The sequence below is a fragment of the Trichosurus vulpecula genome, chromosome 5, assembly GCF_011100635.1.
Source record: "Trichosurus vulpecula isolate mTriVul1 chromosome 5, mTriVul1.pri, whole genome shotgun sequence".
Lineage (NCBI taxonomy): Eukaryota > Metazoa > Chordata > Mammalia > Diprotodontia > Phalangeridae > Trichosurus > Trichosurus vulpecula.
The window spans coordinates 14551604-15128319 of record NC_050577.1 but is presented as its reverse complement, the minus strand read 5'-3'; the positions used below and the strand labels follow the sequence as shown (position 1 = coordinate 15128319).

The window sequence follows — 576716 nt, the reverse complement described above, 5'->3', positions numbered from 1 at the left end:
TACAAAAACTGCAAAGCTATCAGGTGTCATTCGCCTCAGGGAAAGTTCCTTTCTAGGGTTTGCCCTAAATTTTTTACTTATTAGTTATTCAGATAGCAAAAACAATAAACATACAAAAACATTTCTATGGTTCTTTACAGTCACCATGGTCTGTTCATATATTCTCATTTAATTCTTTAATTTTTGTAAAATTTAATTTGTCAATGAACAAGAATCTTTTTTTTTCTTCTTCCTTCGCCTTCCTGCAATTGGAAAGCAAAAACAAAATCCTTATAACAAATATGTGTAGTTAGGAAAAACATTGGCCATATTCAGAAATCTCTCCGTCTTATTCTGTGCCCTGAGTCCATCCCTCTCTGTCAGGAGGTGGGTGGCGTGGGGCCTGTGGAGTTGAGCTCATTCATTGCATTGATCAAAGTTCTTAAGTCTTTCACATTTGTTTGTCTTCACCAAATGTTGTGCAAATTGTTCTCCTGGTTCCACTCCCTTTTCTCTGCATCAGTTCAGACATGGTTCTTCCCAGGTTTCTCTGAAACCATGCCTTTCCTCATTCCTTATGACACAATAGTATTCCATTACCTTCAACACACTCATTTGCTCAGCCATTCCCCAATTACTGAAGACCTGCCTCACTGTGTCCTGTAATTTCCAAACTAACTTACAGATAAGAAATGGCTTCTGCACCATTTCCAGGGTCCTGCTGTAGTGAGTGGTGGAGATAGAAGTCAGACTCTTGTTTTCTATCTTTTTCTCCTACTACCCTGTGCTAACTCTGCAGCTGGCCCTACACAGACACCAGTCTTCCTAAAAGAAGTGAGTCGTTAGCGACCTAACTGCCCCTCGGCTGCCTGTGCATCCCTGCCTCAGTGTAACATTGCACCCCTTAAACAACCAACTCATTTATGGAACAGAGAGGCCTCCTGGGCACCTGCTTCTCAGCCCTTCATGAGGGCCCCTCATTCCCATGCCAGTTTCAGGATGACATCTTCAGTCACCCGGTACCGAAGCCAGGACTAGCTTCAAGGTCTCCTGACGACTGTTCTGAGCTCCTTCCACAGTCTCTCTGTTCTATTTCAGTACTAGACTTCAGCAACATTATGGGTTAAGCAGGCTCTTGTGGGTTGGCCCAAGAAACTAACCACCATGTATAACATTATTTCTGTGGGAAAATGCCTTCCGAGTTCCAAACGAACTTCTGGAATACAAACTATTTGGAACTTTCTATTTTCCAAATTAGAGATTGTTGGCAGACTGTTTGTTAGTCTATATAGCATGGCTACGAGGTGAATAGTTGATGCCTTGATTCATTCCAGCTGTTTACTGGGGCACCCCTGAGGGGGGATAGCCTGAAGCCAGGACATAGTACTGGTTGATATTTGGGACAATGTGCTTTGGTTGATGAAGAATTCCCAAGAACGTGGGGCAGGCCTTCTCTGAGACTTCACTGATCCCCTCCCTTGAGGGGGACAGTGCCCTACCTAAATCATTACAGCCCCGAAAGCTAAAACCCCTTGATATATCAGAAAGCACAAAAAATGTAGGGGAGTGGAGGCTTGTCCCTTTTAACCTTCTAGAGAGGGGCTGCCTGGAAAACAACGAAGGGATAGCAATAGAAGGACAATAAAAATATAGTGGTGGAAATAATCGGAACAAACCATGCCCTTCTTCTTCTGGTCTTCTCTCTTCAAGAAGGGAGATTGAGAAACATGAAAAAACCCACAACGAATAGGGGAGGGGGAGGTAATTATCTTCTATGACAATCTATAAAATTAATGTCATCTACCCAGTGTCAGAGAGAGGGAGGGGTCATCTCTATTCTCCATTAAATGACCCATCTCTGGCTATGTACCCCCTCCCTGGGGTGGCCATCATTCTAACTCTGGCTTTAGAAAGCCTATAAACCTCTGGGCTTCCCCCACCCTCCACTTTGGCTCTCTTTCTGTGTCCTTTTGGGGTTTTTCCTTTCTGCCTCTCCTATTTTTCTTGACCAGATCAACTCTAGGTTCTTAAGAAAAGTCTAAACTCTCACCATCTCTGTTCTTAGAGTCCCAAGAATGTCCTGATTGCTGAATAAGAATGAGTGAGCACAAAGTCACCTAACCCACTATATGTGGTGGTGTTGTTGAGTCTTATTCAGTAGTGCCTGACTCTTTGTGACCCCATTTTGGGGTTTTCTTGGCAGAGATACTGGAGTGGTTTGCCATTTCCTTCTCCAGCTCATTTTACAGTTGAGGAAACTGAGGCAAACAGCGTTAAGTGACTTGTCAGGGTCATATAGCTAGTGTCTGAGGCTGGATTTGAACTCATGGAGATTTTTTCCTGATTCCAAGCCCAGTGCTCTGTATACTATGGTGCCACCTAGGTGCCCTAACTCACTATGTGTTGCTGGCCCCATGTAGGCATCTACCAACCAGCTCTTTAATGATCTATTCTAGAATTTTCCCAGGGAACAAAGTCAACCTCACCATTGCCTACTTTGTAGACTTTGTTTTCTTCCCTTATTGTCCTTCCCTGGTTCTGTGATACCTCTCCCATCTGCAGTGCCTTCCTCCTTGCACTCATAAGAGCTCAGCATTCACACCTGACAGTTCTTGGGTCCGAGGATGTAGCTCATCTGAGCCGATTGACTGGCACTCATCTAGGGCAACAAAGTTCTTTTTTGCTCTCCTTCCTGATACTAGGGAGCAGTGCCCCATTAGCCCTTTCAGTTTGGTTATTTCCATTGTGAAAGTCATTGTCCTTGGCAGAGGAAACAGAAGAAGAAGAAGTATGCGTAGCTCTTTGTTCTGTAAAACTTGGACTCAGTCAAAAGGGTGCACCCAAGGACCTAGAAGGCCACATGTGCCCCACCCCTGGTCTAGTTCAATTTGTGGTGGTGGCATCTGTGGTGTTTGGTGGATACTAGATTATGGGTTGAAAGAGACAAATGATCCATCAATGAACAACACAGGAATTTGTTTTGTGTGATTATGCATATTTGTTACAAGGAGTTTCTTTTTCTTTTTTTATTCAATGGAGGGGGGTGAGAGAGAATCAATCAATTAATATACATTTACAAAGTCCTGCTATGTGCCAGACACTGTGCTAAACTGAGGATACAAAAAGAGGTGAAAGATAAATATGTAAATGTATGTATATATACCTGTATGTATAACATACGTAAATAAAAATTCCTGTTTATTTATTATTACTGTATATTATATAAAAAATCTCCTATTTATATATTATTACTATATATTATGTAAAATCTCCTGTTTATATATTATTACTGTACATATGATAAACAACTATATCTATATCTATATATATCTCCTGTGCTACATACGGGACAAAGAGGACTTAATTAACAGAAGGAAGGGTTGGAAGGGGCTTGCTTTAGAAGGTGGATTTTAGTTGAGCCTTAAAGGGAGTGTATTGTTAATGAGATAATAAGATCTTCCCCATCCATTAATAGGCCTATGTGACCACATGTGTTCTATCAAGGCTGTCTTACTGCTTCGAGCTCTGGTTAGGATGTGATACATCTTGAATCACATAGAGCCCATTGCGGGAGGAACTTACCTAAGGAGGAGCTTGCTTAGGGGAGGCTTGCTTGTAGGAAGGCTTTCACCCCTTTTGGTACTAAGTTAATTAGGCCCTGAGTGGAGGATTGTGATGTCTTCTAGCTTTGAGCCTATTAGCCAAAAGGATATATATTCTGAGAGGTGAGCTTTTGCTTCGGGGGTTCACTTATGAGAAAGACCTTTTGATTCCCTGCTTGAGACTGAGTAGCTGTATGTTCAGGACCACCCCCACCCCCCGCGCGCTCCCCCCCCCCCCACCCTGCCGAATGCTCAGATGGAAAGGCTCTCTCTATCTAGTGATATATGTAAAGTGGATAGCAATATTGCTTTGGTTCAGGCAGTTAAGAGCCCTGTCTGTTGGTCTTTGTGCTAATTTCTCTGCTTGTGTTTTCTCTGACTGAATGTAGTTAAAGAAGATTGTTGGCCCGTTTAAAGGTGCTTCCCTTTAAAAGCAGATCTAAGAACCTGTGCTACCAGGCCATCCTGAGTATGTCAGGGTGCTTGCTGCTACAGGGAGCTGGGGAGGTCTTTAGTCCGAGTGGGGGTGGGAAAGCATTCCAAGTGTGGCGATCTGCCAGAGAGAATGGCCAAAGCCAGGAGATGGAGGGTCGCTTGTGGGACAGCCAGAGGGCCAGGGTCACTGGATGAGGGGAAGAAGCCTGGAAAGGTAGGAGGGGGCCGAACAGGGAGCATTTTGTATTTGATCCTGGAGACAATCGGGAGCCATTGGAGTTTAATGAATAGTGGGGTGACATAGTTGGACCTGCAGTTTAGAAAGATCACTTTGGTGGCTGAATGGAGGATGGATTGGAATGGGGAGAGACTTGAGGCAGGAAGACCCTTCCCCCACCCCCAAGCAGGCTGTTGCAAATAAGCAAATACATACAAAACAAGCTGTATGCAAGACAAAAAGGAAATCATTTACCGAGAAAAGCCACTAGAAGTAAGAGGTATTGGGGAAGGCTACTGGCAAATAAATACTTGTTAACTGAAAAAAAATTATTAAGAAAAACGTATTAGAGAGATGATGTCTCTAGCTCCTTCCTGCCTCCCATGCTACAGAATGACTTGTAGACCCATGTGTTGGCCCTGCTCGTTCCCAGAGCAGCAGATGGTGCTTTGTGAGAGTGTATACGGGTCCGCCATTGGCCGAAGGAGTTTCTCCAGTGAACAAATCCTTCTACTTCTGTCTCCCAAGGTCGGGTTGTCAAGTCCAGAGACCATGAGAGTCAGCCTGGGAGATTTGGCCGTGTCATTGAAGGAGCCGTGCATTCTTCATTTCAGTGAGCAGAGCTCTGTTGTGCAGCTGACTTCAGTTTCCCCCAAGAGAAATGAGTTCACGATAACGTCGGCGAGGATGTCATGGAGATTCCAGGAATCACAAGTGTTTCACGTAGAAGATTTATTAGAAACTAACATGACATAATTGATAAATGTGGAAAAATTCTACCCAGGAGCCAGGCTTTTGTTTTCCAGAGGCTTAATATTTAGCATTGCTTCTTTTCTCTCCCACCTCTGTTGTTTTTTTCCCAAATGTAATTTGCTTGGCAAACTAAAGATTTCCATTATTGACTTCAATCGTGCCCATCAGGAGAAGATAATTTTGTAATTCTGTGAGATTCTACCCTCCCCTCCCAAGGCCCCTTCTTGTTCTTGCATGCAGCTTACTGAACAATGGCCTTGGTGGAAGTGGAATTCACATTTAGCTGGAAATTCAAGATTTGAGAAGCTTGCAGTTGGAGGTGAGCCAGTGTTTATAAATCCTGGGGAAAGTGAGGTAAGGAGGGTGTGGTGGAGCTTGGAGCAAACAGATGGGCATTGGTGGTGTCTGGGAATGGGGGAATTCTGAGGGGTGGCTGGAGGGTTTGGTGGTCTAGCCTTCAGAGCTGCTTGGATGGCTCTCTGGACTTCATTGCTGCTAAGAAGATCGAAGGAGAGGGGTAGTCTCCCCAATGGCAAGGTCTAGCCCATCAGACCTTTTCTAAATGTCATGGAATTTCCCTGCAGTTCAATTGATAATGACCCTATATCTGCTTGCGTCAAAAACGCTGGGAATCTCTGATTTGCAGTTGTTCCGAAGGAGAATCCCGGAGCCTCTCCAACCCTCAGTTTCTTCATTTGGAAAGTGGAGATATCAGCCACACCATCTCTTAGTAATTGCTCAAACTCAGTGAGTATACACCTTTCGTACCTAAAGATGCTTTAATACAAAGCACTTTACCCGAATTGGTCTCAGAGTCAGGAATACTTGGGTTCAAATCCCACCTTTGAGTATGTTGCCTGTGTGACTGAATAATTCATTTGTCTCAGCACCTTCCCTACTCTCTAAGGCTATAATTGCAGATCTGTATTGTAGATGGAATTTCCTCCTCAAGGACTGCCCTAAGCTGATAAAAACACAGGTGCCCACGTGCATGCATACACACACACACACACACACACACACACACACAGCAAAAAACAACCCTGTGAGGTAGGATCAACCCCCATTTTATAGAATGAGGAAGCAAAGAAGTGAAGTGTCTTAACTCAAAGTCCCAAAGTCTGAGGTGGGATTCCAACCCACATCTTCCTGACTTCCAGTCTCCCATACTGTCCTTACCATCTCTTCCCTTAAAGAGCTGTTGTGAGGATTAAATGAGAGCCAGTAAAAGCATTGGGTAACTGCTCTAGAAATGATCCCTTTTGAGCTTATAAACAAACGTTCCCTTGCCCTCAAACAAAAAGTCTTGTTTGAGGTCTTTTGTTTTAAATCACAATCATGTCTTGTTACATATCCCCAACCAACTAGCATTGAGTTCTCCTTTGTAGAGAAGTAAAAAGGGATAAACAAAAACTGGCTGATAGTGTATGCAATATTCTGCCCTCCCAGCTCCCCATTTCTCTGATGAAAGGAGGGAGTTACATTTTGATCTCTTCTCCGGGACCATCTATTGGCTTCTCGAAGACTTGTTGCTCTTTGTAATTTGAGGTTGGCTTTCTCTTTTTGTGAACCTCTCTCTTCTAGTCTCTTTACTCTCAAATCACGTTTTCCTTTCCCTTCTACTTCAGAGGGAGACGCTGAAGCCAGAAGCCCGGCTGTCATTGTCTCCATAAAGCGCCATTTGATGGTTTTCCAGTCTTCAATAGATCGTGGCTTGACAGTTTTGCTCCATTATGCCCCTAGAAAAAACCTCAGAGTTTAGCTAAAAGTTTGGGATGTCCTAAATAAGAATGGAATTTCTCATTCTCCCTGACAGTTACCTCTGCTATCTTTTTATCTGAAGAGTCCTCCCTACACAGAAGCTTTCTGAGTCTGTCTTCCTATTCATCAAGATGAATGCGTGCAGAGAGATGATTTCTTCTGCTGAGAGCTTCCTCGGGCGCAATAGCTCCAGCCAGGGCAGTTACCCTTCTGCAGGGATGGCTTTGAGGTTATTGTTCCCTTTCTCCTTTGCATTAACTTCTGAATTGCTTTTCATGACAAATTCAAAGTTCTGTCGGCTGGATGAATTGAAGTTAGTAACTTAGGATGTGAGGAGATGCTCTTGCTAGATGACTCAAGTCCCTGGATGGCTGTCTGGGTTATCTCTGAGTCATCCTGGGCTGTTCGTCCTTACTTTAAAGATAGGTTCTGGTTAGAAGCATGTGCTTTGTGTGTGTGAGGGAGAGTATGAGTATGAGTGTGTGTGTGAGTATGTGTGAGTATTGTCTAAAGACAGGTTCTGGTTAGAGGCATATGCTTTGTGTGTATGAGGGAGAATATGAGTATGAGTGTGTGTGCAAGGGTATATGAATATTGTGAGTGTGTGTGAGTGTTGTCTAAAGACAGGTTCTGGTTAGAGGCATATGCTTTGTGTGTGTGAGGGAGAGTATGAGTATGAGTGTGTGTGAGTCTGTGTGAGTATGTGTGTGAATCAGTGTGGGTTTAAGTGAGTGTACAGGAATGCGTCTGTGAGTATGAGCTGAGCATGGGGCTGGGGTCTCTCAAATTTCTTAACATAAAAAAGAAAATGGTTATGAGATCAGCAAACTGGCCTGCTCACACTTCCCTGTATAAAAGCATCCCTCTTCTGTCTCCATGTCTTTTCACAAGTAATCTCCCATGCCTGGAATATACTTCTTCCTCACCTTCGCCCCCTGGTATCCTTGGTTTTCTTCAAAGTCTGGGTGCTGCCTTTGCCCCGAGCTCCATGTTCTTCCCCAGCTCTTAGTCCTTGCTTACTCTTAAAATCCCTTTGTGAGTACTTCGCACTTATTTGTGTAAATGAATAAATGTGCAAACATTTCTTACACACTTGCTATGGGTGAGGTACTCTGCTAACTCTGGGATACAGAGGAAGTTAAAAACACCATCCCTGCCCTCAAGGAGCCCATGGTCTAATGAGAGAGAGCACATAGTAATCCCATAACTAGGCACCTCGGAGATAAGGATGGTGGAAGCTCTTTGGAGGCAGGGGCTGCTTTGCTTTTAAACTTTGTGGCTCCGGTGCCTGGTACATAGTAAGTATTTAATGATTGTTTGTTAAATCAAATTGAACATGGTAAATATTCCTTAATACTCCAACAAGGACAGTTCAAGAAATGATTAGTCTTCTTTAGAACTGGGAACAGAAGATGAAATCATTGATTGAGAGCTAAAAAAGTTTATTGATGCCTTTTGTTTTTACATCATAATTAATTTCTGGATGTTATAGTCCCCCTCTGACTCCTCCCAAATTGAGCCCCTCCCTTGTAACAAAGAAAAAATGGAGCAAATGACTGAGTACGACAGTGTCTGCAGCATAAAATGTACAGATTGTCTTTAGTTACATGAGGAAGGTGTGTTTTGTTGTCTGTTCCCCAGGAATCTGGCTTACCTAATAGCTCTTAACTTATATGCTTAGGATTAAAAAAAAAGAGCATGTAGGTAGACATAGAATGTTATAGACAAGATGTATTTCCTTGTACATACATAACTTGTGCTCTGAGAGAATGACCATTTCTAAAATTATATATGTGTGTATATGCATGTATATGTATGTACCTCCCATATTTTGTGTGTGTGTGTGTGTGTGTGTGTGTGTGTGTGTGTGTGTGTGATGTTTTGAGTATTGTTAATATTTTATAGGGAACTTTTCTTTCCAAATATATTATTTTTAGAGTTACTATTTTGTCAAGTATGATTTTTATTCTTGGGAACCCATCTATATTTTTATCATGGAAGTAAATGGAAAAAATTCAATTTTTAGAAGTTTGCTTTAGAGCCAACTTTTTAGAAAGAATACATTTATTCTTGAAGAAATGAAACCAATATCATTTCCCTCACTAGCCAGTGATACTTAACCCCAGATAATTATCATGTGATATCATTGAGAAAGGACTCTGTGCTTCCCGTCCACGTCGTATGGGCTGTTATTTTGGATGGGCAGTTCTATAATTTTGATTTATTTCTTTAATCATTTGCTGAAATTCCTTTTAAATAATGAGTGCATCTTAAATGGCCTACAAAGATATGCTTACCTGGAGGCTTGCCAATCTTATCAAGTGAGGTCTAAAAGAAAAATGACAAGGTAGGAGAAAGATGCTTGGAGGAAATGGTAACATGGTGCAGAGGATTGGAGGGAGAATCCAAGAAGAAAGAGAAAGAAAGAGTTTACATGTAGGAGTAGACAGGGGACTACTTGGGCTGCGTGAAGAAAATTGCTGCTGAACAGCCCAGATGGGCAACTGGCATCCTCATGCTACTGAAGGGAGAAGGGAAGGTTTGTAGTGAGTTGGGTTGATCCTCAATGAAGATTGCTCTGGAAGATGTGAAGAAGTGCTCAGGATGAGAAGGTATGGAGGGGCTATAGTTGGGACCAGTGGGAGGAAGTCCAGAGTATTGGAGTGAGAAGGTATTGCAGATACCGGCATGTCTTCCAACATGCCTGATAAGGGGCCACCCAGCCCCTGAGTAAAGACCTCTAGGGAGGGGGAGCCCACCACCTCCCCAGGCACTCCCTTCCATGGTAGGGAAGCTCTCATCATTACTGGCTTCTTTGGAAACCTCTTGTGTTGAGGTCTGCCCTCTGGGGCCAAAGAGAATAAATCCCATCTGTCTTCTGCATGACAACCCTCCAAGTACATAAATACAGCTGGGAGTTCTCACCCTCCAGTCTTCTCTTTATAATAAATATCCCCAGATCTTGCTACTGATACCTCCATTGCACAATCTCTGGAACACTTTCCATCCTGGTCACATTCTCTCTAAACCCTCTGTAGTTTATCAATGCCCTTCCTAAAAAATAGCACTCAGGATTGAACATGATACTTCAGATGGGATATGATCAAAGTAAAGGAAGAACAATTGATGGGCAGCATGGTGTAGAGTAAGGATCAGGCTGGATTTAAATTCTGGCTCTGTTCCTTAGAACTCTAGATTTAGAGCTGGGAGAGACCTAACAGGCCACCTACACACTGAAGAATCAGGCATCCACCAAAGAACCACTCTGATCTTTATATTTTTCATCCTGTCTCACTGGCTTAACTCATCTTTTTTTTTTTGTGGTGGTGGTGGTATTGATTGGGATTGGAATTATGAGTTGGTCTGCACAGGGAATTCCCAGTTTTAGAAACTCCCTCCGCCTTGTGGAGGGAGATAGCAACTTGTCTGTCACTTGTGGTTTTAAATATGGCTGTTCTTGGAGGGCTTGGAATATGATATTCCATATGGCAAAGGAGCTTGGATTACAACCAAGGATCAACTACTTAGTGAAATTGAGCATAATCTTTCAGGGAAAGAGATGGACATTCAATGAAATAGGGGACTTCCAAACTTTCCTGATGAAAAGACCAGAGCTCAACAGAAAATTTGATCCTCAAATAGAGACTCAAGGGAGGCATAAAAAGGCAAACAGGAAAGAATTCCTTCCCCCACCCCCAACATGTTATTCAGTAAGGGCTAACTGTTTACATACCTATAAGGGAAAATGATACTTGTAACTCTTAAGAACTGTGTCTTTATTATGGGATTTAGAAGGGGTATACGTAGATGGAGGGTGTGGGTATAAGTTGACTTTGATGTGGTGATAAAAAATCTAATTAAGTGGTGAAAAGGCATTGTATTGGGAGAAGAGGAAAGGGAAAGGCAGAAAAGGGTAAATTACATCACATAAAGAGGCACAAAGACTTATTATAGTAGAGGGAAAAAAGGGAGGTAGATGAGGATTGTTTGAACCTTACTCTCATCAGATTTTGCTCAAAGAAGGGAATAACATATTCAGTTAGGTATAGAAATCTTACTTACCCTATAGGAAGTAGGGGAAAGAAGAGGAAGGGGGCTGATAGAAGGGAGGGCATATTGATGGAGGTGGCTGTCAAAAGCAAAACTCTAGCAAGGAAGGAAAGGAGAAAGGAAAGAGAAAAGCATAAACAAGGGAGAGAGGGGATAGGATTGAGAGAAAGACACAGATAGTAATCATAACTGTGAATGTGAATGGGATGAACTCTCCCATAAAATGGAAGTGGATAGCAGAGTGGATTAAAAACCATAATCCTACAATATGTTCCTTATAAGAAACATATTTGAAGCAGAGGGATACACACAGAGTAAAGGTAAAAGACTAGAGTAGAATATATTATGCTTCAGCCCAATTAAAAAAAAGAAAGCAGGGGTAGCAATCCTGATCTCAGACAAAGCAAAAGCAAAAATAGATCTAATTAAAAGAGATAAGGAAGGAAATTACATCCTACTAAAAGGTACCATAGACAATGAAGTAATATCATTACTAAACATATGTGCACCAAGTGGTATACTAAACATATAGCACCAAATTCTTAGAGAAGAAGTTAAGGGAGTTATAGGAAGAAACAGACAACAAAACTATACCAGTGGGGGATTTCAACCTCCCCCTCTCAGAACTAGATAAATCTAACCATAAAATAAACAAGAAAGAAGTTAAGGAGGTGAATAGAATTTTAGCAAAGTTAGATATGGTAGACCTCTGGAGAAAATTGAATGGAGATAGGAAGGAATATACCTTTTTCTCAGTAGTACATGGCACCTACACTAAAATTGACCATGTTTTAGGGCAAGAACATGGCTCTTCTCACTCTAGGATTGTTCTGGAGTGCTGTCGCTTTAACCTTTTTTCAGAATCTGGCAAAGGATGGCCAAAGGTTTTGTTGTGCAAGAAAGCTGCTCAAACTAATCATCCCAAACAATGTATTTTTACAAAAGATAGTTTTATTTAAAATAACTACAATTACATAAAGTTTCTTTTAAAATTATGAAAACTCCATAAATACAACATAAATAGTTATTTTTTTAGGGATGGGGAAAGAGACTAGACTTGTGATTTCACCGGTTCAAGACAGTCTTGGATAAGGAAACTCCGTTTACCAATGTTGGCTGGCACTTTCTCTACACTTTGTCTTAAAGAGTTTTGTGGACCACTGAGAATTTAGTGACTTGCCCAGGGTCACCCAGTCAGTATGTGTCAGAAGAGAGACTTGAGGCCAGGCTTTCTAGTTCTGAAGCCAGCCCTCTGCTTAGCAGATTACTGGAAGGAAACCTACTCCTCTGTTTCATCAGATCTGGGTCTGAGTTCAGGTAACAAGGATGGCAGCTCCCCTCTTAATTAGGATAGCATATTCAAAATAGAAAATATTTTAAATGTTTTAAAATATATAAATTAATATTACTTTATGGGGAATAAATATTACTTAAATACAAATAAATTAATTTAAAATAATAAAAAGCAGTGTCTCACTGATCATACTTTGTTGGTTCTTCATAAAGAACAACATGGCCATCTGCCCACTGGACAGATTTTTCAATGAAGGAAGGAACGGGCATGAACTAAAACGTTCAGGCAACAGGACTCCTAGTCTGCAGATACCGAACAACCCGGATGGTCCCCTCCATGAAGCGGGTGTAATGCCACAGGATGAGACGGAGACCCACATTCTTGGACCAGGCTTTCAGGGATAGCAGTTCAGAAAGCAGGTTCTTGGAGGCGGTTGGGTTGGGGGTGGGTACTGCATCTGCCTCTTTTATCTGGAGGGAGGAGAAAAGGAAAAAAAAGGTTACTTTTAGTCTTCTTCTGATATACTCTTGCGGAGAAGGCCTCCATTGTTTCTGGGAGACATGATTACGGTTGGGAAATCCTGTTAACATGGACCAAATCTAATGATGGGAAGGCAGTTTGGCCTCTCCCTCCATGGAGTCGGATGTAATCCCTGTTTCTGATACTTCTTGGCAAGGAGCCTGTCTGGGCCCTACATTGTGCAATAAGCAGGTTTTCCTCCATTTGTTATCTCTTGTTCCAGTGATGGAAGAAAAGCTATCCTTTTCACCTTCTTTTGATTGTATGACCAGGGATAGTTTCATGGTTAATTCCCCATAATTCAGAATCTCATTCTGGGGGATTTCACGGATTTTAGCTCTCTTCAGGGTTTGGTAAGTTATTGTTACTGTAGCATCTTTAGCATGGGTTTAAAAAAATGATTTGCAAAATTTCATTTTCTTTGTTACCACAGTGCCTTGCTCACAGTAGGTGCTATCATAATAAGTGCTTGATGCATTGAATTGCTATATGCTCTTTTTAGGCCCCTGAAATCTGTTTGTCTCTTAAGGTGCTAAAAATCTAGGGTCAATTCTAGCTCTTACTTTGGGGGATCAGCAGTGGTTTGAGAAAAGGTCGGAAGGACTTTGGGATGGTTAGCCTTGGCCCTTCTTCCTGTCACCAGGAGGCTGATGTCTATGTAGAGAAGTATTTGATCAGTGGCTTGAATATTCTGGGTCCAAATTCAGGCAGCAAACCCAACTTAACTGAGAAGCCAACCAAGCACATTTCAAGAAGACAACAAGGAAGTAAAGCTTAGACACGGCTCGATGCCTCCACCTGCTCAGCCTTGGTCAGTCCCCTTATTTTTGGCCCTACATGGTTCAGTTACTTTCCCACTTTTCCTAATACAGCTTCTCTGAATTTACCAAATTCAAAGACTATACTGAAGACCCAAGCGGGCCTCCTTGCAAATATCTGTAAGCATCCCAGCCAAAACTAGCTGGTTCTTCCATGGTAGAGACTAAGCTTGTGTTCAGTATGTAGAGAGAGATTGCAGCACTTCAATTCAACAAATTCATCTCAGTAAACACTTTTTGGGCACCTAATATGTGCAAAGCGCTCTTGGAAACTGTTGAAAATTGATCATGTGGAGCCAACATAAACACTGCCAGCTAGAGAGAGAATGTCCTCCATCCATGTCTGTTGGTATACAAAACCCATCCTCCACTTCATTTTGTCACGTGACTACACCATGAACATCGTTCTCTGTGAGGTATGGCAAAATTTCCAGAGGGTCCATTTTCTGGTGTCTTCGTGAGACTTTTCTGCCTTTGTAAACTTCAGGGGATATATCCTTTATCAAATTAGGAGGTTATTGGCCATATTTTTATACTGTTAGGAAATCTCCTATCCTTCCTTAAATTGCTATCTTAGGGCTACACAGACCTCAACAAGATAATATAGATAATATACTTTGCAAACTCTTAAGCACTATACGAATGTCTATTATAATTATTGCTATTATTTTCAGTGATAAAGAAAGTGCCAGAAAAAATAAAGTATGGGAAGAAAAAGAAAATGCCAGAGTTCTAAGAATCTCTAGTCATCATTCTTTTGCAGACATATTCTCCTGGTCCATTCCAATCTCCCTCTACTGTAGTCTTGGACCCGGAGGAACTGAAGTGAGTCAGAAGGCTAAAGCAATCAGTGGCTACAAGTGGAATTTCCCATTATCGGTATTATGTCATCTTTGGAATCTGGCTATAGTGACCATTCCTTTGGGTGATGCTACTAACCCTAAATGTGCTACTTGTACCTTTTGCATACAGTCTCCTTGATATCTGCCATGCCTAGCCCTCTGCTATCCCCTAAGACTTTTTAGTCAGAAAGTTCTCAAGAATTCTCTTAAAAGCCTGTCCTGAAAGTGAAAAGTGACTGCCCAGTTTTATCTGTGGCTGTGGCTGTGATTTTTTTCTTGAAGTTTTCTTGACAGCTGGCACGTGTTTCAGACAGGCGTACGAAGAGCTATTTCCCACTTCCTGGCTCTCAAGGACATCCACAGTTCATACTGAACACTTATCTGTTTCAGCTCTCTACAACTGGCACAGAAATGTTATGTCCCAATAGCTTCCACAGAAAGAGGAGAGAAGTGGTTTAATTGTCAGGAAGACTGTGATGGGGCTTTTGGTTGGCTTTTCGCTGACTTGTTTTGGATAAGTATTACATTTTAAAGGACTTTCCAGTTTTCTTTGGGAGGTCTGTTCCTTGGGTCTGTCTGTGTCCATTTCTAACTCGTGGTCATTGCTTCTTGGAATGCACAAAGGGAAACTCACCGAGAGCTTCAGATTGTGGGCTAGCTGAGCTGTACCCAGTTGTAGGAATTGAAACTTGTTATCCTTCATCTCTTTTTCCATGTACTGAAGATATGTGTCAAACTCCTGAAGACCACCGACGATCCTTATCAAGCATGTCTCCTTATGTGAAAAATTGAAAAATTATGGTTACCGATAGGAAAAAAATATTATGTAAAAAAAGTTAAAATTGGTCTTTTACAGCAGAGCTTGTATTGCTCCTTTTGCCTTACTCCTCTAGCAAAATTAAAGTGCTTCTCCTACAACATCATCTCATTTTTCCTCCCAATGGCCTTATGGAGTTGGAAGAGTCCAGCTGCCTTATTTTCCATCTGGACAGAGACACCACTTCAGTGATTTTGCTTAAAGCCAAACAGGTGTTGAGATCTGGGAACAGCCTTAATTCCCCAGATTTTCCCTTTCCTCTGCTCTGTCTTAAATTATAGATCTTCCCTAGGCCAGTGTGTCTTTGACTTGGAATCTTTTCATGGCATAATCAAGATTCAGGACAGATTATCTCACTATTTGGATGTGAGAGGGGCAGATCAGAATTATTTTATGAGGAAGCATGTCAATAGCCAGCTAGGGAGGTCACTGGACCATGTAATGGAAGATAATCTGATATTTCTTAGAGGCTTCCATTCTTTGAGATTCAGAGGTATAAAAATACATCAACACCAACAAAAATACCTAGGTTTGTTTAAAGATGTGAAATTGGGACCATCATTGAGACCTCTTTTAAATCAACTGCCTTATGAAATGCATATTAGATAGATAGACAGACAGACAGACAGACAGATGGATGGATATAGAGATAGAGATAGAAAGAAAAGAGGGTGCACGTGCACACACACGCACACACACACACACACACACACACACACACACACACACCCCTATCATCCATCTACCTATCTATACCTTCTCTTCTCTTGTATGGCATATCTTCCTCATTTAGGTATGGGTGGACCTCAAGATGGAAGTCTCTGTCTCTCCCTAACTCACAGTTCTGTGTATTTCACAGCCACTCATTTTTTGCTTATAGCTACAGCACAGGCACTTCCTGAGAAGAAGGGCAGTTACATACTTAGCTAGGAGCTAAGAAACAAGGAGCCAAGATGTCCTTGGATTTCTTCATAGTATGGGGCTGTGGGGAGCCCACTAACTTGGGAGTCAGGAGAGCCAAATCTTGAGCCCAGTCCTGCCCCTCATCGGCTTTGTGCTCTTGGCTGAGTTGTCTCCCTACTCCCTGCTACAGTCTCCTCATTGGTGAAATGAGGGTTTTGTTCTGGAGGAGCTCCATGTTCCTTCCAGTTCAGCTCTTCTCTGGCCCCAGGGCTCAGTACCTCATTGAATCCAGCAGTCAAACATCCATCTCTCTCTGTGATGTTGGGAAGGTTCAGGTTGTTTTCAGCTAGTGCCTCATTGCTATTGTCACACATGTTCTGGGTCTGACACATCTGGGAAGAGAGGCAAGCAGTCATGATCATACAGATATTTCTAAAACAAGAGACAAATAGGCCATCCAATCTCAGAATTCCAGAACCTCAGAGTTGGCAGGGAGCCTGAGTAGGCATTGGGTGCAACCCACACCCCAAATGGAAACCACACTCTGATCTTCCCAGCAAGTAAGAATCAGCCTTTGCTCAAGAACTCCCAAAGATGGAGGGGACTCACAACCTGCACAGCTGGTATCATTCATTTTTGGATAGAAGTGTGAGCAATTTCTTCCCAATATCAAGCCAATATATGCATCTTTGCATCTTCCACTATTGCTGCCCCATGGTGCCAAACAGAACAAGCCTAACCCTTTGCCACATTACATCCTTTAAGATCCTCAAAGACAACTCTCATGCCCTCCCTTAATTCTTCTTTTCTCCAGGCTAAAGATCCCCACTTTGTATTTGACACCAGGAGGGTCAAGCTTTCCTTTAAAAATGAATTAATGGCTCCTTATGGTCTAGGCATAACTGGGAAGAACAGTGTCAAACACGTGACATTACAATTTTGATATTCTTTCAACCTTTCTTGATCTTCCATCAAAAGCAGCTTATGCCAACATGAGGAAGGGGTTATATGTCTTAGCATTTTAAATACATTTTTCTTCCTTTGGGGAAAATTTCACTGTTGAGAGTTCACAATCAAAGAATCTTACACTGTGGCCACCAGCTGCCAAGAAACCCAGCGTTCTTTGGAGTTGATAATTTTCTAATCCTTCCAGACAGTGTTAACAAGGTAGAGAGTCCTTATTTTCAAACACAGAAAAAGGAGGCCCAGATGGAGCTTATCCCAGATCAGGGATGGAGCTAAGGATGGAAACCAAGTCCCCTGAATTCCATCTAATCTACAAGACCTGGTCCTCTCCAGAAAGAAAACTAACCTAGCAGACCCAGCTAGCAGAGGAGAAAGTACAGAAGAGGGGATTCTGTCTCTGACTGCCTGAGTCCAAAGTTAGAGGCAAATGCTTCAAGGTAAATGGGAGCCAGTGTCCCATTCCGACTCAGGGGCCAGAAGGAGGAATCTTGAAAGTCCAGGCACCACCCTCCTCCATCCAGCCAACCTCCTACCCACCTGCTTTTTTAGGTCATAAGCCATCGTATGGAGTCGCTTTGCAAGTTCAAGATCAGGATTGCTGGATGATTTCCTTGGGACATCATCCCCTGGAGATCTGTCCCCCAAGGAATCTGGGATGGGAAGAGCAGCTGTGGCCATGAGGAATGTCAGGGTGAGGGCAAGTGGCCTAAGAGATCCTGTGACTGGGGAAAGGGAAGAGAGGGGAGTGAGATCACCATGCAGCTGCTCAGGCTGAACTTCCTCCTGCTGGCTAGCTTCCACTAGGGCTAGAGCCAGCAACACACACACACACACACACACACACACACACACACACAGCTGCTGGGACAAGGCCAGAGATAAGCATTCCCCTTACTTACTTTGGAGCAAAGGGTTCATGTCTCAGGGTGTTGAAGGCAGGTTAGGTTTCTGGTGGTCTGGAGGGCAGAATGAGCCATCCGACATCCCTGATCTGTATTTATTAGGGTTGAGAGTCAACTATGGATTCTGGTGGGAAAACCCGAGTTTTGATAACTCTTTGGTGGGGGTAGGGGTGGAGCTGGGGCTGGGTGTGAGTTTAGAGGAAACCTTATTAAGGTTGTGCAAGACTCGTACTATTACGTCGGTTAGCATCATCAGAGTTAGACTGTACAGAAAACCTCTTGGGTCATCGACTTAGCCCCAAGAGGCCCCTGTGGGATCTTTCTTACTAGACTTTCTTTTTTTCAGTGACTCAGCAGTGAGGCCTCTCTTGGGAAAGAGGAGCTAAAGGAAGTCGGAGAGCTCGGAGATCGAGTTTCAGTGCCAAGGTTGAAGACTGAAATTCCGGAAGTTTGCCCACCCTGATTCAAAGGAAACCCGATAGACCAAAACTCATATTTTGGTTGTTGTTCAGTCACATCCATCTCTTTTGTGACCCCATATAGGGTTTTCTTGGCAAAGATACTGGAGTGGTTTTCCATTTCCTTCTCTAGCTCATTTGACAGATGAAGAACTGAGGCAAACGGGTAAAGTCACTTACCCAGGGTCACCCTGCTAGTAAGTGTCTGAGACCAGATTTGAACTCGGGAAGATGAGTCTTCCTGATCCCAGGCCCAGAGCTTTGTGCACTATGGCGCCCCCTAGCTGCCCTACCCCCAAAACTCATACTTTCAAAGCATAAAATGGCAGTAGGAGGGAGGGGAGGAATTTCCTTGATCAAAGGATTTGTTATTTTTAAAAACTGCACTAAAGGACACATCTAAATACTGAGTTCTGTCAGGTCCTTTAAGAAAATATTTGATTCACCAAAATTTTCTTTGCTCAAAAGTTAGAAAATTTTAAACATTTTTTGATTTGATTCGGCACAACAGATCCTTTCCAACAAATATTCAAACCAGCTCCTGCATGAAGGATGTTTCCCCTGAAAGTTAGGTCCAATTGCCCAATAGAATCAGCACTTGTGGTTGGGAACTCTTTAAGGACAGAGACTGTTTTTTGCTTCTTTTTGTATCCTTAGTGCTCGGCACAATGCCTGGTGCTTAATAGATGTTTGTGGACTATTGGCATGTCTCTTGTCATTTCATAGTTCATACCTCGTTAAGAGATAGAAAGGCCATATGCTTTAACCTTAACCATCTGGTACCAACATTGACCTGAATCCTGTTCCCCTGTTTGTATCATCATTATTTAATTTAGAGGAGTCGCTATTATGTCCACGGGCCTTTGGGTGCTGCTTTCTTCAGTCTGTATCATTCTAAGGCTCCCCATATGTATAATTTTTTAGGAACACCTCTGCTCCTTAGTTAGGCCCCCCCACATTTCCAGTGGCAGATCAAACAAATCAGAAATATTCCTGTTAGAGTAATTAAATTTTTAAGTTCTGTCTGAAAATGGATGACAAGTTCAGGAATGTTTTCTTACTTTCATCCTTTCCTTTGTCATAAGGCCAATTAGTACTTAAGTTAGTAAAGAATTTAACACTTAATTATTCAATTACCTAGAAATCTCCCTACCTCACAGGTACTTAACCCAGGTTCCAAGAACTTTTTTTTTTGAGAACTATATTTCCATAGAATTGGTTTCTTTTGTGGTTTTCTGTATTTTGTTTGATACATTGAAACACAGGATTCTGAGGAGGGGTCCCTGAGGAGGCTTCATGATTGTGCCAGAGGGTTCCTGACCCCCAAAGGATTAACGACCCCTTCCCTACCTGCTTCTTCTTTCCGGTCAATCTTCTCTGTCCTTGGCTGTGAGGAATTCTGCAAGGTGAGGATAGTTAAGTCACTTTGTGCCATGCCAGGTCTCCTCACCATGGGGCACAGAGGAAAGTCTCTGCTGTCAGAGGTCACTGGGTATATTGCCAAGGCAATATTTGCAATGGTTCTATTACTATGAATATGCTGGCATGGTTCTGAATTGTAAAATATAACAGACTCCACACAGAAGACAGAAACAAAATGTGTATTCAGACACCAGAAAGTCCCATCTATCACAGCAACAAAGAAGTTCCTACATATTGTCACTGCAGAGAGAAGCTCCATCCCAAAGCCTTCCCCACCCTGTTGGGGCCACCCCACAAATGAATATTCACAGCACAGCTAGCTCACCTGCCTCTTTCACCTGCCTCTTCTGTCTACCTCAGCTCTAACTGCTCTGACCTCACTTCCTCTCCCTTCTACTCTATCCCTTCCTTCTCTACCTATTCAGCATGCTCCTCCCACCACATGTGGCTTAGGCTTCCATGCCACTTAAGCAGGTCACATGGGCCTATTAATGGATGGGAAGATCTTCAAATTAAACAAAAATGCATTATCAATACACTGGGCTGGGGGTGGCAGTTGGATGGTATGGACACAGTGGTATTGGAGGAATATAGTCCCAGTGGAGATAACTGGGTGTGCTGAAGCCTCAAGAGTGGGCAGGGCAGGGGGAACCCCAAGACCCAAGCCTCCTCTCATTTCACTTGAGATAGGGGGACAATGTCAGCCAAAGCTTCATGTAGCAGCAACAGAACCACCAGGATGGCAGGTCAGCAGTCAGAAGCCTGAAGCAGTTATGAGGAAAATGAGGAAGAAGATATGTTGTACTCCCTCCTCCTTGCCCCCCAACAGTGCCCACCTCTGCTGGTAGCCATGGGCTGCAGCTGGCTGGGCCCTCGACCATTATGTCCCCTTCCTTTTTTTGACCGGGCTTCAGATGCTGAGGGTCTCTAGCCTGCCAAAGAAATGAAAGAGTTCAGGTTTTGCAGAAAATATCTTTTTAGCCACAGTGGCAGGTCTCAAAGTGAGAATAAACCGAAATGTAGAAGATGTTTTTGTCCTCATGGGTTGGCAGCAGCAGGAACTACAGAACACGTCTTTCATTTCTAAAGTGTGTCTAGAGAGACACTTGGCTTGTTCATAGTCTGGGTCAGGCCAGTGCTGACCATGCTGCTCTGAGCGTGCTGCCTCCCATCTCCTCTTGCCCATGTGCCACAGACTCCTGACCCCTGGTTTACATGCTATGGTTGATGCATAGAATCAAATGGTGGCTTTTGGTCAGCACCTTCAGCTCTGAAGAGGAATGACATTGAAATGTCTTACAAGTCAAGCCAATGTAACTCTCTCCCTGCTTGGTGCCGTATTCTGCCACGTGAAGCAAAAGGGTAAGTAGGTATGACTTGCAGCCCACCTCAGGATGTCTGTTTCAGCTGTCCCTGCAATGAGAGTGTTTCTTTTCTTTCTTTTTTTCTTCCTGGCTCAACCAACTTTAATAATTGCCATTGATCAGAGGGTTACCTAAGACATAATGAAAACCTACTATGGATTAAAATGGTATATCATTAAGGCAAAGTTCATGACCTTGAAGAGGACCATGAGCATGCCTGAATTGTTTGGAATCCCAGGATATAAGGAATTCTCTAAGTAGAAGGCAGAGGAATTAAAGCATTTATTCAAACTCCAAAGGACCAATGCCCCCAATTCAATATTGTGGCAAGAACCTTCCAAAACCAATATGCCCATCTCACAATAGTGACCAGGAGGTTACAGAAAGATATTATGGCAGCAAACCAAGCCATACTGGTGCTCCCTCCAATGCTAGGGTCCTCCTGTAAGAAGATTACTCACGAGTTCCAAGCCCCTGCTTAGCACCCTCCGATCTGTACACTCTGGAAGCCAGTTCTTGTCTCTCTGCCTGGCTCTCAGTCCTCAGTCCTCAGTTTCTGCTCCTTCTCGTCCTCAGTTTCTCCAGCCTGTGCTACTCCTCCAGCTTCTCGACTTCTTCGGCATTGGCTGCTTCAGCTTCTCCTGCTCCTCAACTTCTGCTGCTCCTCCTTCTCTTGCTTCCGCCACATCTGCCTCTCCAAGCTCTGTTCTCTTTTTATACAGTCCTTAGCCTATTCACTAGGATGTCTTCTGATTGACCAGAACTTAGGCACATACCGTTCTCTGATCTTAGCAACACCCCTTAGGGCCCTGAGGGCTTCACACCCACATTGGCCTTGCACCTAGTAAGTAGGGGTTTGGGGCCTACTTAGGAGCAAAGATCTAATCAGACCTCCCTTTTTTTTGGCCCCTCCAGGAGCCCCACCAGAAGCCTATTCGATGGGCAGGAAAGATCTTTTCACTTATTGATTGGCTTTACAAATGGGTACAGTTTCCAATTAGACTGACCATGTTTTGACCATAGAGCACAGAAGAATGATAGAACCCAGTGAAACTTCTGGGTTTATCAGCATTCACCACTTGCACTAGAGAGCTAGCCCTTGTTGGTTGGGGGTAGAGATTAGCTATCAACAAAGCCACCATCTTTGAAATGTCTGTCCCTTGGGCCTCAGGCTGAGTAGTCATGGCCATCTCTTCCTCTGGCTTCTGCTAATGCAGTAGGGTGCCATGGGAAGCGAGTCAGCAGACATGGATGCAAATTCTGGGTCTGTGTCACTTTCAGCAAGTCTCTTTATTTCTCTGGGCTTCAATATCTCCTGTAAAAATGAAGGTGATCTCTCATGCCCTGTCTAGCTCTAGGTCCTGTGATGCCCAATCCCTCCTCCTCCTCTTTATTGACCCCATCTAGGGCATCCTAGTTAAATGACTTTTGTCCCAAATCACATTGCAGGTCAGTGGAAGGCTTCCTGACTCCCAGGTGGTCCATTGTCATATCCACCAGGCTACACTGTTTCCTCTTCTCAGAGGTGCCTGGGAAATGTACTAAGGGAAGGAAGGAGAGGGGAATCCTCCAATTCAAGGCTTTTCAGGAGGCTCTCAACTACTCTGGAGTTGTTGTATGCCCAGAGAGCCCATTCTGTTGCACTCCTGGCTACCTCCTTCCTCCCAGATTCGAAAATCCCAGTTAGCTCAGCTGGGAGCGAAGTAGATTCCTTTGGGGGCAGTAGAAAAGATTCTTTCCAGGGTGACTATATGGACTTCTGGGCCTGCGCAGCTGAAACCTCAGGTTGGGGCTACCCCCAGGGCCATGGCCCTCTTCTTCCGTGTCTACACAGAGTGGAAGTGGTGGACTCTGGAGGACTTCATTGACTAAGAAGCCCTCTTGTCTGCATCCCCCCTGTCTAGGGAGGTGAGTCTGTCTGGGTTTCCTCCTCTTTTGTTTTTGCTTTATAATGAGAAGCTTCAGAAGCAAGACGTTCCCTTATTCTTAAAATATATTCACTTGAACCACTTTTAGGTTCTGAAGTTGTCTTCCTCTGAAGATCAGCAGCATGAAACAGAAACTCAAAATGCAAAATGTTGGTCGGTTCTCTTCATTTCCTTCCTCTGTCCCTTCCTCTTTCCCCTCATCCTCTATTCAAGAGCTAAGAAAACCACTGGAAAGTGTCATCTGCCATGGAAAGCTGAGCTGAAGATCTCGTTTTTATATTTCCCTCAGGGTAGTCAAAGGTGAGAAGGGTGGTCTGAAACTCCATCATTTGGAGCAATCTTCCCTGAAACCCTTCTGCTTTTCCTTCAGTTTCCCTCATATTATACTTATCTACGTACAGAAGAATGGAAGCTCCATGAGGGCAGAGCATGCCTAGCACAGTGCCTTGCAAACAGTGGGCAGTTAATAAATGTTTACTGCTAAACCAACCTTGATTTGGAGTTTTCCTTTTGTGTGTATGGTGTGGGCACTTTTTCGCATATTTTCCTTGGGGATGTGGATTTTCCATTTCCATATCTCAGGAAGAGGAGCCTAGCTGTTCCATGTCCACTATCAAAGAAGCCTTCCTATGGGGCCATTGATAACAATTTAAAAAAACCAACAACCTGCTGAGACCTTCTATTATGCATATAGTGCTATGCTAGGGGAAGGAAGTGGAAAAAGAGTCAGAAGTAGGATTTGAACTCAGGTCTTTTAATTCCACAGCTAGTATCCTGGTGCATAATTTCATGAAAAAAAAAGTATTCAGCTTGACTTATTTTACTCAGTTCATTTAGAAAGAAATGAAGCAATCACACATTATCATGTAGACAAAATTTGAATTTTTCCTTTTCATTTGGTCATGGCAGTGGAGAGGGCGCCATGAAAGCCCATTTCCCTTTTCCTCAGCTTCAGTCCTTATATATAAACTGAGGGGTTTGGGCTTTGTCTCTGAGGTCCTGTCCAGCACTAAGTCTTTGACCTTGTACCTTGATTTAAGGAAGAAGGTGGACCAGTGATGAGAGATTTTGAAGAAGACTCAACCTATGGTACATGGGGACAAGGGTGCTCAGAATTCAGCCCTTGTCCAGCCAGGCAGCATTTCCTAGAGGTAGGAGACCCAGAAGGGAAAGTCTCCAGATGATGACCCTTCATTTCCCCTGCCCATGGGGGTTGCTCCTGTGGTAACAGAGTCCTTTCTCCCTTTCGTAAGGCTGAAAGTGTAAGAGATGAGATCACTCCCTTGCAACATCATCACCAAACTCTGTTTTGGTCATTCCTTTCCTTTCCTACTGATAGTGACTTGGTTTCTTATGCAATCAATATTTGCCCTCTCAGTAATGGCTGAAACTAAATTTTGTGAGCTCTGTGTGTGTGTGAGCTCCATCTTGTAGTTTACTTTCCTTCAATGGTGGTTCAGAATGAAAAACAAACAAACAAACATCCCTTTGCAAGAATAAGAGAGGGGTTTTAGGTGGAAGTTAAGATAGGGTGACTTACCTCCCTGCAAGGGCTCTGAGATATCGGAAGGGCTGGGGAATAGAATCTTCTTCCCTAGAGGTCTTAGAGGAGAAGGTGACCTCCTTCTGGTGGTGCTCTTATGAATGTACTAAATGGCATCCCCAGTGGCCTTTCTCCCTCCAACTCTTGTAAGCTCCTTGGGGGTAGGGTCTTGTGTTGATTGACATAATAAATACTTGTTGCAATTAAGAGCTAGGAAGCTCTTGGAGAACATCTAGTTTAACTTCCCCATTTTATAGATGATAGGGCAGCTAGGTGGTGTGGTGGATAGACTGCCAGGTCTGGACTCAGGAAGACCTGAGTTCAAATCCAGCCTCAGACATTTACTAGCCGTGTGTTTCAACAATCTGGCTAGCAGCTGTTGTGGGGGTGAAAGACCAACAACAAGCACGCTACCAGCATGCTGCAAAAGCCCAGGTTCTTTTGATCTGCTTTACTAAGGAAAGCAACAGTTAAGGGGTTAACAAGCTTACTTTAATTCAGCAAACAAATATCATTCACTTAGCTCAGGGGAAAAAGCCAGCACCCTGAACTTCAGAGCAAATACAAACAAATTACAAACATCAATAGACAGACCCAATACAATTCATAGTTACCAACATCTAGGTTCAGCCTGGGAGCTCATAACAAGGGCTGGCCTAGAGTCACTCGCGCCACCAAGGCTGTGGGTAAGAGCTCCGAAGAAGAGAAAGCCAAACCCTGGTTTTATATCTTTTTCAGGGTCAAGGGTGAGTCACACATGCGACTCACCCACGTGACCTAAAATCGTCACAAAGAGGCGATTTAAACCCACGTGGTCTAAAAGCCTCTGATGTCCCAAACGTGTCACTCAAACTCATGTGTAAACTAGGCCCTCCCCTGAGGCAAGGAGGTCACCAAGGACACCCAAATCTAATCATGGAAACAAAGGCCAAACTCTTCAAGGACACTTGGTTGAACTGAGTGCTAAGAGCCCATTTTGTTTGCCAACAAACTGTGTGACCCAGGGCAAGTCACTTAACCTTGTTTGCCTCAGTTTCCTCATCTGTAAAATGAGCTGGAGAAGGAAATGGCAAATCACTCCAGTATCTGCCAAGAAAACCCTGAATGGGGTCATGAAGAGTCAGACACGACTGAAAAATGACTCAACAACAATTTCTAGATGATGCAATGGAATTCTAGCCAGCTTAAAATGATTTGCCTGATGTCATGTGGACAGCAAATAACAGAAACTGTGATTTGAGGCCAGGTCCTCTTACCAGGGCCTTTTCCATGGTGCCATGGATGCTTGTTGTGCTAATGGAGTCCCTCCTTGGTCACAAGTATGTACTGAATGCCACTTGTTGTGAGGTACAGCATGGCTCTGACAGTCATGGGCTAGTCAGAAGAACAAAATGAACACACAAGAAGCAATAGTGAGTACTAGCAGGCAGTGAGCGATAAAGCCACATGGCATATACTGTAAGTGTGATAGGAATTTAGAGGAAAGGAAAGAGGAATGAGAGCTGGCATAGGTAGAGTGGGGATTGAAGAGAAAGCAGGACCTCAGATGAGCCTGGAGAGATGGGTAGGATTGGAGAGGTGGAAGAGGGAGGGAAGAGAATTGTGAGTAAGGGGGCAAATACTAGTGAGGTCCCAGATGCCTGGCATATTAATGGGATGAGAAGAAGACTCATCTAACTAGAATGGACAGAGTCCATCTGGGAGTTCTAAAAGTTGAGGTTGACCAGAGGCAGGCAGTGGGACCAGTTATAAAAGGCTCAGGATTTAGCCCAGGGTTCAGAATGATAGGGATGGCTATCTGGAAGAGATGCATAGGATCCAAGAGACTGATGCTACTTTTACCATATTGCCAATAGATAAGATCACAAGCTGTGGTGGAAAGAGCTCTAGATTGAGAGACAGATTTAGAGCACCTAACTCCAAATCTTGCCCTGCTGTGATCCTCCACCTTAGGCAATGGGCTTTTCTGAGCCTTCATTTCCTCATTTGTAAACTGGCACCAGATGATCTCTGGGAGGCCTCTTTCAGCCCTGGACCCTATTACTTGGTGCTGAAACTGGCAGTAGTTGGAATCAGAAGGGTCAGATATCGGAAATACTTTGAAGGAAAAGGCTACCGGACCGGTCACCAGTTAGATGAGGGGGGTGCAGGAGAAGAGGTAGATATAAACCTTTATCCCCCTGGGCCCAAGCTGGGCATAAGTCTTAACTAGGCTGGTCCTTAGGGCCTGGACACAGCTCATCCAGTTCTGGGGGGCTCTTTAGAGCTTGTGCTGTGAGTTCGTAGACCTCCAGAGCCCAGGCTCACCTCCGTGACACCAGAGGAAGACGTTAGGGAAGGATTTGGAAATAGAAGGACAAAAATGGACACTGGCAAGTCAGGGAGAACAAGGTTAGAATCAGGACAAAAGTTTTCCCAGAGACCTTGTCGGCAGCTAAGTGACTTCTAAGTGACATTAAGGAGATGATTTCCTACAATGGCAGGAGTACTTGCATCAAGCCTGGGGGAGGTACCTTTTTGATCCTTCCTGAGCTTTGTCTGGACTCATTTCCCAAATCTGAGCTCCAGTGGGTATAGCGCTAGGAATCAAACAACATTTATTAAGCACTTACTATGTGCCGGGCACTGGGCGAAGTGATGGGGATTAAAGAGACAAAAGATAACCCCTGCCCCCAAGAAGCTTGCAATCTAATAGCGGAGACAGCATGCAAACAAATATATACAAAACAAGCTATCTACAGGACAAATAGGACATAATTCAAAGAGGGAAAGCACTGAGTTGGGAAGGGTTTCTAGCCTGGGGCTCTAAGGTCTGAGTGAACAGGGTGAGAAACTACCCCCCCCCCCCCAGGCTTCGGCAAGTTTGCCTGCGGGCAGTAATTTACCACTCGGGACGTGTTGGATCTTGTTTCCGCTATTAGACTGCATTAGTATCCTAGGGAGATTCTTGTCCAGATTTCTCAACTCACTGGTCTTATTATCCTTGGCACAGCAGCCAAGCCAATTTGTGTGCTCATCCTGATTCATCTTGGTGTATGAGTGGCTAGGTGATGCAGCAGGAATCCAGTGCTGCTCTGAACACTAAAAGAACCAAGGCAGCTAATGAGATTCTCATCTGCCCCATGCACTGATGGTGGGGTCTTTGCTATTGCAACGTGCAATCGATGATTACAGGAGATTGAGCAAAAGTAAAAGTCCCCTGCGCTGATATTCGAATTCTTTTGCACTGAAACGGTCTGGGGAAGTCAGAGGAAACTCTAAGGGTCAAGCTTGTTTTTAAATTCTGCTTATCTGAGCTGACTTTGTACAGTGCAAGGTGAGAGGGCTTGGTGCTGGCAGCAACTGGCCAGGATACTGGAGTCATTTGCAGATTGGGGTATGTTCTGTTCTTGGTCAGGGACCAACTCCGTGCCAAACAAAGCATCCAAGAAGTCTACAAAAGCTGAACTGGCTAGTTTCTAAAGCTAAAGACTGAACCTGTGAGTTAATTGGTATTGGAAATATCCTCTACCAATGCAGGGTGGTGCCTTCTCTAGTCTTAGAGAAAGGTCCTATAGCCAGTATGTCTCAGGGAAGGGACTCGAATCGAATCCAGGTCTTCTAGCTTGACCCTCTATGCAGTCTCTCTGATTTTAAGGAGTAAGGTATTAAAGATTCAACTGCGCCAATTTTACAGTTGAGTATAAGGAGCATAGAATTATGGATTTTAGAGCTGGAAGGAGCTTTAGAGAGCATTGAGTCGAACCTTTTCATTTCACAGGTGAGGAAAGGGGGGCACAGGGAAGTAAATGATTTACTCAGGGTCACATAGGCAGTGTTTGAGCTGAGATTTGAATCTAGGGCTTCCCACCTCCAAGTCCTTTTGACCTCAACGTAAGCATAGACAAATATTATGGGGTGAAAGTTAGGAAAGGCAGAGAAAGAAAGAGAATTAAGTATAGAAGAGGAAAAGGGGGACAGAGAAAGGAAGAATTATAGACAACAAGGCAGAAGGGGGAGGGAGATGGACATTAAAATAGAGAAATAGAGAGGCAGAGGTAGAGAGGAGGACAGAGAGGGAGTGAGAGAGAAACTCAGTAGGTTCTGGAACATCATTATCTTGTCTGCTCTGTCATTTGCCTGGATAGGAGCTTCAGAGAGGTTCAGTGCCCTTTAACTGGATCTTTCCCAAACTCAGTGTTTTCTTTCATTTCCAGTGGTCAGGGAACACTGCCTGGCTTCTGGAGGTGGGTGTGCAGAGCTCTCACAGGAAAGGGATGGTAATTATCTGTCAGGAAATGATTCACCATCACCTGTACCATGCCACTCCATCTTATTAATTATTTTTCCGAGTAATTCAAGCAGTAGTGATAAGGGCTCATCAGCATCTGCTGATGGCAAGAACCGGTCAGAGGAAACAGAGTTGCATCCAATTAGGAGATCTAAGCTCTTGTCATTCCCTAATTATCCGATACTGGGCAAATTACGTAGCCTTTCTGGGTCTCAGTTTCTTTATCTGTAAAAGGGGGAGAAAGAGTATGGTGTAATGGGTAGAAGGCTGGTCTTGGAGTCAGGAATACCTGCTGCTGGCTTACTAATTGTGCGATGGTAGGCAAGCTACAACCTCCCTGTGCCCTTGGCAACTCTTCAGGACAGTAAGTTACAGATGAGGATCTGCATTGGTGGGGGATGTTTTCACACTAGGGATTCCCTACACTGATGAAATTGTAGTTCTGGACCAAAAAGGAGGATTCTTGCTCTATCCCATAGGGCCACAGGTGAAGATGAAACGAGGCCGTATATGTTGTAGCTTTGGAAAGGTGAAGGACCAGTTCGAGTGATCATCTTTCTCTTCTTCCTCTTCACCTTCTTCCTCCTTTCTAATTCTCTGATGAGTATCCTTTAGACTGTAAGCTCCTTGAGGGCAAGGACTGTCTTTCTTTTTTTATTAATTGTATCCCCAGTGCTTAGCGTAGTGCCCAGCACATAGTAGACACTTAGTAAATGTTTATTGGATTGGATCCTTTCTCTTCTTTCTGCTCCCCTTCCCCCCTTCTCCTTCTGCTTCATTGATTTAAGAGCATAGCTTTAGGGGTCATCTAACCCAAATTTTGTATTTTACGGGTAAGCAAACAGAGGGCTATGTAGTATAAGTGATCAAGTGTCAGAACCAGGGTTTGAGCCAGTTCCTTTGACTCTTTATGTAGTGCTCTTTCTTGGATGCCTTTTTGTCTTCAGAAGCCATCCTGTTCTGATTGGATACAGAGTGCTAGTCTGGGGCTGCACTAGTTAGGCATCTTCTTCCTTCCTTTTCCAGGATTGGTTTCCTTCACTTATGCCCTCATCGTCTTAGCACCTCTGGGCGGGGGAGGGGGAGGTGCACAGAGACACTGTGGAAGGTGCTTTTGAAATAGAGATGATCTCGGGTCTTTAGATGGATAGTCAGCCTTTAATTCATTTTCAGAAATGCTCCTTTGCAATGTGTTAGATTGCATCACTCTCTCCCTCCCTCTCTTGTCCTGTGCCTCAGTTTCTTTATCTGTAAAAAAGCTTTATATAGTATTTTATTTATGTTTATACAGTGCTTTATTATCTCTTTTGATCCTTACACCAAATTCGTGAGCTAAGAACTTTGAGTATTTTACAGGTGAGGAAAATAGAGCTCAGATTGGTTAAACAGCTTGTCCGTGGTCACAATTTGAGTAAGCAAGGGCAGCTGGCTTTGAACTCAGATACTTCCTGGCTCTAATCTAGCGATCTTCCAGCTCTGCATGGTCCAGTGGAAAGCGTGTTGGATTTGGTGGTAGAGGAGCTGGATTCAAAGCCAGCTCTGCTACTAGAGTTTCTATTTGCACGGACATTCCTAGAGTAGTACCTGGCCTGTTGTAGGCACTTGATAAATGCTTGTTGACTGATTGTTCTTGTACATTTCTCTGGGGCTCAGTTTTCTTCTCTGTATAACATAGGACCTGGATTGGATTAGCCCCAAACCGTTCTCATCTCAAACTCTCTTCCAACATTCCCTCCATCTCAACACTCGGCTTTCCTTGGGCTACGCAGACACAGTCATTTTAATGTCATTAGTTCTTAGCTCTTTTTAGTCCCTGGATTGATTCTTGTTTCTCTCTGAAGTCCCATAAAACCTTGTATGGTACCTGATACTCTTAACGTCCTGGAACCCAGGGTTGGCTAAATGTGGTCTGGAAAGCCTGCTCATTTTCCTGAGGCTGATGAGTTTTTCCTCTCTGGGAATGTTTTACTCACTGAAGAATTAGACTTGTAGCCTTGTAGGGGGTATCCAGTCTCAAGGAACTAGTAATCTGATAGAAGACAAAGATGGGGACTTGGATTAGAAGACTTCTGATGGGGAGATGGGAAGTGGAGTGGAAGTTTTAATGAAGTGCTGCCTGTGGGCTTAGAGGATTGTTATTCCTCGGGGAGTCTTTTAAGCCTGGATGAGGGAAAAGAGTGACTAATGCTACATTTGTACATGTGACAGGAAAGTGACTAAAAGCAATGCATCCTGACTTAAGAGGATCTGTGCAGAATAAGCTGTTCATTTATTTTCTGGGGAAAAACCTGTCCTATTGATTTTTTTTATATTGCCATCACTTTCCAACGATGCTAAGAGCCCTCCCTTGCAACAAAGTAAAGCAAAGCATACAAAACGTTGGTCATAGTTGCAAATGTCTGCCTCATTCTGCCCCATGTCTCTGTTTCAGAATCAGTACCCTGGAGTCCAGACTGGTGATGCCATTGACCTGAGTTGTGATTTCTTTCAGCTTCCTCTCCATTTTCAGGTTGCTTTCCTTTCCATTATTGTGGCTCTTCTGTGTATCTTTCTCTTTATTCTGTTGACTTTTCTCTACATCAGTTCACACCAATCTCCCCATGTTTCTCTGAATTCCTCCTACTTAGCTTATAACTCAAGGGAATCTCATTATGTGTAAACATCACCATTTGTTGACTAGCTGTTCACTCACATAGAATGACTTAAGCCATTGGGTCTACAAGGAGACTACAGGGTGTCAACATCCTTTGTCCATCAATCCCAGGGTTCTCAGGTTGGATTTGCCTGGAGAACAGATCAAAGCTAGATTTTCCAAAGCCCTTCTCTGAACAGGGACGTTTCTGGGAACTCCTTCTGGGGAATTATCAGCAACATTATGACTGGGTTTCTGGCAAGGCCTCTTGAAGTACCGGACAATAGAAACAACCATCCCCGGGTCCAGACGTGACAATCAGAGCCTACTACACCCTTTCCTCCCTACTATCCTAGTCTAACATTAAATCAAAGAAACTTAATTTTTAATTTTAATAACATCGAAGGAAGTTAAACGAATTGAAAGAAAAATCTAACATTCCTGAAACTAATTTTCCATCGACAGAACTCAAAGTCCCAACAGAACCTCTATGCTAAGCAAAGTGGAAAGAGCTCAGGACTTAGAAACAAGGGATCTGGGTTTGAATCTTGGCTCTAACAGTTACTAGCTATATAGTTCTCTGTATGTCTCTTAACTTCTGTTCATCTCAGTTTCTTCATCTGTGAAGTGGGGGCAATAAGAGCTAGCCCACCTACTTTCCAGGCTTATTGTAGAGGAAGTACTTCGTAAACCTTAGGGCCCTGTAGAAATGCAAATTAAAAATTAATAATACTCAATATTTTCTTTTGTGTACTGGTGGATCTCCAAATTACATCATCTGGCTCCAGCGTGGCTCCTTTTTACTTACAGGAATATCGTTTAATCAATTGAAAAGGCATTCTGAAGGGTCCAGCACTTGGTGAGAGGAGATTCCAGGAAGAATCCAAATTATTTCAACCAGGATTCAGTCCAGTAAGTAGAAGACCCTCATTGACAGTTGTTTACAATGCATCATCTTGGAGTTGCACAGATTGCCAATGGCCAATTCATCGGATTCCTTTGGATGGAATCTCACAGGAGCCTCAGGCCTTCTGCTCAAGAGAGAGATATTGGAAGACGGGTGGAGGGGTGCTGATGATTTGCTGTTTAAAGACTGCCTCCTTGCAGAAGAAAGCACTGGATTAAGGCCAACTCTCAATTCAGTTCTTAATAGAGAGGAAATAAATGCGAAGGGAGGACACTTTGTTTCTCTCTTTTCATCATGATGCTGAGGGGTGTTGCAATGTGTCTGCACAAAGCTGTCAACAAGAACCATAGAAGAATAATCTAGGGAAATAAATGGGCCCAGTTCTGAGGACTACCCAAAGAGGGTGTGGGAGGGGAGGAGACTTATATTAAATAAATAAGATTTAAACCAAGGATTCTCAACCTGGGATCTGTGAACTTGGCTTAAAATTGTTTTTGATAACTATATTGTAATATATTTGGTTTTCTTCATAATCTTATATATTTTGTGCAATTGAAAACATGAATCTGAGAAGGGGTACATAAGCTTCACCAGATATGGCTCCCCAAAGGAAGAAAATGACAATTGTCAGAGGGAGTATGGGAAGGCAAGTACTGTTAGAGGAATTGGTCCAACATTTCTGGAAAGCCATTTGGAGTTAGAGTGCACACCCCTTGACCCAGAGATCCCACTACTAGGTCTAAATCAAAGACAGAGGGAAAGGACCCATAGCTACAAAAATATGCCTGGGAGCACCTTTTATTGAAACAAAATCAAAACTAAGAAAATGTCCATCCATTGGAGAATGGCTGAATGCAGGGATTGTACATGAATGGAATGCTCCAAGAAATGATGAAAGAGATGGATTCAGAGAAACTTGGGAAATTTTGTATGAACTAATGCAACTGATTGAATAGCTATGGCACTGTTTAGAAAATCTTTGAAAGATTTAACTCTGATAAATTCAATGATCAAACATGATTCCAGAGGATGAGTGATGAAGCAAGCTACCCCACTCCTGACAGATTGGGAATAGATTCAAGTTGCATGATGGGACACATTTTTAGACCTCAGAAAATATCTGATTTGCTTTGCTTGACTATACTTATCTGTCATGAGGGAGAGTTAATTTTTTTTGAGAGGGAAACTAGGGAAGAAAGAAACATGAGAATAATGATGACCGCCCCCCAAATAAATAAAAGAAAAGAGCATCAATGAATCATTTCAAAATGCATAGAAAAGAACATAAGCATGCTCAGAGAGAGACACATAGGTAGGAGAGCTTTGGAACTAATCGTTGAATTTATAATATACTTTTAAAACAAGATGTACACAATAGATATTCATGGTTTCATAGCCAATCTTTTTCAGTTCTTTGTATATGGACATATTGATATTTTTGTGTATTTGTCAAGTTCAGAATAACAAAAAAGAAGACTTTAAGAAAAAAAATGGCTTAAAGGGAAGACAAGAGGCAGAAGACAGTCACTGAAAAGCAGATGGAAGAGATGGGGTTCTTCAGCTCGTAGATAGATGGAGCAATATTTATCAATTAAACTCAACAAGGATTGACTAAACACCTATTATGTACCAGACACTCTGTCAGCTGTTGGAGATACAAAGATAAAAATGAAATAGGCCCTGCCCTCAAGGGACCCACAGTCTACTGGTCACAAAGTAATAGGTCAAGAAGAGTGAAGGGGATAATTGGCCATTATTGACAGGCCAGACAGTGATGTTCAGTGACACAGATATATTGGAGTGGATCTTCCCCACCTTCCTTCTTTCTTCCCTTTCATCTCTTATCCTTCACCCTCAGATGTGGCACCAAGAATTGGACACGGTACTTTAGATGTGGTCTGACAAAGGCCAAGTCTCTCAAGGTAGCCTAACATTACATTCGACTCTGGCTGCCACATCAGACTGTTGACTTATGTTGAGCTTGGGGTCTACTAAAACTTGTGGATCTTTTTCAGGCAGCCTGTTGTCTATTCTTGCTTACCTCATCTTATATGATTTACTTTTTGAACCTAAGTAAAATACTTCACATTTGTTCCAATTAAATTTCATCTTATTCAGTTTGACCTAATGCCCTTTGTACTTTTTTTGAATCCTGATTTTGTTATCCATTTTGTTAGCTATTTCTCCAAGTTTTGTGTCATCTACAAATCCATACCTTTATCCAAGTCATCAATAAGGTATTAAATCCCACAGGGCTGAGCCTAGCTTTCTGAGACATTCCATTAGAGAGTGAGCTCCTCCCAGGTTGACACTGGGTCATTAAAGACCATTCTTTAGGTTTGACTATACACCCACCATTTAGCACATGTCATTCTATCTCATCCACAGGGGCAGCATCAAAGACTCCTCTCATTGTCTTGTTTTGCTGAATTCTTGGTAAAATATAACTGTAGAATTTTTCAAAAACTTAGATAAGGTTAATCTATTATGATCTGTCATTTTAAAAATTATTTTTATTTTTCAGTTAACAAGCATTTAAAATTAATCTTTCCCTCTCATTGTCCTTCCTTCCTGCCACGAGCAAAAAAAAATTCTCAATTCTTAGCTGCATAGTTCAGCAAAACAAATTCCCATGTTAACCATGTCTGAAACTGTGTGTCTTGCTCTGTCAGGAGGTGAATGAGGTATTTTGGGGCATTCTTTTGGACTTGGTGTTGATTATAATCTGTTCTTGATAAAGGTTTGCTGACCATATGTGAATCCCACTGCCTTTCCTAGGTGTTCATCAATCGCCCCTCAAAGAGGGGGCACGCTCTAGAGCATGATCTTAAATTTGCTAAGAATGGAAGGCAAGGTCACTGGCCTCTTGTTTACAGGCTCCATTCTCTTTCCTCCTATCCTCCCTTTAAAAAAATGGGGGCAACATTTGCTTTTTCTTAGTCTTGGGTACTTTTTTCTTTCTCCATGATCTTTTAGAGATCAAAAACAATGACTTAGAAGGAATGTTTCCCTATTCTCTGAGTGTCCTACTTCATCTGGGTATAGTGACCTGAAGTCAATCAATCAATTTATTAAATGCCTACTATAGGTTAAGTGTCGTGCCAAGCATGGGGGACACAAAGATAAAAGCAAGACAACCCTGCCTTCAAGGGATTTACAGTCTCATGGGGGAGACAATATAGGCACACATATGTACATAGAGATACAAATATATTTTATGTATAAATAGTACTAGTATATGTGAATAGGTATACATATCAATATTTAATATGTATGCATTGAATAGCATATACAATACGTGCATATGTATTCATATGTATGTATGTATGTATGTATGTACGTGTTAGTGTAGAGTATACTCTGGAGTTCCTCCTCCAACTCCCACTCATTTTAATGAGTTGGTCTCCAAAGAGTGGCTACTATGTTTTTCCTTCTCATTTGGGGTGGGGGGGGGCCTTCAAAGATTACAGCACTAGGAATGATACCCCTTAATCTAATGTTCAGCTTGCACCTACCTGTGTGCTTTCTGCCATGATTATGGGTTGATAATCATTTCGTCAGCCAGACTCAAATAACTTTTAGAAAAGTCTCTGTATTAAGGTACGCACAGTAAAACTAGTTGGTGCAAAGCACCTCCCCCGATAAAGGTTGGAGATAGCCTTTTGCAAAGGTACATCCAGAGTCCAGGGCCAAGTGGGCTCACGCTTAAAGGACACATGTGGCAAAGGGGTGACTCCCAATCCTTGGTTGCTAGAAATCCTTTTCTCCCTTTTGTGGAAACTCAGGAAGTTTTGCTTAGGTATGATGTAGCTTCTTTGCTGGGCTTAGCAAAGCTGTGAATATGTGTTCAGTCTGTCCTTGTGTAGACAATGTTGGGGAGTAGAGAAGTCCCAAATCCTCCAGTATCTTTGAAGCTTGCAAGGTCCTCTTTTAGCCAAGGGGTCAAGGAAGGAGGCAAAGACCAAGGCTCAAGTGTTCTCCTTCCATCCCAAGAGACTCCTTCTCAGGGGCTTCACCTAGAATATTCTCTCCTCACCCTCTGCTCTCTGGAATCTCCGTCTTGCAAACAGTTCTCTCTCTCAATTGGCTCGACATTTTTTAGATTACCTGTAAGATGACCAATTTTTTTTTTCAGCCAATCCAAGCACAGTTCCTGTTGGATGTCACTTCCGCACATCCAATGACTTCATATGTAGCCCAAAGCCTATGCTTGATTGGCTGAGACTAAAGTCTATTATTGGGCTCAATTTCACCTGGTTAAGGCGCTAGGGCAGAACATTTTATCATTTCCTTTAAATGGGACAAGGTGAATTGATTGATATTTTCAGTTATCTGGATCCTCACACAGGCATAGAAGGATCAAATAAAAGGTAGCCTTGGAGGGCTTGCATTGAGATTCCTAACCATTTGAGTTGTGTTTCTCTCTGTAAATTGATCAATTTTAAGTACTTAGATAATCTGTCATTCAATGCACATGTGAAGTATTGGTGTTATTTCATTATCTATGGTGCCCTTGGGCGTAATGTAATTTCCCTTTATATCTTTTTTAACCATGTCTGTTTTCGCTGGTGCAGTGCCACCCTCATTTTTTAAAGTGCAATGGAAACATAATAGTATTTTCTCCAGCCCTTCATTTTAATTCTGTGCAAATTATTGTGTTGAAGTGTTTCTTGTAAACATCGTATTTTTGGATTCTGTTTTCCAATCCATTCAGTGGCTGTTATCTGAATGAATTCATCCCGATTGCATTCACAGTTATGATTGTTAATGGAGTATTTCCCTCCACTGTATCCTATTAACACTTTCCCCTTTCTTTGTCCCCTGCTCCGGTCTTTGCCAAGAAGAGGAGGATAGGGAAAGAAAGGGAATGTCATCAGCACCAGTGGTTTGTAATTGAAGCAAATTGCCACCACGCTCTTCTCCTCTCCTAGACCCAAACCACTTCGTGACTTTTGTTTTCATCTTCCCTTTATGATCCATCTTCCAAAGTGGAAATTTCTTTTTCTTGGTTCTGTTGCCTCCCTGATGTGACCCTCTATCTTAAACCTTCCTCTCCCCTTGTCCTATCTTGCCTGTTTCCCTGTTGTGTTTAATGTATCCCTACAGTTAACTTCTTGTAAGGGTGTGTGTGTGTGTGTGTGTGTGTGCGTGTGTGTTTCTGTGTGAGTATGTGTTTAGCTCACCTTTGATTCAGATGAGAATAAGGGTCATGTGATGCCCACTCCTCTGTCCTTTCTCTCCATGTTTGTATTGTCTTCCTCTCCAATTATGAGACATAGTAAGTTCTATCTCCTTCTTCCTCATTTTGTTTCAATTGCATTCTTTTCTCCAATCATATTAGTAGATCCCCACTCACGGGAAGTCTTAGCACAAAGAGTGGCTGGTCACTTGTTGGGGATTCCTGTTCAGGTTTTATTTGGACTAGGTGGGCTCCAAGGTCTATTCCAATCCTGCAGCTCTGTGATTCCAAGTATTCCCTATTGCTATGATGGAAAGAGAAAAATTAAGTACTCTCCTTTCCCCATTATTCCCTCCGATTGGGCTAGAAAGTCTGTGTTTTGCCTTGATGCAGTGATTTCCTTTGCTTCAATGGTCTCTAAAAGGGGGTATGTAAAAGAGAGCTCTCTCCAATGGTTTGATGATTTAATGACTAAGGAAGGTATGATAATGCTGGGCCTCTTTTGGTACATTCTCTCTTTTTTAAAAAATCACTTCCACTGACAGCATTGCTTTTTGAGAATTCAGTGTCCTCAAGAGGTTTCTTTTTTAAGTTCTTCATGTTTACCTGTTGTAAGATCACCCATTAAATCACAAGACTGATTTCCATGGAAGCTGGACTTGACGAGAGTTCACTTATATCAAGCGAGTTTGCCCTCGTTTCTATATGACCAGAGATAGTTTTCATTAGTGTCATAATTAAAAATAACCTCAGATCATACTGTTGTTTTCTTTTAAATGGGTTTCCAAGGGAAATTTTATCTCATTTCTTGGATTACATCATAAAACATTCAAGTTGTGCACCTTTCTGGTTAAGGGTGTAGTTGATGAAGGCCACTAGGTCAGTGAAGGAAATGATGAAATCTTGAAACTGATCAGAAGTGGTGGTGAAGTTGGGGAAGAGAGAGACACTGCTTTGTCTTCTTCCCAATAAGACTTTTTTATTTTTTGCTGCATCTTGGAGACTGACTTCCAAGAGTCATTGTGTGAATGTGGAAGCCCCAGAGATGGTGGCTGTGTCCAATCATGTTTTTGCTGGTAGATGTTAATTCTGGAGTCTCTCCATTTCTTCCTGTCTTTGCGCCCCTGTCCCATCCCTTGGCCGTGCTGCTGGTTGGATGCTCATCTCCCTTCTGGCTTTCCTGCTGCACCCCTTTTGTGCATCACTCTGAAAAATGAAGGTGAATAAGATCATTGATATCCAAAAGAAGGGAAATGTTTGGGAGAAATGATGGGTCTCCAGTCAAGGGAGGGCCATGACTTAGTACCCCACCCCATGCCTACTATGCCCCTTTCCACCCTAGCTTCCCCTTACGTGCTGTCTCACCTTGATCATTTGATGAGGTTCTACCTGTGTCCTTAATTTTGGCACAGTGCCTGTCATACAACATGCACTTAATAAATGCTTATTCATGGCAATTAGGTTCAGAAGGCTTGTACCACTCATCCAAGGTCACAGAGTATATAAATGGTAGACCCTCTTTCATTATACAAATGACTGAGGCTCAGAGTAGAAGTGATTTCCCCAGAATCACATAAGTAAGGAGTAGCAGAATCAGGATTCAAACCCAGATCCTCTGACTCAAAATCTAATGCTTCTTCTTCTATATAATGAATTTCTATCATAAGACAAAATAAAACTGTGAACAGTAAAAAGCCAACACAGAGTGAGAAAACTTTCAGGGTTCCAAATTTCAAATCAAATAAATTATATGCTTTACCAGTGCTTCCTTTGTACCCATCTTGCTCCCCAAAGCATCATGTGGAGCACCACAGGCTAGGACTGTTCTTTTTGACCCCAGAGGGCAGAACTAGAAACAATGGGTGGAAGTGGCAGAGAGTCAAACTGAGGCTGGATATCAGGAAAAACCACTTAACCATGAAAGCTGCCCCAAAGTGTGGACTCTGTAGCAGGTGGTGGATTCCCCCTCCTTTGGGGTCTTCATGCAGAGCTTGCACAGCTACTGGTTGGGTATTTTATAGCAGGGATTCCTCTTGTGAATTGATTAGACTAGTTGGCCTTTGAGGTCCCTTTCACCTCTAAGATTCTTTGTGATTCTGTAAATCCCAGAACCTCAGAACACCCAGGACCCCTGTGATACAGTCCAAATGTGCCTGAAAGAGCTGCCTCTCAACGGCATCCCTGATATGTGTCCTGGGTTGGAAGATGGCTAGGGAGATGGAAGATGGAAGTTGGCCAACGTGCCACCACCAGAGACAGCTCATCCCACTTTTGGATGGCTCCAATGCTTGGGAAGTCTTCCCACCTATCCACTCTCAATTAGCCTCTTTTTTAGCTTTCACCCATTGTTCCTGCTCCTCTTAGGGATGAAGAAGAGCCAGCCTCGTCCCTCTCCCGACGTCCCCTCTTCGAATATTGGATAACTGGCACATTGCCTCTGAAATGTCTCTTCTCTAGGTCAACCACTTTCAACCACTTCTTGCATGATTTTCACCAATCTTCCCCCAAATGTACTTTCAGTTTCTTCTTTAATCCTCTGTGCTTTAACATTCTTCCCCCTCTCTCCAACGAATTCTTATCTTAAATTTCTGTATTATAAGATAACCAATCCTGACCACAGATGATACTTTTTAGCCTGAGTTTCTGAGCAGGGAACTAAATTGGGACCTTATGATGAAAAAGGAGGGACGTATTTGTGTAATGAATTACCCTTCCTTTCTCTCTACATCACTGGGGGAAATCCCTCTCTGCGAGCGTGTGGCTGGGCAGAATCCTGCCATGGAAGATGTGGCTCCTCCGTTCTGTGTTATGGACTCCGGCTTGAAATGGCTCAAGAAGGACAGCAAGAAATCCATCAAGATTTCAAAGCATACTTAACTCCCTATGCTATATAAGAACTACACTTTGGAGGCTAGAGGACATACAGGTTAGCCATCTCATCAATGTAGTAACAGCTGGACAAATGGTTTTCCCTCTAATTAGATGTATGACTTGGAGGTCAATTATTTCACCAATCTGGGCTTTAGGTGGCTACACTGGTAAAATGAACAGGTTGGACAGACACAATAATCTCTGGGGTCCCTTCTAGCTCTAGAACCATGGCTCCATCATTTTTAAGATGGAAAGGTTATATGAGATGATGCCTATGATCTCCTCCTGTGCCCAGATGGTAGGATTGTAACTTTTATGGTTTCCTAGCATTAAGGGTTTGATTGTGAATAAGTTTAAATTTTGGTAATCATTAAAGTATCTGGGTGTTTCTCCTGATTAGCAGTAGGATTTAGGGCCTCATTTCCTCTCTTTGGGTTTTGTTTATCCAATGAGAAGGTTGTATTCAGTGATCTCTGAGGTTCTTTCCACATTTGACATTCTAAGATCTAAGAGCCAACATTGTTCATGAATGCAGACATAGCATCCTAGACAGCCTTTAATGAGGTGCACATTGCATAGTCCAATCAAACTATTTTGTTGGAGTAGTGAAGGTTGAGGGATATGCCACTTCTCTTTATATGTTGCCTCTGCAGCTCTGAAACTAGAGTTTAGGGTATTGGTCTTGCCAATAAGCTGACATGAGAGGGAGGCAATATGGTACCATGACAACAGTGTTGGACCAGATGGACCTGGATTCCAGTTCTGATCCTCCCATTTGCTATGTGGGATTTTCCAAGGTTGAATTGAGGAAATCACTTTGATTTTCTGTGTCTAAGTTTCCTTGTCTCTGAGAATGATCCCTAAGGTTCTTTCCAGAGCAGGATCTGGCATCATGTAGCCACTCAGTCGACTGACGAGGAGAAATCATCTGGTCTAGATTTACCTGAACTCATAAGGACCAGTTTCTAGTGGATCCTAGAGCTGCCACTAGCCAAAGGAAAGGGAGCCACCAAGGGCAGCAAAGGCACTTTTTTACCCAGTAATTATAAAATTTAAGATCTCCAACAAGAAGAAGTGCAAGAACCTCTGGATTTTGTGACTGGCTAAAGTAGATGCTTAATTAAATGGAAATCATTTTAACCCAGAAGTTCTCCTGAGCCTTGTGCAGTTTTTGATTTCCTGCTGGAAAATGTTTATTCGATTTGAGTCTCCTAAATGAGGTTGGCCAACTTTTTTCTTATTAAATTTTTTTTATTGTTCTCTTCTTTTTCCATCAGTAATCACTTGTCAGTGTAGTGGATGAAAGGAAGTACATTTCAGGGCACAAGTTTGTCCTCCCAAACCTTTTGGTGCGGTTTCCATTCTTGGATGCCATATTTTGTCCCCAGGTCGAAGTATGTGAAGTTATCACAGTCTTGTCCCATCTAGCATAGTTATTTACATGTAACCACAACAATAATCATAGAGTTTTAAGGTTTGTAAAACACTTTACACTAATTATATGACGTAGCAACCCTGGGAAGTAGATGCTGTAGCTATTGTCATATTTTTATTACCTAGGTTTTACAGAATCATAAACTGAGGCAATCTTGTCCAGTCACACAGCTAGGAAGTGTTAGAGGTGGGGTGGGGGTGGTGGTGGAGACTAAACCCAGCTCTTCCCCATCCCAAGCTGACCATATTTTGTCTTTTGCATAAACCCCCATTTTTGAGAAGGAAATACACCAAGTTTTCCCCTTTTGCTGTTATTTCCTCTCTGGCAGATGACAACAGGTGCTGCTCTGAAGATTTGATGAGAGCATTCACAGAGGTGTGACCATAACCTGTTTGCTGAAAGTCAGAGAAAGAATGCCAGTGTTCAGTGACTTTTGCCCTGTACAGGTTTCTATGGGAAATTCTGCTTTAGTAAGAAGTAACTTTCCTTGGATAGTCTCCCTCTCCCCAGTTTTAGCAGAACGAAATTGGCTTTAAAGAGTGTACAACATGTGCACAAATAGAGAGGGAGACATTAGAGCTGGCGCTAGAAGTCAACGATGGAACTCAATGTGCCCATTTACTGGGATATTGTTGAAGGGTCAAGAATGGATTGGATAAGACAGAGCCTGAGACACTGTGGATCTGCAAACATTTCTCTCTTAATCCCAGCAAGAAGAGACAATATGGTGGAGAGGAGAGAAGACCAGCCTTGGACTCAGGAACAATGGGATTCCAATACTGCCGCTGCTACCTATTGACTGTGTGACCCTAGGGAAGGATTTCATCTCACAGAACTCCTGGGCAAATCCCTAAAATTCTAAATTCTAGAGCAAATTGCTGATCTGCATGAATTATGGTTCTGGCGCAAAGGAAAATACAGAACCAGAGAATGGAAAAGCTGGCTCCTGCTTCCTTAATGGATGGGGCATGTTCTGGTTTACAAAGCAATTTATGTCTGTCCTCTAATTTGACACTTTTCAAAGAAAATGATGTCATAAAAAATCTGCAGGAAGGGATTTCATAACTTCCACCAGGAACTCATTCTTGTGCTGGGTCTTCATGGTCAGGAAGTCCTTCCTTGTGTCTTAACTAAATCTCTGCTTCTTGGGACTTCTGTCAAAAAGGAAAAAGCAAACAAACCTGGTCAGCATTTTTCATCAAGCAGCTGGTTCCTCTTACATCACTGCCTCCACTCTCTCTTCCTTAGGCTAGGTCATCCTTGTTCTGCTGGGTCACTTTTTCAATCCTTCTGTAATCTCCTGGTGTCTCCTCTGACTTAATTTCCAGAGACATCATTCAAAATTGTTTAACTCTTCCCCCGAGAGTTGCAACATTAGACAAGTTTAGGCTTAATGTCAGGAAAGCCTTCCTAATAAATGTAACCATCAAGGGGTAGATTGAGTTATCTTGGGAGGTAGTGGGTTCTCCCTTGATGGAGGCCTTCAAGCAAAGGCTGGATGGCCACTTGTCTAATATAGAGAGGACTCTTTTCCAGGTGTGGCTTGACCTCAGGTGGTCACTGATCCCCTCTCAAGTTCTCCAGTTCTATGCTTTATGGGAATTCCCTACAATGGTGTAGCTCACAACTGTCCACTTCTCATTTTGAGTGACTTTTGTCAATGGCCTCCTGTTATCTTCCATTCCCCATGTAGAGGATCTGCCCACGATGGAGGCCCGCCACTGGGTCTTTTACCATTTAGTGGTTAACAGGTTAGTACTTGGTCTGTCTATTGGTTAGCCTTGGTCCTCTACCTCCTTGTTCTCATATCCATCTTTTGAATGATAGTCAATGTTCTCTGCATCATTTACTTTAAGAAATAGACAATAGACATTGACCAAGTTCTCTGTGAAAATGAAATACAGGGTATCCCAAAAGACTTAGTGAAGTTCAAAGCTCTAAGAATGTTTCGTGGAGCTCCAGAAATGGTCATGGGATATACAAAAATGAAAATACCTGGTGAGGAAGGGAGAGGAGAGAACAGAAGGGACTTCTCCTTTGGCCAGCTTCTAACCTATTCACATGGAGTCCCCTCCTTTCCCGTGGTGTTTCGTTATTGACTAAAAGCCCATGTGTTTTGGGAGATAGCTGTGTAAGGTTTCTGGAAAACACCGTCCAGGGAGATTGAGAACTGAGATCCCCAACCCTGTGACCTGACCACACCACAGAGTGTCTTCATTTACCCCATGGGGTGTCTCAAACATTCCACAAACCAGATGAACCTGAATTGCCAAGTAACAATGAATTAGAATTGTCTTGTCACACTTTTAATGGTAGAAAGTATGAAACAAACAGGGATAGTTGTGGACACTATGGCTGTAGCAGCGATGAATGTCCCACCAGTACAGGGAGGATCTAACTCTCTGTGGAGCGTGATTTTAAGTGCCTTCTACTCTGAGATCCCTGAAGAATGAACTCAGAAGCCCAGGGGCCTAATATCAGTGAGGCAATGTGGGGGTAGCAACAAGGACATAGGACTCAGTCTGGCTTGAATTCCAGCTGTGACCATGGACAAATAACTTACCCTTTCTGAGCCTCCTCATTGGTAAGGTAAAGAAAATAAAGCCCACTTCACAAGGCTGCAGTGAACACTTTGTGAGTCCCAAACTTGGATGTGCCTGGGAGCCCATTGATGGGGGCAGGGGCACTCTGTCTGGCAATGCAGGCTTCAACCCAACCTTACCCACCATTCTGGGCAACTCTTGTCCACATGCCGTCCAGTAAATCCTCCATGGAGGCCCACCCAACATGCAGGAAGTCTCTCTAGTTCTTTTGATGTTTGTGGATACCAATGAATCGTGATACTGGTGATTTTTCAGGTGTATAGAGTTCGTAACATGTTACCTCCCTAATTAGACTCTGAGCTCCTTGAGGGCAGAGACTGTTTTTGCCTCTCTTTGTGTCCTCAGCACTTGGTGCAGTGCCTGGCACACCGTAGGTACTTAATGAATGCTTCTTGACTTCACTTGTCTTTTGCTCTTGCTATATGATGGATCCTTCCATTTTTTTTCAGTCACCTAGTCTTCTGATGGTACCTTTTACATTCTCAGGGCAATTCTTCATTTGTAATATGTCACAGCTGCCATGAAAACCTCCTTTATTGTTGTCATCACCACTATTACACCAACAACTGAGACTTCCTCCATCGCTACGTCTTCCACCACCAAAACCACCTGAAACTGAAGTGCTCTGAGATTTGCTTGTCCCTCTAGGTCTTCTCTGAACAGGTTTCCTTGAGAAGGGAACCAAACTCACCAACACTGACTGATCAGAACCATTCTCCTTCTATCTAGAGGAGCAGCATGAACTGTGGGGCACTTGGGGTAAGGGCAAGGGACCTGAAATGCAGAAAACAAACAAAAAAGGGTAGTGGGGACAGTGTACACTGGTGGTTCTTAATCTTTTGTGTGTGCTGTGGTTGCCTTTGGCAGCCTGGTGAAGCCTATGGAGCCTTCTTAGAATAATGTTCTTAAATGCATAAAATAAAATGCATAGGATTACAAAGGAAAACAGTGATGTTTAAATACAACCATTAAAATATATATATTTTTAACAAACAAACTCATGGAACCCTGGTTAAGAACCCAGGCCATAGACAGACCACATTTGGCTACAGGTGAGGTACCTGGCTGGGTCCTTTCGCCCCTAAGTGTGACACTGGACTGTCCCATTGTTGCTGTCTTTTTTGTCTTCAAGACTATAATTTTTGCAGTGACACCTGTGACCATGGGAGAGATTCCCAGGGGCTCCTTCAACTTCTGGTTTTTGTCTGGGTGTATTCTGATTTCACTCTTACTCCCTGGGGACCCTTGATAAATATGAAGTGATAAAGATGCTTGGGATTGCTTGAGTCTATTAAGTTTTTTTGGAGGGGGGACCAATATAATTCACAGTTTAGAAAGAGATGGGTAGAAATTCAATAAGATAACTGGGGGAGCATATTCCAGGCATAGGGTGCAACATGGCAAAGTCCCAGAGGTGGGAATGTACAGGGCATGTTTTGGGGACAGAGAAAAGTTTAATTTAATTGGAGTGCAGAGATTGAAGGGCAGCTAGGTGGCCTAGTGGATAGATTGTTGGGCCTGTAGTTAGGAAGGCTCATTTTCCTGAGTTCAAATCTGGCCTCAGATACTTACTAGCTATGTGACCCTGGGCAAGTCACTTAACCCTGTTTGCCTCAGTTTCCTCGTCTGTAAAATAAGCTGGAGAAGGAAACACTGTAGTATCTTAGCCAAGAAGGGGTCACGAAGAATCTGACACAACTGAAAAATGACTGAACAATAGATTGTGGAGAGCTGTAATATAGAACTTAACCTAGCAATTCGCATTGTGATCAAGTAGCATCACTCAATTACAAGTCAACTTTTGAAGACAAGTTAAATTTGGGAAGAGATGTGAGACACCACGATGCTGGTGCTGTGGGGGTTGCAGCTGGGGCATAGGGGATCATGATGGGCTGGGCTGTTCAGGAACTCATCTAGCAGGTGTTGACCAATGGGAGGAAACCTAGGATCCTGAAATCTGCTGGTCTTCACGTCGTACCAAGCTCTCTTCTATCTACCAAAGGACTTTAGGTGCTGCCACTGCCTTTTCAATGATGGTGCCTGTGGTGAGGCTCTAGTCGCCTTATCTTAGTTATGAAGCTGGTAACATGAGATGAGACTAGAAACGTCAGGTGGTGCCAGGCTGTGGAGAGAGCTGATTATTAGCCTGAGAAATTTACACTTTTACCTGGTAGGTGGTAGGGAGTCACTGAGAATGTTTGAGTAGAAGATATGGTTGGATTAATACCTGAGGAAGTTTAGGCATCTGTGTGAATGATGGACCGGAGAGATGGGACGAAGAGAGTGCGGAAGACCTCTCTGGAGGCTCTTGGAAGATATCAGGCAGGTGATAGCAGGGGCTTGTCCTGGGGGGATGGCTGTTGGGATGTAGAGGAGAAAATACCACAGAGGCAAAATCAGGAGGATTTAATCCTGGATTGAATGTGGGAGGGAAGACAAGCTACAAGAGACCAAGGATGACACCAGTGAGCAGTGACACATGAGTGCGTGTTCTTGGCACCAAAGTGAAGTCAGAAGATGAGAGAAGAAAAAGCTTGGAAGGATGGACTAGTCTTGAGTGGTTTCAGTTTTGGGCACTGGTGGTGGACTCTGGAGGAGGAGTGCCCTTTAGGGAACTGGAGATGTGGCTTAGTTCTGGAGACAGAGGTTGCAGTATAGGACTTAGATCAAGAAATAGTTATTTTTAAAAAAAGATTCTCTCTCACACATTAGCCAGAAATGAGATGTTTCAGGAAGACTTTTGCATAAAAGACCCAGGACGAATGTCACAAGTTTCTCTTTGCTGTCATCTCTTTGCCTGAGCAAGTGGATCTTGTGATGTCGGTGGGAACAGCTGGGAGCTGATAGACTCATTTCTCACCTGCTACAGTCTTGAGCTGTAATTTGGCAAGTGATGACCCAGGTGTGTTGTGCTGCTTGGTATAAGGGGTGGTGGGGGTGGGGCTGGAGAGTGTCATAAAGCAGAAAATCCATCACTTTCCGTGTTTGGCAAATTGTCTGATGTTTTGATTCCTGTTGATATTACAAAACATTCATCATCCCTCTGTTATCCAGTCTCCCAGCTTCCTAGGTTAGCGAGTTGGAAGGGTCCTTAGAGACCATCTGGCCCAACACAGGTGAGGAAGCTGAGGCCCAGAAAGGTTACCTAGTTTGCCGAAAGTCACACTGGCAGTAAGGATAAGTGCTAGGATTTGAACTCAGGCTTTCCAAATTCCATGACACATTTGTTGCCCCCTCATTTAACCTTTGAAGTTTCTTCTAGCTCTGACTTTATGATCGAATTGTGGCATTTCCTCTGAGGCTGTCTCTTCACTCCCACTATTGATGTTTGGGTCCCCAGAAGGTGGCTAGCTACTTTTCTCCTCAGGATGCTAGAGGTAACCCTGATGGGCTGGGGTAAGGAGGGGATAATTAGCTAGTATTATTACACACAAGCCCCCCCATCTGATGTGCTTCTCAGTATCAATTAGTGAGTCAGACCTAAGTTTTCCAAGAGGGTTTTTACTCAAGTGGAAGAACAATTGGTCCAAAAATATCCTTCCAGAAGTCTGGCTCCTGCCCTCCCACAAGTATACATAAAGTTCAGGAAGGAAGGAAACAAGCATTTATTTAGAGGCCACCCTGTGCCAGGCACTGTGCTAAGCACTTTACAAATAGCACCTCATCTGATCCTCACAACAACTCTGGGATGTAGATGTTAATACTATCTCCATTTCACAGTTGGGGAAACTGAGGCAAGCAAGTTAACTAGATGAAAGCAGGCTTAGGTTTAGTGATCCTTTTTTCTCCCAGGAAACTGAGGCAAATAGGGAGAAGGGCATTCAAGTTTGTCATACAAAGAGCAGACAGAGGGGCAAAACAGGTCCTGTGTGGAAGGTCCTTTTTCTCCTTCCTGGAGTACTCCTGCAGTTCTCCTGAGGTGTTCTTCGCAGGGTCCCGAAGCTATGCTTCTTTCTAACCTGAATAGGTTACACTCCCTAAAGCTGCCTTTCTTCAACACATCGAGCTTGTCCTTTCTCAGTTCCTGCTGGATACATTCTTTGTCACTGGGCCAATCTTCCTGATGGCGTGATCAACGGGGCCAGGGGGAGTGTGACATTCCTTCTGGTTACTGGCTCAAGGGCCTGACTCTTCAGATCACTCCCAAAGTTTAATTGCTTTACTGCCTCAATCCTTTTTCTGATATTCTCAGGCCCAGTAGGTATGTCCGATTCTCTCAAGCAATCCCAATATATTTCATTATCGGATCTCATCCAATGGCTGGAAGTACTTTAAGCCTCATATTTAGTTTACGCCTTTGATTGACTGATTTGATTCAAGAGAAGTGCTTTGGACTTGTTTAGGCTTAGTTTATACATTTGGGTGATTGAGTCTATAATTTAGTCAAAGAGATGTTTTTATTTTATAAAGGTTCAGGGCTTAGAGCATTTTATGAGTTACCTTATTGGGGCTGGTTGTGTGAGGCACCCCACTTACACCATGATCTTATAAAAGAAGTAAATACAAGATACCTTGAGGAAGGACTGGGGGGATTGGGCAGCTTCTTCTTGTAGTTCCTAGACTACCTTGAGAGAAGTAAAGAAATCTAAGAGGAATACCATGAAGGGGATACATTCCAGCCATGCTCAACAGCCTTAGCATGGAAATGGAAGCAACATCTTCATATGTCCGGGATCAAGCACAATTCGGCCTATCGAGTCTTTCGTAACCTGACCTTTCCTACCTTCCTAGTCACATTTTAAGGCCTTCAAGGTTCTCTGTGATGTAGCTACCCTGGTTTACTGGCTGAATCTTGAATGTGACACTTTGTTTTTGGAACAGCAGATTCCCCCAATCCCCCAATGCTCTGCTTCCTCATCTTCACCTTTTGGCTTCTCTGGCTTCCTTCAAGACTCAGCTCCAATGACACCTTCTGCAGGAGGCCTTTCCTGGTCCTTTCCCATCCCCCCAGGGGTGACTGCCTCCCCTCATTGAGATTGTCTTCCATTTACTCTCTGATTATGTTATATACATCCACTTATTTACATTAGAATGGAAGTTCCTTGCGGGCTGGAACTGTTTTCTCATTGTAAAGGCTTCATAAATGCTTCTTCCTAGACCCAATGTAGAGAATATTGAGTTTGGCCAGAATAGAGAGTGCATGAAGGGAAGTCATGTGAAATGAGTCTGGAAAGGCAGGTTAACCTGGAGCTTAGAAGAATTAGCTGAAAGCCTTCCAGGCATGCTGCGCAGAAGTTTCATAAAGGTACTTTTAACGACTGCATCTGAATTGCTCTTCTGTCTCCCCTGGAAAATAAATACCCTTGCTTAAAACCCTGTTAGGGAGGAGTGGGTGCTAGGATAGGGTGTGCCATTAATGAAAGGCAACAAATGGGGAGCTGATTGGGGATTAGGTGAGCCCAAAGAGTTGAGGAGGACCAGGTTTAGAGGAGGTGCCTTCTGGAAGGTTGGAAACCAGTGGACTTTAGAAATTGACAAAGGATGCTTGGCCCAAGAGCATCCTCCTGGGCACCAATTCCCAAAAGGCTTTGAGGCTATTCCTGTGGACATATGTCAGTAAGGCCCAAGGCCCTGGGATGGATCCCATACTGTCACATTTAGCAGAAAAAAGTGAGGAGAGTGCTTCTCAAATTTTCCCATGTACTGGGGATAGGGAAGGACCAGAGGACTAATTTTACTGAAATAGGGAATTCCCAGTTTGAGGCAGACCTTCTCCTTAGGTCCCTGGATCATCGAGAAGTTATACGAGTTGTCCACGGTCGCACAGTCAGCCTGTGTCCGAGGTGGGGACCCAGGGCTTCCCAGCTTGAAGCCACCCCTTTCTCCACTTCACCACACTAGAGGTATACCTTATTATCCCCTTGGGGTGTAGGTAGAGGAGGCCAGGCACAGAAGATGCACAAGATGGGCAGGCCTGGAAGGGTCACAGTCTGCTGCATGGGAGGGAGTAGCCACACACATAAGGAGATTACGGAAATACCAAGGGATGATTATTCCAGTAATGACATTATGGCCCACATTAATTTTATTTTTCACCTGAATCAATTTAATCCAACAGCCTGGGATAGGGAACTTTGGCTCTTAATCTCAGGTGGCTGACTTTTTTTTTTGGATGGATTTGTAAGACTGTTTAATTTTTGGTCTTTGTGTAGGTTAAAAAAAATCAATCCATCCTTTCAAAACTGAAGGTAAGCATCTGCTCCTGAGCTTGAGACTCCATGTGCAGCTGAAATGGACACTTTAAACCTAAAATCCAAAGAATAACATTCATGACTAGGCAAAGAAATGTCTTTATCTCCCATATTGGCCAAGTTGTGAGAGGCAAATTTAAAACTACAAAACACTTGGAAAGTTCCTGTGTGTGTGTGTGTGTGTGTGTGTGTGTGTGCCTGGAGGGGAAAGGCCTTTCGTTTTCTTCTTCAGTGGTCCTGCTATGCTGCTAAATTTGCTGTACAAGCATACCTGGAGATATTGTGAGTTTGGTTCCAGGCAATAAAGAGTCACATGAATTTTTTGGCTTCCCAGTACATGTAAAAGTTATGTTTACACTATCCTGTAGTCTATTAAGTATATAATTAAAAAATGTGCGTACTTGAAGTTAAAGTATTTTATTGCTAACTAACCATTATCTGAGCCTTCAGTGAGTTGTAATCTTTTTGCTGGTGGACGGTCTTGCCTCGATGTTGATGGCTGCTGACTGGTCAGGGTGGTGGGTGATAAAGTTTGGGTTGGCCACGGCAATTTCTTAAAATAAGACAACAATGAAGTTTGCTACGTGGATCGACTCTTCCTTTCATGAAAAATGTCTCTGTAGCATATGATGCTGTTGGATAACATTTTACCCACAGCAGAATTTGTTTCAAAATTGGAATCAATCCTCTCAAACCCTGCTGCTGCTTTATCAAGTAAGTTTATGGAATAGTCTTCAATATTGTGTCTTCAATATTGTGTCTTGGAATAGGGAGGCCCAAGGAAAGGAGGAAGGATGGGGAACAGCAGGTCAGTGGAGCAGTCAGAACATGCCACATTTATCGATTAAATTCACCGTTATATATGGACGCAGTTCATGGTGCTCCAAATAATTTACAATAGTAACTTCAAAGATCTCTGGTCCCAGATCCCCACAACAGATCTAATAATAACGAGAAAGTCTGAGATATTGTGAGATTGACCAAAATGGGACACAGAGACATGATGCGAGCACACGCTGTTGGAAAAATAGAGCCAACAGATATGCTCAAGGCAGGGTTGCCACAAAGCTTCAGTTTTTCTTAAAAAAGTAATACCTGCAAATTGCAATAAAGTAAGGCACAGTAAAATATCCTAGGAAGCCCACTGTACTTCTGAACCCCACTGACTGTTTTCAAGGTGTGCTTTTCTTGTTTGATTTGGTTAGTATTATGCCATGGTTAGGGATATGATTATATTTCAGGGTGACAGTCGCTGTGTGTTTTATGCTTAATAAAAACCAACCTAGACGGATGAATAGGTAGATGTATGGGAGAGAGAGAGATGGATGGAGAGAAAAAGCATTTCATAAGCATTTGTTACATGCTAGACACATTGGGGATACAAAGATGAAAGAAAGAAGATAATTGGTATCTACACAAAGTAACAATAAATATCTTATGAACACCTACTATGTGCTAGACACTGTGGGAGGCTCTCAGAACAATAAAAAAAAAAGAACCCCTGCCCTTGAGGAGTTTGCCATCTCCTGGGGTCGGAGTGAAGTATATACAATTGATGAATAATGCAAAGCGATAGTCCAGGGCATCCACTGTGTATCAGAGACACCATGTGTTTATCTCATTTGGGGTAAGTTGAAATATTTCTTTGGAGCTATTTGATTTATCTCCTCTGGTCCTAACAAGAATCCTTTGGAGAGGCAGCTTAGCATCATGACTCAAAAGCAGAGAGCCAGCCTTGGAGTCTGGCCCTGCCTCTGATACATACTGGCTTTGAGATCTTGGGCAAGGAACTTAACCTCTCAGGGCTCTAGAGAACCCTCTAAGACTCCGAGTTGTTGACCAAATGCTGCCCTGCCTTGGTGAAGGGAATCTCCTCATCTAGGAGTTTTCTATCGCAAAGAAGTCCCTGTTCTAGTCCCTATCCCCAACTGATGTTGACACGGTGCTTTAAGAGCACAATGGATGGTGATCTCATGGGTATGGACATTGGCGCATGCATTGGCTCAGGCCCTAATTGTGGTCCTGAGGAAAAGAGTGGAGCGAATGGATCTGGATGCAAATCTTGACTATGCTACTTAGTTCCTATGTGACTTTGGGCTCCTTTAGTCCTTCTGGCCTCAGTTTCCTCATCTATAAATTGAAAGGCTTGGATCCGATGTTCTTTAAAGTTCCTTGCAATTCTAGTCTGGGGTCTTGTGATTTCATCCTATGACTTCTCATCCTGTGCAACACTTGTCCACATCTTTCTCTTGATTCTCCATGCCCAGCACACTGAAGGCCTTCTTCTGTTCCTTTACCTCTTGCTAGGGTATCATAGGTCTTGGACTCTCCATCTATTGTTTAGGTTGTTATTCAGCAAAATCTGGGATACCTGTTGTTGGGTATGTAATAATGAGGAGGGGGTTTCTTTTCAGGTATTGGTTGGATTTTATGGGTACTGAGTGAGCTCCTTTCTAGCTCCAAAATTCTGTATTTCTTGTTTTTACCACGTGACTGTCCCACCATCTTTGACAGTCACACATGTCCTTTTTCTGTCCCCATTGGCAATGTGCCTTAGTTTATTTACAACAATTCAATTAACCAAAATTATGTCTTCACTTTGCCATTTGGGTCATCTTCAGAGATCAGGATTCTTCAGCTAGAGTGTACATTACTTGATGACAGAGAACAAAGAGTACATATGCTCATTTCTCCCAACTCTAATCTGTTTTTCATACTGTCACACTTTTTCTCCTGATAAAACAGATATGATCACATCTTTCTTCTGCTCAATAATTGTTAGTGGCTTCCATTTGCATCCAAAGTAAGGTTCAGACTCATTTCGCAAGCCTCCCACAATCTGGTACTATCTTATCTTTACAACCTTTCTTAAATAAGAACTGGAATGAGCTGAGAGAACATCTAACTTTTCAGGAATGTCAGTTTTTCATTAATCAGCTGTTCTAGTGGAAACAGGGTGGGATTTGGAGTCAGGAGCTGCGGAAGTTTGAACTTTGCCTCAGACATTCACAAGCTCATGACCCTGAGGGGGTCACTTAATCTCACCTTCCTTGGTAAAATGAGGATAATCATAGAACTTTCTCCCCGGGGTTGTTGTGAGACTCAGATAAGATAATGTTTGTAAAGTGCTATCTAAGTGTTAGTTATTGGAGGGAGAATTGTAAATTTGCTCTCCCAGACTATGACCTCAACTTCTCTGATACTGAGTTAAATATGGCATTCGTGGCATTCGTGTGGGCAGAGAGGAGACCACGTACGGAAAGTGATCAGCAAAGCATAAAGTGTTGCAGAAATGTCCGTGATTCATTCATTCATAGTTCTCCATTTCTTTATTTATTTATTGGTCTAGTATGTGATTTCATCAGTATAGGGGACTCCTGGGAGAAGAAAGTCCCTCTGCCAATGTGGGTTGGCACCTTCCTTGCAGCATTTTTAGTCTTCCAGAGTTGTCTGGGGCACCGAAAAGTTTGGTGATTTGCCCGGGGTCACACGGCCAGCGCTGAGACCTAGTTTCTCCCGGCTCTGAATTCGGCCGTCTCCTCACGGCTCTCCACTGCTTCTGATGAACTGAAACAAAGCCAGCTGCCTGCTAGTTCTCTTTCTTTGGGGTCCCACAGTTTCAATGCCCTCCGTGCTTTCTGTTTCATTCTGTACATTGTCTCAGAGCTGGGCAGCTGCTTCCTCCTTGGGCAATGGGGCTTCTTGAGAAAGCCAAGGGTGTTGTACCTTTTCATTTTCTCAAGTGTTTATGCAAACGATGCTCTCAAATGGGGCTGTGACTGGACAAAAGAATAATTACAGCTGCAAGTCTGAAAATTAAAAAGCAGCTGACAAGAGCACGGCCAGACATGGGGTGAATGTTGAATTAGAAATGGAATTCATTCAGCCATTCATTCATTTCTTCATTCACCAAAGGGTTCCTGAACCCTGTGGATGCACACAGACTAGCGTGTGGTGAAGCTAAGGGCCAGGCTGTTTCTTCTGTGCCTAACACCTTTCTGGTTGAATTCCAACCAAGGCAGACCCTGGAGATCTGTTGCCAGGCCAGTGGCTAGCTCAATGTTTTGCCCAGAAAGTGCCTAATGAATGTGTGTCAAATCTGGTCAAGGTGGACAGTGAAACCCTTACCTGCATGCTAGATGTCCACTAGGCAGTGGAAAGAATATAGGATTGGGAGATAAGGACGTAGACTGGCATGCCAATTCTACCACTGGCTGCTGATGGGACTGTGGGAATTCTCTCCATCTTTTTGGGCCTTGACTTATAAAAATTAAAGGATCAGACTAGATGGTCTCTGCGGTCCCTTCCTGTTCTAAATTTATGAGCAGGATTAATCTATCATCTTGAGAAATCTATCTAATAATCGACCTAATAATCCGTCATCTTGAGGAATCAGATGGCTTTATTATAGGCAGACGGAAGGGGAGTCTTTGTCTGGTTTGAGATCCTTTGAGGTTTCCCAAATTTGTGGACAGTATAATAAAATGAATTAATTCAACATATATTTGTTGTCAGTCTATTTACCTAGATGAAACTGGACAAAAGGAAAAACTTTGTGCTGTTAAGAGCTATCCCAAAGTAGAATGGGCCACTTTGGGAGGTTGTAGCTTTAAAAAAAAATCAATTAGTTTAACTAAAAATAAATATGCATTTATTTTCTCTCCATACCCCACCCCCATTGGGAAAAGAAGGTAAAACAAAAACTGTTTAACCGAAATGTAGTCAGGCAAAATAAATTCCCACCTTGGCTAAGCACAAAAATGTATGTCTTGCTTTGCATCTGGAGTCCATCCCTCTTTGTCAGGAGATGAGCAACATGCTTTGTTAGTGTTCCTCTGGAATTGTAGTTGGTCATTGCATTGATTAGAATTCTGAAGTCTTTCAAAGTTGTTTGACTTGACAATACTGTTGTTAGGATAAAAAATGTTCTCCTGGCTCTGTTTATTTCACTTGGCATCAGTTCATATAAATCTTCCCAGGTTTCTCTAAAACCATCCCTTTCATCATTTTTATGGCACAATAGTTTTCCATAAGGGCAGCCAGGTGATGCTGTGGATAGAGCATTTGGTCCTGTAGTCTAGAGGACTTGAGTTCAGACACTTACTAGTTGTGTGACCCTGGGCAAATCATTTAACTCTGTTTGCCTCAGTTTCCTCATCTGTGAAATGAGCTGGAGAAGGAAATGGCAAACTACTCCAGTATCTCTGCCAAGAAAACCCCAAATGGGGTCATGAAGAGTCAGACATGACTAAAACAACTCTACCAGAGCAACAAAAGTAATCCATAACATTCATAGACATAATTTGTTTAGCCATTTTACCCCCACTCCCACTTAGTTTCCAGTTCTTTGTTGTGGCTTTTTCTTCACTTGAGGTTTTGAAGGGATTGCTCGATAACCATTTATTGGGGACATTATTGTTGGGATCCCTATGCCAGGGAAGGTTGGCTAGGAACACTTGGGAGGGGTTAGCTTACACATAGGGGAACAGTTGCTTTAAATTGCAGATGATAGCCAGTGGGCAAGAAAGCTATGCTGTTAGGCTGTAGTGACTCTGGTTATGCCAGAAGGTTTGGACCTGGATAGCTTGGGAATTCCTATCTCCCCTTCTGATCTCTTTTTCATGATTATTTCTGAGAAATGATCATCTTTCCCAACCTGGGTCAGGTAAGCCACTGTAGGTGTATAACCATCTCCATGGCTCTAATTTTGTGCCATTAATGTCCTCTTCCCGTAGGACTATCTAAATCCAGAATAGAAAGCCCAAAAGTCCAGGGACCTTCCAAAGAAGGCAGTTATTAGTCAGCTAGGGACATTTGCAGGGTTTTTTCCCTCGTTCTTATGAATAGCCCAATCACCTTCTTCTTTCTACTACATAAACCTAACTTTGCAGGATTGTCAAAATGTTAAAAAAAATGCGGCATGTAAGTTAGGGGAACCAAAGAAAAATTCCACGATATATCTGGCATTATAATTTCTGAATCTTAAGGCAGATGATGTTTTTTTTAAAGAGTCAATAACAAAAGCTGTTTTAGGGGGGTGTTTATCAAAGTGATAACAAAGTAGAAACTGTAATTTATTGCAATTCTTTTTTTTTAAAGTAAATGAATGATTGAGTAGAGGCCTGAAAGCAGCAACTTCCCTGACTTCTATAGCCATGAACACCCAATGGTTCTTGGGACATTAATCGTCTAATGACTGCCTGGTATGGAGTGGAAGCATAATAATTCTATGTCATTCCCAACAACTTGATTGTGAGTCAACTTTCTTGACTCACAAATTCAGCTGGAGAGGGTCAGAGGATGGCAACCAGGAAAGGGAAGGGTCTTGAGTCTATGTCACATGAGGATGGGTTGAAGGAACTGGCAATGTTTTTAGTCTTGAGGGGGACATGGCAGCTACCACATGGAAAAGAGACTGGATTTGTTCTGATTGTGCCCAAGGAGTAGAACTAGGGGCAGTGGATAAAAGTGGATAAAAATTTCAGAGAGGCTAATTCTAGCTTGATGTTAGGAAAGGTTTTCTAACAATAAGTGCTGTTCTCCAGTGGAACAGGCTACTCACTGAGCTGTTGGGTGCCTCCTTCAGCAAAGGCTGGACGACGGTTTGGGGTATGTCATAGAGACATTCATGTTCACATACGGCTTGGACTTAATGATCCCCGAGGTTCTGGCCAGGGCTGAGATCTATGATCAACATTTGTTTATAGCTTAGCTGTGGGTTCTGGTGCTTTTATGTAACTTAAGTGACATCCACATGGCGCTTTGAAGTTTGTAAAGCATTTTACAAGCATTATCTCCTTTTCACCGTCCAGTAACCCTCTGGAGGAGCTTCTGAAGTTCTCATTGTGCCCAATTTATAGCTGAGGAGACTCAGGAAGGGTAAGCCTCTTGACTGGGGTGTGTGTCATCACTAGAAGTTGTCAGTGGTGCACCCAACCTAGGTTTTCCTGACCCTATAGCTAACAGGACAGTCAGTCAGTGAACACTGATTAAATGTCTATTGTGGGCACAAAGAAAGATAAGAGACATTCCCTTCCCTCGAAGAGCGCACAATCTATGAATGACTGTGCACAGACGACTGATAGACAGGATAAATAGGAAATAATCCACAGAGAGATGATGCTACAATTGAGAGGAATTGGAAGAAGCTTCCTGAAGAAGGTAGGATCTTAGCTGGGATTTGAAGGAAGCCTGTTACCCACAAAACTGCAATTGGACCAGTTAAATGACGAGGAGTCAGTTTCCTGTGGGGCTCAGTGATAAAGGTTTCGTGCAGACTCTGCTCTGTCGTAGTACCAAAGTGAATCATGGGGCAGCCCTATGGGAGCAGGGAGATGTGGAAGGGAGCAGTTATTATTATTGAGAGACTGTGTGGCATAATGGATACAGAGCTGGCTTCAGAATGAGGAAGACCTGAGTTCAAGTCCTGTCTTGGACAGATACTGGCTGGTCGACCTCTTATCACCCTTAGATAATTCTCAGAGATTATGAGTTACAGAGAAGTTTGCTAACCTTTGTTGCTAGAGGGAACTTTTTCCCTGAGAGTTGCTTATAACAAGAAATCACAGGTCTAGTAAAAAACAGTAATTATTATTAATAACAGTTCAGAGAAAGTGAGCGACTGAGTCTGGAACCAAGTGGGCACTTGGCCAAGTTGGCATTTCTGGTGGCTATTCACAAGATCTGTTTGGAGTAGAGGCTGCATGTATTGGACCCTGCCTAGGTCCAGAAAGGAAGGATCCAACTTCTCCAGAGAGCTAGAGAGCTGGGTTCAAAGTAGGGTGAAATAGCAAGAAAGCATGATGAAAATAGGAAACACCCCAAAGAGACTGGTAGATGCTTTCAATATGTGCCAAGCTGATTGAGTAGTATGCATTTATCCTCAAAATTTCCCTTGACTCTGTGTGTGTGTGTGTGTGTGCATGAGCACATGTGCGTGTGTGTGTGATGCGTACCATCAGCTTCCTTCATGCTGCTGCAGAAGTCATTGTGTGTAAAGTTGAGCGATTGTAATGTACAGAGTGGAAGGAACTAGACAGATTTCCAGAGGTGGAGTGTCTAAAAGGGGAATCCATCTCCACCTTTTTTTTTTTCCATGCCAGAATAGTAGCCGTAGAAAGTTACTGAAGAGAAGTAGGTGGTGGGAACCAGGAGAGGGGAACCTTCCATTGGGGAACTGCCTTTTTGGGTCTATAACTATTCTTTTTGTCACTAATAAGTAAAGGTTCTTTAAAGAGTGTACTGTTCCTCCTTACACTCGATTTAACTTCAGTAATTGAGTACATCAGTGGCTTTCTCCTCTCACTGATGTAGGTTATCCTTGGTGGTGTGGGTTATGACCCAGCCACGCTTTCTTATCCTGTCCTATTTTGGCAGGAGGATCCAGAATTATGAAATTAGAGATTGTCGAATAATTATTATCATTGTCACAAGACAAACAAATAAAATAATCAGAATATTTAACCTGGAAAATTGAAGATAAATACTGTCTTCAAATATGGCAGAATGGAAGGGGGATTCCATTTATTTTCTTTTGCTCCCGAGGACAACCAGTACCACTGAGCAGAAAGAAAAGGGAGGCAGATTTTGGCCCAGGGTAAAACATTCTTCAATAGATCTGTCTATAAAGGGAATGGGCCACCTTATTAACGACTGAGTTAGCCTTCCCTGGAATCATTGAAGAGGAACCCTATGATAAGGCATTTTATTTTAGACAGATCTGTGATTTCTTTGGGATAAGGAACTCTCAGTGAGGAAGCTTTCTCTACCAATGTAGATTTTCAACTTCTCTGCAATTTCTGGTCTTAGTTGTGGAAGGGGTGGGGTGAGGGATGGGGATGGAGGGAGGAGACAAGAGGTTAAAGGATAATGCAGCTTGTGTAGGATAATGCAGCTGATTGTGTCAGAGGTAGGTGTTGAAATCATTTCTCCTGGACCCTGAGGACAGCCTTCCAGATCCACCATTACACTACAGTGCTTGCCAGAGGCCAGAGAGAAAGCCAACTCTCTCTGAAATCCAAGTAGAAAATTCTCACCTTTTTCTTTTTATCAATTTTCAGTGGAAAATCTGCCTAACCCCTGGAGGCCCTCCTCTAGGCCTTTTAACCTTTGGTGATGACCAGCATAGGTGCTCCAACAGGAGCTTAGCAGGCACCAAAGCAAGCAAGCAAGCCCTGTGTCTTGCCAGGGCAACTTGGAAGCTTTCCTTACTAATTAATTACTCTATCTATCTATGCATGCATTCATTCATTCATTTGTCATTTGTTAATTTGATTATTTACTCATTTGCTTGCCTGCTTATTACTTATTTATCTATCTGTCTATTCCCCCATTTATTTATTTATTTATTTATTTATTCATCTATCTGTCTGCTTCATCTTGTCCTGGATGGTCTTTACAAAGGTATCATCAAACCTGTACAAGGAAAGGTGTGAGCTCTCTGTGCTGGAGGGAAAGGTCAATGCTGGGTAGGGATCTAGAAACCTGTCCTTGAAACTCTGACCAATGGTTTTATTCCTCCATAAGGTATGCTTATCTCCCTGAACTTCTTCCTCTTTTCTCATGATGTGGCAAAGTGAGAAACTGCAGAGTCTTGCCTTGGGTTGTTTCAGAGTCTTCATGACCCCAAGCAGGGTTTTCTTGGCAAAGATCCTCAAGTGGTTTGCCATTTCCTTCTCCAGCTTGTTTTACAGATAAGGAAACTGAGGCAACCAAGGTTAAATAACTTGCCCAGGGTCACACAGCTAGGAAGTGTCTGAGGCCAGATTTGAACTCAGGGAGATGAATCTTCTTGACTCCAGGCCCAGCGCTCTGTGCACCATGGTGCCGCCTAGTTGCCTTAGAAAGCAGCTTATCCATCATGCCATCCAAAACAGAAACCTCTTCTCCACCATCCCCCATAGGGACATCAAGGGACATCAGGAAGAGGAATCTTCTTGAAAACTCAGAGATGGAGACATCACTTCTTTACTGGGCAGCATATTGTCTTTTTGACCAACTCCATTAGAAGGTTCATTGGGTGGAGTCAAAATCTGCCTCCCTTTAAGTTGTGCCTAATTACCTTTAGTTTGTCTGGAGTTGCCAAGAATAAGCCTATTTTCTCTCCCTTTCTTTGGTATCTAAAGACTGTCACCATGTGAATCTTTTGTTTTCCAGGTTAAATATCCATGGTCCTTTCAGCTGTTCATCACATGACTAATTTAACACTAATAATCACGCATTTCAATGAACTGTGACTTCATCTTCTCTCATGAGAGATTGCAACCTATGACTCAGTCTACAACTTTTGTGAAACGCTATGGCTGAAAAAATTATCACCTTGCAGCCAGTCTGGTGCTGAAGGGCCCCAGACATAGCTAAGCTGGTCCTGATGTGGCAGGCAGAGAGATTGCCCACTACTTTGCCTTTCCACCTTGGGAGGACAGTGGGTGGGCAGACAGAAAAACAGACATAGACAGCATTGTGTGTGCGGTAAGCAAGCCAATCCCTGCCCTCAAGGAGTTTATATTTTAGTAGGGAAGATAATGAAACATGAAAGGAACCTGAAAAGGTGTGGGTGAGGGTGCCTAGTTTGTAGCTGGTGGTCAGAAAATGAGGAGGAGATTCGGTGACAGCTTACGCATCCGTTAGTGATTACATTGCAGACCTCCTGACTTCCCCCTAGCAAGTTCCTCCCTACTTCTCCCACTTCCTTTCTTCTATGTTTTGCTCTTCCTATCACTGCTTCAGTCTCTGGCCCCACCCCCTTCACTTCCCTAGTACTACTTAATCAGACAATTACCAAATATTAATTAAATACCTACTGCCTGCTAGGCACTGTGTCAGGTGCTGGCAATATGCAGAATGTGGTTTGTGAGCTCCCCATGCCTGGAGGGAGAAGAGGGCCACTGAATAAACCATCTCTAGCATAGAGAAGGGCCTCTCCCAAACATATTTTTCCTTGTCTTTGAAAAGTTTTGTTATTGGTTGTTGATGAGTATTTAAAATATTTTTTAGTGAAGGAGGACATATCAAACTAATTTGAGTCACTGGTTCCATGTATACCTAATCTAAGAATTCGGAGGACATAAGTTCATAAAAATATTGGAATGAATGAATGGATGGAAAGCGTTCATTAGTCACCTACTGTGTCCCAAGTAGGATGAGGCACGCTTGGGGGTCCAGAGCCAATTGGGTCTAGGTTTTTCAGGCGACTCTAAAAAGATTCCCTCACGGCAGTCACTTGAATGCCCAACAAATCAAGGGAGAAGAGAATTTTGTTGGGATCATCTGCAGTAGCTCACAGCTATGGTATATTCATAGAATCATAGATTTGGTGCTAGAAGGGACTGTAGACGTCATCAAATCTAACTCCTCATGTTCCAGAGGAGAGATGGAGACCCAGGAGGTTAAGTGAACTGCCTGGAGTCACACAAAGACTGTATTGCAGAAGCTATTTCAGGGACAATCTATGCCTTCCTAATGATCCGCCCTTCACCACGTTGGTAGAAGATTTAGTGACAACAAGCCTCGAAATGGACAGAATTAAACTTCTGCCTTTTGGTTGAATGAGGCCATATGGAAACTTTCAAGCATCATGACTAATGGTCCCGTGCTAAAGCTCGGGATGTGGCTGAGGTACATGCCTGGGGATAGAGGCAATTTTGATTTAGAAATACAGAAAATCTTTCCAGATATTGATTGCATGTATCTACACCAAAATATACTTGAATCGGTCCCTTAATTTACCTTTCACTGGTTAGTTACAGTAGCCATTGAATGAAGAAAAGAGTGATGCAATATCTGGTTGTGTTACTCAGTGTGGGTTTGATTTGATTCAATTCAACAGATATTTATTACATGCTTGCTATGATAGCTATCATTTGCATGGTGCTTTAAGGTTCATAAAACACTATAAATATCATGTCATTTTATCCTCACAATAACCCTACATGGTGATTTATTATTATCCCTATTTTACAGATGAGAAAACAGAGTTGAAGTGACTTTCCCAGGGTCACACAATTAGTAAGTGTCTGAGGCTGGATTCAGATCTTCCTGACCCTCAGATCTTCCTGACTCTCTATTCACTGTACCACCGACTGCCTCAGCTGCCCGTACCCTGTGCATAGCAGGAGAGGCAGACCCAAATCATGTGACTCCAGGCTCTTAAGGCTGAAAGGATTGTAATCTGATTGACCTCTGAGATTTCCTGAGGGAAGACTTCTTCTTTCTCCTCCTCCTTCTACTAATTTTCTTCTTCTTTGACCTATTATTTCATTCAGAACCTAGTGCTGTGAAATTAGTTTCGTTTGAAAGTATATTTGAGAAATGGAAGAAAACCCTGCATGGAAGGGCCAAGGAACTAAGCATTTGGGGTCTGCTTCCTGGGCAGCAGTGAAACAGGTGAGAGCTATTGACATGCCATCCCCCTTCTGCCTTGGAGAAGAGTACTGGGCAGCATAGCATAGGGGGCACAGTGCTGGGCTTTGGGATTGAAATCTGACAGCCCCTCTGATCTTCTGTAAATCAGCTTAATGGCCAGTTAGGGTTGTTATGAGGAAAGCACTTTGCCAACATCAAGGCACCTAAGAGGTGATTTATTTATTTTTCCTGTTGCCGTTGTTAGGGAGAGTAGGAAGGCATCTTCGTGGCTCCTCCAAAAAAGAGGGGTTTGGGACTGAATGAAATGAGCTCCGTGTGTAGACAAGGAGAGCTGAGTCAGGCTATTACAAAATAGATGTGGCTCCTGTGTCTTCATGATATCAAAAAAGGGCTAATTCTCCCCTTTGAGGGTGATGCTAGTGGTGGCACTGATGGCAGGGAGGGGCAAGGAGGTTTGGCGCTTGTCAGATTGGGATCTCAAGGGCAGGAGTCTTAATCATCACTTTCATTTCTGTCTTCCAGGGAAATCTTACACAGCTAGAAAGCAATGGAGATGTCAGAGCTTGCATCGGATGGGGAGAGGAACTGAAATGACACCATGGGCAGAAAAAGCAACTCTCTAAGGAAAGGAGGAAAAAAAACCCCAACAACCACTGATTGCTTAAAGATGAAACTCTTTTTTTAAAGTGAAGTGATAATGAGGATAACCCTCCCATTTCCTAGGGCTTGCCTCACATTCTACCTCAGCATCTGACAGGGACGGGGAGGGTGGGCATTTCACAAACGAGGGGGCTGAGGCTCACCAAGGGGATGTACTGGGCCCAGCTCAGAGCTGGGCAAAGCTCACCTGCATTAAGCCGGGGGCCCAGGGTACTTCGGCTGCTTGCTGCTATTAGCAATGTTGGCGAGCCCTTAGAAAGCAACCTTAGGATGCAGTGTGCACTTCATGGATCTTATGACTCTTCTTTCTTATGGAATCTTAGAGTTGGAAGGATCTGGTCCAACATCTTTGTTTCACAGGGAGGAAACTAGTGGGAAGTTACCACCAGAACCAAGACTAGATGCTGGGTCTTTTGAAACACTGTCCTTCTGTCCTTTTTACTAAGCCACACAGTATGTCCTAGGGAAAAGGATGGATTGCCAAGGGTTATTCGTAGAGATTTTCTTTCCATGTTATGTCATGGGAATGTGTTCTCTACAGGAGCAGGATGGCTTTAGGGTCCAGGGTACAAGACTTGGCAACAATATGGCTTAAATCTGAATCAAGTCCTAAGCCCTGACTAGCCACATGACTGGGAAAACCACTTCGTCTCTCCGACCCTCACTTTCCTGGAGATAATAATACTGTCTCTGTCCCAGCATTGTTTTGAGACTCAAATGGCATGCTGTGGGTATTTTGCCAACTTTAAAGTGCTCTCTCAGTAGGAGCTCTGGATTGGGAAAACATTAAAGTTCTGCCCTGGTCTTCAGAATCTCCAAGCTAAAAGGGCCAGTCTTTGGTCAAACTTTTTAAAAAAATATCTTTGTTCTTTGGACACCATTTAAGGCATTTGTGTGTTAACAGCATCCTCCTGTCCTAGAGACCCCAGCAGATTCATAGGGAAGCTGGTACAGAGGAGAAGAGAGAGACAAACAACAACTGAGGATGTGCCATCTACCCTTTGGGAGACATAACGGACTGCAAATGTTAACATCTGAATGGCCCAACAAGGTAATTCCACTGTGATGGGCACCAGGGGAAAATGAAAAGCAGTTCCTGCCCTTGAGGAGGCTGTATTTCAACTGGAGTTGCTTTTGTTCCATTAAGTAAAAGATCAATCAATGTTTATTAAGCACCTACTATGTACCATGTGCTAGGTGACCATCTTGTCTTCATTCTCCATTGATGAATGGAAATGGAGCCCAGGAGTGATGAGAGTAGGATGGAGGTAATCAGCAAAGGCATCCAGGAGGAGGTAAGGCCCTGGCTGCATCTTGAGAGATGTCATTCATTGATTTAGGGACCACTTAGTAAGTATCTACTATGTGGAGAATGTTGTGATAGACATAAACTAGGGATGAGAAGGGCTTCCAGACAGAAACAGGGAATTCTGTGTCTCCAAACTGAACTCATTACATTCTCCCCCAAACCTTCCTTTCCTCTTAGCTTCCTCTTTTCTCTCTCTGGGCTCCCTTAGTCAGCCAGACTCAATATCCCATGTCGTCTTTGACTCCTCTCTCATATTCCATGTTCCAGTGCAACTAGCTGCAGTTTCTGGATGTTGTCCCGCCCTATCTGCCCACTGTGCATTTGTTTGGAGCATGCCCAAGGCCTATCCAAGCACTTCCACATCTCTGTTCACTGAGTCCTCTTCTTTCAAAGGCTCATCTCTGGTACCACTTCTTCCATGAAGCCTGATGTCCACTACCCTGATGAAAATGATCTCCTTCAAATGTTCTTAAAGCATTTTCTCCAGGTCTCTCTTTTAGCTTTAGCAAATTCTAGTTAACCACATATTACCTTGAGTTACAACTTTCACAGGTGTGGGTTTTTTTTTGTTTTTTTGACATTCTAGCTGAATCCTGGAAGAGGTATGAGCTATTGTTTCACACTTTTTTTCTCTTTTAACCATACCCATCACCAGATCCAGCCCTGGGGATGCCCAGAGTCATTTCGTGTTTCACTATCTCAGCAATCTGTGATTCCATCTGTGGATGGGAATTCCCTCCACCCCAAGGCAAATCACACCCTGTTCATGCCTTTAATGAGTGGCTTCTGACCAAAAAATCCATCACCTCGTGGCCAGCCCTCTGGGGATGAGTGTTGCGGAAGTTAGCTCATCTGGTACCCACAAGCCAAGCACATAGTCCACTGGCAGGCCAGTCCTCAGAGTCATTATGGAACTGACCAGAGCCTGGGCTTTTACAATACAGCCTTCCAGAGCCAGGGCTACCTCCATGCTCTAAGGAGACACCAGAGCAGGACTTAGTGGAATGTCATAGGAGGGCTTTCAGTAAATACTGATCATCTTGATGAACTTGTGCTAATGCATCCTCCTATGGAAGTGTATGGTTTGGCTGAAGAGATGGCATCATGGCATACAGTCAGAGGACCTGAGTTCAAATTCTGGCTTTGGCATGCTATTTAGGATGTCTATGTGACCTTGGGCAAGTCACTTAGCCTCAGCTTTCTCATCTGTAAAATGAAGGGCTCAGGCTTGATGACTTGTAAGGTCCTTTTCAGTTCTTCCTGAGAGTGAATGACTGAGTTTCATCCATTGGGGGTGAAGTGGCCATTTTAGGTCAAGGTTTCTTAACCTAGGGTCCAGAGATGCTCAAGGGATCCATGAGAAGCTTCAAGTTAGGTGGAAAAATCATATCTTATTTTTATTAACTTCCAACTGAAATAAATTTAGCATTTACTTCAGTTAGGAATTTTTAAAAAGGCATCATTCTGAGAAGCGATTCCTAGGGCTTGCCAGACTGCCAAAGGTATCCATGACCCAAAAAAGGTTAAGAACTCTGGTTTAGATGATTATATGTAAAAAGCCACTCTTTGTGCTAAGCCTATAAAAGGGAGTCTTCATCAAATATTTGGACCTATTTGCCTCCCCTCCTCTTTTGAGTATAGGTCAGAGAGCAGAGAGTGGACATTGGCCCATAAGGCACACCTCTGCAGTACCATAGACCCCTGAGGACTGCATCCTCCATTCTTCTGCCCTTCTCTAGTCCCAGTGCCAGGACCGTGAAGGAGAAGTGATGACTCCATGTCCCCATCCTGAGAAGATAGTAGAAAATGCTCTTAATTGTGTGGCCCTAGGAAAGGGGAACCACATATTCCAGTTGTGGGAGTTCCTGAACGCCAGACCACTAGAGAGAATGGGGAAATTCTAGGGTGCCTGTGTCAGGATTACTTCTCTGGTAACCTCATGTTTGAGCTGTAGGACCCATCCTTTAGAGAGGCAAGGGGAGACCCTGTTCAATGCCAACATCTTGAGGGTAAGAAGATCATACTAATTATCCTTCAGAGCTGGAGGAGTATCTAGTAAGGGAAAAACCATAACTTGGGGAGAAGCCCCCCACTTTGCCCTGTGCTGTGACCACGAGTTCTTCAGGATGTGCTGATCCAGTGGGAAGGGAGTTGCCTCTAAAGCAATCTCAAAGAGAGATTTCCTGGGAAGTGCCAGCCTTGGGCTTGCCTGGTCAGTAGCCCCAAGTTTGTTTTTCTTTCAGCGAGTATCCAGACCTTCAGTGTAATGCCATAAACCTGGATGACCATATGCGTCTCTAGGATGAAAGTGAGACTCACCACAATGTTCAAAAAATGGCCTCTCCAGCCATCCCAAATTCATTTCCGTACTCAGGGGAGTCTAAACTACAGTGTGGTATTATGAGTCTGGGGGATTACATAGGGACCTGAGTGAAGGTCACTGGAAAGTGAAGAAAATTGTTTTGATTGTTTATGGCTTCCTGTGGGTCCTTAATATGTTTTCTGCATTTTCTGAGGGAGCGAAACAAAGGCCGTCCAATATCTAATGTGCACTGTTACCTTAGATGTTTGCGTGGGGTCTAGGGGCATTCCCCGTGCAGCTATTGTGCCCTGCAAATAGGAGTTATATTACAGTATTTCTCTGAGGTAACTATATGTACGGATAAAATAAAACAAAAAATAATGATGCCCTCGCCCCCCGTCCCCCCCAGGAGACTCCCAAGTTTGGATCCTATACGTGTAAACCCAAAGCATGGGGTCCTGGGCTACTGTCTAATTTACATTAATGAATGAATAAATGAATAACTAATTATCTGAAAGCCTTTCAAAAGAATGTGCTACATAATAACCTTGCTATTTAGGATGTCCCTTTATGTCAAAAATAGATTGTTACTTTTGTCAATTGTAAAATGGTTACTTTTGTATCTAGTCAATGCAACAGGCGTTTATTATGCATGAGGCACAGAGCTTGGAGTGGGGATCTGCTTGGGACTTGACTGATGGATGGAGCACGATTAGTCCTTCAATCCATTTGGGATGAAAACCTTCAGGATAACTGAAGAAGACAGTGGAGCTGCTGCTCGGGCCCTCCACAGAAGGGTCACTGGGAGACAGACACCGAACGTGAGTAGCTTAGACAAGGACGGCCACAAAGTCCATCCCATGCGGCTGCTTCGGCTCATCCATTCTTCTGCCTGCTCTTTGACTCAGAGCAGGGCTCATCATTGAAATTCATCCAGCTGCCTTCTGTCCCAAGTCAAGTGGTCCATAGAGTTCTTCCCCCACCCGTATTCTTCAAAAGCAGAAGTGGGCATTGTGCAGATGGGAGAGAACGGGACCATCATTTGCATGTTTTCTTGAGACTGTTAGCTGTCACAAAGGATTGAGGTTTCATTTTCCAACAAATGAACATTCGACACCGCGCTGGAGGGAGTGTGAACTTTGGGCTAGTGTTGTTTTTCCTCTGTCAGGATGCTTAATGCATGCCTTGTCATGAAGGACTCTGAAAATTAATTCCAGATCCAACTCCCACCAGCAAGCAAGGCAATCAGGATGTTTTAAATGGAATACTCCAAATTGTTCTTTATTGGGCACTCAGAATATTTCACATGTATGTGTTAGTGTGTTCTCTCAGCATTTCTGGGATGTAGGTGGGTGGCAGGTACTGCTGAATAAGTGAGTCACTGTAACTTTCCTGATAAAGGCTACCCAGAAGTCAGTTGGGCTGCCTAGGGATATAGCCTTTTCTCTTGAGGTCTTCATGGAACATCTGAATAACCAGTTGTTTGGGGGGGGGGGTGGTTATGGAAGGGATTCCTGTTCAGGTATGGATTGAACTAGAGGATCTCTAAAGGCCCTTCTGCCTCCAGGATTCTGTGAGCTGGGCCTCAGTCCAGGCTGTCCCACATCCCTGAAATGCACTCTTTCCTCACCCCTGCTTTACAGGGTGCCCAGTGATATCTTCAGGAGGGGTGTATGATTGGTCTTACTTGGAGAGACGGTCTTTTTTTTTCTTGAGATCACTTACAGGTGTCCAGCATGATCCTGACAAGTTCAATACAGAAGAGGAAGGTACACCATACATCATGTCACTGGAGGAAGATCAGGCTTATTAGCATGTGACCTTATTTGGCCTCTTGTGGCCTCAGTTTCCTTGTTGTGCAATAAGGAGGTTGGATGTGATGCCTCCAAGCTCTCTTCCACCACTAAGTCTCATGACCCCTTGTCAATAGGCAAAGGTCAACTCAAAGCATGCTCTGGCTTGAATGCTCTGAGAATGGTAAGACATCCTAGAATCTGAAGACTTTTCCACTCAGGAAGGAAAGACTCTCACCTGAAGGAAACCTTGCTGCACCCTCCTAATTGCCAGTGTCTTCTGCCTCTTTAAATTGTCTTGTATGCACTTATGTAGACATAAGCTCCTTGAAGCCAAGGCTTATTGCATTTTAATCTCAGCATTCCGGTACCTGCACGGTGCCTTGCTCTCAGGAAATGCTTGCTGGTTTGAATGGAGGAAATGTTTTATTACCCAATAGAATATAAGTTCTTCGAGGGAAGCAGCTGCTTCATTTCTTCCATTACTATGTAGCCAAGGAATTGAATTAGCTGATTCCTAAGGTTCTCTCCAACTCCTGTTCTATGATCTCCTGATTTCCAGTGCCTAGCACCTTGTCCTGTATTTGGTGGGTCACCCAGGCAGTCAATAAAAATATGAGCACCTACTACGTGTCAGGCACTGTGCTAAGCAGTGGAAATGTAAAGAAATGTCAAAGAGAGTCCCTGCTCTCAAGGAAATCACCATCTAATGAGGGAGAGAACATGAAAATAACTATACGCAAACAAGCTTTGTACAGGAGAAATTGGAAACAACAGGAGCAGGGAAAGTCTTCCTGCCACTAAAGGAAGCCAGGAGGTAGAGATGAGGAGGGAGAGCATTCCAGGCATGGGGGACAGCCACTTAAAACACCTGGAGTCAGGAGATCTAGTGCTTTGTTCATGGAATAGCCAGGATGTCAGTGTCACTGGATTGAAGAGTACATAGGGGAGATATGAAATGTAAGAAGGCTGGGAAAGTGGGGGGGAGAAGCATGCAGATTCTAAAGGGTCTTGAACTATAGAGGAGTTTATATTTGACCCTGGAGGTGACAGGAAGCCACTGGAGCTTGGGTAAGGGAGTGACATGGGCTGAATTGTGCCTTGCCAACCGAATGGAGGTAGGCAGACTCACCAGCAGCTGTTGCAATAGTCCAAGCAGGAAGTGGCAAGGCTCAGAACCAGGATGTTGGCAGTGGCAGGGGAGAGAAGGGGGCATATCTGAGTGATGCTGCACAGGAAAACTCAACAGGCCTTGGCAACAGATTGAATATCGGGGTGACAGAGTAAGGCATTGAGGATGACACCTACATTGCCAGCCAGGATGCTGGGAGGAAGTTTGGAAGTGGGAAGATTTCTGGGGAGAAAATGAGTTCAGTTTTAAACATGATGAGTTTAAGGTGTGAACAGGACATCCAGCTTGAGATGTTAGGAATTAAGATGGAGATGTGAGACTGGAGGTGAGGCCTAGAGAAGGAGATTTAAGAATCATCAGCATGGAGATGGTAACTAAATCCATGGGAAGTGATGAGGTCATCGGGTGAAACAGTGTTGAGGGAGAAAAGAATAGGGTCCAGGAGAGAGCCCTGGGGAACACCCAAGGTTAGTGGATGAAGGTCCAGCAAGGGAGACTAAGAAAGAGCAGCTAGGTAGGTTGGAGGAGAACCAGGAGAAAACCTAGAGAACAAAGGAAGAGAGCATGAGCAACAGCATCAGAGGCTACAGAGAGCTCAAGAAGGAGGAGGACTGAGGAAAGGTCACCAGATTGGACAATCTGGAGATGGTTAGTAACTTTAGAAAGAGCACATTCAGTTGATGATGAAGTTGGAAGCTAGACTAGAGAGTTAAGAAAAGAGCAGGAGGAAGGGAAGTGGAGATGTTGGTTGTAGATGGTCTTCTCAAGGAGTTTAGCCACAAAGATGGGTGCGCTATGGGATGACAATTGGTGGGAATGGAGGGATGGTGGCTGAGGCTAGGGAAAACATGGGCATGTCTGTAGACAGTTGGGAAGGAGCCCCGAGATGGGGAGAGATAGAAGATAAGTGAGGAGTGAAGATGATGGAGAGGGCAGATCTGCTAGAGAAGACAGGATGGAACGGCTGTTTCGCAAATGCTCATTGACTTGGTGAATTGAAATTATGAGGTGGCCCCATGGCCCAGATCTTCAAACCACCACTTCCAAAAGAGAGGCCTCAGTGTGGGTGCTGACAAAGTGCTTTGTAATGGATTAGGATGGTCTATTTTTAACCACCATGTTAAAAAAGAGTGGGGTATTGCCTGCGAATCCTCACTTCCCAAGCTGCCGGCGGCCCTTTCATTTCCCACTCCCAGCCAAGCTATGCTCAGTCCATTGACGCTCATTTGCTTTGCTTGTTTTTATTGAGCCATGCAAAAGATGAAATGCTCTGTGATTTACTCGCCCTGTTGCTGGTCCGCATTTTGGGAAGGAAAAAAACAAGCGTGGCCAGAAGCATTCAATGTGCTAAACAGAACAGGCCCTGCAGGAAATGGAGTGTTCATTCTTGCGCCTGAGAGCAGCTTTCTAAAACAAATGAAGAACAGCTGGGACATAAATGTGTTTCCTCGGGATCATGCTGTTTACATTTGTACAAGGCCAACTGACTGATTGTGGAATTTAAATTAAATTAATGTGACATGGGATGGCCAGAGGGGCCAGGCAGCCGCCTCCTCTTCTTCCTCTCTCCCTGGCCTCCCAAGTCACCAAAGGAACCTGTTGAGCAGTGAAAGGGGCAGTGCCATCTGGCCATTATTCAGGTATGAGCAGGCCCCGTCCAAGCGCAACGAGACCTTTCCAGGGATTAGGGATCTGCTCTAAGAAGAAGGCAATGGGAAAGATCTTTCCAGGGCTTTGGGTTGGATAAGATGCCTGAGTCTATCCCAGCTGGGCTTTGAAGGACCTTCATGACCTGGGAACACCCCACATTTCTAAACCTATTCCCCACTATTTCTCTGACTGTTTCCACCAGGCAGGGCTCCTTATCATTCCCTAAACATGCCACGTTTATTCTTTCCTTTGTATCTCAGTTGGAAGAGTGTTCGATTTGGAGTCAAGAGACCAGGGTTCACATTCCAGTTGGGTGACCTCGACAAATCCTCCACCCCTTTGGACCTTAGTCCCTCACCAGTAAAAGGAAAGGGTTGGGTTAGTGACCTCCAAGGGCCCTTCCGGCTCTCACTCTAATCCCATGATCCTTCTACTCAATACTAGGTACCTGGCAGTAAACACTAGTAGTAAACACTTAATAAATGTTTGTGGACTGACTGAGTGACTGTCTTACAGTTGCCACCTCTTGCCTCTAAGATACAATATCAAGGCCATTCTTTGGCTCATGAGACCTTCACAACCTGAATATTTCCAGCTTTGTCACATCTTACTCCCCCTCTGACACCTGGCAATTGAACCCAACAGCTCTTTTCTTTTTTTCTTACATAGAAGGATCCATCTCCCCCCTCCATGTCTTTGCATTGGGCATCTCCCATTCCTAGAAAATAGTCCCTCCCCACCTCTATATCTCAGAATCCCTTTCTTTCTTCAGGGTGAAATCCAAGCACTCCGTTCTTCATGAAGATTGCCCCTGCTCACTCCAAGTTGCTAGTGCCTTCTCCTCTAAGCTACCTTGTGTTTAATTGCTTTGAATTTATTTATATTGGTACTTATTCTTTCTATGTATTATAATAATAATAATAGCTAGCATTTCTATAGTGTGTTAAGTTTGCAAAGCACTTAACAAATATTCTCATTTGCTTTTTACAACAACTGTGGGAGGCGAGTGCTATCCCTATTTTACAGGTGAAGAAACTGAGGCAGACTTACTCAGAGTCACATAGCTAGCAAGTATCTGAGGCCGGATTTGAATTCAGGTCTTCTTGGCTCCAGGCTCAGCACTTTCTACTGGGTCACCAAGAAGCCTCTCCACATGGACTTGTCTCTCCCATTAGAATGTAGGCTCTTTGAGTTTAGGGATGCATCCAGTCTTTGTATTTGTATCCCAGCACCTGTCACTTGACTGGTGCTTAATAAATGCTTGTGGATTGTTTGATAAAATGCTATCCCTTCGCCCCATCTGTCCAAGTCCCACGGGCTCTTCAAGGTCCTACTCAAGCTTACGTCCTTTACTAGTGGCTTTGTGTAACTACTCCATTGGGTCTATGACATCATTGAGGACTTAACGCCACTCCTGTTCATTTTTTTCTTTAATTGTTTAAGCCTTCTCCCCAATAAGGGGGTATGCTTCTGGAGGGCAGGAGGCCCTTCTGTCTTCTTATCCTCCTCTGTTCCCCCCAGCCACGCTGCACCAGGGATAGACAGGGAAAACATATTGGACTTGACTGATTGCTTCCATTTTGGTAACAGTGAGGAAGAATTGGAAACTGGTGAAAATATGCTGTTATCCTAGAAGGAGGGAAAAGCCCCTTGAACTTGTGTGCTACTTGAAGGCAGAAGTCAAAGAAGGGAATTGCGTTTACCTTTGGTGTCAAGCTGTGATGGAGGGAGCCATCAGGAAAAGAGAAATAGGATGTTTGACAGTTGAGAGCTGGGGGATTCTAGATTGCATCGGAGGTGTTGATTTATCCAGATGAGCTCTGGGACTTCTAGAAAACTCTGGGGGACAGCTTGTGATTGTGAAAACTGGAACAACAATAACATAGAAATTCATGAAAGAGGGCTCCTGGAAGCTTTATTGAAGTTCTCAGGAAGATTTATATTTACAGGGGCCTGTGCACTATCTTCTTTGGAAATAAAGTCAGAGGGATTTAGCAGGCTTCACCTTGGGGTATGAAGAAGATGGAAGGTGTGATCTAGGAACTGGGACTTCTACACAAGAAGAGTATGTGGCAGGGCTGGGGTGTCCCAAATCCTTCCTCCAGGCTGACTGATTGCAGTGATCATGGAAGGACCTTTACAAGTTTCTCCCAGCCTGCCCCTTGAACGGGTTCCTGTCCTTGTCATTGTCCTGGCCGCTGGCCTCTCCTTCAGCTTTTATCAGGAAGGACCTCTTGCATAGGTCCATTCCACTAACATCTTTTAAGCATTGACTAGGGGCAGAGCACTATATGACCCAATGAGCTATTTTTTTCTTCTTCTTCAGGGAGTGCAAAAAGAACCATCCTTTTTGGAAGAAGTGTTTGACAATTGAAAGGAGACCCAAATGAGAGAGCCCTACTGAAGGTGGAGGTTCAGGAGACCCTTAAAGGATCCTCATGTGGTGTTTCCATAATAAGAGCTCAGAAGGCTTTTATGGACACCCGTGGTATGGATCCTCACATCCATGAGAAGCATTTGGTCACATTTCTATTTAGCTCTACTTAGATGAAGAAAAGCTTAAATTAGGCATCAAAGTTCACCAGAATATTCTAGTTCCTGTTGGTTGTGTTAATGACAATTAGAAGCTAATTAAGCACAAGTCTTCTCCCTTCGCTAAGGAATAATGGGAGGTGGGGTGAGGGGGTGTGTTGAAGGGGGAACTTTCCATTTGTTCATTTCAGGAAATCCCTGAATCTGTGGCCCAAATGCATCCCATCATTGTCAGTGCCAGAAATATGTTCTAGCCACAACAAAAAGTGGAGGATTTGTCCTTTCTTCTCCTCCATGTTGCACATATGATTATGAATTCCATCCTCAGAGAAATAAATGCCCCTTCCCCAGTGCTGGGACCAGGGGTGGACGAGGGAAGAGACGGCTTGGGGCCCAGGGCATGGTGGGGAGCCATGGGAAGCTTTCATGAATTGCTTTTTATAAATGGAAGCTTTGAAAATTGGCAGCTTGGAAGTTTACCCCATTACATTATTGTTTATTATCATTGTGTTTCATCATCATGAGAGGTCTTTTCAAAGGGTTGAGGTTTTCTGGTCATCCATGGTTTGATGTGGAATCTCAAATTCACTGCTGGATGGGGGCCCAATTTTCAACCTTTGTCAAGGGTCCCTGGTCATGCAGATTAGTCTGTATCCAAGGGAAAAAAATAAAATAAGGCACAAACTTTGGATACACTTTGCCTTTCCCCTGACATTTCTGTAAGTTTCTACCCAACCTAAAACAATGAGTAGGAGGTAGAGAGAGACATGGTTAGACTTGATGTTAGGACAAACAACTAGAACTCCTCCAAAGTGGCCCGGGATGGGGATGTCTTGGGAGGTCATAAGCAAAGGCTGCAAACATCTTTTTTTTTTTCATTTGGGGATTGGACCACATGCCCATGGCTCCTGACATGTCTTCCAATTGTGAAGTTTTGTGATTCAGAGAAAAGATTTGAGGAGAACACGAAAGTCATCTTTGAGTATACTATGAAGGGGGTTGGTGTGGACTATAAACTTGTTTTGCTCAGCCCCATGTGAGGGAAAGATGCAAAGAGGTCTTTATGCCAGGAGAAACAATTAGAGGTATCTTCCAAATGCAAAGAGCTGCTACAAGGAGAGTGGTTTTCTTGGGGAAATATAGGGCGGGGTGGTGAAGTCAGGGGACCATGGGGTATCAGTCGTGGCCCCAATATAATCCCCTGCACCGAGCATAGCCTCAAGGCATTTTTTGGGCAGTGGTGCCTTTGTGGTAGGTTAATGCTTGTCTTGTCTTAGGCAAGTGATCTGGGGAAGGCATGAGATAGGATCCTTGTTGCTAAGAAAAAGAAAAGCAGGTGATGTGATCAGGGTATCCAGAGCAAAGTGATGCTTTATTTCAGTCTAGAGAGATCTTAGAATGTCTCTAGAAGGCTGCCTTCACCTCTCCCACTCATATGTCCTCTCCCCATCTGAAGGAAGAATCCCTGGCTCTCATTGAGCCTCTGTGGTTAGAGAGGCGCCTGAGGAAATGAATGTACACTATTGGAACTTTTGATCATTTGAAAAGAAAAAGAGATCTGCATCCCAAGCAAGCCTCCTAGAGATGGGTTGGGTGGGATGGTCCCCAAGGTCCTTTCTAAGCCCTCAGTTCTATGAATCTCAGAATCGATGTATGCAACACATTTCTTTGGCCTGGTTTGGATTTTTCCTTCTTCTCCTTTGTGACTACTTCAAAGTATAGGGTTGCATTCATGGAAAATCCATATGCAACATTTGGAAAGAGAAGAAGACAGATGTGATTTCCTCACTCTGTTCTCATTCTCTGCTTTTCCTTTCATCCAGTCCCTTATGCTTTCTTGGCTGCAGTGGAGGCCAATTGGACATAAAGTGGCAAACAAGGTAATAACAGCTAAAAGATGAGTAAACGCTTGTTTGTTTGGAGTGGGGAGTGGGTGGGGTGGGAAGGAACTGAGGGAGAAGAGAGGTCATCTCCAGGCCGTCTGAAAACGGCTCTTTGGAGGTTTGCTTATTCTATGTCTAGAAAAATGGCTCCGTTGATGAGATGATCAAGAGACTCTTCATAGGCTCACTGGAGGCAGAGCTGGACAGGACTTCAGAGGACATCTAGCCTAACTCATCCTTGTACAGAGGAGGGGACAGCTAGGGAAGCTAATAAGCAGCAGAGCTAGGCTTCAAATATAAGTTTTCTCTATCATACCCTCTTCTCTTCAGGACCCTACTTGGGGCTTTTAAAAAAGTTTAAAGATTTTGATGAACAAAAATTCACCTTCTCTTCCTGCCACCCCCCATCCCCCACCATTGAAAAAGAAAGAAAATAAAGACATAAAGCAAATGTACAGTCATGTCAAACAAATTCTGGCATTGGCCATGTCCCCCAAAAGTCTGTCTCACCGTGCAACTTGATTCCCTCTCCTCCCGAGTTATCCCCAGGCTGAGAGCATCCTTCTCCCCACTCCCTTCAGTCACCTCAAACTCAACACGTACTCAAATTGTATTCATCTTCTCCTCTTAATCCAGCCTTCTCGTTAATCAATTGTGCCAAGTCTGTCAATGATACAAGTCTTCTCTTTGTCATTTAAGCTGACTTCCCTTACCTATTTTCCTACCATCAGATAGTTCAACATCAGAAGCCAATATGGTTTTAGGAGTGGAAATGTTATCAGAGAAGAGGCATTGCCATCTACTTTGCTGTGGTGCCCTGAGGACTGCAGAAGCTTGCCGGGTGATTGCATCTGAAACCTAAAGATGTCATTTCTGCTCTTAGTGAGCTCCTTGAGGGCAAGAACTCTTCCTTTTCTTGGTTGTGTTCGCAGCCCTTAGCAAAGTGCTTGGCAGAGAATGTGCTTTTAATAGAGTCATCCATCCTTTCAGCTTGCTTGTCACTGGGTCCAGTGACTTCTGCCTTCTTAGAAGTGCTCTGGTGGATTTCTTCCTTTTTCTTCCTCATGCTGCCACCCTGGTTCAGACCCTCTTCTTCTCTGGTCCGCCCTGCTTTGGGAGCTTGCCAGCTGGGCTCCTTGCTTCTAGTCTTTCTCCCTTGCAATCTAGATGGCAAAATACTGTCACCCCAGGCTTCCTAAAATGCTGCTTTTGCTGTGTTACTTCCCTCTTTGAGGATACTTGAATTGCAGGTTCTAATCCCAGTTCCTCCATGTGGCGTCCGTGGACCTCCCCATCTGTCCCTGCCTCACATCTCCAAACATAGCCTTCTTCGGCCATATGTTTCTCATCTCCCTGTGTCATCATGGGCTGACTGACTGATGTCCAGACCCAGTGCTAGGTGAGAATGCAGGGTATATTCTCAGCTTTCAAATGGAGCTTTGTAACCCTGGACCACAGATGCTTTAAAGGATGATGGGAGGGCCCCAAGAGGAAAAACGTAGTTAAACACAACACATCAGTGGCTATATCCAGGACACTGCACTGGAAAAGTCCTGAGAAAGTCCAGGAAAAGTAACATTGCAACTCGAAAGGAATATTTCAGGGGAGAGCTGGGAGCAAAAGGCAAAGGAGAGAGCTCTCTACAAAGGTACACGATGAAAAGAGGCAGCAACTTTTATATAGCGCTTAGCACAGCATGTAGATTATAGTGAGCACTCTTCAAATGCTTGTTGATTGACTGACAGACATTACTACCCATCACACCCACCACAGTCCAGCCAAATGGTTCTTCTTGCTGTTCCTCATAAAACACTGTATCTCCCATCTCTCTGTCTTTGTCCAGGCTGTGCCCCCTGCCGGGAATGCCCTCCTTGCTCATCTCTGCCTCTTAAAGTCTCTAGCTTTCTTTGGAGCTCAGCTTGAGCATCGCCTTAGCCTAGAGTTCAGGAACTTACTTTTTAAAAAAGTATTTTGATACTGTTTGATTTTCATTTTGATACTTCATATCAATATAATGTTGTCATCCCATGTACATTATTTTATTCATTTAAAAATATAATTTAGAGGCTCAAGGGCTTCACCAGATTCACTGACAAAGGGACCCATGGCGCCAGAAAGGTTAAGAGCCCTTGTATCTGTAGAAAACTTTCTTTATCCCCACCCACCTCCAAACTTCTAGTGCCCTCCTCCCTTCTCCATATTTTGATATAAGTATTGATTTTGGTATATGTATTTATTTTGAGTATTTAAGTACTTAAGTATTTTGGGTTTATTTTGTATATATTCATATATGTCATACATGTTGTCTCCCCTAATGGAATGTAAGCTACTTGAAGGAAAGGACTGATTCATTTTTATGTCCTTCTATCTCCAGCACCTAGCATTGTGTCTGGGCATCAGTCAGTCAACAAGCATTTAAAAACACCTACTATGTGCCAGGTCCTGTGCCAAGTGCTGGGGATACAAAAAGAGGCAAAAATCAGTACCTGCTCTCAAGTAGCTTACAGTCTAATGGAGGGAGCCATACAGTAGTTCCTCATTAAATGTCTATTGCTTGATTTTTCTGAGCCTGTTTCCTTGTCTTTAAATGGGCTAATGAGAGAACCCCTTATCTCCCAGGGATATGGAGAAGCACCAGTAAGATGCTCCAGGCAAATCACTTTGCAAACCTCACAACACTAGACACTGGCAGTGATGCCATCTGCCTCCCTTTAAGGTCTCTGTGGAGAGAAAATGAGGAGATGTGTATGCTGTCGGTGACTGGATGGATATTCATGGGTGGGGGGCAGCTCTGGGATCCTCCTGGCTTCCATGGGGTCAGTCTCTGAGAGTTAGAGCCACAGGGAGCCATGTGGAAACACCTGGGTGTTCGTGAAGGCTCTCTCTTAGAGTAACTTGGGATTACTAGTATGTTACTGAGGTTGAAGAATGTGCTGTGTCCTGGTGGACAGAGAGATGGCCTCAGAGCCAGGAAGACCCGGGTTTAAGTCCTGCTTCTGACTCCTCCTGCTGTGGGACCCTGGGAAGATCCTTCACCTCTCAGTAGCCCAGGCAATTTCCAAAGGTTATCAGTTTCAGAGCAGGTGCTGATATACATTGGAACAGGGAGTTTCCTCACTGGATATTCCCAATACTAATGAAATCATAGGTTGGGTAAAAAACAAATACCCTGTCCCCAAACCAAACTTCAGCTTTATGGGGACTTACTTGTCTGTGAATATGTTGTGTGCCCCACCCCCCCCAGTAGAAACTCCATGAGGGCAGGGCCTGCCTATTTTGTTTGTTATGGATGCCTTTTGTTTTTATTTTCCCTTTACTTCCAAATGTAACCCTCCACCTTCCCTTTCCAGTGAGCCAGTTCTTGTAACAAAAATTTTAAAAGAGAAAAACAAAAAGACACAGTTTCACAACAGCAACTGCCATTTGTGTCTGCCAGTGTATGGGATACTCCACACCCGTAGTCTCCCACTTCTGCGACAAAGGGAGATGCACTTTTTCAACTTTTCTCTGCTGGGGTCCTGATTATGGTGAATCGACTCCTTTCTATTCCTTTTGCCTGCCCTGAACCTTGGGAGGATGAGTGATCAGGGAGAGTCTATTCACTTACGGGTTTCTCTGGGACTTCCTTCAAGACTCAGCTAAAGTCCCACCTTCTTGCAGGAAGCCTTTCTGCTCCCCCTTAATCTTAGGGCCTTTCCTCTGAGGCTCTGTCCAGTGACTCCTGTCCATAGCTTGTTTGCTTGCTTGGTTGTGTGTCTGTTGTCTTCCCCATTTGACTGGGAGCTCCTGAGGGTAGGGGCTGGCTTTTGCCTTTCTTTGGATCCTGAGGACTTAGCACAGTGCTTGACACCTAGTAGGTGATAGTTGATTGAAAGACAGGTATTGGTGGAAAGAGAAAGGGGGAGCTCTGTTTCCATTGCACTGATCATGCAGTACAAACTGGGGTGGTGGGGTGGTAGGGGCAAGTCTTTTGGAATATATAGGTCTGGTAGAACAGGATTGGACAGCTAGGTGGCACAGTGGATAGAAAACAGGGCATGGAGTCAGGAAGATTCATCTTATTAAGTTCAAATCTGACCTCAGACACTTACTAGCTGTGTGACCCTGTCCCCATTTGCCTCAGTTTCCTCCTCTGGAGAAGGAAATGGCAAACCACTTCAGTATCTCTACCAAGGAAATCCCAAATGGGGTTGTGAAGAATCAGACACAATCGAAAACAATGGAGCAACAAAAGAACAGGGTTCATGTTACCACTGAACTAGGACCATTTCACCCAGGTCAGGGTTATCCGTCCTGCCTCCTCAACAATAGAGGAGTCTGAGTGAAGTGAGCTAGTTGGGGTAGAAGAAGGTTTGACAAGTGTCCACGCTATCCACGCTGGTTCAGATAAAGGGCCAGCCTTTGAGCCAGGAAGTCTTGGCTTCAAGTCTATCCTCTGACATAGGCTGGCTGTGTGACTCTGGGCAAGTCATTTGCCTTCTTAATTGCTCTAGGTTACTAAGACTATACGTTGTAGAACAGGTGTCAGCTTGCATTGGTAGATGGAATTCCCTGTGTCAAAGGACTCATAGCTTCAGACCCTTCCCCTATCCCTATGGAACTCCAACTGGGGACAAGACCAAGTTCTGGCTCTCCTGGGGGTTTCCTAGCCTTTTTATGTGTTGTGGACCAAAGCTTATGGACCCCTTCTCAGAATCAGATTTTTAAATGCATAAAATAAAACACATATGATGACAAGGGGAATATAGTTACCAGAATATGGAAACAAAACCAGGTTGTGGACTTTTGGTTGAGAACTGCTGTTAATGGATGGCCCTTCAGCCCAGCCTTCTGTTACCTAGGTACCCATGGAGGCCAGAGGGCGTGGTAGCAGTGGCCACTTGATTCCTACAATGGGGCCTGTCTGATCACTTCTGTGACAATCCACATTGCTCCGAGGGTCAAGGCTGCCTAGAGAGCCACCTTAACTAAGATGGAGGCAGAAACACGCAGGCCTGTAGGGACATCTGTGTGTCCTGTCCGAGGGCCAATCTAATTCTAACGTTGGCCGGCACACATTAAATACAGCTGAAGGTAATATTGTGATCCTCTTCCAGTCTCTCTCACTTGGATGCTCAATGTTACATCTCATTACATCCCAGTGGAAAAAGTGTGAGGAAGATGAATTGTATATTTCTTCTCCACTGAAGCCACGCTGGGCAGATTTTGCAATCATTCACTGTATATTTATTTCCACAGAAGTTGGTATGGGGGGCAAATCAGTTTGGAAGTCTTGACCTCTGGTTGGGGGAATAGGAGAATGAGAGCTGCTTTCCTCCCAGCTCCAGCCGCAGTTCTTGGCCATGGGTCCCCTCCACCCACTCTCCGGTCTGCTTGCCTTCATCCCAGTAGCCCCTTGTCCTCCCACGGCCACCTTGGGATTCTGATGATTACAACTGCTGCTCCTCATTATCTTCACGATCTCCAGCAAGGATACTGTTTTTCCTCTCTCCTTAGCCCAGACAGTCTGTTAGTCTTTGCGTGGGAGGAGGCCTTATTGGGTTCATGCCGTATGGAGCCACAACAGCTTTGCTTAGAGATAGAGAGAGATGCTGTGTATGTCCTATAGACAATAAGGGGAGCTTTTCTCACACCCTTCATACCTATAGGGAACCAAAGATTGATACTTACAACATTTGATCTGGGCTGGAGTGATTTTCAGGCACTGCCATGTCCCCTTCTGAGCTCTCTTGTCCAGTGGTGACCATCCTAGCTAGTGTCCCAAGCCCTGTTTGCTACTCCCCCACCTTTGGGGTAAAGGTGACACCTTTACCTTTTGTTTACAACCAGAGAGTATTTTTCCCTATTTCTGAACTTTTTCTTGGCTCTGAATGTAATTATTTCCATTTCTGTCTGCATTTTTCTTCTTACAAAATTTGCTGACTGTTGGTGCCTTACAGTCAGGAAGCCATCTTGGTTTTAGAATACCTTGATTGAGAACCACTAGTTAAGATGTTTACATAGAAGAGGCAGTGTGCCTTAATCCCCGAGGCAGGGAAAGGTCAGTTTAACTGCTGTTTCTGATGTATCCTGTCTGTGTGCCCCTAAGCAAGTCTCTTGACCTCTGATGACCCCAAGAAATTCTTTAAGACTAAAAGCTGCAGAACAGGTGTCCATCTGCATTGGTAGAGGAAGATTCCTTACCAGGAATTCTCTACATTAATGAAATCCAGGTAGGATAAAAACAAAACAGAAAAAATAACTGTTTACATAGAATAAAAAGCAAGCCCCTAGCTGAAAGTCTCTGTTCCAATACCATCTTCATGCCTACTGTAGTGCCTTGGATAAAGTAAAGGTCTAATAAATATTTATTGAGTTGATTTAATGTTATCCCTCAAGTTTCTCAGGCTTTCTCCCTGGATTTGAGGTCAACCATTATGGGCCGCTAGGAGTTTGATTGCTCATTCCTACTCCCACAAGAATTTATTAGGTGCCCACTACATACCCCACAGAGGGCTAGGCTTGAGGAGTACTAAGATAAAATCTCGATGGTTCTTCTCTTCAAGGAGTTTGTGTTCTTCCTGTGAGGTGCCCCCTGGGGAGGCAGTATCGGGGAGGAGAAAGAAATCTGGGTTTGGAGTTCAAATCCCTCCTACTGCCTGTATGGCTTTGGGTAAGTCACTTAATCTCTTGGTGTCTCTGTTTGCACAGCTGTAACATGGAAGTGAAATGGAAACATGTAAATTTTCGGTAGAAATTTAAATTTTGATAATTTAAGCAACATTGAGTAGCTCTTATGTACTTAAAAAAGCTCCAGAAGATTATGTTTGACAAAATGAATACTTAGTTGTTTTAATAAGTTAAGGAGATACAGTGGTTATGTGTAAGAACTATTTTCCTTTGTGGGCCCATCTTAATTTTTAAAAATCCCATTTGTTAGTTAGGTAAAGTCATTTGTAGAAGTGACACATCACCTATTCCATTTACCATAAAAGGGAACTGCCTTTGCCCAGAGGATACTATTTGTATCCGGGAGAGAGAAGGGAAATTCCTATCAGCATTTCTTTCTCTACATCTGACTATTGGTAGAGAATCATTCTCTGGTCTATATATTACTATGAAGACTGTTTCTGAAGAAAACTCATGATGAATAATATCCTAAAGTGTTAATGAATCTATGTGATTTAAACCAGGAAACCTGACATGTTTTCTTTGCACCTAGAAATGTCCTGTGCTAGAGTTTGTGCCTTCTAATCTAGTGTACTTGCAGGGGGAATTTTGTTGACTTTCTGGAAATCATTTTTGAAGGATCTGGGATGGGTAAATCCAGATGCTAATAAGTAAGTTGGGGAATTCATGGCATGGAGAAAGAACAAAGCTGTGACTGCTCACATCTTAAAATATTACCTGTAATCCACAGCAGGATTTATGCGAATTATATTGTAATGGATACGTATTCCCCTTGCATGCAGGGAGAGACATCAGCCACTGGGCTTCCTGTTCACTCCTTCTTGCTAGTCCATTGTCAGTTTTCTTGACTGGGATACAGAATTAACCCAGGAGCATCTGAAGAAATAACTGGAGAGTACTTTTGTTAGCAGATATGCATACCTGTGGAGATGCCACTTTTCAGGGCGCATGATTCTGCTAATAGTACTCTAGACTGGGTGAAGTGAAACACAAAGTTGATGCCAGTTCCAAGAGAATGGGAATTTTATCCCATCTCTTTGACAGGATCCACTATTGGGGAGTATTAGTAGAGATTCAAGAGTGATAGAGGCCAGGAAAGAACTGTTTGGAGGTCATTTCTCCTCTGTGTTAAAGGAGTCTCTTTCTCTCTCTCTCTCTCTCTCTCTCTCTCTCTCTCTCTCTCTCTCTCTCTCCCTCTTTCTGTCTCCCTCCCTCTCTCTCTCTCTGTCTCCCCTTCCTCTCTTTCTTCCTCTCTCTTCCCTCCTGTTTTCTTAATTTTTCTGCAGTGAATATACTTGGACAATTAGAACTAGAGACAGTGTCTCATTTGGGATATTCAGACTCCAGCTGGGACCTTCTCTCACACCCAGAGCACCGCGACTACAATGTTTCTGGACCCAGCCCACTTTCCATTCCTCAGATTGCCTCTTGGGATATTGATGATAACAATGGTTTTATAAATACTACTATATACAGGTTGTTGCTCCCGATAGAAAGTAAGTTTCTTGAAAGCATGACCTGTTTCCGTTGTGTCTTTGGATCATCAGGCAGGGAGGTGACAAGAGCATCGGCTTCCTGTTCACGCTTCCTGATAGTTCATTTGGTAGCTCTTGGTGGGGACACTGACCTAACTCAGCAGTGGCCAAGAAAGCGACTGGAGAGCGCCGGAGTCAGCAGCCATCTGTGACCAGAAAAGTGTCACTGTGGCAAGGACACCTGCTTGAGAGTCAGAGGATCTGGATTCAAAGTCCCTCTCCTTGGGGGACCTTTCACAAGTCACTCAAGTCCTGCTTGGGTCTTAGTTTCGAGGGGGTGAGCTAGCTCACCTCTGATGCCCCTTCCAGTTCTGGGGCTAGAACCCTGTGCTCTGCCCAGGAAGTGCTTCATAAGTATTTGTCAATAAATGGATTGAGCGTCAGCACCCACTCGTTTTCAGCTTTACAAAGTGCCTCCCTGACAATAACCTTGCTAGCTAGGCAGCGATTCTCCCCATTTCATGGAGGAGGAGACTGAGTCTCAGAGAAGCCACTTGCCTGCGTAGGTTACATGACTGATCAGTGGTAGAACCACAATTCAAACAACAAAGTTACATGAAGCCTGAGAGGGAAAATGCTTCTCCTATCTTTTAACCATTTTCTGGCATCCCAACAATACAAAAATTCTGCATCTGTCTTTCCTTCTCCGTCAATTTTCCTTACTTTCCTTCTGCTCTGACATGTTGCCTCTGAGTCATTAGATTGAATCATCATAAAAGCACTGGGTTCATAGAGATGTTAACAGTTCATAAAGCATTTATTACTTCAAACACTTACTAGCTGTGGCATCTTGGGCGAGTCCCTTTACCTCACTAGTCTTCAGTTTCTTGATCTGTAAAATTATGGAATCACAAAATCAACATTGAAACAGACCTCAGAATTGGCTGAGTCAACCTGTCCCTTCACCAGAAAGCCCTCTACAACATGACCAACAAGTGACCTTCCACTTTTTTCTCGCCTCCAGTGAGCTCAAGTTAACCAGCATTTATGAAGCACCCACTATGTGTCCGGCACTATGCTAAGTTCTGGGGATACAGAAAAGGGAAAAAAAAAACAGTTCCTGCCCTCAAGGAACTCAGGACATTTTTCCTGACATTAAGTCTTTAAGCCTCTTCCACAAGGTACTCCTGGTTTTACCCTCTGGTGTCCAACAGAGCAAAGTTAACTCCCTTTCCATATGTCAGCCCTTTGGATACTTGAAGACAGCAATCATTCCAAAATGTTTGTTGAATGAACCTTATGTCTTCTATGGTCTGGGATCACTCTACAAAGCAAGAGATTTGGGCCAGTTGAGCTCCCTTCCAGCTTTGAGTTAAGTCTTTGGTCCTTTTGTCCATCTGATTCAGTGCAGCTATGTGTCCTTTTTTCTTGAAGATGACATTTAGGGAAATTTTTTAGAAATCTTGAGAGTAAATCCTGTCAACTATGAGAGCCCAGAACATGGGGGAGGGGGCCACCATCTTACCCTTCCTTTGACTTGCGTCTATCTAATTCTCTACCACAGCTACCATTTTTCCTTGTTGCCGGACAAATATCTCCTTCCCTGATGTCTTTACCCCAAATATGACTAACTCGAACTTCAATGGGGGTAGGGATAGTGGGGGTGGTGGGGGGAGTGAGTCTTTAACAGCATCTGCTGCATAGACATAAACTCTTGTTCCTCAGGTAGATGAAGGTTAAAGTGGAAGGAACATCATCAGTGGCCCAGAGCATCTCTACCCACCAGGACCTCTCAGTCAATGGTACTTTCAAGTGATGCAAGATGGATAGACTGGAAGAAGCACTGAAACTCCTGGGAGTGGGGAGGATTTTAGGATGTACTGGCTCTCAGTGGTTTGGTCAATTGCTGGGCTGAACACAGGAAGTTTTCCCCTTAGGATGCCATTGGGTAACTTGGGAAAACATGGGTAACCCTGACCACTATTTTCATGCAAATTAGGGGAAAACTTATGCCTTGAATTTTAAAAAAAATTTCATATGTGAAAATGTAGGTCTGTGGAGTTCTATCTTATTCACTCATAGCTTAATTTTGACAAAATCCCTTGTTCTCTTAGGAAAATCGGATTGTTTTGCACTATTTCAAGGAGTCATGACATCTTCTGAAGGCAGAGAGGCAGCATGGCCTAGGGAGAAAGAGTTCTGGGCTTGGAGGCAGAGGGCCTGGGTTCAAATCCCATCCCCCACACTTTCTACTTGTGTGACCTTGGGCAAGTACATTTCTCACGAGGACTCAGCTTCTTCAACTGTAAATGGATAGCCTCGAAGGGCCCTTCCAACTTTAGTTTGGGGATTTAGTCAATCTCTTGCTTCTAGAGGAGACAACAGTGAGATCTTATCTAGTAGAGTCTTCAGAGTTTCTAGGGCATTCAGTACAATTCAACAAGCATTTTTTCTTAAATTTCAATTAATTAATTTTTACTTTTCAACATTCACTTCCATAAATTTTGAGTTCTACATTTTCTGCTCCTCTTTCCTTCTCCTTCCCCTCCCCAAGACAGCATGCAATCTGATACAGTCTCTACATATACATTCATATTAAACAAATTTTCACATTAGTCATGTTGTAAAGAAGAATTGGAACCAGTGGGAGGAACCACAAGAAAGAAGACACACAAAAAAGAGAGAGCAAATAGTATGCTTCCATCTACATTCAGACTCCATAGTTCTTTCTCTGGATGTACATGGCATTTTCCATCATGAGTCTTTTGGAGTTGTCTTAGATCCTTGCATTGCTGAGAAGATCTAAGTCTATCAAAGTTATCAAAGCACAATTCAACAAGCATTTATTAAACACCTACCAAGTTCTAGGTACCAAGAAAGGTTTTAGGGGCTCAAAGGCAAAAACAGATCAACCTCTGTCCTCAAGGAGCTGATATCCACCCAGGGAGTTGGGTGGAATACAACATATATGCAAATTAGTTAATACAAGATTATCTGAAGAGGAAACATGGTCAAGTTTGGGGACTAAGGAAGGTTTTCTGTTGGAGGTGTCACCTGAGCTGAGCCCTGAAAACAGTTCAGGATCCTAAGAAACAGAAATAAGTAAGCAGGGAGTATATTCCATGCATGAGAGACAGCCAAGGGCAATAACATAGAGATGGGGGACAATGCCAAACCCTGAGGATATCTAGTCAGCCAAGGAGAGATGCCACGATCTCTTTTGCTGTCCATTTGGGCATCATCTGATCATTACAACTAGAAAATGCCTTACAACAGTTAGCCCCAAACTCTTCTGCTCTTTGGATGTTTCCTTAATGAGTGAAGATAGAGAACAGACCTTGGTCTCCACCTTCATGTCCTTGAAGGCCGTTCATGTTCATAAATCATCCTTGACCCAGTTGCTAGCCAAGTGTACTCTGGCAAGACTGTGCTTCTGGATAGCCAAACATTCCAAACAAAGAAAGAGAGTTGGAGGCTTACCCAAATTACAATGCTAACTCCTAAAGGGGCTATTAAGAAGGGGTCACAATTCCAGGCAATGCAATGGAACTCAGAGCAATTTCTGCAAGAAAGGCTCAAATGTGTCAGGAAAGGTGAAAGAGCTTTAAAATAAAGATTTCAAAGCAAAGCAGGCATGTCACCTAAAGCCACCGGAGACATTCAGGTATCTGGGAGTGCACTGTCTCCTTATCATAGATGTTTACATGAACTACTGTTATTTTTCAGTCCATTTGAAGTTGACGGATCTAGGGGTATTTAGCATGAAAAAAAAGGTTCTCAGGAAGGGGCCACAAGTGCTATCTTAGAGTAGTCTATGAGCTGTCTGTTACATGGTGGAGGAACAGACCTTTTGTGTTAGGACCCCAAAGGGAACAAAAGGGAGAAGTTACAAAGAGGCATATGTACACTTGTTGTCAGTTATGAAGCTTCCTAAGAGCTGGCACTGTCCCAGGGTGGGAAGGACTGCCAGGGAGGGAGACATCATGAATTGCCTGACACCTTGGATGAGCACTTATCAGGGGTGTTGTAGTGGGAGTTTTGGTGGGGAGAAGGAGGGTATGGATTGGACTGGATGGTCTCTGAGGTCCTTTGAACTCTGAGTTTCTGTCATGTCTGGTCTCAGACACTTACTAGCTATGTGACCCTTGGCAAGTCACTTAACCTCTGTTCCTCAACTCCAAAATGAGCATAAGAATGCCTCCCAGTATTGTGAGCATCAGATGAGGTAAAGTACTTAGTACAGTGCCCAGCACATAGCAGGTGCTATATAAGCATTAGCTATTGATGATGATGATGGTGGTGGTGGTGGTGGTGGTGGTGGTGGTGATGGTGATGATGGTGGTAGTGGTGATGGTGGTGGTGGTGATGATGATGACAGCTCTGGTTCTTTCATTTTTATCACTAGTTTGGGGTTAAAATAGGAGTTTTATGTCTCTGCCCTTTTGTCCCTCTGGAAATCAGAGTGAGGTTACTTTTTTTCTGTTGGACAAATTCTGTTGTTCAAGTTGATGTAACAAGGCCCTAGAGGTGTCAAGGACCTGAGAGGTCATTTAGGACAACCTCCTCATGGGTAGCAAGCAGCAGGGCCAAAATTTGAACACAATCCACTGTGTGGATTGACCCACTCTTGAGGGGCTTGTGCTGGTTCCTTCTGGCTTCCCCCTCCTCCCTCAACCAGGGCTTCCTGCACTCGGAATGCTGACTGGGCACGATGGGAGCTTCTGAGTCTGGATGTGTTTATGGAGGCCACATATCACCCTCAACCAGGGAAGATGCCAGATGCCAGATGTGCTGCCAAGGGCCAAGCCCAGCTTTCCTTCTTTAGATTCTCACGCTGGGGGTTTCTGTCTTCTTTGACAAGCATGCTAGCTGCCCTGGGCAAGAGAAGGATGGTGTTGGCAAGCATTTACTAAGCCCCTACTTTGTGGAGGGCACCATGCTAAGTACTGGGGCCACAAGTCCCCTCAAGGAGCTTATGTTTCAGCAGAGGGAAACAGCATACACATAAAAGCAAATACAAAGCATGTATAGAGTAATTTCTTGGTGGGGCTGGAGTGTGTGACCACTAACATCCAGGGGAATTAGGAGAAGCTTCTTAGAGGAGGAGGTGGCACTTTAGCCAAGCCGTGAAGGGAGGGAAGGACCTGAGAGCTGGAGCTGAAGATGGAAAACATGGCAGCTAATGTAGTCAATGCCACTATGGCCAACCTTTTCAACCATGTGGATCCTTTTTAGTGCCAAAAAATATCCCAGATGAAGACACAGGATTATGGAAATTTTGTTAGAGATGAAGTCCCCCCCCCCATTATACGGGGAAGGAAATAAATGGTCCAACAGGGAAATACCATATAGTGGTGGTTAAGCAGCAGCGACAGGCAAACCCAGCTTGCTGTCCACTGCAGTGCACTGCCTGTCAGGAGATGATACAACTTTGTACTTTTAGTAACCACTGAATGAGAGAACTCATGGCTAGATACGGCCTCATGGTAAGAACTCTATGGCCTACAGATTAAAAACTGCTGCTTTAATGAAGACGATTCATTCTCTCTGCACTAGAGGGCTGAGAAGCTTGAAGCTGAGCTCTGACTTTGCCACTAGTCACTATGTCAGCTTGAACAACTAACTTTTTTGCTCTTGGCCTGTTTCCTTCTCTGTAAAGTGGGGGGACTGAATGAAATGGTCCCTAAGATCCTTTCCAGAACTAATGTTCTATAATTTCTTATATTCTCTAGGCTGAGACAACAGGAGAAATTTCCAGGAGTCCAGTCACTAAATAGCATTCCATGAGGGGCCAGGCTACCCTTGCCCTACCATCTGGAGAAGTAGAGAGAGGTCTCCCGGCAAAAGTCCAATTGCCCCTTGAGGCTGTCTGACCTTCACTTCTGGGGAACAGGATAGGTATGGCGCCTACCAGTCTCGGGGGCTCCCTCTGAGGATCCAGTAGCAAAGGAGAGCATAGAGACATTTTCCAAAAAGGATATTGGGCTGGGTGCCTGACCACGATGAACCTGGAAATGTACTTAGTACCTAGTATGGAAAACTCAGACATCGGCAGACTCTTGAAAGTAGGAGAGAAGCAGAGATCCAGATTCTTCTCATCCCCTGGCACTTGTGGCTGGGTGCCTGGCTCAGTCTCAGTTGGCCTTGCTGGGCCAATCAGATGTGGCAGTATACTGTCTCATTGTTAAACAAAAATATGTCCAGAAGAAATTCAAGATGTCCCACACCTTTAGGGTCCCGTGCTCTAACTCCCTTGCTATTTTATGGAAGGACAAAGCCAGCCACAGAAGTGATACATTTTCTCCTTTGTCCATGCAGGGGATCCTACTGGTCCATCATTTCTAGGGCACAGACATAGGAGGTTTTCTTACCCCCTGCCAATGGTAATGATGGCTCCACCCTGATCTTATACTCTCCTTTGCCCAGTCCGCCTCGTGCCCAATAGCGTGTTTCTGTGAGATGACTGGCTGGGGTCGCAAGTGGGGTCTGTGGCTGTGGGCAGAATGAAGCTAATTAGCTCACAGGGGGATTGAACCCTAGACCTCAGGCTCATTAGCGCACTACTCAAGTTTATCCAATCATGCCCCTGTCGGCCATAGACAACAGAGCGAGCTCCACTACATCTGACAGCCAGCTCTGGCTCAAGAAGGTAATGCCAGGCAGACCAGAGCCTGTGGTCTGGCTTTCAAAGAATGTAAGACTCCTTTGGATTACTCGAAGCTCCTCTATGGTATTAGCATCGCTCTGGACAGATTCTGCCTGCGCAGGGGGAGAGAGGAGGGTTGAGGCAGGAGGGGACGGAGAGGGGTCCGCAGCTGAAGGGAATGAGCACTGAGCTTCGGTCCAGAGGCAGGACTGAATAGAAGGGAACCCTGAATTTGGAGTTCCTGCCCAGGTGGTATTGAATGGAATGAGTTCCAACTTTTGGACCCGAAGCCTGGCCAGGTTCTGAGCCGGGCTCTGCACTTGGGAGATGGGTCAGCTTGCGGCAAACCTCTAAGCAGCCACTGGGACCTCTGTCTCCTCCTCCGACTTTGAGATTTGGGGATTTCAAGTCAGAAGGGCACTGATTAATCACTTAGCTTTCCCTGCCCTTGGCTATCTCCTCCGCAAAATGAGAAGGGGGGAGGAAAGTGAGACTGTGACCTATCATTTAACTGGTTTCACTGTCTGAAATACCTGGGTTCACCTCTTCTATGACAAAATCCTGGCTATGGAACTCTGGGCAAGTTACTTAATCCAAGTGCTCCAGGAACCTCTGAGACCCTGGATTGCTGAGTGGCTGCCATTCAGCATTGGTAGAAGGAGCTTCTGCACCAGGGGTTCCCTATACCCATGAAATCAAAGGTCTGGGGCAGAAAAAAGGGAAAAAAGTGGTTAGGATACTGGGTTTGTAATTGAGAAGGCTCAGACTCAAATCCCTCCTTTGACCCTCTTTTTCCTCACTGGGACTCAGTTTCCTTTTCTGTAGAATGACAGGGTTGGGCTTGATGGTCTCTAAGATCACTTCTAGGTCCACCATTACGATCCTGTGATCTATAAGGATTTGACCCATAGCTAACAATCCTGGTCCTGAAAGCAAATGAGAAGGGGGAGAAAGGGAAAGGGAGAAACATTTACATGATGGCTGCTGTGGACTAGGCATCATGTTAAGAATCTCCTTCGATCCTCACTATAGCCTCATTATTATCCCAGTTTTACTGCTGAGGAAACAGAAGCAAACAGAGGTTAAGTGGCTTGTCTGGGGTCAAACTGTGTCTGAGATTAGATTTGAACTCAGGTCTTCTAGTGTGCTATCCACCAGCTTCCTCTAAATTCACCCTTAAGTTAACTTTTAAAGTCAAATTCAGTTGTGATGGAAAAGCTCGGGGAGAGACCTCATCTAATGACTCAAGTTCTGGTTAGGGACCTGACTAGACTACTAAGAAAGCCACTGCTGGGGATGGGAACATAGAAAGGCCAGGTTCTGGGGAAAGGCACCCAGAGTGAGGCCTCTGGGAGAAAGCCAGCTGTCCAGCAGCTCCCTATTTTAACCAATTCTTGCTAATTAGGTGCTGAGCTCAGTTGTTTCAACCTTCTGAAGGCCTTGGAGAGCTGTCAGTGCCTTATAAATGTAAGTGCCCAGGGCTAAAGGCTCGTTTCCCCACCCTAGTTATGGCTTTGCTAAGTTCTAACATCTGCTGATTTAACCTCCCAGCATTTTTATGAGACTCGAGTGAGCTAACGGCTTGTAAAAGGGCCCTCTATGAGTATGGCTCGCTTTCTTGACTCGGCACAGCTGGGACATGGGAGCATCCCTGAGAAGCAATGTTGCACAGGGGAAGGGAGAAATCCTATCTCTGTCACTAAATATCTGTGTGGCCTTGGGGAAGGCCCTCCTCCTCCCCGGGCCTCAGAAATGAGAGGGTTGGGCAAGTTCATCTTTGAGGGCTTTCCCATGTCCCAGTGAGGTCCAAATAGGAACCAGCCAATGGAGCGAGCAGGAAGAGGCTGGCACTCAGAGAGCCTTCTGAGATTCTAAAGTGGCTCTAGGACCCGAGTCCTCCAAGGGCTTTGGGCCTAGGGTCAGTCGAAAGGCAGGTGGTTCCTGACTCCAGCTTCCTTCAGCTTTACCCAGCAAGTGTCTCCTGGGCTCTGTCAGAAGAGACTGGGCCAGACAGACCAGGACACGATAAACTCCCCACTCCTTAGGAAGCACATCAGTCGTTTTCCTCACTTGTCCTTCCTCCAGAGCTCAGAGGCCCCAGCAGAGACAAGGCAGGTGCCTTTCAGACACTAAAATCTTCCCTCTCTGAGCCTCAGGTTTCCTATCTATAAAATGGGATAATAGTACCTTAACACCCACCTCCTGGGGTTTCTGGGAGGCTGAAAGGAGATCATGTCTGTAAGGAACTCTGTAAACCTTAAAACACTGTCTACGATCTCCTCCATACGGCATTACAAGCCCTTCCTTAGGTGGCTTCAGCCTCCGTCACTCCCCCTCCCCCATTCAGCCGTTCAGCCAAATTGTCCTCCTTTCTGTTCCCCATCATCTCCTGCCTCTTTGTCTTTGCCCAGGCTGTCTGCAGTGCATTTCCTGGTCCCTCAGAGGTTTCTTCAAAATTACTTTGTCTTTCCTTACCTTTAAGGGGCCACCAGGCCCCTCTCTTGCTCAGCATCATTTCTTCTTCACACTCCCATTCCTGAAGCAGTGATGCCGAAATAAGGAAGAACAGCTGGCCTTCCTGAGCTGTTGCCATTGGCAGGGGCAGGGATGGCCACCTGGACTGACATTTGGAAATGGTCATTGTGAAATGCTCTCCGAAGCTCGAAGGGCTGGCTGGGTCACAGACTTTCCTGACCACTGCAGGGATCTTTCACTCTGGACACACTAGTTTTCCAAGGGCAGAGGGTAGAGCCTGGGGTGTTAGTCACGTCAAAGGGAGGTCTTGAAATTCTTCCAAAAAAAAACCTCCAAACCGATGTTCCTTTCTCTGTGTGAGGATTTTCAGTGGGGTGAGTGGCAGGAAGGATTCGGTGCCAGCTCCCACTCATGACGTCCAGAGTCCGATTGGTAAGAAGGAGGCAGACTGGAATCGGGTCATAAGCAGGAAGGGCCCTGGCAGAGGCGACCCTTCCCTCTTTGGTGAATGGCCTTGGGGCATATGCTTAGCAGGGACATTTCTTGGTCAAACGGTGTGTACAGTTCAATGGTTTTCTTAGGAAAATTCCACATTGTTTTCCTGAATTTGGGGCGATTCACAGCTCTATCCATAGTATGCGAGGGGGCCTGTTTCCCCTCCAATATTGATCCCCTTTTGCCATTTTTCTGAGTGTGGGGGGAATCGTTGGAATTGTTTTCATTTATGTTCCTCTTGTTATTGGAGATATGGAACATCCTTTCGCATGGTTGCCGATAACTTGCATTTCCTCTTTTGAAAACTGTATACTTTGACTTTGTTGTTGGTCCAGCATTTCAGTTTTGTCTGACTCTCTGTGACCCCATTTGGGGTTTCCTTGGCAGAGATTCTGGACTGGGGTTTGTCATTTCATTCTCTAGCTCATTTTACAGATGAGGAAACTGAGGCAGACAGGATTAAGTGACTTGCCCAGGGTCACACAGCTAGGAAGTGTCTGAGGTTGGATTTGAACTCAGAAAGATGAGTCTTCCTGAATCCCAGCCCACTCTATGGCACCACCTAGCTGCCCGCGTACTTCGACTGCCTATCTTCCAATGTTCTTTCCTAAGAAAGGCTGGGTTGCACCCTGGACAGTGTGGGTAACCTGGCATTGGAAAGAGACATGTTAAAATCCTACCCATGATTTTTGGTAGCTGGGCCATCCTGGACAGGCAACATGGTCACAGACCTAGAATTAGAAGGTGCCTTGACACTTTCCTGCTCTGATCACCCCATTTACAGAAGGGGGAAAAACGGCCCAGAAAGACTCAGTGAGTTGTCTAAGGTCACATTGTAAGGAACCCGGGTCACCTGCCTCCACATCTGGTCTGACTCCTTCCAGTTTCTCTCTGTGACTTCAGAGAGTCTCCATCCATCAGTGTGATACCTGCAGGGACCACCTCAGAGGGCTGCTTGAAGTTCAGATGGGATAATGGAATTTTAGGGCTTGGCAAATGGGAAAGAGATGGATAAATAGCAGGGACAAAGAGAGCGACAGAGACAAGGACAGGGACAGGAGCTGTGGTTTTATTGGTCCAGGGAACTCTCCTTCCCAAAGCAGGTTGGCACCTTCTCTTCAACTTTTAGTGTGAGAGAGTTGCCTAGATCACTGAGAGCTCAAGTTTTCTGGTTATTCCATATCACACTTTTTCCTAGGTTAGCGTCTGTGATTACTTTATTTTCCTCCATACTGCAGCAGAGTTAGGGGGAGATGAAACTGACCAGCTGTGGCTGCCATCTTGAGATGGCACCTTCTGTGTTCCCGGCTGCCATGGTCAGTTTTCCTCTCTTCTTCCACCCTCCTGTCTTGGGCTCTGCTGGAGGCTGCTGCTAGTTCTCCTCCCAGCTCCAGCCCCTATATAGATAATCCACTTTGCTGAGCTGATATAATTCTCTTTGGGCCAGTAACCATGACCTCCTCTCCTATTGCAAGAACTGCAGGAAATACCTAATTTAAGTGTCATTAGTCTGTGTTAAGGCCGTTCTTCAGACTCTGTGGTAGGTTGGGAATTGTTTGACCCGAGTCTTATTGAAGGAGATGAAAATGTGGACTGAAGCCTTTCTGTTAGAGCAGCCTAGAAAACCTGGCTTCTAGTTGAGAAACTTACCTGGCAACCAATGCTTTCCTGCCCCTATATGAAGTGTCCTCTTGGCCTAACGGCATGCTGGCCCTAGGCCCAATAACTGGGCAATATGCCTTCCCCTCCATAGTTTCTGACATACAAGAAGTAAAGAAGAGGTGCTTGAGAAATGATTGAGGCCCTGAGTTATTGGGCAGACTTCTTGGTGAATTTCCTTTCATTCACTCACTTCCCTCATCTTTTGGTTGTGAGCAAAATGGCTTTCGTGGAGTTTGGCTGCAGCTTTGGAGAGATCCTGTAGGTGCATTGGGTGCCAGGTTCTCCATGTGCAAACTGGCGGGGGGGGGGGGTTGGGAGGGAAGTAGGAACTGGCCTGAGTCATAGGACTAGGGATTTGGAGCTGGGACGGACCTTAGAGATCATCCGCTCCAATCCCCCTCTTTTGGCAGTTGTGAAAACTGAAGCTCCAGGAAATTAAATGACTTGCTCAGGGTCACATGGCTAGTAAGTGGAAGAACCAGAATTCCAACCTAAGTTGTCTGTCTGTAGCTCTAGTGTTCTTTCTGTGGTACAATGGACCCTGGCTGGAAGGGGCCTTATAGCCCGTCTGGCAGATGAGGAAACAGACAAGAATGATGGGGCAGGATGGGGGTAGACTGGGATTGGATCAGTAGAGGATCCTATGGCCAGGGGAGTGTCAGAGGCAGGATTGGAGGCCAGCGCTCCAGCCACTATTCCATAGTCCACTTATTGCAACCTATTCATTTATTCATTCATTTGTTCTTTTTTTTCATTTGTTTATCCCATCAACAACCATTTATTAAGTCATTACCTTGGGCCAACTACTGTGCAAGGTCCCAGGAACACAATGACACAAATGAAGTGATCCTTGACTTCAAGAAGATTACATTTCAGTTGGAGAGAATGAGCCAGCTATATACAATAACTGGAGATGGTGTCTTTAAAAAAAATAAAGTTTTATTGCTCCCCTTCCCAGAAAGCCACCCCTTCTAATAAAGAATAGAAAAGGCATGTGTGCATATGTGTATATATATATGGGGGATATTCCAGCAAAGCTAAAAAAGTCTGTCACTACATGTAGTGTTCCACACCCCTACCACCCTGCATCTCCAGAGATGCAGTGTGAGGTGCCTTCTCAAATCTCTTCTTTGATGTCCCCCTTGATCATTATTATCTTTTTAAAAAATTTCTATTTATTTTAATTTATGAAATAAAAGAAGCATTTCCATAATATAGTAGAACAAAAAGAGAAAGATTGCATATGAAACTGCAAATCTATTATGTACAACTTGCTATTCCTTTTAAATATACAATAAATTTATCATGTAACTTCCCCCCTTTTTTCTTCCCTCTACCTCCTCAAAATGGCTACCATTAGATAAAAATATGTGTGTATTTATATATATATGTATATATATATGTGTGTGTGTGTATGTATATATGTGTGTGTATATGTGTATATATATGTGTGTATATATGTATATGTGTGTATGTCTATATGTATGTGTATATATGTATATATGTATATATGTGTATATATGTGTGTGTATATATATATTATATATATATGTACATATTAGACTTTCATTTTCCCATTGACTTCATTATGGTGTCTGCCTAGCAATGGAATCTGTGAGTTAAAGGGTATGGGAATTTTAGTCACTTTCTTGCATACTTCCAAATTGCTTTTCAAAATGGTTGGACCAATTTGCAGCTCCTCTGATAAGTAGGGCCTTAGTATGCTTGTCTTTCCACAACCTCTTCAATTTTGACTGTCTTTTGTCATCTTTGCCAATTTTATGGGTACAAGGGGAAACTTCAGAGCTACTTTGATTTGCATTTCTCTTATTATGAGTGGTTTGAGCCTTTATTTTATATGGCCTTTAATAGTTGGCAATTCTTCTGAAAACTATTCATGTCTAGTAAGGAATGGCTTTTGGTCTTATCTGTTAGCTGCCTATCTGACTTGCATATTAGTCTCTTTTGAGAGATATTTGCTACAAAGACTTCCCAGTCAATTACTTCTCTTCTTCTCTTAGTTGCATTAATTTTGTTTATGCAAATCTTTCAAATTTCAGACCATCAAAATGATCTATTTAATCTTTTGTAAGAACTTCTGTCCCTTGTTTGGTTAAGAATTCATCTCTTAGCTGTGACTGAAAGTGAACTCATTTGGTTCTTTTCTATGTTTTTTTTATACTTTGATCTTTAACAGTCAAGTCATATATCCATTTTGAGTTTATTACGGTATTTGGTATAAGACGATGCTAATCTAAATTAGATTTCTGTGAGACTGTTTTCCAGTTCTGACAATTCTCATGAAAAAGTAAAATTTTTCCTAGGTAATATATGTTTTCAGATTTATAGAACACTTAGCTATTAGTCCAACTATTTCTGATTCTCTTTAACTTCTTTAAGGCAGACAGCCTATGCAGATGGTATGGTGAACAGACCACTGAACTTGGAGTTAGGAAGACCTGAATTTGAATCCTGCCTCAGATGCTTACTAGCTGTATGATCTTGTGTGATTACTTAACCTCTTCTGAGCCTCAAAATGAGGGAGTTGGACTCAATAGCCTCTGAGGTCTCTATCAAAATCTATATTTAGGAATTCTATGCAGGCAAGTGTAGGCATGTCCAGAGATCAGCAACTCAGATATTTTAGTTATTGAAGAAAAAAAGACACAGCCAAGGCTGGAACAGGAGGGAGGCACTCGATGGTAGAGGGCCCTGAATGCCAGATGATCCAGAGTAGTAAATGCCAGGTAATTCAGAGTAGTAAAATGGGGAGTAGCCCAAGCAAAGGCATACTTGAGTCATCTTTCTTCAGAGACCATTTTTTTGGGGAAGCCATATCTTTCTCCAGGCCCTTTAAAGATGCTTAATGAGTTTTCAAAGACAAGGACATGCAATTAGATGGGCAGTCCAGTGAGTTGGTCCATCATCTGTACAGGAGATGGACAAGCAACTGATTATGAAGCTGAATAGAAGGAAGAGATCAGTGAGCTGGATTGTGTTTGTGAAGCTGCCCATCACTTTCACCAATCCCAAGCTGCTCTTAGACTCAAAACCTCCTCTTTTTTTCTCCAGGTAATGGGATAAATGATGACTCTTGGAATACCATGCTCTTCAAAGACTTAAAACTGCAAATAGTACAAATGAAAATGCAGGTGATCCAAAGACTGGTGAGGAGACATGGCAAATGTAAGGAATGACAGGTATGCAAGATGCAGTAGAAACATATCTGCAAGGACATGTATGATCCCCAAATCAGATAGACTAACTGTGGAGGGAGGTTATGGGATAGCAGATGTTAGTCATGAAATATTACAAGCCCCAGGGGAATTCCTCCAGGTTGTTAGGGGGCTCTTCTACCACAGATTTGTCTGTAGACAAGAATTGCGTAGGTAGAGAAAGAGTAGAAGAGAAAGGGACCTTGGTCCTGACACGGGGGATGACAATGAGTTTGGCTTAGCCATGTTGTAATGCTCACAGGACATCTAAGCAGGGAAGCCCACTCTGGAGCATGGAAGATAGGTTGTAGTTCAGGGTAGAAATCCAGGATGGGTAGAGAGATTTAGCAGGCATCTGTACAGAGATGGGATCTAAGCCATGGGAGAAAAAAATCATCATGGAAGGAAGTATAGAGAGAAAGGCTGTATGTAAGAGATATAGAGCATTGGAGGGAATCTCCCCTTGGAGGTAGGGTGGGCAGATGATGGTGACCCAGCAAGAAATGGAGAAGGAGCAGCCAGCCAAGGACATGGACCTCCCTATTCTCCTCCTAAGGAAAGGAAGTCCACCAGATCAAGTTGGCCACCAAAGAGGGGGGAAACAAAAACAACTGGGGGAAAGGAATCCTAGCTGAAAACACGTGGGTGACTCTTAGAATTGTTGCCCTGGGATCAAGTTCTTGAGAAGCTTGTTTTGTTTTTGAAAACTTCAGCAAGTTTCGTGGAAAAAAGTGGAAATAACATTAAAATCAGGTTTAAATCACTTTAATCCCACCTGTCACAGCTCTGAGAAGATATTGCCCAGATGATAAAAAGCAATTCAGAAGGGCTTAATTAAAACAATTTGCAAGGACGAATTATGTTATAGTGGAAAGAATCTGGGACTTGGGGTGCAAAGGTCTAGGATCCAAGTCAGAGCTCCACTACTCACTACCTGTGTGAACTTGAGAAAGTTTCTTCATTTCATCTCTAAAATGAAGGGTTTGAATCTCAGGCCTGGAAGGGATTTTTAAAGTTCATCTTGTCCAAGCTGCACTTGCATGGGAATCCCCTTCCTCAAAAGTGACTACTTGGAGACACACCCATGAATGAGCAGTGTGGTGCAGTGGATAGAGAGGTGGAAGGAGTCAGGAAGACCTAAATTTGAATCCTGCTTCATGCTGAAGAGTTTCGTGACTGGTCAAGTCACTCAAGTTTTAGCCTCAGTTATCTTCCCTGTAAAATGAGAGAGTTGGGTCTGAAGACCTAAGGATTCTAAGGTCCATTCCAGCTCTATGTCTGGGATCCTAGAGAACATATTGGAAGCAGCCCATCCTGCTTTTGGATAGCTCCAGTGATAAAGGAGGCCTTTCCAGACAAGGCTCAAACTTGCCTCTTTGTAACTTCACCCATCACTCTCAGTTTTGCCCTCTGGGAAGAAGCACACCTCAAATCCCTTCTCTGCCCCCCCAGTCCTCACATACTAGAAGGCAGCCACCATACTTCTCCAATCTAGGCTTCTAAAGAAATTATACATCTCTATGGGAAAGAGGGCAAAACTTGGAGAAATTGGAGCCTGGCCTGGGTTGGGATGGACACCAGTGGAGGGAGTGCTCCAACACTGTGAATGGATCCAAGTGATCAGAGTTATCTGCTGCCTTTGTTCATTTCCCACCTTTCCATTTCTAGAATAGCTGCCCCCATTCTCTGTTCTGTTAAAATCTCCTTCCTGCTTCAAGGCTCAGGTCAAAGGCCACTTTTCCATGTAGCCTTCAAAGATACCCCAACTCCTTTTCTCCAGATGTCAGTAATCTGTCCCTCCCTCAAATTCTCATCCCTCTTTATGAAATCTCTCCTTGGAAGCAATTACATTATAATTGATATTGGGGTTATTTTGTCTACATATGTTACAGAATGTGCTTAAGAAATATTTCTGGAATTGTTCAGCCTCTGCAGGAGGCCTCCGTTTGGGTGGCAAGTATTTATTTAATACTATATTCTAGGCACTGTGCTCAGCACTGGGGATACAAAAAGGGAGGGGGCAGACATGGTCCCTGTTCTCAAGGAGCTTCCAGTCTAAGGGGAGACCACATGCAAAGAAGTCATACATGTAAAACATATACAGTATAAACAGATGGTAATTTCAGAAAGCAGGCATTAGCATCAGGAGGTGGAAGGTAGGGGAGATAACTGGGAATTCTTCGTACCAAAGATTGAATTTGAACTGAGTCTTAAAGGAAGGCAAGGAAAGTAGTAAATAGAGGAAAGAAAGGAGAATATTATAGGCATAGAAGAAAAGGAGATGGAGAGTCATGTGCAAAGAACGGGAAAAAGGCCAGGGATGCTAGATTATAGAGCAAATTGAAGGGAGTGGTGAACAAAGACTGGAGAGGGAGGAAGAGCTTTCTGGCAAGGCTGGCCCTCGGGTGTTGGGTTTTCTTGGCCATCACAGCTCATGAAACCATCTCCTGAGGTGTGGCTGGCTTTGGATCTGTGTCTCTGGAGGAGTTCCCCCTCATGGATGACTTCATGGACACTGGAGCATTGAATCAAGAAGGGTTCCACCCAAGTAAGATGACGTGACCCAGGTCCTTCCCAGCTCTTATTGAGGTCTCACTGCAGGTTTCTGTTTAGTGGTTCTCCAAGCGAAGACAGTGTGCCTCCTACTTGCCTTTCGATATAGCTCCTTTTTAAAATCTGTGGATTCTGTTTCAGGGTCCCATGAACGACTATCAATTGTTTCTGAACATGGATCAGCTTCTGCCATTGTCAGTTATAAGTGATCCATGTAGCTGCGTCTTGCATCAGGAGAGAAATTCTGCAAGTACTTTAAGTATTTCTCATATGTACTCCTTTTTCCTTCCTTCCTTCCTTCCTTCCTTCCTTCCTTCCTTCCTTCCTTCCTTCCTTCCTTCCTTCCTCCCTCTCACTCTTTCTTTCTTCCTTCTCCTTCTCTCTCTTTTTCTTTCTTTCTTTTTTTCTTTCTTTCTTCCTTCTCTCCATCTCTTCTTCTTTCCTCTCCATATCTTTTCAAGCATAAACCAAAAAGGAGGCACTAGGAAATGCCCATTAACCCTAAGCAAACTTGGATTGAAACCTTCCATCTGACCCCTGATCTTGCTTGAGCTTGGCCTTGGTCCGCTCTGGGAAGGTTGGAAATCTTCTTCTCAGGCTTTTTCAATAACTTAGAGTTGCTTTGGTTTGGACTTCCAGAGGTGCCCCCAGATTGGATACCTAATAAGTGGTCATGGAGCCTCTGATGATTTCCAGTGAGGGGAAACCCTACCCCTCCTGAGGCAGCCCATTTTGGCTTGTGATGGCTTTAATCCTTGCCTCTTTACAACTTTTACCCATTGCCCCTCATTCTGTCCTCTAGGGCATCACAGCTGTCATGTGACAGCCTTTCAACCACTCAAACAGGACCAGAACTTTGCATTTAGGGAGATTCATCTGGCAGTCCTTTGAAGGGTTAATTGGAGTACGGGAAAGAGCTCCGGCAAGAAGAACTGTCCAGGTAGATGATAACAAGGTCTCTGTTTAGGTTGGATATAAAGGGATTCCAGTCATTTTTGGGCGGGGGGGAAACCAAGCTTCTTCACTCTGTTGGGTCAGAAAGTAGGAGGGGATGGATCCTAAGAGACGGAATACAAACAGTTTCCAATCTATTGGGGATGTAATTCTGCCTGAAGAAGAGAGATCTCAGAGGGACCATTCTTTAAGCATTTGAAGGACTTGTTACCTGGGTATGCTTGGCCCCAGAGGGCAGAACCAGGTGAAAGTTGTAGAGAGGCAGATTGTAGACTGAGGTATGGAAACACTTGCTAACAATTAGCGCTATCCAAAAGTGGGTGGCTGGGGAGCTCCCTGGTTTCTCCTCATCGGAGATCTTCAAGCAAAGGCTGGATGACCTCTTGGCAAATACGTTGGAATGGGGATTCCTGCTCAGGTAAGGGTCACACTGGCTGGCCTCTGACTCCCTGAAAGCCTGAGCTTTTTAGTTCCATAATTATTCTGGGCTTTTTCTTCAGGACATTTACCTATTTTCTTTTAAAATTCACTTTTACTTTCTAATATTATTTTAACTAGATGCTTAGCCTCCTCCTTTGTCTCCCTCCATGACCCCTAGCTTTACTCCCCAAGAAAATGCAGCAGGTCTAGATTATGATAAATGTTTCTCTTGTGGCAGACCTGAGATTTGAATCCAAGTTCACTGATTCCAAATTGAATGTTCTTTTTAGTGCATCCTTGCTGCTGTTGCCCAGAGTTTAATATTGGCCTTACTGGGCTGCTCCCTTTATCCTATTCACTGTGATTCTTGTAAAGGTTAAAAGATTGGGGTTCTTGAAGTGGGAGGGGTTGATTAATGAGACAATAGAGATTTCAAAGGGGGTGATAATATTTTGGAGCCCTTAGCCCAGTTGAATAGCAAAATGTGGCTCTGCCTCCCCCTCCCCCCACAGCTGCCTAGAGCTTTCTTTTGCCATGTGCCTTCCTTTCCTTTCATCTTCCATGTTCTTTGGTCAGTCTTTTTCTCTGTGCACCCCTATCTCTGTTTCTCTTCCTCTCTCTACCTCTCTCACTTTGTTTAGTAACAATGTAGTTCAGAAAAACCTTATTAAGCTGCTACTAAGTATGTCTTGTGTTAGAAGCCAGGAGAAAAGCAGAGACTAAGGGACATTTTCTGCCCAAATGGAGCTCATAGGAACTCTTCCCCTCACCCTATCCTTCTCTTTTTTTTTCTCCCCACATCCCAAACAAACAACACATCACAAAAATGTCCATAATATGGAACAAAATGTATTTTTAGTGTTCCACTTATTAAAAACAGTTTTATGTTCTCTAGTCTTAATTTAAAAAGTCAGCTGAGCATGGTTTATTTCTCTTTCTAAGAAAAAAGAAGAACAAAATTACTTTTGGTATGTGGCCCTTGATTGATTTCTTTCTGTGGGTCAATTAAAAAAAATCCCCATCCTTCCTTCAAATATTCCCTTGTATTCACTCGTTTCACTGGAATATTTCTAAACAGAGCATATGTCACACTTTTTTTGTGGCTGACAAAACATATTTGATAACTGGTTCCCTTGTTGAGAATCTTGGCAGAAGGATGTTGGTTGAAAGGGTTTTGTAACATTGTAGTCAAATTAAGTCAAATTGAAATGGTGTTCTACTAATTCATTAATTCATTTACTGATTCATTCATTCAATATTCATGGTTTTGGTCTTACTTGAAGAATGTGTTTTGAATGTTGACTCTAGCAGAGCACACTGAGAAATTTTGGGATTCAAAAATGGTGACAAAGACAATAAAGTGCTTTACAAATTTTATCTCATTTTATTTTCACAAAGATGACTGAACCTCCTGCCTTTAAGAAATTGACATCCTACCTAGAGAGACAAGTAGCATTGGTGTGACAATACATACACTGCCAGAAAGTTGTTAAGATCCTCTCCTCCCCCTATCCATCCTTGGTAATGTCCTAAGTACAGTTGATACCATCTAACCTTAGGATGGTGGTGGGGATTAATGCTCCATCCTCTTCTCTTGGATTTCCAAAGGACTGGACTCAGGACTCACTAACAGGGCAGGATCCTCTTGATTTGAAATTGACTTGTCCCTTTAAAATGGGGGGCAGGAGTCACTAGCTGATAGAGTCGGGATGAAGGAGGTAATATGTTATCTCCACCTCTCAGGGCAGCTGGGGATCCTGAAGGAGACCACTGGGAGAGCATCAGAGGAAAAAAAATCAGGATGGTGAAGGGCCTCCAGTCCATCTCATCTGACGATCAGTTGAAGGAATTAGATGTGTTTAGCCCGAAGAAGAGAAGACTCAGCAGGGAGGGACATGATAGCTGTCTTCAGAAATTGGAGGTATTATCATGTGGCAGAGCGATGACCAGACTTCATCTCTTTTGACCCAAGAGGACATAACCAGGAGCAATGAGTAGGAGTTGCAAAGGGGCCAGCTTAGGCTTGATGATGACGGGAACATTTTCTTAAAAATGAGAGTTATCTCAAAGAGGGACGGTTGTGAATTCCTCCTCCCTGGAGGTCTTCAAGTAGAGACCATGCTTGTTGGGCATGTTACAGCAGAGGATCCTTCTGAGGTCTGGTTTGGACAAGATGGCTGATGAGGTCCCTCCCAACCCTGAAATATTTGGTGATGCCACGATTCATGTGACTAAGTCAGAAATTGTGATGGGGGCTCAAAGGAGCAAGTTCTCCAAGAATCCTCATTCTGGAAGCTTGTGGGCCTCTCTCTTCTTCCTGGTAGGCAAAAGAACAGAATCTCTTGGCTCCTCTCTCTTTTTAACTCAGTTGGCAAGTCGAGCAGCGGAGTCCTGTCATGTGGCTTTGGCACTCCTTGGGTGGCTGCCTGGGAGGTCATGCTGGTGGATCAGTGAACCTCTGCATTCTTGTTTCAGTAAAGTTTGTATACCATGTGACTGTGGAGGGTGATATTCTTAATATCTGACAGGCATTTTGATGGATTTGCATCTTTTGTTACTGACCTAGAAATTTCCTTGTGTTTGTTAGTCCCAAGTAAAAGTGTTTCTTTCTCTCTTTTATTTTTTTCTCTTATTAATCCAAGCTTCCAACTACCTCCACCCCACCTCCACTGAGCAAATAAAAAATTTTAAAGGCTAAAAGTAAAGTCTTCTATACACAGCTGCATTATCTGGCGAACCAAATTCCCTCATTGGCCATGCCTGAAAATGTCTGCATTTCAAGTCTAACACCTCTTTGGCAGGAGATGGTAGCATGTTTCTTTGTCATTCTTTTGGGCTTGCCATTTGTCATTGCATTGATCAGAGTCCTGGTATCTTTCACAGTTCTCTATATCTCTAGTGCTATTAGCGTGCTCTAAATCCTTCTCTTAATTCTTCTCACTTTGTTCTGCATCAGTTCATAAAGGTCTTCCTAGTTTCCTCTGAAACTGCCCTCTTCACCATTTTGAATGGCCCAATATTTCATTACATTCACACACTCACTTTTGTTTAGCCATTCCCCAATAGGAAGATATCTCCTTAACTTCAGATGAGCTAAAGCACCTAGCACAGTACCTGGCACACAGTAGGTGCTTAATAAGTGCTCGTTACCTTTTATATTGTTGGGTAAAAGGTACATACAATTTAATAACTTTGGGGGGCATAGTTCCAAATTGCATTCCAGAATGGCTGGATCAGTTTACAACTCCTGCAATAGTGTAGGGCACCTGTTTTCCCACAGCCCCTCCAACATTTGTCATTTTCCTCCTTTGCTATCTTTACCAGCCTGGTGAATGTTAGATGGAACCTCAGAACTACCTTATTTGCATTTCTCTAAATATTAATACTAATAAAATATTAACATCAAATGAGATATTTGCAAAAGCACAATACAGAGCCTGAAACAAAATAAATTCTGTACAAATGCTAACTCCTTCCTTTCCTTTTTAGTGATTTAGAGCATTTTTTTTCCAAAAGGTTGTTGATGATTTGGATTTCTTCCTTTGGAAATTGTTTATTCATATTCTTTGGCTATTTAACTATTGGAGGTGAATGGGAAATATTCTCTCCCCCCCCCCCGCCTCTCTCTGTCTCTATCTCTATCTCTATCTCTGCCTCTCTCTCTCTCTCTCTCTGTGTCTCTCTCTGTCTCTCTGTCTCTCTCTCTCTCTCTCTCTCTCTCTCTCTCTCTCTCTCTCTCTCTCTCTCTCTCTCCCTGCTTCTCCCTCCTCCTCTCTATCCCTTTGTGATTTTCTATCTATGTCTCTTTCTCTCACAAAATTGCCTGTTTTATTTAGTAAAGTTTAGCCTGCAAAGCATCTTACTAATCATTGCCGAAAAGATGCCAAAATACAATGAGCGCTCATACTCAAGAGGTGTGTTGCTGACAGTTTTCCATGGAGAAAAGTGGACATTCTCTTTAATGTGTCTGATAGAAGAAAGAAGATGCAGATTTTTCAAATTAACTTTGTCCTCTCTCATAGAGAGCTTTTAACAAACACTTAAATTCATAGATTTAGACCTGGGAGGGGCCAACCCCTTCATTTTGCAGTTGAGGAAACTGAGTCCCAGAGAAATAACAGATAATAAGTCACAGAAGCAGGCTCCAAAACTAATTCCATATCTCCTGCTCCACATTGTCTTTGCAGAAGCAACTTGTTACAGAGACACTTAATTAGGGTCCTGGATGAATGCAGTCATCACATATATCACATATAGATGAAGAATTTTTAAAGAACTAGATTAATCTAAACTGCCCTTAACACTTAATTAATTTAAACACTTAGTTAATTTAGAATGCACTTAACACTTAGCATGCTACCGAACCTAATTTAATCTATTTTTGATTAGGTTGTCAGGCTCAGTGCTATGAACATCTCTTTCTGGTGAAAAGCAGGAAGTGTTGGTTAATAGAGATTTAGGGTTGATAGAGTTGAAGTTAATATATTCTGATGATAATTGACATTCGTGATGATGACCCCGAGGTCCCACATGATCCTGAGGGGCCCACTGAATCAAGGAAATGTTCCACCGAGTGTTATTCTCATGATCACTGTATTTTTATTGTGTTTGAAATGCTTGGAAAATTGGGAGTCCTAATGATATGCATGGCATTGCCATTAATGAGAATACTTCATTAATCAGAGGATGTCATTTCTTAACCATGTTGGATGAGGGAGTGAGTACATTGAAGACAGTTATTGGAAACCGAAAGGTCAGCATCGAAGCAAATGGTGGTGGTATTCTGAGACTCCATGGTGAAAACCTGCAAAATTCAGGGATAAGGTGAGCAGGTTGAGGGAGTTATCAGGGGGCTCTGTGTGTGTCCTGAGGGAGACCAAATGGATGGAGTGAAGCCAGAACTCAAGGGAGTTATCACCTCAACAGGCAATATTAACACTGCTGGAGGACTGAAGGGGAGCTTTGATATCACCTAGTCGAGTCCCCTCTTTACAGATCATAGGCTGACAGATCTAGAGTAGGAAGGGTCGTTAGTCTGGTACCCCTTCCCTTTCACTCTCACAAAAGGAGAAAATGAGTCCAAGAGGGGGGAAGGTGACTTGCCCAGGGCTACCCAGGTATTATACGAATTGGCAGAAGGGAGGTTGGAACTCAGATCTCTGCCCATTATGCCTTATTGAGGCATCAAAGAAAGCCAGAAGGACCAGAAAGGAAAGAGAACTTTCCCAAGGTCAAACGCTAGGTTAGCCACAAAGCTGAGAGTGGAACCCAGATTGACTGAGTCTAAGTCTGCACCTCCTTGGAAGTTTAGAGCTCTTTCTACTGAATCCATTTAAAAAATTAATCTTTTTATTGATGCTTCTTGCTTTTATATCTCCATTCTTTTCTTACCAATGTCCCCTTTCCCTCCCCTCCCCCCTGAGCCATCTGTGGTAACAAAGATTTTAAAAGGAGGAAAAGGGCAGTTCAGGAAAATCAGCCAATACCTTGCTTGTATTGGATGGGACATGTAACATTGCAAACCCACATTCCATCCCCTTTGTAGGGAAGGGAGGATGGTCAGTCCCATCAAACCAATAATGAACAAATGCATGGAACAGTTAAAACATTAAGAGGATATAATGGCTGAGTTCAGATGATAAAGACACTATGATGAGGAGCTAATAAGATGGCCTGTTTCTCAAGCTCCTTGAGTTGAATGCCAAACATTGTCCATACAAGAGCCCCATGAGGTAGGTGGTGCCAATATTCATTTCCCTATTTCAGAGGTGAGGAAGCTGAGGATCAGTGATGGCTACACTGGAGCGGGGAGGGTGTCATACTAGGGGACCACCAAGCACATAGTTAGGCATTTGTTATAATAATTATTTATTGATTGATTCACAACAGTCAGCATCTTAGAGATAGAAGGGATCTAATTCAACCTATATGTGACCATCTTGGTCCACACAGCCATTTGGAGACCTGGGGAGGTTTCACAAAAAGAGCATGGATGTCCAGAAATGCATAAGGCCATAGGGATAGGATTTAATGCTATAGGGATTTCCCAGGTGAAGAAGCTCCCTCTACCAAAGCAGAGTAAGTGACTTGTCCAGGGTCACACAGCCAGGACGTGTCAGATGTGGAACTTGAATGCAGATCTCATGGTCTCCAAAGTCAGCTTTCTCTAGGCTGACTATATTAAGCAACAGACTTTTATTATAATGTATTTTAATTCATACAAAGGAATAATTAAGTTCTGGGATGAGAAACCTGGAGTAAAGGCAAGAGAAGAGTTTCAGGTGCAGATTCATCTGGGTCTCAGTCTCTGGTGAGTGGTTGCTGCATCCCTGGGGCCATGTTCTGCAGGCCACAGAAGGAGGAGGGAGGGGGTCAGGAAAGAGGGGCCCACCCATGAAGATTCTGGCATGCTTTTTTCATCTCCCCTCCTTCTGGTCAATAGGTGGGTTGCCAGGTGCTGTATCAGTCAGCCCAGTGTCAGGGCAAATGGATGACCCAGTCAAAGGTGGTGGCTTTTCCAGGGAGGGGAGGAGCCCATGCTCAGGTGGGCTGATTGGTTTCTCATCTCAGAGGTCCCAGACAGGGAGATACCAGGAATGAGCTCAGATGCCCTCATTCTGCCAAGACAGGGCAAGGATGTTTCTGGTGTAAGTAGGAATAGAATTCATTAAATGAACATCTCCGGCTCTCTCTTAAAGGGCGCCTAACAGACACTTGATGGAAGACTAAGCCTGTCAAAATCCTGGTGAACCAGTCCTTATATTTAGGCCCCATCAAAAGCACATAAAGGATAGAGTTGGCAAGTTTCTAGAGCCAGCAGGAGGAGCTAGTCGGTCTAAATGGCCCAGAAGACTGTCCACCCCCCACATAACAAACACACACAATCCCATTAACCATGAAGCCCCTTTGGATCCTAACTGAGCTTTTTCTTCTGCTTCCCCTAGTTTGTGTCTATTTGAGGCCTCAACTTCATGACTGTCCTCATGCTCCATCCAGACTCTCAAAGTGGACTTACTCCCCCTCCCCAGCCCAGCTCCTCTGACACTCAGCAGGAACTGCTTATGGAAAACAAAACATAGACATGATTTGATGTGGCACCATTGTTCTGTCTTCTTTCTTGTGAGTAAGACGTGGCTTTAATGCCAGACGCCTGGATAACGTGAGGTCCAGACACACCAGCACATAGAGGGATGAGGCAACCCACACAACTGGACTTTAACTACCTGACTTAATCCTGTGCCCTGAGCCAGGGCAAGCGCCATTTTACCAATGCAGCCTTTAGATAGTGTGGTTGTTTTTTCTTTTTTAAAGTACTCTGTGCAGTTGTTCATTCCTTCAAAATTCATTCATTCAGCCATTCAACATACATTAGTTAAACACTCTGGAGACATAGAATGGGGGTGTGATCATCGCCATCATCATTATTGTTGTGGATAAGCTTCTATTAAGCACCTACTTTGTGTCAGACCATGGGCACTGGAGATACAGAGGAAGGAAAAACAAAACTAAAACAAAGAAACACCCCTCCCCAGTCCTGGTTCTGATATTGATTGCCTGTGTAACTTGGGGCAAGTTAATCTCCCTGGCCTCAGTTCCTAATCTGTAAAATGAAAGGATTGGATCATTTCCAAGGCTTCCTTCTGTTCATTGGTTGAAGTTGTAGCATACCTCAGTTTCCCTTTTTTTCTGTCCTAGATGTAGACCTCCACCTGGTATTCTTGGGTCCATCCCATCCCATCTCTGGGGAGAACTCTCTCCACTCATGTAGCCTGTCTCTATTTTGTTCATTGTAAAGGGCCAAGCTCCACCGCTGGCCACTCATAGGAAGATTCTGCCCACTTTCTCAAGACACGCTGGTCTCCTCCTTCTCTGAATGCCTAGGCAGGGCACATGGACATTTTCTGTGAATTATTCCCCAGTGAAGTTGGGAGCTCCTTGAGGGAAAGGACTAGCCATAGCTTTTGGAAATTCTTCTTCATTCTCTACTGGGAAAAGGTCCAGTCAATAAATGTAATGTTTGGAACAGAGATGCTGCCAGGACCCCTTGGGGGACCTTATAGCCCCCCCTCAGAAACCCTGGGCAAACATAGGTACCACCCACATGTGAGGGCACACCTCCCAGGCCCCACAAGATATAGGGCCACTTGTAAGCAAACAGTCCACCACAAAACAAGTGAAAAGTTTTCACAACTAGAGGAAAGCAAACATTCTTTTTTTCTCAAAGGTATTCATAAATCCTTAAAGTCACAGCTTCAGGTATGCCACCCACACTGGTCCTGATGCATTCCAAGCATGGGAGATAGCCAGGCTAGTTCGGCTGCATTGCAGGGAGCAGGAAGGGCAGTAAAGTATGACAAGGCTGGAAAGATCACTTGGAGCCCATTTGCAAAGAGCTTTAAAAGTTAGACTGGAAAGTCTGTATTTGATGCTAGAAAGAATAGGAAGTGATTGAGGAGGGCAGTGACATGATCAGGTCCAGGAGCTGTGTCGGGGATCGATCCGAGTGAGAGACAGAATTGGAAGCTGTTGCGATGGTCCAGGGGAGAGGTGACGCAGGTCTGAATTACAGTATTGATTGTGTTAGCGGTGAGAAGGGGGCGGATGAACAAGATGTGCAGAGAAAACAGGCATCATTAAGCAACTGATTGGGTTTGGGGGCTGAATCTGCGTCAGGAGCCAGGCATGACGTCAAGGTGATAAACCTGAATGATGGGAAGGTTAATGTCACCCTCGACAGAAATAGGAAAGATCAGAAGGGGGTGGATTTGGAGAGGGAAAATAATGAGTTCTATTTTGGACATATTGGGTGTGAGAAGCCTGTGTGACATTTCTACCCTCTCCCCAGTCTCTTTCAGACTGGCATGTTTTCAGCCTTCTTCTCTCTCCCAGCAGTTTTGTAGGGAATCTGGATGAATTTAGTTGTTAGGATGGTGACATTATAGAGTGATGAACATTACCCCCGGAATGAGACGGAGGGGCTTGAGGGGGGTCCTGCTAGGGAGCACGGTCACTAGACAACTGCCAGGGAGATGGCATTTCAGCAGCAGGGGCAACCAATAGGTACCGTTAAAAAGTAAAGGTCAACCCACATGTGGCCTAATTATGGGGTGATCTGGATAGCAAGAGGCTAGAAACTGGAACCACCCACTCACAGGATGATGGAGGTAGGACTCTCCAAGGCTACTTGGTGCCACTTGCATCTGAACAAGAATCCTCTGTAATAGTCCTCCATCTTCTCTACTTGAAGACTTTGTCTTAGGGACTTCTTTTTAAGATGTAGGGAGAAGAACCTAGGACCTTCTAAAGCAGATCATTCCACTTTGCAATAGCGCTCTTTGTTAGGAGTTTTCCCTTTGCTCCAGGCTAAATTTGTCTCTTTGCAATTGCCACCCACTGTCCCTGGTTCCCCCCTCTGGGGTCAAGGAGAGCAAGCCTAATCCTTCTCCAGGGTGAAGCCTCTAAATGTCTGGGGAAAGCTCTCATGTCCCCATATTTCAACAATTCGGCTAGCAGCTGCTGTGGGGGTTGTGAAACCAACAACCACCAGCACACAGAACACTGCAAGCCCAGGTTCTTTTGATCTGCTTTACTAAGGAAAGCAATGTTAAGGGGTTAACAATCTCAATTTAATCTGGCATACAAATATCATTCACTTAGTTCAGGGGAAAAAGCCAGCACCCTGAACTTCAGAGCAAATATAATCAAATTACAAACAGACCCAATACAGTTCATAGTTACCAAGGAAACCATCAACATCTGAGTTCAGCCTGAAGGCCCTTAGAGCAGCTGCCCAGAGTCCTGCCTCCAGGAGTGAGAGCCTTAAGCAAATAACTCTGTTCTCTCTTTTTATACAGTTTCAGAAGTCATCAAATGTCATCTGAGCGACCAGAACTTAGGCTTTTACTATTGGCTCTGGAGTTAGCACCTCCCTTCATTGGCCCCACCTTAGTTACCAATTCACACCCACATAGGCTTAGCACCTAATAGATAGGGGTTTGGGCCTAGGGCTTAGCACCTAGTAAGACTAAATCAAAGACACTGAATTAATCAAAGGAAACAAAGGCCAAACTCTTCGAGGATCCCCAATACACCCCAGGCCTTTGATTTGATTCTTATCTGACAGGACACTCTAGGTCCTCCACCATCTCAGTGACCTTTCTCTGGGTGGTAAAGGCGGTAGGCTTCTCTATCTAGAAGTTCTCTAGCTGACACAGGGTGGCCACTGGTTGGGAGGGTGTTCGTGGATCCTTTTGCGGATGGCTTGTCATAGATGACATAGACAATCCTTTCCAACTGTTAAATTCTGTGGTTCTATTGATTGTAAATGCTCTCTGATTTATCAGTGTCCTCCCTAGGCTGTGGTGCCCCAGGTTGCACACAGTATTCCATACGTGACCTGACAAGGGCAGAGGACAGTGGGACTGTCCCTTCCTTACTTCTGGACTATGCTTCTCATATTAAAGCTACTGAAGATTGCATTAGCTTAGAATTTACTAGATATTCAGGTTCTGGTTTCTAGTATGGCCCTTGAGAAATCACGTCGGTGGGCCCCAAATGGTTCTGCCTGTCTTTTTGGATCACAGTCACAGAGGAAGGCAGATTGTCCATCAGCTCTCTGCCCCATCCTCCCCCCACTCTCCATTTTGTGGGATGTCCCAGACTCTGGAGACATTGACACACTAACTGATGATTCTTGTCATGTCATTTGGACAGCACAAGGTGATGGCATCCTGGAAGAAGGGACTGCACTAAATAAGAAGCAGGGGAATATATCAGAAAGGGCTCTGGACCTATAATCAGCAGAGACCCAGGTTCAAATCTCTTCTCTGACAACTACCAGTCATGTAACCCTAAGCAAATTATCTGCTTCTTTCAGACTTGGCGTCCTCATCTGTAAATGAATGCAGTGTCCAGCTCAGAAGGATTGCTGGAAGGCTCAGACGGAACCTTCTAAAGCAATTTCTACCCATTAAAGTGCTCTAGAGACAGTAATCTTTGTTATTCTTATTTGAATGTCTAAGGTTTTATCAGCTGGTGTTGGATGAAAGTGGGGAGGAAGATTTCGCTGGGAAAGCCCTTTGGAGCCAGAGCTGAGGTTCTCTGACATCGGATTCCCTGGAGCTTTGGGGTGTGTTATCCCAGGCCTTCCGAACACTCACTCACATATCTGTCCCTGCTGCAGGCATCCAGCCCAGCAGCCACACCCATCCAAGCACAAGCCTCCATCAAAATTCAGGGGATGAGCTGCCTGTGCATGATTGTCAGAGCAGACACCAGGTGGGCGCAGGTGTGCAGACGTAGGGTAGAACAGTCACAGTTAGCAACATGTCCCTTGTCTCTGAGGCACTGCCTAAAGAAAATCCATCTCCCTCCATGATTTGTTGGGATACACACACACACACACGCGCGCACACACACACACACATTTCCCATTCTAGATAGCAAATGGACTTTAAAACATCTGCCTTTGAACACAAACATTTTTGGAAACTAAACCTGCGGTTTCGTTAGGGTTTCACAGAATCAGAATGTGGGAATTGGATGGAAGTTCAGTGGTCACTGAGGCCAACTCATGCTGCCTGAAGGAATGCCTGCGACAACAAATTCAATAAGTGGTTGGAACTCCCAGTGTGGAAACTCCCTGCACTGATTCAGTGCGTAAAGTTATCAGGAGGAGCTCATTATCTTAGTTGCTTGGAGCCTTGAGAAATGAAGGTCTAACTAAGATTCCCTATGGGACCGCAGATGAAGCACTGGAAGGGACTGTCTGGTCCAACTGCCTTGTTTCACAAGTGGGGAAACTGAGAACCATTGAGGTGGTGTGATTTGCCCAAAGTCATGTAGGTAGTAACGTTTGAACTCAGGTCCTCTGACTCCAGAGGTAGGACTCTGTCTGCTGAACTATACTGCCTACCATATCTGTAACACCTTACAGCTTCTCTCATCACTGCCTCACAAGCCTGGCAGTGTAAGTATCTTAGAACGGAAGGGACTCATTCTGGAACGTGATTAGGAAACTCCTAATGAAAGAAGTCCTCCTACCAATGGCAGTGTCTTCACTCCAGTATCTTTGCCAAGAAAACCCCAAAGAAGGTCATGGAGAGTTGGACATGACCGAAATGGCTCAACAATAACCATCCTCTTTGTAATTTATAATCTTAGAGATTTGGCTGGGTCACTGAGATGTAAAGAGACTTATCCAAGGTCACCCAGCCAGTGTGTGCCAGAGGCAGCCCCTGGACCCAGGTCTTCATGACTCCAAAGCTGACTGTCTCAGGGCCCTCCCTGATTTCTCAGTTCGGTCTGGGCTCTTCCTCACTTTCTTTCAAACCTGAATGGTGGATGCTCTCTGCTTTGGGATTCCATTAATACTGCTATGGTATAAACAAAAGTACAATTGTGTTAATTTCACAACCCAATTTTCATAAAAAGAAATGGTGACTTAACCTCCCTTTGAAGAAATCCAAGGTCACAACCTCGCACCTTCCCTGTCTGAGAGCAGGAACGAGTGAGAACTCTCTCTCTTTGGTCATTTTGGGCCAGCAGATCCTGTGTGGCAGCTGGGTAGTGAGCTTGTGGACTCCAGAGAGGAGCTTATCAAACTTGTCCATCGCATAGTTTGATGTGGAAAATAAAACTTAGCTCTGCTGTGTTCCCTGTGGTCCATTTGAGGACAAGGGGGGTGAGCCAGAGATAGCCAGTACTACCCAACTTTGCCCCGATCTATGTCAGAGTCCTCTGAAAGGCCTTGGGGCTGGCACTCCCTGCCACTAGGAATTTCTCTTTCCACACATCCAAAAAGAAGAACCTATCTCAGCTTGCTAACAGATAATAACAGCCTTCTCTTAGCTCTGAGATACCTGGAAGGTGACTCTGCCTCTGAGCTGATGTGGGTTGGGAGTAAATGAATGAATGCCAAGCTAGTCCTGGCTGTGGAGGAGCCTGTGGACTTGGTGGGGGAGCATCTGGGAAGCTGGAATGTCCAGCAGTGATGGGAACCTGCCACTCATGTGTTCTGTCTCAGAGATATTGGCCACACCTGCAGGATACTTCTGGGTGTATACGGAGGGATTTCAGTACATTTTGTTGGCTTGTTCTGTGTTTACTGCAAAGAATTCCATCCCAATGACATATGATATCATCTTTTCTTAAGAACTCTCTTCATGGGATAACATTCTGAAAAGCATCGATCATCTTTATGCAGATGTGTGACATCTGGACAGTCTCTAGGCCTTTGGACATTCCAGGAGCGCCAAGAGTCTGGGTTCAGCCTGAGGTGGATGAAGGGGCCCCAGACAGGACAGGGGAATGGAAAGGAGGTTGGAGGTCTGGGTTCTAGGGGTTGGGTTCTAGTTCTGAGCTGAGTTGCTCGACTCCGTTGTTGGGGCCAGCCCGAGGCACAGCCAGAGCTGGTTTTCCCTTTCCTTATGCTCCCTCCTCTTACTTCTGATCCCTGTGGAGGGGTGGAGGACCTCCTCCACAAAAGTCCACCTCTGCGGGGTCCTTTCACTGGGTCTGCCCAAGGTCGGCTAGGATCTTCAGGACTGGAAAGGCTCTAAGTATGTCCCTAGGATTGACTATATGTCTGAGGACCATCCATGCTGTGCTCACATATTCAAAGGGTCGTCATGGGGAAGAGGGGTGAGGCTTGCTCTGTTGGTCCCAGAGGTCAGACCCAGGGGCAGCTGGTTGTCAGGAAAACCTTCTGACCCTTCAGGTGGGCCCCAAGTAGAGTGACCTCCAGAGGTGGTGAGTTCCCCCTCCCTGGATGTCTGTAGGCAGAGGTTGGAGGACCCCGTCTTGGGGCTATTGTAAAGGCTGGGGATCACAGCTCAGGTAGAGGTTGGGCTAGGTGGCCCTGAAGTGTCTTCCTCCCTTGTGATTCAGGGAGGTTCACCCTTTGATTGGCCTCAGGGAGATGATGTTTGGCTGTAGTAATTCACAAAGACGATCTCCTAAAGAGGAAAAGGTTGCAATCTGTACAGGAAGGATGAGTACCTCTGATATCCCCAGTGAATGAATGAAAAGACCTTACGTTATTGACCATGTGCCAAATACTGTGTAAATGCTAGGGACGCCAGATCCCTGAAACACGGAATTCAGATAGTGTGGCCTAACCATGCCTCAGTCTTACGCGTTTCATATTTTATCGCCCTTGTGGGCCAGCGTCTGGTGTGCAGTAGGTGCTTAATATATGCTTGTTGAATTGAATCTAGATTTCTATGGCTACCCCAGGGTTAGCCTTCTCTCTCTCTGACCTCCTCATTTTTGAGAGCTGGGCAAAGGATTTGGTCAGTAAGTTTGCTGAATTGGGACGGAGCCTTCAGCGAACAGCCCATGAAGAGTTAATCTGCTTGGGCATGTACGCTTTTCTCATGTCATAGAGGTAGTATGATCTAGTAGCAAGTTCCCCCATAAATCCCAGAAACAGCCTCACCAAGGTCAGAGCACTTGGGCAGGAAGACGGATGATCCAAGTGCAGTGGGGTTAGTCTAGAAATATGGGCCATTTCTTATTCCCAGTTAAGCTCAGAGATGGTCTCAGAAAATAAAGTTACTTTATTTTAAAACACATAAAGACGTCGTCCTGGTTAAACCCAGAGGCAATCATGGCACTGGGACATTTGGGACCACTTTTAAAAACAAGATTCTGTGATTTGTCCTAAGGAAACATTAATGTGTTTTCTCCTTAATATAATTTCATTTTGCTCTATAAGGGACAAAGCAGAAATTTAAGCACCTGTGTAATCATATAAAAAAAATAGATACAGACTGCCAATCTCCCTCCTGTCCTCACTTTCACCCTTTAGGGTGCTCCTGGGCGCTCTGTTGTAGGACATGAGTGAGTGAGTGTGTGTGTGTGTGTGTGTGTGTGTGCTGGCCCATGTAGGGTTTACGGAAACCTCTGAACAAGTGAGGGGTGAAGGCAACCAGAAAGGGCTTTGCCAAGAAAGTCACCACTGAGTCAGGTATTTGACATTGGCGCTTTGACAAGTCACTTTGGGCATTCAAAGACAAAAAATGAGCTAATGTTGCATCAGTGACTGTCTCATAATAAGCACTGAATAAATGCATGTGGATTGATTGATTTAAATAGGGGTGGTGGGGAGGATACAAAATACAAACTGTATACCCCCAAAATAAAGTAATTTGAGGGTCAGAAGAACACAGTCAGCTGGGGAATGAGGAAAACCTTGTGTAGGAGATGTGTGCCCCTTGAACTGAACACTGAAAGTATTCTAGGCATGGACAGAACATGGAGGTGGGAGATTGGATGTCACGTACAGAGAACATAAGGAAGGCCAGACTTTTTGAGAAGTGCATGAGGTTGAATAACGTCTAGTCAGTCTGGAAAGAAGTTGAAGCCCAATGGGGATGACTTCAGATGCCCCAAAGATGACTTGATGCTTCATCCTAAAGGCAACAGGGAAGGAGGTGCTTTGGGAGGGTCGCTTGGGCTGCTGTGTGGAGGATGGGCTGATGGAAGGGAAACCAGTGAGGATCAGATAATTAACACTCCTTCTCATCTTGAGCCCCTCTGGCCCTGTGCTGGTAAACAAAACAAGCTCTTAGCACTCAGTTCAACCAAGTGCCCTTGAAGAGTTTGGCCTTTGTTTCCTTGATTAGATTGAGAGTCCTTGGTGACCTACTTGCCTCAGGGGAGGGCCTAGTTTACACATGAGTTTGAGTGACATGTTTGGGACATCAGACGCTTTTAGATCACATGGATTTAAGTTGCCTCTTTGTGACAATTTTAGGTCACGTGGATGAGTCCCATGTGTGATTCACCCTTGATCCTGAAAAAGATATAAAACCAGGGGTTGGCTTTCCCTTTTTCAGAGCTCTTACCCACAGCAGTGGTGGCAAGCTTGACTCTCGGCCAGCCCTTGTTATGAGCTCCTGGGCTGAGCCTAGATGTTGGTAACTATGAATTGTATTTGGTTTGTCTGTCAATGTTTGTAATTTGTTTGTATTTGCTCCAAAGTTCAGGGTGCTGGCTTTTTCCCCTGAACTAAGTGAATGATATATTCGTATGCTGAATTAAAGTAAACTTGTCAACCCCTTAACATTGCTTTCCTTAGTAAAGCAGATCAAAAGAACCTGGGCTTTAGCAGCATTCTTGCTGTTGGGCTTGTGTTGGTCTTTCACCCCCACAACAGCTGCCAGCCGGATTGTTGAAACAGGCCCATGACCTCCCATAGGTCTTTTTGCTGGAGAGGACCATGACATCAGAGAGGTGATGCCATGACTTGCAAGTGAATTGGATTTAAGTCACTAGCCTCACTTTCTCCTCCAGAGCCTTCTAGGTCCATGTCGGCTGTTCTGTGGGATCTGGTACAGCCCCTGGGCTATTAATCTGTTCAGAGACAAACAAAGCTGAGGTTGAACATCCAGTACTCACCGAGAAGATTCTGAACAACACCCAAGATTCTCCTTGGGTGACTCAGAAGATACCTTATGATAACCTCCGGGCCTCCCCTCTTCTTCTGTGAATCTACCTGCCCAAACAGGGGGTCCAAGTTCAGTAACAATCCATGGGACTGGCCCTCATTTCTCTATCTCTTTGGGCTCTGTAGTTACTTAATCAGCTGAGTCCAGCTTTGTAAGGGAGCATGGCAACATGGAGCCAGGACAAGGCTGGTTCAAAGGGAACAGCATTGTGATTTGTGACTTGTGTGATATAAAAGACCCAGAGAAAGGCCTCTAGCCCCTGGAGTAGAGCCCCTGTGGAAGACTTAGGGAGAGACCTAGCTGGGGCACTACCCAGCACGTTCTCATCCTCTACCTTCCAGCCTAGACTTTCTTGGTGCCAGTAAGAGGTGAGTTCTCCTGAGCCTTGGCATCATTTCACAACAGTGTCCAATGAAGGGGGCCGTGTGAGTCAGCCACCCAGTATCTGAAGTCACTGACTTCACTGTACTCACTGGGTACAGAAAGTACTGGTGAATGGAACATGTTGGGGGGGAATCCTGGTAAGATTTTTCCGGAGAGGGAGCCGACCCCTGACGCTGCTGACTGGGGCAGGATCTCCGACTCGAGGATTGCAGCTGCGACCTAAACAGAACCCTAGGAATCAGGAACTTGCAAGAGGCAGGGCTGATATTCTGAAAGAGCGACGTCCGGAGGAGCTGGAGACTGCCGACTCAGCCGTTTGATTTTCTGATGTTTGGGCAGCAGCGGCTAAGTGAGTGAAGTTGTAGAAGCGGGACAGCCCTGGGCCCCGCAAAGGGCACAGAACGTGGGTATCTGGGCTTCTTCTCTCCATTGCCCTTCAGGCTGCGTACATCCACGTCCTGTGCGCGCTTTCCAAGGCGCTGCATCGTCGCTTGGTGTCTTGTTGCTTCCATTAGTTGCATAGTGTGGTATAGACGCAAGAGCGCACGATCGGATTAAGAGGAACTGGGTTCAAGTTCTGTCGCTGCTGCTGGGAAGTTTTGTTGTTGCTGTTCAGTGATTTCAATGGAGTCTGACTCTTTGTGACCCATTTGGGTTTGTTTGTTTGTTTGCAAAGATACCGGAACGGTTGGCCATTTCCTTCTCCGGCTCATTTTACAGATGAGGAAACTGAGGCAAACAGGGTGAAGTGACTTGCCCAGGGTCACACATCTAGTAAGTGTCTGAGGCCGGATTTGAACTCAGGAAGATGAGTTACCACCTAGCCGCCCTACTGGAAAGTGTATGAACTTTTGGCTCTGATTCTCAGTTCAGGGAGTCCAACGTAGTCATTTTGCTGATGAAGACACCTATATCATAAAGCTAAGAAGCGTTAGAGGTGGAGTTTGGCCATCTAGGCATCTTGCCTTTGGGCCACGCTGCTTCCTCATGAGTTGTGCGATCTTGGCATAAAGCACTCCCCCCGGACCTCCTGAAAAAGAGGGGGCTGGGACCCTTCTGGCTCTAGAGTCAGGGTCACTGTCATCTTAGCATCTATTTTCACTTGAAAATGTGAACAGGAAAGAGAAGTCAAGGCACAGGCGTCCCTCCCCATCTGCCACAGCATCCTCCGTACTGGAGGAATTTTGAATAGGCAATCCTATCTTGAGTCTTCTCTGATCTGCCCGTGAGGAACGGTCCCTCAGACTGACCTGAAAGCAGGTTCTGTGAGTCAGACCTGGAATCCCAAGCATCAAAGTCCCCTTCTGTAAGAAGCTGCCCTTCATGTCTAAGGGCACTAGCCAATTAATGGTGGAACCCTTCTCTTTCAGCATTGTAGTCATCTTTTGGAGTCCCAGGCTTTTGTAATTATTTGACTTGTGAGCCCATGTCTGTCCAGGCCTACCTATCCAAGGAGAGGGGCTGCTGATTGGAATCTGACCACGGGAATAAATAAACAAACATGTTGTCTGGTCTAGTTCAACCCAACAGAAGGTTGTCACCATTTCAATTTGCATCATGAGACTGGAAGAACCAGATCCTCCTGTGTCAACAAAGTGGAAAAGCTCATTGTTTGCAAAAGCCATATGAGACATAATTCTCTCTCCCCCAACAAACCAAAACAAAGCAATAACCCACCACCCACCTTCTCTAGCAAAGACAGATGGGCAAAGATGGCCAGAGATGGTGGCAGAGGGGCCTCAACATGCCATTTTTGAGGTTGAAAATCTCACGATTCTCTATTGTCCCTCAGATTAACTGAGAAAAACAATGTACATCCTTCTTTGGAAACGGGCTAAGGGTGTGCCTCTCCAAGGAAACATCAGAAGGGCTGCTTTCTAGGGAGACATTCTCAGAGCTTGGCTTTTAGGAGGACACAGCTGGATGTCATCTCCGGCACAGTTACTTTCCCACAACCTCAGGTGCCAAATTAAAACCAAAAAACAAGGGGGGAAAATACACAGACATTGCCAATTTATACAATCTGACTTATGGATGAACCATAGGTACACTGAATAGCCATTCTCACCCCCTTTCCCTTCCTCACTGGATGGAACTTAAGCCACCAACCTGGTCTCCCCAGTTGCCCACCGCTATGGGACCCTTGTAAAAAAGGGGTAGCTTTTAGGGAATTTGTTGAAATAGGAGAGGAAATGGAGAAAGGGCTGAGCTGAAAATGAAAAAATACAGGAATGATTTGGGGAACCAAGTCTGGGGCAAAGTCCTCAGTCTCATGACAGGGTGGTAGCCCCTCTGTCCCTAAATATCTTTTCTCACACTGCCTAAAAGGTTTTCACTTCACTTTGTTAGGTTGCTCAGAAATTGTACCTACTAGAAACTCATTTGAGTTAGCAACCATTCTCCTTAAAAGTCTCAAATGCTTCTGGGAGGGCTAAAGGGTCATTCACACATTAGTGAAAATTAGTCACATCAGCTTGCTTTCCTCTGGCACCTAGATGAAGTCAGTTGCTTGAAGGTTTGGGAGTTGTGATTGGGGTAGAAGGGAGATAAGACAGGCTTAGGTGGGGTATAGCAGTGAGGGGAATAAAGTAGAATAAGGGTAGCCCTCAAGAGACTGGGGAGAGAAGCAACCGGAGAGGTAACAGAAGGAATCCCACAATCTCTGAGCTGGAGGGACCTTAGAATCCCCTCTACACCAAGGCAATGGTCATCCAGCCTTGGCTTGAAGACTCCTCCAAGTGAAAGAGATCTCTAATTTTTGGAAAGTTTTCCTTCATTTCAACTCTTCCTCTCTAGCTACCGTTATTACTCGCCACTCTTCCATAAGTATGAACACTCATCACTCCTGGTTCCGTCCTCCAGGGGAGAGCACGATACATCTTTGATGGCTCTCCTTGTTTTCTCCTCTCCAGGCTAAACATGCCCAAGTCCTTGCTATGCCCCTCACAAGGTCTGAGCTGAAGAGCCTTCAGCTCCCTGGCTGCTCTCCTCTGGATACTCCTAAGTGAGGTGCCCAATGACAAATGGTGATGTTGCCCAATCAGAGCATCCTAACTGCTGGATGTTATAGAGGAGAAAAGTGAGCCCCAGAGAGGGAAAGTGATCTGTCCTTGCTCACAGAGCTATATAGTGCTTGGAACCCGAAGCTTCTGACTCTGACTGGAACACCCTTCCCACCACAAGCTGCATGGTTCTTTTAAATACTTTCTGCTTTCTCCATAATATGAAAAAGGACATTGAACTATGCCAAAGACAAATTTAACTTATTTCAAAATCTTGTTGAGGGCTAGCCCTGTACCCAGGAAAGGGGAAGGAAGCTCTCCTTCCTCCTTCCACTGTCACATGATCCCCTGCTTACAGAACCCAGATTTTAGAATGGAATCCTCGGTACATATTTCAGCTAGATTGTTCATTCATTCATTCAACAAGTATTAATAAATCACTGCTATGCTAGACACTGGGGGTACAAAACCAAAAAACCAAATTGTCCTTGACCTTAACAAGCTTACATTCTACTAGGTGAAAATGTATGTACCTGGGCAAATAAATGCAAAATATATTAGAAAAATATAAATCTGATTGCAGGGTAGGGTGAGGGCACAAGTAACCAGAAGAGATCAGGATGGTGGAGATGGCACATTAGCTGAGTCTTGAGGGAAGCTAGACCTTCCTAGAAATGGTGGTGAGTTGTGAGTACATTCTGAAAATGGGGCAAACTGGAATGGCTGGACCACAAGGAACTGGAGCCCAATTGGGAAGGGTTTGAAGTAGACAAGAGTATTGGGTTAAGTAAGCTGCTTTAGGATAGCCTTGGAACTTGGCCTCTGGGTATAACATTGTCTCTGTGGGGAAAATGCATCCTAAATCATCTTTGGGGTTCAGACTGAGAGCCCAATTGGGGGCATACAGCTCCTGTGAGTGCATGAGGAGCTTTCTTCCTGTGTGTCTTGAGCCTGGCCTCAAAATCAGTCGAGCATGGTGCTCTTCTTTCCCGTCCACTGCAGTGGTGGTCATGATTCAGAGAAAATAATTGCTTGAAAGACAAAACAGAAAAAAAGCAGAACCCCAAATCAAACCTTGTTCCATTTTATGTGAGGCAGACGGAGGGATTATGCATAGAGTCATTTACCGATGGCATATAGAAGCTTTGGACCTTTCAGGATCTGAAAGGGTTAAGGGAAAATTTCAAAGCACAAGTTTTCTGGGAAATAAAATCAAAGTTCTGGGCACCTGATTTCATCAGTTTCTAAATTGCTGAGTCTTCCTGCTGAGCCTCATCATTAAGTCAAATAGAAAGATAATGTGACCTTTGGCAGGACAAAGCCTGTCCCGGAAAGGGACAGTAGGAAGAGAGAATGTGGCCAACACAGAATACAGGGATTGGCATTCTTTCTTTTTGCTCTTTTCCCATAACAAAATCCAATGGGAAATCATTGGGGAATTAAACTGTGTCAAGTAGCTCCTTGAACAGACCTCCTCGGCCCACCCCCCAGCCCATGGTCCTGTTAGAGAAGCATCATGGCAGAGGATGGCCAGCCTGTTTTGGAGTTCTAGCACTGTTCCTTAGCAAATAGCTCTTTGAGAGACACAAAACACACCATTCACATACATTATGTCAATCTCAGGGTAGCACCAGATAGTATTATCATCCCATTTTATAAATGTGGGAACTGAGACGAAGGGTGGTTGAATGACTTTTGGGGAATCACACAGCTGGTAAGAGATGGATTTGAATTCCAGTCTCTCTGACCCTAAGTCTGACCCTTTGACACCATGCTGCTTCTCAAACCTGTGATGAGACAAGACTGAAGTGAGGGGACCTGCAGCTCCCCTGGTCACTGTTAGCCACCATGTGCACCCCAGCCCCAGATACGCCCACTGACCTGCCCAGCCAACACTTGCACCTCCTAGGGCTAAAATACTGGTCACACCTGTAGAATGGTCTCACTACCTTCTTCATCTTCACACTTTTGGGATTCATCCCTTGTTTGCATGGAAACAGTCTCTCCCATATTCCATATGGAAGTGTCAGCTGCATCCTTACTTCACTGGCCATTCACCCCAGCTCTCCATTATTCTGAGTCTTACCAGCACCTACTGAATGAAAGACAAGCTTCTCATCACTCAGAGGCCTACAGTATTCTCTGAGGAGAAGCAGAAGCATCATAGCACCCTCATTCTCTCTGGTATTCCTTTAGTAAGCTCTTCCATTGGCTGTGATCTCAATGGCACCAACTGACAAAGATCCCTGGATGAGGTGTGATAGTGTTTGAGGAAGGTACACCATTTAGTTCGCACTAGTGAAGCCCCAGCTAGTGACGTGTCTGCCCAGAGGCTGTTGCTATGAATCTGCTTTAAGAAATGCATGGAATTCATTCTACTATGTTTTTTTTAGTGGAGTTATGTTACAGGAACAGGAGTAACCAGTGCCTGGGGATTTCCACAGTTCTTAGCATAATTATGGCTAATTCTGTCATGGGCCATTTTCCTGTGGACTCTGAGTAACTTGCATTTTGTGCCTCCATTTAATCTGCTTTCAGAGAAAGAAGAAGAGAAGAGATAGGAGGGGAAAGTATCAGGGAAGGTAGGGGATGGAAGATTAGAGAAGGGATAGAAGGAGAAGGAGGGGAGAAAAGAGGAGGTGGGAAGGTTGTTTGGAAGTCAATGGATTACAGATATGGAGCTAGAAGGGACTGTAGAGGTCACCTAGCTCAGCTCCCTCATTTTACGGCTAAGAACTGAGGCCCAGAGAGAGACCTGCTCGTGGTCACACAGGTAAGGAAGTAGCAGAAATAGGGTTTGAACCTGGGTCTTTGGATTCCCAATCCGGCACCCTTTCCATGGAGCCTGAAGGTCTTGATTGGTTTCGCTGAAATATTTCTAATCTATTTTTATTTCTTTCTTTATTTTGAAAAGTTCTTTGTTATAAGGGATGGTTTTATGGAAGTAGGGAGGGGGTGGGATATAGGTTACAGGAGGAAATCTAGGTGATGTAAAACCAAAGATAAAGAGAAGAAATCTGTTGGAAATGAAACAGATCATCACTCTTCCAAACACCTCTTCCTCCTCTTGACTTCCCCATTTCTTTTGATGATATTCCCTTTATCTCAGTTACGCAGGCTCCAAACTGGGTCATCTTTGACTCCATCCCTTCCTTTGTCCTCCACATCCAATCAATGGCCAAGCCCAGTAGGGGTTTCCTCTGCAGTGCCACTTTAATTCATCCTTTCTCCCTAATTGACTTCCCTGCCTCTTAATTTCTCTGCCTTCCTCCAATCTACCCTCATAGTACCAGAATCATCTCCCATGAAAATGACCCACTGAAAAACCTACTCGAAGAACTTAAATGTCTTCCCAGCACCTACTGAATAAAATACAAGCTTCTTAGTCCATCACTCAGGGCCTTACAGTATCCAATTCCAGCCCTAAAGCTCATCTCCTCTTCCTCCCCTACATATACCATGTGCTCGATGGACTTGTCTATACACCACACCTCAAATGGCTGCCTTTGTTCTTCTGCTAGTAGGGTTCTCTTTCTTTGGGATTCCTTTTTCTATTTCTGCTTGTCAAAATCCTACCCATCCTTCAAAGGCCAGTACAGAAAACAAGGCATCCCAAATAGAATTATGCTATGTTCCTGACATATGCATTCTTTCAATATAATATAAACTCCTTGAGGGATAGAACTCTTCCATTTGTGTATTTATATTTCCAGAGCCTTGCATATAATAGGTTCTTGTTGAAGTGAATTGTGTCTGTGGGACTCAACCATAATCTGAATAAGATCCCTCACTTTCTCTACTTCACCTAAGGATAAGATATTTATTCAATGAATTTATGGGCTTATCAGAAGCATGCTTCTCCCCATCATTGGTCATTGTTAATAAACGTAAATTTCATAAATGGAATCACCAGACTGGTAAAGGCATTGCTGTTTATAATTGAGAATGGTGCCATCTGTCTGAACAGTACAATTTGGGGGATTTCTCAGATGGCATTTTGTGGAATCATCTTGTATGTACGTGGTGTTCATGATGAAACTCTCCAACAACTTCTAATGACTGAGCCAAATGTGACATTCGTAATGGTCCAGGACCAGCTACGCCAGTGAGATTGCATCAGCACATGTCTTAGAAATTAACAGAGAGGCTTCTAATACTGTCTGTACCAGAAAGGTTCTTGCCAATGGAGTCAACAGAACATGGGATGAAATGCATGCTCTACAAAAGCTGCACATGGGTCCTGACCCCCCAAACCTTGTTCCTGGGCCAGAGAGGTCCACCTCCAGCCCATTTGCAGGTTTAAGGATGTAGCCTGCAGATTCTGAAGGCAGGGCCACCTTGAGAATATGCTCAGAGACCCTCCCAATGAAGCCCAGGAAATGTCAGAGCAACTCACATCATCTGGCACAAGGGGGATTTTGATTATTCACATTACAGTTAAGCCCCAGAGTTGTATCATATTCAGAAGGTCAATGGCAGGATGCCTCAGAATGTACTCACAGTTAAATAATACCATTCCTCCATTCCTCCCTCCCTCCCTGCCTGCAATGCCTGCTCCAAACAGATTTTTTTTGGTTGACCCTGGAAGAGTTGGGGTCCCTATCCATGGTGGAGAAATGAAAAGCTCCAGCTATAGGCTTATCAGTGGAACTCTATTGCTTTCTCCAATGAGCTCTAGAACCCCATCTCTAGAAGAGCAAAGAAGAGCAATGGTCTCTGGTGTGATGACCCACGTCCACACAGAACATTGTTCTCCTTCTGTGGCTTTCTTATTTGCAGAATGAAATGGGAAATGTATGTGTGTTTCCAAAAATGTTGAAATGATTCCCTCAGTCACTCAACACATTTGTTTCTAATTTCTGTCTTTCAGATTCCAAGCCTGGAATATAGAAGACTTGTTATTGCTTAAAAACATTTGTGTGAGGAGACCAAACTTAGCTTTGTGGTTGGCTTTTTTTTAACCCATTGAAGTGGTCAGAGGGCATAGTTTAGATGTTCATTTTAAGGGGGGGGCTTTCCATCTGTCCCCTGGGGCCTGCCCCACTGATCGACAGTGTTTTTCCCACCCTTACCTCACTGTGGGAAAGCTTCTCATCATATGTTTCTCGTTGACAGATTTCTCTTGTTCAGAAGTCCACTAGCTCTGTTGGATATGACATTTTGAGCTGGCCTTCCATCAGGCCACTAAAAACTCTGCATAAACCACAGGTGCATGTTCCTCAATGCAAACCTGGAGGGGCTACTAGAGGTTCTCAGATGGCAGTGAGGGACACCTGTCATCTTCGAGATAGATAACCCATGGCAGGCTCATAGCTGTAGAACTGGAAGGGACCAGTGGCCATCCAAACCCATCACCCCCTTCTCTTACAGATGAGGAAACTGAGACCCAAAGTCATACAGGTTGTAAGTAGAAGAGTTTTGAACCTAGATGCTAACACTCTGGAATCAATATTCTTTCCACCAATCACACTTCTTCCCCACAAATCAACAAGAGTCCATTAAGCATCTACCAAGGGCTAAGTACTATGGATGTAGAGTGAAATGACCCTTACTCTCATAGAACTTACATTCTATTAGGAGGGATAGTCAAAGATCATTCACTCAATACCTACTATGTACTGGGCACTGTGCCAAGCACTGGAGATATGAGCAAAGGCTCCCTCAGAGAGCATGGTCAGGCCTATACTTTGGTTTGGAGAGCCTTGAGGCAGGGAGACTAGGCTATGAACAGTGATGGGGGCCTGGACCAGGGACTGGCTGTGTGAATAGGGAGAAGGGGATATATGGGAGAGATTCTGTAAAAAGAGATATGACAATGGGTGGGTGTTGTGGAGTGAGTGAGAGTGAGAAACCCAGGATGCCATAAGAGCATGTATGTAGATACATGGATACATAATAAGTATGGGATGTTTTGGGGGAAGGGCCCCATGGAGAAGGTGGCATCTGGAAGGGCTGAGTCTCTAGGGAAAGAAGAGTTCGAAGAGGCAGAGGTGAGGAAAAAATTTATTCCTAGCTTGGCGCACAGCCATTACAAGGCGGGAAACAATGGTGCGTAAAGAATCAGGAAGGAGGCCAGTTTGACTATGGTCCCATAGGGAGCAGGAAGGGTAGTGATATATAATAAGGCTGGAAAGCTGGATTGAGAAGAGTTTTAAGGCCACAAAGAGGAGTTTTGAGTAACTCCGTGAGGTGGTAGCTTACTGAGAAGGGGAGGGTTAGGGAGAGTCTGAAAGTGGCTGTTTCTATACCATCTGGACCATAACCCTGTGAGTTACCCAGGGCAGGCATATGACTCCTAATTTTACCAGTGAGGAAACTGAGACGCAAGAGAAAAGTGACTGGCTTCTGGTCACATCCGGGAAACATCTCCCCAAATCGAGAGCACTTTGTACTAGCTTTGTTGGTGGTGAAATCACAGGGGTCTTTTCCTTCTGGGCTCATTAAAGTCCAGTCAGAGCCAGCGTCACAAGGCAATGGGAAATGCCCAGCCTGAAATCTCAGTCCAGCTCCAGGCATTAGGGCTTGTCTGGACTTGGCTGAGCTGTTCTGGAGATGTGCCCTGAAAAACAATCAAAACCCCAAAGAGATGAGGGGAGAAGCCTTAGACACAGAATCAATGACTTCTCCAGAGTCCCCCGCCCCCCCCGCCCCCACCCCGCCCTAGGGGAAGGAGGCAGGAAGGTTTCTGAAGAGAAAGGTTTGAAGTGTGTGAACCAGAAAGACCTTTTTCATAAAGACCCAAACTAGGTCAGGTTCAGGCTCCTTGGGCCTGAGCCAGAGATGAGGAGCTGACATTTATAGAGCGTTGTAAGATGATTTGTAAAAGAAACCTTATCTCTTTGGCCTCATTCGGGTCTTCTGACAACCCAGGAAGGCAGGCGTTACAGGTAAGTTTAGTCTGACTTTAAAGGCAAGTTAATAGGAGGCTCAGAGAGGTCACATAGAACATCCTAGGTCTAGTGCTGGAAGCTCAGACGCCATCGGGTCCAACCCCCTCATTTTACAGAGGAACTGAGGTCCAAGGTGGTTACACGACTTGACCAAGATCACACAACTAACAATGTCAGAGACAGGGTTGAAATCTAGGTCTCTCTCCACAACAGGTCAGGCACTTTCCCCCCACTGGCTCTCCAAACTGGAAAGAATTTGCTTTTCTCAGGCTTTTCATGTCCTAAAAAGAGTGTTTATAGCTGAGTAAAAGGAACTGGTTTTTGAGGAAATCTAAATGAGCCTGAGCTGCTCCAAGGAGCTCAGCTCAGCCTTCATGGATAAGTGCCCAAAGGTGGCCAGCCTTTTTCCCCTTTCCCCAATACTTCTTATCCTCCAAAGAGAGTAAAATAAAACTGACATTCTGCCCACTGGAATCTTAAGAGCAGTGGTTTGTGGTGGGCAGTGGACAGGAGAGAAGCTGAAACGGACCGTGGGTCATTGCTAGGAGTGGTCTGCCAGGCCCGCAGAAATGATCAGAATTCGATTCTGGTACCTCCTCATGCTGTCTGTCTGCCCCTTGGGTGCCTAGAGTGAGTTTCCAGACCCCATAGCTGATTGGGGTCTTTGTGGGAGGGGCTGTGGGAGATCCTGTTGAATGACCTGGCTCTGCAAAGAGAAGGCTTGGGCTTAACAACTGTTCCCCAAGTGTCTCAGCTGTGTAACCCAGGCAAAGCACTTGATGGTTGTGTACCTCAGTGTCCTCATCTATAAAATGGAAACAGATAATAATGTTCGCACTGCCTACCTCCCAGGGTCATTGTGGTTCAAGTACTCTAGGAATGACAGCTCTCATCGTCAGGACTGGCCAGGGGGTCCCTCTTTTCTTTTTGGTGTAGTAAGAATTTCAGCAGGACCTAATTCTATATTTAGAGGCTTGGTCTATGACTCATCTAGATGTCTGCTTAGGACAAAGCCCAGTGGGGCAGTGGGAGGAGCCCTTGATCAGACGAGCTGGGTTCAAATCTCAGACATGCCACCTGGTCCCAGGGTCACTCTCCTCTGTGGGTCTCAGTTTCCGTATCTGTAAAATGAAAGGGTTCCCCTTCATGCCTCTGTGGGCTCTTCTAGTCCCAGATCATATGAACTTGTGGGCTTAGAGCTGGAAGGAACCAGAGACCTAGTTGGATGCCCTGATTTTACAAATGTTACTCATCCCAGGTCACACACTGGTCAGAGAAGCCTAGTCTCCTGACTCTCAGACTCGGGCTTTTCCTTTCACAAACACAGTTTGGTATTCAGTTGTAAGGGTGTGTGTTGGTCATAGAAAGTGTTTTGGGATTCCAAGCCTATGATCTCCTCGGTGTAGGGAGCACCCTGGTGAGGAGGAAACACCTTCTCAGTGCAGACCAGACACTGTTTCTGCCATCTGTGATCTTAGAGAGGGGGCTGGGAGCAGTGAGAGGTTAGGGGACTTGTCCAGGGTCACACAGCCATCATGAGACAGAGGCAGGCTTGGAAGCCTCTTCTCTAGTCACTGTCCCAAGGAGTTCTACCTGGAAGGGTGGGCTCTCAGTGGTGGACAGTGGGAGGGACACTGTTCTCCCTCTCTCTGGATTTGCATAGTAGTACCAAGTGGGGAGAAGAGAGAGCAATACATTGATTAAAAAAAAACACAAAAAACTGTGGGTCAGCCCCCATTAGTCACACATCCAGCAATTTCCTTCTCTGGCATGTGTGTGTGTGTGTGTGTGTGTGTGTGTGTGTGTGTGTGTGTGATTGTATGTGGTTGTGGTTTATTATGGGGCTGATGGTCTAACAAGACAGTGACTACCCGCTGCCCCTGGGCCTCTGGAGGGTGACGTGGGTTATACAATGCTAGGTCATCTTATCTAAGAGAGGGCCCCAAACCACACTGCCTGTTCTTATTTTAGAGAAAAGAAATTGAAGTCAGTACGGCCAATTGAAAGCCCAAACCCTGTCTTGGGGTATAGAATCCCCAAATCTCAGAGGTGGAAGGGGCCCCAAGGGCCAGCTAGTCTAATCCCTCCCTGAAAGAGAATCACTTCTCCAACCACCAGCCAAGTGGTCACCCAAGTCTGTGGATGAAGGCCTCCACTATGGGAGAACCCACTGGACCCACTATGGGATTGCAGCTCAAATGCTGAGAAGCCTTTTCTGACATCCAATCTAGATTAGCCTTCCTATAATTTTTCCCATGGCTCCTGGCTGTGCCCATTTGGGGCCAAGCCTAAAAAATTTCTTCCTCATGCCAGTCCTTCAGCTTCTTGGAGGCAAGTATCTTGTCCTCCTTGAATCTTCTGTCATCCAGATGAAATCTCCTCAGTTCCTTCCACCTGTCTCTCTATGGTATGAAACTCAAGACCTTTTATCTTCCTGGTTCCCCTATTGTGACCCTTTTTAGCTTAATGATGTCCTTCTGAAACTGGGGCACCCAGAATGGAACCACCATACTTCAGATGGAACCTGGTTGGGTATTGCCCCAAACTAGCCCCTTCAGAACTATGGTTGGTTTTCTCTTTGCCTGTGGGCTGGTCCCTTGGAGTTTTGCTGCTAAGCCAGTTTCATGAATTCATCATTTGATTACATTTCTCTTTAAAAACCAGAAAAGACATACCATCTCTGGTGTGCCATGCAGGGCAGTGCCATTTCTTCCATGAGGACCTCCTGCCTGTTGGGAGTAGGTGGGGTGGTTGGGGTAGAGGTCCCTTCCCCTTGTCATGGTTCAGGCGCTGAGAAAGTCTGAGAATCTCTGCTCTCCTTGGCCTCCTCTACTCTGGCAGTCATCTTATTCATGAAGCCAAAAAAGACATCTGCAGTTTGGTGTGTCTTGGCACGCTTCTTCTTGAGGTCCAGTGGTTTGCTCCCAGTCCTGCTGATAGAGGAAGTCTAGGAAGGCCCTGGTGACCTAGAAAGATCTGTGTCCTTTCTCCAGAACAGCTTTTTGGGGCAATGGGGTGCCTGGCTTGATCAGGGGAAAGCAGTGTTTGTGTGGAGAGTTAGGAAGCCTTTTAATGTCCTTCTAATATTTGCTACATAGACTATAAAATCATAGCTTTAGAGCTGAGAGAGAGCCCAGGCATCTACTGGTCCAGAAATGCCCTCTACTCAGTGATCATCCACTGCTTGGCGGTTGGCATTGGTCAGGAGCTTAGAGCTTGAAGGGACCTTAGAAGTAGCAGTCTCATCCCCTCAATTTGCAGATGAGGAAACTAAGGCTCATAGCCAATATAACACAGGGAAGAAGATGTAAGGGTAGGATTGGAACCCAGGTCCAAACACAATGCCGGGCACATGGTAAACACTTAGATGCCTATTGAATGACTCTGACTCCAGATCCAGGATGCCACACTTTCTTGGTGTGTCTGATCTATTGACTTATGTCATCTCTCACTCCCTGGACCATTCCCCAAAAGGAGAAAAGAATGAATGTGAAGTGGGACAAGCTGCCTGGCTAGGACCCTCATCGATGTCTTTCACATTCTGATAATAGATATGTGGGAAGCGGCAAGCATGGGAATGGTAGTGAGCCTCCCAAGGCCCAGAGCAAGGAGGAAGGCTTCAATGTAATGAGGTCTGGGCGATGAGGAATGGTTTATAAGAAGCAACAAGCATGGCCCCATGAAAACTATTATGGAAGCAAAAGAGGATTAAACCTGCAGGCTGAGGACTGGGTTCAAATCCCGTCTCTGACATTATGGTGCCTGTCTGACTGTGTGCCAAGGTGACGTTATGGTGTCACCTTGTATCCTTAGGCCTTGGTTTTTTCATCTGTAAAATGAGAGGGTTGAACTAGATGTCCTTTGAGGTCCCTCACCAACTTTCAGTCTATGATCTCATAACTTCCCGAGCCTAAATTCGTGCTTCTCAATCTTGATCCCTCAGTTCTGGCATAAAGATTCAAGTTTAGTTCACTAGGCATAAGGCAAAGATTAAAGAGTTAATTTTGTAAAAGAAGATGTCAGATGGGCTTGACCTGGCTTTTAATCATAGGAAAGCAAGTGGTTTAACGACTAAAATTACTATGAAGAAAGGACCTGCTACCACTGACAATGAGAAAAGAGATTGACAACCGCTAGGGACACTGGAGAGCATAACTTGGAGCTGTCCAAGCCCTTAATTTTACAGATGAAGAAACTGAGACCTAGGGAGGAAAAACAGTTGTCCAGTATCTCCTTTAATAAAAATATAACTTTTCCAGAGGCTCCTGGGGTCATTCCCCTCCAGAAACAGTTGTTTTTCCCAGTCACCTTCTGGATTCTGGCTCCTTTGCTTAACCAGCTAATTAACCTCATTCTTGGTGTCCCTGAAAGGGATTTGGATGCTGCTGTAGGGAGATTAAGGGGATGGAATGGGGGAAGTGTCTCCAGGAGGCAACAGAAATGTGTCTCTAGCCCTTCAATACAGGATGTCTAGGGCAGGGCTGCTCTGGCTGAATCCTCGAGCTGGCGCCCAGCAGCCTCTCCCCAGCTGGGCCCTGAACTTTCCTGCCAGCGATTGTCCACGGAGTACAGTACAGACACTCCCTGGGCCCTCTTGCTTCTCAACATTCCATACCTATGATCATGACTTCCTCCCGTCCCACTCCATCCCAAATTCCCCAGCCTCAAAGCAACCAAGCTGTTGTGGGCTCACATTGCCACCTTGTGGCTGGTGTGCAAAGCTGGGCAACCCAGCACTGCCATCTCCTTTCTTTCCTTTTTGGGAGGATCGCTTGGTGCTTCCCACTACCCTGATCTTTTACTTCTCTTATTTCAGGCAATCTCAGAAATAATGGGATCTAAGATTCATAGATTTAAAGCTAGAAAGGACCTCAGAGGCTATTTTACAGATAGGGAAACTGAGGTCCATCGAGGTTTAGTAACTCCCAGTACCTAAGACTCCACTTTTCCCATTGTCTTGCTTGATTCTCTCCAGTTCAGTTCTCACAGATTCTCATGACTCCAAACCTAGCCCTCTTTCTCTTGGGCCATACTGCTTTTCAATACTCATCCTTTAGAGGAGCCATAGAAGAAAGGACATTAGACTGAACCAATCCTAAATGCTTTCTTTGCATTGAATTGGAGTCAAGAGCTCTGGGTTGATTAACTTTGGGCCTTGGTTTCCTCATCTTGAAAATGAGGGAGATAGATTAGATTATTTCTAAGGTTTCTTCTACCCCTGAAATTTTATTTCTGTGATAGAATTTCTGTTTTTAAATAGAATTTCCATATTTATAGAAATTTTATAGCAGTTTCTATTTTTGCGGAAAACAGAATTTCCATTTTTTTAAAAATAGAATTTATATTTTACCTCTTCCCTTTCTCCCTTTTCTTTTATATTTCTTGCCCAAGTAACTGAAGAAAATCTCTCTCCTTTCTTCCTGCCTTCTTCATTTCAGCGATGTAGCAAAAACCCAACCCTGGGTAATAACTGTAGGATGGGTGCTAAGGATCCCCCTGGACCAAAGAAATGGCTTCACTTGGGCTGAGGCATGAAGCTTTCCAACAAAGCAAAGACAGAGTGTGGTGTGTAACTAGGTGATTGCTAGAGTTTCTTCAACTCCAAAGTTTTACCTTCTCTGAAAACTATAAGCTTTCAAGTAAAATTAGATGTAATTAACAAGGTCTATAAATCTCTCAAACCCTTGAAAATGACATAAAGTGCTTAATTAAGTCCTTAATTAAGAATCTCCAGAAGTCTTAATTTACTTACTTGTTCTCCTCTAATTAAGCCTGCTTTTCCTCAAGCATCATTATTCAAGACAAATAAAAAAGATGATTTTTATTCCATTTTCCCTGTTTTGTTTAATTACGAGACTGCCACGGTATGTTTTTCTCCAATTTTCCATTGCAAACGTGCAGGATTGTAGCCCCTGGATGGTTAAGTTTAACAGACTTTTGTGGGCTGGCTTGGGAACTTGGCCACCTTCTAGAATTTGGTTTCCATGGGACGATGTAGCATGTGTTCCAAAGAATTGACTGAGACGTGAACTTTTGGAGATGGCTCTGTTTGAGAGTTGGGGGCTTCTTGCATTTTTGCCAGCCGCCTATGCTGTGGAGGGCTAGCAGGCTAAGAGAACGTTGCGTTTGCCCCTCACCAGCAGGGAGGTGAGGCTTGTAGATCCTGGTGCAGTGCCAGGAAGAGAGCTTGTCTCCACCTACACCAGGCACAGTTGCTCTGCCTTCTCCCTCTCATTTGGATCTGGCCAAAGCCAAGGAGATCGGGTCTCATACCCTCACTTAGTCTCAGTGTCATCTTTCATAAAATGGAGGGCTGAGGTGGACTAAAGATGGCCTTGAGAACCCTTCTGGATCTAGAAACTGTGATGCCAAGCCCTTGTCACAACTCTCCTGTGCTCAGAGCTGGGCGGGACATGAAGTGGACCTGGGGAGGGCAAGTCTCAGATCATGAGGAAATTGGTAGGGGCTCCATCTGAGTGTTCCCAATGGTATTAACTGCAACATCAACAGGGAGAGCGTTGTTAGGACCACTGCCCAGGTCCGGCCAGATGTGGGCTCTCGTAGCCGGTTTGGCTGATGCCATGGAAAAAGCAAAGGACCTGAGCTCTGAACCTGGAATCCAGACCTGTGGGTCATGGGTTCAAATTCTGACTCTGCCACTTGCTACCTGTGTGATCTTAGGCAAGCCACCCCTAGGGCTCAGTTTACTCAGATGTCCAATAAGGGGTTTGTACCAGAAGACCTCTAAGGCCCCTTTAGGTTCTAAACCTGTGATCCTTGATCCTAAATCTTGGCTCTGACCCACACTGAGCCTCTCAAAGCCAGGTAATCTCTTGGGGCTGCAGTTTCTTCGTCTAATAAAATAAGAGGTTTTGATTTGTTAGCTTCCAGGGTTCCTTCTACCTCTAAATCTTTGCTCCTAAGTCCAGGCTCTGGAACTTGCTTCCTCTCTTGAGGCCAGTTAACCTCTTTAGGTCTTACTTTCCTTATCTGTAAAATACGAGTAGTAATACATAGACTTACGGAGGAAATGAGCTAAGAGCTTTGAAAATCTTAAAGGAGGGTCAGAGGAGATCACGGGGTCCTCTGTCTGGAGCTGGCGGGGTCTTCAGAGGCCATTCAGGCCGGTCCCCTCACTTTGCAGATAAAGAAACTGAGGTCTGGTGGGTAAATAGAACAGATTTAAGCTATTTAAGGAGCTTCATTTCACAGATGAAGAAACTGAGACCCAGAGGGGTTAAATGGTAGGCGACTGAACTGAGGGATTTTTATCTTTTATTTTCGTTTATTTTTTTCTTTTTCTAGCAGGATTTTCTCTCCAAAGTCCAGAATCTACAACCCCCTTCTGACATCCTTCTCCCGGAAGGTAGGACGGCTTTCTGCAGCTCTCTGACAGCTGGTCTGCCCGGGTCCGAGGCCCTGCAGGTGACCCTCGCCAGCCCTCCCCCTGGGGTTCAGTCTTTTGCGGTGTTAGAAAAATGCCTTGCAGGGCTCAGCGCCACAGCCCAGCCCCCCGCCTGCAATCCCACTGCCTCTCCTCGCTTTGCATTGTTGAACCGTTTCCATGGAAACTAACTACCTGTTGGCGGCCCCCATAAGCTCAGCATCCACCCCCAGGGACCCCGGTATACCTGATGTGTACCCACATTGCCACCTAGTGTCGAGAGATGGGCGGTGCAGGCTCAGTTTGTTGTGTGCAGGGAGGGCCTCCCTGGCTTCCAGCCTAGCACTGCTCTCTTCACCCCCCACCCCCCCCCCAACCCTGGCCTTGGTCTACACAGGATACAGCAGGAGCCAAGACGATGGCTGGGAGCCCAGTGGGGCCTCTGAGCTCTCCTCCAGCCCCTGGCCGCAGACTTCCCTTCCACCTCCACCCTTCGAGTGCTGGGTGGAGGTTGGTCTTGGAGAGAGTCCGGTGAGAGGTGCCCAGGGTGTACAAAAGGGAAGGGCCCACCACAGCCAGCCCTGCCTAGCCTAGAATATTTGGCCTCCTGAATCCCAGCCTCCTTTTCCGACTTAGTGTATCCTGGGGCTGGAAAGGAGAGCTGGATAGGACGCGTGTGATGGTGCAAGGGAACACAGCTTTCCCCTTAGCTCTCAATGTGCATTTCCCCATTTTTCTCTGTTCCTCTCTTGGCACAAAGCCTATGTGACCTTGACACTGAAGAGTCTTCATTTCCTCCACTGTAAAATGAGGGTGTCAGACTCAATGACCTCCAGGGTCCCTTCAGACTCTGTGATCCTATAATTAGACACGCTGCTGCCCCCACCTCCAGGATGGGAACTCCTCAAGAGCAGGAGCAGTTTCAGTTTTGTCTTCTGAGCTAGCCACCCACCACAGCGCCTGACACATAAGGCACATTTTTCCTGGATATTTCTTGGGTTGGACTGGCACCAAAACAAGATTCTTCTCTACACCATCCCCATTACATGGGCATCTAGCTTTTGCTTGAAGATGTCCAAGGAGGGGGAGGCCACCTCTACCCCAAGATGGCCCATTGTGACTCAGGATAGCTCTAAGTACTGGCAAGCTTTTCCTTGCAGGGAGCACAGATCTGCCTCCCTTTGCTTTCTGCTGATGACTCCTCATTAGTCCTGTGGCTAGAAAGGTGCTCCTTCTCTTCGGGGCTTGATCCCAGTCAAACAGCTACCCGACCTTAATGCAATCCCAGAATCTGGCAGAAGCCACAGGAGTCTTGAGCAAACATCCAGGTGTTGGTTTAAAGACCACGGGTCTAGCCACCAGAGTCAGAGGGTATGGGGTCAACTCTTGCCTCTAATACTTAATATCTATGTGACCCTGGGCCTCAGTTTTCCAGTCTGTAAAATGAAGAGGTTGGGCCTGGTGGCCTCTGAGGACCCTTCCCACCTAAGATCTGTGATTCCCATCTAGAGTATGAGAGCCGGAAAGGACCTTAGACATGTGAGGAAACTGAATCCCAGAGAGGTTCCTACTTAATAAGGTATTCACCATGGCCCATGAGTTCTGTGGGTGCCATGTTTCTGATGCTTGGCTTTGAGATCTGTCTCTTGTTTAAGGTCTTTTTGCCAGGGCCCTCAATTCAGTTCAGGAGTCAGCAGGGCATTGCAGTGTGGGCCCTGAGACATACCCATCCAGCTGCGGTCAGACCCTCTTCTGGGTATGTTGAGGAGACCCAGAAAGGGGGAATGATTTGCCAAAGGGCATTGGGTGGGCCAGGAGCAGAGAAGGTGCTGGAACCCTTGTTTTCCTAACCTGAAGCCCCACATTCTCCATTATACCATCATGAAAATAAAGTAAACACTCAGGCAGGTCTTCAGCCGACATCCTCTTACAACAAATACACTGTCAACCATTATCTGCACAAGAAAAACAAATTGTCCATGTGTGAGCTAATGGCTTACTTCTATCAGGAGATCTACGGGGTAGAAAATAATTTCTTCCCTCTACAAGAAGGGAATCATCTTTTTCTGCAATGCAGAGTCTGTATCTCTCTGGCAGGTGCTCAGATGGCTTGTAGATAAGAACTGTCTTTAAGTCTTGAGATTTTCCATCCCCCATCTAGGTCTGAATTTCTTTAACTGCTGGCAAGGCCACCTCCCATAGTTTGCAAAATTGACTCGCCATCCCCATCTTGTGGCTGAAAGCTTCAGGCCATTAGCGTCTAATGACTGTTCATTATCTTGGGCTTGCAAGGCTGGGTGGGAGCTGGGGAGATGGCCAGTGACAATCGTGGCGTGATGGGACGGAAATCAATTAAGCAAAGGCTGTTACTAAATGCCTACTGTGCACCAGGCCGTGTGCTAGAAGGAAGGCACATAGAAAGAAAGAAATGAAACAATCCCTGCCCTCAAGCAGACATTTCTGCCCACCCCCAAATGAATGGATACCAACTAGATTCAAAATACAAGACAGATGGAGGATGGGGGTGAAGGAGGGCTCTGACAATTGGCGAGGTTTCATGGAGAAGGTGCCACAACTCTGTGGGCAAGGACTGTATTTGATTTTCTTTTTTCTCTGGCACTTAGCAAGATGTCTGACACATAGTAGGTACTTCATAAATATTTATTGACTCGACTTGTTGATTTGTTCATATGGATGAGTCATTTGATTTCTCTAGCTCTTGGCTTCTTCTTTCATAAAAGGGGGAGAGGAGGATTGGACGAGAGTCCTGAGGTCGGTCACTTCCAGCTCCGAATCTGGGATCTCCCTGGGCCTCCATATCCTTCTCTGTGAGCCAAGATTGGGGATTAGCCTGTGGCTTTAAATATGTGAGTCTTAGGATTCTCTTTTTTAATTCTTTAAGGTTTCTTCCCAACCCTTTGCGTTAGAGGATATAAGTACAGTCTTCCCACTTTTATGGACGGAGGAAACTGGGTTGGAGGGGGTGGTGGTCAGAGAGATTGTGATTTGTCCAGGAACACACAGAGAATAGCTGTCTTGCTGGATCTCAAGCCCTGGGTTTCTGCCTGTAAACCCAAGCCCTTTCCAATTCACCTTTCTCTAAACAGGTCTACCAGCCATGTCCCACAACAACAAACCCAGCATTAACAAAAATCGTATTTTCCAAGTGCTAGCCGGTGGCTTGCTCATTTAAAGAAATATTTAGTGCGAAAAATCCCCTTTGTACCAGAACCACTGCAGACAGCTACTCGGCCCTCACAGAGGAAAGACGGCTGGATTGGCTCATTATCCCCATCTTGTGGTGGAAAGCCACCGGCAGCCAGTGTGGATTTTTCACTGACTCCAATTTAGCTCCAGTTCTGTGTGAGATTCTATGCTGGGTGCTGGGAGTGTCACTTGTAACAATAACTCAGCGAGGTGGTAGTGGACAGGATGCTGGACTTGGGGTCCTCAGACACCAGCTTGTATCCCAGCTCTGTTGATTACTACCTAAGTGCCTTGGGCAAGTTTCTTTCTCTAGGCCTTGGCTTCTCCATCTGATCATTGGAGGGCATTAGACTGCCTGGCTTCAAAGGTTCCTGCTCACGAGAGGACTGTGGTCACAGCTGGGCCCCAGATTCCAAGTGCGTGACTTCTTCGAAGTCCTAGATGGGCCAGATTGGAAGGAAAAGGGCAGAGGGAGCTAGCACATGGAGCTCTGATTACAAAAAACAAAAAACTAGAGCACAGAGGGTAAAGATGAGAATGGATAGATCTTTCTATAATCATTCAATAAATATCTATTAAGTGCCTACAATGTGCCCGGTGAGGTTTACATTTAAGAAAGTGATGGTGTGTGTGTGTGTGTGTGTGTGTGTGTGTGTGTGTGTGTATGTGTAGAGCCCGTGTGCAGAACACCACTGTGCTGGGGGTGCAAAGACAAACATTTACGGCACCATGAGGAGCTGATACTCTCCTAAATGAAAAGAATCAGAATTCCCCTTTGAGCTATATTGTGGTAAAAGGAAGAGGAGGAGGGATGGGCCCTTGGCTCGGCCGTGGATGGCACGGTGCTAGCAGGTGACAAAAAGCCCGTCTCCTTTTCAATTTCTCCAAGGAGAATGATTTTCATCCCAAGAAGGATAGAACAAAGCCTCATTAAAGCAGAATCAAAGCCCACTGTAAAGAGGAAAACCTGAAGTCAGGGAGGCAGCTTCTAATGAGGCTGGAGAAATTCCCGACCAGGACACAGGTGAGTGAGAGATCTGGATGCAAGGCTATGATGGCCAAGTGACACTCGGCACTCTTGGGGGTGCGGTGGGACAGAAGATGAATAAAATGTTAGATTAAGGGAAGAGGAGGGATTCTTCACCCTGGAGGCGTTCGCATTTGACGTCAATTCCTGGTGAAATTCTTGAGCTGGATTATTAAACAGATGGTACACGAGCCCTTAGAAATAGAAGTGGCGTCTGCTGTGAACCGGCACGGGCTCCAACCCCAATAACCTTACCCCCCCTTCCCTCTCTCTCTCTCTCTCTCTCTCTCTCTCTCTCTCTCTCTCTCTCTCTCTCTCCTCCCTCCCTCTCTCTCATTAATAGACTGGAAATAACATTGGCATTATGTACCTGTATTTAGCAAGGTTTTGGACAAAATCTCTCACAATGTAGGCAGAGCTGTAACTAGGGTGCAGCATACAGGACTTTGCCCCGGACACCAAAGTTCAGAGGGTACTGACAGTAATGTACTTCTTCAGTAGGTAAAAGTAACTGAGTTTAACCCCTGGTCAGGAAGGCTAATGTGGTAAAGATGGGAGCTACTGAATGTCTCCCTCCCCTCACTGTTGTATCCCGAGTGGACATATTCCACTTATTATGGCAGACTAACTTAATTGTATCCTAGGGTCTCTTCTTTCCTTGCCACTGAATTTGCCTTAAAGAGTTGATTTGAGAACACTTTTTGTGCTATTTTTCTGGGATTTTTGTACAGTTTGCCCTAGCTCCCCCACCCCCAAATTCCCGTTTTTTGGTTGCCCTACATTATGCTCCTATGGCTAAAATGCAGAAATATGGGACAGAGGATGGTTTGATGAATCGGATTCAGAGCTATGTCCACAGAATGTTCCAGATCAGGGAGAAAGGGAGCTGAAATTCTCTACCACTGTCCCTGGGCTGTCTCACATTTTCATCAGTGACTTAGGATCTAGACAACATGCTTATTAACTATACAGATGACATGAAGCTGAGGGTAGGGAATACCAGAGCCAGAACGAAGGGTAGGCTAAGCAGGCAGCTGCCTAGGGCACACTTGTGGATGGGGGTAGGGAAGAGAAAGCACCAAGGGACATGTTTTAATATTTGCTTTGAATAAATTTACATTTATTTTGTGCCAGAAAATTCTATAGCCCCTAGCATATTGATATTTGTGTATGAGGGGGAAGGGTGAGAGGAGATGGGAAGGAGGAGGAAGGAGGGGGCAGGGAGAGAGAGAGAGAGAGAGAGAGAGAGAGAGAGAGAGAGAGAGAGAGAGAGAGAGAGAGAGAGCCCTACATCTCTAGTGCAAGGTAACCAGAAGGATGCAATTTTCAAAGAATCATGGAATCACAGATTTTGATGGTACATCAGAGGTCATCTGGGCCAACTGGTATCTGAGTAAGAATGCCTTCTCCAATGCACCACAAATGCGGGCATCCATTCTCTGTTGGAAGGTTTTCAGAGATAGGGAAACTCATCTCTGTCAGTCACTAGGTACTGTTCATTAAACACATACTATATGTCAGACCAAAGTGCTGGGCACACAAAAGAAGGCAGACCTTGGCCACCGCACTTTGGGGCAGCTCTAATCATTAGTAAGTTGTTCTGACACTGAGTCAAAAGTCAGCCTCTCTGCAGCTCCCCCACCCCCAGCCAAATGCCCCTGGTTCTCTCCTCTGGGGCCAAAGAGAACAAGTCTGATCTCCCTTCCATGACAATCCTTCAAATACAGGATGATGCACATTAAAATAAGACCAGCTGACATTTCACAGTATCTCAGGCAATTCTTACCACAGCCTTGTGAGGTAAGGGCTGTTTAGCACCCTAATTTTACAGATGAGGAAGCTGAGGCTTACAGAAGGTAAGTGACTTGCTGAGGGTCACTTTACCAGTAACCGTCTATGATGGCATTTGAATTTAGGTCTTCCTAACTCCAAATCCTGCATTTTACCCACCAAGCCAGAGGGCAGCCTAAAATCATTTCACTGTAAGGGAATCCTTCTGTTCATTCTTTTCCTTTGGATGCCCATGGCATCCCTCCAATCTCGAGCTTGTGAAACACTGGTTGGGAAGCCTAGCCTTGCACTCCCCAAAGTATGAAGGAGTCCCACTCCTGAGACAGCCAAGATCAGCCAGGGATTTTCTTCTTTATTTCTATGCTAGTAACTCGTGTTCCTATGGTGCATTAAGTCTGCAAAGCATTTTTCAGATGTTCTCTCATTTGAGCCTCACAGTCACCCTGGGAGGTAGGTGCCATCATTGTCACCACTTTGGAGAAAGGCAACATTTTGCAGGTGAGATGGACAATCCACTGAGACAGTAAATGTCTGAGGCAGGACCATGCCCAGCGCTCTGTCCATGATGCCACCTGGTGGCTCATAGCAGGAACTTCCTAAATGTTCAGTGAAACGAATTTGAACAGAAGTGCGTTTCAAGATGAATTTCAGTAGGCAAATAGAGATAACCAATTACTAAGCCATGTGCCTGTTCACCCCTTGCTTGATGAATTCCCCCTTTTTGTTATTATAGTCAAGGTGAAGACCCCCCTGACTTGCAGGTGACAGGGGTTCTCAAAGGTTATGCCAATGGGCTGCAAACTCTGGGTAGAAAGGATTTAAACCTGAGCCTGCCTATGCACTGTGTCTATCGCCTAAAGGCCAGCCCAGTCCAGCTCTGCTCAGAAACCCTATTCCCCAGGTCACTTTCGAGGGAATGAAACATGTTTAATGAATAGTACCTAGTGACTGACAGAGATGAGTTTCCCCACCTCTGAAAACCTTCCAACAGAGAATGGATGCCCGCATTTGTGGTGCATTAGAGAAGGCATTTTAACTCAGATACCAGTTGGACCAGATGACCTCTGATGTACCATCAAAATCTGTGATTTCATGATTCTTTGAAAATTGCATCCCTCTGGTTACCTTGCACTAGAGATGTAGGTCACAGCAACTCTCAAAGACCATCTACCAAGTTTGGGGACAGGGGTATTTCACTGATCTGGGGCAGAAGAGGGAATATGAAGAGCCTTGAAATAGTCAAGTATATATATTGGGGAAACTGAGACAGAGGTCAAGAAGTTTACCTAGGGTCACACAGTAAGTGTTAAGGGCAGAGTTTAAATCTGAGTCTTCAGGACTCTAAAACACTTTAATCACTAGGCATATTTCTTCTAACAGCCTAATGATTCTCAAAGTGTAGCCCAAGGTGCACCTCGGGATCCTGAGTTCTAAGACATTATTTTGCCTTTTAAAATATTCTTCCCTTTTCTCAATACATATCTGTGTGAAGCCAGACTTTCTTCACACACTTTAAAACAACATATTGCAACACACTGAATGCAGAAGACAAAAGAATTTAGTCATTTCCTGTTAAGCCAGAAAAAATATGTAAAACGATGCTGCTTTTCTCACTAGTTTTTTGTTTCAGAAAATATAGTTAGTTGTCATTAAAATGTTATTTAACATATGATGACTCTATTTCTATTTTAAATAAATTAATTAATTCATATTGTTAAATGTATCCATTTTAATTTTGAATACAATAAATATTGATAGGCATAACCTACATAAACACAAACTCCTTGGGGGGGTCTTAGTTTTAATAATTTAAATTAAAATTAAGTGTGTCTTAATTTGAATTTAATTTAAATAATTTAATTTTAATAATATAATGATAAATTTTAATAGTTTAATAATTTGTTTGAGGGGGTCTTCAATATTTTTTTTAAGAGTAAAGGGTTCTGGAAACCAAAAAGTTTTAGAACCTTCGGTGCAGAGAAAGGCCACTGTATTTAGAGTCAGGGGAGAGATCTGTTAAAATCCTGGCTTTAAGCTGTATTAGCTGTTTGACCCTGGGCAAGTCACTTGAACTTTGGACATCTCTATTTCCTCTTTAATTATAAAATGGAGATAATTTCTCCTTCCTACCTCCCCGGGCTGTTTTCAGCAAAGTGCTTTGTAAACCTCAGGACACTATAGAATTGGGAATTGCTATTAACCATTGGATTCTCTTCTTTGAAGGTCAGTAAGGTGTGCACTTTGCATGCTCGCTCTGTGCAGTCTATCTTGGCCACCCCTAGGAATGGGCAGCGGCAAAGACACCTTGTTCTGATCGCGGTTCTGCCCCTGACTCTCTGTGCCTCCTCTGACAGGAGAGCGGGGAATTGCCTGGGTTTTGAGATCAGCCTCTGGTTCTAAGCGGCATCGCTCAGCCGCGCGGCAGGCATCGACACCAGGTGGCGCTGTCGAGCCGGCTGGCCGCCCAGTAACCGTTTGCTTGCCATCTACAAAGGAAGGATACCCAAGACAGGCTTCTGATGTGCTGCAGGAAAGACACACCCAGGGACACTGCTTCCAGAATCTTTGCTGTCCTCAACCCTCCATGCCACCCCCCCCCCGCCCCCACTCCACCCCAGGCGGTGACCTCTCTGGTTTTCCCAGGGAAAATGGAAGGAGGACTGCAGCTCCAGATCCTGGTTCTTCTGTCTGGATGTCCTTGAGTTAGCTGCTTCTCCTTTCTAAGACTCAGTTTTTCCATCTGTAAAAAGGGAGGGCTGGCCCTGCTCCACATTTATGGTCCTCTGGCCTGGCTCCCTCCAGTTCTGCTCTCCGCCCTCCAGTGGGCATGCGTTTCGGGAATCCCCGAATCCAGAGTCTGCGGGAGCCTCTGTGGGCATCGGGGCCACCCCAGGTCTGGATGAGAGTCTTCTCTACGAATCTCCCTTTATCTACAGAGGATGATGCTCAGGCTCAGAAAGATAGGTGACTTACCCAAGGTCACACAGCAAATGAGATTGAAACCCACGGCTTCCGACTCACATGTTTTCCATTGCAACACGGGGTTCCTCCCTTCTCCTTTTCTTGAAGTTAAGGTGTTTATTCTCAGTACTCTAGGGGATGTTTGTTATGAGAATTTTCCTTTTGTTCAATTTTTGGGGAGAAGTTTGTGGGAGGGAGAGAAAATAAATGCTTGTTTTTCAGCAAAACAAATCCTCAATGGGGCTAGAGATGCTCAAATTCTCCAGCAGCTCCATGATTCCCTCAAAGCTGGATGTTTTCCCCATCAATGCAGATCACAGCCCATCCATAAGGGATACTTATGTTTTGGGGCCTCGGTTTCCTTACATGTAAAATACAGAGGCTGAATGAAATGACGGGCCAGTTCCAAATCTGTGGTCCTCACATGTTAGAAAGGAAACCCTTCTTTTCTCCTAGACTTTCTGATGTTGCATTTGGAGGCTGGGAGTATTTGTGGCTACAGCAGGGGGTGGTATATCCTCTCCAAGGTTAGGCTGCTTTGGGCTCCTATCTCATATTCGGAGCAGGGGCCTCACAGACCGATGCTCTTCCTGTTGTTTCCCGCCCTGCCCCTCCCTCTGGACTTTGCCACCTGACCCCTCTCGTACAAACACCCCATCTCCAACAGGAAATCTAGAGGGTGTGGGTGGGCGGGCAGCAGAGTTGTATCTGCTTGCAGGAGGCTGCTGGTGGCTGGGGGATGGACCCAGGCAGATGCTGGGCAGAGTAAAGGTTGTGCTGGCTCTGGGAAGATAGGGGGAGGAGGAGGAGGAGGACCCAGAAAGGGGACAAAGAGGGTGCTTGACTGGCTGGACTCCCTGGTGGTAGAGGGAAAAGGGCAGTGGTCTCTGGGGTATAAGGAGAGCCATGCCCTAGGTCTAGGTCTACAATGCAATAGCAAGTCATGTGACCTTTGACAAGTTACTCCGAGGTCTGGTAATGCTTTTAAATTGATAGACTGCCCTCCATTGCATCCATGCCTCATGCACCTACTATCTGGGGAATGGTACCTGGCATGTAGTAGGTACTTAGTAAATGTTTGTCAATGGACTTTCCTAAGGACCATCTGCAGGGTTGGTAGTGTGGTATTAATTTGGTAGTGTGGTCTGCATTTTACAGATAAAAGAAGCAGCCTGCCATTGGCAGCCATGTCCAGAGGGTTGACCTTGTAGTAAGGAGGACCTGGGTTCAAGCCTTGCCTTTGGCCATGGATACATCCCTGGACATCTCAATGGCCCTGGTAGCCCTCAAAAATTGAGTCACCCAGCAAATGCTGAGCTTCATGTGAGGGGATCCTTCCATACTAGAAGTTCTGTGGTTCTTCTGTAAGACCCCCTGGCTCTCACATCCTGTGGCCTTGTGAACAGGAGGCCCATAGGGGTGACCAATATAGGGGACAGTTTGGCCTGCCTCTCTAAAAGGCCTTCATCCCTTTCAGTCCAGTTATTCATGGCAGATGATGTCTTACCAAGCATCTGTCCCTTTTGGCTAAGATTTCTAAGATTTTCTAAGATTTCAAGAGCTGCCTTTACTTCCCAGTTCTGGCCCTGTTTCCTGTAAGTGATCTAAACCCATCATTCAAACTCTCCAGGACTTAATCCCTTCAACTGTAAAAGGGGGGATTTGGACTTGGTGCCTCCCAATTCCTTTCCATCCCTAAATCTATGACCCTGGAAGGATGGGATACTTTGTGGAGCTTTCACAGTGTTAGTGAGGATAGGTCTTTGGAAAGGGGGTAATAAGAATGGAAGTGAGGGCATCTGAAAAGCAAGGACTTCTCAGACCCCACCTAGTCCAGCCAGTCTTGGCTGACACTCTGCTCAACCCAAAGTCATGGAATCTTTTCCCCCATAATGGTCAGACTTTGCAACTGGCAAGGAGATCAGAGTGTCTGCCAGTCCAGCCAGAATTCTGAGGCTTTGGCCTCAGAGCCTACCTGGATTGCAAAGATCTGAGGCATCCTGGAACCACCCTTAATTGCAGCCATAAAGGTCCAAATCAAGTCTGCCTTGAAGAAGCCGGGGCAGTGATGGGAGCCTACTAAGTACTTGGAATCCAATTTGGCACCATCAAGAAGGGCTCTGGTACAGTGGCGAATGCATGGCTCTGTTGTGAGAGGGCTTGGGTTCAAATCTTGCTTCTCTCACTGACTACCTGTGCAACTATGAGTAAGGCATTTCTCTTTCCTGGCCTCCCTCAGTTTCCTTATTTGTAAAATGAAGGGATTGGGATGGGATGACTTCTAAGATCCCTCCAAGTTCTACATCTCTGATCTTGTCATAAAATAGCCAGCTAGGCAAGAAGACTGCCCCGCCTTTCCACCCTGGAACCAAGAAACTTGGTGCCCACTGGGCAGGAAGCTCCACCACCCCTGCTCCCCCACCTCTTTCTCCTGCCATCCTGGGCAGACAATGCGAATGTTCTTGAAGTGGATCAGGGGAAGAAAAGGCCCAGCCTTGCTCCCGGAAGCCCATGGAGGAAACCAGAAAGAACAGGACAGGATGGGGGCAGCAGGCAAGCCCCTGACAAAGGGCCCTGCTGTCTCACTTCTAAAAAGCCCCATTTATGGGCCTGCTCCCAGGGAAACTGAATCAGGGAAGACAAAAGACCCAGGAACGAGTCTCTGCTCCAAACCCTGCCAGGAAGGGGTTATTGATTCCCTAGACCCAAGTGCACGGGGGCCGGAGAGAAGGAAAATGAGATGAACAAAGGGGCAGGGACCCCTGGCCGTGACCTTTGGCTAGCGCCCAGTGATAGGAGCCTGGCCTGGCTTCCCTTGACAGCAGATTCACCAACAAATCTCCAGAGATTGACTGGGAGGAGAGGCTGTGATATTTGGTGTCAGACAGAAGGAAGAACAGTCAGATTTAAAGTGAGCAAATACAGGATGATAAAAGCTTTGGTTTAGAGTCAGGGGTCCTTCCGGGTGTGGGGCCCAGACAAGTGAAGTAACTTGCTTATGCCACAATTAATGAATTGTTGGAGGTGTGATTCGAATCCAAGCCTTTCCTGACTTGATATAGCCACCATCCCAGTGGAGTCTAAACTTGTGTCCACAAAGTTAAAATGCAAGGAAATCGGAACCATCATCTGCATAATTCAACCTGTGTAGACAAGCTGCCTAAATCTGGAAGAACTGACAAATACCAATGCAGCCAGTAGAATTCTGGTCCCCAGCCTCTCTCTTCAGTATAGATGAGTCCTTCGTTCGTGCTTAGTCACCTGCGTAATTATGCCTGGTCCATACTTTCCTCCGATGGTGTAGCTGGAGGTAAAGATCCTTCTCTGAGAGACCCCCAGTTATGGCAGGCTGAGTTTCATTCTCCCTCTCGCCTCCATGGGAGGTGCACATGTCCATACCCATCATGGCCTTGGGGCTCACCTAGTTCCTCCTCCGCAGGACCTAGTCCTCACCCAGGACTCCGGCTGGGAGGGATGCCTTCAGAACGCCGGGAGATATTTCCAAAGCTAAAGCCCGGCGGAGGACACGCTCAGCACTTTAAGCTTTCACCGCAAAGAAAAGCATGAGTGCACAGGCGGAAAACTCTTCCCGGTGAGTTTTGTCCCTAGTGAAAAACGTGGCGATTCTCCAGGTCTCCAAAAATCCTCCGATCCTATCACAAATAGCAGCTGTTTTGAGAACTACAGAGGGCCACTCTTTGGGCGGCTGAAGGTGGAGTCAAAATGGCTCGCCTGCCTTTGACTCCTGCCTCTGTGACTGTACCTCGATGTTCTCATCTGTAGAGTGGGAATGACTCCCTCCGTAACTGCCATACAGGTTAGGAGGGACAGAAGGAACAACGCAGGTAAAATGTGTCACCAGCTCTTAGAATTTAGTTGGCATGCCTTGGGATTAGCAGAGTGAAGGTACCAGAATTAGATTCCTTTTTTCCCCCTGCAAAAACTCTCAAAGACGGTCGAATAAATTAGAGCCGTATCGACATAGATTGTAGTTCTTGGTCATTTGAAATAAGGCCGTCCTCACAGTTCGGGGACACTGGAGGGAAAGCCAGCCAAGCTCCATTGTGTCTCTGACCATCCCTGGAGCTCAGTGAGGGGGGGGCGGGGCCATGGGAGACGCCCGTGTCCCACTTGGGTCTGTTTCAGCTCAGCATCAAGAGACCCCTGACATCCCTTCTCCCTCCCCCCCCCTCCCGTCAGATGGAGAGAATCACACCTGGGCTACCTGTCTCTCAGGGCTGTTGTAGGGAAAGCACTTAGTAAACCCTCAGGTCCGAGAGAGAAATGTGAATTATTTATTAGGGACTAAGGGCAGGTCATGGGAGCCTGGATCCTAAAGTAAGATAGGTCTAGAGCCAGAAGGCAACTCAGAGGCCGTAGGGTCTGACCACATGATTTTATAAATGAAGAACCTGATATTATTATACGCATTTGTCAGATGGGGAAACTGAGGTTCACAGAGTTTAAGTGACTTGTCCAAGGTCATAGGACTAGTATGTGTCCAACTGGCCCCTCAAATCTCACAAAAGAATTTGCACCTTTCTCGGATATGTTATATATTATTTTGTTTATTTTGTTTTGTCATCACTCCCAGGAAGTATGCTTGAGCCATGGCCCCCACCCCAGTGCTCAGAAGAATCAGAAAGACCCTGTCTCCACTGCCCACCTGTCCGCCTCCTTTCTGCACCTGCCCAGGGAATGTTTCAGTATGACTGGACTCAAGTGGGGCAGAGCATCCCTTACTGTCCTGTGAACACGCCCTCTGTTACAGTCTTTTTTGGTGGATTAACCTTTCTTCTTCCTTCCCTTCTTATGAGGAGCTGGGTGCTTCAGTGGTTGGAGGGCAGAGCCTGGAGTCTAGAAGACCCGAATTCAAATCCAGCCTCAGATGCGTCCTAGCTGTGGGACCCTGGGCCAGGCCTTCCCTTCTGCCTATGTCAGTTTTCTGTCAAATGGAAGTAACAAAAGCCAGTGTTGTTGTGAGGACTGATGGAGACAAGATTTGGGAAGTGCTTGGCCTAATACTTGGCACATGAAAGTGCTTAATAGGGAAGGTAAGAAGCATTTTATATCCCACCTACGGTGTGCCAGGCACTGTGCAGATGCTTTATAATAAATATGTGGTCAGTGTAATAATATAAATAAACAATATAACAATTCATATAGACCTATATATGTCTCTCTCTATATACATATATACATACACACATATACACATATATATGTTGGTACAAATATATGCTCAGCACCATGCCTGGCACATGATAAGTGCTTCACAAATGTTTATTGATGATTGACTGCCTCCCTTTCCCCTTCTCCTCTTCTTCATCTTCCTCCTTTTCCTCCTCCTTCTTCTCCTTCCTCTTCTTCCTCTTTTCCTCCTCTTCCTCCTCTTTCTTCCTCTTCTTGTCTTCTCCCAGCTCTAGAATAGACAGTTTATCCCCACAAAAGAAAGGGGGTGTTGAGTGATGAAGGAGTTACCGAATGATGAGCCCAGGACCCAGGAACTTACCCAAGGTGCCCAGCTTGAGCCCTGGTGGGACCAGCGGGTTCTTCACGGCTGATGCTGAGCCATTTCACATTCCCCCTCCGCTGGGCACACAGGCTGATCAAACAGTGAGTGGGGTTTTCTCTCCAGTGGCCTCATTCTCCCTCTGATGGTGACTCAGTCACCCAGCCTTTCTCATCCCATGCCCTCCTCCTCCTGCCTGGCACCCCCTTGCTTCCAAGACTGGGCCCCTATTCACCATGCCCATTGTTCCTAAAGGGTGTGCTGCCATTTGTATGGAATTCACACTTGCAAATCACAAGTGTGAGATTCTCAGCTTTCCAGTAGGGTGCCTTGATTCATCATGGCAAAGCCTAATAATGGGCCATGAGCAAAAATGTTTGAGAACCACCAAGCTCCACCATGCTTTCTCTATTTCTGAGCTTAGAGGTGAGAATACTTCCACCACTTCAAGGAGTCACGGATCGTGTCCATGAGGACACTCCCTCCACAGCTCCTCAGAGATGGCCCTGCCATGCTTGTACCTGGTGGCCCACCTGGTGCCTCAGCTCAGCTGATCCTTGGACAAGGCCCATCCTTGGAAGCTTCTCAGGTTGGTAGCACCTCCTAGAGCTTGGGCTCCAGTTGGTCCTCCAGTTCTAGAGCTAGGAAGTTTTTCTCTTTACATGGAGCCCATACAGTGATGAGACATCAGGACAGGGCTTGATTTGAAGAAAAGAAGCATGGAAGCTTGCAGTTAGAAAGACTTTTGAATCCAACTGAGTCTTCAGTAAGAATCCTGCAGGGTGGTACAGTGGAAGAATTCTGGACTGGTAAGCAGAGGCCCTGGGTTCAAATCCCATCTCTAAACTTCCTTGTATGCCTTGGGGAAATCATCACCCTTGCCTGGGTAATGATTTGTATGATGAGGGTTTGAGATCAGATGACCTCGGAAGGCATTTCCAGCTGTAAATCTGTGGTCCTTCTAAAACATCAGTGACAGCTAAGACCTCCATTAAGGAGACAGATGGTGCCATCTTGTGAGACAGCCCATTCCATTCTTGGATAGGTCTTCTATCAGTCAGCATGGTGCAGGGGACTTCACACTGGCCTTGGAGGAGAGGACTGGGCTTCAAAGCTCTGATGCTTACTCCCTGTGGGATCCTGTAAAATGAGGGAGTTGGACTAGATGGCCTCCAAAGCCCTTTCCAGTTGTAGAGCTGGCAAGCTTTTTCTTTACATGGAGCCCAAACCCTCTTGGGGCTTCTGTCTCCCTATTGCTCTCCCCCTGTTCTCTCAGCTTTTAGATTGCTACTCTCTGGGGTCACATAGAAAGTGAACAAAGGTAGAAAGGAAGGACCAGAAGCCTTGCTCCTCCTCCTCCTCCTCTTCGTCCTCTTCCTCCCCTTCCCCCTCCTCTACTTCCTCCCCCTCCTCATCCTCCTCCTTTCTTGGGTGGAGGCTGATTTTAAACTCTGAGGTTTCTTCCCTTGTTTCCCCTTTTGGGGATCCGGGTATTGATGCTATACAGCTGAGGGAGGAATCTGGGGCTCAGTGGGCCACCCCCATTTGGCTGACCTGTCTGAGGGTAAGACTCAGACGCCCCTTCCCCCACCAAGATCCCCACCATTGGCTTAGTTCTCCCCCTGCTCTTGTGAAGAGTGGGGGTCCCTCCATCTACTCGGAATCTAGTTCAGGGCAGGCTCCCACCTCCTTTTTTTCCGGGCTGTCCAGAAGAGGTGCAGGTCTGGGCCTGAATATCCCGACAGCACTTTCCCTCCTCATGTCTCCCCCCAAGCCCCAGCCTTAGCCCTGCCCAGATGAACTGATTGAAGTCAGTGGGAACCCTCTGCAGTCTGGGGAGAGGATGGGTGTGGTGAGGGTGGGAAAAAGTCCTGGGTATCTATCAGCCCTTTGGGGTGCCCTTCCTCTCTGAAAGCCTCAAGTCAACACCTGTCTCCCTTCCCAGAGCCTAGAGGCAGTTACTCTCATCAGGATCATGCCAACAAACAGAGGTCGAGAACAGAGGACTGGAGAAAAAAGGAAGGAGATTTCTTTTGTAAAAATTATCTTTGGTCAATGTACAAATAAATCTAGAGATGACAAATTCTCATCCTTGTGTATAAATAAGATAATTGGGGTTCAGTGAAGGCCAAGATTAGCCCGCAGCCACCAGCTGTAAAATGGCAAAACCAGGATTCAGCCTCTGGGGCTCTTCCCCAGATTTTGGGGATCCATGAATGTGGAAACAAGACACTGTTGTTTTCACTGAACCCCCCCCCAACTGGAACTGGGCCCTTCCTTCCATCACTTAAGAGAGGGAGTCTGGGAAGGCATCGGTAGGTGTTCCCAGAGGACCCACAGCTTCCAAGGACCCATAGAAAGGTCAAGGGCTCCTGCAGCCCAGGCATATCAGAAAGAGAAACTGATCTTCAGCTGAGCCCAGGGAGGGATGTGGGTGACGATGTTTCCTGTTGTCTTTCCTCCTGGAATGGGAACTTCCTGAGGACAGGGTACAGCATTTTTTTCTCTTTGTAGCCCCAGCACTGAGGTGTCGGGTCCACAGCATCACTTAGTAAATGCTTCTTGATTGATTTAATGCAGCCTAATGGCCTTACTGGGGAAACTGAGGCCCTGCACAGTGAAGGGGCTTGTCTTGCTCTGAGCCAAGCACTTTACAAATATTATTTCATTTGAGTCTCACAACAACCTTGGGAGGTTAATGCGAATGTGATCCCCATTTTACAGCTGAGACAACAGGCAAACAGAGGTTAAATTACTCACACAGGGTCACACAGCAACTAAGTCTCTGAGGTTGGATTTGAATTCAGGTCTTCCTGACTCCAGGTCCAGCACTCTGTCCACTGAACCAACTTGCTGCTACTACCAGGAAGGATTTGAACAAGGGCCCTCACAGGCCAAATCCAGTACTATTTGCCCCCAACCACGATACCCTGCCTGTCATGTCTGTGGCATCTGTGTCATATATGTGGCATCTCTGGGGCCTCCACAGAAGCATATTCTGGGCTAGATAGGACCCCTTCCTTCACTGAAGAGGAAGTTATGGCCCAGGAGGAGAAATCAGTGGCCCAAACATCCCGCAAAGACTCAAGAACGGAGCTGAGATTCGAACCCAGTTCCTCTGACCTTAAGGCTCACACTTTTCCTACTCCAGGCTCATCATCAGTGGGTAGCCTACTGAGGAAGGACTTCTTTCTCCTGACAACTCTCATATCTATTTTCTACTTGGTGGATCCTACCAAGTTTCGAGTACAGAACCAGAGGAGTACCTGACGCCCAATGACAGGCTTGCCATCCTCAGGAAGGCCATCACCTGCTTGGCCAACAACTCTCCAAGACCATCTACTGAATCATGCAGGGGTTAGGCTCTGCATAGGTGGCAGGATGACACACATGGAGGACATCTCCTTTCCTGAAGGGACTCAGGAAGCATTTTTTCTATTTCTGCTGAGTCTTAGAATCCCACAAATCCCAGAATTTTAGAGCCTAAAAGGATCTCCATGACTTATCAAACCGTGGCTGAATAAAGCAGTCCCATTACACCTACAACAGCCTTTGCTTGCAGACCTTCAAAGAGGAGGCATGTAGTGTCTCCCAAAACAGCCCATGATCCTTCTGGCCAGCTCTAATGGACAGGAAGCTTCTCCTGACATCACGCCTTCAGCTGTCTTTTGTGACTTCCCTCAATTTTCTTGGCTCTGATCAAGGACCAGATCAAGGAGTCTTATCCCTCTCCCTGTGAGAGAAAACAGAAATGAATAATGAAGGGCAGGAACAGAGAGCTGAAGAAGAAAAGGCAAGCCTTTCAATTTTTGAGTTTTTTGGTTAATACTGGGAATGACAAATTGTTACAAATACTAGAAATATATCAAACCATATCATAAATGTAGAAGCAGGTCATGGTGTCCCATCTACGACATCATCGATTCCCATCTGAGCCCTGGCAGCCTCTGGCATGAAGCCCCTTCCTCAAGGGGAGCCCTCACCTCCTGAGGGCTGCTCCAGACTGAATGCATTGTCGCAGGAGGAGAGTTTCCATGCCTGTTTTTGAGACTCCAATGTCGCTAAAGGCCCTAAGGCCAAGTTCATGAAATCTTTTACTGAATTTAGACGATCTATTCTGACTCCAAGAGAAAAAAGATTCATTCATACAACAAACCAAGGCATGAAAATAGCTGCCTTTTCTATAGCCCCCTGAGGTGCACATCTATATGCTATCTCAAGCCATCTAAGAACATCACTAGGATCAGAAAGTCTGAGCTGGAAGAGGCCAAGAGGCCAGTGCCTTCAAGCCCGCATTTCACAGATGGAGAAATTGAGACCCAAGAAGAGGACAAATGACCTCCCCAAGGCCACGCAGGTGCTGCACACCAGAACACAGATTCAAACCCCAGTCCTTCAACCCCCAATGGGTGATGGTAACTTGAGGAAACACTACCCATCATACAGATGAGGAACCCGAGTCTCCAAGAGGTTAAATTACATGCTTAGGGTAACTTCTATTCAGTACCTAAGGTCAGATTTGAATTGAGGTCTTTTTGAATCTAAGCTCCCTGTTCTCTCTGCTCCACCAGGCTGCCTCTGCAGTACTTAAGTGCATTTTGCATTACAAATGTAGTTAAAATGAGGCCAGTGAAGACCTGAGTTCAAATTCTGTCTCAGACACTTACCATTTGTGTGCTCCTGGGCTAGTCACTTAACTTCTACCCCCTCTATAGTTCCCTCATCTATAAAAGGGGACAATACCAGCACCTACTTCACAGGGTTTTTATGAGAATGAGATAACATTTGTAGTTGTATGTGCTTAATAAATACTTACTGATTGATTAATCTTTCAAACTCTGGCTACATTTCCTTCACCCCAAACTCTTACAGGTCAGTCTTTTTTGCCTTGGCATCTTTCCATCAATGAACGACAGGACATTTGTCTAGTGGGCTGACTTCCACCAAAAAAACAGACTGTTCTTCTTGTGTGCGTGACTACAGGTGGATATGTTGTTTCTTGGATAAAGTGTAAGGTCCTTGGGGGCATGGGTTGTCTTTGGATCCCCAGGACCAAGTGTAGTGTTGAGCACAGAGAAGAACTTTAATAAATGCTTATTGACTGATTAATGTGTCCCTACAGTCTTGGAACAGGAAGGGGCAAGGTAGAAAGTGACAGAGGTGATAGATAAGAAAGGATGATGATGATGGTGATGATGATGATGGTGATGGTGATGATGGTGATGGTGGTGGTGGTGGTGGTGGTGGTGGTGGTGGTGATGATGATGATGGTGGTGATGATGGTGATGATGGTGGTGGTGATGATGATGGTGATGGTGATGATGGTGGTGATGATGATGGTGATGGTGGTGATGATGATGGTGGTGGTGATGATGATGATGGTGGTGGTGGTGATGATGATGGTGGTGATGGTGATGGTGGTGATGATGGTGGTGGTGACGATGGTGATGATGGTGGTGGTGATGATGATGGTGATGGTGGTGATGATGGTGATGGTGGTGGTGGTGATGGTGGTGATGATGATGATGGTAGTGATGATGATGGTGGTGATGATGATGGTGGTGGTGATGATGATGGTGGTAGTGATGATGGTGGTGATGATGATGGTGATGGGGGTGATGATGATGGTGGTGGTGATGATGGTGATGGTGGTGGTGGTGGCGGTGATGATGGTGGTGGTGATGGTGATGGTGATGATGATGGTGGCAATGGTGGTGATGATGATGATGGTGGTGGTGATGGTGGTGGTGGTGATGGTGATGATGATGGGATGTGTGCGTATTTGCACAGTGTTTGGGACCAAAGCCAGGTTTAGACTCAAGGTAATGAGTAGAAAAAAAAACAACCTTGAGAAGGAGAGCTAACCCAGACTAGAATGGGTTTCCTCCGGAAGGAGTGGGTTCTAAGACTCAATTCAATCAATCAGTAAGCTTTTCTTAAGCATCTGCTGTGTGCCTGGCACTGAGCTGGGTGCTAGGGAGGCAAACACAGAGAATGAGACCACCCCAATTCAATTCAATAAACACTTTTTAGCCACCTGTTAACGTCAGGAGCCAGAGAAGACTCGTGAAAGAGAACTGGTATTCAAACCAGAAGGATCTGGGTTCAAGTCTTACTTCTGACACTTACTTGCTTTGTGACCCTGGGCTCACCTGGTCATTGATCTCTCAATGTTCTAGGCAGCTCTCTAGGGTAAGAAGATGCCAACCTGAACACATAGAGGCAGTTTCTTCACTTGGGAGCTCCCTCTAGGTATGAAATCATAGGTTCAGTTCCTATTCCCCATGTCGTGAATACATGACATGGTACAAATGCAAAGCTGCCCCTCCTCCCTAGAACCTTCCAATCTGCCCCCCTCCCCTCCGGTCTTCATTCAGCCCCATCATAGGGGGATTGTTTCTGAGTCTGGGTGGGGTAGATGCTGGTGTCTGAGGTCCCTTCCTGCTGGGAGCTTCTGATGCCCTGGCACATGGGCACACATCAATCTGAATTGATGCCCACTGGCCCTGACAGAGATCTCACTTCACTGGCATCAGAGGAAGGTTTCCATCAGGGGCCAGGTGTAAGAGATTAAAATAACAATCATCGTAGGACTAATTGGAAGGGTCAGACACCAATCTGTTCTTCCCACGGGAGATGGTTCTTCAAGGGAGGGAAGAAAAAGCCGAGCTGTGGGAAGGTGTGAGGTGTAGGCAACCCTATAAATGTCACTGTGTGACAGCAGGAGGCTTCAGATGACAGCAGATGCCATGTGCCTCACTCCCCACTAATGGTGTATTTATATACAAAGGGATGATAGTGATTTTCCACTTGAAACAAGGCAGCAGAGACGCATCCGAGGCCAGGAGTTGGGCCCATTGCTTCGGGTGGATTGGGCCTCAGTCTCCATCCTTGAAAACTGCTGGCTGGGGTCATGGGGTCATAGCTTTAGAGCAAGATCTTGGAGACCAGTAAGTCCAGCCTTCTCATCTTACAAATGAAATAGCCGAGGCAGCCAGAGCCCAGGGTCACCCAGCTAGGAAGCGTCTGAGGAAGGTGGGTTGCGTTTAGAGTTAGGGGAGCTGCTGTTGGACTTGTGTTTGGTACTTTCCTTGTTCATTCCTTGGTTCTGACCCTGTAAGAGAGGATATCTACGTGTCATCCTCCCCTACTTTAAAGATGAGGAAAGTAAGGCTCAGTGTGGTGAGCTCAATTCCTGGAGTCATTGACAAAGCTAGTGTCAGAGCCAAGTTTTACACTCCTTGCTTCTGCAGTATGGAGTCTGGATCAGGTCTGCAGCAGGCCAGGGGAAGGGTTATGGAATATCAGGTTTCCACAATGCTGAGGGATTAGCTTCTGTTGGGCATGGGAGGTATGGAGGACTCAAGGTCTTGTCAATGGGAGGGGAGGAAGCACACCTTGAAATGGTGCCATTGACACCATCTAAATTTTGGAGTCCTGGGGAAAAGTCCTGCTCACCTAGCCCTTGTTACAGATTTGAATTGGATTGTTGTGTTCAGTGGGGGAGGGGTGCACTTTGAAGGGTATTTGCTGAATGGGATTCCTCTCATGGTGCAGTAAGAAAGAGCCTTAGGCCTGGAATAGAAAGACCTGGGATCAGTCTCTGCTCAGTTCCACTTGCTGTGGTACCTTGGACTGGTGACTCTGTTTCCTCACCTGTAAAATGAGGGGGCAGGACTAAGTGGCCTCCAAGGTCCTGTTGGTGCCAGAGATGGGATCCTCTACTGCCCTCCTTCAGTCCCTATCTTCTGGGTCCTTTTCTTTGCCTCAGTACTTCTAGGATTTTCAAGCAGAACCAAGCCTTGAACATGTCATAGAACTTGAGTTGAAATCCTCACTCTCCTGTGTGACTTTGGACAATTCATCTACCGCCTTGGAACCAATTTCCTCATCTTTCAGATGAAAGATTTCAGCTAAATGACCTCTGAGGTCTTTTCAGGCTTTGGATCTGTTCTTATCAAATCATTCAAACTAAAGTTTTAATGACTGGGACCCAATCCAGTAATATTAAATGCCTACTGTGTGCAAGGTGGTGGGGATGCAAAGATAAGCAATAAAACCCCAAACAGAAAAACAGGGCTTGCCTTCAAGGGGCTTACCTTCTCATGGGAAGGGGATACAACCCATACAGACATAACTAAATCCAAGCTAATCCAAGGAGGGGGAATGCTAATAGCTGGAGGGGGGTGAATGGGGGTGTGGATCAGGTAATATGTGGTAATATATGGAAAGTGCTTTGCAAACCTTAAAATCACCACAATAAATGTGGGGTCTTTGTGCAACACTGTAGAGAGGGCTTCCCTTCACTACCTTAGCATAGAGGCCCTTCAATCAGTCCAGGCTGTAGACAGGAGATTGCCAGGGGCCTCAGGCCAGCCCCAACAGGCCCCACACTCAAGGTCAATGGGTTTTTCAGACCAACCAGGTGGAGAAATAATATGGACTCTTTGAGTCCAAGGTCATGGGCGGGGCTGTGTGGGGAGGGGCATCTGGCTATAGATCCCTAGGAAAGTTTATTTTTAGGGATATGCAGATTGGACTGATTTTTTTTCCTTCTGTAGACCCCTTGGGTATCCTCCCTGCTTTGTTCACCCCAAATGATTTCTTCAGGGCTTCCTGCTTAAAAGAAATCGTTTCCTTTTTGAAATAAAATTTGCTAAGTGGGACATGTCTGGGCCAGGTTCACCTCTGAGCTAGTGTGCCTGGGATAGTGTAAATAATTCAGCTATTTGGGGGCTTCTAGATCGCAGGTGTGGGGCTTAATCGCCTGGCACAACCTGTAATTACATTTCCTTTTTCATCTTCTCGAAAAATTAGCTTGGCCCCAATGGGACGGGCTCCCTGGGGTTAATATAATAATAATAATAGCTTGCATTTAACTTGGGCAAGGCACATTATCTTTATCTCATTTGATCCCCATGACAAGCCTGGAGGTAGGTGCTGCTATGATCCTCATTTCACAAATGAGGAAACTGAGGCTGAGAGAAGTTATGGGGTCTTCCCAGGGTCACACAGCTTGTGAAATGTCTAAGGTAGAATTTGAGTCCAGGTCTTCCAGACTTCAACCTTCAATCCATGGTGCCGTGCAGCAGCCTCTTTTGGATGCCCCCAGACCGCCAGCCTGGGACCCTTCTCTGCCCTCCTGACTCCCTCTGCTTTCCCTTTTCCACACTGGGGCTCACTTTCTACCTGGCTCGGAATCTCTTTCATCTTTTCTCAGCATTTTTTAATTGTGGTCCAGCTTGGCTCCAGGGCTGCTGGTGCTAAAGGTTGCCCAAGGATGTGGAAAATAATTCAGTGGTGCATGCATCCCTGCACCCCAAGAATTCATCAGGCAGTGAGCAGGCAAGATGGTGGGCAGAGGTAGAGAGAAGGTAATGAGCTGAGGCCAGCACTCCCCAACTCACTCTGAAGGGCTTTGTAACCAGTGGTGTCCTGCCTGGCTTCCCCATCACAGGTGATAAATCTTCATAATGGCATTCCCTCCTCATTGTTTTCAATTTAAATATTAATTTATTCCAATGCCTTTCCAAGTGGATAACGAACACCAGCTTGTAGGTTAGTAGAGGAGAGAAAAATACACCAACACATTCTGGAGTTTTCTCCATTTCCAGAAAGACTCCAGCAGATGCTCAAGAAAGAATCTGGAAGAGTACATTTTCCTCTTAGGTATTTTAAATAATAATATGGGGTGGGAGGGCAGAAAGGAGCCCACATCTGGAATGGCACCAGTTTAGGGAGTTTCTGCTGTGAGAGTCTAGTCTCAGAGGCATTGAGAGGTTGTGACGAGTTCAGGTCATACAGTAGATGTCTGAGACAAGGCTTGTAACTTTCTTCTCCTGACTCCAAGGTGACCTCAAACCACTCTGAGAAATCACCTATGGTAAGAAGTATGGTAATCATGATCATAACCCCAAAGAGTGAGGCAGGCAAGGACAATGGGAAGAGGAAAAGCGGCGGAGTTAGGAAGAGGACCTGGGTTCAAATCCTACCCCTGTTCCATATCAACTGTGTGACTGTGGACAAAGCATTTCTTATGACCCAGGAAACTGTCTGTATTGTAGAACAGCACTGGTGGAGGGAGTTTCCACACTAGAAGTGCCTCTCTATCTCTCTGTCTTTGTCTCTGTCTCTCTCTGTCTCTTTCTTTCTCTCTCTCTCCCAACGTGATGGAATCACCAGTTTCAATGTAATGGAAAACGTGAAGGATTTAAAATTGAGGGGCCTGAATCTAAACCAAACCCTGCCCATGTAACTTATTAACTGTGTGACCTTGGGTAAGTTGCTTGATTTCTTTGGGCCTCAGTTATTTGTAATGTAAAATGAAGGGGTTGAACTAGAAAGTCTTTACATTTTCCTCTAGTTTTAAATCTATAATCTTCCGATAAAAAAACCAAAAAGATCCAATGAAAACTGACCCTTGAATTGGCCTGTTTTTGCTGAACCGGCTTTGTCAGCTGGTGGTGCAGCATGGCGGACTCCATGCCAGGCCCAGAAAATGGCACACCGAGTGTGAAGCTGGTGTCATTCCCAACGAGGAACAGTCTTCTATTGTGGAAAGTGGGACAGTGTCATCCAGTGGTCTGGAACCAGAAACCCGAGTCTGCCCAAACAATGAGCTGTAAAAGCCTCCAGGGTCTGGATGAGTGGAAGCCAGTTAACTGAGGGAGTGTGCTGGCCTAGATGGAAGCCATGAGGCCACAGAAGGGCAGAGGGGCTGAATGCGGGCCCAGGGTTGGGTTTCCACGAAGCCAGACAGCTAGGAGGGAGATGACGCTATTTGTAGCAGTGGCAGATCAGGCCTTTGGAAGCTGTTCCTTGAGTCAAAACCCGAACCCAAAGTTAGGTGGGCCATTAACACCTGACGGCCTGTCAGGCATAGAGCTGGGCTGCTGATGTCATAATGAAAACTGGGTTATTATGCAGAGGATGATGGAGGGGTGGCTACATGGTAGGTGTGGGATACAGTGCAGAACCAGGAGGGAATCCAGAAGAGCAACCACCACAGATGGGCTGGTCACATGGCAAGAGAGAGGACTAACCAATGGGTGGCCTGTGTGCCCCATGGGCATCCTCAAAATGTCAGCTCCCTAAATGTTGGGGTGATGCTTCTGGTGGGACCTGGATAAGAATCACCTGGGATGAAGGCCAGTGGAGAGCTGGTAATCTGCACCACTGAAATGACTCTCCACATTACCCCGAAATCAGAAGGAATCTGTGAAAACCCTAGCATAAATTTGTTGTTTAAAAGGCTCTTTACTGTCAAAGTTGGTTTTGTCTCCCCAAGCATTTTTTTTCTTTTTTTAAAGACCATTTGTAGGCTTAAGGAATTGGGAAGAAAAACATTACACTTCAATGAAATTGAAACTTAAGGAGAAATTAAGGAAGGAGGATTCTGGGCACCTCTTTTAAAGGGAGCCAAGTCCAGAGGGGTCTTCTTTGGTCTGACAGGGTTGCAGCAGTCTTGGGCTATAAAGTAGAATGTGGAAAAGGATTAGGAATCCAGTGGTTAAAGATCAGGGAGCAAGGCACCAAAGTGTATCTACTTGTCTGTCTTTTGAAAACACTTTTTATTAATATTGGCTATGATTAGCTATTTTAATAAGGATTTATACTTTTGTGTATGGGTGGCTAATGCATAGCAGTCACTGGGGGTGTGTGGTGCAGGGTAGAGACCCACACGCTTAGGGTTCCCATGCTTTTGGCAAATCCTGTCACCTGCCTGGGTCTGTTTCATATGTAATGAAGGGCTGAACCAGGCGACCTCAAAGGAGCCTCTTAACGCTGTGAGCTCAGGGCAAGCAGCCATCAGGGAACTCTGACCTATGACAAAAGGCAGTTTATTAGCTTTGGGCAGCCTGATCACTAGCAGAATCACAGTAGATGAAATGAGGCTAATGACATGAAACTAGGAACTGAAAGGTCTCAATCAAGAGCGAATGTCGGTAGATAAATGTCAGATGACAGTGAGAGAAGGAAGCCCAGAGTGATTGGCGCTTACGGTTGGAAGGCGCCTGGAGGGAGAATCTGGGCTAACCCTTTCCTCTTGTGGAGGAGGAAACAGGCCTCTCCTTCTCCCAGACCCTCATTTCCCCTTTGGCTTCTACCAGTTGCAAAAAGAAAAACACACTTAGTAAAGACCAGATTAAACAGGCCGTAGCCTCCAAAGCTGAGCCCCAGGCTCTCGGGCCAATGGAAATATGGAGCACAGTCAAAGAATGTGCGTACATTGTTAAAGAAAATGGCTATTTATCGCTTCCTTCCTTCCACTCCCTCTTGACTACAGTCGAAAGTGGAGCAAATTTCAGGTCTCGGATGTAGCGAGTATCTCTGATGTCTCCGGCCAAGAACCTTCCGGAAGCGAGAGCTGATGGGCGAATGTGGCCGTGGCTCCAGGTGGTTTCTTGGAGGGTGCTAGGCAGTCCTCATTCCTGTGGAGGGAGGTGACGCATTGGGGATGAGTCCCTAAGCAGACTGCCGCCCTTTCCTCAAGTCCTACTTTTTCTTTGCATCCCTCATCTTCTTCGGGGCTCAGTGGGGGGCCACCTCCTACAGTACGCCTGCTCTGATTGCTTCGAGCCCCCTCTTGTTAGTGCTTCCTGGGTATGAATGATACGGGACCTTTCCATCTCCTGTGACATAGACATGTTGCTTCTCTTTAGTAGAATGGAAGCTTCTCAACATCAAAGACTGTTTCGTTTTTCCTTTTCATCCCAAACACCCAAAACAGTGTCTTGTGCATTAAAAAAAGAAATCAGACCTTTGATTCTATAGTCATAAGGATCTCCCCAAGGTCAGCTAGATGGTGCAGTGGACAGAGTGCCAGTCAGGCCTGGGGTCAAGGAGACCTGAGTTCAAATTTGACCTCAGGCACTTGGTAGCTGTGTGACCCTGGGAAAGTCCCTTCACCCTGTTCGCCTCAGTTTCCTCACCTGTAAAATGAGCCAGAGAAGGAAACGGCTAAAATCACTCCAGTATCTTCGCCAAGGAAACCCCAAATAAGGTCATGGAGTGTTGGAAGTGACTGAAAATGATTCAACAGCAGCAAGAACAACGACAAAAAAGAACTCCTGGTATGGAAACACCCTGTACCAATGCAGATCATTAACTCCTTGGAAATCTACAATCAGAAGGAGCGGCTGAGTACACTGGGTGACTTGCTTAGGGTCACAAAGACAGGATGCGTCAAAGGCAAGACGTCAGCCCAGGTTCCATGGCAGGGCCTCACAAGGCCATCTCTCTCCTTGCCTGTTACAAGTGGTTCATAAATGCTTGTCGAATTTAATTGAACTCTTTGTTAAGGAAGTTTGATTTCTGGAAGGATCGGGCTTCTCCCAAGTCTCTCCAGATAGCGTTCACCTCATCTCAGTGGCAAGGGAGAAAGAGTTCCCTGCAGCAATTTGTCCGGGCTCTCTATGCATATGCTGCAAGGTCTTTGTTTGTCTTGTCAGTTGTGGAGAAGTCAGCTAGGGATGGGGTTCCCCCTCCCCAAATGAGAAGAGAACCAAAGGCAGGCCCAGAAGAATCACGGACAACCAGGGCAGCTGGGAATGATGCATGTTGAATTTATTAGATACTTAAAAAGAAAAGTGAGCTCTCTACATAATGGACAGACACAGTTTCGTGGCCAGTCCTCTGGGCCTGTTCTATAATGCATTTGGAAACATTCATGGTATTGGGTGTTTTTAAATTCAGAAAAAAGAAAATGAAAAAGCGAATTTGCCCAGAGATTTTGGGATCATGGGACTTAGAGCTGGGCTTATGGGCCTTCTAGTCCAATCCTGCCATTTTGTAGAGGAGGATACTAAAGCCCAGCGAGGGCCTAGGGTTTGTTCTGGGTCACACAAGAGCTGGAAATCCAACCCAGGTCTGTTGTCTCCAGGTCCAGATATTTGACCTGGACAGAGGGTACCCAGGCTCCCTCTAGGATGCTGTGGGGCCCCACTAGGGAAAGCCACAGCCATGCAGAGCACAAGGATCTTAGTGCCGACCAACCCCAGTAATTACAATGCTTTCTAACCTCATCTGCTTTCTTTGTCTAATACCATATCATTAGAGTGAGGAGGCAGGGCCCTGTGGTTGCCTTGGCACTCTCATTATAAACCTTAAGTTTATGAGGCTTACAACTTTCCCAGGAGTTTGCAAGTCCTCCACACTCCAGGTCCAAGCCGGCACACCCCAGTTATTTCTATTTGTCTGGAAAATGTGATATGCTCTTGCACTAGTGAGAATTGAGGAGGTTGTCTGGCGAGGAAAAGCTGATGTAAAAGAGCTGAGATTTGTCTTGAGGAGCTGCCAGCTGCAGGGGCCTGTCAAGGGGCACATCTGGAGGGTGGCTGGAATTCCAAGCCAGACAGATGGGGGGGTTGCCTCCCTGCAGAAGACGGGGTAACTTTCTCCAATATTCATGGAATTAGGATTTTTCCTTCAAAGACTCTCCCTGTGACCTTTCTTCCTGCTCTTTTTCCATGTATGTGGTGATTTAAGGCCTAGAGTAGACCTTGGAGACCATCCCATGAGGCTGTGAGTTCTTTGAGGGAACATATTTTGGCAAGGCACCTGGAACATAGTAGGTGCTTAATAAATGCTAGTTGATTTCCTGAAAACTTTTCAGAGGAGAAACTGAGGCCTAGTTTGTCTCCCAAGCCATGGAAACCTCTTCATCCTGGAAGCTCACTCCATTCTGGTTTCTCACATTAGAACTTGTCTCGGCACAGGTGGCCTCTCCACCTGATTGGCTGGTTCCTCCCAGAATCTCCGTTTTAAGAAGGATGTCTAGGCCGGCCATGCCTTAGGCTCCTCCAGAACTTACTCTATCATACTCCTTCCACTTCCCTTTTATATGTAGTCTTTCTCCATTAGAATATAAGCCTCTTGAGGGCAGGCACTGTCTTTTGTTCTGTTTGTATTTGTATTCTCAGGTTAGCACTGTGTTTGGCACGTAGTAAGAACTTAATCAATGCTTGTTCACTTGACTAGACTTGATCCAAGATGGGAAACAACCCAGGTAGGAAGTAACAGAGAGGGCACCCAGATCTCCAAGTCAGTTTTGGCTCTTTTCTCTCCCCTGCCCCACATCCAAAGTTAACCTTCAGAGCTGGCCATCGGTGGAATGGGGTCCTTTGGGAAGGAATGCATTGCCCCTTGCTGGAAGGTTTCAAACAAAGGCTAGACAGTCTCTTGTTGGGCGTGTCATGGTGGGAATTTCCTTTAGGCATGAGTAGGACCTGATGGCCTCTGTGGTCCCTTCCAACTCAGAGACTCTAAGTTCTGTAGTTTCCATCTTTGACACTGGTCTCCCCCACTCCTGCTAGAAACAATCCTAGTCAAAGACCACCATCTTTTGACCTCAACTCCTATAATAATCCTCTCCTAACTGCTGTCCCTGCCTCTTCCTCCTCCTGTCTCTTCCTTTTCCAGTCAATTGCTCTTACCCCTGCCCGACTCATCCTGCTGGTGCAACCCTCTCATTGTGTTTTGTTTTTGCTCAAAACCTGTCCTTGCCTATACCCCAAAGAAACCATAGAAAGAAGAAAAGGACCTGTGCATATAAAAAACATTGATACTCATCAACTGAGAATTGCTGAATAAAGGGGGCATATGAATGTAACGGAACATTTGGAATGTTATTGTCCCATGAGAAGTAATGAAAGAGAAAGGACTTTTTGGGGGGGGTCGGAGGGACTGGGAAATCTTGTATGAAGTGCTGCTGAGAGGGAGAACCAGGAGAACAATTTATCCAATAACAACGACGTTGTTAAGCCAAACAACTTCAGAAGGCTCAAGAACTCGGATCAGTATAAGGGCCAACCGAGAGTCTAAGTGTGTCATCAATTCACTCTGAGAGGACCAAGGATATGTCGTGTCAAAGAGGGTGTGGACTCTAGACGCACAATGAGTCAGATAATTTTGTTTTCAGTTGATTTCATTCCATTCAGTCATTCTTTTATTAACTTAATTATTAATTCAGGTATGTATTGAGACACACAATTCTATTCTATTCTTTTCAGTCATTCTTTTATTTATCTGTTGACTTTTATTTACTTTCTTATTTATTTTTTCATTCACATATATATTGAGAAAATTTTGTTTTTATTTTATTCTATTCTTTCATTCTTTTATCTATTTACTTATTGATTTGTTTATTCCTTCATGTATATATGTACATGCGTATGTATGTATGTATTAATACATACAATTCTGGACACAGCCAACACGGGATCTTGTTTTGTTTGACTAAGCATATTTGTTACAAAGATTTTTGCTTTTCCTTCTTTTTTTTTAATCTTTGCGGGGGGTGGTTAGGAGGGAGGGGGGACCGGTGACTGGAATACCAAAAAAGAAAGAAAAGAGGGTCATTTTAACAGGCCAGGAGGAAACACAGAGGAGCAGAAGAGCTTTGAAAGTTTGAAACTTATACATTGAATTTCTTGTCTACTTGAAAGGAAGACCCAGCAGTACCTGTTTGTGTATGATCCTCTTTTCCTGTTCTGTTGTGTATTTGGAAATGTCCATTTTAGTTGGGATTTGTTAAATTCAGGATTAAAAAAAAAGGAAGTAAGAAAAAACAACCTTCAGATTTTCCATGGCTCCCTATTGCCGAGAGAATGAGGTACAGACTTTTTGGCCTGGCACTGTAAGCTGGCCAAAGCGTGGCCCCTGCTTCCCTCTCTGTAGTGTATTTCAGCCTAATTGGCCAATCAGCCATGTTCCATGCTTGTACTATCTTATTGCATCTCCATTCTTTGGAGCTTACTGCTCCCTTAGCACTGAATGCGCTATCTGGGGAGGGAGTGAATTCCCCATCAATGAAGGCCTTCAAGCAGAGGCTGAATCACCACTTGTTTGGGTTATCATAGTAATAGATTGTATTTTCAGATGTCACTTGGATTAAACGGATGCTGAGGTCCCTTCCAATAGATTCTGATTCTTAATACACATAGGAGTTTGGGAGAGGGTTCCTTTCTTTTTCTCCTTCCCCCAAATTCTGAGATAAATTGTATTTGGTTTTAAGTAGAAAGCTTCCCTTGGGAATAAGTCTTCCGGAAGACAATCTTCCCCTGAAATCTTTCCATGACCAATTTAAAGCCATAAATATTTCCAGCCACTTCCGAAGGCATTGAGTTGGAGAATCAGGGAGGCAGAAGGATGGGGGAGGGAAGGGAGCTATTTTAGGGGGTCCAGCTGGCCTCAAACTGCATGTTTGCCTTCCTAGCCCAGGACTCAGACGTTTCTAGAAGCCCGGCTTACCTCACTGCCTTTATACAAACATATTACTGGGATTATTTATTCTAAGACAGCATCCTGAATGATGTTTCTGGCCTTGCGACCAGATGTCTTTATGGGAAAACAGACATGAAGCTCTAAAGATCCTTCTACAGAAACCCCCGAAGGCTCCCATTGCTCCCCCACCCCCACCCCCATTCCAGGCCCGGAGGTATTAATGCACCATGGCCATTCCCATTTCTAGCTGAAGAAACCGAGACATTGAAAAGATAAGCAATTTTCTTCCCCCAAAGGCAGGGCAAGCGTGTAGGATGGAAGCATTTTCTTTCTCTGAGACCCGTCTATCTGCCCATTGTACGTTCTCCTGGAGAGTTTCCCTCTCAAGTCTTCTGTGGCTAAGCACCAGGTTGCTCTATATCAAAGGGTGGAGAGTTTACCATCAGACAAAGTGATGGAGAATCATAATGAAGTAATACACAGGAAGACAAGGTCAGGGTGGATAAGACATGATAAGATGGCAGATAATCTGAAAAAGATCTGGAGGGTTTCAGTGGACCATGGGTTTGACATGAGTCAAGATGATGATATGACAAGTCAACAAACCTATTAGAAATTTGGGCTCCATGTGGAGAGGTGAAGCTCCCAGAAACATCTGGGAGTTCTGATGTATGATGGCTTGGTTTCCTGGACAGCTCTCTGAGACTATGAAAAGACTATGAAAGCCTTGATAAAAGTATTTCCTCCCAGACAGTCCCAGTGAAGTCACATCAATACAATAAAAGCACGCTGTTCTCTGCCCCGGCCAGGTTGCGCCTGGAGATTCTGCTCAAGTGTGGGGACCACATTTTGGGGAGGACAATGATAAATCAAATGAGGGCCCAAGAAGGGCAGACGGGTTAGTGAAGGGCCTTGGAATCCTAACATATAAGGATCCCTTGAAGGAACTGGGGACATTTAGCCCAGAGAGGAGGTGACAGAGGGTTGGGAGAATGGCCTTCAGGGTTTGAAGACTTGTTCTCTGGGGCCCCAGAGAGAAGAACTAGAAGCATTTAAGGATGGATATAAAGGAAAACTTCCTCCCTCTCAGGGAGGGCCGTCCCAGCGTGAAATGGACTGTCCTTGAGGGTCTTCCAGCAGAGGCTGCAGGGCCACATGGCAGGTATGGGATGATCAGTTCCTTTCATGTATGGCCACAGGGGCCTCTTCCAGCTCTGCGCCTCTGGGAAGCCATCACGTCTAAAAGAGACTGGATCGGAAATCACCAAGGGTCTCACCAAACTAGATCATGAACCCGGCCTCCATTTCCCATCTCCATAGTCAGTATCAGCAAGCCTTCTGGGTCTCAGCGTTCCTCGTTGGAGGAACACAGCAGCCCTTCTAAAGGCAAGGTGGAGACCCATTGTCTCTGACTGCCCTCAGTGCCCGGCAGCCTCTCAGGGACTCCGCACCCCTTTCAATATGAGAATTGGGTTTTATGATCAGAATTAATCTATCACTGAAATATCCACGTGCTTACACTAGTCAGAGAGATTAATTTTAAAAAGAATAACTCGGTTCATTTGGCCCTCTGGGCAGAGGATTTAAACTTTGGAAGGTGGTTTTGGAGCCAGCTAGCTAGCTAGAGTTTACCCAGAGCTAGGAAGGGCTGCGTTCAAATCCAGCTTCGGACACTTACCTGCTGCGCATTCCTGGGCAAAGTTACAACTTCCGTCTTGCCTTGTTTCTCCATCTGTAAAATGGGGATAATTATAGCACCCGTCTCTCAGGGCTGTTGTGAGGATAAAATGGGCACATTGTACAGCCCTTTGCAATCTGTAAAGAGCTCCATAAACCCTGGCTATCATTATTTCAGAGCAAGATTCAATTTTCAAAAGAGCTTTTGTTAGGATTTGTTCGGGTTTTATTAAATTTGTTGGTGAGTGATGTTCTTGGTTCTTGCCCTAAAAGCAGAAACAGGAATGAAATGCTAATTAAGTGATTCTTGAAAGTGCCTTGCTTTGCCAATCTCCCGACATTGGTGGAGGAAAGAAGATTTGATTCCTCAGAGGCTTTTCCAGCTTCCCTAAGTCAGTGCAATGAGGAGGTTTGGAGCAGTCGGACCCTCTGCTCTCCAACCTTTTTCCTTACTTAATCAATCAATCAAAAAGCATTTATTAGGGTCATAGATTTGGAAGTAGAAGGCACCTTACAAGACATCAAACCCAATCTGCTCATTTTACAAATTAGGAAACTGAGTCAGAGGCAGATTAGGTGACTTGTCCAGGTTCTGTCACACATACCCAGTAAAGGTCTGAGGTGGGATTCGAACTCAGGGCCTTTGACTTCAAACCCAGTGCTCCTTTGTGTTGTGGCATGTTATCATGTATTTACTACCTATCTCTGACTCTGGGTTAAGCCCTAGGGGGACAAAGAAAAGCAAAAACAGCCCCTGCTATCAGGGAGCTTACCTTCTAAGACCAGCTTCCTGGCCCACTTGATCCTCCCTTTCTGCCTTTGCACAGGCTGTGTCCTATACCAAGAATGCCCTCCCTTCTTAGCTCTGTCTCTTAGAAACCCTCCCCCGTCCCCGCACGGGACTGCACAACCCATCCTACAGGAAGCCAAACCTCCTTTCCCTGCTTGTCAATGATCTCCCTCCCTAATTACCATGTATTTATTTTGCAATGTATTTTTAGTTTTTACTTACTTTTCCCCCAAGTAGAATGGAAGCTCCTTGAGGACAGGGAGTGTGACTTTGTTTGACTTTGTAGCCTGCAGACTCAGCACAGTGTCTGGGACATGCAAGGCACTACATTAATTGATGTAGGTGTGTGTTGAGTTGGTGAACTACTCCATCCATCCTCACCTCTTCAGCTCGATCGCAGGGCTCCCCAAAGGGTGGGGTGTGTTCTCAGGGGCCTGGTACATGACAGCTGGAACTTTGTGTACCCAGTGAGGAAGGATGATTTCTGGGCCGTATCTTCCTCTTTTCCCTGGAGTTGGCAATGGAATCTGGCGAGTGCACATTGGAACCAGCGACAAGGAAGTGGGGCCTGGCCTCCCATGGGCCCCAAGGAGAGGCAGGTGCTTCCCCCCTGGCCCCGTGCCACCCTTCTGGGGGATCAAAGTGGTGGCCAGCTGCCCGGATGTGGGCTGTGAGGGCCCTCCAGGCCTCCAGCAGCCAGCTTCCGCTCTCCTGGGACTGACGCTGCTCAGGGTACCTAGGGTGCAAGAAATCTGATGTGCCAGACAAAGAGAGAGCTCATCACGAAGGGAGGTGGAGAGGGTGGGAGGAAACCTTATTGCAGGACCCACCCTTGGGGAAAGCAGAGGTCAGTTTGCTTTGGTATTTTCAGGATATTCAAGGCTGGCATTCTTATGGAATTTGGAGATGCCTCAAAGTTGGCCAGGCTGGCTGGCTCCACAGATGGTGGGGCCAGGGTGCAAAAAACACCTACACATATTAAAACAGATTTGGCCAGCTGTGTGACCCTGGGGCAAGACCTCTCTCTGCCTCGGTCACCTTCTCTGTAAAATGGGGACAGACAGGCTGTGGATAGACAGCCAACTTCAGAGTCAAGAAGATTTGGGTTCAAGCCAGATGGACCAAAGGGAAATTCAGGAGGGAGAAAGGTCACAGCTTACACCTGGTTCAGCAAATGAACTTTTCAAGTTCCAAATGCTTAGAGGTGACAGAAAAGATCCCAGTCCATACGGGGTTAGAGACTGCCCCCCTCCCAGGCCAGCTAGTCCAGGCCCTTTGCTTTACAGATGAGTAAATTGAAGCCCAGAGATTGTAACAAGCCCAAATCCCGTAAAGGTAGTAAATGTCAGAAGCAATGGCTGTAGGTATCCTAGGAGTGTTTATTTGAGAGCCAGAAGGCCCCTTAGAGATCACCTGGGTGAGCCCATTTAACAGACAGAGAAACTGAGGCCTCAAGAGGTTAGTTGGATGATGTGTCCAAAGTCACCCGGGTAATAAAGGATCCCAGCTCATGTCCTCTGACTTTAAATCCAGCACTCTTCCCAATCATGATAACTGTCTAGGGTTGGGGTAGGGCTTAGGGAAAACTAAAATGGTAACTTCGTTGGTCTAGCAGACTCTCAGTGTGGAAAATCCCTTTACACATGATCTTCATCTTATTGTCTTAGAGAGTTACCTGGGGGCACCAGGGGATTCAGGGATTTGTTGAGGGTCACACAGCCGATGTGTCAGACTTGAACCCAAATCTTCTTGACTCTGAAGTTGGCTGTTTGTCCACAGCCTGTCTGTCCCCATTTTACAGAGAAGGTGACTGAGGCAGAGAGAGGTCTTGGCCCAGGGTCACACAGCTGGCCAATTTCACCGGTGGGGATTTGGACCCAAGGTTTCTAGATTCCAGGTCCAGCCTCTCCCCAGTGGGCCACAATGCTCCTCATGATGAAGGCAGGTGATGGGTCCAGGGGAGGACATGATGTTTTCCTCCTCCCTGGCTCTAACTCCAGCTTTGCCAAGCTGCCCCTGAGCTGAAAACTGTTTTCTTTCTCAGGTACAGAAGGAACAATGGCCTGTTCTCTGGGGCTCCTGATGAACTTGTTCCTCCTAAGAGGGCAGCATGGGAGCGTAGCTTGGAGTAGGTCAGCTCAGGCTGCCTGGCCCAGCTGCAAAGCCAGGTCGGTCACTGGAAACCAAACATTCAGGTCACCTGAGGACACCCCGTCCCCATTGAGGATGACAAAAAACCAGCCAGATGTCTCGTTGCTCCCCAAAGCCCAGCTCTGAGGCCATATGTTTCTTTCTGTGGCCTCTCTCTGCCAGCAAGAGGGGTTTGGTGTCTGTTCCTGGCACCGGGCTGGCGGCTCTCCCCCTGCCCTCCTTAGTACTGAGAGATGCCTCGCCAGCCGGTCAGCATCTTGGAGAAGAATCCTTTGGCCATGGCCAAGATGTCCTGACAGATAAAGGAAATCAGACAGAAACCCACTTTCAATGGAGTTTCATAGCATGCATTTGTGTGTACCTGCTCACCTGGCCCAGGACCCAGGGTCAGAGGCCTGTGCTTGGGGAATACTGATGGGATTTGTACAAAGAGACAGGGATCACCCTGGGCCCAGCCTCATCTCTCTGCTTTCTCCAGGGAGCCAGCCAGGGATGTGGCAACAGGCCGGTTCTGGGCCGGGAACAAGGACTCGATGGAGCCAGAGTGTCTACGATTGGGGAGGGGATAGTCCTGGGGTGCTCATCATCTTGTGTTTGGCTCTGGGCACTGCATCTTAGGAGGGACATTGATAGAATCACAGAGCCGGTTCTGCCATCAGAGAGAGTGGGTTCAAATCCCCACCTTGGATGCTGACTCACCTGTGTGACCCCAAGGATGCCCTTTACTTCCCTTGTCTCAGTTTCCTCATCTGTAAAATGAATGAGGCTGAACTAGGTTAACCTCTAGGGGTCTTCCGGCTCTGGATCTAGGGTCCTGTAATTCTGTGATCAGAATTGGAAGGGTCTTCCAGGGTGTCTGTCCTCTGGGGTCCATTCTTCAGAGCACTCTCGTGGTCCTCTTCTGAAGACACAATGGAAATGGAAATCCAATGGGATGTGGAGTTAAGTGGATCTGGGTTCAAATCCTATCTCTGCCACCAACTGGGTCTCAGTTTCTTTTTCTGTAAAATGAGAGAATTGGATTATTTGACCTCTAAGGTGTCTTCTTGACCTGTGCTGTAGAACCAAGTCCTTTAGGAGTGGATGCTGATGTGGTCATCTCCTGTTCCCCATTGGTCAAAGCCAAGACCAAAATGGCCCAGACTTCTCTCTCTTTCTCCTACTGGGCTGGAGAACATGGGTGACCCCAAAGGACAGGGCACCCCTACATGCCCCAGGGTTGTGCAGACCACATCCAGGTAGTGAGTTAGCAAGGAGGTGGCCTTACTGACTCCTTGCAGTATCACAGTGACAGAGAGACAAGGGGTGGGGGCAGAATCCCCAGCCTAGAGGCCTCCCACACAGGCTGGTCCCTGCTCTGCTCTCCTGGCCCAGGAAAAACAAATTCCACATTTTCTCCCCTTCCTTGCCATCATTACTATTTACAAGGTAACATTTGGCCCAGCCTGCCTTCCCCTAGTGCACCTCACTATCACCCTGCAGTTCTGCTTACTGATGTCCATTTTAGCTGTGTTAATTCTGGCAAAATCTACTTAAGAAGCATCTTTAGACCATGCTCTTCAGTGACTTCCCAGTGCCTGAGTCCAGTTGGCTTAGCAGGGGATAATTTCTTTGATGGCTCATTGGCCATTCTCATTGTGAGTCACTCAGTCTTAATTCTGGCTGACTGGCTGTCAGCCATACATGGCGCTAGAAGTGGTGGTGGGGAGGCATGGAGAAAACCTGGGGTTTGGAAAGACTAGGTGTAGAGTCCGGCCTTTGGTGATTCTCACCTGTGGGACCGTGGGGAGTCCCCACCTTCCTTGAGTCTTAATTTCCTCTTCCATAAGAGGGGATGATATGACAGACCTGTATTATTTCCCTCATAGGGCTGTGGGGAGGATCAATGAGATCATGAATGGAAAGTAATCTGCAAACTTTCCAGCACCATCCTTGTCAGGTATCATGAATGTGGACATTCCAGGAGGTGTGTGGAGGCAGCAGGAGGTGGGATCCGTAGTCTGCATTGTCGCTCCATTGGTTGGAACCTACTGCATGCAGCTCACCGGGACCCTGCATGCATCTTTGCATTCTCCTTTGGGGCATTTGTAACGTGCATTCTTCTGAGATCGTGGTGTTTCATGATTCCCAGACACAGAATTGCCAGCACCCTTTTGTCATCTTCTCTTGTACATTGGTGCAGTTATCTTTATAGCAATCTCTTTGTGCTTCTACTCACCAAGGATGCTCCAAGGCAAGATGGCCAAGTTTGCCCAGAAATGATAGCTCAGAACACCAGCATCTCTGCCAACACCTGTTTGTCTGGGAGCCAGCCTTGTCATCCAACAGCAGCAAAATCATTGCTTTCTGGAGAATTTCGCTGGGGACATGGTTTTGTTTTTCTAAGAGTTTTTAAGCTTGGGGGTCATTGGACAAAGGTAGCCTGGTCCACTCTATCTCACCTCATCCCATTCCATCCCATCCCATCCATTCTCATCCTATCCCATCCCATCCATTCTCATCCCATCCCATCCTGTCCATTCTCATCTCATCCCATTCCATCCCATCCCATCCTGTCCATTCTCATCTCATTCCATTCTCATCTCATCCCATTCCATCCCATCCCATCCATTCTCATCTCATCCCATTCCGTTCCATCCCATCCCATCCCATCCATTCTCATCTCATCTCATCCCATCCCATCACATCCATCCTCATCCCATCCCATTCCACCTTATCTCCATTCTGGAAACATTTACTAAACACCTACTGTGTGCAAGGCCCTGTCTGAAGCTTGGGGACACAAGACAAGAGAAAAGAAACAATCTCTGATCTCAAAGAGCTTGTATTAAGACCAATAATTAAATTAATCTTTGTAGAAGTTTAAGAATTGTGTGAGTCTTCGAATCCTTTGCCCCACCCTCTTCTACTACTTTGCCACCATTTCTGAGGAAAGGGACCAGTTAGGACCAAGGGCCTATTGGTATTTTTGCCCATTGCATGGGTCCTCATGGCTAAAAAATTAATCATCTGATGGCCAGCCTCCTGGTGACAAAATTCTGCATACTAATCTAGGTGCTCTTTGGACGCGAACAGTTTTTTAAAAGTATTGATAGCTTTTGATTCTTCATCTCCCAATATATTCCTTTCTATCCCATGACCAGAGGGCCCTCCTTTATAACAAAATACAAAAAAGGAAAAAAAGAGCAGTTCAGCAAACCCAGTCAACCTACCAATCAAGTATATTCAGTGTTTTATACCCATAGTCAGGAGGGAGGGGTCTTCTCCAAGCTCCTCTTGGTAGCCAAACTGGGCCATCCCTGTTACATCATTGGCAGATGGAGTCTGCTGTCGGCCCCATGCTCCTGACCTTTTTATGTTAGAAAGACCTCAGAGAGCCTGAGAGCTGCTGGCCTCCCCTTGAGAGCCCTGGGGCCCCTCTAGGTCCCGGTGGAAGTAAATGAATTAATTAAAAATCCTGAGCAAATGAAAAGAACTTTGGAAAATGGTTATTGGGCTATTCCTTTAATGTAGTTCTTTTCATCATGCAACCACCGTGGGCTTAGGAGAGACAAGCAATGCTTTATTATCCACTGGCTGCAAGCCCCCTTTGGGCCATTTTTCTTCTCCCCAGCTACTCCTGTCGATGTTGTGAACTACGGTGTCATCAATGCTGTCCCAAGGTGGACAGGCCTTTTAAAAGATCAGGCCTGAGTACACACATTGTCCTTTCTTTCTGTGTTTCTGTTTTTCTTAAAAACATGGTGTAAGTCAATAACCTAGGAGTGACCAAAGACACTATTAAAATAGAGCTGAACTATAGAGAAGCAAGTGTGAGAAAGGTGGATGTGGCTGAGAGTTGCTTCCCGCCTCATGTGGCTCTCTGAGCTGTAGTCTGGGGAGGGGGGGACAGAGCTGGGGCACTGGGGTCTTGAGGGCTGCAGGTGCTGGGACACAAGGGCTGGGGGAAGGAGGCCCCAGTTACGGAAAGCCGGCATCCCCTCCCTTTCCTCTCCCTCCAGAGCCCCTTGACAGAGCTTGGAGATTCTTATCTGGGCTCTGCAGATCTCTGGAGTGAGGTCATCCAGGAAGCCCAATCATCCTGACACCATTGTGGCCACATCCTTGGCTCTTTGTTAGGGGAAGCCTGACCTATGGCTCCTCTGGCCTTGTATCATTTGAGCATCTGTTGTAAAACAAGCTGCCAGAAGCACGAAGCTGGGAGGGTGTGTGTCCTATTCCTGTGTCCACTCCTGGAAGAGCCAGCTGCTGGTCCTGCAACTTGTGGCCATGGAGCCCATTTATATAATGCTGGAAATGAACTACTGACTCGGTCTCTCTCTGTCTCTGTCTCTCTGTCTCTATCTCTGTGCCTTTGTCTCTGTTTCTCTCTGTTTCTGTCTCTGTCTTTCTTTGTCTCTCCGTGTCCATCTCTGTCTCTCTGTGTCTATCTCTGCCTCTTTGTTTTTTTGTCTCTGTCTCTATAGCTTTCTTTCCGTCTCTATCTCTGTGTTTTTGTCTCTGTGTCTGTCTGTTTCTCCGTCTCTTTCTTTGTCTCTCTGTCTCTATCTCTGTCTCTGTTTCTGTGTCTTTGTCTCTCTGTGTCTGTGTCTCTCTGTCTCTCTCTATTACACACACACACACACACACATCCTTATCTATCCCACTGCCTGCCATTGCCTCCTTCCTCTCTCTTTATCTGACAACCAGCCCAACGCATTTCCAGAGCCCTCCCTCGAAGTGTTAAGAGGAATAACATTTTGTGCTGAGAGTGATTGAAACAAACAAACAAACCCACATCCATTAATTGACCTTTCATTATCGATTCATTGGCAATGATATTTCAAGCTTCGGCTCCTCGGCTCCTTAGGGCCTCATTTTTTAGATGGAACGGGAAGGTCTTCTCAATCACCAGCATGGCGTCAATGAATGACTGATAACCCTTCGGTCATTTCCACGCATTCACTGAAGCTGCAACTCCGTGGCTGGCTGGCCCCTGATGGCTGCCCCCCATTGCAGACCCTGCTTGGCAGCTTCCCACTGAGGCCCCAGTCCATGGGCCATGACGTGGGGCGCCTTTTCCACTCCCTAACTTCCTTAGGAAATGTTTTAAGAGCTTGATGTTTTCCTTCCTACTAAGAATCTTCCAGAAGCACAGAAAAAGCCTGCAGGGGAGTTCTTCTGAGTCCTTCATTCCCATGCTGCCTAAAGGCATGAGAAATAGCAGGGCTTTCCTTGAGACTGCACCCACCTGCTCCCCTGCTCTGATAAGGGCCACCTGCTGCCTTTAGATACAGGCTTGGGGGCAACGGTCAGTGTGATGTTTGCAGGTCAGATCCCACTGAATATCTAGATGTGAGAGAGAGATCCAGAAAAAGAGAGCGAGAGAGAGAGAGAGAGAGAGAGCAAGAGAGAGAGAGAGAGACAACTAGAGATAGAGACAGAGAGAGAGAGGGAGAGACACACAGAGAGACTGAGACACACAGAGAGACCAAGAAAGAGAAATGAAGACACACAGAGAGAGGGAGAGACAACTAGAGACAGAGACAGAGAGAGAGAGGGAGAGACACACAGAGAGACTGAGACACACAGAGAGACCAAGAAAGAGAAATGAAGACACACAGAGAGAGGGAGAGACAACTAGAGACAGAAACAGAAAGACAGAGACACACTGAGAGACCAAGAAAAAGAAATAAAGACACGCAGAGAAAGGGAGAGACAAAGAGAGACAGAGACAGAGACAAAGGCAGAGACATACAGAGAGACCAAGAAAGAGAAATAAAGACATGCAGAGAGAGGGAGTGACAAAGAGAGACAGAGACAGAAAGACAGAGACACACAGAGACAACAAGGCAAAATGGAGAGACAAGAGTTTCTTACCTGAGTTGGAAGGGATGTTGCTACACAAGGCACCTGGTCCAATGTCTCCATTTTACAGACGGATAAACTGAGTCCCAGGTAGATGAATTATCTTGCCTAAGGTAGCACAGGCCACGAATGTCAAAGCTGGAGAAACATCTAACTCAGTTTAAAAGAAACAACCCACCCAAAGTCCTGGCCGTGCAGCTTCCGTGTTTCCGGAGCACACTGAGGCCTGCCTGGTGGGGGCTTCTTCTTCGTTATCCCAGTCTACCAGCTCCACTGATCGCCCTGGGGGCAGGCACTGTTATTGCCCTCTTAGAGCTAAGAACACCGAGGTTCCTGAAGATAGAGCAAGTCACCCTGCTGGTCAGAATTGGGACTAGGGTGAGAACCCAGATTTTCCTTCTCCAGGTCTAGCATTCTTGGCGTGTCACCACCCTGGCTCTCTCACAGCCCCAGGGGCAGTCTGGGCATGGGGGTGGCCCGTTTTTCTTTGCTCCCCTACAGGCCCTAGTTCAATGCTGTGCACACAGGAGGTGCTTTTTTTCAGCCTCAGAGCACAAAATCAATGTCATTGATAGTTTTTCCCTTTGTGTCACTAGGGCCTTGCACAGAGTAGGGCTTACCAAAAGTCATCCAAATTGGTGATCTGAATAAAGATACACTGTTTTGTGAGCTCCCTGCTGCTGCATACAATCAGGGGTGGGCGCCCTCCCCCACCCTTCTGATTTTAAGGCAGCATCAAGGTTGGAGCCTCAGATAGAACCCAAACTCCTCATTTTGCAGAGATACTGAAAGAGAGTGACTTGCCCAGGGTGAGCCAAGAGCTATGTGGCAGAGAGCTTCCTAACTCTTGGTCCAGTGCTCCATCCACTACCAAGCCCTGCCTTGATGCTTCTCTTGTTCATTTTACAGAGGCAGAGGATGGGCCTCCTCCCCTCATTGAGGGACAGGAGGAGCTCATCATAGTCCGTGGCAGAGGCTGAGAACAGGCCCAGACCCCAAGCACACCGTTCCTTCCACCCCTCCATCTTGGTAGTGAAAGCAGAACTCCATCCTGGTCCAAAGGTGTCCAGGGTGGGTGGCTGGGGGGCCCTGGAGGCAGGTGCATGACTGTGTGCCCTCTGTTTTAACAACGGCTCCCATTTATACGACCCTCATAAAAAGGATCAGACTAATGACTCATATTTACATAGTGCTTTGAGGCAGGGCAGAGCCGGCATGATCATAGATCATAGATGAAGACCCTGAGTCTCAGATGAGTGAGATGACTTGCCTGGGGTTACCCAATATTTCCTAACCGTCCACCCCTTGCCAAACCCGACCTCAAACAGCCCCAGCTATGATCAGGAATAAGCTCAGGGCGTGTGTGTGTGTGTGTGTGTGTGTGTGTGTGTGTGTGTGTAGGGGTGTGTGTGTGTGTGTGTGTGTGTGTGTGAGAGAGAGAGAGAGAGTGTGTAGGGGTGTGAGTGTGTGTGTGTGTGAGTGTGTGTGTGAGTGTGTAGGGGTGTGTGTGTGTATGTGAGTGTGTCTTCAGAAGCTGGCCCCTTTGGGTGCCGCAGATTCAGGCCCCCAAAGGCTGTAGCACTGAGAGCTGGCGCTTGCAGACACTCTTGGCCTGGCCAAGCGCTTCTCCCACATTCTTGTGCAGTAGAGTCCCAGCTTCTCCAGGGCAGGTAGGACTGTCTCGCTCTCCTCTTTCTACCTCCCAATACTCAGCCCAGTGTTCCGAGCACAGCAGGTGCTTAATAATGGATTAGTTATCTCCTTCAAGCCTCATGGCTCTGGACAGTCCAGTCATTACCTTTCGCATTTTACAGATGAGGAGACCAAGGCTTGGGGGAGTTCAGGGATTGGCTGAGGGTCAAACCACCTGGCAGTGTCAGAGGTTGGGGGTGACCTCATGGTACCGCTGAGCAGCGAGGCCCAGGGGACAGGGGGACAGGCGGACGGGGGCTGCTCCCCTCCACCCACACAGCAGGTTTGCCCCCTCCCTGCATCCAGTGCTGCCACACTAGAGCAGGCATGCTGCCCGGGGTGGGGGCAGGGCCAGGGGCACAATGGCGGGGCAGGGAGTTAATTTTCCCCACCCAGTCCGACCCCAAGACAGCTAAGAGAGCAGTCCCATCAGCCTGTCTCATTCCATTGAAGGTCACAGAAGGGACCTTGGAGGTCAGCTTGTCCAGACTATGACCTCACTTTCTTTTCAGCCAAGACCCTTGGGTGAGGGGAGGAGAGCTCTCAAAGAAGCGATCCCTCCTTGCCCCTTCCCCCAATGACCTTGATGTCATTACTAAGCCATTTCAGTCATGTCTGGCTCTTCATGACCCCATTTGGGGTTTTCTTGGCAAAGATACTGGAGTGGTTTGCCATTTCCTTCTCCAGCTCATTTTACAGATGAGGAAACTGAGGCAAACAAGGTGAAATGACTTGCCCAGGGTCACACAGTTGATAAATCTGAGGCTGAATTTAAACTCAGGTCTTCCTGACTCTAGGCCCAGTACTATATCCACCAAGCCACCTAGCTGCCTTTATACACCATGACCTTTGTACACCAACCCAATGAGTGGGCAGGTTCATCAAACAGTGCCTAAATTAGTCCTCATTAACACTGCAGTCCAGCCAGACACCTTTGTCTGGAAGTACGTGTAGCAAGCCCTCAAACCTCCTCACAGGAGTTTAGACCCAGAACCTTAGAGCTAGGAGTTAGAGATAACAAGGTGAAGCTAGCTTCCTTTCCTTGGGACTTGTGTAGACCCTTGGGCCGGGGCACCAAATTAGCTCCTTTTTCCTTAAGGAGAATCAGGAAAACACTCTGAATGTGCCCTTGTGTCTTTTCAATCAATCAACATTTCCTAAGCACCTACTATGTGCCCGGTACTATGCTAAGTACTGGGCATTCTTTTCACAGAAATCCAGAGCCTGCGTTGGAAGGGACCTAAGAGGCCAGCCTGTCCAACTTGTCCCTGAGCTCTGGAATGGGGTTCCCATTCTCTTCCAGTATGGTGATTGTTTTAAACACAAAAGAATGTCAAGGATGTCCCTTCACCCCGCCCCCCAACACGATAGTCGTGTTATTAGAATCTGTTGGCTGAGAAAACATAGGACCCAAAGATGCTCCGAACTCGGGAGCGCTTTTAAACGAATTTGTATTTTATTCATCACAATGGCATCCACACATGTGTGAAAATGAGTGATATCTACATGTGGGCGACAGTATTGATTGAGGCCTCAGAAGGCCTGTCTGTATATTGATCAAACTGAATCATCGCGCACATTTTTTTGTGTCTAAACAAAGGACCGAAATGGCCTTGCTTGGCGAGTACAGAGTTCATGGAGTTCCCGGGCTCTGTGACCCCCACAGGTTTGGGGCCACTGCTCAGGGACACCCTGACTTCCTCCTCCACAAGGCTTTTTCTGAGCTCCCTTCCCCCACGACCTTGTATCTGTTTTTTGGACATGCCCAGATAGTTACCTGTTTGTCTCTCCCTGTGGAATGCAAGCTTCTTGAGGCAGGGATCATTTCTTTTATGTTAATCAGTCAATCAGTGACCATCTATTAAATGCCTACATGCCAGGCACTGTGCTAAGCTCTGGGAGCTCACAGACTAACGACAGAGACAACATACAAATGAATATATACAAAGAAGGCTACAGACAGGACGAATAAGAAACCACTGAGAGAGGGAGAGCTTGGAAAAGGCTTTCTGGAGAAGGTGAGATCTGAGTTGGGATTTAAAGGAAGCCAGGAAGGTCAGTAGTCTGAAGTGCATGAGAGGGAGCATTCCAGGCATAGGAGAGAGCAAGTGAGAATGCCCAGAGCTTCGAGATGGAGGCTAGCCACGAGGCCAGTGTCACTGGACAGTATGGAGGAAGAAGACCAGGAAGAGAGGAGGGGGCAGGCTATGAAGGGCTTTGAATGCTGAGCAGAGCACTTTGTATTTGATCCTGGAGGCCGTAGGGAGCTGCTGGACCCTGAATAGGGGATGACATGGTCAAACCTTTGCTTTAGGAAAATCACTAATCACTTTAGTGTCTGGATGGATTGGCATGAGGAGAGACTTGAGGTGCAGACCCCGCCCCCAGCGGCTATTGCGATGGTCCAGGTGGGAGGTGATGACAGCAGTAAACAGAGGGTTTGGGGCAGGCCGGATAGATTTGAGAGATGACAATTAAATCCAGAGAAGCTGATGAGATCACCAATAGAGGGAGAAAGAAGGCCCTGCACGGAACCCTGTGGGACCCCATGCTCAAAGGGTGTGACCTAGATGAGGATCTAGCAAAGGAGAGAGAGAAAAAATGGTCAGAGAGGTAGAAGGAGAATCAGGAGAGAGAGTGGGAGAAAGGGAAACAGAGGGAGAGAGAGAGAGACAGAGAGACACAGAGAGAGACAGAGAGAGAGAGAGAGAGAGAGGGAGAGAGAGAGAGAGAGAGAGAGAGAGAGAGAGAGAGACAGAGAGAGAGAGAGAGAGACAGAGAGACACAGAGACACAGAGAGAGACAGAGAGAGAGAGAGAGACAGAGAGAGAGACAGAGAGACACAGAGAGAGACAGACAGAGAGAGAGAGAGAGAGACAGAGAGAGAGACAGAGAGAGAGAGACAGAGAGAGAGAGACAGAGAGAGACAGAGAGATGTCCCAAGAATCTAGAGAGAAGATCGTCTAAGGAGGAGAGTGACCAATAGTGTCAAAGCCTGCAGAGAGGTCAAGGAGAAGGAAAGACCATTGATTTGGGAACGAAGAGGCCACTGGTCACTTTGGAGAGAACAGCTTCAGGGAAGCTGGATTATAAGAGGTTAAGAGAGAGTGCTAGGGGAGAACATCGGGCACCAAGTGGTAATGCCTTTTTGCCTTTTCTGGAAGTTCAGCTATAAAGAGCAGAAGACATGTCTTTGTAGTCTCAGCACCTAGCACACAGTTGGTGCTTAATTAATGCTCATTGATTAAGGGAATGGGTGGTCAATTGAATCTTTTCCTGAAAATCTCCAGTGAGGGGGAAGCTGGTACCTCTTGAAGTAGCCCAGGCCACTTTAGGATGACCCAAATTGTTAGGAAGTCTTTTTTTTTTTCATTAGGACTAACTTGCATCCCTTGTTCCAGGTTCTGTCCTGGGGCAGACCAAACATTCTCAAGTCCACTTCCCAATTCATCATGGAAGAGAGGTCATAAAGCCTATGGAAATACAGTGAAAGGACATTCAAACCAAGTTTGGTCATTTTTTTCCCACCATTGTAGCTACTGGGCCCCATGGCATGTGACTTCTTCAGATGTGCTTGTGTGCTCTGCTGGTAGCTCTCCCTTTGGGGACAGCATGAGAGGAGCTGGGGTATGAATCCATGAAGGGAGTGTGTGTGTGTGTGTGTGTGTGTGTGTGTGTGTGTGTGTGTGTCTGTGTGTGTGTGTGCTGGTACTGCCCAGGCTGATTGCTGCCTGGGACCCAATGTGAATGCACCAAAGGGAAGAGACTTTGAAGGTGAGTTTGGGTTGAGCTTAGTGGATTCCCTGACTCAGAAAGCACCCTCTTGAGTGCTAGTGACTTTCCTACCCTAAGGCTAGGCCTGGGCCAGACAGCTTGGGCCCCTGGCACTACGACTTGATGAAATACAACAATCATCTTTAAATTATAAATTTGGGGGGGCATCTTGGTTAGGGGCATCTTGGGACAAGATTTGGCGGATGGTTATTTTGACTCAGAAAGACAGAAAAGATATTCTTTGTACAGATTCCACAACCAGACAGCCAGGGTCATGAGGCTTCTGACAGAAGTATAGGAAAGGTTCAAAAGGCGTGGTAAAGAATGCCATGAGACAGACAGTCTGACAGAAAGATGGAGAATTTATTAAGTGCTCATCTTGTGCTGAGCACTGGGTTAAGTGCTGGGGATACCAATACCAGGACCTAAGACAACCCCTGCCCTCAGGGAGACTACATTCCAATGGGGGAAGACAGTACAAAAGGGGGAACCAAATAAGGGGAGGAGTATGTGCATGGTGATTGTAGAGAGCTGGAAAGCAGCGGGAGGCTGGCCTCTAGGCAAGGTCAGAGAACGGCTCACCTATCAGAGCCCAGAGTTCCAGGGACATTGGCCATGGATGTGGAGGCGGTGAAGATGACCATAAATCAGATTTCGAGCAATCATGGCTCAGCACCAGTGTCCTCAGTGCTGAGGATCTCAGTCATTGACTCTCCCACATCACAGATGCTCAGAGTAGGAAGGGCCTCAGCAGCCACAAAGGCCACCCCGAACTGGACAAGGGCCTCCTCTAGGACTTGCCCATCCGTGGCAGGCTTCTGCAGCCTCCCTGGGCCCCCTGTTCTACTTCTGAGTCGCTCACATAGCTGGGAAGCTTTTCCTCCCATTAGTTCTGGGGCCAAACAGAACAAATCTAGACCCTCCTCCCCAGGGCTCCCCTAAAATATTCAAAGGTCAGCATGTCTTCTCTTCTCCAAAGCTAAACACTCCCAATTCCTGCCTGTGTGTAATTCCCAAAGCACCTACATGGAAATGGAAGCCCAGAGAAACAAAAATGACTTAGCCAAGGCCACATAGCAAATCAGTGGCAGAGATTAGGTGAGGAAGCAAGGCAGAGTCTCCTGACTTCTCTTCCAGTGACCTTCCTCCCCTCCCTACTGGTGCATCCAGCCCTGGCTAGAACTGGTCCAGCCCTTCTGCTAGTCAGCACCGGGTCTCTGCTGGTCTGCAATGATTTTACTACCAAAGGCCCTCATTTCTAAAGCCCTGTAAATTTTAACAAGAGACTCCTCTCTTTCCCCTTTTCTTCCCTCTCTCCTCTTCTGGGATTCTGATCCTCCTGACCTCCTACCTTCTCTCTGGCTCCCTGTCTCTACTCTCTGAATTGCTCAAGGCAGCAGAGCTTTCCTTCTGGGTTTGAACCCTGGCTCCATCTAGTTGTCTGACTCGGACCCCTCTGAATCTCAGTTTTCTCATCTGTCAAATAGCCTGTTATTGGGATGCCATATCCTGAACTGGCTTGCTGTTTTGTGCAAACCCTCTAAAGTGTGACTGATTCTTTTCAACCAGTCACAAGATATTTCCTGTGAGGCATCTTTTGCCTGAAATGACTGCCTCACAGAGTTGGGGAGACACATTTCAAATTTAAAACACCATTAAAATGTCTGTTATGACAATTACTATTTTTCTGTTTTCTGGGTCTGAAGTATATCGTTTGGGTTGGGAAAACTTGTATTAACTAGTGGCAGAAATTTTTCTAAAAAATTGCAACCTAATACATATCCAAGGAGAGAGAAAAAAAATCACGTGGGAAAAATTGGTGGATGGATTTTGTCAATTATGGAAGCTTCCTTTCCCAGTGGTGTGATTGACAGGCCCTGGGACCTGAAGGCCAGCTTCGTGAGGGACCCTAGACTCTGCCGGCCCTCCAAGTCTTTTTCCTCCTAGCATCATCAAACCTGAAAGGTTCCCTTTGGGCTCTGATTTCCTTTGCTGGGCAAGCAGCCGATGGTGCTTGGGAGCCTCTAGGGCCCCCTTTCCTAGACAGAAGAGCATCAATGACTTCCCCACCCATGGCTGTTAGAGCAGGTATAGCATCTGGGTAGAGGCTCCAGCTGGAACACCCCAGCAGGCTGTAGCAGGTGAGTGCAGCTTGGGAAGGGGACCCCCTCAGGCTCTGGGACTCTCATGCTCCCCAAGAAGTCATGGCCAAGAAAACAGTCACCCGGTTTGGCCTAAATGAAGGCAGACAACCAGGCAGCCTTGCTTTGTTTTTTGAACTGACTTTTGTAACCTTGGTATTCAATGGCCCCATTATCCTGGCCCTATCTAAGCACATGCTGCTGGGTTGGGATCAAAGACAGCCAGCAGGCCAGGAAGGATGCCTGCACTGCCACCCAAGGTTGGTAAGTCATTGGCCTCAAAAGTGACCAGCCCCTGCCCAACTTACCCATTCCATTGTTCAAAGAGCCCATGATCAGGGCAGATGGTGTGGCCTGTATAAGGAGGTAAACACAGCATCTCAGCCAGGCCAGGGCTCCCCTGATAGGGAGGGTCTGTAAGGGTTGAGGATGTGGAGAATGTACCTGGGGATCCAGCAGAGCTGGGAGGGGGGCAGGAGAAGGCTTGTTGGGCTTGGACTCCTGAGAAACTAGGTTTGAATCCTGCCTGTGATGCCAACGAGCTGCATAACCAGAGTCAGGGGACCCTGGCCAGGGCAACCTGACAAGGTGGTGCTCAGAGCCACCTTGGAGCACATATTAAAATCCCACCTCTGAGCATACCCCGTGTGCCCTGACACCACGCCCTGGGGTTAGACTGAATGGCCCTCAGAGGTTGCTTCTAGTTGAGATCTATGAGCCTATACATCTCTCTGGGTCTCAGTTTCTTTATCTGCAAAATGAAGAGGTGGATCCTTTACAATTCTAAATCTTTGATCCTTTGGGAAAGTCACCTTGCCTTTCTGAGACTCAGCCTCCTCATCTGTAGAGTGGGGATAATCATATCCATAACCCCTTCCTCGCAGGGCTGCGGTGAGGAAAGCATTCTGCAAAACCTGAATTCTAGAAACACCTGAGCTGGGACCGTCTCTGTGACTCCGCCTGGTTGTTGTTCATTCATTTCAGCAGTGTCTGACTTTTTATGATCCCGGTTGGGGTCTTCTTGGAAGAGACACTGGAGTGGTTTGCCATTTCCTTCTCCAGCTCATTTTTATAGATGAGGAAACTGAGGCAAACAGAATTCAGTGATTTGCTTGGAGTCACACAGCGAGTAGGTGTCTGAGGTCTCTTCCTGACCCCAATCCTGGCGCTCTTTCCCTGTACTACCTAGAATCTGCCTGGGGTCCCCAGATAGTTTCCATTTCAATCAAGTTTTGAGAAAGGAAAAAAATGAAAAGAAAGTACGAGGGGACAAAAACAGCAATATCCTCCTCCTTCCCTTCAGTGGTAGGGCCCTAAGCAGCCTTTCCTGAAGTTTCCCGCCCCTTCCCATCTTCCAATGCCCCTTCCCCTCCATTCCACACCAAAGAAATGAAAGGTAACCTTTGACAGAAGTTGTATTAAGCCAAGCATGATGGATAGCTATGTGAGGGATTGGGTTTTTTTGGTTTTGTTTTTTAATGAAAACACATCCAAACTTCACCATCTGAGAAGTCCTTTGGGAAAGGAGGCAGTTACAAATCCTAAGTAAACAAATGAATAAGGAAAGGAATAAAACAAACATCCAAAAATGCATTGTCTCTTTCAAAGTATCCCAGGGGAGAGATTGATTCTCACAATGCTGTGCCTGCTTAAAATACTTGAGGAGCTCTGTCCTGGGAACTGCCTTCAACACTGACATCAGTTCCTTTGAACCTCCTCGAGGTGTTGAGGCTTCTTCCCATGAGGCTAGATTGAGTTTTTGGAAAGAGTCACCCACAAGTCTTTCAGAGCCACACCCAGTGAACTTGGGCCCGTCAAGGGAAATCATCAGAGAGGGCAGGGCTGAGGCTCAGGAGAGACAGGGGTTTGAATTCTGGCCCTGAAACTTACTACCTTTGTGGCCATGGCCAAGTGAATCGAACTACAATTTTAGGGGACTAATCAGGGGAGGGGAGAGGTCTCAATGAGAGTCAGAATTCTGGTCTTCATATCACAAACTCAACATGAGGCAACAGGGTGGGGAAATATGGCAGCCAGGAAGAGCTATGGGACCTTAGGTTATGTGGAAGAGATGTTGCTTCCAAGAATCAGGAGGTAGATGGCAGTCCTGCTGACCTCTGCCCTGGCCAGGCCACATCTGGAGTACTGGGCTGGGTTCCAGGCACTACAGCTTAGGAAGGACGTGGGGAAGACAGCAAGTGCCCAGGGGAGGTTAACCAGGATGGGGAAAGGCCTTGAAGTCATGCCATATGAGGAGTTGTTGAAGGAAATAGTCATATTTAGCCTGAAGAACAGACTTGGCTGGTGGTGAGGGGTTGAGGCAGAATTCTTAACCCTATCCCTAACCTTCATATTTGAAGACTATCATTATGGAAGAAGCATTTAGTTCAGGGGTGGAGAACCTGCAGCCTCCAGGCCACATGTAGCCCTTTAGTCCTGAATTCAGTCAAAGGGCCCTACTTGAGGACCTAGAGGGCCACATGTGGCCTTGAGGTCACAGGTTCCCCACCCCTGGTTTAACTGACTTTGCTTGACTCCAGAGGGCAGAACCAGCAGCCATGGGTGGGTGGGAGGAGCAGAGAGAGATAGAATTCAGGTGGATAGCAGGAAAAATGCTTGAAAATCACCCCAAGGTGAAATGAATTTTCCCTTTCTAGAGGGCTTCCAGAAGAGCCTGGAAGACCACTTTTTGGGAGAAGAGTCCTCTACAGGATCAGGTTGGTTTAGATGGCATTGAAGGTCCCTTCTGACTCTGAAATTCTGACTCTTAACAATTAGTCCTATTTAGATCCATATGTAATGGGGACTGGTTTTCTAATTGACCACTAATTAGTTTAATGTGCAGCAAGGTGGTACAATGTATAGAGTTAAGAAGACTTCTCTTTTGAGTTCAAATCTGGCTTCAGATACTACTAGCTATGTGACCCTGGGCAAATTGCTTAACCATGTTTACCTTAGTTTCCTTACCTGTAAAACCATCTGGAGAAGGAAATGGCAAATCACTCCAGTATCTCTGCCAAGAAAACCCCAGATGGTGTCATGGAGACTAAACAACCACCACCACTTTTATCAGATAAGAAGAGCTCAATCAGTTCCTGGAGCAATCTCTCAAAGGTGTAAATGAGGTGTGAACAGTTCCTAGGCACTTCTATTGAATCAATCAACCACAGGTAAAAATTGGATGGAAGCGATGATGCCACAAGGGAAACGGTTCATAGTTGAGTCAAGAGAATTATTCATGACATGTGATCTTTGGATAAAATGGGAAGCCAGCCCAGAATCCAGTCTTCTAAGAACAGACCAGCCTAGTGATGGGCAGCTTGGGCCAAGCTCCTGAGAGGAAATTCCTTGGGGAAAGGGAGAGGAGAGGAGAGGACCTCCCTTTCTCCCTCTCACATCTTGACCAGAGGATGACCTCGTGAAGGTGAAAGATTTGGACTCTTCATCAGTGTTGGTGGCCATGGTCCTGAAACCACAGCAGCTGATGTCAGTATTTGTAATCCTAAGCAGAGAATACCCAAGATGTGCTGAGGAGGGGCCAGGGAACTGGCCCTTGGAGTCTGGCACAGAGCTGCCTATGCAAGGAGAGCTTCATGAGGACCCACAAAAGGAGCAGAGGGCTTCTAGAACCTGACAGCTGTGAGCCAGACCTTAGTCTCACATCCCATCTAAGTAGGAGCATACGCTCCTTGGGGACCAAGTGTGTGTAGAGGGGACAGTGTCCTCCAGGTTTGGGGGCTGTTGTACCAACTCTTCTGAGTAAATACCTTTATTGTAAAGATGGACAGTATAACTGGCTGATAATCAATGGGGCGCAGACAGAGTGAAAGAGCAGTGCTAGAAAAGTCTCCTAAACCCTCATGATTATCCAAGAACCCTGAGGAGAAAAGAGTCAATGCTTTCTGGGGACCCAAGCTGCCAATACTAGTGGGAGTGGAGAGAGTGAGGCCAGAAGGAGGGGCTGCTTTGGAAAGTCAATTCAATTTAGATATAAAAAAGAAATTCTGGGCAGTAGGGGTTTGATAAACAACAGGATGGATTGTTGGGGGATATTTGAAATCCCCTCCTCAGGAAGCTTTTAAAATTGGGAGACATTTTCATTTATCTGAGAGTCTCAGCGCCACAGTGTTGATGGGTTGTGGTTTGGACAAGATGGAAATTGCCAGGGGGTAAGGAGGATGACATTTTCTATTGACATTCAGTAGCTCAAAGGGAAAAAAAAATCAATTGAGGCTCACATAAAAGCAAAAAGCAAATTGACTGTGGTGTTTTTTTAGAGGAAAAATGTAAAACTTTCCAGTTGCTTTTAAAATTAAGACCAGAGAACGTAAATCTTGATGACACAAATACAAAAATATGCCTTGCTTCCATACAATGGCTATTTGGATGGATGCACTGGAGGGGAAAGGAGGGAGGCAGAGAGAAGGCAGAAGAGGGAAAGAGAGAACGTGAAGGAAGCTGGATGGAGGACGCAGGGAGGCCAAGAAGGTCTCAGGATCCCAGATCTTTAATGACGGACCTTCTAAACAATCTAAGCGACCCCTTCCATGGACTGGTTGGGAAACCGAAGTCTGGAGAGGGGGCAGGGCTTTACCCTAATGGCTAATTAATGGCAGGACCTAAATGTAAGCTCTCACTCTAAACCCAGAGATCTTTCTACAATACTTTGCTTTCTCTCACTCTTCTTCTCTACCAAGGACTTTTTTTTAAGGATCATTATGATACTTTGACCACATCTGTATTTAGCTTTTATTGGATTTAAACAGTTCCTTTCAACTGTTTTTCTTTGCACCCAAGCAACAATTAACAGAATTAGCATGACAGAATTACTGGGTCATCCACTGAAAGCTGAAAGGGTTATTACAGGTAATTGAGTATAAGTCCCTTATTCACAGATGAAGAACGTGAGGATGGAAAGTTAGGTGACTTGCCCAGGGTCTTGCAGCTACATATCTGAGGCAGGACTTGAATCTGGTAGGTCCCCAACTTCCTTTGAAATCATTTCACCTACCAGACCTCAGTTTCCCCATGCACAATGAGGTGATCTCTCTGATCTTGTCCAGCTCCAAAGCTGGCATCTTTTGAACCTCTGAACACTTGGGGATCCCTCAGAGCCCGGAGATCAGTCCAGTTGTCCCTCATGCGATAGGAAGAGAGAAGCAGATATGTGGATGTGGCTGGGACTTAGTGACAAAGTGTGGTAAAGAACACAGGCTTTGTAGTTCAAGGACCTGAGTTCAAATCCAGGTTTTGCTGTGACCTTGGGTAAGTCACTTAACCTCCCTGGGCCTCAGTTTCCCTCCCTGTAAAAGGCCTCTGAGGGCCTGCCCTGCTCTAATGCTATGAACACGAGCCTCTCCACTTTAACGTATGAACTATGAGGCAGAGGCAGAATTGAGCCAAAGGAAAAACAATCATTCTTTTATGAAAAAGTATGGAAAACCAATTAACAAAGTCCCTGACCTTGCAGAAAATAAAACCACCTGGCCTCAAGTTCTTCTCCAAATCCACTTAGCAGGATTGTTTCCAGTGGGCTGCAGCCTAGGAGGCCCAGAAGGGGGTTCCTGGGGGCAGGAGCTGATTGCTCAGAGAATTCCAATTCAGTTGATTCCAAGCTAAAGAAACCCAGCGGGTAGAAGAATCCCGGGAACATGGACCCAGAACCCAGCAGCCTCGTGGGGACACCTTGAGCCAGGCTGGTCCTGAGGTTCAGTGACACTTGTCTGGTGGCCAGCAATGACAGACGAAACAGCTGTCCCCAGCTGGCCAGTTTCCTGTGACCAATTGGGGAAATGATCAAGGACAGCAGGCTTGATGACTCTTGGTGGCTGTTATTCTTTAAAATGACCGCAGACTTCAATTTTGCTTCTTGCTTTAATGAGCTGAGTCCCTGATGAGTTCATGAGGTTGCATTCTTTCCTTCTGGATGCTTACTGGGGCTGATTCTGAGTGTGAGATGCCCTCTCTGAGAATGTGCTTTTCCTGGCAGGGAGATCTGCCAGGACAGGAAAGATAATGGCCAGGAGACTGCCCCATCAGCCTCACTGGCCAAGCTGACAAGGTCTTCCCTCCTGCCTCTGAGGGAAGGTTGTGTCCGGAGAAGACTCAGATTGTGTCTACACACAACATTTAGCTGCGTTAGCTGGCCGAGGCAAAGAGGACCTGTCCTTTCAGGCAGGCAGTGGTTCTGGCTGAACTGACCAGATGTTTGAGTTGTGCAGATGTGGGAAAGATTCTGGATGTGGAGTCAGAGGCCCTGGGTTTAAATATGAGCACTGCTTTTGTGACCTGGGGCAAATGTTAGCACAATTAGGTCTGATGGTGATGATGGTCATGGTCATGCTTTCTCCTTCATTAGTATGTAAACTCCCTGAAGGCAGGGACTGTTTTGCTTCTGATTTGTATTCTCAATCCTTACTAAATGCTTGTTGATTGACTAGCTTTATTTCTCTGGGCCTCAGTTTCCCTCATCTGTAAATTGAGTAGTACCCCACAGATAAGTAGCCAAAGGAGATAGATAGTCTGCATTTCTTCTTTTGAACATGGTTGGCTTATCTGCAGCCATCTGGAAAATGCTTGAAATCATGGAAGAAAAGCAAATTAAAACAGCTGAGGTTTGACTTCACACCTTGCAAAGTGGCAAAGAGGGTGTAAGACAGAAACAGTCCATGTCGGAGCAGCTGCGGAAAGACAGGCACATCAAAGCACTGCTGGTGGTTAGGAGTGGGTCCAACTGGTCCAGAAAGGGGGAATTATGAAAGAAAATTCAGTAAACTCTTAGGATTCTTTCACTCACAGATCCCACCACAGGGCATATATTCCAAGGAGGTCAAAGGCTAACTGATTGAATGATTGAAAAAGTACTTGTTGCACCTGCTTGATGTCAAACACGATGCTAGGCACCAGGACACAAATAGAAAGTGAGAAAATCCTTACCCCCTAGGTCCTTATAGTGAATAGGGAAGACAATACAAACAGAAGAGAATGTGACCCCCTTGAAGACAGGAATTATATTTCTTTTTCTGTGTATCCCCATGACTTAGCACAGTATATGACATAGTGAACACTTAACAGATTTGTACTGGATTGAGTAGTGACCAGGAGAGGGAGTTTGGTCTGGTTGGTCACTGGGATGGGGGATGGAGTCATGGGTCAGTCAATGGTCAAGTGGCAGAAGTACTGAGCAGGAGATGAGGGAGAAGGAGGAGCAGTAGGGTAGATGCCAAGATGGCCTCATTAGGCAGAGCCTGGTTTCCTGGGTTGGTGGCTGGATGGGACGTAAAGCAGGGACTGGAGTGGGTTAAGTGAGAGATCCCACACAGCCTTCTCTGAAGAAATGAAAAAGTTGGAGACTAAGTCTGTGCCCATTGGTCAGGGAATGGCTGAGCACATTGTGACTTATGGATGTATTGGAGTATTGTTTTCCCATAGGAAATGGATATGATAAATTATGAGAAATGTGGGAAGATTGTAGGAGCTGATACAGAGTGAAGAAAGCAGGAACAGGAGGACAGTACACCAACAAATGACAATATTAATGAAAATGAAAGCACCACCAATAGGCAGATAAATTCCCCTAGCCAACTCCCCATCACTCCTGTCTCCTATTGGGACATCATTTCTACCTCCTCCTCACCAGAAAGTTGGGCTCTAGCCCTGGAATCACTTTGATGCATTGATAGGTCAGGGGTGGTCTTATCTTGCCCAAATCTGGACTCCTCAGCACTTCCTAGACATTTCTGAGACATTCTGCAGCTAGAATTCCCTCCCTACCACCCTCGCCTTCAGCTCTTCTCTTGTTGGAATGTGAGTTCCTTGAGGTCAGGGATCATCTTGCTGGCTTGTTTTTGCAGACCTTGGCCACACCAGCCTGTGTTACTTACAGGCATAAGCCTTTAATAAATGTTTTCGTAAATGTTTTATCTAACTCAGATTAATCGCAAAGAATGATTGTGGTTCCACAGGGCAGATGGCAACACTCATTTCCCTTCACTTGGTAAATAGGTAGGAGATAGGAAAAGTGGAATTTCAAATATACTGGCAGATGTGGTTCCTTTTTTTTATTGAAAAGTTTAGAAAAAGTGTGGCAGTTGCTGGGCTTACACAAGGACAAAGAGCTGGCTGGCTTCCTCCCCTGTCTGATTTGCCAGAGCATATTGTCTCATTCTTGTGAAGTATAAGTCATGGGAAATGTGGTGGGTCCCAGTCACTAGATGGACTTCTCCCTCAAAGACCCAGGCCTTTCATTGTTTTTTTTTTAATGAAGAGGAACAGGCAGTGGGTTGTACTGGAAAGAGCACTAGAGTTATAGTTGGGGTCTTGGGTTTGAATCCTGGCTCTTCTTTGCCCCCTGTGTGGTCTTTCTCTCTGGGTCCCCGTTTCCTCATCTGTAAAATATTAAATAAAGCATAGGGAGCTGGATTAATTGAGTTCTGTACTATGTGATTTAGGAGCTGGGGTTGAAACTAGCTTCTCCTTCTGTGACCTTGCCCCTAGGACTCTGTGTAGGTAAAGATGTGGGTCACTGGGGCCCTCCATTTTTTCTCTGTGGCTCCCCCACCAATTCCTTAATGCATTCATGTGGTCCATAGCCCTCCACTGCAATATCCCACTCTGACCTGTTCTCTCTGCCAGCAAACCAAGCGTTGGAGTGAGGATGGAAAGAAATAATGAATGTGAAGTGCTTTGCTAAGCATCCTCCTCCCCTTCCTCCTCATCAATTGTTAATACTGCCTACCTCATAGGGTTTGGGCAAAGCTTAAATGCTTCAGTGGGTCCATGATTTTTTTCAGTGACCGTATTCCCTTCTTGGTTGGAGATTGCGACCCATCCATACTGCCTCATCCCGAGTGTCTCTCATCAAGGTCCTTCCCAAAACTCTCCATGGAGGACCTGCCCTGGGTGCTGGGAGCCTCTTTCAGGGGCTAGGCTTTGTTCCATTTGGATCCTTGCTCTTGTTACATGACCTGCCCACTTCCTTTTCCATCATGTACTTGGGTGATTTCTTTAATATCATTTCTTGAGTATGTCATTAATTTGAATAAGATGGATCCTGCTTATGCCCACTATGAGTCTCACCATTGTCCTTTTTGTGGTTGTTGTTCAGTCACTTTTAATCATGGTCAGCTCGTTGTGACCCTATTTGGAGTTTTCTTGGCAAAGATACCAGAGTGGTTTTCCATTTCCTTTTCCAGATCATTTTACAGATGAAGGAACTGAGGTTAACAGGGTTAAGTGACTTGCCCAGGGTCACTCAACTAGTAAGTATCTGTGGCCAGATTTGAACTCAGGAAAATGAGGCTTCCTGACTCCAGGCCAGCACTCTATCCACTGGGCCACCTAGCTGCACGCATCCCCCTCCCTCACTGTCCTGAGACCTATAATTCTGATTCTTTGGAGACTGGTGTTTCCTGAGGCTCAGCTAAATGGTGTCATAGGGATAACACTGGTGTCCTGGGTTTTCATTCAGGAAGCATCTCAGCATCCCTCAAAGTGCTGTGTAATTTCCCTTCTCTTCCTCTTCAATTCTATGTCAATCATATGTCATGTCTGTCCAAGATATTTTGCCTGGTGCATAGCAGGTGCTTAATAAATTCTTGCTAACTAATGGATAGATTGAATGAATGGGCTGTCCATCAAATGCCATAGATTGGACCAGAGACTTTCTGCATCCATTTGTTTTTTCCCTGAGTTGATTGTTGGGCCAACTTCTTTTGAGTGGTCATGGATCTTATGCAGTCAGGGTAATGTCACCTGGGTACAAGAGCACCTGACATACTTCGCCATCTTTAGAGAATCCCTCTTCCATTTGGATCCCACTAAACAAAATTTTCTCTAATCGACAAGCTAATTTTGCAAGCTCTTAGCATGTGCATGGAAGGGACATTGTTGGCTAGCCTCATTACTCAACTCACCATTACCAAGGGAACAAAGTAATTTGATTCCTTATTAGCACTGAAGCTCCTGGAGGTCTCATAATTTCTCACTGAGAGGCAGTTTGTAGAGTACAGGATTCGGAGTCATGAAAACCTGGGTCCAAATCCCCTCTCAGGCTCTCCCTGGGCAAATGACTCATTAAGTGAGTCAGTTGGACTAGGCAGCCTCCCAGGTTACCCTCATGATGAGTCTAAAGCTACCCTGGGTTTAACTTGAAAGGAGGGAGCAGATAGATACCCCAAATTTGAAAGAACCAGGATGATCTAACTTTGGCCTATGGGCTTCTTTGGCTTGGAAGGCTTTCCCCCTGCTCCAAGGGCAAGGCTCCCTCCAGCAGGGCCTCTAGCCGGGGAACCAGCCACTCACCATTTGACTGTGTTGAGCAGCTTTCCCAGCTTCATCAGCCCATGTGGCTCCCAGACCAAACTCAACAGGTTTGACATAAAGTCATTCTCTCTTTCTCTCTCTCTCTCTCTCTCTCCCTCTCTCTCTCTCTCTGTCAGGGCCAGAACGGCTGGTTCTTTTTCACCTGGGCTTTAAGATGAGGGAAGTGCTCACTGCCCTCCCAAGTCTGCAGTTGGGACCTGAAGTCTGGGGAGCAGTTGGAGGCTTTGCCTTCTCTGACTTCTTTGGGTCTATGGTTCAGATCATGCCATCTTAAAACGTGGCATTTTCCCAAACTACAGTTGCATGGTCTCATCAACTTAAAAACAAAGAGACAGCGTGTCTGAAGTAGGCAGCCACCTAATTAAATCTGCTCAATATTTAACTTCTCTGTCTCTCTGGGCTGGAGAGCAGAGCTCAAAGGCAAGTGAAGGATTTTCATGACGCCAGAATCTCCTTTGTTCAGTACCTCAAACAGCAGTCCCGAGTTGTGGATGGCTCGGCTTACAGCCTCTTGTTTTCAGATGGTCTGAGTCAGTGGGGATGCATCAATCCCAAGTTCCTTTGGCCGATCCAATCCAGCAAGCCTTTAAATACCTACTAGGTGCTGAGGATAGAAAGACCAGAAGGAAATAACTCCTGCCCTCAGGGGATAGATGTCTACAGGAGAGCTGGCCCCTGCTCCTCCCCATTGGGAGAAAAAGTAAGAGGGCTAGGCTGGGTGGTTCCTTCCAATTCTGGCAGCCTGTCATTTTACAGCATTCCTCTGATGAACCAGGGCATAAGGTGCCAGATCTTTTTTTTTCTTTTTTCTCCCAAAGGAATAATTTCTGTTTGTGTCTTCAGCATTTCACTTTTGAGAATTTCTTTCTGCCTCTTTTGGACTGATTTCACTGGCAAAAGTTAGGCTCACACTATGCTCTTTATTTTCGCCTTTTGAAATCTGCTCTCCTCAAATCCAGAGTGCCCTTTGCCCAGCTTTCCCCTCTTTTCCCCTGTCACTTCTATCTACTTCAACAATAATTTTAGTAACAGCTTGTGTTTATATAGCACTTGACATCAATTACCTCCAATTACCTCATTTGGTTCCCCTCTGAGGTAGGTATTAGCACTTGAAGCTTACAGAGCAGCTCAGAAAGGTGAATTGATTTTCCCCAGGTCAGACAGCTAGGAAGTCTCAGAGGTGAGGCTGGATCTTAGTCCTTCCATTCCCCAGTTTCCCCACTCTATCACCCCATCTCCTTCCCAGCAGCCTTTCTGTCTTTTGCCATCATTTGGATGTTAGTAAAACATTGTTTTTCACCCCAACGCCTAAGCCTAGCATTCCTGGCAGTCAGAGAGTTGTGTGGTTGGGAGATTGTACTCCCCCACCCTACCCCCAAACCTTCAAGATCAAGATGATAGACAGACATGTCAGGTAAAGTACAGAATGCTCCCTCTTCATATCAAATGTTGTCTTCCTCTATTTAAGCTTGAAAATTCTCTCCAAGTCAGTGATTCTTTGCAGGAATTAATTATAGCATCAGCTTCCAGAAGAATAAGCAGACCAATTAATTGTACCTTAATGACAGATGTGACAGGAACATTTATTCGTGAGAACAATCACATGGCTGATAGAGTTGGCAGCCGGGAACTGTTTGTGTCTGGCGTTTAAGGCTGAGTGATCCCCACGATGATCTCTCTGGTTTCAGGGATCATTGTCTTAAGAAATGCTAACTCTGAGTCCCCGTCCCCACCTTCCACTCGGCACAGGTAGATCCAGACTTGAGAAAACCAGATAATGGTAACTGATCTTTGCTGACAGTCTTAAGGTTGGCAAAGCACTTCGTTCCAGGAGATCCTCACAACAGCTTTATGAGGCAGGTGTTACAGGTACTGTTGGTTAAAGGGGGAAGATGATGAGGTTAGTTTGGACACGTTGAAGTAACTCATTAAGACTTATTAGTCATTATGTCCCAGGGTTGTTAGAAGGCTGTAAGAGATCCTCTTTGTAAGGCCCTTCACAGGCCAAATGCAAGGATTCTTTATCCTTTGCAGTCAGCTTTCCTTAACCACAGTGACTTTCACTATGTATTTTTTCATGGGATCATAGATTCAGAGCAGGAAAGGAACATTAGAGGCCACATAGTCTAGCCCTGTCATTTTATAGAGAAGGAAAATTCGATTTATTCATCTTTCTCTCCCCACCCATATCTTGGTTATCATCAATACCTCCCCCCCAGTTCTCCCCAATTGCATAGCCACCATTTTCAGAGAAGCCATGGGATAATTCAACTTTTGGAAGTGAATTTGAGAATTCCTGGAAAAAGTCTAGTGGTAGATTTTTGTGGCTTTGTCTCTCTTCTCTTTTCTTTCTTCATTTTTTTTCAAACTGGAAAGCCGAGTGCTTTTGTAGGAGGGAGAGGTGAGGGTCTGAAGGAAAACAAGTTTCCAACTCCCAGAAGGGCTTGACCAAGCTTGGCCAAGAGTTGTGGTTTTGTTGTAACAGGATTCCATTTTTATGGATTTTTTTGAGAAAGGCTACAGATTTCTAGCCAAAGACTAGATTGAAGAATGAGCTGCCTGGCCCTCATGCTTGGATGGCATCTGGGCTGCTGGGTAACAGGGTCAGGGGCTGGGACAGGATTGAGGCCCTCAAAAGAAAGCAAAGATTCTTCACCTTCTTGGTGTCATGAACTACTCTGGCTGTCTGGGGAAGCCCATGGACAGCTACTCAGCAGTATGGTTTTAAATGAATACAACAAAATACATAGGATGGCAAAGGAAATCAATTACATTGAAAAACAGTCATCAAAATATGTTTTAAAAGCAAGTCCATTGATCCCTGGAATTTGTTCACAGATCCCTTGGACATGTGTAGACACTCCTGTTTTAGAGACTCATTGCCCTTCTCAATCAGAAGTCTTTTCTCTCTCTTGGCTGAGTTGTCTGGATCTGGCACCATAGGATTTAAAAACAAGTGAAAATGAAACATAAAAAGAACCATGGCTGATTTTCCCATAAACGCTAACATGATTAAGATCCAATTAGAACCGGAGGCCCCTGTTGGGGGTCCTTTCCAAAGGTACCCCATGGGACCCTAAAGCCTGGCTGGGGGAGTGGGGATTACAAAGGTTTGTATATTGGTTTTGGAAGGTAATCTCCAAGGCAAGTCCTTTCCAGACCAATGCCTTCCTCAGATGCCTTCCCAAAACAAAGTGTTCATGACCAAGATGGAGAAGCAAAGTCCATGAAAGTGGACTCCAAGCTCAGGCCCATCAAAAGGTTTCCAGTTGGCTCCGGGGGCAATGAGTGGAAGTTTCACGGACACAAATTTAAGCTTAATGCCAATTGTTTAAAAAACTCAAACTTTCTAAGAATAACATCTGTCTCAGAGTAGAATAGGTCGCCTCAGGATGGGGTGGATTCTCCATTATTGGAAGTCTCCGAGCAAAGGCTAAATAAGCATTTCTTGGTGCCAGGTATACAGTAAATGCTTAATAATGGCTTGTTGCCTCACTAGTGGGGACTCTTTCCTGGGTGTGGGTTAGATTAGATGGCATCCGAAGTCCTTCCCAACTCTGAGATACTGAGATTTTCTCCTTTTGTGGTAGGTGGGACAATGTTGCACCCAGGCACATGGATGGATTAGAAACTGGTTGAATGACTCAACTAAAAGAATTCTTACTAATGGTTCGATGTAAATTTGGCAGAAGTCTCCAGTGGAGTGCCCTAGGGATTTGTGGTTGTCTTTATGCCTTTTTGTATTGTTGTCAATAACTTGGATAGTTATTGGAAAACACAACTGTCCTTCTTATAAATTGTGTGAATGACAATGAGCTGGGAGGGATTAGCTAACATGTTAGATGATGTGATCCAAAGAGATCTTGATAATATTTGGTCAAATCTAATAAAATTGAATATAATAGGGACAAATGGAAAATCTTACACTTGAATCTAAAAATTAATTTCCCAAATACAGGATGATGTGGTTATTCCTAGAAATGTTTATCTGAAGATGATCTAGGGCTTTCTAACCTGCCTATGGTCTCACCTCTGATGCTTCATTATTGCTGATGCCTTCTGGTGATGTCATCTCATTCCTCTCTCTTGGTACTGATCCACCTGGATTCCACTCTCTGCTATTCACCTCAAGACGAAGCTTTTCTTCTTCTCTCTACCAGACATAGCTTCTCCATTCCAATGATTATCAGCTACCTGTCTATTTTCACAGCCACCTAATATGCTGTCTACCATCCACTGGGAATGTTGTGGTTAGTAAGCCTCTTTCTGTTCTACAGGAGGGCCAACAGGTTTTCTCTTCAGAGGGGAAACATATTAAAAAGATCATTCTTCTAGAGTCATTCTATGAGTTGCATTTGCTGAGGCAAGGTTGACAAAGCATTTTGGACAAGTCCTCTCCAATAAAATTCTGAAAGGTGATCTTCTGAAGTTTCAAAATTAGGACTTGATTGGTTTAGTTCCATCCAGGAAAATAACACGTTAACAGAGCAATTTGGATTTTCTTATTAGAACCTCCTTTTGGTGGTTGTTTCAATTAAGATTCTAAATGTAATATAGAAATCATTTTTAGGTCAGTGTCCACCATATAGATTGTGAAATAGATGGTTAGCTGGAGTGTCTGATTTTTAAACAGATTATTGGTTCAAACAGAGTCACATATTCTCTGATTTGGAAGGTGCATCAGTGGATAGAGCGCTGGACTTAGAATTAGGAAAGACTGAGTTCAAATCCTGTCTCAGATAGTCATTAGCGGTGTGACCCAGGACAAGCCACTTAACCTAACTGCCTCTGTTTCCTCATTTATAGAATGGGGATACTTATAGCCCCTATCTCACAAGGTTGTTGTGAGGATCGAATGAGGCAACAGTGAAGTGCTTTGCGAACCTGGAAGTGCTATAGAAATGTTGGCTATTATTATATGGCACTATTGATTCATTCTGAGCTCTATTTAGAGTCCACCAGAACTTGGAGGTCTTTTTCATACAAATTATTGTCTAACTGTGCCTCCTCTATCCTGTACTTGTGAAGCTGATATTATTTGGACTAAAAAAATTGGACTGTATATTTTTAGCTCATTAGATCCAACCCAACTATCAAGCACACTGAGATCATTTTGAATCTTTATTTTTATCCAGTATGTTAGCTTTTCTTCTCAGATCTGTCTTATCAGCAAATTTTATAAGCTTTCCATCTATGATTTCATTTAAATCCTTAATCAGAAGATCCCAAACAGCATAGGAAAAGAAACCAACCTCTGGGTCACTTCAGCCTTCCTCAAGTAAAAAATGGCCAGGCATTTAATCAGTTCTGAAGCCACCTTCATCTTTATTTTCTCCACAAGAATAGGATGAATCGATTTCTTGGTTGCTTAGCTGAAATCTAGATATTTACAGCATATCAAGAAGGTCTGGTGGCCCTCTGCTCCTGGGGGCTCACCATATTCATCCTAGACTTACCTGATCGTAAGATCATAGTGCAGAACTCCTTCTGGGCTACTCCTCCAACTTGCGTTCAGACTCACATTTGGGTCTAACCAGAGGGAAAATAACATTCTTGGGCTCTAGAGCTAACGGTATGAAGTTGTCCTTCTAAAACTATATAGTTCATGAGCCCCCACCAATGTGGTTCCCACTGATAAACAGCAAATAGCTAAAATTAAAATTTTTTTGGAGTCTGGATCTCTTTGTATCACCCCAGTTGGAAGTCCAACAGCAACTGATGGGCCTGATCCTGATACTGATTGGCATTGAAACTTTCACCTGTTTCTGTCTTTCCAACCTTGACTGTTTCACTCCTCCTTAGGAAGCCTAGTGGTCTTCTGCTCTTGGGAATTTGTACCAGACCAGTGCAATCACCCGATTGTTAGTACTCCTGCAGCTCAAATCTCCTCAGCTCAAGTTATCCATCAGCCTCAGCTTACCTGCCAGCAGCAGGGACAGCAGGGATGTGCCACCATCCCTGGCCATAATTAGGTAATTTGATATTTAGGTAGCTGTAAAATATTCACCAACCCCCACCAAAAATTTAGGGCATAATCTCCCACAAATTCACAAAGTATCTATCTTTGGGAAGAGGGTCAAAGTACATGTGTAGGATTCCTATATGGCAAAGGTGATTTACAACTCCCGATAGTGCAGTGTCTGGAAGTCCTTCTTCTTTTTGTAGGGTCTCTAGCATCTTTTCTACGAGAGTCATTGAGTTGCATTCCCAGGCACCGCTCCTTTTCTGCAGTCTGATTTTTTTCCCCTCTGTTATCAGAGGACATGCTCTCCTTAAATATACTCCATTTCTCTGGTGATTGTCTTTGTATCTGTATCTCTCTGGAGTGTATATTCCCCATTCTCCACTAGAAGTGAAATCTCTTTACTGATCCAGTAGCTTTCCTATGGAAGTGCCTCCCACTCTTCCACAGGCAGCTCCTGGCTTTCAGTCTCTTCTACTCTTAAGCTGCTAAAATCTGCCCAGGGCTTGGGTATTTAAAACCCCCAGAAGGCGCCTAATTTATTGCTCAGCCAATGCCATTGTTCCCTCATGATTTGACCATAAAGGGATCACCAGGGTGTTACACATTGTTGACATATTAAAATCTCATCATGTGTGACTGTATTCTGTGACTACATCCACTGAGTTTATGAGGAGGCAGGGGGAATCACATTAGGGGAATCACCACTAGGATCTTAAGTCTAGAAGTGGAATGGACCTTGAGGTCATCTAGTTCAACCCCTTCATTTTACAAGTGAGAGAAACTGAGTCCCAGAAAGGTAAAGTTGCTCAGTGCCACATAGGTAATAAGTGGCAGAGCTGGTATTCAAATCCAGGTCTGTGGAGTCCAAATCCAATCCTATTTCTATTATACTGTGCCACCTCTTCTCTGATTCACCAGCTTAGTCAAAAGAGAAAAGAAGGTTAGTTTGGCAGAAACTGTTCTTGGCCAGGCCATCTTGGCTTTTTGTCATCACTTCTTTGCTTTCTAAAAGTTCATTCACTGTCTCCTCAAAGACGTCCTCGGACTTTGCCAAGACCGGAGTCAAGCTCACTAGCCTATAGTTTGACCACTCTGCTCTCTTTCCCTTTCTGAAGAACGAGGCTACATTGAAGTGGTCCTGGTCTCCTCTGTCTTTCAGAGATCGCCAACAGGGGCTTAGCAGTCCCCTCTGCCAATTGCTTCACAGCCCAAGGATTTAATTGGCCTGGATCGGTGACTTGAATTCACTGAGTGCAGCTGGGTGCTCCCTTAACAGCTCCTCACTTTTATTGGGGTCCAACTTCCTGCTCTTTTCAATCCAAAGATCATTCTGCTTGGTTAAAAGACAAGAGACAAAGTAAGTTCAGTTAGGTCTTCCTTCTTTTTGTCATCTGCTACCACCATCATCACTTCAATGATAAAAATCATCCCATCTGCCTTCTCCTATCTTTGAGATTCCTCTTGCTCCTGACTATAACTAAAACTTTTACTATTCCTCACTATTCATGGCCAGACTTTAGTGCTACTTATGCTTTCTAACCAGACCCCACTATTGGAGGGATTGTCCCTTTAGAGCTGAAAAGGACCTTAGAGGCCACTAAGTCTAAACCTCCCACTTTACAGATAGGGAAATTGAGGCATAGTGAGTTGAAGTAATTTATCTGAGCCAAGATCTGAACCCAGGTTTTTCTGACTCCAAGTCCAGTGCCCTATTTGCACATCCCTCTGCTTTTCTAGCTGCCTTGGCACTGCAGTCCTGAAACCAACCAACCACCACTACTTCTCTCTTTTTCCTTGGCCCCTTCCTGAGTGACCTCTTTTTGGAGGGCCCTTTCTGAGAGGGTCTAACTCTCCCCCCCCCACCACCACACACACACACCTCCAATGGGAAGAGCCTGGTGTCTTGTTCTTAGCTCCACAAGGTCACTGGTCATTCTCATTCTCTTCCTTCTCCAGTAACTCACATCTAGGCAGAACCTTGTTTACTCTGACCTTCAGAAGCTTATACTCTATTGGAGCAAAGCAACATGAACACATAAGTCAATACTAAATATATAGGAAACAAACAGAAAGTTAATGGAGAGAAGGGGGGAGTGCTTCTGCTTGGGGGGGATTAAGAAAGAGGCCTCTTGTAGCTGAGATGAGACAGCCAGAGTAATCTCAGAAGTGTCTTCCAGCCAGAGTGGGCCTGGTCTAGCTGGGGTTTCTTTTGGTCTAGAGGGCCCAGAGTTGACTGGTTGACCTCTGGGAGGGCCCAAAGATCTAGTTTGACCTTAATCATGAGGTGACATGGCATCTAATCTACACCAGACCTTGCGATTTGGCCTGGAACATCCATGATCTCTTTTGGTCACTGCAGGCTGAAAATTAAGCCTATAAGGACCAGGTGCTGTTTGCTCGGCTATCAGTCGGTCACACCCTCTCCCCCCCTTTTATTCCTGGTCCCTAACATAGATGATGGAACAGCCCCTCATGTCATGGAAAAGCTGGTGATTACCCTGCATTTGGCCACACCAGGGATGAAGTCAGATCCTTCAGGACAAGGCTGAGGTAGCCCTGGGCCACATCTGTAGCCGGACTCTGCCCTTTCTCTCTCTCCATCTCCATTTAGTTGCCAAACCTTGTTGGTTCTCCCTCCTGGGCAGCTTTTGCTTCTTCCTCTTTCTCCTGGGAGACTCTGCCAGCCGCCCTGCAGGTTCAGCCCTCCTCATCTCTCACCCGCCTCACGTCTCTGCTTCCCATCTTTCTGCTCTTCAATCCCTCCTCCACATGGTGGACAAACTGATCTTTAGCACAGGTCTGATCACTGCTCCCCCACTCACAAGAAGCCTCAGTGATTCTGTCTTACTTACATGATAATAATAGCTAACACTTATGTAGTGCTTACTATGTGCCACTCCAGTTAGCAGCTCATTTGAGCTTTCCAATGAGGGAGTGAGGCACTGCTATGATTATCCCCATTTTACAGGTGAGGAAGTTGAGGTGGCCGGAGATTCAGTGACGTGCCCAGGGTCACAGAGCTAGGAAGTGTCTGAGGTTGGATTTGAACTTGGTTCTTCCTGACTCTGGGCTCAGCGTTCTATCCACTGTTCCACTTAACCACAAAATCTTCTGCTTGGCACCAGAGGCCTTTATAGCGTGGCTCCAGCCGGTCTTCCCTGTTACTTAACATTACTCACCTTTATGCAATCTCTATTCCAGCCAAACTGGCTAACTTCCCATTCTTCATATGTGCTATAACATCTCCTCCCTCCCCCTCCTGGAGTCCCTGGCTTTCTTTAGGTCTCAGCTCAGGTTATACTTCCTCTTAGGAGACCTTTAAGTACTTAATAAAAGCTATTTGTTCATTCATTCATTCATTCATTCATCATTCATTCATTCATTCATCGTTCATTCATTCATTCATTCATTCTGTCCCTCCCTGCTCTACCAGGCATCTCTCTAAGGAATTGCACAATTCCCAGATAACACACGCTTCCTTGTTGTCCTTTTCTATTAGGTGGGTTGGATCACATTCTGCTTCCCCATTGGCTCTTCCATTGCATGCTATCAAAGGCTATGTTTACCTTTGGGTCACTCGAGTGAAGCTTGACAAGGGGAAAAAAGGAAGTCAAGAGATCCCTGAAGGAGTTGGACTGTTCCTGGAGCCCGATTAACTCTCTCTGTGCTGGGCTTCACCTCTTCTCCCTGTCTCTTCTTTCAGGATTCCAGGGCAAGATGGAGCCTGAAGGAGGAGGTACCTATAAATTCCTGAAACCCACTGGGGGCCAGGGAGGGAGGGAGCTTGGGCAGGCTGTCTGGGGGCCTCCTCTTGCTCCCCCCTGCCCAGTACTTGTCAGGGAAGTGGAAGGATCCACTGGAGCCAGCCCAAGCCACTCTGTGACCTTGTCCTTAGGGGTCCAGGAGGGAGAAAGAGCCCCTGGAATCCCCTTCCTCTCTACTCCCTGGACCACTCTCTGTGCTTGACTTACCAGCCTAAGGAAGGCAGAGACAGGGAGTACAGGGAAATTGGTCAAGGAGGCAGAAAGCCAGAATGCTTGGCCCCTGGAGAAATATGATAGCCAAGTCATGGCCCTGTGGAGGGATCTTAGGCAAACTATTGAACTTGCTAAGCTTTCACTTCTTTATCTATGAAATGGGAATGATGATCTAATGTACTGGAAAGTCAGCAGCCCTGGTTAGAATCCTCCTTCTTACAACCTGGGCCACTTTGGACAAGGCTCTTTCTGGATTTCAGTTTCCTGGTCTCTAAGATGAGGAGCTTGGAGCAAGTGGTCTCTCAATTCCCTGCTGGCTCTAAATTCTCCCATCCTGTCATCTGCACCTTAAATGCCAGCTCAGGCTTCTAACCCAAGCAAACAAACGTTCATTAAATACCTACTGTGTGTGAAACACTTGGCCAGGGGCTGGGGATATAAAGACAGCCTGGAAAACAAGACTCTGCCCTCAAGGAGCTTGGATATTGTCTAGTGCCTTCCTCATGATAACTCTAGGATGCTCCTGCCATCAGGATTCTGGAAGTCAGCCAGGCAATAAACATTTATTAAACACTGAGAACACAAAGAAAGGCCAAAGACAGCTGTTTGAAGTCTTCTGGTCCAACTCCTTCCCCTCTCCCACCCCCTTTTGTTTATAGAAGATAAAACTGCCCAAGGTCACACAGGGCAGGAAGTAGAATAGGCAGGATTCTAACCCAGGGTCTCTGGCTCCAAACTGAACATTCTCCATAATAGGTTCACCTAATAATATTGCTTACTCTTCAAAACAGAACATTCCACTCCAGCTTGGATATCTGCCTATCAGATGCACTTAGGAAACTAGATACTTTCGTGTTTCACCATCCCAAATTATTCTATTTTAATGAGTAATGATGAGTTTCACTAGGTCACTGCCCAAAGACCTGGATGGATCACCCCAGCAGAAAGGAGCTGGTGTGGGTCCACCATTTCACCTTTCGATGCAGAGGCTGGCTGAGTAGCACTGAAGTCTTGGCCTGGTTCCAACTCCCTCTCCCACGGTTCTCCCTTTGCCCTGGCCATTCCCCATGTTTGGAAGGCCCTCCTCGATCCCCTCTGCCTCTCCCTCTTCCTTCAAGACTCAGCTCAATGGCCGCCTTCTGCCTGGAGCCTTTCCTGCTGTGCTTTCCCTCCCAACCACATGATGTGTATTTAGTGACTGTTTTATTGGTGCTTGTCTTTATTTGTATTCTGTATGTGCTTGTCTGTATGAGGACTTGTTGTCTCCCCATTAGAAGAAAGTTCCTTATAAGTAGGAGTTGTCTCATTCTTTATCCTTGGTTCCCCAATATCTTGCACACTGTCCAGCACATAGTAGGTGCTTAACAAGTGCTTGCTGGATTGGATTGACTTCTGTTGGGGAGATTTGCAGGTTGGGTGGAGCCGATCCTAGACTGTAAGCTCCAGGAGGCCAGGGCCTGTGCCTTCTCTAGTTTTGTGTCACCCCAGAGTCTATCACAGGGCTCTGCATGGGCCGTCTTTATTAAATCTCTGTTGACTGATTTGGATGAGTACAGAGAGCTAATTCATGTTTATGTGGCTTCCTTGCTTTAAGCAGCATAGAAAACTCAAGGTGAAAGGGCCTTTGTCTGGTTTCTCCATCTGTAGAGTGAGAATAGGACTATTGCCCACTCAATCAGATCCACAGTTAGGGCCATAGATGGCAAAGACTTGGAAATCAATGGCATGCCCATCAATTGGGGAATGGCTGAACAAGTTGTAGTATATGACTGTGATGGAATACTATTGGTCCATGAGAAACGATGAGCAGGCAGACTTCAGAAAAACCTGGAAAGACTTACATGAACTGATGCTGAGTGAAGTGAGCAGAACCAGTAGAGCATTGTACACAACGACAGCAACATTGTGTGATGACCAACTATGAATGACTTAGCTCTTCTCAGCAATACAATGATCTAAGACAATTCCAAAAGACTCATGATGGAAAATGCCATCCACAGGCAGAGAAAGAGCTATGGAGTCTGAATGCAGATCAAAGCATATTAATTTCTCTCTTTTTTTCTTTCTTGTGGTTTTTCCTTTGTTCTGATTCTTCTTTACAGCATAACTAATGTGGAAATATGTTTAATATGATCGTTCAGGTATAGCTTATATCAGATTGCTTGCCATCTTGGGGAGGGGAGAGGAGAGGGAGGGAGGAAGAAAAAATCTGGAACTTAAAATCTTATAAAAGTGAATGTTGAAAACTATCTTTACATGTAATTGGAAAAAATAAAATACTATTGAGTGGGAAGAAAAAGAAAGGACCACAGAGATTATAGCCTAACCCCTTTCGTTTCACAGCTAAGGACGCTGAAGCCCAGAAGAGAGAACTGACTTTGCTCGTGATCAGAGAGGTCATAAATGGCAAAACTGCTTCCATCTGCATCCCCTGGCTCCAGATCGTGGCCTCTGCTAATATTTTTCTTGTATATTCTTTGTTATAACAATGGCCCCTTCCATTGCTAGAGCATATTAGGGTTGGCAGAGGCACCCCTGGCAGTCAGCCAGACAACAAGACATCATTAAACACCTACTATGTGCCAGGCACTGAGACCCAATGCTGAAGATGACACAAACAAAAACAGCCCCTGCCTTCAAAAAGCTTACATTCCAATGGGGGAGGTGACATGTAAATGTGGGTTCATACATGATAGAATATTAAGTGCTTCCTTTGTGCCAGATGCTGGGATACAAATACAAAAAAAAATGGAGCCTACCCTCAAGCAGCTATCATTCTGTCAGGGAAGACAAAACATCAGCGGGTGTTCTAATGGAGCTGGGAAGTAGGGGAGGAGATGGGTCGCATGGGAGTCCTCAGTAAATGGCAGTTTATACAAAATGGCCAAGCAGGAGAGCAGGGCAGAGGGCAGGGACATCCCGAGTTGGGCAAGGCTGCTGGGAAGGAGGTGGAGGAGTCAGGAGAGGGAGTTGAGCTGGTGATGAAAAGGAAGGACTGAAGAGGAAGGAGGTAGGCAGATACACTCATCATTATTGGGTGTTTGGAGCACAAAGGTGCATGCTGAATTCATGATAAGCTCGGGCCGAGTCTCAGGACAGAGACAGAGCCTCTTGAAAGCTGCTGTTGCCAGCCTTGGCCTATAGACATCATCAAAGGCGTTCTTTTCCCAAGCTTTCTACAGGGCAAAGTTTTAGCAGCTTTAGTAGCCAAATAGGCTAGAGGTTTCTAGGTATACATAAAGAGAGGCCCAGAGATGAGATGGAGTCTGGGTCAAGCCCCATCTGGAGGACTGGGTTGAGCTCTGAGGGACCACAGTCTCAGAAAGTCCATATTTAGCTGCTGAGTGTTTGGGGAAGGGCAGCCAGGATGGGGAGAGGCTGCAAATTCAAGGAACTGAGGAGTTTTAGCCAGCAGGAGACTTGGGCAGGGGAAGGATCTTACAGGAAGATTAGCCCTGCTCTGCTTGTGTCCAAGGGACAGAACAAGGAGCCACAGGTGGAGGTTATGGAGAAATAGGTTAAGGTTCAGCCTACCGGAGAAAAAAACCAAAACCTTTCCAGGGACGAGCTATCTACATGTGGAATGAACTTCCTCAGAAGGCTCCTTCCCCACTCTCTCATTAGTCTTTGGGCAAAGGATGAATGGCCACTTCTTAGGAATATGATAGCGGGCACTTCCTCTCAGGTCTGAGTTAAACAAGATGGCCGCTGAGATCCTTCCAACTCTGACACTGATCTTGTGACTTAATTTGAGCTCTTTGACCACAAACAAGATTATAACCCCAAACCACACTTTCCCTCCTTCCTGTGTGTGTGTGTGTGTGTGTGTGTGTTGGGGGTGGATGGGCAGGATGCATACAGAAAACATAGGCCTGGGAAATGCATCTTGGAAGCCCATAATACCCCAATTATCCTTCCTGGTTGATGGCACAAAGCCTTGACTCCAGCCCACCCTCTGTGTGTGACCTGGAAAACTCTGGGCAGTAACAGAAAGCGACATGTGGAGGGAGGAAGGACACCCAGCCAATCCAAGGGACAGTCTGGCCCTTAGGATTTTTTCCTTGAAAAACAAAGCTCGCCCAGGCAATTCTGCCTCCCATCTGTAGGCACATTTCCCACCTCCCACTGAGAGAGGGAGGTCAACCAGCCTGCCCTCCTGGCAGCCACACCGCTCTTTGGGGCCTTTTTCTCGGCTTCCTCTTCCCACTGGCCTTGCCCATTGGGATTACTCCCCTTTTCAGCGTCCAGCTCTTTTTTCCCACAAGACCAACTCATCCATTTGGAACAGCTACTGCCTCTGACGCAGTAGATGGGCCACCAACGTCTCCGGAATGTAGCCAGAAAGGTGGCTCTACAATAAAAAAGAAGGAAAAAACAAAACAAACAAAAACCCCACCACCAAATGTTGGCTAGAAACATGTGATTTCTGAGAGGGATTTAAAATGCTTTAACATTTAACATTCTATTATTATTTTTGCCAGCATGTTTCCACTCTCTTATCCTCTCCCCTCCCTGCCTTTTTTTTGGCTATTTTTCTAGGACTTTATGTATTTGGAAACAAAAATGTGCAACTGACTTCAGTATCTTTGGGAAAGATTTTTTTCACTGTAATTAGAGCCAGTATTTAAATCCTATTCAAGGTTTAATTTTACACTCTGCATGCAGCAGGTCATGGGTGCCACGGATGTTGACTAAGAAGTCTTTTATGATCGTAGAGCACGTGTCTGCGTACAACGGCCCACTCCTTCACTGTTGGTGTCGATGATGACTGTATGAATTTCTTGGGATTTGAAGAATCAAAAGATCTCAGAGTGCAAAAAGACCTCAGAAGACCCATACCTAGAAGATCATTCCTTTTCCATTCTACCCGACCAGTAGCCATCTATTTCTCACTCTCTGATGAGTCACAGAATTTGAGAGTCAGAAGGGACGTGAGTGTCCATTGAGTATAACTTGAACCCCAAAGGTATCCCCACTTGAATATAGAAGGAGACCCTACTACTTTCCCTAGAAGACCATTCTGTTATTGCAAAGTTTAAATTCTTAGGGATATTTTCTTTACCTTCGGTCTAAATTTTTCTTTTACAACTTCAATCCTTTGCTCTGAATTCTGTTCTCAGGGGTCTATTGATCGATCTACAAGCATTTATTAAATGCCTACTGTGTACCAGGCACTAGAGACACAGAAATAAAACAGTACCTAGCCTCAAAGACTGCATATTTTATTTGAAACAACATATACACATGTAAGTCTACACAAACTACGTAGTAGAAATCTAATGCTTGCCCTCTAAAAACTTCCAGGTAGCTGTTATGCCCCCACCAGACTCATTTCTTAGTTCCTTTAAGCAGTTTTCATACAGCATTAGCTGAGGTCTGACTGCTCTCCTCTGAATACTCCCTAGCTTCTCAGTACTCTGGTCATTCAATGGACCTGTGATCTCCTTGAAATAAATCTTCCCTTAAAGGTTACAGATGACAACCCATCTCTGGCCACCCATCCTACTCGGCTCCTGTCTCTGGCCGTTCCATAAATTTGCCAGGGGGATCCATCCAAGATCCTCAATGTTCTTCCTAAAATATGCCACCCAGAACTGAACACAATCCTCCCGGAGTGGTCTGACCAGGGCAGAATACAGTAGATTTACAGCTTCCTTATTTCAGGAAGCTCAGCCCCTCAGTGCCACCTAAATTATACCATCTCAGATCCTTCGCTTCTAATGGCACCAGGGTTATTCCTTGATGAGGATTGTTGGGTCAATAACATTGCAGGTGGTAACACCTTCACTCTGAGCATGGTTCAGCCTTGTGCTTTGGGGACAGGTGGAAGAATTCAGTTTCTGTGGTACATTGAAAGGGAAGATAAATGTTTATCACTTAGGGTGGACTTGGTGAGAATTCTGTTTACTGGTTCGAGCAAAGAATTTATTATCTTACATGTCAGGCACTATGCCAAGCACTAAAGATAATAGGAAAAATAGAAGCAGGGTCTCCATCAGACATTTAAGTGGGAGGGCAAGGTGTACATCACTGGGTCCATACAAGATAGCTACAGGGCAGAGGGAATGTGAGCTCAGAGGGGAGAGCTTAAGCAGCTGGGGCGGGGAGGGGCTTGGAATGGGCTGGGATTGTGGGATTTGAGCTGAGTCTTGTAGGAAGTCAGGGAACCTTATGGGTGAAAATATGAGAACATATCCCAGGTATGGGGGACAGCAAGGCCAAAGGAAGAAATGGGAAATGGGTTATCATGTGAGGAACATCAAACAGGGAATGGTTTGCAGATTGTACAGTGCAGATTAGGGACTCCTGGCAACAGGAAACACCATCAGGCTCTGGGACACAGGTACCTGATGAGGAAGACCAGTACATGTTCAGTGAAAGCCACACATCCTGGAAATTCATCAGCAGCAGTCATCATAATGAAATAGAGAATGTATGAGGAGGCAGACATGTGGGAAGAAGAGAACTGTTACGAAGGCTGCATTGTGAAACATAGGCTCTCATTACCTGCCACCCCTTGGAGACACAAAATTACCTTAGGCCCACTGGTCCCACTGTCAAGGGCTCCTCTGATGCTAGTGATCTGACTGGTGACTGCTTCCCTGTTTCTGAAAAAGGTTAGAGCAGTACGAGAGCTTGGAGCTGTTTCCTGATTAGGATACTCATAAAAGACTCTGTTCTCTGTGGATTTGTCTTCCTCCTATGCCTGGGATTGTCACACCAGCTTGCCTGCTATGTGAGTTTGTGCATCTCCTCTTGGGTTGATGCATTCAGAAATGCACAAAGGAGGTGTATCATGTTCTTGTGTCCCACCTGGATAGAAGTCCTGCTGGCCTGTGCTTGTCCGTACACAGCAGGAAGGAACAAGGGAATAGGCCTGAACTGGTCAGATCTCTAGGCATGACAGCTGCTGATAAGAACCAGCCCCAGATGTGGTGACTAGACTTTGGTCTGACAATGTAACTTTGAGACTTCCTCCCTTTCTATTCTCAAGGGGCCATACCTACGTACTGAGAGCAGAAGGATGCCCTGTCAAACTCTGATGGATATTTCAGGCTGTCTAATGCCCTGAACTGCCATAAATTCACTTAAAATTTAATTTGGTCCAATTCAGCAAGAATCGATTACTATGTGTTATTATAATTAAGGTGGTAAGAAAATTAAGCTTCGGGAGTGGGAAGGTTATTAGCTGCAGCCCATGGTCCTAACAAGAGATTAGCCTCTCTCTACTCTGAGGCTATCTACAGGCAGCAGATGAAACCTGGGAGATGGAGAACTTCTGCCTCAGACCCTTGTACTGATAATACTGTCTGACTCCCGGGACTGTGAAGAAAAATGAGATGATACATGTACACATACATACACAACTACATATATACACACATGCACATACATACACAACTACATATATACACACATGCACATACATACACAACTACATATATACACACATGCAGATACATACACAACTACATATATACACACATGCAGATACATACACAACTACATATATACACACATGCACATACATACACAACTACATATATACACACATGCACATACATACACAACTACATATATACACACATGCAGATACATACACAACTACATATATACACACATGCAGATACATACACAACTACATATATACACACATGCACATACATACACAACTACATATATACACACATGCAGATACATACACACAGATATAGCACATTGCAAACTTTAAAGTGCCACTTAAGTGCTCACTGTGGCTGTTATCATCATTATTAAACTACCTCTTACACGGCTACGGAAGCAATGTTCTCTATTCTAGTTGGGATGGTTACCATTCATTTGCCTATGTCTAAAGCATGCGTGTTGGTAGCTTCTCTTGGTCTGTTCAGAAGGTGGATTTCCTTGCTACTCCCTGAAGTCAAGTCCGATTTTTCTTCATTCATTTATGATACTAAGCCACGGCCAGAGTCGCTTAGGTCTGGCCCCACAAGGATCAGGTTTGATCTGGAAGGCCAGTCCAAAAGGATGCCTTTCTTTCTGGCAATCCAAATGCGGTTCATCTATAGATCATGTGTGGGCTTCTCTAAATGGAGGCAGCGAGGTCTTCTGCCCCCATGCAAGCAGTCCAGGTAACAATGACATTGCATATCGCACAACTTTCATTTTACTTCACAGAAAAAACAGACAGCACAAGTGCCTGTCAACAAATACAGAAAATTCCTAACGGGCCTCTCGATAGCCCAGAAACTAGCAAAACAGCTCTCCTCCCACTTAGGCAAGCTTATTGTTTGGGGCTCTATATTAAATTGGCTCATTAAAACTATCTCTCTCATGAGTTCCCAGGAAAATATATTTGTCCTTCTGTTATTAGAATATAAAGAAAAACATACCTTCATCTCGAGGTATTGTCAGAATGATGGCTCCTTGAATCTAAGGCACTCTGGGCACACCAGGGAAGTGAATCCCAGCTTATGCTCTTAGCTCATTCTCTTTTCAAATGAACTCCTAGGGGACAGCCTTCCCTCCCAGAGTCTGTGGGTCCCGTGGAATTATGAAGCTTGGTCATTAGAGTGGGGCAGGGCTGGCATGGGGGGGCATGAGCTAAATCAGGAGTTTAGCAATGAATGAGAGAAGAATCGCTGCTTAAGAATGACTCAAGCATGATAACTGACACGTTTTGGCCAAGTCATTCAGTTTCTCTGAGCCTCAGGTTCGCCATCTATAAATGATATCTCTAATGCCCTCCTCATGGGCCTTTTGTGAAGAGCAGATGACATGGTTACGTAGACCAAGGACTCCAACTTCTCATTTGACAGATGGGGAAACTGAGGGAGGCCAGGGAGGTCAAACAGTTTGCCCACATGTAGAATTTGAACCTAGGACGTCTGAATCCAAAGCCCCTTCTATATAGAAATAATTGACCCGAAATCCCAGAGGTAGTAAATGGCACAGCTGGTTCCTTTAGCACCTGAGATCTCACTGGTGTGCATACACCCTCCAGTGGTGCAGATCACAGCCCACCCATGCCTTCTCACTCATCCATGTCCCAGGGCTCTGGCAGAGCTATGATCTCCCTGATGTTGGCACCCCCTGCACCAGGGCAGATCTCAGCCCACTCTGGGTGACTGTCACCCACACCCTTCTGTAAGTCTGCTCCAGTGGACCCACCTTCTGCTCATTCTCCTGACATTGAGTTAAACCAATGGGACCCATGAACTGTTCCCATTTACTAAAGGCACTAAGTCTGTTTTATCCCAAGGAAAAAAGAGACCTTCACATCACTCCCCTGAAAAAAAACAAACAAATAAAAATAACATCAGCAGCTTCCCATTCAAATACGCTTGCCTCTGTCTGGTCTTTCACAATTGGGCACCAGCCTGCCTTCCATCCTGATTCCCCCTCACATCCTCCATCTACCCAGGCGGGCCTGTTTGCCACAGAATGTGCCTTCTGTTCTCTTACGTGTGCTGTCCTCCATGTTGAGGATATGTGACCCCCCTCCTCCCCCCTGCCCCTTGGCATCCCCTGGCATCCCTCCGTTCCTGCGTGATTCAGGTCAGGTGCTTCCTCCCTCACGAGGTCTTTCCACATCCCCCCAGTGGTTGGTGCTCTCTCCCCTGAAATCAAGCCGGACTTACTTTGCATCTGTTTTGTATTTCTCTGTGTACCAGCTGTCTTCCCCCCTTAGGACGTTAGTGTCTCGGAAGAAGGGACTGCTTCACTTTTACCCAGAGCTCACCATAGGGCCTGGAGAAGGAAATGGCCAACAGGTACAGTATCTTTGCCAAGAAAATCCCAAATGGGCTCACAAAGAGCAGAACACGACTGATCACCACCATCATAGGGCCTGGCACACAGGAAGCATTTAGCAAAGCCTCACTGAGTTGAATTGAATTGGACTGAATTAAAAAGGAGGATAGAAAACACGTGAGCCCTCCACCTCACTGCAGTCCTGGCTCCACTTTGGCCTCCTCTTGGGGAGGGAAGTGACCGATTTAAATAACTGAATCCTGAGCAGTCAGAGATGGACTGTAGGTGGGCCGTGGACCTTGGGGGGCTGCGCTTTGTTTGTTTTTGTTTTTGGCAAGGGGATTGAGCCCTTCAGTTCAGGGTAAGCAAAACTTGGCCACTTTGTACGCTTTGATCGTGAACAGGCCAGAGAAGCTGCTAGCTGGCATGGAGGCCAGGCCAGAGCATCGGCATCTTTTCAATTCCTGCCTCAGATCTCACTAGTCAGGCGACCCTGGGCAAGTTCCTTAATCTCTCTGGCCTCAGTTTCCTCATCTGTCAAATGGAGCTCTAACAGCACCTGACCCACAGGGTTGTTGTGATAACCAAACGACCTTATGCATTGTATCACCATCATCACCATGCCTAAACACAGGGTTGGCTGGATTCCTCTGCGGTCACAGGCTCTTAGCTGTAGATCGGAAGATGACTTCAGAGGTCATCTCATCCTACCCCCTCCTTTTACAGACGGAGGCTCTACTCTCGTTGGTATCATTAATCACTCTTTTTATCTCTGTCGGCATGTCCCCCATACTGAATCTCTGGGGGAAGGGTTCCCGTCTACCTTGCCTACGTTATGGGTTGTTGGGCTCATCTCAAGAATCACTGGCCTCTCACTGGTCATTTAGCATCAGCTGTCCATCATCTAATCCAAATTCCCTCCATTTAAAGATGAGGAAACCGAGTCCTGAGAGAAGTAACTTGTCCAAGGTCACTCAGGAAACAGAGCTGGGATTGGCTCTTACTTGCCTTGATCCTTTGTCTACCACTCTTTCCCACAAACCTGTAACCCCCTGAAAACTTTGAATCCGTCCTTCAGAGTCAAATACAAACTTGTCTCTTCTGCAGAGAAATCAAAATTTAAAAGTTCTGGGAGGGGGTGAAAAAGTCACACTGATGATTCCCCTTTGAAAATGCGCTAAAATATAGATGCAAATGAGTTCACTTAAGTATATTTTACAATGCAAATAAGAAAAAAAAAGGTTCAGTTCATGTATTTATAGTCAGAACTCCATGAAGTCTGGACTCCTTAAGGAAGGACTCCACGTATTTTTAATTCCAAGAACTCGGTTGGTCTCTGTGGGGAGTTTGTTTACCCCTGAGTGGGCTCTTCACCATTTCTCCCTGGTGCCTTTTATCTGTGTTCTAAACACTGCTGGCCTTCGGGCACAGCTGTCAGGAGAATTCATGATTTCCATGTTTCATATCTTTTAAAAGAAAGGAATGCATAGTTTAGGACATTTTGTGCCTTGTGAGGAGGGGCCAGGAGGGTGAAGCCCTATGATGCCAGGGGACCCTGGCTGGTGTAGGAGAAAGGGGGCTGTGCAGAGACCCTCTATAATGAATCTGCTGGAGGGCAGGGAGAATAGAAGGCTCTTTGTAGGATCTCTGATCCAGCAGGGAGGTTGAAATAGTCTCTCTCTAAAGGAACACAATAAAATAATATGCAATTGAGCTTAATAAGGTGGGCATCTCCTATGCACAGACACTCATTATTCTGCTTACCACTGCTTTTAAAAAGATTGTGCTGTTACAATTGTGTGATTTGAATTTCATAGCCCTCTCTTGGCTCCTGAGGCCAAGAAGAGCGAATCTGATCCCTTTTACACGTGACAGTCCCTCCAATACTTTTAAAAAAATAATTTATTTTTAATAGCATTTTATTTTTCCAATTACACGTCAGGATGATTTTTAAAATTCATTTTTTATAAAGTTTTGAGTTCCAAATTTTCTCCCTCTCTCCCCTTCCGAAGGTGGTAAGCGATTTGGTATCACCTTCACATGCTTGAATGCAACCATTGTCTCCCCTGAGCCTTTTTCACTCTGCATAGTCCTAGCTCATTCAACGGGTCTTCCTAAGGTCCGTTCCTAAGGCCTTTTGCCACCCTGGCCATTTCTCTGCATGTGCTCCACCAGTGCCCTTCCTAAACTGTGGGCTTCAGCTCTGTCTCCAAGGTGGCACATGGGGTAGAGTATAGCTAGATGGTCACCTTCCTCATTGTGGGCACTTTTATGGTGGCCCAAGGTGTCCTTGGCATGAACAAATCACCCTGTTGACTTCTAGTAAGCCTTGCAGTCCCCTAAAAATCCCAGCTAACTTTCACACCAATGGATATCTACCCACCATACCTTATCTATCTTGTACTGGAAATTGACTTCTTGAGACCAGGTTCAGGATTCTGTGTTTATCCCTACTAAATTTCATCTGTGGACATTCGGCAGAGCCATAAAATGACTCCAATGGTGACTTAGGTTTCTGAGTTTCAGATCTCAAACATTCAAAAGGATCTCTCTGAGATGGAACAGCTCAGGAACCACTCTGAAGAAGTGTTGATTGATGGTGTCATCCAAGTGTCCCAGAGTCCATATTGTGGTAGCATGGAAGAAGACAAGGGAGATAGGGATGGGGGGGGGGGCAGCAGACTTTGATTAGGGAGAAATATAATTTAGTAAGACACCAGAGTTCTAAAAATCATCTTCCCCAATCCAAGATGTAGGAGCGATGGCTAGATGGAAGTCCATTCCAAATAAATCTGATTGTTTCATTAAATGAGAGGTTCAGTGAGTCAGCACCGAAATATAGAAACTAGGGAAGGTTATGCAATTGTAGGGTGCATTCAGAAAGGACGGCCTGGAACAAGGGGGGCAGTGGGTTAGCCTAATCATTGTTCTCTGCCTAAGTCAGACTACAGACAGCTCATTGTGTTTGGTTCTGGGGGTCACGGTTTAAGATGGAAATTGAAAAGGTAGATGGCACCCGAAGGAGGGAAACCCAGTGGTGGAAGTCCTCAAGATCATGCTACACAAGGATCCATTGAGGGAATCAGGAGGGTTTGACCTGGAGAAGGAAGGACCTAGAGAAAGACATGATGGTTCTCAGTAAGTAGTTGAAGGACTGTCATGTGAAAGATGGGATAGATGTGATCAATTAGAGATGTCCAACAGGAGAATGGGCTGCCTTGAAAGGTGTTGGGTTCTGTGGTAGGGGAGAGGGTCTTCAAGCAAAAGTTGAATGACCACTCATGAGATGGAGATCATTATTTTTAGTTACACTCTTAGGAGTTTTGCTAGATATGAAAGAAAGCATAAGGACTAGGAGCCATCTAACCGTCTACTAATCCTTGAAAACAAATGAAAAAGAAGCACATTTTAAAATAGAAGCTGCATCTGCCAGTAATTTTAAATGCACTGCTGTAGCCTGCCCTTTGCTTTCAGGAGGGGGCAGTGTGTGGGCAGGTGGGTTGTGAGCCTCCAGAACTAGGCTTTGGTTTCATTTGCAAACCTCCTTTCAGGGCATCTTAGGGAACCTGGAGGCACCAAATATTACCTTAAATTTAGACAAAGCCTTCTCTTAAGAAAATCCTGCTACTTTGAATGACATAATAATCTCTGCCATTTATATAGCTCTTTATAATTTATAAAACATTTTACCGATGTGGTTACACTTAACTCTTTGAGATTGGAGATGAATTTCTGGGATTTCATTAGCATGAGGAACTGTCACACGAGAAAAACTCCCTACAAATTCAAGGGAACATCTTCTCTTCAACATAAAGTCTTAGAGGTTGAGTGACTTGTCCAGGGTCACACAGCTGGTATGTGTCAGAGGCAGGAGGTGAACTCAGGCCTTCCTGACTCTAAATCAACCTGTATTCACTTAGCTAGATGATGTCTTCCCAGGGCCTGTGAACTCTCAGTCATCAGGCATGATGTGTTTAACCTGCCCGGGCCCATTGAGCCAGACCCTTAATAGAGGATTCTGGGAGCATCGGTGTCTATGTGTCTCCCAACAGGGGTCTGAATGTTATATTATTACTGCTGTCATTGTTCTCACATCCCCGAGAATACCTGGTGACATTTTGTTCCACCACTCGTCACCCCCTCCTACATCCCAAAGTCACAGAGTGTCAAAAGCCCTTGTTCTTTGCTCGAGACAGCCGGAGTGCTGTGAAATCGGCACCTGTGTCTTCCAGCTTCGGGAACAAAGCCGAGCGTCTGTGGAAGGAAGCCTTGGAGGCAGGGGCTTCGCCGGAGGGGCCGATGGCCAATCCCCGCCGCTGACGAGCGGCCTCTTCCTTTTATTCACTCCCGCTATTTTGATCGCTGCCTCTGTCAGGCTGTAGGAATGCCCACTTCAATGCATACTCCCTGAAGAGGAATGATGGCTTCAGTCTTTGCACTGGTATCCCCGGGGTCTGGCAAAGCGCCTAGTACTAAAATGCTTCTTGACTGAGTCGCTGGGGTCCCAATAATCCTTACTCCAATCTTCTCTCGTAACCGAGAGAACAGTAACTGCCCCAGAGGCCGTGTCTATCGGCGTATGTGACATTCAGTCCCCATAGCTCCTCACCTCTATGCAGAGAGGCTTTGGTTTCTCTCCTTATCTCACAGGATCACAGAACAAGCATCAGAAGGGACCCCAGTGTCACTGGGTCCAATCCTGCCATTTATAGATGAGGAAATGGTGGCCTAGGGAAATGAAAGACTTCTCTAACGACACACAGGTTAGAAGTTACAGAGGTGGAATTTGAACTCGAGTCCTTTGGCTCCAAATCCAGCCCCCTTTTTATCATGCCATGAGGACTCATTTACGCGCTTCTGAGACTCTTTTTGTAGAAAGGAAACAGAAGACTGGAGAATGTGGAGAAGAGGGAGGTCAGAATGGTGAGTGACCTCAACACCGTGACCAGTGAGGCTTGGTGGGAGGACGTGGGCACGTCAGGGTGGGGGTGATGCGGCGGCAGTGTTGGAAAGGCTGCCCCGGGAGGCTGGGATTATCCTTGGTCTCTTTGTCCCCAGAGTGGGGAAGGAAGGAAAGTTGCCAAGAAGGAAATTAGGGCTCAACGTCTGGGTGAGAATAGGATGCCGCCGGGCTGGGCTGTCTCCTGTTCAGGCATGGGCTTGACCACGTGGCCAAGGAGGCTTGAATCTTCTTCAGATCTGAGGTTTTGTGAGCCCCCTTCCCACTCGGAACATTCTAGGATCAGTGACTGACTAACAAAACGTCTGTGATTAGAGCCTCAGCCTCGTCAGGTCTGCAGATGCACCTCACTGGGCTCTCCACAGGAAGATGGTTTTTCTGGCCACAGCAATTCTTAACAAGGATCAAAGGCCATCCTGGAGAGGGCATGCTCCTTGTATAGATGGAGGGAATGTTCACATGGATGAAATCACAGAGTCTTAAAATACTGATGTTGATCCCCAGGGTCCAGCCCATAGTAGCTGCTTAATCAATGTGGATTGAGTTGAATTCTGAATTATTCAAGACAGTCTAATTTTTAAATATCTGTTCCCCTCAAAGTTAGGGTTAGTCCTCAGTCAGATTTAAGGCAATGGGATGTGGTGGTACAGCGGATAGTACCTCGGGAAGACCCAAGTTCAAATGTGACCTCAGACACTTACTGGCTATATGACCCTGGGCAAGTCACTTAACCCTGTCTGCCTCAGTTTCCTCATCTGTCAAATGAGCTGGAGAAGGAAATGGCAAACCATTCCAGCATCTCTTCCAAGGAAACCCCAAACGGGGTCACATAGAGTCAAGACAATTTTTTTTTGCAGGGGGGAAGGCAGGGCAATTGGGGTTAAGCGATTTGTCCAAGGTCACACAGCTAGTAAATGTATCAAGTGTGTGAGGTCAGATTTGAACTCAAGTCCTCCTGACTCCAGGGCCGGTGCTCTCCTCACTGGGCCAGCTAGCTGCCCCGAGTCAAGACAAAATTGAAACAACTAAACAACCACAAAACAACAATGATGTAGGCAGTGAGTACTGGATTCAGAGTCAGAGGACATGGCTTCAAATCATATCTCAAGCCTCATGTGATCTGTGAGTCCCTCCCTTGCCTGCACCTGGAGGATGTGGAGAAGAGGGAGGTGAGAATGGTGAGTGACCATTGGGGTCCCTTGTAGCTCTAGATCCTAAAAGAAGCCAAGGCATAGACAGGGATTGTCTTTTGAAGGCAGTGAATTTAAATTCCTAGCCCCCAAGCAAAGTCTTGCTGGCTGTTATGAGACACTGTCCGCCCCCAGCCATGGACACAGGAACACTGCCAGGGGCTGCTTGGGCAGAATTTAGATTCACGCCTGCAGCTTATAAAAGGAAATGCAATTAAGATGCTGGGAGCCCCGAGGATTATAATTTATTTGAATAATTTTTCTTTTGGCAGGTAATCATCCCTTTCCAAAAAAAAATCCCCAGCTTTGCTAGCATGTAATTGCATATTGTAGGTTTTGATAATTCTTTTTCTTTCTTTGTTTCTATTTTACATTTAAAATTTTTTTTTTGAAGATTTGATTTTCTTTTCACTCCCCTCTTTTGATCAGGTTAGCTTAAAACAGCAATATTGCTAGTCTTTTCAGAGAATCAGCTTCTTGTTTTATCTACTGCTTTTTTTTTGAAGTCTGCTTTCATTTTATCTACTTCTCAATTATCTTTCAAGATTTCTTCTCTGGTGCCTATTTTTTTTCTTGTCAATTTTTCAGGTTTTTTTTTTAAGTTGAACAGAAGAGATCTTTGCTAATCTGATTAAAAGAGAGGAGGGAAAAGTCAAATCTATTTTGTTAATGCATGTTTTCAGAGGTATGTTTTTTCCTTTTTGGATTGCATTAGTTACATTCCAGAATTTTTAGTTTGTTGTTTCATTTTTATAACTCCTTGACATAGCCATTAGTTTTTCTAACAATTTGTTCTTTGACCTTCTCATGATGTCATTACTGTTTCCATTTTAAACTGTATCTTTTGCTTGTATTCCCTATATTAACTACTTTTAAGATAACATCACTTTAGATTAAAAAAACATTCATTTGTCATTTCTCTGTTCCCTAGCATATGCTATTTTTAAAAAAGTACTATGTAGTGCTAAGAAATATGTATATTTTTAATGCTGTCATTTGAAGATGCCAAAGTCATTCAGATTTATATTTTCTCAGTTTATCCAGTTCTACATTTTCCTTTTTGCTTATCTTTCTATTAGATTCATCCATCTCTGAACTAGCAACATTAAAATCTATAATTATTATTATGTTATCTATGCTACTGTTACTTTTTCCTTCATGAATTTAGACGCTCTGCCATTTGGTGCAAATATGTTTAATACTGATATCGTTTCATTGTCTGATATCTTTAAGCATATTGTAGTTTTCCTATTTGTCTCTTGACGTTAGGAATTTTTTATTTTTGTTCTGATGGATAGCATGATTGCAATGTCTGTTTAGAATAGTTTGTTCCAGTCTCTCATTGCTTTTCTGTGTGTGTCTTTATTTTTAGATATGTTTTTCATACACTTCAAATTGTTGGGTTTTGTTTTCTTATCTATTCTGCCTCTGGTTTTGTTTTTTTTTTTTTTTTTGGTTTTACTATGTTGTTTAATCCATTTACATTTAAGGTTATAATTGTTAGACTTGTATTTTTTCTATTTACTTTTTTCATATTGATTCTTATTGTGTTCTGTCTGTACTTTGTCCCTATGATTAATTTTTGTTTATGCTACTTTGATACCAGTCTAGTCCTACAAACTACAACTACTCCCATTTTCTGCATTATTCCAAATTCCGTGAATTTACTTAAATTGTAGATTTATCGGCCCATTTACTTATCTGTTTCTCTTTTGATGCTTCATTTTTTTTCCTGTCTAGCTAAGCATATGGTTCAAAATCTTCAATCTTCCTTCCCTTCCAATTTCCTAGTTTAAGAAACATTCATTTGTGGAACCCCTTCAAAAGAACAGTCACTTTGGTGTATGAGGATTACAAATAGATTGCCAGCCCAGTCAAGTAACTGTAAAAATTGTGACCTTTATTGGGAAGGCTGTGCTTGGATTTTCTCTGAATCTAGAAACAGGAGATGCCTTATTTCAAATCTCCCCTCTGACCCTTATTGAGATCTTGGGCAAGTCACTTAAAATCTCTGAGTCTTGGTTTTATCATCTGCAAAATAGGGCTAGAAAAAACTGTAGAACAGTGGTGTCAAACTCAAATAGAAGTGGGATCACTGCTTCAGGAGTAAGGATCCCTGGCGGCTGCTTATGGCCTTAGTTTTTGAATGGGATATCATCTATGTTTTATTATCTTTTTATCTAGTTAGTTAAATATTTCCATGTTATGTTTTCATCTGGTCCCTGGCAGCCAGTACTCCCACGTGAGCAGGGTGCTTGGTGTTCTGCTATAGGACTTAGTCTGAGGGTGATTTTTGAGGATCCAGTTAGAGACTGCATGGAAAAGAGTTTGAAGATGAAAGTGCTAACTACATGGTAGCTCATATTCTCAGCAATCAACAAGGAATAGTAAAAACTGAGGTCTGATGCGTGAGCCAGGGCCACCTCTGCTCTTTCCCAAGCCCTAACTGGTTTGTTTTGAGATAAATCTCTGCATCCCCCTCTTTTCTGTCCCAGGGTTCCTGTAATGTGTTCCCTGGGGTTTCTGAGATCTTGATCCAGCCCATTTTAAGGTTGGATTGACTGATGTTTTTCTCTTGTCACACCAAAAGATTGTGGAAGTGAGTGAGTGTCACTGTTGATGCATATTTCTGGCATTCGGTCCCAGGGATGGCAAAGTCCATTTCTAGGGAGCACAGACACCATTCAGTTTGAATAGTAAACATTCACCAAGCCCCACTTTGGGCAAGGCATTGAACAGCCCCGGTAGTGGAATCTCTGACCGACAAAATCCCATCTTTTTAAAACCAACACTCTCCTGGAGATGCTATGTGCCTGTGAGTCCCAAGCCACCATCATCTCAGCAGAAATAAAACTGTGGGCGGCTCAGAGAAAGCAGTGTGGTGGGTAGGAAGAGGCTGCATCAGATCATCGGTGATGGCCTCTAGGCTAGAAGCTGTTGTTGACGTTTTTGATGGACAAAGGAGAAAGGCAGGTAGATAATTAGGAAAACCTAATGCCACTTTGCACTTAGTTTTTATTTGGCCTCAGTGGGCTGTGCTGAACGGTCCTTGCTCCAACTGGAAGGACCTTTTCCAAAGGGCAGCCTCTTTGGCAAGAAGGGAAGGCATCAGGAAAAAAGCATTTATATAGCACCTACTGTGTACCAGACATTGCACTAAGTGTCTTACAAATATTTGATCCTCACAATAACTGTGCAAGATAGGTGATGTTATTATCCCCATTTTACAGTCAGGGAAATTGAGGCAAGTAGCGGTTAAGGGATTTGCTGAGGCTAGAATCGGGTGCTATCAGAGAAGCACTGAAGAGCAGCCCTGTGTTTCCAGAACTGTAAGAAACAAACAGGAAACCCCCATCCTAATCAGCAGTGAGGAGTGGGTGCAGCAGCTGGAGTGGAGGGCAAAGTCTGCAGAAGCCCCCCAGATGGCTCCCAGCCCCCTAGCCTAGGTGTTTCTGTTTCTGTCATTTACCTGTGAAAGGGCAGTAGCAGAAATAAGCCCCCTCCAAGGCTTTCTATCTGACAACCTAGAATGCCTCCTTATCTTCAGGGGGAAAGAAGACGTTTGCCACTTCTTTGGGGGAATCATGGAGATGTGTGGTGAAATATTTATTACAGCCATACACAGGGGGAAAGGTGCGCCATGGGGGAATTGGGGCATGTGGTCTTGGTGGTTTTTAAGAGCGACTTTACAACTTTGCTAGGGTGGTAGGAACTACTCCAAATGGAGTCTATGCCCATCCCAAGAGAGTTTTGTAGGCAAAAGCTACATCTGGCTCATGGTGATACTATGACCTTAGGCGTGTAACTTCCCATCTTGGAGCCTTGGTCTTCTCATCTGTAAAATGACCTGGAGAAGGAAACGGCAAACTACTCCAGTATCTTTGCCAAGAAACCCCAACCGGGATCATGGAAGAGTTGGATACGACTGACAAATGATGGAACAGCAACTCTATCCTTTACACTAGACTGTGTCTAGAGAAGTGGGGAAGTGATACCCCCAAGAGCCACCTGGCAGGGTTGATGGGAGGCTCCAATGGGACAATGACTGTAAAGTGTTTAGCAAACCTTCAAGTGATGCATTAACAATCACTATTATTATTTGATTATTCGAGATGTGTCAAAATATAACAGGATTATGGTCTTCTGTCATTCACTGTGTTTGCGTCCCCAGTGTTGAATCAAATCTCATTGACTGGTTGTGGGAACTGTGCCTCTCTCAGTTCAGGCTAGGTTATTTTTGCTGTCACATCACACTCTTGACTCATCCTAGGCTTGTGGTCTACTAAGACCCCTTGGATGTTTTCCCACAGGAACTATTATCTGGCCCCTCCTTTATCCTGTACTTGGGTAATTGGTCTTTTGAACCCATTTAGAGGATCCTTTCCTATGGAGTGGACATACAGTATTATGGCTAGCAGAATAACATTTTTAGCAATCTCTGGAGGATTAGCTCTGTGTTGGTAGAAAGGGGTGCAATGTCATATACTCACGACTGTGTATCTATAGCTATCATCTATCATGCATGATTGAAAATTGATAGGTAGATGAATGGATAGATAGAAAAGTGGATGGTAAAAATAGATGGAAATTTGGATGGATAGATAGATAGGCAGGCAGGCAGATAGGTGATAGACCAATAGGTTGATAGGTAGATGGCTAGGTCAAAAGATGGATGGATGGATAGATGGGTACATAGGTGTTTCAACAATCTGGCTAACAGCTGTTGTGTGGGTAAAAAACCAACACAAGCCCAATAACAATTCCACTGCCAGCACAGGTTCTTTGGATCTGCTTTACTAAGGAAAGCAACTAAGGGGTTAACAATCTTACTTTAATCCAGCATACAAACACCATTCACTTAGTTCAGGGGAAAAAGTCAGCCCCCTGAACTTCAGAGCAAATACAAACAAATTACAAACATGGACAGACAGACCTTGTCTGATTCAAATCCCAATACATAGTTACCAGAGCTTAACAAAGTCCCAGCATCTGGGTTTACAAACTGGAGGGCTCTTAGCTACAGCTGCCCGGAAGTTTCCACATCAGCATGCCACCAAGAGTGAGAGCCCTAAGCAAATGGCTCTGTCTTCTCTTTTTCATACAGTTTCAGAGTTATCAAATGTCATCTGAGTGACCAGAACTTAGGCTCCTGTGATTGGCTCTGGAGTTAGCACCTCCCCTTAGGACCCTGGGAGCTTCGCACCCACATAGGCTTAGCACCTAGTAATTCGGGGTTTGGGGCAAACTTAGGAGCAAAGATCTAATCACGCCTCCCTTAGTTAGCCCCACCTGGGGCCCCAACTTAGTTACCAATTCACACCCACATAGGTTTAGCACCTAACAGCACTTTGGGTCTGGGGCTTAGCACCTAGTAAGACTCAATCAAAGACACTTAACCATTTTAAAACAGTAAGAAAGCCCCAATTTAGTTGATATCACAATAGGTAAGAAGATAGATAAGTGGGTGGATGGGTAAATGAAGTAGATGTATGGATGTATGTATGGATAGATTAAGGACTTGGGTTCAAATTCTGGCTGTGTTATTTACTGCCCATGTGACCTTGGACAAATAACTTTGCCTCTTTATGATTTGTCTATAAAATAAGGAAGAGAACTTTACTAGATAACCTCTGTGGGCCCTTCCAGCTCTTAATCTATGATCTTATGCCCTACCATGTGTATCTTTTAAATATTTCATTTACTTTCCCAGAACCTGGTTTTCCGAAGTTTAAGTAAACTGTGTGCCATTACTTTGTTTTTGTTTCTAATGACGAAAAAACATTTTTCTAAGCCAGAAGGTGAGAATCTGCTGTAGAGTTTCCGATGAAGACCTGGAACACGAGATGTACTTGGGCATTTTGTTTGTCCATCTGTCAAGCCCTCATTTTCCCAGCCCTGTTTGGGGTCCACCTGTCTTGTCTCTCCAACTAGACTACAAATTCAGAAGCAGGGACCGGAACTGGCTCATTTCTCTTCCTCTGCACCAGACTGTACCTTATATATAGTAAGTACTTACTAAGCATCTGCCAGATGATGATGAATGTGGCAAAGAGTTAAATAGATGGAGTTACTTTGGACCCATTCCTCTTCTTGCCCCCTTACATTCAGCCAAAGGCAGATTGTGTCCATTTCTCCTCTGCAGTGGTTCCTATCTCCCCATCTCCCTCTCCTTTCTCCCAGCCAGCCCACGCCCTCGCCCAAATCATTGGGTAGATGGTTTCCTTGGTGCTCCTTATTTTTCTTTCTAGCATTAATTCCTCTCCTCTTCCCATGCTCTTCTGTAGGCATCATGTCCACTGGTCCTTCTGGCATAATCGGCTCCCACCAATCTTATTGCAAAGCCTTCCCTGACTGCCCGTCTTGGCTCTAGGCTCTCCCTGTATGGACAAGGCATCCCTTGCCAAATTCATTTTCTTTAAACATTGCTTTCTTTTATTAGGTTTTTTGCCTTGTTCCCAACCTTCCAGGATGGCTCCCTGATTCTGCTTCAACAAATCTAACCTGACAGGCAATGTGGTCTACATTTAATGGAAAGAAGGCTCAGTCTAAAACCAGAAGACGCCTGAGCTCATTCCTGTTCTCAATTCTTCCTGGTGGTGGTGACTGCAGACTAGTCACTTCCTTAGGATTTGTCGAAGAAAACACTAACCATAAGAAAACTGGAGTGGGCTGCCTCTGCAGGGGTGGGCGGGCTCCCCTTGTCTTGAGGTCTTCCCCTGAAAATTGTTTAATCTGGTCTCAGTTTCCTCATTTGTAAAAATACAGGCTTAGAGTTGTGCCGTTCTCAATCTACAATTCTCTGATGATTAAAATGCAAATTCATTTAAATGTGTCACCAAATTTATAACTGCCCTTGGTCATCCAGTTTTTTCTCCGTCAATGCATGCTAGTAGAGAGTGAATCTATATGTGTATAAAATATTTATAGTATCTCTTTTTGGCATGGTAAAGAATTGGAAACTAAGGAAGGAAGTGTCCCTCAATTGGGAAATGGCTGAACGAATGATGGGGTATAAATGTGCAGTATTACTATTGCGCTGTAAGAAATGAAGGAGACAGGAAAGAAGACAAACTTCGAAGATTTCTATGGGTTGATGCCGAGGGAAAGGAGTAGAACCAGGAGAACAATCTATATAGGGATGATGACATCTGAAAGACTTGGGATTCTTGGGGACCAGTGATGAAGCACACTACCCACCTCTTGACAGAGGCCATGGATTCAAGATGCACAAGGAGACCTACATTTTTGACATTGTCTGGGCTGGGGGGGAGTTTGTTTTGCTTGACATGTTTGTTATAAGCATTTTGTTTTTCTTTCTTTTTGACAATAGAGGAGGGAGAATGGAGGGGGAGAGAGAGGAATATGAATCTTGTTAATTTAAAAGAAAAGAAAATTAAAACAAAAAAGAAGAAAGAAGGTTTTATCATATGATGGTCCTTGAATATTTTTGACATTAAAAATGGGTCTTGTGGGGCAGCTAGGTGGTGCAGTGAACAGAGCACTGGCCCTGGAGTCAGGAGGACCTGAGATCAAATTCAGCCTCAGACACTTGACACATGCACTAGCTGTGTGACTTTGGGCAAGTCACTTAACCCCAATTGCCCTGCCAAAAAACCCCCCCCCAAAAAAGAGAAAAATGCGTCTCGTGACTCAAAGACCAGAAACCCCTGACTTAGCTGAAAGTGTCCAAGGTCTGACAGACTCATGGGAAAGGATGGGATGAGGTCACCCAGACAGGCTGGGTTCTGTGCTGGTAGAGGGAGGGTCCACTTGCATGAGAGATCCTGGATCCCCTGGAGTAGGAAGGTGAGGACACCTCATCTCAGGCTATGTGTGTTGTGGCACCTACAGCCTGATGAGTATATTTTTATGAGTGGATCATAAAACAGAAACCCTGGGCCCACATTGGCCCCACCCAACCTGGTGACTCCCAGATAGCTTGAGGCCTCTCTGCCAGAGAAACCAGTCTTCCTCTCAGCTCCCTGGGTGGGGAAGGATTTTTCTTGAGCATTTTGTAGGCTTGTTTCTTCCTGGGGGAGCATCCAAACAAGCTACACCAGGGCATGAGCTGGGTGAAGCCGCTCAGGACGTGGAGGCCAATGGAAATGGTTTTTGTGTCAATGACCATTGAGCTTCCTAGGCAGGCCCCCTCTCCCTTCCCAACCCCATGACAGGGTAATGACCAGGGTGACTCACTTGGGTCTCCCAGTTATTTTGATACCTGGGCAGTCCACAGCATATTTGGTTCCATTGAAAAGGATTGGCTTTTTCCCGGTGACAGAGTTTGGGGGGAGATTAGGGCCTAATTGGAAAATGAGGGTATTCCTAAAAATATGATTAAGGACAATGAGGCAAAGTAGCCAAAGTATTGGCTTCTAATGCCAATTAGCTCTTAACTCTGTGACCTTGGACAAGCCATTTTCCCTTTATGGGCCTCAGTTTCCAAATTTGTAAAATGGGTGGATTGGATCAGATGATTTCTAAGATTTCTTCCAACTCTGTGAAGTCTGGCTTTTCACTTGCCTCCATCAAAATATAATAAGCAGACCAGGAAGAAAATCCCAAATCTAATTAAAAACAAAATGCACAACACATTCTGAGCAGGCCGGATGGATTCTGAGCAGGCCGGACACCTTCTGAGTGGGCCAGACGGATTCTGAGTGGGCCGGACACCTCCCGAGCGGCCCGGACGCCTTCCGAGTGGGCCGGATGCACTGCGAGCAGGCCGGATGCATTCCGAGTGGGCTGGACACATTCTACAGTTGATTTTTTTCAATTTAAAAAAAATTTAAAAAACTTTTTAAATTTTCATTTTTAATTAATATAATTTGATTTAAATCTTTAAAAATTGGTAAAATTTAAAATGGGCAAAACTGGTAATTTGATCTGCCGATTAAATATTTATTTTTATATTTGCTGACAATTTCAGTTCTGTGCGTGGGACCTCCTAGAGTCACCAGCACCCCCCCCAGTTCCCATGATTCCATGCTCAGTACTCTTTTATATGACAACTAAGGTGCTCAGTGTGAGCTGATGTCAATGTAAGGGTTTTTATAATTAATCGTGGACTTGAGGCGCCTGATGTCAGCAGAAGCACAGGACTGGAACCTGGAAGGGACCTCAGAAGGTGACTACTGCAGCGCTCTCATTTGACAGATGGGGAAACAGAGGCTTGTGCAAGGTTGCCCGCATAGCAGTTGGCAAAATCAAGGCTTAAACCCAAGTCCTGTGATTCTGATCCCAGGGATGTCATCAGAGTACCCAACAAAAACTGCATTCATTTAGAAAGAAGCCAACATAAAAGGACTCCCCCCCACCATAAAAGCAGTAATTAACCTGGGGGAATACTAATGTAAAAGCCAGTGGTTATGAATTTTTACCCCTCCAAGGGGTGGAGAAGAAAATGGGCAGGCTTTCTCCTTTAAATAGGTCAGAACATCCTTGGCCACAGAGCTTGGATCTGCTGTCATCTAAGCCCCTTCTTTGGCGGAGGGGGCAGCAGAGCCTCAGGGAGGGTCCCATCCCTCATCAGTGCCAGACACAAGACTTGGACGTGGGTCTACCTGACTCCAAGTCCATGTGCCTTCCCTAGTTTCCTGGGTTCAAGTCAGACCTCTGACATGTACTGACTGTGTGACCCCAGGCAAAACCCATAACCTCTCTGAACCCTGGTTTTCACATTTATAAAATGAAGATAAGGAAGTTTGTGCTCTCCAAACTCCCAGAGAGGCCTTGGGAAGAAGAGCTTTGTTAAATGTAAAGTGTTTCAAAAATGGAAGTTCTCATTCCTGTTTCTTAGCAAAACTTCAATTCTTACAACTTTGTTTTTCAGTTGGCTTTACAAAGTGTGGGCAGGTAGGTGATGCATCGGACAGAGCACCAGGCCTGGGGTCAGGAAGATTCATCTTTCTGAATTCAAACCTGGCCTCAGACCCTTACTAGCTGTGTGACTCTGGGCAAGTCACTTCACCCTGTTTGCCTCAGTTTCCTTATCTGTAAAATGAACTGGAGAATGAAATGGCAAATCCCTTCAGTATCTTTGCCAAGAAAACCCCAAATGGGGCCGTGAAGAGTCAGACACAACTGAAAAACGACTAACCAACAAAATTACAAACTGTCTTGTTTTGGTTTCATTGACATGCTTGAGTTCCAGTGACCTGCTTAGCTGGCTGCCCAGGTTTGAGCCTCTCCCTGTTCTGAAGCTCTCTGTGAACAGATGCTGAACACCCCATAAGGTCATGGAATCTTAGAACCAGAAGGGACCTCGGTGATCATCTATCTCTTCCAGGGATTCTTAGCCAGGGGATTGTAAACTTGTCTTTAAAAATACTTTGATAACTGTATTTCAGTATAATTGGCTTCTTTGTAATCCTCGGCATTTGTTTTGTGAATTTAAAAACATGGTTCTGAGAAGGGCCCTGAGCAGCCAGCCCTAATCCTCTGAACTAGACCACCATGTTTCAGCTGCCTCCTCACTGGGCTCCATCTCCCATTGGTGGATTCTTCTAGAACCTCCATTTTGGGGAAGGGCCCAGACCAGCCATCTCTAATGGCCAGGACGCCACTGCTCAGGTACTCCTTGTCCTTCTTTTAAAATAGATTTAATTTCATTTAAGTATTTCCCAACTACATGTGAAATTTTTTTTAACACTCGTTCCCTCACCCTTTTGAACTGCCCTTTTAGACATTGTCTTTCCCCATTAAAAAGTAAGCTCTTTGAGGGCAGGCCTTGCTTTTATTTGTATTCTTAGCACATTGCCTGGCACATAGTTGACTGATGACTCAAAGGGATCCATGACGTAAAAAAAATGAAGAACTCTTGATCTCCTCCAACCTATGCCTTACCACGAATCCTCTGGACAGAACACCCAACCAAGGGTCATCCTGGCTTTGCCTGAAGGCCTCAGTGACAGCTCTCACATCCTGCCATCCAGCCTCAGTTGGCCAGTTTGGAACTCCCACCCACGACTCCTGGTTCCTTCCTTTGTGGCCAAACAAGCCTAATCCCTTCGATGCACCAGCCCTTCAAATATTTGGAGACTGCCACCTTGCCCCCTCCCCTGAGCCTTCTCTTCTCCAGTCTAAAGATCCCCAGTGACTTCTGATTCTCATCTAGCTCAGACTGGAGAACCTTGGCCATCCTGGTCAGCCACCTCTGGATACTCTCTCCTTTATCAAGCCACTTCCTAAAAGGCAGTGGCCGTGGTCTGGTAGGTTTTCTGTGAGTAAACTTCCACCTCTTGGCAGTCCTTGGCTAACATGCTTGTTTTCTCATTGTTTGCTTCTTTGGTCCTTCCGAGTAGAGCATGGGTAGGTTAAGTGTATAAACTGTAAGTTGTTTTTATTTCTATCTTTGTATCTCCGGTGTCTAGCGTACGATGGGCATTTAATAAATGCTCACTCAATTGAACCGAGTTGCTATCTTTCTATCAGGGACTTAGATGTATGAGGCTTGGAGAGGCTCAAAGAGGGAAACATTACAAGCAGAAGGGGAAAGATTTCAGACTCAAAATATGCTGTAGAAGGAGTCTCAGGTTGGGATAGCCCATCAGTAGATGAAAAGATGAAGTAGATTTTAGGGCTTGGACAGCATTCTTTCCTTTATCCCTGGACACTCATCTGCATAAAAGCCCAAAAGGAGCATGGGAAGTCTAACTGACTGAATGGGGGCTTGGGAACACAGGCATCACCCTAAGGCAAGATAGAGTGCCCCTCTCAGGGAAGGGTCTCTTGAATAGGAGGAGCTAGTTGGTTCCCCCCTCCTTCCTGGAGGTGATAAACCTCAGGGCTAAGGCTCTAAAGGAATCCAAGGCTCCAGTCCACCCTAGGTTAAGGGCCATTGCCCTAAATGAAAAAGCACAAGAGAGCCGGTACCACTTAGCAGAGGCAGTGGCTGAAGGTGGGAAAAGACACAGCTGCTCATTGAAGCTGGAGCCAAGGTGGACCAACCCGTCCGCTTGCTAGGGGTATGATTCTGGGCAAGTCACTGCACCTCTTCTTGCCTCAGTTTCCTCAACAGTAACATGGAGATAATAGCAGCTCCTATCTTGTGCTAAGCATGGTACCTGGTACATGGTAGGTACTCTATAAATGTTTATTTTCTTCCCCTCCTCATCCGGCAGGGTCATTGTCCTCTTAGATGATCGGAGCATTGAATGAGCAGCTCCGCCTGGTCCAGAAGGAGAAGCAGAGGAGGTTACCCAACCCTGTCTGGAATCAGGTGCCCAACAATAACTTGGGACTTGCCTGGCCCAGTCCAGCAGTCGCCCAGTGGCTGAGTCACCTATCCAGCTCAGCCCGGAAGCAGCCCAGCCTGGCAAGGAGCTAGCTAGTGACCAGCTTGCCCTAGCCCAGCATACAACTGACCGAGCTCAGAATTGCTCCTCCTCCCGCAGAGGCGTGTGCAGTGAGCTGCAGTGTCAACATCATGCCTTACAGGACCCTCTAGAAAAATAAAGTTCTTCACAGTCCTGTGGGGCTGGAGTTCAATGATTTCCTATTGAACCTCCTCCACAAAGTGCAAACCCCTCAGGCGGCCATTTAAAGCCCCCTACAATGTAACTCCTATCTTCTTTAACCATCTTACTTCATTTACTTACCTTCAAGCACTTGACATTCCAATCAAACCGGTCTACTATGCTGCTCCCTACACATGGCGACATCTCCCACCTCCAAGTCTTTGCTCAGTCAGCAGGGCCTCCCCACCCCCCATGCTTTTAATATATTTCCTCTTCAACAACATCTCATAGAATTCTTATCTTCCTTCAGAGCACAGCTCAGGTGTTACCTTCCACAGCCTTTCCGTTTTTTGTCCTCTTCAAAAAAAATTCCAAACTCAGTGACCATTAAAAAGAACATTTCCCCAAAAGTAAAATCATATTTGAAACTATGAATCTTGATTACAAAGTGTTGGCAACAACCCTGTGAGATAGACCCTATCACTATTTTTATCCCTGTTTTACAGATGAGGAAACTGAGGCAAACAGGGTAAAGTGACTTGCTCAAGGTCACACAGCTAGTTAGTATCTGGGGTCAGATTTGAACTTGGGAAGATGAATCTTCCTGGCTTTAAGCGGGGTCCGCTATGTACTTAGCCTCCCCAAGAGGGTTTTAGAAAGCCTCTAATTACAGACACCTTAACATCTGCAAAGCGCTGCTTTCATATCTCACTTGAGACCCTAGGAGTTCTGTCATCTCCACTTTATGGATGATAGAAAGGCGGCTCCAGGAGGAATCTGTCCATTGTCTCTGGTTAAAGTAGCTGAGGTGTAATTTGAACCCACCCCTTATGATTTCCAGTCCAGTGTTCTGTGTGTTCTCCCATGATGCTTCTAATTAGCCCATGCTACAGACGAGGATACTGAGGTGGGTCCCGAGAGGAGGATGTCCTCGCCTACTGCTTGACATTCAATCCATCCCCAAGTCCTGTGGGTCCTCCCATTCTAATGTATGTGTCTGACCCCTTTTCCTTCTTTTTTCCTTCCCCTGACCCCCCCACAGTCCCCCCACTTAGGGCCTTACTGTGTCACACCTGGACTGAGGCCTCCTAACTGGTGCCCTCCCCTTCGCTCTTCCCCTCCCCCAGCATTGCCCCGACTTTCCACTCATTTCAACATTTATCTGTTTTAATACTAATGAAATTAATTTTCTCAGAGCAGGGCTTAGAATCCTCACGACCAACAGGATCAATTCCAGGTTCTTTCACAGAAAGATGATGAAGACATGATAATCTGGATCTGGACCTGAACGAAGACTTAGGGGGCTAACAACCTGACCTGCGGTTCTGCCTTTGCTACTGACCCGGATCATCCTCTGAGGCTGCCCAACCCAACTCCCTCATTTCACAAATGAAGAGACTGAGGGCCGGAGAGGTTAGGACTTTCCAAGGGCACACAAGTAGAATTTAGAGCTGGAAAGGACCTTCTAGACTGATCATTGAGGAAAATCCCATTTCACAGGTGAGGAAACTGAGGCCCAAATAATTCAGTGGCTTGACCAAATTCACGGAGACAGTGAGTGGCAGAGCTGGGTCCCATGAACCTGGCATCATCTTGACCCTTCTGTGTATTTGAATCTTCCATCTCCTTTGTGAAGCTTGCCCTGGCTACCCCAACCAGAATGCCCTTTCTGCTACTCCAAAATCCTGAGTACTTGTTTCATGGAACAAACCTTTGACCCTCAGATCCTGCCTTCCTCCTCAGTGTCCTGCTCTGGAATGGGACGGGGCCACCCTCCAGGATCTCAATGGCCCTTCTGGCTCTGCCATGGTGAGAAAGCTCAGAGGCCAGATCCAAACAGAGGTGGAGGAGCCAGAGCCAGAGGAGCTGTGGGGCCCTGAGTGACAGCTCCCTGTGGAATCTCACCCCCATCTCCCACCTCACCCGGCCCTTGGTGAATGGATGCAATGCAGATTCATGTCCAAAGTTCACTGCTAATAGAATTTCCAATCCTTTTCTTCTCTCATGATGTCACCATGGAGGTGACTCCTAGAATCTAGAAGGTGAATCCAGCAGAATCCATGACCTGGCAAAATCCTGCCATGCTGGAAGGCTCAGAATAACCCGGCAATGGGGTCTGTGTGTCCGACATCAGAGGAGCAGGCTAGTGATGAACTTGTGAGAGACAACTTGGAGGAGGGAATGGAGAGCTGGCCTGCATGTTCATTCACGAGACCAGGGATCGAGTCCAGCTATTACACTTTCTAGCTTTGTGACCCTAAGCAAGTCACCTAACTTCTGTTTGCCTTAGTTTCCTTCATCACCTTTGCTGATCATCACTTAGGACCATAGACTTACTATGAACTAGGACTCTGGATCTAAGCCTTTCATTTTACAGATGGGAACCTTGAGGCCCGGGAACATCGCAGCAGCCCAGATCCACACGGATAATAAGCAATCCATCTTCCCACCCCATTCTCTTCCTGCTGTACTAAAGTCTCAGTTTCCATCTTGACATCAGTGAAGTGGCTTGACCCCTTCCAGGTCCCTGGTCCCGTCCCTTTCACAGAGGCTTCTTTCCAGCTCTAAGAACTTGGGATCTTTTAAGTGAGGGAGGAGGGCGACCTGCTTTGTTGGGGGAAGAAGTAGCCACAGCCACTAAATGTTGGATCTTTGGAGCATATACCCAGAGGGAGCCTTTAGGATAGAAGGCACTTAATAAGCATTTGTTGAATGAATTTAAAAGCAAGAGTGAACGAGCTTGTTGTCTTCAATGAATTCTTTGACCAAGATCAGTGGCTTATCTTCTCTTAATTTGCTGTGGCTGAAAAGCCCCTGGTGACGCCATCAGGGCCTGAGGGGCAGTAGTAGACTGAGGAGCCTGGAGGAGGCTGAGTCAGAGAGATTTGCTTATTTGTATGCCAGCTTCTTGGGGTCCAGGTTAGCACACTATCTCATTTGAATGTGGCTGCCTTCGGGAGCGAATGCTGTCCCCAGGTGAAGGCTACCCCAGGCAGCTACCACCGTTAGCCCAAGCCCAGCCTCAGAAAGGGGGAGAATCTAGGTCACACTGAAATATTCTCGATGCTGGTGCCTCTGGCTTCCATTTCTTAAAAGGAAGAGGTTAGAACCGACAGCCTCTGGGGCCCAGTCTAGCCCTGGGCCTCGGATCCTCTGACCCTCTGAGGACAGGTCTGCGTCTCCCAGGGAGAAGACAGAGATAAAAAAATGCCTTCTTTCAAAGAGGATCTGGCAAATGCTCATTCTTCGGATCTGAGCACCTACCACATTACAGGCCTCTAGTTCATTTTGGTTGGATGATGGGGGGCCTTCAGTGCATACACATTTCCCCAAAGATGTTGCCATCCACAAGGCAAGCTGAATCTCTAGGGCATTTCTTGGAGACCAAGAGTGTGGAAAGTGGGGCAGGGAGGGCCCTTCTTAAGCAATGCCAAAAGGACACTGCCATCTGTGGCAGGGGAAAGAGAATTCTGGATCTGGAATCAGAAGGCCTGGGTTCGAATCCCAATTCTTGGATTTGTTACCTGCTGAGCCTCAAGCCATCACTTTGTCTGGGCCTGGGTTTCCTCACCTGTAAAGTGAAAGGGTCTAACTAGCTGATCTCCAACATCCCTCGCAGCTGTAGAGAGGTGGGGATTCCTGGGCCCAAAGTCAGATTATAAGACAGGGAGCAGTAGTGGTAGAGATTGGAGGAGGGGGCAGGGTTATCGCCGGTCCATTTCCCTTTGGGGGCTCAGCTGGAAGAAGGAAAAGGAAGCAGCAGCTGCAGGAGTTCCCAGGCTTGGGGGATCCCCAAGGGAGAGGGACATGGGGCCAGGTAGAGCGGTGGTCCGGGACCGCCCGGGAGGAGGGGCTGGGGAGGTGTAGGGTTGATTTCCTGCACCTGGGATGAGCTCACGCCTCGCAAACCACCCCCCACCCCCACTCCCGGGCAGCCTTCCTGTTCTCTATTGTTCCCCGGGGCCTGGCCGCGTCCGGCAGCCCGGCAGCTCGCCGGGGCACGGCGTGGCGCCGAGGGGAGCAGCGGGAGAGGCAGGTAGGGCGGGGCCTGCGCACCTGGGCTGGGCAGGAGGAGGCGCGCCCGGCAGAGACTGGGCGTGGGGAGCAGGAGGAGGAAAAGGAGGAAGAGGAGGAGTGAGGCAGGCTCTCTGGGGGTGGGCAGCGGCTGGCACCCAGCCCCGCGCACCCGCCGCAGTCGCTCCGGCGCCCTCTCCCTGCCTGGCACAGCATCCAAGGTGCGCGGCAGCTGCTGCGGGGTCCGGATGCCAGGAGCGCCGGCCGCGGCGGGCAGCCGGGCATGAAGATGGCTGTGGGAGCCGTGAAGATGCAGCCCCCGCCGGCGGAGAGTCCGGAGCCGGCGGACCCCGGGGCGTCGGGGGCCGCCGGGGCCCCAGGGGGAAGGCGGCAGCGGCGGCGAGGGGGGAGCCCGGGCACCCCGGAGCAGCCCCAGGCCCCCGAGCAGCAGCTGCGGCACCGGCTGCGGGACCTGCCGGCTCTGCTGCGCAGCGGACTCACCCTGCGCAGGAAGAGGAGCGCCGGCGGCGGCAGGGTGAGTGACCAGGGCCGGGACCCCCGCCGGCCGGGCCGGGTGGTGACGGAAGGGAGCGCAGGCTCTGGCCCCCGGGCACGTGCTGCCTGCCGCCTCGAGCGGGAGCTCTCCCCCACTGAAGCCCACTCTCTCCTCCCCCTGGAAGTTCGGGGCTGGAGCTGCAGGGGTGGGGGGGGGAGGCGAAGTGGCGGCACCCAGCTGCGAGACTTGGCTGCGGGTCAGGGCTCGGTAGCTCAGGGCTGAGGTGGGTGATGGGGCTCACTGATCGCTCTCAGAACAGCCTTCCGCTCCTCTGGGGCGGGGGAAGGGGGGCACTCTGATCGCCCCCAGCTGCTCAGGACCGGGCGGGGGCTTTCCCTCCTGCCGGAGGCTGCGGCTGCGGGCCTGGCCCAGCGGATGCCGTGGGAAGGGGAGGAGTGGCTACTGGGGTTGGGTGCTTCCTGCGTGCAGCCCCTGGGGTGCTGGGGGCTTTCCCTCCCCTCCTAGCAGTGACTTTCCGGCTGCGTTCCCCTGGCAGCTGCTGCTTTAAGGCCCCAGGTCAGGTCGGCCCTGGCTCTGTTGCTTGTTTACCGACTTTATGGCCCTGGGACTCAAACCCCTTCTGCCAACTCGGGGTTGGTGCCCGCCCTGAAGCCCAAATATCTCCCGCCAAGAGGGGCAGCCAAGGATCCCAACGCCGACTTTCTGCCCATTCTCCGGGCTAAACTTATCTGGTTCCGAGTCCTGGATCACCTCCCTCTGAGCATAGCTGAGGAACCCAGTGCTTCAGACCTGTTGAGGCAGAGAGAAAAGATTTGGAGAGCCAACCCTGGAGAAGGCCCTGCTGCTTGTGACATGTATGACCTTGGACGAGTCATTTCTTTCCCCTGGGCCAAAGCTTTTTCCTCTTTCAAATGAGGTGTTTGGTCTAAGGGATCTCCACTCCCTTGCAGCTCTAGAGGGGGTGGCTGCCTCTGCCCTGTGAACAACCTGGAGTTTGCCAGGAGTTGCCCAGCTGAATCTTTCCCAGGAATCCCAGACAACTGCCCAGGCTCTCTTTGGAGCCCATGGCTGCAGAAGCCTTTTCCCCCCTCTCTTTTCTGTGTTTAAGTGTTCAGGGATGTGTAGCCCCAGGCCTCCCATCATCCTACAGAAACAAGTGTTTGTTGACTTCCTGCTATGGAAGGCTCCTCTCAGCCTCCTGAATTAAAACCAACAAGAGACGCCCCAATAAAACCCCTTCCTTCTCTGCCTTACGATAAGAGCTGACGTTGATATAAGGCCCTGGAACCTCCCAACAATCCCCTGGGCTAGAGATGGTTACTTTCTCTTTACCAGTGAGAAAGTGACTTGGCCAGGGTCACACTGCTTGGCCATGTCAGGTGGGAGCTGAACCCAGGCATCCTGATTCCAAGTGCAGCATTCTATTCACTAGAACACATCACTGCTCATCATTAAATGGACACCTGGACTAAATATAAAAACAAAGAGACTCTTGGAAACATTAGGGTCCTGGAGAGAGGAGACTTTATCCTTGTTTGCGGTTCGTGTTGCCTACAGTTATTTAATGCATAGAGGACTGAGCAAGCACATTGGGTCTCTTACTTGGATTCTTGGCTATGTTGATGTAGCCAGACGGATTCAGTCAAGCTCATGCCTTCATCTGACCTTCTTTCTTCCACCCACAGTCCTTTGCACGGGTGGTACCCCTTGCCAGGGATATGCTCACTCTGCACCTCTGTCTATGAGAATCTTTAGTTTCTTCAAGGCTCATCCCAGGGACTGCCAGGGAACTAGAGACATAAAGCTACCCAGGATCTCAGAGGTCATCTTGTCCAACCCCCTCATTTGACAGATGAGGAAACTGAGGCAGAGTTGAATAATTTGGAGGAAGGCTCTGGATCCCTGAGTTCTCAGGGCTCTGGGCAGACATTGCCTCCTCCCAGGGGACATCACCTCCCTGAGGGCAGGGCCTGATGCCTTGCACCTTGCAGGACAGCATCAATGTTGCTTGAATGAAGTTGAGAATGTCTGGTGCAAGGATGAGGTATGTGTGGATGACCCGGATGCACACCTCAGATGGTCTAGTAAGCACTGATGGGCCATAACATCCAGCTCCCAAGCTGTTGTGGCTGATGGGCTGATGTGAAAGTGGCTGCCCTGAGAGGGAAGGAGGGAGCCAGTGCTGGTGAGGAAGTGAGGAGGAGGAGGAGGAGGTGGAGGTGGAAAATCCTCAGGTTCCCGAGTAGGGCTGGAGGCAAGGAGGATATGGAGGCATCGGAGGGCTCCGCGCTGCACCAACTTTGCAAGAATCTAGGGAAAAGTAGGTCACACCTCATTCCCATTATCCTTGACAGTTACTTTTTGTGGCAGAGAATACTGAAGACAAGGCTGCAGGCACGCTCCCTGTGACAGGAGCAGTGAGGAGAGCTGCATCATTCAGGCGCACTTCTAGCAGTTTTTAGCACTGATGGCCATGAGCTACCGTAGGAGCAAAGGCTGCTGGCGTTTCCCTGCTGTTTCCGGGTGTTGGGAATCATTTGTGCTTTGAGATTAACCTTGTCTTCATAATACCCAGAGAGGAAAGGGTACCTGCCATTCCAGGCCTTCTACTGGCTTTTTCTAGCCTTTTTTCATATTACTTTTCATACACAACACTCATCTCCCTTCTCTGTACTTGTGCACTGGCTGTACCCTGTGCCTGGAATGCCCTCCTTCCTAGCTCCTTCGAATCTCTAATTTCCTTCTGGCTTCAGCTCAGGTCCTCCCTTCTACAGGAAGCCTTCCCTGGTGTCCTTCAATGCCCTTGCCTTCCTAAGTCCCATTACCTTGTGTTTTCTTTTAATATGCTAATCGATCAGTCAACAAGCATTTATTAATTGATCAGGCACTCCGTTGCTCTACTCAGGTCAGCTCCTGACTTTGTGCCCAGAACTGTGCTGAATGCTGGGGTTACAAAGTAAGACAAAACCCAGTCTTTGACCTCGGGGATTTTCCATCCACAGGTTTATGTGTATGTGTGGTCTTGTAAGGTTAATGGGGAATAAGATCTCCCTCCCCCACCCCCACAATAGGCCTCCTGTGGAGCCCATTAAGGGAAGCTTGCTTGCTTGCTTGCTGGAAGGCTTACACACCTTTTGTTAATTTCTAATTAGGCACTGAGCCTAAAGACTATATATTCTTAGAGGTGAGCTCTTGCTGTGGGAGCTCGCTTATGAGAAAGATGTTGTGATTCCCTGGGTCGAGACTTTATTTCTCTGCTCTGTATTTCCTCTGCTTGTATTTTGTGTGATTAAAGAAGATTGTTGACCCTGAAACAGTTGTCTTTCCTTAGTAAAGCAGATAAAAGAACTTGCACTGGCAGCCATCCTGGGTGTGCCTGTGTGGTTGTTGTTACAGCTCTCTCTCCATAGAGTGGAAGCTTCTTGAGGGCAGAGACTGTTTCTTTATTTTGACCCCCTGCTCCTTGTGCTTAGGGCAGCACCTGGCACATAGTAGGTACTTAACAAGTGTCCATTGCTCGGTCTGCATGGATCTATATTTCAGCCAGTGCACCCGCCTCAGTGTGCTGTTTCCTCCAGGACAATCCTTTCTCCCCCCACACTGGGACCACTGTCTTCAGTTCCCTCCTTCAATGCGGAACTCATGACTGTGTGACTTTGGGCAAGTCACTGAACCCTCTGGGCCTCAGTTTCCTTACCTGTAAAATGAGGGGGTTGGACTTGATGATGCCTCAGGTCTCTCCTAGATCTGCCCCTGTCCGTGCTCCCAAGACTCAGAGGTGAAGTGACTTGTCCAAGATCACACAGCCGCTGTCGGAGGCAAGATTTGAACCCGGACCTTCTGACACCAAGTCAAGCCCTGTCCACTATGCCAAGCTGCCCCTCTTCTCTTGTCACATCCTCCCTTTTGTGTACAGGGGAGAGTCTCTGACACTCCTTCACACATAGACTGTAAACTCCTAGAGGATATGGATTGGATCCCCACGTGTCTAGCACAGTGCCTTCAGCTTAAGAAATGATTGCTGTTTACTTCTACCAAACAATGCAGCCTCTCTACCTTCCTCCCTCTTTCTTCTTCTTCCCTCTCTTCTTTCCTCCCTTCCTCTTACTCTTTCCTGTTCTCTCTTCTTCCTGCCTTTCTCCCTTTATTCCTCCCTCCCTCTGTCTCTTCCTCTCTTCCTCCCTCTTTCCATTCCTTTCTCCCTTCTTCTTCCTCTCCCTCTTTTCTTTCCTCCCTCCCATCTCTCTCCCTCTCTTCCTGTCTTCCTCCCTCCCACCTCTCTCCCTCCCTCTCTTACTCCTTCCCTCCATCCTCTCTCCTCTTCTCCCTCTTTTCTTCCCTCCCTCCCATCTCTCTTCCTCCTTCCCTCCATCCTCTCTCCCTCCCTCTTCTTCTCTCCTTTCCTCTCTCTTCCCTCCCTCTCCTCTCTTTCTCCCTTTCTCTCTCTCCCTCCATTCCTCCCTCCTTTCCCCCCACACAGCCCACCTCAGGCCTGGACCTTTGCCTCCCAAGTGCATTGGTTAGGAGGGATAGGAGAAAGTGTGACTTCATTGACACAAATCTATCGCTCCTGCCAGAAAAGTACATTGGATGGCGGAGATGCGTTCTGAGATTTGAGAAATGTGGGCCTATTTTAGGACTGTGTGAATATTTGAGTACAATGAACTGAGCCCAGACCTGAATGGAAGGCTGCTTAGCTTGACTTTGGGAGGGTGGAATGAACCCCTGACTTCTTCCCTCTGAGCCAAAGGCCCACAGGGATCCTGGCTCTAATGCTGGAAAGGCCCTCAGGGGTCCCCTGACCATGGGGGACCCAAGGCCTAGCAGGTGCCCCACAGGTAGGAGATGTCAGAGAGAGGCTTTGAAGCCAGGCCTCTGCCTTCAGAAGCAGTGCTCTTTCTAATGTGCCCCTCCACCTTTTCAACATCAATATTCTTCCCATGATGCTGTGTGACTGGGAGGCAGGGGAGGCTAGATTCTCAAGAATTTGAAGTTAGGGCCGCAAATCAAATGAGGTAAAATTTATAAAGCACAGTGCTGCACATAGTAGGCACATAATAAATGTTTGTTCCTTCACCTTCCCCAAATGGTGATGGAGAAGCCCATGGTAGGTATTAGTTTGTTGTTGCCTATTACCAGTGGGGACAGGTGGAGACTGGGAACAAGGAGGTGCATGTCTGGAGCAGAAGTTATGGAGCAAGATGGCGACTGTAACCAATGGATGGCCTTCATGGTCCTCCGGTACCCGTGCTGTGTCAGAGCTGTAGGAAGCCTTCTAGAACATTGGATTGTGGCCTAGAGAAATATGATAGGACTCCCTAGAGAATAGCCCCACCAGTGGAGATGCCATGGGTAGGCCAGGGTCTGCAGTGTCACAGGGAACTCCCATATAGGTAAGGGCCCAATCTATCAGAGCGTCAAAGCAGGAGCTTGAAGGGGTCCCAAGCTCATTGTCCTTTCCCCCATCAAGTTGGATGGTCTTGAGCGGACTGTCCATTCGTTATGCATCTAGGAGCCCTGGGTCCCAGAGGAGGAGCCCTTCTCCAGCTAGCAATCCCATTAGACAGAAAGCAAGGGTTATTTCTGGATGGTGGGGGCAGGAGAAGCCCCCTTGCCTGGTAGCTTTTCCCAACCAAGTGCAGTGAAAGACCATTCTAGGGTAAGAGGAGCTGTTGGTGTTCAGTATCTTTTGGGAGGATTCCAGGTGCTCCCTAAAAACTCTGCATAACCGAGGTAGGACCAGCTCCTGTCCTCACCACAGTATCTTGCTCTTCCTGCTAACTCCAGCTCTGTCTGTATGCTCCATGGTTTAAGTCACATCCAACTCTCTGTGACCCCCTTTTTGGGGGTTTTCTTGGCAAAATAGTAGAGTGGTTGGCCATTTCCTTCTCCACTTCATTTTACAGATGCGGAAACTGAGGTAAACAGGGTGAAGTGACTTGCCCAGGTTCACACAGCTAGTCAGTGTCTGAGGATTTGAACTCAGGAAGAGGAGTCTTTCTGACTTCAGGCCTGGTACTCTATCCACCTAACTGCCCCCATCTATTTCTTCAATACCATTATTGTGCTGTGATCCTAAGGCCTCTCTCCCAAAGCCCACTCCCCAATCTTCACCTCTTACTGATCTTTCATCCTTCACAAAAAGGCAGCCAGCTGGGAAGAGCCCAGCTATGAGGACGGATATTCACAATGGATTGCCCCAAGATGGTAGCCTTCCCCAGGTCACACTGATGGTGCCTGCCTGCCTTGTTCTTCTCCATATACTTGGTAACTTAAGATAATCTTACAATCAATTTGTAACTTGCAGTCACCTGCAATAAACCTCATGTTGACAGAGAACAAAGCATTACAACTATTCCCATACCATGATTTTCCAAAATGCTCAACTCCATTTGGAATGGCCCATGTTCTGTTTGATCTCCGGCCTTATTGGATCAGAAGTAAGGTCCCCTCCAAGCCCATTTGGGTCAAGGTTGTCCCATGTGATTTGTGAAATGCCTGTGTGCAGAGATGAGGTATTTACATTTTTTATTTGCCTATGTGTTTGTGTTCTTCTCCTACAACAGAATGTAAACCCCCGGGGGGCAGGGACTCTTTCGTTTTATCCTTTTATCCCTAATGCTAAACACAGATTAATAAATGTAATAGGTACTTAATAAATGTCTTATGAATTAATGAGTATCCAGCGAATGAATGAATTAATAGATAGCCATTTAATTAGCATCCACCAATAAACTCAATTATCTGCTAAGAGGAAGAGATGATCTTATGGCATTTCACATCCGAACTGTTGACTTTTTAAAATGAGCTGCCTCAGCTGTCCTGTGATTCCTGGCACGTTGCCAGCCCACACCTCCAAATTACAAAATTATGTTAATCATGGATATAATTAAGGGAAAACACTACAGACTGAACGTCTCATAGAGGGAAAAAAATGCAACTATTGGTGAGGGAAGCTCTTTGTAAGGAGATTAGGAAATCTCATCTTGATTATAATTTCATGGGAAATCCAGGAAAGGTGTACAGGGCAAGAGTTCTTTACCTGACATCCGTGAATTTGATTTTGTAATGTTTCCAGGACTGCCCTTTCATACAATTGGAAGCTTATGCATCTTGGTTTTTTGTAAGCATATGCATCTTATTTTTTTCATCTTAAAAATGACTCTTAGAAGGGATCTGTAGGCTTCACCAGACTGCCCTCAGCAGTGATCGCACAAAGAAGGTGAAGAGCGCTCGGTCTTCCATGCAGGTGTCTTCCATATGCCTTGTGCGTGCCTTTCCCAAGGCTGGGCCCCAAATAAATTTGGGAGCCTGGCAGCCAAGCGTCAGGGCATCTGCTCTTGCCTGAGCTGCTAAACTTGTATAATATATTAGCATGATTTTGCTTCAGGAAGGGCTGACTCAAAACGGCACTGATTTTAGGAGGTGTCTAAACCGTGACCGCAGGAATGTAATGGAGGGAGACAAGTGCGTTCCGCAGATGCCACTCTCTCTTAACTTGACAAGGCAGTAATTGGTGACTCGGGCAACTGAGCTCGAGGAGGACTTTAAAATAACTGAGGAGCAGAGTCCACAATAACTCTGTAATAATGCCATGCCTCTGTTGGTGTGGGAGCAGTGTGTTAGCAAGTGCTGATACAGAAATAATGGTGTCAGACTGAAGTCCATTTCCTTCCTTCCTTCCTCCCTCCCTCCCTCCCTCTTTTCCTTCTTTCTCTCTCTCTTTCTTCTTCTCTCTCTCTTTCTTACTTCCTTCCTTCCTTTCTCTCTTTCTTCTTTTCTTCTCTCTTTCCCTTCCTTCCTTCCCTCCTTCCCTTTCTTCCTCATCCTTCCTTTTTTCCTTCCTTCTTCTCTCTTTTTCTTTTCTTTTCCTAATACACATTTTTGGAAGTGAAGGGAGCCTGTGGACATAGCACAGATTTTTCTTGGTGTGAAAACTCTTTCAATTGATTCAGTTTGGCAATTTATCCTTAGCAAGTTGTTGGGACACTGGAAGTTTAGGCATCCAGCACAGTCCCTGGCACATAGTAGGCCTCTGCATTTTTGCATTGGCTCTCTCCTGGGCCTGGAATGCTCCCCTTCCCCTCTTGGAATCCTTAGCTCCCTTCAAGGCTTAACTTGAGGGCCTCCATCTTGATTCCAAATTCCCTTAACCCCCTAGGTCCCCCAGCTGACCCACTTAAGGAGTGTGTGTGTGTGTGTGTGTGTGTGTGTGTGTGTGTGTGTGCTCGAGTGTGTACACACTAATGTATGTCCAACCTGTTTACCACAGCAGCACAACAGCTTATGGAGGCCAGGGGCCATTCCATCTGCCGCTTGTATGTGTCTGATGTGACTGTTGGAATTGAAGTAGGCTTTAATCAGTGGTTGATGAGTTCAGTTGAATTGAGTGAGCAAGTCCATGTGCCTGTAATCTTGAGATCTATGGAAACTCAAAGAGATTATCATTAAAAATATTCAAACTCCTAATACTGTGTGAGGCAATATTCACTCAACCTTAAATTTTTTTAGATCATAGTAGGCTAAGACCCAAGTCATTTCCTGACCAGTGTTTTCAGCACTTGTTATTAGGACTAACCCTTAATTCCTCAAGAAGGATTTGGGCATTAAATGGGCATCCATCAAGGATCCTTCCATAGGACCAACTACAGTGTAAGGCATTCGAGGCCCCGGAATGAACCATTGAAGAAGTGAGTGTTTGCTGACCTCCTTTCATCTTCTCTCCCCTCCCCCAGCAGAGGAACTTTAGCTTCTCAGGGCCATCAGCTCACTAAGGAGCCAACGTTTGGTGAGCTCGCTGCACCGGAGAGGGAAATTCGGCTCGTAGCAGCAATAGTTTCTCCTCCAGTCGATGAATCCACAGCAAGAAAATATTCTCTCTAAGTTGTGAAACTACTTCTGAATTGAAAAAGTCAGGAAGCCTCTTCTTTCCTAATCTCTGGATAAACAAGAATGAGGTGAACCAGTTAGCTGACTCAGAGGATTTTAGGCTTCTTTTGTCCACTCATTTGAAATAGCATAATTGAAGAGCAAATTCACAATTACAAGGTTAAGGATGGGGACTGCTTCTGTGATTTCATTGGTAGAGAGGTAAGGAAACTCCCTCCACCAATGCTGGTTGCAACTCACTCTGCCATTCCTAGAAAACTGCTTAGAACTCAGAGAGGTTCAGTGACTTTCCCAGAGTCACCCAGCTGCTAAATGTCTGAGTTGGCTTTTGAACTTCCAGACTCCAAGACCAGCACTGTGCCCACTACACCACACTGACTGTCACACATGCGCGTGTGACCTGGGGACAGCAAATTATTGTTGTAAAAATAGTACATAAAATCCACTCCCTCCCCATTTTCTCTCTGAATTGTAAAGAATGCACAGTGTTTATACATCAGACAAGAAGATCTGTACTTGGAGAGTCATTCCCCCTCCCACTCGGTCACTGCACAATTTCCCCTCGGCAAGAATCAATTTCTTTTCCGAAAGTGATTTTTGTTCTGTGGTTGGTGGTGAGGAAGGAGGGACCAAAGCACCATCAGTCTATCAGTCAATAACATTTATTAAGCACCTGCTATGTGCCAGGTACCTTGCCAAGTGCTAAGGACACAAGAAGAGGTCCAAGACAGACCCAAGGAATTTTCAGTCTAATGAGGGTGATGACAGACAAGCTATAACAGGATAAACGGGGAATACTTCCCAGAGGGCAGGCCCTGGATGAAGAGGAGCTGGAGAAGGAGGGATTTTAGTTGGGACTTAGAGGAAGGCAGGAGGCAGAGATGAGGGGGAGGGTGATCCAGGCATGAGGAACAGCCAGAGAGAATGCCTGGAGCCCAGAGACGAGGGTCTTGTTCATAGAAGAGCCAGGAGGCTGGGGGCACTGGGCCAAAGAGCACACGCTGGGGGTAAGGTGTGAGAAGGCTGGAGAGGGAGGAGGGGGCCAGGACATGAAGGACTTTGAAGGCCCAGCAGAGGGTTTTGTATCTGCTCCTGGAGCCAGTAGGGAGCTGATGGCGTTTACCGAGTAGGGGTCAGAATTGAACTTTAGGAAAGTCCCTTTGGCAGCTGAGTGGGGGATGGATTGGAGTGGGGAGAGCCTTGAGGCGGCAGGCCCCCCAGCAGGCCTGCTGCCGAATGGTGGCCATGGTAGAGGAGAGAAGGGGATGAATTTGAGATGTTGTCCAGGTGATCATCTTTGTACAACTTTCCACAGGGTTTTCCTAGGGTCAGAAAGCAGTAGGTTTCCTCCCACTTGAGTTCTGAGCTAAACTCCCCATGTTCTTCCATAAATTCCATGTTTGTTTCATGGAGGAGCACGAGGAAATATCGATTTAGACATGCCCTTTGCAAGTCACCGTGATTCATGTGTGGGGTTGGCAGAGCTTTCCCGGGTGTGACTCAGCCCTTGTGGGTGTTTGTGTTGGAAGCTGGGCTTTTGTTCCTGGGCTGTGGGGTTCTCACTTTTAAATGTCTTTCTAGTGGTTGAACAACCAGGATGGGGTTCCTAATGAAACAGTTGCCCTTTGACAATGAGGTGCCCCATGAGGGCAGATTCTGTTTGCCTTTCTGGATCTCCCCAGTGCTTAGGTGAGGAGGGAGGGAGGGAAGGGAAGAGAGGAAGCATTTCTATAGGCTGAATGTTTAACACAGTGCCCCACATGTAGTCAGTGCTTAATAGGAGCTTAGACTGCTGCCCGATGCATAGAAGACACTTAATAAATGCTGCTTAATTGACCGACTGACAGTTGTCTTTGTAGCAGAGGGTTAACGGGGCAAGCACTAGGTGACATGGACTTCTACCCAGGGCCTGAGCATCCAGAGGGGGCTTGATAGCGCTGGTATTCCTTTTACAGGGAGAAACAACTCAGTAACAAAATAGCAAGAATAATTAGTTCAAATCCGAAGGCCCCAGGTGGCTTCTTCCCCAGGCTGTCTTCCTGTTCCGCCCCTACCCAGCTTCGGTCCCTGGCAGCAGCCTCCCAGGGTCTCTACTTGCCCACCTCAGGGCCTGGATAAAAAGCTCATTTGAGTGTGCCTTTTGTGTTCTTGGTCTAGGCACTGGATGAGGAGTGCCCGGAGCCGGGTCTCGTCAGGCCCATGGTGGCTATTGCTGCCCTGCCCTTGACATCATTGAGAACCATTGATGCCTTTGGAGAATCTGTAGGAATGGACAGACCCTTCTGGTTTTCAACATAGTCCTAGGTGTTTTCTAGAGTCAGAGCTGGAAGGACCCCAGAGATCAGCTCATTCAGCCCCCTCATTTTATAGTCCTACTAACTCTGGCTGGTGTTCCTGGTGGGCTTGGAGGTTGGCAAAGCCCCTTACACTCATCCATTGCATTAAAGCCTCATAACAACCCCGTAAAGTAGGCACTACAGGTATTACTGTTCTCATTTAACAGAAGAGGGAACTAAGGTATCTTTGTATCCTCAGTCCTGAGCCGAGTACTTCACGCACAGTAACACTTAAAAGGTCATTGAGATCATTTAGAACAGGGGTGCTTTTGTGTGTTTCCTTGGACCCCTTGGGCAGTCAGTCTGGTGGAACCTATGGATCCCTTCTTAGAATCATGCTTTTTTGATGGTTAAAACAAAATAAAATATATAGAATTATAAAGTAAATCAGTTATATTGAAAGTTATCAAAATATTAAAAATATTTTAAAAACTGAGTTCATAGATCCTAGGTTAAGAACTCCCATCTAGAACACAGCCCTCACCCCACCCTCCATTTTAGAGAAGAAACTGAGTCATTGTATTCCAAGCCCTGAGCTGGGAACCCAGGAAGCACTTAATAGATACGCACTGTAACCATTTAGTCCCAGACCTCCTCATTTAAACAGAAATGGCACTTTATGGCTTTCATTTCCCCTCGCTTTTATTTCCAAATATAACCTGTCCCTCTTCCTTATGCACTGAGCCATCTTTGGTCAGAAAGCTTTTAAAAGGGTGTGGGGAAAGGACATCAGCAAAACCAAGGCATCAGCCATGTACAGCAGCATATACCATACTCCATACACATAGTCCTCTACTTGTGTAAGAATGAGCCAGAGAGGCATTTTCTCCAATCTTCTCTGTGGAAAAGCTTAGTCATTGTAACTATACAGGATTCAGTTTTGTTTGTTCTCTTCCCCAAGTCCCCTCATCTTACAGAGAAGGAAACTGAGGATCCCTGAAGAGTGAAATGACTTACCCAAGGTCACCCAGTTGTGAGTTACTAGTACTCTAACCCGTGCACCCAGCCTTCTCCTTGCTTGTGTTCTCTCCTTGTATTTGTAGCAGGGAGAGAAGGGAGGCTGGCGAGGGAGGATTGGGGTTTGCTTCCCTGTGGTACAAAGGCTTTAATGTTTTGTTAATCCTTTGACTCAAACACCGAGAGCGCTTTGTCATCCTGCTGTGAGTTAGAACACCTTTCATACACTGCTTTGATCTTACAAAGTTTTGTCAGAGGCTGATGAGGGAGCTCTGAAATGCTCAGCCCAGCCATCTCCCTGAGAAACACAACAGGGCTGGAAAAGTGCACCTCTTGGTCCTGGGTGGGAGCTCTCCATGGTGGGAACTTCCATCTGATTCATCTTGGTGTTTGGACTTAGATCATAGATAGGGAGCTACAAGGGAGCTACAAGGAGCTCAGAGGACAGCTGGTCCTGCTCTGTTATTTCCAGAAGAAGAGAATGAGACCCTAGAGATGAGGTGACTTGTCCAAGGTCACCAAGGTATTTCATGGGTGACTTTGGTGAGCAAGTAATATCTTCTCATTTGCACAGTGAGTTAGATAGTACACATGGCCCAGGCTTCGTTCTTTTCACTAGGCAGCTGCTGACACTGTGCCTCTAGCTTTCTGCTTCATTAATATAAGAACCTCAGCATGATTTCCAACCCAGAGCTAGGTAGAAATGCCACCTCTGCCACCTCTGGATGAATGATTGAGAGAAGAAGCATTTATATTAATAAAGGCTAGCATTTACACAAACAAGGGTTTGACATACATTAACTCGTTTGAGTCTTACAACAAGCCTGTGAGATAAGTGCCGTGATTATCCCCATTTTACAGGTGAGGAAAGTGAAGGTAAATACCTACCTGGTTACATGTCTGAGGCAGGGTTTGAACTTATGTCTTCCAGACTCTGATTTTAGCCTTCTTTCTACTATGCCACATCTTGGGAGGGGGAGAGGGAGGGAAATGGTGACCAGGGGAGGGATCTTTGTTCCAGAGGGCCACAGGCCATTTGGTTGTTTTTCCGTTTCTCAGAGCCATGACAATATTTATTTGAAATCTGTTTCCAGAGCAAGAGGTAGAAAGTGGTGGTGATGGGAACAGGGGAGTCATGCCACAGTAGGGCAGATACCGAGATATCTAGGGAGGGTGGCTGAATGGGGAGCATGGTCTGGAGCCAGCCAGATACTGTGGGTCAGCTGAGTTCGTCCCCCAATCAGGACACCTCAGTCCTGAGGCAGGATTCCAAAGCTGAGTGGATTCACTCTCCCTGGGAAAGTGGGTGTTCTCTGGAGGTCCGGTCTAGAGGCTTTTATTCCAAACAGGGAGATGGGGCAGTAGCAGCAGGGTCGATGACAGCACACCTTTCCCCTGTATGTGTTCATTGGGTTACTCTCACATTCTCCCTTTAGGCCTCAGTTCCCTGGAGAATGCTGGACTTGTCATCAGGAAAACCCTGGTTCAGATACAGCCTCTGATACTTACTAGCTCTGTGACCTTGGGCAGACCCCTTTACTCTGGCCCTCAGTTTCTTTATCTGCAAAACGGAGATGATAAAATGCACATACAGCTGATCTTACTGGGTTGTTGTGAAGATCCAATGAGATAATGAATATAACTGTAACCAGAAAGTATTTCCCCAGTGCCAGTGGTCACCAACTAATTAATTAATCAACATCAGTCAAACTTGTGCAAGGCGCTATGTGGATTTCTGCCACTTCTGGTCAGCAGGCAGCATCCTTTGTGTGAATTGCCCATTTTTTGGCTGACCTGCATCGATCTCTGGAAGCCCATTAGCTTCAAGCTTCCTCAGTTATCTCGCTTCCTCTCTTTTATCCTTCTTTGTTTGTCTGTTTGTGAGAAGTGGGTGGTGACCAGAGAACCTCAGAAATGGCTGCTAACCTAGGGAAGTTGAACATGTTGCTTTTGAACCTCAGCTCTTGGATCCTGACTCCTCGGGATGTACAGCACCAGGAGCTGGTGGGCTTAGGTTTTCCTGTTTATTATAAAGTCTATTACTTGCCTTTCTTCTGAGAAAGGTGGAAACAGATGTGTTGAGGCTCAAAAATAGCTGAGACTTCTGAATTGCCTGGAGAGGAAAATGCCTGACAAAAGGATGTGTACCAGTGAGCCCAGGCATTGGTGACTTTTGATTGCTGTCTCCCAAACTCTTCTGGCCTCAGTCTACTTTGGGGTAAAATAGAGAGCTGGGACCCACAATGTCCTTAAAACAGAGGAGTTTGTTTTGTTATGCTAGAGGCGATAGGGAGCCATGGAAGCTTCTTGAGCAGGGAAGTAATATTCTCAGACTTGTGCTTTAGGAATGTCAATTGGTAGCTGTGTGGGAGGTAGATTAGAGAAGCGGTCCTTAACCTGGGGTCTCATACCTTGCTTTTTTTAAAAGTGTTTTAATAGCTGTATTTCAATGCCATTCACTTCCTTTGTAATCTTGTGTGTTTTTACATTTAGAAACGTCGGAGGAGGGGTCCATAGGCTTCATCAGGCTGTCAAAGGCTGTGAGTTGAGAAGCTGGACCTGGGGGGCCCAATTCGAAGTTGATAGAAGTCTCCACATGAGAAGTGAGAAGGGTAGAAACTAGGGTGGCAGCTGTGGATGTAGAGAGGAGGGGACAGACCAGAGACATGCTGGAGAGAGAAAATTACTAAGGCATGACAACTGATTGAATTTGGGGAGTGGGAGACAGGAGGGAGGCAAAGAATAATTATAAAAATTAGCACTTATACAACACCACCCATGTGCCCTGCCGGGGCAGCTAGGTGATGCAGTGGTTAGAGCATTGGGCTCGGAATCAGGAAGACTCCTCTTCCTGAGTTCAAATCTAGCCTCAGACCCTAGCTGCGTGACCCTGGGAAAGTCACTTAACCCTGTGTGCCTCAGTTTCCTCATCTGTAAAATGACCTGGAGAAGGAAATGGCAAAGCGCTCCAGTATCTTTTCCAAGAAAACCCCAAATGGGGTCATGAAGAGTCAGACACAACTGAAACCACTGAATAAAAACAACGTATAGAGAAAAGAGGTCTGGGGACAGAGTTCTAGTGTATGCCCAATCCCAGGAGGCAGGGTATGGTAAAGTGAATAGAGGAAGGAAGGAAGAAAGGAAAGGAAACAAGCACTTATTAAGTGCCTACTGTGTGCCAGGCACTGTGCTGGACACTTTGCCGATATTTCATTCGATCCTCACAGGCCTGGGAGGTAGGTGCTATTATTATCATCCTATTTTATAGTTGAGGAAATTGAAGCAGACAGAAAGGTGAAGTGACTTGCCCAGGGTCACAGAGCAAGTAAGTATTTGAGGTCAGATTTTGAATTCAGGTCTTCCTGACCCCAGGGTTAGCATTTTGTCTACTGCCTCCCCATGATGGCCTTATAGTGTGGAAGACCTTCGCTCAGGTCCTCCTCTGACCCATCCTGGCTTTGTGGCCTTGGGTCCTTGTCCAGTTCTGTGGGCAACTTTTTCAGATAAGTGCCAGGTGACTAGACCGTTTGCACTGGCCAATGCACAGGGATAATGATTGACACTAGAGGTGTCTGAACTCCTAAGTGCTTCCCAAACCAGATCAAAATGTAATTGAGAAATGTTTAACAAAAGAAATAAAAGTGCAATGCAACATAGATAATGTTTATTTGTAGTTTTCTAAGTCAGTATGCTGCTTGTTGGGAGCTGTTTCTTTTCAAGTCTGACATTACTGTTGTACATGAATGAAGTCACAAGTCCAGAGTGGGGGGAAATCCTTTCTTTTGCATGGGAAGAGACTTCTCTCATTCTCTCATTTATTAAGGGCTCAATGTATGCCAGGCACTGGGATTCTAAAGGAAGAGCAAAAGCAGTTCTTGGCTCATCGAGCTGTGTTCTAATGTATTTCCAACTCTTCGTGGTTCGCGCAGCTTCCCCATTCTTTCAAAGGAAGGCTTTAGTCTCCCTGATGTTCTGGGGAGGAGATGATTGTCCAAATCATTTTCCTTCAGTGAAGATCTTTCCCTGTTTTTCCCAGCTCTGTGAACGAAGGGGCTCTCTATCGCCTCTAAGATCTAATCTTCACTCTGGAGCTTTTCAAGTCCTCCCCAACCTGCCATTCCAGTCCCATTGGCTATTACTCCCCTTCCTGAACTCCTGTCCCATTGTTCCCCCCCCATCTATCATCTTCCTGGCCTTGCAATGGCCCTTCCCATGCTCTCTCTCCTTGCCTCAGCTTCAGAGAATCCCTCTCTTCCTTCAAAACGCAATTGGAGCCCCACTTCCATTGCTTACTATTCCTGATCTCCTCTCCCTCCTGCTGCTGCCCCAAGTTAGTGCCCTCCTTCCCTAATTACCTTGTATTTATTCTGTATAAATTTTTTGGTATATGTGATAGGTGTATGTGTTGTCACCCCTGATAAAGGGTAAGTTCCTTGAGGGCAGGGACTTTTGAATTTATTTTTGACTCTCTCCAGCACCAGATACATAGTATACATCAAAGATCTTCCAGTTCTCCTACATCTGTGGCCAATAGCGAGACAAGTCTTATCCTTTTCCATGTTGTCCACCTGGTAGAATTTGGTAGAACAGAGGTTCTACCAAATAGCCAGATTGCATCTTTTTCATCAGATTATCATTCGAATTGACTTTCCTGATACTTGAGATCTTGTCATTTAAAATAGTTTGCTGGGGTTTGTTTTGGGCATCTGCCTGGCGACATTATGGATAATCTTTCCCTCCATTTGCCAAGGTGGACAAACTTCCAAGGAACTAGGAAACAAAATCAACTGTTCTGGAGAGACAGCTAACTGCTGCTTTCTCTGCCTCACTGGAACCACTCTATTCTATTCAACAAGCATATATTAAGCACCTACTGCATGCCAGACACCAAGATAGGCAGGAATAAAAGGTACAGGTTACGTTAGGGGCTACTTGACTTATGCCCGATTGTCCTTGGGTGGGATGACCAGGGTGTTTTCTTTTTAAATCATGATGTGCATAGCTTCAAACAACAAAATCAAATAAGCTGAGGTTTACAACTATTTACACTTTCGAAATGAATTTCTCTGCACAATCTGTCCATAACAGCTTCTGAGCTCCTCCTTCTGTGTCCCCTTCTGTTGGGCTCACTCATTCATATCTGGATTTGCGGATACATCTTTCATTTCCTACATTCACAGTTGGTGTGTGCAGCTCTTCTGCCTTGGCATTCTTCACCTCCCATCACTTTGCTCTAAGTCTTTCCACATTTCTTTCCATTTCCCCATTTATCATTTTAACTGGTGCTGGAGCCTTCCATTATGTTGATGTACCATGGTTTATGTGGCCATTAACCAACTGTTGGATGTTTCGATTGTTTCCAGTTTTCCATAATTGCAAAGATTGCTACTCGGCAAATTGTTGAGATATTATCTCTTTTTTTCTTTCTGATGACATTCCTAGGGTATATTCCCAATAATGGCACAAGAATTTTTCAATTCACAGAAGTCAGGTTTCTACCATGTTCTCTGTTGTTCTGCCAATCTTTAGGCTTCTGGTTTCTTGCTTCTAGCAGTTAACGACGCCAGTTTGGTTGTCTGCCCATGTCGACTCCATTTCCAGAACAGTGGTGCTTCCTAAAGATGGTTGTGTGGGCTCCACTACATGGGCAAGGGCCCAGATCTGTGTTTTCTGCTGCCCTTGAAAAGGAGAGTCCATTGCCCTGCAGTTAGCTGGACACATCTCCAAGCATTGGCAATTATTTCTCACTCTCCTCCTAATAGGGAAATTTCATTTAATGAAGGGTAGCGTGAAGAGAAACTTCCATTAAGATGCAGGCATCTGTGGAAACCAGCCTTTTATTTTGTTTATTTTGTTTAATTTATAGGACCCTAAAATATTAAAAACATACATAATTTGGAAGATTCTCTGAAATAGTCTGTGTGTGCTTTATTCTTTCCAACCGTGTCACTGAAATAATGCACAAAACCTTCCATTACTTCAGTACTCTATAGAAAGGTGACTGTTGGTGTTGGTCTTACTTCCACCAAACTCAGCTTCTCAGTTCTTTCATGTCTCGATAGATGGTCTTAGTATAACTTTGGCTGAAAAAGTCTTCACTGTATGGCAATCCTGAAGGTGGGCTTCACTCAACTCTGCCAGGCTGATCTTAGGAAAGTAGATGTATGCTTTTCACTACTTGACTCTTACTGGACATATAGGTGGGAGCTAACAGACCTTGTGTTTCCTTGGAGAACTGGGGTCACCTCCACACATCTGATTAACATCAGAGTAGAATGTTAAAGAAAGACTTTTCATTACGTGAAGATGTTCCTTGATTAGGCATCTGACTACACTGGTAAACTCGGTTGTCTCTTCAAAGAGAGTTGCATCATTTAGGCATCAGTTTCATAGCTGAATGTATGCTGATACCTTGGGTAAGGCAGTCCTTCCAGCTTCTGTCCTTCAGACTTTGTGATATATAACTAGATTATTTGGGTCAGGGTCTGGTTGAATGCATGCACATTGAAACAGGCACCATATTGGCTGGCTACTGTTAGATAACTCTTAGAATCTCAAAGTTAGAGGGGACCGTGGAGGCCACAGAGACCAACCCATATCTGAGCCCAAATCCCCACTCCAACATCCTTGACATGGAGTCATGGAAGACTCCAAGGAGAGGGAGCCTAGCTCCTTCAGGCCAGCTCATGCCACTTTAGGACTTGAACTCTAACTCTTAGGAATTTTTCCTGAAATTGAGCTCAAATTTGCCTCTTTGTAACTTCCTCCATTACCCCTAGGTCTCTCCTCTGGGGTCAAAGAGAAGGAATGTAATGTCTCTTTTTGCCAATTCTTCAAACACATGAAAACCCATCTCTCTGTCTCTCTCTCTGCCTTTCTATCTCTGTGTCTCTGTCTCTGTCTCTCTGCCTCTCTCTCTCTCTGTCTTTGTCTTTGTCTCCCTCTCCCACTCTCTCTCCCTCTCCCTCTCCTTCTCCCTCCCTCATCCTCTTGGTTGGCCTATTAGATGTATTCCAAAGGCCTTCCTCACATGCAGTGCTTAGAGTGGTTTTTTCTGTTATCGTCCAACCAGGACAAAGCCCAGCAGGACCATCATTTTCCAAATCCCAGACATCATGCCTCTTGTAATTCAGCCTAAGATTGAAATTGCTTTTTGGGCTAACCTTGTCACACCACTGACTTGTATTGGGTTTGCCATCCACTGAAGCTCTTGGGATTTCCGTGTCTCTACTTGTATAATTGATTTCATTTTACAAAATTTAAGTCTTCCTATTTATTCTTGTTAAATTTCACCTTCTTAGATTTGGCCATTGATGTCCTTTGGGCCCTGTCTCTGTCATGCAGGATGTGAGCTCTCTCTTCCAGCTTGGTACCAGCTGCAGATTTGATATGCTCACCATCTGTGCCTTTATCCCAGTCCCGGATAAAAATATGGCACAGTGGAGAGCCCAGCACAGCTCCCTGGGATATTTTCCTGCCATCTCCTTCCTAGCTCACAGACAGTAACCCATCAATCACTGCTCTTTGAGTACAACTCCAAACACCCCTTGGAATGCACAGGTGCTCAGAAGTGCCATCCTCAACACCAATGGTGAGGTGGGAGTGCCATCACCAACACCAATGGCAAAGTGTCAGTGCCATTGGGTGATAGCAGATGGGATAACCACCCTTTGGACTACCAAACAATTTCCTGACAGATCTTCCTGCCTTCCCTCTCTCCCTTCTTAAATCCATTGTCCTCCCAGCTGCAAAACACATCTGGCCATGTCACTCCACTACTCAAAAATCTTTAGTGAGTCCCTATTGCCCTAGGATAAAATAGAGACTCAACCTGGCATTGAAAGGCCAACACAGCAGGGCTCCCACTTATCTTTACGGTCTTGTTTCTACTTTGTCAAAGTGGCATTCCATTTCGTGCTTGATATGGGGGGGGGTAGGTCTGTAATGTACTTCGGACTCCACTGGAGGCTTCTGTCAAAGCAGAGCTCTGGGGCTGCCTTCTCCATGAGGTCTTTCCTTACTCTTCCCCAGGGGTTAGGGTTCCCTTTCTTTCCACGTTTCTTTGCATAAACTTTGTTTCTGCTTCTCCATGTAAATGTCATGGCCCCCTTCCCCTGAATGTAAGCTCCTTGAGGGGAAGGGTGGTTCTGTTTTTAACTTTGTCAGGCCTACATGTAGTGCTTAAAGGAAGGTTGGGAGAATTGAACGTGTTTTTTCCTTTTTCTAATTTTTCTGTAGAATATCGGTGCAGGCAAGCATATGTGCACACACGCTTGTAATTCTATAGACTTGTATATTTGCATGAAAGACCTTTTAGATGCCAGGGTTTCCCTTTCATCCACATGCAAACTGGGGAAAAGATGAAAAAATCATCTCTTCGGCTACTATTATTTATAAAATTTTCCATATGGGTGTGTGCTTGGAGATCACAGCAAAATTACTTTTTCCTCCCTTGTCAGTCTCTTCCAGAGCCTCAGTAAGTACCTAGCCACCTATCTCAGAGACCCCAACGCAGTCCTCTGACAAGCCACATTTATCTTTTAAGGTTAAAAATTATTTAGTATAAACAATCAAGGTATGGCAAAATGCTTCTCCTTCTTTTGTAAAGCAGATGATGGGGAAACAGTCAAATTCATTTTCCCCGGGGCATTAATTTCTTTTAATTCTCTCCTTTCAACAGAAGTGTTTCTTTTCAGTAGCAAACACTTTTAGAAATATTATTTATTTTTTTAAACTTTTTAAAAAAATTGATTTCCAAATTCTCTCTCCCTTCTGCCCCCCCATCTTTTGAGAAAGCAAGCAATATGATATTGATTATATATGTAAATTATGCAAAACGTACTTCCATATTAACCCTGTGGCAAAAAAGGCAAGAAAAATAAATAAAGTGAAAAAAAAACTATGCTGCAGTCTGCCCTCAGAGTTCATCAGTTCTCTCTCCGGAGGTGGGTAGAATTGTTCATCAGGGATCCTTTGGGATTGTCTTGGATTCTTTCACCATTGATCATCAAACAGTAGTGCCATTACTGTGTACAGTGTTCTTCTGGTTCTGCTCACTTCACTTTGCATCAATTCATAAAAGTCTTCCCAGGTTTTTCTAAGGCTGCTGTGCTCATCATTTCTTATAGCACATTAGTGTTCCATCACAATCATATACCACAGCTTGTTCAACTGCTCCCCAACTGATGGGCGTCCCCTCCACTTCCAATTCTGCGCTACCACAAAAAGAGCTACTATGAATATTTTTGTACATATAGGTCTGTTTCCTTTTTCCTTTGCTCTCTTTGGGATACAGAGTGGTATTGCTGGATCGAAGGATCAAAGGTGAGGTTTTATAGACCTTTGGGCATAGTTCCAAATTGTTCTCCAGAATGATTAGGTGAGTTCACAGTTCCACCAACGGTGCATTAACGTACCTATTTTCCTGCATCCCCTCCAGCATTTATTGTTTTCCTTTACTGTCATGTTAGCTAATCTGATGTGTATAAGGTGGTACCCCAGAGTTGTTTTAATTTGTATTTCTTTAATCAGTAGTGATTCACAGCATTTTTCATATGACTATTGATAGCTTTGATTTCTTCTTCTGAAAACTGCCTGTTCATAACCTTTGACCATTTATCAATTGGGGAATGGCTCTTATTTTTATAAATTTGATTCAGTTCTCTACATATTTGAGAAATGAGACATTTTTCAGAGACTTGATATAAAATTTTTCCTCCAGTTTCCTGCTTTTCTTTTAATCTTGGCTGTATTGGTCTTGTTTGTGGAAACTCTTTTTAATTTAATGCATTCAAAATTATCCATTTTATTTCCCATGATCCTCTCTATCTCTTGTTGGTCATAAATTCTTCACATATCCCTAGATCTGACAAAAATGAATTTGCATGCTCCCCTAATTTCTTATGATACTACTCTTTATATCTAAATCATGTATCCATTTTGACCTTATCTTGGAACACGGCGTGAGATGTTGATCTCTACCTAGTTTCTGCCAAAGTTCTTTCTAATTTTCCCAGTAATTTTTGTCAAATAGTGATTTCTTACCCCAGGCACTTGGGCCTTTGGGTTTATCAAACACTAGATCGCTATGGTCACTTACCACTGTGTATTGTGTGCCTCATTTATTCTACTGATTCACAACTCTTTTTCTTAGCCAACAACCGATAGTTTTGATGATGACCACTTTATAATACAGTTTGAGATCTGGAACTGCTAGAGCAGCTTTCCTCAGATTTTTTTCATTCATTCCCTTGACATTCTTGACCTTTGCTCTTCCAGGTGAATTTTGTTATTATTTTTTCTAGTTCTATAAAATAATTCTTCAGTAGTTTGATTGGTATGGCACTGAATAAGTAAATTAGTTTAGGTGAAATTGTCATTTTTATTTCATTAGCTCGGACTTGGAGCAGGAAGAACTGGGTTCAGGTCCTGCCTCCTGCACTTTCTGGCTTACTTTGCCCATCTCCAAACCTCAGTTTCCTCATCTGTAAAGTGGGCACGTGATTCTCCTCCTTGTCTAACCGTTCCTCCTCAGTCTCCTTTGTGTTTACGGTGGACACGTCTATCAGTCGATACAATGTTTGTAAAGCTCTTTGTGACCTTAATGGCCGTAGCTCTGAATCTGTGGGATCTGGGAGCGCGTCTCGTTCAATGCCATCATTTTAAAGATGAAGACGCTGAAGCCCAGAGGAGCCAAGTGACGATTGGGCTGCCTCAGAATGTGGCCGCTTCTGCCTCCTTGGGAGCTTCCTCTGCCAGGCTGGATGCCCACTTCCGCCAGTCTAGGTCCTAGAGAGAATCCTTGGCCAGCGCTGGGTCAGGCTGCGTGGCCTCTGGGTTCTTTTCACATTCAGAGAATCTGTGGTTCTGTGACATCCAAACTGGATGAATGAAGGCAGTTGGTAGGGAGGCTTTGGTGGCTGATCCTCAGCAATTTTCAACCCTGTCATCATTATTACCCTGTGCAAGTCTGAGGCAGCCCTTACAGAACAGGAAAAGGGGCTTTGTGTACATGTGTGTTTGTTGTATTTGGTTTGGTTTGGTGATTCGCTTTGGCCTTTTTTGGGGGAGGTGTCTTTTTCTACGGGAAGGTCAGCCTGTTAAGAATGGACTTTGGACAATCACACTCTGTAACAGGATAGGCCAGTCTTATGTAAAACCAAGCACCAGAACCCTTCTTATAATCAGAGGTGTAGCAATAGATGGTTTAGTGATTTTTTTCATAATGTTGGTCACCTTGTAGTCCCTTGATTTCACTGATGATGGTGGCAATAAGGAAGAGAACATTTAAAACATATTGTTCATTTTCTAATTAACCAACTATTGGAAAAGCTTCCTGGCTTTCGCCTGTGACCTGCTGGTTGGCAGGACTGAGGCTCCTGTTCAGTTTTGCATTTCTGAGCCTCAGTTTCTCATGCTGTAAGGTGGGATGGTAGGACCTGTACCCTACCTTAGAAGCTGGTTGTGAAGGAAATGCTTTGGAAATCTTAACTATAGAAATCCAAGTATAATAAAATTCAGGATTTCCACTTGGGCTCCTGATCAGCTGAGGTCTAGATAAGTTAAGGAGTTGATGTGTTTTTTTTTTTTTGCAAGCAACCACAAAACCCACATGCCCTTTCCTGGCCACTACTCTCTGTCTCCCCCTTCCCCTGCCACATTAGAATATGAGGTCCTTGAGAGCAGGGACTATACCACTTTCATGTTTGTATCCCCAACACTTAATGCAGTGCTAGGCACATAGTAAGTGCTTTATAAATGTTTCTAAAAATTTCTTCAACCATCACTTATGGAAGAGAGTGACCGTGTTCTGTCTCATGGTGCCTCAAGGCACATGGCAATAGATGCGTCCCCCAAACTCCAAATACCCTCAAGAAACTGAGGGTGAGACTCTCAAGAGGCATCTCAAGATAGAATCTTGTCTAACAGATAACATGACAGCACAGAGACTTTCTGCTCCAAACTGAGACCCATGGGGCTAAAGTGCGAGTTCTATGAAGGACTTGCTGAAATGAGCCTTGGGACCATCTTTAAGGTGAGATAGCTCAAAACCAAACATCTCTCTATGTGTCAGGCTCAGAAAAGAGTTAGTAGTGGTAGATTTCCTGAAGCTTGAAGCTGAGCATCAGAAGGGGCCCCAGAGCCCATCCAGTTCAAGCCGTGCCCCTACGATGAATCCCCACCACCGTATACCCAACAAGCAGTCATCATCCAGGATTCACTTGGAGACCTCCTTCCCGAGGCAGCCTGTTCCATTTTGGGACAAGTCTACAAGTTAGGAAAGTTTTTTTCAATTTACTTCTTTGTATTTTTTGCCTATTGGTCCTGGCTCTGCCTCTGGGGTCAAGCAGAAAAAATCTTCAACAAGAGAGCCCTTTAGATACTGAAGATGGTTATTTTAACCCCTTCTATTTCTAGTCTTTTCTTCTCCAGCCTAAACATTCCCATTTCCTTCATATGACTTGGGCTTGAGGTCACCTACCCTTCTGGTCACTTACTTTGTTATTGGGAAGACAGTGTTTTCATTAATAACAAAGGGACAAACTGCTTTGAGAGGACATTTTTGTTCCTTGAAGACAGCAGGACTCCCAGATCTTACCACGCTTATATTTAAGGCATCACTGAGACACTGACAAGGTTGGTGCTGTGTCTGTTTGACTTATCCCGTTCTGCTCGTCCACTCCTGGAGTTTCACTGGAGAGCTGGTACATTTCTCTTTGCCATTTAGACCCTTACTGAAATAGGGAAATAGACTTGACAAAGAAGCCGATTGTATCTGTGCCACCAAAGATCAGTTTTGTGGTAGATGCGTGGTGAAAGGTGATAGAAGAGGAACCTCTTCAAGCAATAAATTCCAGTGGAACATATTTGGAGATTTTCATTCTAGAAAATTCCAAAGTATCAAATGTAAGCTGGGAAACTGGAAGATTTACATTACTTTAGGGCAAAATATCCTGGCTTATAGTCAGAAAACTTGGGATAAAATCTTGCTTCTGATACTCCCTGTGTGACCTTGGGTGGGACATTTAACCTTTTTAGATCTCAGTTTCCTCGTCTGAAAAGTGTGTGTGGGGGGGATGGGAATGGACTAAATAAATTGCCTCTGAGGTCTCCCCTAGCTCTAGATATATCTGCCTGGTACATGGTAAGTGCCTAATAAATGCTTTCCATGACCTTATCTTATGAGATGATGCCTGGCGCATAGTAGGTACTTAATAAATGCTTGTTCCCTTCCCCCTGTGGTTGTGAAGTTGATTTTTGTCCCCCTCCACTGCCTGCGCTAGAGCCTTCTCCAATGAGATCACCTTCCATGTACTCTGTATACATCTTGTACGTACATAGTTAATCGGATGTTGCCTCCTCCATGACATCTCCTTCCAGGTTATGGCCTTTCTTTGTATCCACAATGCTTAGCATAGGGCCTGGTACATAGTAGGTGCATAATAAATGCTTATTGACTGACTGGAAGCTAAACCCAAGACTTTACATTCAGACTCATTCAATTTCTAGATTCAGTTCTAGCCTGTTGGAATCAATTTGAGTCCTGACTGTCAAACTGCATTTTGTTCTATGCCCCGGCCGTAGCATTTGACCTTGAGTATCGCCCTCGGTGTCAAAAGCTCGGCGGCCAGAGGAGAATCCCCGCTTCATCTCGGTACTTGCTGCATGGACTTTTGTGCACATTCTTTCAGTGAGATTTCTACCTTCCTGGGTTTTCTTTTTAAAGAACCTTGAGGAACCCCAAGGATCGCACTTGGGACCCGTTGGCCTGTGCCGGTGAAGCCATAAGTTCAATTCTTATCCCCTATATCCGGACAAAAAGATGAGAAGGCGATGTTTGCTCGTGTTTTTGTTAAAAGTTATATATTTGGGATTTCAGCAGTGTAAGACTCTCCGCTATATCGTGTTGCTCCTCCTTAAGGTAGTCGCTACAGGAATTAAGACTGTTTTCTAAACGAGGGTTGTGACACTCGGAGATTTGTGACTTGCCAACGAATGCCTGAGGTGTTCCTAAAATGAGGGTTATAATCACTCTGCTACTTTGTCTCTCAAAGTTAACTTACATTAAAAAAAATGCGTGTGTACAAATGGCCTGGGTGGTCTCTTGAGGCCCCTTCTTCCTGTGGCCAGAGGGAGCAGAGGTTCAATTTGTCTGCCAGTCTTAACTCTTAGAACCAAAATGACTTAGTATATCCATTTCGTATTTATATTTTACATTGCATTCACTCCAGTTCTGCGAGGGAAGGGCCCCAGCATTCAGCATCATGTCTATCACATAGTAGATATTTGATAAATGCTTGTTGGGATGATAAATCTTACTGTCTGTATTCACCCTGTTCAGGTATTTGATTCTTGGTTCTCAGCCTTTTGGACAAGTCAGCTGGACTGTATGCGTGCTGTATGGGTGCCATCAGCAGTCATCCTGCTCCTAAATTAGCTTGGTAAATGTCAGGATTTACTCGCTCTCAGAATTCTGAGGATAAGGCAGTGGCCATCACAATCCCACCCCATTCTGGCTCTGGATGCAGTTCGGGGACTCTTCCCTGAAGAAAGACTTCCTTGGTTTCCTCTACTTGTATGTTTTCGGACCTGTGTTGTCCCAGCTAAGTAATGGAGGGAAGCTTTGAATAGCGTAGATTATCTGCCTGGGATGTAGGCTTGCCACCACTGGGCCCATTCTGTGGGTGCCATTGTGGGAGCCAAGCTCCTGATTGATGGGAGGCATTTCTTCCAAGAAGAACCAACGTGGGCACATAAGCATGCCAGTGCCCTTCTATGTGGCTAAGAAGAGCCCCCTGTGGGGCTTGTCGGAGAAATGTTCTCATGCCAAAGCCTTTTTAATTGGGGGGGGGAGGGGATGGTTGTCCTTTCCACAGGTGTCCAGAGAAATCTGCCCTTCTATCTTTAGGGAAATAGCTTGCTGTGTATGGCGGGTTTCATTTTTCAGGGTTTCTGGCTCGTCTTCATGGGCACAATGTGGTTCATAGGAGCATGGGGTCATAACGTGAAAATGGAAAGGGACTTTTGTTGTCCTCTCATTTTACAAGTGAGGAGACAGCCCCAGAGAGGTGAAATTTCACCCTTTTTTGTTGATGGTTACTGAATGTGTGATTTTAAGAACCTTGGAACAAGTCAGGCTTCAAGAGCTAATGATAAAATTAAAATGAAAATAGAAAATTATCCGAGGCTTAAAGCAGAATAAGCCCAGACTAGAATCTGACTTTGTTTCTCCCCTTCCCCCAGCATTCACATTAGTTTCTATACATGGAAAAACCGAGCTAGAAAGCTTGAGAAAATCTTGGGAAATGGCAGGTGAAGTTGGTTAAGATGTCGAGGCTTTGACAGCTACGGGGTCAGATGAAGGAAGTGGAACCGCTGCCTCCTCCTTGCTTTTGGCCCTGGGGGCCTTCTCTGGTCCTTCTTGTCGCAAGGGCTCTGAGCCACTGTTTGATCTTGCCCAAGGACAACTTTAGACTCCGGCATGTACTCTTCTAGAAGTTTTTGGACGCTCTCAGCAGTCAGGCGTGGCAAGAGTTAGGAAGCGCTTTACGTTAGGAATTCTGGAGTATTGTTCTGAAGTGTCCAGGGGTGCTGTGTGCCCTGCGTGGGCTGAGGGGTCGGGACAGAAATCTGGAGGGTGTAGATCAGTGCCAAGAGATGAATGAAGCTGTAGCTGGGAGGCAGGACCCGAGGGGAAGGCTGAGTCAGCCTTCTCTTGGACCAGAAGTTCCTGAGGAACAGGTTTAGTTAACTGGCACTCTGGGCATGGAGTTTCCGGGAGTCAAAGATGATTGCCACAAGAACCAGGCACACAAGGCATGGCCTGTATTTCGCCTCCTGCTGGAGGTTTCTCCGGTTGTTTGCAGGTCGATCTTCCTGCTAGCCACAGAAACTCAAGGGGTCCGAGGAGCATCTCTTCATGGTCAGATACTTGGCAAAGATGATGAAATTGTAGAAGAGATTCTCATTGGCAGCTCTCCCTGTGTGCATCTCTGTTCTTGGCTTGACTTTTCTCTGATAGCGCCTCTGTGCTCTCTGTGCCTCTGTCCTCTGCCTCTCCATTTGGTCTTTGGGGACTAATCCAGAAGCTGACCTTGTGAGTGGCAGAGGGTCAGGAGGGCCAATCTCGGGCTTAGGCTTCTGGGAGTCTAAGACCAGACCAGGTTTGGTACCGGCCTAGCTTGGATTCCTCAGGAGCGAGGAGTGACCTTTGGGACCCAGGTTGAGATAAAGACATGTCAGCCATGCCATTGAGGGCCATGAACTTGATGGGACCAATGCCATATAGAAATTGTGCTGAGTCTGCATCCACTCTCCCCAGAGACCAAGATGGAATGGAGGCACGTGTGCTCCCAAGGTGTTGGAGGAAAATGTTTGGACTTTTGTAATGGCTGACAATGGAATCTTGGAAGTAAAGACCCCTTTGTAAAAGCTTAAAAGAAAGACTGTCTAGCCAGGTGAGAGGAAATAATCCAAGAAGAAAGGGTAGTAGGTAAGAGGGCAGAGAAGAGGAGAGAGGCTTCGGGGGCTGCTGGGGTGGGGGCTGAGTCTCCTCTCACTGAGGAGGCATCTTCTGAAGCAGCAGCAGGCACTGGATGGTGCGGAGCCCCTCCTGGGGGTCTGAAGGGCCTCGTCTACAAAATGTGTTAGTTAGCCCAGAAATGCTCTTGTCCTGTAGTCAAGAGGGGCACAGATGCATCCATGGGCACCCGCGCATCCATGGGCACCCACGCATCCATGGGCACCCGCGTATCCATGGGCACCAGCGCATCCATGGGCACCCACGTATCCATGGGCACCGGCGCATCCATGGGCACAGATGCATCCATGGGCACCCACGCATCCATGGGCACCCGTGTATCCATGGGCACCCGCGTATCCACGGGCACCGGCGCATCCATGGGCACCCGCGCATACATGTACACATGCGTACATCTATGTACACACACACACATACTTACGTACATGCTTGTTGACTGACACGCATTTATAAAGTGCTTCCCTACGCCAGGCTGGGCACTGAGGGTACAAAGACAAGGATGAAAACTCCTCTCCCCCAAAAGCTGACATTGTATCAGAGGAGACAACACACACACACACACACACACACGCGCGCGCGCGCGGACAAAAACACCAGTAAAGTCTCCTCTAGGCTTCAGCCGGCATCCCTAGGCCCTCTGGTCCGAGAGCATTTCAAGGCTTTACTAGAGAGGAACAAAATTCTGTGCTCATGTGAAAAACAGTTGTAAGGCTGAGGCTGGGCTAGTGGAAGGAGGGCGGCAGGCCCGTTTCTCCTGATCCGTCTTCCCCAGGGGCCTGGTTGTGAGTGGGCCGGGCTGATGTGGGAAAGTCCCCGGTGGTCCAGTCTCAGCATGTAAGGAGCTGGGGCCGAGGGGGAGGGTAGTTTGGAGGCCAAGGACCCCTGCCAGAGCAGCTAATTGGAGATAGGAAGCCTGTGCGGCCTGGAAACGGATGGCATTTCCCACCTCGAGACACAGGCAGGAAATCCAGGAGTAACGGACTCTGAGGGACAACAGGAAAGCCCCTCCAAGGTCGGGAGAGAGGTCAAGAAATCGTGTGGAGACAGAGTCAAGTGTGGCAGAGCCACGTACGTGACACCCTCCTTATCCATGCAAATGCGAAGGCTGAGCGGCCAGTCCTCGAACAGCTCCCTTGGAGTCTGTTTCCTTCTTATTGCTCGTCCAGGGCCAGAATAGCTCGTGCTGCCTCCTTTCCTCTGCCTTTTAGAGAATGAAGTCCCAGATGACAGAGAGTGGATGCTGATAAAGGTTTTAAATTGTCAAGACCCTTTACTTCTGTTATCCCAAATGAACCTCAGGACACTTTTCTGAGACAGGCAGGGCTGGCAAGGATTCGTATTCCTGTTTTCCAGATGAAGAAACTGAGGCTTGGAGGGGTAGAGACTTGTCCATAGTCACGCAGCTTGTGGTGTCTGACATAGAATGGGAAGCAGGGGAGGACTCCAGGTACAGAATGCTGTAGTGTGCTCCCCTTGCCTGGAAGTATGCAAGCTGTAGACTGGACGGCCATCTTTCGGGAGTATTCGGTCTACTTGCCCACTGCGTAGGGGTCCCTGCCTACAGCAGACTGACTTGGTTTTAAAATGTAATGTTATCTATGCTTTATTTTTTTATTTATTTTGTTAAATATTTCCCAATTACATTTTAACTGGGTTCAGCCTATACTGGGGTCTTGTGTTTGACTCCTGGGAAAGAAGAGAGGCTGCAGGCAGTGACCTCCGGGGTTCCTACCAGTGTGAAGTGATAAGGGGAGTGCTGGGGGTGGACAGGCAGGGGCCTGGTGTGAGAAACACAGAGGAAGAATCACTAGGCCTTGGCTATGGGCAAGTCGAAGATGGCCCCTGGCTTTTCAGCCTGGGGGCTGGGATGATGTGGGTGCGAGGGGCCAGCGTAGGGGAGTCTTGGCTTTGGACTTGTTTCTTGGGGCCCACGTCTGCCTGGTCTTCTTCCTCCAAGTCTGGCGCCTTGACGGTCCTGGGGATCTCAGAATGGGGGCTGTTCACTTTTCTTTCCAGGACGTTTTTCCCAGGGCTCACGACTCCTCGGGGGGATTGGTTCTGGCTGATTTCTCTCCCAAGGTAGGCAGGAGGAGAGCCAGGTGGGTGAGCATTGGTGCATTCCAGGAAGTGGCTTTCCTCTGCAGCCTTCCCTTTTAAAGGGCAGAGGCAAGTCTATACAAGACTAGACTCTTCATGGTGAGAAGCAAAATGGAACCCCAGGCTCCTCATTTCCTGACCCCTGGTGGAGATTCTCCTTCCAGCAGTGCTGGAGGGCTAGGGTGTGCAGGTGTGCCACATTGGGCCTGTGTCTGGAAAACAATAAGGTGCAAACATGGGCCTCCTGAGCAGGTGTGACAGGGTGGGGGTGGGGATTGCTGAAAACAGGAGTCCTTTTGTTCCTGAGCAGAAAGTAGAGGGGCTCTGGAGAGCCAGCTTGGAGGCCTGTGGGGAGCAGTGCTGGGCAAGTGATTAGAAATATCAAAGGGAAAGAAATCACATGGGAGGAGTCATGATTGACAGGTGTTCCTTGGGTCCTCCAGTCTGTGTGTATCCAGGGACAGGACCTAAGGGATAAGGGAGAGCTCAGAGGCCCTAGAACCAAGAACATCTTAGAACTTTGAGGCCATCTAGTCCAACCCTTTCATCCCTTACAGGGAGAGAAACTGAGGCCCAGAGAGTTGAGCCACTTTTTGTGATCATGGCATGTAGGGATTTGTGAAGCCAAGTCAGCACTCTTTCTTTAACACCAGGTCAGGTAATTGAACTGAGCCTCAAAGTCTGTGACCTGCCCAAGGTCACCCCAGCTAATGAGGGGTTGAGCTGGGATTTGAACTTGGGTCCTCTGACTTCAAATCCTGTATCTTTCCACTCCACCGTAGTATATCTCTCATGCAAGGGAATCATTCTCACTCCCTGGCTTAGAGGGGCTCCTATCTGGGGTAAGAGAGGTGGCCAAGAAGGCCGACCTTGGAGGCATATCTGGCTTTCCAGAGAGATGACATTGAGAGTTGCTGGAGCTGAACAATTCTACCCCTTGTAGTCAGCCCGGCGGGGAGGCTCTCCGTGCTCCCCAGCCCAGCAGCAAGGCCCTCTGTGCCCCCCCAGCCCGACGGTGAGGCCCAATGAGCTCTGCCATTCACCAGCCTGGCAGGAAGGCCCTCTGAGCCCCACCAGCTTGGCAGCAAGGCCCTATGAGCTCCACCATTCACGAGCCCTATAGTGAGGCCCTCCAAGCCCCACTGGCCCAGCGGCAAGGCCCTCCGTGCCCCCACCAGGCCGGCAGCGAGGCCCTCCGTGCCCCACCCCCAGCCAGCGGTGAGGCCCTATGAGCTCCACCATTCACCAGCCTGGCAGCAAGGCCCTCTGAGCCCCACCAGCTTGGCGGCGAGGCCCTCCAAGCCCCACCAGCCTGGAGGCAAGGCCCTCTGAGCTCCACCATTCATGAGCCCTATAGTGAGGCCCACCAAGCCCCACTGGCCCAGTGGCAAGGCCCTCTGAGCTCTACCCGCTTGGCAACGAGGCCCTCTGCAGTCTGGGGGGCAGATGCCTTGCCTGGGGCCTCTGTACAAAGTAGAACCTCCCCGAGGTTCTGCCCAGCCAGCGGAGGCTTCTGGAGCCCTGGGGCACCCACCACCATGATGGTGGACAAGGGGAGACAAATGATAATACTATCGGTCTAACAGGAATGATGGCGGCCATTTCTATGGGTTCGAGGCTCATGAGAATAAAGATTTGCACGCCGTTTGAGATTTACAGCAATAATAATGATGAACTTTTCTCCAGGGTTCAAGGTTTACAGGTGCTTTCCTTTCAATGACTCTGTGAAGTGGGCATTAATTCCGTTTAATAGATGGGAAAACTGAGGTTTAAGGGGGCCAAAGAAGTTGGCCCAGGTCACGCCAGCAGCCGGAATCAACCTCTGGGCTCCCCTGACTCTCCCTTCAGTATTATTTCCACCTCACTCTGCTCCGCATTATATTTCTTCATGATCTCAAGGCACAGCAGGATTTGGCTGAGGAGAAATGCTCTTACTGTGGGAACAGTGAATTCTTCCCCCTTGGAGAGGTCTGCTTTGATGTTGATTTGACTGCAGAGGGTGGTGTAGACACTGTTCTCCGGGCTAATGGCAGATGAGTGGTAGTGAAGGAGCCATGAGGGAAGGAGCTGCTGTCCCAAGGCCATGCCTTCTGCTGCCCTGGCATCTCCCAGGCTCATCCTCTCCAATCCCCCGGTCCATGCTCAGCATTAGCAGGAACCTTAGAAACCGTCCCTTCCAGCCCAGAAGCTTTGTCTGCCCACACCCTCGTGGAGAGGTTGGAAGGGAGGAGGGATGGGGAATTAGGAGGCAGCTGCAGGAGCCCAGGTGTGAGATGAGGAGGGCCTGGACTCCAGCAGCCACAGAAGGAATGGACAGGAAGAGGACAAACATGAAAAACGGAAAGAACTGAGGGGACTTGGCTACCCACTAGTAACTCCTGGGAGAGATTTAAGTCCCAGAAGGCTTGAACTCCTAAACCCTGGGTAGCTGAGCACTTCCTTGGAAAGTCAGAGGACCTGGGTTTGAATTCTGCTTTTGACCAGTGTAGATTTGGGGCAGTCACTTCGCTTGCCTGGTTTCCTCATCTGTTAAAAGGTGGGGCTGGACTAGGTGACCTCTGAATCCCTTTCCAGCTTTAGATCTGAGATCTATGAGACCTCCCTGGGCTTCAGCTTCCTCGTCTCAACCAGACAATCAACATTTATTAAGTACCTACTATGTGCCAACCACTGCGCTAAGTATTAGGTATAAAAAAAGAGAAGCCAGTCCCTTCCCTCGGGAGCCCACGCTCTAATGGGGGAGACAATGTGAAAACAAATGTATAGAAAGCAAGCAGTCTATAGAATCAGTGGGAATAATTAAAGGAGAGAAGGGCTAGAGCTAAGAGGGCCTGGGAGAAGCATGGGCAGAGGGAATGGCTGGGGGGTCTGGTTGGGAGAGCAGCCAGGAGGCCATTGAAGAGTACCATTAGGGAGTAAGGGGTGAGAAGGCTGGAAAGGTAATGGCCTTCCAATGCTGAGCAGACCATTTTGTCTTTGATCCTGGGGGTGACAGGGAGCCCCATGAGTTTATCGAGGAGGGTAGTGACGGGATCAGTAGGCCCTTTAGGAAGATCCCTTTAGTGGTTGAACTGAGGGTGGTTTGGGGGAGGGAGGGACTTGAGGCCCTAAGTAGGGTATTATTGTCATGGGCCAGGTGTGAGGGGATGAGGGCCTGTAACATGGGGACAGTGTGAGGGAGAGATGTTGCAAAGGTGCCGTGGCAACAGTTTGGATAGGAGAGGGTGTGAGGAGTCCAGCATGACTCCCAGGTTAGGAGCCGGGAGATTGGGAGGATAGTGGTGCCCTCTACAGTCATAGGGAAGGGGGGAGGCAGGAGGGTTCAGGGAAGGATAATGAGTTCTCTTTTGGAGTTTCAGATGGCTACCTAGACATCTATTTCGAGATTGGGAGACCCAAGATTGGAGGTGGAGCAGGAAAGGTAGAGAATCATCAGTATAGAGATGATAATGAAGTCCCTGGGAACTGATGAGATTACCAAGTGAAGCAGTCTAGAGGGAGAAGAGGACCCAGGACAGCACCCTGAGGGACATCTATGGTTACAGGGTGTGATCTGGAGGAGGATCCAGTGAAGGAGAAGAAGCCATCAGAGAGGGAGGAGGAGAACCAGGAGAGAGTGACATCCCAAAATCCCAGGGAGAAAAGAGTACTAAGGAGGAGAGTGGCCAGCAGCGTCAAAGGCTGCACAGAGGTCCAGGGGAGTGAGGACTGAGAAAGGACCGTTGGATTGGGCAGCTAAGAGACCATAGGGAAGACATCCTGTGTAAAGTTAGGGGATCAGACCAGACCACATGATCTTTAGGCCTAAAGCTTTTCCTCCAACCCTCGACATGACATGGGCCAAGTTGCTTCACTTTGTTGTCTGTTTCCTCATGTGTAAAATGAAGAGACTGGACTGAGTGATCTCTGACGGCCCTTGAGGTTTATCGTTCTCTGAAACTGTGATGCTGTGAGGGACTTTGAGCAAATTGCTTCTGCTCCAGGGCCAGTGTTTCCTCATCTCTAAAAGGCGAGGATTGGACCTGGTGGCCCCCGGAGTTCCTGCCACACTAGCTCTCCGAACCCATCCATCTCCGATGAGTGGGAACGTGCTTTGACGTGGTGTTTTCAGGGAGTCTTCCCTCTTGTTTTTGTCAACTGAAGAAGAAAATGGCAAATACTCTTGGCATGTGGGTGCTTGCCACGGGTCTGGCTCAGGGGTAGCCTGGGTCTGTGTGGTGTGAATCCACTGCCTGTGAAATTGACTCAACTTTACCCTTGGAGAAATGCTGTTTGAGGTGCATGTGGGCCCCAGAGCATTGGCAAGGTACCATAGGCTAAGAGCCAGTGCAGACAATATTGTGAATTTACGGAATATAGGTGGAGGGAGAGAGGGAGATCACTGTGGTGTAGTACAAAGATCTCTTGTTGGATTTGGATCCAGGGACCCCAGTTCAAATCTTAATTCTTCCACTTGGTACTTGTGTGACCTTGGGCATATCACCTTTTTGGGACTTGCTTTCGGCATTCATAAAACAAAGCTTCTTTCCAACTTTAGCCTATGCCCCTCCTCTCTGGCTGTGTGTGATCACCTCTCCCAACCCCTCTTAATTCTAATGCCTTCCTTCTGCTATGTCCCATTTATCCTATACATAGCTGGTTTGTACATACTGATTTTGTCTGTCGTCTCCTCCATTAGATTGTAATCTGCCCTCCCAGAGGACAGGGACTGTCTTTTGCTTCTTTTTGTATCCCTGGTATTTAGCACAGTGCCTAGTAGTGCCGTATTAGATGCTTAATAAATATTAATTTGTTGACTGAAGTCTGACTCTTCTGGGGAGAAGGTGATGGCAGCTGGCCCAGTGTCCAAGATCCCAGAAGTGCCCAAGTGGTCAGAGCTGCCAATGAACTTTTTATAGCTACTGCTGGGTTGAGTATATGCTCGGGATGATGAAAATGTTAGGAATTCAGGTTGCTGGGAAATGAGTTAAACCATTCTCCTTCCCTCCTTTTCTCCCAATAACCCCGACTTATTTAACTTCATCTGATGTCGGCCTGAGGACGCTTCTCACAGGCAATGAAACATTTGTTTGAGTTGTAGAGGGCACATAGTTAAACAAACCACTCCCAACAATTCTGCAGTGAGCTGTTTGGCACAAATAGACCTGGCCTCATGCTTGTTTGAGGGAAGAAGCTTTAAAGCCTTGTATAAATGGGTGAAGTAGGAATACTGTCTTTGACCTGGGTTCCAATTCCACCTCTTGCACCTTCTGTGTATCAATCCTTGGATGGGTCACACAACCTAGCCTCAATTTCCTTAATTGATAGGCTGGACTCGGTGGCTTCGAAAGTTCCTACCAGATGCAAATTTGAGATCCTCTGATCATTGTCAGAAGCAGGGTGGATTTTAGTGGAAATAGCACTGGACTTGCTTGTTTGTTTTGGAAATAACTGGGGTTATGTGACTTGCCCAGGGTCATATAGCTAGTGGTAAAACTGGGCTTAAAAGTCAAGAGAACCAGGTTTGAGTTCAGGCTCTGACATTTAATAGCTGAGGCAAGTTACTTCTCTTTGCAATCTCTGTTTCTCCATCTATGGGAATGGGAGTGGGAAAAGCAATGTTTCCTCCACATCCCTCAGGGTTATTGTGAGGAAAATCTCTGTAAGCCTATTGAAATAGGAGTCTTTGCCACACACGAGGAATTTCAATGCAGAGACCCTCCACGTGAAGGCTGGTGATCATTCGTAGTTTTAAATGGTACCATAATTTCAAGAAAATCATGGGTGGCGTTGATGTTTTCCAAGAATGAAAGGCTGTGCCTGGATTTTCTTTTTATTTGCAGTTCTGAAAGGATGCAAAATTATAGATTCATATTCAGTATGGACCATACTTTTATAATCATTAAAAGATAAACAACTTCATGGGCATCTACAATGTGTATGGAATCCCTTAGAATGCTCTTCTAAATGCATTGTAATTGAAAGGAAGGAGAGCAAAGATTTGAAGTCCGAACTCCTTCATGTGGCCAGTCTGTCGATCAGTGAGCGTCGTTATCGTCTGTGCTATTCACCAAACATAATCATATTAAGCTCATTATCATGGGGAGGTCTTTAGAGAGTTTCTCTGTGCCTCAAACTGTAATTCTGTGAACATGATGAGATAATTGTCACAATTTTGAAAAATTCTTTGTAGAATGGGGCTCCTTAACAGTTTGGGGATCATGGTCCCCTTTGGCAGGCTGTTGAAGCCCACTGTCTCCTCAGAATCATGGAAGGAAATACTACATTTCAGTTAGATGTTAGTGAAAAGAAAGATGTCATTTTTTCCTCATCTAAGTCTATGTTGGTAACCAAAAATGGGCTCCTTAGCACTTAGTCAACAAGTGCCCTTGACTAGTTTGGCTTTTTCCCCTGAACTGAATGCTGTTTGTATGTTGAACTGGAGTAAGCTTGTCGGCCCCTTCACCTTGCTTCCCTTGCTTAAGCTGATGGAAAGAACCTGTGCTTTCCCGGTCAACCCCTTCACCTTGCTTAAGCTGATCAAAAGAACCTGTGCTTTCCCCGGCGTACCTTACACCCCCGCAGAAGCCGGATGGTTAAAAACAGCTTCTGTTGGAGCTAGAGGCTGCTACAGCTACAGCCACAGCCGAAGCTGAAGCAGGAGCTGCCGGTAGCAGAGCTGACCTATGGGAGGAAGCTGAACAAGGACTTGAGGCCAGTGGGTAATCTTTTTACCATAGAGGGGAAGCATGTATATGACACCATCATGCTTCTCTGTGGCCTCCTGGTTACTCTTGTGCGGTGTACTTATTGGGCCTGGAAGCTTTTGATCAATATGTCAAAATGGGGATGCTGGTTCATGGGTTGGTTACTGTGGAGCCTAAATATATGCTTTGATTCTTCTGCCTCTTATCTTGAGAATTTCTTATATCCAGCGGTTCCGAACCTTTCAGACATATATATGATCCTCTTTGAGATTATAAACTCTGCCCTCCTAATACAAAGTCCCTGAAATCCTTCAATGGATCCTAGGTTAAGAACCCCTAATTCAGAGAGAGAGTCCTGTGCAAGAGAGTCAAGAGGCTGCATGAAGTGAGCCCAAACCTTGGTTTATGGCAGGCTGGGTATGGATCACCCAGGATTTTAGAGCAAATTGATGGGAAAAGAACAAGGATCTGAACACAGAAGTTACTGGTTTAAAATGCTCTGGGTCTTCTGATAGATCACGTTGATATTTAACAATGGCCACAGAGAAGGGTTGAGCTGAGTCAATGGGCTGCCAGAAGGAGAAATCACATTAAAAAAGATGAGAAGACAGGAGGGGGGAAATTGAAAGAAGATACCTTGTTCCTGCTGGCTCTGATATTTAAATAGTAAAGGGTGGCCATGAGGGAAGTGGGTCCTCATGTTACCAGTGTGGCTAGAGGTTAATGCTCATACCCTATCCCTGTGTGACCGAGAGTATTGCCACCAGCCTGGGTACTAGTTTCTGCAGGAGCCAGGAGACAGACAACAGACTCGCCTTATTTCATTCTGTCAAAGCCAGCCTTATTCTGTTGCTACTGATACCATTTGGCTCAGGGAGTATCTAGAGCTGCTATCTAGTCAGTATAGACAGATCTCCCTGCTTTATTTACTTGCCTTACAAAACTTTGGAGATCGCCCATCAAGCAGGCAGCCATAGTGAAATTTGATTGTGTAAAAACCAACACCCTAGTGTTGGTATATCCAGGCTGGCTCAGACAGGACCCAGAAAAGAGGCAAAAGCGTTTGTTGTCTTCCATTAAAGAGTTCCTATGTGATGTTCACATCCCCTCTCCAGTGCTCACTAACGTTCTCTGAAACGTGGAATTTTCAGTGGATGTTCCAGAAATTAAGGGTTAATCAATAGGGTGGCTGTGCCTCATTGCACATCTGGCATATTGGTAGGGATGCCCTGACTTTTCATTGAGGGAAAAAATATTCAATTCTCATAAAGGGATTTGCCTTCACTTTGCTTTCGATTTGTGGGTCAAAATTCTTGTTTTTTTAATTGTGCAATTAGAGAGAAAATAGAGGCTGCTATTCTACAATGGATAGAGACCCAATGGTCTAGAGTCAGGAGGACCTGAGTTCAAGTCAGGCCTCAAACATTTACTAGCTGTGTGACCCTGGGCAGTCACTTACCTTCTGTTTGCCTCAGTTTCCTGAACTGTGAAGTGGAGATAATAAAAGCACTTCCTCACATGTGGATCAAGTGAGATTCTATTTGTAAAATGCTTAGGTACCATATGAATGGTACTTCTCTTCCCAAACAGAACAAGCTACCACATAGAATCAAGAGGCAAAGAAAAATCTCAGCCACTGGGCAGGAGAGCAACATTTTGGGGAAGGGAAAGGATTATTCTATACTAAGAAATCGCCGTCATCATTGGAGCCTTTTGGCCATTGGCTGTCTAAGGATCCTGTCAGCTTTCCAGAGTGAATAACTCTGAGATGCCAAAAGACAGGACATATGTGGGAGAGCTGGCAGCAGGGGGTTGGGCAGGAAGGATGCCGTCAGGATTGGAAGGGACCAGAAGGGCCATCTTATCCAATCCATACTGGAGCAAGAATTCCTTTTATATCTGACCTAATTATTGCCATTAACTGGTCATCTAGTCTTTGCTTGAAGTCTTTCAGGGAAGGGAGACCCATTAGCAACTTTGGAAACCCATTTCACTCTGGGATAGCTCTAATTTTTAGGGAATTTTCCCTTGTATTGAGTCTAGATTGTTTTCTTTGTCATGTCTGCCTTGTGTTCTCATTCTGCTTGACCTCAGGCAGAATGAAGTCCAGTCCTTCTCCCACATGACTGCCTCTCTGGCCCTTGAAGGCAGCTATCAAGTACCCCTGAAGTCTTTTCTTCAAGAGAAACATCCCTCGTTCCTTCAACCCATCCTTGTATGGGATGAATGTTGAGATTGCCTTCCATTTCCAGTGTCTATATCTTGTATATGCACAGTGCTTACACAACTAACTGCCTTTCTTTTTATCTCAAGTGCTTAGCACAGTGCCTGGCACATAGTAGGTGCTTAAGACTTGTTGGGGGGGATGATGATGATGGAAGACTCAAGGTTCTTAACCATCCAGGACTGCCGTCCCCTCTACATTCTCCATCTTATTAACATCCTTCCTAAAATGTGGTGCCCAGAATTGAACATAATCCTCTAGCTGTGGCCTGGCCAGGGCAGAGTGCCAAGGGATTATTACCTCCCTTGTTCTAGACTTGATATGTCTCTTAATTCAGGCTGAGATGCCCGTGACTCTTTGGGCTGCTTTGTCACACTCTTCCCTCATACGGTGTGGTCAGTGCACTGTTGTTCAGACAACTGGGTGTGCAGCCATACCTCCCCCATCATGTGTATTTGAAGCTGACTTTTTGAACCCAAGGGTAATACTTTTAATTTTTTCTCTGTTGAAGGTGATTTATCTCCCCAGTGTTGGCTCAGCCTGTTGAAGTCTGCGCTCGGTCAGCCAATACATTAGTCCTCTCTCCCAGCTCAGTTCCTTTGCAAATGTGATAAGCTTGCCATCTATGCATTTATACAAGGATGTTTAACTAGCACAGGGACAAATGCTTTGTTAATGGAGAGGCCCAGATGATGTGTGCTTCAAGAGTGAGAAGAAGGGAAATATCCCTGTGGTTGGACTAACCACAGGGATATGGAGGGATGTGGAGGATGGCTGTGATTCATATTCATCAAAGAGGAACGAGAAAGGCTCTTGGAACTGAGATGGCATGGTGGGGGGGGTGGGGTGGCAACAGCTGGAATAGAAGGCTTATGGGCTAAGGTGGAGGAGCAGAACCCAAGTTAGGGAGTTAGGTAGGACCCAAATCAAAGAGCACCTTGAACACTGGGATGAAAAGCTGGGTCTGGATCCTAGCTTGTAGGGAATACTCAAAGTTGGGTTTTAGTCAGATTTTTTCAGATCATGGATGTAGCTCAGTTAGGGTGGATGCCTGTGTTCCTAGGTAAACCGACTGGAGGTGGGGAGAAGATGGCCTCCTGCTTCTAGAATTCAAGGTGCTCTTCTAGGCTGTAGGGGGCAAGGATGGGTGGAAGGTACAGAGAGGCAGCTGGAAGCTTGATGTGAATCTTGAGTGCTGTCCAAGCTTGGGCTGGGCTGCCTGGAAAGGGGGTGGCTCCTCCCTCCTTTAAGGTCTTGATGTAGAAGCTGGATGACCCTTTGCTAGGCAGATGGAGAAGACGTGACTGTTTAGGTAAAGAGTTGTGCTAGATGTGGTGGCAAATTATTGGGCATCATGGAGACCTTGGTTGCAGTCCCACCTCTGAGACATAAAAGCTATGAGACCCTGGGCAAGTCATGTAACCAGTTGGAGCCATTGTTTCTTCATATAGAAAATGGACTTAAGAACATCCATTCATAGGTCTCTTATAAGGCTCAAATGAGATATGTATGTTAAGTGCTTTGCAAACCTTAGGACATGCTTGCAATGTGAAGAATGTTATTCTGAGGATCTCGGAGATCTCTGGCCATTCTGCAAGTCTGATCCTGTGAATGCTCTAGCTCTGAACTGAGAGGAAGTTAGATCAGGGTCCTCTGGGTGGGAATGTACAGACAGGGGCTGAGGCAAAGAAATCAGCAGACATATGCATGTGTGTGGACACACACATGCAACTTAGCTTTTGACCTTTCATTTCCTGTGCCTGTCATGTTAAACAGGCAGGATGTCCATGGCTGTGGTGCTATCTGTGATTGCAGAGACTTTTGGTTCAGTGCCTACTGAGGCATTAGAAAGGGCACTATCAGTGCCAGGGCTTTGGGGGATCCAGGTGGTATAAACTCATTTTCTGTGAAGTGAAGCTGATGTGCCTTCTCTGCTCTCCTACATCTTGTCCTTTTCTTTGGGTACAAAGATGATTGTTCTAACTTCTTTTTTTTCTTTTTAAATATAGGCTCTGGCAAGAAGAATTTCGAATCCATACCTAGAACATACTGCTTCCCAGGTATGATTATACTGTGTCTCCATTCTTTTGTCATAACATTTATTCACTAAGGAAAGACATTATTATCATTGGAATTATGAGTTCATTAAAGAAATTTCCACTGATAGCATAGGTTATCATTGCATTCTCTCCTGTCTCTCCTTTCTCATCCCTCCCTTCCTATTTCCTTCTTTCCTTCCTTCCTTTTCCTTCCCTCCTTCCTTCTTTCCTTCCTACCTTCCTTTTTCCTTCCCTCCTTCCTTCTTTCCTTCCTACATTCCTGTTTCCTTCCTTCCTTCCTTCCTTCTTCCCTTCCTTCCTATTTTCTTCTTTCCCTCCTTCCCTCTTTCTACCATCCCTTGCCTATTCCTTTTTTATTTTTAAAAAATATAAGTCGAATAAATGTATAGCTTTGCGTGCATCCATAATGAGGGGAGATCTGGGCATATTTTAATGAGTTGTGGTCACAGTTTTATTTCACAATTCTTCAGTCTGCATGGGTCTATGGTTTGGATCAGTGTGGTTATTTAAGCCCTGTACAATTAAAACAGTTTTCTGTTTATTATGAACTTAACAATCATCAATTAACATAAATATCTCATTATATGAAGAACCAAAAAGAGAAGTAATTATACATGAAGATGTTAACTTCTTTTTACATTTTTCAAATATCAGCAGCAACAGTCCTAACAGCTAGCATTTCTTTAGCATCTTCAGGTTCACAAAGCATTTGACAAAGACCATCTCATTAAATCTCACAACCCTGCGAAGGAGGTGCTCCCAATATCCCCATATCACAGCCTCCTTGCCCTGCCTTTCCACCATTCCCCAGTAACCCTGGCTTCCTTGTAACATAAGTATAGTCATGCAAAACAGAGGAACGCGTTGGCTGTGTCCGAAAGCTTCTGTCTCCATCTAGACCTTCAGGCCGTCCCCTCTGCCGCTTTAGCGTCGGGCTTCAGAAGTCACCACTGGTCAAGTGCTGCTCAGAGTTGCCCTTCAAAGTCATTTCCTTTGTGGATAACACGTAAATTATACCCCAATTCTGCTCATTTCCCTCCTCATGGGGGGGCTCTTTGAGAGTTTCTGTGCCCAAAAAATCCACCCCCCTTTGGTTACCATGGTGATGATCCTCTTCAGACCTTAGATAATGATAATCCATCCTTAGGTCTGTACTTGAAGGTGTTCTAGTCTGATGGCAGACTTTCCAAAGCTTGTGCTGTGCTGGGATGGCCTCCAAGAATTTAGGGTCACCTACACCATGATCAAGTGCATGCACATGCACGAATGCACATGTATGTGTAGGTGTGTATATATCAGTATCTGTACACATGCATATCTATTTACATATGTGTGTGTGTTGGATGTCCCAAAACTTTTAGTACAGGTTTAAGCCACCAAAGCTTAAATGTTTGTCTTTGTTTCTCTGTCTCTCTTTCCCTGCCTACCTCTTTCCCTCCGTCCCTTTCACACACACACACACACCCCATATCAATTAAGTCAAAGGACAATCCCTATTCATAGGAACAGGACCTATGACTTCCTGCCTATAGGGAGGTCTCAGATGAGAAAGTTCTCCCTGCCAATGCAGATCAGCTTCCACTCTGCACCCTAAAGTCCTGGAAGGTTGTTCAGAGTACTCTGGTGTTAAGTGACTTGCCCAGGGTCACAAAGCCAGTTTATATCAAAGGCAGGCCTTGAACTTGGGTGTTCTTGCCTTTGAGGCCACATCTCTACACAATGCTCCTCTTTCTTCTCACTGGATAGAAATTGGCATGGAGAGGGGACCCAGCTTTTTCATCACCGGCGGCGAAGTCTGCTGAGAGGCTGCCCCCACTGGGCAGAGAGACTCAGGAGCCCTGGGACAGGCAGCATCGCTCCCCACCTCCCCCCACCCCCCCCAGCCCCAGACATCATCTCAGGAAGCAGCCTTTGTGCAGAAAGGGCTGGCCATGCCCAGGATAGACAAGCCAGCCTAGCAAAAGCAGCCAGGCACCCTGGGGGAGAGAGAGGAGGGAGCGTGTACCAGGCAGCTTAGCACCACCACCTTAAGCACCAGCTAGTCTCAGACTCTGGGTGGGGGACAGCTCAGAACCCTGACCACAAGAGTCTCAGGAGTCAGAGTGCTTCCAGCCCAGTGCCTTCTGGGAATCAGTCCCTCTGGAGGCATAGCCTGGGAACTACTCCTGCAGGTCCTACAGCCACAGTTTCTGAAGACCCACGAAAGGATGGCCTTACCACCAAAGTCCCTGACTCTATCACATGGTCCCACATCAAAAACTGAAATGATTTTATCAACAGAAATGACATTTAAGAAGAAATGCTAACATGTGTTTTGTGGCTGCCCCTAAGGACCATGGGGACTTTCCATCTGACTTGCAGCTGAAGCCTTCTGTGTGTTGTCTCCCATTAGAATGGAAGCCCCTGGGGATGAGGGTCTAGCTTGCTTTGCACGTGTAACTGCTTAATAAATGCTTCATTCATTCTTTTATACTCTCCCATCTCTGCTTCTCACCTCTTCCCTCTCTCTTCCCCTCTTCCTTTCCTCCCTTCCCCTGTTCTCTCTCTGTCCCTTTTTCTCTCTGTCTCCTGTTTCTCTCCTTTCTAGTATTTCTGTCTGTTTAAACCCATGCTTTCATTGGTTTAAAGAACTTCCACGGTAGAAAGTCTGTCTGTCAACATAGATCCACATCATCCTGTAAGGTCACATCAGCCTTTGTGCTCCTGCCTCTGATCGGGGGGCAGAGAGGAGAGCTTCTCCCCAAACCTCCCTTTGAGGAGGGTGCCCAGCCCAGCCATCTCTCCATTTCCCTCCCAGGTCCCTTCCTTCGAAGGTCTCCATGGCTCTTTTTGGCCCCCTTCTGAACCATTTCCTGTCCCCATTATGTTGTAAGCTTTTTGAGGTCAGGGATTGTTTTTTTTCTCCTTCATATATGTACCCCCAGCACTTAGCAGAGTGCCTGGCACATAGCAGGCACTTAATAAATGTTTTATTGCCTGTCTGGCTAAGCGATCTCAAGCTGGTATGCAGATCAGTCTCTGCATGTGCTGCCCAGGGCACTGAGGGGCTAAGTCATTTGCCTAGGTCCCCATAGCTAGAATATGTCAAAGGCAAGATTTGAACTCAGGTCAGCCTCCCTGACTCCAACACCAATCCTCTGTCCATTACTCCACCAGAAGCATCAAATTCACAGAGTGAGAAGAAACACCTGGTGCTTGTTTTGAGTATCTAGGTAACCTTCTGGTGAAGAACAGGGAAGTCTGGAACCATTATTTTATAAGCCTTCTCTATGGTGGGCAGCTCAGTGGATTGCTTAGCCTTGACCACACTGGTGATGGTTACACGTAATTTTGACAGCACCAGATTTTCAATGTGGGCAGAGGACCTTGTGGTCATTTGTAGGATATGCCGTTTCCCCATGTGTGTAGAAATGAAAGGCTGAGTTAATTGAAGCCCCAGCTTCTCTAGATGCCCCTGTCAGTTAACAGGGCAGCAGGGCCACTGCAGGCAGGATACGCACGCTTGTCCAGAGCAGGAATGGGAGCAGGCGGACGGCAGGGGCAGCAGAAGGAGACCCACTTCTCAAGGACCTCAGGCAGTAGGTCATGGCAGAGGTTTCACTTGGAGCCCTGCTTTCCTTGGCAGTGGAAATAATACCAGTAATAGTAACCTACATTTATCTAAGTTGCAGTGCATTTTAACATTAATAATATTAGCTAGTATAGATAGTATACTTCGTAAAGATTATCCTATTTGATCCACATGACAACCCCAGAAGGGAAGTGCAATTATTATCCCAGATGAGGAGGAAACTGAGGCAGAGATTAAGATCTCAGGATCCCATATTTAGTGCTAAGACTGGATTTGAACTCGGGTCTCTGTCTCCAGGTCTAGCCTCTATCCACTGTGCCACCTAGTCGCCCATTTGAACCTCACAGAAGCCCTGTGAGGAAGGAAGGAAGTAAACATTTACTAAGGGCTTACTAAACATGACAGTGGAACTATTCTTGTTTTACAGATTGAGAAACTGAGTCTCAGAAAGGGCTTGTGACTTGTCTGTGAGCTCACAGGAAGCAGCAGAGCTGGGATTTGAACCCAGCTCTTCCTGATGCCAAGTCCCATGAGCTGCCTCCCCCACCACATACTCTTTATATTGGTCCAGGAAGGTTGAGGGTGTATGGTGAAAATGACACTAAGCAGTCAGTCTGTACATGTTTGATTTACAAAATGATGGTGCCATGGGACTAGGAGTGGAGCCAAGTTTTCCAAGTGTGGCTCATGGCTCTGTCTCCTCCTTGCCTTGTGACATCTCTCCTGACTCTTCCAGACTCTATTTGTAGTTGTGTCCTCGCCAGGATGGATGGGTACGCTGGAACATGGTGGAAGACTTCATTTTTAGCTCTGTTTAGGAGGTGATAATGAGATACTCTCAAAGTCTCCCCGGAATGATGTTAGACTTGTTCCCTGTCAGATCTAAATCAATCCCTTTAATGTTCTTTTTCTTTTTTTGCTTCGGATGGATGATAGAAACAATTATGGAACAGGATGAGAAGCAATATCAGGAGACAAGCTAGGAAAATGATAGGCTTTCTGTTTCTATTATAAGACAAAACCCGTTGGTGTGTGTGTCTGAGAGGAGATGGCCCAGGTGACTGGGCTCACAGACCTAACTGCTTGGGGATCAGCTTTGCAATTTGGAAGAAGGCTCCTGATGTGGGGGTGGGGTGGAGGCCTGGGAATCTAATACTATATATCCTGGCGCCCTTAGATGCCGAGGGATTACCTTTCCCTTGAGGTCAGCCTCAGAGCCTCACTGGGAAACAAGAAGAGAAAGGTCATTTCTGTCTCCCTCACCAGGATTGCCCCACAGGCCTCTGAGGTGGCTATGAATTCTTGAAGGCCAGGCTCTGGCAGGACCAAGGGCTGTGGGGTCGCAGAGCAAGAACTGGAAAAGGCTTTAGGAGTCACCAAGTCCAACCCCTCGTTTGACAGAAGACGAAACTGAGGCCCAGGATCCCACAGCTCCTATGGGACTCGGGCAGGATTGGAATCTGGGTCTTCCTGACTCCAAGTCCAAAGCTCTAGGCTGTCACGTCATGCCGTTGGAAAGGCGTCAAGTAGGGGCCGGTGACAGACAGTGAAGACCAGTGCAACAACCACAATCATTGCTCTGTGTATAGTCTGTGTCCACAGTGGGGGATGGTCATGGTGGAGTAAGTGACTCCTATGTGGCAGCCGTTGTTTGGTCATTTGTCATGTCTGACTCTTTGTGATCCCCCTTGGGGTTTTCTTGACAAGGATCCTGGAGTGGTTCGCCATTTCCTTCTCTAGCTCTTTTTATAGTTGAGGAAACTGAGCAAACACGGTTAAGTGACTTGTCCAAGGTCAAACAGCTAGTGTCTGAGTCTGGATTTGAACTCAAGATTTCCTAACTCCAGGCCTGGTACTCCATCCACTGCGCCACCTAGCTGCCCCTGCAGCAACAACAACATCATGTAGCAGGCATTGTGCCAGTCCCAAGGGATACAAATCAAGGCAAACATTCCCTGCTCTCCAGGAGCTCTGAGTTTTAATGGGAACTCCTGCATTCACATCCTGGCCCATCATTGGTGCCTCATAGGCAGTCAGCTAACCAGCACTTATTAAGCACCCTCTGTATGGCGGGAGCCATTCTCAGAACCTTGGCTAAGAAGCTCCTGGCAGCTGTCAGACTCCAAGATACAAAGCAGGAACATTCCTACATGTGTAGGAGGCCTTTGCTCATCTCTGATTTTCTATATCGATGACATAACAATTCTAGGCCTTATCCCGGTAATTTTATATTCACTTCTCTGTGTTCAGTATTTCCTCCTCGTGGAATGTTAGCTCTTTGAGGGTGGGGAGTATTTGGTTTCTGGCTTTGTATCACCAGTGCCAGACATACAGTGGGTGCCCTATAAATGCATGTTGAATCTAACCGAATTGCTAAGCTAAGTTCAGAGAGCTCATCACCAGAACGTTGGCCCTGAAATTCTGAAGGAGGTTTGCATATTTTTAGTGACAGTGATTCGTAAAGACAGTTTGTTGTCTTCCTTAGAGGAAGCTAGCTAGGGTTAGGAAGACCTGAGTTCAAATCCTGCCTTCAGGTACTTCCTAGCCTGGTGGTGATTAATGGCAAACCACCCCCAGTATCTTTGCAGTGAAAACCTCAGATGGGGTCATGAAGGGTCAGACACCACTGAAAGAGCACCAACGCCAACACCAATGCCAATACCACCACCATCAACACCACCGCCCCCACCACCACCACCACCAACACCACTACCACCACTGGCACTACCACCACCACCACCAACAACAAAAGAATGGTCCTTCTTGCCATTCCTTAACCCCTTATGACATTTGTAAAAAGATGTCCGTTTTAAAAATCACTCACTTCCTAGGAGTCCATCCTTTCTCTCGCTCGCAGAGAGATGTCCTTTATAACAAAGAAAATAAAAGAGAAAAAGCCAGTTCATTAAAAACTAACGAGTGCATCCACCAAGTCCAACCTTCTATGTCATAATTCATACTCATAGCCCCCACCTCAGCAAAGAAGGGAACAAGGTTGTTAATCGACAGCAACAACAAAAATCGTACCTAGTTGTACCTGAAACAGGGGAGCAAAAGTGTAGGTGGCTGCATCAACATGGATGTCTCAGAGTTTTACAGTCAGATTCATTCAAACACAGCATATTTTAAATATATAAATGGAGAACTTGGCTAAAGAGAGAATTCACTGTTCTTGAGTCCCCGTTTCTTGGCACATATTTGGCATCTAATAAATGCCTGTTGATTGATTGACTGGAAGCTAAAGTGGGTGTGTGCCCCAGATCAGGCAAATGGCCAAAACAGGAGCTGGCTCAGAAGCATTTGGGTCATGTTCTTGGAACTTGGTTGTGTAAAAAGGAACCCTCCCCAAATCAAAACAAAATAAAAATACAGTTATCCTTCAAGAAAAGGGCAAATCTTGCATCTGTGTCCCCTTGTCTGGGACTTGGGGGTAGGAATTACAATAAGATCTCTCACCTTGGATAAAGAGCAGGAGCATCTACCTCCTCCTGCCCCATTTAGGCAAAAATCTAGCACTTCAGGGTGCAGGGAATGGGCTTTTCCAAACAACTAGAATTTTATTTTTAAAATGAACAAAACCACAACATGGGTAAGTGCCTCCTGGATGTTGCTTGACTTTTTGCATGATTAAGAAATTACAAACCCATACTGAGGATTGTGAATGATATGGCCAGGGGGTATTGAGAGGAGGAAGAGACAGAGGGATGAAATTCTGCATCATTTGGTGAATCAGTTGAAGATGAGACCATGAGCTAGATTAGCTCCTGTTGATGCCATGAGCAGATGAGCCTTGAGAACTTCCGAGTGTGGGTCCGAATACCCCCTGCTGTAGATTTAGGAATATTCCAACTCCGTGTCCATGTATAAGGTGTTCACCGTGCCAGGGACAAACAGTCCCCTCAGATCTCAAGAGGCAGGCGCATGTACATGTATGATTATGGGGCAGATGCATTTTGGGATGCTGATGCTCTGTGGCTTTCTTTACTAAAGCAGAATTATGGAAAACCTTCTTGTGCAAAAGGAAGAGAGATCTTAGAATCACAGAGCTGGAAGGGTCTGGCAAGGGATCCATGGAGTCTAACTTCATACCCAAATGAGAGCTCTTCCCATGAGCATGGTCATTTGGTTTCTGTGGGAAAGCCTCCGGTGAATGGGAGCCCCCTCCCCAATTGTGGTTCATTCTGCTGGGGGATGGTTCTGTTAGGAAAACTGTCCTAGTATCAAATTTCAGCTTACCTCTGCAGATTCTACCCATTTCTTCTAGTTCTGCCCTCTGGGGTGAAAGGAAACATCTAATCCATATTCCGCCTTCAAATACTTGAATATGTTTTGGACATCTTCGTCCCCCACCCACCACAAACCCCTTAATTTTCTCTCATCTAGACTAAACATCCCCAGTTCTTTCAAGAGATCCTCCTATTGAGGTAGCTGGATGTTGAAATGGATAAAGGACAAGACCTGAGTTCAAATCTGGCCGTAGACACTTACCCACTGTGTGATCCTGGGCAGGTTCCTTAACCACTCTCAGCCTCAGATCTTTCCTCCATAAAGTGGAGATAACAATAGCTCCTACCTCCCAGAGCAGTTGGGCTCAAACGAGCTAACGTAGGGAAGGTGCTTTGCAAACCTTAGAGCCTTCTATAAATGCTATTATGATTTGTTGTTAGGTGTGGTCTTGGGGCCCTTCGCTGTCTGGCTCGCTCTCCTCTCTACGGAATACTCGTCAGCTCATGATTATTCTTCCCAATACAGGGCACCCAGGACTGAAGGTCTGACCAGAGGAGCGGCCAGTGACGTACCCAGCTCCTTATTTTGGGAATCTTTGCCTCTCTTAACTCTAATGAATTCAATGAAACAGCTTTTGGCATGTGAAGAAAAAAATCAAACCGTTAATAATTTGCATCCTGTTACATAAAATAGCACGAATTGGCCGACATCAAGGAGATGTGTGCTCAAGATGGTCAATGTCTACGCGTGCACAGGCAAACCATAGAGACTTTCTAGGAGCAGCAGCTTAGTGCTTTGGGCTCTGTGTGTGCTGAGTTGTGACTACTTGACAAATAGTAGAATTTGGCCTTAAGTTTAAAGTCCTTTATTCATTTTTTCATAGATTTATGGAGAGAATTCTTCCTGCGCTGGAAGAGCCCTGAGGAACATCTTTACAGTGCAAGCATCTGACCTGATAAAAGACAGAGTGAACCTTAAAGGAGTTTACAGGTAAGCCCATTGACGATTATCATCGTGAAAATGTCTGTTTAAAATCATTACCTCATTTCCTGGCCAGGCGGGGCTCAGAAGGAGTCACAGAGACGGACCAGCCTTGGGCTTGGAATGCTTAATTAACTCACCTCAAACTTTTAGAATGCTTTCTGTTGTCGTTTAGTTTTTTATCAATTGTGTCCTGTTCTTCATGACCCCATTTGGGGTTTTCTTCGGAGAGATACTGGAGTGGTTTGCCATTTCCTTCTCCAGCTCATTTTACAGATGAGGAAACTGAGGCAAACAAGGATAAGTGACTTGTCCAGGGTCACACAGCTAGTAAGTGTCTGAGACTGGATTTGAACTCAGGAAGATGGGTCTTCCTGACTCCAGGCCCAGTGCCACTATGGCACCCCTTTGCTGCCTTTAGGATTTCCAACTTCCTTCAAAGTACACCTCAGATGCTACCTCTTAGGTGAGACCTGTCCTGACTTGGCTCCTGACATACAAGTGTTTTCTCTCCTTGAAATTACTTCGTTCCTTTAGGTTTACTCCTTGGTATATTCATTGGGTCCTCCAAATCAAATATAAGCTTCATGAGGGTGGGGCCTGATTCATGTTTGCCTTTTTATCTCAGCACCTAGGACAGCGCCTGGTGAATAAGCCACACTTAGCTTTAATTGTTTGCTTGTGGTGGGTGACTTTTGAGTTCCCCAGGTAGCCATGTGCTCAGAGCAGGTCTGTTAAGGACATGAGGTTTATGACTCAAATTTGGTCTCACTGGTCTCTCAAGTTCTGTGATCCTGAGCATCTAAACTTCCAAAGAGCTTCCAACACACAGCACAGTGCTTGGCACCCAGAAAGCACTTAATCCATGTTTGTTGATAGGTGAGTCTATTGGGAAGCCAGTAATTCCTGGGGTTCTTTCTTCCAAACTCACTCAGCCCAGCAGGTCAGGTCCACTGAGGGCAACTAAACACTGTTCCCTGCAGGACTCTCAGGGGCAATTCAGAGGGATTGGGGATTTGAGAATAGTTCACTCATGAGTCCCCATCAGTATGATCATTAATTGATATCAGTTAGCCAACCAGACTTAATTAGTTTTGAGAAATGAGTTTTTATTAAGACGACCTAACAAGGAGAATTAGCATGCAAGTCCAAGACACACCCCAGTTTGAAGTTTTTAATCTAAGGCCCACAGGGTGAGACTCTTCAACCAATTTCAGGGCACTTTTGTATTCCCAGCTAGCTTAAACATCTGATTGATTGATTATAGAACTCAATCCAAGAGGCATTCCAACTGGATAAAGGTATAGGGGTGTAGGGAAGTTTGTTTGAGACTTATAAGGAGGACTCTTTCGATCACCCCTCCCCCATCCTTACACATTAACAAGCTGGCAGGCCCCCTCCCCTACCCCAGTCTTCTCTTCTCCAGCCTCAAAATCCCCAGTTCCTTCAGTTGATCTCCATAAGGCACCAACATATGGGCTTTCATTATCCCGTAGCCCACCTCCGGCTGCCCTCTGGTTTATCAATGTCCTTTTAAATTGTGGAACCTAGAACTCCAGACAATACTCTAACCAAGGCTAAATACATCGGGACTGTGCTTTCCTTAGTCCTAGATTCTTTGCCTTAGTGCAACCTAAATTTCGTTCAGCCTTCTGGCAATCATATTATACTCTTTGATTCAGATGGTTCTTGCAGTCCACTAAGACCCCCAGATCATTACTTTACATTTATAACTATTGAATTTCATCTTAATAGATTCAGTCGTTATTTTAGACCAAAGTTTGCAGTATCTCTAGAGACGCTAGCCCCAAAACTGGAAGAATTAGATCTTCTTAAAAGTGTCCCAGGTAGATTGTTAGACCCAAACCTCCAGTGACCATCCTGTACTTGGTCTTTTGAAACAACTCACTGAAGTAATAGCGGAACCAGATAGATCTGTCTCTCCGGTATAGAGAAGCTGGCGTGATGTAGTAGAAGGAGGGCTGACCTTGAAGTCAGGGGAGACCTGGTTCAAATCCCGCCTCTGACACAATGCTTTTTAAACATGAATGTGAACACAAGCAAGTTAAACTCTCCTGTAAAATGGGGATGATGATGGTAGCACCTCCCCTCCAGGATTATTGTGAGGCTTAGATAAGAATATGGGCACTTGAAGCAATTTCTAGATGTCAGTTAATATTGTGGTTGTTATTCCAGTCTCCACCTGGAGCAGGACCTATTTCTGGTTCCTTGTGGGAACTGGCAGCGAGTTGACAGCGCTTTGACTCAGTCTCACCACATTAACCGGATACCACGGCCTCAGCGTCTGTGGCAGCTCCTGGTTTTATTCCTCTCATCTCCAGGGGAATCGACTGACGTTATTTTTCTCCTGGAAGACGCTGAGAAGAGAGAAATGAGTCAGGATCTTGGAGGAGACAAGTGAGGCATGAAACACTCCACCTGTTCCTGGAGGTGGGAGATGGGGTGGAGAGAGGGAGTCTTGCTATTTCAGATCCTTGGCGATCTGCCAGAAATGGCTTTTTCTTCCATGGACATAGACACAAGTTGCTAACACGATGGCAAGAAATTGAATGTTTCCCATTATGTGAGCTCCACGAATAAATTGAAAAGCCACATTGCCAGTCAGCTTGCGGAACAACTTCATCTGGGAGACTTTGAAATAATCTGTGTGTCAAACACTACACTTCCTCAGTAGTAGAAGTCGGAGGCTGGCTCCCAAGCACCTTAGCTGGATAATTTAGCCACTCACTCACCTGTGCAGAATGCTGATGGCTAACGCGCCTGGCTGCTTCCTCATGACTCACAATGAACATCTGCTATTTCAAAGTCTCAAGACATGCCTTTGTTAGAAAATAACAGGAGCCCAGATCTGGGGCTGGAGGGGGCCTCAGGGACTGTCTCACCCAATATCTTCATTTTACAGATGAGGAAACTGAGACTCAGTGAGGTTCAAGGATTTGCCCAGGGGTTAAATAGAGCCAAGAGACAATATACACAATGACTGCCACAACGGAGTGGAAAGAGAAATCACAAAACCCCTAAAAGTCAGTGTTGCAGAACTGTAAAGAAGAAAGATTCAGAAGAAGGATATGAGAAGATGCTCCCACTGGACCCCCCCTGCAGAGGTGGAAGTTCCACAAAGTGTCGTGCAGTGTACTTATTTTCAGATTTTTTGACTAGATTAATAATAGCTAGTATTTATGTTGACATATTGGTCAGTTATGCTGATTTTTTCCTCTTTTTTCATTCTCAGTCTTTAAAAATAGTATTTGTCCTTTGGGATGGCTCTCTGGGAGGCCATCAGGGAGGGATACTGGGAGAAACAATGGTGATACAAAAAAAGAAGAAAGACTTCAATAAAACTTTTTTTTTAAATAATATTTTTTCCAATTGCCTGGAAAAACAATTTTTAACCTTTGTTTTAAAAAAATTTTAGTTTCAAATTCTCTCCGTCCCTACCTCTTTCCCCTTCCCCTTCCTGAGATGGTAAGCAATTTGATATAGGTTATAAGTGTGTAATCATGCAAAACATATTTCCATATTAGTCATGTTGAGAAAGAAAACCCCACAAAAATAAAGTGAAAATAGTATGCTTTGATCTACATTCAGATTCCATCAGTTCTTTCTCTGACAGTGGATAGCATTTTTCATTATGGGTCCTTTGGGGTTGTCTTGGGTCGTTGCCTTGATCTGAGTAGCTAAGTCATTCACAGCTGATTTTCATATGATATCGCCATTACCACGTACAATGTTCTCCTGGGTCTGCTCATTCCACTTTGCATTGGTTTGCGTAAGTCTTTCCAGGTTTTTTTAAACATCCTATTTATCATTTCTTACAGCACAATAGTATTCAGTCACAATCATATACCACACTCGTTCAACCATTCCCCAATGAATGAACATCCCCTCAGTTTCCAATTCTTTGCTACCACTAAAAGAGCAGCTATAAGTATTTTTGTAGAAATATGTCTTCCTCTCCCTCCTTTTTAAAATGTCTTTGGGATACAGCCCTAAAAGTGGTATTGCTGGATCAAAGGTTTATCAGAGTTTTATAGCTCTTTGGGCATAGTTCCAGATTGCTCTCCAGAATAGTTGGATCAGTTCACAACTCCACCAACAGTGCATTAGTGTCCCAATTTTCCCACATCCTCTCCAACGTTTATCATTTTCCTTTTCTGTCATCTTAACCAATCTGATAGGTTTGAGGTGGTACCTCAGAGTTGTTTTAATTTTCCTTTCTCTAATCTATGATTTAGAACCTGACTAAAAACTTATTTTTTTAAGAAGAAATAATTAGCAAGGGATGCTCATTCTGTGAAATGCTTTCTAAGCCCCAAGATTTTTTAACAGCACCTATTAGAATTTTTATATCAACATTAATAATAATTACTGACATTCATAGAGTGCTTTGAAGATTTAAAAATGCTCACACACATTGTCTTTTTTGATCTTCAAAATGAGTCTGTGAGGCCAGTGCTACAGGTTTTATGAACTCCATTTTACAGGTAAAGAAACTAACACCCAGGGAACTTGAGCAACCTGCTGAGGGTCACCCAGCTGGGAGCTGAGATTAGAGCAGTATTCTTCCTGATTCCGGCTGTCCCCTGTTCCTTTAAGACTGCCCTCCATCGACTCCGCAGGCACTGTGCCTGTGCCTGTGGATGTATTTGTGGTCTCCCCCGTAGAATGTGATCTCTTTGATGAGAAGGACAGTTTTTGTCTTTCTTGGTATTCCTGATAACTCAGCACAGGGATGCATCCGTCCTGTGGGAAGTGCTTAATGAATCTCGTCTGACAAACTGACTCCAGATCAAACACTCTTTTCATTATATCATCGGGCTAATTTGCTAATGAACCCTGGATGCTCCTCACAGCTCTCCTGCTGTCTCTGTTTGGAAATCTTTAAACTGAGTGCTCTTTGTGATGTCACTGTTAACATCTAGGTAGTTCATCGTTGTTATCATCGGGGCTCCCATTTAGAAGGCGCTTTAAGCTTTTAAAGGACTTCATAGCCATTGTGTCATCTGAGCCTCCTCACCACCGTGGGAGGGAGGTGCTATCATCATCGTCGTCATCATCATCATTGTCATCCTCCTCCTTCTCCTCATCTTCCTCCTCATCTCCCTCCTCCTCTTCACCATTCTCATCTTCATCCTCCTCTTCCTCATCACCACCACCACCAGCATCATCATCCCCATCTTGCAGATGAGGAAACTGAGGCTGAGGTCTCACAGCTCATCAGTGTTGGAAGCAGGGTTCAAATCCAGGTTTCTCATGACTCCAAGTTCTTCATTTGCTCTTTCCAGCACCCTCACTTTGCCTCTTAGGGATGCTTTGTCCAAAGTTCCAAACCATGACCCCATACAGGCCTCCTATGTTAGAGATTTGTTATGTATAGTCTTCATTCTCATTAATTAAGATTAATTCTTTTAAATTAATTTGATTAATTAATTAATTTCCATTAATTAAGATTAATTCTTTTAATGGGTATAAGTTTTACTTTTCAAATTTTCATAGCTCATAGGCTATATACTGAGAGTCAGAAGGGAGCTTGGATATCATTTAGTCCATCCTCCCCATGTGATAGACAAGGAAACTGAGGCATATGGAGCTTGGCAGTGATTCAGCCAACAGGTACTTACTAAATGCCAAATTTGATGCTAAGCACTGGGGACACGAGAAAGGCCAGAATCACCTCTGCCCTCAAGGAGCTTCAGTTCTAATGAGGAAGACAACATGAAAACAGCAAAGTAATATCTATAATATAGCAGTTTATATTACATCATATTTTAATTATATATCTATATTATGGATATGTCACATATACACATTTCACACATATGTGTCTATACACACACACACACACACACACACACACACACACACACACACATATATGTATATGTATATGCTGTGTATGGGTGTGTGATTTGAGCCGAGTCTCGAAGGAAGCCTGGAAAGTCAGGAGGCAGAAAATAAGAGGAGGAGAGGGAGGAGAACAGGGGGAGGGGGAGCAAGAGTGGGGGAGTAGCAGGAGGAGGAGGAGGAAGAGGAAGAAGGGGAGCAGGAGCAGTAAGAGTATTCCAAGTATGGAGTGAAAGAGAGTGTGGTACAGTGGACAGGGCCAGATGTACCGTCAGAGGGCCAGGGTTCAAATGGCCCCTTGGCCACTCACTAGCTGTGTAAAATTGAGAGGGTCATTTACAATCTTGAGTGGTTTTCCATCTGTCAAATGAGGGCATCAGAATGGATGGCCTTGAAGGGCCTTTCCATTGTGAGATCTGTTCTCTCCTGACCACAGTGGTGGGATAACTCAGAGTTCATGTCCCAGCAGATCTGGGTCAGTGTTGTTTTATCTTAGGGCCGTGGCGTCTCAGCATTAGGAGGCTGCTTAGGGCGATAGTCTAGACCAGGGCTTCTTAACCTGTTTTGTGCCATGGACCCCTTTGGCATCTGGTGAAGCCTCTGGATCCCTTGTCACAATCATGTTTTTTAAATGATTGAAGGAAATGCTGGGTTTCCATTAGAGTCTTTTTCACCATCTAAGTTCCCGGGCTTCCTGAAATCTCTCCACTGTTAAGCCATATGTAGACCCCATGACCCAGCTCATCCCTCCACCACATTCCTGCGGGGCTTCACTTTCCTCATCTTTAAAAGGAGTCTCATTAGCTGCCCTCTGCAGTCTTTGCCATTTCTAAATCGGAAGCTAGGGTACAAAACTCATCTCCAGCCTTAGCAATCCCCAAATCCTCCAACTCCTTCTTGAGTAACAAGGTTTTAATTCCGTCAATATCGATCTCGACACTTTCCAGCGGATCAGTGTCTGGCCTAGAACACGAGATGCAGGACTGAGCCCAGTAAGCCATCTGGAGTCTGCTTAGGGCCCAGGACACTGGGCTATCATTCGCCTCTTAATGTTAGGGCCATTAAAAGACTTTCCTCATCTTGGAGTCATTGCCGATTGTCCTGTGTTTGTCTAGGAGGAGCTGCGTGGGATCCGAGCTTGTGGACTGGCTTTTAGAGAACTGTCCTTTTGTTCAGTGTCGCTCGATGGCCGTTGGCGTGTGGCAGTTGCTTCTGGACATGGGGATCATTCTCTCAGGTTTGTATCCTAAAACCAGCGTGTGGGTATCTCTGATCTAATTGTCCTTTCTTTTTATTGGGCCTGTGGCTTCATCGGTGTACGGCATTCCCGTTTTGGAGGCTCCTTCTATCTATTCAGGTCTGTACCTTTTATTTTTTTCTGCTCCTTGTAATCTTAGCGAGTTTCATGGGGCACCGAGATGGGTAAATGACTTACCCAGGGTCACATAGCCAGTGTGGGTCAGAGGTGTGATCTGAATCTAGATGGTTCTGGTTTGGAGAATGGCTCGATCTACTACACCAGTACTGATATATTTGCTGACCAACAATAGGTCCCTTAGCAAACCAAACCTTGCCCCCTTTATAAAATGGACAAAAGCTGAGCATGCCTCATTTCTATTGGCAATCTTTCCCCCCCAGCCATCATGAATATCTTTGTATCCCTCGTGCTATGGAGAGGTAGGTGTTGGGGGCAGTCTTTTCTGGTCATCAGTATATTAGAAAAAATGGTTGTGACCTACCTGCTATGACAGAGAGCTTACTCTGCTCTGTTCCCAGTCCTCTCTCCCCTCCCTGGGACATTCCCTCACTAGTTTTTTGTTTTCTTGTGGTTTGGTTTTGGGTTTATTTTTTTTTACCAGGAACATCTTGAATTGCTATACATTTGTGGTTTTTCCTGACTGGTTTGTCAGATGGTGAGAAAGCTTACTTCCTTTTAAGTCAGACTTAGGGCTCCCCAATTTCCAGTTACCTCACTATGCTTGAAAGCTACCCTTGAAAGGGAAGCCCTGGGGGGCAGGGGAGCAGCTAAATTGAAAGTGGTTGATGTCAGTTCCTGTGGCTTGGCAGGGTGTGGGTAGGGAAGGAAAGGTTTGATTTCAGGAGATGAGGATTCTTTATCTCATGCTGCTTATGGTGGCCTCTTGGCTTTTGATGGGAATATTGAAGCCCAGGAGGTTGGTTGTTGCTGGGTGACCTTTACCTTCTAGTGAGACAGTGAAACCAAGAGACTGAATACTATGAGACCTTCCCAGGGTGGCTCCGGTCCTGCTTCCCAGGCTGGCTACACGTTGCTCCTGCTCAGATACTTTATGTTCCAGATGAACTAACACCATTCCCTCTAGGTGATATCTCATCTCCCACCTCCACTCACTTCCACAAGCTGCTTCCTTTTGCCGGGCATGCTCTCTCTCCTCTTGGTATTCCTAAAATCTTTCAAGCCTCAGCTCGAGTCCCTCCAGCTATGCAGAGACCTTTGCTGATCCCCCTCCTCCACCCCAAATATCTTCTATCGACTTCTCTCTTTTGTCCAAACAGAATGGAAGCTCCTTGAGGTCAGGGGCTGGTTTTGTAGGGTCATGGACTTAGATCTGGAAGAGACCTCAGAAGTCATTTGCTCCATGTTACAGATGAGGAAACTGAGGCCCAGGGTGGTTGAATGCCTTGCCTAATGCCACACGTGTCAGGGTCAGAGGAATTGTTCTTTCTGCTCTGCCATGCTGCGTCCCCAGTGGCCAGTGCAGTGCTTGGCATTTGTTAAGTTATTGAAGTGAAGTGAAATATGTTGACTTTTTTAACCCTAATGGTTCTGTTTCGAAACTGGAACTAATTCCTATTTGGCATCTGAAAGAGTTAGTGTTTCTAGAATTCCAGTGGGCAGAAGGGTGGGGCTCCATCTGGATGACCTGAGGCCTTGTTTGTAAACCTCGCCTGCAGAATCAGACTTGTCCTGTAAAGACTTCAAGATGCTTTCCTTATTTTTGAGCCGTTTAAATTTTCCTTCCCTCTTAGGTTCCATTTCCTATTGTTTCTGTTTGTACAGGTCATTGAAAGAGTTGCAACAGAAAACTTAGGGAGATCTGCTTGTGAAAATTAGAGTATAAAGAGGAAGAATAGTGTCTCCCTTGGTTCCTTGGGGCATGGGAGGGACCCTGGGGCCTAGGAGGCCTCACCAGGGGAACGTGAATTCTTGTAGGTCTGACCAATCTGGGAAGACTTTGAGCAGGGGTCTAGGGATGGACCGTTGTCTAAGACCAGCCTAGGCAGGGGCAGGGAAGCTTCTGGGAAGTCTGGCCAGGGCAGGAGGCTGCTGGAAAGCCTGGCCAGGGCAGGAGACTGCTGGGAAGCCTGGCTGAGGCAGAAAGCTGGCACCCTTTTCTGCTACAGGGTAAGAAGCAGCCTAGAGTCCTGAAGACTTAAGTTTAATCACTTCCCAGATAGAGTAGGTGATTAATAAATGCTTATTGGCTGATACTCACCAGCTACGTGACCAGAGGCAAATCACTTCCCCCTGCCCCTTTTTTCACATCTGTAGTAGGAGGCTTGAATGAAAGCATATATATGAAGTCCTATGTAACTGTCAGTTATCATTGTAAGGTGCTGAATTTTTACGCCACATAGTAATAATTGCTAATATTCCTTTTTTTAATTGCTAACATTTCTATAGCACCAAAAAGAATCTTACATCATTTCATCTGAACCTCATAACCTTCTGTGAGGTAGATGCTATGATTATCCCCATTTTATAGATATGGAAACAGAAGCTGAAAGTGAATGACTGGCACAGGTCAACATAGTTGGGCAGGATTCGCACACATGTGCTATAATGGAAAGAGCTGGCTGTGAGCTCAGAGGACCTAGGTTCTAGCCCTGCTGCACTGCTTCTTATCTGTGTGTCTTTGGGCAAATGTCTTCTCTCTGGGCCTCAGTATCTTCATCTGTCAGATGGCTGGATTCACTTAGATAGCTTCTCAGGGTACTTTCCAGCTCTCTAGTTCTTCTCTTCCTCATCTAGACAAGCTGACCTCGAAGGTCCATTCCATCTTGAAAGCTGCCATCCCAGGAGCTCTCAAAGACTGTCTATTGTTATAGAGGGGTTGCAATGTGCATCTGAGCAGGGAGTTATTCACAAATCCTTGTAGCTTTGAAGTTTAAAGAGGAAAAGACAGCCCTGTTGGGAGGCCTGGCATTTGAAAAGAAAACGACCTATTGTGTCACTGTGTCTACAACATGAGGCAGAGAGGAAATCTGGGTAAATTTTCGAACTAATGGATCCCTTTTTGTTTCTCCCAGTGGACCAGCAGCTGTACTTCCAGGACACCTACGTTTTCTACCAGTTTTCTTCAGATGAGTGCAGCTACCTGTACTGTGAATTCGAAAGGGCCGAGGAGTGGCAGAATGGGGTGCGCCTCCTGCTGCAGCTGGTGCCGCTCAGCCCATCGAGGGGGGACGACGGTGACCTGTAAGTCACCTCCTCCTTTTCTGACTCAGCTTCTTCTCCTTTCTGACTGCTACATGGGGAGGTGCAAATCAAGAGGGTGAGGAAACCCAATTTGGAACCAAACAACGGCTTCCTGGGGTTCATCTATCTTGGCATCAGTCAAGTTGTGACTTTCCTTTCCTAAGAACAGGGCTCAACTGCCTGGTGGGAAATCATCGGAACGCAGCGTTTGGCAAATTACAATAAATGAATCCTGATTACTATCACTTGATAGTGGAATGCTATATCATGAATATGTAAAAATGGATGAAAGTAGCAGAGGAGCTCCAGCTGGGACAGAGGGCCTGAGGTGGGGGCTGGGGGGGACAGGGAGATGGATTTTGGTTTTTAGCCTAAGGGAAGTCCAACTTTTTTTAAAAAAAAAGTCATTTACTGACCTTTATCTATAACCAACCTAACCATTTTCTCTTACTCAATCCTTGTCATATGTTAGAATTTGATTTAACCCTCTAGCTTGGTAGCTTTGAGCCTGGTCTGGAACATGATGGGCTCTGAAACGATGGAGCTCCGTTCATGGTTAGCGGTAGGTATAGAACTTTTTATCTTTGAAGCAGCACAGATTCCCTGCTTTGGAAGGGAGCTCAGAGGCTGTCCTGGCCCAGATCATGGCTGACAGAGAATTTCTGCCCCCCCACCTTCCAAAGGAGGGGTCATACCACCTTTCCTGGAGGACTTCTGGTGAGGGGAAACCTGCAGCATGTTCATTCCACTTTGTATCATCGCTATGTTAGGAAGTTTTCCCTTAGTCTCCAGCCCAGGTCTGCCTCTGAAACTTTCACCCTTTGCTTCTAGCTCTGTCCTCTGTGCCAAGAAACACAAGTCCTGCCCCTTTCCCACCTGATGGTCCCTCAGGTTCTCAAAGACAGCTCTTTGCTCACCCTCTAAGCCTTTCCTTTTCCAGGCTAAACATCCCTGTTTCTTTAGCTGGGTCTTGAAATGCACAGGCTCAAGATGGTTCCCTCTCCTGGTCATCTTCCTCCGGATACTTGACAACATATCAGTATTTTGTTTTTTTTTCCCCTAGCGTGGTGCCCAGAAGTGAGCACGGGCATAAAGTGAGGCCTGGCCTGTTCAAAGGCAGTGGGTCTATCTCCTCCCTGGTCCTCACCCCCATGCTCCTCTTAATTTGTCTTGAGGCAGGAGTGACATTTTTTTGGTTATTTGGGGAAGCGATGCTGGCTCTTTTCTGGGTTTTTATTAACAATCCCTTTAATAATCCCTTCAGAAATTTGCTGAAGCCGATGACAAGCTCACTGGCTTGTGTGAAGATGCTCTTCTCTTCCGTTTTTTTTAAAAGATAATTGAGACATTTGCTCTCCTCCAGTTCCGTGGCCACCTTCTCATTCTGCCTGGTCTTTCAAAGTTAGTCACCTTGGAAAGTGGCCTGGCCATGCCTACGAGGTTGTTTTTAAGACCCCAGAATCTTCTTCACCTAGACTAGATGACTTGAAATTATCAAGGGTGTTATTAATATGCCATGTCTCAGCAGCGGGCTTCTGACATTTCTAGAACTTGTCTCTTTCTTCATCCCATCCACATGGGCTGCAGTATACTCTAATATCTCTATCACTTCTGAGTCTGTTTCAGTTTAACTTTAACCAGATATTCTCCACTTATTCTCCACTGATTCCTTGGCTTTGATGCCTAGATCTTCTCACACGAATATATCTTAATCTGAAAAGCTACCTTTCTCATCACCCCTTTTAGCCTATCAACAGGATAGGCTAAAAGAAACAGTCTTTTAAATAAGGTCTGTCCTTCCAGACAGAAAGGGGAGCTAGGTGGTGTAGCAGATAGAGCATGAAGCCTGGAGTAAGAAGGACCTGAGTTCAAATCTGAGCCTGGACATTTACTAGCTGTATAACCCTGGGCAAGTTGTTTAACCCTGTTTGCCTCAGTTTCCTCATCTGTAAAATGAGCTGGAAAAGGAAATAGAAAACCACACCAGTATCTCTTCCAAGAAAACCCCAAATGGAGTCACAGAGAGTTGGAAATGACTGAAAACAAGTCTACCACCACCACCACCACCACAACAACAACAACAAATCCTTCCAGGGCCAAAATCCAAACATGGTCTCATCTCACCAAGGTTTGGTAGTATCTGTGTTATCAGAGTTTCCTCCTTGCATTAAAATTTCTGTCATTTTGTTTGTTGACGGTAATGTTATACATTTGTGTACAGATGGGTGAGGCCATGGGATTAATTATTGGTTCTTTTCTGGTATTTTGTTTCCTTTGAACTGAATGATGCAAATCTCTATTCTTTATACACTGCATATAGTTAGTATGGTTTCTGACTTGATGAATGTAAGCAGGCAGATTTTCCCTTTGATTCCATTTTACATCTTATTTTTTATTAGATTTTCAAGACTCCAGGAATACACATTATTACCACCCCTTGTTAGATGTACTCCATCCATGGCCTGGGGCCTGTCAAGTAGACAACATGATCTTGTTCAGAAATAGAGGGAGATTCATTCATCCTTCAGATACATTTGAGAGTTTTTGAGTTTTATTCACGCATTGGCTCATTAAGTACGTTCTAATGTGCAATGCCTTGTTAGCTTTTGCAGAAAAGCGAAGATAATACCAACCCTGCTTTCTAGGAGCTTTTAGTCCATTAGGAGTGCTAAAACGCATACACAGATAGATATAATGGATACTGGTGAATGGATAAGAAATACCAGTAGAGTTCTGTTGGAGAAGAGGAAGATGAGGAGCTATTTTTGCCCATGGAGTGGGGGGAGATGGAGAAATGTCATTTGAGCTGAGCCTTAAAGAAAGGGTAGAATTTCAAAAAGGTAGAGATCAGTGCTGTTGTAGAGTTTGTCCCAGGCATGGTGACTAATGGGAGTAAAAGTACGAAAAGTGTAGAAAATTTTTGGCAGTTAGAAAGATAGTAGGAAGCCTGAATATCAGAAGACATTGGACTTTATTTGGAAGGCATAGAGGAGTCTTCTAAATGGTTCTGAGTAGTGAAATAATATGACTGACTGGTCCTTTGCTTTGGGATGGAGAAATCTGGCAGTGGTGTGTAATATGACTTAAAGAAAGTAGGGGTAAAGACCCTGGTGAAAGAGTTCAGAGGGCAGCCTGAATGTGAAAAGCCCATGGAAGCTTCAGTGGGCTAGAGATAGGTATAGGATTGGTTATAACTGGTATTCATAAGAAGATAGGGAAAAAAATCTTTTCATTTTGCATATTTCCAATGGAGCTAGCCATTTTCTGAGGGCAGGTGGATGACATGTTCATTTGAATTTTATGAGATTTTCCAGGAAAGGACAGTGGTTTGGTTTGGTCTTTAACCATTTGCCAATTATTCTCTCTCTACTTTCAGTCCATCACATATGAGTCATCTGCACACTAATTTGCAAATGGGTCACTAATAAAAACATATTATTTGTGTTTGTATCACACACATTTGCATAATGGAGCAGGGACTATATTAATTCTTGGAAAAACTGTCACCTGGGGTCTCATATTCTGGGTCTGTTCACCTCCATGTGGCATGGATGACTCAGTGTTCAAAACAAGGAGAAAGAAGTGGGAGCTGCAAAATTTGGCTTATCCAGGATAGAGAAAAAGCATGGCCAAAGGAAAGCCAAAGGAAAGGTGTCCTTGATGATGGTGGTGGTGGTGATGGCAATGATGGTGATGGTGATGATGATGGTGGTGGTGATTATGGTGATGATGGCAATGGTGGTGGTTATGATAGCAATGATGGTGGTGATGATGATGGTGGTGGTGATGATGATGGTGGTGGTGATGATGATGGTGGTGGTGGTGGTGATGATGATGGTGGTGATAATGATGGTGATGATGGAGGTGGTGATGATGATGGTGATGGTGGTGGTGGTGATGATGATGGTGATGATGGAGGTGGTGATGATGATGGTGATGGTGGTGGTGGTGATGATGATGGTGGTGATGATGATGGTGATGGTGATGATGATGGTAATGGTGGTGGTGGTGATGATGATGGTGGTGATGATGGGGATGATGATGGTGGTGGTGGTGGTGATGATGGTGATGATGATGGTGATGATGGTGGTGGTGATGATGGGGATGATGATGGTGGTGGTGATTATGGTGATGGTAATGATGGTGGTGGTGGTGATGGTGATGGTGGTGATGATGGTGATGATGATGGTGGTGGTGATGGTGATGGTAATGATGGTGATTATATCTATTTTTGACTAAGCCTTGTGTGCCTGAGGAGGAAGCTTCTTCTTCCAAGGCAGGTCTGTACCTACTCCACAAATTCATCTTAGAAAGTTGCTTATTTCTAAGAGGCAACATGGAGGTAGCAGATAGAGAGTCACCCTCAGAGTCAGGTGGACTTGGATTCAAGTCTTGAGTCTGACATACACTGACTGTATGTCTCGGGGCTGGTCATTTAACTGCTTATTCTCAGTGCCCTTGGCAGTGCTAATAATAATTAGCTAATGAGAATCAGCATGGCCTAGGGACTAGAATACTAGACTTGGAAGCAGGAAGGACTCAATTCAAATTCTACCTTGGACACTTAGTAGCTGTGTGACCCTAGGCAAGTCACTTTCCTTCTCTGAAGTTCTTTTTCCTCATTGGTAAGATAGGCATAATGGCATCCATAGGGCCCACTCCCTAGGACTGCTTTGTTGTTGCTCACATGAGACAGACACGTAAAGTGCTTTGAAATCCTGGAGGCACTCGCCCAGTGTCGCCCATTCCCGTGAAATGTTTTAAGGTTTGCAAAGGGTAAATGTGTGTTATGGGATGTTAGCTGGTTTGATCCTCACCAAGCTTTCGTGAGATAACTGATGGCGCAGTGGAAAAGGAGGACAAGACTGCAAACCCTTCCTCTCCTCCTTCCTGCCTGTCACTTCACTTCTTTGTTCTCGTAAGACAAGGAATGGGGAGCAGTTGACCTCAAGGCTGCTTCCTAGCCCTTAACCTGTAATGTTATTATTACCCCCACTTAATAGGTGGGAAAACTGAGGCTTAGAGTATTTAAAGGTTTTTAAACTCATCAATGAAGAAGGGAAGTAGGTGAGGGAAGTGGAGGCTGGCTGGGGAACACAGATTCTGTTGGCCGTGTGGGGATGGTCGTTGCTATGCTCTGTTTCCAGAGTCGCAGCAGGCCATCCTCTCTTTGTTCCTCTCCTGTGCATCTCTGATCTGAGGCATCTCCTTCGCTTTCAGAATTATATCTGTAAACAAGCCTTTCTTTCTTGAGATTGTCAAAGGAACCACCCACTCGCCTTCATTATAGCCACAAAAATGTGAGTTGCTATTTATGATTGTACAATAGGCAGATTATTTTTGTTTTCAAAATTTGTATGTCATTAAATTTTACATTTTCAGTTATCAAGTACCTTTAGTTTCCCTCCCATGTCTGTTTACCACTGGAAAAAAAAAGAAAAACCAAACTCTTATAAAGACTCAGCAGTGTTAAACAGAAGAAATACCCATATTGGCCACACAACATGATTTGTTCCTAGGTCTCCAGGAAGCACAGAAGAGAACTCTATCCCTTCAGATTACAACTCAAGATAGAGGCCTGAGATTACCAGCCTTTTCCCCAAATTACACCTGCCCATTTCTGAAACTTAGCTTAGGAGTTTTAACCAAAATTTGATGTTTTGGCCAAATGGAGCTGGGGACTTGGAGTGGAGAAGCCTGGGCTTACCTCCAATCTGGGCTCGATAGAATAATAATGATAGAGATGTCGATGACTATAAGAGGTAATATTGATACAGTGTTTGAAGGTTTGCAAATTGCTTTGCCTAGACCATCTCATTAGAGCCTTATCCATCCTGTGAGGGAGATATTCTTTGCCCCATTTCGCAGTTGAGGAAAGAGAGACAGAGAGGAGAAGTACCCTGTCCAGCATCACTCAGCTTACGTCAGTATATTGAAGATCTGTGATTTTGCTATGGTGGACTCTTCCTAAAATGACAGAGAGAGTAACCCTTCACAGATGGTATGGGACAGCTTCTGCAGCCCCCTGCAGCCCGCCTAGGCATGAGTCTCTTTTTAGGCTGACTTTCAGATGACAGACACAGTCCATCACCAGTTGTCAACACGTTTACATAACATTGTCCTCTTGTCCCTGAACCACCAGCACCTAGGACAGCACCTTACCTATACTTGTCTCCACAGTATTGGGATGGACTTGACTGAGTGTGTAGGATCACACAGACCCAAGGGTGCTACTGCTATTTAGGTTTACTGGCGCTGGCCATTGATCCCATTGACCTAGAATACTAATTAACCAGATTGACTTTGGAAAATGAAGCATGTCCTAGTGGAAAGAGCCATGAACTTAGCAGTCAGGAGGCCTTGGGTTTGAGGCCTGATTCTGGCACTTAGTTGCCGTGTGACCATGAGTTAGTCACTTAATTTCTCGCTGTTTTTTCATCAGTAAAACAGTACTAGTAATACCAGTGGTGACAGGGAATGTGGTGTGGTGCATAAAGATCGGGCCTCAGGGTTAGGGGACTTGGGTTCGGATCCTGGCTCTGACACATACTGGCCCTGTGACTATAGGGTGATAATTTCATTTCCCAGTATTCTGGGTGACTTTCCTAAGACTCTAAAGCATAGAAAAGATCGCAGCCTCTATTGGAGGAGGGAAGTTCTTAATCTCTCATGAAGGCGTGTCATGTACTCGTAAGCTGGCAGAGGGGAGGAAGCTCAGGCTCTCCTTCTGTTGAGACACTATTTGGGCCACTTATCATCTAGACAACCCAGATCTGGGTGACACCAGGTTCCCCCAAGTTGTATAAGGCTCTGGCCCCAGGTTGTTGAAAACATATTTATGATGGGATATGTACAAGGGGCTGTGTGAGTGTGGAATGCAGTAGGCTCATGAGCTCAGCCAGCAGGCATCTCCCAGTGGGAGAGAGACGTGAAAAGGCAAGACTTCAGGCCTGGGAAGGCCAAGGCAATCTGAGTTAGCATCGGGTTCTTGCGTTCCGCCACTTGGGGTCCCACTCTCTCAGCTTTGCCCTCCACTGTCATGTCAGTGCTGGTGAAAAAGTGACAGGTCTGGAGTCAGAGGGCTTGGGTTCAGATCCAGCCTCAGCTATGTTCCCTCAGACAAGTGATTTCCCACCCCTGTGCCTCGGTGTCTTTGTCTATAAAATGAAAGGATCAACCCAAATGGTGTCTGCAGTTTTTTCCAGCTCCACGTCTAGAATCCTGTGATTGAATTTTCTCACCTGTAAAAAGGATGATGAAACCTGCCTATTGGATGCTGCCTCCCTGGCAGGGTTGTTAGGCTTAAATGAGATGGTTTGCTTTGCAAACTTTCAAAGCCCTCGACAAACACCAGATATAATTGTGATGTTTCTTCTTTGAGTTCTGAGTCCTGTGGAGCAATCGATGCCAGCAGGACATCATTCCCAGCTCAGAAAAGCTTGGTTAAATATCAGGGAGCATTTCGTGAATACCACCAGGGTCCCACAAATTACTCTTGCGGAGATTGTTCTGTTTTGCAGAAGTCCACTTTCTTTTCTGAAGTTCAGCACCAGCATGAAAAAATCTTAAGGCCTTTGTTCTCACTGCTGCTTTTATCAGACAGCCTGTCAATTACTCTTCCAAACCCTCAACTGTGTGAGTAATTAAATTACGCATTGGAAGCCAGCATTACTGGTTCGTACCTGTATGTTAGGAAATCTTGTAAAATCCGTGGTTTGGAGTTAGCAGCTCCAGTGGAAAGGGTGTAATTTAAAAGAAAAAAGACTTTAATACAATTTCAAGAAACTAAAGCCAGCATTGATCATCTGGCCTTTCATTTTTAATTCCTGGAGTTGTACCTATTAGAGGGTTTCTGAGTCTGGGGAGGAGCCCTTTGCCCTCTGTGGATAAATTGAGAGTTGGCTTGTTGTAGTTAGCTATGAATGGAAATCGATCATGGAGCTCTGATCTTGGAGTTGCTTTCTTGGGGGTGTAATTACCGTGAATCCTCCTGGCTCCACAGCTTGTACTTAAAGGGATTGCTTGTTAGAATCAGATTTGCCACTGATCTTCATTATCCATGCAAGTATCTATGGCCAAGATCTTACTTTGACTACCTAAAAAATTTTGAAAGTGACTTCTTTTTTTGAAATGTTTTAGATTTTTTATTTTTAGTTTATAGCAATCAATTCCACAAATTTTTGAGTTCCAGATTTTCCTCCCCTCTCTCCCCTCCCCCCCAAGACAGCATGGAATCCGATATATGTTCTACATATACCTTCGCATTAAACTTATTTACACAATCGTCAAATTGTAAAGAAGAATTATGACCATAGAATGATGAGAAAGAAGAAACAAAACCAAAACAGAAGAGAAAAAAAGAGAGAAAGCAAATAGTTTGCCTCAATCTGCATTCAGACTCCATATTTCTTTATCTGTGGATGTAGATAGCTCTTTCCATCATGAGTCCTTTGGAGCTGTCTTTGAACCTTGTATTCCTGAGAAGAGCCAAGTCTATCAAAGTTAGTCATCACAGAAGCAATATGTCTGTGGGTGTGTACAGTGTTCTCTTGGTTCTGCTCCCCTCACTCAGCATCATATCGTGTAGGTCTTTCCAGGTTATTATGAAGTCTGTATGTTCCCCATTTCTCATAGCACAATAGTATTCCATTACATTCATATACCACAACTTGTTCAGCCATTCCCCAATTGATGGGCATCCCCTTGATTTCCAATTCTTTGCTACCACAAAAAGAGCTGCTATAAATATTTTTGTACATAGGGTCCCTTTCCCCAAAAGTGAGTTTTCTAATCTAAAGAGGCATTTGGATATTCTTTCTCTCCCTCCTTCTCCCTCTCTCTCCTCTTATCCCTCCCTCCATCCCCCTCCTCATGTTTAGGAACCTCCAGAATTCCTTACAAACTGAAATACAGGGTGACTTTTCCCCCTTAAATGCTATTCTCTCATGTCACTTGGTTATTTAGCAACCCACAGTGACTCCCTATTGCTAATGGGATCAAGTGCAGACTCCTTCCTTGGTTCTTGAGGATGCTCATCCATCAGGCACTTGGCCCTACTTTACCTACCCAAACTTTGTGCTTCCTTATCCATAGCAAAAGTTTTCCTGATTGTCTGGGTGACTATGCACATGTCTTTCCAACTCTGTGGGGCTCAGTTTCCCTAGTTCCATTGAACTCTATCACCTCTGAGACTCTACAGCTCAAGATCCATGATCCTCTCTGTGATCTCAGACAAGTCACAAATCCTTTGGATCTCAGTCTCTCCATCTGTAAAATGGGAGGGTTGGATTTGATGTCTGCCAGGGTCCACACACACTCCAGGACTAAGATCCTCTATGTGACCTTCTCTGGGCTGCAGTTCTGCCATAAGATGAGGGATTTGGAAGGGCTCTCAGGTACATTCTAGCTCTGGACCTAAGTTCCTGTGACCCCCAATGGGTCTGCCTTTGTTGCATACAAGAGCTCAGTCAATACTGGTTGAGATCAAGTCTCTCTGGGTCAGGCTCCTTCCTCTGCCTCACATACCCTCTTGTCTCCTCTCTAGCCCTCCAAATTCAGTCATTTCTCCCTGGAAGCCTTCCCTGTTTACCTCTCCCTACACTTAGTAGCTGTGTGACCCTGGGCCAATCATTTAACCTCCTCAGTCTCAGTTTTCTTATCTGTACAATGGAGATATCACTAGCATCTGCCTCCCAGAGTTATTGTGAGGATCTGATGAGATAATTACGTGAAGTGCTTTGCAAACCTTAAGGACCTATATAATCACCAGCTGTTATCACCAGTGAGGATGAAGGCTCTTGGAGGACAGGACCATATGCTCTTCTATGTCAGAAGTCTGAGGACTGGGCTAGACATATGGTGGATGCTTAAGAAAGGCATTTTAAATGCTCCGGGCCTCAGATTTATGACAGACATCTTCATCGATCATCTAAATAGTCTTTGTGCTTGACTTAGCACAAGTGACAAATTCTGTCCTCAACTGATGAACTAGAGATGTCCCGAGGGTATTAATAGTGAAGGGCCTTAAATCCGTATCATATGAGAATCAGCACAGGGACCTGGGCATGTTTACCCTAAAGAAGAAACAGTTCTGGGGAGATGAGAGGAATGGCCATCATGTGGAAGAGAGATGAGCTTATTCTCTTTGGCCCGGGAGGGTAGGACCAGGAGCAACAGAGGGAAGTTACAAAGACACCAAATTAGGCTGAATGTTGGGAAAAACTTTCTAACAATTGGAGTTGTTTCAACATAGAATGGACCGCCCCAAGATGTTCTCCTCCAACTGACTGACCATTTGTCAGATGTGAAATAGTGGGGATGCCTTTGACAAATGGGTGGCTGCTGAGGTCCCTCCCAACCCACCCATCCTCTTAAAAGTGTGCCATCTTGTTTTGTAGCTTCATAGGTGTCTGTACTGAAGTCTTTGGTATGGAGAAGCATAGGACCTAAGTTGGAAGGGAGCCCATCTTATCTAGCTTGTAACTGGACAAGAATCCCTCTATCTCAATGTCTATCAAATGCCTATCCAGTCTCTGATGAAAGACCTCCAAAGATGGGGAGGTCACTCCTTCCCATGGTCCATTCCATTCTTGTTAGGAAATTTGTTTTTTTTCTTGTGACAGAATAATAAAACCTCTGAGGCCCACTAATCCAGCCAACACCTCAAGAGGAATCCCCCAAACAGCCCTATAAAATCATTCAGGCTACAAGGAGAGCCCTTCCTCGAGGGAGAACCTATTACCCCCAGAGGCAGCCCATCCCATTCTGGGATTGCTTCAATTGTCAGGAAATTTTTCCTCATCACAGAATTTGAGTCATAAGGAACCTGAGAGGCAGCCTACTGTAACTCGCACCCCCCCCCCAAGCATGCTCTTTAAAACCTACCCAAGAAGAGCTAAAATTTGCCTCTGAGCCACTCCCACTCATTGTTCCTAATTGTGCCATCTGGGCCCAAACCTTACATATCAGTGTCATCCTTGGGTGATATTTGGAGAACAATTCTTACACCCATGATTAGTTGAATTTGACAGCTTGCTTATTGGTTTAAGGAGAATAGTTGGACCAATGTGGAATTAAAGTCACCCAAGTGGTTTTATGATTACAGCTGGGATTTGTGATGGTATGGTAAAAGGTTGCCATTTGCCCCTTGGTTTTCTACACAATATGGATAATAAAGCTAAGCTGAACAAATCTAAAAAGTAATTAGCTGTTTATTTTTCAGGGCCCATCAGAAAATTGAAGATACAGAAGAAACCAGTGATGAACTTCTTGTCCGTCTCACATCTGCGGTAAGGTTATGAAATATACTGAACTTGGGACCCTGACCATAATTACTTTTGTGTTTGTTCTTCCTCTTTGTCCTCATCCCCAATTTCAAGCTAGAAGGGACCTTAGATTCAATTCAATTCACCCACCTCTTTTTAAGCACATCCAGGGTGTGGATGGCAGAGGATTTCTGGCCAGCTCCTCAGCCCAGGAAGCCTTGGCTCTAATCTTAGAAAGTAAGGGACAAATAGAGAAGTATTTAGTTAACTGTAAAGATGCCTTCATGCCTACTGCTGTCTTTAGGAAATGTGAACAAATTTCTGTTTGATTGAATTAGATGGGGAGCCTGGTCATTGATTTGGAAAATATTGGCCATGTCTGTGGGTGACCCTTTAAAATCAGTGGAATAGGTTAAGTTAGTTCCAGAGAGTTCAAGCTACATGGAGCATGACCCTGAGCTTATACCAGAGGGCAGCGGGGTAAAGAAAGGGGATTTTCTCTCCTCCCCCACACCATTAACCATGACATCTAGCTGTGGAGCTGCTCACCCAGTGGGAGGCTCCCCATTCAGCAGTTTGAGAGTTCTTCAATTCAAGAGAATTCAAGGCACACTGACCTCCAGTCAGACTTGGAAACAGAGAGGCAGTTACTCAAAGGAGGGAGCAGTTTTAAGGAATGTGATTCCTGGCAGCATAGAAGACAATTAATCATGGAGTCACAAGAGAATTAACTCTGGCAATCTATAGTCATGTTATTGGGTTTTCTGGAAATACAAAGACAAAAATTAAACAGCTTTTGCCCTCATAGAGTTTATAACCTACTGAGAATGTTAACAGCATCCTGGATATATCTACCAATAAAGATTTCAGTGCATCTGTAACTTATAGAAATGATGGGGGTGGGGGGAGACTGGCCAATGCAGTGTATCGACCCTCTGGACCTGCTTACCCAGCCCACACTATCGTTGATAATGTCCTCCACCAGTGGTGTACTGCTTCTATCCTCAGGGTTAACCTGATTGATATGCTGGGTTTTCTATTTTGGTCACTCCCGAGCCCCCATGGGTGTACTTGGCATTGATTATCAGACCAAAGATCTTCCACTCAAAGAGCCATGTGAGCTTGGACAAGCTTCTCCACTTGGGGCTTCAGTTTCCTTCTCTAGAACTGCTAAGTCCTGGTTTTGCTAATTACTATTGGCTGACCTTGGGCAAGTCTCTGAGCCCCAGTTTTTCTATTTATCAAATGAAGGTTGGATTGGATTGCTTCTGAGGTCTCTTTGAGCTTTAAATCTAGGAGCCTGTGTTCTTTGATCCTATATATGTTTATGTTAAAGACAGTCTCAGAAGAGAAATTAGTGAGGAATTCTCTGTATGAAAAGAAAGTGCTTTCCAGAAATACTCCTTTGGAAAATCTTCTTAGGAATTTGTCTTGGGCCTTGACTTTGGTTATATAATGGTTGAGCAATTACTTTGTTTTTCAGTTGTATTGACTCTTTGTGACCCCATTTGGGGTTTTCTTGGCAAAGATACTAGAGGGGTTTGTCATTTCCTTCTCCAGCTCATTTTACAGATGAGGAAATTGAGGCAAACAGGGTTAAGTGACTTGCCCAGGGTCACATGGCTAGTAAGTATCTGAAGCCAGATTTAAATTCAGGAAGATGAGTCTTCCTGACTTCCCGCCCTATACTCTATCCATTGTGCCACCTAGCTCACTTATTACTTATTATCTTTGTTCTAGGGCTCTTTAAGATAGAATGAGCAAAGGGCAGGCTGGATATGAGCCTACAGGGGTTAGCAGGGTATCCTCTAAATTTAGCCTGGGCTAAATGGAATAGAATGGAGTCTGAATGACTGTGACTTTCAAAGAACTTTCAAAGGACAGAGGTCACTGGGGGGCAGCGACAAGGTCAAGGTTTAAGGAGAAAAACACTGTAAATAACAGAGTCATACACATGGTAGGAATAATTCCAACTGGCATTTAAAGGTCACAGCCCAGTGGAGTCAGGACGGCCCAGCTTTAAGGCCAAGCTCTGACAGGAATCGGCTCTGTAAGCCTGGGCACGTCCCTTCTCAGCATCCATGGCAATGCCCTCAGCCACTATGAGTTTGAGATCATTTGTTAATCCCCATCAGTGGAGGGAGCTTCTACACTGGCTGCTGGCTCTGCTGAGGAAGACACTGGCCGTTCTCAGACTATGCCCACATTTTCAGTCTTACTGTGCCCTCTCCTGTCTCTGCAGAGGGCTCACATTACCTCCTAATCTTGGACAGATTCTTTCCTCTCTCTGCCATCTTTCCTACAATATCCAAGTCTGGGGCCACCCCCTTTCTACAACTCTGAGTTAATAGCACATCCGGACATGATTTCTTCCCCATCCTTAAGTCCTTCGCACCACCACCTGTCATCGTATCCAACTTATACTCATCTATGTGTGGGTCTCCCCCCTCCCCAAATGTATTGTGAACTCGTACATTGCCAGCAGGGTCTGTCATTTTCCTTCCTTGGGTCCCTAGTTTTGGTGAAGTTATTTTAATTAAGTTGAAGAAGAGGAGAAGGGGTCTGTGCCTGTGGCTCTTCAGTCTGGAGTACTCAGACCCAACATTCCTGGAAGCTCGCTTTCATGAAGGGGCCTGTTACCAAGAGCTGTTGGTAGAAGATTGTCGTTCAGTTGTGTCTGACCCTTTGCCATGGGGTTTTCTTGACAAAGATACTGGAGTGGTTTGCCATTTCCTTCTCCAGTGTGCCCCCATTTTTACAGATGAGGAACTGAGGCAAATAGGGGTTAAGTGACTTGTCCAAGGTCATACAACTAGAACGTGCCTGAGGCCAGATTTGAATTCAGATCTTCCTGACTCCAGGCCTGGTGTTCTATCCAGTGGATAGAGCAGAGGAGGGTTGTGGTTGTTGTTGTTTGGTTGTGTCCAACTCTTTGTGAACCCATAGACTCCAGCATGCCAGATGTTTCCATCTTTCATTATCTCCCAAAGTCTGTCCAAGCTTACATTCATTGCTTCCCTAACACTCTGTCTCCAGCTCATCCTCTGCCACCCCGTCTCCTTTCCCCTTCCATCTTTCCCAAGATCAGGCTCTTTCCCAGTGAGTCTTTTCTTCTCACTATGTGGCCAAAGTATTTAAGCTTCAGCTTCAGTATTTGACCTTCCAGCGTAGAGCCTGAATTAACTGCATTAAGCATTGGCCAATTTGGCCTCCTTGCTGTCCAAGGATCTCTCAAAAGCCAACTGGACAGAGTAGAGGACAGACAGTGAAAATGATCATGGTCATTTACCTAGAGCTTTAAAGGTAGCAAGGGCCACATGAGCCTCCCTCAGTTGAGCCTTCTCACTCCTGGGGGGGCGGGGGGGTGTTATAGGAATTATGATCCCCATTTCAGAGAAAACTCCATCCCAGAGATGTTTACTGCCTAGCCTGTGGTCACACAGCTAGCAAATGTCAGAGGTGGGATTTGAACCCAGGAGGCTTAGAAGTCATTTGGGTCAACACCTTCCCCCCCGCCCCCACCTCCCAACACTGCCATTTTGCAAAGGAGAAAACTTCAGTCTCCAAAAAGTGAAATGATTTGCACAAAATTATAGAGTTAGCAAATGAAATTCAGGTTCCATCCTCTTTACACGTCACAAGGCCTAGACTCTAGGCCTTTATCTGGACCTTAGTGGACTCTTTTAATCTAATTCAGAATTTTGGTTTGGTATCTTTTCTCAAGCAAAGATCTGATGATTTCACCTCCTTCTTCAAGATATTTACAAAACTCCGCAGGTCCCCTTTCACCTAGAAGATCAAATGGTCAGTGGCTGGGGACTCTCCAGATCCTCCCTGTACTCTTGCCCAGGTGATTTAGGACTGAGCAGGTGCAAGCCAGGACTGCCCCCCCCCCACTTCTGTTCCTCCTCTTGGAATGGGAGGCTTTTCTACCTTAGCATTTCCCAGATTTGTTCTCCTCAGTGACTCTGCTGGGTGGGGCTGAATAAACTGGGGAAATCTAGATTACTTTTTTGACCATCTACAGGGAGTAGGAAGAGCTAGATTGGTGCCAAGCTGATAGGAGTTGGGGAAGGAGAGACCATCAAAGATGGAACTGGGATTTTTTTGGAGAACCTTTAAAATTTGAATACTAGAACCCTGGTATAGACTCTTCCTGAGTGTAGCAGAAGGTCTTGGAGATCAGTCTGTGGTTCTTGGTTGAGTAGATTTGTGGCAGGGGCCATGTAATGAGTTAAACTAGGCTTAGCATAAAGGAATGGAAGCCTTGTTTCTGCTTGCCTTTCTTCCTGGCTGCCTGCCCCTTCCTTACCTGGAGGAAAGAGGAGGCCGGCCTGAGTGGACTTGTCTCCTCCTGGAGAATGAAGAGCTCTCCTCCCAGGGGATGCTTGACCTTTGCACTTGTTTCTTTTGTAGAGCATCCGGGAGGACAGGATCATTCCTCTGCAGTTCAGCTGCAGGGGACCTCTCAAACCTCGCTCTTTCTTTGGAGTCTGGGGTGCTGGGGTAGCCTTCAAGGCCCCAGGGCTCCCTCTTGATTCGGGTGGGGCCAGGATGGGGGAGGGAGTTGAGTAATCCCAGGACAGGCAGCTTTGATTCCACTGGAATTCTTGCGATCCTCATCATTTGTTCATGAGAAATATCTGACATTTATACATATTGTTTTTAGATTTATAAGATATTTTATATGGCTTGATCCTTTTAGTCACCCTGTTCTGAGAGAGACAGCTGGCATAGAGAATAGGGCATGAAGAGCCAATTTGGGGGGTCAAAAAGACATGAGTTCGAGTCTTTACTCTGGCCCATGTTGGCCATGTGACCTTGGGCATCACCTTGGGTGAGTCACTTAACCTCTTGTTGCCTTCAGGCAGCTCAGAAAGCATAAGCTGCTGAGTCTGTGCTGATCTGCTTTGGGGAAGGGGTATTACATGCTAGGAGTTCCTGAAGGTGATAGAATCACAGGGCTCCAATGTGAAAAGAGGTCCTGTTTGGGGATGGAGAGGCGGCCTGTTGGCACTGCCTGGGTCGGTGCCCCAAACCCCGGGCATCCCTGGTGTGAGCATCACAGCAGGACCCAGAGGAGGGGCAGGGCTTAACCATAACAAGAGCTGACATTTACATGGAGCTGGAAGATTTACAAAACATAGTATTAATTATGCAAACAAACAAACTCTAGGAATGAATCACACAAAAGTAAATTATGCATGCAATTTTGAAAACATTATGGAGACAGCTTGGAACAGTAGAAAGAGCAACTGAGTTTGAATCAGGTGCTGGGTTTGAATCCTGGTTCTCCTCCTTACTACCTGGATGACCTGGGGCCAGTCACTTTATCCCTTTGGGCCTTGGTTTCCTTTCAGCTTGGTCGCATCAGCCCTGGGAGATAAATACTGCAGGTGTTACTGGCCCAATTTTATAAATGAGAAAATAAAATCTCTCTAACCTCCAGAGACTTCTCCCTGGTCACACAGGTTGTGTCAGAGGGAGGATTCGAACTCGGGTCTGTTGACTCCAAGTCTGGCCCTCTCTCCATGGTCCTCTGCTACCTTTCCATGCTGCTGTTTTATTTTAAGTGCCTGTGTAGCAGGAAAGGACATCTGTAGGATCATAGATAAAGATTTGAAAGGGACCCTGGAGATCTCTGAGTCCAGCCCCTTCATTGTTCAGGTGAGGAAACTGATATAACTAGAGAGGTAGGTGACTCGCCCAGGGTCACGCAGCCATTGTGTGTCAGAGGCAGGACTAGAACCCACATCTTCTTGGCTTTGAGGCCAGCTCTCCATCCACTGGGCCCCACTGCTCTCACTCAGTCCAGTGACAGTTAAATTGTGTGACGTGTGTAAGATTTTTGGCACAGAAACTTACCTTGGTGGAAAACATTTTTTTAAAGAAAAATGTAGTTAGAAGTTGTAGGTGCTTCTCATTAAATGGTCATTCAAAATATAGAAACTAATTTGATTACAGTTGGCAAGCCAGGAATGAATTGGAAGCTGGGGTTCTTTCTTCTTCCTCCCCTCTTTCTCCTAGGCTGATCCTATGTATCTTGGCTGAAATCCTATTTATCCCACCTTCTCCAGGGAAGCTTCTGTGATCATCCCTGCCCTAAGTAAGGCTGGAATCAATCGCTCCAGGGTCTCCTGACTCCTCCTTGAGGACTTTTTCCAATATGATGCTATCAGTTCCCAGAGCTATTATTGTCTATACAATCCTCATGGTAATTGGTAACTTACTGCCATGTCCAGTCTCTTCCGTTGCCTTGAGCAGTTTTTAGGTCTTCGATTCTCCCCTGCCCTCTCCTTAATTAGATTGTAAGCAATCTGAGAGCCAGGCCATGTCCTTGTTTGTCTTTTGCCCACTCCCCACTCCCACACCCCATCTCGTCCACTGAAGTATCTGGAGCAGAATAGAGCTTCATACGTGGTCAAGGACTTGACAGCTCTATTTTATCGACCCTGGACCCTCCCTGGGAGATGGGGGGAGGGAAGCAGGGTAGACAAGCCAAATTATCCTTCAGTCCAGATTCCTTAAGAGGTCGATCCAGGGGTCACCCGTCGGTGCTGGGTGCTCGGTTACTCACTGCTCATGCAGCCTGTGACAGCATCGGCTTTTTTCGGCTGCCATCACTTACTGATGAATCTTACTGAACTTATGATCCACTAATGCCCCCCCACCCAGGAGGGGAGGGGAGGGAGGATGGGAACATGCATTTATTAAGCACGTACCCTATGTGCTAGACACTGTGCTAACCTCCTAACAACCCTGCGAGGGAGGTGCTATTATCCCCCTTTTACAGTTGAAGAAACTGAGGCAGAGGTCAAGGGCTTTCCCAGGGTCACACAGCTAGTGAGTGTCTAAGGTAGTATTGAACTCAGATCTTGTGTCCAGGCTCAGAGCTCCATGCACTGTGGTGCCCCGCAGGTGCTTTGGCCAGATTTTTTTTTCTTATATATAAACTTACTGCATGTATTTTAAGAGAAAAAACAAAACTCTTCTCTGGTCAGAAAGATGAGGTGAGTAGAAAGAAGCATCGGCCCCTGTGCTAGGGGTGGTACTTTCTGATTTAATTCTTCAGCTGGATCCAGATTTCTGGACTTGAGAGTTTTGTATTAGCTTGTTTTCTTCCAACTTTTGGTCCCAAATGGATACAATTTTCCTACTACTTTGTGGGTTATTGGCTGGTTCATCCGGAAGATTAATAAAACATGAGTCTCGGTTGTTCAAAAACCAGAGGGCCATTTGGCGATTGCCGCTAAGGACTGGCCAGGATGGTATAAATAAGCCTTTTCTCCGGGTTGAGGACAGCGCTTTGGGGATCAGATCCCTTGTGGGTCTCCAGGACCCAGTCATGCGCCCTGCAAAACCATGAGAAAGAAAGAAAAAACCCTTCTCTGCTGCTGCTGTGCTGGGGCATAGAGTTACGCCTTCTCTGTAGAAAACTTGGTGCCCCTGGCTTCCTCTGCACTTCTCTATGGGCTGGCAAGCTCAAGTCGGTACAAGACTCTCATTTCCCACTTCTTTAGTGCTTGACAGTTTATAGAATGTTTTCTCCCTTTGGGCAAGCCATGCAACCTCTCAGCCTCAGTTTTGTCACCTGTAAAGTGGGGGCAATAAAATTCAACCTGTTATAATAATAGCATTGTATCTCGTGGGGTTGCCAGGAGAATAAATGAGGTGGAGTATGTATGTAAAGAGATTTGGAAACCTTAAAGTGCTAATTTGTTATGATCATGGTGGTCTATCCACCACAGCCCTCTGGGGCAGGTGGTGCTTGGAAGCAGCACCCACCTTTTTCATAGGAAAGCAGGTTCAGAAGAATTAAGTTAAGTGACTTGCCCAGGGTCACACCTCCAATAAGTGACTGAGCTGGGATCTGAACCCAGGTGTTCTGAGTTTTTATTTGCCACCAAAGATCAAAGTGCCAGCTTAGAAGAGGGACCGTATCATGACGAATTTCTAGCAGGTTAACGCTGTGTGACCTGGGGCAGGTCGCTTCTTCTCTGGGCCCCAATTTCTCATCTATAAAGTGAAGGTTTCTGAGGTCGCTTTCTGGCAGCCCCTGATGTAGTGACTTGTAGGAGCTGTCACCGTGACACATGCTGATTTGGGTAAGTCTAATCATGTGAATTATTCATTTACTTGGGGTTATTATGTTTTCTCATCTCAAGCCTGAGTAGTACTTTGTTCATGCAGAAAATGAACATCCATGATTGCTAACGATGCATTGGTAAATGCAAATGCTAATTCATGCACCTGCTGCTGATGACGGAGAAAGTGAAGGCTCATTGACTTATAACTCAGAAGGCCCATGGAGCTCAACCTCCTCTGACTTTAGAGACAAGGAAACTGAGGCCTTGGGGGAGAAGTGACTTGTCCCTTGTCACAAAATTTAGGAAGTGACAGAGAAAAGATTCGAACCCCGCCCCTATGATTCCTGAGTGTGGGGGGTTCAGCCTGTGCAAAGACATGGAGGTGGGAGATAAGACATCGCAAATGGGGAAGAACCCATCTGGCTAACTTGGCCAGACAGAGAATAGATGAGAAGGATGATGTGAGGGAAGCTGGGGCAGAGTTGAGGATGCTTTAAAGGCCATGGCGGGACACTGAGCTCATGTTTGGCCCTCAGAGAGATAGGTGGCCGTTGAATATTGGGGTCCTTTTTCTTCCATTTTTATTGATTCTTGTGCTTTTACACCCCTTTAACAGAGAATAAAAAGAGAAAAGAGGAAGCAGTTCAGCAAAACTAGCCAACACATCCTTAGAACCCGAGGGTACAGCGTATGCAGCATTCCGCTCCCATAGTCCTTCACCCCCACCAAGAAAGGAGAGAAGGGCATCACCCCCTTTCATTTTCCTCAGTTAGGAAGCTGTCCAGGCTTCACAGAATTCACTTTCCTCATTGGTTCTCATAGAGCAGCAATATCCCATCATGTTTGAGGTGCACCATTTGTTTGGTCATTTCCCTCTCAGTGGGCATCTACTGGGTCTCCATATCTTGGCCACCACAAAAAGTGCTGCTATGAATTTTTTATACATATGGAACATTTCTTTCAGTCGTTGATGTCTTTAGTGGCCTACGACACAGTGGGATCTCGTGGTCAAAGGTATGAGCTGCTTAGGTGCTTTTTCTGGAATATTCCCAGATGCCTTTGCAGAATGGTTCAACTTATTCTCAAATCTCCCAAGAGTAATTAATGCCTCTTCATAACCCCCCACAACTTTGATTGTTCCCACAAGGAGTTTATTAAATGCTCACTGTGAGCCAAGTACTGTGCTAAGTCCTGGCATTTCAATCAGTAACATTGATTAGGCACCTACTGTGTGCCAGGCACTGTACTAAGCACTGGAAAAAGACAGTCCTTGCCCTCAAGGAGCTTGCAATTGAATGGCAGATATAACAGTAGCACCCACTATGTGCCAGGTACTGTGCTTAGCACGGGGGATATGAAAAGGGACAAAAGACAGTCCTTGCCCTCAAGGAGCTTGCAATCTAATGACACTTATTATTATCAATAAGAATGATAACTAGCATTGATACAGCACAAAGACAGCTCCTGCCCTTGAGCTTATTTTCTAATGGCACCTATATTAATAATTACTATTAAATTAATAATAAGAATACTGGCTAGCATGAATGTAGCTCAAACAAAAGGACCATCTCTGCTCTCACAGGGCTGCCCTTTACTAGGGGGCAAGGCAACACATAAAAAGGAGCTGGAAGCCAGGGGGGAGATGGGAAGGCAGGAAAATCGAGAGGGTTAAGAGGTGAGGAGGCTGAGAAGTGAGCGGGATGGCGCTGGGACTTCCTCACGTGGAGGCTCCACGCAGATGAGAGGAGGGGTGGAGTGCAGTCAGGGTGGAACCAGCAGCGGAATGAGAAGCCACCGGGGCACAGGTGGGACAGTCTAGAGGGTCACCGTTAGAGCCAGGAGAGAAGAAATCTGGTTTTTTGGTTTTTTTTTTAATACTCTTTGCCAATTTCCTAGGAAATGTGACGTTTCTTTTATTTTTATCGATGTGGAGCACGGTGAAGCATCTTGGGGCGGGTGGCGGGCCTTGGCCACAACTCCATTTTATCTTTGCGGATTTGGGCTGTGTGGAGCATAAGAGGGGTCAGAGAGAGCTGGCGGGAGGCAGAGACCCCGACCCCGATCTCTCAGGACTGGAGAGCTGCATGGAAGGGATCCCCGTTAGAACGTACCTGAGGAATGGGGGTAGCTCTCATTGTGCAGACGGGTTTCAGGACTTTCAGTCTAAATTGGCTTACTGGCCCTGTGTCCGTTGCCTTTGGCTCTGCCCCCATCCCTGGGGCCAAAGCGAGCCAATGGAAGCCCTCCCGCTAGGGGAAGCTGGCTCTCAGAGGCGACTGGAGTAGTCCTGGTGAGAGGTGATGAGTGCGCGTGAGGGAGAACCGGGGACTCACCCAAGAGACCTTGTGGAGGTGGAATGGACACAACCTGACGGCTTGGGGTGAGCAAGAGGAAGGGGTCAAGGGGGACCAACCTCAGTCAACCACAGAGTTATTATTTATAGTAATACCCAGTTCTTTGAGAGCAGGGACTGTCGTTTGCCTCTTTTTGTATCCCCGGTGCTTGGCACGTAGCAGGTACTTCATGTTTATTGATTAACAATATAGATCTAGCCCTCTAAGCTCTGTAAAGCGCAGCCCTGAGATACAGATAGGTATCCTCATTATTCCCATTTTATAGCTGGGTAAAGTGAGGCTGAAAGCCATTTCACCACGAGTAAGGGACTGAGGTAGAACTTACACTCAGAGCTTCCGGATTCAAGGTCTAGTACTCTATGTATGCGCTGAACCCTCTAGTGGCCTAGAAGGATGAGGCCTGACAAAAACTGTCTTTAAATTGACAGCTGTCAATGACCTTGGTGGAGTGAGAGGCTGGATTAAGAAGGCCTTGGGAAGAGGGGCAGGACTCTCAGACCGGCTTTTTCTAGGGCTTTGGCCATGAAAGGGAGGGGAGCCGTCAGATGCTTTCGGGGGCGGGGGCGGAGGTGTGTCAGAGGCAGGCTTTCTCAGGGCTCGTGTTTGGAAGCAGTGTTCTCAGGGACAAGCTGCCAATGGAGGTGGGAGGGGATGGGGTCAGGGGCACAGGTGGGGAGGGTCGGCCTTGGCAAGGAGCATGGCAGCCTCAAGAGGAGAGAATGGGGGTGACGTGGAACGTGCGGAGTCATAGAACTAGGGAGCAGTGGGGGCTCCGAGCCAACGGCCTTGAGAAGGAGGGAGCAGGACGATGCTGGAGCGGAGCAGGTCTGTTCACTAACTGACTAAAGAGATGGGAAAAGTGCTGATAATGGCCTTCTCAGGCCAGGGAAAAGATTTTCTGTTGTTATTTTAAAAACTTAAGAGTTTGTTTTAAAAATAAATGTTCGTTTTCCTGTGGAAATGAAGATTAAAGCAAAGCCAAGTCCCTGAGCAGCCTGGAACATTGTGGTCCCAAGGCCCATTCTCTTGACTCCCTGGGAGATAGTGCCACCACCTACATTAAGTAAGCTCAGACAACTTATCGGATTCTGGGTAAAAGTTAGTTGACTCACTCCAAAAACTTGGAGTTTTCTCTGCTGACTTGCAATGATTTCTGGCTGATGGTACAGAGCAGATTAGAAGTTGTCCAGGGGGGAGTCAGGCCAGCAGTCCAGTCAGCACGCACCTACTATGTGCCTAGCACTGTGGTAAATTAATAAGCACCTACTATGTGCTAAGCCCCGGGGATATAAAGAAAGGCAAAATATTACATGCAAATTAGATATAGATAGGATAAATGGATATAACCAATAAGGGAAAGGCTCTCACCCCACGGCAAACTGGGAAAAGCTTCTTGTAAAAGGAGAGGAAGACTGGAAGGAAGCATTGAGGAGGGAGGCAGCCAATGAGAATGCACCAGGCTGGTGGGAGTAAGAAGTAACTGCTTACTGCAGAGGAGAAGACACCTGTTACTACCTGGAGGAACAGAGTTGTTTGGGACCATTTAGTTTAGGGGCAAAGTGGCATTGCTATAGTGGAAAGGACCCTAGATTTCCAGCGGAGACATGACTTCGTGTCCTCTTTCTGAGAGCAGTTGATCCTAATGGGTCACCAGATATCTTGGAGGCTCAGTTACTCTGTCTATCAAATGGAGAGTAGCCCCTCACCTGGTTGTTGGGACGATTGAAGGACAGTAAGTATCGAAGCACTTTGGAAGCCGCTCTTAGCCCCTGTATCACAGGGGTCACCATTCTGATTTGGAGTCATTAAGAGAAGGCTAATTCAGATTCTAGATTGTTTGAGAGTACCAGGGGGCATTGAATGTGCTTTAGAAAGATTTCCATGAGAAATTTTTAAGGGAAAAGAAAACTGCAGGCTTTCAATGATTATTGGCAGCAAGGCAGCTCAGTAGATATAAGGCTGGACTTGGGTCAGGAAGACCTGAGTTCAAATCTGACTTCAGACCTTTACTGGCTGTGTTGTCACTTGATAACTCAGTTTTTTTCATCTGTAAAGTGCAGATAACAGTACTGTCTTCCTCCCAGGGTTGCTGTGAAGGTCGAATGAGATAACATTTGTAAACCCCTTACAAACTCTACAGCGCTCTATAAATGGCAGCTGTCCTTATCGGCTATAGATGCACACAGATGCGCATATAGGTATGTGCCCCACTGACATGTGCTTTGCTGGGGCTCGATGGGGACCTTTGGCTTGGGAAGGCTCCAGCAGCAGACAGCTGACTTTTGCACGTTAGAAAGATTACAACCTTAGCATGGTATGTCTGTCCACCAGTGACCAGCCAGACCAAACCTGGAGTTCCTCATCTGGTTGTTTGCAAGGTGATCAATTTTTCAACCATGACAGTTTGAGAAGATTTTCTACCAGGGCACGGAGGGGCTGCTATCTGCCTTAGGGGAGGGTAGTACCTTCATAGATGGCTGAACATGCATATGGTTATATTAGCGATAACCAGAAGCCAAAGGGAAAAGTCTTTAGCAAATTCCTGCCTTAGCATTTCAGCTTAAAAGATCTTAGTTGCTGTTGAAAATGTCAGTTGGGTCTCTAGTGAAATTCTCACGTCCTTCCCATTCACGGAAAGCTAATGGCTTCAGTAAGGGAGGAAAAGGATGTCAGTTGGAGAAACTCCGTTGGGGAGAAAACCAGGGCTTCCCAGATGAATCCTTTGACTGTGTCCTCTACCACTGGGCGTTAGTCACCTTGACCTTTAACCAGGGAACATGATGGTCTTGGCTCTTAGCTCTTCCAGCTTGTAGATGACAAAGAAAGCGTCAGCTCTCTGGAGAGGGACGCCTGGCCCTCTAGGTAGATACAAACAGACAGCAGCTAGAGAAAACCTGGATATGGAAGTGGAAAACCTGAGTTCAAATTCTGACTCAGACCCTTTCTATTTGTGAGACCCTGGGTAAGTCATTTAGCTTCTTTCAGACTCAGTTTCCCCAACACATGCCTCACAGGAGTGTTGTGAGTCTCAAATGAGATAATTCATGTCTAGCACTATGTGAGTGGTAGCTTTTATTATATTTCTGAAAATAAAACATTCATATTCCTGCCCTAAAAATTTACAAACAGAATTAGTCAGTAGAACTAAAAAACAAAGTAAATAAACCAACCAACCCCCCCCCCCACCCCCGTCTCCTGTGGCTGAAAGGGAACAGCCACCTCATCTGAGCAGAATCCCTCATGACGTAACAGAAAATGTGCTGTTAGAAGTTCACCTCTTTCTAATTTCTGTTTTTCCTTGTGTAACATTAGGTGCAGAGAGAACTTGCTGCTGTCATTGCTTTCAAAGCCCGGAAGGCAGGTGAGTAGATGTGGAGCGCTATCTCTTTGGGGAGGGGACAGAATTCTTTCACGTTCAGCGATGCCTGTGCATGGTGCATGGCCATTTAAGGTACTACTTCAAAATGTACATTTCCTCGATAAAATGTGTTTCAGGGTTTGGGGTTTTTTGGTAGAGGAAGCAGTGAGGGGCAAAAAGCATTGCCTATGAAGTCTACTAAAATAATGAAAATCATCCTCCACCATTTTAGCCCATGACAAAAGGACCTACTAGGTCCCATTATAGACAGTGATGCTGATTGAAAACAAAAGGCATTTCTTGGCATTTAGTGTTAACTTTTATTCAATAAATAAAGCTGTTAAAGTTTCCTCAAAATAAAGGAAGCAGCTTCTTTAAAACCATTCTCTTCGAAATTATGTGAAGATATTTAAAGACTTTTTTAAAGTTCTTGGCATAGCCCTAAGCTTGAGAGTAAGATAAACTTTATTCATGCTCAAATCAATTGATTATCAAATGAGTTAACATGTAAAGCACTTTGTAAACCTTAAAGAGCTATGTTGATGCCAACTGTTGTGGTTATTTATTACCTCACTCTGTGTCAAGCTCTATGCTAAGCACTGAGGATGGAAATACAAACAAGACAATCCCTACACACTGAGGGAGACTGAATATAAAAAGCAGCTGGGAAGCAGGAAGGAGTGGAGGAGGGGAGAGAAGAGCTGGTAAGGGAGGAAGTGAGGTCCAGAGAGTGAGCTGAGCCAGGACACGAGTGAGCATGCCTGGGACGTTGTATGGTCCACCTTTGCCTCATCTGACTGGTTGCTCTTACTTTTGCCTCTCTGGTCAAGCAGAACAAATTGCTTTGCTTTATATTTCCAGGGCTTAACACCGTGCCTGGCACATAGTAGGCACTTAATAAATGCCTGTTGCCTTGCCTTGATTTCCTCTTCCATATGGTAGCCTTTTAAGTACTTGAAGAGATCGATTAACACCCATTTCAAGACTATCTTCTCCAGGTCAAGCATCCATACATAGTTCCTTCAGCCAGTCCTCAATGCCTACTATGTGCCAGGCACTGTGCAAATAGCTGAGCTTACATAGACAAAATATGGTCCCTGCTGTCAAGGAGGTCACTGTCCAGTCTCTGCGTCCTTCCTCAATTCTGGTTTTGTTCCCCTTATTACTGTTCTTCCCAAAATGCGGTGCTAAGAGCTGAGTGCTTTGGACCAGATCAAGTCTCCTGGAGCAGAGCACAGTGAGACTCTCACCTCCTCTCTGGACCTTCCGACTCTCCTAATGATGCGTAACTTTGCACTATGATATTTCAGTGCTGACTCACACTGCTCCTTTGAGCCCTAGGAACCCAAGATCTTCTGTCTTACTCTCTGAAAGTCATCCCTGATGTGATTTGGGTGTGGAAGTGACCAGGTTCTCAAAGACTTCTCCAACTTTGAATAGGAGTCCTACTGTGCTGAGAAGGCTTGAAGGATATGTACAGCGATAGATACTGGGCATCAACAGGCCAGCCCAGCTCCATTTGGAGACGTTTGGTCCTAGAGAGTTGGATGCCAGATGAATTTCTGGCCACAGCAATTCATGAAGCCACCCACTGAGGCACAGATTTAACAGTCTGGATTGTTAGAGAGGGACTGATTGTTTGTGTGGATGAAAAGCGAAGGAGTGGACTAGATTAAGTCTAAGATGTCTGCCACCTCCAAAAGTCTGTTATCTGTACCCCGGGTATAGGCTAAGCCTCCATTCCTGGCCATGGACTCCACTCTCTGTACATCCACATGGAGGAGGGAGGGGACGAAGGCCCCCCTTTAGCATTGTCCCCTGGGTCTTCCTACATTACTTATAGTTTTGGACACCCACTTTTACTCTTGGTTATGGTGCAGAGGGGATAGTGACAGTATTAGGGAAGGGATTGAAATGGACTAGTGGGGATCCTGGCATCTGGACTTTGCCTTCCTTTGTATGAATGGGATCCTGGCAGCTTGGGGCCAGGAGCTTGGGGATAGGAAGGTGCGTTTCCACTTGCTAGCTCTGGCGTCCTTGACTCAACTGCCCTTATTTCTAGTAAAAAGGCCAAATACTTCCACTTCCCACTCAGTTATCTTTGGCCTACTTTCTCCTCCATCCCTTGTTACCCCCAATATAGCCAGATAGTCACCAGCTGCTTTTGATTTTTCCTTGAGAATATCTCTTTAACCATGCTTACTTTTCCCAGATAAAGGACATCATCACCTTATACTTAAGTTATTCTCATTGACTCCTAACTGATTTTCTTACTTATCTTTCTGAAGAAGTTGAGGGGATTTGGACAGCAAGTGATTAATTGTGGGATTGGGGGAACCACATGGACTCCATCTTGTGACTCAGTTTTGGAGTAGTTCATTTCCATTTCTATTCCATTATGGGTTTAGTCCAAATTCTGTTTTGAAGGAAACTTTAATCAATTGTGGGAATTGGGAGAAAACTTTATTGTGTTGTTCGAACCCAGCCCTGCCTGTGTGGCTGGAATCTGGACCACTTCCACCTGCTTTGTAGAGACCTTTAACTCAGGACTTGGGTTATGCCAGCCAGAGACCCAGTCAGATCTAAAGGTTTTTTCTCATATTGTACCTCTCAAGCAACCCAAAAACTGGCCCTGTATTTATTGACCATTTATTGTTTTCATGTTCCTTTGATTGTTTCCAGCCACTTGGGGGGAGAGATACCCTTCCTTTTCTGAATTCAGGGAATTGCATTTGTTTACTCTCTTCCTCCCCATTTGGAAGCTCCCCAATCTTTCCCCCAATTAGAAATCAGATAATTTAATGTTGTATTGTGTCCTTTTAATGAATCGGTCTTATATGACTAATTGTTTTTCATGTGTAAAAGCCTTTTCCCTGGTATTCGGGATCCAGGCCTAAGCTAAGGAGATCTAATCCTAGTTTGGGGGCAATTGCCAAGCATTGCTTGATAAATCGATACGCTTGGGAGATCGAACCTTTATTTCCTCAGTCATTTCATCTTTCACCTGCCACATTTCTCTCCTCTCGCCGATCTCTCTCATAGCTTTGGGGTATCATGAACCCCTTTGGCATCCTGGGGAAGCCCATGTTCCCCCTCTCAGGGTCATGCTTTTAAATCCATAAAATAAACTACATGGCATTGCAAAAGAAACCAAATATTCATGAAATAAAGGTGCATTTTTCCCCATCCAAGTTCATGGACCCCCTGAAATCTATCCACAGACCCCAGGTTAAGAATCCCTATTTTAATCAGTCTCATACACTCTGACCAAACTAGTCTTCCTCATACATCAATTTTATGTCTCTTCCTGCTCATCAGGTGATATTACCCTGCTGATTTTAGCCTGACATCCAGAGCTCTTCCTCAACTGGTCTTCACCTCTTTATCCAACCAAACCTCCCTGAAGCATCATAGGTGTGAACAAGCAGGTAGGCAGCCTTTTGTCAGCAGGAGTCATGAGGCAGGGAGTCTGAGATAGTCTAGCAAGGCATCTTGGGGCAGTTTGCTAATAACAGCTAAGAAGCCTCACAGCCCTGAAGAGTCAGGGTTCAGGAAGCATGGGGAGCAGGGGAGCTCCCTCCTCCCTCCTCACCAGGGGCTAAGCCGTGTCTGTGTCTGTTCCTCAGGCTTTCACAGAAAGAAGTGCAAGTTTGTCGGACTTCTAGAGCAGAAGGCGAAAGAGCTGATGGAATGTCTTTATATTTCCTGGCTTCTTTGAGAGTATGAGTTGTTAGGAGAGAGTGGGGGCCATAGTGGAGAGTCAGCTGGCCTCATGGTCAACGAGACCCAACAGATTGGCTGGATGACCCTGGCAAGTCACTTACCTGATGGGTGTTCTAGGCGGTTCTCTAAGATGATGTGTAGGTTTCAGAGAAGTTGCTGACCAATGTTGGGAGAGGGAGTTTCCACACTGGAAGTTCTCTATTAATAAACTTACAATGCAAAAAAATTGTTTTGATATAGGAAGAAATAATTGAATTTTAAAAACCAGAAAAAATACTCTGAAGAGACAGAAAAGACTCTAAGCCAACCCTGATGTTGAAGGGAAGAATAATACGACCCAGAGAAGGAAGAGAAGGAATAAACTGGATTTTTGGAGCTAGGTTGGGGTAGTTATGAAGCCTTTCACACCATTCTCAGCCTCTTTCCTAAGACACACACAGCATGGTAAGATGTGGAAGATGTCCAAGGGGCAGCAGATTGGAGGAATTCTGTTCCTGGGATCTGAAGCAACATCATGGTGGCAAGGAGGGGCTCCCCAGAGGCTGGGGGCCAAGGAAGAGTTGAGAAGATAAGTGAGGCGCGGTGAGGTGGGCTCCTGGGGTGGAGCCTGCACTGTTTTCAGGAAAAAGGGGGAAGAAGAATTCTATTTCACTAATGTTTTCTCCATCAACAAGAAGGATCTTTATGCTGAAAAGGAGGGAAGTGAAAAATAACGAAGAGGGAATTACAGCCCAAGGCAGTGAGGAGAGCATCAGAGCGTTTGTCACCTGGCCTCCATGACTGTCTCTGAGCCTTGGTTTTCCCATCTGTTAAACGGCTGTAATAATAGTATCTGCCTTTCAAGGTTGCTGTGACAATCAAACGAGCTAACACGAGTAAAGTGCTTTATAAACCTTTTGTTATTCACTCCTTTTAGTCAGGTCTGACTCTCCTTGACCCCATTTGGGGTTTTCTTGTCAAAGACACTGGAGAGGTTGGCTATTTCCTTCTCCAGCTCGTTTTACAGATGAGGAAACTGAGGCAAACAGGGTTAAGTGACTTGTCCAGGGTCACACAGCTACTAAGTGTCTGAGGTCAAATTTGACTCAGGTCCTCCTGACTCCAGACCTGACTCTCCATCTACTGAGCCACCTGGCTGCCCTTTTCAACCCAGAGTGCCACAAAAATGCAACCTGTTATTATTGTAACTACTAGTATTAACACAATCATCCCTGGTCCATCATTCTGTCCATTGAGATATCCTACAGCCTCGATTCGGTCGTCCGGTGTGTTAACTACACCTCCCAGTTTTGTGTGATCTGCAAATTTCATGATGATGCAATCAAGGGCCTTTATTGAAGTCATCCATAAATGTGCCAACGTTCTCCCTTCGGACTTCCTTTCAGAAGGTGATTGATGGATTTTTTCTCTCTTTACTTCATCCTCTGATTCTCACAGACCCAGGCAATTTTCATTTATGATTTCTTGAGATATTATGTCTGAGATTATTTTTAATATGATATTTTCAGGGCATTCAGTGATTCTTAAATGATTTCTCTTTAATCTGATTTCCAGATCCATTGTTTTTTCCTTTATAAACCATCTTATATTTTCATCTATTTTTTCAATCTTTTGATTCTGTTCTAAGAGTTCTGGTTACTTCACAACATCATTCATTTCTGTTTGGTCTTTTCCAGTTTGCAGAGGTTCCATTTTTTGGGGAAGGTTTAGACCCACACTCTGTTAAGTCATTTTTTTCTCCGAATTCTTTCTTCAACAGTTTTCCAGTAACTTTTCATCTCTTGCTTCATTTCTTCTGGGGTCACACAGCTGGTAAGTGTTTGAGGCTAGATTTGAATTTGGGTTTTCCTAACTCTCAGATAGATAGATATGCTATCTGCTGCACTACCTGGCTGCCTTCTCATTGGGTTTCTTGACCATTATTCAGTCTGGTATGAGCTTCAGGGTTTTACTGGAATAGGAATGTCACAAATGGGATGCCTCCATTCTGCTCAGGCACCTTGGCCAGGAAGTTCCTCTTAGATTATGTATAGATGTGGGATTTTAAAAAGGCAATATAGGGATAGAGACTAGACCTGCTATTTCACTGATATAGTGAACTCCCTGATTAGGAAATTCCATCCACCAGTGCAGGTTAGCACCCTGACCTGCCCAGGTTCACTAGTCAGTAGGTATCAGAGATGGGGTTTAAACTCGGGTTATAGGGTCATCATAGGATCATAAATTCAGAGCTAGAAGAACCTGAAAGGTCATCAAATTCAGTCCCTTCATTTCCCAGATGAAGAAGCCAGGGTGGCTTGGCCAGGGTCACCCAGCTGATAAGTAGCTGAGGTGGACTCAAACCCAGGTCATTTTGATTCCAGCACTGTCCATTACATCACACTCCCCTTCTACTTCAGAAATAAAGATTGCATTTTAAGAGGCAGTAGATAAATCACTCTAATTGTGTCCCCTTCTACACTTTTAAAAATGTTTTATTGCTTCCTTTTTTCATATCTGTCATCGTCCACTTCTTGACCACATCCCCTCCCCCAAATCCTTCCTTAGAATAAGGATGTATTGTCCAGCAAAGCCAACCAACTCATCTGCCATGTCTGGGAATATGTCTCTTCCTCCCCTTCAGTGTCTCACTTCTCTGCTGGGAGGGGTCAGTGGGGTTTGTCCTCAGCTTTCTGGAGTCCTAGTTTCCAGACTGAATATGGGATGAGCCCTCCCTTTGTACGTCAGTGACAGTTGGGGGCTCTCTTCAGCCTGGTGCTCAGTTAAACCATTTTGTAGGACCCTACTTGGTTGCCTCCTATGCATGGCATGAGGGCAAACTCCAATTCCTGCAGTAATTCGGTAAAGCCTAAGGCATTCCCAGGAGCTTTGGGGCTGGATAAATGTCAAAGTTGACCTGGCCTTTGAAGTTCATCGTTACTGAACGTCCTTCTTGTTTGTTTGGGTTCACAAGTGTAAAAGGCTCCAGGTGAGGAAACTTCTACCAAAGCAGATGGCCGACTTCTCTGCAGCTGATTGTCCCAGAGAGTTCCCTGGGTTACTGAGAACTTAGGACACTTGGCTAAGGCCTCACAGTCAACGTGGAAGTCTCTCCTTCCTGCTGTCAAGGTTGGCTCTCCATCCACTGCACCACACTGCCTTCTGGGTCTATGCCAAGTGAAAGAACGTTTTACTCTAGGTGGGAGATGAAGACTGAGTGTTCTTACTACCATACAAAGGAGACAGAAAAATACTCCAAACTCGAGTCCTTTCGTGTGTCCCTGGACTTTTGTTGTTCATTCCCGGGAAAGGATTTTTGTTTTTTAATTTTCAAGTCAAAGGCTTACTTGACTCTGCCTGTTAGTGTAAAATTTGGCCCTTGGATCCAGGAGTCATGTTGAGGAGAATTTAGGAGGGTGAGATTAGAGTCTCCCAGTGGCTCTGAGGCCACTTTGGAGAGGAAGGAGCAGCCCTGGAGGTTCCCAGGCTGGTGAAATCATTCTTATCTTGAATTTCCTCCTCCCTTCTGGTGTTTCAGGATGAGAGGATTTACTGAGCCTTGTTCTCAAGGTCCTATTGGCAGCCTGGAGTCAGCCTGAACGTTACTGTGAAAATAAAGGATGACGTTGAAAATGGGGGGTTGCCGTCTGTGCCGAAGGGTGTTGGAGAATCAGAGCACGGTGCCTAATTATTTTTAAATTAGGATTTCAGTAAGAGAAGCAAATTCGGCATAATGATGACAATACTGACGATAGCAATAATAATCGGTTGTGTTTTGGTTTGCAAAGCCCAGAAGGGGTGAAGGAATTGTGAGGTGGCAGAGACAACATCTGAACCCATGACCTCTGACGCCAAATGGGTGCTTTTTCTACCATACCCCAAGGGCCTGGGATCCTGGGAAGTTTTCTAAACCTGCTAGTACCAAATCCTACCTCAGTGATGGATGACGCAGGGTTCTCTGGTTTACATGAATCACCGATATCTGCTTCACGCCACGAAAGTTGTTGGCTGTAAATCTCCTTTCTTTTGGAGAACGACTTGTTCCAGCGTTTCCCAGTCCAGCTCATCTCTCCTCGCTCACCAACACGTCTCCCTGATCCCCATGGAACGAGCCTCTCTTCAGCCGGCCATGATTTTGCTCAACTGCAATCTACTGGCCACTTCCCCGAGTCTTTTTTTTTATTTGTTTTTTTAAGTTGTAGAGAACACTGTGAGTCCTCAGGCTGGGGACTTTGATACAATCCGAAGCTGACATTTTATTCATTTTAAATTTGATGTTTTGAAAATGAGAAAATACCAGAACAGGCCCTATCCAGGAGTAATTGGTGACGGATGGAGCAGATGTTCTCTCAATTTCCCTCCATGTTCCCACTGGGCCATGGAGAAAATTGCACATCCCCCCCAGCCCTCCCTTTCCAATCCCATGGCGCTGTTTATTGTAATTAGAGATATTAAGTCCAAATGATCAGCCATGGTTCCTGGGCAGGCTCTAACCCAGAAATCCATTTGCAGTGGTCTTTGTGTAGCTCCAGATCTCATGATGCTAAGTCACCGAGTCTTTAGGATTATATGAAATTTAAGAAATGTTGAGGAAAAGGTGGAGTGGCCTAGTCATCCGCTGGAGGCCCATTCAGTTGGTAAAGGAAAATGATTAACAGAAGAAATCGCTATGAACTAATGAGGACATTTGAGGGACAGTCAGTTTGTCTCTGACTTCCAAGTGCTTCTGGGAATTCTCCTGGTGCCTTCTTGATATTTTAAAAATGAGAGTATTCAATACTTATGTTTCAATTGAATTTGGCAACCATTCATTAAGGGCCTACAGTGTACCAGGCTCTGTCCTAGGGGGTGGGAATAAAAAGACAAAAGCAAGACCCACCCTGCTCTCAAGGATTTCTCTCCCCAGGGTTGGGGTGGGGGTGGGGTGTGATGACTAAATACAGAGTAGATGCAAAATAATGAAAACTACCTTCTAGAAGGAGAGTGATCACTGTCCTATTAGGAAAGGTCACTTGTAGGCGCTCAGATCCAGCCAAGTCAGCGAGTTTAGGAACTTGCTTATAAGCCAGGCACCAGGCTAAGTGCTAGGGATATACCAAAAGGCCAGAAGAAAGCTAATCCTTGCCTTCAGCCGATGAAAGGTACCCTTGAGGGAAAGGAAAAAGAAGTCCACAGAATCTGGAGTGGGGCCCAGCTAGGAAACAAAGTGTGAAGATGGCTGGAAATGGACGCTCCTGGAGGAACTAACCAGGCAGAGGAAGGGGCAGCAGAGGGGGCGGGATCTTTGAGGAGAAGGGATCTTCTAGCATGAGACAGCTGCAGGTTGCTGAAGCATGGCGGACAAAGAAATCAGGAGAGTCAGCCATGGGGCCTGGAATGGAATGGAGGAAGATAGGGAAACAGAGGCTGAAACATTGTGGCTTAACCAGGGTTAAACAGTATCTGCGACCTCTTTGGAGGGGCTGGATGACCACACCATCGGGTGCGTGATGGTGGGGATTCCTTTGTGTATGAGTCGATCTTAACGGTTGTTGAGATCTCTTCCAGTTCTGTGATTATGGGGCCCAGTCTTGGGACTCCAAGCCCAGTGCAGTAGCCACAATACCTGGGTAATTGTTCTAAATAGAAGCTTATTCTTCATGCTAACTTGGAAAGGACGTTCGATTTGGAGATACTCTCAGCTTGGTCACTAATTCCTTATGTGACTTTGGGGGGACTGCTGAACTTTGCTGGGTCATAATTTCCTCCTCTGTGAAATGAAAGAGTTGGCCTCTATGACCTGGAAGGTCAGCGATCCGGTGGGGATGCTGGGAGCCCCAGCCGAGCCCTGCACACCCCTATCCTTCAGGATCAGGAAGCAGAGCAAGGCACATGGAAGCAGCTGAGTGCCACAGGGCAGCCATGCCATCTACTGGCTGGGTTTTAGAAACTTTGCTTAGGATAGGAAAACATTGTTTGCACATTTTCTTTTAGGAGCTGGAGAAGGATGAGGACTGGAATGTGTGAAGCCAGTTTTCTGAGATCTGTGAAATGGCTCCTGGGATCAGATTTGCTGTATGGGAGCTGAATGAGCCTAGGGGGACCCCATGCTGCCAACTCCATATCTGTCCTCTACCGAAGGTCAAATTAAAGTTAATGACCCTTTACCCACTAGAGAGCTGAGTGCCGTGGCATAAAACGGATTCTTAATATGAGAGAGAGAGAGAGAGAGAGAGAAATTTATGTTAACATTCATTTAAATATCAAAGTATAAATGTTCAGGCTTCCCTGGGAGACTGTGTGTATTTGTGTGTGTGTGTGTGTGTGTGTGTGTGTGTGTGTGTGTATGTGTGTGTGTGTGTGAGAGTGTGTGTGAGAGAGAGAGAGAGAGAGAGAGAGGGAGAGAGAGTGCATCTTGCCATGCCATGACTTCTAGAATTCCCTGGCTTGCCAACCCTCCCCCTCCCTCCCCCTGCTGTGTGCCAGCTCTCCAAATCAGAAGTCCATAATGCAATCAGGAGCCTTCTCGTTAACGATTCCAGTTTGCCTTTGTTTCTTTAATTAGTTGATTGTGGCAGCTAATGTAGGCCTGGGTACAGCCTTAGAAGCAGATTCTTTGGGGGGGGGCAGGGCATGCCATCGCTACCTGGGATTCTTTGGGGAAGGGGCATGTGTGTGTTTGCTTGGGGGAGTTTGGGAGAGGAAAGATACTGCCCTAACTTAGGCACAGTAAATCCATGTTGGTCCAATTTAATGATTGGGGTGTGTGTGTGTGTCTATGTCTATGCCTGTGTGTGTGTATGGAGGGGGGAGTCAATCTCTAAAAGCTACACTGTGAATTATTAATTAGGGGGTTCATCAGAAACCAGATGCCGGGTATAGACAAGGAAATTGAATAAAAGCCTTGTGTTTGGGAGGGACAATGGAGGATTTATCTCCAAAACTCATTTTGAGAATTTAGGATTCTGGGCATTAGAAGAATAGCCTTTCAGAATTAGAAAGGGAAAAGACTGGCCATCTATTTGTCCCTCCCCACACCTGACTACAGAATCCTCAGTAGAGTACACAGGCGGGCGATCGGTGTCTTGGCTTGAAGACCATCAGTGAGGGAGAGCCCACCCTCCCCACAGTCAAACCATCCCACCATTGGACTCATTGATTCAGGCAAAGAATAGCCATTTTGTAAGTGCCTCCTCTATCCAGGGGCCAAAGAGATGACCTCCCCCCACCAAAAAAATATGTAAGTGACCTGTGAGACCCATGCTTGAGCAGAAGCAGACAGATTGGAGTTGATAATTTTAAAGTCAATGTTCTGCTGGCAGAAGACGCTCTGGAAGAAATTAATCTTTCTCACCAGAGAGATGTGAGGCAGGGATCCTAGTGAGGAGGTCGTTGCTGTAGTCCAGGTGAATAGGATGATGGCTTGATCAAGAGTGTGGCCAGGTGAGGTGAAGACAAGAGAGAGAGTATGGAGGCAGAATGGACAAGGGCTGGTACCAGATGGGATGTGAGGGGTCAAAGGAGAGGGAAGAAATGAGAATGACCTATGAGACTGAGCCTGGAGCCCAAGGTGCTCCCTTGGACAAGGGATATTCTTTGAGGAATGAAAGGGGCATTGACCCTGACATTGATGTATTTTAGAGACATTTTCTATTAATGCTTTTGGGGTTTTTTTGTTTTGTTTTTTTCCCAGAGGCACTTGGGGTTAAGTGACTTGCCCAGGGTCACACAGCTTGTAAGTGTCAAATGCCTGAGGCTGGAGGCCTTGTACTTTATCTACAAGCTGCCCCCATGCCTTTGTTTTAACATCTCCTTCATTTCCAGTATATCTTTCTCCCCTCTCCTCTGTGAGGCCTTCTCCCTTGTGACAAAGATTGAAAAAGAATCAGAAGCTTCAGCCCAGCCACCTACACCGGCTTAGCACGATCCTCAAGGAGAAACTTCCCTTTCTGTCTCTTGGTCTTCCACCGTCTTTCAGTTGGGTTTTTCATTAGACAGATAATTTCCAAAGAGAAGTGGCTTCTTATAGAGACAAAAGTAACCCTCTGTCGATGCCTTTTTGATGAGTATAAAAGAAAGACATTTTCTTCTCAAGGCTCAAAGGCAATGGTCTTGGTCTTGACAATGGTCAAGGTCAGCTGCTTTTTGGGTTCCTTGTATCATCCTTCCATTTTCACTGATGGGATAAGTGAGGTACTTGAGTTCAGTTTACTCCTAGTTAAGTCTGTATTAAATGCTTGTTTTCAGTTAGTCATTCAGCAAACAAAGAGTAAACTAAAAAGAGTTGGGCCTAATTGACTGTCTTTGTTTTCCACTTAAATACACATTTAGCTTTTATGGATTTGTTGCTACAAATTCTCAATGAGAATAGATAAATTGGGTTTTGAAGTCTCAGAAATTTGCATTACAGTATCAAAATGGCATCATTCAGGTTCCAGTCTGATGGTGTGGAGATGACCCCTTCTCTCCCTCTGGATCAGAGCTGTGCAGACAGGAAGCTGTCCCTTCCACCTTGGGAGAGTTAACCCCCATCTTGGAGCTCCCTCCTGGGGTTGAATGCCATTGGCCTGTGAGGGAGCGCAAGCTTGCCATCTGGGGGCCTGGACGATGCTTTCAATCCATCCATCTGGGACATCTTGCCATTCTCCCTGCTGCTGCGCCTCTTCTATCTCTTGGTCTGGGAACAGTCAAGAAATCTAATTCTGTGTTACCACTGTCAGGCAGGCATGACAGTTGGCTGCCCCAGGTGGCACTTCCCTCACCATTGCCAGGACTTCTTTACCCAAACCTTCCTTCATTGGTCAATTCTACCTAGGTGTGCTGTCTCCCCCTCCTGGAACGTAAGCTCCATGAGAACAGGACCATATGGCTCTTGTATTTGTGTTCTTATACCCAATACAGTGCGTGGCACATAGTAGGTGCTAATTACATGTGCATCCATTCATTCCCTCTTGTAAGGTAGGCCAGCAGAATATAGGCCAGAACAGGTCCTACCACGTTGGTGTGACTTGGGGGAGGGGCCAATAGTAGATTTAATAAGTACTTGAATTGAGCATCTGCTGAATGCTGGGCACTGTGCCAGGCTCCAAGGATGCCACCAATGATAAAACGAATAACAATTCCTGCTCAGGAGCCTCCATTCTTCTGGAGGAGAAATGTGAGTATAAGGGATAGTTATGTGATGTGACTGGGAAGATGAGGCAGAGTAGTAAGAGTGACTGAGGCATCAGAAGGAAGGTGGTACAGGAGGAGGGAGGGCATTCCAAGCTGAGAGGGCATGAGTTTAAGGCCTGAGGGTGGGGATGGAACGTTCAGGGGAACAGTGAGAAAACCAATCTGGCTGGAGCCTTGAACGCCTGAGGAGACAGGAGAGGCAGCATCATACAGAGTTGAAGGAACAGACTTTGGAGTCAGAGGCAGTGAGTTCAGATGCTGCCTCTGTGCCTTATCACTGACCTCTGGGATTTTCTGAACATTCTTCTCTGGGGCTTCAGTTTAAAGGGCGGGAGTGGGCTGGACGAGGTGGCCTGTGGTCCCGTAAGAAAGGACGATGGTCATTCTGTAAAGAAGCGCCATGCAGAGAGGTCTGTTTTTCATCTCACTAGCCACTGGGATTCCTGCCCAAGGTGAGGGAGTCAGTCCATCTCCTGCTTGGCCACAGGGTGACATTTTTATTTTTGGTCTCAGCATCTGTCCTGTACAGCTAGGTCTTCATCAGTTCAAAGAAGGAATTGCTCATTCCAACTCACACTAATTGAAGTTAAAATTATGAAAAATGTGGTCCTTGATTTCAACCTAATGGAAGTTTGTGGTTCGAATTAAAATACTGGGACCACTGCCCAGATTTCGTATTTTTCATGATTTGGGACCTACCTAGAATGACAAGAGTGCTCATTTGGAATCTGAAGGTCTGAGTTCAAATCCAGCTCTTGGACTTAGTACTTTATGGGACTTTGGGAAACTGACTTTTCTTTTTGTGGGTCTCAGTGACAGGGTTGGACAAGAGGATCCCTAAAGTCTTTTCCAGCTTAAATCCTTTGAAGCCATGAACCCATGAAACAGGCCCCTTAGACCATGGGTGAATCTGGGCAAATTGGGATTGAAACGAACAAGGAGGATGGACCTGAAATCACAGATCTATTGGAAATGGGAAAGATCTCCATCATGCCTTTGGTCTGGTGGAAAGAACCTGATGTGGGGGTGGGGTGGAATTGTCTTTTCCTTTCTGTTCCTGCCTCATTGGGCCATGGCCGGGTCAGGCCCTGGCTTCCTAGAGCTGTTCAGGAGGCTTTTCTCATGAGAATTTTGCAAAATGAAAGGGAGGAACATTCTCAAGCCTATTTGTGCCAGTGACAATAAACACTAGAGAAAATGATGAGGATTATTGCTGTATTTTATTTTGGGGACATCTAGGCTGGCCTCAGCAGTCACAAGGAGGGTTTGTTTTTTGTTTTTTTTCTGAGAGAAAAAGCAGAATCCTGAAGATATTTTATGTTAGGAGCTGGTTTGAACCGGTGTGAACAGGAAAGGGACTGAGTCAGGAACCCAGTTAACTGCCACTGGGCCTGGCTGTTTCCTGGTCCTCGGGCTGGGCAGTGATGGGTGGGGCAGCTGCCTTTCACAGAAGAGGTTAACAGCTTGGCATTGTGATTGAAACCTTTCATAATGGACATTCACTTTAGGACCCACTTAGAGCAATCGAGGAAGTTCACACCTCTTTGTGTTATTGTTCTTGTCTGGCTGGCCAAAAACCACTGGGAGCAGTTTATCTTTCTCACCAGAAGGAAAAGAGCTGAGACGTTGCAAGTGTTGGTTGGCCCATTGGTCACTCAGGCTTCAGGGATGGGAGTCTCTTGGGTGTGTGTGTGTGAGAGAGAGAGATGGGGGGCATTACTCCCACATAGGTACAGATAGCCACCTTGGGATGTTATAGAGGGTACGTGACCTGCCCAGGGTCACACAGCTAGTTAGTGTCTGAGGCTGGATTTGAACTCAGATCTTCCTGACTATCCACTGCACCACCAGCTGTCTCAAGAAGCTTTATTAGGTGCTTACCCTGTGCCAAGCACTGTGCTAAATTCTGGAATCAGGAGCACACAAAGACAGCAACTTTCTCATGGTGACGGTGACTCAGGGGACAGAGCGCCAGGCCTGGAGTCATGATAATTCATCTTCCTGAGTTCAAATCTGGCCTCAGACGCTTCCTAGCTGTGTGACCCTGGGCAAGTCCCTTGACCCTGTTTGCCTTAGTTTCCTCTTCTGCTAAACCAGCTGGAGAAAGAAATGGCAAACCATTCCAGGATCTTTGCCAAGAAACTCCAAATGGAGTCATGGAGAGTTGGTCATGAGTGAACAACAAGGGGGTGCCAGTGCATTTCCAGCCAGGTGGGAACTCTCTGAACTCAAGAAGAGATCTCTGAGCGCTGGCTGTGACCAAAGTAAGCATTTTCATTTTTAAAGTACTCCTCAGTGCTCTGTTTTGGGGCCATCTCCCAGCGCCACCCCCCCCCCGCCATGTCACATTTGTCCTTGACACAGAGCACAGATAGGAGGGGACTGACGGACTGACCTTTCCTTCCTTTGCCATGCAGGCTGCTCACCCCAAGGAGGAATCTTGTGTCTTTCATGAGCAAGTTTCCTGGGATGATTATAAACTATGAAAGTAGGGTTTGGTTGGAACAAACACTACTGGATTTACTGACAGGCTTTTAATTATTACATAGAATCTCGAGGTTGCAGGGCTTTATTCCTGTCAGTGATCCAGAGGCTGATCTCTCTTGTGAACTGTTCAGGAGAAATTAAATGCCTTACTTGGAAAGACCAATGGTCCTCTTTGCATTTCTGGAGTGTTGTGTCCCTCTGAGCAAGCTCTTCCAAGGACTAAATGGACCCGAACCTGAAAGTCCCCTCCCAAAGCTGGTGTAAGCCAACATAAGGTGAAACTTCCCTTAACTGGGAAATTGTTCTATCCTTATAGTTTATGACTTGAAATTCATTGAAATTAGAAAAAAAAATTCACTAGGGCATTGCCCTCTGTGGTCTTTGCCAAAGCCGTATATTTGCTTTATGTGTCTAAGTTTATGGGGCTGTTCATAAATCCTTCGAAGCTCGGGCTAATTCATTTCCTCTCCCCCAGTGAGACATGAGAACCACTTGCTAAGCCATATTCTTGCGGTAATATTTCTTTGTCCTTTCCAAGAAACAATGTTCATTACTTGTTCCCAATGAGAAGTGTGTTTTCTTTGTAGAGATGCTGAGGTTAGGGATGAAGAAACTGCCAGGCCTTTGAGGACCCCTCTCTGTGCCACACAAGGGGGACATCCAGCAGAGAAGCCTTGGCCAGGCCCCTTTCATCCCTCCCGACTGACTCCTGCTCCTCTGTAAAGCAGAAGCATTGTGGTCCCCTATTTACCTCATGGCCGGGGATGTGAGGGGTGGGTAGGAATGTGTGGATATTTTCCTAACCCCAAATCAGGACACCGGGTTTGACAAAGACTTGTGTTTAGTCCTTTGATTTATGGGGAACAAAGGGATAGAATATTTGAAGTCAGGTAAGAGTGCTCTGAATCTGCCTCATGGAGGGGGAGGATGGGCATTAGTAAATGAATTGACAAAGTGCTTTGAGCTCCTCCTTTGTTTTTTGCCTGGACCCGTAATATTAGTGGTATAGGGAACTCTCTTGTATGTAAGTATACATACACATCTTCCTCCCGTGATGATCAAGAATTCACCTGTAATCTATAGTCTTTAAAAAATATTTTGAGTTTAACCAACACCAAATAAATGGGCATTTCCATATCCCTGGTGAAACAGGGAGGAATGTGTATATGGTCAGCGAGCTAGTCAGGGCATTGATTTAGAGTGAGAAGAGACCCTCACACCCGTCTATGCCTTCAAGGCTTGTGAAGCGTTCTACACTCATTGGAGGCTCCCAGCAAGCATTTAAGGCAGGGGCTGCTACTGCCCCCATTTCCACATGAAATTGCCCCAGGTCACAGAATTAGCAAGTGGATGAAACAAGATTTAAACCCAGATCACTCTGATTCTAAGCACTGTGATTTATCCACTGTACCACCCTGTCAAAGAGAGATCGTAGATTGATTGCAGTAGAATTATAGGGGGTCACAGAGCTTGCTCTGTGAAATCTAAGCCATGTGAGGGCTCACTGGAAAACCAGTGTGGAGGGGTTCATGTAAAGAGCCTGCATTCTGTACTGTCTTGGCACAGTCTAAATAATAAACAACCCAAAAGGCTGTGGAAGAGCTTTTAGCAGGGATGAGAAGAGGACAGCAGGCCGCTGACCAGTGAGGCCCTGAGTTCTCAAAGCCATAGCCAAGGTGTTACTATCCAGGATGTGTTTGCCCGGAAAGGAGGAGAGGTGGCCATGTACCGGGGACGACGCTTACGTGATGTGTCACACACATGTTATATCCTAGGTGATTGACCACTGGCTGGGCAGGTTTTCAGTGGAAGAGACAAGAGAATCCATCCTCAATGATCTTACAGGCAAAAGGAGGCTGCAATGGTCCATGGTGGCCACAGGCCCACTTCGAGGGCGTCACGTGTGCACTTCAACTCTCAGCCCGGAAATAGAGGAATTTTAGTCTTAAAATGATCTGGTAATCTAGAGAATCCGTGGCTCCCTTGGAGTACTAACCAGAGAGCCCCGGTTCAGATCCTGCTGCTTAGCACTTACCAGCTATGTGACCATGGACAAGTCTTTTCTCCTTCCCCAACCCTCAGTTTCCCCAGTTGTAAAATAATATTTATAGAGTCCCCTTTATAAGGTTGTTGTGAGAAATGAATAATTAATGTATGTAAAGTACTTTGCATACATTAAAACAGGTTCTTAACCTATTGGATTTGTAAAAAACATTTTGACAACTATATTTTATAATAATTGGTTTCCTTTGTAATCCCATGTAATTTATTTTATTCACTTAAAATATTCTTCTGAGAAGGGACGAATTTATTAATAATAATTATTAACGTTTATATAGCACCTACTATGTGCTAGGCATTATGCTAAGTGCTTTACAATTATTATCTCATTGGATCCCACAAGTACCCTGGGAGGAAGCTACTATTATTTTCCTGCTCTATGATAATAACTAACATTTCCATAGTGCTTACTGTGTGCCAGGTCTTGCCCAGCAGATTCCATCCCATGCCCGTCAGGAGGCTCATCCTCTATCCCTCAGAGCCCGATGGGTTAAAGAACCAGACAAGATGACTGACTGTGGAGGAGATCACAGATTTTAGAAGTCCACAATTTGGCCTGGCTAACTCTCATTTAAAATGAAAATCAGTGTTGCCAGAATTGAGTGAGGATTTGGTGTAGAAACAGGATGTGAATTTCCCAGAGGTTTTCCAAGAAGGCATCAGGAGCGAGGTGACTGACTCCCCAGTGGAGGCCAAGGCAGTCGGCCCCACCCCGTGTGTAGCATGTTTTCAACAATGCCTCTTCTTAAATCGGGTTTGAAATAGGCTTCTGCCACGCCCCCCCCCCCCCACTTCCAGTGAACAACATACTGGCACAGTGCTTTTTTACGCTATTAAGCAATACCTGTTCCCTGCACTTAGCCCTTTATGCAGCTTCCCCCACCCCAGTTTTCAGAGGAAATAGGCTTTGTTTTTTGGGCTTCCATCCCTCCACACCCAGGCAGCCCTGGCTCCGGGAGCCCCTTGGTTAGAGGCACGAACAAACCTGTTGGCTGCAGATTGACAAAGCAGGCTTGCCCTGACTGCTCTTACCTGGCCTTCCAGGGCTCAGCGTGAGGGGGTGATGCATTATCTGAGGAATTTACCCACAAAATCTCCCCTTCCTTTTTCTACAGGAAAGCACTTTGCTAAAGCAGGGAGATTAGAGCGGTAAATATAATGGGGATGAAGGCCATTTGGATCTGGGGGATTTGTGGGCTGGTTTTGTAAACCTGAGCTTTCACGTGCATTCCCATGTTGTTCTCGTGACGGCGCCTTTTCCTCCAGCCACCACACGTTGAGAGCAGCAGAATGTGGCAGGGGCTGAGAACTTACAAACCATGGAGCAGGATCCAGGGGGTCAGAGCTAGAAAGAACCCCAAAGGCCATCTAGTCCAAGTCCCCATTTTACAGATGGGGAGACTGAGGCCAGGAGAGATGAAGTGACTCATCTTAAGTCATACAGGTAGTGAGTGGCCCACCAGGATTTGCACTCAGCATCCTTGACTTTGAGTGGAGCCCTCTTACCACAGGGCTGGGGGTGTGAGGAAATAGTGAATGCCACCAACTTCTGGAAGGAACTCCATCCCACCAGCTGTTTACTAAGGCAGGGAAGAGTCACAATCAGCATTAGTTAATGAAATCCCCATATCAGTGAAATCAGATTTTTTCATTTTTAAAAAAAATATTGAGGTAAACCAAGTCCATGAATATAGTAGAGATGTAGTCTGAGATCAGTAAAAGAAGGATCATAGGGACAGAGATATAACTCGGTGGTGTAATGGAGGGAGAGCTGGGCCTGGAATCAGGAAGATCTGAGTTCAAATCTGGCTTTAGATAATAGCTGTTTGACTTGGGGCAAGTCACTTGATCTCTGCCTCAGTTTCTTCAACTGTAAAATGTGGATAATAATAACCAACAAGACTGTTGTGAGAATCAAATGAAATAACATTTGTAAAGTGCTTAGCATAGTTCCTGGCACTCAGTAGGTGCTTAAGAGAGGCTTATTTCCTTCCTTCCTTAGATTAAGTGCTGGAAGGGACAAGTCATCTAGTGCAAAGGTTCTTCGCCCATTTTGTGTCATGGACCCTTCTGTCAGTCTGATGAAATCTATGGCCCGTTCTCAGAGTCCTGTTAAATACATAGGATTACCACAGAAGCTTATTTTATTGAAATGTAATTATTAAAAATACATATTTTTAACTCATGAACCCAGGTTGAGAAATTCTGGCATGATTTGCCCAAGGTCACTGAACAGAAAGTGGCTGAGCTGGTGTCCTCTGACTCCAAAGCCATGATTCCCCATGCTGCCTCTCAGATTTGGCTTTTGAAGAAAGGAGTAAAAATGGGGGAGGGGGGGCAGGAATTGTAGTTTGGTTTGAGGTTGGGGGAAAAGGGCAGGCACAAGAAGAAAAAGGCATGTGAGGTGGAGAGCAATCACACTGAACATTAGAGTTGGAAAGATGGGGATTCTTCTGTGAGTCTGTGAAAAAATGGGGAATAATGAGAGGTGAAGTTAGACTGGAGGCCACCTATGGATTAACCAATCACTAAGCATTTATTAAGCACCTACTATGTGCCAGGCTCCATATTGGATGCTGGGAGTACAAAAACAAAGGTGAAATCATCCCTGCCCTGGAAGAGATTACAGAATTGATACGTGTATAAGATTGTGTCAAACTCAAATCAAAGAGACACAATGTAGCCTTGGGTGGGAGGGAGGAAGGGCCTTGTAAACAGAAGACTGTAGCCTTGAGGCAGTTAGCAGTAAGGTGTCATTGTGGGCCATAAGTCGCTGGTTTGCAGCTTTCCAAAAAATCAGAGGAAGAGAATTTTAACCATTTTGTATGGCACAGATAGGAACAAGCAAGGGCTAGGACAAGGGAAGACCAGCATCATCAGACAGGTTCACAGCAGAGAGGGTTTGGGTTAGCATGGTGAGTGGAGAAGGGGCTGCATCTTGGAATCCTGTCGAGGAGAGAACTGAGTGATCAGTGCTGTGTCTGAGAAGGCAGATGTGAGGCTGGACTTAGGAAGACAGTGCTAGAAAGAGGTTTGGAATTAGGCCAGCAGCATAACAAAATGAGCACATCTTTTGATCCAGAGAAGCCTCTGCTAGAGCTGTATCTCAAGGAGGTCAGTGACAGAAAGCCCCCACATGCCCTCTGATGCCTAGAGCAGCCCTTTTTGTAGCAAAGAACTGGAAACAAAGTCAATGCTCATTGATCGGGGAATGATTCAACAAATTGTGATATGTGACTATAATGAGCTATTACTGCTCCATAAGAAAAATGAATATGATGAATACAGAGAAGCTTGGAAAGATTTAGATGAACTGATACAAGGTGAAGCAAGAAGAAGCAGGGAGATTCCCCCAACCACAAAACATTCAGAACCAAGCTCTGTGAGATTATCCTGGCCAAGCTTGCACCCAAAGAAAAGGGAGGAGAAGTAACCTCTTCCCACTTCTTTGCAGAAATGGGGACCCATGCATGTGTAACACTGAATATTATGACAGATTTTTTCCAGTATGTTTGTTAGTTTTGCTGAATATTTTTTTCCCTCCTTTTTTTTTAATCATAAGGGAAGGGATCGGGAAATGGGTCCCGTACAAATGAGTGTTAAAACAACAAAATCAATAAAACTTATTTTTTAAAAAAATCTAAGTATTAAAATAGATGCCGGTTGAGAATTCAGAATTCATATACTGTCATCTCCATGCCACTGAAAGAAACCCTCTTGCTCTTCCCCCACCCCCAGCTAATTACTGAAATCATCCTGTTGATTCAGGCTTTGTTAAAATGGAGGTGAGACTTGTATGCTGACTTTTTCTTTTTCCATGACCACTGATCTGACAGAGGAAAAACATTTGTGGTAGTATTGCTTTTAAAAATATATATACATATATATATATATATTCCCCAGAATTTGAGTTGACATAAAATAGATGCTTTCCAAACCTTAATGCTCCCCACAAACAAAACATATTTGACTTCTTTATTTCCTTCTGAGCAACCTCTCTGTTTGTTGTTTTAGCTCTCGATCGAGATGAAGAGAATGAGGACGCCCAGACTTCAGTGTCTGAGGATGACGGGCTCTCCGACTCTCAGGTATGGGAAGCTCTAAGTATCACCCTAAATGATAACGTGTCCTTCCCCTATCCTGGGGCTGGGGAGTGCTTCCCTTGGGATGGGGGTATTACTAAACGATATCGATCTCTCGCCCTTATCTTGAGTAAAGAAAACCATATTGCTGGGAATCAAATCTTTAACCTTAATGTTAGAGATGGGATAAGAGAAGGGCACCAAGCTAGAATGCTGAGTCGGGCTGTCTTTGGCAGGTGTAGCCATGACATTTCGATGACATTTCAGACATGGAGAGAGTAAATCCAGCCGGAGGTAGAGGCAGCTAAGCCCCAAATATTCTTGCATCAGGAAAACTCTAAATGGCTTAGTTTGAACAGTTGTTCACTTTAGGCCAAAAATATACCCTTTAAAGATGGACACCATGGTCAGCTTTGTTTTCTTGACCATAATGTTCTGCCACATGTAGGTGATATTGTCAAGAATGAGCTTGGTTGGTTCTTAGTTGGTGTTGGGATGTCATTTCTAGAAAAATCTTTTTGTGAAGTTGTTTCCAGCTTGGATAGTTGCTGCCATCTCCAACTTTGATTTATTTATCCATTTATTTAATGGGGAAGGGGATTACTGACATGTGATTTTTAATCCAGAAGGGAACTCCCAGTGTAGATGCTCCCTCCACTGATACAGATTGGTGACGTGTCTATGGCATATCATCTGACAGAGTTGCCTGGAGTACTGAGTGAGCAGACCCAAAAAGCCGACCACTTGGCAATGAATCCTTTGGCCATCCAGGAAAAAACAACGTTAGGAGCAAAACATATTTTTCAGGACCTCGTCCTACTAAGTGTGTGACCTTGGGCAAGTCACCTCTCTGAGGCTAAAGTCAAACCTCTCAAACCCTCTCTAGAGTTCGGTGACAACCCAGCTTGTATGTGGTAGACAGGCAGTGGCATCCAAGCCCATCTGGGTATCTGGGGTCACAGTGGGTACAGTGTTGGACTTGGAATCAGGAAGAACTAGGTGTGAATCCTGCTGCAAATACTCAGCTGTGTAACCTCCATTAATGATACTCTCTCTCAGCCTCAGTTTCCTTAGGTGGAAAATGAACATCATAATAGCACCTGCCTCCCAGGATAAATACAATAGCCCATGGAGCACGCTTTGCAAACCTTACCGTGAATATGGAAATGCTCTTATCATCATCACCCTTAGTCATGTGTTCTGTCGTGTTCTTTCCTTATTAGACACTTACCCTAGTGTTTTCTCCTTCCATTACCCAGTTTGCCAGAGGATACATTTGGTTTTCATTGACTCTCCTCCAAACACTCAAGTCCTAAGGAATGGATGCTATCAGTATTTCCATGGCCTCTGTTAGGCACTTGTATGATTAAAGGAATTGCTATTCTAACAAGATAAATTGAAGCTGTTTCTTCTAAATGTAATGAAGAGAATTAAGGAGGCAGCTGAGCCTCCTTCCAGTTGTAAGTCTGTGAGCTTTTCATTGGTCCATTGAGAGGCAGGTAGTGTGGCTTAGTGGACAGAGTGCTCAGCCTGAAGCCAGGAGACCTCCATTCAAAGGCCTTTCACGTCCCTTAAATCTGCATTCAGAGACAATTCCTATTACTTCTCACAGGCAAGGTTTCCTCATCTACAGATTGCTGGGGAGGGGCGGTATAACAATTGCACAGTCTCCCTCATAGAGCTGTCACGAGCATTTTATAAAGCTTGTGTCCCACCGGAAATGTGAGCTCATTACTTAACTTTTTTATCATTTGTTATTATTTGCTGTTTGAGTAAGTTAAATACTGCTCCCAAAGAGTCAGGCTGACTTAACTTGGTATTTTAGAAAAAGGATTTTGGAACTTTTTTTTGGAATTGAACATAGAAATAAAGCTTTTGTGGATTAGAGGCATCTGGCCCTTCCTCACTTGAGGATGAGTCGTTTCTCATTGTTTAAGCCTTTCCGTGGAGAATCTCACATTTCCTGATGAAGCCATTCCTAACACCCCTCCCCCTCCATGACATAGTGTCTATTTTGAATACGCTTATAAATACAGATGTCACTCACTCCCAGTAGAATGTAAGCCCCTTGATGGTAAGTGTTCCCATTTTTCCAATTCATGGAAGCTTGTTGGTTGTTGATTGACCAACACAAAGTCTCATCTTGCAACAAAAAGATATGGACACATTTGCTGCTGTCATTGGAACGGAAGGCAACTTTTCCTTGCCATAGAGAAGGGATTGCTTTACTGAAAATGGCATCAACCACTCTCAAGTCTATTTAAGTCAGCCAACTACATGGCAGGCAGTGGGCTAGGCACTGGAGAGGAGAGTCAAGTCAACAAACGTTCATTAAACACCAGCTATGTGTCGGGCACTGGGCTGAGCTCTGAGGATAAAAAGAGAGGCAAAAATGGGGTACCAAAGCAGACGTGGATCAGCCCCACTCCTGCAGTGTGCGTCCTATTGGAAGAAGAGCAAATCCACAGATGGGGAAATGATAATCATCTCTAGCATTTCCATAGCTCTTTGAGGTTTGCAAAGTGCTGTACAAATGTGATTTCATTACATCTATACAACAACCCTGGATTTAGGGGCTACTGTTATCACCATTTTAAAGATGAGGAAATCTCAGAGGCAGACACAGATTACAGTGCCTAGCCCAGTGTCACATGGAACCAGATTTGAATTTGGGTCTTCTTGGCTCCAGGGCCAGCACTCCACCTGCTATACCGCCCAACAGTCTCAAATACCAAAGACATGGAGGAGGGAGGGAGCACTAACAGTTAGGAGGACCCAGAAAACCTTCTTGAAGGAGATGACTCATGAGCTGAACCTTGAAGGAAATTAGAGATTCTTGTATTCCAGGCACGGGGATCAGCCTATGCAAAGACCTGGAGGTAGGAAACCATATGATGAGTGAGAGGAAGTTTTTAAGGCAGTTTGCCTGGAATTCAGAGGATGCCTTTATTCTTCTCCTTTTAAAGAACCTAAAATAAGGTGCTTCTTTTAACAGTCTCACCATTAATCTCTGATTCTTCTGGTTTATCAGCATTCAGGAAATTATTCACAATCAGTTTCTTATCAATAAATTAAGTAGACCATGATGGCAGAACTTTGGATCCTGGCTTCTTGTGGTTATCGCAGGGACTGAACAGGAGTCTGGCCACCAAAGTGAATTAATGAAATCATGGGTTTCTGGAATTAAGTCACTAAATTATAGCCTTCGAATAGACCCCAGGAGAACATCTGGTTACGCCTCTTGCTTTTAGGAAGGCCTACATTTATAAGCCATCCCAGACATATGGATGCCGATCTGAGCCTGAAAGATCTCTGGGGAACCAGTGAGCTGGCATGACCTGCCTTCCCTGCAAGCCTGTTGGGTTGGTGGTTATGTAATGAGAACTTTCAAGCTAATCACCATGCAAAATTGCATTTTCGAAAGTTAATTCTACTGCCGAAATCAGAAAATCAGGTGCACAATTTTCTTCCTTTAATTATGAAAATATCAGGCTCTCAGAATAGCAACTGATGTGGCTGTCTGAGTCTGTGCAAGTCCATTTTCAAAAGTAATGGCATTTACCTTTTTTCCATTGGATTTGTAAAGTGTTTCCGTGTCTGCAGGTACACATAAAAATATGCATTTCCTAATGAAAGCAAAGGCTATGCTTAAAGTCACAACCACATCAAATGAGGAACTTGCATTGTTTCCTAAAAGCTATAAAACCCAGACATCCCAGACAGATAGGACTTCTTATGTCCCCTCCACAATACAGCTAGTAATACTGTTTGCCCAAAGTCTGACTCTGGGCCCCTTGACCGAGGAAAGGATGCTTCATAAAATCCCTGCCACTGTCGATCTCTGCTGAGCATCGTTGGCTCACATATTGTGCCACGCAGATAAAATGTTGTGTTTGATTCTGGGATGGGCAGAGCTATGCGTGGCTCTGTTGCTCTTGGTCAGTCATCTTAAAAATGGATTTGATGTGTAAGAGAAACTTGACTGGGAATAGAGGTTGGATGGTGTAAATCCATTCCCCACTTTTGAGAAACCAAAGCCAAGGGCCCAGTGCCCTAATGGGAATGCATCACTATCACCACCTTTATAACTGTAATAGCAATCATATCATAACTGGCACTTATATTACGGTGTAAAGGTTGCAAAGAGCTTTATAGATATCTTCTCATTTAACCCTCTGAGGTGGGTACTACAGGAAATACCATACCCCTGTTACAGATGAGAAAAGTGAAATTGTAATGGCATGGCCAGGGTCACTGGAATATTAAGTTTCAGGAGCAAGATTTGAACCCAAGACTTTCTACCTCAAGCCTTTTTATCTTATCTCCCTATATAAAGGAGAGAATGTTAATCCTTGTGAGGACACAGGCAAACCAGCCTCTAAATTTCATTAGTTTTATAGATTGGGCCAACACCTTGACCTACACCTTCCTGTGAATTACGTAGTTGCGGTTAGAGTTGAGCACCTTTATTGATCTTATGAATGGTTCACACTTCCAAGATGTCATCAAACAGATGGAAAATACAGGCAGTCCTTGCTTTATGTAAGTGGACTGTTACGTAAAGCATTTCTTATGTAATGTGAAATTGCCCACAGACATGGAGAAGGGAGAGAGGTAGAAAGTAGGCTGTGCACCCACAGAGGAAGGGCCTGTGCACCCACAGAGGGAGGGGCCTGGTGCACCCACGGAGGGAGGAGCCTGGTACGCCCACGGAGGGAGGGGCCTGTGCACCCACAGAGGAAGGGCCTGTGCACCCATGGAGGGAGGGGCCTGTGCACCCATGGAGGGAAGGGCCTGGTGTGCCCACGGAGGGAGGGTCCTGATAAACCCATGGAGAGAGAGGCCGGCACAAGGTTCAAGGACAATGTAGGGGCTGAGGAAGATGTGCAGCCGGTGGTGTGGGGCAAAAGTCTTCAAAGGTCTCTCTCTAGGTGCCAAGGGTCTCAAGCCAAGCCCCATCTCCAGGATGGGCAGTCTCAGGGCACTTCAATTGTTCTCTTTCACTCAGAGGGGCATTTTTACCTTTTTTAGGGCTTCTCTCGGTGGTGGGGAGGCTGCTAAGTGCTGGGGCAGGTGGAGATAGTGAGTGAGCACTGTACTGTATACCCAAGGTAACATAGCTGTTCTTTTGGGATGCAAACTTCTTTCAGAATGCTTTACATAGAGCTGAATTTGTGTCGTGTGAATTTCTATAAAGTGAAAACCGTCTGCGCCAATATTCAGAGTGCTTTGAGCAGCTGCCTGGGGCTTTCTGTCTTGGATCAGCAGCACAGAAGGAAAAGAGCTGGTCCCAGACCTGACTGGGAGGAAGGGAAGTCCGTATGTTCTAGAACTTGTGCAGGACTTTCCCCATTGTTGTCAGTGACAGTGACTAGGATTTCATTAGCCTCTGAAGGTTTGCAAAACATTGAACATACGTTATCTAATATGAGCCTCCACCAGTCCAACATGGTATTATTCCCACTTTACAGATGAAAAAACTGAATCAACTAATAAGCATTTATTAAGCACCTACCATGTGCCACTTTTATTGGGGTGTGGCCACTACACATGCCACAGCTTCTTGGAGCCATAGGTAAGAATTGAGTGAAGATGGGCACCAAAGCTGGAACTAGCAGCCCTGAAAAGGGCAAGGTGCTGGGCCTTCCTGAACACCCCACACACCCTGGTGGAACTGTCTCAGCAGATGGGCTAAGCCAAGATGAAGGTTCAGACCCACTGGTGAGTTAGGAAGGCATCCACCCCAAGCATGTGGCATTGGCAGATGAGAACAGTTTGTTCCAATGGTCAGGACAGTGGCTGCAGCAGGTGCTATGGAGAGTGCTCAGTGGGACATGGAAGACTTCAAGGTCATCCACTGCATCCTGGGGTATCACCAGTCCTGACTTTTGTATAACTTATGTATGTTCGTGTTTTCTCCCTTTATAGAATGGGAGTTTCCTGAGGAAAGAGACCATTTAATTTCTGGTTTCATGCCTGGCACATAGTAGGTGCTTAATAGATGCAGCTTTATCAGATTTCTTCATTGGGCTAAGCGGACACTCTTGCCTGGTTAAGGGTGCTGGAGAAGCGTCTTCTCTCTGTTAAGAAGCCAAATAGAATTCGTATTGTTCGATCTCCAATACTCATCCCTTGACCATGAATGTTTAAAGCAGAGAATGTTGTAAGAAGTAACTTAGGGAAAAAATCTCCAGTCTTTGCACCATTCTTTGCTACTATCATGGCGTGGTTGCCCCCCCCCCACCCCACTTCCTACATGGAGTCATCAGAAACAGATCTTGATGTAATAAAGTCCAATTCTGTGGTGGCTATTGTAGTGCAGAGAACAATGCCTTCATCTACCGCGGCCAAGCCTGGCTTCAAAGTCGTCATCGAGTACAATCATGGGCCACTGGGAACTGTGGAGGTTCCACCCAGGATTACATCTTTTCTTGTCATCTTTGTCCTGGTCTCAAAGCATTTCATAAGAAGCTTTGATTTTCCTGGTGATCTGGATGCATCCCGGACTGATTAAACACCCAGTGCCTCTTGTAGAAGTCATCTTTTTCGGTATTTTACCAATTCCTCCGTTCCAGCTTTTGTCTAGTTCCCAGGATCATAGATTTAGAGCAGGAAAGAACCTTTGAGTTCATCCAGTCTTACCCTCTTATCTCACAGGAGAAAAACCTGGCATCCAGAGAGGGTCAGGGGCTTCTCCATGATCACACAGCTAGGAAAGGGCAGAGCCTGGACCACAAAGCGAAGGCTTCCACCTCCCAGCCCAATGCTCCCTCCACAACGCTACCCTGTCCCCAAGTTAACTTCTCATTTTAAAGTCAGTTTGTTATCCTGGATGTGTCTCCAGAAAAAAAAATTAAATGGAGGAATTTCATTCCTATCCCAGCATAATTTGTCAGTTATGAGGGGAATGATTTGCTTATAATTTTTATGAGCACTATGTTTTAGTAGAGACCCTATAGAATGGGAGAGTCAGCTGGGTTATTTTTAGGACCCTGCCTCATGGTTTAATCTATTTTTTTTTTTTTGCACACCAGAGAGGTTCCTGGCTAACTTTCCCATGAGTTTTTAACCTCTTGCTAGGCTTTGCTTATGTAACAGGAAACAGGCTGACAGGAACAAACAAACGGTACCATATCAGGCACACACACACAGAGTAGCAGTTGACTGCAGAGAGGGCTGCCCTTCAGTCTCTTAAAGGCGATATAGACAGACGTTGGGTCAGCACCAGAGCCATGATTTAAGGCCCAGTTGCCCCTCCAAACATGAGCTTCTCATTGTAACATTCCACTGGGAGGAGGGCCATGTCCTGGGACTGTGGATTCAAGTATATTTTCGCTCTTTCTCCAACCCTCAAGGCAGGAGTGATGTGCAAACTTCAGGAGAGGGATGATATCGGACGAATTGAACTGGTCCAGAAACTCGCCAGAGAAAACTGCCAGTTTCTACAGACGGACAGAAAAGAGCCGGAGAAGCCTGAGCAAGTAAGAGCGTTTCTGCTTGGGGGCCTACGTTGGAAGGGATGGGGATGGGGTTTTTCCACCTCCCTGTTTGATTCAGTGGAAGAGTATGTTTGGTGGAGAGTCTGCTTGGGATGGGGGCATCCTTACTGGCCACTGGGCACTGTCTGTAGGTTACAGTGGGCGGGGGTGTTGCGTGAACCTTTCCTGATAAAAATACTTTGTCACCATCTTGTGAGAACAACTTGCAGAAGGTTTGGAAGCCTTTGATTCCTGGATTCTTGACCTGAGCCTATTCCAGGTAGCTTGGCAAGTTTTTTCAATGAGCATTGAGATGTTTCTCCTTTTGGTAGGAGGGTTTGGAGAATGTGAGTCCTGAGATAAAATTCAGAGATAGATGTCTATATGTCACAAGGGGTGTATCCCTTTGTTAAAGTGTTTCTAAAATGTTCCCCCCTCCACCCAAAGTACAGTCATTGGAAATAGATGAGCAGAAATGGGGTGACCAGACCCTAGTGGTATTTATACAGAAAACGCCAATGGGAACCTGTCAACAAGGGTTGGCCAAGGACAGAACCAGATGGGAGTTTGCCCTCGGCTATCGTGTGTCTGAACAAGAGTTCTATTGTTTGTCTGTGGTTAAAACTGGAGGCAAGGGGGCATTCTGTCCACGGCTCTTGGAAGGCGGGATCCAAATGGTATCTTGGGACAGTCGGTGCGGGTGGATTCCAGCTGTCTTGCTAGTGATACAATATAACCATTTTCATCTGCCTTGTATTTTTTTAAATACTGTTTGTGAGGCTTCACACTGAATCAAGAAGGCTCAGAAAGTGAGATGAGGAATTCCTCCATCCACAGAATTTCATTTCCAGTGCTTGAGAACTGGGTTTGGGAGGAGGGAATGGGGAGGAGCCGCCCCCTGCTTTCAATCCGTCAATACCAGTGGGAGGATTTTGCTCAGGAAGGGAGGGAGATGAGATACTGGGGGAGGTTCCATGCTGGTCTGTTTGATAAGACACACTCACATCTCTGGCAGGGAGACAGGAATTATCACAATGGCCGTCTCTAAAGGAGAAGAATAATTGACCAGTTTCCAATTCTTATGATTGAGCTGTCGGAGAGGTACCTCCTAGCAGGTTGCTGGTGCTGGTAGGACCCTCTGGCTCTATGGGTAACATCAGTCTGGGAGCTCACACCAATGTGAGGGTCAGTCACTGAAGGGAGGCCAAGGCTTGATGGGCTCTCCATGGTAAGGGAAAAGGCAGGGCTTTGAATTCAGGTCTGTGGAGCCCCAGTCAATGAATAACATTGAATAAGTACCTACTGTGTTCCATCCACTGTGCTAGGTGCTGGGAATGTTCCATTACCATTAAACATTTATTAAGTCCCTACTGTATGCTAGGCACTTTGTGGTTATTGGCATACAACAACCAGAGTGGAACAATTCCTCTCCTCAAAGAGGTTACATTCTCTTAGGGGAGAAAACATTCACGTAGAATTCACAAGATGTATTCAGAACCAGTGCAAGGTATTTCAGCAAGGGGGTGAGGAGCACAGTCAGCTGGTCAGGGATGGGAGCAAATCAGCAAAGGCTTCATTTAGAAGGGATGATGAGACAAACTAGAGATTCTAAGAGAAGAGATGAGGAGAGAGGGTACTCCGGGCAGGGGGAACAGCTATTGCAAAGGCGTGCACATGGAAGATGTGGAGCAGCCAGGAGACCAGACTAGCCTGACCTCAGCAGGGGTAGGATGGATCCAGACCCCCCAGTGCTTAGTGTTCCCACGACTTCTTTGGAGGGGCTCACCAAAGCTTGAGTGTGAGACACTGAAGGGAGACCACGTCTAGATGGACGGTGCCTTTTCTCTGAGGTTCTCTCCAGTTTACCCTGTCTATAACTGGCTTGTACGAAGTTATTTACATGTTGTCTCCCCCTTGAGAATGTGAGCTCTTTAAGCAAAGGGATCATCTTACTTTCTCTGGTTCTATCTGCAGCACTTGGCTCATAGCATGGCACATTAGAAGGACTTAATAAATGCTTTTTTCATTCATTCATCTGCACTGTTGGAGGGGCTACAGTAATTGACGAGGTCCTAGGGCCATTAACACCCAAGTTGAGCCATTTAGGGATGAGTTGGCCATTGGAGCATCAGAGGATTCAGGATGAGAAAATGAAGATGATACAGTGATTCCAAGATACAAATGTAGGGAAATCATCGGAATTAATCAGATGGGTTTTTCAACTAGAGAAAGAGACAGCAATTTAGTGGTCTTTTGCAGAGTTCAGTTCTGTTGGTTATTGGTGGATTATTCCAAATCTCTAGACTGTCAATTCCACTCTGTAAAATGAGTTGCTAACACATCTTTACCCAACAATATAGTCAGAAGAACACTGGGTTTGGAGGCAGGGGAAGGCCCAGGCTTGAATCTCAGCTCTCTCAGTTACTGCCCTTGTGGTTGGTGACAGGTCACAGTTTCCTCGTCTGTAAAATGGAGGGAGTTGGTCCTGGTGATGCCTTCTCATCCTCCCTGTTCCAGATCCCATGATCATGACTTGTGCCAATGACTGACTGTGTGACAAAGGATGATGGCATCCTGGAGGAGGTGCCTTAGGATTGATTTCCAAGTTAAAGAAGAGTAGTATTGGATGCTTTTCACTTATCTTTCTTGGGATGGTGAAAAGGACGAGTGTTTTTTTCACCTTAAGGATTTTTCTCATGAATAGTATCATAAGCTAAGCCTCTGCCCATTCTCCTGTTGGCAAGACAATAGTCTAGGATGGGAGTTAAGGGCTGGATTCATGATTTCATTGGTATTCCCTGAGTAAGGGAACTCCCTCTGGACAGTGCAGGCCAGCACCTGCCCCCAAACCCACTTCATCCTTTCTTAGGTTTGCTTATTCCCCTTCCTGGTCCCTGCCCTTTCATCTGTAACATGAGGCCGTCAGACTGAGGATCTTCCCAGTTCTAAAGATAACATGATTCTAAGGACATAGAAGCAGCAGAGCTTGGTGGGGAAATACAAGGACCTGTGTTCATGTTCTTCTACCACTCCAACCTACCATCTGTGTCACCCTGGGCAAGTCGCTTGTTATCAGTGTCTAGGCCCCAGAAAACTCTCTAAGTTACTGAGCAGTCTCAAATCCTTAAATCCTCATCAGGAGCTGGAAGGGGCCTTGAAGACCATCTTGTCTGTCCCCTCATTTTACAGAGAAGGAAACCGAGACCAAAAAAGAAGAAATGACTTGTCCAAGGTCAGGCAGATGGGATTTGTAATGGGAGAGAGAATTTCCTATCTGGGCGTCTCCTCTACCAATGAAGTGCCGATTTAGTGCAAAATTTTAAAAAAATACCCCCCTCAAGAAAAAAGTCAGTTTGATATTTTACTTTACCTAGAAATGAATAAATATGACTAAAAGCTTCTTTACTGACACTTCTCATTAACATATTATGAGACTATAGGTTTGAACAAGCACACTGATGCATTGTTGGTGGAGCTGTGAACTCATCCAGTTCTTGAACTCATCCAAGTAACTTGGAAATATGAACAAAAACCTCTGAAATTGTACGTAACCCTTTGGCCCAGCAATATTACTACCAGGGCTATCTCCAAAGAGAGCAATGAAAGAGGAAAAAGACACCCATATGTTAAAAAAATATTTATAGCAGCTCTTTTTGTGGTGGCAAAGAATTGGAAATCAAGGGGATGCTCATTAATTGGAGAATGGCTAGAACATATAAATATTATAGAATGCTGTTGTAAGAAATGCTGAAGTAGATGATTTAAGAAAAACCTAGGAAGATTTATGTGAACTGACATAAAGAAGTGAGTAGAATCAGGAGAATAATTTATACAAAAACAACAACATTATAAAAATAAAAACTTTGAAAGACTTAGGAATTTGTCTTGCATGACTATACATAACTTAATGAGTTTTCTTTTTCCTGCCTTCTCAATGTCAAGGGAAAAAATGGGAAAGGGAGAGAATTCAAAACTGAAAATAAAATAAAAATTGAATTTTAAAAATACAATAGGTCTGTGAATAAGATCATAGCCCCGGAATTGGAGAAGATCTCAGAGGACAACTGCACCACCTTGTTATTTAGAGATGAAAGTGACACAGGGAGGTTGAATGATTTACTTAACTTCACATGTTGATAAGCATCGGAAGCAGGATTTGAACCTGGGTCCTCTGACTCCATAACCAGAATTCTTTCTCACTGTCTCTCAATCTGAGTATCACCATTGTGGATAATATAAACATTTTAGAACTAAATCATTTCTGCGAATAGAAAGAATGATCACCCTTGGTGTGGTAGAAAGAAACAACCTGGGATTTGGGGTTAGAGAGCCTGGCTTTGAAACCCAGCCCTGCCAGTATGATGGTGGATGGGGTGCTTACCCTCACAGCTCCCTCATATATAAAGGGAGGAGAGTGGTCTGAATGGCTTCTGAAGGCCACTCTGGCTCTGAAACTAGGATTCTCTGGGTAGAGACTTCTCTGGTCATAGCTGGGCCAGCCCTTGGTTATCCTGGACCTAAGACCTTTCTAGTTGGTGGGTCATGCCAGAGCTTGTCCTCCCCAACACATTTTGGAGAACCCAGTGCCCCTTCTGAGCAAAGGTAGGGCATTAGAGGAGAACCCGAGTAAGGAAGTTAGAGCACAGTAATGAAAAAAGGTTTCTAATTATTCACTTTGTCTCCCCTACCACATCCATCCATCCACAAAGCCCAGCTAAAACTCACCGTGTGGGTGAAAGGGCTTCTTTTATCCAGGCCTTGGCTTGGGCGTGTGGGGGCCGTGGTTTTTTTAACCGTGACTATGGAATTTAACACAAAACTGAAACTTATCCTAAATGACCTCTTGTTTGCACTGGAACCAAATTAACCTGAACATTGAAGATACTTGTTTCTGTTGTACAAGAGATGATGCCTCTTTTTAAAGAAACAGATTGGGCTTCATTTGAGGGGGGGCGCTTTCTAACATTTAGTGCCATCCTGAAGTGGCATGGGCTCTCTGAGGAGGTAATGCTGGGCTTCACCTCCTTGGAAATCCTTAAGCCAAGGCTGACTGACTGCTTGTTGGGAAATTGTAGGGGGCTTCTCTCTTCAGGAATAAATTGTACCACGTGCCCACTGGCTCTCTTCCCAAGTTGAATTCTATGTGAGGTGTAAGAGGCATCACCAATTTTGAGCTGGAACATAGGTACCTCGGGGCTTACCTTGTCTAGCCTTCCCATTTTAAAGACAAGGAAACTGAGACCCAAAGAGGTGAAATAACTTGTCCAAAGTCACTCTAGGAGCAAGTGGCAGAGCCAGAATTCCACCCTGGGCCCTCTGGCTACCAGCTCAGCGTGTGCCTTGCTGTGAGTCTGTGATTCTGGCTTTTCAAAGTCAAAGTATTAAAACTGAAGAAATGGGTGTGAAAACTGCCCACCAGGCACCTTTCCCAAATGGTCTTGGCTCTATTCCTCTCTGTACTTTCCCTATTTTCTTTATTTAATTCCAGCCTCTCACTTCCTTCCCGTTTCTTCAATAGCCATTAGCCCAGGCTAGGGGAATTCGTGTGACAGTGCTAGAAATCCAGCTGGGCCTGCTCGGTTCTGAGGGTGGGGTCCCTGTTGCTCAAGAGTGACCTGGATTGCAGGCTCCCTTTCCTGCAGCTCCATCCTGAAGAGCTGTCCCTACGCCATCACCTAGGTCATTGAGATAGGAAGAGGGGTCAGTACGCTCCCTTTTCCATTGAGGGATGTTTCCTTTTCCCGCCATCCTCCATATCATGAGTGTTTTTCCCTACAGTGGAGAGCCATGTTAATGTGTATATAGCCTCCCACATCAGCAAAAAAATGCAAAAAGGCAAAATTAGATTATTTAGTTGAAGTCAGTTCAAAGCCTGCTGTTAGCTGTGACATTTGCTGCCTTGTTACTCTCAGAGGACTCTGGATCACATCTGAGCTATGCTTCATACTGCCTTTGCCACCTAGGATACATCCCCTAACTACCCTGAGCCTAGTTTCCTCATTTGTCAAATCAGGAGGTTGGATTATTTTTCTGAGGTTTCCCTCCTCCATGCCTAGCTCCGAATCTATCATCTTGTGTGATCAAGTGAGATCATGGATATGTGTGCTTTGCTAGCCTTCAGGATCTATTTTAATTCCAGTTGAGGGGCCTCAGTTTTCTTACTTGTAGAGTGAGAGTGTTGGAGTATATGGTTTCTGGGGTCCTGTCTATGATTTTGTCATCCTGCAGCCCCGATGAGTAACAGAAAAAATCCTTCCTCCCACTGCTCAGATTTCTGATTTTCCAGGGTTCATGCCCGAGTCCCTAACTCCCAGCTTGCCTCCAGATTCAGGTGCGGACTCCTTAGACCCTGACTTGCTGTTCTTGCTTCCAGTGCTCTGGGCTTGACTTTGCTGCCTCCCCATTACTCATGGCTCCTTCTGCTCTTTTTCAGGGGCACCGTGGGCAAGCTAAGCCTCAGAACTTGAGCTGAAAGTCGTGGATAACCCAGAGGGCATCTAGGGGAAGGCAGCCAGCATAGCAAGAGGGCTGGAGCCCCTGCCATGCAAGGATCAGGTTGAGAAAAGAAAACTTAGGGCAGACCCAATCAGTGTATTGAATATTTGTAGAGCTGTGAGGTGAATGATGGGTTGGGTATCCTTGTTCTTCTGGCCCCAAAGGGCAGAACCGGGGACAAGGAGGGAGTTTCTGAGAGGTAGATTTTAGCTCAAGACATACCATGTGGAGCTGCCCAGGAGTGGAAGTGGATACCTTATGAGGTGGTGGGTTCCCGCTCTTGGGAGGTCTTTGGGCAGAGGCTGGATAGCCACTTGTTGGGTGTGGTGCCAGAGGGATGCCCCCATACTGCAGGTTGGACTAGATGATCCCCCAGGTTCCATCCTAGCTCTGAGGTTCTTTGGCTAAGAGTTAAATTTAATTCAACAAGCATTTACTACAAATCGGTGTGTCAGGTGCTGGGAATACAAAGTGAAAAAAATCCAGCCTTCAAGGAACTTACATTCTATGGAAAAGAACCAACATGGACACAGATTAGTAAAAACAAAATTAAGCACTAGAAATACAGGACCCCTTGAGGAGGGGGCCTCAAGAAAAGCCTATTGTAGGAGGGGCCACCAGAACTGAGCCTTGAAAGGAGATGGGGAAGAGATGAACACAACAGTGTGAACTCCCCCAGTGCCTGGGGGGGCGGGGGGGGGGTCCGGCACAGAGTAAAGGCTTGTTGACTGCATGATTGAACTACTAAAAAGAAAATGGGAAAATTTGCTCTGGGGTTGGACCCAAGGCTGAACCAAAGTATCTTTTAAAAGTAGCAACAGGGCAGTGGGGCATGACTCCATGTAATCTGCCAGGGGTTATTTTTAAATTGAGGAACTTTTGATAGACTAAGTATGGGGGCGGGGGGAGGGGGTGGAATAAAAGGGAAGTTCTGGGATTTGGGGGATAGGCTGTTATGAGGGCATCGGCTTGCTGAGGTCATAGGGAACCATCACTGGAAGGGACCTCAGAGGCCATCTGGTTAATGTCTCTTTCATTTTCTAAATGAGGAAACGGCTCAGGGAGGAAAATCATGGGCAACGCATGCCAAGGGCTGAATTTGAACCCGGGTCCTCTGATCCCAGATGGATGTAGGATACTCTTCCTCCTCCCAGAGACAGGGTGCCTACCAAAAGCTTACGGTTTGCCTGAGAAGACAAGGTGTGTGTGCAGATAGAATGATTCATTTGGCAGACGGTGAGCTCTCTGAGGACAGGGATGTGCCCTTTGGGAGGAAAAACAGTCTCCTTACCCCCTGTGCCTGCACAGCATTTTAATGTGGCACGCACTTAATAATTGTTGAATAATTAAATATCATGTTCCTGGTATACAGTAAGAGCTTACTCAGTGCTTATTAACTGGCCAAATTGAACTAACTTAACCAACGACACTTCCGCTCCTGGGCATCTCTGCATGGTTTGTCTTGAGCTAAAATCTACCTCTCAGAAACTCCCTCCCATGTTTCTTTAACTTGTCTGTCCTCCCTTAGAGAAGGGGTTGCTAGGGAACTCTTGGGTTGCCAGTTTTCTATCCAGGAGACCTGGGTTTGAATCTTGCCTTAGGTCCTAATCAGTTGTGTAACCCTGGGCAAGTCCCTTAAATTCTCTGGGCCTCAGTTTCCCTATCTGTAAAATGAGAGTTGGACCTGTTAGAGTCCTTTTCCAGCTCTAACTCTGGATTCTTGCTGTTAGAATTCCAGTGGTATTCAGTTTCTAGTGTCGTATGGTCTAATCTTTCGCTTTGAGTTAATGATGTGTATCAGGTAAAAGTAAATAATTAATAATAATCAGGTGAATGGCATGTTAAACGAGGCTGGGCTTCCCATTTCTTTGTCCTTATGACTTGATGAGAATTTGATGGAACTATCAGAACTTCCTCTTGCCTGTGATCCTTCCCGTTCACCTTTGGAGGGTGGTGTGATATCTTTAGGAATAACTTGGGGATAGGGGCCAGTTCTCTGATTTCATAGGCATAGAGAGCTCCCAGCTAAGCAAACTCCCTCCACCAGTTCAACTCATCCCTCCTGCAACCTAGAGTCCCGGAGAGCTGCCCTGAGCACTGAGAGACCAAGTCGAGTCAAGTCCACAAGCATTTATTAAGCTTCCAACATGTGCCAAGAGCAGGGTTAGGTAACTTGTCCAGGGTCACCCAGCCAAGGTGTGTCAGAGGAAGGACTCATACATACCCAGGTCTTTTGGGTCCTGTAGGCAGCTCACTGTTGGCTACGGCACCTGCCTATCTTTAGACATATTTCCTCACTTCTTTGTTGCTCATTCCTTCTTTCATGATTTGCCCAGGGAGACCCTTTGCATATCTAGGCTGGGTCCCCGAGTTGACAGGTATTTCCAGCACAGTCAGGAATACTCAGTGTATCCCAATTAAACATTTTGAAATGTTCTGGCACAATGTCCCTGTGATCTAGAAACGATGAGCAATTAACATTGGTAAGTGTACAGGTTGCCACCAGTCAGGACTCTAGGGTATCATTAGATTGTATCTGTATTATTATATTTTAGCTTATTTGAAGCTTATATTATTTTAATCCTCTACATTAGAGAGCTGTTTCCATACCAGTTTCAAGTTTTGCTTACATAAGCAAATTGGGAGGGTGGAGGCCGTTCTGAGCTAATTACTGAACTTAGAAATGTTATATATGCCAGGAAGGTACATTTTGTTTGCAATATGGTGTGCTCTAGTCTTTACTATGGATTATTAGAAAGAGTATTGATTTGGGGATTCAAAAGACCTGGATTCTAATCCTAACCCTGCTACAGACTCCTGGCCTCCCTGGGCCTCAGTTTCTTTATATGACAGTGGGACTAGAATTAGAAGACCAACATTCATCCAGTTTTAAATCCCATGATCTATGCTTGCCTTATATAGGTTTTCTTGTTCACTCGTATCAGCCTTGTCTGAGTCTTTGTCAACCTTTTTGGGGTCTTCTTGGTTTGCTATTCCCTTCTCCATCTCATCTTACAGATGAGGAAACTGAGGCAAACAAGGTTAAATGACTTGCCCAGGGTCACACAGCTAGTAAGTATCTAAGGCTGGATTTGAACACAGATCTTGATTCTAGGTCCAGAGCTCTATCCACTGAGCAACCTAGCTGCCTTATGTAGGTTTACATGATTTTAAATTCACAAACTCCTATAGTTGGAAAAGATCTTTTAATCCAACACCTACCTCCTGAACAAAGATCTGCCTTATAACATCTCCAACTATTGACCAACCAGCTGCCTTCCGAACACTCCAGGGAAGAGAGAATTACTGTCTCTCAGGGCAGTCCATTGCCCTTTGGGCCATTTCTCCTTATTAGGTTCAATTACATAACATCAAGGCTAAATCTTCTCTTGGAATAAGCATAAAATCTTTGGTCCTGATGAACACAAGGGGTGTTTTCAGTGGGCACATATCCAATAAAGTAATAGATAGGATATTCTGTGTATGAGCTGCCTGTTTTTGGAGGGCAGAGAGAGACCACCTAGAATGATCACATAGGCACTTTGGCAGGGGTGCCAGACCTAGAAGGAGGGCTCAGTCTACTGGACATCCACGCAGGCAAAGGGCATGATGAAGACATGCTGACTCTTTGCTGTCACAGTCTCCCTTCCTAAAGACACACAGACCGGGCCTTTTTAACATGTGGGCAACGCATGCCAAGGGCATAGAATCTTGCCAAGAATCGAAGTCAGACTCTCCAAGCTCTAGCTGGAATAGTCTTGCCTCTTTTTCTCAAGTGTGGAGATTTAGAGGCTTAGAGTTAGTGTGCAATTCAGATCCTGTAATTGAGAAAGGAGGAGAAAAAGACATTCACAAAAAAGGTTTTCATGTAGGATGGTGTGCGGGATCATTTTTCTATTGGAGTGGCATGTGGGAGGAAAGAAAAAATTCCATCTGGCTTCCAGCTGCTCTAAATACTTTTTTAAGATAGCAGAAATAGCAAGTTAACTGAAAAAATAATAATAAAAGAACTTAACAGAATTTGGTAACATTCAGTACATATTTTTCTATTAAATCATCAGTTATGTGCCCTTCTTTTGCATCAAATATGGCCATGCTCTCAGTTGGGTATCTCCCCATCTCTGGACATGTGCTAAGATCATCTCGTCTGTGCCTGGCGCTGATCTGGCTTCTTGGTCTGTGGGCCACGCCACTGCCTGCTGAGTTCACCTGGAGAAGGCAATCCTCTCTCTTGCCAGTACCTCCCTCTTGAATTGAACAAAACAAAGAGGAGTAAAATATTTCCTTATACATTTCTTAACCATAAGATAATTAAATTAACGAGCCCAAACAGCCTTAACTAATGCTTTTAAATGTCATTCTTGTTCTGTTCCAGGAATAGGGGTAGTTTGTGGGGGAAGTGAGTCATAGAGAATTAAAAAGAGAAGAATGGACTGGGGGCACTCGGGAGGGAGTAACCAAGCTGTGAGCAGAAGAAGAGGGATCATGGAATTAAGGAAGCCAGTAGAAAAGTTTTGGCCGAGTTCACAAGGAGGGAGCTCCTAGCCTGCTGAGTCATGCAAGGAAAAATGTTGAAGTGACTTTGTAGGTTGAGGGGCAGATGTGTTCAGGTGAGATTGGAGGCCCCCTGGGCACCAGGAGGCAGCCTGGTTCAGGTTTCCAGGTAGGACCTGGCCTTGCCCAGGGCTTATAATAAGCAATTAAAGCTGCAAATTCATGTCCATATAGGTGGAGGCTTCTAGTGGCCTTGGAAATGGAGAACTAGACTGGAGAATCCAAATGGAATTTTAATGTGGATTCTACCCTTGACTTGAGACTCGCTCTGGGAACTTGGTGCCATCCTTTGCTTTGTGTTGACTAGGTAGCTGCTTAATGAATAAGCGCCGATAATGGAATCTTAATTTTTTTTTTCATGGTTAAAGTAAAAAGCATATGTTCACCCCACCCAGGAGGGGCTTTTGCAAGTAAATGGTAGCTTTGTGCAGAGGAAAGAACACTGCTTTTCGAGTAAGAGTTCAAATCCTACCTTCCAACTCTCCATGAACCCTTTTGGGCAGAGTTATTGGAGTGGTTTGCCATTCTTTCTCCAGTTAATTTTGCAGATGAGGAAACTGAGGCAAACAGGGTGAAGTGACTTGCCCAGGGTCACACAGCTAGTAGGCTGGATTTGAACTCATGAAATGAGTCTTCCTGACTCCAGGCCAGGCACTTTGTACACTATGGCGTCCCCTAGCGGCTCTGCTCTGCTTTTTCCTGCCAGGGTGATCTACATGAATCAGTATATGAGTCAGAGTCCCTGTATAAACAATATAGTTGGGTAAGATGGTCTCTGAAGTCCTTCCCAGCTCTCAGTCTCAGATCCTCTGATTGACTTGAGTGCTGAGCATCAAGTAAATGGTCCAGTCCTCATCACTTCTAGGTATGACAGGGAGGTGTAGAGTGATGGACTTGGAAGCAGGAAGAGCTGGATTCAAATCCTGCCTCTGACACTTACTAGTTGGGTGATGCTGTACATGTCTGAGCTAAAGAAAATCTCTAGGCATTATCTAGTGTTATGAGCTAGTTGTAGTTGCCTTAGCAAGAGGGATTTCTACTCAGGTTTCCCCAGCCTTCTTTTTCAAATGTGTTGGGCCATTTTCCTTAGAAGTGACAATAGGCAAACAATTATGTACAAATAAAATGGAGATAATCTCAAAGAGAAGGCAGTAAAATTATGTGTCCCCAGCACTTTGCACAATGTCTAGCCCATAATTAGAGATCAGGACGAGAGCATCACTTTCAGTGGTTTGGGGAGGTCCCTCTCCCACTACATGTGAGCACCTTTCCTGCAACTCCTAGTCTAAGAGAGTTCAATACCATTGAGTGCATAAGTAGCTTGCCCAGAGTCATGCAGATAGTGTGGGAAAGAAGCTGAACTTGAACCCAGCTCTTACTGGTTCCAAAGCCACCTCACTATCCTGATGGCAGGCTGCTTCTCAGTACCCACGGTAGTAGGTGATTAAGTAGATGCTTGTTGATCATTTAAGTAGCAAAGCTGGACTTTCGCACCTGGTCCTTTGACCCCGAACTCTATACCTTTCGCAGTAGGTCCTTGTTGGCTGGTCCCCAAGGTCTTTCCAGGTCTAAATCCTATGAAAAGGTTTTTAGAATAAGTTGGCCTTGATTTGTCAACGTGAATTGATTGGACAATGAGCTATGAACACGGTGAGCTTATATCTCATAAGATGGCAGCACATTTGAAATCTGATGAGTAGTGACTCCCATCTTTTGAATTAGAGAAACAGCAAAAACACATTCCTGCTTACTCCTAAGAGTGAGAAAACAAGGGAAGTCACCTCGTTCATCATGTTTCAGGCAGCAAAGGTTCACGAGGACCAATTCAATAATTCCCAGTGTCTAAAAACAATAATTAAATGGATGACCAGAAAAAAAATGAACCAGTCCCAGAATGAGGATGTGACAGTTCATGCTGCCTGTTAGTGTCCACGGGTTGTCGATGCTTCTAGAGGAAACCCCAGCCTGGTGGGTGGGTGGTCCCCATCTGGTGACCTTGTCACTTGCACACAGAAGAGTCCCACAGGATGGGTTGTGTTTATGATCTTTTGGAGGGAATATCCGAACTGCTGAGATCAGAGGAACTGAACAGGACAGCATCATATGGTTGGAAGGGTGGTAAGATCAAGGTCAAGCTTATAGAGCTAGGAAGGCATCTTCTAACAACACATACAAGACTGGATTTTGTTTAAGTGGATGAAAATGATGGCACGTATATTGACCCTAATACCATTTAAGTGTCCATGGATTTGGGAATGATGGACAAACCCTATCATATGGGAATTCCATGGAATATTTTTGTATCATAAAGAAAGGGTGAATATGTGGCATGAGCAACACATAGGAAGACCTAAACAGACTGATTTAGAACCCTGAGAGAAGCCTGCAGGACTGCAATCATGTAAATGAATGAAGGGCCATGGGATGAAATTCACCTCCCTCCTCTTAAAGAAGTAGGGGAATAGGGGCACTGAATGTTGCCTATGCCATCAGATACAGATGAGATGTTTGTTATTTTTACTTAACTTTTCTTTTTTGTTGTTACAAGGGAGGGTTCACTGAAGGGAGTAGTGTATTGGAAAATGCCTATGATATAAAAAACCAGAGGCATCAATTAAACTTTTTTTAAATGACAGCATGTATTAGATGTTAAAAGGAGAGATGGAGGTTAAAGATTATGTTGGACTCTAGGCACATGTGTTGGCATGAAAGATAAGACCAAAGAAAAGACCAGGAAGATTTTGGTCCCAACAGAGGCAGAATACCCAATCTATTGGATCAAGGGGAAACAAATTGGAAAGAAGATGGAGGAAGCTGGTTGGTTCCTGATAGTGAATGGAGCAAGATGTGCAAAGTGACCTGCTGGGAAGTCCACTTCTAATGACCCACAGACCTGGATGGGACTTGGAACTTATGGTTGGAAGGTTGCCAGGAAAAAAAACAAAATAGGACCTTTTTTCCTCAGATTTAAGCAGATCGTATTTCTATGCCAAGCCAATAAATCTGACTCTTCTCTCCCTTAGTGTTACTCAATGTTTTGGCAAGCACAAAAGATCTGTATAGACCTGAGAGGCTTCACCACACCTCAGAGAAATCCTTCTTAATCAAGATCGGAGATGGCTTTAGGTCTAGGCATCCTTGGCAGCTTCTTATGCCTTTGGGTTCAAAGGAGAACTCCACCCAGCTGGGTTTGCTGGGCTCATTAAGGGGGAGTAGAGAGGGCATGTGCTGGAAACAATAAGTATGTCCCTGAGGGTGGGAAGGAGGGGAAAGAGGAGGGCACTCCTGGGTTTCTCATGGTCTCTCTCCCTATGTGAGAAAAGCTAGAATGTCCTGTACTAGGCAATGAAAACGCCAAGATAGAAGGAATAGAAGAAGATGAAAAATACAATGAATATCTTGTTTATATCACATATATGAGTCCAAGTTTGAGTTCATGTGGCTCATAGAGAGCCTGACATGGGGTCTACTCAGTCATAGGTTTTTAGAGTAGGGAGAGCCTTGAGGGACCCTCTCTTTCAACCCATATGTGGAAAAGGATCCCACTGAAAATAGACTCTTCAAGTGGTCATTGGGTCTCTACTGAAAGCTGCCCAGTCCATTAGCAAGCCTTTATTAAGGGCTGATTCTCTGCCAGGCACTGAGTTAGGTCCTGGAAGAACCCACTACCTCCCAAGGTACCTCCCAGCCCTTTAAAAATCAATTTGTATTGATGTCTTTTGCTTTTCTTTCCATCACTTCAATATCTGAATATGTCTGTCTCTTCTCCCCTACGCATGAACCATCTCTGGTAACAAAAAACAAAAAGGGAAGAGGGGAAAAAGCATTTAGTTCAGCAAAATTAACCAACCCTTTGGGTAAGCCCAACAATGTATGCTATGTTCTACCCCTTATGGTCCTTACTGATTCAAAGAAGGGAGGAAAGAGCACTTTTTCATCTCTGCTTTGGGGTTGTTTGGTCATTATTATTAGAGAGTGCTCCATTTTGGTCGTGGACATGGTTATGGTCATCCAGACACCGGGTTTTTCTAGTTCTGTTTGCTTCAACCCCGCATTAGTTCATATAAATCTTCTCATGTTTCTTTCTTCGTATTCCCCATTTCTGCCAGTCATGTTCCCCAAGGCAGCCATTTGTGTGATCACCCTGCAGCATCCAGAATGATCTTGTTGTCAGGCTCCAAAGGGATTGAATACTGGTCTAAAACTAATTAGATGGAATGTAATAGGGATAAATGGAACATTTTGCATTCGGGTACAGAAAATCATTCTCCCTCTTATAAAATAGAGAAGGCATGGAGAGACAGTAGCTGTTCTGAAGAAGATCTTGGGCTTCTAGTGAACAGGGAACTCAAACTGAGTCATCAGTGTGATGGTGGGGCTGCAAAAAAGGGGTAAAGTGAATCTCGGCTGCATTGAGAAGGACTGGAGCAGGCCTAGGGTGGGGATGCTCCCACTGTCCTTTGCCCTCATCCAGAGCACTGGGTTCGGTTCTGGGCATCACTGTTAGGGAAGGACAATGATAGGTTGGATAGTGTCCAAAGGAAGGCAACCGGGATGTGAAAGGCCTCAAGTTCATGTCCTACGAGGATCTATTGGAGGAACTCGGCTTGCCCAGCCTGGAGAAAATGAGACTCCAAAGAGACGTGAGGGTTTTGTTGAAGTCTGTGAAGGGCTGTCAAAGGGAGGCAGGCTTAGATTCATTCTGTTTGGTCTCAGAAGGCCGGGCTTGGAGCAGTGGGTGGAAGGGTTTTTGTTGTTGTTCGGTCATTTCAGTTGTGTCCAACTCTTCCTCACTTCATTGCAAAGATACTGCAGTGTTTGCCATTTCCTTCTCCAGTTCATTTTACAGATGAGGAGACCAAGGCAAACAAGGTTAAAAGACTTGCCCAGGGTCACACAGCTATTGAGTGTCTGAGGCCAGATTTGAACTCAGGAAGATGAATCTTCCTTGTTTCAGACCTGGTGCTCTATCCTCTGTACCACCTAGCTGACCATGAAAAGTTATAAAGTAAAAGCCACAAAGAGGCAAATTTCTGTTCTGGTGCAAGAAAACCTTCCTAAGAAAGAGAGAAGTCACAGAGGGAGATGGGCTTCTAGAGCTGGTAAGGTCCCTGTCCTGGGAAGTCTTCAAGAAGAGACTGGATGATTCTTTATCAAGTATATGATAGCAGTGATTCCTTGTGTGTAGTTTGGGTGACATGGCTGCTGAGGTTCCTCCCAACTTTCACATTCTGTTATTCTGCCCTTCATCCATGGTCCCGGGGATCAGGATGGCAATGGCCATTTTTTAATTCATTGGGAGTTTGTGGTGAGTCAACAGAGAATCAATAGTGGTTTGGGGGATCTAGGACAAACTAGAATCTAGTCTCTCCATGGAGACAACCAAGCCCTGAAGACCACTAGTCCTTAATTATTAATCCCTCAACTCCTCAAGACAGTCTGAGCCCGTGCAAGAGTCATGTACTTTGGGTCACTTCAGACAAAAGAACCCATCCCTCAGCTGTTAACCTTGTTCTTATCTGCTTTCACTGGAAAGAGAAACAGCAATTCCTCTCACTATGGTATTGTTGTAAGAAAAGCCACGCAAACTCTAAAACCCCATATGAATGTCAATTGTGATTACCGTCTTCATCCTTCATCTTGTCAGCAAGGGTAACATTGGCTTCTCTAAATCAAATTTAATGTTTGTCAAGAGAAATAAAGATTCGTTTATAGGGTCATAGGATTTAGAGTCTGTGGGTAACTCAGAGATTATCTCGTCCAACCTGTCTATCCTTTTACGGATAGGTAAATGGAGTCTTACAGATGTGAGCGGCTTGCCCAATTTCCCCACAGCTACTATGTAGCACGGCCAGAATTGGAAATCGGGTCTCTGGATTCCAAATTGAGACTCAGAGAAATGTTATGACTTGTCCGTGGTCCTGGAGCTGGAGTCAGAGATGAGATTTAAACCCGGATCATAGCAAAAATAGCTGAGTGCTATCAACTTGGAACAAAGCCTAGTTAATCTGATTGCTCCTTTTCTGAACAAGGGGATAGAGGACTACATAATTTGGGGGTGGAGAGTAGGGGAGAGACACTGTAAAGGGCTTCCACACAGGAAAGGTTTGAGCTAAAGGAGAGTTCTTTTGAGTTCAAATTTTGAAAGTCCTATAATTTGGGGTTTGTCTTTGACAAACAAGAAGGAAATAATTAAGGACTTGTTCTATACAACTTACTTCCAGAAATGAAAAAAGCCCTGCCCTCGAAGAGCTTCCCTTCTCCTGATTGCATTCTGGTATTTTGTCTTTTAACAGGACAGACTAATTCTCTCTCCAAATAACAGACCTCGCTGTTTTTCGGTATTTCTTCATATAATATGCATATTACTTGCCTGATTAGGCTCCACTTCTTTCCTTCCTACATTTCCCACATCCTCTTGCCTTGATCGGGGGACAAAGGAAAAACTCAACTGAAGTTTGTTATTAAACTAAGGAAAAATTCTGGCAATAGTTTATTATCATCTGTTTTTTCTGCTTATGAACATGTGCTAAGGTTCTCATTTCTGTCTGTCGGGGTTATATTTAGCATTCTACCTGTTTGTTGACTGTGTGCTTTTTTGTGGTTGGACAGAAATTTCATGTCATTTTTTTTGTTCATTTAAAGGTTTTTGAAAAGTGTTTTGGGGAGGGCAACAGGGCAGTGTATGGCTTGGGGATAAGACTGAGAATTAGGAACCTCAGGTTTGAATCCCAGCTCTTCCACTTAGTAGCTTTCTAACTGTGGGTAAATTAATTTGCCTCTCTGAACCATTGGACAGCTTTGCCAATAGCTACGCAAAGTTAAAGTGCTTCAACTTCTGTTAAGATGAGATTTCTTAACTGGTTACCGAAACCTCAAAGAATCTTAGAATTGAGCAAAATTAATACAAACCCCCTCCGTTTTTACAGATGAGGAAACTAAGACCCAGGGAGATTAAGTGATTAGTCCAAAATCATATGGTTAGTAAGTGCCGGAGGCAAGATTGGAACCCAGGTCCCTGGTTCCAGAGCCAAAGCAATTACGACTCAGGACAGCTATGTAACTCACCTGAGGTCACATAGCAGGCAGAAAAGCTGGGATTTGAGCCTAGAACCCGTGTGATTTTGTCAGTATGGGGAGCTCCTGGTATGGAAGCATTCCCTCCCAACACAGACCACTGCCATCATCCCACAGTGACTTGGTAGCCAAGTGCTAGGGAGTTGCCTGATGCATATAGATGAAGAGACTTATCCAGGGTCACCGGTGACTTGTGTCAAAAGTGGCTATGAACCCCAATGTTCCTGACTCCATGCTTGCACTTTATCTACTCTACCACAGAGACTTTTTATCCACAAATTAAGTGGGTCATTTCCCCTGAATGGATTAAATCTGTCATAAATGGAGTAAGTTCATTCACATCTGAAGTTTTTGTTTCGATAGAGTGGCATGAAGTCACGCTCATCAGCAGAAACATTTCTGTGTTGTGTAGAGAATCTCAGTTGGGCCTCAGTGGCCCCATGTGAACCATGGAAGGGGTTGCTGGAGGGGACTTCTCAAGGGTCTGCCTGCTCTGGCGAGCTCCCTCTCGTCATTACCAGTGGGAGAAGCCCAGCACCCTTTGTACTTCGGAGCCAGTAAGTTACTTTCTTTTACATCATTGGATTCCTTTCTTCACTGAGCAAACTCTGAGTATCCACTTCATCCCTTGCTAAAACAGCCTGCCAGCCGCCCAGGTGGTGTTCTGTTCTTTCCTGGGCTAAAAATACTCCCATGATGGGAACTCCTAAAAATTCCCTCCTCACAAGATGGTGCTGGTGGCGTGCAGATGGCTTCAAGAGCATCTTTTTCCAGAAGCTTCACTGACACCAACTTGTGATTGACAAGCTTCAAACCAGAGCCTCCACAAGGACCTGTCACTCTTTTTCAAAGCAGAAAATACCCGAAATAGGGTGGAAACAGCCATTTGCAAGCATCGGCTAGCCCAGGGAAACCAGCTACCTCATCGGTGATCCTGAGCGTGAGTTCTCCACAAGAATAGCAGAAAGGTGCCCACCTCAACCATCCCTTTATAGGGACCTAGACTGAGAGCCTGAACAGACCTCAGAGGCCATTGAGTCCAGCCCCATCACTTTCCAGATGAGAAACTGAGGGCCAGAAAATGAAGTGGTTTGCCCAAGGTCACACAGAGTGAAAGTAGTTGAGCTGGGATTAGAACACGTCTTGGGTTCACAACGCTGAGTTCCACTTTCTTCCCACTATCCTATATTGCTGTCTTCTTCCTTCCTTCCTTCCTTCCTTCCTTCCTTCCTTCCTTCCTTCCTTCCTTCCTTCCTTCCTTCTTCCTTCCTTCCTTCCTTCCTTCCTCCTTCCTTCCTTCCTTCCTTCCTTCCTTCCTTCCTTCCTTCCTTCCTTCCTTCCTTCCTTCCTTCCTTCCTTCCTTCCTTCCTTCTTTCTCCTCCTCCTCCTCCTCCCTCTTCCCTCTTCCCTCCTCCCTCCTTCCCCCCTTCATTTTTGAAGAGGACCAAGGCATCAAGGAAATGATAACATGACTGCAGTTGACTTTGATTTGAGTGAGGGAGGGCTGTGCAAGGTCACCAACCTCACTTTCTCCTCCAGAGTCATCTGGGTTCAGTGACCTGCTCCCTTCTAAAGCCTTCTCTGACCTCAACCCTCTTCCCTTCGTAGGCATTTCTCCTACCTCCATTTTCCTTATGCTAAACTTATCTATGGAGGCAACTAGGTGGCGCCACAGTGTATAGAGCGCTGGGCCTGGAGTCAGGAAAACCTGAGTTCAAATGTTGCCTCAGACTTTTAAGTCATTTAAGTTCTCTGAGACTTGGTTTCCTCATCTGTAAAACTGTGATAAGAGCAGAGCCTGCTGCAGAGGGTTTTTCATAGGATCATAGATTATACCTGGGAGGAGCCTCTGAGGCTGACCAGACCAGCCCCTCAGTTTAATGATAAGTAATTTGAGACCAGGCAGGGCCAAGCAGGAGGTAGGATTTGAACTCATATCCTCTGACTCCAATACCTGTTCTCCTTCTACCGTCTCTGTGTCTCAGTCTGTCTCTTTCATACCCAGTAAAGATGTATGTAAAGTATCAGATTGTTCCTGCCCGTTAGAAGGGAAGCTCCTTGAGAGCAGGTATCATTTTCTAGGTGTCTTCACATCCCTGGCATGTAGCAGAATGTCTCCAATCGAGAGCCTAACTTTATACAGAAGGGCACCTCTGGTCTAGGCCCCACATTTTACTGTAACAGGGGCTAGGCCAGTGAGGCCCAGTCCTGGAGGCCTGTGTCAGCATGGGCACATGGGTAACATGCTCAGAAACAAGCGTGCCCATTGCCTACAGGTGAGGAACCTGAAGCCTAGGGAGGTGGTGCCCCACCCTTCCCTCCCTCCTTCCAACCTGGGGACACATGATTGTCCTGATCAAACCAGATAATGACTGCGAAGTGTTCTGTCCCCATTGGTCTGGCACCTCACAGGAAATGAAAATGGCGAGTCAGCAAAAACTTTGTCATCGTTCTGCAGTCCCCTATGGTAGCACAGAGGTGACCCTGGGTTCTTGAAGGCTATGCTGCTGGAACTCAGGCTCTGATAGGTCCTAACAAGTGGGAAAGGCTTTGAGTATGGAAGCAGAGGGTGGCAGAGTGGCTAGAGCACCAGGCTAAATCCAGCCTTAGACCCTCACTAGCTGTGTGACCCTGGGCGAGTCATTAGAGCCTGTTTGCCTCAGTTTCCTCATCTGTAAAATGGGCTGGAGAGGGAAATGGCAAACCGCTCCAGTATCTTTGCCAACGAAATGCTAGATGGAGTCAGGAAAAGTTGGACAGGACTGAAACTCAATGACTCAACAACAATAGCCTGTGGACCACTCAAGCTGACTCCAGAGCAGGCTCATCTCCCTGTTGACATAGTGATGGATGTTTCAGCCACAGCAGTTCTTGAAGTCCATCAACCAAGTGATGGACGGATGGCAAACTCCAAGCCAATGACGTCTCTGATGCTTGAAGCGTCTCATGAGAAGAGCTTTTCATTTGGATGACCTCCATCCTAAAAGGCTTAGGTCCATCCTCAATGCCCACGACTATGCTGAAAATAAGAACCAAATTCTCTTTGTCTCTTAAGTCAAGAGAGATCTGAGTTTGACTCCACTTGTGACACCTGTTATAAGACTTAACCCCCCCAAGCCTCAGTTTCCTTATCTGTATAATGGGAATTAGGATACCTCATTCTTCTTTCTTCTCCTGGTGTCTTGCTCCTCTCTTATATATACTCTTCTCTCCCCAGCCCACCCCCGTGTCTCTCTGTCTCTGTCTGTGTCTCTCTGTCTGTCTCTGTCTCTCCCTGTCTCTTGTTCTGTCTCTCTCTGTCTCTGTCTCATTCATTGCTTCCTTCCTTTTTACCCTTTCCCATTTCTCACACTTAGGTTGACCGGGACCTGCCACTTTTGTTCACCTTGCCTGAGCAGCCTTTGATGTGAACTTGACAGTGACATGAGAGCTGTCATGAACATTGTGCTCTAAGACCCCAAAGCACTTCTCCCACCATAACTCACTTGAGCCTCACAACAGCCTCATGAGCTGGGCCCTTTAGGTCATGTTGCCCCATTCTACAGATGAAGAAGTTGGGGCTCAGAGGGTTGAATTGAGTGGCTCAATGGTCACCAGCAAACTTCACACTGCACTCCTTCTTGAGTCCAAATCCAGCATCCCTGAGCCACACCCCAATGCAGAACTTCCTGTGAAATGAAATCTTGGAGCCTCACCCTGCACCCCTCACCACACACTCCTGGAGGGGTGCACAAACATGAAAAAACAAAAAGTGTTTACTTAAGATGCTTGGCAGCTCCCTGCCCACAGACCATGGGATTTAGCTGTTGCTATGGAAACAAGGAATTTTTCATTCCCTAACTTGCATAAATACGAAGGGTGCCCTTGTTAATACTGCCTCAAACTCCTTGAAGTTAGAAAAAAGGAGAAATATTTGGAAACCATGAAGAAGCACACCTGCCCCAATCCTTTTGTAGCTTTCGCGCACCTTACTGTATATGCTTTTCTTTCTGCTTAAGGTATCCAGTGACCAGAGATGTTCAGATCTAGGGTAGAGGAAAATTTGAATGGTTTTGATGGATAGATGAAGGGAGTAACTAGCCCAGAGAAAGAAGAGAGGACTTGGGGGGAGGCAGGTAGAGTAGCTGTCTGCAGGTACTTGAAAGTCTGTCAAGAGGAAAAGGAATTATGCTTGTTTAACTTAGCCCCAGAAGGCAGAGCTAGGAACAATAGAGGGAGGAGGGTGTACTTCCTAAGAACCAGAGCCATCCCAAAGTGCCCTGAGCCACTTGGGGTGCTGGGAGGGTGAATCCCCTTCTTGGATGTCTTTAAGCCAAGTTTGGATGATGACTTTTTAGGGAGCATTTCTTCAGGTCCCAGTTGGGCTAACTGGCTTCTGAGGTCCCTTCTAATTCAGCAAGTCTGTGATCAACATTCCATTGAACTTTGATGGAGTAGGAAGAATCTCAGAAGAGAAACCTAGGCCACAGGGCCATTTATAAAGTGCCACTTTTGAAAATACTATCAACTTGTTCAGATTTTCAAAGCTTCTCTGAGATCGCTACCATGAATTATTCAAACCCCAGGCGATAACTCTAACTACCACTGGAATGTAGAAACTTAATTTTAATCACAACTCTAGCTTAGCCTTCCATCCTATTCATGATGCCTTTCAACTGTCTAGGGAACAGCCTCTATCTTGGTTTGCCTTCCCCTTAGGATTGCCGGTGTTTGGGAAATGACAGGGTAATAGACTTCTCATGAGTTAGAAGGGAATCCTCTGTCACCATCCCATTCAATTATTTCTGTTAAATCTCCCCTGGGGTCAGAAGAAGTCCATGGCTCCAGTGCCCCTTTCAGGATTCGGGATGTAAATACGTGATTGGCACGGTACCTGGGAATGAGAATTGGCCCATCGTCTCATTTTAGAAATAAAGGTGGACTGGCACCTCCAGTAAACACACACATCAGACAACTTGAATTTGTCCAGAAGCAGTGGATCAGCAGAACTTTATCAGTTCAAACCATCGCCACGACATGTTCCTTCTATTGTCTCAGCAGCTGAGAATTTTCTATCTTTCCTTCCATTGTCTGATTATGGCTAGAAGGGTCTTCACATTTCCCTCTTCAAAATAATAGTTTGGCAATCAGACTCATGTAGATGACCCTTCCTGACCACATGTGTGACCTTTCCTCGGGCTTCCTCACCAATATAGGGAACAGGCTGGATTACTGTTCTCAAAGCACCCTTCCAAATGAGCTCCATGCTCCTTCTCTGTTACCCCAAAAGACAGCAGCCACTGGACACTGGAAGCACCACTGACCCCTGTGAAATAGACACAATAGATGGTATTACCATCCATCGCCTTTTTTTGACAGATAAGGAAATCAAACCTTGGAAAAGTTAAGGGGCTTACCAATGGTCAAAACGCTAGGAAGAGTCAAGAATTCCTCGATATCAGGTTCTTAACCTTTCTCATGTCAGCCCCTGTTTGGCACTTTGGGCCTGATGCTTCTGTAACCTTTCTCAGAAGCATGTTTTTAAGTTCATAAAATGAAATACATAGAATTACAAAGGAAATTAATCAAATACAGTTCTTAGATTACTTTTTTTTTTAAGTTCACAGACTACAGGTTAGGAACTCCAGTTATAAGGAATGGCTCTCTGGGATGGTGAAGGGGTCAGGGTACAGGGGAAAATCCAGGTCATATAAAAACAAAAATTAGTCCCAGCCCCTCCTTAGCCCCCCCAAAATGCAAGGGTAGATTTTTTTCCTTGACTTAAACATCTAAGACCTTTTCCTAGACTGCCTCGTCACTGCAGAGTTTGGCAGTACTAGGGAGAGGGATGAGGCTTTACACCTGCCGGACCCTCCCAGTCTGGTGGTGGAGGAGAGAGAGCTGCCAAAGTGGCCAGAACAGCTGTCACCAGCTGTCAGCAGTTATGAGGCCAGTACCCACTGGAGGAAGGAAAGGGTGAGGACACCATCTGCTGAGGACAAAGGTGATGTCAGGACCTGCCTTGTTCTCCATTTCCTCCTTTCCCGACTTGAGCTTGCTGGGTTTCCTCCTGAAGTTTCAGGCCCACCCTCATTTCTGAGACGAAGTCCGACCTTGGTCTGGAAGGAGCCCTGACCTCCTGATTCAGAGCCAACAGATCGCAATGATAATGACTGACTCTTGCTTGAGGTTTGCAAAGAACTTTGCCTCAACCATATTTGTTCCAAGATAGTCTCATCTCTACAATGAAGACGTTGGAGTGGGAGATCTCTCTCTAAGGGACTTAGATACCACAGATGAGCAGGAGAGGCGGCATGATGTAGTGGATGGAGGTCTGCCCATGCGGATGGGAAGACCTAGGTCCTCATTCTCCTCCCAGGGTGACCCTGGGAAAATGCGCCTCAGGCAATACTTTGATACTGCCAATTCTAGGTGAGCTGTGATTGCCACATGTCAAGGAAATCACAGGTTCTTATATTGGTGTTCCTGATAGACCCTCTTCTCAGGGCTGGGGTTACAGAAATCAAAAGAAGTCTGCTCTGGAGAAGCTTAGGTTGGGGGGGCAGGGATTGCTGGGGAGGGGCAGGTGGGAGGAGAAAGAAGCCATCCTTATGAGCAAGATCAAGGTGCTTTCTTGGAAGCCAAGGCACTTGAGTTGGGCTTAGCCCAGTGTCTGGGACATAGTAAGTGCTGAATAAATGTAGATTGCTTGATCAGAAGAAGAATTCTGAATAGCTAAGAGAAAAGTTTTCTGTTTTAAGCATAGGTTTTGTCCCTCTATAGCTAGAAAAGAACCTTATTTTACAGTTGAGGAAACTGGGCATAGGTATTATATATCAAAGGTGAAATTTGAACTCAGGTTCTCTGACCCCCCAGCCAGGGCCTTTGCCACTGTATTGAGCTGCCACACTAAGATGGCCTGGGCAAGGAGCTGGAAAGCGCTGAACTGGCAGGCCTCTAAGGTTCTTTCCAGATTTAAATCTTTTTCTTTAAATTTATTCTTAGTTTTCAACATTCATTTCCACAAGATTTTGAGTTACAAATTTTCTCCCCATCTCTACTCTCCTCCACCCCAAGATGGCATGTATTCTGATTACCCCTTTCCCCAGTCAGCCCTCCCTTCTATCACCCCACTCCCCCCCCATTAAAATCTATGATACTAAGGACAGATATGGTGAGCAGTTAGGTGGTACAGTGGTTACAGTTCTTATCTTCAAGTCAGGAAATACCTGAGTTCAAATCCAGCCTCAGACACTTACTTACTGGCCATGTGACCCTGTGCAGATCACTTAACTTCTGAGTCTCAGTTTCCTGATCTGTAAAACGGGGATCAAAATAGTGCCCCTCCCCCAGGGTTGTTGTGAGAAACAAAAGGAGTAATATTTGTGCCGCGTTTTCCAGATCTTAAGAAGCTACGTGAGTGCTGGGCAGTATTGATTCCCACATCTGGGGCTTCTGGTTGGCACTAACTGTGTGTGGCCAGTGGCAGTCACAGAGTCTGTTTCTTCGCTTGTCAAATGGCTGTAAGACCTCCATTCTTTGCCCCGTAAAGTGCACATTGCAAGGCTCCCAGTGAAGCACAAATGTGAATTATTCCATTGATTATGCTAAGGATCCCACACTCATTGGTATAGAGCCAGAAGTGACCTCAGTATTGCCCAGTCCACGTCAATATTATCTGTCCCTGTCATTTTACAGGTGAGGACTCTGAGAACCAAAGAGGGAGAAATGGCTTGCCCACAGTTCAGTTTGTCTCCAGTGCAGAAGGCAGGAAAGAGAATGATGGGAAATAAATCCAGAAAGGTCGGCGAGGCAACAGCATGGAAGGCTTTCAGTGGAGGGGCAGGGATTTGATGTGTTATCCTAAAAGCCGTGGGGAGACTTTGAAGGTCTCTGAGGAGGCTGTGCCATCATCAGATCTGGGCCTTTGAGAAGGTTATTCAGTAGCTTTGTAGACAATGGACTGACAAAATCAGAGCCTGAAAGTCTAGACCAGTGAGGACGCTGTGCCAGTGTTGTAGACAAGACGTGATGAGGGTCTTCACTCAGGTAGTGGCCAGGTGAATAGAGAGGAAGGGATAGATTCAGGAGATGGGGGGAGGATGAGGTACCTGGATTGGGTGGAGGCCATGGAGAGGGAGGGGTGTCTGGGAGGATGGCAGGGCCCTTGGCAGGAGCTGAGAAGTTGGGCTAAAGGCCGTGGGTAGAGACTGAGCCTGATGCCATTGGAATGCTGGGCCTGCAGACTAGCACCTTCTCTACAACTCTGACTTTTCTAGAGGCCAGAGAGGTTAAGTGATTCACCTTGGGTCACAGTCGTCCTGAGTTCAAGGCCAACTCTTTGGCTACTATGCCGTGCTTATTATCAAGCTTCATCATGCTAGAACACTTTGCCCAGCTCTAGACCACTGTCTAGACCAGGGGACTCTTGTCTCCATTCCTGACCCTATGTTGTCAGGACCCACTGCCTCCACTGCCAACTTTGTCCCCCTGTCTCTTAGCCCCAGCTCTTTCCCTTTGCTTTTGCTGATATATCTAGGCTTACTTCTCCCCTCCCCTCCCCCCGCCCTCACTGCCCCCTCCAATTTTCAGCCTTTGCTGACTTCTTTGGCCTTCACTTCTGGCCCACCTGCTCGCATCCAGCCCAGCTGAGTTCCCAGCCTGGTCTCTCCTGGCCTGCCCCAATCCATTGTGGCCTCCAGCCAAAGCCAGATACTTATCTTGCAGATAGCGTTCAGGAGACCTGTCTTCAAGGGCTGATGCACCAAGTCCTGTTTCCACTGAGTACAGAGTGTTATGAAATGAGCTCAGATTTCAGGGAGCTGATCTGAGCTCTTGATAAGAAAGAAAATGGTCATTGTCAAGGTTGTAAGGTCCTGGAGCACATGACAGAGGGAAATTATAGAATATTCTTCTCCCCAATACTGCCCGTCCCCCTAGTAAAGACTTTTAAGAGTAAGAGGGAGCCTGGAGCTATTTTTGGCTTGGAGGCAAAAGAAAGGACTGATCACACCTGGAGAACTGTCTCTAATTTTGGGCACAGAAGAGACGTTGACAAGCTGGAGAGCATCCAGAGGTCAGGGGAGGGAGGATTCAAGTGAATGAAATTCTAGAAGCATTTATTAAGTGCCTACTGTGTGCAAAGCACTTTGTTGGGTGCTGGAGATGTGTTCTACTAAGGTGGGGCACAATATGTACACAAAGAAGTAAATACAGAGCAGTTTCCCAGAGCGAGGATGCTAACAATTGGGATGAAGGATGGGTCTTAAGCATGCAATAGGGGTCAGCAGAGACAACTGGGGAATATTTCTCTTCAAGAATAGAAAATTTCAGGTACCTGAAGGACTGTGGGAAAAGATTTAGACTGTTTACTCCCAGAGTAAGGAACTAAGACTTGTGAATCTAAGTTGGAAAGAAGTAAAATTGAGGCTTCTTATGCCAAGTTCAACCCCCTCATCTTACAGATGAGGAAACCAAGGCACAGAGAGCTTAAAGCACTTGCCCAGGGTCACACCGCTAGTAAGTGTCAGAAACAGAATTCAAACTCTAGTGAGTAGAGATAATATGATTAAGTTACATCCTTGCATTTGAGGTAGATGGATACTCTTTCATCCTGGCAGTCCCTTGCAGTGAGATCTGTAATCCCACCCCTGCATTTGTCTGTAAAAGGAGAGCTAGTCAGCTGAGATTTGATCACAATCAGAACTCAAAGCTTTTAGGCTTGCTCTGTGCTGTTGTACAGATTGTGATTTCAATTGTGCATCTCAACTGGAGAGACAGCCTCCAGGACAGGAGGATCCCAGTTCAAACCCTGCCCCTGACGCCTAATGACTGTGACCCCAGGCAAATAGCTTACCCTCTCAGGGCCTCACACAACACTGTAAGGTTATAGATTGCACAGAAAATGAAGATTAGAATCAGTAGATGGAGTTTCTTCCTTGGGAATTGCCAATACCATTGAAAGCACAGTTCCAGTTTAAACAAAGAAATCTAAACTTGGAAGGGAGAAAAATAGGGAATTCTTAGGAGTTGTTTCTCAGCAACCTTCAGTGGCTCCCTATTGGCCAGAGTATAAAATATAAACTACTCTTCAACATCGTAGTTCAAGCCCTCCTTAATCTGGCTCCCACCTACTTTTCCCATCTTTTCTCACATTTGTCTCCTTTATCAACTCTATTCTAGCCAAATAAGATTCGACACATGAGCCATTCCTCCTCAGAATCCTTGTCTTCTTTATTGCTCAGCTGAGGTGTAGCTTTCCCTCATTCTGCACCCCTCCAAAAACATAGCATTCCCTTCCCCTCCTGAGTCATCGGTGTATGGCTGTGATGGACCTGAGAGTCCACCTATCCCAACCCTCTCATTTTACAGATATTGAAACTGAGGTCTATGGACATTGTTAGAAGATCACAGATTTAGAGCTGGAAGGTACCGTGTTGGACTCGATCACCTATGGATGTGAAGACTAGGATGGAAGCTTTTTGAAGGCAGGGATGTTTTGGCTTTTGTCTTAGCCCTCCCCCCCAAAGACCCAGCACTGTGCTCAGTAAGTGCTGACTCAATGGTCTGTATGTGCTCCTTCTGCCAGTCCTATTTAGTCTCATCCCACCCACACAGCACTTTCTCTGTTTGGTTCCCATAAAAAGCTACACAAAACTCTCTGTAGCCCAGGAAGCAGAACTGGAAACTCTTCACCTTGACACACATTCACTTGCTTAATCTTTCCCCCAGTTTACATTGTTAATCAGCTTCATCTTGCCAGTGATATGCTTTTGACCTTTTTACAAGGATCTGTTTACTCATATCTTCTAGGGAAAAAAAAAATCCCGAAGCAGAGTCAGCAACTTCAGGGACCGTTCCCCTTGATGCACAATTGTCTGGTCACGGAGGACAGCTTTTTAGATCAGTATGTTAACACCGTTTCCCTCTCTGTGCCCACATACGCAGCATGTGAGACATGCTGGTGGTTCCTTTGTAAACAGGCTGTGTGAATTTCAGAAGCACTTGCTAGTTGCTGAATTGGGTATGTTTTTCCTCCCTCAATTCTCTAAACATTTTTGAAGCCCTGTTGTTGGTGCACAAGGCACAGTCCCATTCTGATCTGCCTGGGGCAGACACCACTGGAACATTGGGTTCAGTTCTTGGTGGCCTCTTATAAGAAGGACATTTGATAAGCTATAGAGTATTCAGAGGAAGGTGGTGCAGGCTTGAAGTCCATGCTTGCTTCTGTTGAAGGAACTGGGAGCATACAGCCTGCAGAGCAGACTTGGGGCATAAAGCAGCTGTCTTCCTGTATGTGACAGGCCAGCGTGTGGAAGAGGGATTAGTATTATTTTTCTTGGCCCCTAAGAGTAGGACAAGGAACAATGGGTGGAAATTGGAAAAAAATAGATTTCGGCTTGATGTCAGGAGAAACTTGCTGACCGTTACACTGGTCCAGAAATGGGATGGGCAGAGTTCATGGGCTCCCCATCACTGGATACCTTCCAGCAAAGGCTGGATGACCACAGTGAGGGATATTGTAAAGGGCACTCTCATTCAAGGATGGAATTAGCCTCAATATCCAATGAACTCTAAGACTCCATAATTCTCTTTTGGAATGTTGGGATTGGGACTTATCCTTTATGCAGTAGGAACAGACCAGCACATTTGGAAAGTAATGCTGGACAGATTGGAAAAAAACCCAATGAGGAGGAAGAAACCCAATTAGGAGGCGATTATAATCATTGAGGCAGGAAGAAACGAGGACCTGAGCTAAGGAAGTAGCATTGGGAAAGAGATTGTGCGTGCGCGTGTCTGTGTATGTGTGTGTGTGTGTGAGAGAGAGAGAGAGAGAGAGAGAGAGAGAGAGAGACAGAGACACAGAGAGACAGTGTGTGTTTTTATAGTACTTGGCAATGTGTTTGAACGAGGGAGATGGGAGAATCCAAGATGACTATTTGGAGCAGCTCTTGCCTTTGTGTTTTCTGAAGGTACTGGATTCAAGTCATCTATATTTGACAGAATCTTTGAATTAGACAACCTCCCACCTATTCTAGGAAACCTTTGAAGACTCTCCAACATACCTACTTATCCAGCCCCTAAAATAGTCAGCCCCAAAAGATCCCCAGACCTGAAGTCAGGAGACCTGGGTTCAAATCCTAGCTCCCAGATTTGTTAGCTGTGTGGTCAGGGGAAGTGATTTAACTTTGGGGCCTCACTTCTTCCAAATTGAGGATCCTAAAACACAGACTCCCTCTCTCCCAGAATTGTGTTCTTTCCCTCTTGAAATTGCCTTGTATTGTTCTGTATTAAGTTTTTGGTGCATGGCGGGTCTCTTCCATCCTACTCCCACTAGAATAGAAGCCCCTTGAGGGCAGGGACCGATTTGTTTGTATTTTTGTATCCTCTGTGCCTTGCTCATAGTGGGAGTTGTGGGTAACCCTTGAAGGGCTGTGTCAATAACCATTGAGAGGGTGATAACAATAATATAATTTTTGTCCCCATTGCTACCCCAGGTAACAAGGAACTCACGGCTTTGCACGGTCCTTTTTCCTATGTTGAGCTAAAATATGCTTCCCTTCTTTCACCCACTGATCTTGGCCTGTTCCCTCTGAAATTCCATGTAGTGCCTGCATATGGCAAATCTGGCAGCTAGGTGACATTGGAGCCAGAAAGACCTGAGTTCAAATCCTTCCTTAAACATCTGTGAGCCAGGTGACCCTTCAGCCTCAGTTTCCTCAGATGTAAAATGGAGATGATAACAGCACCTACCTCCCGGGAGTACTGTGAGGACCAAATGAGATAAACTATAGAAAGTGCTGGGCAAACCTCACTGTGTGACACAAATGAGAGCTATGACTGATGGTGATGGTGAGGGTGGTAGTACAGCTGCTGGTGAGAGGCAGCCCAACGTGGGGGACAGAGAGGCTCTGACCACAGAGTCCAAAAGGACCCGAGAGCAAATCCGACTCTGACATCCACTGGCTGTGTGACCCTGGACAAGTCATGTACCTTCTCATTGCCCCAGGCTGGAAGTTGTGGGAGCAGCTGCATGGCTGCCATGTGAAGGGGAATTTCCTTACTGAAATCACAGGTGGGACCAAACAATCCTACATACAGTTGAAGAGACAGACATCCCATCCCTCTGTATCCTCTTTTTTCTTTTTTAAGGATTTATTGTTGTGTTTTCTTTTTCCATGATGAACATTTACATTTAATTCCATTTCTGTTGGGGCAGCTAGGTGGTGAAGTGGGTAGAGAACTGGACTTGGAATCAGGAAGACCCCTCTTTACAAGTTCAAATCTGGCCTCAGACACTCACCAGCTAGGTGACCCTGGGCAAGTCACTTCACCCAGTTTGCCTCAGTTTCCTCATCTGTAAAATGAGCTGGAGAAGGAAATGGCAAACCACTCCGGTATCTTTGCCAAGAAAACCCCAAAGGGGAACACAAGAGTCGGACATGACTAAAGTGACTGAACAACAATAACCCATTTCTGTAAGAGTTCTCTTACAACAAAGTAAAACAAGTAAGCAAAGCAAACAATATACCAACATTGTCTGAAAGTAATACAACATTCCACATCTGCAGCACCGCCACCTCTCCATTTTTAATCGTTTATTTTTAATTAACAGAAATCTATTTGATCTCTCCTACTACAATGAAAAAAGGGAAAAAAAGTCCTTTGTAACAAGTATGTGAATTTAAGGACAAATAAATTTCCGTATTGGATATATATGTGTGTGTGTGTATATATATATATATATATATATATATATATATATATATATATATATATATATATACATATATATATATATATATATATATATTCATATATAATATGCCTACATATATACATGGGCAAATACACACACATATACATATATACACACATACATACATGCATATATATGTATATAGACACACGTGTGTGTGTATGTGTCTCATTTTGAACCCTGAGTCCATCCCATCTCTGTCAGGTGGTAATGAGCATATTTTCCCATCAGTCCTTGGGAATCACAGATACACAGACGGTCATTGTATTGATCAGGAATCCTTCCAGCTTTCAAAGTTGTTTATCTTTGCCATTTTGCTGTGAGTGTCTACATGGTTTTCCTGCTTCCACTCATTTCATTCTTTTGCAGTTTGTAAAAGTCCTCAAAATTGTTAAATTCCTAATGTTGATGTTGGAGCTTGGCCCATGCTGCTGGTTCTGCTTGCTTTACTCTGCGTCAGTTCATACACATCTTTTCTGTCTCTCTGAAATCAATTTCCTCCTTTCTTACAATAGTCCCCCATGTCCTTTCTTCTCTGGACCAAAGCTGCCTCTCTTGAGTTCATTCCTGCTCGGAAGGGGTTAGCACAGCCCTGGCCATCCTCTCTATCTCCCTCTCAGGACCCCAGTCTGAAATGATGCTTCTTCATAATGAGCCTTGTGGTCCCTATGAAGCCCAGAGTTCAGGCGCAGTGGACAGTGGGTCTGGATCTGCCTTGGTTTCACAGTCTATACCCCTATTAATGCAACCGAAGATTGCATTAGCCACTTAAGCAACCACATGACACTGTTGACATATCAAGCATGTAGCCAGCCAAAGCTCCCGGGACTTTTTGATGGGAAAAGCTGCCCCTCCAGGTCCCTAGTTCATTTGTTTAGCCTGAGTGCACGGCTTGACATTTATCCTCATTAAATGTCATCTGGTTGGTGTGGGTCTATCATTCCAACCAGAGTCTGGAATCTGTCATCCAGCATATGAGTTCCAAATTATCTCCACATGGGACCAGTTGCCTTCTCTTGTCTTCAGAGGATCATCACAGACTTGTAGATTTATGGAGAGACCTTAGAGACCATCTCCTCACTTAACACATGAGGAAACTGAGTCTTATGGTCAGTCAGTTAACAGCCTATTAAGAGCCTACTATGTGCCAAGAACAGTTCTAAGCTCTGGGAAAGGAAAAATAGGGGTAGAGGGGAGTGATTGTTCCATGATCACACAGATAGTAAATGGCCAAGTCAGGATTCAAACCCAGATCCCCAAATTCCATTCTAGTCCCCTTTCCCTTGTACTAAAGAGTTTATAAAAATTCCCAATCAGTAAAGGCTAGTTTCTGTACTTAGAGTGGGTCTTTGGAACAGAGTGCCTCCTACTCCTAAGCATCTTTCGTTTGTCTGCCAAGAGTAATTAATCAACAAACTTGTACTAAGCCCTTACTATGTGCCAGGCTTCTGTAAATGTTAGAGTTTATTATTAATAGTATTGAGGAGGCCTCACGGCCTTGGAGTCAGAAGACCTAGGTTCAAATGTCTGACTGGCACTAGCCACTAGCACCCAGGCAGATGACTTAATCTCTTAATGACCTCAGGTGATGCTAAGAAGGTAGGAGGCAGACAAGTTGCCAATTATGTTCATCAATGGAAGGAATTTCCATGCTAGGAGCTCCCCTATATCACTGAAATCACAGGTCCAGACCAAGAAAGAAAAAAATTCTGAGGGTATTACCATAAATTATGTGAGCTATTGACACTTGAGTGTGAATTAGTTGATTGTCTTGCTGGGAACGAGCAGGGACGTGTTGGGTGTTTGAAGGGGAGATGGATGCTTTGGGAGCCCTGGGGATGGAGCATTGATTGGCCTGCCACCCACAGCTGTAGGACCTGGTAGGAACAGAGAGTATTGGAGCACAGGAGAAATGGTGGAGGGAGCTGACTTGTGGCAGCCGCTTTGGCTCGGCCAGCTCCCTCATGGGCTCCACCTCAGAGGTACAGCCCGCCTGGTTTGGACACGTCCTTGAGCTGTTCTCTGGGAGCTCATTACCTCTCAGTGTGTGTGACATAGAAAAGTTCTCTGGGAGAGCTGGAGGCTCATTACCCTGGAAATCATTCCATGATTGAGGCAGCTGAAGGTTGGGCTGGGAGGCCAATGTCTGGGCCACACTGATCATCGAAATCACTCAGGTAATTGTCACAACTCAGCTGCCTCGAGAGCACCTTCAGAATATCATTTTCTTGCAGTTTTTGGTAACTGGAGATAGAGACTTCTGTGGAACCTGAAACAAATGAAAAAGTGTTGGTTAAAACCAATGAGAACTAGAACGTGGTCTGCTGGGGCTGCATTTCCTCTGTTCAGGGGATCTTCAGCAGTCTTCTTATGGCCCTATGGATAAAAGAAAGGAAAAAAATTCGGTCATTGGCCAAATGCTCCTAGAGGAAGATAAAGTAATGGCTTAATATAACAGTGGAAAGATTCCTGAGAATGGAAGCTGTGACCAGGACATGGCTCATCCCACTGTCTGCTGTGTTGAGCAGACCAAACTAGGAACTTTGGGTCAATTCTGGGCACCATATTTAAGGAAAGTTACTGATGAGGAAGGAGCATTCCGTGGAGTACAAAGAGGTTGGGGAAGACAGGGCCTGGAATCCTCCAGTGAGGAACGGGAGGAGGGGTGGGGCTGACTGGCTCGGCCTAGAAAAGGCAACATTTCCTACTAAGGAGAGCTGTCCCAGAGGGGAATGGGCCCCTCCCTGGAGGATGTCCAGCAGGGGTCTGGAGGCCCCCCTTGGCAGGTGTGCTGTCACAGGGATACCTTTTGAGGTCTCAGTGGGCCTGGGCAGACTCCAAGAGCCCTTTCACCTCTGAAGAAGTGGGAGAAATAATCCTGATTTGGGAGGAGCCTCCATCAGGAGGCATCTACTGGAGGCTTTGCAGGACTGTCTTCCACTTGCCTTCTTCTTGGCCAGGTTTTTGTAATGGTTGCTATATTGCCATGACACATGTGTCTTATCAATCCACTCCAGTCTGTGGGTCCCTCCACCAGCCACTAGGATGTGGTGCTGCCCACTTTCCCTGTCCAGCACCGGGTGGTGGTGGGCCCTTTGATGGCAAAGTTATGGAGAGATACATTTGCTATGCCTGGCCCATCCGTAGGGGCATGGCTGGCACGTAACAGTGAATAACTCCATCTGTTCTATGTCCGTGCTCCCCCAAGAAAATAACAATATCTTGTCTTTTATGTTAGGGGTATTTTTTTTTTTTTGCTTTCTGGCAGGGCAATTGGGGTTAAGTGACTTGCCCAAGGTCACACAGCCAGTACATGTGTCAAGTGTCCGAGGCCGGATTTGAACTCAGGTCCTCCTGACTCCAGAGCCGGTGCTCTACTCACTGCACCACCTAGCTGCCCCAATATCTTATCTTTTAGAGGAAGTACTGGAAAGGTGTATCCTAAGCCTTGTATTGAATTGTTTTCCTTTGAGACTGTGCTTCTCTGTCTCTTGTGGGCAGCTAGGTGGTGCAGTGTCTAGAGCACCAGGCTTGGAGTTCAAATCCAGCCTCAGACACTTACTAGCTGTGTGACCCTGGGCCAGTCACCTAACTCCATTTGTCTCAGTTTCCTCATCTGTAAAAGGAGCTGGAGATGAAAATGGCCAAACCACTCCCGTATCTTTGCCAAGGAAGCCCCAAATGGGGCCATAAAAAGTCAGACACGACCGAACAACAAATCCTGTCCGTCCTTCCATCTCTTTCTCGTTCTCTCCATGAGTGCCTCCATCTCCTTTGTGGCCCCTCATTTTGTCCCACCTATGTAACAGAAGAAGGAATGAAAGATGACACCTAGACATTGGCTTTCGTGGCTTGCAGTTTGCCCAGCCTCCCTGGAGGGCTCGGCAGCAGAGATCCCGCACGAATGGCCCCAGGAGCTGGTTGTCTGGCCTTGCAGAGACTTCCTGTGAGCCTTTCACTTGGTCACATTGCTTGCTGTGAAGAGATTACATTTTTTAAAAAAATAACTAATGAATCCTACAGCTGCATTGCCCTTTGAAACCACCGCTGGAAAAAGTTCTTTCCAAAAGAATTTGGAGGGAGGTAGAGAGGTTATGTGGCTCAGCCTTGGAGGTAGGAAGCTTGGGTTGCATTACCATTATAGGATGGTCTGGTGGAAAGAATACTTACTGGCTTTGGAGTCACAGGGCCTGGGTTCAAATCATGCCTCTGTCGGTTTCTATCTATGAGACTTTGGGCAAGTCACTTAATTTCTCTAGGCCTCACCTGTAAGATGAGCAGGAGGCCCATAAACTTGGCATTTGTAATGTTTTGCTAGCTGTTTTTCAGTACAGTTTCCTTTATAGTCCTCTGTACTCCATTTTAACATTTTTCTAATTTACATATTTAATAATACATTATATTAATAAGACTAATGATGCCAATAACTCACATTATTCTGAGGAGGAATCTCTAGTCTTCATTGGATTCCAAAGGGATCTGGGGCCCGAAGCAGGTGAAGAGTCCCTGGAGCAGAGGGTCTCTAAAGCCCCCCCCCAGCCTCATCTCAGATCTAGCATCCTTTTGGGGGCTCACTTACTTGGTCAATCTAGCAATAACATGTCTCCCCACCTCTACAAATGGGGAATAAAAATGCCCATCACTTCTCAGCCTAGGAAGAGGCTAATGGGGCATAATCTGGCTGTAGCTGACTCCTGCCCTTTGGTGGAAATTGGCCTCTAAACCTCCAGCCTTATAAAGAATTTGAATCTATAGTCAATAAGCATTTGTTAAGAGCCTACTAAATGCCAGCCACAAATGAAAATAATCCTTGCCCTGAAGGTGCTTCTGGTCACACTCCTGGGGGATGCTACAGGTCAAGAGAAAGGTAAATGCAGGAATGGCTTTCCAGGTCTAGGAGGGACCCTGGGGATGCTAGAAGAGTTGGGGAGGTGATGAGTACACTCTAGGGAGGGGAGAGACTTGTAAAAAAGCAGAGAGCAGCTGGAAGCCTGAATCAGGACACAAACAGATGTTCTTGGGAGGCTTGGTTTGGGTAGAATGTGGAATGTGCCAGTGGGGACAAGGAAGATGGAGCCACCCGGGCTTTGAGGCCAGGCTGAGGAGTTTGTATCTTATTAGAGGCCATAGGGAGCCACTGATTCCATAGGGGGCAGCAGTGTGGTCAGAGGATGATTCTGGCTGCTTGGTGGATGATGAAGTGGGGTGGGGGGGATGGGCTATGGGTTATGACATAGGGGGCTGGTGCAGAAGTGATGACAGCCTCCACTAGAGTTGGGGCTCCATTAGCTTGGATGGGGCAAGTAACCAAGATCTGTATGATTTGTAATATATGTAAGATATTCTCTTAAGCATTGGAACAACATTGAGGGCTTCATAACACACAGCCGTCATTTGTGTGAAGTCCAGCCATGACCTGAGGGGGTCCCATCCCCCTCCACTGCTACTGCCCTCTGTCTCTGCTCACTTCTGCCCTCACTCTACACGGTTCTAAAAGCCAGAATTACTGACCTCAGCTTTCCTTCGAAAACTGCCTTCAGCTGTGACACGGCCATCCCAGGGCAGATTCCACTGTCAGCTGTTAGGAAATGCTCAGCAGTCTCTTTCAGGGCACCCAGGCATCAGCAGCACCTGGCCCGCCTCCCCCTGGCCCCTGTCCTTGGGCTCCACTTGTTCAAGGCTGTGAGGGAGTCTGTGTGTGTCAAAAGGGAAGTCTTCCCCTGGTGCCCTCTTCCCTCTTCCCCCCTCTACCTTTCCCCTCTTTCTCCTCCCTCTCTCTTCCCCCTTACCCTTCTCTGCCCCAGCCCCCACCTCTCCCTTTCCATCTCCCCTTCTCTCTCACCCTTTCTGTCTACCCTTATTCTCCCTGTCCTCTTCCCTTCTCTCTCCCCTCATCCCTCCTCTCCCCCATCTCTCCTCCTCTCTCCCCCTCTCTCTGTCTCCCTTTCCTCTTCCCTCCTGTCTCCCCTCTAAACTCCTCTCCTCTGTCTCCTCCTTCTCTCTCCATCTGTCTCCTCTCCCCATCCTTCCCCTCCTCTCTTACTCTTCCCCCCTCTCTCACTCCTCTCCCCCTATCTCCCTCTGTCTCCTCTTGCTCTTCCCTTCTCTCCCTCTTCCTTCTTCTCCCTTCTCTCCTTCCTCTCTCCTTCCTCTCCCCCTTCTTCCCCCCTCTCATTCCTCTCTCCCCCCTCCCCCATCTCTTCTTCCTCTCCCCCTCTCTCACTCCTTTCTCCCTCTGTCTTCCCTTCATCTTCCCTTCTCTCCCCTCTTTCCCTCCTCTCCTCCCCCTTCCCCACCTCTCTCACTCCTCTCCCTCCCTCTCTCTCCACCTCACTCCTCTCTCCCCTCTTTCCCTCATCTCCCCCTCTCACTATTTACTCCCCCTCTCTCCCTCTGTTTCCCCTTCCTCTTCTCCTCCCTCTTTCCCCCCTCTTTCCCCTTCCTTCACTCCTTTCTCCCTCTGTCTCCCCTTCTTCGTCCCTTCTCTCCCCACTCCCTCCTCTCTCCTCCTTCCTCCTCCTCCCTTCCCCTCCCTTCCCCCTCCGTCTCCATCCTCCCCTGCCCCTGTTCCTCCCTCCCTCTGAGATGGGAGAGGCCAGCTTCTTGACCCAGAACATAGACATTTCAGCCTAGGTGGGCTGCTAACAGGAGCTCCTTTTGAGCAGGCCTTGGGGCACTCAGTCACCCAGGACATAAGGGCAGGGACGCCCGGAGTCGGGGACCTCTCTTGAAAGCCCGACTGTGGTGCTGGCTGCTTGCACTGCATCCTGACTGGCCCACAGGGCAGAGCAGCCTCCCTGGGCTGGGGCAGATCCTGGGCGAGGGACAAATGAAAGAGCCCCTAGTTCTCAGGACATAAAGTCCGAGTCCAGTGAATAGACCCCGATTGTTTGTGGGATATTTGTGAATTCTCCGATTCAATGTATTCATGTAGGGAACTTTTCTTTGCTTTTAATATGTGCGCCTTCATTCTTTTGGACTCTTTTCTCCTCTAAATACTTGAAAGCATTTCTGGGGTTCTCTGGGATTATTGTCTTAGAGCTGGAAGTGACCATGGAGGTCACTGAGTCTAAGCTTAGTATGGTAGAAAGACCACTGAGTCTGGACTTCAGAGGATCTGAGTTCAAATCCCAAATCTGATGGTTCCTACCCTGGTGACATTGGGGAAGTTAAGTAACTTTCATGGGACTCAGTTTCCTCAAATGTTAAATGAGGGAGTTGGACTAGATGGTCTCTGGGGTCCCTGGGATTTTCTCAATGCCCTCATTTTACAGAGGAGCAAACTGAAGCCCAGCTAAAAGGAAGGGACTTATTCAAGATCACAAGATAACCACGGTAGAATTTGAACCTAAGTCCTTAGACTCAAAGATGATCATAGGATCAAAGAGTTAGTGCTGGAAGGGGCCTTAGTCCAGTCTCCCCTGGTTTTCCATAGGATGAATCTTGAGGCCCAGAGACAGAAGTGCCTTATCCAATGTCACCCAGCTAGAATTTGAACCCAGGGCCCCTGACTCGAGATCCAGGGCTTCGCTCCCCCCCCCCCAACTTAAACTCCTTTAAAGGGAATAGGGGATGTTCAATCTGGTCCCAGTTTCATTCGGGATGTTAAAAATGTCTTTCCAGCCCCGAGAAGCTATAGTTCCCTTCCTCCCTCCCCCCTCCCCCCCTCCCCCGCAATTTCAGAGAAAACCCATCACGCATCTGCCGCTGTTGGGCTTCCCAGCCATGCGATGAGTATTTACCTTTTTTCTATCTCTTTGTTTTCTCTCCTCTCCTCGTCTCCCCTCCCCTTCCTCTCCCCAACCCCAAATTACAGCAAGATGATGAAGTGACAACCTTGCAAGTTAAAGAGGAGGACGGAACAGTCCTGGTATTCAAGAAGGTGTCGTCATGTGGGCCGGCCCCCACATCAGGGAGCGCCCACACTGATTGGAGGTGAGAGGCTTGGGCTTTTTTCCCTCTAGCAGCAGACACACTCTGGCTGTTTGCCTTGCTCCAGCTGCCTCCTTCTCCTTCTCTCCGTTTGTCCATCTCTCTCCCTCTTCCCCTCCCTCCTTCGCTCCCCATCTCCCTCCCTCCCCCTCTCATCTCTCCGCCTCTGGAACGTACTAAGTGACTGCAGAGAGCCCAGAGCAGCCAGATGGACTGACTGCCTTATAGGGGAGCCCGGGAGATGGCAAGAGATCTGAGCATCTAGGGAGGGGGAGATGCCTTTGTTATTAAGCAGGTGCAATGGGGAGCTCCCGGCTGAGGGTCTTTGACCCGCACCTCGAGAGGAAGGACTCCGCCGCCCTCTCTGGCGGCCGAGAGCTGCCCCTGCCTACCTTTGACGTGCCTTATTTCAAATACATCGACGAGGAGGACGAGGAGGATGAGTGGAGTAACCGCTCCCAGTCTTCCACAGAGGATGAGTCTTCAGATTCTCTCCTTTCTGACAGATACGTGGTGGTGTCGGGGACGCCCGAGAAGATTTTGGAGCACCTCCTCAATGACTTGCACCTGGAAGAAGTCCAGGACAAAGAAACAGGTAAGGTGGCGCCTTTACTTCCTGCTGGCGTGGGGAGCCCAGCTGATTGTATGCGTCTGTGGATGATCCCGGCCACTGCCAAGCCCGGGGCAGTGCCAATGCTAGCAGGAGTGCCTAGCGCTGCCCTGAGAGCTTGGAGGATGCGTTTGGTTTGGTTTGCTGCCCACCAGCTCAGTCCATGCCCTTTCCAGATGGATGCTGGCCTGGGATGGGGCAGTGCCAAGAATTCCCAGCCGTGGCAAGCTTGGCATTTCTCCCCCAGTTTTAACCAGAGCCCATGTGAAGGCAGGGGCCCAAGTGACTTCCAGTGTGAAACCTGAGGGGAACTATTCACCTGACTTGCAGAGTGCTGAGTAGGGGCAGAGGTGCTCACAATTAATAAAACTGCTCGGGGGCAGCTTCTGTATCCCACAGATAAACGGTTTGCAGATGAGCCAGGCAGAACAATCTCGAGGGTGTAAGATACGGCACTCTTGACTTTTCACCTAGAAATTGTAATTCATTGGTGCCTGGAGGGATGACGGTATTGATCAGGCATCCTGGATGTCGACTTTAATCTCATGGCTAAGTATACTTTGGGATCTCTCTGTGGTCTTTCAGAGGAAAGACCATCATCTTTTGTACTCTGGTTTTATGTATGTTTCCTGTATGAACTGGGGCATCATGGTTCCCTTTCCTGGTGCGTCTCAGGCCAGAAGTTGGCATGGCCTTCATCCTGAAGTCGTTCTTGCATCGATCAGGCCCCTCAATGGACACTTGCCTTATTAGCTCCGGGATTTGCCTGGTTCAGGAGTGTTTTTGGTCCCAGGGCCTCCTGTCCGTTGCTTCTCCAGACAAGGTATCTCAGATGTATTGTTTGCTTACAGCTTCCACCAGAGAGTGATTAGATTGGTTTTACTGGGGCAGATGAGCCCCAATTTCAAGTTTCCAACACTGCATGAGGGATCCTAAAGCTCCCCAGGGTGGTGGGAAGTTTCCTGTGAATCTCAGCGTTGGACTGCAGTCGGAAAATTGGGAAGGCCCTTGGCGGCCTTTGAGTCCAGCCCACCCAACCAAAGGTTCCACATTAGGTGATATCCAACAAGCCGTTTTTCGTGCTCGTTGGTACCTGTATGGGTTATACCAGGAAGGACCAGCATAGCAAGAACAGAGTTGTAGCGACCAACCCTCTGTGCACCGAGAGAGAATCACTATTGGTAGCTTAAGTAGGATCCTGGGGTGGGAGATTTAGAGCTGGGTGGGCCCTCAGAGGCTGTCTAATCCAACCCCCTCATTTTTACAGAAAAGGAAACTGAGTCTCAGAGAAGAGGAGGAGCTTATAATCCTAGACGAATCGCTGCAAGGGCCCCCGGAGCCCCCTAGTCCAGCTTTCCCAGCTTAGGAAGGAGGGAGCTGAGGCTCAAGATGAGAGGGAGGTTAAGATCATAAATCTAGCACTGCAAAGGACCCCATAGGCAACCTAATACAAGCCCTCCCTCTACCTGGGAGGAAACTGAGGCCCAATCAATTGACTTGGCCAAGGTCCCACAGTCATTCAGTGGCAGAGAGATTCAGCCCCAGGCGCCTGGCTGTACATCCTGCAGCTTTCCACTGGGGCACAAGCCCAGAGAAAATGATGGGGCTTCAGACCAAGTCTGTGATCTTAGGGTCCCTAATTTACGGTGAATAAATGACTTGGGTAGAGGGGTTTCAATAATGTACTTAGGGCTGGGAAGCTGGGCTCACATCCTGCCCTCGACATTTACTAGCTGTGAGACCATGAGGAAATCACTTTGTTCCTCTGGGCTTTAGCTTCCCAACCTGCAAAATGGGCATGGTAGGCCTAGTCAACCTACCTCTCAGAGTTATTGTGAGGACTTTGAGGTGCCATCAACATGGGTGTTCTCTATTACTGGTCCCATTTATGGTCACTCACCAGGACAAATGAAAAGCCCCAAGCCCCACCAAAGTCCAGGCTGATGCATTGCTGTGTGTACCCCCAGATTAATATTTATGCCCCCCAAACCATCCAAATAGTCTGCCTTCTCAGGCCTGAGTCCACCAGGGCTGGAGGTGATGTTAGTTCAGCTGCGGAGCGGGGTGCACTTCACGCGTGGCCCAAGCTGAGGCCTCTGGCAAAGCTCTCCACTCAGGTGCCCGGGCATGTTAGTGCAGCTGGTTCTATGGCAGTGAAGGGTAGGGCATGTCACCCTGTAGCACCGAAGGGCTCAGCCACGATGGCAGGCTTTCCCCAAGGGTACGTAAGCGCTGATTTGTGACCGGTATAATCAGACAAACATTTGGCTGCTTGTGCAAAGCACCGTGTTAGTGCTGAGGGCACCAAGCTAGAAAGACACATGGTCCCTGCCTTCGGGGAGCTTCCATTCTGCTGTTCTCAGGCAAGTCTCTGCACAACTGTGTGAGGACAAAGAGGGCATAAACGCATCAGAAAAAGCTTCTGCTGGAGGTGGGTGTGAAGGAGGCGAGGGATGCTAATTGGTCAGTCTACCAGCAAGCCATCAATGTTCACTGTAGGCCAGGCCTGGGCCCAGCGTGGAGGATATCAATCACCAAGCCTTAGAAGCTATGTCCTAGGCACTGTGCAAAGCCGGTGGGGCTGGGGATAAAAACCAACACGAAGCAAGTCCCTGCCCTCAAGGAGCTTCTGTTCTGTAGGAAGGACCCAGTGAGTCATAGGCTAGTGGATGGGCACTGGGCTTGGTGAAGGTCCCACCTCAGCCACAACTGGCCGTGTGACCCTGGGGCAGCCAGCCAGCTTTTCTGTGCCTCAGTTTCCCCATCTACAAGATGTGAGGACTGACCCTGATGGTTTCTTCTAGCTCTCAATCTGAGCTCCTGTGATCCCACACTAAGTACAGGCAGGATTATGTGAGGAGGTGTTTTTGTTTCTCTTATGCCGAGATAGAACCCAAGGACTTGTTTCCACTACTTAAAAACCGGAATGATGAGTGTCCTTAGAGGCTGGCACTGGTGTCATTGGGGAGCTGAGCGGAAACCAGATGGATCTTCTCCTGTCTCCCCCAGTCAGAGCAACTCTGGGATCCAATAAGTCCCTTCAGCCTTGTGCCACAAGACCCAAACAACTTTCAGCCCCCAACTCTGGAGCTCCTCGCACCATCGGAAAAAAGGTTTGGGTAGGAAAGTCAACAAGCATTTATTGAGCGCCTATGCACCAGGCACTTGGGGTTCAAAGAAAGGCAAAAATCAGTCCCTGCCCTGCAAGAACTCAGGTCTGATGGGAACCATTTCAAGCTCTTCATAAGCCTTGGGGTGACTGTTTGGTCTCCCAGAGCCTGGCACACAGCAAGCACTTAATAAAGGCTTTTCGATGGAGCAATTGAGCAGAATCCTGGTAACCCTAGCTCTTTTTACTTTCCCCTTCCTCACATAATCATGTCACATAGCATGGGATCGGAGCAGCCAGGTGGGTCAGTGGATAGAGCACTGGGCTTGGAGTCAGGAAGACCTGAGTTCAGGAACATCCTAGCTGGGTGACCATGGGCAAGTCACTTAAACTCGATTTGTCTCAGTTTGTATGCAGTGGGGGTAATAGTAGCATTTACCTCCCAGAATTGTTGTGAGGATAAAGTGAGATAATAATTGTAAAGTGCTTAGCACAGTGCCTGGAACATGGCAGGTGCGATATAAGTATTAGCTATCATCCTCCTCCTCCTCCTCATCTTCCTCATCTTCATCTTTATCCTTCTCACCTTCATTCTCATCTTCACCTTCCTCCTCATCCTCTTGCTCATCTTCCTCCTCCTCACCTTCTTCCTCCTCCTCTTCCTCCTCCTCTTCATCCTCCTCCTCCTCATCTTCCTCCTCCTCTTCCTCCTCCTCCTCCTCTTCCTCTTCCTCCTCCTCTTCCTCCTCCTCCTCCTTGTCCTTCTCCTCCTATTCCTTTCCATATGGCAGTATAAGCTACATTCCGCACCTCTAGACTCCCATTTCCCTACTGAGAGAAGGGCTGTATGCTTCCTCCTCTGTGGCCCAAGCTGGCCCACTGCAGTTTCCTGGGGTCCGCCTGCCTCCATAGATTTTTGCATGGCCGCCATTGTACATTTTGTTCCCCTGGTTTGGCTTCCTTGACCTTGCGTCACTTGGTGGAAGTTTGGCTGAGGTTTGCTGGGTTGCCTGTATTTACCGTTCATTAGGATGCAGCATTCATTGTTCCATTATATTTCTATACAGCGATTTATTCAGCCATTCCCTAAGCAGCAGATACCCACTCTATCTCCTTTTATTTCCTGGACTCCTCTCATTCATTATTTTATATGACAACATTATTCCATTATATTCATGTACTACAATTCATTCAGCCATTCCCCAAGCAATGGCTATCCACTATAGTCCCTTTTTATTTTTTGCTAACCCCCAGAGTTCTACCATATGACTGTTTTGTGGATGTTGGACCTTTCCTTCTGCCTGTGATCACATTAAGCTAGATGCCCAGTGGTGGGACCTCTGGGTCAGAGAGTTCAGTGAATTTTTTTCTATAACTCCAAAGAGGTCTTTGAAAAGTTTGGACAGTTTCCCCAATAGTATCTTGGCATGTCTGGCTTCCTAGCCCCCCTCCTACATCTGAGGGGAATATAGAAAATCAAAGGGGAAAAGTAATGTATTTGCTACTTTTCTGGCCTAAAAAAGCAATAAAAGCCTTTGGAGTAGGCATCTCTAATCCTTGGCCCCAGGGCCATGGGGACCTTTTGCCTCTTTTATTCATTGTAATAAATGAATTAGGGAATAACACTTTGGATTTTGAGGAGACTTAGGACATGACTCTGAATTTGGGCTCTCATTTCTAATGCAGAGGGAGCCCCAGATCTTGTGGGAGATACCTGGGAGGCAAATCCAAACATCCAAGGGTACTCATCAGCATCTGGAGCCCCTTTTGAGGGAGGGCGATTCCCCATCCTCTGGAAGACAATCCCATGGTTGTCAGCACAGTCCCATGTGTTTGGCATGGGGGCAGAGGATGGCTCCCCAGGCGGAACGGAGTAATAAGGACACTCCTGCCCAGGCAGGCTCCTCCATCCCTGGAGGCCAAGGACAAATAACATGGGAAGAGACCAGTGTCCCCCTCCTCTCTTTTCTCTCCAGGCCCTTTAGGAGATGACAAGGTGACAGGGTAGACCATGAGAGGAGCAAGTTCACCACCTGGTAACCTAGTGCCTCCCTGGGTAAGGGAAGATCTGACCCACCCAGTGAGGGGCCCTGACAGGATTGCTGGACACTTAGTGACAGAAGAGCTGGTGACATTCATCTCAGAAATGTCCCTCACTGCCTGAAGTAAACAGCTCGGGTGACTTGAGAACTAGACAGCTAAGCTCCTGAGACAAGGTTTTCCCCCATGGTCAGAACAAAGCTCAGAGAAAAAAAAACAATTATTTCACTCATTCAACCAATACTTATTAAGTACCTACAATGAACAGAGTGAATGAATGATTGAAGCATTTATTAAGTGCTGACTGTGTACAGAGCATTAGGTGCTTACTATGTCCAGATCACTGGGGACCCAAATACTAAGAAACAGTGAGACAGTCCTTGCCCTCTGGGAGCTTCCGTTCCGCTGGGGAAGATCACAAATGCAGGGGATTTCAGCTGCAAGGGAGATGGAAAAGCCCCCCAAACCAATGTTAATGCCTCTTTGCAAAAGTCATTTCTGTTGATGAAATCCTATCAGTCTCTGATGCTAAACCATCTGACAGGACCAAGGACTCTGGGGCCAGAACATTTCTTTCTGGGTCTTCAGTAGCTCTGGCTGCAGCCCATGAGCAGCCGGTCCCCAGGCTGCATCTCACAGGGGCAGCTTCCTGGCTGACACTGAGGGCATTGGACTGGAGCCTTGCTCCTCCCAAGGCTCTTGAGCTCAGGGTCCTGGGCTGCCTCCATCAGAGTCTGGAAGGAGATGCTGGTCCAGGACGGCGGCACAGGCAGTTTGATGTGGCTGGTGCAGGTCACCTCCCATCACCGCCTCAAGACGTCCTGCTGCTTCACCAAAGTAGGCTTGCCTGCTGTGCTTGGCATGATCTCTAACATTTGCTAGCTGTGTGATCCCAGGCAAGCCCCCTTAATCTCTCTGAGTCTTGGTTTACCTATCCAAAAAATGGAAATGAAAATACCTAGAGTATCTGCATGATGAGACGCTATGTAGAGTAGTTGATGGAGAGCCAGCCACAAGGCCAGAAACAACTGGGTTCAAGGTCCTTCCTTGGATGCTGACTGGCCTGTGATTCTGGGCTGGTCAGTTCATTTCTCATTGCCCTCGAGGTCATATTCACACCCACAAAACTTTGAGTACTGCCTGAACCAGATTAAAATGTAACTGGGAAACATTTCCCACAATAAAGAAAAATAGAGTAGCACACAATTGACACAGTGATACTGGCCTCCTGGTTTTTCTGGGAACATCTCTCAGCTCTGGGCATTTCTCTGGCTGTACCCATGCCTGGAGTGCTCTCACTCCTCCTTTCTGCCTCCTGGCTTCCTTCACGTCTCAACTCAAAGCCATCTTGTACAGTGAGCCTTTCCTGATCCCTCTTCATTCTAGTGTCTGCCTTCTGTTCTGGTGAGTGAGAGCCAACCCAAGTTAAGGAGATCTGGAATCGAGGTCCTCCTCTAACACATCCTGGCTCTGCCAGTCCAGACAAATCACTAAACCTCCCAGTATCTCTAGACAACTCTCTAAGGATATGATTGGTAGAGTGGGAGCCAATCTGAATTGATGGAGGGAATTTCCTCAGTGGGACCTACTTATATCAATGAAAAATAGTGTACTAATCACTAAGGTGAAGGGAGGGAGGGAAGAAGGGAGGTGTGAGAGAGGGAGGATGGAAGAAAATAAGGGAGGGAAGGAGGAAAGGAAAAAAGAGAGAAGGAGGGAGAAGGGAAGGGAGGAAGGAAGGAATAAAGGAAGAAGAAGGGTAGAAGGAAGGGAAGGAGGAAGGGAGGAATAAAGGAAATGAGAGGGAGGAAGGATGGAAGGAAATAAGGGAGGGAATAAGAAAGGGAAAAAAGACAGAGAGGAAGAAAGGAATAAAGGAAGAAAAGAAGGGAGGAATAAAAGGAAGGAAGGAGAGGAAGGAAGGAAAGAAATTTAAAGAATGTGTGTATGTGGGGGGGCAGGGATATTAGATGTGATGCCTTCTAAGATTTCTTCCAGCCCCCGAATTCTGTAATTTTAAGAAATCTAAAACTCCACTAGCCAGAGAATCACAAAGCTCTGGGTCTGGAAAAGGACCTTGGGCTCACCCTTGAAGTCCTTCAAAAGTAGCAGATGCCATCACTCCTTAACAACTACAAACAAGGTTACTGATCTTTTTTGTGTGGGTGAGTTCCATCTAATGTGTGTCACTGCCCCACTGTTTACAGCCACGTGGTATGGCTAATGGGGAGATGGATTATTAAACCTGATTGGCATAACATGGTTCTCCTGTCTGGTGCTGATTTAAGTGCATCCATAAGGAGACATCGTGTCAAATGGGCAGTTTTGACAAAAAAATCCCTTGAGGAAAATGTGCTATGAAATTAAGAAATAGAAGTGGTGCTTCATAATCAGAAGTATAAGCCAGTCCCAGAGGGATCTCGCCAAGGTGTTGGGAGGTTTTCAGAAAGTTTCCGGTGCTTAGCACAGTGGCCAGCATATAGAAGGCACTTGATAAATGTTGATTGATCAGTTGCTAGAAGGCACATAGTTTTGTTCAGCAGCAGGGCCACTCTCTCTTTTAATTCCTGGGTTTATTGATGGTTCCTTTCCATCGGTCTGGTTCCACCTGGTTGAAGAAAGGGTAGTGCCATGACCTTCACTTTCTGACTCAGCCATGTACCTGATTAGGAGCCCCTGAGGAATTAAGTCCCAAGAGCATTACTGACATACCAGGGCTGTACTAGGTTTGAGGAGGGCAGAGCGTGATTTGGTCAATGACTCAGTGTTGGAAGAGAGATGGAGCTAGAACCATCCTGGTGTCCTGCACAGAACTCTCTACCTAGAACTCCTTTCACAGGAGGCAAGTGAAGGACAGAGGAGGGCAGCAGCCCAAATGAAGGCCTAACCTCAGGTGGACACTGCCCATACCTCTGCAGACCTGGCAGAAGCCCAGCCCTGGGCACAGTCGCAGAATCATGAGGAGAGTTTAGTTACATCAACAAAGTCAGAAGATGAGAATAACTAACATTTATAAGGTGAGTTTGCCAAGTACTTTGCATACGTTATAAAGTGGGAATTCCACAGTAGCTGGGGAGTTTGCCGGTGAGAAAACCAAGGCCCAGTGGAGATAACTGCGATAGCTAGATAGCACAGTGGATAGAGTGTTGGAGTTGGAGTCAGGAAGACCTGAGTTCAAATCCTGCCTTAGACACTTATTAGCTGATGGCCCAGAGAAAGTTACTCAACTTCTGCCTGTCTCAGGTCCCTCAGACCTCCAAGAGTTATTGTGAGGCTGAAACTGAAATTGTAAAGTGCTTTGCAAACCTAAAAGCCCGTATAGATGCTGGTTATTATTTTAGACACAGTGCTGCCTCTCCATGGCCCAGTGGTTAGAGTAGTGGACCTGGAGTCAGGAAGACCAGAGTTCTAGGTGGACAAGTCACTTGCCCTCCAAATGCCATAGTGTCCTCATGTGTACTTGGGGCTTATAACAGCATAAAATGACACGTCATATGTAAAGTGTTATATCCACGCCGGCTCTTTATTCTTAAGTGACTTGCCCAGGGTCACACAGAGAATAAACAAGTGGTGGAGGTGGGATTTGCAGGTCTTGCCTGGCTCCCACTCTGGTTTTCTTTCCACTCCGCCACATTGTTCTGATTAAATACAGAGATGAGTAACTTTGCTGGTCAGAAACAGGAAGGATGGAGTCGGGGAGGACGATGCTGAATTATAGGCTCTCTTGAGTTCATGAGGTCATAGAATCTAGAGGCAAAATGGGGTTTTAAGGCCATATAGCCCAAGCCCTCACTTTCCAGACAAAGAGCTGAGGCCCGGAGAGACTGAATCATTTATCCGTGGTAGTGAGGCTCATGGGTGGGATTTACGCCAAGTTCTCTGACTCCGGAACCTGCCCTTTCCACTCTGTCTCTTCCATCTCTAAAATATATGACCCTCCAAGCATCAGTTGATGACTTCTTAATGCCTATTGGATGGGTCTTTGTACAGTAGAACCATTCCAGTTTCACAGATGGGAAAACTAGGATTGAAGGGAATGACAGCATGATGTAGTGTTCAGAGTGCCAGCCTTGGAATCTTGGGTTCGAATCCCACTCCTAATACTTGCTGTCTTTGTGACGGGTGGCAAATCACTTAAGCTCTGTGAGCCTCAGTTTCCACATCTGTAAAATGGGAATCAGAAATAGCTATGATACCTGCCTCACTGAATTATTGAGAAATTCAGCTAAGTGAGATCAAGTATGTTCATGTTTGCCTTAATGCCAGTAGGAGTAGAGGTGTTAGTGGTAGGAAGAGACAAAGTTAAGTTCTTCGGTGACAAAGTGAGTATGAAGTAAAGACAGAAAGATAACTCCAAGATCCTGTAGCTTTTCCCCTCAGACTGTTGTGTGTCTCGTGAATGGAATCATGGATGCCAGAGTCATAATTGAAGTAAGGCTCTCTCTGGAAATCCCTGGGTCAGGCTGTTCATGAGCCACTTAAGTCATTTCATCTCCAGCACAAAGGCCATCATCTGGGCTACCAGCTGTGAGCAAAATAGCCCCTCTGAGTTCATACTCTTAAGAGGGTACAAAGCCTCCCTGATTCCAGCTGCCACCATGGCAGCCAGCTTAATGAGAAATTACTGGGCGTCCAATTTCAGATGTGAATTTCCATTTGAGTCCTTCGTCTTTCGGACAAATCTGTTCTCTCTCACCTTTGAACACGCGACATGATGTACGGTAACAAGGGAGCTGATGCTTTTACACTGCCAGTGGACAGTGGGTTAATTAATACCCTTGTTACTAAGGAAAGTGGGGGAAGTGAAGTGAGACTGAACTGAAGCATCAGGTTATTAGCATGCGCTGATTAAGAATGGAAACGTGCTCATTTCATTGTGGCTCGACCCCTGGATGGGGTAATGTGTTTAATGGATGGTGCTTCAGCAAGAGAACCAACCCTTCTTTCAAAAGGATATTTCCACTTTCTTCCTAATATGAGAAGGGCCATTCTGAAAGGTTAATTGGCAAATGGGAGAATGTTTCATCACTTCATCATTGAGAACACACCTTCTCTTGGGGTGCACCAAGGTCTGTTTTAAGTTCTGGATTCAGATTTCATCGTTACAAATATATTCAGGATCAAGTGACCAGAATACAATGGTTTTCCTGTGAGTGAAGCATTTTCAGGGGAACACAGAATGGTGCCTTCCTTGGTCTCTCCATAGAAATAGTGATTTTTTTCTTAATATAATATCTACAATTGCTGTACCCCTCTGCCTCCTTTTCATCCACTCTGCAATCATCACTGCAGAATTGGAAGGGGCCCAAATAAGGCTGATGGCCATTTTGTATTGTCCTTTGTCTTGCGGGTTGCCATGGTCAAAGAATTCATTACCCAGTGGCCAGACTAGCTTCTTTTTTCCAGCATGGTAGAGCCTGCCAGAGGTTATGGTTTGCTGGCAAAGCCATGAAGAACCCAGGGTTACCTCCCAGAAAGGCATCCAGGTATGACTTTGTGCTTGACTTATTTCCTTGTCACGTCCAAAGAGGACAAGGAAGGCCCCCAGCATCCTGGGAAGATGTCCCGTAGCAAACTTCTGGGAGGATGCGAATGAGACAGGATGGGCAGGTATGACTAGGTGACAGTCTATATTGCTGGATGGAGCTCCTACATTGAGGAGATCATATTGCTGTTTCAGTGTGAATATCTAAGTTAAGCTAGGAAATTCAGGTAGGCTGAAGAAGGTCTGACAGCCACAATGGGTGGGAAATTGATACAAATCTCTTTGACTAGGAGAAATCCCCAACAAACAAGTGGTCAAAGGACATGCAAACCTACCAAGCATATGAAAATATGCTCCGAGTTATGAATAATAAGGCAAATGAAAATTAAAACTACTCAGGTCTTACCTGAGACCCCCAAATTACAACTTTGGATCATCCAAGAGGGAAATGATCAGTACTGGGTAGAAGACAAGCCTGCTAATTCACTGCTAGGTTGTCTATGGGTTGCTCCACCCATTCTGAAAAAACAACATGGAATTATACCAGAAAAGTGAGTGAACTATTTGTACTCTGACTCCACAATCCCATGGTTAGTCATATGCCCCAAGGAGGTCAATAGCAGAGGGAAAGGTCCCATAGAGATGAAAGTATTTATAGCAGTATCTTGTTTTATATTACCCAAGAAATTGGAATAGAGACACTGGCCTCAGAGTCAGGATGATTTGGGTTCAAGTCTCACCCCTGCCACACTGACTCTGGGCAAGTCACTTAACTGCTTGGTGTTCTGGACAACTCTCTGAGACTCTAAGTTGCAGATCTATATTGATAGAGAGAATTTCTTCACCAGGGAGTTCGTTATATAGTTGAAATCCCGGGTCTAGACAAAAAGAAGCCAGAAATAAAGTGGGCATCCACTGACTGAGGAATGGGGGAACAAATTGTGATATATGCATGACATTATTGTGTCCCAAGACACAACATATACAAAGAATTTAGAGACATTTTGGAAGACTTACATGAACAGATGCAGTTATGGAAGCAAAGCCAGGAGAACAGATAATATAGTGACCTTAGTACTGGACAGCAAAACTCTGCCACACAGTGCCATAACTCTGAACCGGCCATTGCTGGTTCCAGACGACTGGTGATGAATCATGCCTACCTCTTTCCTCCTGGTAGGAGACATTTAATTTTCTATCCATTTTTCAGGCACTGTTTACAGTCAGTGCTGCCCTCTACAATTCAATATAACTTTGCTCTACACCTACTTCTGTACTCCGGATCTCCTCAACGTGGGCATTTCCTCCCACAGATTGCAGATTGCAGCCTACTCTATGTGACACTTGTTCATATCCTTCTGTAAGTTCACTGGCAGAGATCCACCCAACATGCCGAGAGCCTCTCTCAGGTTCTCCTGACATGCTGAGGATACCATGTGAGCAATGGTCCATTGGTTATGTCCCATTCTTGCCAAAGTAAGAAGGATCTGGGTGATGGGGGTGATACGCTGTGTTAAAGGGAGATAGAATTCATAGCAGATTTGCCTACATACCTTACCTCCCAGCATGTCAGTAAAAGTTAGTGTGGAGAGAAAAAAATTAAGAAGTATCATCCCTTGACTCTTTAGGAATTGGCCAAACTAGGGGCAGGGCCTCTAGGAATTAATTTTAAGGAATTTTGGAAGCCAGACAAAGGGTAAAGTCATGCCTATCTGTGGGGAAAGGACCCTTTTTATGCAATTCTTTTTACTATCTTTTCCCCCTGTTATGAACAAACTCTGCTAACTCTAACCCAAGTCAGACTAAAAATAGCCAGGCTCCAAGAGCTTGAAACTGCACTCAGACTTTTGGGACACCTTCTATTACAAAGTACTGGGATAGAATTTGAACCTAGGTCTAGTGAGACCCAGTTTAATTCTCTTACCCTCACATGAAACTTCTCTCATCTTCATCATCATCATCGATGTTCACATGGTGCTTTAATGCTCAGAAAGGTCTTTACACATATTGTTTCATTTAACCCCACAACAGCCTGTAGGTGGGTATTCCAGCTATTTTTAATCCCCATTTTACAGATGTGAAAACTGAGACTCAGAAAGCTTGAATGACTCTGCCATGGTCACCTACCTGGTAAGTGTTGGGGGAAGGATTTGAAACCATCACTAGGAGCATCCATTGTTGATGGAAATGTAGCAGATGTAGGAAATTAAGTTGAATCGGTTTTGATTCTATGATCTTTAATCTAGAAGTTGATCTTTTAAAAGGAATTCTTGATGACTTCTTCCTTTGCCATTTATTGCTGCCATTTGCCTCTAGTCTGCTTTTTAAAATACTTTATGATTCTCCCTTCACTTTTGCCCTTGTCAGCATTCCCTTTACGGATACAAATTACAACTCCTTTAAAACTTCGTGGCCAGTCAGTCATTGAGAGTTGCTGTGGCCCCAGAGTTGGTCGTCCTCCAGCACCCCTGTTGAGGAGACTCTCCAAACTTAAATAACCAGACCTGCCTTTAGGCAACAAACATACACCATGACCGGGTCTGTGCCCATACTTCTCAAGCTCAGCAGTGTTATGTTCTGCTGACAGAGCAGGTTCACCTCCATCCATGAAACAGGCACAGTATTGTCCTGTCACATTCATCAGCCATGGTTTCTCCAGCCATTCTGCAGCTGATGTGCATCCATCAGGTCTTTGCTACCACAGAAAGTCCTGCTGTGGATATTTTTGGTCAGTATTGGATGTTTCTCTCTGACCTCATTATGGTATATTTTTGGTGGTGGAATCACAGACATTTGTCATTCACAATTCTAAATTATTTCCTGGGATGGGAATGGCCAATGGCTGGAATGGCCAATTCACAGTCCTACTAACAGTATGCTAGTAATGCCTGTCTTACCCTAGCCCCTCCAACATTGACTGATCCAGTTTCTGTGACCTTCTACAGTTTCCTGAATGTGAGGGGAGTCCTCAGAGTTGTTGAGATTTATATGTTTCTTACCATTTGTTTGGAGCGTTCTTTCTTCTGATCACCAATAATTTGCGATTCTTCTTTCAGATGGTATATAAAGTTATGCTTATTGGTGTTTTATAAATTATTTCTCGGGCATAACCTGCCTTCCCAATAGGACATGAGCTCTCTCAGGGTGGAAAAGTCTTCTGTAGCTTCCTTTGCTTTCTAGAATGGGTCTCGGTCTCTTGTGAGGCCATTAGTAAGACGAGCTATCGACTGCATTAACTCATCTGATGGCTTAATGTATTTGTTCTGGCCAGGTTTTGCTGCTGTTGTTTTTAAAGAAGTGACTGACTCTATGAGATCTCCAGAACAGTAAGACAGCAGCTTTGGTAGTGAAGGATTTTCTTGGTCGTGGTGGTTCCTGCTATGCTACACCATTTACTCCTCTACTTTCCTAAACCTCAGCTGCATGTTATGAACACAAGGAAGCATTGAAGGAGGAGCCTCAGACCTTGCTGTAGTAGCAGCTCGGACCCGCTCCTGCAATCCAAGGGAATGGGATGTTGTGTCAGTAATGGGTTTGACAGCCTGGTAGTTTTAGCCAAAGGACCATTCCCCTGTAACAGCCTCTACAGAGATGACCCCACAACCATCTTTAAGACAGTGCAAAAAGTGGAAATGTTACTCTTTTAGCTGTGGTCGTGTCCCCTACCCCCACACAGCTGGTAGATCAACAGAGACAATCAGATGCCCTTGTCTGAATCTTAAAATGCTGCTGACGTCTTCCTCCAGCAGAATTTACTGTCTCGCTGCTACAAGCAGGCAGGCTTGATGAAGGGGACTTCCCACGCAAGAGAGTGGGCCCTTCAGGGGGCTGATCAAGGTGGGAAAGGGGTGTTGTTATATGGTGATTTGTTGGATGAGCAATCACTACATTTGTTAATCTTTCCCAGAGGTTTCTATCAAATCATTGGCCTCATTTAAGCAGCGGCACCATAGAATCAGCTGGAATTGAGAAGCTAATGTGGTGAAGTGATGTCCTTTGGGCGATAGCAGCCCTTTTCGATACTGGCAATCTGCTGGGTCATTGTCCTTTGCCAGCCCGGGCCTCTTCATTGTCACACTCCTCCCTTTTCCCGTTATCTCACTCTCTGCCTTGGGGGCTTTTTGTTCTTGCTCTGCAGTTTGAAATCTCTCAGCCTGTTTGCTGGCCACCCCCCACTTCTCCCTCTTTTTTTCCCAGAGTTTAAGGAGGCTTAGGTGGACAGTGAGCTTTCCCAGAGTTAATAGAAATGTATTTAGCATCATGTAGAGTGGAGAGTGAAGATGGGGAGAGAGAGAAGGAGAGGGAGGGGAAAAGAATGAGAGAGAGGAGGAGGAATATGGGGGCAGGGAAGGGAGAAGAGTGGGAGGGGAGGGGAAGGGAAAGAGAGAGACAGAGAGAAAGAGAGGAAGGGGAGGGAGGAACAGAGGAAGAGGGAGAGAAAGGAAGAGAGGGAGGGAGGGACAGAGGAAGAGGAGTAGGAGGAAAGGAGAGAGATGGAGGGAGGGAGAGAGACAGAGAGAGAAGGAGACGAGACAGAAAAATAGCACAGGAAAGTAGCAATGACAGTGACTCGCCACATCTGAATCCTTGTTGCTTGAATCTATTGATGAAACCCATCTCTGAGCTCTGCTTCTCCAGGGTAAAGGTGGAAAGAGGCAGGTGCATCTGGTCCTTCATCGCTGCTGGCCCCTGCCCTTTTTTTCTCCATGGGCAGGCAGATGTAAGGATTTCTACCTTTAACCATAGCAGAACTAGAGGTTTACTATTCCGTATCTCCCATTGTATGTATCATGCACCTTTGCTGACCAGAAATCTACAGCATAGTCGGTGACACCTGGCTACTTCTCAGGCTTCTCTTAGTGCTAGGGAAAGAGCCTGGCTTCCAGAGTCAGAGGTGGTTGTTCAGTTGTCTTCAGTTGTATCTGATGCTTCATGGTCCCATTTGGGATTTCTTGGCAGAGACCCTGGAGTGGTTTGCCATTTCCTTCTCCAGCTCATTTGACAGATGAGGAAACTGAGGCAAACCGAGTTAAGAGGCTTACCCAGGGTCACTCAGCTAAGGCTGTGAGGCTGGATTTGAACTCAGATCTTCTTGATTCCAGGCCTGGCTGTCTGTGTACTATGATGCCCCCTACCTACCCTAGAGTTAGAGGACCTACTGTCTGTGTGAGTTTGGGCAGGTCATAACTCTAGACCTCAGTTTTCCTGTCCTTAAAATGAAGTAATTCAACTAGACGACCCTTTCGTAGATCAAAACCTCAGAATCTGCTAGGTGTTAGGTACCTGAGCTCTCTGCTTTGGGCTTATGAAGCTAGGTTCTTCCACTTACTACCCATGTAGCCTTGAGCACTTCACTTAACCACACTAGGTCTCAGTTGCCTTCTCTGTAAAGTGAAGGGTCTGGACTGGTTGATTTCCATGGTTCCTTTTAGCTCCAGGTTTATGACTCTAAAGGACACAACAGAAAATATCAAAAAACCTAGTATTACATGACTTCTTTTAGGGAAAATATTATTGTGGTCCAAATAAAGGGCCTATTCTCACAGACAGATAGACAGACAGACAGACACACACACACACACACACACACACACACACACACACACAGCCTGTTAGCAAAATCTGGCTTGTTCAGAAGTTCTGTGACCTCTAAGACAGGCTGAGAGGCTTGCCGTCTTGAGGAATTGGATTAAAATCTCATCTCCGAAACATCATTTAACCACCTAGTGGCCCAAACAACTCTCCAAGAAGGTTAAAGAGGAGTCATTACTCTTCATTAATAGAGGGAGTTTGCCTCAGCGATGAAATCATAACCTGACCCTGAAACAAAACCAAGCCCAAATACCTACTGTGTAATCACCCTCTTAGTACCTTAGGTAGGGAAACTGGTACATGTATGGTATTATTGCATTTTAATTTCATGGAAAAGAATTCCTCTTGAGTCTGTCCTCTGTGGCTCTGAAGAAACTGCCACTTTTCAGATGTAATGAACAGGAGTGGGGGGGAAGACTGGGAAGGAGAGAATGATGCCCAACATCCCCCAGGAACAGTGATGTCAAAAATAAATGAAACGTTTTTATTTGAATTGAAAGGAACATAGTAAAAGGAGTTGAAAAACCATTTTTGTCATGGTAATTGTGTATAATTATTGTAGAGGGCATACTGGCATATTTTTCTTCTTTCAGAGCTCTCTTGCTTTTGGGAGTTGGCTATTATCCGGGCCATTTTAATTGTGTGCATTTCCTCTGCTCTCTCTTTCCCACCCACTCCCACCCCCACACACCCTGGGGTCTGCCTGGGAACTGGGAGCTCTCAGAATGGCTCAGTTCAGTTCAGCTGAAGGCATTGAAAGCTGTTTTCATCCCTTTGCTGATCGATGGGTTTTGTAACACAACCTTGGTCAACGCAGGCCAGGTCCTCCTGGGCTGGGTGGTGACACCTCCAAATCATCAGCTCACTGGACGGTAATTGATGACTTCTTTGTGGCGGCATAAATACTGAGAGTCACAGTGGGGAGGGGGGAGAAACTTGGTGACAGCCATCATCCTCAGATGTGGAGACGTTCAATTGGCTTCTTAACTCACTTTTAAAATGAGGAGGAGGGGTAGCTAGGTGGAAACTAACTGTGTGACCCTGGGTAAGTCATGTTCTTGGCCCTCGGTTTCCTCATCTGTAGGTTGAGGGTGATAACAGTCCCCACCTTCAGAAGTTTGTTTTGAAGACCAGAGGAGATGACAGAACAACAGAAATAAGAAATGAGGTTCTGTGGAAGGCAGACGTGTCTGTTGGATATGTAGACAGTGTCTTATTTGTATGCTTGTAAAAGGGGAGGAGGTTGTTTGTTTAATTGTTCTGTGTTTCCCTTTGCATTAGATTGGCATCTTCATTTATCAACAACTCAATTTATTGCATTTGGAAGGAAGATGCAAATGTCCATCTTTTCAAGAAAGAGTTGGGGGCAGGGGGTGTTGAGGGGAAGAATGTGGTTAATGTGCAGCCCTGCATTTGACCAGACTGGGGGTTCTCAGAGGATCTAGGGAGAGACGCTCTAATGTATACTATTATTCCTTTTCACTCTTTCTTAAAAGTCTTCTTGGACAAAATATTTTGCCTTAAAACTTTGGATTAAAATCAAATTTGGCTGGCAAGATCATAGAAGTGGAGCTAAAAGAGACCTCAGGACCTAACCAAGCCCTTCATTTTGGAGATGAGGAACCAGTCCCAAGGGAGTGAAATGAGTTGATCAAAGTCACAGAGGTCACACAAGTAATCAATGTCTATGATGGGATTTGACCTCAAGTCGTCTGACTCCAGAATCACTCTTACATTGCCTCTGGTTTTAAGGTGATGGTGTTTCTTCTAATTGACCCTTTAAATACGCATGGAACATTCTTTGTTGGGTTGTATTTCTCTTTAGTACTTTGTCCAGCCCCAGAATCACGGAGAATGAAGCCCTGTGGACATGCCCACTACATAGGCATCCAGACTTTGCTTTAGGATGCCTGAGGTGTGAACACTCAGGACCACTGCTGGGTCAGTGCCCTCTGGTGTCAGGAGGTGGGGATCGCTTTTTGCTGGAGACAGATCTAGGGACAGAGCATAGGCATGTTGGAGAAGGGCTGGATCCCCTTATGGATACCACAGGGTTGACCTGAGAGGATTTCCAAGACCACTCTTCCAGGCAATGCCTTCATGAGCATCACACCATTCACACTAATTGACAGTCTCTGCTCACACACTTAGTGCTCCAGATAATGACCTGCCTGCACCCATCACCACTGGCACACCTGCACGTATCTTATTTTCTGACACCCTTAAATGTCCCTCCTGTGCCTCCTTCTCCCTCCAGCCATCCTCACAGCAGCATTGACTGTTGGAGGCGCTCTTCTCCTGTGTGGTTAGTGGAAACCCTTGTGCACTTCTGAATGCTCATTCATCCTGGAGCATCTCAACATTCAGATACAGCCTGACTCTTAAGAGATGGTTGGCAGTGAGTGCCCCAGAGAGTCTAGATCCAACATCATTGGTCTCCCTGCTCCTCAGATCTCCCTTCTCCCTCCTACCCTTTGCACTGCTGTCCAGTTTACATGACATTGCTGAAGCGTGTATCTGTCTCACTTGGATCTTCAGGAAGCTTCAGTGACTCTCCTCTTCCTTCAGGATAAAATGCCCCCTCTTCTGGTTGGCAGAGAGCCCTTCCCAATCTGACTTGAGCCTACCTTACTCTCCCTGGTGATTCCATATTTCTACTGCACATGCTGTACATTCCACCCAGACTGGCCATGAATCATTTCATCGGCCACCTTCACACCAGCTTCCCACCTTTGCCTCCCTGAATCTCGAGTTCCTTTAGAGATTATATCTGGTACCATCTCCTACATGAAGGAGGCCTCAGTGATGAGAAGGATGAAGCTCACTGTGCCCCTTTGTTGTCATGAATCTCCAGTTGTGAGAAAGCTCTTCCTCATTGTCAGTTAGAACATTCACCCATCTGGCATCATTCCATGCTCTGATGCTACAGAGAACAGATCCAAATCTCTCTTTGATTCTCCAGCCCCTCAAGGATTTGAAGCCAACTTCTATGCCCCTTTTCAGCCTAATCATCCCTGAATTCTTCACTGGTTTCTTGTATGGCTCAGTGGTGATTCATGGGTATTTTACTGGCCCATTCTCTTAAGGAGGATCTGAGTTCAAATCTTGCCCCATGACTTGTTTCATGGATGACTCGTGCGGTCACCAAACCTCACTAAGCTTCAGGTTCCTCAACTGCAAAGGAGGAGGCTGGACTAGATGAGGCCTCTCAGGTCCCTTCCTGCTCCAGGTCACAGATCCTATGGTCTGCCAAGATTTCTTGGAGATTACTGGGGCCATAAGCTGCTATCGCCTTGTTTTTTCAGTGGGCCCATCTCAGCAAAGAGTCGCCCTGGAATTGATTTCTCCTCATTTGTTAATTAATACATTAAGAAATTTATTGAGCACTTCTTGTGTGTCTCTGAGGTTGGTGTTTCTGTACATTTTCTGTATCTCCTTTATGGGAAATTTGCAACATGGAAACCCAACATGGGCCTTGGCTCTGGAAATACAATTATGTTTTCCCTTCTTTTGTTGAAGAGACAGAAATCTATTGTGATTGACAGCTCTTGGCACCTATAAACCTTTAAGTGGTTTGCTAAGACTCTGGGATCACTAATGTCCAGCTCAAAAAGTCACCAAATATCTGTGACAATTCGAGATGTTATCACTCTGTCTTCCTAAGTGTAGAGATCTCAACTGTGAGCATCTGTTCTGTGATGGACTAGCTATAGCCACTATGGGATTGCATCATTTTAAAGTGTGTGTGTGTGTGTGTGTGTGTGTGTGTATCACACTCCAGTGGTTTCAGAACTCAGATCTTCCCATCTCTACATTCGTTGTGGGATGTAGGGGTTGGAGCCCAGGAAAACAGGTCTGTTTGATAGGAGCCACGTCTGCCTCTTCTGACCAGCGCAGCTGACAGTCTCACGAGTTGCTAGGTTTACCCCGGCCTTGCCCAGTCATTGGACTTCTAGCAATGGGTGCTCTTGAAGCAGCTTTGGCTGGTCTTCCACCGATCCGCTGATAGAGAGTTGGTTGCCAGGCCCATAACACAAGGCTTTCCCCTCAGTAGAGCTTGTCTAAGCCTGAGCTCTCTTGGCCCAGCCTCAAGGTCCCCCACCCCACAGCAAGAGCAACCTGGGAGTTCTGGGAAGGACTATCCGGACTTCGAGCCTTTGATCTGAAGGGCACAGCAGGAAGTTATGTGAGTGACTGACAGCTGCCCACAGGCAGAATTTGCTTGAGTCATGGCCCTGTGGCCACCCCCTTATTTACCCAGGTGTTCCTGCTGGTTTAGGGAAGGAAGTGCCAAGCAAAGGATGCTCAAACATTGTCCCTTCAGGAATGCAGAGCCTGGTGCTGAGCTCGCAGAAAGCTGAAGAGAGTCTAATTAAATCCTCTTTAACTTAGCGACGATGAGTGTGCTACAACAACGCCTGCCACTTGGGGCACTTTGTCCCTTTCACATATCTGGGAGATAGGTGCTACTGTGCCTCCCGTTTTACAGATAAGAAAACTGAGATGAGAGAAATGAATAACTGGCCAAGGGCACATGGGGCCGAAAGTCAGATCTCAGCTCTCTTGCACTTTCCAATGACTCAGGTGCTAAGACACCTCCATCCCTGTTGAGGGATCACAGGGTGAGGACGCTGGAGCTGGAAGCAGGACGGCGGGGTATTTAAACCCCGCCTCTGACCCTCAAAATTCCCATCTTCTTTTCTTAGGAGGGAGGGTGGTGGGCTGGCCTGAGTGAGGGGCTTGCACTTAGGAAGAGCTGAGTTCAGATGCTGCCTTAGAGTGTTGCAAAGTGTGAGAGCATGGTCCGGGATCTTCATTGGAATATCCCCATCTGAGGAATGGGTACACATGCAGCATCTTCCTCACAGAGTTCTTCTGAAGCTCAAATGATAGGATGAATTCCAAGCTCTTTGCAAAACTTTATTAACAAAAATTATTTATTAACAAATATTATTATTATTAACAATCCCTTTACTAACAAGAACCTTGTGGGGGGTGAGGAGGTTGGGAGATGGAGGAGGCAGAATGAGCCTGTGATTTCACTGGTAGGAGAAGCCGATGAGGAAATGCCCCCATTGGAGGCTACTGCCTTCTCTGAGACATCTCGCCTTGGTGAGCTGCCTAGGGGACCACCAAAATGATAAGTGACTTACCCAGGGTCACACAGCCAGAGGAAGATTTCAATCCAAGTCTTTCTGACTCTGTCCACTTTACCATGCTGCCTCGATTCCCCGCAAATCATTTTACATCAATTTAGAGGCTTGTTGATTTACTATCATCATTATTTTATTATAAAATTGTGAGCAGTTAATTTTTTAAGCTTGCTAGCCAGATGCCCACTCTCTGTCTGCCAGTAATTCTCAGTGAACTGAAGCCTTGCAAAGACAAATCGTTTATAGTTAGAAGGGGGACCCATTCCAAGTTTGGAAAGGAAAGTGATAATACAGGCTGTTCTGCAGTGCCCAGCATGCTGTCCTCCTTAAATGGATTTCAATAGAAAGATCTGACTTCTTCCTGGGAGCTACTTCGTGTATCCCTGGGTCCTAATTTAAGATGTTAATATTCGAGCCATTTTTGCTTTTATTCCATGTGATTTTGAGGCATTAAATCAACTTCTATCCAGAACCAAGATTAGCATGATAAATCTGCAGTTCTTGGGGGCCCACTGCGCAGCAGGCAGGCTCTCAGACAGACTTGTACAATTGTCCTCGTGTTGTGCATGGTGGCTGCCTGCTGCGCCTTTACTGCAGACAGGAGCTTGAACCCGAGAGATTGTTTGGAGATAATAAATCTGTGCTGTTCATTGAAGTGCTTTATGTCCATGTCTCTGATCTTTGCCTTAATAATAAATGGCTTCTTCCCATGGATCCATCTATGATGATGCCATTGTCCACTCTTTGGTTATTCTCCAATAAGCCAATGGAGCTGGGTCCTTGCCTGTGTTTGCCCCATCCATTTATACCAATTCTGAGCTATCCTTGCCTGCCCATCTTGTGTGAGCCCTGACTGTGCCAGGTTGACGAATGTCTTATCCAATAGTTAGCATGGCAAAATCAGACCGTAAGATGACATTGGACCCTCAGCACTCTGACACAGTCATTAATGACTTGCCTTCCAGATCCAATGGGTCTTTTGGGGGCATCTTTCTTTTTGATATTTCTAGATAGTGGGAGTCTGATGAAGCCTCGTTCTTGGGGGAGGGGTTGGGGCTAGAAAGAGATCGGGAAGTCATCTGAAAAGAACTAACTCAGAGAAGGAAAGGTCTCAGAGGGATTGGTTATTGAGAGAATTGTACATGGGGGCTATGGACTGAATCTTTTCTCTTTTTTGGAGGAGGGAGGTGAGGCACTTGGGGTTAAGCAACTTGCCCAAGGTCACACAGCCAGTAAGTGTCCAGGGTCTGAGGCTGGATTTGAACTCAAGTCCTCCTGATTCCAGGGCCAATGCTCTATTCACTGCACTACCCAGCTGCCCCGATTGAATCTTTTCTAAAGGTCATACAGGATAGCATGAAAGAGTGGAGGTGGGACATCTATTGACAGTGTCATAGATGTTCAGAGCTGGCACTCTGCTGGCCCAGCCTTGGAGATCAAGCCAAGTCTGTGAGTTTTTATCGTGTGCGTACCAGGCACTTACCAGGCATTGTGCTGAAATCATGGGTATCTCAGCTCCTGGGGACCTGTCCCCATCATAGTGAAGCATCAAAGGAGGGCTTCTGTAAAGGTTTTAAAATAATTCTCTTATTACAAATATTAGCCAAGGACATAATTGTGCATGGACGGTGATGCACAAATTGAATTATATATGGCCCGTCCCACTGTCCAAGGGCTCTGTAAAACAGTGGATGTGCTGCTCTACTTGGATGGAGGAAGACCCGGGGGCAGCTAGCTGGCACGGTGAATGGAGCAATGGGCCTAGAGTCAGGAAGATGTGAGTTCAAATCCAGCCTCAGACGCTTACTAGCTGTGTGACCCTGGGCAAGTCACTTCACCTTATTTGCCTCAATTTCGACATCTGTAAAATGAGTTGGAGAAGGAAATGGCAAACCACTCCAGGGTCTTTGCCAAGAAGACCCTAAATGGGGTCACAAAGAGTCAGATACAACTGAAAGACCCAACAGCAACAAGTTACTTTGCTTGCTTGTGTTGATTGGTGGTTAATAATTAGATTTGGACCTATTTGGACCTATCTTTCAAGGGTGGGAGGCTCAGATGATATGTTCCATTAAAGTGATCTGCACGTTGTTTAAATGTGCTCTGTAAATACTGAGAGACAGCTCGCCCAGTGGATAGAGAGCAGGCTTCAGAGTCAGAAAGACTGACTTCAGGGCCCACCTCTGGAGCTTACTGGCTTTGTGACCCTGAGTAAGTCACTAAAGCTTCCTGGCCTCAATTTTCTCATCACCAGAATGGAGGCAGGGTTGGGGCTGGTAGCCCCCAAGGTCTGATCCCATGCCCTTCAGCCCCCACATCCGTGACAGCATGTATTCTTTTTATCAGGTTGCTCATAGCCTTGACTGAGCCGCAAGCTAGATTACATGTGGCGGTGAAATTACCAAAAGACTGAAATTACAGAAGGAAACATTTCAGGGCCTTTGGGAAAACTTCCCAGGGTTTGTCTCAAACCCTTCTGCTCTCAAAGGAAGATCTGGGGGATGAAGGTAGAGGCAGTGGGATGTTTAGTACTTAGTTATTAAAAAAAATTCACATTCAAATTGTTTTCTACCATTTGAACAATGTCTCCCCAACCCTTCAGCCCAAGAGATGTTGTCTTTAAAAGTGGTATTTTTTTAGGAGTGAGTGTAAACTCAATGCCTGCCCCATCTTTAAAAACAAAAAGGAGGGAAGCTTTCTGGGGCAGGAGGTGTGGTCATTCCAAGGACCAGGCGGTGTTGTCTGTGTGGGCTGAGCTGCAGAGAGCACAAGGAAGAACGTTCCAGTCTGCTAGAGGAAAGATAATAAGCATTGGATCCCAAACTAAGTATGCCCAGAAAGAGCCCTGTTCTCAGGAGTGTTGCCTTTTTATTCGATGATTAAAAGGGTTACAATTAAAGACCTTGCATGCCCTGGGACTCAAAAAAAGTTAGGTACTTGGGTCTGGGTCTGCATTCAGGGCTCCAGAGCCTGGGGAGGCCACCCTATGGTACCCCTAGCCAGGCTGTACTCTGCTTCTTCATGTTTATAAAGGTCCAATGGCCTGGGGTTGGAAAATGTTTGCAAGCCTCTGCAAAGTGTTTATGTTGCACATGAGATGGGGTGAATCATCACTGTTTGCAGGAGGCCAGGGAGCAGACACAGAGGTCATTAGGAAGTTTGGCAGAGTCTCATTCCCAAACCATCATTAACTTGACTGTTCTAAGAGATTATTGGTCAGATGAGAGATTATTCATCAGATGAGAAGCTTCATGATGGTCTCACCTGTAGACAGTGAGAATGGGAAGGACTTGAGATCTGGAACTGGGAAGTCCTAGAGAGAGAAGGGGAATGACTGCCCCAAGGTCACGCTGCTATTAAGCATCAGAGATGGGATCGAAACCCAGGTCCTCTTAACTCCAGACCTGCTGTTCCTTCCCCAGAACTACCTGTCTTTCAGAACCTTCTTTTCCTTCTGAAAGTTTCCCTAGGTTACATAGGACTGGTAAAAGTGAGATTCAAGGGCCTTACTCTAAATGGACTGAGGTTAAATCTCTTAAAACGTCCCCTGAGTACCACTAAGGCATCAGAAGGGCAGCAGGACCTGGTAGATAAGGCCCTGGACTTTGTAGTTAGAAAGATCTGGGTTCAAATTCTGTCCTTGGACACTTATGAAAAGCATGAGCCCAGCTGGGCAAGTCAATGGCTTCTCTAGGCCTTACTTTGCTCATCTGTAAGACAACAGAGTTAATGATGCTTATGCTTCCATAGCTTCGCCAACTTTGAAATGTGTGATCTCATTTGAGCCTCACAACAACCCAGGTTGAAGGGTGCTGGAAGCACCATGATCTCCACTGAGCCATCCTCTAGTAGTTAGGGGACTTACCCAAGATCACACCTGATCAATATCAGAGCTGGGATCTGAACCCACCTCTTCCTGCCTTCCAACCCCACCCTCCCTCCCCAGCCACTGCACAGGGATGACATATGCTGCAGGCATAGGCTGGAAGTTGCTAAATGTATGGAGCCCCTAAACTGTAAAGGAGAAATTGACTCACTGATAGTAAAAGGGAAAAAGCCAAGTGATTAAACTCATAAATAAAATTTTCAGGTATTTTTCTTTTTCTTTAATCCTAAAAAAAATACTGGAATGCCACCTGAATGCCCTTGGGAGGGGAGGTATATAAGAGGAAATTCTAACCATCAATGATGCTCGTCATAAAAATGATCTTTGGAGCCAAATCGGCAATGGTTGGGCCTCGACACCTCCGGGAGGCCTGGATTGGATGTCATGGCATGTCTGACTGCTCCTTGGCCTCCACTTTCATTGTTGTTCCCACAGGTCTGTGATCTCCAATAACCTAGCTCCATCCCCGCCTTCCCTTCCCATCCAGGCAGCTCTGGTACATGCGTCCCCCAAAGAGCCCGGCCGAGGAATCCTCCCCGTTTCTTCCTGACATCTCAACCTTTCCATAGAGTCCTATGGGCTGGCCACTGGGCTGTCATCCCTGGCTCACTCTGACTCTCCCACTCGCTTTTTCATGACTAGTTCCTTGATGATATCCTTTGCCTTGCTCCTCCTCCAGAATTCCTCTTTTGCAAGGTTTCATAAATGACTCCTGCCCACCACGTACCTCTTCACTGCACTTCAAGAGATCCTCAGCTTTCATTCTTCGGAGATGATGGGCTTTTGTGACTTGCAAACATATACCAACAACAGATGAGAAATGGTGTTTAAAAGGTGGGCAGTGGTTATAAAATCACATTTTAGTGTTTGGGTTATTGATGAGTTATTACACACCGTAGGAGAGACAGCATGGCATGGTAGATAGGGAGCCTGCCTTGGAATTAGGAAGACTCCATCCAAGTGCCACCTTGGCTACATCCTGGCTGTATGACCCTGGGCAAGTCATACCTCCCGGTGCTCCAGGCAGCCTTCTCAAGCTGTAAGGAGCAGAGGAGGTGCTGATCTGCATTGCTGGAGGGAGACTCCTCGCCTGAGTCTTCCCTGTACCAGGTCCAGTCTCTACCCTGTGCTAAGAACATGCCGGTCATTAAAAACTCTTGAAACAGTCACTGTGAGAGTCCTCTCTTTGGAGGCCACTCTAGATTTGTCTCCTAAGGGTGCTGGAGGTCTTTGGAGCTTTCACAGTGACCTACACTGGATGCCTCCTTCTCTTGTTGGGCAAGAGCTGCGGGGGAGTGGGTAATAGTTGGATCTTCCAAAGGGGCAGGTGCATCCCTTTTGATTCAAGGTGGTAGAATTAAGGCTAGAGTTAGGTTTTGAAGGGCCATTGAACTTGTTCAAGAAGAATATGCTTTCATATACAAACAAAGCTGTTCTTTCCCCCCAAATTTAATACCTGTCCTCGAGGAAGAATAAAAGAATGGCGACCTTTGGCTTTTGGATATGGATACAGTTGAGTATCCTGGTCCTTCTGGCCAGCTCTTGTTGACTAATGGTCTTGAGGGGCCAATTCCTGCGGCTTTTAAAAATATTTCTCAATACCCAGGAGGCCTGTCTCTGTGAAAGCTGGGGCAGAGAACGCCTTTGCCTTTAGTACATTATTTGGTTGGGGTGACTTTATTCATCAGACTCAATTACTTTCAGTGATCCATGCCAGGGAAAATAATACAAGTGATGTCTGATGTGTTTACCAAGTGGGAAAGGATGCTACGTATTAAAAAAAAGGTTGGAACAATGGAGTGGTTAAATGAACGGAGGTGGCAGCCAAGAGCGTTGGGAATCTGGGCCTTTCTTTAGGATTTTCACTGGAGACCCGTGATTTAATGCGGTGATAAAGAGAACCTGTTTTTTAATTTTTTTAATTAAATTTTTATGATGGTGGATTTGGCAGATACCACTATTTAAATATTCAGCCAAGGTGAAAGCATTATTGAGAGGTCCGAGGCCCCAGTACAGTAGGATTTGTCACATGTTGAGTGGAAGGACTCTGTCTAAGTGGATGTCAACGTATTTGCTCCCATCCTACAGGACCAGCTACTACTCTGTTCATTAGCAAAGCCTCTTCCAGGGCGGAGTGTCCAATTATGTCTAAGGCGATGCTCTTCTCTCTCCTCCATCCCTTAATGGGAGAGTTGACATCAGATCCAGCCTCAAGCTCTGGCCCAGCTCTGTGACCTAAACCGCTGCCATCTGTAAAATGGGGGTAATAATCCATATCCTGGGGTTATTGTGAGGATCAAGCGAAGTAATATTTGTAAAGCTCCTAGCACAGTGCCTGGCACATAACAGGGGCTTAATAAATGCTTATTCCCTTTCCCTAATGCTGAGGGTGTGAGCCATGAGGTTGGTCCTGGTTTAGTCGGATGATACTGGTATACTGTGCTAAAGGATTCTGGGATCCAAGCCTAAGAGGTGGAAAAATTGTTAAAGGTCACCTCTTTCAGCCCTTTCATTTTAAAGAGTGGGAAACTGAGGCCCAAAGAAGGGAAGGAAGGAAAGAAATAAGCATTTATGTAGCACCTACTACGTGCTGTCCTCACTATGTGATCCCCATAACAACCCTGTGAAGGAAGTGGTTATTAGACCCATTTTACAGTGGATGAAACTGAGGCAAACTGAAGTGAAGTGACTCACTCAGGGTCACATCGCTAGTAAATGTCAGAGGCTGGATTCACACTCAGGTCTTCCCAACTCCAGGTCCAGTGCTTTGTGCATCATGGTGCCACCTAGCTGCCTAAATCTGCCTGGCTCTTCCAGCATGGGTTCTTCCAGGAAGGATACCTTAGCAGTCTAGAGCCACATGGGCTTAACACCTGCTCTAGGCAGGGCCCTCTGCCTGGCCCTGGGTCTTTGAGGATGGACTAAGGGGCACTCCCTGGCCTGGGGAGGGAGAGGGGAGAGGCCAGTCAGGTAGAGAACTGTGATCCACACGCTAAGAGGGACAGAAAAGACACAGACAGCGGTGTGAGAGATATAAGGACAGGAAGCTCACCCTCAGACCAGTGGGGGCAGGACTCAAGCACTGAAGGCAGAAGTGGGACTTGGGAAGAAACCAGCTCAAGCATGGGGGACCGCAAGAGAGAGGGCCTGGAGATGGGCAATAGCACAACCGGCTTCCTCAGACTTTCAGTGGCCTGTTAGAAACGTTCCAGGGGTGGCCTGGCATCGTGGGCAGAAGGGCAGCCTTAGCATCAGGCAGATGACAGTTCAGGTTCTGTCTCCAACATGTATTTGCTGTGTGACTACAGGCAGATCAATTAGCTTCTCTGGGACAATTTCCTCAACTATAAAATAATGAAATTGGACAAAATGTCTCTTCCATCCCTGAATCCATGGAAAATGGGTGTGATAGAGGGTATAGAAGGCCTGCCTCAGTCAGGAAGGCCTGGGTTCAAATCCTGCCTCTGACTGACGCGAGTGCTAGGTATGGGACCCCAGCCAGGTCACGTCGACTCTCAGCACCCTAGGAAACCCCCTAAGACTGGACAGGATGGACAAGCTGGTCATCCCCATCCATCGGGAAGGGAATTCCCAGTGCCCATGACACAGACACAGGAAGAGGCCGGTCCCAGTCTTGCTGCTGCTTCTTCCCTCCCAGGTCCATTCCTGGAAAATAGACTGAAATTCCCCCTGCGTCCATGATCTGACCCACACTGGGTTCACACAGGACAAAGAGAGCAGGGATCGATGGAAAAGGGAGTCAGTTCCATGTTGAGACGTGTGCTGCCAGACCAAGATAAGAATCAGAAGTTCCTCGCCCTTGCTCCCGCCCTCTCATAGACCCTGGTGTCACATCAAGTATCTTCAGAGTCCTTTTCTGCCCCCTTTTCCTTCTCTGGCCCCCCTGCTATAGACGGGGCAGACGGCTCCAGGAAAGGCCCGTCTTCCTGTAAAGACAGAGGGCTCAGGCACCCTTCCCAGGGCTTGAATCCCCACCGGGAGACAGGAAACTCATGACCTGTCCCAGATGGCCGTTAGTCATTCAGTTTTGTTCCCACCCTTTCCACTGATGTTACCAACCTAGACCCTGATGCCCACGGGGCCCGGTGGTTTACAGACCCCCTGCTTGAAGCATCCGCTCTCGGTCTAAATAAACTGTGTGTATGTAAGCAGGTGTGCCCACTCTGGGGAACGGGTCTGTGGGGCCAGCCTCCCCTCACCTCGTCTGTTTGCTTCTCTCCACAGAGACCCTCCTGGATGACTTCCTGCTCACGTACACCGTCTTCATGACCACGGATGATTTGTGCCAGGCGCTGTTGCGACAATATCCTTCCTTAACCATGGGGTGCTTTGTAGGCTGCTGTCCCAACAGATGTTTCACGCTCCAAACCACATGCCTTGCTTAATTAGCCAGGTTGTGGGGGAGCGTGGGGCAGGGTGAGGGCTCGTAGCTTCATCACAGAGGTGAAAATGAGGCAGGAAAGGGAAGAGTGGGGGACAGAACAAGCATTTATTAAGCACCTGCTTTATGCCAGTCACCGTGTTAAGCACTGGATACAAATACAAGTGAAATGAAGAACGGTCCCTGCCTTGAGGGGCTGACAGTCTAGGCAGCATGTAAAGGTGAAGGGGAGGGCCTGGAAATGGCCAGGACAGGACATGGAAGCCCGGACTGAAGTTCTGGGGGGAGGAGGTGGCGATGCCGTGGTGTGGGAATGGCAGAGGTAGGCTTGGATGAGCTCCACAGGGAGGTTCCAGCCGTGCTGGGATGCTGGGAAGGGGAGCGATTCATCACCAGCATGAGAGTGTGGCTGTGACGCTTCATTTGGCAAAGCACTCTACAAACGTCCTCCCATTTAATCCTCACAATGCTTCTGTAAGATAGCTGCTGTCACTGTTTCTATTTCACAGATGAGGGAAACTGAGGCCCAGAGAGGTTGCTTGCAATCCCGTGAACATTTATTAATGGTCTAGTGACTTGCTCCAGATCCCATAGCTAGTGACTAAAGCTGGTTTTGAACTCGGGTCTTCAATGTACCACCTGGCTAGTACAGTATCCTGAAGGAGGTAGGTTACTCCCTTTTCATGGCCCAGTGAGAAATTAGGAGTTAAAGGGTGGGCAGCTAGACGGTACAATAGAAAGAGCGCTGGGCCTGGCGTCAGGAAGACCTGAGGTCAAATCCAGCCCCAGACCCTTATTAGCTGTGTTACCCTGGGGAAGTCACTTAACCCTGTTTGCCTCAGTTTCCCCAAATGGGCTCACGATTTGTCTGACCACAGGCAAAACATTTGACTTTTCTGGGCCTTAATTTTCTCACCTACAACATGTGGAAGGTTGGAATAGATACTCTGAATTCCCTTCTAGGTCTAAGTCTCTCCTCTTTCCTCTTCACTAAGTGGACGTGGGGCATTTCTCTGGGCTTTGGTTTCCTCATTTATGACATGGGAGTGGTAACAGCACCCACCTCATAGTGCGGTTGTGCCAGGCAGACAGCATACACCACCTGCTCCGCAAGCTTTAAAACACCCTATGAAGATGAGTTGTTATCAACTAGAGCCGATACAATCCCAGGGGACGTATTAACTTTTTGTTATGGACAAGACATAGACATAACGTGGAAAGACCCAGCCTCCCCAGAAAGTCTGTGCCACCTAACTGCTGCCCAGTCATCCTCGTAAGAAAATACCAGAGAAGCCTCAGTAGGTAGTTCTCGCTTTCTTTGCCATATGCAGCTGAGGATTCCATTACAGCTCATCATGAAATTTTATAGGACGGGGACTTGATATTCACATGACCCCATTGGAACATCCTGAACCCGGAGTCTAGTGGCCTGGAGATGTCTTCTGGTTCATTGTAATTCTTTTAAATCTCTGGGCTGATGTGACACCATATATTGTTTCAACTCAGAGTATTTTCCTGCAAAAGCATTTCTTAGGCTGCTATAAAATATAATAGGGAAGGGGGTGGTGGGGAGCAGCGCAGAGAGCAGCAGGGGGATATCTCTATTAATGAATGCAGGAATGGGAGAAAGTGGTTCTTTTGACCATGTGCCACGTCTGGGGACCCAAATGAGATTCCAGTCTCCTGCCCCTTCTTGCACTGTGGGAAAAATCAGTTATGTTTACAAATCTTAATTGTTTTAAAGCTTCTGAATCTCCATCATTCCTACCCAGGGATGAGGATAGCAATGAGAATGATGGAGAGTGTCATTTGTAAATCAGTCACGATTGCCTAATTATTTCAAGATGCTAAATTTGCAGAAAAATATCGATAGGAAAAGGGGCAGCTAGGTGACACTGTGGATAGAGTGCTGGCCCTGGAGTCAGGAAGACTTATCTTCCTGAGTTCAAATCTGGTCTCAGATACTTACTAGTTGTGTGACCCTGGGCAAGTCACTTAACCCTGTTTGCCTCAGGTTCCTCATCTGTAAAATGATCTGAAGAAGGATCTTTGCCAAGAAAACCCCAAATGGGGTCACAACAAGTCACACATGACTGAAAAACAACTGAACTGTCCTGCGATCCCTCTGGTCCTCAGGCATCCTCAGGCTATTACCCCAGGAGTAATCCTGAAAGTGGCCAAAGGTATGAGGTAGATTGTTAGCTCCATCAGGTCTTAGCTCAACTTTTTATCTCGCTCTATATTCTGTACACAGTAGGTGTTTAATAAAAGTCTGTGGAAATGAGCATGTTTCCAATTTTCCTAGTTGTTTTCCACTCATCAACTCTCAGCAGGTCAGGATGTTGCCTGGGTTCATATCCCAGCTCATGAGGATGGGAAGCCTTTGGTTCTCTTGGTTGGAATGGCCCAGATTTTTACAAGGGAATCTAATCATGAAGTTTCATGGTCTCGTACTAAGAGGCTCACAGTGAGGTGGCCTCTGACTCCTCCAGGAGCATCACTGAGTTCTCGTATTGGAAGAGACCTTAGAGATTAACCGGTCTTGAGACTCTAAGGGGAAAGGTGAGAGTAGCTATTGGCATTTCAAGTCCGAGAAAAGCTGGGCCAACTTCCATTAAAACAAAACAAACCACCCTATTCTTCCTCCCAGGTTGCAGCTGCTTGGTGTAGCATGTACCATAGGCTGCTTATGAATACTGACAAATCCCCCAGGACATTCATTCACCCACACACTCTCAGGGGGGTAAAAAGAGGAATTCCTCCTCACTGCCTCCTGGAGCATTTTGGGTCCTTTGCTGCTCTGTACAACAAAGCCACTAATTCTTGTAGCGCCAGCTTCTCAAGGCTGTTGAAGGTCCGTGACACAATGTCTGCCAAGAACTTCGCCAACCTTGAAGCAGCATCTTCACACCACCCATCCCGTGGTGCCAAGAAGGAGCTTGGAGTCGGGGAGAGCAGTTTGGCCTTGGAGTCAGGAATCCCTGGACTGTGGATGAATACTAGCTGTGTGGCCATGGATATGTCACCTAACTTGGACCCAGGGAATCAGGAGAATGCTAAGTTACAGGGGAGTTGGCTGCTATCCTGCAGCTGGGGAAGGAGTTTCTATACCAAGGAATTCCTTCTACTAGTGAAATTATGGAATGAATGCTCAGGTCCCACCTATGAGACCAGGGTTTTCCTGATTCCTGCCCCCTTCTTTGTTCATTAACAAGCCCTCCCTCTTTAATTGCTGTGTGTCCCTGTGGTTGGCCTTGTCTTTACTGGCTTGTGTGTGTGTGTTGGTAAGGTCCTCACAGGCAGGGACTATTTAATTTTAATCTTTGCACTTAGAGTGATGCGGAAGGCACTTAATAGACATTGGTGAATATATTATATATGTATATATATATATATATATATATATATATATATACATACAGAAGAAGAAAAGCCACACTTCACAAAAGCACTTAGAGGTAAATAAGCAACCTTATAGGTGTCCAGTGTAGCCATTCCTCTCCTGTTTGCACATATGGGGAAACTGAGTCACAGGAGTTAAATGACCTGAAAAGATCCCACAGCAGAGGCTGACCCAGACCCAGGCATCCTGACTCCAAGACCAGGGATCTGCCCACTCCCCCACCCTGCCTCTAATTAACATCATCTATTAGTTTAAAATGTTCCTTCCCAAGAAAAACCAAAGGCATGTAATTTAAAGGGAGCCCCATGTCTTGTTGCCGTTCGCACCCTAGTCATTGAATTCCGAACCAAAAAGAAATTGTATCAGCCTTTCTTCAGTTGAACACCAAAATGGGCCTGTTCAAATGGTTGGGCTTAATGTTATGTGTTCAGGAGTGGGGAGGTGGTAGGAGGGAAGGGGGCATGTCTGTGATTAAGCCACATTTTATTAAAAAGTGCAGACAAAGCATGAACTAAGAGTCAAGCTGACTTTATGATTAGAATTTTCTTGTAGAAACCAGGTGATTCCAGCTGAGAGCTCCAAGCGCTTCCCGCTCTTGTGAGCTGGGTAAGGCTGCAGATGTGCCCAGGCAACATTCTACCCCACTGATTGTCACTGGGTGGGGAAGAATGATGGCACTCAGAAACATGCTCCTTTATTAAACACCTACTGTGTACAGAGCCCAGGGCTAGAACACAGGGTGAGATAAAAGGGTTAGCTGAGACCTGGCCTGTGCCCTTACAGAATGTATTGTCTACTCCACAGCTCCAGAAAAGCTGGCCATTTTCAGGATAGCCAGTATCCCTCCCAGGGTATGAGCCTGAGGGCCATAGGACCAGAAATCGGGAGCCATCCAGCCCAACCCTCTCCTTTTATAGGTATGGAAACCAAGGCCTAGAGAGGTTACGTGACTTTATAATAGAGCTGAAGCTGGAAAGGAGCTTAGAAGTCCATTGTTATATATGAGGAAACTGAGGCCCAGGCAGGTTGTGTGATCTGCCAAAAGTCACACAGATCATAGATGCCAGAGGCAGGATTTGAACCCAGGCCCTCTGACTCCCAGCCAGGGCTCTCTCTCCTGTACTATGCAAAGGATTATAGGTTAGAAGCTGTCAGGAACCTGGGAAGTAATCTATTCCAACCCATTTATCTTGCTGAGAAGGTGACTAACACTCAGAAAGTCTGACTTCAAGGTTCTAAGTAAAGGTGGCATTCGAACCCATATCCTTGGCCCAGTGGTTTTTTTTTTTAAACTCTGATCCCTTTTTAACATTCAGGGTTCTAGTCTCTTCCTGGAGCAGGAATTCTTATCCTGGGGTGGATGAACTTTTTTTTTACATTATTTTGATTATATTTCAATATAATTGGCTTCTATTTATATATTTTATTTTATGCATTTAAAAACATTTTTCTTAGCAGGAGTCTGGAGGCTTCACTATAGTGCCAAAGGGTCCAGGAAACCAAAAAGATTGAGTCCATGCTTAGTGCCACCCTAGAATGCAGTAGACCTGCTTCTTCCCACCCTATTGAAATGGAGCTAAGCCAGCTCCAGGCCTTGGGGGTTGCAACTAGAAGGGAGCTTAGAAATCCCCTCATCTCAGACACTTTGGGGTTGCAGGTAGAGACGATTGGGCCCCATGCTGAGTGAAGGACGCAGGTCTCTTGGGCCTCACCTGCTGCTCCATGCCCCACCTTCCCCTTGGTTGCCAGATCTTTTTCCTGGGCCATTTGGTTCCGTGCTGTAGGTGGGTGCCTTGTTTTCTCTGTATCTTTCTCTTCCATGAGTGAGCATCGCCACTCAGAGAAACAGGACTTCTGTCTTTAGGATTTACGCAATGTGATGCTGCCCACATGTTTTCTTTAACCTTTCCCACCTATTCTGCTAAGAAATATCAAGGCAAGGAAGAAAACTCGGATGTGCCTCGTCGAAAGCGAAAGGTCTTACATCTCGTGTCCCAGTGGATCGGGCTGTACAAAGACTGGCTGCCAGAAGATGAGCCCTCCAAGATGTTCCTAAAGGTACCACTGGGGGGCTGGTGGGCAGTGACTTCCTTCAAAGGTGGGAGGGCCTTTGAAATTCTTGATTTAAAGAAAAAAGGCCACCGGGAAGACTTTTATTGAGTGTGAATTTGGGAATCCAAGAAAGCAGTCTTTTGGTTTAGATGTTTGAGGCCAAAATTTTCTGAAACAGGAGCTAATCTCCAATGAAACTCTACTTTGGGGGACTTATCTTTTCAACAAAAGATGTTGCAAATGCGTGCTTCTCGAGAGGAGGGATTGTTCACTCTTTGTATTTGTGGACTAACATCCCAGTTTGGGGAGAGGCAGTAAATCTCTTTGTATTACAAGGTTTCTGAAAGGATGGGAAATTCTTTCATATAAACCATAGGCCGGTCGAGTGATTGGTCAGGACAATTCCACTCATTTAACAGTGTTCATCAGGCCTCTCCTGTGTGCCAGGGGACACAAACACTGTTAACAGATCCAGCCTTATACTTAAACTGTTTATATTCTCCCTGTTTGTGTCTAAAATCATCCTCACCATTGGCATAGTTAACATTTATGTGGCATCTTCTATGTGCTAAGAGCTCTTTATAAATTAGCATCTGCATTTTACAGATGAGGACACCGAGGCAAACAGAGGCTGAGACTTGCCCAGGGTCACATGGCGCTTCGGGTAGAACACCAGAGTCTGAGATCAGGAAGACCTGGATTCCAGTCCTGGCTCAGACGTTTCCTACCTGTGTGACCCTGTTTGCCTCAGTTTCCTCATCTGTAAAATGGGATAATAGGAGGACCCACTTCCCAAGGTTGTTCTGAGGATCAGGATCAAATGGGATAATAATTATGAACGACTTAGCAGAGCGCCTGGGACCGTGTACATTTAAAAACAAACCCTTTTAATCAGATAATTTCCACTGCCTTTCTGCGCGTGTGTGTGTGTGTTTGCAGACCATCTACAGGAACGTCCTAGATGATATATACGAATATCCAGTGCTTGAGAAGGAACTCAAAGAGCTGCAGAAGATCCTTGGCATGCACCGGCGGCAGTGAGTGGCATCTTCCTTCCCACTTTTACCCGCCCTGCTACATTCACTTTTAAGCTCGTCTCCATAGACCAAGTTGGGAAACTGGGAATATTAAAAGGTGACAGAGGACAAAAAAGCCATGTCGCTCTGCTCCCTGATTTCCATGTGAGCCCCTGGCTTTCTGTGATGCTGGAGCCATAATCATCCTTTCTGTCTCTTGGAATAATCTGTCCAGTTTCCTGTCAAAGTAGAAACCAATGATTTCCTAAACAAACAAACAAACAAACAAACAAACAAACAAACTCACAAGCAGTTTGCCAGTGAGGTTTCCTTGTTTGTTTTGACCAAACCTCTGATTTCATCCCAGTGGGAGAACTCCCAGTATGGAAACTCCCTCCACTGAAGCAGGTCTATAATTTATGGTCTTAGGCAGTTGTGGGGGTGCTTAGAGGTGATGCTACTTCCTTTGGTCACAAAATTTCTGTGAAGAAGAGATACTTCTGAAGCCCCAATCTTTCTGATTCCAAGGCTGACCCTTGCTACTCCCTAGATTTTTTTTTATTAAAATGAAACTAAAATGCTTTTGGAGGGTAAATTTAACTTAAAATTAAATTTTGGTTTTTATGTATCACCATGGAATGAGGGAAGGAAGTTACTTGAGGAATATATGTGGATTTTTTTTAAAAGATGTTTTATAAATAGGTCACCGATTCTTCAAGACCCAATCTTTTGGGGTCTCTTGAGGTTTTACATTCAATTTAGAAAGATTAACAAAACCCACTTTATCCTGGGGCCTTCATTTGTCAGAAATACCCCTCGTGCCTAGGTGTTCATGATTAAATGAGCTGAAGAGAAATCATCTTAAACACCAACCCCACCCCCACCCCGCCCACACACACACACACACACACACACACACACACACACACACACACACACACCCTCTGGTCAGCTTGGTAAATAAACAACCAAATCATTCTTAGCTTTTAGTTAGAACCTTGGTGGGGATGGAGGGGTGAGGGAAGGGGAATCCTACTTTAAAATGCTGAAAGTGGCACTTCCTCTGCTGCAGTTGTGAAGAACACATCAAACCTCAATGCCCTTTAAAAAAAATAATCATGGTAAACTCCTTGCCAGAAGGGGCTGCCTCGTCTCTGTCCAAGCGCCTAGCCCACCCCGCTGTCAAGCATAATAATGCTTGTTGATTGATTGGACTGAGTCTTGCTGGACCAGCAATTCTGATCCCAGTTTAAAGCATCATTTAATTTCAATGAAAGCCATCATAGTCCAGATGAAAAGGCTACGCTGATTTCGTGTGGTCAGTTGCCCAGATCCGTGGCCCTCCCTGTTCCATTCTGGAGCTTTACTTCTATCCCTGCCATATTCTTGGGTGTCTTTAGTCATTTGGAGCGTGTCAGAGCACACAGGCCGCAGAGTGAGCCTGCTCCCTTCTAACAACTTTCAGCTTCTCATCACATGCGCTGGGTTGTTTCTAGGGTATCAAACTATTATGTAAACATGAAGAAATGGAAGGATTATGGGGCAAAATTGTATTCTGTGTCAGCTTAATCCAAAATAATCCTTGCTTCAAATGCAGTCTGTTTTCTGGGCTTTGGGGCAGGGGGCCAGTGGCAGAGTTATTACCAGGCTTACAAAGTTCTGCTCCCTGGTGACTTCATTCTACATTTTATCAGAATGGGGGGGGGGAGAATACTTTTAAAATGTAAGGAAGTGACCAAATAACTTGAAGAAAAAGGGCTGAGATCTTAGAGGCAGGACAGCCACTGTTTGGCCTAAAATCATCTTTAAAGATAAAAAATGATTAAATGCCGTTCTGGTGTCAAATCTGAGGTTCAGGTTTCATCTCCTCAGCATTGTTCTCTAATCTCTGGTAACTCATTAGGAGAAAGATTGCTTCTCCCTGAGAAGGCAATGGAGATCAGACCGCTGATTTGGCCTCAGTTACTGGGTTACCTATGCTGTGGTGGAAGCAGGACTTTGTTCCTGGCTCTGCCCCGTGATAGCTCTGTGGTCTTTGGACAATTCGTGCCTTTGTTCCCAGACTCAGCTTCCTCATCTGCAAAAGGGGTTGGAATAAGGGACCTCTAGGGTCCCTTCTAACTCCACTGCTGGGATTCTTTTATCTTTAGTGAGTTACAAAGTCTACAGACTGGCTGGCTCACCCAGGTCCCCTTGGCTGCTGTCACAAAGCCATCAGCAGCAGAAACTTGGGTACCTGTGTCCCAAATGGCACATGTCTCTGCCATTCTTCCCCACTTGAGTGGCACATGGGTGCTTGTGCCTGGGTCCATGTGTCTAGTGGGGACAAAGCAAAGCAGATGGTTGATTCTATGAGCTGGATGACGCCAATAGGAAACTTCGCTGGAGTGCAGTCCGAGGCAGATTGGGGGGGGTCTGGCCTCGATTGTCCAGATCATTGACTTCTGGTGCTGGTAGAGGCCTAGATCCAGAGCTGTAAGGGAACCTAGGGGTCCCCTAGTGCAACCCCTCAGGTTACAGATGAGGAAACTGAAGGCAAAGGCACGTGATTTGCCCAAAGTCATGCTGATAGGGAGTTGCAGAGAGGATTTGAACCCAGGTCCTCTCGAACTCTGACTCTGACCTTTCCACTGGTCCATATTGAGCGTCTCCTCTTCCCGCTGTCAGTGGGAGGACAGAACTGACTGCTGAGTGTGCTGGGGATGGGAGTGGCATCTGTCAGCACCAACAACCTGACATGGGGGGCGGGGCAGGATTAGGTGGGCGACCTCTGCCCTCTTTTTCTGACCCAAGTCTGACTTTGTGCCTTTCTTTGCAGCACTGTGGATGAATACTCGCCACACAGAAAGGTAAGGGGACACTTTCTACATCTGCATTAGGAGGATGCCCCTTAGGAAGCCTCCGCTGCTGGCCCTCCCCTAGCATGTCTTCACAATTAAAAGGAAGCCTGCCCAGGGCATGACAGGACCCTACTGGGGCTGCCACAGGACTGCGGCTCCCTGCTTTCCTTTGCCCCCATGCCAGGGCAAATCAGGTTGAATTCCCATGTGCTTGACTCAGAGGGACTCTGGCCTGATCGGCCTCTGTCTGAATCAATGTGAGAGTGGAATCTGACATGCCGTTGGCCCCTGACCTCTTTAGTGACAGTCGATCCAACCTCTGGGCAAACCCACTCAGGACGGCAGCTTAACTCAAGGTTAGAAAGGACTCATTGGACCAAGAAAAATGTTGGTAGGCTTTGGTTTGTCTGGTTTTGAGGAAGGAGAGGGTCAGCCAATATAGGAGAAATGCCTGCCAGCCGGGATATATCCCTGTCTAGATGAAGGAGGTGGGAGGAGGGCAGAGAAAGATGCTTCCTTAACAGTTTGGTCCTAAATTTGCCCAAACTGAAGCTGGAGGATGGGGGAGCTGGAGCGATGGAGTAGAAGGAATCCCACCCCAGTGCTTGGACAAGGCACATCGCCTCCTGACTCAGTTTCCTCATCTATAAAATGAGGAATGAGATTAGATAATAACAATCATGGCGATAATAACTAGCATTTACACTTAAGGTTTGCAAAGCACTGTATACATATTAGCTCATTTTTCCTTGCAACAACTCTGATGTAGATGCTATAATTATCATCCCCAAGTTGCAGGGGGGAAACTGAGGCCAGGATGGGTTAAGTGACTTGCCTGAGGTCACACAGCTAGCCAATGTCTGAGACAGAATTTGTGCTCAGGTCTTCCTGATTCCAAGTCCCACATGCTGTCCAGCTGCCCAGAGGGAACTCCGAGATTCTCTCCAGCCCCAGGTCCTGTGAGGATGAAATGACCCCAGTGGCCTTCTTGGAAATGTGGGGATTGGAAAGTCATCATGGCACAGTTGCTGGCTGAGCCTCTGGGTTGGGGCTGGGCAGAGGTAGAGAGCCCCGTCAGGCTGTGTTTGTGGATCTTTCTAGAGCAGGTGGGAACTGCCAGGCCCAGAGACCTGCCCTCTGCTGCCCAGAGATGAAGCCAGGGGCCCCCAGAGCTTGGCCAGCCCCAGCCAGAGGTTCTGCCCAGACTCTCCACCTCTGTGCTCCCTGAGGCAACTTCCTTCTCAGAGATTAGATGGGTGGATTTCCTGTTGAAAAGAAAAGACTTGGCCCCTGCTCTTTTTGGAAAGAGCTGTGGTTTTCCAAAGGACCCGGGACTCTCCTTCATTGTCCTTTCTTCCTCTCCTACAGAATAAAGCCCTTTTCCACCAATTTAGTCTTAAGGAGAATTGGCTCCAGCACCGAGGGACTGTGGGTGAAACGGAGGAAAGTGAGTAAGGGTGGGGTGGGGGGCCCGATGGGGGGGGCGGGGGGAAGGGCACCTTTAAAACTGATGGTGAAGGCTTCCGTTTCAACTCCGACCCCAATCACCTTCTTCACCCAGACATTTATCTCCTCCATGAGCTAGAGGGAAGCAAGGACTTCTGGGAAAGCATGGGTTTGTCCCCCTAGAAAGCTTCCGTTCTCTAAGGCCCAGCAAGACCTTCCCAAGTCTAATAGCCACCTCCAGTGATAGGAAGTAGGGCAACCTTGTTTTCAAAGCCCTTTACAATTTACAGAGCGCTTTTACCTTGTGAGGCAAAGACGCGTGCCCCACCCCACACACACAGAGTATATACATCGTGTATCGTGGCATATACATACATACATAGTGTGTACTTTATATACATAGCACATACGTATATACAGAGTGTGTATTATATACATGTATGTGTGTTTATATGTGTATGTTTCCCCATCTGACAGATCAGGAAACTGAGTCTCAGAAAGATTAAGTGATATTCCCAGGGTAATATAAATAGGAATTGTCAGCCAGGACTTGAACCTGAGGCTCTTTCCACTATAATCAAGCAGTCAACAAGCGTTAATTAAGCACTTGCTGTGTGCCGGACGCTGTGCCAGCTGACAGTGATACAAAGACAGAAGAGAAACAACCCCATCCCTTAAGGAGCTCCCACCCTAGGCACCACTTCTGCCTAACGTCCACACGGCGCCGACTGCGTGCCAGGCATTGTGCTCAATCTTCTAGAATGATTATCCCCTTTGATCCGCACAGCAACCCTGGGAGGTGAACATTGTTATCATCCCCATTTTACAGATAGGGAAACTGAGGTAAACAAGGTTAAGTGACTTGCCCAGGGTCATACAACCAGTAAGTGTTTGGCACTGAATTTGAACTCAGGACTTTCTGACTCCAGGCCCAGCACTCCATCCACTGTGTACTTTAGATAGTCTAGCCCTGATCAGAGTCCATCAGTCCAGGAACAAGCCCCTGTTAGGTATCAGTCACTATGGCAGACCTGGGGATTACAAAGACAGAAAAGAAATCGTTCCTGCCCTCAAGGAACTTCCATTCCATCAGGAAAGGCTCGTACACATGTGAATATATATATATATATACAAGATGCTAAGAATAAATGCCAGGTGGTTCAGGGGTTGTTAGTCCTGGCAGTTTGAAGGGCTTCAGGGAGGAGGTGGCACCTGGGCTGAGTGCCACAGGAAATAGGGTCCTCAAAGTCCCTGAGCCATGGAGGGACTCGAGCAAGAAAATTATGGGATTAGGATAATTCCAGGAGGGTCCAGGAGGGCAAGTTTTCTGGATATGGCACGTGAGGGACAGGGCCAAGAGAATATTGTTTGTAAATGATCAAAGTGTCTCCTTCTCAAGTGAAAATGTGACTCATCAGTAGGGAACAGAGGCAGGAGAGGCCTTTTGGGGTCTTGATGATGCGGATTTTTTTAAAATTTCATTATTTTACTTTACTTTTTATAATTAAAACCTAAATGCAGCTGCTTTCCTGCTGTTGAGATAAAGGCCAAAGCCAAGAGGGACTGTGGGGAGACCTGAGCCAGCCTCCCTTGGGATCAGAACGTCTTGGGCTTAATCTTAGTCTCTGACCGACGCTGGGATCCTGGGCAGACCCTGGGTTCCTGAGAAGATGCTGTTATCCATTGGAAGGGGGTGGGGCTCTTTCTTTGGAGCTCCCTGTAGCTCTTATTCATGGCCAGTCGCTAATATTGACGATGATAGACATAATGAAAATACAATCATCATAAAACTCAGAGTGACTCCTCCCGACATTCCTTCCGGGCCAGATCATCTCCTGCCGCCCATTGCGCATCAATTGCCCAGTGACCACATCCCCCTGCCCAGTCTGATACTTGCAAGGACACATCCCCGGCCCCAATGTCTTACGCTCAAGTTAGATTGTTTTCGAGGTTGAATGTTTAGAGTGGTCTGGTGTTTCCTGGCCCCTCAGCGCTTGTACTCACTAGCCTAGTTAATGAGGTGTAAACATATCTTGTATGCATTGATTTGTGGGCTTGCTGGAAAACTCCATTTTCAAGGGGGAGATTACAGCCTTTTTCTATCCATGCATCAGCCCCAGCAAATCCCCTGACAAGCAGGGAGACAAACACTTGTCTAACGATGTTATGTTAGTGATGTGGCTGACCAGGCCAGGGATCCAGAGACTGTCACTGTTTTCTCTGGTCCAGGGCCCAAGTGCTAGTCAGATCCCCTGCCCAGGGAGCTGGGCTTTTCTCTCCCAGGCCCTTTGGGTTTCAGGCTTATCAGTAAAGGGACATGGACATACTGAGGATTAGACTTGGACATTTTAAGGATGAGACTTTCTCTTTTTTGCTTCTTGGTTCTTTGAAGTAGGTGGGATCACATTCTGCCTAGGGAAGGCCAGAGGCCATCCCAGGTCCTCAAGGGGCCACACCTGAGCAGGATCCCCTCTACTGTGTCCCCAGCAAATGTCCATCCAGTCTTTGGCTTCTAGTGGTCTCCTGTGAAGAGGAGGTCACCTCCTTTTGAGGCAGCCCATGTCACCTGGGCTAGCCCTAAGGGTCCGGAAGCTTTACCTATTGCTTCTTCTGCCTTTGGACTAAGCAGAGACCCCTCCCTCTTCTCCCCTCCCCCCTCTCCCCTCTCCCTCCTCTCTCTCCTCCCTTCTGTATCCTCTCCCTCCTCTCTCCCCTCCCTCCTCTCTCCCCTCCCTCCTGTCTCTCCCTGCCCTCTTCCATCTCTGCCTGTCCTTTCTTCATCCCACCTCCTCTCCCTTTCACCCTCTCTACACTTATCTAAGCCTCCTCTTCTCAGTGTCTTTCCTAACACCTATTGTCAGGCACTTGGCACAATGCCCCAGACCAAAGCAGAGACCAGGGGGCCTCTCCCCTCTCCCGGCCTGGCTGCCAGTGCCTCCCAATGCAGAGTACAGTTCCCTTATCTCTTTGGGCTGTCTTGTGCTACACTGAGGGCTGCTGTTAGCTTGTGGTTCCTTCAGAAGGCCTGGTCCTTTCCCTGGCCAGCTGCCTGTCAATCTCCCCCCTCCCTAAATCCTTATGGCTTCCAAGATCAAATATCCAATCCTTTGTTGTTTGGCATTCGAGGCCCTTTATCCCCTAGTCCCCTCCTGTCTTTCATCTTCTTTCACCTAGCTCCCTGACACACACTCTTGGATCCAGGGACACTGGCCTTCCAACTCTCCATCTCCCAACTGCCTGGAATGCTCTTTCTCTTCATCTCTACCTCCTGGCTTCCTTTGGTTCCCTGCTAAAATCCCACCCTCTCTAGAAGCCTCTTCCAACCCCCTTGTTGCTACTGCCTTCCCCCTGGGGGCCATCTCCATAGCTGTAGATGTAGCCATCTATAGCTTGTTTGAATGTTGTTTCCCATTAGACTGGGATCTCCCTGAGGGCAGGGACTATCTTTTGCCTTTCTTTGTGTCCCAGGTACTTAGCCCAGTGCTCCTGAACATAGTAGGCACTTCATACATGCTTATTGACTCACTGTACACACTTCAAATATACATATATATACACATATATGCACACATATATTCACACATTTTTATTATTTATATTTTATATCTAAATATATATTATATTTCTATATTAGAGGGAGATCTATATAGAGAGAAATATATATTTTCTATATATATATATATATATATATAGAAAGATGGATATATATACACATATATGGAGAGAGAGAGAGAGAAATATATATTCCATTTTTATATTAGAGGTACCACTCAGGGCTATGGTTTTTGGAAACGCTTGCCTGGTGTGTGCTTGTCTCCCATTTACTCACACCTTCTCCTGTTTACAGTCTTCTGCCACGTGTACATAACAGAGCACTCCTACATCAGCGTCAAGGCCGGGGTTTCCAGCACGGCTCAGGAGATCCTCAAGATTGTGGCCGGGAAGCTCCAGCATGCTCAGGATGACCTGGCCCTGGTGGCTGTCACCTTCTCAGGGGGTAAATCATTTCCTGTGCTTGAATCCTAATCTCCTGCTGTCTCTCCTTCAGTAAGAAGGTGGGTGACATTCTGTCGAGCAAGTGTTGGGCTGGTCCCCTCTGGGTCCCCAGCTGGATGACCATGGGAACAATGAAAGGCTGCTTCCTCCCCTTGTTGCCATGACAACAGCCAATTCTTGGGTCCTTCTGGATGCTGAATTTTCTTCCCAAGAATGGAATACCCAGGGAAGGCGCTCCAGGGTTTGGAAATGGAGTACAAAGCTCTCCATACTTTAGCCCTAGATAAGCGCCTATATTTTCATATTTAAATTAACCTAGGATATCGCTGAAGGGTGACATTGCTTGAGGGAGAGAGAGAGAAAGAGAAACAGAAAGAGAGAAAGGGGAGGGAAGGAGAGAGGGGGGAAGGAGAGAGAGAGAGGAGAGAGAGAGACAGAAAAAGAGAGAGAGGAGACAGAGACAGAGACAGAAAAAGACAGAGAGAGGGAGAGACAGAGAGGGAGAGAGAGAGAGGAGGGGGGTGGGAGAGAGAAACAGAGACAGACAGACAGAGAGACAGACAGAGAAAGAGAAAGTAGGGGGGTGAGGGAGAGAGAGAAAGGGAGGGACAGAGGGAGAGAGAAAGGGAGGGACAGGGAGGGAGGGAGAGAGAGAGAGAGAGAGAGAGAGAGAGAGGGAGAGAGAGAGAGAGAGAGAGAGAGAGAGAGAGAGAGAGAGAGAGAGAGAGAGAGAGAGAGAGAGAGAGATTAGGAACTTTTTTATGAAATGAAAGAAAAAAACATGGCCAACACAGGTAATAAGAATCCCTGGACCATGTTGCCTCGGATGGACAATGTGAGTTCCCACGCGGGCCTGGGCCTTTCTTCTGCGGGTATTTATGTAGCCCCACAGAATGCCTCACTGTCTCTCTTGAATAAAATCTGCCCGATTACAAGCTGATACTATTGATCTCGGTGACCCACGCAGGCCCCTCCATTTCCCCAATGCCTGCCACAGCCCAGGCTCTCTGGCCTGCTGTTTGGCTTGCAACCCTCTTCAATAGCTCATTACTCCTGGAGAGCACAAAGGAGGCGCTTCAGCTCTGAGAGATGCAAGAACTGACGGTGTCTGTGAGGTTATTGAAGAGGGAAGAGGGGGAAAAGCCAGCCCGTGGATGGCGTGGCTGTTTGTCCATTGTTCCTCTCCCTCGGGGAGGAGAAGGCCCTTGGATGGGTGAGAGCTTTAGTGAGTTTCCAGTGTTTCCCTGCTTAGAGGCAAATGAGTGGAGGACAGAAACCAATCAAATTGCGGATGCAAATTAATGCATCTAATCTTGCCCCAGCTGAGGTCAGTTGAAATTTCTGCTATTCAATGGGCTTCCTCTCCCACCTCCCGTAAGGCTCAGGTTTTACCCCCATCCCCTTAAAAATGGTAGCTGGGGTTGAAGTGGCGTATTGTTTCCGTTTCTGTCATAGATTTCAGACCCATTTGTCATCTCGGCAAGTGTATCTCTCCAAGCAGATGCGTGTTAATTTCATTTTAAGTGCCTAGCCAAATTAGATGACAAATTGAAATGTGAAGTCGTTCTTTGCCCATCAAGGGAACAGGTCTGTTAGAAAAGGTGATGATCACGGCCGCTTCCTAGAAAGTCTCCTGAGAGGCCCGCCACTGAGGTGCTCAGAGCTTTGGGAGGCAGGTTTTCCATCAGGAAGAGGCCTCTGTGAATCTAGCAATTAATAAGTGGCTCTTTTATTGCCCAATATCTCTATGATGCTGTGAAATGCCACTTTCATCCTCCATTAGATTAGACTCATCCGCGGTTTATAGATTTCTAATATGCATAGACACATTATAGACCATCCCTAGAAGCATCCCACACATTGCGAGAGGTATAGTAATTTAAAATCTATTAGTAGTGCTGCCTATTAAAAAATCTATTTTGCATGTAGCGCGTCCTCCTATAAGTAATGTGTTTTAATACACAAATCCAGGACTTAATGTGACCTTGATTTTAAGTGCGTCAACTTAATTCCCTTTAAGGCAGTGGGGGCGTCTTTAGAATGGAGAACTGCATTTTCTCATTCCTGCCCTCCTCTCTGTCTCTTTCACTCTCCTTTTATTTGCTGTCTTCTTACCCTTTCTTCCTTCCCTTCATTTTTATCCCCTTCACCTTCTCTCCTTCTTCCTCTCCTTTTTTCCTCTCTCATTCATTTGCCTTTTCTTTCCTTTCTCTTCTCTCTATCTCTTCTCCTTCCTCAATGCTTTTCCTCCCTTTTTCTTCTCTCCCTTTCCTCATCTCCCTTTCTTTTACTCTTTGCCCCAATTCTCCTTCACCCTCTCTTCTTCTCCCCTCTCCATTTCTCTTCTTCCTCTCCCCTTTTCTTTTCTATGTCTCCTTCCCACGCGCGCTTCTCTCTCTCTCTCTCTCTCTCTCTCTCTCTCTCTCTCTCTCTCTCTCTCCCCCTCTCCCCCCCTCTGCCCCCCCCCTCCCCACAGGCAGACAAAGGAGTCAGTCACTTTTACTCTCTCAGCCCTTTGTGTGGGCCGAGCCTCCCCTGGGGCATGACTCTCTCTCTAGCCACTCCCTTGGCCCCTCCCTTCTTGGGTTCCTTATAAACTAGTTGGTGGATAATGGTACTTGCCTGTCTCAATGCCAGATACTTAGCTTCCTCCAATCAGAGATACCCTTTCTGTGCTGGGAAATTGTTAAAATAAACCAATAATTTTCTCCTTGGACTCTGAGCCCCCAGCCAGAAATCCAATTCTGGAAGATGTATCAGTTTTAAGCTTCTCTCCCCTCCCAGGTCTTTTCCATCCTCTCCCTCGAGGCCACATTCAAGCAACACTTTAGTAATTCTCTTGATTAATACCTGGGCCCCGTTTGCTGACTTAAAGAAACAAAGTGAAAATCTAAACACGAAAAAGTAAGCACCTCCTAATGCTCCAAGGGAAGCAACTGGTTTAGAATGAGAGAGAAAGAGACACACTGAGATTGAGGGAGACAGAGGAGGAGAAAGGTCCACAGACTTCATCTCCAGCCCGAATGGATTTTAGCCAGTCCTAAGCTATGAATGTGTCAAAGTGCCTAGCATAGCGCACCTACTAAGTGTCAGGCACTCACTGTCAGGCACTTTGCAATCATTGTCTCCTTTGATCTTCACCACAACCCTGGGAGGTAGGTGCCATCATTATCCTCATTTTACAGATTAAGAAACTGAGGCAAACAGAGGTTAGGTGACTTACCAAGGTTACACAAGTTGTAAGTATCTGAGGCAGAATTTGAACTTAGGTCCTTACTTTCCTTTTAACCACTTATATACTGTTTGAATAACTATTTTTGCTGCTTAAAATAAAATTTTCTAGTGTAAATACAGACATTGAGTGGACAAAACCTTACTTTCCCTGTAGGAACAATAGAATGATTTTCAGAGATTCCCCTGGCTTTCCTTTCCCTGGCTTTTACTCACCTTTCTTTAACTTGGAATCTCTCTCATGAAAGATCTCTCTCATGAATCTCTCACCTGGAATCTGGGCCCATTATAGTAGCATGGGACTTCTCCAAGGATCAGATGTTCAGTCACCTTAGTCATCTATAACACAGTCACTATGTAGTGGGGGAAGGGAACCTCTGTATCCCTCAATGAGAAGAAGAGCTGTCACAAGGAGAGGTGTGGATCAGAACCCCAGAAATCAGTATACAAATCGGAGGTCTCCTTGGAAGGGAGGTGCACAGAGTATTGCCCATTTGGGTAGTTTGATTTTTGCCAGGATGGGGTTGGTGAGGAGGGCTGGCAATCTGGACTTGTGGACTTCCTTGGTGTGGGAAGCTCCACCAATGCACCTATCTGTCATTTGTAGTCAGTGAGTTTTCTAGGGCCCTAAGAAGGTTAAGTGACCTGCCCATGGTCACACACATGGTTATTCATGTCTTAGAAGCAATCATCAACAAGCATTCATTAAGAACTTACTGTATGACAGCACCTAGATGTTCCTAAGTCCAAGGCCAGGTTCCTGTGCCTCAGGCCTTCCTGACTTTCACTCAGCTGAGCCTTAATGTTTGTGAATTGAACAGAACAGAGCAGAGTTAGAATGTGATTGTCATAGCGATTTATTTTTAAGGGCATTTCTCTGAGACGCTGCTATTTTCTGCGTCATCTCTGCCAGTGTTGTTACTCTTCTCATAATCCTGTTTCTTTTTATTTTCTTAAAGAAAAACATGAACTTCAACCAAATGACTTAGCCATCTCAAAATCACTCGAGCTATCAAGTCGGATCTATGTCTACCGGAAGGATCTATCAGAGACTTTGGTAAGATTCATCAGTCCTTTTGTCAAATAAAAAGAAAGACAGGAAGGAAGGAAGGGAAGAAAGGAAGGAAAGGCAGAAAGAAAGGAAGGAAAGGAAGAAAGAAAGGAAGGAAAGAAAAAAGGAAGGAACGAAAGGAAAGAAAGAAGAAAGGAAGGAAGACTCTCTCCAAATATGCTTTCAAGTATAAAACAAAAAAAAACACCCATAGTTCTCATATGATTAATGATCAATCCACAAACACCCATTAACGCACTAACGTGTGCTGGATGTTAATAATATAAAGCCCTAAATAAGGCAGGCCTCGTAAATGTCAAAATAATAGAAATTGGAAAAAAATGCCCAAATCTAGAGGCTTATTTCCTAGCTAACCATTCAGGTTCCCATCTCAAAAGGAAACGTGATTAGATCTGAAAAGTTTTGACCCGACAGAGGTACAGACAGAGGTCTGAAGGAGGATCCATGAGGTTACCTACTCGATTTTACAGATGGGGAGTCTGAGGCCCAAAAGGAAAGCAGATTTGCCGAAGGTCACCTGGGGAATAAGTGGCCGAGCTTGGATTCCAGCCGGGGTCTTCCAGTTCCAAATCTGGCAGGCTTGCCAATGACCTACCCTTTTCTCCCAGTTAAATTCGGCTCACTATTCTGTCCCTGTATGAAGGAAGCCCAGTTCTCAGGCTTCCCCAGGCCCTGAATTCTAGCACTGATAACTGGAGAGTTTGGGGAAGTCTGACTCAGAAACGGACGTTGGGCAGCTTTCAGGGCAAAAGAGAGCCTGAGCCTTTAAGGTAATCTAACTCCTTGACACCATTAGAATTCCTGAAAGCAGCCATGGAGAGAGGATTTGCAGCCTCATCCTCTGTCTAAAGAAAAGTCTAATGAAGGTACTCCCAACATCAGGGCAAATTAGAAGGCCAAGGGAAGCCAGGCTTGGGCTTTTGCTTTCAGTTCTTGCTAAGCTTCTCCCTTGATGGCCCCCAGGCTTCCTGGGAGCAGGTCTTCATCATGTGCCTCCTGGGAGAGGAAGGGTTGGCTGCAAGATTTAGCCATAGGAGTTCAGAGTAATCATTTTCCTTCTCTGGGCCTCAGTTTCCACATCTGTAAAAGGAAGGGTTTGAGCTAGATCATCTCTGAAGTCCCTTCCAGCTCTAACGTTCTCTAGGTCTCAGATTTAGATTCAGTTTAATTTATCTTTTAGGTTGAACTTCAATTAGAAATCTTCTGATTGGTCCAGGGGTTTACAACTGATGCTTCCATCAGCAAAGTGAAAGCTGATGCTCTAAAGTCTGTATTTCATGGACATTTTCCTATTTGACCTTGGGGAACACAACGTACCCCAGCCCAGGGTGATGAGGGTTTGGGAAAAGAGCAACGTTGTAATGCCCATCTTACAGATGAGTTATCTGACTGTCAAGACAGTGTTTGTCTACACCTGCTTCTGCTGCCAGGATTCCCTTTGGGCTTAGGTACTTTGCTTCCAGAATGCATAAGTGTGATGTCTCTAACACAAATTAGCTCATCCTTTTGGAAAACAGGGAGTAGGGTCTTGAAGCAGATAAACTTTGAGGGCAGGAAAAGACCAGAGGAGGCCATGCGTCTAAGGGAGGGAATCCTATCAGGGGACTCTGGGCAACATGAAGCATCGAGGCAAGGAAATGAAAAGGATTCTAAAAGGCCAAAGACACACTCCAGCTATTTCATAATTGCATGTGATGGAGGCAGGATGGGCAACGCTAAGCTGTTCTGTGGACTCAGAGGACCCACGGGCTCTTGTCCCTTTGGAAAGCTCCGTAGAGGAGATATTATGCAGCTGCTGGAGAGCTGGCCAATTCTTTGGAGAAATTTTGTCTTGTGCCCTGAGAAGCAGCAGCCTTTCGGAATCCCCCAAGGCATATATGCTCTCTTGCTCCTCCAATTTTCTTGTGTTTGTTCATTGCATTTCCACCAATAGAATGTGGGAGGATTTGCCTCCCCAAAGCCTAGCACATAGAAAACACTTTTAAAGAAATGCCTGAGAGCTGAAGAGGCTTTAAAAACCCATATGAAAAATTCACTTCAGATATTCTCTCTTTCTACTAATAACCATTTTTATGCAAAAGAACTTTCAAAAATAAGAATTCTGCAGCTTCTAGTTTGACATGAATTTCTTCATTCATAGAGCATGTATTAGATGATGCTTGTATACCAGGCAATGCCCTCGCCACTCTGGATTAAAATATAAAGGATGGATCAATGCCTGGGAGAAGCTGACCCTACTATGTCTCGTCCCCATGTGAAAATCCAAATTGTCAATAATTGCTTAATGCTTAACACAGAGCCTGGCACATAGTAGGCACTTAATAAATGTTAATTGGTTAATTGATTGGTAACTGAGAAAGCCCAGGGATGAAGGTCCTTCTTGGGAGAAGTAGTATCATGATTCATTGATATTAAACAGCTTTGGAAAGAGGCCACTACAGTATTCACCAAAAGGATAGGCTAGTCAAATGTCCTCCAATTAATTTTCTTTGTCAAATTTCAGGGTGGTACAGTTACTATAGAGCTTGGGTTTGGGAGGAATGGGGCAGAGCAGGGAGAAGTCATTTCTCTGTCATCTGGAGAAAGTTGATCCAACTCTATGTCTAATGATCCCCTGAAAGCATCGTGGATACACAAAACTAATTTCAGTACCAATTGTCTGTGCAGTTTTGGTCTCCTCCTGCTTTACTGTCTCAGTCCATTGGCATTTTTGTGCAGTTTTCCTTGTTCATGGAAGGTAAAGAACAAGATGTATTCCACGTACAAGCCATGTCCCTCTTTATGGACTGGCCCATGACATTCCTTTTGTTGGTTTTTCCACTCTCCCCAGTGGCCCACATACTCATGCAGAGGAGGAATGAGAGCGACTGCAGGGGTTTTGCTTTTATCATCTTACTCCAGGGGCAGGGTCCCATAATCAGATTTTATATTGTGTGTGAGAGAGGGGCTAATTCAATCAGAAGTCATTGATCGCGGACTCTGGTTCCTGAGCCTGTTTCCCAAATAGGTTGTAACTCATAGAAGGAGGACAGACGGGAAGAAAAATTAAATGCACTCATCGAAGATTATTGTCAGGGCCTCCATAGAGTAACTAATTTAGCGAGAAACATTTGGGAGTTGCTCAAGATCCCTTTGCTTCTGCCCATCAATTTAGAGCCCACTGGTCGAGAGCGAGGAATCCCAGCAAAGGTCTCTGAGGATCTTGGGAATGAACACATGGGACCTGGCCATGGAATTAATGAACTTTGATTGGAGCCTGTTCAACTCAATTCATGAGGTAAGCACTGGGGGAAAGGATGGTTGGTGGGGGATATCTTTCAGAGAGCCCCACTTCAGTGTGGCTCCTGGGGAAGGATCTCCAAGGTACCCATTGTGTAGTAGGCACAGAATAGGTATTTGCTGAATGGAATTAGCATCCTAGTAGAGTTGGGAGGAACCTTTGTTGTTGTCTGGTGCAGGCCTTATCTGAAACATTCTTAATGTTATTCAACAGATACTTATCAAGCATCTACTCTATGTCTGATGCTATGCAAGGCATATAGAGATGAAATAAAAACCAGACTCCTGCCCTCTAGGTGCTTACATTGTACTAAAGGGAAGCAAGCTGTACCCCAGTAAATTTTGAGAGAGAGACAGAAACAGAGACAGAGAGAGGGAGAAAGACACAGAGAAAGACAGAGAGAGAGAGAGGGAGACAGAGAGAGAGAGAGGGAGAAACAGGGAGAGAGGGAGAGGGAGAGAGAGAGATAGAGAGAAAGAGAGAGGAAGAGAAAGAGGGAGAGAGGGGCAGAGAGAGGGAGAGAGAAGGAGAGAGAGAGTTAGTTAGTTTTCGAGATGGCCCCTCAGCTGTGCTTTAAAGGAAGACAGGGATGATAGGGGACCAACATGAAGGCAGAAAGCACACCAGGAGCAGGGGGTGCTTGGGTCAAGTCCAGGAGGCAGCAGAAGGAATGTGTGTAGGGTAAATAGCCAGTTTCCATGAAATGGAGAGTGCAAGAAGGGATGTGATGTGGACCAACATTGTATTGTGCTTTTTGAAGTTTTCAGTCAAGTATCATCATCAATTTTCCATCACTCCCTCTATGTTCTCCTCAGGAGTCAGCCCTTCATTCTCAAGGACAAGCATTTCTTCCTCCTCTGTGAACATCTCTGTTTCCACCTCTGCATCCCCTAAGGACCCTCCCAGTTCTAGACCTCTGATTCTGTGACCTTTTGGTTGAGGAAGGAACTTTGTGACCAATATCAAGACCCTCAAATGTTGTAGCAGTGAATCCCCCTCTAAAATAAAAGCCAGCCTTTAAAAGCTTGTTCTGTCCCCACAGCAAGAGCTGATTTACTTCACGTTCAGCCGACAAGGAAGTAGTGAGAATACAGTGAACCTCAGTCTCCTGCTCCAAAGATGCAACGAAGTCCAGCTGTGGGTGGCCACAGAGATTCTGCTTTGCAGCCAGCTCTGTAAGCGAGTTCAGCTGGTGAAAAAATTCATCAAAATCGCTGCTCAGTAAGTGTGAGCCCTGGGGGTGCATGGTAGACAAGGGGCTTCGGGGCAGGGGGTGAGGCTTTGGGATGGACCCCAAGATCCCTATGTCTAGAGTGCGAAGAGCACTTAGAAGCCCCTATGTTAGTACGGGGAAGCTGATTCCAGACAAGAAGACCTGGTAGAAGGCCCCCAGCCAGGAAGTGGCAAAGCTGGGGTGTGAACCCCATTTTGGCTAGCAGTTTCTTTCCACTATGGCACACTGAGCTCACTATAGAACTGTAAAGGATCCCTGACCTCATGGAGAGTGTGGGTACTGTCTCCAACAATGCATCAAAAGACATTCATCAAGCATCTTCTAGGAAGCAGGACCTGTGGTAAGATGCGGTAAGGGGTCTTGGCTGAGTTTGGACTTAACCATTTTTAAAAATTTGAAACATTTACATGTTGCAATAAATATTTAGATTAGAGCTAGAGAAACCTATAGGGTTTAGGGGACTGATCCCACAAGGTTGTCGTGAGGATCCAATATCTGATGAGCATTTACTGTGCTCTCTACCTCCTCCTCCTCCTCTTCCTCCTCTAGCCCTCGGATCACCCCCCATCATGCTTCAGTGGCCATGTCTTTCATCACCCCTTTATATGGGGCCCATCACAGCCCCAGCCTCCCAACCAGCCTTCCCCACACAATGTAGCAAAAGGTTTGGGGCTAGCCCTCAGATCACCCCCCACTATGCTTCATTGGCCATGGGGAAGGCTGTGCCTTTCATCACCCTCTTATATGGGGCCCATCACTACCCCAGCCTCCCAACTAGCCTTCCCCACACAATGCAGTGAAAGGTTTGGGGCTAGCCCTCATTCAGCCCCCTTCCAAACCTTACACTGATGTTAGATTTTGAACCCCGGCAATTTACAAAGACCATCAGGAGATTGCAGCTGCAGCCACTGCCCGGGGGGAATGGAGCTTATCTTTGGGGCTCTGGGCTCCCAAGGGCCCCCCGCCTGCCCAAAGCAGCCCTCCCGTACATGACTCTGCTTGGAATCTTTTACCAACATGAGACTTTTTCCTGAGTAGATATTATTGTGCCAGCCTCCATCTGTGATTCCGCTAATACTGTCAATATAAAATGTGGCCTGAGACATCCCTGGCTGTCTTAGCCCCTTTGCTTGAATAATCTGCTGAAATTTGTCAAGGGATGAGGTTATTAGTGGAAAGGAACAGTCGATCTCATGGCCATCTAGCTCAAATCCCAGGGTGAGTGTATCCCTTCCTTGAGGGCAGTGACACGGGGGTATCTTTTCTCCATATGGCCCCTTCCTCTTAGAGACTCCATCCCTCGGAATGCAAATAGAAATGTAGCCTTAATTTCCTAATTATTATTCCGGTTGGAATAACCAAGGGAAATTAGTCATTTACACAAAGAAACATATTCTCCTTGCTCGTTGATGTCCTATTTGCATATTCCTGTTCATAGCAAATGAGCCCTTAGCCCCATATTCTCCCCAACCTGCCCCTCCCCAACTCTGTGGGGTAAGGTGACTCAGTTTCTTCAAATGATCTGGCTGCTCTAATGGGGAATTTGCTGTGCAGCAACCTACAGTGAAGGGCCAGTGGTTGAGCTTGATTCTGTGGTCCCCACAGTCTTTCAGACTTTCATTACTGTTATCCTTCCCTGGACCTAGAGGGAGAGGCTATGTGGTGAAGTGGATAGGGTGCTAGAGTTGGAGTCAGGAAGACCCGGGTTCAAATGCCACCTGGGCACTTACTGGTTCTGTGACCCTGGGAAGGGAGTCCCTTAAACTAGCTAAGCCTCAGTTTCTTCACTTGTAAAATGGGGACTAATAGCACCTACCTCACAGGGTTGTGTTGAGGATCAGGTGAGAGAGCATTTCACAAACTTTTCAGCACCCTACAAAGGTTGTGGAAGGATCAGTACATGTGGAATTGGTGGTGCTTGAGTAGGGTCTGAAGCGCCCAAGGTTTTTACCCTGGCTTGTGGGAGGGTGTCCCTGTTTGGAAAGGCAGCTTCTTCGCTCTTGTGTGGTTCTCCCTCTTTGGGAGGATTGGTGGTGAAGCAACCTCCTTCAGATTTACAAGGGGTTCACTGAAGATGTCAATGTTACTGCTCCATCTGTGATTGAGTCAACAGATTGACGGCTTGAATTTTAAGGTGTGTACAAGGGAAACCTAGTCAACAGGCACTCTTTAAATGCTCACTATGTTCTAGATGCTGGGGATCCAAAAAAAGGCCAAAATAATTTTACGTTCTAAGGGAAAGAACCACACATAAACAATTCTGTAAAATCAAGATGTAGGCCGGATGAACTGGAGCTAATCAGCAGAGGGCCCTGTGGATGAGCGCTGACTTGTCACTGTTAGAACTGGAAAGATCCCTGACTTTGTGGAGACCGTGGGCACTGTCTTCACCATGCAGATCAAGCAGTCAATCAGCAGACAGTCAGTAGGCACCTCTGAGGAGGCAGGTCCTGGGCTAGGGTGGAGACCACAGCCCACCCATCCGATTGCCTTCTTATCCTGTGGGACTCTTGGGAATGTTCTTATAACATTATAAATTTACTTTGCTTCTTTTAAATAAAAAAAAGGAATTCAGCATATTCAGTCAATTTAAAGTACAGGACAATTACATTTACTTTATTCCATATGCTTTATAGTATTCCATACTAGTTCCATAGAATTACCAAGTAATTGAATATTTTCTGAGTAACATTCTATGAATACTTAAAAATATGATGTAACAAAAAGCCAGAGCTCTAATATTTCATTGGGAAAATAGTAGGAGAGAGGAGAAAAGGGAATATGAAAGCAAAAGCCCTTGGATAAGCAGCATTGAGACATTAGGAAATGGTGCTCGATTTGGAGTCCAAGGACCCATTCAAATCACTTTTCTGTTGCTTACCTACGTAAGGTACTGGGTGAATGGCTTTGTATTTCTGACACACACTTTTCTGATCTGTACGATGATATTTAGTGGTTCCTTCCAAGGTGAAATCAGGGGTAGCTCAGTGGTGCAGTGGATGGCCCTCTGGGCCAGGAGTCAGGAAGACTGGAGTTCACATGTGGTGGCCACAGACACATACTAGCTGTGTGACTCTGGCTGAGCAAGCCATTGCACCCTGTTTGCCTCAGTTTCCTCATCTACAAAATGGAGATAATTAATAATACCTACCTGCCAGCGTTGTTGTAAAGATCAAATCATATTTGTAAAGCACTTTGCAAAGCTCAAAGTACTATTAAAAATGCTGTTGTTGTTAATCTATGATTTAAGAAGGATAGGAAATACGTCAGGTCAGAGCTGACGTAAAGCACCTGGGAGACATAACTTATGACTTTACTTACTCATCCTGAGGATGGGGCTAAGGATAGAGGAGAGAGAGAGAAAGGATGTTGGGGTAGAGGAACTACTCCAGAGAAAAGGCAGTGGTGAGGGGGGCCACTTAGTTGGTCACTGGATTCAGGAACAATGGACTCAGACTTCCTTGGAGAAATCCCATAATGATATATTGCTAATAGCTCACAGACAGGGACTTTGCCCCCTACTGCAGAGAATGAACAATAGAATATTTAGCATCTTATTAACAGGAATCATTCCTTAAACTAGGAAGACACAAGGTGGCTGCTGGGGGCGAATTGTTCCCCATCACCACCTGGCAGTCTTCCCAGTCAAGCTCTCATGCTGGTGATGTTCTAGAGTCACTCTCCGCACCATGGGATACCATTTCCCCTGCCCCTGTTCATGTAAGGATGTGCTTCAAGCCATTGGCCCTGGGGGCTTCGCCACCCTCTCAGCCCTTCGCCCTGGCTTCCTCATTCTCTCCTTATCCTGGTCATTCTTTATGCTGCTAATAGATTAATCATGTCCAGACCCACATCTGATCATGCCAATTCTCTGCTGAAAATCCTTCCATAATTCCCTATCACCTATCTGGTAACATTTAACCCACTCAGCCTGGTGTTCAGGGCCCTAACTGGTTTCAAACTTTGCTTCATGCCCCTTTCTCCTCCTTCGTCTCTCCTTCAGTCACATTTAACTATTTACCAACCCCTTCATATGCCTTATACTTTCCTGTCTCTATGCCTTAGTTCAAGCTAGTCCTTATCCTTAAAATAGCCATCCACCCATATTCAAAGGCTACCTCTTCCGGGAAGTCTTCCCTGATCTTCCCCCTACTTTTGGAGCTCCAATAGCACCTGGGGTGCACCTTTTTTAATCCACTTGTCACATATCATTTTGTAGCACAATTGTTGACTTATATGCCTTAAACATCCTAGCTTAAGAGCTCTGTGGGAGCAAGAGATGATTTCATCTTTCTATGTTAGCCAGCACAGAGCAGGCCTCCAACAAAGATTTGCTGAAATGTCAGTATTTCTTCTTTAAGAGTTGGAATTAGAAGCATAGCTTTATGAATAGCATTTCCATAGCTGTCCATTATAAATATTCGTATTATTATGGCTCTGCCCTGGAGCTATTTTGATGGAGACAAATGGAATATAGGTTTAAAAGGGAATATACATTGCTGATGAGCTGTATGGGGCAATGAGATCTTTACTGGAAAAAAATGAGAACAAGGGCTTGATTCATGAATCCTTAGAATGAGAACAAACAGCTGGGGTGAATGTTCTAAGGAGAGTTTGCAGGACAAGTGATAAAGGCAGATGCAAGGCATGATGTCTTCTGTCACGTTTCTAAGGAAAGGGCAAGGGGAAGGGGGATGATGTAAATTGGCCCGAGGGTGCTTAGAAGGCCCTGGATTTCTAAAGGGGATTACCTGGTGAAATATTGGGAAATATTCTTCTAATAATTCAAATGCTTGTTAGCCATATGACCGTGGTCAGGGTCAAAGGGGCATAATAGCATGTCTATTAACCTTTACCATATGGGGATGGTACGAGATAGCGCTTTACAAATTTTGAAAGATATGAACATTAATGGTAGCAGCCATTTGTAATGTGTATCATTTGTAATGTGAGTGTGAATGAGAAAGCTTTCTAGGAGTATTTGAACTGGTCCCTAGCCTTGCACTGCAGTGGTCAGGAGTGGACATCCATGGGGAGGACCTCTCCGCTCTCCATGCTTGACCTCAGGGGTCAAGGAGATCCTTTTCACCTTTTCTCTTCTGGGATTATCCAAAGAATGGGCATTGACCTCAAAGTGACACCAGCTTCCTTTTATTTCAACAGCTGCAAAGCCCAAAGAAACCTGAATTCTTTCTTTGCCATCGTGATGGGTCTCAACACTGCATCAGTCAGCCGGCTGTCTCAGACCTGGGAGGTAAGCAGCCAACATCAGAGAATCATTGCGGGAGGCAGGAGAGGATTGCTTTAACCAGAGTGGGAAGCGCTTTTGTGAAAGGACTGCCTTTGGAAAGATTGGATTGAAACACTTTTTAGAAGTGGATATATTCTATTATTAAAAATCTAAGTAAATGTATTGAGTTCTGAGGAGCTGTATTAAAACAGGGGAAAAGATTTCCATTTATTGCAAGGGAGAACATCGCAGTGTGGAGACTGGGAAAGCAGGGAAATTGAAAGATGAGAAGTCTTAAGTAGTGTCAGTTCTGCTGGGATTTAATATTTTGGTTCTGGCTGTTTATGTTTTAATGAATGACAAATGCAGCAGCATTAACTATGACCTAATTATGTCGATTAACGGTCCCCAAAGCCAGGAACTAATGTACAGATATCAACTAGGAAGCAATATCCAAAGAAACGTGAATCTGTAATAGAGAAAAGAATGAAATGTCTGGAAAAATCTTGCGTTCAAATACTTCTGGTGTCTTTCAGGGGATAGAGGGTAGGGACTAGACCTGTGGAACCTCCAGGAAAAGGAAACTCCCTTTCCTAGTGCAGGTTAGCTAGCACTTGCTCTACAATCCATATAGTGACTAAAGATCAGTGAGAGGTTAAGGTGTTTGCTCAAGGATCACACAGCCAGTATGTGCCAGAGGAGGACTCGAACCCAAGTCTTCCTGGTTTCAGGACTGGCTCTCACTTCCTTCCCTATACCATCCTGCCTCCGGCATCTAGTGAATGTATGGCAGGTACCCCAAATAATCCTGGCCTCTTTGAGCTTCCCCCAGAGAAAAGAAAAAGCCAAAGAAATTCTAGGAGAGGTGAGGAGGGAGGAGTGACCTCCTTGAACTGATGAAGCGGGATCACATAGTGGAAGCTGAATTTGGCCTCAGGGGGGCCTGATTCAAATTCCACCTTTGACACCTGCTAGCTGTGTGACCCTAGGCAAGTTGGTTAATTTTCATGAGCCACAGGTAATTCTCTAAGGCTGCCTACTAAGCCATAGATGGTTTGTGTGAAATTCTAGGTGCTTGGTGTATTGAAGTATGAATATTATCACTTTCTTCCCAATTTCCAAAGGGTATTATTTGGCAGATGGGGAAGGAAAGAGTTAGAGGTTACCATGGCATCATAGAGTTTGATGGGTGAAAGAGATGGCAGCAACCATGATGGTCCAAAGCATATACAAAATGAAACCCTCACTATAGTAGACCCAACAAGTGACCATACAGCCTTGGCTTGGAGGCCCTCAAAGGATGGGAATCTCAGGCCCTCCTGAGGCAGCCCATTCCTCCCTTGCACATCTTTACTTGTTAGCAAGTTTTTTTTTCCTAGACATTGAGCCTCAGTTAGCCTCCTGACAACTTCAGCCCATTGTTCCTGGCTCTGCCCCCTGGCACCAAACAGAGCCGCCTAATCCCTTTTCCATGAGATGGCACTTCAGGTACTCTCATATGTCCACTAACACCATCAGTGTTGAGTCACAGGACAGCACCTCCTGATTCATAGCGGGCACCTAATAAATGCTGATTGAAAGAGAAAGGCTTTGAGTAAAGATTGGGTAATGACCTGTATATTGTCATCCTAGGGACCAGCCCAACTCAGTTCCAAGAGGCTCATTGACAGGTTGGCCACAAGGAGACAAATTTTTCAGACATAGCAACTCTCAAAAACAATATGCTTGGTCATAGAGTTTGTGATCTGACACTGTGAAGGTCCAGGCAACCCCATACCTACCAGATCATGTCTCCTCAGAGTATCGATACAAAGTACTGTAGCCCTGCCCAGGAGGACCTGCTCATTTGTGTACCTGCCCAAGCCACACAATAGAATGTTCCACAGGATGCCCCCTGGGCTCTCTTGTGGGCTAGTGAGAAATCTTTCAGCTTGGTGACCTTCTGGACCGCCTGTTGAAATGCCTGTATATTCAAACCCCAGCCTTCATTGGACCAAGCAAGCCAGAACATATAATTTTTTGATGCTTTCACTCACTGCCTTGAAAGCTAATTAGGCCATTTATCTTGAAGATGTCAGCCTACATTATTATTTTGAGCTCAACGTGACTATTAAAGACAAATAGAGAATACATCAAAGTTAAGAGATGGAATTGAAACCCAAGAAGTTTTCATTAAAAAATCATCGTTGTGTAGAATGTCTAATGAGGCTAGCTGTGTTTCTGAATGACTGGCCATTATGCTCTGTGATGCTCAATGATATTTGTCAGGGCTATCATGCTAAGAGCATGATAAGAAGAAGTGATGAGACCCAAATAGGACACAGTTCACCGAGAGTCTTTATGTTCAGAAACTTAACACATAGGAATAAAACTTGGCAAAAACCATCCTTTGCACCCCTTGACTTACTTGCCCTTTGCCCTCTGGCTTGTTTTCTTCCAGAAAATCCCAGGGAAGTTTAAGAAGCTTTTCTCCGAGTTGGAGAGTTTAACGGTAAGTAGTCCTGTCCATTCAATGTTGAGATTCTTTCTGCATTTGGGCCATTTCCTTCACCCGCCATGGTGTGAAATGTGCTTATATTAGAAGCAGCTTATGGTTTGAAGGGAGGAGGTGTCAGAGATGGAGTGTGGACATTCCATATGGAAAGATGTGGGAATCGACTTTGGGGGATGATTTTCAGAAGCAGTATTTGAAGTCATTCCCCAAAGCTCCCTTGAAATGTGAAACAGTATGAAAGGGGAAAACAAACAGATACTTTGCCCTCAGCTCTTTCCCATTTTTAGAATTATTTGAGGAAAATTACAGTGTTATTTAGAGAGTAATTTTCGAAAACACCAGTGGGGCTCTATTGTTTCTCTGAAGTCTCTATGGATCATTGAGGTGGATGGAGGTGGATTTTTCTTTGAAGATGTAACAACAGCAGGAGAACCTCATGATGGAAATTATGCTGAAAAAAGGAAACAGGGTAGAATTCGTGTGGGCAGAGACCCACCTAGGGAGGGGTCCCAATAACCCTACCCTACATCAGCTTCTTCCTCTCTCATGGTGGCAGTGATGGTGTCCACATTCTGGGAACACTTCCTTTACTGCCTAGCCTGAGTCTGGGGCAGAAGCTTCAGTGGCCTTATCCAGGGGCTGGACACTTCCTCTGCACTCACCCATCCAACTGTGATGACACACACCAGATGAGCCTCCCCACCCATCCATTCACCTCCAACCTGCCCAGGAATTTATGCCCCGAGAATTTCTGGTTTTAGCTCTGCACATTAGGCCAGTCTAAGAGTATTTAAAAAGTAGACCTTCCAAAGTCATTTCCCATTCACAAGAAGCAACAGCATGGGTTTTGTTCACTATTTGGGCCATTGATTCTCTTTAAAAAAATTCACAACCTTCTCCATCCTGAGAAAGGGAGCTCTTCATAGGGAAACCACCTCCATGTTGGAGACTAAAGTGGATTTCAAAGGTTTGTAGCTCATTTCTTTTCCCTTTGTTTCCTCAATGGTTCTGCAGGACCCTTCCCTGAATCATAAAGCCTACAGAGATGCATTCAAAAAGATGAAGCCTCCCAAAATCCCCTTCATGCCACTCCTGCTTAAAGGTAAATCTTCTCTGGTATTCATGGCTGGTAATTCCATAGTTTCACTAGCTCTGCAGCCTGGTAGAGAGGTTTGGAATTGGGAGGATCTGAACCTGGTCTCTGACATTTACTGTCCAGGTGACCCTGAAAAATCATTTCAATGCAACCCTTCCAGGCTAAAAGTCACACATAAGGGCTGGACTTGGAGTGAGGAAAGAGCAGAATTTGAATTCAGGCTCTAATACCTAGCAGCTGCGTGATTGCAGACAAGCAAACCACTTGACCTCTTGAAATCTCAGTTTCCTCATCTGTAAACTGGGGATAATGTTTTCTTTTTCTTTAACTTGCATGTGGAGGTAGAGGGGTGAGATTTAGGAAAACCAATTGTATTTGCTCTCAGAAAAGAATAGTTCAACTGGCTTCTGATATGTCAAAATACCTTAATTGTCCTGGGAAGAAAATCCCCAGGTGTTAGCTTTTTTATAACTTACAGAGGGCCTGGGCAAGTCACTTAAACCTGTTTGCCTCAGTTTCTTCATCTTGTAAAATGAGCTGGAGAAGGAAATGGCAAACCACTGCAGTGTCTTTGCCAAGGAAATGTCACAAAGAGTTGGACACAACTGAAAAATGACTGAACTTACAGAATGTGTGACTGGCAAGATTTATGTTGTCTTGTTTCGAAGACCTTAGGATCCAAGGATGATAGATTGGGTTGGAAAGGGTCTTAAAGTGCTTTCAGTCTATCCTTTCATTGTCCAGCCATAGATACGAAGGGGGGTGCCCCAGGGCTGGCCCTCAGCACTGAAGCATTCTGCCTGAAAGTCATCATTCTGGGAGGCCACAATGGCGCCTTTCCCCCAGAATGTGATTCCATTAAAGGCTGGCGCACACTAGAATCTTCCACCAGGAAGACCAAGAAGAAACACTAGAATAAAGGAAGCAATCTGTGGTCAGCGATGCTGCATGGTCGCCTCCCAACTCTGAAGGTGATAGCCAAAATCTGCCAGCACTTTCCCCACACATCTTTTTGGTTGTTTGGAGAAGCAATGGAGCACATGGGAATATTGGGAGAAAACATGCTACTTGCTGAGGGAGGAGCCATTTGAGGAGGTATTTGTAGCTGCAGAGATGCCAGTGCGGGGAGGAACTAAGAGAAAGCCTGTGGATTTGGTGGTTGGGAATACTGGCAATGTTGGGGCAGGTAGTTCTATTGGAGTGATAAGGTCATACCCAGATTACAGGGGGATGAGAAGTGAGTGGGTAGTGAGGTGGTAAGGAAGTACTCCCTCACTCCCCACCTCTAATAAGCTGGCAGATCCTGTGGCTCCGGCCTTGGCACAGTCTCCTCAAGCTGTCTTCCACATCCCTGCTTCCTCTCATTCACATCCTGCCTCCCTGGATCTGTCGGAGTAGTCTTCTGCCTCATCCCCCTGGCTCCACTGTGTCCCATCCTGATTCTTCCTTCACACTGTTGCCTCTGAATTCTTACCCATCTATCTCTTGGTCATAGTGCCCCTCTGGTCGGACACTTTCAGTGGGTCTCATCACAGGGTGATCAGAATTTAAACTCCTTCCCTAGCATTCAAGGCCTTCCCCCATCTGGTTCCAGCCCACTTTTCCATTCTTTGGGGCTCTCACATCCCCTTTTCTGCCTCCCTATCTTTGTTCATGTCGCCACCCCCATAATTAGAGGGGGTCTCTGCCAGTCTCTACCTAGTAAAATTCTTTCCTTCCTTCAAGGACCAACTGAGGTACATAACAGCCCTATTCTCTGAAATTTCCCAGCAGAATCCCCTCCTTTGCCCTGGTCACATTGTGTCATAGAAGTTTGAGGCCTGTATTAGCTCACCTGATATTATCCTATGGGTTGGCCTGGCTCCTACCTCACTGGCAACAGAGACTTCCTTCCCTCCCAGAGCCTGAAGAGAGCTCACGGGGCCCTAGTAGTAGGAGCTGACAGACTCCTCCAAACACTGATTTATGATCTTCATCACATCCAGAAGGCTAAGCTGTATGAAATGGGTATAGGGCAGTAGGGACCTTTAGCCAAGCAGATCCCAGCATGTTCTAGGTAAAAAAAAAGTTTTGTTGACCTGAAATGGATCTCATAAAGAGACAGCATCTGAGCTGTTCACCCTCAAATCTCATTTTGCTAAAGTTCATTTGGTTCTTCAAGGGTTTTATTTTAAGCTTTCATCATTCAGGGTTATGATTTTTATTTACTAACCCAAAGGCAGGAACCATAGGCAGCCCTGCAGTCACTGAGCTTCCATATGGACAAGTGGTGGGAGGTGATGGGGGGGGACAGAGAAGGAGTGGGGACGCATCTGGGAATGAAACAGATTTGAGTCTGAAAGGTTTTATTGGAAGCAATAAATAATTTTTAAAGTTACAAGAAAGCCCTTGACAGCCTCTTTTTAAACTCAACTCAAATGAAGCTCAGCTCCCCACTGCACATGTACACCCTTTGAAAAACTAAGCTGGTTGGATTCCCCCCCCCACCCCAGTACTTAATAAAATTTGGTGTGTCACCCTTATATCTGAGCACGGATGCAATTTTCTGCTCCACTGACTTTATCTATGCTTTGTCGTTGGCAGCAAAGCAGATTTCTAATTTTTCCCCCCACAAATATCTGCCTTCATCTTAAAGGAACGAGCAGAGAGTAAATGTTCTATTTGGTTTTTAATTAGACGCCTTCTCTAGTTTTAAATCAGCATTTTGTGGTATTGTTCCTTTATCTTGATTTGTTTCTGTCAATTTGACAACAAACCTGGGCAGGCACAAATCTTTGGTCCCAAACCCCCTGCCTCCATTTGAGAGCTACTAACACTGGCATCAAAAATAATTTAGAAAAGGATGGCAGGTTAGCATGAAACGTGACACAGAATTTCTCATGCCTGGAGGGATGTCATTCAGTTAAAACAAGTATGGCCTGAAATTAAATCTTTCAATCAAAATTGAAAACAGTTTTTTTTTTCCGGTGAGTTCCTCAGGATTCTTCATCCCTCCCCTCATTTCTCTCTTCCCCCTCTTCTCTCTAAGCTCTCTGTTCTCTTCTCTCTGTTTTATGGGTCTGTGTTTCTCAAAATTTATCAACTTGAATTTGTAATTGGTGCCTAGTTCCTCGGGGAATGTTTTTCTTTAGGAAAGTGTGCTCGCTGGTTTGATGGAATTGGAGTACTTGGGCTTACTGGAATGACTCTTTTGAGTGACAGCTTTCAATCAACATTCAATCCTTCAATAAGTTGTTATCCTTGGGGCTCTTGCTTTGTCTAAACCTAAGGTGTCATCAGGCTCCATAGTCCCCTGGTGAGCAGACTTCCTCTTCCTATATAGATCCATACTTCTTCAGCACTTTACAATCTTAGAAGGTTACCAGGGATGTAGAGGAGTGCAATGACTCACCTGGAGTCCCCAAAGCACTTGGACCCAAGTGGTCTGTCACTAATCACTGCTTTCTGCTTGTTGTACGTTCAGTAATATCTGACTCCTTGTGACCCCATGAACAGCAATACTGTCCAGGGGTTCCTCTTGGCAAAGATACTGGAATGGTTTGCCAATTCCTTCTCCAGCTCATTTGACAGATGAAGGAACTGAGGCAAACAGAGTTAAATGACTTGCCCAGAGTCACACAGCTAGTGTCTGAGGCCAGACTTGTACTCAGATATTTCTGACTTTAAACCTGGCACTCTACCCACTGAGCCATTTAGCTGCTTTCTACTCAATACTACTTTACATTATTTCAGTCATTATCAATTGTCTCTTGAACTCATGATGCCTCATAGGCATCTGAAACTTAACATGTCCAAAAAGGAACTCATTAGCCACTGCACACACGATACCCCAAATCCATCCCTCCTCCAAAGGCCACTACTTCTACTGAGGGCACCAGCATACTTTCAGTCCTCCACATTTCCTGGAAGGTAGGAATCATCCTAGGTTTGCCCCCTCCCTCAATCCTTGTTCCAACCCCAATGATATCTCTCCCACCCCAACTCTCCTCTCCACTGCCACGGCCTCTTCTCCAGGCCCTCATCTCCTCTCATCTGGACCATTCCAATAGTCTCATGTTTGCTGTCCAGGCACCTCGCATCTTTTCCAATTCAGTCTCTACACACCCGCCAAACTAATATTTCTGAAATAACCGCATGCTCATATCACTCTCTTCTGGTCAAAAATCTTTAGGGTTTACTAATTTGTAAAAATTCTTGTCTGGCATTTAAAACCCTGCTCTCAGTTACCTTCCCAGCCTAATTTCCTATTACTCATCTTCCTGCATATTGTGCTACCTACAAGAGGGGGGAGCGGTGCATACAGGCAGGATAACAGGGGTCACATTTTACCATTCTCTTTGACAAATCCCAGTATTTTTAATGCTAGAACATGGCATTCCCTTTGGCAAATAAAGACATATTTTGTGATAAGTCAAGTCCATGGATCACAGTGAGGTCTCAAAGCCTCTGGAAATTGGGGTGAAAGAACCATTGCAGAAAAGGGAGTTGGGGGTGGGGCGGAACAAATGGAAATAGTTGTGTAGACAAAGGCAGAGGGTCAGATCTGGAGTCAAGAACTGGGTTTGCACCCTGGCTCTGCCACGTACTTGGCAGAAGTGAATTGACCTCTCTGGACCTCAGTTTTCTCCTCTGTAAGAAATGGGGATTAGACAGACTATTTTTAAGGTCCCACCTCCCCTCTACCATCCGCTGATCCTATGGGAGTACCACCTACTTAAGCCAACAAGCCACAGCGAAAGGAAACAGGTTAGTAGTCACAGAGAATTCTCTTTGTCTATAGAATGCCACCCAAGACAATGAGGCGATACAAACGCTTCTGTAAATGATACTTTGTTGCAGTGTCTTTCATCCCTGGTAGGCGCTAGCACTGGTGAGTTCCGCAGAATGTAACAAGTAGACAGGATACATCTGACAGGCAATCCTGCAAGAGATGCCTTTATCCGAACACCGTGTGTACAAACCTCATTGGTGTGCGTGGTGCTCTGCGTTCACTGGGAGAGAGAGGTGAACCCTGAGTCCTTGTCTCAGCTCAACCCAGGGCCTGCCCCATTTTCATCAAGAAAATAAGCGCCAACACAGTCCCAGTGTATTTTAAGAGATGCAATTTCAGCTCTGTGTGGAAGACCCTTGTTTTGACTAGAAATTTCATAGTTCAGTCTTAGAAGATAAAGTTAGTAGAAATGATGATCTTTCTGGACCAATTGGGGAGACTTTGGGTTCAAATCTGTCTCTTACACTTACTAACAACATTGACCCGTGGGCACACTCTCTGAGCCTCGGATTCCAAAAAGCATCTACATCCCAGGGTTGCTGTGAGGATCAAAGGAGAGGATGTGTGTAAAGTGCTTTGCAGACCAAAACTCAGAAGTGCAATTCAGACGAGGTCGGATTTTAATTATTAAATCGTGACATCTAGGTAAAACCCAACCTTTAGATGTCAGTAGGAAGTATGCACCGTAGATGCTTATGCTGTGGGATGGGTTTTTACTCTTAGTATTAGGTGGATACTGAAAGGTTGATGACCTTCACTTAAGAGTATTCCTTAATGGCTCAATGTTACTTTGGAAGGTCTCCAGTGGAGTGCCCCAAGGATCTGTGCTTTACTCTTTGACCTTCCTTTTTTTTTTTTTGATAGAGGCAGAAATTTGGATAAAAGCTTTGCAGACAACCCAAACAAAGCTGGATGGGGCAGCTAACCAACCCCCTAGAAGACAGAGGATCCAAAAAGATCTTGAGAGGTAGACTAGTAAGCTGAATCTAGTAAGGTAATATTTAAGGGGGAAAAATATGAAGTCTTAGGCTTAGGTTTGAGAAATTAGCTAGTACAAGATGAGGAAAAATTATTAAATTAGTTTATCTGAAAAAACCTTGGGGCTTTAGTGGACCAAATGTTGAAGGAATCAAGTGTGGTGTGGTGGCCAAGAAAGCTGATGAGACCTTAGGCTGCTTTGAGAGGCATCAGTTCTAGGAACAAGAAGGTGATAGTCAAGCTGTCTTCTGCCTTAGGCACACAAAGAGTTCAATATAGTTCTGGCTACCACATTTCATATTAATAAAGCAAGAAACTTTCTAGAGAAGTGCCAGCAGGATCGGAAAGAACTCAGAGCTGCTGCCATGTAAAGATGAGGTACAGGAAATGGGACATCTAGCCTGGAGAAGAACAGGCAGAGAGTGGGAAGCAGGGAGCAGAACATGAGAGCCATCTTTAAATATTTGAGGTGATGTCAGATAAAAGGATTCGACTTGGTCATTTTAGCTCCAAAGGGAAAGAGGAGGAGCTATGAGAGGCCAAGAAAAGCCCTTTCAAAGTGGGATGGAGGAGAGGGGCTTCCCCTTGCCTAGTGACCTTCAAGTAAAGACTGGTTGTCCACTCACTGACTGTGTTGTGGAACGGATTTGTGTTCAGCTGCATCTCGGAGCAGAGGCTCTCTGAGGTTCCCTCCAGCTTGGACTCTCAGGGCTATTGACATGTCCAGCTCTTCAACACCATATGACCTTCACTTTCCAGGCCAAATGATATATTTGCTATTCCATGTTCCAGCCTTATTATGCTTTATACCCCTTCCTGAACCCTCTTGGCTTTCTTGCTGTTTCTCACACATGCCATACTATCTCCAGTCTCCAAGCCTAAGAGGGACAGGCTGTGCCCCATTCCTGGGATGTCATCCCCTCTCCATTCTACCTCGGGTAATCTCTAGCTTCTTTCAAAGCTCAGTTCAGATGCCAACAACTCTACAATGATACTAATAATGATGATGATGATGGTGCCACACACTGTGCTAAGCACTTTATAATTATCTCATTTGATCTCCTAACAACCCTTCGAGGTACTATTATCTCAGTTTTACAGATGAGGAAACTGCGTCAAGAAGAGCTTAAGTGACTTGCCCAGGGTCACACAGCTAGTAAGTGTCTGAGGCCAGATTTGAACTCAGATCTTCTTGACTCTAGGCTTAGCACTCTACCCGCTAAGCCACCTAGCAGCCTCCAGCAGTATACTGTCTTTCCAACTCCAAGCTGTATGCCCTGCCAACCCATACCTTTCCCCCTCTCCAGCTGCATTTGCTCTGATATATGACAAATATCCTGGCAATTCCTAATTGCTAGTGCCCTCCCTCCCTCACTCATCTTTGCAGATGTTGCATCCCCCCAGCAGAATGGAAGCTTCTTGAGGGCAGGCATTGTTTTGTTTTTAATCTTTGTATCCTCAGTACATATTGTTGTTTTAAGCTGCTCAGTTGTTTCCAACTTTTCATGACCCTCGGACCATAGCACGCCAACATTGTCCATGGGGTTTTCTTAGCCAAGATAATAAGGTGGTTTCCCGTTTCTTTCTCCAGTGAATTAAGACAAACATAGGTTAAGTGACTTGCCCAGGGTCACACAGCCAGTAAGTATCTGAGGGTGGATTTGAACTCTTTTTTTCCTGACTCCAAGCCCACCACTGTATGCGCCGTGGCGCCACCTAGCTGACATTTAATAAATCCTTGTTGAATTGAAATGCAGCATCACCTCAACACCCAGAGTAGACAGAATGTTATAACCTGTTTCTTGAATGTTGAGCATTTCTAAGGTATATTTTCCTATGCCAAGCGTTCTAGTACTTCCTCCCTTCTAACCTTGTGGGTATGTACTTTTCTTTTGAATTTTAGATGTGACATTCATCCATGAAGGAAATAAAACTTTCTTGGATAACCTCGTCAATTTTGAAAAGCTGGTATGTAAATCCCAAAGTCCTTCCCCCACTTTGGGGGTCAGTGTCTGCTTTCCTTTCTAGGCTCCTGGACTCGGGCTGTGTGCTTGCTTTTCATTCAGTGCCTGGTGACTCCCAGGACCTGGGCCCCAGACTTTCGGGGCTGCCCATAAAGAACCATTCAGTTCAAAACACATTCAGCAGCAGATCTAGCTATGAGAGCCTACTAATGTCAGGGTGGCTTTCGGTTGGCAAAAATGGAATTGATGTGGGTTAGCTTTGGTATTACTGACCTAGAAATAAAATGGGAAATTCTTGGGGGTATGGGATGGAAAATGCACACTTTCACTGCTTTATGAACATCCCCTCTCTCCCACCCCCCAGAAAAGCCCCAAACAACTCAACTGATCCTTTGTGCACTTCTGTAGCTCCCCACAAGAGAGCCTCATGGTACCCTCTGAGGAGAATGATCCTTCTCTGCACAACTCTTAAGGCAGGACTTAGGAGACGGGAGGAATGAGTGCCCCCTTACTTTTCTGCTTCTTTGTCAGTGAAGGCTGAGGAGCTTCCATTCATTCTCCATAAGTTCACAATTATTAAGCACCTACTATGTGCCAGACACCAGAGCTATAACTTAGAATTTTGGCACCCAGACTTAATCAGCACATCTCTCCTGGGATGGGTTTCAAGATCAGTCTTCCAAACTAGTTATTAAGGTTCAGCCTTAGTTTCTTAGAACAAATTAGGAAATAGCCTGGTCTGTACAGTGAGTGCATTATTCTCTTCATTCCCAAAGCGCCCATCATCAATGAGGCACTCACTGTGTACAGGAGGGTCCAGGCCTCCAGACAGTGTCATAGACAGGAGCCAGCATGGCAGAGTAGATAGGAGACTGGCCCTGGAATCAGGAATATGTGGGTGCAAACCCTGCCTCAGACAGCTGGTAGTGGTACAGGCCTAGTAATGGGAATTCTGAAGATTTTCTCAGGATCTAAGTCTCCAAGACACATATTCTTTTTTCCTCTAGAAACAGGCCAAGCCTCTCAAAAGCTCTTTTCTTATTTTCTGGAAAGAAAACAGGGAAATTTGGTCCGAAATGCCTTTAAGCCATTTGCCTTATAGGATAACGTGTGCATCACAACTCTCATTTCTCAACAGCAGGGATTATTAATGATGGACCTCCAGGGGGTCTGTGAACTTGGATGGGGAAAAATGACATCTTGATTTTCAATAACCTCTAACTGAAATTTAGCATTTCCTTCAATTATTTGAAAACATCATTCTGAGAAGGAGCCCATAGGCTTCCCCTGATGACTAAAGGAATCTGCAACACAAAAAAGCTATGAATCCCTGGTCAAGAGTTTTTGGGTTCTCACTAGTCTTTCCTCACAACCCTCTAAAGAATGTAGCATGCTTAGTGTGGTGGATTCTTTTGGTCCAAACCTTCTTGGAGAGCTCCCAGTATGGAAACTCCATCCTCTGATATAGATCAGCCACTCACCTGTAACTTATAGTCCTAGAGAGTTTCTCACAGACATACTATGCGTCAGAAAACTCAGGTCCTTCTGACTCCAGGGCCTCCCCCTATATCCCATATATTACCCTGCCTCTCCCTAATTATATTACCTCTATTTTATAGATGAAGAAACCAAGGCTGAGAGAGTTAGGTGGCTTGCCCATAATCACGCAGATCCTTTATGGTAGAGGTGGGGCTTTAACCTCAGATTTCCTGACTCCAAGGCCACCCCTTTATCCACCACAATTCCCCTTAGTAATTGTCTGCAATTTACAAATGAGGAAACTAAGGCTTTGTGTGAGTGACTGACTAGCCCGTAATAAGTAGCAGAGACTAGATTCCAAGCCATGCCCAGCTCTCTTTCCACTTGGCTGAATACCTCCCAATGTTTGTACACAAACAGTCTCTGGTTTTTCATTTGTTTCTTTGTTTATCACAAAGCCTCTCTGAAAACCATGTCATAAAACAAATATATTTTCCAAGTGCTGTAATGCAATAATTAGGCATCACATTAGTAACCCAGCCTTTGCCTCGACTAAATCATAGGTACAATCAACAGGGCGTCATAAAAACTAGGCTCCAAAGAGGCATATTGATGCTGGGTTCATTTAAAACACAAAATTACTCTTCAACTCTTTCAAATGAGTGAGTGTCAGGCCTGTGTACATGGCTCCTAGGGCACTCTAAGGGCTGTGGAAAAACACTTTCAAAACCCCATCATAAATTTACCTTATGTGGTGCAAGTAGGCTTAGGAGCTTACATATTCTAAAACAAATGTTCAACGTTTTACAATAGTTGTGCCTGCCTTAGATTTCAGAAAGGAGTTGATGCGTTTAGAGCATTCTCCAAAAGATAACAATGTTTTAAAAAGAGCTCTCCCAATGAATTTGAAAAGACACATTTTTCCTCTTAATAAATCTCCATGTGACAAGCAAAGACCATCAAAATCCTTCTCTCTAGCTTGCCCTCTTCTCTCCCCTTCCTTTTCCTCATCTTCCTCTTCCTTCCAACCCTCTCTCTTCTCCTCCTCTTTTTCCCCTTCATGAAATGATTATCCCCTGACTCAAGAAACAGACAAACTATATAAAGCCCATCCTTTGCTGAGGTCTATGTGAGTATTTCTCTCACCCAAACTCCTTGCTCTTTGGGAGTAAATCATCCGCTATTTATTATAGTCATTACTGCCATGAGTAAAGGACAATGGGCAGGAATTTCAAAATTATGTGTAACTTTACCTTCAAAGAGACCTCCCTTCAGACAGTATTTTAAGGCCCTGGCAGGTCTCAGCAGGCCACAGGGTCTTGAGCTAACATCGTTCCCAAAAGAAAGACAGAAAGGATCTTTACAATTGGATTTATTAGTGCTTTCTTTCCAGTTATGACTTTTAGCTCCAGCTTGAAGGTAACATACATACCCATAATTCTGCAGCTCCTTTCTAGTGCTACCTAGCAGATCATTTTGAGGGGCAGCCAGAATCACATAAGCCAGCACCTGAATTCAAATGCCTCACAAGTCTCAGGATTGGCCAGCTAGCCTTCTGTTCACTCCAGTGGTCCGCTACTCTGTTCTGTTCTACTGACAGTCTAATGTCAGCATCCCTTACGTCCCAAACTAGAGCTAAACTGAAATTTCCTCTTATTAGATAATGAAGATGGAACAAGGCTTTCTTTTTCCATTTCTTTCTCATTCCCCAATATATTCAAAGCATCATCTTTCCTCATATCATCTCATTCTCTACCCTACTCCTTGAGGAAACCTCAAGATATCAATCTGGATTCAGATTTCAGCACCTCAGACAGTGCTATGCCATAGGGGAGTCTAAGATATTCATCAGCCTGGCGCCATAGCTGAAGAAAAGAGGAAACTTTGCATGGGAAAACCAGTCAGTTGAAGGAAGGAAATTGAATAATATACTTACAGATAGGAGTCCAGCTTCCTTTAGAAACATAGCTGAAGCTATAGCTGGCATCTCCTTCCACATGATCTTCCATAATTGAGGAATAAGAAACAATTGCTTGTACCATTAGAATAATTTAAAAACAATTAAAATAATAGTTGTCATCTCTGCCCCCCATCAAATAATTCTCCTCCTTAGTAGTGAGAACCAGACCCCAAAATAGGATTTCCCCTTTTTGTTTCCTCAACCTTTTAAAGAAAGAGCTAGCCAGTAAGGCAAGTCAAGAGACAAATTCTTACTCTGCTTTTGTCAGAGAGAAAGTGCTCCAAGGCATGTATGTCTGAGTAATTAAAGTCATTGGTCACTACTATGTCAAGCCTGTTCATCCGCTTCTCCTTTCTGTCCAGGTGGTCTGTAGCACACTCTTTACAGTCTTGTTTCTGTTTATCTCCACTGTTCTTTGCCCAAATGTATTTTCCCCTGTGTTCCCTAGATTTCTACACATGATTTTATCTTCATAATATAAAATACTTCTTGCTCCCCAGGCCATGCACTTTTCACCCGTTTTACTTCTTTTGAATTAGCTATGATTTCCAAATCCTGTTACAGTTATGAGTCTTGTTGCATTGAGTCTCAGTGATGCTCAGGAGGTTCAATTGGCCTCCTTGCATCTAGATCTCTAGTTTGTCTTGCTTGCCAGCTAACAGGAGACACTGGTATCCTGATTCTTGGTCCCTTTCTTGGAATTTGTCTCCTGTGATCTTCTGGGTATTACTCCTCCTGTTACTGGGGCTACTCCCTATGAGCACTTCTATTTGGGTCTATGTGCACAAACCCAACATAGTTTTGTCCATCCCCCTGACTTTTCAGAAAGGCCTTTGGACTGACAGTCTGTGTATCCACAGCCCTGTACTTGGTATACTGATGATGAAACCAAAAGAAAAGAAAAACCTGAGAAAAAACAGAAAAGTTTTGGTCAATTAGGAAGGTAACATTGGCTGCACAAGGCAGTCGGGAACACCAGAGAAATGTGAAGAAAGTAACGTTGGAGGCTCTTCTTGTAACTCAGTGGTGGTGGAAGGAGATATCGTCCCTTGCTTCTCAGCGCTGAGATCCTAGGATTCTGTGACACTGAGGGAAGGGTGATCACCTAGCCAGAACATTGTTCCCATGGCAGAAGGATGAGGCTCAAGGCTTGGCTCAGGCTCCCCTTGGTCCTTCTTGTTCTCCACATCTCTCTCCCTCCCACCAGAAGAATTTTAACTCCTTGAGGCCAGGGACAGGGTGTTTGGGGTTGGGTTGGTTCTGCCTCTTTCTCCCTGGGGCCAGCCCAGGGCTGGACATGTAGCCAGTGCTTTCTGGATTAGGTTGAGTATCTGGACCTTCATTCATATAATTTTCCTTTGTTTTCTCAGCACATGATTGCAGATACCGTCCGGTCCCTGAGACACTGCCGGAATAACCAGTTTGGTGAGTGATCCTAGTCTTGCCTGGCAGTGTAAGAGTCTGCTGCCCAGGGTTTTTTGTGGTGGGCATGGCACGTATATCTGGCGATGATGTGGAACTTGGTTCCATTTAGACAATGTGAGATAGAAGGAGGGGGTGGGGCAATAGCCCATGTCTGTTTCTCCTTGTCCTTCTACCCATTTCTTATTCTTCCTGGCTGGTCTATTCTAATCAATGAAAGTGTGTCCAGACCCATATTATGGGATGCAGGTGGATTGGCAGCCCCCTATGCTTAAATGCCAGCGGATGGGCAACCCACCAGTACACATAGCAAGGCAAACACTGAACAGAACCATTCCACTGGGACCAGAATTAAGGAAAGCAAAGCAAATGTACTGGATTACACTGGAGACACTGGGCAGCACTTCCAGCGAATGATCCCAAGCTATAGTCTAACTCAAAACCCTATGGTTTTTTTTTAACATCAATCTTCCTTCTAATGCTACATGAAATTCAATGAACAGTGTGATCTCCCCATAAGCTAATTTGCAAGTGATTCCAAGGACACTGGAGAGATATATGGAATGGGGGCAGGTGAACATATCAGCAACAACTTACATGCAAAAAAGGGCAGAAAAGCATCTTCTGAGCCATTCATGATGAAAAAAGGAGATGGCACTGTCAAGTAGCAAATATGTGGGCAACAGATGGACAGCTTAGGGAGTGCCGTGGTACCCACTGAGAGAGGCAGGCCACCAGCCAACCACTCAGGCAGTCAACAAGCATTTATTAAGTGATTCCTATGTGCCAGGCACTGTGCTAAGTGCATCCTGGAGAGACCCTTTAAGGAGCATTTACAGATAGCCATGACCAAGAAAAGCTGAGGAGGAGAATGGGTAGAGGGTGCCGTTGGAATATGTGTCTCCATGGATGGGTTTATGGACCCATTGAAATACCAAAGGGGTCAATAAGAGAAAGCAGCATGTGTTGTAACTGTAGTGTGGGAGCTTGGATTCCCATGAGGAAGGTGATTGAAAAAAAACAAAAAAAGCCTTTTCTTACAGTAGCAGATTTTTCTGGGCTGCCCCCTCTCTTCATATGTGCCTTCTAAAATACTTTGCTTCCTTCAGAGTTAAGCTTAGAAATCCTGACAGAGAGGGTGATATAATAGAATTCTGAGTACTGGGCTTGGAGGTCAGAAAACCTGAAATTAAATGCCCCTCAGATACTTCATAGCAGTGTGACCTGGGTCCTTTTGGCATAGATAGGTAGATAGATACAGAGACAGACAGACATAAACACACATATGTGTGTACATGTGCATATGTGTTATGTTTATATAATATATGTGTCTGTGTTTGTTTGTGGATGTGGCTATATAGAGAGACAAAGATAGATATTCCTCCTCCTCTCCCCTCACCCTCACTCAGTTGGTTTGCTGAAATCTTTTTCAACAACAGATGTAGGGGTATCATGGGCAAAGAGCCCTTATTCTGAAGGTGGAATCACTGGTCTCTAATGCTAGCCCTGCCCCTCCATACCTGTGTGACTCTGGGTGAGTCACTTGCCCTTTCTAAGCCACATCAGTAAAGGAAGAGGCTTAGCCTAGGGTTCAAAGCCCAGCTCTGCCATTCACTGCCTCAGTAGTACCTTGAAGAAGTTCACTGTACCTCATGTACAAAATATGAGGGCTATATCAGATCATGGGTTTTTAGCCTTTTTTGTGTCCTGGACCCCTTCGGCCATCTGGTGAAGCCTATGGGCCTTTCTGAAGGTCATGGCTTTAAAATACAGAAAATAAAATACATAGGATTACTAAGGAAGCCAATTATATTGAAATACAGGCATCAAAATATTTTTTAAACCACCTAAGGGTACAGACCCCATTTTAAGAAGCCCTATTTCGATAGTCTCTCACACCTATTCCATCTCTAATCCTGTTGTGATTGTTTACATATGTATTGTGTGTGTATGTGTGTGTACGTGTGTGTGTTTGTTTTCAATGGAACATCTACTCTGTGCCAGATAATATGCTAGGTACTTGGGGATTCAAAGACCAAACTAAAGTAATAGCCCCCCTCAAAGAGCTAACATTGGCATTCGGAATATCAAATTTGGTTTGGTGGGAGTTATTGCCATTATAATTCCATGTTTCTCAGCAGCGTTTTATCAGACAATCGAGTGGCCTGGATTACATGAATGTAATCGCCACGGTAACGCTTGGTTCGACTCTGAAATTGACATTTTAGAAGCAGCTCATGCAAATATTCCCAAAGGGATAGCTCCCCCGCCCCCAGCTAAATTCATGTGGATGTGAAGCAAATTTACTGAATATTTATTAGAGTATGATAGGCAGGCTTCTTTTCTATTAGGCTTAGTTATTTAGTCTTTAACAACAGGGATCGTTTTTTCTCTTTGGCTATTTGAATCTGACTAAGGGGACTATGGAAAAAAAGGCAGAAGGAAATTAAACATGATACACGGCTGGCCAGAAGCCCCCGTTTACAAATGAAGCGCACCAGCCTCTGATGTCTCCAAGGGTTAGGAAATAATAACAAATTCTCTTTTTAGCATCGTATTTTCTTCCTTTGAGTCAGTGGAGAAAATCTCCAAATTCTACCCAGACGTTTGCTTCATTTCAACGGTAATTTCACCGTTTGTTATTGTCAAAACAAAAGGGACTGTGAATCATTTTCATTCTGTATATTAGTCCTTTGTGTTGCTGTTCCCGTGAAGTTTTGTTTCTGACAAAGATGAGAATCAGAAGTCATTTGTGAACTCCACGCCCCAAATGGTCTCCTCCCTCATATTACCCTCACCATGTTCCTTTCTTTAAATGAGGGTCTTTACCCAAACAGAATGGAACCAGCATTAAAAAGTAATAAGAATCATTTCCAGGTACCGGCTGGCAGAAAGCCTCACGCAGACAGCTCACACTGGCTTTCCTCTTCTGGAAGGGCAAAGCTCGGTCCTCAAGCCCAGCTTTCTCTCTCTCACTAAATCCCATGTTCTACATTGTCAGTATCAGGAAAAAGCTAGGATGTCAGACCAGCACCATAGACATCTCCACAGCTAGCTATCTAGATAACATGTGGACATATGTGTATTTGTACACACATACACATATATTAATAATTATAATTATATTCTAGGTTATGTGTATACCACAATGTATATGGTATATGTAATAATATATAATAAAAGCATGCCATATTTATATATGAGTTAAGGTATATGTATCTTAGTAGCTGGGGGCACAGTGGATAGAACACTGGTCCTTATTTCAAATCTGGCCTCAGACACTTGGTGGCTGTGTGACCCTGGGCAAATCACTTAACTCTGTTTGCCTCAGTTTCCTCGTGTGTAAAATGAGCTGAAGCAGGAAATGGCAAACCACTCCGATATCTTTGCCAAGAAAGCCCCAGATGGGGCCGGGAAGAGTTGGACATGACTAATTGACTAGACAACAGCAACAAACACATGTATGTAGATGCGTTGTGCCATCATTACCATCCATGTACATGCTACTTTGTAGCCTTAGCTAAGGCCCTTCTATTCTTCCGGCCCCGGGGTTTTCACTCTAAAATGAAGCGGCTGGGCCAGTCTCTAAGGTTCTGGTTTCTGATACAAGATCCTATGAGACTGTTCATATTGACTTCATTTACATACAGCTTCATACACACATGCACATGTATAGACATACAATGTGTGGATATAAAATCTTGCACAAAGTAGCTGTTTAATAAATAAACTATATGCCCATAAACTGTATTCCATACATATGTTTACATGCATGTATATATGTATACATGTATACATGTATGTACGTGTGTGTGCGCGTATGTAGATGATCTCAGAATAGGATCCCAGGGGTTCCAAGCCTGAAGCCCAGGGCCCTTTCCTCTGCAGAGCACCGCTGCTCATCTCCTCACCCCTGGACATCATTGGCTTTTGCCCAGCCCGTTGACCCCAAACAACCGAGGAAGGAAAGATTCCTCTCTAAGCTGAGTCAGCAGTCCCCCGTTTAGAGAGAGAGAGTCTTTCTGATGATTGAAGTCACACCTGCCAGCAAATTAGCATAGCGGAGAGAGAGAGTACGGGGCTTGGAGGCAGGAAGACCTGAGTTCAAATCCTACCTTAGACACGTACTGGCTGTGTGACCCTGGGTAAGTCATTTCCCCCATCTGCCTCAGTTTCCTCATATGTAAAATGAGAGGATTGAATTGATTGATCTCTAAAATCTATGGGTTATAATTGAAGCTTTTGCTGTCACCCAGAGAAGTTTCCAAAACTCTTAGGATACTAATTTTTGTTTCTTTTCCTTCCCCCCACCCCTTTTTCTGAGATTAGGAGGTGAAGTGTCTCCAAAAGAACACCAGGAGCTCAGATCCTACGTGCACCACCTGCATGTCATCGACAACCAGCAGGTGCTGTTTGAACTTTCCCACCGGATCGAGCCGAGGGCGTGAGTGCACCCTCACGCTGTGGCAGCCTGGCGGGCGGACCCTGGGGACGGCAGCACTTTGGATTAAGGGAATGTCGATGCCAAGCATGTGGCTTTCCTCCTGAAAACGGATTTGCTGAGTTTTATCAGTCACTCCCTAGACGCCTGTGGGAAAGTCAGACAGCATGAGAAGGAGCCGGTTGTCAGCCTTTGGAGAGGAGGGAGGCCCTGGGGCTCTGCCTGGGGAGGAAACTGGAGAGGAAGAAGGGACAGTAGCCTGGAATTGGAGCAGCTGAGGTCCCCATGATGGGATCACTGGTCCAAAAACTTTTCACTTTCATTTGTGTGCCAGTGTTAAAATAATCATATGCCATGCCATGTCATGTCCTGTTAGGACAAAACATTTCAACTAGAAAGCACAGAACATAGGGAGGGATGGAAATTTCCCCAACACCTCGGAACGCACTTCTCAGCGGATCCCACCCTGTTGCTTGAGAGGCAGCCTGGTCTCATAGCTAGAGGCCTGACCTCAAAGTCAGGAAGACCTGCGTTCCAGTCCCATCACTGACCCATCCTAGCTGTGTGACCCTGGGCAAATCCCTTCTCCTCACAGGGCCCCTGGTTTAAACTAGAATTTACAGACCTGATGAGAATCTGCATTGGTGCCTGGAATTCCCACACTGGTTCAGTCCAACAAATTGCTTTTTTCCAAGACCTTGGGGAAAAAAAGTCCCATCATTTGTCCCTTTTCTGACTCAGTGGTGGTTTCTCCGTGGGAATAGTAATGAAACCACACATGTGTACATACACATAAATGTTAAGGGAAAGCTGGGAAGAGAAATCCCCACCGTGCCTGCTTACATTCTGAAGCTTGCCATTTCCAGACACCCACTTTTTAAAAAACCCATGATCATTTAAAGATCCACACTTAGGGATGAAATTATTTTCTGCACAGCTGGCTAATTTAATGAAAATTATTTGGACCAATTAGGCAAATTATACCAAATTGCATCTCCCATAAGGGCAGCATTGTTAATGATTGCTTTTTTAAAAAAACCTGCACTCAGCATACTTCCTGAGGATTTTTTTTCCACGCTAAGTGAAAGACGGCCCACTCTTGTGTGTGTGCTCTTCTGAGGTCTTTGAAAGACACCAGTTCTTGTCATTTGTACACTTTAGGGGACCTGGGAGTAATTTCCTTGCCTGCAAACTGAGACATTAGTGCTCCCTCCCAGAAGAGGGACGAAAGACAGAGGAGGCAGATGAAATGTGAGGTCTTCTCAACATGAGGGTTGCTGTGATTTTGGTACATGAAAACAAGGTTGGATTTAGAGTGGAATAAACATGCCCCTCATGTTTAGGTGAATTGTCCTAGCTTCCCCAAAATGTTGAAAACACACAGGGTCTCCAAGTGGGAAAGGCCATTGAGGACCATTTGGCCCAATCTCCTGGCCTAAACAGGAATTCTCTCTCCCATTTATCTTGGTTTTATCCAAGTTCCAAGTCATTCCAACTCATTTTATTTTCACTTTCTGCAATCTCTATGTCAGATTTGCAAGCAGCACAGTGTCATGTATCTTTAGTTCAGTTTCGCCATCTTGTATTGATTAGTCTGTTTAAATGCAGTGTGACATAGTGGATACAGTGCTGGGTTAGTATCAAGATGAGCTGGGTTCAAATCCTGCCATTTTGTGACCTTGGCCAAGTCATTTAGCCTCCAAATGCCTCATGTAATTCCTTGGGCCTTATTTATAGAGATCCATTGCAATTTGTATCTTTGGCAGGCATTTCCACACAGAGAGGTTCCCATGCTGAGATCATGGATCCTCTGGCTGTTTATGTTATCAGTCCTTACTAAGGTTTTCAAACTACATTCTTTCTCACAATCTGTGTGCCCTTAAGCAACACTTTGGTTTCAATTCATTAAAATCATATTCATCTTCATTGCCAGAATTATATGAAATATTTCTAGACAATGTTATTATAGCCCTGTTTCCTGGGGCTCAGTAAATACATATCTGTCTGTGACTACATGCACACACACATATAAGCACAGATGTGTGTATATGCATGTGTATATGTGTGGACAATATGAATGCCTTATATAACAAGGGTTGTATATCACATATGCAACACATGTTATATGTAATATATGAGAGAGAGAGAGAGATTCTTGCAAAGAAATATGTGGAAAAAATTTTGGCAGGCCTGGAAGAGAATGGATTTGTCCTGGCATGTAAAATTTCATCTTTGTCTGAAATCATTTATAGTCATAGTGACCCACTCTTGAAGTGGTCTGGAATATGCACGGTGCTGCTTGGTGGATACAATGGATACCTGTAGTAGAGAGCCATTTCACAGCACAGCATCACAAAGAACTGTCTTGTTGGTGACAGTCAACACTTCCTCTGTTTTCCTGTAGGAAATGTGGCTGACCTTAGGCAACATCTGGCATATTTTGTTTGGATTTCTGTGACCAGGAGGGGAAAAGTGGCAAATATGACTTTAACTGGCATTTGGAAAGTGAGAGAAGCAAGCCAGGAGAAACCCAGATTGTTTTTAACCCTAAAACTCCATTTGCCAATTAAAAGTATAAATAGACTCGATCTGTTTCAGCCATAATACTCCCTTTAGTGAAGAATTTTTCTGGAAAACTCTGAGCTACTGCACTGAGTACTTATGGCTCTTAAGGTATGACACCATGCCAAGCTCAAGCCATGCTAAGGTCTTATTGAAATACCTTTTCTGAGCACTGACAGGTGCACGTTATTGTAGCGTGGTGGGGGAAGGGAGTGGAGTCAATGGGAAGAGCTGACTTGATAGGGGGAAGAATCATCCCCAGCCATGCCCTTGACTTTGTCATGGCCCTCCTCTCTCAAGACCTAGGGCTGGAGGGACCCAGCACAGAGATAATAAGGTATTTCTCACCTTTGTCCTCCAGATTTTTTCTGATATTTAATTCTAGCTAAAGGGATTGAACAGACTAAAAAGATCAATAGCTTCACTGAGCTTCTTGGATAATAGCTATGTCCCAAGAATGAAAATGGCGGAGTCCAACTCAGCATCCCAGAACTTTATAATAATCGAGCCACCCAACAACCCCCAAATCTCCCATTCTGAGCAAGTGATGTTCTCTCTCTGGGTCTCAGCTCCCTTACCTCTAAAATGAAGATGTTGAACAAGATGGCCTCTGAGGTCCTTCCAATTGTAAGGTTCTAAATTCCAGGGAAGGGGGTCACTCCAGAGCCCTATTGAGTTCCCCTTGAGGAGCTCAAGTAATAAGCATATGGCCATCTGCTATGGAAGGGATTCCTAAACTGAGTGGGAATGGGGACCAAGATCTGAGACTCTGGGGTCTCTTCTGTAGTTCCATGAAATCATTCCTAACCCAGAAATTCCCAGGGGATCTTTACCAGCTTGAACTTGGGCCTTTCTCAATGGACCCTCTCTGTCATGGTAGAACTTCTACAAACTCTTGTGTGTTCCTGGATTCCCTGGCATTCCAATAAATCAGGCTGTGTCAGGAGTGAGTCCGGCACAGGACGCCAAGCATGGATCCCTGTGAATAAGCAACAATATCCAAGCACTTTCTTCTCTTCACAGGCAGACTGAAGACTCAAAACTAGTTTGAATTGTTACTTTCTGTACTGTAGTCACCAAGCACTTCTAGGGGTGACTTTTTGGAACAGATTCTCAAGGCTAAATATTTTACACGGTAATTATTTGGAGTCTCTTCCCCCAAAACCGGACTAATAAGGGACACGATTTCCCCAAACACAGCTTAAGCAGGAAAAGCCACATGCAGGTCCAAAGGGAGAATATAGCCCATCTTGCACTAATGGTTTGGTTAAAAGAAAAAAAGTGGGGCGTAGAAGGAAAGCTGAGATTCCCCAGAGTCTCTGCCCAGGTCACCAAATGTGGAATGTGTCCATCCATCGGCTACCATTGGGATTGTCACCAGATGCTGTAAATTGCTAACCTTGGTCTTTTAAAATCGCACAACAGATTGTGCGTGCCTGTGTATGTGTGCGTGTGTGTATGCATGCGGGGGAAGTGGGGGGGAGAGAGAGCGAGAGCGAGAGAGAGAGAGAGAGGACAAATCGGCCAAAGTGTTCAAACAGAAAGGGTAAGAACATCCAGGTTCCTGCGCCATTGTCTGAGGGGTTTGTTATAACAACTTTAGATGCTTCTACAACATGTCCTTAGAATTTCAGCTCACATTTAGCTAGTGAGCAGTGTGCTTAAAACCAGTGGCCAAAAAAAAAGTTTAAAAAATTGCCAAAAGCAAGAAAAAAAATGTACTACTGTTCAAAACCAAGCTGTATATACTTAACCATTTTTTTTGGCAGAGAATAATATTTATTTGCATAGTCTATTTATTGTATTGGGATCACACTGTTGTTGTACCAAGAAGAAATCCATGACCCAAGGCAGGAAATCTTGCCTTGGTGGGATCTTGAATTAGGACTGCTATTAACACTGTTGACTTGCATTAACAATAAAGAGATAGAAACCCCGAAATCAGGGATGTCTACCGAACTTCTCAGGGACTACGGTCAGTAGTTATCCACTCTCCGAAGCACTGGTAGATATGAAACATTTTGTTGATTTACCAGAATCCTCAGCGACAGTGTTTCCCTTCCTCTCCCCTGCTTGTGGGCTCTGTACATATGGTAGTGTGGCATATTTATGACAGTTAGTGAGCAATAATTTATATGTAAAAATGGCCAAGCAATATAAGATTAAAACTTGTATAAGTGACTGTGACCTTAGATGGTATTTTCAAGTGTTTTTTTAACTGCTTTCCAAAATATATGGCTATTAAAGATTCACCCATTCGTTTCCTTCCTGCTTTTCTTCCCAACCATTGTGGCTGCATATCAAATACCACTTTGTTTATACCATAGTCTGCCCCAGGACGGGGGGAGAGCAGTTTGACACAAGACTTAATGAAAAGAAGCCTACGGTTGAGCGTCTCCTCCATCAGAAAGATCCAAGTTTGGATAGACGCCACTGTGTTATCACGATGCAGAGGTATATTTCAAAGATTATAGGCAAAAGGTCACATATCCCTCTCGCTTGTATTTTTCTTCTTTTTCACTTCTGAATATAGCTCCCCCCATCTATGAGTCTTCACTTGTAACAAAAGAAAAAAATCCCAGGAAAACCAGCTCAACAAATCCACCCATCTCACAATATGCCACGCCAATGTTCCTCTTTCCTCATTTCTCCACTGAGGTTTGTTTCCTGTCTCTGGGACCAAGATTGGTTATTACAATTATTCCACATTTGGCTCTGTTTTGTTGTGTTTTTCCTTTGTAGTGCTTTAGTCATCGTCTATATTGTTCTGGTCCTCCTTACTTCCTTCTTTATTTCCCCGTGCTTTCCAAGTCTTCCCACGCTTCTCTGAATTTGTCATATAGTACAATGTTTCTTATGGTATAATGGTGTTCTACTATATTTCTATATCACATTTTCCTTAGCCATCCCCAATCAATAGTTCTCTAGTTTATTTTCTTTTCCCCTCCTGAATTTAGGCTTAATGCCAACCAAAAAAATCTTCCTAACAATTACATTTATCCCAAAGTGGAATGGTTGAGAGGTTTGGGTTTCCCTTTCCCTAAAGGTCTTCAGTTAGACTCTCACTGACAACTTATTGGTTATGTTATGGTTGGAATTCTTTTCATATATGGGTAAGACCTGATAACCAATGAGGTTCCTTCCAACTTAAAACTTCTCTGTTTCTGGGATTCTGACAATCTGTGATCATATAGTTAGCTTCAGAACAAAATTTTTAGTAAATACAAGTCTTTCTTGAGGCTCTAAGTTAGAGGTGAGTTGCTGATTTATGGGGGAAAAGGCAGTTTCCACACCAGGAGACCCCTACCAATAAAATTATAGATTCAGGCCCCCCAAAATATATTCTACTCAGGATTCGAAATTGCCACTTGTTTATTGAAACAGAGCTCATCCTGAAGACCATTATACTCAGGTATAAACGGTATCCTAGAACCTATTTCCAATCAGAAAAGTAACTACAAAATAGAATGTCATATCTTTTTGTCTCAGAAAGCATTGTGTCAGAGGAAGAGCTCAGTGAGTGAATGTGAACCTTTTCCCAGCACATTCCCGCCTCTAGGGAAACAAACTGAAATCATAAGTCCAGCCATCCTCAAAATTAGGTGAAATCTGGTGTCTTATCTCTGACTCACTCTGTGTACCAGAGAATGGAGTCCTCATTATGAAAGAACAAGATACAGTTGACATAGTGACAATTCTCCATCTACAATTGGACTGTCCCCCATCCCTCTCTCAGCTGCAATAGATGTATTGATTCTGTAAATGTGAGTCCTATAGCATACCCTGACATGCCTGGCTAGCACGGTCCCTTGCACTTAAATATTTGTCAAATGAATGAATGATTCTAATATAACATTTAATAAGGATAAATGTCGAGTCTTACCCTTGGGTTCAAAAAATCAACTTCATAAAACAGAAGTGTGACAAAATGCCAGTTGGTCTGGAGGTTTTAGTGGACTACAAGATGAATGTGAATCAACAGCATAATATGGCAGCCAAGGGGACATGAGTGGGCCATCACAGGTTGCATTAAAAGAGTCATGAGAACCAGACTAGGGAGGTGGGAGTCCCACTCTGTTGTGCCCCGAGCAGACCCTATCTGCAATGTTGAGCCACATTCTAGAGTTCATGTTTTAGGAAGGACATTGATAAAATGGAGTGTCCCAGTGGAAAGTAACCATGATAGTGGCTTGAGATCACATTAGATCAGGATAAGATGAAGGAAGGGGAGCATTTACCTGGTATGGGGGTGAGATTTTTGACAGCTGTCTTAAAGTATGTGTATCATGTGGATATATTGCATCCTGGGCTATCTCTAGTCATCCTGATGAATATCTGGCCACTGGACCAACATGGCTCTGGAGGAGAAAGTGAGGTTGGTGACCTTGCACAGCCCTCCCTTACTCAAATCATCAACTGCAAGACATGTCATCATCTCCCTGATGTCATGGTTCTCTTTGAAAATGAAGGACAAACACAACAGTCAGGTGGGTGTGATGGGCCAAAGGAGAGATCCAAAGAGCTCCAGAAAAATTTGAGGACAGTTATGTAACAGATTGAGCATGTTTTCCTTGGCCAAGGAGGGCAGAATTTGCAGTAATGGGTAGAAAGTGCAAAAAGGCAGAATTAGACTCTGTATGAGAAACATATCAATCCAAGCTGTTCTAAGTGGAATTAGATGCCCCTGGAGGTAGTGAGGTTCTCCTTTCTAGAAGTCGTCAAAGAAAGACTAGGAGACCCTTCATCAGGCATGTCTTAAAGGAAGGTCTTTGCTCAGATATGGGATAAACTAGATGCCTCTGGGTTCAGTCCCTCCAACTCTAAGATTCTGGAATTCTGTGAATGAACAGGCTGATGCTGCTCATGTTAGCTAAAGCCCCTGTCTCCACTCTGTCTGTCATCACTACAATAGCTACTGGCCGCACCCACTAATGCAGGGATTAAGGTATGGAGTCACCCATTTCCCAGTCAGGCCTGACAAGGGGCTAGACAAAAGACTTAGCAACCTTCTTTCCTGTTGGGATTTGGAAGGACTATAAGTCAGTTGTATTAGAAACACTGGGCAGTTTTATAAATGGAACATGAGCATGTCAGAAATCTTTTTACTCATCCAAGAACACAAATCTCTGAGGGATCATGGGATTTGGAACACAGTGCCTGGCACAGACTATTTAATAAATGCCAATTGTTGGAGGGGACATCAGACCTTTCATTTTCCAAATGAGCTACATGAGGGGAAGGGACACATAGGTATTAAAAGTCAGAGCTGGGATTCCTCCTCAGATCCAGGGCCCTTCCTTTCACTCTGTCTCGCTGCTTCTTCCTAACTACATGAAGCTTTAGGAACCGTTAAGTCAGATGAAAATGGACATCTTTGTTTTAAATTGTCTAGAAATAAATGTGTGTGTGTGTGTGTGTGTGTGTGTGTGTGTGTGTGTGTGTGTGTGAAATAAAACAGGAATGGATGGGGGGGGGAGCATGAGGATTCTAAGATCACAGCATTGTGGAGCAAAGGCAAAGAGTATTGGATTTGAAGCCAAAGAACCTGGATTCGAATCCTCTAGGTTTTACTTACTGGTGTGATCTTGAATCATTGAAATGAGGACTTCATTTTGTTCTTCTACAAAATGAAGAAGCTGGCCCAGTTGTCCTCTAAAGTTCAGTCTAGTTCTAAATCTCTGAATCTAAATCACTTTCTCTCTCTGGGTCTCAGTTTCCTCATCTGTAAAATGTGGGTACCAATCCAGATGCTGCTAAAGGCCTCTTCCAACCATTATCAGAGCCCTCTTTCTCTCCACCTTCCCATACCGGCAAGCTTCTGCCTAGGCTAGGGACTGACTTTAATCATGTCCATTTTCACCAATTTATAGGAGGACCCCAAAATCAGAGTATGTCCCCTGAAATGATATTCCCTGCCCTCTTCAAACATCACACAGTACTTGGTTTTAATAAACTGTCTTTGAGTTCTCTGGTTACACCTCCTTCGGGGGCTCCCTCTCCGAATCTCCACTTGTTCTGGCACATGGCTAACAGGTTCTCACCTCAGGATTCTGGGGGTAACCCTGAGCAGCTGGGGTTTCCGCTATTATTACTGTATTCACAAAGCCCTAGCCAACGTTTTCCCCCCAAAATCAACTGACCTGCTCCTATCTTCCTGCTGTCAACTAACCAGTTGATATCAATTACCTACAAAGGAATATTTACTGAGAAAGTATAGCAAGGACCAAAGTCCATAAATGCCCCACCCCTGAGCCAAGGGGACACTCTCTTTCCTGCATACACCTTTGTCCCTTGAGCAGACTAGGCTCAAATGTAAAGTGGTTGGTACAAAACATTTCCCCCAAACCCAGGGCGAGGGGTGGACTTCTTGACCCTTTGCTGAGCTCTCACCCCCAGTCTGACCGGAGTGGAGTCTGTGGAGGAGTTGCTCCTTTGCTCATGTAACCCCAGTCCCAAAGTCCATTGGTATGGGATAAACTAGGGGACTGTCTTCTTATTGGTGGAGATCAATGCCCTGTGCCTGCATAATGGGTGGGGTGGAGTTGGGGAGAGCAGGAGAGAAGAGAGTCTCACTCCCTCCTCTTCAAGCTTGAGAATCTCTGAATTCCGTTTTGCTACTGATTTGGATAAATGGGTTTCTTTGCTGTTTGTTATATATGGGTTCATTATGGAACTGGTATTTGGTGGGAAGGGAGTCAAGCCTTGGATATAAAGCTTTGGGTCATCTTTCCCCATCCAATTAAATAATAATCAGAGGTTAGCTTGAACCTGAAAATCTTATCTTCTAAACTCACAATATTTAAGGAAGCAAATAAATATAATTCTAGCATGGTACTCTCTGTCTCTCTCTCTCTCTCTCTCTCTCTCTCTCTCTCTCTCTCTCTCTCTCCGTCTCTCCCTCTGTCTCTCTCAGAAGAAGAAGAAGAACAGAATAACTAAGCTTCTGGCCCCCACTTTCTGTGTCCCCTCTTGAAAGGAAATAAAGTCTCTCTCAGATGATGGTCGGGGGAAGGAGGCTAGAGATGTCTATTCTGCCTCCCTTTGGGCCCACAACGACACCACTATGCTATATATGGGAGACAGCCCTTGTTACACTCAGCTGATTCTTCTCCAGCCACTGGTTCTGGTTGCTTAGGGGACTTCCGATGGCTCCTCTGACATTTGGAAATTCACAAGATCATTACCTGGTCCTTTTCATTTCATATATCCATTCACCTAAGATTGGAAAAGAATAAGCATGAGAAATAGTCATCATGAGTTCAGGGACACACGGCAGCCAAGTGGAGAGTTAAAGCAACTGAAGCCACTCTCCCCATGTAGCAGCCCACAGGAATTCGTTCTCACTTGAGGAATGAGGAAAGAGAGCGATTCAAATATGTCTACACGTGCACACACACACACACACACACACACACACACCCCAGAGGGCCATGATATGGGTGAGCTCTAAACTGCCTTCTGTCATCATCAGTACTTCTGCTTCCTCATCACCACGCAGCATTTGTCGCTGCATCACCTGGTATCTCTCATCACAAGGAAGAACCAGGGAACCATGAAATTCACTCAATTGGTGGGATTTGATGGATGGGGAGCGGGGTAGAGAGAAGGAGGATAGGACACTACTCCATGGTGCAAGAAACCCAGATCCAGTAACACTAACAGGAAGCCCATGGACGAGATGCAGAGGGCAGGACAGAGCAGGGAAGCCCATGATGCCATCCGCTAGCTTCCTATTTGACCTAATTATTACTAACAAGGTGCTAAGGACTGTCATTTCTCTATTGCTAAGGCAGCACAAGTGCCTCTGGCCATATCTTTGCCATTCGGTATTTGGGTCATTGATTTTTTTTTTAATTCAGTTGTAGAGCTTAAATTTTGTCCTTGTTAAATTTGATCCTTTCAGATTCAACTCTAACCTGTCAAGATGTTTTGGATGCTGAGTTTGTCATGAAGTGTGTTACCCACTCCTACAAGCTTTGTGTCATCTGGAAAGTTGGTATGCATGCCACTTATGCTTTAGTCCAAGTCATTGATAAAAATATTTAACAGCACAGGACCAAACAATCATTCCTGAAACTAGAGAGAGACCTCTCTGCAAATGGACATCAACCTATTAATAACTCTTTGGGTTGAGTCTTTCAACCAGGTCTGAATTCATATAGCTGTGCTACCATCGAGCACATATCTATCTTGTCCACAAAGATTGAATAAGAGTGTTTCACTTTGGTGAAAGCTAAGTTTACTATGTCCTCTGCATTCCCTATACTAATGTGTAGTAGCCTAGTCACCCTGTCACAAAAGGAAATGAGATTAGTCTGGTATAGCCTGTTCTTGATGAAGCCATGCCTGGCCCTTTATAACTGCTGCTTCCTATTTGAAGGACTAACAAACAGTCGCTTTGATATCATGTGTCCTTAAATTTTACCAGGAATAAAAGTCTAGCTTGCTAGTCTGTAGTTTGACATATCTTCCCTTTTCTAAAGATTGGTGTGACATTTGCTTTGCTCCCACACCACAACATTTCTTCCATTATCTGCAGTTTTTTTAAAGATCTCCCTAATTCCAGTCTCTCCTCTGGCCTTGGGCATCTCCCACTTAGCTGCTATCTTCCTAAGGCTCAGGTGTGCTCAGCAATTTTCTCTGACTCTAGAATAAGAGGCAAACTCTTCCGGGCTGACATTTGGGGCCCTCCCCATTCCCTCTCCAGCCAAATCTTTCCGCTTTTTATTTTGCCACAGGCCCCTTTGCTTGCATGACATTCCATTGAGACTGGATCACTTGCTAATCCCCAGACCCAACTACATTCAGCAGTCAGCCTCCATTCCTAGAATGCTCTCCCTGCTTTAAGGCTTAGCTCAGGAGCCACCTCCTCCATGCAGCCTGCCCTCAAATGCGCTTCTGAAATTATGCTGTCCCTCCTGAGTACTTTGTCCCGATTAGCCCTTTGTCCCCACATGGCTCACTAGAGAGGATACTTGTCACCGTCATCATCATCACCATCATCATCATAGCTAAGGCTTACATAGAGTTTGAAGGTGTGCAAAGGACTTTACAAAGCCTCACAACCACCCTGGGAGTTTGGTGCTAGTATTAACCCCTCATTTTACAGATGAGGAAACTGAGGCAGAGAGAAAGGAAGTGACTTCCCTTGGGTCACACACCTGGTAAATATCTGAATCCATATTTGAACCCAGATCTTCCTGTCTCCAAGTCCAATACTACCCACATCCAGTAGAATATAAATTCTCTAAGAGCCAGGGATTATTTCGTATTCCTAGCATCTAGTAGGTATTTAAAAAATGATTGCTGGTCACGAGTTGAGAGTGAAGAAAGATAAGAGGAAGGGAGAAAGGAAGGAAAGAAGGAGCGAAGGAAGGAAGGAAGGAAATGAGGGAGGGAGGGAGGGAGGAAGGAAGGAAGGAAGGAAATGAGGGAGGGAGGGAGGAAGGAAGGAAGGAAGGAAGGAAAGAAGGAAGGAAGGAAGCAAAGAAGGAAGGAAGGAATTATCAAGCGTTTTCTATGTGCCCGACACTATGCTAAGTGCTAGGGATACCATCAGAAGCAAAATGAAAGTCAGTTCATGCCCTCAAGGAGCTGACATTCTAATACTGGAAGACAATGTTTAAGGAATGGGGGAGGGAAAGAGAATGAAGTGAGGGGCAGAGTGAAGATATACCAGGAGGGCATGATTGTGTCCTTATTGTTTGAAATCCAGAGAAAATCAGGAACAGGGCAGGGAGAAGACCGAAAGAAGACCAGCCTGGGTCCCTCTACAAAATGGTGGCTCCAGAAGGAACTCATCAATGGGAGGAGGGTGAGGGGCTGGGCCTTCCAGAATGAGAAGGCCTCCAAGTAAGGAGGGAAATTCCAGGATGAACCAGCAGAAGAGCAGGCCTGCTTTGAAGTCCAGAGAAAGTCTGGTACAAATGATATAGGGGCTAATGGGTTTCATACATATCTAGTTGCCTGGAAGGAGAACCCACATGACCCCACAGCCCATACCTGCCCAAAGATGGCCCAAACATCAGATGCAGGCAGAGAGGTAGAGTATTCAGAAGTTCCCCCTTCATTTTCCCCATCTCTAACATGAACGGTTTTCTCTAGTTGATGTCTGAGGCCACCTCTAAGCTTAGCTTTCCGTGATCCCAGGAAGCTTTGTATATCATAGGTTAACCCACCCATTTCACTGAAGAGGAAATTGAGGCCCCAGAGGACTGTGACAGGTACAAGGTCACCCAGGTCAAATTTAAAGCTAGAGAGGACTTTAGAGGTCATCTGGTCCCATCCATTCATTTTACAGGCACAGAAATTGAGGCTCATAGAAACTAAGTAATGAGTGCAAGGTCACCTGGGTAGAATTGAGAACCAGAGGGACCTTGGAGCTCCATCCAATCCGAGGCTCTTAACTAGCACCCCGTGAATTTTTATTTCTTAAGTATAAAAGCATTTCAATTAGGTGGGTTCCTTTGGAAGCCTATGTACCTTATTTCATGCCTTTGAAAACATCATTCTGAGAAGTCCATGGGCTTCGCCAGACTGCCAAAGGGCACAGAAAGAGGGAAAAAACCCTGAGCTGGTTCAATGCCCCCATTTCACAGGTGGGGAGACTGAGTCACAGAGAGAACAAATGATATGTGCAGTCTTACCCCCCTGGTCTTCAGAGCTGGAAGGGCCCTTAGAGGGAGGTCATCCACTCTGTCCGCTCCCTCTCTTACACATAAGGAAGATGAAGCCCAAATAAGGGAAGGTGATTGGCCCTGGGTCCCACAATTTGAACCCGCATCCTCTGACTCCAAGTCCTAACTCCGTTATCGATGTAGATGTTTTATCTCCCTTCCCATATTCTAAATCTTTGGGTGGGATAGGGCTGGGAAACACCCAGGCCTCTTTCAATAAATGTGCAGTGAATGAAAACCACCAGCTTCTGTACAAAAGGGAAGCTGCAGACTTGTGAAAAATGGGGTCACAGCGCCATCTCGTGGACTTGGAGCAGATCGCTGACATCTGAGCTGAGGGACTTTGTTTGGGTATCTGGATCTGTCACTGCTGCTCAGATTCCCTTTGACCCCCATTATTGGTCACAGCTGGGATGGGGGAGGGGAAGCTCCCTCCCTTTCCATCTTTGCCATCTACCAGTGGTGTGACTTTGGGCAAGTCACTTAACTCCGTCTCCTCATCTTTCAATTGGAATAATGTCTGTGCCGAGTCTTTTCCCCTCGCCAGAATTCCAGAATTCACTGCAGGTGCTACAGCCACAGCCACCAAAATCTAAAAGAACATTCTTACCACAATTCGTCCGATATCAGAAACTGAGAGGATTTTATCAGAGGAAATGACGTTAGTGAAGAGGCTGACCAAGTACTTTGCTGTCACCCCCTAGGGACCATGGGACCTTTCCATCTGACTTGCAACTGAAAGTGTCCATCTGTGTTGTCCTGCCCGTGGGAGCTCCTGGAGAGCTGGGACTGTGTGACTTTCCTGCTTGTACCCCCAATGCTGGGCACAGTACTTTCTACACATAGTAAGAATTTAATCAATGCTTCATTCATTCATTTGAATTGTCTTAGGAAGATTCTGAAGATCACCTGGCAAGATAAGGTACCAGATACTGAGGTCCTTTCTCGAGCTGAACTGCCAAGCAATTCAAACCCTTCTGCAGAGAGTGCAACTCTGATGGGCCAGCCACGTTGTTTGAACACCAACCATATATTTGCCTAAAAGACTATTTTACAGAGAACTCACACAAGGCAAACTTTCACATGGTGGTCACATGATATAGGGCTACTCTCAAGGTCTCTCTGAAGAACTTTGGTATCAACTGTGAGACATGGTAGACACAGACACAGGACCATCCAGCATGGAGCACGCACATAAAAGAAAGTGCTGGGTTCTATGAACAAAGCCAAATTTGAGGAGCTCAAAAGACATGTGAGATGTGCCAGTTTGGGGACATCTCCCTCCCAAATGATCCCACAGACTATTTGTGCCCCATCTGTAGTAGAGACTCCCGAGCTTACACTGCTCTGATCGGCCACAGCCAAACACACTGTACATTGACCCTGACATTGTGATGTCATTTTGGTCCTCTTCTAGCATGAAGGACAAACCACAACATTCATGTAGGGCCAAATGTAAATTATAGTCTTAGTAAATTGCTTGAGGCACTGAGTGAATGAATGAATGAATAAATGAAAAATATTCTTAATGTCTTACTGTATACCAGGTATTTTCAAAGGTCACAAATACAGTTTGGTAGAATGATTTGGGATTACTGAATCAGGCCAGAGTGGGAAGTAAACATGTAAGTGAGGATCACCTAATCTCTCTCTCTCTCTCTCTCTCTCTCTCTCTCTTTCTCTCTCACTCTCTCTCTGTTTCTGTCTCTCTGTGTCTGTCTCTGTCTGTCTCTCTCCTCTGTGCAAACTTATAAGCTTCATTTATTTCTGCCCTGGCTACTGAATCAAATACTCTAAGAATACTGACTTAGTGAACCTTTAGTGGGTGTTTGGATTAACACCTCCCTCCCACTGAGACACACACACACACACATATACACACACACCCCTAAAATTTATGATCATCATCAATTCTGAGATGAGGAAGATGTAATAGATGCAGAGAAGAGAAAAAAAAGAAATTCTTTTCAGAGAGCCTTGAAAATTCTAATCAGTCAGTCCTTCTTCAGGTTTCTTACCCCTATGCAATGGTTCTGAGGACTCACATTTACTGAACTGTACTTGGAACCAATAGACTCATTGACTGGGGCTGACAAAAGCCTCAGTCCTCCCCTCCCCCGCACATCACCTGCCCCCTCTTCTCGATCTCCTGACAAGCCTAATGGACTCTTCCCTCCCCAGATCTTATTAAAGCCAGGTGGTCCTTTCTCTGACTCCTGCAGCTGAAGTTGAGAATCTTGACTTCATTAGCCATTAATGAGTTCCTAGCAGATACTGGCTTTTACCCGCTCTGTACCCTGCTCCAATCTGCCAGAAAATTGAAGGGTCTACAAAGCCTTAATATGACAAGGCCATGTTTCTATGTTTCTCCTCTCCAGTTCCTGCCCTACTTCAGGGAATCCTTTGTTTGACCATAGAATGGGAATGAAAAGGAAGACCATATCAGAGCCTTCTGATCCTTCCCCCATCCCTGTAGACAGGAAGGCCTGATGTTCAAAGTGGTAATGATAAAAAATAAAGACTTGCTGTCACCCTGGTGTCAGAAACACCCATGGCATAAACTGCCCAACTATGTATTTTAGGGTATTTTCTTCATTCCTTTTGGCTTTTAGCCCACACTCAGGAAGCCTTGGAAAAGATTTACATGGCCCTTTCCGGCCATCCCCACTCGTATTCATGTGGGCCTTCATTTCCACTTCCTCCCTACTCTATCCCTGGAAACGTCCTGGACTTTGACAAGTCAGCTTTGGTCTTATCCTGCCCAGATCCAGGTCTCCACAGAACTTCCTGGCCATGCCACAGCTGACATCCCATTCTCATTTCCAGTTTGTCTTCCCCTTATTAGATTTTGAGCTTCTTGAGGGTAAGGACTCCCTTGTATTTGTGTTCCCAGCACCTCAGACAGTTCCTGGTACATACTAAGTCCTTAATAAATGCCCTGTCTCTTTCATCCTTTTGTTCTTCCTCTTGCTTTTTTCTTTCCTTTCTCCTTTCCTCCTCCTTCCTTCCTGCCTCTCCTTCCTTTTTCTTTCCTTCCTTCCTTCCTTTCCTTTCTCTCTCTCTCTCTCTCTCTCTCTCTCTCTCTCTCTCTCTCTCTCTTTCTATCTTCTTTTCACCTTTTGGGATACTGAGAATGACTTCCCACTTGTAGGTATATAAGAGGGAGCTTACTCCAATTTATCCTTCTTGGTGGGTCATATAGAGCATGCTCAGATATACCCTTCCTGGCTCCAGTATTACTCATGGAACTTTGGAGATTCAGTTTCTAATCATAAGTGATTGAAGAACATATACTGCATGATGGTGAAAAGTCTTCAATATATCTGTGGAGCTGGAAGTATTCTGGAGCTATGGAGCCAAAACTGGGTGATCCCCCTGAAAGATGACATGGCTGTATCTCACTCATTTTTTTGGTGGCAAACCAGGTCTACTTTGAGCCAGCCCTAAAAACTGTGTATATTGGGGATCGATGCTTGTTTTCCACTAGGCAATGGTGGCTGTGTTGACAAGGCCTCTTTTTTTCCTGTTTGTGTTTCTTCTTCCCTAATCTTAGGCAAATGAGTGTCCCAAGATGGAATTGTCCAGGTGGTGATTTTTTTTTGTTTGTATCTTATTTTTTCCAATTATGTGTAAAGACAATGTTTTCACTTTTAAATTTTATTTAATTTATTTAATATATTTAGTTTTCAGCAGTGATTTTCACAAGAGTTTGAATTGTGAATTTTCTCCCCATTTCTACCCTCCCGCCCACTCCAAGATGGCGTATATTCTGGTTGCCCCATTCCCAGTCAGCCCTCCCTTCTTCACCCCACTCCCTTCCCATCCTCTCTTCCCTTCCTTTTTTGCCCCATTGCCTGTGTATCTTATTTCCTAGTTGCATGCAAAAACATTTTTTGTTTGTTTTTGAACATCTGTTTTTAAAACTTTGAGTTCCAAATTCTCTCCCCTCTTCCCTTCCCACCCACCCTCCCTAAGAAGGCAAGCAATTCAACATAGGCCACATGTGTATCATTATGTAAAACCCTTCCACAATACTCATGCTGTGAAAGACTAACTATATTTTGCTCCTTCCTAACCTATCCCCCTTTATTGAATTTTCTCCCTTGACTCTGTCCCTTTTCGAAAGTGTTTGTTTTTGATTACCTCCTCCCCTTGTCTGCCCTCCCTTCTATCATGCCACCTTTTTTATCTTCTTCCTCCTTCTTTGCTGTGGGGTAAGATACCAATTGACTGTGTATGGAATGGCATTCCCTCCTCAGGTCAAATCCAATGAGAGCAAGATTCACTTATTCCCTCTCACCTGCCCCCTCTTCCCTTCCTACAGAACTGCTTTTTCTTGCCACCTTTATGTGAGATAATTTACCCCATTCTATCTCTCCCTTTCTCCCTCTCTCAATATATTCCTCTCTCATCCCTTAATTTGATTTTTTTTAGATATTATCCCTTCATATTCAATTCACTCTGCGCCCTCTGTCTGTATATATATACACATACATATATACATACATACACACACATACATATATATATACATATATATATATGTATATATATACATACACACATACATATGCATAATCCCTTCAGCTACCCTAATACTGAGGTCTCATGAATCATATACATCATCTTTCCAAGTAAGAATGTAAACAAAACAGTTCATCTTTAGTAAGTCCCTTGCAATTTCTTTTTCTTGTTCTTTTTCTTGATTACCTTTTCATGCTTCTCTTGATTCTTGTGTATGAAAGTCAAATTTTCTATTCAGTTTTGGTCTTTTCACTGAGAAAGCTTGAAAGTCCTCTATTTTATTGAAAATCCATATTTTGCCTTGGAGCATGATACTCATTTTCGCTGGGTAGGTGATTCTTGGTTTTAATCCTAGCTCCATTGACCTCTGAAATATCGTATTCCAAGCCCTTCAATCTCTTAATGTAGAAGCTGCCAGATCTTGTATTATTCTGATTGTGTTTCCACAATACTCAAATTGTTTCTTTCTGGCTGCTTGCAGTATTTTCTCCTTGATCTGGGAGCTCTGGAATTTGGCAATAATATTCCTAGGAGTTTTCATTTTGGGATCTTTTTCAGGAGGTGATCTGTGGATTCTTCAATTTCTATTTTACCCTCTGGCTCTAGAATATCAGGGCAGTTCTCCTTGATAATTTCTTGAAAGATGATATCTAGGCTCTTTTTTTGATCATGGCTTTCAGGTAGTCCAATAATTTTTAAATTATCTCTCCTGGATCTATTTTCCAGGTCAGTGGTTTTTCCAATGAGATATTTCACATTGTCTTCCACCTTTTCATTCCTTTGGTTCTGTTTTACAATATCTTGATTTCTCATTAAGTCATTAGCTTCCACTTGCTCCAATCTAAGTTTTAAGGTAGTATTTTCTTCAGTGGTCTTTTGGACCTCCTTTTCCATTTGGCTGATTCTGCCTTGCAAGGCATTCTTCTCCTCATTGACTTTTTGGAGCTCTTTTCCCATTTGAGTTAGTCTATTTTTTAAGGTGTTGTTTTCTTCAGTATTTTTTTCAGTATATTTTGAGTTCTCCTTTAGCAAGTCATTGACTTGTTTTTCATGGTTTTCTCGCATCATTCTCATTTCTCTTTTCAATTTTTCTTCTACTTCTCTAACTTGCTTTTCCAAATCCTTTTTGAGCTCTTCCATGGCCTGAAACCAGTTCATGTTTTTCTTGGAGGCTTTTGAGGTAGGCTCTTTGACTTTGTTGACTTCTTCTGGTTGTATGTTTTGGTCTTCCTTGGCACCAAAGAGAGATTCCAAAGTCTGAGACTGAATCTGAGTGCATTTATGCTGCCTGGCCATGTTCCCAGCCAACTTACTTGACCCTTGCGTTTTTCGTCAGGGTATGACTGCTTGTAGAATAAAGAGTACTTTGTCCCAAGCTTGAGGGGATGTGCTGTTGTTTTCAGAGCTATTTCTATACAGCCAGCTCTGCCACACCAGCACTCCTCCTTCCCCAAGAACTGCCAACCCTGAATGGACTCAGATCTTAAGCATGATCAGCAGTCCTGCTCTGATCCACCACTTGATTCCTCCCACCAGGTGGGCCTGGGGCCAGAAGCAACTTCAGCTGTAGTTCTGTAGCTGTACCACCCCCACTGCCCCCAGGGTGGTGGTCGAACTGCAAACTCCTTCCACTCTGTCCCCTACAGCTTTTCCTACTAACCTTCTCTGTTGTCTTTAGTGTTTGTGGGTTGAGAAGTCTGGTAACTGCCACAGCTCACTGATTCAGGGCGCTAGGGCCTGTTTCACCCAGCTCCTGGTCTGGTTGGTCCTGCCACCGCCCACGCTGGGTTCAGCTCCCCTCCGCTCCCATCTCCGTGTGCAATAGACCTCACTCAGAGACCATCCAGGCTGTCCTGGGCTGGAGCCCTACTTCCCTCTGCTATTTTGTGGGTTCTACAGTTCTAGAATTTGTTCAAAGCTATTTTTATAGGTTTTTGGAGGGACCTGGCGGGGAGCTCACCCAAGTCCCTGCTTCCCAGTTGCCATCTTGGCTCCGCCCCCCCATAAAGACAATTTTTAACATTCCTTTTTACAAAATTTTGATTTCCAAAATGTTTTTCCCTTCTTTCCTCCCCTCCCTTTTTCCTAAAACAGTAAGCAATTTGATATAGGTTATATATGTGCAATCACGTAAGACATATTTCCATATTAGTCATAACTGTGAAAGAAGAAACAGACCAAAAGGAAAACACACACACACACACACACACACACACACACACACACAAATAAAGTGAAAATAGTGTGCTTCATTTCTAACATATATAGAGAACTGAGTCAAACTTATAAAAATACAAGTCATTCCCCAATTGATAAATGGTGAAAGGATATGAACAGGCAGTTTCCAGAGGAAAAAATTAAAGATATCTATAGTCATATGAAAAAATGCTCCAAATAACTAATGATTAGAAATGCAAATCAAAAAACTCTGAGGTACCACATCACACCTGTCAGATTGGCTAAAATAACAAAACAGGAAAATTATAAATGCTGGAGAAGATGTGGGAAAATTGGAACACTAATGCATTGTTGGTGGAGTTGTGAACTGATCCAACCATTCTGGAGAGCAATTTGGAACTATGCCCAAAGGGCTATAAAAATGTGCATACCCTTCAAGCCAGCAATACCACTTCTAGGGCTATATCCCAAAGACATCATACAAATGGGAAAAGGACCCACATGTACAAAAATATTTATAGCTGCTCTTTTTATGGTGACCAAGAATTGGAAATTGAAGGGAGGTCCATCAATTGGGGAATGGCTGAACAAGTTGTGGCATATGAATGTAATGGAATATTATTGTGCTATGAGAAATAATGAGCAGTCCGACTTCAAAAAAACCTGGGAAGACTTACATGAACTGATGTTGAGTGAGGTGAGCAGAACCAGGAGAACACTGTACACATTGTGCTATGGCTAACTTAGACAGACTTGGCTCTTCTCAGCAATGCAAGGTTCTAAGACAACTCCAGAAGACTCATGTTGGAAAATGCTGTCCACATCCAGAGAGAGAATTGTGGAATACAGATTGAAGCAAACTATTTGCTCTCTCTTTTTTGTTTTGTTTCTTCTTTCTCATGGTTAATTCCATTGGTTATAATTCTTTGTAACAAGACTACTATGAAAATATGTTTAATGTGAATGTATATATAGAGCCTGTATCAGATTGCAAAGGAGACAACTGTGGATCAAAATGAAAAGGCTGCAGCCTCAGAGCTTTTGAAGGAGATGGAGAGAAGAACCAACTATAGACTTCAGAAAGACACAATTCCTTGGAGCTCAGCAGAGAGCCATATCTAAAGGAAACATTAGCAGGACTCCGGGAAGGACTTCGCATAACCAGGGGCTGTGAGTCTATCCTGTTGCTCCATGTATAGTTCATATAAACGGTCCTCTTTGGGTTCTTTAGAGAATATTCACGCATGATTGTCATCAGACATATTTCCCCAGCCCCAACCAACTTGCATTTAAGACTGGGGCTTTAGCTAAGCACATTCACTCAAGTGGGTCTTCTTGACCTGTAGCAACCTTTAACTAGCCCAGCTCCCCAGGGTTACCCATAAAAACCTGAGGGGAGTAAATTGCAGCTGCACCCTCTGGGAACTCCAAACTGGAAGAAAAAGTTCCGCATTAAAGGAGTGGCCCTTAAGAGAGTGCTACATAAACATATCTTTCAAAGAATTACAGCAGACAGTTGTATGTAAAGAATCACAGAATCAGAATTGAGAGGGACTTCAGAGGTCATCTAGCCCAGCAGTCCTACAACGTTCCCAAGAAGTGATCATCCAGTCTTTCTTTGAAGAGCTCCAGTGATGGGGCAGTCAGTATCCCAAGGGAGTCTAAAAACAGAAAATAATAACTAGTACTTATATAGTGCTGACTGTGTGCCAGGCACTGTGCTAAAATCTTTTACAATTATTTTCTCATTTGATCTCCCCAACAACCCTATGGGATAGGTGCTATTAGTAGCCCTGTTTTGCAGATTAGGAAACTGAGGCAGACAGAAGCTAAGTGACTTGCCCAGGGTAACACAGCTAGCAAATGTCTGAGACTAGATTTGAACTAGAGTTGATGCTATTGAATGAATTAACCATAGGTCCCAAAGGTCCCTACTGTAAATCCCTAGTGTCACAATAGGAACATTCCTTCAGCCCAAGAGCGCCCCTGGAGTCTTGCCTTGCCTGGTGTAATGCTATTGTTTATGGCTGGCTGCTCAGCGATGGTAGCTTGGGACAATGTGAAATGGCTACATCTGCAATTCCTCCTTCCCACAGCAGGTGGCTCCAGGTGTTGCTCTCTGCTGCCCCCATGTGGTGGCCCAAGACGGTGAGCCCTCAGCTGCATGAGCTGTACTGCCACTGTCTCACTACAAGAGGAGTAAAGTTTTCAATATCCTCTGGCATCTGTGGATTAACCCAAGGGACAAATACCTTGAGTTCTCCAAGTTGGGCAGGGGTTTGAGTTCTAATTGTGAATGCTGTGCCCAATTAGGGCAGCTAGGTGGCTCAGTGGATAGAGTGCTGGGGTTACTCATCTTCCTGGGTTCAAATCTGGCCTCAGACACTTCTTAGCTATGTGACACTGGGCAAATCACTTAACCCTATTTGCCTTAGTTTACTCATGAAATGGAGAAAGAAATGGCAAAGCATGCCAATATCCTTGCCAAGAACCCCCCAAATGGGGTCACAAAAAGTCAAGTATGCCTGAAAGGACTGAATAACAAAGTGCCCAATTATATATATATATGCATGTATATGTATATGTATGTACACATATGTATGTATACATATATACATGTATACATACATATATACATGTATACATACATATATACATATACACATATATACATATACACACATATATACACACATATACACACACATATACACACATATATACACATATATACATATACACAACACATATATACACACACATATGTACACACACATATACACACATATATACACATATATACATATACACACACATATGTACACACACATATGTACACACACATATACACACATATATACATACACACACACACACACACACATATATATATATATATATATCTTCTTACTGAGTCAATCCTTGTTCATCTTCTTACTGAGTCAATCCTTGTTCTAATTAGTCATTGATCAGAGACCTACAGCAAACACTGACTGCTGCCCGGTTTCAATTTCATGGGAGTCTCCATCACATACTCCATGTTCAAGGGAAGTGACAAGTCTTTGTGACCCAATGGACGAGAGTGAGGTCCAAGTACTGGTTTTGTAGTCGGAGGACCTGGGTTCAAATCTTACCTCTGATGCCTATCACCTTATGACTTTGGCAAGTGGCTTCATCTTTCTAAGATTCAGGTCCTTCTTCCTACTTGTGAAACTGAAGGGGCAGCAGCTCCAGCAAAGGGTAGGTGTCTGTGTGAGCAGTGACTGATGGGAACAGGGCTGGACTCAGTAACACAATGGGGTTGGGCTAGATGATTTCCAAGGCACCTCCTAACACTACATTGGAGAGTTGGACTTTTCTGGAGCCAAAAGAATACTCCAATCACCTCTCCCTAAGCTCTTGAGTGGTCCTGTGCCGCAAGCTCCTACGTCTCATAATTGATACTGAAGTTCTTCAGAGAGACCTTGAGAGCATCCTTGTACCATCTTCAGACCTCCATATGAGCCCTTGCCTTGTGCTAGATCTCCATAAATAGTCTTTTAGGTGAGGGTCCAGTTGGCATTCAGACTGGCCAGACCATTGGAATTGCCCTCTCTGCAGCAGAATTTGAATGCTTGGCACTCCAGCAATAGAAATGAGGAGGGGCAGATGCTAATACCAGCTCCAAAGGAAATAATGATTCATGCGCTAGAAGGATTACAAGGTGCTTTCTCTGCACTGACCTTGTGAAGTAGAGACTCACATTATTAATCTTTTACCCTTTTCACAGATGTCAAAAATGGCCCACTGGTGTAAAGTGATTTGCCTGTCGTCACAGCTAGCAAAGTCCGAGTTGGGATTTGAACACAGACATTCTAATGTTTACATTTCCCCCCTATAGAATTTCAGACTTAGAAGGATTAATTCCAGTGGCCAATCTCATCTCTCCAGTTCCCAAACAAGACTGTTGTCTTCACCATCCCAGAAGCCATCATCACTCTACAAGCCTCTGATGGGAGGGAAGTCATTGCCTCCCGAGGAGTGTCTGCATGTAACTATTTAGGACAGATCTAATTATCAGAAAGGATTTCCCATCGTCAAATTGAAGTTTCCCTCTTTGGTGCAAAGAATACCCATTGTGCCTAGTTCTGCCCTCTGGAAACAAGCAGAACAAGTTCAAATCCCTTTAGTGAAGGACACCTCTAACAATGATCCTGTGAGGCAGGTGTTCTCCATTATATAGATGACTCAGGCCAGATTCCAAGCCAGGAGTCCTGAGCCTTCTGGTTCCACAACCCTGTCCACCTCCCATCTCCAGGCTCTTCTTCCTATGCCACACGGCCTCACATGGAAGCCTCTCAGGGAAGTTAGGCAAACAAATGATGAAGGAGGTCACGGCTTCTCAGATCTTTTCATTCCATGACAACCGTGGCCTCCTTAACACCTGTACAGTCTCACACACACACACATACACACACACACATACACACACGCACACATACACACATACACACATGCACACACACACACGCACACACGCACACATGCATACTCATGCATGCACGCACACACACACAGCCTTAATTCATTTTATTTCATGTTTTGGTCCAGACCTTCAATTTCCTGGTGGGAACAAATGACCAGTATGAAAACACCCTCTGCCTGAGTCAGGTGACTTTGGGACCCGACGAGCTGTCTGGGCACCAAAAGGCAAAGTGACCACCAAGATCATGGGGCCATTTTGTGTCCTAACTCTCAGGCCAGCTCTGTACCCGCCCACCATACTACCTCTCAGTTCATTTTATACAGTTCTTCAGGCAGTGAGGTAGAAAGAACTAAGTTTGGTTGCAGCAGAGATGTGAGGATGACTCCCACCTCTGATCCCCATTAGTGACTATGTGCAATAATACTTCTCATTCCTAAAGCCCTTTAAGACTTACAAAGAGCTTTCCTCACCTATTGCTTCATTTTGCAGATGGGAACACTGAGGCTCAGAGACTTTCAATCACTTGCCCAGGGTCACACCCAGGTCTCCTCAGTGATACTATGGGTGATAGCAGGAGGCCTCTCTGTCGGAAAAATGAGGACAATTACACCAGAAGTTTCTCCCTCCCAGGGCTATTGGAATAGTCAACCATCAGCAACCCAAGGCTCTGGAATTCCAGTCTCCTGGATCCCAGAAAATCTAAGAGACTTCCCCCTTTCAATGGTCATCTCCACCCACCAGTCCTCCAGCCATTCTGAACCTGCCTCTCCAGTGTCTGGGACCCTCTTGGGGCTTCCCATCCCTCATCCTGCATCTCCAATCTAATCCAACCCAACATGAAATCATTAAGATACACTAGGTCCCAAGCACTGTGATACAAAGACAAAGGTTAACATCAGTCCCTTCTGCTACCCTTAAGGAGCTCATCCTAGCCCTGAGTGTAACAATAGAAGAGACACAGTCAATGGGAGAGAAAACAGCCAGTTTGGAGGCTGACCCTATGGCTCCATGGCACTGTAAGCCAAAGAAATGACTGCAGGGATAGGAGCCAAGGGAGCATTTTTGGGGTGTGTGTGTGTGTGCGCGCACGCACTTTCACGTGTGTGTGGACATTGGGGGTCCAGGAAGGAGCTGGGTAGGCACCATGCCCACATATTGGATGCAGGTAGACACTGCCACCTAGTGGCTGCACTGAGCCAGTGCCTGGAGCCTTTCCCCACATAATTATCTGAGGGTCATAGATTTGGACCTGGAAGGAACCTTGGAAGTCTTCTCTTCAAAGCCACTCATTTTGCAGAAATGGAGGCCTCATAACTCACTCTAGGTCCCCGCATTTTCAGCAGAGCCGGAATTCTGACTCCCCTTCCATGTACCACATTGACCCCAGTAGCTCACATTAAAATCTCCCCCTCAGGGTGGAGCCAAGATGGCAGCTGGAAAGCAGGGACTTGTGTGAGCTCCCCGCCAGGTCCCTCCAAAAACCTATAAAAAATGGCTCTGAACCAATTCTAGAACAGCAGAACCCACAAAATAGCAGAGGGAAATAGGGCTCCAGCCCAGGACAGCCTGGATGGTCTCTGGGTAAAGTCTATCCCGCACGGAGCTGGGAGCAGAGCAGAGCCCAAAATGGGTGGCAGCAGGACCAACCAGATCAGGAGCCAGAGGGGGCCCTAGCGCCCTGAATCAGTGAGCTGTGGCAGTTACCAGACTTCTCAACCCGCAAACACCAAAGACAACAGAGAAGGTTAGTGGGAAAAGCTGCAGGAGTCAGAGTGATAGGAGTTCACAGTCTGGCCACCACCCCAGGGGCAGCGGAGGTGGGGCAGCTACAGAACTACAGCTGCAGTTGCTTCTGGCCCCAGGGCAACTGGTGGGAGGAATTAAGTGGCAGATCAGAGCAGGAGTGCAGAGCCCGCTGAAGATCTGAGTCAGGTCCAGGTTGGTAGTTCTTGGGGAAGGAGGAGCGCTGGGGTGGCAGAGCTGGCTGTGTAGAAATAGCTCTGAAAACGACAGTGCATTCCCTCAAGCTTGGAACAAAGCACTCTTTACAAGCAGTCATACCCCGACAAAAAAAAAAAAAAAAACTCAAGTCAAGTAAGTTGGCTGGGAACATGGCCAGGCAGCAAAAACTCACTCAGATTCAGTCTCAGACTTTGGAATCTCTCTTTGGTGACAAAGAAGACCAAAACATACAACCAGAAGTCAACAAAGTCAAAGAGCCTACATCAAAAGCCTCCAAGAAAAACATGAACTGGTCTCAGGCCATGGAAGAACTCAAAAAGGATTTGGAAAAGCAAGTTAGAGAAGTAGAGAAAAAATTGGGAAGAGAAATGAGAATGATGTGATAAAACCATGAAAAACAAGTCAATGACTTGCTGAAGGAGACCCAAAAAGTACTGAAAAAAATACTGAAGAAAACAATACCTTAAAAAAATAGACTAACTCAAATGGAAAAAGAGCTCCAAAAAGCCAATGAGGAGAAGAATGCCTTGAAAGGCAGAATTAGCCAAATGGAAAAGGAGGTCCAAAAGACCACTGAAGAAAACACTACCTTAAAAATTAGATTGGAGCAAGTGGAAGCTAGTGATTTTATGAGAAATCAAGATATTATAAAACAGAACCAAAGGAATGAAAAAGTGGAAGACAATGTAAAATATCTCATTGGAAAAACTGCTGACCTGGAAAATAGATCCAGGAGAGAGAATTTAAAAATTATTGGACTACCTGAAAGCCATGGTCAAAAAAAGAGCCTAGATATCATCTTTCAAGAAATTATGAAGGAGAACTGCCCTGATATTCTAGAGCCACAGGGCAAAATAGAAATTGAAAGAATCCACCGATCGCCTCCTCAAATAGATCCCAAAAAGAAATCTCCTAGGAATATTGTTGCCAAATTCCAGAGCTCCCAGATCAAGGAGAAAATACTGCAAGCAGCCAGAAAGAAACAATTTGAGTATTGTAGAAACATAATCAGAATAATCCAAGATCTAGCAGCTTCTACATTAAGAGATTGAAGGGCTTGGAATACAATATTCCGGAGGTCAGTGGAGCTAGGATTAAAACCAAGAATCACCTACCCAGCAAAAGTGAGTATCATGCTCCAAGGCAAAATATGGATTTTCAATAAAATAGAGGACTTTCAAGCTTTCTCAGTGAAAAGACCAGAGCTGAATAGAAAATTTGACTTTCAAATACAAGAATCAAGAGAAGCATGAAAAGGTAAACAAGAAAGAGAAATCATAAGAGACTTACTAAAGTTGAACTGTTTTGTTTACATTCCTACATGGAAAGATGATGTGTATAATTTATGAGACCTCAGTATTAGGGTAGCTGAAGGGAATATGCATATACATACACATATGTGTGTGTATGTATATATGTATATGTGTATATATATGCCGCGTTCCCCCTAGGCCTCTTCCTGGGCCGGGGGTCGCGGGCAGTCCTCCCCGGGGGACCTCTTCTGCTCCTACACCGAGCCTTCGGTCGTCACCGGCCGGCCTGGCCTCCACCCAGACCGGAATTCACCAGACAGAACGCCAGAGGATCTCGCTCACGGTCTTTATTGGTACATCTTCCACGGCGACTGCTCGACTCTGACTCACTTCCCCTATCCCCGTACATTATATAACCTATTGCAGCCAATCCAGTGGCGAGAGCTATAACATTGCCTTATATGGACGGGCTTCATCCTAAGCCGGCACCGCCCAGCGATATACCCGGAAAAGCGTTATACCCGGAAAGCTGTAGTCCCTGCCCCACCCTCCACCCAGCCCTAAGCGGCGTCCCACCCCCACCCAAATCCCAACATATATATACATATATATGTATATATATAGACAGAGGGCACAGGGTGAGTTGAATATGAAAGGATGAAATCTAAAAAAATAAAATCAAATTAAGGGATGAGAGAGGAATATATTGAGAGAGGGAGAAAGGGAGAGATAGAATGAGGTAAATTATCTCGTATAAAAGTGGCAAGAATAAGCAGTTCTGTAGGAAGGGAAAAGGGGGCAGGTGAGGGGGGATGAGTGAATCTTGCTCTCATTGGATTTGACCTGAGGAGGAAATACCATACACACTCAATCGGGTATCTTACCCCACAGGAAAGAAGGAGGAAGAAGATAAAAAAGGGGGGATGATAGAAGGGAGGGCAGATGGGGGAGGAGGTAATCAAAAACAAACACTTTTGAAAAGGGACAGGGTCAAGGGAGAAAATTGGATAAAGGGGGATAGGTTAGGAAGGAGCAAAATATAGTTAGTGTTTCACAACATGAGTATTGTGGAAGGGTTATACGTAATGATATGCATGTGGCCTACGTTGAATTGCTTGCCTTCTTAGGGAGGGTGGGTGGGGAGGGAAGAGTGGAGAGAATTTGGAACTCAAAGTTTTAAAAACAATTATTCAAAAACAAAAAATGAAAGTTTTTGCATGCAACTAGAAAATAAGATACACAGGCAATGGGACGTAGAAATGTATCTTGCCCTACAAGAAAGGAGGGGAAAAGGGAGTGGGAGGGGGGAGGGGAGTGGGGTGACAGAAGCAAGGGCTGACTGGGGAATGGGGCAACCAGAATATATGTCATCTTGGAGTGGGGGGAAGGGTAGAAAATTCATAATTCAAACTCTTGTGAAAATCAATGCTGAAAACTAAATAAATAAATTAAATTTTAAAAAATGAAAATAAAATAAAATAAAATAAAATAAAATCTCCTCCTCCATGAGCAATGGGGACTTTTATACCTGCTGCCCCCATGAACAGGCCACATGAGTCAGAGGAGGCTATTTGGCCAGTGTCTAATCAGAGTGAGGGCAACTAAGGGGCGCTGCAGTGGAGACAGCAACTGTCATAGAGTCAGGAAGATTCATCTTCATGAGTTCAAATCTGGTCCCAACACTTACTAGTGGTGGGACCCTGGGTAAGTCACTTCACCTTGTTTGCCTCAGTTTCCTCATCTGTAAAATGAGCTAGAGAAGGAAATGGCGAACCTCTCCAGTATCTCTGCCAAGAACATAGGGTCGTGGAGAGGTGGACATGACTGAAATGACTGAATGACAGTCAGCAAGACCTAACCATGGGATATAATTGGAGGCGAGAAGAGGCCTTGGAAGACAGGCCTAGACTTAGGAAGCTAATGAAACATCGAGGCTGGCCCCCGCCATTTCACAGATGAAGGAACCAAAGCCCCCAAATACGCTTGGCTCATAAATTTAGAGTTAGAAGGAACCTTGGAGGTCACATTGTTTAACGTCTTCTTTCAACAGATGAGGAAACTGAGGCCCAAACCAGAGAGAAGATTTATACAAGGTCTGAAGTGGAGATCCAGAATTTCAACCCCCTGTCTTCTGACTATAATTCCAGCCCTACTTTAGCCACAGTCATGAAGCTACATTATTGGAAGGGGTATGAGGCCTAAAGGCAGCTAGGAGGCGCTGCAGTGGATAGAGCACTGGGCTGGGAGTCAGGAAGACCTGAGTTTAAATCCAGTCTCAGAAACTTCTGTATTATGAAGGCAGAATTTATAATTTCAAAGAAAATCATATACATGTCTGAAAGGTTCGGAACCGCAGGATAGAAGGAACTCTCAAGGTAGGAGGCAAAACAATTAAAGCATGTATTTAAGCTCCAGAGTAACAGATCCACAAACCAGCATCCCCATTTTGATATTTGGATCAAAAGCCTCCAGGCCCAATACGTCTGCCTCACAAGAGTAACCAGGAGGCCACAGAGAAGCATGATAGTATAAAGCAAAATCATATACGTGCTTCCCCTCTATGGTAAAAAGATTACCCACTGGCCTCAAGTCCTTGCTCAGCACTCCTCGATCCATACATAGGTCAGCTCTGCTACCGACAGCTCCTGCTTCGGCTGTAGCTGTCTCTGGCTCGAACGGAAGCTGTTTTTAACAGTTTGGCTAGCAGCTTCTGTGGGGGTGTAAGACCCACCCACAGCTTCTGCTGGCTTGCCGGGGAAGCACAGGTTCTTTCTATCTGCTTAACTAAGGGAAGCAAGGTGAAGGGGTTGACAAGCTTACTTTAATCCAACATAGGCCCTCCCTGGAGTTAGCCCTACCCCACCAAGCACCCAGCAAGGCTCAATGAGATAAACTGAGTCACTCAAAGAAAACAAAGGCCATTCTGCTTACAACTTCCTAGCTGTGTGACCTTGGACAAGTCACTTAATCTCTGTTTGCCTCTGGATCACTGTCCTGTCATGGCGGAGGGGCTTGTGTAGCTCAATGAAACTATGAGCTATGCTGTGCAAGATTACCCAAGACAGACAGGTCATAGTGAAAAGTTCTGACAAAAGGTAACCCACTGGAGAAGGAATGGCAAACTGCTCTAATATCTTTGCCAAGAAAGCCCCATGGACAGCATTGGCATGGTTCGCCGGGACACGAAGAGTCAGATACAACTGAACAACAACAAATGTTACCCAAAGGTAAGACACAACAGACCTTTTATTTTTAAGAGTAAATGACTGTTTCTATATAGACTTCAGTGGATTCATGATCCCAACCACGGAGCACACTGTCCTTCGGTATGGATCCTAAACCTTCTATGCCTTCTTGTCCTTGTTCATGTGGTCCCAAAGACCTTTCAGAGACCATCCATCTGCTATGTTGAAGCCTTCCCCTAGGCCTCAGCACATCCGTGGGTATCCCTGAAGTCCTCAGTCTGTCCCTCTCCCTACATGACTGGCCAACCCTCTTGTCCAATCAGGTGCCTCTTAGATGATTCCCTTTAAGGCCTTTCCGATACAAAAGTCTTCACAAGTAACGCACTGCAGGCAGCTCCCACCCGCCATGTGTCTCTCTGTTGTTCTGGGATTTCTACAGTTTGGATTCTCCAGAGATATTGGTGCTTCATGATCTGCAGACACAGAAAAGAAGGGGAGGATACTCGTGTTAACAACATGGCGGTTCTTGTCAGGGAGCACCTTGGTATCATTGACATTTCTCAAATGGCCCATTCATAGGGTGGTAGAAATGGAAGGGACCATGGGAGACATTGAATCAGACTCCACCATTTTACACATAAGGAAACTATAAGGTTAGATGACTTCTCCAAGGCAACAGAGTTAGTAAGTGTCTAAGGCAGGTCTTGAATTCAGGCTCCCTGACTCCAAGTTCAAGGCTCTATACCACTGCACCCCCTAGCTGCCTTCTTCTCTACCTCTCCCTAGCTTCTTCTATTCATTTCAGAGCCCATGAGATGGACCATCTGCAGAATCTGCCCCAAATCAGCATTCCTCCTTAGTGACACCAGTGCAGACTTCTATAACTTCTGGTCTTAAAGAGCTTTGATCCTGGGTCTTCTTGGGTCTCTTCTATCCAGGACACCAGCATTCTGAGATTCTGGGATGCTGATTCCAGTAGGATTCCAATAGGTGAATAGAGAAGGGGGTCTCAGCATGGGGACTATTGAGAACAGAAGCTGGAAGTATAGAGTGGGGCACCCAGGGAGAGAGTGTAGGATTTGAATGGGCTGGGGACCAACTGAAGGCTTGTGCTTGACTGAAGCCTGAGAGGTATAGACAGGCATAGGCTGGAGAGGCAGCTGTTAGCTAGTCAGTGTTACACCTGTTGGCCATGGGAAGGCAGTGAATAATCCTAGAGAGAATCCTGTGTAGTTTTTTAGTTCATGAAGAAGAAAGGTCCTGAGATGTAAGAAAGGTCAGCATCACTGGCCTGGGAGCTTCTGGGGGAGCCAGAAAAGCCCTCTGCTGCCCAGCAAATAGAAATGCTATTGTTGGCCAAAAGAAGACCCCAGGAAAAGGACTCACTGTGATATAGAGCCCATCACCTCTTCTATGGGACCCCCACTAGCCTCTCCTCAGGGCAGAGCATAGAAAGCAGTCCTTTCGGTGGATTTGGGGCTACTGAGGAAAAATCTGGCAGAGAGCTTCAATTGCTTATTCCCAAGTGGACACTGGAGGGAGCCATTGAGCAAGGTAGTGGTGTCTTCCTTCTCTGACTGCCAGGCCCAGCTCAAAGCTGAATTTCCATTGGCTGAGTTTATTTCGCAAGACAGAAAAACCTCCCAGCAGTCAGCGAGTGCACAGGAAAGGAAAGTTTCTATTCCACTTCATTTATTTCCATTCAGGCCCATTTAATGTGGCACAAAGAGCCATTTTGTGGGCTCTGGGCAGTTCTGGGGCCTGGTAATGGGCTCTGGTCATTGGGTCAATGAGAGGTTGACCCTCACGCCGTTTCAGGCTGAGAGAAGCCATAGGCCTCAAAGAGGCAAGGACAGCTTTTGTAACAAGGAGAGCTGTGGCAGGGCTGAGCATAACTATTAGCACACCCGCCATTACCCCTAGGTTGCTCAGTGGGGCTTGGCTGGATAAGGAGTGACCATATCTGGTGACCATCTGCTCACAGTGTCTCAGCCCCAATATGGGGCCAGAGTGGGGCAGTGCACATTAATGTAGTCTTTCCACATCCAGAAACTGACCTCTACTGAGGGGCAAAGAGCAGGGAGGAACCGAAGCAGACCACTGAGCTTATGTCGATTTTTATCCCTGGAACCCAAGCTATAACTAGTAATTGTGGTCCCAGGACAGATGGACAAGGAGCAGAAAATGCTCCTTCAAGACTCTGGGATACCACCCAGTCCTGGGATATGGACTCCCATGGGCAGAGATGGTGGCATTAGAGGCCAGGCTTAGGAGAAGCTCACCAGGAGGAGGGCCACTGAGGGGAAGTGCCCCATCAGCCTACTGTCCCTAACTGTGTTTGCTAACTGTGTGCCCAGGGGTTCCAGCTCCTGGGCTGGACTCACTTCCTGGGCTTCACCTCATCATCATCAGTGGGTGCTCTCTCCTTGCCCTTTGCCCCTACTTCCCACCTCCCTTCCCTCATTAGAATGTAAGCTGCTTGAGGACAAAAACTGTCTTGCTTATATCTGTATCATTCACTCTTAGCATATAGTAGGCACTTAATTTATGCTCTATGTACCTCTCATCTCTCCGTCTATCATCATCTCTCTACTAACTATTGAGAAGAGAAAATTTTGATTTTATATTTATTCTATAATTGATTGTGCCTTGTAACTGCTTAAATTGTGATTCTTTGTCTCTGCACTTAGCTCAGAATGCAGCTGGCCTGTGACAAGTTAAGTTCAGACAACCTAATCTTTGTTCTATTCTTGCCTCAATGAATTCTGCCATCCTTAGGGGGCGTGGGTGGACACCAGGGAGTCTGGTCTAGTAGCTCCATACCACCAAGCTATCCTTCAGGGATATCTGGTTTGTTATCCAAAGAAGTCTAGGCCGCCATCTTTTAAACTTGCGGGGGGATTCAAACAATGAAAATTTCTTAGTCACTGGAGGGAAGGAGGGAGTTGTTACTAGCACCCTCGATTCCCAACTTCCAACCAATCATATTGTTCCCCACGCCTCAGCTATATAGCCAGTCGTGTTGTCCACAACCCCATTCTAACCTCATAAAAATGAGTTAAGTCTTCATCTCGGGGTTTCTGGCTCAAATGGAGATAAGCCATTGACCCCTCTATTAATAGGGTCACACCCCGTTAATAAATTATCTTGCTTGGAGAATACATGTTTCAGTCCACCTTTGTTGAATCTCGTTCATAACACTATCATCTATCCATTCATCCATCTGCCTGTCTGTCTATCATCTATCTGCCCATTTGTCTGTCATCTATTTGTCTGTTTATCTATCACTCTCTCTCTCTAAATCTATCATGTATCTATTTCTCTCTACCCGCCCATCCACCTCTCTCTTACTCCCTTTCTCTATCTTCTTCTTCCTTCTTCTTCCTTATTCTTCCTTCTTCTCCTTCTTCCAAGCTCTAAGTCCATTTCCAGCCCAACATGTTTGCTCCTCTTCTCCAGGGGCTGCACTACAAATAGTAGGTAGGCAGGAAGTAAAAGTACACAATTTATATGTTGAAGTAAGCACTTAGAGAGAGAGCTGAGTTTGAATACTGCTTTTGCCACTTACTACTGTATGACCTTGGGCAAGTCCTTCTCTGAGCCTCAGTTTCCTCATCTGTAAAAGGTGAGTAATAAATCATATAAGCACTCATTTGAGGAGTTATTCTGGAGCTCCAATGAGCGAATGTCTGTAAAGAGCTTTGCGAGCCCTAAAGCACAATGTCACTATCAACTGTCCTTCTTACTCCTAGTTCTGCACTGTGAGCAGGCTGTCTGGGCTCTGGCCAACACACAGTCTAGTTTGTGGCTCCCCCCAGGCCATCCCTCTGCCCTCATGGCTGCACTTTTGGGGTCTGATTCCTTGGGAGTTGTTGGATCCCCGGGTCTAGAGCTGGAAGAGAACTTGGAGATCATCTGGCCTAACTTGCCCATTTTATAGGCCAAGAAATGGAGTCCCTGGGATGAGCAATGACTTGGCCAAGGTCCCACAGCAGCCCAGCTGGGCTTTGAGCCTGCAAAGCTGTGTCAACAACCCGGCTGGCAGCTTCTGTGGGGGTATAAGATTCACCCACAGCCAACACCCAGAAACCTGCCAACAGCACAGGTTCTTTCAATCTGCTTAATTAAGGAAAGCAAGGTGAAGGGGTTGACAAGCTTACTTTTAATTCAAATATCATTCAGTTAGTTCAGGGGAAAAAAACCAGCACCCTGAACTTCAAAACAAAATGCAAATTACAGACATCAATAGACTTTAAAACAAAATGCAAATTACAGACATCAATAGACTTTGTCTGATTCAATCCCAACACATAGTTACCACAGTTCAACAAAGTTTCAACATCCGGGTTTACAAGCTGGAGGGCTCCTTAGCTACAGCTGCCCGGAGTCTCCTCATCAACACCATCTCCAGAGCCCATTTTTTGTTGCCAATACAAAAGCCCTTTACAGCACTGCTCCCCTCGGAGCCCCACCACAGCCCTGTCAGGCGGGCTCCATACATATTATCAGCCCCATTTTGTGGATGGGAAACTGAGGCCTAGATAGCAGAAGTGGCCCAACTCACAGATGGACTTCGGACCTGAGACCTCTGACTGAGAAACTGAAACTCAGCCCTCTGCCAGGTGGAGTCAGGGCCGGTGCCCCGGGGCATCTTCCACCAGGCAGAGTCAGGGCAGGTTCCCCTGGCATCTTCCACCAGGCAGAGTCAGGGCAGGTTCCCCTGGCATCTTCCACCAGGCAGAGCCAGGGCAGGTTCCCCTGGCATCTTCCTCCAGGCAGAGTCCGGGCAGGTTCCCCTGGCATCTTCCTCCAGGCAGAGTCAGGGCAGGTTCCCCTGGCATCTTCCACCAGGCAGAGTCAGGGCAGGTTCCCCTGGCGTCTTCCTCCAGGCAGAGTCAAGGCTGATGCCCCTGGGCACCTTCTGCCAGGCAGGTGCCCCTGGGCAAGTGGTTCCCCCACTCCATATGAAGGCAGACTCCCACCATTAGGGAGCTGGGCACCCCCATGGAGCCCCAGGCCACCTCTGCAGCAGTCACACAGGGAGGGGAGATCTCGGTTCCAGAGGCTGAGCCATGTGGCCAAAGGTCTGCTGTCAGACGCTCCTTCTCCAGCCCAGCTGTGCATCCAGAGAGAGGAGCAGGGACAGGGAACCGTCCCAACCTTGAAGAACCAGAGAGCAGAACCAGCATCTGCTGCTGGGAGAATTCAAAACCAGACTTCTGCTCAGTGCCAAGAGAAAACCTCCTAAGGGGCATGAAGAATGAGGGGCTTTTTGCTTCAGCAGGTACTGGGCTCCTATCCCTGGAAGTGAAGCCAGACAACCCCTTGGGAAGAGGGGAGGATTCTCATGGCTCTTCCAAGTCTGTGACCAGAAAGCAATGGAGGAGGGATAGAGGGGAGGGAGGCAGTGTGTTCTGGAATACCCAAGCAGGGGCTCTGACCCTCTCAGAGTCACACTGAGTCCCTCCCATCCAGCTTCCCCGATGTCCCCTCTCCCCCATATCTCTCTCTCTCTCTCCTACTGTTTTCCAAACCCAGAAATAATGGTTCCTAGATCTTAATCCCCTGAGCAAATCCTTTTTTGTTTTGTGCTGTTAAATATTGGAGATGAGAGCCAGAGGCTGGAGGAGCAGCAGACAGACATCAGAGAGCTGGGAAGAACCTCAGGAGCCATTAAAGCCAACACTCTCCTTTTTTACAGGTAAGGCACCTGACTCCCAGGTAAGGGAAGGGACCTGGCCAAGGTTACACAAGTAATGAGCAGCAGAATCAGGATTAGAACCCAAATCCCTCTCCCATCTTCAAGATCTACCTGAAGGATTCCACAGGTCCATGCAGAGGTTTCAGAGTCTGTGAACTTGGATGGGGAAACAAAATTACATCTTTGTTACCAATTAGCTTTTGATCTCCTGCGTCTTTCATCTTATGGATTTAAAGACCTTTGTCTTTAGATGATGAGGTGATGCTGTTCTTGCTTGAGGTGACCTTCTTATGTCAGAAACCTAAGCCTTTCTGGGAGGCAAGGAAGGGCAGTCCGCTATAGTTCTGATCTCACAAGACCAGCAGTCGTCTGTCTTCTTGGGTTCCCCAGCCCAGCCGTCTGTGAGCAGGTCCAGCCTGTCTCGGCCACCCATCCCCAGGGGCCTGGATTCTAAGCAGTCTCTTACTGGCTTAGACTTGAAAGTTGAAAAGACCTCCTTTCCAACAGCAGCTGAGCCATCATTAGGGAAGGTGGCCAGAGCCCCTAGGTGAGATGCATCCATGCCTGCTGCCCACCCTCCTGCCTGGGATTCAGCCTCTCTAGGAAAAGCTGCCAGACTGGTTCTCTCTGTTTCTGAAGCCTCAGCAGGTGTCACTGTGTGCCAGCAAGTGGGAAAGGAGGAGAGGGAGACAGCCCTGAACCCTGCCAACAAGGAGTGAGGAGGAGGAGGGAGGGAACAGAACCCTCAGCCCCAAAATGGAACTGCCCAGTGGCATCTCCCCCAAAGGAAAGCTGCACATCTGATGGGAGCCCAGGGCTGGCCCCGAAATCAGCCCTAGACCTGGCCTAAAGGTCTTAGGTGGGCAAATCGAGGAAGGCTTGAGAAGGTATTCAAGGGCTTTGGAAGCTTTGGTTCTATTGTAGGGCCTCAAGCTGTCCTGGTCCTCTATCACTGCCCACTCAGACAATTGAGAATTCCAGGGTTGGAAGGACTCTCGGGGGCCATCGGGCCCTCCCCGTCCATGAACAACACTTCCTTCTATGGTCCATATTACATATGGTTATCTAGTGCTAGGACTGGATAAGACCAGGATGTTTTGTTCCTTTCTGAGAGTGATATTTGTAAAGGCCTAGGAAACTAATTGTGTTGAAGTAAAGATGTATTTTTTCCCATCTAAGTTCATGGACCCCTGTCCATGGACCTAGATTAAGAATCCCTGGGGTAGAGGATAAAAGCTGAGGGAAAGTATTCCAGGGTCTCAGAGTTGGAAGGGAGCACAGCAATCTACAAGCAATGAAGACGCCCTTCATCACTATACCCACCCAACAAGTGGCTAGCTGGCTTCTCCCTGAAAACCCCCTTTGTGACTTCCTGCCACTTGGAATTCCCTGCCCCTTCTCCCATCTCTACCCATCAAGGCCCAGCTCAAAGGGCTTCTTTCCCCCCACCCCAATCCAGAAACCTTTCCTGACCCTCCCAGGCAGCTGAGACTTCTTCCCCTTGGAGAGCTGGGCACTCTTGGCGCTCTCTTTGTACGCAGGTAATCATATTTGCCTTTGGACTTGAGTTGTTCATATCTCATTGTTCTTCGTACGCCTGAGAGCTAGGGAGTACAAGCCACACTATCCCCACTTTACAGATACAGAAGCTGAGGTCCACAGAGCTGTGCGCACCTTGGGAGAAACCAAGAGGGGCCAAAATTCGGCCTTTCTATCAAAACCACAAGTCGTGAGATTCAGACCAGTACTTATATGTTATTCTAAAGCAGAAGTTCTTAACCAAGTGATCCATGAATAGATTTCAGGGGTCTGTGAACTTGAACAGAGGAAATGACATTACTATCACTAACCTCTGGTTTCTTTGGTGTTCTGATGGTTTTTATTTGGTGCATTTAAAAACTTGATTCTGAGAAGAAGTCCACAGGCTCCACCAGACTGCCCAAGGGGTCAGTGACACCAAGAACATCAAGACCCCTCATTCTATTCATGATTCCCTTGGGGTTCATTTCCAATAGAATTCAGGCATTCCCCCTTCCAAAAAAGTTCTTAATAATTTTAAAAACTAGCTTCTTATGCTCAGTTAGCAACATCCCAAAGAAAGGAGTTTTCCCTCCATTCACAATCTCACAGCCCATAAGCAGCTCCCAAACAGCTGTCACATCCATCGAGTCTTCCCCACGCCCCATAAGCTAGTAGAGTGGGCATCTTTGAGCTCATTTTACAGACCAGAAAACCGGGGCCCAGAAGGGCCAGTGTCACACAACTAGCAAAGAGCAAAATGAACCTGACACCCAAATGTTCTGACCCTACCAGGCCTTTGCTTTTCCCATCATAACACACTGCCTCCCAGGGGATGGGGACTGTGGGTGTGGGATATTCAGTGTGCTGTGGAACAAGGTTAAATCAGTCGACATGAAAGTATTAAAAACCTGCTATGCACCAGGCCCTCTACTGGGTGCTGGGGGTGAAAATAAAGAAATGGGACAATTTCAGACTGGAAAGAGCTTCTCTTCTAGCATGGGAGACAACATACACATCCAAGCTTATACAGAATAAATGTAAGGCAGCCAGAGAGGGGCGGACCAGAAGCTGGGGGATCAGGAAAAGTTTCAGGTAGAAGGCAGTAACTGAGCTGATCTCTGAAAGAAACAAGGGATTCTCTGAGGCAGAAGTGAGGAAGGAATGCCTGGAATGCCCTTCTTTCCTTCCTCTCTCCCCTCTTTCCTTCCTCCCTCCCTTCCTTTTCTCCCTCCATTATGCCCTCCTTTCCTCCCTCCCTCCTTCCTTCCTCCCTCCCCTCTTTCCTCCTTCCCTTCCTTCCTTCCCTCCTTCCTTACTTACTTTCTTCCTTCTTTCCTCCCTCCTCTCTTTCCTCCCTCCCCTCTTTCCTCCCCCCCTTTCTTCCTTCCCCCCACCTCCGACCCGATAAGCCTCCCAGGTATGGATACAACCACCCCAAAAGGACAGAGAATAGAGCTGGAGCGTGGTTGGTGAGGAACAGAGAGAAAGCTGGCTCTTCCTTCTCAGGAACTTGCTGGAAGCTTGAGTCCCTGACTCCAAATTGGTTTCCTGGTTTGTTTATTTTTTATTTGACTTCTACAGAGTGTGACTAAATCCATCAACCAATCCCCACAGACTTCCTGTTGCTCCTAGTGGAAATATCTTGACTGACCAGGAATGCCCAGGTCTTGCTGGCTCCTCGTTCCCACCTAGGATTGATTGATGGATGGATTCGATAGAGACGTGTTCTCTCCTGACAAAGGCATCTCTGTTAGCTGTCAGTCACAAGCCTACCTCACTTTATTACACTTGGCAGATACTGTGTTTCTTACAAATGGAGGATTTCTGGCAACCCTGCCTCGAGCAATTCTCAAGACTCCATTTTTCCAACTGCATGTGCTCTCATCATGTCTCAGCGTCACATTTTGGTCATTCTCATAATATTTCAAATCTTCTCATTATTATTAGATCCATGACGGTGATTTGGCATCAGGGATCTTTGACATTACTGTTGAAATCATTTTGGGGCACCATAAACCACACCCTTAAGCAATAAATGTTGAGTAAGTTCTGACTGCTCCCCTGACCCACCATTTCCAATCTCTCTCTCTCTCTTCTTGGGCCTCCCTATTTCCTGAGACACAGCAACAAGAAATTAGGCTAATTACTAACCCTACAATGGCCTGGTTCAAAGAATCCGTGCTATTCAGTGCAAGGATTGGACTATGTGTGGCTGCTACTTTTCTAGCCTGGCCAAGATAGGGAAATTCAGTCTCAAAAAATAAATTCTTCAAGTTGGGAGATGGAATGTTGTGTTGGAGGAACCACCAGGAGGTCAGTGTCACTGGATCAAAGAGTGTGTGGAAGGTATAAGAAGACTGGAAAGGGAGGAAGGGCCAGACTGCATAGGGCTTTAAGGATGAACAGAGGAATTTGTGTTTTATTCTGGAGGTGATAAGGAACTGCCAGAGTTTATTGACTGGGGAGGTGACATGTTCAAACCTGTGTTTTGGGAAGATCTGTTGGAGAGCTGAGTGGAGAATCAGCTGAGGTGGGGAGACTTGAGACAGGCCAAACCCACTTAATGGCAATAGGCCAGGTGTGAGGTGATGTGGGCCTATACCAGGGAGTGGCAGATCAAAGGAGAGAAGGGGGAGTGGTTGAGAAATGCTACCAAGGTAGAACCAACAGAATGTGTCAATAGATTGGATATCGAAGAGAGAAGGAGCAAGGCTGAAGCTCAGGTTGGGAGCTTGGGTGACTAGGAGGATGATGGTACTCTTGGCAGTAATTGGGAATTTAAGGAGATTGGAAAATGGCAGAGGGGGGAGGATAGGATGGAAGGAAATCCAGTTAGCAATAGTAACTGTGAAAAAAAAGCATTGAATCAAGTTTCTCTGATAAAGGCCTCATTTCTCAAACATATAGACAACTGAGTCAAATTTATAAAAATAAGAGCTATTCCCCAATTGATAAATGATCAAAAGATATGATCAGTTTTCAGATGAAGCAATCAAAGCTATCTATAACCATATGAAAAAATACTCTGATTGTTGTTTAGAGAAATGCAAATTAAAACAATTCTGAGGTACTACCTCATACCTATTAGATTGCCCAATAGGACAGAAAAGGTAAATGACAAATGTTGGAGGGGATGTAGGAAAAAATGAGGCATTAATGCTCTGTTGGTGGATTTTTGAACCGATTCAAATTCTGTAGAGCAATTTGGAAGTACGCCTAAAGGACTATAAAACCATGCATGCCCTTTGACCTAGCAATACCATGGACTAGGTCTGTATCCCAAAAGGGATAAAAAACAAGAAAAGGAAAAGGACCTATATAATGGAAATATTTGTAGCAGCTCTTTTCTGGGGGCAAAGAATTGGGAACTGAGGGGATGCCCATCAACTAGGGAATGGCTGAACGAGTTGTGGTACGTGATTATGATGAAATACTACTGTACTGTAAGAAATGATGAGCAGGATGCTCTCAGAACAACCTGGAAAGACTTGCATGGGCTGATGCAAAGGTCAGCACTGTGTACAAAGTAACAGGAATATTGTAAGATGATCAGCTATAAATGACTTAGCTATTCTCAGCAATACAACAATCCAAAACAATTCTGAAGGACTTATGATGAAAAATGCTAACTACCACCAGAGAAAGAGCTGATGGGTCTGAATACTGATTGAAGCAAACTTTTTTTAATTTTTTTTTGAGTCTTTTTGTTTGTCTATGTTTTCTTTCACAACATGACTATTATGAAAATTTTTGCATGACTACACATGCATAACCTATATCAAATTGCTTGCTTCTCGATGGGGCCTGGAGTAGGGAGGAGAGGAAGGGAGAGGATTTGGAACTCAAAGTTTTAAAAATAAATGTTAAAAATTGTTTTTACATGTAACTGGGGAAAAATAAAAAAAACAAATAAAAGAAGATAGGAGCAGGAAAGACAATTAGTTAGGTTTGGACATGTTGAGTTCAAGATGTCTATGGGACATTTAGTTTAAGATATCCAATAGGCAGTTGGCAATTTTAATCTGGAGGTCAAAAGAGATGTTTGAGCTGAATAAGTAGAGTTGAGAATCATCAGCAGAGAGATGTGATAAGTGAATCATGGTAACTAGTGAGTCACTAAGAAGATAGCGGAGAAGAGAAGAGGGCTCAGGACAGAGCCCTGTGAGACACAGCAGGCATGATATAGAGGAAGATCCATCTAAGGAGCCTGAGAAGAAGCGGTCAGGCAGGGAGAAGGGGAACCAGGAGAGAGCAGGGTCATCGAAACCCTAAAGAGAGAAGAGTATCATGGAAAACAGGAAGAGCAACAGTGCCAGAGTCTACAGAGAGGTCAAGAAGGAGGCCAACTGAGAAAAGGCCAGATCTGACAATTAGGAGATTATTGGTCATTTTGTTAAGAGCTGTTGCAGTTGAATGATGAGGTATGAAGCTAGACTGCAGAGATAGAGACAAAAAATGAAGAATTCCCTGCCTTCAAGAGCTGACTTTCTCTCAGGGGCTGATCTCAGCTAGGTCTCTGTTTTCAAAGCTTTTGATTCCATGTTATTGTTATTAGTAATTCATCATCATTATTATTAGGTCAGCTAAGTAGTGTAGTGGATAGAGTGCCAGGCCTACACTCAGGAAGACCCAAGTTCAAATCCGGTCTGAGACACCTACTAGCTGTGTGAGCCAGAGCAAATCACTTAATCCTGTTTGCCTCAGTTTTCTCAACTATAAGATGAGTTGTAGAAATATCTTTATCAAGAAAAGCTGAAATGGGGCCAGGGTCTGGCATGAGTGAAATGGCTCAGCAACAAAAACCAACTTCTTACTAAGCTTAAGGGAGGTAAAAACTGTCCCTCACATTCAGTGGCTCATTGTTTGTGGACAAAGATAGCTCTGAAGACAAGGACTTGGAAAAGTCATAGATGCACTTTTGCTCACCATGGAAATAAGTATTGTTGGTTCCATTTGGAAACTAGCACACTCCATGACGGGCTAAAGATCCCTGGTAACAGCCAATGCCGTTATCGATGGACCCAAAGAATCGGTTAGGAGGACAGTGACCAGTGACAGTGGAACAGTGGGCCACGTGTCTGCCAGCAGCCAAGGACCAACCTCTCTGGGTGCATTGGGTTCCCTAGAGCAATGAACAGCTCCCCTTCTTCCAGGCAGACACAGTGATGACTGCTTATTCAAATTATTATAGCAAGAATTCCCATCTTGAGGGGGGGGTGGAGTAACTAGGCAGCCCCTGAGGTCCCTGCCTGCTCCCAAATTCTGTGACTTTGACTCTCATTGTCCAATGATTCAGTTCAACCAGGATTTATGACATCCCTGCTAGACACCGAGCTAGGCTGCACCTATGCAAAGACAGAATCAAAATGGTGCCTGTCCTCAATGAGCTTACACTCTCCCGAGGGCCAGGAACACATGTGCACAAATTTGTCCCATACAGAGAAAACCGTGCCAAAGAAGAAGGCCCTGCTGTGATCAGGGAAGGATTGAAAGAGGAGGCAAGGCCTGAGCTGAGCCTGGGAAGAAGACGAGGGAGCGGAGCCCTGGAGAGGAGGAAGAAGGAACATTCTGTACTGTTTCTCGGAAGTGCTGAAGTAGCATCAGCTCGGTCCTCTGAAAAATAATAATAATGAACATTTATATCGTACTTAAGGTTTGTAAAGTACTTTACACGTGTTGATTTTCTCATCTGATCCTCCTAATAACACTTTGAGATAGGTGCCATTATCATCCCCATTTTATGGGTGAAGTGAAAGAGAGACAGAGGGAGGGAAGGGAAGAGAAGAGAAAAGAGAGGAGAGACAGAGAGAAGGGAGACAGAGACAGAGACAGAGAGAGACAGAAAGACAAAGAGACAAAGAGAGAGAGAGGAAAGGAGAGAGAGACAGAGAGACAGAAAGAGAGAGAGATACAGAGAGAGAAAGAGTGAGAGAAAAGGAGAGACAGAGAAAGACAGAGACAGAAAGATAGACAGAGAGACAAAGAGAGAGAAGAAAGGAGAGAGAGACAGAGACAGAGAGACAGAAAGATAGAGAGAGACAGAGAAAGAGAGAAAGAAAAGGAGAGACAGAGAAAGACAGAGACAGAAAGATAGACAGAGAGACAAAGAGAGAGAGGAAAGGAGAGACAGAAAAGGACAGAGAGAGACAGAAAGACAGAGAGACAGAGAGACAGGAAAGGATAGAGACAGAAAGAGACAGAAAGACAGACAGAGAGACAAAGAGAGAGAGGAAAGGAGAGACAAAAAGATAGAGAGAGACAGAAAGACAGAGAGACAGAGAGACAGGAAAGGAGAGAGACAGAAAGACAGAAAGAGACAGAAAGACAGACAGAGAGACAAAGAGAGAGAGAGGAAAGGAGGGAGAGACAGAGACAGAGAGACAGAAAGAGAGAGAGAGAGAAAGAGAGAAAGAAAAGGAGAGACAGAGAAAGACAGAGACAGAAAGACAGAGAGATAGGAAAGGAGAAAGACAGAAAGAGACAGAAAGACAGACAGAGAGACAAAGAGAGAGAGGAAAGGAGAGAGAGACAGAGACAGAGACAGAGAGACAGAAAGAGACAGAAAGACAGAGACAAAGAGAGAGAAGAAAGGAGAGAGAGACAGAGACAGAGAGACAGAAAGAGAGAGAGAGACAGAGAGAGAAAGAGAGAGAGAGAAAAGGAGAGATAAAGACAGAGACAGAGACAAAGGAGAGACAGAGAAAGAGAGAGAAAGACCAAGAGAGAGCGAGAGAGAGAAAGAGAGAAAACTAACTATCTCTAAGGTCCTTTCTAGCCCTATACCCTTTGATCTTAGCATGAATTGTGGGGAATGTTTTAGGCCTGAAGAACTGACAATGAAACATACTTTTAGAGAGGTGGGGGCTACAGGTGTAGAATGTGGCATACAATTCCAGACCAAGTGTCTGTACCAAATCATCCATCTATTAACAAGGATTTATTAAGTGCCAACCCTGGGACAGGCACACACTTGGAAGTGGGCAGATGAAGAAAAAATGAAATATTCCCTACTCTTGAGGAGCTTACATTCCAAGGAAGACAATATGTATACACCTGTGGAATAATCAGAAGAGAAATATGAGAAAGCTAACTCTAAAGTAGTTAGGGAAGGGGGAGTGGCTACAGGACCTCAGAAAAGGCTTCATGTGGTATTTGAGCTGAGCCTTAATGGGAGTACAGGATTCTAGGAGGGGCAGAGAGAGGGCATGCCAAGTAGGGGACTGCTAGATCAAAGGCCTGCAGGTAGGACAGCAGAGAGGAAAGCGGGGAGGGGCAGAGAGAAAAAGAAAGATGGAGACAGAGAATGAACAGAGAGATGGAGAGAAAGAGAGAGAGAGAGAGAGAGAGAGAGGGTGGGGGGGGGACACACACACAAAGACACAGAACAGAGAAAGAGAGAGAAAGAAAACAGAGAGACAGAGAGACAAAGATAGAGAGAGAACTGAGAAAGACAGAGAGAGCAGAGAGAGGAAAAGAGGGGCACAGAAAAAAAGGAGGAGAGAAAGGGAAACAGAGAGAGAGAAACAAAGAGACAGAACAAGGAGCAGGTCAGTTTGGCTTGATTACAGAAGGTGGGAGTGAGGACTATCCACAGAGGCTTGAAAGATTGATTGAGGGCAGGTTAGGAAGAGCTTCTGAAGCCAAAAAGAGGAGTTCATAGTTTAGCCTAGAAGCAACATTGCTTGAATGCCTTTCTTCATTATAAGGAAGAGACCAACGGGGCTGGGGGTGGTGTGAGAATGAGGGTGAGTTTAAGTACAATAATTGTGATTTTTTTAAGTTGGCATGGGTCATTGTGGCAGTAATTGCTTGGTATTGTTGGAAAAGTGTTGTGGAAGCTGCCAAACACCAGGCAGCTGCCCTTCTCATAGTTCCACATCCAGCCCTTTGACCAGCTGTTTATCATTCATGCCTAAGATGCTGGATGAATGGCTTGGGATGGTGACTCTCAAACTTTTCGGTCATTTATTGAGGAGCCCCCCCAAAGAGCCTTTGTTTATCTGGGTTATATCTGTCAATATTTACCACATTAGAAATGGAAATGATGGGGTTGGAGAGATACAGGAACCCCAAAAACTGGAGTTCCTGGACAGGGTCATCTGAAATGAATTCAGAAACTCAAGCATTCTTTAAGTCAAGGTAGCAAAGATTTATTATTACACTTTTCAGCAGGCAAGAGTTCTTAGGGAACCTGCAACCTTAGACAGGTACAGTTAAAGTTTATATAGGATAAACTATAGTAAAACATGTGGCAAATATGCTGACTAGGTGATGTGGGGTGGGATTAGGGAGTTGTTAAGGACTGGTCAGTTCTTAAAGAACATTGTACTTTTAGTATCTACTGCCAAGGTGTTTCACCCAGAATTCACTGGGAAAAAGCCCAAGGCAGGGGCGGGGTGCACAGGGAGGTGTGGTTTTAAGCCTACGACATCACTAAGTCAACTAGTGGTCAGGGCCAACTGAGGACTGCCCACTCTGCCACCCATCAATGTCTTATTTGACAAGATAGATGTAGGGAATGTACATTTGTCTAAACTCTAGGATATAGATAATGAGGAGTCCAGGATGCATACTATGAGGTAGGGAGTTGGTACAGAGAATCCAGTGGGTACTGAATATCTTTAGGAGCCAGTACAAAGCCAGTTCAAACTAGTTATTCCTACAGGTGTGGTTTGTTACTATACCAGGGAGAGAGATAAGTGTGTTGCAGGGGCCCACTCATGAATAATTGCTAGGCATAGTGTCCTTGGGCTAGGGAGAAGCTGCTAGGGATAGTGTTTTGAGGCTAGGGAGAAATGGGACCTTGGAATTGGGGTCCAAGCACAGGTACCCAAACACCCATAAAAAGCATCTTAGTATTATTATGAAAATAGTTTTGACCTTACGGACCCCTTGAAAGGATCTTGGTGACCCCTACGTGTCCCCAGACCACACTTTGAGAACTTTGAAGCTAGATTAAGGGAACTAGAGTTTAATTATGGATTACAGCACCACAGAACATTTTATTCATGAATGTGTGGTTTTTCTCTATACTATTCACTCTTACACACACACACACATGCACACACACGCACATGTATACACACACAAATATTAGAAAGCACTGCTAAATTTTAGGATGTTTAGGGCAATAAGCTGAAGCTCTAGGGGCACAGATAGTATTTTTATCATGTTACTGACTGAAGGTGAGGGCTTCGGAAGATGAAGACAAATTTGGGAAGTGAATGGAGAAGGAGATTTGGATTTCTGCATCATGTCTTAAAACATCATAATGACAGACTCCTGGCCAGGGATAAAGCCTGTCTAACAAGGGCTGGTAAGAGTGTAGAGTCTTACAAATCTAATTAAAATAGGTCTTAAATAAAATAGGAGCAGGTTGGAAAAAAACTGTGACTGTCTCTCCAGGAAGCCAGACAGCATAGAGAGAGCTGACAATGTAGAAATTAGAGGAACAGCAGAAATAATCTGAAATTCACAGGAGACAAAATCAGGGTCAGGAAGGATCTTAGATATCATCTCATGACCTCATCCATTCATTTAGTCCACCAAAGTTGATTAAGCCCCCATCATCTGCAAGGTGTAATATAGTAAGCGACAGAGATACAAGGTAAAAATGGTGGTTTCTGCCCTCAGAGAGCTTCCTTTGTACTAGGGGGATGATGGCATGCACACAAACAAATGTAATACAGGGTAGGGTGTAACAGGGACAAAGGGGGTTCTAGAGAAAGTGCACAGGAAATTATGACAAGAAAGTAGAAACACAGTTAGAGGGAATTGGGGATTGTCCTGGAACCATAGCTGAGCCTCAAAGGTAAGAATTATAAAAGGTAGTTATGAGGAGGCAGAGGAGACAACTTTCGCAATGCATGGGAGTAAGAAGAACCATGTTCCTTTCTTCCTGTCTCTAAAATTGTGTCTATAGAGTCACTGAAAGAAGGCATGCAGCTTCTGCTTGAATCCTTTTGGCGACGGGGAACTCACTACCTGTCATGGCCAACTGGAAAGAGAAAGGTTTTCTGATCCCCAGTTTAGTGGTGCCTTACAACAGGGAGAAGAAGATGGGAAGATGACAGAAAGGGAGAACAAGTAGGAAACCAAAAGGGAAAGATAAAAAAGGATGCTGACAGAGAGGGTAGGAAAAAATAGAAGAAAAGAGTGGGAAAAGGAAGAGAGGAAGAAAGTACTCATGCAAATACAGAAGAAGAAATGGGAAAAAGGACAGACATGGAACAACAGCTGCTAACTCCAGTAAAAGAAAAGTTTTGAGAAGGCTGAGTGCAGCCGAGGCACCTTTGGGGGAAGAGGGGTTTCCAGCTCATCGCTCAGCCTCTCCCAGATGGCACCTGATCCATTTGTTTAAATTAAATCTTGCCCAAATTACAAGAAGTTAATTTTCCAATGCCAAGCCTACTTGGAACAGGCACATTGGAGGGGGCAAGAGATACAGATGCTCTGGGGTTGCTGAAGATGCTACAAATTTGCTGGCTGAGTATTTCTGAGATTTCTTCTGGTTTTCACTTGCCTTTAGAGGAAGGATAACATTGAGACAAGCCCGCCTTCTCAGTGATTCTCAGCTTGCCTCTTGGTCACATGAGAGATTTGACATCATTAATGGTAAGTGTCTCCTAAAGGTTTAAAAAGTACCACGGCCCAGGGAATGATTCGCAATTCATTTCAACCGAGAGAGAAGACTGAGTCAAACAACAGCCTAGGAAAACAGAAGGTGGAGGGTAGGGGTGGACAGGGGTACTGTAGCACACTTTGCTGGCCTACCTTGCCAAGAGACCTTCATGGTTTGGGGAACATTTGGTGAAATGACATTAGAATTTATGGAGCTGTTTCCCTAGGCAGAAGATGCCTAGAGAGCAGCAACAGAGTATGACAAGAGAGAGGAGGGCAGACCCCAAATGACCAGAAGCAGCACCCCTGAAAGGAAATAAAATACTAGGTAGGGTGAGCACCAGGGCAAGGATGCTCAGTTCTGAGCCTTTTAGGGGACTAAGCTGACCTGGGCATCAGAGGTACCCTGCTAGAATTGGCACTAGTCGGTGTACATTTCAATATTAAAGCAGGGCTACCTTAGCAGAGTGTGGTAACGTGGAAAGAATGCCAGGTTTGGAGGCAGGGGACTCGAGTTCAAATTTGACTAAAGGACCAATCATCTTTGCAGAATTTTGCAATGTCAAGTTGTGTGATGTGAGGTTGGCAGAGGTATGTCCTTTTGCACGTGTATGGGAGAGGCAGTGATAATCTCTTCTACTTGGATCATATTTTAATAACACACATATTGATAACAAATATTCAGAAGAACTTAAAAGCATATTTTTAGTGGCTAGAGACCAGTCTTACTTATTTAATCCTGTTTCATCCTATTGATTTTAACCACTCAAAGGCAGCCTTACAACTTTGAGGAAAGCCCACCTGGTCTGCTATTACTCCCTTCTGGTATAACTCCCCATCCGAACCCCATTCACTCCTCCACCCTCACCCCAGCTCGGACGAATCCCGCCCCCCATCTCTGGCTAATGGGCTCTCTCACCCAGATGCTCTTCCTCACACCCACTTGCCCCAGCTGTGTCTCAAAAACATTTAGAGGCTGCCGCCCAAGAGGCTGCTTAACTTGCGGTTTTTATTAAGAGCTAAATTAGGACTTGTGAACGCTATCAGCCAGCGGCCAGGGCTCATCCTCAAAAGCCTCTGTGGCCCTGGTGACCAACGAGGGGTTGGCCAACCTCAGAAGAGTTTCCTGGGCATCATTAATCTACTCAAGCGAACCTGAGAGGAAAAATCCCGAATTTCTGGATTTGTCCACCTTGGTCTCCAGGAGTCCCCAATGGGAAGCCTTCTTGTCCCAGATAGCTGGGGCTTGTAAACTTTGAAATGAAGGATGATAACAATTGAAAGAAGGAGCTTTCGGTCCATGAGCACACCAGCTCGTTGGAACCGACTGCTGATCTTCAGCGTCCAGTCAAGTATGTCTACGCCCAAGAGGAGAGTACTTCAGCGATTTCGTGGCATGGGCTTTGAAAAAAATTTCCAAGGAAAGACAAAGTAATTTCTAGGAAGGGGAGACAACTTTCTACTTATTTAATCTTGTGGACATCGAGCTTCCCAGTAGACTGTCTGTAAGTGCCTTGGGGGCAGAGGCTTGCTTTTAGCAGGTACTTAATAAGAGCTTGTAACAGTGAGCTGAAAGCAAATTTACGAACAAAATAATTGCTGTCCTCACAGAGATTACATTCTACTAGTCGGGAGAGCCCAGACTGAGCAGAAGCACTGTTGACTGACTGAAAGAAAAGTTCTCTGAATTTCCTCCAAATTGAGGCTCTAGGTACAAATCAGATGTTTCTGGGAGGCAGCCCCATGCCCCAATAGATGTAAATGGTCTCACTTTCTCCTCCTCTAAGAAAATCTGTTTGTTGTTTCCTGACACAGGTGCGCCCAACTCCTGAACTCCCCCGGGCTCATCAGTGGGATGGTCTAAACGCGTGTATGCGAGGTTCTAGAGGCCAGTGTTCTCAGAGGGGAGCGCTGCATCTGCCTGCCCTCGAGAGAGGGACCCAGAACTCTGTAACTTCCCTCGGAACAACGGAGTTTCTGGTCCCGGGTTTCTCGTGATGAGCCCCTGCTGAGATCAGATTTTCCCAGGGTCTGTGTTTAGTTTGAAAATAAATTTGGAAGGGCCTTTTTCAAACTTACAAATGCACCTGCCTTTTTCACTCGAGTAATTCAATTCGAGCGGCATTTATTAAGCGCCTACTTTGTGCGTCATAGGGGATACAGAGACAAAGATGAAATCATCCCTGCCCTCGGGGAGCTTGCGTTTGCTAGAAAACAACATGTGCTCAAGTAAGTAAATCTAATAGTTACTTATACATATTTATTTACATATATAGTATGTATATATATATATTATTCTTTGTGGGTATATATACACGTGTGTATACATATATATGAAAGTTATATTTATATGTATAAGTATATAACGGATATATGCTATATGTATGTATTAGTATAACCCATGGTATTTTTTTGCTCCACGCCTGTGGTTTCATTAATGTAGGAAACTTCCAGTAAGGTACTGCCTCTGTCAATTCAGATTAGCTCCTTCTCTTGGGCTGATAGCCTTAAAGAGCAGCCTGGGGGCAGTGAGAGGTTGAGTCTTACCTTGTGCCAGGTACTATGCTAAATTCTCAGGACGTAAATACAAAGGGGGGCCGGGAGGGGGGAGATAGTTTCTGCCGTCAAGGAGCTTAGAATCTACGTAGAAAGACAATTCATCAAAGGGAAGTGAGAAGGGAACATGGGAACATGGTAGTGAAATCCTGAGAGTCAGAACCCAGGAGAGGGATGAAGAGAGGTGAGCCTGCACACCTTCTGTGAAACGAAGGCGCAGGAAGAATTCACCAATAAGAGGTGACCACAGGGGTGGCATGATGTCCTGGGGTGAACAGGCAGCTGAGGCTCTCTGGAAAAGCCCAGAGAGTCAGAAGCAAAGCCAGGAGGGGAATTAAGAATGGCCATCCTGGGTCCCTCCCTAAAATGGAGGTTAAGTAACTCTCCTAGGGTCACATAGACAATGTGTGTCAGAGACAGGAAAACCTAAGTCTTTCTGATTCTGAGACCAGCTTTCTATTTACTACAATGTGTTGTCTCTCTGTCTTTTTTTTTTAATGGGAAGGACCATGCCCTAGCATTACAGGGCTTAACCAACCAGGCTCAACCCCAAAATGCCACTCTCTCTTTGGCTGTTTATTGTTTCCGCAAGAAGGTGCCTTCGGGAATTTTCTGAATGCAATACGTGGTCACGGCTGGGGAAGGGCTAAACTTTGTATGTCTCAGACCAGTCTCCTGGGGTCCTGCCCTGTGTCCACCAAGGCAGGAAGTTGAAGGAATAATTCCCAGTTCAAGTTTCCATATGACTGGCCCCTCTATGCCTTCCTCAGGTCCGTGATTCGAGGAGGAGTGTCACTCCTTGAGCCCCATGCCCTTCCCAGATTGCCACCTTGGTGAGGGACAGGACAGGGGTGAAAATGTGTAAGGACTAAAGCAGCTTCTCCTTATTCCCAAGTGATTCCCTAGTAGACACCCTCAGACACGTGTCATGGGCTTTTATCACTCATTTCGTGGGTCCAGCACCGTCCAGTGCTGAAGGGAGCTTCGCGCAGGGCTTCCTTCTCCAAGAACAAGGACGTGGCTGGATGGAGATTTCAAAGAAATGGAAGAGCTTCTTTTTTAGTAGAAATAAGTGGTTCTTCCAGTTTCCAACCCCTTAATGGCAAATTGCTTCTGGAATAAGACCTGAACAAGCTTGAAAGGACAATGCACGGATGGAAGTGTTTGTTCTGAGTGTGCAACAGGCTTTGTGGGAGCAGAGAGCACTAGATCCTGAAAACTTTTTCGTGTTAGTAGCCTCAGATTGATCAGTCGGTCTACAGGCATTGACGGAAAGTCAATTATGTGCCCAGCACTTGATGCTCTCGCCTGTCCCCCATTAGGGCCCCCCAACTAAAAATTATTAGTTAGATCTTTTTTAAAAAAGTGATTTTTGTTCATTTTTTGTATCCCCAACACAGTACTTGGCCCACAGTAAATGCTTAATAAATTTTGAGGAAGGGAGTAGGCTTACAATGATAGAGGGGAAAGTACCAACTTGGAAAACCCTCAAAAGAGGGACCAAGAAATCAAATGCACAACTCTCTGTAGTTCAGTGGTAAATGACTGAAAGCAAATTCATAGAGTAAAGTTTGGATAGGAAACTAATTTTCCATGTGCAAGAGTCAAGATTTTCTTCGTTGTTCTTGCAGGTAGAAATTACCTAGACTCATAGAATCCAAAAACTGTAAGGAGTCTCAGGGGTTGCCTAGTCAGACTCCTACCCAAAAGATCAGTCCTGTCTACTACATGCCTGAGAAGTGCCCTGACCCTCCCTTTCTTCATCTATAAAATTAGTAATGCATTTATAGCACCCATGTCATAGGATTTCTTATAGCACCTACCCATTGCTTTATTAGACTCTTCCCACTGGATAGCCTATAGGCATCCCAAACTCAACATATCTAAAATATTACTCATGATCTTTCTCCTCAAACACCCCTCCCCTTCTTCACAAGTATCCCATGACTGTCAAGGACTCTACCGTCCTTCTTTTTAACCTTTCGGTCCTCCTTGACTCTTCCCCTCCATCCACTCCCACCTCTGATCAGTTGCCAAGTCTTCTCACTTCTCCCTCTACGATATCCCTCATAGCCATCCCCTTCTCTCTGTTTCCATGGCCACCACTTTAGTTCGAGTCTTTATTAACCATCAACCAAACTGTTTCTGTCGTTTCCTGATTGGTCTCTCTGACTCCAGTTCCTCCTCTCTCCACCTAGCTGCCAAAGCGATCTTGCTAAAGGTCTGACTTTGTCTCTCCCCTGCTCAAAAACTTCAGGGGCTCCCTACCCCCTTGGGGATCAAATACCAAGTTCTCCATTTGGGCATTTCAAGCCCTTCATGATCTGGCTCCAGATGACTCCTCTCCGTACACCTGACTTTCCATCCAAACTGGTCTTCTTGTTAGACATCTCCTGCCTCCATGGCTGGAAGGCATAAACCCCTCACCTCTGTCTCTTGGAATACCTGGCTTCCACTGAGAGGCAGCTTAAATGTCTCCTTCTATTCGTTGATTCTGATTCCCTCCAGCTGATAGTGACTCCCCCAATACTATATATATGTAGAGAGAATATGTATATACATGCATATATACACTTGTGTATGTACATACATATGTGTATATATATATATATGTATCTATAAACAAGGTGTTTCCCTTGCTACTAAGCTTCTTGAAGGTATAGGTGGTTTCTTTTTGTTCTTTGTGTGCCTGTGACTTATGTTTGGCTCATAATAAGATTTCTAGGAAGACATTTTCTGTAGTATTATTTCTGTTCTTATCATCAGCACTGAGGTAACCATGCTCTGCCAGCACGGAAAGAACACTGAATTGGGGGTCAGAGGACCTTGGTTTGAATCCCGGTCCTACTATTTGCTGCCTATGTAACCTTGGGCAAGTTATTTAATCTTTCTGAGTCTCAGTTTCTCCATCTGTAAAATGAGGAGGTCTGTATATATGGCCTCTTAGAACCTTTGTGATCCCAGACATGTGATACTACTATAAGGGTCAGGTTCACCCAGATTTCTTCATTGGATCAATTGATCAGAGATGTGTACTGGGTGGCAACAGGTATAGTTATCTCCATTGAATCAATCAAGATTATTAGACTAGGTTTAAGAAGCCTTTGAAAGCCATTGGATGAAATACAATGACTTCCACAGAAGGTGTGTCTATGTTGATGGAGGAGGTTTGGTCATTCCCCTTGGGTCTTCTGGAAAATAGAACCCAAGCATTCCAGTGGCTGGCAAAGAGAAAGCATTTTCAGCCACATCCCTGAGAGGACTCACTTGGGAGGAGAGGAAAGAAGGCTTTGGTTCCCCCTCCCACAATGTTGAATGGTGTATGAACTGATGAACTTTGGAGGATCAAAGGTTTGGGACCTTTTGTAAGCATTATAACAGGGTTCCTTGGACAGCAATGGTTGGAGGCAGCACCTGCCTTGAGAGTTTAGGACAAATGAGATGTGCTAAGGAAAGGCAGCCTCAGGACTCTACAAAGAGCCAACCTTGCCTGAAGGAAATATCTCAAGGACTCCAGCAAATGGACTCCCAGGGCTGTGGGTTCCCCACTTTGCTATATGTGCTTTAAGTTTGTGAGAGAGTATGTTAGTAACTTTTGGGAGAATGTTTTGTGCCAACTGTTCTTTCTGTACCGTCTTAGTAAATACTCTTTTCTAGGAGTTAATTAAAGCTACCTAGCTAATTGACATCACCTGATAATCATGAGGGGGAGGGGAAGAAGCAAATTGATATGGGCTCAGGAGCTATCAATCGCCTAGTTCCTCAGGGTCCCTGCTAACTCTCAGGGGAGAAGTGGCAGCTGCCCACTGGAGACCCAGCCTTCCAGCACATGTTGTTTTCAAGTATGTACCTTACAGAGCCAAGATGGCGGCTGGTAAGCACGGACTAGAGTGAGCTCCGTACCCGAGTCCCTCCAAAAACCTATAAAAATGGCTCTGAACCAATTCTAGAACGGCAGAACCCACAGAACAGCAGAGGGAAGCAGGGCTCCAGCCCAGGACAGCCCGGATGGTCTCTGGGTGAGCTCTATTCCACACGGAGCTGGGAGCTGGGAACGGAGTGGAGCAGAGCCCAGCCTGAGCAGCGTGGACGATCCAGACCAGAAGCCGGGCGGAGGGGGCCCTAGCGCCCTGAATACGTGAGCAGTTACCAGACCCCTCGACCCACAAACACCAAAGACTTCGGAGAAGGTTAGTGGGAAAAGCTGCGGGAGTGGAAGGAGTTCGCGGTTCGGCTTCCAGCCCCGGGGGCAGCGGAGGTGGGGCAGCTACAGCTGTTGTTACTTCCGGCTCCAGGCCCACCTGGTGGGGGGAATTAAGTGGCGGATCACAGCAGGGGTGCACAGCCTGCCGAAGATCTGAGCCCAGTCTGGACTGGGGGTCCTTGGGGAAGGAGGAGTGCGGCTCTGACAGAGCTGGCACCTCCCCCCCAAACGTAGAACATAGAACTCTGTAATCTACAAGCAGTCATACCCCACTGAAAAACTCAAGGGTCAAGTTAGTTGGTTGGGAATATGGCCAGGACGCCAAAACGCGCCCAGATTCAGTCTCAGACTTTGGATTCTTTCTTTGGTGACAAAGAAGACCAAAACATACAGCCTAAAGAAGACAGCAAAGTCATAGAGCCTACAACCAAAGCCTCCAAGAAAAACATGAACTGGCCCCAGACCATAGAAGAACTCAAAAAGGATTTGGAAAAGCAAGTTAGAGAAGTAGAGGAAAAATTGGGAAGAGAAATAAGAAGGATGCGAGAAAACCATGAAAAACAAGTCAATGACTTGCTAAAGGAGACCCAAAAAAATACTGAAAAATACACTGAAGAAAACAACACCTTACAAAATAGACTAACTCAAATGGCAAAAGAGCTCCAAAAAGCCAATGAGGAGAAGAATTCCTTGAAAGGCAGAATTAGCCAAATGGAAAAGGAGGTCCAAAAGACCACTGAAGAAAATACTACTTTAAAAATTAGATTGGAGCAAGTGGAAGCTAGTGACTTTATGAGAAATCAGGATATTATAAAACAGAACCAGAGGAATGAAAAAATGGAAGACAATGTGAAATATCTCCTTGGAAAAACCACTGACCTGGAAAATAGATCCAGGAGAGATAATTTAAAAATTATTGGACTACCTGAAAGCCATGATCAAAAAAAGAGCCTAGATACCATCTTTCAGGAAATTATCAAGGAGAACTGCCCTGATATTCTAGAGCCACAGGGCAAAATAGAAATTGAAAGAATCCATCGATCGCCTCCGCAAATAGATCCCAAAAAGAAATCTCCTAGGAATATTGTTGCCAAATTCCAGAGCTCCCAGATCAAGGAGAAAATACTGCAAGCAGCCAGAAAGAAACAATTTGAATATTGTGGAAACCCAATCAGAATAACCCAAGACCTGGCAGCTTCTACATTAAGAGATCGAAGGGCTTGGAATGCGATATTCCGGAGGTCAATGGAGCTAGGATTAAAACCTAGAATCACCTACCCAGCAAAACTGAGTATCATGTTCCAAGGCAAAATATGGACTTTCAATAAAATGGAGGACTTTCAAGCTTTCTCAGTGAAAAGACCAGAACTGAATAGAAAATTTGACTTTCAAACACAAGAATCAAGAGAAGCATGAAAAGGTAATCAAGAAACGGAAATTGCAAGGGACTTACTAAAGTTGAACTGTTTTGTTTACATTCCTACATGGAAAGATGATGAGTACGATTCATGAGACCTCAGTATTAGGGTAGTTGAAGGGAATATGCATATATATATATGCATATATATATGTTTATGTATATATATAAGTGAATGTGTATGTATGCATGTATCTATGTGTATATGTATGTATGTGTGTATATATATATATATATATGTAAAAGAAAGAGAGCAGACACAGGGTGAGTTGAGGATGAAGGAAAGATAGCTAAAAGAAATAAAATGAAATTAAGGGATGAGAGAGTAACTTACTGAGAGAGGGAGATAGGGAGAGATAGAATGGGGTGGATTATCTCCCATAAAGGTGGCAAGAGGAAGCAGTTCTAGGAGAGGAGGGGAGTGGGCAGGTGAGGGAGGAATGAGTGAACCTTGCTCTCATCAGATTTGGCCTGAGGGGGAATACCATACATACTCAGTTGGGTATCTTACCCCACAGGAAAGAAGAGGGAGGAAGATAAAAAAAAAATAAAAGGCAGGGGGATGATGGAGTGGAGGGCAGATGGGGGTGGAGGTAATCAAAACAAACACTTTGGAAAGGGGACAGGGTCAAGGAAGAAAATTCAATAAAGCGGGATGGGTTGGGAAGGAGCAAAATGTAGTTAGCCTTTCACAACATGAATATTGTGGAAGGGTTATACATAATAATACATGTGTGGCCTAGGTTGAATTGCTCAACTTCTTAGGGAGGGTGGGTGGGAAGGGAAGAGGGAAGGGAATTTGGAACTCAAAGTTTTAAAATCAGATGTTCAAAAACAAAAAAAGTTTTTGTATGCAACTAAAAAATAAGATACACAGGCAATGGGGCGTAGAAATTTATCTTGCCCTACAAGAAAGGAAGGGAAAAGGGGATGAGAGGGGAGGGGGGTGATAGAGGGGAGGGCTGACTGGGGAACAGGGCAACCAGAATATACGCCATCTTGGAGTGGGGGGGGAGGGCAGAAATGGGGAGAAAATTTGTAATTCAAACTGTTGTGAAAATCAATGCTGAAAACCAAATATGTTAAATAAATAAATTGCATTTAAAAAAAAAAAGTATGTACCTTACAACCATGACCAATTTAGATCAATTTCTATATATTCAAGCACTCTGAATGTTTTCATCCCCCATTTATCCTGAATAGTTGTTTCTGCCTTCTTTACACAGATGAGAAAGAGGAAGCCCGGGATATCTAAACAGCTCATCCAAGGTCACTTACCCAGGTTGTTTGGTAAACTCAATAAATAAATGGAAGTAACATCCCTGAGTCCATTGCTTAGGTCTGAGTCACATTCCTCAAATAAGGCCATTCACATGTCAAGGAAAGGAAGACTCCCACATGATGTCAATTTAAACCCAGTTTAGATGGGGAGAATCACCATGTCCATACGTGTACTGGGTACAATAATAGAATTCCAGAGTTGGAAAGAATCTCAGAGGCCATGTAGTCCAACCAGCAGTGAAACACGAATCCTATCTCTGGCATCCCCAACAAAGCTCTGCAGCCTTTGCTTGAAGAATTTGCATGGCAAGGGAGAACCCACTGCCACCCAAGGCAACCGATTCCACCGTGGACAGCTCTGTTAGGAAGTTGTTTTGGTTATAATGAGTCGAAATCTGCTTCCCTGAAACACCAGTGGGTTATTCCTGGTACTGCCCTCTGTGGCCAAGCAGAGCAAATTAGACTCCTCTCCCATGTGATAGCTCTTCAAATACCTGAGACTTCTCATGTCCTTCTGAGTTTTTTCTTTTCTAAGAGAAGTTCTTCCATTTGATGCTCGAATGGCACAAATCCCGTCTCCCAGTCCTGATCTTGTGATTGCCAGCTTGAAAATGCCCTTTCCTAAATTATGGTGCCCAGAACTGAGCATAATAGGGATGGTAAAGAAGTAATCTATGGTTCCAAATTAGCATCATGTGGCCATAAGGGCATCAGGCTTAGGTTGTTGGATATACAGAGGACATGTTTTCAGATCTCTTGTCCCTGAAGACTGTCAGCCAGGAAGTCTAATCCATAGAGGACCAAACCTCCTCTGGGTGCAGAGACCAAACCTGGAAAATTATCTGGAAGAAAGTGAGGGCACCTGTCACCCCCTTTCTGACCCTCAGGTTCCCCTTAAAGGGTTTCAGAACTGAAATTTCAAAGATTCTTGGTCCATTAAGCAGCCACAAAACTTTTAATTCAAGAAAGACAATCAAAAAAGAAAGAAATCAACAGAGGACACCGATTGAAAGACACATTTCTTGGCTTGATAAATAGGCACCTGGCTTCATCTTTTCTCATCGTCAACTTGCGATCATAGAAGGTAATTCCAGTTTGAAGCCTTATTAGAAAAAGTTGCCTTATTAGAAAGTCCCTGGTCCTTCTCTCTCTGCTTCAGAAGTAGGAGAGGATTGGCCATGAGAGGCAGGAGCCCCAGGTCCTGGCACTGGAGGTCATGAGACCTTACCCTTCTTCACTTTAGCTTCTTACTCCTTCTGTAGGTTGGGGATAGGAAGAGCCATTTCTCTGACGTTCCATGAGATCATCATCTATGAACCACCAGGCAAATTATGATGATCCACCTTGTGTTCTAGCGATGTTAGGCACCATTATTCAATTTAGACTTGTCCTCAGGTTGTAGAATATTGGGTTGTTAATACATATTTGCCTTTTCTGAAATATAGCTGCTTTGTAGAGGACATGTAATGTAGGGGAAAGAGCCTTAGAAAGCCGGAGACTGAAGCCCACCTCCCACCTCTTGGCAGAAAGGTAGGCAGAATAAGACATACATTTTCAGATATGGCCAATGTGTTTATTTTTTTTTTCTTTGAGTGAACTACTTTGTTAAAAGGGAGTGTTTTATTCCAGGGAGATTATTGGCAAGAGACAGTGGTTTTTTTTTAAATAAATAAAACGTATTTTTAAAACTTTTTTTATAGAACAAGAAAAGGAAGAGCATTGAATTAGGGGCCAGCAGACAGGCCATTTATTAGTTGGCACCTTGAGATCTGGCTGACCCAGTCATGCTCTTGGGGTGGGTCCATTTGTCCTGCCTTTCCCCAGCTCTTCCCTTCTCCCCGTGGAAAAGTCCTAGAGATCCAGAGTCTGTCACCTGGAAGCAGGAACTTTCACTTCCCTAGGGTCTCTTCCGTTTCCAGATCCAGTGATGTTGGCAGAGGGCATGTTGAAGAGTCTTTTCTGCTCTAAAAATTCTACACTAGTCTCATATTGTATTTATCCCCAAATTATAGTAAATACATTTTTAAAGAAAAGGAAATAAGTTTATAAGAAGAGTAAGAAAGGATAAAAACTATCTAAGAAGTCAAAACATGGCAGCTCAGTGGTGTAGAGGATAGAGTCCCAGTCCTGGAGTCAGGAAGGCCTGAGTTCAAATCCAGCCTCAGACACTGGCTGTGTGACTGTGAGTAAGTCACTTCTGTTTGCCTCAGTTTCCACATCTGTAGAATGGGGATGATAATAGCGCTGATCTCCCAGGATTAAATGAGATAATAATTGTCCAATGCTCAGCCCAGTGCCTGGAACATAGTAAGTGCTATGTGTGTGTTGTGTACATGTGTGTATGTGTGTACGCGTATGTGTGTACATGAGTGTATGCATGTGTGTGTCTGCATGTATGTGGGTATGTGTGGGTGTGCGTGTGGGTGTATGCGTGGGTGTGCATGTGTATCTATGTGTGCACATGTGTGTACATGTGTGTGCATGCCTGTGTGTACGTGTGTGGTGTGTGTGTGGGCATGTGTGTGTACGTGGGTACGTATGTGTGTGCGTGCACGTGTGTGTACATGTGTGTAAGTGTGTATCTGCGTTCTGTACATGTCTATGTGCCTGTGTACATGTGTGTACATACATGTGTATGTGTGCACACGTGTGTGTACTATGTATGTGTGTGTTTATGTATCTATGTGTGTACACGTCTGCATGTGTGCATGCATATGTGCATGCCTATGTGTACTTGTGTATATGTGTGTATGTGTGTATGTCGTGTACATGTATATGTATGTCTGTGTGGACACATGTACATATGTGTGTACATCTGTACATGTGTATGTATGTGTGTATTGTGTGTGCATGTATATGTATATACATGTGTATGCGTATGTATGTATGTGTACATATGTGTATTGTGTTTGTGTGTATCTGTGTGTATGTGTGTGCATGTGTATGTATATACATGTATTGTGTATGTGTGTGTGCGTGTGTGTATATATGTATGTATGTTAGCTGTTATTGTCATTACGTACAAAGAATGAAGCAAGGCTGTCTGAAAGAGCAACAGACGGTTTTCAGCAGTCGTGAGTTTCCCCTCATTCGAGCTCTTTGAGCAGAGACTCGTCAGGTCTGTTCCACCGGGATTTCCTTTGGCGTACAGGTTGGACAAGATGGCGCTGATGTCTCTCTAATACTCACACTCTACAGTTGTGTATTCCCTCTGGTATCTACCACAATGATGAAAATAAGAAATCTGTGTGGGTGGCATGAGTTACCTGGAACAGAGAAGAGCCTCACTGGTAGTGAGCAACGGACCCATCCCTGTGCTGGGCAGGCTGAGTCAAAGGCCAGGTTTTGGGAGGTGGACTGATTATTTTTAGATCAATTCCCAGGGGACTGATGGGAAAAGACATGGAGTCCAGGTCTGGTAGAGTGGGAGGGATCACCAAAGTTCAAGAATTGGAAGAGACCTCAGTGGCCATCTAGTCCAATTTACACTAGGGGGAAAAAGGACCTTTTCAAATAGGACTGATCAGTCATCTTCAGCCTTGGCTTAATGACCTGGTCCAATAAGGGGGAGCCCAATCCACTTTGGGGTTACTCTAAGGCAGGCCTGCACAACCTGCAGCTTGCAGCCTGCCAAAGGATCTTGGGAGACCCCTGAAAATGTGAAGGAAAACACCTTCTACATTTTTGGGGGGCTGCCCAAAAGCCTTTGGTGTCTCCACAGGCCATAAGTGGTCCATGGGCCACAGGTTGTACAGGCCTGCTTTAAGGATTAGGAATTTTTTTCAAACGTCACATGACTGATTCTGGCCGCACTCTTTCAGGGACAGACACAGGACACCTGACTTCATCAGAATCTCAGGTGCCCCAAGGGGATGGGGAAGGCTGAAGATGGTGATGAGGAGGGAGGGATTCCAGGTGTGGTGGATAACCAGTGAAAATGCCCAGACTCAGGAGATGTAATATCATATGCCAGGAACAGCCAGGAGACCAGTGTAACCAGATCACAGATATGGGGGTAAGAGGAAAGCATAAGAAGACCAGAAAGGTCAGAAGGTTATAAAGGGTTTTAAAAGCAAAAAGAGAAGAAAATGCAACCGGCTTCCTTCTTGGATGCGAACACTGTCTAGTGGGAGTTTTCTAGATCACCTAAAGCTCTCCCCACAGGGATTTAGGATGTGAGGTTGACTAGGGGCTACCCCTTCATTCTCAGATGCTGAAACTGTCCTGGGTGAAAATTCTTCCACGATTTCCTCAGCTCAGAAGGCCAAAGTCGATCTGGACAAAATATCTAAAGTGTTCCTTTCTACATGGGGCACACCAAAATTTCTCTAGGGGTCCCTCTGCCACAAGCCATTCTCTTAAAGGCAGACAAATTTCCTGGCTCCTTATTCCAAAGGGCAATTTCTTCCCAATGGATCCGTGTCACTGCAGGGGAATACAGGCCCAATTATAGACTCACTGAGAAAAGTAACAAAGTCAAATACTGGGGTTTCCAGGCTCACAGGGAAACTTTTCCCTGTGCATTTGAAGGATGCATTGGCCTCGCAGCATAGGTATGTTTAAATGCGATAGAAAAAAATTTCTCAACATTTCTCAGTTAGGAGTTAGGGTGATAAAAACAATGTATTTTTCAGACTGGGCTCAATATATAAATGCTGAACCGGGGCCGAGTCAGGCTGTTTTAAAAATCACCAACCATCTGTAATCAGTGGAAGAAGCCGTGGCCCCCATTATGGGTAAGCCAGTCCACCAGACTCCTGAAAGAAGACCCCAGGCATCTTCCACATGGACGACACCATCTTCAGTCAGACGGGCATGCTCCAGACCCTCATTACACTAATATCAAACATCCATTCGCCTCTTCTGTCTCTGCTCTTTCTTTTGCCCCTCTGTGGCCAGGCTTTGGAGTCAGAAGAGCTGGGTTCAGATCCTAGCTTTTCCAATTAATAGTTCTATGACCTCAACCATATCATATCACTTCTCTAGGAGGGTTGGAAGAGGTGATCCTCAGGGCCCCATCCAGTTTTAAGCATATCAGTTACTCAATGAGCATACCTTTAAGCATTTCACTAAGCTGAGGATACAGATAGAAATGTGGGATGGGTCCTGCTTTCAAGCAGGTTACATTCTCCAAAGAGGGTATAGCAGATATAAGGGAGTGGGAGCTCTCGAGAGGTCTGGGGAAACACAGGTGTAGTGTGTCTGTGTGCACGTGTGTGCGAACACATGCACACATGCGTGTGCACATACATGTTGACTGCCACACCCTCTCTACTAGCCATACGGTGACTAATTCAATTCGTTTTTAAGTACAAGCGGTGGAAAGGGACAGAGGATCAGATGGCAACATTTGTGGGCTGGGGAGGTGCTCGATGGGATGTGAAGGATGATCTGGCCAGGAGGCCCGGGAAGAAGATGATGAAGGAGGAAGTGTGGACAGTTTTCCTAACTCCAGCTTCTCCCAGAAAAGTTTCCCCCTCCCACCTCGTGGTGGTTGGAGGACAAATGTCTCCATGTTCTGAAGCCCAGGGACACAAATGAAATATTTCTGAACCTGAACCCTCAGAAATAGACCAAGGATCTCACATGGAGAGCACCCCCCACCCCTGCCCCTATATTTATGCCTCTGTATCTCAGCTCTGTACAAATAGACACGCACACACACCTTTTATCTGGATAAAGAAAGCCCTGCTATTCATAGGAAAATAGTGGGGTCAGGCTTTGTGGGGCTTTTTGTTTGCACTCGGCAGGGCGCCTGACATACTGCAGGGGCCGGCCTCCAATGTCACGCCAGCCACCTACAGCCCACCCTGCGCCAGCCGCCGAGGAGTGTGCCATAATTAAAGGGTGTCAGGCCTCGGGGAGTGAAAGCAGGGGGCAAAGAAGAAAGTGCCAAACTTTCCCAGAAGACAGAAAGTAAAAGGAGGGGGGAGGGCCATCTTGTTTTCTTATTTTGGGAGGGAATTTTCTGTCTTTGGATTGTACTGATGGGAATGGAGGGGCTTTGCCTGTGCTCTGCCATTCAGGGGGAGAATCAGAGGCTGGGGGCTGGTAGCATCCAAGCTGGGGGATGCCAAGTGATACTTGGCCCTGACCCCTCCCAGAAAGGGACGTGTGAACCCATACTTCATCCTCAGCCCTCAGATGGCTAAGGCCAGTAAAGCATCCAGCACCTGCTGCCTTATTTTGTCCAACCCTTCTTGACCACTGGGAGCCACTCAGAGCTCATTTTGTAAGTGGTTATGGTACCATGTTGCCATGCAGTAGGCCTTGGAAGCAAGCAAGACCCGGGGTCAAGGCCTGCCTTTGGCACCTTCTGGCCACGTGACCCTGGGCAACACTTGACCTCTCACTGCTCTAGGCACACACCTCCCAAGACTGTGTTTCAGAGAAGGTCCCAGTCTGTACGAGTAGAATGAATTTCCTCATCTGGGAGTTCCCTGTTTCAATGAAACCATAGGTCTTGTTCCTATTCCCACACCTAGACTAGATCACCCCCAAAGGCCCTCTGGCCCTCATGTTCTGACCTCTCTCTTATAACATCTGTTTGCTTATCAACCTCCTTCATCACACTTGGCTCCTGTGACTTTCGGCTAGTTCCAAAAGAACTCATTCAAAACAGATTTTCTGCTGCTTAGTACATCTGGAGAGACATAGCCAGGATATTCGTTGTCTTGATTTGACTTATGATGCAATCGTCAAAATCACCATTGTCTAGCACGGACAAGGAATAGAAGATCCTGGTGCAATTCTTGCACTAAGCGTGCAAAGACTTCCATGGTGACTACTTTGAAGGGAACAGCTTTTGTTGGACCCTTTTGTTCTCAGCACTCACTGGCCCGTGGGATTTTTTTTTTTTTGTAAAACCTTATTTAAGTCTGGAAACAGCTGCACCAGACTGGGCTAGTCTCTATCACAAATCCACCCCTGGCCCTGCTCTCGCAGGCCCTTAGTCTGACTGCTCGGCTGCTTCTGGAAGCTCCCTTTAAAGGGTTGGGCCAGGGCATCCGTGTTCACTCCTCAGTTCTGCTGCCACCACCACCCCCACCCCCTGACTCTGCAGAGACACTGGACACGCCAGCTGCCCAGCATTCCTTTAGGTGCTGTCTTCCCCTATTGGAACAAAAGCTCCTTAAGGACAAGAACTGTCTTCGTTTTTGTTACTGTTTTTATTCCTGGCACTTAGTACAGTGCCTGGTACACAGCAAGTGCTCAATAAATGCTTTTAACTTGATTTCATGTAGCATGGTTGAGGAATTGGTACAATATTGCTGTTAAAAGGAAGCTTAAAAAGCTTCCTTATCAGCAGCTAGGTGGCCCCATAGTACAAAGAGCACTGGGCCTGGAGTCAGAGAGAATCTGCCCTCAGACACTTCCTAGCTGTGTGACCCTGGGCCAGTCACTTAACCTCTCATTCCTCGAGGCAAATTTCTGGAACTGGGAGTCAGAAAGAAGGTGCCCACTTACATTGGTGGAGGGAGTTTCCTCACCTGGGAGTTCCCTACCCTGATGAAACCCCAAAACCAGTCAAAAAGCAAATTCAAGTGAGTTTAATCTTTATTTGATGATTGCAAAGACACATGGATTCTTAAGCACATCAAAAGCCATAGTGCCACTGAGATCCAGTCAGGCTGGAGGAGACAGAAATGGGCCACTGTTTTTATTTACACTTGTTGTCTTCCTTGTTAGAATCTAAGCTCCCTGAGGGCAGGGACTTTCCCACTGCTGCTAACTCTGCCTTCTCCCTGGTTTGTGAGCCACAGCATCTTCTTCACTGCAGAGTTTGTGAGTGTGGTTAGAGCCGTGTGGGGCTATTCAGCCGAGCACATGGACCGGTCTGGCTTTGTAGAGTTTATATAGAGATACCTAAGTTTCTAAGCCCTCCTCACAGATACCAATATTCTGTTGGAGCTGCCCTATCAAAGGGAGGAAAGGAGGGAGAGAATAAGCATTTATACAGCACCTACTGTATACCAGGCACTGTGCTAAATGGTTGTTTTTTTTTACAAAAATTCTCTCATCTGACCATCACAACAACCCTGGGAGGTAGTTTCTGTTATCCCCATTTTACAGTTGAGGAAACTGAGGTTAAGTGACTGGTCCAGGGTCACACAGCTAGTCAGTATCTGAGGCAGGTTTTGAACTTGGGTCTTACTGACTCCAGGTCCAATCCTGTATTTTGCCATCTAGCTGCCAAAAATATAGTATGTAAGTACTTCAAAGAATAGTATATAAGAAGAGAAGATGGGCTGGTGGAAAGGGTGTCCCTCTGGTCCCTTGGTACCTTCACCATGTTGGAAGAAAGGCCCCAATATCAAATGTATAAGAAGACATGAATGAGCCTTATGCATGAAGGGGTTGCAATCTACACGTTAAAGGGAACATCCATACTGACGAAATCACAGCTCCATTGGCACAGTTGAGTCTCTAGAGAACACAGATGGGCTGGAAGGCTCTCACAGAGGCCAGAAAGTTGAAGGGGCTGGTCCCTTCCCTGGAGGTGGGAAAGACTGCCATGAGAAGCCCAAGAAGTCTCCCACCGTGCCTCTTCCACCCCATCTCTCCCACCCGCCTCTCCCTCCGCACCTCTCCCACCTCCACCTAGATTAACCTGATTGTCATCAAATTGATGGCAGCTGATTTTGAGCAGAAACTATTTGTCTGAGATGAAAACCCAGAAGCCTGGGATGTAGAAAAGACCCCCTGCCCACCTCCCCCGTTGGAGAAGATGGACACAGGATGGCAGAGTTGGAAGTGTCCTTAATTATGTGGCTGCTTCTTCATGGACTCTTGGTCTAATCTGCAGAGATAAAAATTACCCAGCAATCTGGATGCCTTTAAAAAAGAGAGAGAAAGAAAGAAAGATGGCAGTAATTAAACCACAAAAAAACTATATTCAAATAAAATTAAGGGTTTGACTCAAAGCCATGGGGGGCATCTTCCCGTTGTTGTGCTCCCCCCCCCACCGTGGTTGGATTTAAAGGAGAATGAAACAAAGGGGCATTTGGGAAGTGGCAGCAGCCTGCGCTCAGTCGAGGGGTTGACTTGGCCCCCAAGGGGCTCACAGGTCCCAGCATCATTGAGACTCCCTTCCTTCAGGGCTGTCCCATCTTGTGAACCCCCAGAGCAGAGGGTGAGGGGCTGCTTCTGGCTCTAGGAGCTGAGACCTGGCAGTGCACCCAGAAGCGCTGCTCTGAGTTTGATGGGGATGCTGGTGTTATGGCCAGAGTGTTGCTATGACTTCTTTTTTTTATTTTATTTTAATTTTTTGTGACTTCCTTTGTTGACAAAGGACAAAGCGGTCCCCAGAGCCATGACGGAGAACATTTGTTAGAGATGAGAAGCCTCTAGGGCTAGGAAGGAACCTTAAGGCCCAGCTCTAACTGCCCAACCTCGAAGATGGGGGAAGTTAGGAGGTCATGACGTGATTTATCTAGACGAGACCTTAGGTAGCTAACTGAGGCTGGGTTCAAACAGACCCCGAACATGGAGCTTTATTCACCCTGCTTCTCAGCTGCTCGATTAATGGAGGCCCAGAAATGGTTCTTGGCAAAGATACTGGAGTGGTTTGCGGTTCCTTCTCCTGCTCATTTTACAGAAGAGGAAACTGAGAGTTAAGTGACTTAGCCAGGGCCACACAGCTAGTAAGTGAACTCAGGTCTTCCCGGCTCCTGGCCCAGTGCTCTAACCGCTGCACCACCTAGCAGGCCAGGGATGGTATAAGCAAAGGCAGATACAGCAGTAACAATGATCCTTGGCAGCCCCTTTGGGTTGCAATCTGCCTTATGCACAGGCTCTCATTTGTAGGCAATGAAGTGATTAGATAAGTGTGAGGAGCAGGGAAAGTGTACTCAGTCACCCAAGAACCTTGATTTTCTCATCTATAAAATGAAGATAGTAATGCCTGCCCTGATGCTGACCCCCCAGAGGAGTTGGTAAGGAACAAACTCCTAACTAATGTCAAGTGCTGTCTAACCTGAAAGGGTCATGTTAATGGCAGTGGGCATCACAGGGTCATTCACATCAGTATGGTGCATAACAGTTTATAGAGATTGGCAGGCATCCTTTCATTAGAGCCTCCCAACAACTCTGTGAGGTAGTTTCATCTTCCTCCTCCTCCTCATCTTCATCATCTTCCTCCTCCCTCATCATCTTCCTCTTTCTCCTCCTTTCCTCCTCTTCTTCCTCATATTCACCTCCCTCATCTTCCTCCTCCTCCCCATTATCTTCCTCCTCCCCATCCCCATCATCTTTTTCCTCCTAATCACCTTCCTCTTCCTCCTGATCTATATCACCTTCCTCCTCATCTTCATCATTATTTTCCTCCTCCTTCTCACCCTCACCCCCCTCCTCATCTACCTCACTGTTTCACCACTTACATGGACTTTGTCTAAGTGTAGAGGGCTTTCCTTGTGGGTCCCTCTGCCTGCTTCCTTGGGACCCAATTTCCACTTTCCTCTTGCACCTAGGTGAGTCACCCGGTACCTCCCATGGGAGGCTCGGCATTATTATATCGAGAGCCAGTAAGATGTAGGAGAGAGAGCAGACCCTAAAGTCAGGAAGAGCTGGGCTCAAGTCCGATCCCGTCTTGAACAGAGACCATACTGGATGTGGGACCCTGGCCAAGTCACTCAGTCTGTCCCCAAGCAGCTCTCTAAACCTCCAAGTGAATGAGGTGCTGACCTGCACACACAGAGAGAGTTCCCATGCCAGGAGTGGATGAAATCACAGGTCTAGAATTTTTTTAAAATGTGCAAAGTGTTGAGTGAGGTGCCGGAGAATAAAAGGTAAAATAAAAGTTAGTCGAATGTGAAGGTAGAAGGATCCATCGAGGCCATCCAGAAGGTCAGGGAAGCCCAGAGAGCGACCACAAGGCAGTCATGAGTCAAAGAACTCTGGGAAACTTGATTTTGGAAAATTCTAAGTTGGGGGGGGGGCGTGATAAGGAGGGACAAGGAGATGGAGCTGCTTGGTGGCCCTGTGTACTGGATTCAAATCTCCTCTCTACCTGTGTGACCTGGGATCAGTCTCTTCACTGTCAGGGTCTCACTTCTCTCAGCTATATGTAAAGAAAGGATTTTCCCCAGGGCACATTTCTCTGCAATGGTCTTGGTCTCTCATTAGGAGCATAGGTAACTGGTGGCCTTCATGGACAGATTCCAGAGTGCTGAAGTTAGATCTAAACTATGGTGGGTCATATGTGATAAGACCAGGCTACCAGGCCCATGCCAATCACTTCCCTTCTCTCTTCACTGCTTCAGACCCAGCCAGATCCTGGTTTCCCCAGAGCCCCAGATTCTGCCTCCTCATGACCCCCGCTTACTCTCCCTCTGGGGGATCTCTATATCTCAGTCCTATCTTCATGATCCATCCGAATCAATCTTCAGCGTCCCTGGAGCAGATTTAGAAAATAAATAGAGACTGAATAGAGAAGTCCCAGGTTCCCTCTTGGCAGTGCCTTGGTGGCCAGTATCCTAGCCGAGTGGCTCTGCCAGGGGAAAAAATCCCATCCACAAATACAGAAACCAAATGGGCATCATGTCATGGAGTGCCAGGGAGTAAATTAGCATGTTGGAGGTGGTTCTGCCTTTTACAGCACTCAGGGTAGCAGAAAAACAACATCTTGGGTTAACACAGTCCTTGGAGCAAGGGCGATGCCCAGCTCAACCCTGGCATCAATCCCAAAAGTGCCATTAACTCACTTTTCATAACAATGTGCCCAGTTGACTGAGTCTCCAAAAAAATGCGAGATGCACATGCAGTAAGGTTTAGGACTAGGGCTGGCGTCATGAAAGGGTTTGTGTCTTGGAAAATTTCCCCTCTTCATTGTAATATGGGAGACACAATTCTCCTAGAGCAGACACCTGTGTTCTGTGACATCATAGGCTCCAAATTTACTCTTAAGGAAGATTTCTAATTACCTCTTTAATTCACAGCTTCTCATGGGTCTTTAGAGGTGTCTGAGCCAAGCCTGAGTGGCCGAGGAGACCCCTTGAGAGGTCGCTTCTTTTGCCCTGCAGGAACTCTGCCAGGTAAGTGGGCTTCCAGGCTCTGTTTGAAGACCTTCAGGAAAGATGGGTGCATGTCCAGGGGAGGGAGCCATACCACTCTGGGGCAGCTCTGGCTGTCCCAAAGTTAGAGAAGATGCTTGGGGCATCAAGAAGACCTGAGGTTAAATCCTCTCTCAGCTTCTCACTAGTTGAGTTACTCTGGACAAGTTGAGGGTCCCCCTTTGCCTCCATTTCTCCATCTGTGAAATGAGGGGGTTGGACTGGATGGCCTCCAAGTCCTCCTCCAGCTCTAGTTCTGTGATCCTATCAAATGCTTCAAGAGATACAGCAAAAATCCTAGTTTATCTAGCTGCTGGTGGGCATCCTCCCACTCCCCTGCCCCACCCCCAGGAAAAAAATGACCTCGAGTTTATCTTATATATGAGAGGATATGGGACCGCTAGGGAGCACCATAGTGCACAGAGCCCTGGGCTTGGAGTCAGGAAGATTCATCCTCATGAGCTCAAATCTGGCCTCAGACACTCACTAGCTGTGTGGCCCTGGGCAAGTCACTTTACCCTGTTGGCCTAAATTTCCTCGTCTGTAAAATGAACTGGAGAAGGAAATGGCAAACCCCTCCAGTATCTCTGCCAAGAAAACCCCAAATGGGGTCACAGAGAGTTGGACACAACTGTAACAACTCAAAAACATCACAGTTAGAGAGTATCTATTCTAGAGAGCCAGCCTTGGAGTCAGGATGCCCTGGGTTCAAGTCCTGCCTCTGACACATCCTGGGCAAACACTTAACCTGCCACCATCCCAGGCCAGTCTCTAGGACACTAAGCTGCCATTAGAGGAAGTTCTCCCCCTAGGAGTTCCATATACCAGTGAGTCGCAAGTCCAGTCCAAAAGACAGACAGAAAACATGCGCCTACCTAGACACGTCTGTGAAAGAATGTAAACTGCTTGAGAGCAGGAAGTATCGTGTGGTTGTGTGCGCACAATGCTAAGCACACAGTGAGTGCTTAATAAATGCTTGTTGATGGATTCAAATTCATAAGACTAAGAGCCATTCCCCAATAGATAAATAGTCAAAGGATATGAACAGACAGTTTTCAAAGGAAGAAATCCAAGCTATCAGCAGCCAAGGGAAAATGATTAGAGAATGCAAATGATCAATGATTGGAGAAATTAATTAATGAATGATTATAAAAATGCAAATTAAAGCAGCTTAGAGGTTGTCCCTCACAGCTGTCAGATTGGCAAAGATGACACAAACTGGAGGCCCTGGTCTGGCTATGAACTGGTCCAGCCATTCTAGAAAGCGACTTGGAACCACCCCCCAAAGCTGTTACGCTGGACACAGGCTTTGATCCAGCTCTATCTCTACTAGGTCTAGATAACTGAAAAAAAAATCAAGGGAAGAAGAAAGGACCTATGTGTGCAAAACCATCTACAGAAGCTCTTTTCATGGTGGCCCAAAATTAGAAAGGGGTGTTTCCCATTAGGAGTGACCAAACAAATTGTGGTATCATTGAAATGTGCCATAAAATAAATACTGTGCCATAAGAAATGATGAAATGAATGGTTTTTCACTTGTGCGTTGATTGTGAAATGAAGTGAGCAGAGTGAGAGAATTTTATACAAAAATATTATAAGGAATAACAGCTAGATGGTGTAGTTAGGAAGACCTGAGTTCAAATCTGGCCTCAGATACTCCCTAGCTGTGTGACCCTGGGCAAGTCACCTAAGCTGTTTTCCTCAACTGTAAAATGGGGGATAATGACAGCACCTATTTTGTAAGGTTGTCATAAGAATCAAATGAGATCACATTTGTAGAGCATGCAGTGTGGTGTCTGGCACATAGTAGGCCTGTATAAATACTCACTCACTTCCCTTCCCTATAAGAATTCTGAAAGACTTGAGAACTCTGTCAATGCAACGATAGATGACTAATAGAAAAGAATGAAGATGACATGTATGCCTCACCTCCTGAGAGAGAGAAGACGGGCTTAAAATGCAGGAAGAGGCGTTCATGGGCACGGCCAATGTGGGAATTCATTTTGCGTTCAGCCACATGCTTTTTCTAGCTCGATGAGGACGGATAAGGGGAAGGGTAGTGGGAAGGACAGATGAATTTTTGAAAAGAACAAAAGATAAAAGGAATATATAGGATTTTCTTTGAAGCAACCACTTCCTTTAGTTCTAGAATCAATCTGTTTTTAAAGTATCATCGTACTGGTGTCTTGATGTTAACTGAGTATTTGAGACTAGTAAAGACGCAATCTACTTTCTGCAAAAAAAAAGAAGTTTGTTGCAGGATTCCCATTATTATTCTCAAAGTCTCAAACTTGAGTTAGGATCCTTTAAAGCATTTTAAAATGTTAGCAAGTCATCCTCCAAGCTGGCTGAGCGAGAGGCAGCCAGCACTTTGCCAGGGCCACCGTCCAGTTCATAGACACCCAGGGCCAGCAGCATGAAGCTCATTGCCTGGTGGATGGAGGGCCTGCTGCTTCCAAGGGCTCCTAGACTTTAGGAAGCAGAAGGCAGAGCCGTGCTCCTGCGGTGGGGCTGCCACCCACCACGCCCCTCCTCTCTGCTCCAGTCTGACTCTGGTTCTACTGCTCATCTGGCCAACTGGGGCTTCGGAGTCATGCCCTTCCAGCCCACTGTCCTCGGACCAGAGGGCTCCTGTAGGGAGTCCTTCCTTTTGCAGGGAACATACACATACATCTTCCATACAAGGCACTGTGCTAGGCTCTGAGGGAGACACCAGTTTGAACAGAACAAAGGTCCCTGGGCTTAAGGACAGAGCCTGCTTCCACCTGTGGTCATGGGCCTCCAAACAAACTCCTCATCTCATGTGTTTCAATGGTTCCAGCCCCATGCCCAGGAGACATTTAGCAGAAATGGTTTCTCTCAATAATGAGCCCAACATATTGTGTTATGTTTAATTCCTGTCATTTTTGTTTTCATGGGGGGTGGGGCAAGGCAGGGGAGTGGCTAAAAGAGCAGCATCCTACCAAGGACAGAGGCAGGATTTGGAATCAGAGGCCCCGGGTTTGAGGCTCAGGTCTGATGTTTCCAACTTCCAAATGAGTGAGTTGGACTAGGCTAAGCCAATGAGCCTGTAAGTGGGGAAGGAGTCTAAATGCTGACATTCGAGGGAAGAAAACTCCACACCCGGGATAACCCATCTGGACTGCCTATCCGTTACCATAGTTCACATGACCCTTCCCAGGTATTGGGGTGGGAGTATCTCTCTTTTTATCCTTCTGGTGTCAGATGATATACTATCCTCTTTACACTCCCCTGCAGCCAAATATTTACTAAGCACCTACTATGCACCAGGCATTGGGCTAAACTGCTGGAGTAACAAAGAAAGACAAAAAGTCAGTCTCTGCCCTCGAGGAGCTCATGATGTAATGGGCCAGACAACATGCCCACAAGTACGGACAGATGGGGTGGAGACAATCAGCAGACAGAAGCCCCTCCTGTTGTCTTTGTCCTCCAGCAGGGACCCCAGAGGGCAACCCAAAGGAACTGGGGGGTGTGAACAGCCTGTGCTCGCTTAAAAATGAGGAATTGCAAAGGAGGGAATGAAGGCAAGTCCTCAAAGACAAGCATGAGAGACAAGATGAAGGGCTAGTCCATGACCAGAGCAAGAGAGAATTAATGGAGAGCATGATGTCATGAGAAATTGAGGGAGACCCCCAGCATGTAGGGAATGTATGGAAAAATGTGGACGAGAGAGACACAGGGTGGGTGGGTATGGACGGCAGTGATCTGTTTAATTGGAGGGGGTGTACATGCTGATGAGATCGCTGCTCCCTTGGGGCAAGAATAGAACCATGGTATTTGTTATTGCAGAGATTCCTGGATCCAGGCCTCACAGAACCTCTGCTTGAGATCTGAGCACTCTACTCGTGACAGCACTGACCAAGGGAAGCAAGGGACAACTGACCGTGACTGTTGGCAGGTAGGAATCCAGAATGGGGGTTGGTAAGCAGAAGAAAGAGAAGAGGTGCCAGACGCCAGATCTTGGTCTCTAGTGCTGGGGTGTGGACAGTGGGGGAGCTGCCAGTGATCCCTGAGCGCATAGAACTGGTACCTGAGAAACCAAGGCCATCCACAAACCTCCACACCTTGCAGTTGAGGAGCCAAGGCCGAGGAGGTTGGGGCTTGTTGGCACGTGAGTTTCCCCACTGACCACCATTGCTGGTCACTGCTGGATTTAGGCCCAGGGCTCACGATAAGGCTTGGGGCAGAAAAGCGTTTTCATAAACTTCACACATCCGTGTCTTTTATTCCCTCTCAGGCCAACCCGGGCCATTTTGGTGTCTCTATGAAAATTGTTCATTTGTCTTTTATTCTTTAATGCAGTAGACATCACACACCTAGAGTTCTTCCTAAAGCATAGATATTACCATGCTATCCCTCCCCCTCTCAAAAACTCCATTAGCTCCCTCTTACTGAAGTGCGGAAATCTCCTCCAGAGTCAGGTATCAACTCCTCTGTTTGATATTTAGAGAACTTCACAAATTGGACCCTTCCTGGATTCTTACAGGTTCTTCCTCTCTGCACATTCTATGGTCCAGCTGTACTGGCTTCACGCTTGAAGCTCCATCTCCCACCTTTGGCTGCCCTTTGTACCTGGCATGCCCTCCCTCTTCACCCTGACTTTTAGAATCTCTGGCTTCTTTCAAGATTCATTTCAAAAGTCACCACTAGGGGGCCTTTCCTGGTTTCCCCACCTGCTAGATCCTTCCCATCTAAGGGTGCCATCCACCTACTCTGCATATATCTGATATGTACCTGTTGATTCCTCCATTAGAATGTAAGCTCCTTCTTGCATTTTCTCTAGATCCCCAGCACTCGGCCCCGTGCCTGGCCCATAGTTCATAATAAATGCATGTTGCCCAATTATTCGAATGAGCTATAGTGGGTATCTGGAAGCTTCTTGAGGGCAGGGGCTGTCTGTACCTTAATTGCCTAGCATGGGGTCTCTGTGGGGATCGGCGCTGCAGTTTTGTGGGGGTGGGGAGCTCCCGATGAGGAATTCCTCTTCCAATGTCGATCAGCATCTTCTCTGTGATTGGTGATAAGTAACCTATTCAGGATCCTATAACCAGTACATGTCAGAAGTGAACTTGAGCCCAGGTCTGCCTGTCTCTCCCCAATACTTCACGTCGGAGCTCGCCCATTGCCAACTAAGAGACGCTCTTCCTTCCCCTCCCCCTGCTAATGCTCCTGCTGTGAGCTCCCCATCAGCCCCTGTGAGTTTGGACGATGGCATCTGACTTCTGCATCTTACATAGGGATTTGGGGAGCTCGCTTCCCGGGCCTTCACTGGCCCTGGTGATGCTCCCTGCTTGGCCCTGGCTCCGTCCACAAGAGAGAGGACCAAATGGATGCTCGGTCTCCAAGCATCGCCACATCTGCACCCTGGCGGGGGCTCTGCCGAGCTGGGCTGGGCTCCCCCTCCCCGTTCTCCCTTCTCCCTCCACCCCAGCCTCACTTTCATTCTCTGGGCACAGACTTCTCAGTGCCTCCGGAGCATCAAGCAGGAAATGTGTTTTACAAGGCTGGTTTTAACTGGACTCCCCGCCGTGCGCCACACTGGGGCTGTTTGGGAAGTGAGTGATGGGCACGGCGCCTCTGTGATTTCACTTGTGCGGGCCCATTAGTCACACGGTGCACACGCTATCATTTGCCTGACACTTAATGACTGACCAGCCTGCCTGAATCATTAGCGCCGGGGCGCAATGAAAGGCAGACAGCCCCATAATGACGAGCAAGGAAGCTGTTTTACCTCCAAGAAATGGGGTGCGGAAATCTCCTCCAGCTGCAGGTGTTCGAATGACAATGTGCGAAGCAGTTAGCTTCCAATTTAGCAGAAAATTAAGAGCGAAAAAACTGTTATTTGTGAGGGAAGATACTCATGGCAGGCAATCATCCGTGCTCGGCAGCCACAAGATGAGCATTCAGCTGTCTTTGTCGTGACTTAAAACAATTGGTGTCTTGGGCTGCATTCAACACCAGATTGGTGCTTATTATCTGCAGTTTATTCTTCCTTGGGATATTTTGTGTGTTCCCCCCCCCCTCTATTTTATGGTTAATTTGCTTGCTTGAATGTAAAGCCATTTAAGCTGAAAAATCTGGATTGTGCCCTATCTTTGTGCCAACGCTCTGAGCTGTGTGATACAACATAATTGGCAATTTTCAAATTCATAATCCATTTTGTTTTACTCATTGGGTCCCCCACCACCACCACTATGCACACACCCTGATTCTCTCTCTCCTCCGCCCCAGCCCCTCCTTTGCAACCTGCAGCTCAGATTGTAGGGGGGAGGCAGATTCCTTCAGTCAAGACCCCAGAGAGACCCCTCCAGATCGGAAAGACTCTGGACTCTTCCTTCAGAAGTCCAAAGTTTAGATCCCACCTCAGAGACCTAGGCAAATCCCATCTCCCAGGTCTCGGTATCCTTATCTGTGTAATGAAGAAGCCGGATGAGAGGGCCTCTGAGGTCCCTTCCAGCTTGGGTGAATTCCCCACATGTCCCCACAAAAATTCTCACCTGACTCATGTCATTTTTATTATATGGGGCTCAAAACAGGAACTGATTTTTTTTAGTATAGGGAATGCCCAGGTGAGAAAACTCTCTTGAATAATGCAGGTCTATAACTAATCTGCAAACTACGGGCTTGGAGAGTGGCCTAAAGCATTTAGAGGTTAAATGACCTGCCCAGAGTCACACAGTCAGTGTGAAATGAATTTGCCCAGGTTGGGCTTAGAGTCAGAAAGACCTGAATTCAAATCCTACCTCTGACACTTAGTGGCTAGAGACCAGGAGTAAATCTCTTTCAGCTGGTTTCCTTGTCGGTAAATTGGGATATTGTGAATACTCTTGGGCCTGCCTCCCAGGGTTGTTATGAGGCTCACATGAGATCATGTGCATAAAGTGTGTCGCCAAGCTAAAAGTACTACATAGATGTCATTTATAATAATTATTTAAAAAATTTTTATTCTCTAACAGAAGGCAGGTGGCTTATAGCCAGAGACCTAAAAATCCCACCTTCAGAATTCAGTTTTGAAACTGGAAATCCAAGCAATTAACATTCATTAGTTAAAAAAGGGAATTTTCATTGTCCCCTATGGACACTGACAGTGGCTGTCTGAGACCAGTGGAGGAAGAGGGAACGGCCATCCACTGATGGTTCCGGTCAATTGTGGGAACACTGATTAATTTCCAGCTCTGGGCCAGGCCCTATGGATGGCCTCTAGGGACACACAGGCAAAAGCATAGCCCTCTCAAGGTCATTGAATCACTCTGTGCATGTGTGGGTATACATGCCTTGTGTTTACTTAGCTAGGAACAAGTTCTGACTGTCACGTGCAATGCGAACACCTTGAGGGCAAAGCTGCTTCATTTCTGACTTTGTCTCCAGTGTCCTGCACGTGGCGGTTGATTGAATCTTTGAATTGTCCTTTTCCTCCTTGCATGTGGGTCCTAGGAGACACACATATTATGACCTTTCTGTGTTTTGTTTCCATGTTGTATTCAGGTTGGTTTTAGATAAAGGTGGTCATACATATGTCCATTCACATCTCTTCTGGTCTTGAAGCCAACCTGTGGGATGCATTGCTTTACTGAAATTTTGTTCTTCCTTTTCCCTTTCCATGACCCATGACTGCCTTCAGAGTCTCTCCTATTTCAATCAAGACACGTCCAGTCTATAGAATAACTTCTTTATGAATTTCCTAGGAATGGTTTCCCAGAAGCCACTTCCCAGATGACAATCAGGACAGCCTTAATGACCCAACACCAATTCTCTACAATAGCTCCATGGAACTTGTACTTGGAAGAGTGGATGACTTGCAGAGGGTCCATGTTACTCTGGACCAGTCACTTCCCTGTCTGAGTTCCACATCTGGATGACCCCTGAGGTCCCAGCCGGCCCTCAAGTTCACTATTCTGTGATCCTAGGAGAAAGAAGAAACTTTGCTTCTCCCAGGAGGTAGCCTAATGCAAACCTCTCCTTGGAAGGAAAATACTCATTTACTGAATACTATTTTCATCATAAAGAGTCTATATTTATTACCTGAGAAAGAGGGTAACGATTAGGCCTCTTTTCATTTCCCCTTCTTTACCGATGGTGAGCGATGCCCTGGAGTGTTGTGTTCATCTCCACTCTACAACCCTGTTTGTTGGTCCAGAGCCTAGCACATGCTTAATCTGACACCATCTCAGGCTCTAGAAAATGAAGTTCACCCGCTGGGGAATAACTTCCCATGTGAAAGGGGACTAAGATAGAGTGTGGAGCTGCAGTTTCACTGATTAAAGAACCCCTGGATGAGGGAACACCCTCTGCCAGTGAAGGCTGGCACCTTCTCTGCCTAAAGCATCACAAGGTTAAGAGACTTGGCCAGTAGGCATCAGAGGTGATATTTGAACCCAGGTCTAGGGAGGAAGGGGAGAGGAAGTGAGGGAAGGAGGGAGGGAGGGAGAGAGAGAAGGGAAGGTGAAAGAAGAAAAGGAAGGAAGAAGGAAAGAGGAGAGAGAGGAAGAGGGGAGGGAGGAACGGAATAGGAAGAAGAGAGGATAAATTATAGGACAAAGAATGAAAGGGAAAAGGAAGGGGGTAAAATAAATGGAATATTCTGGACTTTCTATTCTTTTTCTTCTTTTTTCATCATTTCTCTTTTTCATTCTTCTCTTCGCTGTCAAACTCAAATTTAGAGATCCCGGGACTACTTCTTTCTTCTCCACTATGTATATTTTGCCAGCCTCCTTAGCAGACCTGACTGTGCTTTCTCATTGTTCTCTTTGGCCCTTCTTCACCTTCCAATGCTTTCCTATTCTGACCCTATCCCATGGGCGGCTTTCCATCCCCACCTCCCCAATGTCCCTGAGATTTGTTGTCACCAGCTGGCCCAAGTAAACCCTCAGCTCAGATCTCTTCCATTTTTTCCCTCCACTATAATCACTTGGTCTTCCTACCTACTTATTTGCTCATAATATTTTCATTCTCCCTGCATCTGTCCCCTCCACTCCTGTCACCTTTGAGCTGAGACTTCATCCCATGTCTTCTCCAGTTTCCCAGCAATCAGCAATGAAGACCCCCTCATGAAGCCATAGAGGATCAATCTTGCTCCCCTAGGTCCCCAGTCTGGCTGCCACATCACTAGGATTTACTACAGGGCAGCAGATTGCACAGTGGCCCTCTGCATCTCCCCATTTGTCACACTCCTTCTCGGGCTCCAGTCACCAGGCTTGTAAACTGATTTCCGGAAAAGGGAAAGGTTTATATTCCCTCATAAAATGCAAAAATTGGTTAATTGCCTTCCAGAGATTTAAGGTTGATCTGTTTGTATTTTAAGAAAAGCCTATCTGAATCACAAAATACTTTATCTTGTGTGTAAGTATTGATGGGGGCAGGAAGGAAGACAGCTAAGCACTTCCCTCTTTAGTTAATGAAACCAGCTAAGCTTGGGGGTGGTGGTGAGGGAGGAGAACCTAAGGGGATGGAAAGAAAACTAGGGTTCTCCTTGCTGCTCTTCTCAAGATCATGAAGCTCAGTACTAGGGGAGAGGGAGAGGAAGGGAGATGGAGAGATTCTATTCTTGCTCCAGCCTTGACAATTGGGGCGGGGGAGTGGGGAAGAGAAAAACAGTACCCTCTGGTGACTGTCCTAGGTTTATGACATCCGTAGACCCTGCCTAGAGGAAATGAAGATGAAGACCAAAGTTCGAGTCTTCCTGTGTAGGAAGTCCCAGAGCCACTTTCTTTTTATAAGGAATAATATTTTTCCCAATTACACTTCAAAGCAACTTTTAGTATTTGTTTTTTAAAATTCTGACACTAGAATTCTCTTCTTCCTTCCCTTTTCTCCCCTTCCCTGAGATGGTAAACAATCTGATATAGGCTATACATGTGCACTCATATAAAAGATATTTCCATATTTGTCATTTTGTAAAAGAAAGAAAGTGGAAAAAGCATGCTTTGATGTGCATTCGATTCCATTGATCCTTTCTAGAGGTGGGGGGTATTTTTCATCATGAGTCCTTTGGAATTGCCTTGGATCATTTTATTGCTCAGAATAGCTAAGTCATCTTGGTGGGGAGGGAAGGAGAGGGAGGGAGAGAAAATCTGGAACCCAAAAACCCGTGAAACTGAATGTTGTAAACTAAAAATAAAAATAAATTTATTTAAAACAAAGAATAGCCAAGTCATTTGCTCTTGATCATCATACAGAATTGCTGTTACTACATACAGTGTTCTTTTGGTTCTGCTCACTCTGCTCTGCATCAGTTCATGTAAGTCCTCCCAGGTTTTTCTAAAATCTGCCTGCTCATCATTTCTTTTTTTTTAAATTTATTTATTTAACATATTTAGTTTTCAGCATTGATTTTCACAAGAGTTTGAATTACAAATTTTCTCCCCATTTCTACCCTGCCCCCCACTCCAAGATGACGTATATTCTGGTTGCCCTGTTCCCCATTCAGCCCTCCCTTCTGTCACCCCACTCCCCTCACATCACCTGTTCCTTTCCTTTCTTGTAGGGCAAGATAAATTTCTACGCCCCATTGCCTGTGTATCTTATTTTCTAGTTGCATGCAAAAACTTTTTTTTGTTTTTGAACATCTGTTTTTAAAACTTTGAGGTCCAAATTCTCTCCCCTCTTCCCTTCCCACCCACCCTCCCTAAGAAGTCAAGCACTTCAACATAGGCCACATGTGTATCACTATGTATAACCCTTCCACAATACTCATGTTGTGAAAGACTAACTATATTTTGCTCCTTCCCAACCCATCCCCTTTTATTGAATTTTCTCCCTTGACCCTGTCCCCTTTCCAAAGTGTTTGTTTTTGATTACCTCCACCCCCATCTGCCCTCCCCTCCATCATCCCCCCCTTTTTTAATCTTCTTCCCTCTTCTTTCCTGTGGGGTAAGATACCCAATTGAGTATGTATGGTATTCCTTCCTCAGGCCAAATTTGATGAGAGCAAGATTCACTCATTCCCCCCTCACCTGCCCTCTCCCCTCCTCCCACAGAACTGCTTCCTCTTGCCACCTTTATGCGAGGTAATCCACCCCATTCTATCTCTCCCTATCTCCCTCTGTCAATATATTCCTCTCTCATCCCTTAATTTGATTTTATTTCTTTTAGATATCTTCCCTTCATCTTCAACTCACCCTGTGTCTGCTCTCTCTCTTTTACATATATATATATATATATATATATACACATATATATATATACACATATATATACATACATACACATACATACATATACACATAGATATATACATACATACACATTCACTTATATATATATACATAAACATATATATATATATGCATATTCCCTTCAACTACCCTAATACTGAGGTCTCATGAATCATACACATCATCTTTCCATGTAGGAATGTAAACAAAACAGTTCAACTTTAGTAAGTCCCTTGCAATTTCCGTTTCTTGATTACCTTTTCATGCTTCTCTTGATTCTTGTGTTTGAAAGTCAAATTTTCTATTCAGTTCTGGTCTTTTCTCTGAGAAAGCTTGAAAGTCCTCTATTTTATTGAAAATCCATGTTTTGCCTTGGAACATGATACTCAGTTTTGCTGGGTAGGTGATTCTAGGTTTTAATCCTAGCTCCATTGACCTCCGGAATATCGCATTCCAAGCCCTTCGATCTCTTAATGTAGAAGCTGCCAGGTCTTGGGTTATTCTGATTGTGTTTCCACAATACTCAAATTGTTTCTTTCTGGCTGCTTGCAGTATTTTCTCCTTGATCTGGGAGCTCTGGAATTTGGCGACAATATTCCTAGGAGATTTCTTTTTGGGATGTGTTTGAGGAGGTGATCTGTGGATTCTTTCCATTTCTATTTTGCCCTGTGGCTCTATAATATCAGGGCAGTTGTCCTTGATAATTTCTTGAAAGATGATATCTAGGCTCTTTTTTTTGATCATGGCTTTCAAGTAGTCCATTAATTTTTAAATTATCTCTCCTGAATCTATTTTCCAGTTTAGTGGTTTTTCCAATGAGATATTTCACATTGTCTTCCATTTTTTCATTCCTTTGGTTCTGTTTTATAATATCTTGATTTCTCATCAAATCATTAGCTTCCACTTGCTCCAATCTCATTTTTAAGGTAGTGTTTTCTTCAGTGGTCTTTTGGACCTCCTTTTCCATTTGGCTAATTCTGCCTTTCAAGGAATTCTTCTCCTCATTGGCTTTTTGGAGCTCTTTTGCCATTTGAGGTAGTCTGTTTTTTAAGTGTATTTTTCAGTATTTTTGGGGGTCTCCTTTAGCAAGTCATTGACTTGTTTTTCATGGTTTTCTCACATCCTTGTCATTTCTCTTCTCAATTTTTCCTCTACTTCTCTAACTTGCTTTTCCAAATCCTTTTTGAGTTCTTCCATGGCCTGAGACCAGTTCATGTTTTTCTTGGAGGCTTTTGGTGTAGGCTCTTGCACTTTGTTGACTTCTTTAGGCTGTATGTTTTGGTCTTCTTTGTCACCAAAGAAAGAATCCAAAGTCTGAGACTGAATCTGGGTGTGTTTTCGCTGTCTGGCCACATTTCCAACCAACTAACTTGACCCTTGAGTTTTTCAGCGGGGTATGACTGCTTGTAGACTAAAGAGTTCTATGTTCCATGTTTGGGGGGGGACACGCCAGCTCTGCCACACCAGCACTCCTCCTTCCCCAAGAACCTCCAACCCGGATTGGGCTTAGATCTTCAGCAGGCTCTTCACTCCTGCTCTGATCTGCCACTTCATTCCTCCCACCAGGTGGGGCCTGGGGCCGGAAGCAACAGCAGCTGTAGCTGCCTCACCTCTGCTGCCCTAGGGGCGGTGGCCGAATCACGAACTCCTTCCACTCCCGCAGCTTTTCCCACTAACCTTCTCCGCTGTCTTTGGTGTTTGTGGGTTGAGAAGTCTGGTAAGTGCTGCAGCTCACTGATTCAGGGCGCTAGGGCCCGCTCTACCTGGCTCATGGTCTGGTTGGTCCAAGCCACTCCCAGCTCACAGCTCCCAGCTCTGTGTGGGATAGACCTCACCCAGAAACCATCCAGGCCTCCTGAGCTGGAGCCCTGCTTCCCTCTGCTGTTTTGTGGGTTCTGCAGTTCTAGAATTGGTTCAGAGCCAGTTTTTATAGGTTTTTGGAGGGACTCGGCAGGGAACTCACTGCTATCAAGCTGCCATCTTGGCTCCGCCCCCACGACCCTCTGCTCATCATTTCTTATAGCTCCATCATATGCCACAATTTGTTTGCCCATTCCCCAATTGATGGGCATCCCCTCCATTTCCAATTCTTTGCCACCACAAAAGAACTGCTATCAATATTTTTGTACAAATAGATCCTTTTCTCTTTTTTCTTAATCACAGAGTCACTTTCTAGTACTGTGCTAAAATGTGCGAATCCTTTTCTCCTTGGGTCAGCACTCTTGTCCATGTCCTCCTCCACGTTCATCACTGGGAGTCTCCCCAACATTCTAGGGGCCTTCTGCCTTTTCTCCTAGCATTTCCAGTACACCAGTGGAGGGCTTGCTTTCATTAGGGAAGCAATTCATCTTCTTCATTCCAACATTTCATGGATTCCGTCCTTTATTTTGAAGGCTTCTCCTTCAAAGAGATGACCGCAGTGATGGTGATAATGGTGACAGTGGTAATGGCGACAGTGATGATGGTGGTGATGCTGATGCTCATGGTGGTGATGCTGATGCTGGTGATGAAAATAGCTAGCATTTATATAGAACTTTAAGGTTAGCAAAGCACTTTGTACACATATACATTACCTCATTCGATTTAATAACAGATAACTTTTATGTAACACATCATGTTATTTGACCCTCACAAGAGCCTTGTGCAATAGGCACTAGAGGTATTATCAGGGTATTAACACTGTAGTCAAATGACCCAAGTTCAGATCTTGCTTCTGATATTTACTGGCAGTGAGATCATGGGCAAATCAGTTAAATTCCCTGGGCCTCAGTTTCCTCAACTGTAAAATGAGAGGAAACGGAAGGAAATAAGCATTTATTTAGTGTCTCTGTGCCAAGCACCATGCCGAGTGCCTTACAATTATTGTCTCATTCAATCCTCACCATAAACCTATGAGGTAGGTGTTGTTATTATCCTCATTTCATAGTAGTAGAAACTGAGGCAAATAGAAGTTAAGTGACTTGCCTAGGGTCACACAGCTAATAAGTATCTGAGGCCATATTTGAACTCAGGTATTCCTTACAGAGCCTGGTGCTCTATACATTATATGGCCTCCAAGGTCATTCTAGCTGTAGCTCCATAGTACTAACGTCAGCGGAATTAAGGCCAGGTCTCTACTGACTGAGTTGGAAAGGCTTTCTTTGATGGACCATATATCAAGTGTATATGGCCCAGCCTGACTAGTCCCAAGAAGCTTAGCAGCAGCAGAGCTACAGGGACGTGAACTTTGGTGTCCAAGAAACCTTTCACCAAGCAGAGATGAGCCTAGAGGAGGCAGCAAGGCTGATAAGGTCACAGAAGCTTTAGCTATCAAATACACAATTAATGTAAAATTCTTAGGAATAAGAGGATGTGATTCAACCTAGTAGGAATCAAATTAAAGTCATTTAAGATAGTCTCTTAGTAAAAATATTTTCTATTTAGTCATTCTACCTCCATCCCTCACAACATACAAGACCATCTCCAGAGAAGAGTAAATTATCACATAAATAAAATAGAAATCATTCTTCCATTAAACCAATTTCACCAGTCAGACTCCATTGACTTCTGAAAATCTGAATCTTGTGTGGAGGGTGATGCAGTGACTTTGGGATGGCTCCACAGACAACATGAGGGGAAAAGAAGAGCTTAGTCTTAATGACCTGGCTAGATAATAAACCCAGATATCCAGACCTGAGAGGGACCTTCACCGTCACCTAGTCCATCCTTTCTCCTTTTATGAATAAGGATCCTAAGGACCACACGATCTTTCCATCTGACTTGCATCTGAAACCTCCCCATCTTTCTGGGCCCTCAAAGCGTTGCTCTCAGCCTCACCTTCTCCCTTCTAGGGTCTCCCTTAACACTGAAGGATCCTTACAAATGTGGAAGATAAACTTCAAAAGACTGACCTGTTTACAAGAACAGTTTCTAAGCCCAACCTCCCCTATGAAGGGAAACAACCATCGAAGGAATAAAGGGACAACTTCTCTGTCCTGGTCAATTTAAGTCATCATTCAGAACCCCAGATTCTCTGACTAGACGTTAGAAACCATCTAACCAAGCTTTCCCATATGCCAGTCTGGCATTCCCAGATGCCTTCTAGACATTTCCATTGATACCCCATGAACATTTGTAATATTAATTAAGTTGGGACATTTTTTTTAGTATTTTAGAATGCTCAAAAAGGATTTGGAAAGGCAAGTAAGAGAAGTAAAGGAAAAATTGGGAAAAGAAATGAGAGTGATGCAAGAAAATCATGAAAAACAAGTCAATGACTTGCTAAAGGAGACCCAAAAAAATACTGAAGAAAATAACACCTTAAAAAATAGACTAACCCAAATGGCAAAAGAGCTCCAAAAAGCCAATGAGGAGAAGAATGCCTTGAAAGGCAGAATTAGCCAAATGAAAAAGGAGGTCCAAAAGACCACTGAAGAAAATACTACCTTAAAAATGAGATTGGAGCAAGTGGAAGCTAGTGACTTTATGAGAAATCAAGAAATTATAAAACAGAACCAAAAGAATGAAAAAATGGAAGACAATGTCAAATATTTCATTGGAAAAACCACTGACCTGGAGAATAGGTCCAGGAGAGATAACTTACAAATTATTGGACTACGTGAAAGCCATGATCAAAAAAAAGAGCCTAGATATCATCTTTCAAGAAATTATCAAGGACAACTGCCCTGATATTCTAAAGCCAGAGGGTAAAATAGAAATTGAAAGAATCTACCAATCACCTTGTGAAAAAGATCCCAAGAAGAAAACTCCTAGGAATATTATAGCCAAATTACAGAATTCCCAGGTCCAGGAGAAAATACTGCAAGCAGCCAGAAAGAAATATTTCGAGTATTGTGGAAACACAATCAGGATAATACAAGATCTGGCAGCTTCTACATTAAGAGATCAAAGGGCTTAGAATATGATATTCCAGAGGTCAAAGAAGCTAGGATTAAAACCAAGAATCACCTACCGAGCTAAAATGAGTATAACACTTCAGGACAAAATATGGATTTTCAGTAAAATAGAGGACTTCCAAGCATCCTTGAAAAAGAAAAGACCAGAGCTGAAGAGAAAATTTGACTTTCAAATACAAGAATCAAGAGAAGTATGAAAAGGTAAACAGGAAAGAGAAATCATAAGGGACTTACTAAAGTTGAACTGTTTTGGTTACATTCCTACATGGAAAGATGATATTTGTAACTCATGAAACCCTTCTAAGTATAAGGGTAGTTGAAGGGAATATGCATATATATTTTTAGTTTTCAACATTGATATCCACAAGATTGAGTTACAAATTTTCTCCCCATTTCTACCCTCCCCCCACTCCAAGATGGCATATATTCTGTTTGCCCTTTTCCTCAGTCTGCCCTCCCTTCTGTCACCCCACTCCCCACCCTTGTCCCCTTTCCCCTTACTTACTTGTAGGTATGTGTGTGTATATATATATATGTACATATATATGTGTATATATATATACACACACAGAGGGCACAGGGTGAGTTGAATATGAAGGGATGATATCTAAAAAAATAAAATCAAATTAAGGGATAAGGGATAAGAGAGGAATATATTGAGAGAGGGAGAAAGGGAGAGATAGAATGGGGGAAATTATCTCGCATAAAAGGGGCAAGAAAAAGCGGTTCTGTAGGAAGGGAAGAGGGGGCAGGTGAAGAGGAATGAGTAAATCTTGCTCACATCGGATTTGGCCTGAGGAGGGAATACCATACACACTCAATTAGGTATCTTACCCCACAGGGAAAAAATTTGGAACTCAAAGTTCTAAAAACAAATGCTCAAAAAAAGTTGCTTTTTTACATGCAACTGGGAAATAAGACATACCAGCAATGGGGTATAGAAATCTATCTTGCCCTACAAAAAAGTAAGGGGAAAGGGGATAAGGGTGAGGAGTGGGGTAGAAATGGGGAGAAAGTTTGTAACTCAATCTTGTGGATATCAATGTTGAAAACTAAAAAATATTAAAGAAATAGAAAAAAAGAAGACTCAAGAGAAAAAATGAAAAGAAAGTGAAAAATAGCATGCTTCAGTCTGTATTCAATCAACATCAGTTCTTTTTCTGTAGACAGTATGTTTTATCATTAGTCATTTGGGATTGTCTTATATCATTGTATCGTATAGGATAGGATAGGCTTCCACAGAAAGAGCTGTTATAAATATTTTCGTACACATATTCTTTTCCTTTTTTAAAAAAATCTCTGGCATACAGATCTAGTGGTGGTATTGCTGGGTCAAAGGATGTACATGGTTTTATAGCCCTTTGGGTATAGTTCTAAATTTTTCTCCAGAATGGTTGGATTAGTTCACAATTCCACCAACAGCTCATTAGTGTCCCAATTTTCCCTTTCAGAATTTGTCACTGTCCTTCGGTGTCATGTTAGCCAATCTGATAGGTATGAAATAGTATTTCAAAGTTGTTTTAATTTGCATTTCTTTAAGCAGTAGTGACTTAGAGCATTTTTTCATGTGACTATTGATTGCTTTGACTTCCTCTTCTGAAAACTATCTGTTTATATCCTTTAACCATTTATCAACTGTGGAATGGCTCTTATTTTTATAAATTTGGCTCAGTTCCCTATATATTTAAGAAATTAGGCCTTTACCAGAGAAACTTCCTGTAAATTTTTCCCCCAGTTTCTATTTTCCTTCTAGTTTGGCTATATTATTTGTGCAAAAGCCTTTTAATTTCACACAATCAAAAATGTCTATTTCACTTCCTGTAATCCCTCCTATCTCTTATTTGGTCATAATCTCTTCCCTTATTCTTATGAATCTGACAAGTACATTTTCTCATGCTCCCCTAATTTATTTACAATATCACCCTTTGTGACTATTATGTCTATTATTCATTTTAACCTTATCTTGGTATATAGATATGAGATGAGATACTGGTCTATGCCTAGTTTCTGGCATGTTGTTTTCTAATTTTCACAGCAATTTTTGTCAAATCATGAGTTCTTACCCCAAAGGTTGGATTTTGAGTTTATCAAATACTAGGTTACTTTGGTCATTCACTGCTGTATATTATGTACCTAATCTATTCTGCTGATCCACCACTCTATTTCTTAGCCAGTACCAGATTGTTTTGATGATTGACACTTTGTAATATAGTTTAAAATCTGGAACTGCTAGTCCAGCTTCATTAACATTGTTTTTCTCATCGATTCCCTTGATATTCTTGACATTTTTTCATTCCAGATGAATTTTGTTACTATTTTTTTAACTCTATAAAATAATTCTTTGGTAGTTTGGTTGGTATGACACTGAATAAGTAAATTAACTTAGGTAGAATTGTCTTTTTCATTACATTGGCTTGACCTATCCATGAGCAATGAATAGTATTCCTGTTGTTTAGATCTGTCTTTATTTGTAGGAAAAGTGTTTTTTAATTGCATTTGAATAATCCTGGGTTTGTCTTGGCAAGTAGACTCCTAAGTATTTTATATTTCCTGCAATTATTTTAAATGGGATTTCTCTTTCTATCTCTTGCTGCTGGGTTTTGTTGGTAGTATATAGGAATGCTGATGATTTATAAGGGTTCATTTTATATCCTGCAACTTTAGTGGAGCTATTTGTTTCACCTAGTTTTTCAGTTGATTCTCTAGGGTTTTTAGTTGCTTTTCTCATCTGCAAAGAGTCATAATTTTGTTTCCTCATTGCCTATTTTTATTCCTTCAATTTCTTTTTCTTGTCTTCTTGCTATAGCTAGTAATTCTAGTACAACACTGAATAAGAGTGGTGATAATGGGCATCCTTGCTTCAGTCTTGATCTTATAGGGAAGGTGTCTACCTCACCCCCATTACAGATAATGCTTGCTCTTGGTCTTAGATAGATACTAGTTATCAGTTTAAGAAAGGTTCCATTGATTCTTATGCTTTCTAGTGTTTTAAATAGGAATGGGAGCTGTATTTTGTCAAAGGTTTTTCTGCATCTATTGATATAATCACACATTCTTTGTTGCTTTTGTTATGATTTTTGCTGATAGTTTATGTTGGTAGTTTTCCTAATATTGAACCAGCCCTGCCTTCCTGGCATAAACCCTACTTGTTCATAGTGTGTGATTCTTGTGATGTATTGCTCCTTGCTAGTATTTGATTTAATTTTTTGTATCAATATCCATTAAAGAAATTGGTCTATACTTTTCTTTCTCTGTTTTTGCTCTCCCTAGTGTAGATATCAATACTATAGTTGTGTCAAAAAATGGAATTTGGTGGGACTCCTCCTCTACCTATTTTTCCTTTTCCTATTTTTTCAAATATCTGTATGGTATTGGCATTAGTTGTTCCATAAATTTTTGGTAGAATTTACTTGTAAATTCATTTGATCCTGAGGAGTTTTTCATTTTTTTCATAAACCAGCTCCTAATTGTATGTATTAGTTCAATGGTTTTCTTACTTTCAATTTTATTGTCTCCTTTAATTTTCAGGGTTTCTACTTTGGTGTTTAATTGGGGGTCTTTAATTTGTTCTTTTTCTAGTTTTGTTGTTGTTGTTGCATGCCAAATTCATTGATCTGCTGCTTCCCTCTTTCATTGATGTACATATTAAGAGATATAAAATTTCCCCTAAGTACTGCTTTGGCTGTATCCCACAAATTTCGGTATGTTATCTCATCATTGTCATTCTCTTTAATGAAATAATTGTTTCTATGGTTTGTTCTTTGACCCACTCTTTCTTTAGGATTAGATTTTTTAGTTTCTAATTAACTTTTAATCTATGCTTCCACAGCCCTTTATTAAATGTAATTTTATTGCATTATGGTCTGCCTTTAATATTTCTGCTTTACTGCATTTGATTATGAGGTTTTTATGTCTTAATACATGGTGAATTTGCCATGTATAAGCTGAGAAAAAGGCATATCCCTGTCTATTCCCATTTAGTTTTCTCCAGACATCTATCGTATCTAACCTAAGATTTGATTTGTCTTCTTGACTTCTTTCTTATGTATTTTGTAGTTAGATTTACCTATTTTGAGAGGAGAAAATTGAGGTCTCCCACTAGTATAGTTTTACTGTCTATTTCTTCCTTTAATTCATTTATTTTTTCCTTAAGAATTTTGATCCTATGTTATTTGGTGCATGTATGGTTAGTATTTATATGACTTTGTTGTCTATGTTTCCTTTTACCAAGTCATTTCACTGCTTGTGCCTTTTAATTAGGTCTATTTTTGCTTTTACTTCAGCCAAGATCATGATTGCTACTCCTGCTGTTTTTTAACCTTAGCAAAAGCATAGTAGATTCTGTTCCAGCCATTTATTTTAACTCTGTGTGTGTCTCTCTTTCAAGTGTGTTTCTTATAAGCAACATATTGTTGGATTATGGTTTCTATTCCATTGAGCTATCTACTTCTGTTTTATGGGTGAGTTCATTGCATTCACATCAACAGTAGTCTACTTAATTGCTACCTGTGCATTTCCTTTTCTCCGATTTTCTTCTGTTTATCCTTCTTTCTCTCTCTTTTTATCCTATCCCTCCTCTAAAGTCTGTTTCATTTCTGACCACTGCCTTCTTTTATCTGACCTTCCTTTTTATCACACCTTTTTTCTCTTATCGCCTTCCCCTCCTACTTCCCCATTGGGAAAGGTAGATCTCTATTACCAATTGAGTATGTACATATATTTTCTCTCTTTGAACCAATTTAGGTGGGAGGTTTCAGCATTGCCTAACCCCACACATACCATTTTCTCCTCCACTGAAAAATCTCTTCCTTGCAAACTTTTATGTGAGATAATTTTCTGCATTCTTCTTCTCCCTTCTCCTAAGGGATTCCTCTTTCTCACCTAGCCATTGTTTTCTTACATCATCTCAACATAATTAACTCATTTCCACACTATCTTTCTATGTTAAATCCTAACTGCTCTAAAAATGATATACTTCTTAAAAGTATATTTATTTTTATATATTTATTTCTATAAAGTATATATAATATATGCATATTATATATATTTACATATATATTATAACATCATTTTCTCACATAGGTAAATAGTTTAACTTTATTGAGTGCATTATGATTTCTCTTTCATGATTACCTTTTTATGCTTCTCTTGAGTCTTGTATTTGAAAGTCAAAATTTCTATTCAGATCTGGTCTTCTCATCAGGAATTCTTGAAAGTCCTCTATTTCATTAAATATTCAGTTCCCTCCTGCCTTGAAGGATTGTACTTAATTTTGCTAGACAGTTTATTCTTGGTTGTAATCTCAGCTCTTTTGCCTTCCAGAATCACATATTCCAAGCCCTCCGTGCCTTTAATATGGTAGCTGCTAAATCTTGTGTGGTCCTGACTGTGGCTCCACAATATTTTAATGGTTTCCTTCTGGGAGCTTGAAATATTTTCCCTTTGACCTGGGAGTTTTGGAATTTGGCTATAACATTTCTGGGGGTTCTCATTTTTGGATCTTTTTTTCAGGTGGTGATTGGTAGATTCTTTCAATTTCTATTTAACTCTCTGGTTTGAGAATATCTGGTCAGTTTACCTTAGCAATTTCTTGAAATATGTCTCTGCTCTTTTCCTTTAAGAATTCCAACAATTCTTAAATTATCTCTCTTCAATCTATTTTCCAGGTCAGTTGTTTTTCTTCTATTTCCCATTTTCTTCTATTTTTCATTCTTTTCACTTTTTAAATTGTTTCTTAATGTCTTGTGAAGTCATTAGCTTCCAGTTGTCCAATTTTAATTTTTAAGAAATTATTTCTTCAGTGAGCTCTTGTACTACTTTTGCCATTTGACCTATTCTGCTTTTTGTGGAGTTATTTTCATCAATGAATTTATGTACCTCTTTTTCAATTTGGCCAATTCAATTTTTAAGGTGTTATTTTCTTTCAATATTTCTTGTGCCTCATTTACCAAGCTGCTAATTGTCTTTCCATAATTTTCTTTCTTTCCTTCCATTTCTTTGACTAGTGATTCTTCAACCACTCTTATTTGATTTTGGAAATCATTTTTTAGCTCTTCTGGGAATTCTTGTCCAATTCACAATTTTTTCTTTAAGGCTTTGCTTGTAGCTGTTTTGACTTCATTGTCTTCTTCTGAGTTTGTGTTTTGATCTTCCCTGTCCCCATAGAAGCTTTTTATGGTCAGGTTCTTTTTGTGTTGTTTTCTCATTTTTTCCACCCTGTTTCTTGATTTGAAACTTTATGTTAGTGCTGGGCTATATTCCTGGCATGATTGCTGGAGGGACACTGTTTCAAGCTTCAGGCTTTTCTGCAGTACTGTTTTCAGATCTGCTTCTGGGCATTTGGAAGTTTTTGGTGCTTTCAAGGTGGTTTGATCTGGGGAGAGGTGTGGTCACTGATCGCCTGGTCTACACTCTGGTACTTTCCCAGGAAAGGTACCTGATCCCTTGGAATTGCTATTGATACTGCTCCTTAGGGTCCCTGATCCCTTTGGATGGGAACTGATACTGCCTCTCGTGGCTTCTACTCTCTCTTGACTGAAAGTGTTCCTCCCTGTCTTTGAACTATGACTCAGAAGTAAGTATTGGCAATAGAGTTGCCAAATAGCATCTAGTCCTTTACCCAGTGCTAGCACAAGGGTCCCTTATAGTCTCATTGTGACTAGTTCCCAGGTCCCCTTATCATCTCTGGCTTGGAAAGTGGCTGCTGCTTTTGTGGCCACGACCAAGTCCCACCACCACTATTTCACCCCCGTGGGTTCCAGGCCAACCTCTACCTCCAGGTCACAGATCTCTCTTTCAATGCCCTAGAGTGTCTCAAGCTGGAAGAATGTCTCACTCTGACCTTTTGTTAGCTCTGCCATTCCAGAATTGGATTTGAGGCATTATTTTAAAGTAGTTTGGAGGGGAATGTTGGGAGGGCCCAGCTGAGTGCTTTCTCTACTCCACCATCTTGGCTCCTCCCCTCCACTTGGTTTTATATTTCCCCAAAACATACATATATTTAGAAAGTCATTTGTCCACAGGAGAACCTAAATTGCAATTAAATTGTGCCGGTCAAAATTTCCTGGGTTTCACGCCTCATGCCACATTACACCTGCACTTCCTCAATGTGGAGGCTTAATGGGGCTGAAGCTCCATCCAGTACTTAATCTCTTGGCTAAATTTGGAAAAATATGAGAAAAATGCTAAAACTTAATTCATCCGAAACCCAAATGTTTTCAGAAGAAATGCATTTAATGTTGATTAAAGTCAGAAGACACTGACAGAGAGAAGAAAAAAAGTCCGTGCAAATAGTAGAGAAGAAACATTATCTCTCCGGGCCATACGAGCTAGAGATGTGGTGGGTGGTCTCTCCGTTGTACATATTTTGGTTATGACTCGTCTCAAGGAGTTCATCAGGTATGAAGTAGGGACTGTGAGAGACAAGTGACAGCAGCCCACCTAGGAAAAGAGAGACATGGGAAAAGAAGAAATGGGGTTGTATTTGAAGTCAAAAGACCTGGGTTCAAATCCTCCTTCTGCCACTTGTTACCTGTATGACTTTAAAGAAATCACTTCATCTGGGTCTCAGGGGGTTGGACTAGGTGACCTTGAAGATCCCTTCTTTCATCAAATCTATGATCCTTTCTGCCAAAGTAGAGAAAGAATCTAAGGAAAAGCAGCAGCCATAGAATGGGTTGGGAGCAGCAGACAAGAAGCTTCATTATGCCCAGAATTCTGAGAGCTTCAGCTGTAACCAGCACAGGTATAACTATGGCATGGTGACTGGGGTTTTGTCCCAGGTCTCTAAAATTAGGTGTTGCTGTTTTTGTTTTTAATTTAATGTGTTGTTATTCTGAACAAATACCAGCAGACACAAACATTTCCTTCTCCAAAGAACAGGAAAAAAGGTTGTATGTGAAACTATAAATCTCATTCCATAAGGATAGGGACTGTGATTTCATTGACAGAGGTAGCTCCCGAATGTTGCAACTCCTGCCACCAATACAGGTTAGCACTTTTCCCTTTATCTCAAAGCCCTAGATGCCAGACCACCAGGAGACCCCGAGTCCTCCAAGCCAGTCGCTGTCAGAGATCTGGGCGGTTCTGGCCCCGACACTGCCCTTCCTCAGAGCCTCCACCTTGTATATCCCCTATAGTCTGGTAATTCCGAAGTCCTCTCCTCTGCCTTTCTGGTCCTTTGAGCTGCCCTCTCTGTAGCTGTGCTGTTTGTGCATAGCCACTTTTGTGTTCTCTCCCATTGGAAGGTAAGCTCCCCGAGGACAAAGGCTGTGATCATGACTTTCTTTGTGTCCCCAGTCCTCAATACTGTGCTTAGCACATAGTAGGCACTTAATAAATGACTTGATGTCTGACTGGCATTGCTATCACTAGCCCTCTTCTAATTCCCTCCCAAAAACCTCCACTGTTGGAATAATTTGTCACCTGCAAGTCAAACAAATCCACATCATCGGCCGTGTCTGAAATGTGTGTCTCATCCTATGTGAGGCAGCTTGGAAGGGCCATGGGGCCAGGGACGGGGGGTGGTGGGGAACAGGTGGAGTCGGGGATCTTCTGGTCATCGAGCTCCTGGCCAACTCCACCTCAAGCTAAAGACTGTGGTGAGACCGATAGGCAGCAAGTGCTATTAAAGAAGCTGACACCTCATTAGCAGAATAACTAGCTCAAATAGGAAGTCACCTAATGGGAAGAGGAGGGAGGGGAAGGAAATGAGCATTTATAGAGTACCTACTGTGTGCCAGGCACTGTGCTAAGGACTTTACAAATATCTCATTGGATCCTCACAGCAAGTCTAGGAGGTGGGTACTATAACAATCCTGTTTTCTAAAGCAAAAGATATATGACTAGCCCAGGGTCACACAGTAAGTGTCCGAGGTCGGATCTGAACTCAGGTCTGCCTGATGCTATCTACTGTACCACCAGCTGATTTTAAACGGGGTTGGGGTGAGCTTCCTCCCTCTCTCCACCCCACCCCACCACACGATGCTCGCCTTGTGTTCCAAGGCTTCTATTGCCGCCCCACCCCCATAGCTTTCGCAGATCTCTTGTCCCAGGCACTGAAGTGCCCAGAGCAGATCTAGAAACCAGGACCCACCCCTCCCCCAGCCGGGACCAGTCAGGAAACTGGGAAGGGGGACAAGGGAAGCCACTGGCAGCTGTCCTGTCTCTGAAATCGGCTTCCAAGGTCACTGTCGGCAGAATTGTCTAGAGATTTCCCCAAAATTCTGGGTGAGATTCATGATCAAGCCAGCGAGGAAGCAGAGGAAAACCCCCCATTGGCCTTCGTACCATAGGGGCCGCAGCAAAGGGAATACACACACGCACACTCATACATACTCATCCTCACACATACATACCACACATGTACTTATACCATACACCCTCACAACACACACCACATATATACATACCACACTGCACACATACATACGCACACACCACGTACACCATACACACCACACTCCCTCACATGTACCATATACACACTCATACATACACACCACACAATTGATATACATACACACGTCACATACCACGCCACAGCACACTCAGACATAGATACACACAATACGCGTAGATACATACACAAACACAACATGATTTATATGCTTATGATACCAATGTTCCCTAATTCAACATTTGATGGACCCATATATTCCCCACTGGGGTATTCTCTTCCATGGTTCAGATTGACCCCCATCCGTGCCTACCCTTCCTGTACAATTCCTGTGGACAGGGCAGATAGGTGGTGCAGTGGATAGAGCACCAGCCCTGGAGTCAGGAGGACCTGAGTTCAAATTTGACCTCAGACACTTTTGTTTGTCCTTCATTCTCAAAGAGGACCGTGACATCAGGGAAATGACTTGTAGTTGACTTTGATTTGAGTGAGGGAGGGCTGTGCAAGGTCACCAGCCTCACTTTCTCCTCCAGAGCCATCTGGATCCAGTGACCTGATATTCACAAGGACGACTGGAGATGGCCCAGGATACAGTGGGAGACCCTGGCCCTTTCAGGCTAAGGTCTTTTCAGGTTCCCACTTTGAACCTGACCGTTCAGTGAATAGGTCTCTTTAAGAAGTTAATCAAGGGGTGACCCCTTTAATCAAAACTCAAGAAGAAAAAAATCAAACTGGGAGGGGAAGACCCTCAGGGTTCCTGGCCAAAAGAGAAACTGTTACTGTTTAATATCTCCATTCACTCTGTGCTAGGATGGAAGGGACCTATCGTCCAATCTATGATCTCCAGAGTGAATTGGGTTTAAGGCTTGGTTTTTGAGAGAGAAATCTAGCCCATAAACCCCAAGTTAGGGAGGCGGCCTTCAGCCGTCGAAACGGAGCATGGAGAGGAGGCAGAGGCAGTCCTTCTTACTAGACACGTGACCCTGGGCAAGTCACTTAATCCCAGTTACCTCACAAAAAACAAAAACAATTCCTGTGGTCTTGTTTTCCTGAGACTTCCGCAGAGGGTCAGCCTTATTTACATGCTGGGGGCCTCTCTTGAGAGAAGTAGAGACTGTTTTTTAAGTTTCACATTTAAAAATCTCTGATTGACACCTAGTGCTAAAGACACAATTAGGTCTGTCAATCAATTACTATTGATTGAGCACCTACTATGTGCCAGGCACCGTGCTGAGCACCAGGGATAGAAAAAGAGGCAAAAGACAGTTCCTGCCCTCAAGAAGCTTGCAATCTAATAGGGAAAATATCATGCAAACAGCAAGGTCTTGTGGAACAGGGGGTCCCTCAGCAGAGCTTTGAAGGCACCTAGGGATACTAAGAAACGGAGGTGAGGGGAGTGTGCTCCAGGTAGGGGCACAGCTTGTGCAGAGGTGCCATGATGGGAGACAGAACACTCCGTGTGAAGGATACTTTGGATTAGAAAGTGCGCAGAGGACAGCAATGTGTGACGAGCCTAGAAAGGGTGGCTGGGGATAGACCGGGAAGGATGACTTTCAGTGCCAAGAAGAGGAGAGTGGATTCAATCCCAGAGCCCATAGGGAGCCGGTGGGGACTCATGATCGGAGAGTGCCATGGTCTGGCCTGTGTTGTAGTGATGTCACTCTGGCAGCTGCGTCAAGGACAAGTGGGAGGGAGGAGGCGGGGAGGCCGATTAGGAGGCTGTTTTGTGACTGGCAGGATTGTGGACATCATGACCAGCCACCAACGTGACCCTCTGGATTTGGCTTTTGTTTTCCCGTTGGAGTGATTTTGTGTGGAATTGTTCCTTTTTCTTGGTGTTTCTGTTATTCCCTTTGGTGCATTTCTTGCTGTTTGGAGTTACTGAGCAGGTCTGAGACCAAACCTCTCACTTGACCATCTGGTTGGAGTCTCCTCTTCTTGTCCACCGCCATCATGGCACATTGTTCTAACTCAGCTTTCTCTTTCTGTTGTTTCCTTCCTGACACTGCCTCTACTTACTTTTACATCATTTCCCGCATTGTCTTTTGTGTTCCTCCCCTTCTCCATGTGGTTGTTTCTTTCCTCATCTTACTCATTCTTTCAGTTTCTAGAAGTGTTCTTCATCTGTGGTTAATTCTCTTTCTCGATGCCTTTCCACTCATTGCAAGAACCAAATGTTCCTTGATTAGAAGAAGAATGCTAATGTGGGGGCCCATCTTTGAGGGAGCAGCTGAGCAAACTGTGATGGAACATTGTTATTTCATAAGACAGAAAGAATTCAGAGAATTCTGGTGCTAACATATAAGAACATCAGCAGCTCAAAGTGAACAGAAGCAAGAGATCAATTCTACAGTCACATAAAGGAAAGCCACGTTGAATGGCTTCTGAAAGTTGGTCCATGCAGTGAGCAATCTCGACTTTAGAGAATGGAAGGGAGGCCTGGCCCCCTACTCCAGTCTGGGAAGCCAGAGGCTGGTAGCATGCTGGAGGCAGAAGGGACAGAGAGAGATGATGTTATCAGACATGGCCAAGGGGTGGATTGATTGTGGATGAGTGTATTCCTTTTGAGTGGGAAGTGCAATGGTCATTGAGAACCCCATAAAGAAACAACAAAATGAGGAGCATCTTTTGGAAAAGAAAAATGCTGTGTAGAAAAGGAAAGTCAGTTTCTAGAAAGGAAAGCATTTTTTCACTTGATTCAGAAAATTACTTTTTCTTTAAATGACCAGGCAAGACATTTAACCCTAGTAATGTGAAAGAGGTTTAAGCAGATGAATGCTCAGGTCCTTTCCAAATATAACCTTCTATGATCCTAAAAACAGGATAATGTAAATGAAACAAATCTAGAGAAGTGAGTGGGGGAAAAACCTAAGAATATATGCAATGAACAGGAGTGGGAGGATCAATCTTGGGTGGCTATTGGATAATTTCTATGGAAATATAGAATATTATAGAAATATTATAGAAACTATAGCATATAATAGAAATAAAATTTCTATTAAAAACTGGACAAAGAATAAAGGTCATGTGGTTGTTTGAAATGAACATTAACATCCCTGTGAAATCTAATTTCTTAAACATCCCAGATGTTCTCAGCCTGGGAAGTCTATTAAGTGTGGTCCCTGGCCCTCCCTGCTGACCAACGGCCCACAGGGCAATGGAAAGTCACATAGGTATGATGAGATGGGAGTATGGTGCCAACAGTGACTTCTTGTATGTGGATAAAGTGACATAAGAGACAGTGCATGGTGAGGGGAAAAGATCCCTGAACTCACCTGGATATAATAATAAAAGTAATAATAATGGGAGGGGGAGGAGGAGCCTTTATATAGCCCCTACCATGTGCCGGACATTATGTTAAGCATTTTACAAATATTATCTCATTGAATCCTCACACTGGGAGGTAGGAGCTTTTATTATCCTCATTTTACAGTCGGGGAAGTTGAGGCAAGCAGAAGTTCAGTGACTAGTCCAAGGTCACACAGCTGGATTAAAACTCAGGTCTTCCTGTCTCTAAGCCCAGTGCTCTACCCCCTGGCCATCTTTGCTGCTTCCGTCCCACTTCAGCTACTGACCCACTGTATGACTTTAGTCGGGAGACTTCTAGGCCCCAGTTTCCTGCCCTGTAAGATGAAGAGCTTAGAGTACAAGTTCCCCCCAGCTCTGACATTCTGTGCTGCTGATTCTGAGTCCAACAGGATGAGACAAGGGGGAAGGTTAGTCTTCCATTCAACCGTGGGATCCTCCATCCAAATGAGATATTTGTCAAGTATCATCACTACGATTAGCTATTTAATAAATGTTTGTTGAATCGCATTGAGTGTGCCTTATCCAAGGACTGCAACGGTCTAAATAAGGTCAGAATGGGTAGGCATGGGAATGGGCTGCAATCTGCATCATTGGAGGGAGTGTTGCCTCTGCCAAGTCCTTTGGAGTACTGAAAAGCTAACAAAACCGATCGCTAGTGTTAGAAGTGTTAGAAACCATCAGAATTAAAAGACAATTCTCTCCTTTCTGTAACTGTTAATAATCTGTTTTCTCAGGGAATGTGCTTGGTAAAGGGGCCTCATTTGAATGTTGTTTGGGAAATAACTCTTCTTTCATGACAAAATGTATCGATAATTTTTCTTTTAAAAATTATTTTCATGACCAGAGGGCCGCCACATAAATCCCAGATGTGTTCCCTCCAGGGTGACCGTGGGTAAATAGTCTCATGTCTCTGGGCCCCCATTTCCTCATCTCTGAAAATGAGGGGTTTGGACCAGTTCTTGTGAGCCTGGGAATGTCGGTTCCCTCTAGAACCAGAAACATCAGCTCACCCTCCTCTTCCCTGCTCATATTCTCCCCCTGGGCCCTGGAATCATGTCTGGGAAGCATTTGCTCTTGTTTCCATCAGAGGGATCCCTAGCTGTGATGTAAACATGCTGTTGACATCCCTTACAGGCAGGGTTGGCAGCGGCTGCCAGAATGATAATTAAATGAAGCCTCCCCAGGAGCCAATTAATAATTGGGGGAAGGGCGTGAGATGGGAAGAGTAGCATGCAGTTTTCTGCCTCCCCGCCCCCTTCCAGAGGCCTCAGCCAGGGCATCTTTGGCAACACAGAACCAAGGGATAGATGTCAAGACGTTTGCCCAACTAAATGATGTTGGCTCTCCAGCATGCTCAAGTGTGGCCTGAAGGAAATCTGGAAAGGATGCTGTGATAGCCATGCCTTCCCATCCATCAACTGCCCATCTTCCTCCCCTGTGCCCCCTGACCTTGGGAAGAAGGCTCTCTGCTCACTCCTACCACACCTGCCAACCCCCAGGTTTATCCCTCCCTTGGCAATTTCCTGCTTACACCTCTGTATCCATACACACACCCCATGAGGTCCTTGGCTTTTTGAGGGCCAAAAAAACCCCATCCAATCCACCCCCAAACCCTAGCATCTGTCCAAGGATGCTTTTCAAAATGTGTTTTTCTAGCTTTTTCTGTCCCCCCCACCCAAGTTATCTCTCCTACTGTGGCAAAGAATAGAAAATCAGGCTCTATATAAGAACCACCAGCCCAAGCCCGGGATTTTCCCACAGAGTAAATTGTTTGAGGAAGGCACATGATTCAGGCTAATTGTCCCTAAGTTTGGTCCCCCCTGCTGGGGATTTATGCGGCTCTGAGTCATCCCCAAAGGAGCAAGCTTTACAGGAAATGGAGTTAAATAACACTAAATCTTCTCAGCTGTGGTTTCTTAACCCAACCAGGGTCAAGTCATCCCCTCAAAGCCTGCATTCTGCAGCTATTGGAAATTCTCCCTCTCTAAATAGATTTCCAAAGTCAAAATAAATCACCTTATCTATTGTTTGGGCCCAGACCTCAAGGCAGGAAATAAATTCCAAATTCAGGGTCCTATGGGACTGCCTGCTCTTACTTGAATCACTGTTCATCGAGCATGTCAATTAGGAGGCCCCTGATGTTCATAGCATCATAGAATTTGGCACTTGTCACAAGGACCCCCAAGGGCATCTGATCCACCCCTCCATTTTACAAATATAAAACCAAAGCCCAGGGTGGCGTGGGTCGTGACTAGCATTTTGAACCCAGGTCAAGGACACCAAGTCCAGTGGGCCTTCCTGGTATGCCCTACTGTCTCTTCCATCTATAAGCCATTATGAGTGATTAGGTTTTCCAGTATTAGCAGATGTACTGTAATCTGCCATTCGTTTGTTCATTTGAGGAAAATAAAACCAATAAAAGTCTACAGTTTTCTGACTAAAGAGGAAAAGGAAGAGGAGGAAGAAGCAGCAGAATAAGGTTTGTAGAGGTGGATTAAGGACCAGCCTTGAAGTCAGGAAGCCCTGGGTTCAATCCCTGCCTCTGATACATTTTGGTTGTGTGACCCTAGGCAAGTCAACTGAGATCTCTAAGAGCAGTTGCCCATCTGCATTGGCCAGAGGGCATTCTCTCACCTGTGGCAGCTCATAGGTCCACACAAACAGTAACAGTGATGCTAATAGCTTCTATTGACAGGGTGGGCTTGAGGTTTTCAAACATAACATCCATGGTTCTTTTTACTCCTTGGAACCACCCTGTGAGGTAAGTGACACCTATGGCTATCATTATGCTCATTTCACTGGTGAGGAAACTGAGGCTGGCAGCCGAGCAAAGGAGAGCTGGACTGGTCTCCTGGGTCACACAGCATTTCTTTGTTCAGTCAATGGAGCAAGGGCACCTCTATGGTGAGGGTTGGTATCTGTGGGCACCCCAACACCCCAGTCTGTGGATGTTGTTAACAGTAAGGAAACCATAACCAGCATTGATGGTGCATTTTCAGGTCTACTTGTAAAGGAGGCATTTCTACTGGCAGCTGAAGCTGTGCTCTCATCCATGTGGGCCTCTGGGCATTAAAATCACCATTTCGCAGATGAGGAGATTGAGGCTCAGCACCCCACAGCTCCTAGAAGTTGGGGGAGGAATTCAAACCCAGGCCCCTCCTGACCCCATGTCTAGCAAGTTTTCTTTCCCTTCTACCATGCTGCAACAAAGATAAAAAGACACCCCAAAGATCCCTGTCCTCTTCTGTGCTGGGGCATTTGTCCAAGGGGAGTGGGTCTGTACAGTTGGGGTAAACAGCCTACAGGGGAGAGCCAAGGACACTGAGTTCCTAAGACTGCTTCTCCCCAGGACTCCAAGGCCACAATGGGCACACAGTTTCTGAAACAGGGACAAGAACATGCCCATCCTGGGTGTGGCTGAGGACAAGTAAAGGCTTTGATCGTGGGAGCTGAGGAGGTTAATGAACAACAAAGTGAAGGGGA

At 45.4% G+C, this 576716-nt stretch overlaps 2 protein-coding genes across 2 annotated transcripts; one reads left to right on the top strand and one right to left on the bottom strand.

Moving 5' to 3' along the window:
• Window positions 1-12209: 12209 nt before the first annotated feature.
• IL6 (interleukin 6) lies at window positions 12210-17874 on the bottom strand. The gene is made up of 5 exons (XM_036761616.1): window positions 17856-17874; window positions 17494-17678; window positions 16269-16382; window positions 14905-15045; window positions 12210-12561 (listed from the first exon to the last, which is right to left on the bottom strand). The coding sequence occupies exons 1-5, from the start codon at window positions 17872-17874 to the stop codon at window positions 12373-12375; spliced, it is 648 nt and encodes a 215-aa protein (XP_036617511.1). The 3' UTR covers window positions 12210-12372.
• Window positions 17875-239673: 221799 nt separating this feature from the next.
• On the top strand, window positions 239674-476886 carry RAPGEF5 (Rap guanine nucleotide exchange factor 5). The gene is made up of 26 exons (XM_036759737.1): window positions 239674-239925; window positions 281646-281696; window positions 290378-290484; window positions 297456-297577; window positions 300631-300799; window positions 312021-312087; window positions 325817-325865; window positions 347280-347353; window positions 354703-354828; window positions 394506-394624; window positions 395128-395216; window positions 424742-424820; window positions 430215-430359; window positions 431293-431390; window positions 434188-434218; window positions 435578-435656; window positions 439503-439652; window positions 443842-443939; window positions 447109-447231; window positions 448277-448455; window positions 453632-453722; window positions 456139-456189; window positions 457207-457294; window positions 464941-465005; window positions 469811-469865; window positions 474192-476886. The coding sequence occupies exons 1-26, from the start codon at window positions 239674-239676 to the stop codon at window positions 474308-474310; spliced, it is 2676 nt and encodes an 891-aa protein (XP_036615632.1). The 3' UTR covers window positions 474311-476886.
• Window positions 476887-576716: the final 99830 nt, after the last annotated feature.

Excerpts from the sequence above, each read along its gene's own strand:
- IL6 (XM_036761616.1), bottom strand. Across the intron at positions 15,046-16,268 it reads TGACTGCTGGATTCAATGAG|GAGACATGCTTGATAAGGAT; the intron begins GTACTGAGCCCT and ends TTTTCACATAAG. Across the intron at positions 12,562-14,904 it reads CCCACAATCTGAAGCTCTCG|ATAAAAGAGGCAGATGCAGT; the intron begins GTGAGTTTCCCT and ends TCCTCCCTCCAG.
- RAPGEF5 (XM_036759737.1), top strand. The coding sequence starts at position 239,674 with ATGAAGATGGCTGTGGGAGCCGTGAAGATGCAGCCCCCGCCGGCGGAG. Across the intron at positions 354,829-394,505 it reads AGCCGGAGAAGCCTGAGCAA|CAAGATGATGAAGTGACAAC; the intron begins GTAAGAGCGTTT and ends CCCAAATTACAG. Across the intron at positions 435,657-439,502 it reads TGTGGGTGAAACGGAGGAAA|TCTTCTGCCACGTGTACATA; the intron begins GTGAGTAAGGGT and ends TCCTGTTTACAG.